A 576,716-nucleotide genomic window follows, 5' to 3' on the forward strand; every position below is an offset into this window, starting at 1 on the left:
AATGATTTGCCTAAATAGTTAGGGTCTAGACAACCGTCCCATTTCCTTATCTGTTTTAGGCCAGATCCTGAATTTTTGAAGAAATGGATCTGATTAAGTGTCTAAGAAAATTCATGAAAGTTTTTAACCTTCTCTTACAATTTCATCAGAGAAAAAACACTCATAGGAAGAAGACTTGCAGAAGAAAATTTCATTTTAGGCATCCTTCTAGCAGGGGGAAATAACCCTCAAGTCAGCTCCACCCTGAATATTTGGACAAACATTCCTTAGAGGCTGGCCCAAATCAACAATGTGTTCCTGGATTGATGAATTTGTTTCATTACCCATCAGTTGACCTTGCATCTGGGTTGGCTGCTAATCTACCTAGTTATTCATTCTCAGAAATGAATGACTTTTGATTTTGACATAACCTTTATTTTGATTTGGAAAATATGAAAAAGGAGTATGATGAAATTAGATTCTTTTGCAATAGTTACTTTCATTATGCAAGACATATTTTTGGTACATTACGTAAGCAATATTGGGCTGACAATAATAATCACAACATATCAGAAGAATATCCTTTTCCTGTAAGCAATGAGCAATTATCAGAAGAAGCTGTCTTATGTTTACCATGAGTCTCAGTTTCATACTCAAGTCATCATTTATATTTTCCCAGGTCAATTTTTGTACCAATGAAATTTTGTTCATTGTTTATGCTCATTTCATAACACGACAGTGTCCTTATAACCTTTGCATTGCTCCAAACTATGTCTGTAACGTATCAAAATGAAAGGCCCAAATCAGAAAATGATCTGGAAACTAGATTCCTTAAACAGGACATAGGCCAGTTCATGTTTTGTGGAACCTCTGCGGTGAATTGCCTGTGTTAGGAGTTTGGAACTAGACATGAGTCAGAGGATGATGCTACTGGACATGTGATATGTTAGGATGGTTAGTCAACTGTAACCCAAAAAGGGATAAAAATAAATTATAAAGCAGTTATTTATTTATATAATGTGCTCTGAACTTTATATATCTCTTAACAGTTACTTTTGAGAATAAACATTTATTCCCTTAGCAAGAAAGAAAGAAAAAGAGAACAAGTGGAGAAAGGAAGGAAGGAGGGAGGTAGGGATGCAGGGAGGAAGGAAGGAAAGAAGGAAAATTTCAAATATGTCTTCAAAACTCCAGGAAAACCTCTTTGTTATCTGCCTGACTTTTTCTTATTCTTTGATTCTAGTTATTTCTCAAAAAGCCTTAGATGGCCTCTTCTGATGAATGAAGAAAATGGAATACTTTTACCTAACATCATAAAAAAAAGAAAAAAATAAAGCCAAATAAATCATTTTCAAAATGCTATGTAAATTGCATCTTTGGCTCGTTTTCTCACTGTATACTTGTGAAAATTTCACTCTAACTATGCACTTGTTTGGTATACAGAATGCTTAAATTCTTGTACCTCACTGTTGGTTAAAAACTATTTGAAATTATTACAACTGTTGCCAAAAAAACTATTTGAAGTGAGTATAGTTCTTGCAAAAAAAATCACTTATTAAAGTTTCTCTCTCAGCAAAACCTTGCCACCATATAATGTATCAGGGCTGACTCCTGATGGTCCTCTTTAAGGAATACACAAGAAACTGAATTGATAATAACAGCACAGACAGCATATCATATAGGTGTTTGTTTTTAGTGTTGTTAGTACACTGGTCACACAAAGTTAATGTGTAGTTATTTGAAGTTTGGAACTTCCAGCAGAAAATAAAGGAGGTTAATGTATTTATACTAACACAAATGTAGAGACTTCTGTATAGCTGAGTATCAGTTAAAGCAAATTTGTCTAAGCATGATTCTAACCAGGAAAGACATTAAACACACTAAATGTCAGTTCATGGTAAGATTCCAAATGTAAAATGAGATAAGTGATTCATAATTCAACATCATATTGTGTTCATAGTAAAAAGAGCACTGGATGAAGAGTCAGGAATAGAATACCTTTCCACTTGATAATTTAGTTAATCATGTGACTTTGAGAAGGTTATTGTAAATACTATCAGCCTCAGTTTTTTCAACAGGAGAATGGGTTAACTTTATTTAATCTGTTTAGTTAACAATTATCTAATTTAACTAAATGACATAATGACCAAGAACATGCTTTGAAAATTATTTACACAGATGATCATATAAAAAATGAACTCATTAAAATGAGCTCGTAGAGATCATATATCTACTAACCTACTGCAAGCAAAAAAGTCAAGCTATTCCGGACATAAGTAGGGCACAGAGGTCATTGAAATAAGAAAGTAAGGGGAGTCAGAGGCATATAAATCATCCCTTCCTATGCCGTCACTGTTTCTTCTCATGTTGACTTCGAGTTGGAAAGGTTGCCCCATCTTTACGTGAAGCTTAGCTCTCAGACAGAAGACAGATGAAGCAGGTTATCAGCAACTAGTGTGGGGAGGCTGGGGTATAACTTTTCATTTTACAACAGGATCTGTCCAAAATTCCACTATAAATCTAGACACGTGTATTTATAACTGCTTTTTAAAGTGCAACTTCTATTTTCAAACATATATCTGGAATGGGGAAGCGAGGATAAAAAAAAATACCATTTTGTTTTATGTTGTATCTCTTTGTGCCACACTTGGAACAAAGAATAGAATAGATGCCCAAACCGAACCTATAAAAATCAGGAGTTTGGGCCAGAAGCTAAACAGTCTCTTACAAATAGTAATCACAAATCTCTTTGCAGGTGACCTGGGTTATAAGGAAAATGGAAGCCCTTCTTAAAAGACTGTAAGAAATAAAGTGTTATCTTTCCAGCTGAGGTTAGAGTTGTTTGTGACCTTAGAGTTGGCAGCAATGCAAAAACCATATTGAGCTTTAACATGTGACTTACGAGGCAGTTTTCCCAGAGGAATAAAAGCACATGTGATTCTGATGACTTCATAGGACATAGAAAACTGTTACCTTAGAGTGGAAGACCAAACCTTTACTTGAAACCTTTTTCATGCAGAGTGCTGAAGATATTGCCTACACCATATAAGTTACATAGGGTTTTCCAAATATGTAACTGCCCACTTTTAACTAAAGCTGAAGCCATCATGACCATAGGATTTTGCTGATTTGACCTCTGATAGCAACAAAAACAAAGAATGAATATTGACTTTAGGGGCAAGGGAGCAGGATGTATTTTCCAGTGAGATTATCCTCAGGGGATATTAAATAGTAAATATCAGCATGTATATTTAAGTTGCATCTGTAAATAAAAAATTCCTCTAGGACAAAGCAAGTAGAAAGTGAAATATTTGAAAGACATAAAGCAGAGACATGTAATAGCATCATTAAATGCAAAGAGAATTAGGCAGACTGGAATCAGCTGAGATAGGCTTCTCTAACCTAGATACATACAGTAGCAAAAGTCTGGAAGCATTTTTCTTTACTTATCAGCATGTTTTTACAATGACCATTCTAAAGCTATTTCTGAAGCAAAAGGTTGAATCCTGAAACTCCCATTCCAGCTTCAGAAAAATTAGCTTTTCCAAGAAGCCTAAGCATTTAAAAGAATTTAAGAATAGTTTTGAAAGATAGTACATGTATTTTATGTTTGATACATGTTTATACATAACATATTTGGAATATCTTATATACATAAATATACATATGTGTTATGTGCACACACACACACAGATTTTTGCCAAAAAAATTAAAAAGCCAGTGTGCATTCTTCCTCATGAGCAGTTGATGAACTGACACAGTCATTCCAGCAGAATCAATTAGCTGTTCATGGACACATCTCAAATGTTTGAACTTCACAACTTGGCCATTGTGTTGGAAATGCTCAGTGTCGTGGTCAAGATATAGCTCCTTTACCAATGTTGTAATAAAAGCAATAATATAAGAAAAAACATTCAACTACAAGCATGTCCTTTTGAAGAAGACATCTCTGTTACTTAAAAAAAAAGGTGGTTAAAACATCTTGATGCCTATGAAAATGGTGACTAGCATGATTTTAAGAGAGATTTTTCAAGGGATAACTCCAGGAAAAGAGCTTTCAAGTATTTATACTGTTCCCATGGACTTAATTCACACCTACTCTCCTTTTAATTTGATTTAGTAGATGTGAAAAACTCTAAAACATACACCTTTTCATTATATTTAAAACATCACTTGTTTAAAATTATGAAGGAATAATGTACTTACATTTACATCGCACTGCTACTGGTTCTTCACTTTTTTTCCTCCAAGTTTGAACCAGAGGGAAGAAACGCTGGGCAGTGGGCCTGGAAGACTGTCATTCTCCATCCTCCTGCTTTGGCCTTGCAGTCTCTGTTCTGTGGATGTCTCTGAGCTTCCATTTCTCCCTCTCACGTAAAATCTTGACCTCATATTTTCTCTCCTCCTTTAGAAAATTCTACCACTAATTATAGTTTCTCACTTTTATTTTCAGGATATTTTTCTTTCATGGTTACCACTCATGTACTCTCATATATATGCTTACATTTTTTTTGCTAAAATCATACAAACATATACACAAACTAGCAAACATTTCCTTTATCTTGTCTCCTCATAACCTGCCACAATCCCGTCTCTCTCTTTTTTAATGATCTCAAATTCTTTCATGTCCTCAGAAACTCTAGAGCAGGAGTGTCAAGCTCATTTTCACTGGGGACCCCATCAGCCTCATGGTTACCTTCAAAGGGCTGAATGTAATTTTAGGACTGGACAAATGTAACTACTCTTTAACAGTTAACTGAAAGTTTGGTGCTGCTGCTGGATAGAAACAAAGTGGAGGGCTGGATTCGGCTGTAGGCCTTGTGTTTGCCACCTGTGCTCTATAGTTTCCAAAACCATTTTGGCATTCCATGGTAATGCTAAGCAAGTTTAGAGCCAATGACAAGAATTCTAGTCCCAGGTAGAAATATTTTCTACACAGAAATATTCTACCCAAGAAATATTTTTACACTTGCACAACAGGTGATGTAAAAGAACATTTAGAGTTGTCTTGTTAGTGAACCAAAATTCTGGAAACAAATCAAATACCTAACAGAAATATAAAGAAATGTTCATACTTCTGACATTGGACAACTATACAATAGTGAAAATTAATTTACCCTCAACTGTAAGAATAAGTATAGATGACTCTCAAAACATGTTGAATAAAAGATCATAAAATAATATATGTAATAATTTTGCATTCAAATAAATTCATAAACTAATAAAACTTAATATAAATATAATTAAATATATATTAATATAAAGCAAGACATGTAATACAAAATTTATCATAGTATTATATAATATCATAATTATAATTACTAGTTAAATTGATGGAACATATTACATATGTACACGCATGCACACATATAATAAAAGAACATATATATGTGTGTGTGACTTTTTTTTAACGCATTCTGTAGTTCCTCACACACAGGGCTGTTTATAAAGAAAGGGAGACACGTACATAAAGTGCTTCGAAATTATTAGTAATGTTCAATTTCCAATAAGAAAGTAAGCTAGAAGTCCATGGAGGTTATATCTAAACTTATATAGCTATGACCTATGTTACAATTTAAAACTCTATGGTCTCTCTTGTTTTTATCCTTTTATATATTTCTCAGCCACCAATATTTTTTCTATTTTCCTATGCCGCCCACCTATGTTTACTGGCTAATTCCCATTCATATTCCCAGTTTCACTGTAGGATCTCTTCTCTAGGGAGGTTGTCCATGATATAAAACATCAAGGCTCCTTTGTTACATTAGCCCATATCATCTTGTGCTTAACCTTTCTTAGTACTCAGCTCACTTGTTAAATGGCTGTTTTCTTCACCAGGCTCTAAATTCCACTGGAGAACATATGGTACTTAGCACAGACCTCAACACAAAATAGATGATCAATAAATATTTCTTCAGTGGAATTTTTTTTTTGGCTAAACTTCTTATATGAGCAGTTTACAATCTTCATGACAGCCTCCTCAGGTCACATTTACTTCTCATTATTTTAGAATATGACTTTGGTCTCCACAAATCTGTTGTGTTTGCTTTCAGAGAGGTCACCAGTGACCTCTTCATGGCCTTTAGTGAATGTAAATTCTTAACCAATTTGACCTCTCTGGGATATTTGATACTCCTAATGAGAACATTCAGTAAGTTACTTAACCCCTACTGAATGCTTTGTATGTGTCAGAAAATGTGAAGACGCTTCCCTTAGCTTCTAGGACATGTCTTTCACATAGCTGTGCTACTTCTTTTTTTTTTAAGATTTTATTTATTTATTTTTAGAGAGGGGAGGGAGAAAGAAAGAGAGAGAGAGAGAAACATCGATGTGCAGTTGCTGGGGGCCATGGCCTGCAACCCAGGCATGTGCCCTGACTGGGAATCGAACCTGCGATGCCTGGTTCACAGCCTGTACTCAATCCACTGAGCCATGCCAGCCAGGGCTAGCTGTGCTATTTCAACCCTTCTTCCTTGAGGAACACGTGCTCTCTCGTCTTCACCAAGGATTGTTCCCAGCCCTTGACTCTTCCTACCCTAATGATCCTCTCTTGGTTAAACTGATTATCATCGCTTAAACTATTAGGGTATTATACTGCACTTCTTACTGCTCCCTGTTTCTAACCACTCCTATGCCAAGGCACCTTACACACTTACCTTTCTTTAAAAACAAAAACAAAACACTGTTATTCCTGCTTTAAAATGTGTGATTTCCTGTTATTGGTCATAGGATACAACTTAAATTCATTAGTGCAAACCATAAGGCTTTTCTCGATGTCTCAACACCTTACTCTGTGGCCTGATTTTCAGGTATTCCCCATTGTATTCTGTGTCCCAATCACCAGAAGTCATGACTTTTTTAAACATATCCTATAGTTGCTCATATACAGGCCTTTGCACACATTCCACATTATATTAAAAGTTTCTTTTACTTTGCTTTTTTATTCATAAAACTCAAAATCAAAGATCCTAAATTGGAGAAGAAGGGTTGTCATAATACCACTTGCAAATCTGATGGAATAATGTATTGAACCCATGGCAGGGGTTGAATGTGGGAAATGAGGGTGAGGAGAGCAGGGGAGAGTAATGGGGGAAAATGAAGACAATTGTAATTGCACAAGAATAAAAAAAGGAAAGAAAAGATCTATGAAACAGGAGCCAAAAAACAGGTGACATTCTTGTTAAGTGGCCTTTATTTACTTTTTTATGATTTTTTTTTACTTTTTATCATTACCCTGCCCGCCCTGATTTTTTAATGATTTTTTAAAAAATTTATTGTTGTTCAAGTACAGGTGTCTTCATTCCCCCCACCTCCCTCCCCTGATTCCACCACCCTTGGTTTTTTCCACGTGTCTTTCTTGTGTCTTTATTGATGAATTGTTGGGTCAAAAGGCAGTTCCATTTTCAGTTTTCTGAGGAAACTGAACTGTTTCCGTACTGTTTTCCATAGTGGCTGCACCAGCCTGGCATAAGAACAGACACATAGACCAATGGAACATAACAGAGAGCCCTGAAATACCATAGTTTTTTGATCCACTAATTTACTGATGGGCACTTAGGTTGCTTCCAGCACTTGACTATTGTAAATTGTGCTGCTGTGTACATTGGGGTGCATAGGTTCTTATGGATTGGTGCTTGTTAAGCAGTTTTTAAAAGTCCATTTGCTTTGTATCAAATATAACTTTTGGAAGTTTCTCATTGTTTTATTATTCCCTAAAAGCTCCAGGCAATAACCAGCTTCATATGAAGCCTCTACAGCATATTGAATATGCTTATAACAGAAAAAAATATGTTTTTATCATTATTTTCAGCCACACCCATCATCACAGGAAATGCTCTGAGTGGGTATGAATGTATGAGCCATAAAATCCCAAAAAGTGAACTTCTCAGAATGATTATTTATTTTATGTTCAGAATCACAGAAAATATCTTTGCTTTGGTATTATACCTAAGTTTTCCAGAAGAAAAACTTACATATAATCTAGTTTCAATTATATTATATATATATATATATATATATATATCAGCAACAAGTGCATGAAATGAAGAAACAAGTAAAGTTTATGTTAGTCTTTTAAAAAATTATGAGGCCTTTGAATTTACATGTGCAGCAATGTTCACTCATTAAATTTTAACATCTTATGAATTATGAATTATGGGATTTTAATCTCAATTTACCAATGAGGAAACTAGGCAGACCTTGAAGGAGTAGAAGAAGTTGCTCAAGGTCAGGTGTCCTGTGTCAGAACTAGGGTCGTACTATGTGATGCCCAGAACTCTTAACCTACTTAACATAGTGACTGAGAATCTCATTAAGAATGGGAAAAATACCAATCCTTTTAAAAAATTTCAAAATGCACTACCCGTGAGAAAAAAAAAACAAACACCTAAATTGATTTGCAAGAACTGGAAAGAACATAATACATTATGTGTTATCCTCTAAGTCCCTGGTAGGCATGCTATTGCTCTCAATAGGTCTCAAGGAATACAAATTAATAAATAAAAAACAGATCTTCCTAGCTAACATTTCCCACAGAATGTAAATTAAGAATGGGGAAGTGGAAAAGTAAATTTAGCAAGATTTTGTCATCCCCTTGGGTAACATTACCCTAAAGATAACGACTTTGAACGATCTGAATTTGATCATCTAACAAGTAGTTCTCTTACCTCAGAGACACATGGTCTAAATCAGTAACTCTTAATATGCATGCTGGAGGAGGCCCATGAGACCCTTTAAACCTGCTGTGTTGTCCCCCAGCTGCTGCACAGCCATTCTTATCCCATTCATTGTTGTGGGGATCTAAATCCCCATACACACTCTCAGGCAGTTATTTCACCTCACTGACCAGTATCTGGGAAAGAAACCAGGAGCTCTCCCATAAGCGATGTTTGAGAAGATATTCTGCCTCCTCCCTTTTCTTAAGTCATCCTCCAAACATCAAAAGAAACACAGCTACCTGTGTACAGTCAGCCTAAATTGTGATAGATAGTTCATAAGGGTCATAATTAGGTCAGTTTTCTGATGATTTCTGAAAAAGCAAATATTAGAAGAAGATACATAAGTTACATACTAGATTTGCAAGTAGAAAAACTATTATTAGGTAGAGAATGAGGAACTCCATGTGCTTTCTTTAGAAGGAAGGTTACCCCACCACTGCACAGAGAGCGCAGGGATGAATGTGAGTAACTACGGGCTTCATAACTCAGTTTTTCCTAAAATGCTCTATTCACTTATAAGAAGTAAATATAGAGGCTATGCCATGAGTTAGCAGAAAGTGAAAAAAGTTATGAAGACGTTTAGTAAAAGAGAATACAGCAGTCAGCAGAGTGTTCATCACACAGTGGATGTCAGCTACATTGTTGAATGCCCTGGGAAAACAATTTTACTATAGTTTGAACAGATATGATAACAATACTGATGAATTCTTTCAGTTTAGTCCTTCATACCTTTATTGAGTGTCAGATAGGTATGAGTCAATTGACATATATTGATGCTTTGTGAAAACTCAAAGTTAGATTAAAAACTAGCAAATTTTCTTCTAAAATTAAATTTCCAATATTTTCATGTCTTTGTTATAAGATAGATTTCAATCATACCTGCAAGAAGTAGCAGATAGCAAGAATAAATTTCCAATATTCTGAAACTTACATAAAGGAAGAGGTAAATAGAGGAATTAAGGTAACTGTATTTTGAAAATATAGACATATTATTTAATATATATTATATATGTTATAATGTAATATATATAATAAATTTAAATTATTTTAAACGTAAATATCAAAAGTTATTTTTGCTATTAGATGGACAATGGGATTTAAACAAAATTATAACAGACCTGCTGTTATCTGAAAAAATCCACATTTTAAATAAAATAGCATGATAGAATAATATAACTCGACATATAAAGCTCTGTATTATTGATTTTTGTGACAATTTTTACAGAAAATGACCATTTTATCTTTCTGATTACAACTATTCTTCTTCATGAGACCTCACTGAAATGTTTTTACATGGGAGATTTGTGAAAACTCGAGCAAAGAAGTCAGTCAATTATAGATAATCCATTGGCTAAATGAGGTTTCTATCATCAGACTAAAGTGGTAGTCACTTAAAACAGGATTGTAGATTGAATCTATTCATGAAAATATAGTCGCTATTGACTGGTACTTAGAGATCTTGATCATTTAGTTTTAAATTAAAAACCATAGTTAGTGTACCAAAACTCTATCTACTTCAAGTTTCTTTGATTAGTCTTTTTAACAAGGGAGCTTGTTACTTCCTCATAACTGCTCTGCAATTTTCAGGGATTACTCTAAGTGTGAATTGTCCAGTGTGTCTTCCAGCTGCCTCCTGTCAGGCAATAATCGCATCCTGAGCCTCATTAGAGGTCTTGGAGCCCTTGACTAAGGCTGTTCACTGCAGGAGGAAAGCAGACTATGTCCAGCCCACAAGTGGCTGGAGCTTCAGGGAAGAACTGGGCAATACTTAAAAAAAAAAAAATCAAGCTAAACTTTAAGTCCATGAAATTTTAAAAGTTGCTTTCAGTATATTTTTAATTATTCAGAACAAAAGTTACCATATAAAACGTTTATAATCACTTGGCATAATTTTTTAATATCTGATAAATTTTGGAATTAAAATTTTCAAGCTATTAGCAATAATGGATGAATTTGGGTATGAAAAAATACATGTACTAATTGACCTGTTTCTTTCTCACAAGTGTCCCCTTAAATCAATTTTTAGGATATATATTTTTTTACTATTCCCTGATATTTAATATATTGTCTCATTTGTTTAAATCCTTGAAATCCTTCATATCAAAATATACTTTTAGTGAAGGTGGAAATCTCTAAATATATAAAGTGTTAACATTTAAATTTCAAAAAAATTTATCTTGTGGACTCCTTTCATGCATGAACATTTGGTTGTTTCAGTAAGAGATAATTAGGCAAAAATGTTTGTCTACCAATGTATAGGTAGTACACTTTTCAGAATAGTTCTTTAAGCAAACTACCAAGTAATTGTTCTCTGGCCTGGATGATGATGTTCTGTTATTATTGCTGTGGTTTAAGTTTGAGCAATCTTAAAAGACTATTTTTAATTAGAAAAACACTAATGTTCATTATGAAACATGCTAAGAAATATTTCCTTGTCATTTCCATTGCCAAATTTAAATAATTTTAACAGAACGTAGGGGGAAATATGTGTTTATATAACCATTTCATGTTGAATAAGCTAAAAAAGGTTTATTCTTAATATAAGGATCAATTATTTTTAGAACAGTATCAATACTTTTAATCACACCTGTCACAACTGCATAACTAAGCTGTATTGTCAAGAATTGTAAAATGAAATAACCCGTATCTGACTACCTCACTCTCTCTATTGACAAGCAAGTTGCCACTTTGAGAAAAGCTTCTTTCCTGTTAGAAGATGGTTTCTTTTAAATGTCACTTGCAAGTGTCATTTTAAAAGAAAACAAGAAAAATACATCAAAACATATTGCAAAATTTTAAGAAGCTATATATTTAAAAGTTAATGTTTTGTTGGCCAACATGAAATGACTAGAGTCTACATTATTGTCTTGAATGAATTAACTAATTGATTCTACATCTGTCATAAAGAGCTACCTGTATAGGAAAATGAGAGTGATGTGTCTATTCCTTTCTTTGCTTTTCAGACTAAATATGCAAACATCAAATATTTACAGCATCGATATCATTGCTAGTTTTTAATCATGTTTATTTTTTATTGTCTTTGTTTTTTATTCTTCTCCCAGAGATGTTATCATTTTATTCTCCTTTAATTTCCTCTGAAAAATGAATATATATATACACACACATTTGAATTTATATATATAATCTATATACTATATATACATATATGAATATATATAAAAATATATATTATATATATATATATAAAATCAAAGGCCAGGGGTCAATTTTAACATTCATAAATATCATGATTAAAACTTACTATGCTAAAATTAGTACAAATTATGGAATAGTCTGACTAATATTCTGGCCAAAGAAATTCTGAAGTGTGCAATTATTTCTCAATATAGTTTAAAAAGTCATTTATAAAACCAGAGCTTAAATTAATATCCACTGAATTATCGTAATCACTTGAGGTTCTTTATGGTTTATGGTAGATTATAAACTGATGTCATTGAGTTTTTCTAAAGACATTCTCTTTCAAACTGCTTTAGACACCCAGTTAGGTACCTTTGCACACAGAGAATTATTTCATGATGCTTTGATGTGGTTGGTGTCACAAATTTCTTTCTTACCCTATTTCCAGTCACTTGCTGGACCTCCATGGCAGTTAAATTGAACAATTTTTTCCCCAAAATCTCTTCTTTACATCAAGGGTTTGTCTAAATTTTTTAAAAATTATTTCAAGAAAAACCTTTAATATTTAACATCACATTTAAAAATTAATTATGTTTATACCTAAAATAGATTAAACTATTAAAATAGAATGTGAAATGTAATGTATTATTAAATACTAAAAGAAAACCTACATTGCAATGTATATGTATGCTGATATTTGGCTGTAGACTTTCTAGCACTTACCATTGCAGTCTAAGAAATCTCTTTTATAGCAAGGTAGGCCCCAATTTTAATTGTGAATTATTCTCATTGAAATAACCCAGGAAGATAGTTTCTTAGTTTTCCCAAATATAAAATAGCAATTTTATATTATTAAATTCAAATAATAAGATTGTAACTAGAAAAGCATTTTCTATCTTCTTAGTAGACTAATATACTGTTATGATAGAAATCAGGAAAACATGTACAACGAAGAATGAGAAAATGGAGGTATTTCACTAGGAGCAAGGAAAACTTGAAGGCCAGCAAGGTAGGCTCAAACCTTTCTTGAGCTCTTTAATAACTGTTATGTAGAAAAGGTGTCTATTTTTTCTGTCTTACACCAGCATGTAGAATTAGTACTAATGGGTAAAAAGTCAGAGAAATGGATATTTTGACTCAATTGGAAAGATCAGAAAACTCTAACATGGAAAAAATTAATCTCAAAAGATAGAAAGGCTGTCTCTGTAATGACAGAGACAAGGAAACTGGGTGACAGCTAATCAAGAACCTACAGAGATTTCTTCAGTGGAAGAGATCTGAGATTATAAAGCCTCTAAAACCTCTTCCAACCCTCGAATTTTTTGCTTTTATGTGTAGCTACACAATGAAATAATGTAAACAAAGTATCAACTGTGAGAAGAATAAAAAAAATCTCTGTAGACTGGCCCTATGCCTGCCATTTGCTAGAAGCTTGACCTGAAAATCTGAAGTACATAACAAGAATAAAAAAAAGACTTTCATATAGTCTTTTAGAACAATAAATTGACAGTGAGCATATATATTTTGACTTTTAAAAATATAACTTAATGTCCCTGGCTGGTGTAGCTCAGTGGATTGAGCATGGGCCTGTGAATCAAAGGGTCACCAAGTTCGGTTCCCAATCAGGGTACATGCCTGGGTTGCAGGCGAGGTCCCCCATAGTGGTTGCATGAAAGGCACCCAAACATTAATGTTTCTCTGCCTCTCTCTCCTTCCCTTCTCTTGTCTCTAAAAACAGATAAATAAAATCTTTAAAAAATAACATTTTTTACAAAAATGTTATTTTGTTTATCAAGACCAGGGCAGAGAAAATGCATGAGAAGACTGGAACATTTTTATGTACCAGGAAGCAGGAAGTGCTTCATAAATGATGAGGATATGTCAAAAGCATAAAGAAGCCAACAGGACGGGTGCTACCAGTGACCCAATTTGTGACAATTTGAGTTTCAACATAATTGATAGAAACTGGTTATAACACATTTTTAAAAACTAGAAACTCTGAGGCTGTCATAAATAAAAATTTAATCAGTTGAAAGTTTGTTGCAGAATGGGACATCGACAGTATAAACAAAATATGTATTAAGTATAAAGGGCAAAAGATTAACTTTGCAGTGGAGAAGTCTATCTTAATCAAGTGATCAAAATGAATATCATCAGTATGGAACTACGTGAAATCATATACTATCTAATAGGATGCAAGGAGAAGAATGCAATGACATGTCAGTGACATATTGTCTGTATCTAATCATTGGGAAACATCACACAAGTGAAAAACAGTTCAACAAAGTAAATGACCTATAATCTCCCAAAGTGTCATAATCATGAAAGTTAAAGAACTCTTCTGTATTGAAAAAGACTAACATGAAATGACAACAAAATATAACATGATTCCGAGCTGGATTCTTGTGTTACAATGGACGTTGTTGAGACAATTAGTAAAATTTGAATGGATTCTGAGGATGAAATGCTAGACATGTATCAGTGTCAGCTTCTTGATATTGATGCTTGTATTGTGGTTATGTAGGGTAATGTTGATAATTAAGACAGACTAAAGTGTTATAGGGTGGTAGGACACCATGTTGGGACCACACATTGAAGTACTTCAGGAAAATATTCTCTGTACTGTTTACTTTCAATTTTTATAGGATTGCAATTGTCAAAGATAATATATACACCTATCACCACGTATTATAGTTTGTCTTCCTTTGACTCAATATATGTAAAGGTTGATATTGATTAAGGTTATCTAATAATAGCATATAGTTATTTGTAATTAGTGATATTCCCATTTTTGATAGTTTTTCAGTCAAGGATCAATAATCATCTTTCATAAGTATTAAAAAAGAACTTATGTACTGGCAAAAGACTTTTAAACAGAGCAGGGCACATGTGGGCCTTAGAGTGGTCCTGTGTAACAATGCAAGCACTACAACCTAACTAGTCTGTTAATCTCAAGCATATCAATAAATTTCTATGCCTAAATTTTCCTTCTTTTAAGTGGAACTAATAATACTGATGTCACCAGGCTCCTGTAAAGATTGAATGAGTCACCCATTAATTTCATTCAATCACCAAATACTTATTGAATATTAGGGTTTCTGGCTTAAGTTATGGATTGGGATGACAAAGATAAATAAGGTACATATGTAGCCTCATCAGTTTCATAAGCTAGTAGATAAAACATGCACACAAATTATGATATGTAGAAATAAATGAAATAAGAAATATATGCTATAGGATATCATGGAAGAATACAGTAAACACTGAACAAATACCACTTCTCTTTGGAAGAAAGATCAGATTAAGATCTTTGCTCAATTCCAATTTTAATATTAAATATCAATTATTTCCTTTTATTTTATGACACTACTATAGAAAAATATGCTTGAGAGAAGACCATGTCTGAGAAGTGTGTCATGTCAAATAGTATAGTCTTCATTTAACAACATAATTTTGAGTTCACAGTATCTGAATAAGGCTGCTCATCCCATTGTGTTTAAGGCAAAACAACCACTTTTAATATTCATTGGGGACTTACCATGTACCAGACAATGCCCTAAGAATTTTACATGTATAACATTTAACCCTCACAATGAACCACTGAGATAGGTTCCCTTCACTGAGTACACTTTACAGGTTCTAAACTTTTCTACCTGCAAATATGCACACACTAATTTCATCTAATTTCTTTAAATATTGTCTATACTCTTCCCTGGTTGGTGTAGCTCAGTGGATTGAGCACCAGCCTGCAGTCCACGGGGTCACCGGTTCGATTCCCAGTCAGGGCACATGCCTGGGTTGCAGGCCAGGTCCCCAGTAGAGGATACGCAAGTGACAACTACATATTGATGTTTCTCTTCCTCTCTTTCTCCCTCCCTTCCCCCCTGTCTAAAAATAAATAAATAAATAATGCCTTTGAAAGAAAGAAAGAAAGAAAGAAAGAAACTCTCTATATGCTGAAGTGATGTTATTATTTATCCATCCAATTCACATCTTCCCATCTGAACTAGACACTCATAGATCTTACTGCCTTGAATGAGTAATAGGCTTTTCAAATTAGCAAAATGAGCTAGCTTTTATGCTTAGTCAAATTTTTTTCCAAGCCCTTTTCTTGTTATATTGATGTTGACTCCATCCTTCTGCTTATTCAGGCTAAATGTATTTGAGTTATCCATGACCATATTGTCTCATTCCCCATGAGCAATCCATTCACAAATCTCACTAGATCTATATTCAAAAATGTATTCTCAGATCTGACCTCTTATTATTATCACTTTGGCTACCATCTGATCAAAGGCTCTTAACCTCCTGGCTGAAGTTTTGCACTGGCCTCCCAAGTGGCATCATGCTCCTACTCTCATCCACTTCAATCTACTCATAACACAGCAACCAGAGCGATCCTATGAAAATAGGTCATATAAAGGCCGTAACTCTGCTCAAAACACTTTCATTGTTTCCCAGCTCACTCAAATAAAACCAAAATCCTAGAAACAACCTATGGGCCCTATCAATTCTCCACCTTCCTCTCCCCTGTTGCTTAGAGATTTTACACTTGCTATTCCTTTTTAGAAGTCTCTTTTGCCTATATGTGTAGAACCTTTGCCTTCTCCTCTTTAAAGTCTTCTCTCAAATGCTATAAACTTAGTGGGATCTTCTCTGATGTTCCTGTTAAAAATTCATACCCACTTCCCCTTGTACTTCTATTTCACCTTCCTTGTTTCACTTTAAATTTTCCTCAGAGTACTTTAGCATTCTATGCATTTTTGTCATTATTGTCTTTTGTCTGTGTCTCCACTAGAATGTAAGCTCTGTGATAGAAGGAATTTTTGTCTGTTATTCACTGCTCTTTCCTGCACAATTAATATAGTGCCTGGCATATGTTAGGCACTTATTAAATACTCCTCAAACACTTTAAATAAACTTGCCTCATTTATCCAGGGCCAGTACCAGAACTGAAACACAGTAGTCTGACTTCAGAGTCTTTTCTCTAATCCCCTGTATTGTATTTTTGAAATTATCTTCAGCTCATCAACATCTCAAACCTGAATACCAAGCTTCTCATCATTCTGAATAAACTGGGCCACTTCCCAGAATCCTCTGATGTTGCAGCTTTGACAGTGTGTTTAAAAATAAACTGATAAATGCAGAATATTTTGTTATAAAAGGATGGGCTTAAAAGGGGATAGAGCACTGGAAGCATTCAGAATATGTTAAATAAAGGGATACTTGACTGTATGTCAAGTCATAGCAAGACTCTGTGTGGTTCTAGAGTCAGTGCATATGTGTACATGCTCCTGAAGTACAGCCAGTAAATCCAGTAAATGGTTTCCAAGCACCAAAAAGTTTTATGTTTTACAAATTATTGCAACACGCACACATACATTTCTCATCACCACCCCCCCATACACATACACAATTGGCACTGATATTCTGTAATATTCTACTCCTAAACCTAGACGCACCTGCATAGGTTAGTACAAAAGCCAACTTGACAGCATGTTTTATGCACTGGCTTATTTCTTGGCCAAAGATTTGTTTTCTGTCATGGGGACCAGGCTCTGGAGCTGTTTTTAATGCAAAATAATAGAACACATATAGAGAGATCTCAGCCAACTTAAAATGTGTATATTGAACACCTCTTCTGTCCAAGGTGCAATGAGACTAGAAAAAATTATAAAATGTTGTTGTTTCCAGAAGGAGTTTCAGTTTGGATGGTGAGATTAAATGAACACATATACAAAATAATTATCAAATAAATAAAACACAGAATGTAATACTGACTGGAGAAAGTCAAGATAAAAAGGTGAAACTATGAGCCAGAGTAGTAAAGGATGGTTCTGTGAAGGAATGAAAAGGAACACTTAGTAAGCACCTGTTATGTGCCAGGTGCTTTGCATATATTGCCTCACTTAATCATCATAGAACCACATGGGGTCTGAATTATGTTATTTTTATAGGTGAGGAAATTGAGTTGAGGTCAGTTCAGCAAGAATTTGTTGCACTTTATTGCAATCATTTTGTATCTTCAGCCAGGAACACAATGTAAAACTTGGGACTGAAATTTTAATCTTGGTAGAGGAGGTTGGTAACAATCTAGGTAAACAAAATTTCAATTTGATGTTAAATTGTACTAACATAACTAAGCTTATGTTCTACCAGGACCAGAAGCTTCTGCCCCTAAATGTGTGCCCTGACAAAGTTTTTCTGGAAGAGGCAATGCCTGTACTGAATCTTGAATGATGACAATAGTGAAACTGATTATCCAGACAGAGGGGACTGCAGGAACAAAGTTATAGAGACCTGATACTGTATGGCATGTGTATTAGTCAAAATCATTCTAACTGTTATAACAAACAACCCCAAAATTTATATTAGCTCAAACGTTATACAAGTTAAAAGTAAGTGTTCCTGATGTCAGGCTATTCTTTTATTTTAGTATTAAAAATTCATCAGTGTGTTTGAAGGAATAAAATATATTCACAAGTTGTATTAAATATTTTATGTATAAGGTTTTACAACCAAATAAATTCATTAAAAAGTAATCTTAAATTGATGTGTTTTTTCTTTCATAAGAGGCTATTCTTAAAATGATGATTCATTATCACTATGTGGCTGTCAAGGTCTACAGGCCTTTTGGCATTGGGTTGGAAGAAGGGTAAGAGAACCTATGGGAGGTCTTCACCCTCCAGATCTGGAAGTATTTGACCTTACTTTTATTTGTCTGGAGCACATTGGCATGGCCACTCTTATCTGCAAGGGAAGCTGGGAAATATAGTCTACCTTTTAACAAATGAAGGGAAGAAATTGTTTTTATGAATATATAGTGGTATTTGCCATCATGTGTAAATTCTGTTATTGTTATTGCTATGGAATAAGGCGCAGTGAGCGAGAAAGAGCTTCATCACAGAGAACCTTTATTTCATGATAAAGAACTGCAGTCCAAATCAACAAGCATTTACTGTGCACAGCCAGGTACTATATTAAGCAGGAGGAGGCAAAGAATAAATCCCAAGCCTTGCCTTCTGGGTGGTTATATTTTAGGAGGGTACACAGAAAAATGCATTGAAGCTTTAGTTTTTATTTTGTAGGTGGTAGAGACCCAGGACGGGCATTGAATAAGGGGATTGTACAATCTTATTTGTTTCTATGTGTATTATTTAGATGACAGCAAGTATGATGCATTTGAAGTAAAAGACTAAAGGCAAATGATAAAAATTTTTACTTAAAATAGGTCAATGTTACTGGGATGAAAAGTATAAATAAAAAGTAGGAGGTCATAATTTACTATAAGAAGAGAATGGAGGAAAAATTGTAGATGAATTCTAGGTTTTTGACTTGGATGAATGAATGGATGACTTTAACAACAACAAAGCTGTGAAATACAAAAGAAGAATTTGACATAGGAGATAGGTTAGTACAGTGATTTCAACTTTGTTGAGTTTGAAGTGCCTTTGCAATATATTGCAAAGTTTCCTAGCCTTATCTAGGTAGCTGAAGATAGGGTGCTGTCACAGGCTGGAAAACAGCACCCTGGGAGATCCACATCTTAATCCCTGGAACTTTACCTGGTCAAAAAGACTTTACAAATGGGATTAAGTTAAGTATCTTGAGTTGGTGAGACTAGCTTGGGTTATCCAGGTGGGTCCAATGTAATCTCAGGGTCCTTATAAAAGGTCCAGAGTGAAAAGATAAGAGAATGAAAGTGAGAGGAGAGAAAATGCTGGACTTCTGACTTTGAATGTGGAAGAAGGGGCTATGAGCAAAGGAACGTAGATTTGGAAAGTAAAGGTGGTAAAAGTCAAGGAAACAGATTCTTGCTAAAAACTACAAAAGAGACCAGTCCTGCTGATATCTTGATTTTTGCCCAGTTCAATGATTTTAGACTTCTTACCCCCCAGATCTATAAGAGAATAACTTTGTTTTCTTTAAAGCCACTAAATATGTGGCTGTACTTGCAGCAATAGGAAAATTAAGCAGGTAGAAATATTCAACTTCAAGGAATAAACTTGTAGGTAAATGATAGTTAAAACCATGAAACTAGATGCACGCCTAGAAAGCATGAGAAAATATAAAGGATAGCATCCCAGGACCAATCAGAAGTAATTAGTAGGGCTGAACAAGAAGAGATAACAATTCAGTGTCAAGAGAACCAGGAGACCATGGCATCATAGGACTCAAGGTCATAAACAGAATTAGGGGGGAAAGAAGTTCTCAGTCATTCAAAAGCATAGCATATTATCATTTAATTGACTTAAATTTTTGGAATAAGAAAGAGGTGTTAATCTAGAAAAGAAATTGGAAGAGCAAGAGAGAATATCATCTTGCAATATCATTAGTGCTTATATATATACAGGGTTGATCTGATGTGAACTTTTGATATTCAGTTGGGTTCTGGACCCAATTTCATGTGGACAGTAAGGGAAATGGTTCCCTATACTTCCAACAAGCCATGCTCTGCTCCAGACACCAGTTCAGGGCCTTATAGTTCAACTAAATTCTGACACTCTCTACCCTGAGATAGCCTCAGATTGCACAGGTGAAGATCTCAGTCCTACAAGACTACCCCAACTGCACTATAGATGCCAGTGGCAAGCAACTCTACTGTGTTATCTGTAGTTCTAACAACTGGCCATCATTCAGAAGTTCTCAATAACCCCTTCTCAGGTTCAATTAACTTGTTAGAATTCTCACAGAACTCATAGAAACACTTTCCTTGCTAGATCATACATTTTTAATGAAAGGATATAATTTAGGAACAGCCAGGTGAAAGAGATGTATAGAGCAAGGTATGGGGAAAGCACACAGTTTCCTAGCCTTCTCTAGGCCCACCACTCTCACCAAATCTCCAGTGTTCAACAACCTGGAAGCTCTCTGAATCCTGTCCTTTTGCGTTTTTATGGAGCTTTCATTACATTGCCAGGATTGATTAAATCATTGTCCATCAGCAATTGATTCAACCTCCAAACTTTTTCTCCTTTCCAGAAGTTGGGATGGTAAGTACTGATACTTTAAACCCTCTAATCACCAGGGTGGTTTCCCTGGCAATCAGCCTCCATCCTTGGGTTATCTAACATTAAAACAACAACTTACTGTTTTTATCCCAGAGGATCATAAAGATTTTAGGAACTCCGTGCCAGGGGCTACTTTGAAGAGCAAATAACAAGTGCTGACAAGGATGTGGAGAAAAGGGAGTGAAAAGGGAGTGAAGTGAAATTTCTTTTCACTTAGCATAATAATTTCCAGGTCTATTCATGCTACCCTGCCTTCTATTTTGCTTAGCATTACAAAAAAAAAAAAAGAAAGAAAGAAAAGAAAAGAAAAGAAGACCATATATGAGATGGATTGACTCTGCAAAAAAAGCCATAGTCTGAGCCTACAAGAGCTAAGCAGGGCTGAAGAAGAGAGGACATTGTGGACATCATTCATTCATAGAGTCACCAGGACTTACAACCAACTCAAAGGCAAGTAACACACATCCTGCCATATCTCCATAGTATTCTGTTGTTTTCAGTTGACATCCAGCTTTCTCTTTGTAGTACTACTTGTTCCATGGATACATTAACTAACTTTTAATCAACATAATGAAATGTGATACCTCACTTTAGAATATGTTTAGTACAAATTTCTCGAATGTAAGGTTACGTTCTGCTTAAAGGTTGACAAACATTAAGATGGGATTTTGCGGAAGGAGGTGGCATGCTATTAATAGAATGGTATGACAGATACTACTCTTCGTCCACTAAAGGCTCCTTTTCACAGATTTGATTGTACATCATTTTTTTTCACATGCAACTCTTTTTCTGTTGAATTTATTGTGTGGACATTGGTTCACAAAACATACAAGTTTCAAACGTACAACTGAACAAACATCATCTATGTACTGTGTCATGTTCCCATCACCCCAAGCAAAGTCTTTTTCTGTCTCTATTTATTCCCCTTTGTTCCACCTCCACTTACCCCTGCCCCCTTTCCCTTAATCAGCACACTGTTGTCTGTGTTTATGTGCTTCATATATATGTGTGTGTGTACATATATATGTGTGTGTGTGTGTAGTTTTTTTTGCTTAATTTCTTCACTTTCTTTCATCTAGCACCCCCCAACCTCCTATCCCTCTGACAGCTGACAATCTGTTCCATGTATCCATTATTCATGCCTTTGTGTCTATTTTGTTTGTTAGTTTATTTTGCTCATTAGACTTCACAAAGAAGTGAGATCATATGATATTTGCTTTTCTCTGACTGGCTTATTTCACTTAGCATAATAATCTCCAGGTCTATCCATGCTATCTCAAAGGGTAAGATTTCCACTTTATGTACCACAGCTTTTTTATCCACTCATCTACCGATGGACACTTGGGCTATTTCCAGATTTTGGCTATTGTAAATAATTCTCTAATGAACATGGAGGTGCATAGCTTTTTTCAAGTTAGTGTTTTGGGTTTCTTTGGATACTTTTCCAGAAGTGGGATCATTGGGTCAAAAGGCAGTTTTATTTTTTAATTTTTAAAGGAAACACCATACTGTTTTCCACAGTGGCTATACCAATCTGCATTCCCACCAACAATGCACTAAGTTCCCTTTTCTCCACATCCTTGCCAGCACTTATTGTTTGTTGATTTATTAATGATAGCCATTCTAACAGGCAGGAGGTGATATCATACTATGGTTTTAATTTGCATTTCTCTAATGTTTAGTGATATTAAGCATTTTTCATATGTCTATTAGTATGCTAGATGTCAAGATCCTTAGTTTATATGTACAAAAGCAGATTTAAGAGCTTAACCAACTTGCTCAAGGTCATAGCTAATAAACAGCAAAACTAGATTTTAATTTATGTCTCTTTCAATAAAAATTGCAGTTCATTCCACTATTCCATTCTATACTGGTCTATAGGATGAGCAAGTAAAATAAATTTTTGCTTCATAAACATTTTTATTAATCAGTTTCCCCAAAATGACATTGTTTTTAATAAGGGGAAGGCTTTCCATAAATGTGTCTATAATAAAAAAATGTGTCACAGCATTTTTAATGGCTAGGTGTATTTAATTGCTTAAGTACAACATGCTTCTCAAATGATGTCTGCTCAATGAACATACAACATGATTTTCACTTTTATCACTTCCATGACTTTAGCATTTAGTAACAATTTAATGTAAAATTATTTTAAATTTTGTATACTATTTAAAATGTATAAGCTAGTAAATACTTTGAAACATTCTCCATAAGTTAGTAACACGTGATTTTACTGGGATACAGGTTTTGTAAATGCTATAATTACACAAAATGTGCAAAATATAATACTATATTCTAACTTCAATATCTGTCAAATATTCCATCTTTTTCTAAATGAAGTGTTTCCTCTATAAATGTAAACTGCTTCTTTTTTTTCTGTTTTCCTCATTTTCAGAGATTTTCCTGCAATTTCACTTCAAGAGTTGATGCAAGTGCAGCTGTGGTTTTTAAGGAGGTGTTTACACCACATTTAGTACAGAATTTTTCCATCATATTCTACTCACATATTTCAATAATTAAAATATAGAATAACAGTGGCAAATGCATTGATACCACATAGAGCTCCAGAAATACAACATACATAAGGAAAAGTCAAAGTCAACCACATCTAAATGTAAACATGAGGAGTACTTTTGTATGACCTTTTGCTCAAATGAGTGTAAGGATATTTAAGATTTAGTTTCCAGCTAGGTTTATAGTGAATATAAGCTCTATAATGAAAAGACATTATTTCAAAAGACAACTATAAAAATAGAAGATTTATTTCTCTTTTCATAAATCATTGTTTCCAATGAGTTTGACATTCCTACATCCCATCCTTTGATTCAAGAGGATCTTTTCAAAAAACAGAACATTTCATGGTCCTTTTAAAAAAAAATTGATTGACTGCCTTTGCTGCCCACAGAATAACATTAAAACTGCCTTACTGTGACATCCAAAACCTTTCATGATCAGAGAGAGAAACATCAATTTGTTGTTCCACTCATTATGAATTCATTGGTTGATTTTTGTTTGTGCCCTGACTGGAAATTGAACTGGCAAGCTTGTCATATCAAGATGATGCTCTCACCAACCAAGCTACCAGGCCAGGACCTGAAGCATTAATTTTTAATGTAAGACCCAATGCAGCTCTGGCACGACAGCCGGCAGTAGTATTTGAGGTGGTAAATGTATCAGTCTGGGATTTTGAGTGACTATTCCAAACTGTAGTGGTCAGGTTATTTTTTTAAATTATTTTATTGTTATTCAAGTACAATTGTCTGCATTTACTGCCCAACACTCCCCTCCCATCCCAGCCATCCCACCTCCCTCCCCTGTATCCACACCCCTCTCCCTAGCTTGTACTCCCCTTGGTTTTGTCCGTGTGTCCTTTATAGTTGTTCCTGAAAACCCTTCCCTCCCTTTCCCCCATTATCCCCTCCCACCTCCCCTCTGGTTAATGTCAGATTGTTCTTAATTTCACTGTCTCTGGATATATTTTTCTTGCTTGTTTGTTTTGTTGATTAGGTTTCACTTAAAGGTGAGATCATATGGTATTTGTCCCTCACCGCCTGGCTTATTTCACTTAACATAATGCTCTCCAGTTCCATCCATGCCACTGTGAACGTTGCAAGCTCCTTCTTTCTTTCTGCTGCATAGCATTCCATTGTATTAATGTTCCATAGTTTTTTTTATTTTTAAACCACTATATTTAGAGTTTGTTTAATGCTACATGGCATAACCTAATTCATCCTGACTGATAATACACCTGAGCATTCATACTAAGTGGATAAAAAATGACTATAAATGTCATGCTAATTTAGATCATTTTTTGTAGTCAAATGATTTATTTGGTCAAAATGTTTTTTTCTACCAAATAAGTCAAAAAAAGTTTCAATTTTCAGAGTTTCATAATTTTATAATTATGAAAAAGGTACTATGAGCCTGTAATTTATTAAATGTGTAACAGGCAATACAGCAGAAAACAACAGGCACTGAAAGAAAAGGAAGAGCCTCCTTGAATACAGAAGTATAAATTTTTTTATTTATTCAATGGTTTTATAAAAATTAAATATGTAAATGGTAAGAAGAATTAAATAGTGTAGGCACACTAATGTTAATTTTTTATTTTATTTCCTATTGATCTTCACTGAAAAGCAATATAAAGAAAAAAATTAGATTCGTATTTGATGCAGGAATCATCAAATCATGTAATATGCAATTTACATGAGGAAAACTCCCCACAATTATTCTGGCTTCCCTATGTATACAAGTCAATTTGTAAATTGACTTTCTCTTTATATAATTTATTACGTAAATTTATTGAGTACCTATGATGTGTAGGTACTATTTTAAACACTTTATAAATGCATTTACATAAGCACAAAAATTACCCTAAGGATATTACTGTTAGGTCAATTTTATAATATTTGGGAAAGAAATGAATGCAAAGAGGAAAGCTACTTGTCTAAAATCACAAAATCAGTAAGTTTGTCATACCCAGGCAGTCTGACCTCAGAACCTGTGCTCTTAACAATTACACTATGGGAATTATACAACAACTGCCCACCTAAGGAAATAAAAAATACCTCCTAATATTTACTTCATTTCATTTAGCCTGAGTCTTATTTTTCACTACTTTAACAACTTTTTGGTTCCCCACTGAAATTCTCTTCAATTTCTTTGATCCTGAGTGGTTGATCACAAAATCTAGAAAAGGATTGGATTCAGAGACAAGTTAATTAAATATTACAATATTACATTAGTACTGTCTTTAAAAATACTATTTCTACACTGTTGATCCATACTTTGCCAATTATTAAATAGAATATATTTTCAGAAAATATGTTATAGCTGCCCATTTTTCTCAAAATGTTTCTCAAGGATACATTCATTCTAAGGAATTCTAGCTACCATTTATTGAATACACACTGTCTGCCAGATGGTATACTAAGCATTTTGCAGTCATTTTGTCACTTAGTCTGTACAGCAACATTTCAAGTTTTGCATTCTTAATTTTATTTTACAGATGAGGAAATAGATTCAGCATAGATTGTGTAGTTTACTCAGAGATAGAACTGAAATGCCAATTGAAATGAGCCCAGCCTCAAAGTCTGGGCTCTGTACTGTGTGGACCTAAAGTATTTGGATAAGGATTAGAAATAAGCTAAAAGTAATTGCATTTAAGGACATACAGGTTTGGGGCTTTTTGCTTTTTGTTGTTGTTGTTGTTGCATCCCAAGAGAAATACCAAAGTAGATGATATAAAAATAAAATGCATTCTATTCTAGTATGTGTTTCAGAAATAAATGAATTAATGAATATTCTTCTCTTGGAAAGTTCTAACAAGTCAAGTCAATTTATATGCTATGGTAGCACATAAATATGGAAACTATAATTCTGTTTCTTTAGATGTTTATTTTAGAAAATTTGAATTTACAATGAGATATCTCAAAAAGGTATAATAATTTCTTCAGCTACAAACCAGGTACTTTTCATTTAAAAATGTAGCCCATATCAATATTCTTTATACAAAAAAAAATGAACTCCTCTGTTCTTTTAGGGGGGATATATTTCAGTAAGTATTCTCTGTAGCTGATCAGCATCAACCAGCCCCAGTGCCTAAGGCTTTTAAAGAGCTTTGATGAACTTTTATTTCAAAGTGCTTTTTTTTTTTTTTAAGAAAACTCTATGTCACACAATTCAAATGCCAATACAGTTTGGTAGGGATTATGATAACACCTATAACCAAGAAAGCTATTCTTTTTTTTAATCCTCACCTGAGGACATTCTTTCATTGCTTTTAAAGAGAGAGAAAGAGAGCAAAACATTGATTTGTTGCCCCCTGTATGCACCATGACCAGGGATCAAACCCACAACACCAGTATGTGCACTGACTGGGCATCAAACTCTCAACCTTTCAGTGTACAAGATGACACTCCAATCAACTGAACCACACTGGCCAGGGCAAAAACATCTATCTTGAATAAATTTTGTGGTTATTTATTACCTGGTACTGCCTACTTTTCCTTAGAAATCACTCCTCCTAAACCAACTGCAGAAACACTCATATAAGAGAACACCAGAAGCAGGATGCATAAATCCTCTAAAAGAGCAATAAAATACCTTTCCAAAAAAAACCAAATCCAGATTCCATACCATAATCCAAGCAGCACAGCCCATCATAAACAAAAATTCATTATGCCTGCCGTGTGGAAAAATGTTAAGCAAGAAGAAATAAACAGAGAATGTTTTAACAAATCATATTAGTCAAATGAAAAAAAAAAAAAAAGAGGATAAAGCCACAGTCCTGAATGAGTCTGCCAATAAAGTTTAAAACCAAGCCAAAATTTGGAAGAAATCTAAACATAGCCAGACCAATTCTGAGTCTTTTTAAGATATTATATATCTCAATGTTTTCTCTCAACTATTTCCTTTAGATTTAAGGGGAAACCTTGACCAGATCTGGAGATGTGATGTTAAATGCACACAAACTATACCCAACCCTAAATTGAGGATGCAATCGGGTGAAATTCAGAGACATGACACAGAGCATCATTCTGACACAAGAATTACAAAACACACCCAAAGAAGATGAAAATGTTTGTAGTTCTAGAATATTGCCTTATAAAAAAACTAAAAAATGCTTATGGATAATCCAGTCCTCCATTAATGTGCAAAGTCCTAAGTAGATGCAGTATGTACATTCCTCAGTTCAACAGCATGTAGAACTTTGTGTTATGAATGTGTAATGAAATGGCCTTGTCTGTGTAGCCCAGATACAATCAAAACACTTCCTTTTTTGACATACACACAATGACAACTTACTGTCTGAGAAAACCGAAGGGAAAATGAAAAGCCCCATCATGAAATAAATCTCTCTTTTGTAGAACAGGGCAATCACTTGGCTCTCTCCCACCTGTTCCTTTACACAGGCACTCTCTGGGTAATGAATTTGGGCAGGTATAAGTTGAGTTCACTCTGTATGGAGGAGTGGGTTCCCTTCATTTGCTGCTCAATGTTCCATGACTGTGATCTTGGGAGGAGAGAGTGAAAGGGAAAAAGAAAAAGAAGATACCTTACCGGAGCTAGGAGCCTCACCTCTACTGGTGGGATTGTGAAGTTATGCATATTTCCTTTCTTGTATGTATGTGTCCAGGAAAAACTCAGCATGCAGAGGTAGGCTAAATGTGTCTTTTTAAATTATCCTGGAATCTTAACCACTATGTTTAATAATATTATTTACTATTGTAGAAAAAGGGCATATTAAGTTCCAATACACCAAATAATGAAGGTATTTTTAGAACAAAATATATTTGGAAGATGCGTGTATTTATACATAATGCAAAGCCTGCACTAAACACTATCAATGCGTCAACCACAACAACAGAAGCACACCACACAATATTCATGACTGAGACATCAAAAAGTTACAAAATAGACCAATCACCTGAGATTTATAATGGATTAAATGATTATATAAAAGCAGTGACACATTCTTCTTCAGTGTAGACTTTCAAAAAAATAATCTTCCAAACACTATTCTCCTCATGGACAAATTTCTAAACTAGACGCATGCTTTGAAGCAATCTGTGTTTCTTCCAAACACTGAATTTTCTCCTCATGGACAAATTTCTAAACTAGATGTGTGCTTTGAAGTAATCTGTGTTTCTTTCTTTTGTTTATACCTATACATACTCAAGTGATCTTAAAGAGAGGGAGAGATGACAGAGAAATGAAAAAAGAATGCGTAGCACGTCTTGCCTTGCACACCTGCCTTTTCACTCAGTAGCTTAAAGCAACTCCCTCTTTTACTATAATTTCTTCTTCTCTGTTTTTCTTTCATACTATGTACCTCACCATTTTGTCTTAATCATTATTATCAAATCTTCCTCCCTGAAAGAAGAAAGAGGACACAGGTGAATGGAAAGAGAATATAGAAGGGAGAGAGAAACTCAATGAAGACCACAAAATGGTGAGAGAGGGTGGTTCTTGGATTGTTTCGAACAATGCACAGGTATCATTCCTGCAGATAAAAACTGACCACATGTGTTGTTCATTATGATCTGAATACTAAAATGGTGAGAGGGTGTCTGTTCAATTTTTTAAGAAAGTAATTTTTTAAAAATTTCTTACTTTTAAGAATTCTTACTAAAATCTTACTTTTAGTGAATACATAATTTTATTATCTTCTTCAGTGTCCTTTTCTCACCCAAAATATGAATGAATTGAAATAAAAGTTTGAGTTTCCTTTCCTCTTTTTCTGTAGTAAAATAAGTGTGTGTGCGTGCACATACATGTAAATCATGAAGAAACTGTGAGCCTATAGTAAACAATTGCAATGAAAAATATACATGTAGAAGAGTTGATATATGATTAATTCATAAATATTACAGGACATGGCTTGTGGGTTCGTTTTTTCTTGTAATTAAATCCAGCCCTACCTATTCTGACATACACAAAGACTTGAAGATTATTGAATTCAGAAGAAAGAAAGAAAGAAAGAAAGAAAGAAAGAAAGAAAGAAAGAAAGAAAGAAAGAAAGAAAGAAAGAAGAGGAGGAGAAAGGATGGAAGGAGGGAGGAAGGAAAGGAAAGGAAAGGAAAGGAAAGGAAAGGAAAGGAAAGGAAAGGAAAGGAAAGGAAAGGAAAGGAAAGGAAAGGAAAGGAACTGGTTAGTAACCTTGTTTATTACCTGATTATTTACCAAAGACTTATTTGTTTACCTAAACATTTCTCATATTAGTTTTTATTTTGAAAAAGACTAAACAAAATATATTCATCAGTATGAATCTAAAACTAAATTTTCCTTTTCAGGTCTTAAAATAAAATTCCAGAAAATAAATATGTGATTATTTATTTTCATGACATTTATTATTTCACATCCTTTAAATGCTATCAGAATAAAAATTATAGCAATGGCTCTACTTCAGGCTAATGGATAAATAGTCTAATTTAAATAGACATTCTTTCTTCTATGTGCTTTTCAACAAAAGCTTTCCTTATACTATATTCAAGGCTGACAACCAGTTAATTTACTGAAACTGAAATGTCCATATTTATATTATCAATAAATCATTTATGGTTCCATAGGCATGGAAACAAATACATTGCTGTTTGATTATATATATTTAGAAATGCGAACTTTTTAAGTCAGGCAGATTACACTAGAGATTTAAGTGAGCTTCTTTATAAACAAATACAATGTGAAACTATTGACCAGAGGAAAGACATTTAGAATTAAGAATAAAAAGGAAAGATGAGAATCACTTCTTGAACAAGCTATTTTACTAAATAATCTATATGGTTTTCAAATTTTAGGCATATTTTGGGAGGAAATGTTTGGTTTATATATTTTGCAAATCATACACAAAGTTGTTTTCACATGTAATATATATCAGATTATTGAAAATAATGTAAAAATTAAACTCTTATAACAGTGAATAAATTTTTTATTGTTATTCAATTACAGTTTTCCCAGTGTTTCCCCAGTCTCTCACCCCTGCCCCGTCCACCCACCCACCACTCCCTCAGTCAGTCCCCACCCTGTTTTCCATTACCTTGGGCCCGTTATACATGTTCCTTAACTAGACCCTTCCCCTTATTTTCCCCATCATTGCCTCTCCCCTCCCCTCTGCTCACTGTCAGTTTGTTCCTTATTTCCATGTTTCTGGTTCTATTTTGCTCATTTGTTTGTTTTACATAACAAAAATTTTTAATTTTTTGGCTATTTATTCACTTCAAGTTACAGACACATTGCACAATCTGTCCTGAGAATAAAAACCAGAGATGGTCAAATTAATCACATATTTATCCCAATTTGATATTTTACTCTGTGTTTTAGAGAGCAAAAAAATTATAATTTAAAAAAACCATTAGCAATGAAAAAAGCTCCTTGTATTTTCATTTCAATTAAATATGACGTTTGTAATATTAAAACTCAAACTTTGCATTATTTATGTAATCAGTAGCATAATTATTAGCATTCTAATTTTAATAATTCTTATCTTTCATAACATGAAATATGCTCATTTTTAAAACTAGAAAATATAAATTAGTAAAAAAATTGTAATTACCAGGACATATAGATACAGTTACATAGAGAATGAGGTATAAAGATACAGATACAGTTATTCGTATATTCCAGCAGTCATGGATCTCTTGACAGAGGCACAAACATAAATGTGCTGTCCAACAAATACACTTGCTTCTACATATTTCTTTTTTTCTTCTTTTTTCTTATTCTGTCCTCTGCCTGTAAATGTACGTATGTGATATAAAGAGACAGAGGCATAAATGCATTTTAGATGCTTTTTATTTGCCAAAATACCATAATACTTAGATTTAGTAAATTTTAGAAGCTGTAAAGCAAAAACATAAACAAATAAGAAGGATTTGTATTATTTCCTTACAGCTATATCTGTAGAAATACTGTGTACACATTCATAGACATCCACAGAGCACATGTTACCAATTAAAAGGTATGTAAACTTTAAGTAAAAAGCTTCAAAGCAGTTTTGCCTATGAAAAACGTACATTGCCTTTAATTCAATAAAAAAATGTATAAAAAATATTTTCCTGAATAAGCACAGGAATCCTTCTATATTTACTATTTTTCCTGTAGATCTATAAAGTCAAAGAGGGGATAAGGCAAATATAAACTATCCCAGCTTTTTGCTGAGTATGATATAAGAACTAAGAGTTAATATAGTAACTATTTTCCTTTGAAATCCCGTAGCGTGTTCCTTGCTGCTCCATCTTTATAATCACTTTTTTCTTGGTTAGTGTTAACTCAAACTTTTAATTTTGAAAATTAGAATTTGAGCATTCACCAATTTATAGGATGCGAGCATTCACCTGAAAGCTACTAAATAAAATGAACTCTATAAAATAATAAAGGTATCAAAAATGGTCTCTGAAGAATGTATATTCTAGCAGAGGAAGCATTTGCATGTTCAGCTAACCATAACCCATGAAGTAATAGAGATTGATCAAAGCATCACGAAAGCATTCAGAAGAGAGTGATGAGTTCCAACTGGGAGGCTGAAAAGCTGGAGATTTCACAGATACCTTTTTTAAGAAGCAGTAGCAGCAGATTTCAAAGCAAATGTCATAACTTAAAACTTTTTTTAAAAGTCAGGGAACCATGGCATGTCATAACAAACAAGACACAGAGTGATACTCTCTAGTCATATAAACTAGTTTGATGTTTTGACTGACTTAATCAGTCAGGTCAGGAGAAAAAATGAAGGGTGTACTCATGATTGACAAGACCCATACAGACAGAACAATCACACTTGTTTGTGTGTGCAAAGAACCACTGTGCATATGTGTATACACTGAACAAGTATAGAAAGACACATAGGTGATTGAAGTGACTGTGCTCATGTATTTAATAATCAGATTGTTCTCTTCATGCTGCAATAAGACCGAAGAGGAGAAGAGAAGGGTAAAAGGAGAAATAGAATTATAAATGCTAAGGAAATCAGAGAGAAATTACACGGTGTTAGTGGTAGAGAGCTAGAGGGACAAAGGATACTACAAAAGCAAGTGTTGACAAAATGGAAAGAAGGAAGACAGGAGAAGCAGGGAGGGATAAAGTGTGAATCATTCAATTGAGGAAATAGAAACCGTTGAAGAAAGATGAAGGTGAAACTCTGTATGTCCTGTGTGTAGGAGAGGGAAAAGGATAGTCAGGCTTAGACCCACAGACAACATGGCACACACTAAAATGTTCTTTTTGACTGTATATTCAGGAAATTTTTCAGTTTATTTATGCTTGGCTAGTAAGCCTTTGATAACACAGGTTCTATGTTTTCAACATTTTAAAATTCCTGTTGCAATTATCCCCTGAACATGCACATGTATATCTTAAATAAAAATGAGCCAGGCAAAGCTGTCTAGTGAGAGAATTTGAAGGGATCTATTTTATCTTAGGTTTGTTTTCTTTTGACTTAGGATGATAAACAATGAAAGATAACTGTCATTTTAACAAGCAAATGAATAGCATTTGCCATGTCTAGTTCAGTCCTGCTGAGCTTCTGTGTTATTTCTTTCGTTCAGCACAAAACCAGAAGCATTCTACCTTTATCCATAACTGAGCTTCAGAACTTTTTTCTATGTTCCTTATTATTTTGATATAAAAATACATTGGAGATAAGTCATTAAATTATAATACATGTCATTATTTTCAAAGACACTTTTCTACTTTATGAGCTAGTCTACATAATCAGGTAAAATGTCAAGCTTTACAACTTCTGAAATACTTTTCAAAGGGCAATATTTATATCACTACAGGTGGATTCAATAGACACACACACTAATTTATTAAGTAGCACAGTTCTATTCCTGCTCCAGACCTTTTAAGGTTCATGTCAGCCCACAGAACTTTAAACTGAGCAGTTTCAATGTAGAATACCAACTGCTTTCTTATTTATTTTTTCTTTTCAGTATGTACAAAATTCATTTCATTAAGAAATAGATATGGAATTACTATGAAAATATTAATATATTTTATAGTTAAACTATATATACATATATGATTTATATGTATATACTTAAATCTCTTTACAAAAATCCAAGTAATAATTACAAAAGAAATTAGAAAAATAGAAAATAACTATTAGAACACCACAGTAATAATTACTGCAGGTAAGATCTACCAGTGAATAGTGTAATTCATAGGTGAAACTTTACGGGAGAATAAGATATTTGAATGGCTTCAAATTATCTCTCCCACATATTTATTAATGTCTGTGGCAGTTTTAACATATGCCTATAAATTCTTTGATTTTCTTCCCTCCAAGAGGTAAAGCTTAATTTCCTTCCAAAATACAGTATGCAATGGAAAAAAATAGTGATTCTACCATGGATAAAATATGTAGTGTCAAATCCTACCTTAAGCAGGAGATTAAGGCTAACATCACCAGTACTGGGCCATGCTGACATCATGTACCCAAATATGGCCTAAAGGGAATGTCGTTTCATGTCCTTGAAATTTCCTTCCCATGGTATCTGGTTTATTTACTGCAATATACCAAACACCTAGAACAGTACTTAACACCAAGGACTAAATATTAGCTGAATAAATTAATGAATAAATTCTATAAATATTGCTTTTCTACTATGCTTCAGATACTGAGAAGTTAAGAGAACATTTTCCTTATATTCATCGAATGTTAAAGTGCAGTAAGAAAATAGATATGCAAACAGTTATAGTAAAGTATAATAATTGCTATAATCTGGGAAATAGAAAATATAGAAGGACACTGAGCAGAACCACCTAAGTCAATTATTAGCAAAGAGTCAGCAAAGACCTCTTGTTTTTAAAATTTTATTGTTCAAGTACAGTTGTCTGCCTTTTTCCCCCACCACCCCACCCCAGCCATCACCACTTCCCTCCTCTGATTCTACCCCACCTTGGTTTTGTCCATGTGTCCTTTATAGATGTTCCTGAAAACCCTTCTCCTCCCCACTCCCATTATCCCCTCCCACCTCCCCTCTGGTTAGTGTCAGTTGTTCTTAATTTCAGTGTCTCTGGTTTTATTTTCTTGCTTGTTTGTTTTGTTGATTAGGTTCCAGTTACAGATGAGATCATATAGTACTTGTCTTTCACCACCTGGCTTATTTCACTTAGCATAATGCTCTCCAGTTCCATTCATGCTGTCACAAAGGGTAGGAGCTCCTTCTTTCTTTCTGCTGTGTAGTATTCCATTGTGTAAATGTATCATAGCTTTTTGATCCATTCATTTACTGATGAGCACTTGGGCTGCTTCCAGCACTTTGCTATCGTAAACTGTGCTGCTATGAACATTAGGGTTAGAACTCAAATCATGGGAAGATAATTAGACAAAGAGGAGAAAAAGAACATTTCTTTTTGGAGGCAAAGTTGATACATAGGAAAACCTAAAGATCAAAAAGACTATAGACTGCTCCCGGGATTGGAACAACCGGCCTCAGGCTAGAGCATCAAGGGAGAGACTAGAGATCTTAGGCGATGCCCACTCACAGAAGCTTGATCCATGCTACAGAGCTTTGACTTTAACCTAAGACACTTGAAGACATGAAAGAATTTGAAGCAGAGAAGTGATTTGATCAGATGTGCATTTTACACTCAGTTGCGGTGGGGAGATGGCTATGGATTGTAATAGATAAGAGTAGGGGCAGAGATATAGTAATCCAGGCAGACATAAAGAGTACATTTTTATTCCAACATGAAGAAATGTTGATTTTTATCATGTTTTATGTGAAATATTTAGCAACTTTTTAAAAACTAATATTAGTCATTAACTCGTTACTAACTTGTGAAGGATAAATTCATCAAGGCCTTACACCATCTCTCTCTCATCCTCTCCTTCTCTCATGCATTTTTAATCTGCACACATACAGTCACAAACATTCATACCCACATGTGCACACACATGTCACATTGAGACCTATTTTTAAATAGCTGTCATTATAATAAAGGGATTAGGGTCTTTATATGAGATAATTCTTCTCCAAAGTATTGACACACAGATATTTACTTAATAATAAAACTTTAGTTCCTTCATAGCTACATGAGATTTTTAAAAAGCTAAAGTTTATCCTTGCCAGTTGAAAGTCCAATACAAAATACATTTAAAATGGCATAGCATGCTTTTTTCAATCACTCAAAGTCAATTTAATGCAACTTACATTATATAAAACTAACTTTTATTATTTTGTAGCTGAATGAAATTGTTTATTATAGTGCACCTATGTAAGATTCATTTTTACATAGAAATTAGTGATCCTACATACATAACATTAACCTCAATTTTATCCTATAAATAATAGGAATGGTGAATTTGTATTATGATCATAGTTAAACTATAAACCTGTTGAGGGTAGGATCTATATCTGAGAATGTACTCCTATATCCTCCATGATACTTAACACACTGCTTGTCAGAAAGTATATATTCAGATTTGATCAATAGCTATATTTTCCATACATTACATTTAATCTAAATTATTTCAACAAAATTTTATTGAGTACTCATTATGTGCCATCAGTTGTGTAATGTTTTGCTGTTCAGCAAAACTCACAAAAGAGCAAAAAACAATACACATTTTTATAGTACCAAGTTTGTAAATCCTTTCACCTTAATTAACATGATTCTACTGATTATTTCATTAGAAATTAGTATCTAGATGTCAATGCAAAGGAGGTGATTTTGGGTAGCACTTAGGTTGGAAGCAAATGTCATGAATATTACAAATAAAAGACGTCCTTTTTCTTTGATTTGTTTTCTTTCTGTACTCCTATTTTCACGAAGTTCTCCCTGATCTCCCGGCCTCCAGGGCTCTCCTGTCACTCTGCCTCTAAAGCTCTGTAATGAGGTGTCTGAGCCAGCGATAATCCCCAGAGGTTCTCAGTGTTCCAAAATCCCCTTTCTGCCTTCCCTCTCAACAATGAAAACTTGAGACCAGTATTTTGGAAAAGCATTTCTGGAAGTCTGCCAGTTCTGCCCTGGACATTAGTGAGACTTGATTTTCATTCCATTCATGTGACCTTACTTCTTCTAAAAAAGAAAAATGTGGTAGATATTTTTAGAGGTGGGGGCATTGATAGCAAAAACAATAGAAAAAAATTAAAGTTATTTAACAGAAGTTAAAAGATAAAGTAGGAGAATTCAATGTGTTTAACACTTGTTCTTTTCTTTGGGGGGGCATATTATGTGTGTGTATGATGAATTGCCCATTGACACTTTTAGATTACTCCATAGGAAGAAGCTTTTGCCAAAAACAGACTCTTGATAGTTTGCTTTCATTTTTGCTATGTCGGTCTCCTATCACATGAATTATACATTTATTCTGTCATCCCTCATTCCTCATGGCATTGAAAGACAGAAACATCAGCACACAATAGCTTGATTCACATTGACATAACCTGGAAAATACCCCAGAAACAAGTGGGCCTTCCTATGGCTGCACCACAAAGAAAACTCAGGACATTGAGTATATTTCATGATTCAATTACCACTTCAGCAATGTGTGCACAATAAGCCTACACCACTCACTTTGCATTCTGGCTAGTAAGACCTCATAGATAGGCTGCTGAATGAGGGACTACTTAACCCACCTTGGGGGAAGTTTTTTAAGGTTTTATCTATTTATTTTTAGAGGGGAAGGGAGGAAGAGAGGGAAACATCAATGTGCACTTGCTTCTCTTGTGCCTCCTACTGAGGACCTGGCCCACAACCCAGGCACGTGTTCTGACTGGGAATCAAACCAGCAACTCTTTGGTTTGCAGGCCAGCACTCAAACATGTAAGCCACACCAGCCAGGGCACCTTGGGGGAAGTTTTGTAGTCAGTGCCAGTCAGCCAGTCTTCTATGAGCCCCCTAAAGGGCATCTTAAATGCTTATATTAGAAGTTCAAAAAAGTGATTAAAGACTTGGGGGCAGTAGGTTTCTCTGAAATTTTTACCCAAACAGCCATGGAAATCAACATGGTTGGTGCTTCAAAACATATGTTAAAAGTGAAAGGTCACTTGACGGTCAAGAAGGAGGGTGACAATTTACTTTATGTCCTCTCAAAACGTTTCAGTCAAAAGTATCTTGCTTTCAAGGTTACCTAATTTTCTCCCTCTATCAATAGAATCAAAATAGTAATTCAGAAGAGGTCTCTTCCTCCTCAAGGCAGGAAGCTTCTATACTATGCTACTCATACATTCCTTGCAATTGATTAAGATCACCTTAGATGTGGGGAAGCTGTTTCTGATCCCCTTATCACAGTGTAAAGTAAAACATGCCTGACTGGTTAATAATAATGGAAGATGGAGTTACAAAGAGGAAAAGTTCACTTGAAAATCCAAACAAAGCCTGAAGTCCTTTGGTCACACCCAAGAGAGTCAGACAAGTGTATTTTAGAAATAAAGGAAAGGCTCCCTGATAAAATTTTTCTAATTTACCATTAATCACAAATATAATTCTGAAAATGGCATGCCACATTAGCTGTCTTAATTCAAATACATAAAACAAAACCAAAAAATAAAGAAATGAATGTTTTCCAGGTTCAAGTACCACAGCCTGGGCATGCAATTGCCAGAGGCATCTGTAAAAGCAATTTTTTCATATGTGCAGGGAACACTAAATGAGTTCACTGTACTTCATAAGTTATTAATATGTATGATTTTACCTTCCCCTTTCATAAATCATTAATCATTCTCTCTAGGTTTTTTTTCCCCCATTTATATAATATAATCCATTCTGGACATTGTACAGGTAGTCATTTCTCTAAAGTTTTGCTGGAACAATTAGAGAGAATCATAGAACATGAGACTTTTGATGGACCCGAAGGATCAGCTGAATTGCCCCTCATTTTACAGATGGGGAATCCAAGACACAGAAATAAAGGCCAGAGCTGTGTCAGAACTGATTCCACAACAATGCTCTTTCCATGAGAGGCTAAGTGTACACGATGGTTACAAGTATTGGTGGTGGAGCCAAGCTATTGGGGTTTGAATCCTGACTCTACCACTGACTAGCTCTGTTACTTTGGATGTATTATTTAGTCTCTAAACCTCAGTTTCCTCATCTATGGGGGCAATAATAGTAGCTGTCTCACAGAGTGATTTTGAAAGTTGCCAATGAAAAGCTTAGCAGAATAATAATTTGCTATGTTAATCTCTATAATATATCAACTGTTATTTATAATCTCACTCCCATTTAGGCTATGAGATCTGGAACCAACATTTTCTCCAGGAGATGTTTGCTTGAAAGGAAAGGTTGTTTGAAATCAAACAGCAACCATGACAAAAATCTGTTTTTATATTCCAAAGACTTTTGTTAGAATGCCTGATATTAATAAATGTTCATTTTTATAAACATAAATGTGTATCACCCAAACATTCAATAAGATGTTACATTAAAAAAAACAGTGAGATCTGCCCTGGCTGCCATAGCTCAGTGGGTTGAGCGCAAGCCTGTGAACCAAAGAGTCATCAGTTTGATTCCCAGTCAGGGCACATGCCTGGGTTTCAAGCCAGGTCCCCAGTAGGGGGAGCCTGAGAGGCAACCACACATTGATGTTTCTCTCCCTCTCTCCTTCTCTTCCCTCTCTCTAAAAATAAATAAATAAAATCTTTAAAAAATAACTGTGAGATCTTTGATGAGACAGTAAATATATAAAAATAATAGAAAAAATAAAAATTGATTATAGGGTTAAAGAATATTAAACATATAATATTTAATTATAATTTTCAGAAACATAATTTTTGATGCTTGAACTATTTTGATATTCAACAAGAAAAATATATTTTATTGACACTTGTTCTTAAGGGAGGAGACTCACCAGCTTACATCTAGCACTTGTTATATTATTCTGAATATATTTTCTTAAAGCACAGTCCTCTCTGTGGTTGAAAAGTTCACAAGAGGCCCCTTTCGCTTCTCAAACCTCACATAAATGGAATCGTTTCAGGTCACTGCTAAGCACTTATAAAGAGTTTGCAATGTGGTTTGTTTTAGTGCTGGGAAATTCTTCTTGGTGTTACCCTGACCTCAAGTGGTCTATTTCCTAATGCTTTTAACAGCAAAAAAACATTACATTATATTCAAACCTTTCTTCAAAATTTATATAGTGTCTAAATTAGATGGAAAACACCATCAAGTTCAAATAACCAAAGATTTTCCTTAAAGTCTGAAACAGAATTGTTAGAAAGACCAATTTGCTCTTTGGGGCTCATTGTACTCCATTTTTTTTCTTCTCTTCATCCTCACCTTCTCTCCTCAAAGCCAAGACCTGTGTGTTCTCATTGTCTTGGAACTCACATTTTGTGCTTCTTTCTTATTTTTGGTAGTTCCACACAATCTACACCTTTATTTCCCCATAATGTAACCTATATACCTATTCTTTCAAGACCCTGGGCAAAATAGATATATTTTCTCAACCTCAGTTTTTCCTATGGTAAAGGTAATAAGAGTACCTACATCGGCCCTGGCTGCTATGGCTCAGAGGATTGACCACTGGCCTGTGAAACAAAAGGTTGCTGGTTTGATACCCAGTTAGGGCACATGTCTGGGTTGCAGGCCAGGTCCCCAGTAGGGGGCACTCAGGAGGCAACTGATCAATGTTTCTCTCACACATTGATGTTTCTCTCCCTCTCTTTCTCCCTCCCTCCCCTCTCTCTAAAAATAAAAAATAAAAATAAAGAATACCTACATCAGTATTCTAGGATCTGTACAAACTGGGGCATTACAATAGCATGATGCTTAAGAATCCAAATATCAGGTCAGTCAGGGACCGTGTCAAAGCCCATCTTGGCTACATGCTGTATGTCTCAAGTATATGGCTATAGTTTTCATCATCCATAAAATGGACATAAACAGCTTAACCTCAAGGAGTTGTTGAAAGAATTAATTGGAATGCTGTGAAGTAGAAAACAATTGTGTGTAGTACCCTACATGCTTAAAAATATTCACTATTGTCACAGTTGTGTAAAGTAACTGGCAAGGTACTTGGTGTACATGGTTGAATAAGTGAAAATTATTACTGTTAAATATTAGAGCTATGGCATTTAACAAAAATAAGAACAGTCATACTCACTTCTAGGTTAATAGGTGATGTGCCACCTTTCAGATGCAACATGGCATATATTAACCCTATGGTGACATTCAGCCTCACTCAAATGATGGGAATGAGTATGATGTGGAAGGCAGATCTGCGGTTCAGAGCCCGCAAGCTGCAGCTCACAGGTGGCCAGCTATGCACGCTGATCGCACACCCGGCCTGCCCTGGCTGTTGCCTATGGGGACTTCAGCCATATCACATGTGCTTTTTATTAGTGAGAATTGTATTTTACCTTTGAAGTTTTTGTTTTAAAATTCAAGAATACTAAATAATCAGCAATCCACAAATTATACATAACTGGTCTAGGATTTTACATTGCTCTTTCTCCTTATGGGCTTACCAATTTCTGTGTCAAATACAAACTTTATTTTATATATACTAAATCCTAAAGACATTTATTTTGGAAACTTTTTGACACTCTAGCTCAAAACAGATGAACATGACCCAATATAGTGAGGTCTATTATATAAATTATGTAATTGCATCTGTGAGTCAGGCATTCCAAAGAACCTGTACTTAACCATAAAAATCTGGTTGATATACTTACCCTTAGGAGAGCATCAAAACCTACATTAATATTCCCCAAATTAGATGTTAACCAACAAAACTATTTTGGGGACTAATGAGACTAAAAACCTCCCCTATTTAATATATTACATCCTAGGGTTTCAGTATGTAGATTAATATCTTAAAAGTTATGAAAATTCATACAGAATAGAAATCCATTCATACTTGTTTTACATAGCTGATAAATAAAGTTAATATATGTTTTCATTTAAAAAGAATACCTGTAATTGGGAATAAATATTGACAGAAGGAGACTTGACTCTAGGTGGTGAACAAAATACAGTATATAGATGATGTATCATAAAACTGCACAATTGAAACCCATAATTTTATTAACCAATGTTACCCCAAGAAATTCAATAAAAATTAATAAATAAAAATAAAAATATTTATTAGTGTTCCTTTACACATATTGGGGGAAATATTATTTTAAAAGACTAATATAGAAAAACAATAATTTTTCTCCCTTAGATTGGGTAAATGAGCAATGTTTGGCATTTCAGCTGTTCATTCCAGAATCTGGATGGAGAGCCCAACTCTTGCTGCAATCTAGGCAATTTACAAACTTAGCATCTTAGCACTGAATTTTGTATAACTTTGTCCTTATAGTTAGAAGAGCTGAGGCTGGCCAGGAATTACTTGAAGATAATTCATATAGTTTCACAGAATTCTAAATCAAGAACTTTAAAGTTAAAAATGCAAAAACAATTCCTACTAACTACACCAAAATTAGGTATAAAATACATCTTAGTAATATACCTAATAGCAACCTGCAATGGCAAAGTATTAGAATTAAAAGTGTTGTCCATTCATTTAAAAACATTTAATGAACATTTGTTAAGCACCAAGCATTGGATGTCCACATGCTGCAAACATGTTGCTGGCAAAGATGCAATCTCTGTCCTTGAGGCTAGTGGCAGAGATGGATGTATTACATCAAGAACAGATAAGAAGTAAATACTGTGATAGGGTGAACACAGGATGCTGTGGGAGCAGAACAGAGGGGCACTTAACCCAAACTTAGGGTCTGATCTTTCAGAGATAAAATAGAGGATGCCCAGTTACATTTGAATTTCTGGTAAACAATGAATAATTCCTCAATATAAGTATGTTCCATGCAATGTTTATAACTAGGTGTTCTATATTTTTATTTGCTAAATCTGGCAACTCCACTAGGACATGATGTTTAAATTTCAATCTGAAAGAAGAAGTCAAATGGAGAAACAGAAAAGATTAACAGAGACAGATGAACCCACATCTACAAAGATGCCGATTAACCTTGGGCCCAGTGCCCATGGGGAAGTACAAGCAGGTTAGTGTGGCAGAGTTAGAAATTTGGATGAAGGGGGAAGTTGGAAACATATTTTGGAGTGTCTGCTTTTTTTAGAGGTGATGGGGAGCCATGAGATGGTTTTAAGTTTAGTGTTATCAGATTTGTGCTTTAGAAGTAACAACCTGGATTAGGGCCAGACTGGATTCAAGAAACCCATTAAGAAAGTGCTCTTAGTAAACTTAACGAAAGATGATGATCCTTGAATTAATATGGTGGCAATGAGGATAAAGAGATATTAATAACCTCAGTTCATAGTCTGGCACTCAATCCACTGAGCTACATCAGTCAGGGCAAATGACTTCAAAATATATTTAGAAAGTAGTGTAATGATTGCAGGTTCATTTCTTGAAGTCTAATTGCTCTGCCACTTAGAAGCTGTGTGCAGTAATACACCATAAGGGTTAAGAATAAATATGTACAGTCTATTTATATAAATAGAGTCTTCTCTCAGCTGAGGCTCTCACTATTAATATGGGCCTAATAATAGCATAGGATTATTGCAGTATTATGTGTAAAGTGCTTAGAAAAGAGGAGTAAAGAATGACACTCAGGTTCATTTTGGGGAGTTAAAAAACAAAATATGAAAATCAGATGTGGCCCAGAAATAGACTCACAAAAATATAGTAAACTGATCTTTAGCAAAGGAGCAAAGGTGCTTCAAGGGAGGAAAAAACCAGTAATCTCTTCAACAAATGGTGCCAGAACAAATGAATATCAACATGCAAAAAAAAAATCAATGAATCTAGACACAAACAGTACATTTTGTATAAAAATTTACTCAAAATGGACCAAAGACCTAAAGGTAAAAAACAAAGTTATAAAACTAGAAGAAAATCTAGATGATCTTGGGTTAGGCAATGAGATTTTAGATAAAACAAAAAAAAAGCATGGTTCATGAAGGGAAAAATTGATTACTTAGGAAACATTACAATTAAAAACTCTTGCTCTATGAAAGAGAGTGAAAAGACAAACCATGAAATTGGGGGGATCTTCATAAAACACATATCTGATAGAGGACTTGTATCTGAAAAATACAATAAACTCTTAAAACTCAACAATAAGAAAATAAACCCAATTTTTAAAATTAGCAGCAAAAGGCCTCACAAAGAACATATACAGATGCCAAATAAGTATATGAAAAGATGCTTAAAATCATGGCATCAGTGAACTGAAAATTAAAATAATAATGAGATACCACTACATACCTATTATAATGGCCAAAATCCATAATGTTTTGACAATGTGGGAGAATAGGAATTCGCACTCATTGCTAGTGGGAATGAAAACTAGCACAGTCATTTTGAAAGATAGTTTAACAATTTCTTACAAAATTAAATATACTTTTTACCACACAGTCCAGAAAACATGCTCCTTGGTATTTACCCAAATGAATTGATGACTTATGTCCACACAGAAACCTCCACATGAATGCTTATAGCAGCTTTATTCATAATTGCTAAAACTTAGAAGCAACTGACATGCCCTTTAATAGGTAAATGGAGATCCTTCCAACCAAGATGGAGGCATAGGTAGATACACTTTGCCCCTTTGCACAATCAAAAGAAAGACAACAACCAATTTAAAAACAAAAAACAGCCAAAACTGCCAGAAAGTCAAACTGTAAGGAAGTCCAACAACCAAAGAGTTAAAGAAGAAACATTCATCCAGACCATTAGGAGTGGCAGAGATTGGCAGCCAGGGTATAAAGGATACATGACAAGGCAGTGGTAGCAGACCAGGCAGGCGAAATGGCAGCTGGCAGAGTGGGTGGTCCCACATTTGTGTGCAGATAAGCCAAGAGGAACACCATTAGTGAGACAGACTGTGCAACCCAGGGTTCCAGTGATGGAAAATAAAGCTTTATACTTCTGACTGAAAACACCTGTGGGAGTTGCAGAAGAAACTCCCAGTCTCCCAGGGGAGTCCATTGGAGAGACACACAGGGTCCTAGAACTTACACAAAGCCACCTACCCAGTAATCACCACCATAAGGGCCCAATTGGCTTGTGGGAAGTGGGGGAAGTGACTGAAAGTGGGTGAGAGCCAAGCAAGGACCATTGTTACCTCTCTAACCCCTCCCCCACATACAGCGCCACAACGCAGCAATGTTGGTTGTCCTGCTCTGATGAATACCTAGGGCTCCGCCCCCTACAATGTAACAGGTGCACCAAGACAAAGAAATATGGCCCAAATGAAAGAACAGATCAAAACTCCAGAAAAAGAAATAAGCAACCAGGAGATAGCCAACCTTTCAGATGCAGAGTTTAAAACACTGCTAATCAGGATGCTCCCAGAAATGATTGAACACAGATAAAAAAATAAAGGAAGAAGTGAAGGCTATACAAAATGAAATAAAGGAAAATATACAGGGAACCAACATTGAAGGGAAGGAAACCAGGGCTCAAATCAATGATCTCAAAGAGAAGGAAGAAATAAACATTCAACCAGAACAGAATGAAGAAACAAGAACTCAAAAAAATGAGGAGAGGCTTCAGAACCTCTGGGACAACTTTAAACGTTCCCACATCTGAATCATAGGGGTGCTGGGAGGAGAATAGAAACAGCAAGAAATTGAAAACTTATTTGAAAAAATAATGAAGGAAAACTTCCTAAATTTGGTAAAGGAAATAGACATGTAAGTCCAGGAAGCTCAGAGAATCCCAAAGTAGTTGGACCCAAGGAGGCACACACCAAGACACATCATAATTACATTACCCAAGATTAAAGAGAAGGAGGGAATCTTAAAAGCAACAAGAGAAAAGCAGGTAGTTACCTATAAAGGAATTCCCATAAGGCTATCAGCTGATTTCTCAAAAGAAATGTTAAGGCAAGAAAGGGCTGGAAGAAGTATTCAAAGTCATGAAAGACAAGGACCTACACCCACGATTACTCTAGCCAGCACAGCTACCATTTAGAATGGAAGGGCAGATAAAGTTTTTCCCAGATAAAGTCAAGTTAAAGGAGTTCATTGTCACCAAGCCCTCATTATATGAAATATTCAAGGGATTTACGTAAAAATATATATATATATATGAACAGTAAAATGACAACAAACTCACAACTATCAACAACTGAGCCTTAAAAAAATGAGCAAAGCAAACAACTAGAAAACGAGCAGAATCACAGAAATGGAGATCACATGGAGGGTTTTCAGCAGGGAGGGGAAAGAAGGAGAATGGGGGGAAAGGTACAGGGAATAAAAAGCGTAATTGGTAGGTACAAAATAGAAAGGGGGAGGTTAAGAATAGTAGAGAAAATGGAAAAGCCAAAGAGCTTATATGTATGACCCATGAGTGTGAACTAAGGGAGGGGAATGCTGGAAAGAGGGGGCTGCAGGGTGGAGGGGAATAAATGGGAGAAAAAATGGAACAACTAATAGCATAATCAATAAAATATACTTAAAATAGGTAAATTGATAAACATACTATTGTACATCCATCTGTACAATGAAATATTCTTCAAATGAACCCTCAAACCACAGAAAGAAATGGAGGAAACCCAGATGCACATTACTAAGTAAAAGAAGCCAATGTGAAAAAGCTATGTATTACATAATTCCTCAGATGATGCTCTGGAAAAGTCAAAACCATGGAGATGGTAAATAAATCAGTGATTGCCAGGGTTCAGATAGAGGGAGAAATGTATAGGCAGAGCACAAAGGACCTTTAGAGCAGCAAAACTATTTAGTATACTACTGTAATGATGGATACAAATGTCAAAACTCATAGAATGTACAACGCAAAGACTGAACCCTAACACAAACTTTGGATTTTAGTTAATAATTTATTTAAATTGGCTCATTGATTATAATGTATGTACCATACTAATGCAAGATGTTTATAATAGGGGAAGCTATAGCCTAAAGCTGCTCTAAAAATTAAGTTTCTATATAGTATATAATATCTCATATATGTATTTATATATATTCTAAACCAGAAGTGAGTGAGAATGTTATGGTTTGTTTGAGCTTCCTCTGTCTGTTATCTCTGGAGCACTACAATAAATGGCCTCCTAAGAAGAATGATCTGGGGTTTGGTCAAGGGCATAGTTTATTGCAATGAAAACATCTGCAAAAAAATTTGTAAAGAAAAAAGAAGGGGATAGTGTGGAACACCCGAGCATAGGGGAAGAGTAGACTGTGGAGAAGAAAGAGAAGGAAGAGGAGGACTAGATCAGTGAGGTGCCACAGAAGCCAGCATGGAAGGCTCCTAAAACCAGAGGTGTAGTCAGAATCAGAAGTGCCAATGATTTCCTCAGGCTACGATAACGAAGCACTGCAAATAGGGTGGCGTAAAACAACTGGAATCTGTTCAGTCTGAAATCAAGGTGATGATAGGCATTAAAGTTCTGGAAGCTCAATGGAGAATCTGCCCTACCTCTCTCCTAGATTTTGATGGTTGACAATGATTTTCCACATTCATCGTAGGTAAATGGAAGAACAGGGAAGTTTAAACATATAGGAGATGCCATAAAACTCTAAGAAGATGTGAAGAGATGCAATAGAGAACAATGCTTAGAATTAAAAAGAGAATCTCTCATCCCCTAAAATAAACCAGAAGAATGAAAAAAACACATATGAATATACATTTAGGGATATAGTAGCAGGAAATTGATGCAGGTCTTTTGAGATAGCTTTCTTCCTTGTGAAAAAGGTTCAGTGAGGTGGGAGTGCATAAAGGTAACAGATTTAGAGTGGATGGGAGAAAATGGGAAAGTAAGAATGACTGTACTCAGACATGTGGAGGGTCCCTTAGGGAAGAAAGATCCACATTTTTAGTGCAGTTAATAGGTATTCATTAGGTGGAGCTAATCAGCACATACTCCTGAAGTTTTTAAGGCAGTGTTGACTAGCCCAACTGGAGGCAGGCAGGTGTGGTAAAAGAAAACAGTAGGGTTTTGAAGGTATTGGAAAAAGAGTAGTTTAAAAAAATGGGCTGGACAATAATAAAGAAAGTAGATATGGAAGAGAGTGTAAAGAGAAAACATGCTTAGGTAGAGGGACTGGAGGAATTAATGGGGTCAGATAATAGGCAGGTTGAAGAAACTAAGTTAAAAAATGTTAATGGTGTAGGATAATGTCAGGAAGTTGTTAATTTAGATTTTCAAGATGGCACAATTCTAAGTAATCTAAAGTTCTAGGTATTGCCAAGAATATAGATGCTTGCAGTAAGGGAGAATTACTAGAGTTTATGCTGCAAAATGTAAACTAATTATAATCTGCTTATTAAAATTTTAAAGCCCTGGCTGGCATAGCTCAGCGGATTGAGCTCGGGCTGGGAACCAAAGTGTCCCAGGTTCGATTCCCAGCCAGGGTACATTTCTGGGTTGCAGGCCATAACCCCCAGCAACCGCACATTGATGTTTCTCTCTCTCTCTCTCTCTCTCTCTCTCTCTCTCTCTCTCTCTCTCTCTCTGTCTCTCCCTCCCTTCCCTCTCTAAAAATAAATAATAATAAAAAAAATTTAAAGTATTTTCTACCTCGGCCAGAATGTAAAACATGATTGAATGATATTAAGAATATATCTGTTTTTTCTGGCCAAGATGGAGGCATAGGTAGACATACTGTTCCTCCTCACACAACCAAGATAGAGACAACAACAATTTAGAAATAGAATAACAACCAAAACTGACAGAAAATTGAACTGAACGGAAGTTGGACAACCAAGAAGTTAAAATAAACATGTTCATCCAGACCGGTAGGAGGGGCAGAGTCGGGCAACAGGTCCTGGGTCACAGCACATAGAGCAGAGAGCATTGGGACTGGGTGTGTGAGGCATGTGGGGTGTGCAAGACTGCAGCTGGCAGACCCAGCCGAGTGAGTGGTAGCAACCAGGAGACCCATCGAGGCGGTGATTGTGAAGCAGGGCACTACACGCAACCCAGGATCACAGCGCTGGGAAATAGAGCTTTGGGGCACTGATTGAGGACACCTGTGGGGGTTGAGGCATAGGGAGGGACTCCCAGACTCACAGGATAGGTCCTTGGAGGGTCCCACGGTGTGCACAAGCCCACCCACACAGGAATTGGCACCAGAGGAGTCCAGTTTGCTCAGGGGAAGCAGCAGAAGGGACAGAGGTCCCACAGAAAGCAGAGCAAGTGCCATTGTTCCCTCTCGCACCCCACCCCCACATACAACATAACAACCCAGCTACTGGGGTGCCCTGCCCTGGTGAACACCTAAGGCTCTGCCCCTCATATGAAATAGGCGAGACCAGACCAAAGGTGGGGTGGGGGGAAGATGGCACAAATAGAATTCAAAGCTCCACAGTTTTTTTAAGCAACTGAGAGATAGCCAACCTATCAGATGCACAGTTCAAAGCACTGGTGATCAGGATGCTCACAGAATTGGTTGATTTTGGTCACAAATTAGATGAGAAAATGAAGGCTACAATAAGTGACATGAAGAAAAATGCACAGGGAACCAATAGTGATGGAATGAAAGCTGGGTCTCACATCAATGGACTGGACCAGAAGAAAGAAAAAAACATACAACCAGAAAGAATGAAGAAATAAGAATTCAAAAAAATGAGGAGAGGCTTAGGAACCTCCAGGACATCTTTCAATGATCCAACATCCAAATTATAGGAGATCAGAAGGGGAAGAGGAAGAGCAACAAGTGGAAAACTTATTTGAACAAATAATAAAGGAGAACTTCCCCATTCTGGCAAAGAAAATAGACTTTCAGGAAGTCCAGGAAGCTCAGAGAGTCCCAAAGAAGTTGGACCCAAGGAGGAACACACCAAGGCCCATCATAATTACATTAGCCAAGGTAAAAATGAAGGAGAGAATCTTAGAAGCACCAAGAGACAAGGAGACAGTAACCTACAAAGGAGTTCCCATCAGACTGTCAGCTGATTTCTCAAAAGAGACCTTACAGGCAAGAAGGGGCTGGAGAGTATTCCAAGTCATGAAAGGCAAGGACCTACATCTCATATTGCTCTATCCAGCAAAGCTTTCATTTAGCATGGAAGGGCAGATACAGTGCTTTTCAGATAAGGTCAAGTTAAAGGAGTTCATCATCACCAAGCCTTTATTCTATGAAATGTTAAAGGGACTTATCTAAGAAAAAGAAGATAAAAAAACATGTATAGTAAAATGACAGCAAATTCACAATGATTAACAACCACACCTAAAACAAAAACAAAAAAAATTAAGCAAACAACTAGAACAGGAACAGAACCACAGAAATGGAGATCACATGGAGGGATAACAACAGGGGAGTAGCAGGAGGAGAGAGGGGGAAAAGGTATGTAGAATAAGCAGCATAGATTGTAGGTAGAAAATAGACAGGGGGAGGGTAACAATAGTATGGGAAATGTAGAAGCTAAGAACTTATGACACATGGACATGAACTAAGGGGGGGGGATGTGGGTGGGAGAGGATGTGCAGGGTGGAGGGGAATGAAGGGGGGAAATGGGACAACTGTAATAGCATAATCAATAAAATATATTAAAAAAATAAAAAATAAAAGGGCAAAAAAAAGAATATATCTGTTTTAAAAATATGCAGCATCCTGCCCTGGCTAGTGTGGTTCAGTGGATGTAGTGCTGGCTGGCAAATCAAAGGGTCACTGCTTTGATTCCCAGTCAGGGCACACACCTGAGTTGTGGACCAGGTCCCCAGTAGGGGGCACACAAGAGGCAACCACACATTGATGTTTCTCTCTCTTTCTCCCTCCCTTCCCTTGTCTCTAAAAATAAGTAAACAAATCTTTTTAAAAATATGCAGCATCCTGACTCTAAGCAAAGTTGTGAATTGGTGAATGTTATGTATGGCATCCTCTCCTCTCTGGTTTCTGACCACTGTTAGCTTGCCCTGTCTTCCCCTATATTTCTCCCTCTGCAGACCCCTTTGCTTTTCTCAACATTAGCCAGGTGCTCCTAAAATCTGCCTGGTTTCCTGAATGGAATCTGTCCATTTTAGTGCCTTAGTTTTTCAAGTCAGCTCCTTAAAAGTTGTTGAATAGCGGAATGAGTTATGTATGTTAGTGAACTGAAAGGGAGCAAAGCAACTGGAGCACAGCCCAGATCAAATATCTGGCCCAAATCCTGGTCCTACAACTCCCTAGCTCTATGACATTAGGGATTCTTAACCTCTCTGTGCTTCAGTTTTCTTAGCTAAACAGGAAAATAAGAGGATCTACTTATCTGTCACATAGTAAGTACTATTTAGTAAAGAAAATTAGTGTTAGTAAATTTATGTTCTTCCCTCACATAGGACTGTTGGGACTGCTAGAGACAATATTTGTGAGAGGCAACTCTAATGGAGGACGTTTCACACCAGTCAGCAGAGTTGATGATCCTGTCTTTCTCCAAGTCACAATGGTGTAGACATTGCTTACACCTGTGCAGTGCCATCTACTGGTAAAAATAAAAATAATAGTAAGTGGGTTTAATAGTTCCCTCAGTAATAATTTTTTAAGTTATCAATAAAAGTGCACTAAGATCTGAGATATTTTGCTAGTCTTATATTTTACCCTTACCTATCTTTTGTTTGTTTTTCTAAAGGTAGATTTGCCAAGTAAAGAATAAAATAAGTAAAATATATTCATAAACTTTTTAGAAGAAGGGATGCCTTTTCATGACTCAAGCAGCTTGAACTAAGTTATTTCTAGGGTAAAACAACAACTTTCCATCTATATCTAAGTGTCCAAATTGCTGAGTGATTTACAAACTCAGTGAGAAAGACAAATGAAATAGTAAGACAGAGGTCTTGCAGGTCCATGGTAGATGAGCAGCTTCCACATAGTTTATCAGCTGGGTTTACTCAAGATTATGTCATCCGCTTTAATAGCATCGGCTGAACTCATACTCTAGGGGGAAGTAAGGAAGCTGCTTTCTTTTGCTGTTATCCCAGGGATTGGTAGCTGCTCTTTCCCTAAATGTCACCTAAAATTTTAGTCTTGAAGAATGGGTTTTAGCTAGAAATTCTCTCCAGGAAAGGGGAAGAGTAGATAAAAGGAGAGTAAGGATAGATAAGAGGTAGGGGAAAGGGGGAAAGAAACTATTGAAGAGAGATCATGCATTAGGAGATGAATAGATTAAAGGAACTCATACTGTGAGTTGAGGAGACAGATGCAAAGTGCAATCAATCTTTTTCTCAGGTATCATAGTTGTCCTCAAATCCAGTTTTTTGTACCTTTTTACGATAGATTGTAATGCTGATCGCTGGTTTATTTTCTATGCTGCCATCAAACTGGTTTTATGGATCTCTTTAACAACTTCTGATCAATTCGACTTACTATAATTGATAATTGACAAATGACAGCTAAGGATAAATCCACATGAATTTTTAAGTGTCCATAAAATTCTCTCTGCATAGAAAGGCTTAAATTAGAGATGATTTCTTAACCCAGGTTTGGAATTCTTTTCAGGTGATCAGTTGCAACATAGCTGAGAGCACATCAAAAAAATAGAAAGAAAGAAAGAAAGAAAAGCTTCTGTTAGAGGACTAGGATAAAGGCAATTTGCCTCTAAAGGGGTTTGTTTGTTAATTGCTTTGGTCCACTTTACAAGGTCAAATCCATTTGCCTAATGACGAATCTCATCTGTTCTGGCAGAGAAAGAAATGTTTTCTTTCACTTCTACGTGTGGCAAGAGCTCATTCATCTCAGTAAGTTCTGAAGAGAAATCTAGCTACATCAGAGAGAGGAGTATTCAAAGGGCAACTGATGGCCAGGAAGATATATGGAATTCACTTTCCTGAGACAGACATTCAAATGGTAACAAGTGATAGAAAACAGCTCTATATTTCAGCGTGATGTGTGTTCGCTCCTGATGATTAAACCCCCTGTGAGCCATCTGTGTTTAATGGGTTAGAACTACTTTGTAGCTGCAGTTTTTTCCTTCTACTGCTCTCTTATTTATTTGAGAGGAGAACGAACTCCACTCTTTAAAAGTTAAGCATGTAAGAAATCCTGCCAAGAGAATCAGAAAGAAAAGGCAAATTTATAGCCTAGTGTTGTTTTAAGCATTTAGTAGTATAAATAAAAAGTGTAGATAAATGTGTACAAGTAGACGCATAAGTGACCCTCTGTTTATCTCAGTTACATTATTTGCCTAAATTCCAGAGCAGAATTAACCCAATTAGTTTACATAATGGCTAATGCTGTCCCTCAGCTGAGCTATTAGGGATGTGCACAACTGATGCTAGACAGGGGATGGTGTTATTTTACGTACAAGCCAAGCCTGTAAGGGGACTGGGGTGTGTATCCAGTGACTCTCAAGGATTAAAAAATCAGAATCTAGTGTGGAAATCATTGTACCTCAAAGCAATGTACACTACTGGTGCTATTAATGCAATTAAATTCAACTTCTGGTTTAAAATGCCAATGATGATAATGGTTTTTCATATGTGGCACCATCTTACCCAAGACATGCCACATTTTACTAACATCTCATTATTTTTCTCCGACTTAGGAAAGTCAGCAGCCATAAGCACTCAATAAATATTTGCTGAATTGAATTGAACTCTGAGAACCAAGAGGTGAGGTGGCACTGATCACCAGTGACACATCTGGGACCAGAATCTTGTTTCTGTTCTGCCAAATATTTAGTGATCTCAGCCAAAGCCAGTGGAAATATTACATGTAGAGCTTTAAATTGAAGAAAATTTCACAGAGCTACAAATGTTCATCTGAGACATATAATTACATTGGCCAAGCAACTTCTCTCTTGACATTTATTTTCACTCTTAAAACATTGACTAATTTCAGAGATTTCCCTTTTCATAAAATCTAGCTATATACCACTCTTAAATTTGTTTCTAAGGTATTCCCTAAAAAATTTCTCCTGCTTTTTTTCCGCTTTGAACCAGAAAACAGATCTACAAGGGGAGGCTTCTTAGGACCTAAAAACATCAATCAATTTCACAGCTGGGAATAGAAGGATCCAGATAAGACAGAGCAATTCCTCCATTGAACTTATGCTTATAAACTTTAAGAAAGAATTTTTGTGTGAAGTGAGACAAACTTTGGCCTGGCTGAGACTGACAAAGAGTTAAATTAAAGACACAAAAGCAACACCCAGCTGCTGCTGCTGCATTTTCTTTTCTTTTCATGGAGTAGGGAGTATTTTTCCTGTAATGACCTCAGAATCTTCTGTCTTTTTCTTGGTCAGAGATCAAGGGGTATACCAGGGTGAAACCTTCTTCCTATTGAACTTTTCTATCAACTTTCTGCAGATGTGTATTTGAAACTGCACTTACAATTTTTCCATTTCTTTTGGTATACGTTTATACATTTATACAGAGTTCATATCAAATATGTACACTACCTTTCCATATTAGGCAAGTTTCAGAAAATGTCATCCATCCAACTAAACTTAATACTCTTTGAAGACAAAGGCCATGACTTGCATTTATTCATAACCTCCATGGCTAGCACAGCACATTGTAATATTATGAGCTAAGCACATATTCATTGAATTATTTGAGAATAGAAAACTTGAAAATAGTATTGAATGGAACAAATTATTTCTTTGCTGAAACTGAGAACATCGGTCCAATTAATAAAAAAGGAAAAGATATTTAAAATTAGAGAAAAGTTGTGGTATGATATAAAGAAAGAATTGCAAGTATTTTAATTACCACAAACATAGGTTTTGTGTTTTTTGTTTTTTAACTAAACATATTGGGGTGGCATTGGTTAATAAGGTTATACATACAGGTTTCAAGTGTATACTTCTATCACACATCGTGTATATATTGCATTGTGTGCCCACCACCAAAGTCAATCAAATCTTATTTGGGTTCTCTTTCAGAGAAAAAAGAGACAAAATTCTATAGTTTTAGAAGTTCCTATTCATCTTTCAATGTCTGGCTCACATCTTATCTTCAGTTTTCCAGGACTTATAAAGGGTTGACTTAATTGCTGTCTTCCCTGTTTTCCAATAGCATTTTGTTGGAACAACTTCTATTCACACTTTCATTATTCCCCCCGCCCCTTCATCTCCTCAACTAGACTCTTATTTTCTCTCAGGTCCAGCACAGAGGGTTCTCAGTAAGTGTTTAATAAATTAAATAAAATTGAATTTAAAGATTAAAAAATAAAGAAAAGGAAGAAAAAATTCTGACATTGATGCAATAGGAGGAAAAATTGGAGTCTGTAAAACAAATTATTTAATTACTTCACAGACTATGATAAAGGGTTTTCAAATGCATATTTCAATTATTTTTTCTGCATAGCTTTAAGGAAAACATGTAGCCTAAGGAAGTCAGAAAAAAAAGCTTTGGATTTAGAAGTTCCGTATATTCTCTGTCCATAAATTTCCTCATCTGTGAAATGGAGACTATAATAATACCCATTGCCACAAAACCATGGAAGTCAAAGGAGAAAATAAATGTTAAAGTGCCTTTTTCATTTAAAGTTTTATGTGTCCTTTTCAACCATAAATGAGAAAACTAAGGCTCAGAGGAATTGACTGACCCACCTAAAGCTTTAAAGCTAAAAAGTGGTACAGCTAGGATCCCTAAGGCCACACTCTCTCCCTAACACTGCCCAGACCATTTACCCCATTCCCAAACACTGCACCCCACCTACTGCATCCTGGTCCCACACTGATCTCACCAAAATGCTTCATTCATTCATTCTATGTGCTGGGGCTGCCTGCTTTAAAAAGTCCTGTTCTTTTCCAACCCTACATTCTGTTAGTCAGAGAAAACCTGATAAATTATTAGGGACTCTCTTATTAGTTCCATAACATATGACTATCCTCTAGGGAGACAAAATATATTTAATCTGGACAAGTGCCCCTGGTGCTTAAAGGGGATATCTTAAACACTTTTCTGCTATGGACTCCAATCTTTTGAGCCCCTTCTTAGATAAGTGAAAAGCATAGGTTTAAGAGGGAAACCAACTATATTGTCCAAAGAGTTACAAAACTAATTTTAAGATGTATTAATATTTATGCATCTTTATTGATAGACTAATTAACAAGATACAGCAACAGGGCTAAAAACTTCCCTAATTTTGTAGTTTGAAAACTGTTGAATTTTGAAAACTATGTTAATCAAGTGATAAACTAAAATTATAATTAGTTCAATATATCTATAATAACTAACAAATGTAATATGAAAACTATTTTCTTTCTATTGGTGAGAAAAATCACAGGCACTGCTACTGTTGAGGTTTGTTGTCCATATTCATCCATTTTTTAAAAAAATGCTTCATTTATTTTAGTGGTTAGTGAAAATAAACATCTAATGCTTTTTCCATCTCAGTTTAAGGGCCCTCTGAACTCTATCCAGAGATACCCCTTCCCTACCCACTGTCCACTAAATTATGAACCCTACTCTGGTGACATGGGGAATATTTGAATCTTTTCATATCCACCCACTGGACTGTGTAAGTAACTTGTAGGGGACTCCTTCTGTCTTCTACTGAAAATCTGTCATTTTGACAATGCTGGTAATTGTTCTAGATTACAGTATCCCCTCCTCATTCATGGGGATACATTCCAAGACCCCCATTGGATGCATTAAACTGCTGTTGGTACCAAACCTTAGGAATATATTATGTATATTCTAATAACTAACAATAAAATAGGACAATTATAACAATATCCTACAATGAAAGTTAGGTGTGAATATCTCAATCTCTCTCTCTCTCTCTCTCAAACTTATCTGAAAACCAAGATGGCTACTAAGTCACTAACAGGAGGTAGTGTATCCAGTGTGGATGTGCTGGACAAAGGGATGATTCACATCCCAGGTAGGACAGAGTGGGATGGCATGAGGCTTTGTCACATTACCCTGAATGGTATTTAAAGGGTTTATTTCTAGAAATTTTCCATGTAAAATTTTGGACTAATGTTGACTGTGAGTAAACCTCAGAAGGTGAAACTGTACATAAGGGTGACTTCTATATTCTCTTAAATCTTGGATATGTATGTTTAAGTAGCTAGATAAGAGGAAATGTTACAAGTATACATATTATAAAAATGCATGAAAAACTTCAGTATACAATGTCTTGTATTCTAAAGTCAGACATGTTGTAACATAGTGTCATGATGAAATACTCAAGTGAAATAATTTATTTGCTCTGTGGACTTTAAAAAAATGCATGGTATGTAATCCCAAGGCTAAGAAGAAAAAAAAAAGCTTCTTTCAATTTCATATTATTTCTGCAGTAAACTGAAGAATTAGCTAGCTCTTGTCTTAAAGGTTTGCTCACCATTTTTTCAATATATTTCCAGGATAAATGATGGCAGTATATTTCTTTAAAAAGGAGAGGTATTTTTAAATACTATTTTAGCATTAACTACACCCTGCAAAACTGATAGTGCATTTAATGTTTGGAGGGGTTTGTGCCATAAATGCTAACTCTACTGCTAAACATTTCATTCTGATTTTTGTTTTCATTTTGATCATCAGTGACATTTCTTCCTGGTTTGTACAAAAATATATATGCTGGGAATTAGAGGTAAGAATAAAAGTACCATTTAATATGTAATTGTATTAAATAGATTCCTTTAAAAATTCATATTTATATAAAATGCAAAATATGAATAGCTATAAAGAAATAATGTTTATGGGAATTTTGGATGCTCAGCTTCTTAGAGTAGAGATGGCTTAAGTTAGTCATCTATCAATTATATTTTAAATGATAAACATACATCTTTATATTCTAATCACCAAAAAAAAAATCAACCCAACTAAGATTTTAAAAATAAGATGATGTCCACATTTCTTCTAAAATATTTGGCAACAGAAGTGGCAATTTTTTAATTAAAATTATATCTAATATCATTCATCTTTTACTATTTGAATTAAATGTTAAAAAACAAGAACTAGGGTCACTGGTAAGTTTACAAAATTATTTTAAAATTTTCAAACAGTTTATGCAAACATTGTAGTTGATCTTTTCAATTCTCAGCTAAGGCATCATTTGCTTGCTTATAAACTAAAATCAGCTTTATATATGTAGCAGCACTATTGAAAACACAGGGAAGTGATATATACTATGGAAGTCAAGTGTCTGAGAAAAGAAAGTACAGATACTAAAAGGAAACAATAACATATCATCTTGTAAGGACTTGTATTAAGTGCATTGGTCTGCCCTTTCCCCCTGCCTTGGAGGTAAAAAAAAAGTCAACAGCCAATTGAAACGATGAAACTAATAGACTCCCATAATTTATACACACAATTTCACAAGTTTTCTCAAGGTTATATAGGTTAAGTAACTCTGTTATTCTTTGGAGATGTGTTGTCAAGGCTGAGGGCACAGACTACAGTAGCTTTCTTGTTTCTTTTTTTTCCCATAAAAAGTTACATATAAAGAAAATAATCACTTTTAATGTTCATAAGAAATAAATGATATAACTTTAGAAAACCAAAAACTGTTTTCTGAAATTTCATTTTATGTTTATGAAAAAACTTCAGACCTTATAAAATTCTCCATTAGATTTATATCTTATCATGAAGTCCAAACTGTAACCAAATTGCTCAGGAAAAAAAGAGTACATGAATCACCTCTTAAAACATCTGAAAACAACTTGTGGAAGAAGGAGAGAGTGGATGAAATGTAAACAAATGTCCAAGTGGGTCAGCTACTCAATGAAGCTACATGCTCAATTGTCAATACTGTCAATGATGATCTTAAATAAGTCAGTGAAGCATACTTAGTTTTTCCTCTCTTAAGTACCAAATTCAACATTGTTGTGAACAAAATTATAGTACATGAATCTAGTACATGAATCTAAGTTCATAAGCAATAAGAGAACATTCAGCAGCATTACTTTATGCACTTTTTAAGATTAATCTTATCCTATTACATCAAAAGTTCATTTCATTATATTTTAGTGACTTAAATATATAATAAAATTTTCAGCTGATAAAAAAGGTGGGAATGCTAATTCAAAAAATGTCATGCAGCTCTTACTGCCATCATAAAATGTCAGGCATGATTAAAGATAGTTTATTTACATGACTGCCCAGGAAAATTATGAACCATGAAGGATAAGAATCATGCTTCCATTATTTATTTAATTATGCCAAATAATACTTCATATCCTGTTGGTGTTTAAAATAATCTATTGATTGAATTAAATTCATACAGAACAGTGTGGATATAGAACCTCAATTAAAAGATGTTATTTAAATTGAAAAAAAAAATCAGTTACAGAAGCTCCAGCTAATGATTAGAATATAATGACAAGTAAAACAGAACAGGAAAACTTAGGAGTGAACTGAAATATAAACTGGCCTATGTGAATTCTGTGTCTCATGTTAAAAAATCTAAAGTATTAGCCAAGGGGACACTAAAATTTCAATTAAGAAAGTAGAAGAAAATGAACGTGAATACTGCTAATTTGGAATTTTGTTAACCTTACATTTTAGTTCTAAGTTTTAGTTCATAAATTCCTATTAACCACATATATGAATGTATTAAAAGAAGCCATTCTCTTCTAAAACGTGAAGGATATTTAACAGCTGCCTAAATGATCCTTTTACAAAAACTCCTGCATGTAAGCGTAATTCTCAAGGCCAAAGTTGAACAAGTTTGTCTTGGGAACAAAACTAAAAAGAGAGAACACAAAAGTAATAAAGAAAAGAGTTATTACAAAGTCAAGCAATGTTTGTTTAGGACATCACTCATCTCCATCATCTGCCTGATTTAAAATTTTATTATAAAAGAGGTCTAACTGCTGTACATATTTTCCCACTAGGAAGAGATACTTACTGGATTTAAGTACTTTTTTCTTAAATTTAATTTTTAAATTCATGTACTCTTGTCCTTTAGCCTTTAGAACTCCCAAGAATATCCCTAAAGTCTGTAGAAACCACAAGGAAGATTCTAAGAGAGTACAAAGAGCAGAGCTTGCTCTGATTCAAGCCATGAAAGTCATCTTCGTTTCAATTAATTTACTTTGCCTTTATGAACTTGAGAGTCTTTCAAGGAGGTTGACATTTCACTCATCTGAAAAAGCTTGGAATGTGACAGGGGAAAGGGAGGAGAAGTAAATCAATGGGGTTAGCAATTTTCCAGATGCAATGTATTTTTCTTCTCTTCTTTTCCACCAGAAGTTTTAGAGAGAGGCTTCTGACATTTTAATTCCCTATGCAAAACCACAGTAGCAAAAATGCTTATGGATTATATGTTGAAAACCAAATACACACACGCACACAAATGTGCACTTGCACGTGCACATGAAGTAAGTATAAATTCCAGTTCATTGCTCCTTTAACAGAATACATTTTAGTGCATTTATTAGATGTTTGTGTGTACAATTTAATCAACACGATTTTAATTTAAGAGTAACAACAGGTATTGTAACTTTCTTTTCTTTCTTGTGTGTGATAACTAAGACACTGAATCCATGCTGGCTTTTTCACCAAAAAGATAACATTTATAAAAACTGTTCTCACAACTGTATTTTAAATCACACCGGAATATTTCAGTTATCACCTTTAGCCACATGGTTTCAGGGAACTATGTCCAAATATTTCATACAAATGCTGGTCATTTTAAAAGAGTTCTTTTTCCATGGGACAAAAATTCACTGAAACATCTAGAGGTGAAGTAATCTTTGAGACCTGAAGATAAATTCTCGTCAACAGGGCATATGCCCATTTTGCCGTGGAGTCAGAGAGGGAGAAATGGCATTTACCTCCCTGAAACGCCCTGCTTCAATATTTACCTGACAGCTTCGGTATCTTGACATTTTCCCCAGTGCATTTCTTCCTTTATCAGGTATTATTTTACAATAAGGGATTTCTTGTTATACAGAACTAACATAAATCAATCTATAACAGAGGAGTTTGTTTAATACATTTATTCTTTTAAGAAGTTGCATGATCGTATTTCATCGACTTGTACAATAGAAAAAAATACTACTAAAACAGAGTTTGTGGAGACTGGTGCATGGTAAACCTATTTAGTCTTCAGAGGTTCATTCTTAGATTTTAATGTTAAATAATAACAACTATTCATTTAAGCTGGTCTCACTGTATATCCTGACCGTTAGCAATTCCACACACAGCAGCTTATTGTGGTATCCTTTAAATATGAGAAATAAGAATGTTTTACTTTTCCACTTAAAGAAAAATAAGAGTACTGTATGTTACATGGCCCATGAAATATTGGCAGTGTGCTCCTTGGCTTTCATTCGAAGGACTGCGATACTGGAAGACCGCCTTTCAAACTCTGGCTTTGTTTCAAATGCATGTCCATTGGTAGCCCCCGTAAGAAGAGAGTCAGTGAAAAAATTGTTGAGGGGCACGTGGCTGAACTGGTTCTGGTGGTTTGAAAACCCTGTGTAACTGGAATCTGTCCGAGGCGAGTGAGAATAAGGTGTCATACAGGAGGAGGTGTCACGTGGTACCATGCATGAAGTGACCACAGAACCACCACTCGCATTTCCTGCCCACAAATTGTTCTGAATCTGGAATATATAAAACGACAAATATTACATTTACGCATTCTCACTTTTGTTACACTATATTTACTAAATTTTTAAACTATTCATTGTTTGCTCCTGTTGGGTGGTCTATAATTACATTCTGAGTATGTAAAGCAATTACTGAAATATAATTATTTGAAAAACCCACATACTTAACCACATAAAATACTCTCAAAACATGTCAATCCCTTTTTATAGTCATAATTTTTTAAAACGAAATCTGGAAAATTTAGTCATGATCCATGACCAATTCATGTGCTTAGAACAGCGGTTTAAAAGATGGTTTTCAATTTAAATATAGTTTTCATATTTCTAAACAAATGATACAATTTCATTTTTCTAAGTTCTATATTGGACTCAGTGTGGCAGTTTTTGTTGGAAATGATTGCTGACATTAGGTTGTTTGCTTTGTAGACATTTTTGATCAAACTCATTATGGAAAGTGAGTGCCCTTTCAGTGCTTGTTATTTCCTATCGTCTCAAGTACATGGCTCCATGAATATGAGTAATACACACATATATGAAACATTTATTCTATGATTTACATATGATATAGTGAGGTTACAATAGAAGGATTATATGTTAGGTCTTTAAAACATTACTGTTAATGATGGAAGCAACTGAAACAAATATTTTAATATTAGCAAAAATATATGGGTATAATGTAAGTACTACATAACAAACATGACATATAAAATTGAAAACTAGGCCCCTAGCTGGCATAGCTCAGTGGATTGAGCACGAGCTGCAAAGCAAAGCATCACAGGTTTGATTCCAAGTCAGGGCACATGCCTGGGTTGCAGGCCACGGCCCCCAGCAACCGCACATTGATGTTTCTCTCTCTCTTTCTCCCTCCCTTCCCTCTCTAAAAAATAAATAAATAAAATCTTAAAAAAATTGAAAACTGGGTTATCATTTGTGCCCAAGAAATTCATATGTCACATCGTTATATCTCTACAGAAAACAATTAGTGCAATATTATCAAAAACCCCACAAAGTTCTCTAAAGTTACTAGCATGTAAAAAAAGAACTGAGAATTTGTGGAATATGAATTTTAAATAGAAATTATCTTAGACCAGATATTTAAACAAGGATAGAAACAACAATTACATGTATTACTGGGAAGCACAAAGAAAATCATGACAAACGGGAGGAACTGAAAGAAGAAGGAAAGTGTTGCACTGGTATAGCAAAGCAGAGAAATGCAGCCTTAGAAGATGAAATTTTAAAAATGTATGCCTTTTGCAATATTATTACAGTAGATTTGAAGTGGAACACAGCAGCATATACATATTTATTGCATCTGGCTTTTTAAAAAAATCATGATAATTACAATAGAATTATCGATTACTTCAACACTTACACTAATTTTTTTAATATTTATTTTTACACAAAGATTCCAGTCTACTACACATAGCCTTTCGTGTACCTTACAACACCCAAGCTTAAATTGTACTTTTAAAAACAACTTATTTCCAATTAAAAGTAGGACATATGTTAGTTACTCTTCTAGATCACACTGGTAGAGATGTTATTCTGTCACTCAAGGAAGAACCACTTAACCTGTTTCAAAACATAAGAGAAAATCTGAACATCTAATTTCATCTCTTAGGTGGGGCTTCAGCAATTGGCAAGATGTTCATTTGAGTATTATTTTAGTAATTTCTTTATATGAATATTATATAAGCTGCTTTAAATATGTTAAATCCATTGAGATATACCTATACATATGCCTATTTATAGATATAAATTGTATGCATATTTTATTAATCCTTAAATTATCATGCTCTGTGTTGTTTTAATTTTGGCTCACTCTACTCTATGTATCCTATTTTAGCCAAAATTTATAATGACGGGCGGCAGTGACTGCTGAGTTATGCATCTCAAACCAACAGGAGGGGCTGTTGATGTCATTACTCTGTCAGACTAGCTCTTCTAACTTGATTTGGGTGATTTTCCTCTGACATTCAATCAAACATTGTTCTCCACTGAAAAAACCCACAGTCACATGTCTGAAAAAAGGGCTTTCAGGAAATGAAAGTGAACTTGCTTGCTTATTTTGAAAAAATAAGTGAAAGGCAAACTAGTGGTTCAGAAAAATTATTTACATTTTATGTTTGTTAAAGGACTTCTCAATTTATTTAGAATTCATTATTAAAGTCATCTACTTATATTCCAAATGCTTAGAAATACATGTATCAACTAGGTGAAAAGGGAAAATAAGGAAGGTAAAGGCAAGGAGGGTAATCTACGAATATAAATTAAGAAAGTATTTTCTCCCTAAAAGAATTAACATTAACCCACTTATAAGCTGAAAATAAATTCTCCAGTTTCTAAGACATGGGAAAAATGTTATTATTTTGATCAAACTTCTTATCTGTACATGATAAGGCAAGTTTAATGTGTTATTTTTGGTGAAAGAATTTCTAACATATAGAAATATTACCTGAACAGAACAAATTGGTAAAGCAAGTTACTGTAGTAATACTTTAGTTAGACTTGGGAAGATACCCACACATTCCCATGGGTAGAAATATTGTCACAAATTTTTACTGATATGTTCTGTTTCCAAGATCTCTGTCTCCCCTCATATACCTCATGTGTTACTTTCATTTTAAAATTTGTGGTATGTCTTCATTTCACTTTAGGGATCTAGTTGGTTTTTATATCAAAAGTTGTATGTAAATCACAAACATAATATCCCCAGTGAATTGAGGTTATTCTTCTTCTAAAGCTCATTTCCTCTGGATGTTTGAGCATCTAGATTACAATCAAGAAATAAAGAACAAACTGGCAGTGACCAGCAGGGATGGAGGTGGGGATAACAGGGGGAAAAGGGGGAAGGATCATCAAAGAACATGTATAAAGGACCATAGACAAAGCCAAAGGGGGTTAGGATTGAGGGTGGGAGGTTGGGGTCAGTGGGGCAGGGGAAAGCAGAGGGGGGAAAATGGAGACAACTGTACTTGAATAACGAAAGAAAAGAAAAGAAAAGAAAAGAAAAGGAAGGAAGGAAGGAAGGAAGGAAGGAAGGAAGGAAGGAAGGAAGGAAGGAAGGAAGGAAAGGAGGGAGGAGGGGAGGGAGAGAGGAAGAGAGAAAGAGAGAGAGGAAGAGAGAGGAAGGAAGGAAGGGAGGGAGGGAGGGAGGGAGGGAAAATATGAGGCTCATGATAGCTTATGATTATCAATTAATTACCATGTGTCAGGCATTATATTAAATGCTTTATAAAGACTTCTAATCATTTTAGTGCACTAGGTGTGAGCTTTCATTATCCCCATTTTGTAGAATGTACACTTATAGCACAAACTTTGAAATCTTACCCAAGATTGTATAACTACAATGGTGATCAAATCTGAACCTAGGGAACCTTAAGTACTACAATGATATAAAAATTATCCTTATGAGTTAAAATTGCTTATTTACTTATTCATAGTAATAACACTGGGGGGGTTATTAGGCTCCACCCTCTGAAAGCAAAATTTGCACTCATTGCTCAAACTGTTTCTTCATCCTCAGGCCTAACACAACACATAACATGCCCTTAATACAAATTTATTAAGTGATTGAGAAATCTCTAAAAACGTGAAATTTGGATTGATCCAGCTTACAGATGTAATAAAACTTTTATGAACAATATATGCTAATATATCTAAATTTTGTTTTATAATTTGAACTCTAGACTCATCATACCATATTTATTATCTTAACAGAAATCATGAAAACTACATGCCTGGACATTGCTGACTATATCTCCCTGGGTAGATTTTTTTTCTCTATTAAATATTTATTCTCCATCATGGATGCATCTTCTTAGAGATTCTGGTTCATTAAGCATAGAGTATGGCTCAGGGGCTCTATATTAAAATAATAGCTATGATAATAATACACACATGGAATTCTGAAAATCACCAGGAATTAGGAAACACAGTTAAAGCCCAGCTTCTTTCCATATACAAAAACCTCTCCTATACTTTCAATTATGTTCACTTCCACTGACAAGAAGCTCACCTGTTTAAAAAGAAAATCCCATCCTTTTTTGGAGAACTGTGTAAAAAAGCGAGCTGTTATCATCTTCTTCTACCTATCACTTCCATTTCTCTTCCTCAAAATGACACAGAATACGTAGGTCTTTCTCAAATGTGGAAATCTTCAAATACCATAGGCAGTTATTACACAGTTGCAAATCTCTCTTCTTTAAGCATTCCTCATGTGCAGGGGTCCAGGCCGCTCGTTCCAGCCACATTCCTCAGGAGTGCTGGAGGGGGCCAACACCCTTCAAATCACCCTCCTGGACTCCAGCACGGACAACAGAATGTCATATTCTAGATGTCATCTGAACGCTGTAGGGGAAACCTGGCAGGTATCATCTTTGTTCCAGATTACCTACTTCTGTTAACATGTAAAGGCAGTATTTAACAACAAAGTTGTTTGATCTTGTGGTTTACTAAATTTGTTATCAAGGTGGGCCCATTCTACATTTCCTCCATAACTCCCCCAATTGTATCCTTATATAAGGCATCCTTCTAAAACTATGTGCTAGATCTACAAGTGATATTGTCTAAAATTGTGTGAAAAGCAAAGCCATACAAAAATCTCACTCTGATTCATTAAAAGAATTATTATAGTTTCTGTTAAATTTTGAGATAAAAGAATGCATATTTTTTTTCTATAGGATTGCTACTATTTTGCACTATTTCACAGACACCTACAATGGCAGTGCCCAGCACCAAATAAATTTTGTTTATTTTGGGGTGTTTCTATTGTTTTCTAACTGTATAATAGTCAAAGGCTTTACAACCAGGAACAATGTTATTAAAAATCTTTCTTTCATGTGTACTAAAAAAAGAGAGACTGCCTGCCTTTACCCTTTTTCTTCTTTGTGTTTTAAAAGGAGTGGAGAATCTAAAAACCCATGTTTTAACGCGCTTTGCAACATTTTTCAAAGTTCTAGGGGTATGTTCAAAGCACTGTCTGAGGAACTCAGCCAATTGCCTCCCATTAGCATGAACAGAAGTTCTGCTGACTTCTATGCTGCGCTTTGAACATTTATTTGCCCCTTACTGTTTTCCTAATCAAATAAGAAGTTGAACAACAATAAAAAAAACAATAAAACATAAAAAAAAGAGAAGCTGACACAATTATCCCATGACTTTGAATTCGGGAAGAAAGTTAGCTTTTGTCTGATTCTTTCCAAACTAAAATCAAATTCATTTAAGATTCATTTTTCTTCTAAGAAATTAAAAGCTATAGATAAGAAGGAGAAGGTTCGTGTATATGTACTATTACATGTACATATAATATATATACATATTATATAATACACACACATTGAGAATTCTTCACTGTGGATATATATTTGTCATGAATTGAAGTAATATGGTAAACCATGAATATGGAAATCAGCTTTATCTAGAAACTTAATATAGATATAGTATTTGTATAACCAAAACTACAAAGAAAATGTTAGTATGCTAAATGCAGTATATACTTCAAATACATTTGCTGACTTTATTAGAGTAAGGAGTTTTTCATACCTTTTAAAAACCTACTGATAAAAACATAAGTTTGCTAAACTCTTCCTTAGTTTTATAGTAGCATGATGTATAAAAAATTAAATAGTTTCATGATAGCATTATATATTCTATATATTAATGTTAGGGTTATATAGAAGATACTGGCCTATGGAATTTGATCTGGGTTTAATAGAGATACTTATAAACATGAAAACATATGAGTAACAACAATTCCTTAATTTTAAAGCACCTCTAAAGCCAACTAAATAATGTTTATCCAGTAAAAAAATTTTATCTAACCCCAGTCCTTCTCTTTATATAGACCACTCTACCTGCCACTAATGTTTGTATGTACACACACACCACATATATACATCATGCTACTATACACACGCTGCTCTCACATCATATGTCCACATGCTTCCCTGTTAAAGGTTGATTTAAAAAGACAAATCAGGGATTCACAAAGAAGCGTTCATGATGATATTATAGCAATAGCTTATTTGCATTCAAATCCAAAAGTTGACTCTAGTTTTTCACCTTTACAGAATGATCACATTTATTGACTATTATGCATATTATTCACTACTTACTATATAGATTTATTAACACATTACACAATATAATTTACCAGATTTTTATATAGTCTCTTTAAAAAATGTAAACATCAATTTTTACAAAAGCAGCTCAATTTTTTAAGAGACCATTACACTGTTTACTAGCCTATCCCTTCCTTTAAAATGTAGAGTGGTAAAATATTAATAAGAATCACATGCTTAGTAACTTGCAGATATTTTTAGCTGTTGACTATCTTTAGGTCCCATTAACTTTCAAGTCACTACATCAGTAGGCTGCTGGCAGGGAGAAAGAATTAAGTGGTTTACTAAAATGAGAGTTTGCTCCCAGTGAATAGCACACACTGAGGCTTTGTCCATCTGGGGAAAAGTCCCAACTAAACTAAAATAATTCACAGTGAAAAGGTCAATCAAGCATGGGCAGGCACTACCTGAGCTAGAAATGAGGGTGTATTTTCATCAGTGACTACTTATTAATGTGACTTACCAAAGAAAAGTTAAGATAATATATAAAAATTTTTTGAATTAATTTACATTTCAAAAAATTCAAAAGAGTATCTTTTAAACATATAGTATTATTAAACTGAAGTGATTTGAAATTAATTCATCTGAAAAAGATCACATATTAAACATTGATTACTACTTTGATTTTTAAAATAAAATTCCATCTTACAAATAGGTACAGAGATTTTAAACAAGGAAGAATGATTTTTCCATTAAAAAAACACTGTTAGATGTAACAGTTATATGAGACCTATAATCTGAGAAGACTGCATATGTCTCTTATTAGTCCAAAAATAAAGGCACCAAATTCCATAAGAAATGTTAATGTCCAGACATTTTCAGAATGACATCATATAAATTTGTTTAAATTTTGTATTATTCAAGTAATATTTGAAATATGCTCCAAGTCAAAGATATAAGAAACATTAAAGTCATTTTTTTATTTTCCTTTGATGCTGGATGTGTTTCTAAATTTTATAGTAACTGTAATTTAAAAATTTATAGGAAATTGTACCTTATATTACTTAAAATCAGACTTTTTAGATCAACTCACTTAAAGAGTGCATAAAATCATAGCACTAGTATTTGCTATTTGATTTATTGCAAGTTATATAAAGTATTTTCAAGTTATGTTTCACATTCCTTTTCATATATTTTGATACATACATAGTAGATACATACATGCCTGATTCATTTTTAATGACACATTTCCCCTACTAAAACTAAGTTCACAAAAAGAAACAAAGATTAAAATATAAAATAAGTTTCCTTGTGAATTAATAAAATGTAAATCAAATAGACAAATACTTCCATTTGCACAGAATATTTATAATCTTAGAAATCACCACTCGGTATCAAACATAAACTTTAAATTCATTCCTAAAATTTTGAGTAAGATTATAAATTATAGTCTTCTTGAATTTGTGTTAACAATAAAGTTGGAATGTCATTTTTGTGATTTTTAAATCAACTGTGCGTTCATACAATTTTTTTCTTCTGTTTTGATGCTCAATGATTTAGAATAAAAAAGAAAACCCATAGAAACATGAGGCTTAATAAATATGGTACAGATAAAAATCTGGATTCAAGTTTTTCATAAGGTTCACTAACCTTATTGTTATTCACTAACAATAATAGTGTGAACTGCAAGTTTTAACCCACAGGTCTGTCTGTTCTCATAGACTTCCCAGGCTTCGATGGCTTAATTTCCCCCTGGGTCTTCTCTATTCTCCTGTAAGGTAGTTTTCATATGTATAAGAAACATTGGCACTCTTCAATTACTTATTTTTACATTTTTTCTTATGTTTATTTTGGTAATCTACTCAACTTTTATATTTTCTTTCTTCTTAAGATATAAAATACTGAACACCAGAAATGAACGCAAAATAATATTGAATGTAAACTATAACTAAAAAAATTAAAAAGAAAATTTTAAATATACAAAATACTTATGACAAATTTAGTTAAATTCAATATTTTAACAGTGGCCACCTAAAAAAAGCAAAAAAAATTAGCAAAGTTATAATTACTGTGTAAAGTCACTGGATCACAGTAAATTTGAATATTATATTTTTTTAAAAAATAAGTCTATTTTCATAATCTAAAACATGAATGCACTTTACTTCTTTTACTTCTCTAAAAGAAGTAAATATCAAGTGAATATCTCTTTACTTTACCTCTTTAAAGTGTATGTATTTCAGCAAATAAAAGTTATTCACCAATTGTGTCCAGCTATACCTTCAGCTAATTAATATTGACAAAATCTGCCTCATGCTACACATAATTTATTTTAATATATACACATATATAAAATATTATTCATACATATGTATAGAAAACTTGCATATATTTAATACATTTCATTACATAAAACTTTATCAATTATAAAAACTATATTTATTTGAATAATAATAGACTGTCACATCATATTCCTAGTATGATTTTAAATATTTGTCTTTCCAAGCAGTGGTAAATTATACAACATCCGTATGACCTGTGGACCTAATGATGCTAATATTTCTGTCCCTCCATTCAAAAGGGAAGTTTCACTGCATAATTAATTGCATGACCATCTCATTGGGTTCATAGACATGAGAATCTTCTTTCATAATACAACAAGCACAGCTATATTACTAACACTTTTCAAAGATTTTGTTTTTTTATTTGAAATATTTGGGAAAAATGGAAATAATGATAAAATTGTAAGGCTTTCTCCAAAGGCAAAAACCACTCCAGATGCCAAATTACTAGACCAAGGTTGTTGGAGGAGACAGGTTTCTTATTTCTTAATTGATTTAGTAAATGTATACTTTAAAATTAGTACAGAAACTGGCCATAGAAGAAGGACGGGGTAAACAATGTCTTCATAATTGCTGTATTGTTGCTTTGTCACTTCCTTTTAAAATTGCATATTTACAATGTTTGAATCAGAATTTGTTAAGCTAGAAATATCATACAAGCTTAATTTGTGTTTTAAATTACAACAGTGATTATAAATTGTCTATAACTAGAATCCAGTTCGTGGTATGTTCCAACTCCAAGTGGCATGTGTTTATAAGGTAATCAATTCAACAACAGAAAGCGAGATACCGTGCACGCAGGTTTGTAATTTGGTAAACATAGATCTAGTTATGATTCTCACTGTGTACTAAGTAAAACCTCATTAAACATTTTGGTAGAAAAAACTTCAACCCCTTTTCTGAACTTTTTCATGATAACATTTTTTTTTCATGAGAAAATAATTTTGGTAGATAAAGAATATACTCAAACTTTCCTAAAGTTAACATACCTGGTTATCTTAATTTAAAGAAGAAAGCATATTATCTGAATTCAGGGTTTCCCTAGATCCCTAAATAGTACATTTACTCACAGATTGAATTTATTAAGAGAACGTTCAAACCACTTAGATAGCTTTCTGTTGTAGAAAAAATGACTAATGGTTATCATAGAATGGTCACTAGTTATTGAACACTCATTATGTACTAGGCACTGTCCTAAGTAATTTGCACGCATTATTTTGCTAAATTCTCACAAACATCATATGAACTCCTATCCCAGTTTATGAATGAGGAGAAACATTCACAGAAGTTAACTCATTTGCCAAAGATCTAAAACCTACGAAGTGGCATACACAGAATTGGAACCCAATTCTCTCCGTGAGGTCCATAGTCATACGTTAACTCCTGACCTTTATCAAGTCTTAGGATTTAGCTCAGCAGGCTGTTTGGAAATCAACCCAATACTCTCAATGAGTAGGAGTAAAAAGCTTTATGATTCTACAAAATAAAGAATCTGAAGATTAAGGAAGTAAAGACACTTATCTACCATTACCAGCTAGTAAATTATCACGGTAATGCACAGGTAGTCCAAAGCAAATCTAAGGGCATAAAATTAGAGTTCTTTGTAAGAATGAAGGCTGGTATAATCCCCCAGAAAGTTTTATACCTTAACAAAATATTTTATTCTCCAAAATAATTATTTTAAAAACATTTTGGTTTTGATAAATTAGAAGCAAATTAGAATCTAATGTCAAAAGATGCTTTCTTGCTTTCTCAACTCAAGGGCAAAGGTCTTTTTGGTTTACTGTGTTTCATTTGCATCAAGAAATGTTTATAGAATTTGATACAAATAAATATCACATAGTTTGTAATCTGTCCACAAAGCAGGAGATTTTGTCTGGATCATTTGTGTAACTCCCATGCATAAAACAGTACTACACATACTCTATTTATTGAATAAAATACAAATAACTTTGGAAGAAAAAAAGGGTTCTTCAGAATCGTTCTAGTCTGTTTCTTTTAGCAGACGAGGAAGGAAATTGATGATCAAAAAGGAAAAGCTAACTGGTTAAGACCACAGGGCTAGTTAATAGCAGAGATTCAGAAATCAACTGTTTTATTAAAAACTGATGAATTTTAGGTTTATAACATACTCCTTAATAAGTACTGAAGTGAATCAGTACTTTCTTCACATCTGTCTATTCAGTGTTTATACCAGGGTTGGCAAAAGTAGGTTTATAGTTGTGAATTTATTCTTGTATTATTACTTATAAGATATTATTTGTATTATATCTGTAAACCTACTTTTGTCCACCCCTGTATAATCTGATTAATACTGTTATGATACAAAGGTGAGAACTGAGTCATTCTTTTAAATACTTTATAGACTAAATGAGGCAGCAGACTTTGTACACGGCCCATCACAACGTCAGTGAAGACAGCGGTGCTGACTACAGGTGGGTTGAGAAGAGGCTTCATGGAGGAAAAGGGGGTTAGTTGAGGGGGAGGGAATTCAAGATAGAGGGAACAGATTTAGCACAAGCAACAAGACAGTTTAAAATGTGATCAATCAAGTAGTTTAATTTACATACACTGTAGTGTTATTGAATGGCAACTGATATTGTAAACTAAAAATAAAAGACTTAAAAAAAATACTGTTTTTCAGTACTACCTTGAAGTATTTTCTACTGACATCACACCACTCACTTTATTATTATTTGCTTGCTATCAAATATGAGTAAGCTGAAAAACAATAAATAAAAATAGTCTTAAAGTGTCTACATTTTTAAATGCTTTATATTATTACTTTATAAATTTAGAAATTAAAGCGTTTTTGCTTTCCAAAGTAACTTGATGTTTTAGAGTCAAGATTTAACTATTTCATTGTTGAATGATACACTACGGAGATAATGTAACATAAAGTGCCCTGGACTCCTGAACTCAGAAATCCTGGGCTTGCATTCAATGAGTTAATGGCTGTAAAAAGAAAGCCTGGCTTAAAATAAGTCCTCAGTTGGTACTTATTATTTTTACTGTTATGGATGTTCTTGCTGTAGTGCAATGAAGACCAGTAGGAACAAAGTATTTAGAACATGTTAGAAAATATTAATACTATTCACAAGTAAACCTAATACATGTTATAGATATATACCTTTATGCTAAGTAAAATTATTATCCAAAATGAGCAAGCTTGAGGAGATAATTTTCTAAGCCATCTATGTTTTTCATGTATTTCTGAGATACTTTTGCTTTCCTGCCAAATTGCTAATTCTTTATTTCTGTTCTGCCTCCGACATTTGCTAGTTTCCAATTAGATTAAAACCTTTTTCTATAATTAGTAATTTTGGCTTCTATAATTCTGTTTTGATTTCTATTTTTTCCATTATACATTTCTATTTTCAAACCACATGATAAAAAAAACCAGTTTCCCTTAGGTTGAAGTTTACAGGCAAGGTCTTGTCATAATTTTTTTAAAGCAAACAAAAAAATAAACCACATATTTTTAAATTAAAACAAAATGCCCCCTGACATTCTCCAATACCTACAGTGGGGAGTGAGAGACATGTGATTTCAGAATTTTGGGCAACCAAACATTAAGTGATTTACCAATATAGAAAAGAACTATGGATTTTACAGTATCGATTTTTGTTTTTGTTGAGAGATTGCACTGTCAAAATAACTTCAACATATGATCTGCATGCTTCCATATTTAAATTATGGGGTGATATAACCAATGTATATAAATTACGGAGAAGCCACAAGGAGAATTAGTGTGAAATTCCCATGATTTGTGAGGGGAAATTTTAAATTAGTCCTTTGCTGGAGTGAAAAATGCTGTCAAATGTATAATTTGTATCATTTCCCTTCCTGTTTGAGCTTTCACCTCATTCTGCTAATTGTTAATATCTAAAGCTATGCAAACATGACATCATAGCAAGATAATCTTAGTAAAAAGGGTAACTAGTAAGAGTGTATTCAGTTATAATAAGCCATTATAAAGAGATAAAGTGGGGCCCCACGTTGTTATGAATGTTTCATGCTATACTAAAGATGAAAGAGGGGTTAGAGATAAGGCAACCGAAAAAGAAACAGAGGAGTAAAAAACAGGCAGAAAGGGGGTTTACAAGAAAAGGAATGAAGACTGAAATAACAAGGTGCAAAACAAGATAGAGTCAAGTGTTGTGACAGAGTCGAGTGTTGTGGGATAAACTCATCACACTATTTACAGTCCATTCAAAAAGAGTTCATAATTTATTACTTAACATTTCTAAAGTCATTATAGTCAACTTGTTCAAAATTATATAATGTATATTGTATGTTCATGATTTTTTATTGGTATTTCACGGGTTATGACTACATTATCTTTTCCCCTGAAGTAAACTGCTGACTTGAATAATGCAGCTTAAACCGTATGCTTCTGTAGTATTAACTTGTTAATTCAAACATTTGTGCTGGGACAGTCTGTTTTGAGGGTTAAGATCTTGCACTTGGTAGCTAAAGTGCCTCGTGTCCAATCCAGGCTTCGCCACTAGTGAAAGTGAGTAAATACCTCACCTTTCTGTGCCTCAGTTTCCACACATGTGACATGGGGATAATTAATAATGTATAAGGTTGCTGTGAAGATTAAGTGAGTTAATATACACAACCTGCTTAGAACAACACCTAAGAGAGTAAGGGCTGTTAAGCCTGTTAACAACTAGGAAAACACTGCAGTGCCTGATCCCAAGGAGCGTATAGCCTGCAGGGGAAGGAACCTCATAGCACTCTGCTTAGACCTCACCTGGAACACTCAAAAATATTTGGGGAGTAAATTTCATTGGCCCTATCACACTAAGCAACCAGGAATGTATACATGCCTTCAAACAGGAGAATAAATAAACCAACTACTTTAAGATGAATTTTTTAAAGTAAGAGAAGCAAGATTGTACTTGAGGCAGGCATGGCATTTATTCAGAAGAGGCCCCTAAGGTTTGGTCTCCTAGCAAACAGCAGCATCAAGGCTGAGCCCACAGCAGCCCCTATAGACTGTCCTGTAAGGAACTACCTGTGTGATCACAGACCATTCCTTCCGGTACCTGGGTCTGGTTTCCCAGCTTCTAAAATGAAGTAGAACAAGGTGATCTCTAAGGATTTTTTGTTCACATACAACATTACATGAGTAAGTCTGGTGAATTTATCTGGAGAAGTGAAGGTCTCAAGATAGGTGTTTAAGGGTCGAAAAGGCATCAGAAGCCAAAAATAGAACAAAAATAAAGAACTAAATTCACACTAACAGAGTATGAATTTATAGTTGAAGAAAATGGATACCTTAAGTTTGGGACTGAGATGATTTTGTTACCGAACTGTCAAGGTATTCCATAGACATAGATGTTACATGTTTGTTATCAAAGTGGTGTCTCACAATGCGTAGCACTGGACAATGAGGAACTAAATACTAAATAGCAGGTGGCTTGTTCCTTATAATATGTGCCCCTAGTCATGTACCAAATATAGCTATCAATAATTCAGTATTAGGAAAAAGCAATGTTCACTTAGAAAAATGAAAATATATTTTATTTACATATATTAAAAAGTATGAAAAAGAAAAATCTCTAAATTAAAAGGAAAATAAGAAGAAAAAAGAATTTCTATTCTTTGAAATGAGAGTTCCCATTATAAAAGCATGTGTTTTTTTAACATGATAAATATTACAATTATGACCACTACTAATTCTATATACATTTTAAGAAACAAAGGGTTAAATGTTTCCTTCAAACAGTGAGAAACTTCAAAGCTGAAAAGACAGCATAGAAAAGACATTATTTTTGAGTGGAATAAAGGTTTCATATACTATATTTTATACTAAGTTATGTATGGGTGAGTCATAAAACATTAGCCATAAAGACAAACAATTGTGCCAATTTTTAATACATTTTTTAAAAGTTAACAAGGGAAGTAATTCTGAATAATTAAAACGTAGAGTAATTGACAAATATATGCTATTGAAGGATGCTACTTCAGTTGTTGCAGTGCATAACAAGGAAGAGAGCCTAAAATATTTTTAAAAGAATGGCTCTGAAAGAAAACAATAACAAAATAAATATTTTAGTAAAATAAAAATCTAACAAGCATGAAAAAATTCTGGAGTTTAAAATTTTTATTCCTAACTATTAGAGATAATAAAGCCCATACAAGCCCGTTTAAGAGTAGACACACCACACCATTTTTCTAGATCAGTATTGCATGCAGTTTTCCATACCTGTGGGTAGCTGTCAGTCCTGGGCAAAACCGATATATCATAGGTGGCCGCAAAATGGCTTTTAGCTTGTTGTATTTGGCCATAACGTTCTCTCTTCCTCCACTTGGCCCTTCGATTTTGAAACCAAACCTAATTTTTTAAAGAAGTAGAATTTTAGCTAAAGAACACTTGATAGTACTAATGGGATGTTAAAATACTTCAAATCAGAAAGGTAAATCAGATCAATATAATTACTAATAAAAGAAATTTCATTATCAGAAAAGGATCCACAAATTCAACTTTCTATTTTATCTTGATGGAAGTGGTATGTACATGAGACAGTATAAATTAATATAGAGATAAGATACTTTCAAAACAATTATTTAATATATCTGAGCCTCTGTTTTATCATTTGTGAAAAATAAAAAGAAATTAAGATTATATGATCATGAAGACCGTACATTCCAAATTATCATAGATAGTCCTCCTCTCAAAGAATGCTGCAAATCTGAAAATATTCATGACTTTTTAGTTTGGGGTTATGCATATAATGTTAACCCAGCCAATTTATAAACAAATGAATATCTGGGTCTGTCAAAACAATGATTTTTAAAGCATTTCACAAAGTGAACCCTCTTCTTGATTGTAACCATACTAAGATACCCTTAGAAAAATTTAAACACAAAGATTACATCTAAAACATAGAGCATCAGCAGAAATATCACATGATGACTTAGAAACAGATAATATTATGGTCATGTATAATACTGAGCATGATAAAGACAAACAGTAAAATGGAATCATCTGAAGTTAAATTACAGTTTTAAAATATATAAATGTGCTTATTATACAAATTATACCACATTTGTATATTCTTCCTTTGTAGAAAGTTCTCAGCAATCTTCAAAATCATTTCTCCAATTTAAAGGACTTACAGGTAGTATACATAATTTAAAAAAATAGACAAGATAGAGCCAAGTGTGAAGAAAGCCTGTGAGTTAATGGGGCCTATAGAGACTCACCAGGCTCTCGTTCTAATTTCTCTACTTACATACTAATATTTATCATAACAACTATCTTCCATAAAGGGTTAAATAGTCACTAATTCATACTTACAGCTCTCCAGAATCTTCATTTTAATATTTTAATGCATTAAAAGAAGATACAGAAAGTTACCTTCAATATATATAAATTATTTCTGAGTAGTCATTTCACAAGCAGCTTCCAAGAAGCTCTTTAGCCTTTACAGAACTATGTGCAGAATATATAATGTTTAGGAAAGAAGCTGGAAATCCAATATAAAAAATGCAAATTGTAAAAAGCCACTCCTTAAAATTACTCAATATGTTTACTCTTTTTCAAATTCAATTGTAATCCCACAAAAACATATAATATTCAGTTTAACATGTTAGCATATATGGCAAATTTAAGATGGCACTCAAAGAGTTTTCATCACTTAAAACAAAAGAAAGAGAGCTACATATTCAGTATTCTTACTTAGAACACTGGTGGCAAATGTGCATTATGCATTATGCCCAAGCTCAAGAACACATAAACAACCCAACCAAACAAAACATACTTCCGTGCTGTCTCCACAGATAGGCACCAAGGGCATACTAAGGAAATTTAGTAGTGAGTTTTTTTTTTTCACTGAGAAAAAAGACCTGACACTCTCCTTAAAATGGAAGCCAATTACCACTCTGATGTGAAAAGCAGGAAAGAAAATAACCTGAGTAAATTAGGTTCAGGTTGGCTCTCTGTGCATGTCCTTAGACAAAAATTAATCTGGACTTGATGAAATGTTAAGGCGAAAACATGTATTTTGCACAGCTGATGCCTCTGTAAGCAAGCATATTTCTGTATGGTTACAAGCATATCCAATTTAAATATATGAACACAAGACAAAAAAGAACACATGCCAGGCTCCAGTTAACACTTGACAACTCTGAAATTTTCCATTAGCATCAACTTTCTATATATTTACTTCCTGAACTAAGATAACATAACCATTTGTCTCTACAACTGAAGAAAAAACCTGCTGCTTATTATTCCTGCACCACCAGATGTTGTGTTTAATGATGTGAAGGCCTTACAATGGCTTAATCTTCAGAAGAAATACTGTTACCCCACTAAGAGCACATCTTTTCATGCTTTCATTCATTTCTCTATTCTAGTAGTGCATGGGAACTGCAAAATTCAACAGTTTCCTATTTAGAGCAGTAAAGATATGCCAAAGAAAAAGGCCATTCTCCCAAATTACTGTTATTTGGAACCTAATAAAATATAGTGTAAGAATATCAACTCTAATAAAAATAAAATATGCCTAATGGGATATTTTACCCACCATATTCTTTTCTTTTCAAATGATTAAAAATTTAGTTTATTGAATCATCCAATTTGATAATTTAAATACAACTTATAAATGTAATTGAGTATGTATTATTAAGATCATTATTCCCATTACCTTTGCAAAAAACACACAAGTTATATCGAGTTAAAATATTAAAATGGAATGCATAAGTGGACATAACTAAGGTTAGAAAATTCTAAATGAGTTAGTTATATGACCTTTCTTTAATTATGTATAGTAAAATAGGTTTCATATACAGAACAATTGGAAATTGTGGGATTGTTTCATTTTTTCTTTATTATTACTTTAACCTCAATAAAATTATAGATTTATGGACCATTATTTTTTAAGAAACTTATCAACACCTAGTGTATAACCTTTAAAAAAACATCAGTAGCTTATAAAAAAGAAAAGCAAAATAAAATACATGCTTATTAATCAGATAACTATGAGTCTGTTTTTGCCCTTTAAAATTAATTTTTGAAATCAGAGCTATGTTAAGATATTCTGTTACTTTTAAATAATTGATGTTTTTATGTCCATGTAATATAACTCAAGTATTCTTTTGTTTCATGTTATGTGAATTGTTAAATTCTTTGCAAGTAAAAAGAAATCTTAGTATAACTACATGTGTACATTACATTGCTCCACATCTTCAAATAGTTCCTTTATGGCAAAATGCAAATACTGAATTATTCTAACACTGTCCTCCCCCACACCACCCCCACCCCCTCCAAGGCCTTCATATGGCTCCTACCTGGACCCTAGCCTCAGTGAGCTCTGTCCTCAGAGCAAGCTGTTCTCTGACGTACACATCTGGGTAATGGGTTTTCTGAAAGACCTTCTCCAGCTCCTCCAGCTGCAAGCTGGTGAAGGTGGTTCGGTGTCTCCGCTTCTTACTGCTGGATACATTGCTGTCACATTTATCCCCAAGTTCATCCAGTTCTCCCTTCTCTTGCATCCCTTTCACTGGAGACATCCGGAGACTGTTACAGTTGTCCATCGCTCTGTTTAGTTCGGTGTGAAGAGGCTGTCCTTCTACTTTAGTGATCCCATAGTTCACTGTACCCAGGAGGAAAACAACAGCGCTCAGCATTGCAAAGCATTTTGATGAAAGAATTAAGATGAAGTAATTTAGAGCATCAGGAAAGCGGTTTGCAAGTGATTTATTTTGCCAGTATTAATTAAAATCATCACATTATGTACAATTATTAATCCACTTTAGGCAGGTTTAAGGCCATTTAAAAATGTCTCCATGAAACTCATGTAATTTGCCAAAATTCACAGTTCTACATGGCTAATGCAATATTTATGCACATAACTTATAATTGAGGCAGTCAAATTAAAAGATGTTCTAGATTAGAATATCCTAAGTGAGCATAATTTTTAAAATTGAACCCAATTTACTATAAGTTGTACATTTATTCAGTGTGGACAAAATTAATCTACTTATATGGCCCAAGAAAGAATTTCAATTTTAAATAATATCTGTAAGCCAAAATCCAAACTCTTCCAAAGTTATCTTCGTTCTCTACACAAAACCTGTAGATTTCCAATATGGTATTGTTTCTACTATATTTTAACATTTCAACTGTATATTCATACCTGCATTTAATTTTTTCAAAAAGTCATTTAAATTTACAAATGAATTTTATATCAGCTTCTGAAAGTGTTTCCTATAGAAAAGAAGACAAATAGACTTCTTCAGCTTAAAAACTTATTTGCAGTTCTTTCTAAATATGCCATATTTATTCTTAACTTATGAAATGTTTTAACACAGAAATCTTAATTTTATCCTCTGGTAAAGCACAGAAATTAAAACACCTATTAAAAGCTTACAATGAATATCATCTGGCATTCTGTTTGGGGATGTTTTAATTTCAGTGATTTCCTCCAGATCTGATTTCATGCTTGGGGTACGATATAAAACAAAACTATATGCCTCACACGCACACACATACACACACACTCAATTAACGCACATAATGAAATGGGAGGCATTAAAAAATAAGTAAAGTCAACCTAGCCAGAACAATAATTTCCAATGAACTGTCATGGTTTTTTTGGTTTTGTCTGTTCTTAAATGATATATCATAACGTATTTTTACAACTGCTTTGATCATTATGCAGACATTGAACTTTCATACCGAAGTAGCTGAAACGCTGAGGAGCTTTTGTGAAAGATGGAAAGTAAAACTAAATATAAAGAAGAGCCATCACCGATTAACAATACGGTTTTGTCTCCGCGGACAGAGTTAAATGGGGGAACTTCGGTAATTAGAGATGGGGGAGGGGAAGCAGTGCGCGAAACTACGGGCATCTCAGGAGAGAGACAGGAACTCCGAAATTTAGCGGACTGCTGCTGGGCTGCTCTTACTTCTCTCACATCGGGATTAGTCCTCGTAGGGTGATGTTCGTTTACAAGTTGACAAAGCATCAAAACCCACCTATTTCTTTTCTTATTTTGAATTCCCGACAGTTTAAAATATGATGACTGAGTTCTATCCAGCAGTGAACATTACAAAATCATTTAAAAAAAAAATCCTGTCCATTCAAATAACTTTACGTATGCACCTAAGAATTCCAAAAATCTAAAGACACGACAGTCTAAAAATACACCCGGAAAGCCAAACATTTAGTGTATTGAAATAAAAATCAATTGCTTGCATCTTTCTAAACAAATAACTGAAACGATTTAACTAATTTCCTCTGTCGTTTTCGTCTTTATTTTTGCTTTAACACTGAAAGTCAAAAGTACCTTGTAATGTTGAATAAAATAAGTAAAATATATCAGATACTTTTTTCAGCTCACTATGCACAAAATAGCATTTAGAAACGAGCTGCTATGAGCCAGTGCCTTGCCAGATTTTGAAACTCCGTTAAAACAGGGGGCAGGAGGCTTGTTGTAAATATTTCACACTTAATTCGTTTGTTATTTTAAAGTAACCCGCTCCTTACAGCTTAACTGTGGAATATATACAATGATAAGAAAAGTCCTCTTGGAATTGTAAACTTGCTTTAGCTGTCGCAATCTGAAAAAAAAAATAGGTTTGTATTGGGTTACAAGATAGAAAAGATGGTTTGTTTTGATAACATTTTGACTTTGAGAGATTTGGCCATTCAAAGTTGAAGGTTTCACCCAGAAGCATTCCGAAAGGCTTCCGAGGTGGCTTTTAATGTGAAGTCAGAAAACCAGACAATGCAGAATTCCAGAGTAAGTGAATCTATTGGGGATTCTTTGCCTGAAGCTATTTAAAGTGTCTTGTGTCCAAACTTTATGTGTTGTATTGCAAACCCAAAGAAGCAGGAATCACAAATTTACACAAGCTAATCTAGCAACCTTCCAATTTCACGAAGAAACCTATCGCTAAGTCTTGGAAAATGACAAAGGTTTTTCATCTAACGGAGTTCGGAGCTTTCTTATTCGTGACGACAGCGACGTCTTCTAACGAGCTGTGATCGATTTCAGCTCCTGCTGCCGGGGGCCGCGCGGCGAGCTCGCGGAGGAAGCGCCCTGTCTTGACTCAATTACGCTTTATTTACCGCCCTATCAGTTTACGCCTGGATGCTGGATAGAGGGACGCCGGGACCCGTAGGGGACTAGACTGAACAGCCTGAAGGCAACCGCGGGGAGGCAACTCGGTGCCGAATGCTCCCTTTGCCCTCCAAAGTCACTGCTAGCCAAAGCTCCGCTTCCTGAAACCGGCACTATTCCCCTGCCTTCCTCCGCCCTCCAGCTCCTCGCCCCGCTTTCTTTCCTCCCCTCCTTCCTTCTTCTCCGCCAGCCCGTCCCGACGGTTCCCCGCACTTCGGGTTTGCGGACGGGCTCCGGCCGCTCGGGCGGGGGCAGGCGACTCACCGCCGCTGTCCTGACAGGGAGAGGTCCTCTCCAGGCGCACGTGATGCTCCGCGCGGGGCAGGGGCCCGAAGGCCTGCACGCATTTGCCCGCCGAGGCTTTGCTGTAAAAGGACTCATTGTCCAGTGTCTGCATAACATGCTCCAACGCGCCTCCTGCGCCCATGTAAAAATCACTGTTTTTACTCGGCGGGCTCTTCAAGGCAAACTTCTCGCTCAGAAACTCCATACTCCTGGTAGCTGTCGCGGAGCTCCCGGGGCGCGGAGGCCGGAGCGCTCGGGGGGAGGGAAAGGGTGGGCGGGAGGAGGGAGGGCCGAGAGGAGGGAAGGGGAAGCTCGGGCTGCGCGCGGGGAGCTGCCCCGCTCCCAGCCCTTTAATGCGTCCCGGCTGGAAAGGGGCACCCGAAGTTGCTTTTATATCTTGAAACTCAGCTGGGCTCCTCGGGCAACCTCCCAGTTCTAATGAATATGAAAATAGGCAGGCGACTAACTCCACCCCGGGCCCCCCTCTGCCCCCACCCCACCCCACCCCACCTTCCCCCGCTTCCCCGGGCAGGGCGCTTCCAGGCCTAGGTTAGACAGACAGCCCCATTCCAGACAAATGCCAGGAAGGACGAGGCCCCGACACCCAGAAACATTGTCGCAGCGACAGTGGACTGGCATTTCGGAAGAGCTTGGTGAGATCGAAAAGCAGTTAACCCTCCACTCCCCACTCTCTGCTCCTTCCCTGCGCGCCCGCCCGCCCCGGCCCCCACCCCGCCCCCAGGCCGGCCACTTACTACCAGAAAAATTTAGAGGCGTCTTAAGAACTTTAAAGGAAGTACTGCTCTAAAGGGCTTTTATTTCATCCGTAAATCTTTTATGTGGAAGACCCACATTAATCCGAAGCCCTATAAACCAGATACATTGGCAGCTACTAACTGGTATGACAATGGTAGAGGGGCCGCTTCTGTTTCTAACGCGGAGGAGCTCGGTGACTCGGCGCTCAGAGCGCTTTGGAGCGCGAGACCTTTCCTTTCTTGCTGGAACGCAGCGGTGGGTGGACTTGGTGGCCCTGCGTGCGAGAGGGAAGCGGAGAAAGAGGCATGGAATCTGTTATACCAATACCATCCTATTTCTACACCTTCCTACCCAGGATTCCTCTTGGTCCAGGATTTTATCATTAGATCCAGATTCTTTTAAGAAAACTCGACAGGAAAAGTGCTTCCAAAGGGTCCTCAGTATAGGCTGGGGCGGGAGGGGGGCGCTTATTACACAAAGGTGTGTGTGAAAGAGGACGGCCTTCAGCGTTGTTTTTAAATACTCTTATTTTTACTCTTAAAGAAAGTCGGCGGAGTTACTTTAAAAAGCGCGTGCTGGGAGCAAGGGACACGCGCGGGGCTGGGCGCTGGAGAAAGGCGGTGTCCCTGCAGCTGGCAGGTCTGGGCCTCCGTTCCCGCCCGAGGGGATGGTAAGGAGGTACGGCAGCTGGCCGCTCAGTGAGGGCAGGGCGGCACTGCAGAGGTGAAAGATCCCTGCGTGGCTTCGGACTGACCCGGGCTTCCGAGGAGCCGGCGGCGCCAGAGGGAAATGCATTAAGGGCTTTAGGCACGAAAAGGCAGCCATTTGCAACAGGCCTCTAAAACTGGCAAATTTGGTGAAGTGCTCCCACAAGGTGGGGACCGAAGCTTGCACCTTCCAAGGGAAGCCTCTGCTCCTGGGTGTCTCGCAGAGCCCCCGCTGTGCCCGTCGCGTTTCCCCAGGCTAGCCTGACAACCATACTGCGACCTTAGGCACGTCGGGGAGCCCTGGCCCAACTATGGAGGGCATCTGGACATCCGAATGCGTTCGGAAATGTCCACCTTCTTCGGGGTCTTGGCTGACCCAAGACTCACTGACAGGCCCTCTTCGAGACCAGGACAGGCCGCAACTAGGGAGGAACAATTATACACTGCTGTGCACGCAGAGCTACTCTTAAGCGCTACCTCCGGAGGCCGGGCTGGCCCGAAACACCCAGACTGGGCCTGGTGGGAGCCAAGCTGGCGACCCGAAGCAGCATCCTCGCTTCTGCGGAGCTGGAACAGAAGCTCAGTTCACATGGTGCCGCTCTCAGAGTGGCCTTGAACGGGCAGTCAGGTTCTGGCGAGTTGACACTATTCCTGTAATTATGTATTTTTTGCTCTGTTATTATTACTGTCTCCCGAGCCCTGCATCCGGCACCAACAACGAATTGTTAAATCTCAAGTGGGCACAGTCAAAGGGAAGCTTTCTGGGACTTTGCTCCGGGAGAAAGCCAGATTGCATCAAGGCTCCGGACCTCCAAGCCTGGCATGCCCAAAAAGTCCAACAGAGGCTGGGGCACCCAGACCTTGCTTGAGGAGAAGCAGGGTCCTGGGCATGCGCTTCCTGGGCATTTTCTAGCCTGTTCCTGGGCTGCCCCTGTGGGAAAGTTGAATGTAGATTTATACACTCTGTCCTGTGTGGTTTCATGCTTTTTCATTCTCTATCCCCCTCTGTACCTCACATTCAGATATTCTGAAAGTCTGACTTTCTTTAACAAACACAGGGAGGATAAGAGAAATAACGATTTAGTAAGTTCCCCCCTCCCAAGAAACTCACAGCAGCAAGAATGCCTTGCAGACTTGAGGACATATACAAGCAACTCCTAGCTATAAACTTAGTTATGTCGTGGACCTCTGTCAGCTTGTTTATAAATATGCGTCTTAAGAGCTCTAAATTCCCTGACAAACATTCGGTGTCTTATAAATGAAAGACATATGATGCAAGCTCTAGAGTGCCTTATACCAATAAAGGTTCAGCGTCTAGAGGAAACTACAGGGAAGCCAAGGAGGACAGCTGCCTAGCAAGTCCTTCACAGCCCTTACCTCAGACCCACTTTTGATGGTGGTGGCTGGAGGAATGGGTGCAAGGTGTCACTAACTCCACTTAACATCCCTGGAAAACCCTGGAAATGCAAATCTATTACACAGAATCCTGTGTGTTTTGGGACATGTAACCACATGTGCCTATAACAGAAGAATAGCTAATGGCAAACTCCCATAAGGAATGCTTAATCTGCAGTTTTTGGCAAGAAGCGGGGTCTCTGGTTGCCAAGAGCTTCATTTAATGGATTTTGAGAGCTTGAGATGGAGTTTATGGTAATAATACAGCTCTAGCCAATGGTGCATTAATAATAAATTTAAAATAACACTAGTTAAACAACAAAAATTAAATGAGTTCTGGAGGTCACAAAAAGAGCAGAAATCGGATGAGATAGTGTCTCACCGTCCTGAGACATACCTGGGTTTTTTCTCCCTGATGCTTTGACTATAACCTTGTTGGGAAATGACCATAGCATTTCAGTAAATCCTTCCAGCTACTCTATCCAGAGTGGCATGGCATGACTCTTTCCTCCTCAGCAGGCTTTCAAAACTTTCTCCTAATCCTCACTCTTTACCTCAACCCTCCCCACCTCAAAACATCACCTTGGTCAGTGCCCCAGGAGTCAGCAGCTGGTAAGTAAGACCCAGTTTATTAAGTGAAGTTCTAACTGGAATTTTACCTCAGCAGGCTCAGCCCTGCAACCTCAGGCTACCACTCCCTGTTTTGTTCCACCTTTCTATTTTATCTCTGAAAGCATTGTCCATCTCTTTCTGTAAGAGAACCTGGGTTCCAATCCCAGGATTCTGCTCCCCATCTTTCATGTCAATCAAGAAATCTGTGAGTAATAAAACTGCTACCCCTGCTTTTCTCCTTTGCTTTACTAATGGGCAACAATTGTAGGAGGTGGTGAGTGAGGGTGGGAGTCGGAGAGGGGCAGAGTCAGCCATCAATTTCTTTTAAAGTCTAACAAAATTTTGGACATCTAAGAATCCAGCACTTTCATATCCCTGGGTGCTGTGTAGCTATTGAAGTTTCTTCACATCTTCTTGATAGGAATGAAGTGCAGCGAGGGAATGTGCAGAGTCCAGGAAGCAAAGGGATGAGAGTTAATAAGACCTATTGCAGATTCAATTCTCCACCTCTTGGAAACAGTTTTCTCTTCACTCCCCTGGCACCATCAGATGCTAACACAGTGGAAAGACTGTTTTGTGAGATGACTCTGATGCTCTGAACCAGTTTGTGGTTGTTGCTGTTGTTATTGGTGCCAACTCCCAAAATACAGATATTTGGGGTGTTTTAGTAAAGTTTTCTTCATTTAGTTCCCTTTAGAGTCTAGAAATAAAGTAAGTGAATAAATCAAACTATTGAAAAGTTATCTGAAATAACTGTTTAACTCCTCCTCCCCCACATACAAAGGTAAGTTCAAATAAGTCAAATTCAGATAAGAGATTGCCTGTCTGTCAATTTAAGTTATTTATTATACTTTAAAAAAAATTCAAGGTCTAAAAGCTGTTTTCAAGGCCCCTCCCCCATGAGAATATATTTTGGGAAATGAAAAATATTTGGAGTACATACATCAAAGCAGCAGCTGAAGCAATGTGTGGACCACTCTAGTTCCCTTCTCAGTTTATTGAAAGAAATGTCACACTTATACACTAATTCTGTAAATGTTAAGATAGGATTGCAAGAATTTTAATCTTAGCACTTTCTTTTTTTTTGCGGGTGAGTTTGAGGCATATTATCAGTAAGTAAAGCTGGGAAAAAAGCATGCTGAATCAGATGAACTATGCCAAAGTAGAAAAGCGAGGGCTTGGAGAAAGGAGGGGAAGCTGATGGAGGGAAAACTCTCATGAAAAAGCACTAAAATAATTGAATGTCATGTATGTTGGCAAGAAGCCAGGTGGCCTCATGTTTGTGTGTGCTCCGTGGCTGTTTTCTTTCCCTGGCTTCATCTTCAGCCTTCTCACAGCTCTGCAGACTGAACAGATACAGAAACATATTTTGCATAGAAGCTTCTCAAGAGGTTTTCATCAAGATGAAAACATGCACACACACAAAGAAATATTTAAGCTTTTTAAAAATATATATATCCCAATCTGTCATCATCTACTCTAGAAAATATACCCACAGACTAATATATAACTTTGTCACATTTTTGAAGCTAGTGAATTTTAATTAAAAAAAATTAGCTGAATTTTAATCAATCCTGTCAGTCTCTCAAGTGTATTGTTACAAAACTCTCAAATATAATAGATTGGATTTACCTGTGATTTCAATAATAGTATTTTGGCATTTCAAAAACTCACAGGATCTTTTCAAAAGCTCTGCTGGTTTTTGAGTTTCAACTTGTTTCAGTAACAGTTTTTTTACATATGTGTAGTCGCTCTTAAAAAAAATAGATCTGAGTTCTGTTATCCTGAAGGTTCCAATGGAAATGTAAAAATCAAACATGATCACTTTCCCCATGCGCAAATATTTTGACCTATCTAATGTTGTTGTTTACATTTACTATAGATGTTGTTTACATTTTTATAGAAAGTTATTTTACTACAAATATTAAAAGTCATAATTCAACTGTGATCATCTTATCACCTTTTATTTCTTGCTATGGCTATCGTCATTGCTCCAGAAAGTTCTATTATTAAAGACTGTCAAAGTTAGATCTCTTCTATGACAAGTACCTTTAAAATATACACAATTAATCTAAACTGTATTAAATTTATAAACCCAGATTTTACCAGAAATTATTCATCTTTTACCAATTACACATCTACTGCTATTTTATTTGAGGTAGGAATTGGTTAAAGTTCTATGCAATATATTCTAGATACATTTTCCTGCTGGTTTACTAGATGTGTCTTAAAGACAGCTTATTTCCAAAAAGATGTGCATACCCATTCACACGTTGAGTTTTCACCTTTCCTGAAAAGGCGTCTCCATGTAGATAGAGGCAAAATAACATAACGCATGTTTCTCTTTTGGACTGGAATTATGCAGTGTGAGTGTAACGTCCATGGTCATTAAGCAAACCCGACCAAGGTAGGAGGTATGGCCAATAGACACAATCAAGGGTGGTCTAAAGAAAGAGAATCAGGTCCTTCTGCGAGGAGACCCCCACCTACTGTGCCCCACCCTCGCCCACGGACACCCGTTACTGAAGGAAGAGAGACCAGGGTTTGGAAGCCTAGGCAATGCGCTTAGAACGCACCTCATTGTAAGCAGCTGAAAAACATTCGCAATCTAGCTCAACCTCTTTTCCGTGGTGCTATGTGAACTCAACAGAAAAAAAGAAATACACAACACGTTTATTACGCCGAGGGTTTTTCAGAAAATTAAAAAAAAAGAGAGAGGGGAAAGGGTGCCAAATACTTTATTTGAAAAACATTAAAGAACTTTAGAAAAAGGTCAAGGTTAATGTTCACTCACTTTTCCCTTCCAACCTGCCATGCCCGTCCCCAGCATTATGGATTCCTGATGTGAATTTTGATGAGTTTTTAACTTGCAAAGTGTCGTAAGTAGGCTTTCTAGGGTTTCGGAACAAAAAGCTCTCTGTGGCTCGCAGAAGGCAAGCGGAACTCTTGGGATGCCTCTCCTTGGGGTCCTGGCAGAACCCGGCGCTGTGAGCGGCGCCCCAGCGGAGCAGACCCGCGCCCTGCAGCCTGCGCCCTCGCACAAAGGCGGTTACAGCTCTACCTCACGCCACAGCTTTGCTTCGGGAACTTCTGCAAAGGCTGTGAGCGGAACAAACTTCTGGAGGCAACTCGTAGAGGCCCCTGGTACCAGCGGGCTGCCTACTGGTACGCACCTCGGTGAAGGACCACCCTCCCAGGGGAGTAGCAGGGGACAGCCCAGGTGGGCCTTTGGGGCGAGAGTTGAGTCTCTAAATGCTGCCTGATTTGACCTCACGGCAGTAGGCGATGTCACCCACGACCCGGGACGACGCTCTGGTTAAGGGCGCATCTGTGGAGGAGTCTGTATTCGGAGCAAGAGAATGTAGCTTCGTTTGTCCTGTAAACTTAAAAGACCCTCGACGACTACAGAAAGAACTTAGTGGTTAACCCATTTACTGCTAATATTTCATCGGTAATGCTTTTCTTCCTTTAAAGTCTAACTGTTGGAAAAGCAACATATTTTAAGCTTTCCATCCAAATATTGATATTGGCAAATAGACCACCCAACCGTCCTCGGGTAAGGACAGCGCCCTTTCTGTTTTACACGCAGGCTATCAGAATTAACCAATATCACAAACCGCTGCAGATTCAGGAGATAAAGCAGACTTGTAACTGTCCTTCGCAGGGGTGTGTGTGTGTGTGTGTGTGTGTGTGTGTGTTCGCGCGCTCGCGCATGCAGCGCACACTTCACTTCGATCTGTCTTCTAGAGCTAAATTAGAGCCACTCTCTGCGTTGGGGAAAGACCGGGTTCAGCCCGACTGCAAGAGCCTCCTAGCGGATATGTTAAATGCCAGGCAGCGGTCCAGTCTCTTAAGATCTTCTTTTACAGTGAAAACTTCTTAACCTTTACTAGATATTGGATGTCCCTTTTGTTAAACGAAACTGACGCACACTACCTCTAGCTGGGTGGCGCTGCCACATTCGAAGACATCTACTATAAGGGAACCCTCAGGACCCCAGCGAATTACATCATCTTCAGCTCCCAACTGGTGCCCCAAATGGACCTTTGCTATAAAGTCATAACAGTTAAACACTTTTCTACCTTCATAGTTTGCTCTCTGAGGTCACAAAACCTCATGAGTGCACAGTTTATTAAGTTCAAATGTAACAAGTGATTGAAATATTTACTGCTATTTTATCAAATAATTCATTATTTTTTCAAGTTACCAAAAATAAAGAAAAAATGGCTTTAAATATTTCATTTATATTAGGTTTCTCTGTGAAATTTCAACCACTTATGTGATATCAAAAAACTATAATAAACAGTTCTCAAGAAAACTTCCATTTTAAAAGGAACTTGTTTGGGGGAAATCTAATGTAATTACTTGTGAGGAATCCATATATTTCCAATAAAGTTTATTTTTAATTAATGTCAATGAAATAATTTCTGTTACACTGATTCTCATGTGTTGGGGAATGGCTTGCAGTTTTATTATATAAAGAATTTTTCAATAATTGAGTTGAATTAAGCAAAATCTAAGTAACTAATTATGCTCTTTTGAGTAAGAATGCCCTTAAATCTTTCATTCTTTCTAATGTGATACAACTTTGAATACTGTGTTAGGGTTTAAAAAGAAATATATACCTTTGCAAAATGAACAAAGAAACTTTATTAATGTATTTTATTAAAGTTTTCTTTTTTATGAAATAAAATAAATCTATGGGCAATGTCTCATTTGAGCTATATAAGCTTCTTTGGGTATATCCAGCTGCAGTTAGGCTGTTAGGTATTAACCCTAACAACTTTTAAAAGGCTTTTGTGACTTGGGAGACTGGGGTCCTACTCCCGTCTCTGTTCCTAATACATCAATCTGTTTAACCTGAGACAAATACAGTTCTTTATTAAGATCGAAACATATCTTGTTAAAATATTATCATTGTAATGTATTGAAAAAAGACTATATCCAGGCAAACCGTATAGCATATAGGGGCTTCTATACAAATTTTTTAGTTCTAGACATGAGCACTGTGGGACCCTGTTAATCACTAAAATTTTTTTTTCTTCAAGTATCATCCATTAATGGTGAACCTTAATTATGTTCCATGTTTTCATCAAATGCTGAGATACTGTACTTCCAAAGTTTTACAAGTATGCATCCTTAGGACAGCTAGACACAGCTCAAAATAAAAGAAAAATTTTGAGAGGCAAATATTTTTGGAAAAGGTAGAATGATGGAATTAAACCAATGAAGAAAAGCATGAAGTCAAAAATTAAGGTTAGAAAATAAATACAAGAGTGGGTAAACAAAACTTATAAGGGTCCATACATTAAATATCTTAGGGCATTTTGAGTCTATAACATGATTTAGTTGCTTAAGTAGCTAAAACAAAATCATATTACAGTAACAAAAGTGAAGAAATTTTGGACCCTCACTATACAAAGTATTATAGCAGAAATCTAGGGAACTGAAAAGTGCTCTAGAAACTACTTTCCCAGAGAGAAATTACTAACTTTGATCTTTCCTGGTATGAAGTGGGTGAATCAAAGATTTGGAAACCACATGATGCAAAGAATGGTTAAAAACAAATACCATATGATCTCACCTGTAAGTGGAACCTAATCAACAGAACAAACAAGCAAGCAAAATATAACCAGAGACATTGAAATAAAGAACAAACTTGGGGCGGGGAGGGTGATAACTGGGAAAGAAGGGGAAGGGTTGTCAAAGAACATGTATAAAGGACCCAGGACAAAGCCAAAAGAGGGGAGGATTGAGGGTGGGAGTTGGGGGTAGGTGGGGAAGGGGAAAGTGGTGGTGGGGAAATGGTGACAACTGTACTTGAATATCAATAAAAAATGCAAAAAAGAGGAATTAGTGAATTTTAACTAAGAGAAGACATGCAAAAGAGTGATTAAATGTATTCAGCTTAGCCCTAGTGCTGGAAATAGGTGGCTTTGCTTAAGATAGAATATAGCAGGTTTTTTAAATGTAAGAGCAAGCTTTTTAACAATGAAAGTTCTGTATGACTAAAGTGGGCGGATTCTCAAAGCTTCACCATACCAGCAGAAGACATTGTAGAAGTAAATGTGGAGTACAGGTTTCTTCCAGATCAAAGTTTGCAAATGGTGTCCTTAATGCACACAGTATCATTACACTTATGAAGTTTCCCTTATACAAAAAATTGCTGTACTATTAATTTATAAGTTAGGATTGATTTTCCTTAAGTAAAAAACACAACAACTTTTATCAAACTTTGGTGTTAATTATGATACATGAAATTAAAAACTATACTTAGAAAGCAAGCATTTTCTGTCAAATAACCATAGCAACATTCTGACCTGTCTATAATTTTATTATCTGGATGACCTTTGGATTACTCATGGATGGCACATTTGGCTAACTGATTACACACAGCTTTTATGAAAAACATATATGTATGCACATCTACTTCATCTACAGCATCAAAAGTGTAGTAAAGTACAGATTAGATTCAGGCTCAGAGGGTTTGAGTCCAGCTCTACCACCTGTTGGCTGTATGATGCTGAGAAAGGTGTGTAACCAGCCTATGATTTAGTATCATCTTTTGTAGAATGGGCTCTGAATGGTGCCCATGCCCAAGGATGGGGGTAAATATAACCATAGTTCATGTGTCCAAAGCATTCAGGAAAGTGGCTGGCATATTACAAGCACTATTTGTTTACTCTTATTATTATTTTTAAAATTCAGAATGGGAAAGGATATAATAAAGATTATGAACATGGCAAAAATAAACTAACAGGACTATAAAATGAAAATCGACTTTAAAAATAGAAAATTCAACTAATTAAGAAAATAAAATATATAATTATTTCAGAGACAAAAAGAGGAGAAAGGATCACACATGGGCAACAAAGCTCCATGAGGATTATATGGCCTGGGATGTATGTGCTAGCTTAAGGTAAGTGTTCTTGCCCCAAACCACTGTTGTTAGGTTGTTAGGTATCGCCCCTAAAAATTTTTGAAAGATTTTTGTGGCTTGGGAGACTGGAGTCCTACTCCCAGTTTTGTTATTAACACATCAATCTGTATGATCTAAAATAAATAGAGTTCCCTATTAAGATCTCAACATCTGTTAAAATCATCTCATCTCTAAGCAATGTATTGAAAAAAGACTATATTGATGTTGTTATTATTAGAAATATAATTCTTATCAATTAAACTATGCTGTCTCGAGAAGGTTGCTATGGACTGAATGTTTGAGTTTCCTCAAAATTTATATTTTAAAACAATCCCCATTGTGATGTCGTTTGAAGGTGGGCCCTGTGGGAGGTGATTATGGTGGCATACCATCAAAAGAGCAGAGCACTCACGATGATATTAAAGCTTCCATAAATGGATGAGGGCACATGACATCTCTTCTTACCATGTGAGGATGAGACAAGAAGATTGCCTTCTGTAAACCAGGAAGGGGACCATTACCAAGAACTCAACCATTCTGGAACCTCGATCTTGGAATTCAAGCCTTCAGAACTGGGAGAAATAAACGTTTGTTGCATAAGTCACCCAGTCTTTGGTATTCTTTTAGAGAAGCTCAAGCAGACAAAGACAGAGGCTTTCCAAGATTTTGATTCTAACACACTCCAAGTAAGTAATATAGAGATGCGCTTTTTACAGCCATTTCTAGCTTAGAGGATGCAGCAGAGTGCTCCTCAAGGCCTCATGGAACCCATTCTCTGTGAAGTTGAACAGCTGGAACTGAATATAACTATATCAATATCCTTTTGAGGAAAACACTTACAAAGAGATCTGCCAATGTCTATGGCTGCAAACAGCTTCCCTCAGACTGAAGAAGTATCAGCGTATGAAATCAACCTTCAACAGACTGAAAGGCTAATGCATCTGTCATTGAAGTTTTCACCCACCTAAAAATAATAACTAAAAAAATCACTGTACCCATTAATCAGGGACTTTGATGTAAGTAACTTCATTGTTATTTCATATTTGAAGTAAGTCAATATTTTCCCCTACTCATATGTATTTTTATTTTGATATTATCTTCATAATTACTGATGCTAATGTTACCTGAGAATCTTACTGCCATCCTATTTTTGAGAACTACATAGCAATTTTCCACCCAATGACCACACATGTGACCTAAAATCTATAGGCTGGAGAGGTCTCAGAGTTTCTTAACCAATCCCACTTCCCCATCACATTTCCTCCTTATTCCCAGTCTCTTTCACCAGGCTCTTACTTCTGCACAATAGTTAAGTTCCTGGGTTGTTCTGTTCTTGGTGCCCTGGACACTTCACTGGTATCTGTCTCCAGGTACTTATCCAGGCTGTATCATTTGCCTAAATTGCTTTCCTCAATATCAACTCATCCATCAAGTTTAATTAGGTAGAATATGAAAGCACCCTTTCCCTGTCCATGCTCACTTAAAATTAATCCTTCCCATGCCCCAAGCACTTTTTTAGCCCCTTTAATATGCTACAATAAAAGTTTTCTATCATGTCATTTATTGGATCTAAGTTAATACTCATTTTTTAAAGTTAGTTTATATTTATCAAGATAATACATTTTTGTCCTTAAAAAATAGAATAGACATGAAGAAATCAAGTCAAGGGAAGAATATCCTTTCATCTTCTTAGAGAGAAGGTAAACCAATATTTCCCTCTGAAGGGAAGGGTGGGGAAGCTGAGAATCAGAGAGAAATGCAGAACAAGCCAGTGGAGTTAATTAACTGGCATCCTCTTTGGGGCCTAGTAGTGGAAATGTTGTTATAGGTCTGTTTTGAAGTATGAAGCATTGCTCACAGGGTTCTGGTGCTGAATTTAACCTATTTTTTAAAAAAGAAATAAATATTTTACTTGTCTATATGAAAACTTAACATTTTATTAGAAATGTGTGCCTTTGAGAATTCCAAAGTATTCTGCACACTGTCAGTAGAGGATGCTCAATGTGTATCTATTTGAAGCATTGAATTCCACTGCCATTTCCAGGCAATTCAAGAGAATCTGTTTTAAAGATCTTTTAAAAATAGTTTTCCATCTTTTCATGGAAATACATCCTAAATAAATTTTGCAGAATTTATGCAATTTTTTGTTTGTTTAATTTTGGAAGACTGGTCTAGAAAGGCACTCTGTTGAGACTCCATTTACTGAGTGCTTATCATGCCCACGGCACTGAGCCAGGGGCTTCACATACACTTTGTCACTTAATTTCATAACACCCTATGAGTTATAATCTTAATTTTTAAAAAAAGTGTTTATTCATCGTTAGAGAGAGGGGAAGAGAAGGGGAAAGGGAAGGAGAAAAATATCTACGTGAGGGAGAAACATCATCCAGTTGTCTCTCGTGCAAACCCACAACCTGGGCGTGTGCCCTGACCCTTCATTGTGTGGGAGGATGCCCAACCAGCTGAGCCAGGCCAATCTGGGCAGTTTATAATCTTAATTTAACGATAAGCAAATAGTCTCATAGAATTTGCTACTTGTCAAAAATTGCATATCAGTGAAGGTTAGAACATAGGATAATTAGATTACAAAAAGCATGATTTTTTTCACTTTCTTCCACATGCATCATATCAAAATATGTATGAGCAGAATGAAATTGCTGTGTTGATTTCTTACTTTATTCTATGTATTACATTGAATTATTCTAAGTATTGGTTTCACTTTAAAATTAATGGGAAGTACATGACTCCACCAAATTGGGACAAGCCAGAGAAGGTGAGGAATGGAACCACCCTTACTATGCCCTCTTGTAATTTTCGGTTGATATGGACATTAGAGAGATCTCTTGAATCCAGTAATGTGGGAGGAAACCTCAAATCCACATCAAAGAGCAAAGCAGAAGAGTTAGTATTCCTTTATTTTAGTTGGAATATGCATAGTTAAAGATTACTAATAGTTACACATTTATAGATGTCAATCAGAAATCATCTTATTTTATGCCTTTTTAATTTTTTTCTCCAAGACATGTATTTTAGGAAATAATATAACTAAAATTTTCTTTTATTAATGTCTTTATAATTCCATTTGATTAAAAAATTGGATATATTGGATTAAATACAATATATTAAGTATCAATTTCTTTTTACATTTGTGATGTGGCCATTAGAAAATTTAAAATTGGTCCTGGCTGGTGTAGCTCAGTGGATTGTGCACTGGCTGCGAACCAAAGTGTCGCAGGTTCGATCCCAGCCAGGGTACATGCCTGGGTTGCAGGCCATAACTCCCAGCAACTGCACATTGATGTCTCTCTCTCTCTCTCTCTCTCTCTCTCTCTCTCTCTCTCTCTATCTCCCTCTCTTCCCTCTCTAAAAATAAATAAATAAAATCTTAAAAAAATTTAAAATTGCACCTGTGGCTGACATTTTATTTGTATTGTACAGTGTTGATCTAGACCAATTCTATAAGGATCTTAAAATAAGTTTGAAAGTTTCTGGGAGACCCTTTGCAAGAGAAAATTTTCATAAATTCCAATGATGTATTAAAAATTGTTTTATATTTACTCACTTGGTTGATACTGGTAAATGCATTCAGGCCTCCACAAGGAAAGCCTGGGCTTGAAGTGTTTTCTCACCTTCGCTCTTGCAATGTAAAAGTGGTTATAAAAATATCTCCTAAAAAGGAGGAATGCTGTGAAGATTACATTCAGTCATGGTAAAAATGAACCTTGAAATAAGGGAAAACTTTACCTGCTGCAATGCTAATTGGTTCACTTTTCTCAAAAGTTTCATAGAAAGGATTTTTTTTTTTTTGGTAGCATCTTGGCTAGTTATTTTTCAAAAGCCAATGACAAACGAGTACCAGAGAAGCCCTCACTTTAACCTCCCACCTTTACAGCAAACCTGGCCGACTGTGGCATTCTCTCACTCATTCATTCCACTTTATTCATTCTTGCTTATTGAGCTCTAAAGAGTCCTTGTGATCCTTTTCCTACAGGTGGCCATTCCAGATCTAACTAGAGAGGGCTGACACTCTAACCTGTGGGCAGGGATATAAATTATAAATAAAAAGCCACATAAAAAGTCGTTCAATTTTTGATTTGGTAAAATTCTGGCTTCTAGGAACAGATGATCTACATGATACTTGGAGGAAGGGAAGAACGGTGGATGGCCAGTGCCACATAAAGCACGTGTTGATTACATGCTTTTAGATGTTATAAACACACATTTGTTATTTTTAAGTGTATTATGTTCATTTATGTAACTGTTATTGGCTTGTATGTTCTATGTCTTAGATTAGGATGCCAAATATAATATGGCTCCCATTAAAAGATCCCATTTATGTCACAGTGCATATGCCATTTGGAAAATTAACAGTTATCCGTCTGTAAAGCCTGATACAACATAGGCTACAAGGTGAGTGCTAATTCTATTTCTTATCAGCAGTAACATAGAAGATTTCAACCTGACTTTGTAAGATGGTCTGTTATTAAAACCAAATTTTTTAAAAATACAAATTTTGTTGATTCAGTTAAATTCAATTATGCCATCTTAAAGTCTAGAACTGAACCATGATGGAAGTTATCTTTCCTTATTTTGTAATATGCACTATAGCAGAATAAAAGTTTTCTTTTTAAAATAGGATTTGTATGCCTGATTTTCTGTGATCACTATCTTTTACCTATTATCTCCCGATTATTATTTTCTGCATCCATACACCCTTCCTAAGTTACCTCACAGAAGAGCCTCCAGGTCAGTGCTATTCTATAGAAATGCAACATTAAATATATGTAATTAAAAATTTTCTAGCACTCACATTGAAAAAATAAAAATAAATAAAATTATTTTATAACATTTTATTTAAGCCAAAATACCATTGTTTTAACATAATCAATATACAATTGTTAAACAATTTCACATTCTTTTGTCATACTAAATGTTTGAAATCTGCTGTTTTATACTTCATATCTCAATTCAGACAAAAATATATTAAAAGTACCCTGTAGGTATATGTGGTTAGAGGCTAATGTTCTAGACAGCATAGATCTAGATTGTAGTTATTTATCTGCTGGAAAGAGGTTTTCTCTGAATCTCACAGTCATCAATGACAAAAAATGTTTCATCTAGGTAAGCAAAAGTATGATGGCAGATAGTGGATTTCATTTTACACTGAAATGGACTGTAGAATTAGATAACCTTTTTGTGACTAGTTATTCTATAGAATGCTTAGGGGTCTTTTTCCCCTAAATTAAAGTATATTCACTAGATAACTCACTTTCTCCCAGTAAATAATAAATATCATAAATCTGGATGGTGAATACTTTCTTAGCTTTTAAAGATCATAGAAATAGTATTTGGCAGAAAATATGATAATAAAGGAAAAACAATATAACAGGAGACCTTATCCACTTATTTAATCTCAAGTAAATGACAAATGAAATTTTTAAAAAAATGTTTAATAAGATACTTATTATAGTTACTTTGATTATAGAATACTACCAGTTTAAATATTATCAAAATATACCCTATATGCTTAATTTTACTATTCTAAACTTTATATCAATGCTACCCCGATTTTGAGAAAAATGCAAGGAAATATGAGTGAAGTATGAAATAATAGAAAATCATGGCAATGACCAACTCAATAACTAAACAACATAACCAAGGAATATAAGAACAAAAGCTTATTATGCTGATGATGTGAGGATTTAAAATTAGACAAGATCTCTTAAAACACTGCTCTTTATTGTTCATTTGCAATTATAATTTCAGAACATTTTCCTATCTGTACCTTCCAACATATTTTTCTAGTTAAAGTGCATTTTCCTTTGTTTTTTCAAAAAAAACCCCAAAACAACCCCCCCCCCCCCCACAACAACTGAAAACTAGTTCCTAAGAATCCCAGTACATTCCCTCTTTGGCCTCTAGGCAGAGCAGTGTCTAGAACAATGCTTTGGCTGTTGTTATATTATTCTGCTATTTTAAAAAAAATACCTATGTGCTGTGCTTTCAACTAATTTATGAGCACAATAAGAAATGAGGGTTTGGGATGCTTCCTGCAACACCCAATAAGACCTCTCATAATAAAACCATGTGTACAAAGGTCATGTCGGCAGACTAGATGTTGAGAAGGTGATATCTCCATAAATCAAAACAGTTAAATCTCAAATCAAGACATTCTAGAATCTCCAAATACCCTACCTAACACTTTTATCAGCCTTTTCATGAACAGTGATTCACTTTACTATCTTATTAGAAGCCAGTGATGATAGTCACTGAGACAGCACAGGGGGAAGAGGATAGGTAGAAAGGCGAGGATTGAGTTGGGAAGGGGGTGGCAGTAGGACACAGGGTGCAGGAAAGGACAAAATGTCACTTTAGGTCATATGAGTATATTTGAATAGTAGTATTGCCTAGATCCTTCAGTGTGAATCCGTAATTTAGTCAAGTAAGTGACAATTTAGGCTCACATTTTTTATCTTCCCAAATCTTAGAGACATATTTTGCCCTAATGTTGACCCAAAGAAAGAGAAGACTATCTCTTGTTTTGATTTCTTTCATATTTTATTCAACTATTAAAATTTAAAAATAAATAAAATTTAAAATGTATTCAATTTAAAATTTGTCTTTTCTGTTTTCACAAACACAAATATACTAGTGTTTGAACACTGAGAGATTTTTTAAATAATCATTTTAAGGCTGACACAATAAACAACACTACAAAGAATTTCCAATTTAACACCATATATATAGAATATATACAGAATACATATATAAAATCATTTAAAATTTAAGGATCAATACTCATCATCTTCCTTTCAAAATTAATATCATGAAACGATTACACAGATCACAGAATAAGGAAACTATAAATTAAATTATTTTTAGGCACTAAAACAGCTTAATCATAAGCATCGCACTTCTCATGCTAGCCTTTTCACTTAACTGACTTGGGTATACAAACCATGAAACTCCATCAATATCAGCTTTAATGTGGCTTTCTCCTGCAGCGTTCACAATAAGCTGAGATAAAATAATTTCTATCATCACAGTATATTTGTTGGTTTGTGGGTTTTGTTAGTAAAAGGATGGCATAACAACATGCTTATAAAGCAGCTACACATGGAGCTTATGTTCCAAAGCTCAATTTCTAGCCCACAACATCTGAACCTAAGTTTTCTCCATTGACTGACAGCTCAAGGTTCATTAACATTTCTGCCTCAATCAAGTCAAAAGAAATTTACAGATTTGAAAGGCAATAGTGCTCCAAAAAAGATGGGGGTGCACACTAAATAATTGCATCTCTAAATCTGCTTAGCCACTTTTAGATGAAATATTTCATTAAAAAGTAGGAAAAAAAGGGGGAAAACTGAAGTTCACTGGATCCTATTTCACAGCAACACACTGAGGAGTCACTGGAGAACTTAGTTTTGTGAAAAAAGTTTCAGATTCAGGAGAGAAAAGATTCTAAGGGGCAATAAAGGTAAATGCCGCATTTTGCACATTTTATTTACTATGATATCTCAGAACATTAACGACACAATAGTATGAGTTTAATAAATCTGTCATTTTAGGCAATATATTAATATTATGACATGATAAGGTTGAGCTTTGAAAATATTTTTAAGTGGTAATTTTAAGTCACCTTCACAAAATTTAATATGATAGAATATTTTTGAGTCAGTAGAATAATGTTAATGAACAAATATTAGTATCTATTTTTTATAAATATGGGTGGCATACATCTGAATAAAAAATTATACATAAAATGTTGGACTCATTAAACTGATAATACTGAAATTTTTATTTCATTTTAATTTAAATAGACTATATATTTTCTTAATGTAACTCTAATCTATTTAAGATGACAAAGTAAAATAAAAAATGAAGGCTATTTTCATTGTGTATTCTAAATTACTTTATATATCAATTTATCTTTGAAATAATTATAATAATCTGGTCATATAGAATTTATTAATATATTAATTATTAATACTATAAAGTCAATAAAATATAGTTATAGTCTAGTATGTATATAGTATTGCAATTTGTTATTCATAACAGAAACTGTCTTTAATATACATATCAAAATTATAAAGAAAATAAGAAATTGCATATGCAAATTCCATTGCAATAGTTAAAAAATTAATTTCTGAAGGTCATTTTACATGAACACAGGAACAAGAGCAAACCTCTATTTTACAGAAAGGAAATTAGATAACTCCACCATAAAGCAAAATTAAGAAATATGTGTAATAATACAAACGGAATACAGCATTCTAAAACCTTTTATCCAATTGACAACATGACCAGACTCCACAGAACTCTTGAAAGAAATCAAGTGCCATTTGCTGAAGCCCGAAGAGTTAGTTTGAGGTTTTTGCCTTCTTTTTGCCACTTCCCCATCCACCACTGAGCTGTACAGGATTGTCGCGGAATGATATGCGTTCTTTCTTAGAAGGTCCTGTATTTGTTATCGTTGGTGCAAGTATTCCTTTAATTGAAAAACCTAGATAGTGATATTAAATGTATACTTTCACTGTACTTGATCAAAATACCATATTTTCAAGCAATATATTTGTCAATAACATGCATTGCAGAACTATATAATCTTTGACTTCTAAAAAAGTATACTGATTTTCTATTTTTGTTTGCAAAATAGTACAAAGTTTTGTATAAATTATATTTAGGTTATACAAAAGGAACTAGCCAAAAAATGTTAACTAGCTGTAACAATTCAAATATCCCCAGTATTTCAAGACTATGAGATAATATATCTTCTTAATATTTAGATATTTAAATTTGTTTATATTTTCATAGTTGAAATTTTTTGTAATTGCTTATATTTTCATAAATGCTGACTGTGTTAAGATTAATGTTAGAAATAATCTGATTGAATTAAAAGCTTCTTCAGGATAAAGAATTATTGGTAAAATGGGAAACATATTAGATCTAGAATCTAAAGATATTCATGGGTTCTAGCCTGGCTGCATGTAATACAGCTTTGTTATTCTGGACAGGTTGTACCCTTTCCCAGTGATTGTTTTATAAATGAGGAAAAACATCTTTGCATTACAGGGTTGTTGTGAAAATTGCTTTTCTGATTACATTGTAATGGTGGTAAGATCTGTGAGGCTGTTTTCTAAACAGGTGCTACAAAATGGTAGAAATTATTATTTATATTCAACAAATTACCATTTCTCCAGGGAAAAGTAACAGATTGTTAGAGGATAAAAACCAATAGTAGTTGAAAGAATGGGATAGTGGATTAGGAATGCTTTTCTCAGCAAGACCTCAAGACACTGTATCAATAATACTATTAAAGAACTATGATCCTCTGCTTTAAACTTTAAATTTCCTGAGAAGTAAGCAAGAACACAGGGCCCATGTCTGTGGGAAAAGGACTGAGCAGCAGCAGAGTGAAGCTTTCCTCAGTGCTGGCTGTAGGCAAAGGTTCGGACCACATGACTGTGACTCTCCATTGTGATGCTTTTGTGCTTTAAATAAGTTTAGAGGGAAAATACATAATTCTTTGTTTAAGTAATAATTGCCTAACTAAAATTTTAAACATTTAAAAAATATATATCCAAGTAGGTTAGAAAACAGACACTTTGTGGAAATTGGATGTAATTTCAAATTTGGTGCAATATGATGGTGTGTTGATTTTAAAAGTACAATTTTATATTTAAAAGCTCTTTTAAAACAGAGTATTGCATTTTAATTTTAAAATTATGACTAGGAAAACAAATACAAAGGAGTTAATGAGCCTCTATAAAGGGAGCATATTTAATTTTAGTCTACAAAGAGAATGTTACTGAAAGGCAAGAAAAAATTAGAAGGCACTGTTTCAGAAAAGGGTGTGCTAGGCATAAAGAGCTAATGCCTATAGCACAAGTCTGTAATGGAGTCAGAGACAGCGCATAGCTCAGGAGTTTAGAGACCTTCACAGCTGGCATTCCCGAAGGCATTCTCAGCAAAGAGAGGAACTACTAGAGATGCCAAGTGGAGTTGGCTTTCATGGCTGGCCAGATTTAGCCTTCATTAAGCTACTCCCCGTAAGTCAGTCAGTAGTCCTTTGTAAAACTGTAAGAACTCTTTCAAGCAACAGGAATATTGCTGGTATATAAAAGCAAGAATTTCCTAATGATAAAATAGTAGCCTACAAAATCTAAGAAAGCATGCTATAAGCTTATCCACTGTTTACTAGTTACATATGGGAAATGTATTCTTTTCAAATAACAAAATAGAATGTGTACTTTGGTCTTAAAAAAAAAAAAGCAGTAACAGTAAACCCTAATCTTGCCCCAGCAGTAAAAATTCTTTGATGAATAAACTATATCCTGGATAGCAAGTAGTATGTATTTTCAAGTACACATTAGTTAGGGAGAATGCTGAGGCTGAGGATTGGGGGAGCTGGGAGGTCTGGGAAGTGAAGAGCTATTGGGATACATTTAGAATTCAGATATATTCATTTAAGCAAAGATAGACATTAAAAAAGAATAAGTGGTTTTTCACAAATGGTTAAATCAAATGTTTTGTTCCAATAGAGAAAGCAAAATCAAGTTTGATGTAAGCATTATTCAAGGTAATACAGAGAAATAAGTATGCATTTACAAATATAATTCAATAACAGTGTATTATTGATTCATGTTTTTGATGAAAGAATCTTATTATAAAGATGTATTATTTAATGCCTTTATTCTTAATATAAGCTTTTATCAAAGATGGCAATAACATGTGAGAAGGGTGACACTTTCTGGACAAAGTACTGGAATATTTATAGATAATTTCATATTCTCCTAAAATAACTATTTCAAAAAGAAATAAACTAAATTACATTAAAACAGCTTTTGTTTTAGACAAAGTCCTAATTCTTAACAGTGTTTCTGCATTCCACAGGGTTTTTATTGACTACATATTCACAGTATGACACAAGCTTTTATTCTAACACTGTTCTATTGTCTTTATTTTGAAGCCATTAATGAATCTGCAAGTCTTTTTGTAGTTATCCACAATGTAACCCTATATTTAAAAGGCAGTTTGTGAGTTTTAATTGTTTAGTATAATTCCTTTGGCAAATAGTTATTATTTAAAAATCATATTGTGATATTACAAAACAGCTTTATGGCAATTTTGAAGGATATTTTTAGTGGAATTAAAATGCTGTAGAAAACTAATGTTTAAAATTGCATAAAAACATATGTGAATATATTGTTTAAAACAATATTATAGGTGGGATTGAAACCTTTTATTTTATTGTTTGGCTATTTGTAAATAAACTATTTGAGCAGTAATCAATATAGCTTCTTCTCTCATTGCATTTAGTGAGATTGTTTTTTATCATATAAATTATTGAACCACCAGATATATGGAAAACTAACTGAAGAGTAAAACAACACATCTATAAAAGAACCATATATTGGCATTCATTGCAAAGCTATTACTTTGTACCATGATTACTCTAGAAATGAAAAAAAGAAGCAATTTAATACAGTCGATATATAATCATTCTAAAATTACTTACCCACATGAAAATACAATAGTGAGAGAATCTTGCCTCAGAAAATTTACATTAGAGCTAGACCTACTGATGTGTTCCTGAAATAAAAAAATTATGGCTAAAGGAATTGTGATGGTTTTTTCTCTTTCCTGCCATATTGTTATAGATTTTATATTTCTTTAACAACAATCTGTTACATATTTGTAGGTAAGCATACCAATCAACAAATTGTCTCTTACATATATGCTGAAAGTGTGTCTTGATAAATATGCTTTATCTTCCAATAAGTCACTTTTTGCCACATAATCTGTGTTCTGCTAAAGATTTGTTCTGGTCCTTTAAATTCATTTTTATTGTTAAATCCTTGGTTCTTTAACAAATGTCAAGGTCTTTATGTGCTGTGTTTTGATAAGTAATTTAATATTTAAAGTGCTTTGAATGACTGTCCTGGTATGTACAAAAAAAACTTTGTTAAACAGGTCAAAATAGAAATTTCATGAAGTATAGTAATACGTCATTGGATTTTCACTGATACACATAACACTACGTGTATGAATATAGAAATCATTTCAAAGTCCTTCCCATATTGTATTGCTTAACAGCAGATACAGCATAAGAAAAGCATGGAGAAAAAAAAATCAACATTTTAATGAAAGTGACCAGAACAAATTTTTAGCAGCAAAGCGTTTACATCAATTTAAGTGCTATAATTGAGTTACGCTTGGCCCGTTTGAGGTTGAGGTAGGTATTATAGTGTTCAAGAAACAGTTGCTTTTCACGGCCATTGCCATGTCCAACCTTAAGTAATAATGATCATTTACAGTGAACTTCAGGTAGATAGTTTAATGCTGAGGATGAAAACAAACAAATAACAAACAGGTTGTTTTTATCATATTCAGATTTCTTCAGTGTAGCATGGTGATTTATCTTATTTTAAAATTGTTTTCAAGTTTTTTTAGTAAATAAGTTTTTTATATAAATTATAAAAAGATTAATAAAATATCTCTCAAAATCCCAATTGGACAATGATATTTACAGTTATTTTTCTTGCCCAATATTTAAGAGACATATAAGTAAGAAAAATTAGGTTTGATACATTTGATAGTCACAAAAATATCCACAGTATTTGTTTTTATTGCTCAAAATCACAATAACTATGATTCCCTTAAAAATCAACATGTGTGACATATTAATTAGCTTTATCCAGGTACATTTATTTTGGAAAATAACTCCTAATGATGAAAGCCAATCCATGTTATATATAGTGGCAAATATTATTTTGGTAGATGTTATACATAGTTTTACATTTTACTTCATGTACTTCGATTTTTATAACAGCTACCATTCATATTTGATCTACAGTCTTTGAGGCCTCCTTATAAAATGCACTGTTTTCCCAGCTTGTATTACTTTTAACACACTACTATGTTTATTTCTTCTTAAAGATACTTTGTGGCTGTGTTCACACAAGACAAGGGTGACTAGAATGTGGTGCTAAAAATACTCTTGATTCTAAAAAGTCTGTGGTTCTTATACTAATATGGTTCTCCTCTGCTTTCTTTTTTTCTAAAGAAACATTTTTATAGATTGATTTACAGTTATAAAATCTAAATAGATGTTTTGATTTTTTTATAACTAAATTTGCCTTCTCCCACATGAGCCTTAAGTAAACTAAAACTGTTTTCATTAGTAACTATTCTATATAACTCTGGTTATTATAGTTCTTTGTTTTCCCACCAACTAGAAGATGGTTAGAGAGTATAGTTCTTCCTTACCCACTGGGATGTCTGAAACCACAGATAGGACCGAACCCCATATATACTATGTTTTTCCTGTACGTACATATATTTTCACTTAAAGGAATCACTTTATGGCTTCTCTTCGGCACATCCCAATCGCCAGCATCACTATTCTAGCACTTTGAGGTCATTATTAAGTCAAATAAGGATTACTTGAACATCAGCTCTGTGAGCCCACCACAGTTGACCAAGACGGCCACTAATAAGTGATAAATGGAAAGGTAGCGCACACAGCATGGATAAGCAAGTCACAGAGATGCTTTATGTCCTGGGTGGGACAGAGCAAGACAGAGTGAGGTTTCATTATGCTACTCAAAATGGTGTGCAATTTAAGACTTATAAATTGTTTATTTCTGAAATTTTTTATTTAATATTTTTGGACTGTGCTTGACCATAGTAATTGAAATTGAAGGTAAAACAACAGATAATGGAAACTACTGTATTTAAACTTGTAAACTGATTAGGAAATTAATGCTGTAACTCAATAAGAAGTTAAGAATGAAATTTAACACTCTGTAAGCCACCTAGGTATCCATTTTCCACTGAACACAGTTGGTTCTAAAAATCAGGTCTTATGTCCCTTTAATCTTGTCAGCTCAGAGAAGGTCTATTCCTAACTTCTCCAATTATTTTTTAAAGTTTGTTTCTTCAGAACTCTGTTCAATTTCATTATATTTACAACTATGTATCCATGTGTATTGATAATGAAAGAGTAATGGCATAAATTATGCTATCACCCTTCATATGCATAGCCCTTTGAAACAACCCAATACTTATATAACACTAAATTTTTTTATTTAAATTATTTTAATGTTGTTCAGTTACAGTTGTCTGTATTTCCTCCCCACCCCTCGCCCAACCCCCTCCAAACCCACCTTCCTCCCTTGCTTCCACCTGCCCCCTTGGTGTTGTCCATGTGGCCTTTATAGTAGTTCCTGAAATCCCTTCTCCCCCCTGTCCCCTCCCCCCTCCCCTCTGGCTATTGTTAGATTGTTTTTAATTTCAATGACTCTGGTTATATTTTATTTGTTGATTATGTTCCAGTTAAAAGTGAGATCATATGGTATTTTTCCCTCACCACCTGGCTTATTTCATTTAGCATAATGCTCTCCAGTTCCATCCACGCTGTTGCAAAGGGTATAAGCTCCTTCTTTCTTTTTGCTGGGTAGTATTCCATTGTGTAAATATACCATAGTTTTTTGATCCATTCATTTGCTGATGGGCACTTAGGCTGCTTCCAGCATTTGGCTATTGTAAATTGTGCTGTTATGAACATTGGGGTGTAGAGGTTCTTTTGGATTGGTGTTTCAAGGTAAAACCACAATGAGATACCACCTCACACTGGATAGAATGGCATCATAAACAAATTAACAAGCAAGTGTTGGAGAGGATGCATAGAAAAGGGAACCCTAGTGCACTGTTGGTGGGAATGCAGACTGGTGCAGCCACTGTGTAAAACAATATGGAATTTCTTCAGAAAACTAAAAATGGAACTGCTTTTTGACCCAGCAATTCCACTGCTGGGGTTATACTATAACACTAAATTTTAATTTCTTTTTTAATATATTTTATTGATTATGCTATTACAGTTGTCCCATTTCCCCCCTTCACTCCCCTCCACCCTGTACACCCTCTCCCACCCATATTCTCCCCCTTTAGTTCATGCCCATGTGTCATACTTATGAGTTCTTTAGCTTCTACACTTCCCATACTGTTCTTATCCTCCCCCTATCTATTTTCAACCTACATTCTATGCTACTTATTCTCTGTACCTTTCCCCCACTCTCCTCCTCCCACTCCCCTGTTGCTAACCCTCCATGTGACCTCCATTTCTGTGGTTCTGTTCCTGTTCTAGTTGTTTGCTTAGTTTCTTTTGGTTTTGCTTTAGGTGTAGGTGTTCATAATTGTGAGTTTGCTGTCCTTTTACTATACATGTTTTTTCTTTATCTTCTTTTCTTAGATAAGTCCCTTTAGCATTTCATAAAATAAGGGCTTGGTGATGATGAACTCCTTTAACTTGACCTTATCTGAGAAACACTTGATCTGCCCTTCCATTCTAAATGGGAGCTATGCTGGATAGAGCAATCTGGGATGTAGGTCCTTGTCTTTCATGACTTGGAATATTTCTTTCCAGACCCTTCTTGCCTGTAAGGTCTCTTTGGAGAAATCAGCTGACAGTCTGATGGGAACTCCTTTGTAGGTAACTGTCCCTTATCTCTTGCTGCTTCTAGGATTCTCTCCTTCATTTTTACCTTGGCTAATGTAATTATGATGTGCCTTGGTGTGTTTCTTCTTGGGTCCAACTTCTTTGGGGCTCTCTGTGCTTCCTGGATTTCTTTGAAGTCTATTTCCTTTGCAAGATTGGGGAAGTTCTCCTTTATTATTTATTCAAATAACTTTTCCACTTGTTGCTTTTCCTCTTCCCCTTCTGGTACCCCTATAATTCGGATGTTGGAACATTTAAAAATGTCCTGGATGCTCCTAAGCTTCTCCTCGTTTTTTTTAATTCTTATTTCTTCATGTTTTCCTGCTTGGTTGTTTTTTGCTTCCTTCTGGTCCACTCTATTGTTTTGAGACTCAGTTTCCTTCCCATCCCTATTGGCTCTCCGTGCATCTTCCTTCATCTCTTTTATGGTAACCTGCATTTTTTCATCTAATTTGCTCCCAAAATCAACCAATTCTGTGAGCCTCCTGATAACCAGTGTTTTGAACTGTGCATCTGATAGATTGGTTATTTCTTGGTCGCTCAAAAGGATGAGTCCTGGGGGACTGATCTGTTCTTCTGTTGGAGACATATCTCTCTCTGTCTCTCCTTTTTTTTTCCCTGTCTGGTTGCTCTTGTTACGGTGAGGGGCGGAGCCTTAAGTGTTTACCTGGGCTGGGCACCCCAGTAGCTAGATTGTGACATTGTATGTGGGGACAGGTGTGGGGACGAGTGTGGGGGCGGGAGGGAACAATGGCGGTAGTTCCGTTCTCTTGGGATCACAGTCCCTTCTCTGGGATCCTGGGTTGCGAACTCTGCCCCGGTCCACAATCGCTGCTTCACTGGGTCCACCAGCTGCTGCTTGTGTACTCAGGGTCCACCGCTGCGATCTTGCGCACCCCGGATGGCTTACACGCCGAGTTCGAGCCGAGTTCTCCCAGATCAGATCACCACGCACCACTGCCGACCTGTACCTGCCCAGCTTCACTCCTCCTACTGGTCTGGATGAACTTCAACTTCTTGGCTGTCCGACTTCCATTCAAATAAATTCTCTATCAGTTCTGGGTGTTATTCTAGCTCTAAATTGTTGTTGTTCTAATCTTGGTTGTGTGTGGAGATACAGTGCATCCACCTATGCCTCCATCTTGCCGGAAGTCTAAATTTTAATTTCTAATAATCTTGCCTTACCCCATTTTTCCCATGTCAATTTTGCCAGAGTAAATGTTTAGCAAAAGCATGAATTCTAAATAAATCCTCAAAATGTTTATTATCACTGTGCGGTTATTCTTTAGAATTTAAATATTTAAAACCAAAATTAGATTTTCAAGATCACTTGGGGTCTTTGAAAGTTTTAATTAAAAATTTTCCTTTTACATGTACAAAGGACACATGGACAAAGCCAAAGGGGGTAGCTTCAAGGGTGGGAAGGGGGATGGATTGGGTGGGGGGTAAAAATGGAGACAACTGTACTTGAACAACAATAAAAAATCTTCCTTTTATTTACACATTCATTCAACATGTATTTATTTAGTGCCTATTGCACAGCAGGCATTGTTCTATTCTGCCTTTCAACAGAGATTTCCTGTCAATTTTCTCCCACATGCCAAAGAATATTAATAACTATCGTGTTGTAGTTGCTTTCCATTTGATGCCATTCTCATTAATTCCATCTTTACAATCCTCATGTGGAATTTATATTAAAAATGCTTATTTTCACATTCTCAGATAGTGAAAACTTGTAGGTAGGTTTCCCAAAAATACTTATTTTCACATTCCCAGATAGTGAAAACTTGTGGATAGGTTTCCCAAAAACTTTTCACGGAAACTTTAATTATCCCTTTTCATGCTTATTAGTTCTTAGCAGGGAGACATTTGGCAACAATAAACATGACTTGCCTGAGGAGTTATTATATTATTGCACTTCAGTTTCATTCATTTGACAAATGCATTTCACATTTGACCATACCTATTTATTTTCATACCATGTTAGCTAGTATAAGAAATTGGTTAGAAAGCAACAATAACCCCCCCAAAAGTCTAACAGTTTATATAAGAAAACAAATAATCATGAAGAAGAGGCTTGGAAACTAAAATATTGCATTTAGAAACATGATGCTTTAATCTATTATCAATAGAGCATACATGGAGTATGCCCTCAAAATGTTAAAATGTTTTTTAATAAATAATAAATGTAGCTGACATATGTACAACTAGTTCTCTCACACAAATACAATTGAAATCTGTCTTTCTCTAGATAATGTCAAGTGCTTGTGAAACTAACTATTGTTTCAGATCTGTAAACATTATCCTGTGGTTACTAATAACTGCTATATTTAACTGTGTCAGTCATCATTGTTGACTGCTTCATCAAACTGTTTCAGATCTTCAAAATAGGCAGTATCAGTCTATTAAAGGGCATGGATCAACAGTGGGTGCCTAGTCAGTAGCAGACTTTTAATATTTTTCTATTAGGTGATTTTACCATCTGTGCTTTTGTTCTTATAGCTATTAATTTTGACTATCCAGTTATGGTTGCAGGAATATTTTGAGGGATGAACTGTAATGTTAATATGTTTATTTAATTAATTGTCAAACTGTGGGACAAAGACCTAATAGTCCTGCATATTTAAAGCTCCTACCTTCCCACCTCCAAAAAAAAAAATCAAAGTTAATGGTTTAAACAATAATGAAAAGAGTCTTCAAGTTTTAAAATTCACCTTATTAAAGTCAACCCTTGCTGATAAAAATTTAAAAAAATAAGTTCTATGAGATACAGCTCTAACTTCGTTATGGCATGTTACTAAATGGGACTATATCAAACTAAAAAGTTTTGCACAATACTGTATGGGAGAATGTATTCTCCAATGATATATCTGTTAAGGGGTTTACATGCAAAGTTTAAAAGAGCTTATATAACTCAACACCAAAAAAGAGAACCAATCTAGTTAAAAATGTGCAAAGGACCTGAATAGACACTCCTCCAAAGAGGGCATACAGATGGCCTACAGACATATGAAAAGATGCTCAAAGTCCACTAATCATCAGAGACATGTAAATTAAACCACAATAAGATATCATCTCACACATGTCAGAATGGCCATCATCAATAAATCAACAAACAAGTGTTGATGAGAATAAAGAATAAAGGGACTCTTCCTGTGCTATCGGTGAGAATGCAGATTGGTTTAGCCACTGTGGAAAACAATATAGAGCTTCTTCAAAAATTAAAAATGGAACTTCCTTATGACCCAGTGATTCCACTTCTGGGAATATATCCAAATAAACCTGTAATACTGATTGGAAAGAATATATGCACCCTTATGTCCATTGCAGTGTTATTTACAACAGCCAAAATCTAGAAAGAGCCCAAGTGCCCATCAGTAGATGAGAGGATAAAAAAAGCCATGGTACATTTACACAATGAAATAGTGTTAGGCCATAAAAAGGAAGGAAATCATACCTTTTACAATAGTATGGGTGGACCTGGAGAGTATTATGCTATATGAACTAAGCCAGTTACAGAAAGACAAGTACCATATGATTTCATTCATAAGTGGAATCTAATGAACAAAGTAATGCACCAAAAAAATAGAAACAGACTCATAGATACAGAAAACAGCCTGACAGCTGTCAAAAAATGTCACTCTGTGACAAAACATTAAATTAAATGTAAAATGTTTCTAACCATTCAGTGATGAAATCATTAGTTTATAAATGGAAGTTATAGAATATAAAGGATCTATAAGAAGTAGCAGAACTGCCATAATGGTCAAAATGGTCAAAATGGAGACCTTCAGGCCTTGAGAAAGGGAAATTTCAAAGGAAATTCAGGTTAGTAGTGGAGAGGCAAAGGCTTAGAGAGCAGCAAGATGAGAAAATGGGGAGGTAAATTACATAAATCACAGTACCACTATTGTTGTGTTGGCTGTTGTCATTGTTTAAATTTAACAATCTAAGGGGAAAAGGTCAGTGCCCCTGCCTAAGATAGTCAGGCATTTCATGTTTTAAAAATTCCTACAGCACACCAGCTAAAAATTTGTGAGCTAAAGTAAGCTAAAGGTAATTTCCAAATGCTACCCTATGAAATGTCAACTAGGATCTCAATTGGGAAATTGCTTTATTTAAAAAACACATATTGGGACATTTAAGTGTCTACTATGTATTTGTAGTAGAATATTCTTAAGCCAAATTATCTCTGTAGGCATGTTGATCTTCAAAATCACTTCCAACTTTGTAAAATTCAATTTAATTTTATAAAATAGTTCTCATTTCTCATAGATGGTAGAATTTTTCATTGGAAAACATTTAAAGGAACAATTTCCCCCCTGTCATCTCAGTTAACTGAGCTTAGCTAATTAGAGACAATTTAAACAATATATAAAATCAGGGTCATTTAGAAATATTTTGGATGGAGAAAACTTTCACTTGCAAACATGATTTTCATAGTACAACACATCAGAAATAATAGCTTCTGTTGCTTTGTAATCAGGAAAATGGCATGTACAATGTTTTATTGTTCTAGTTGCAGAATATGGATATTCAAAGCTATAGGAACTCTTGGAACTCCTTTATGTTTATTTTTCTTTTTTGCCCCTTTTCCATATGAACACAAAATATATATTTACATGGACCTCATTCCCACCACAATATTTTCTAAATGGACAAACCAAATCTAAAATATCCCATTTAAACTCACAAAAATGTAATTGTGAGAAAGGAGGTTTAAATTTATATTAATATTTTTAATCTTCATCTGAGGATATGCTTATTGATTTTAGAAAGAGGGGGAAGGAGGAAGACAAAGAATGCGAGAAACATCAATCAGTTGTCCCTGAGATGCCCTGAACCAGAAACCTAGGCATGTGTCCGGATGGGGGAATGGAACCACAACCTTTTGGTTTACAGGACAACGTGCCAACCTACAGAGCCACACCAGCCAGGCAGAGGTGGGGTTTCAATTTAAATGTTGCCTACTCTAAATTTCTTTCCACTATACCAGGCTGCCTTTTACCTATTAAATTTATAAAGGAGTTGTGAGTGACTTAGCCAAGATCACAAACAAGCTGGTGAGGAGCCAAACCAGAACTAGAAATTCATTCCCCAGCTTCTTAGCAGAATATTCTTACCAATATCACACTGTCTCTCAGTGTTTAAAATGCGTTTGTCATATTAGTGATCTCTTACTTCTGAATTCAAAATTCCAATTTATTGAGGGTTCACTATACTTTTTAAATTAATTCCCAGATAATTGTTTCCCTAGTCAATAACATGGTTTTATAGGCTGGAAGTAGCATATAAAACAGAAGAGAAAAAGAAAAATGGAGTAACATTCTCTTAATAATTTGAGGTCTTCTTATTCTTCAATTTTTCTCAATCGTGAATCTCTTTTGCATTTTTTTCTCACACAAACATATTTTCTGGTTTAAGAGCCATGAGTAAAATAACACTAGGCCTTAATTTGGTCCAAGCTGTGAATCTCTTCCAAAGACAAGAATTGGGAGTCCAATTTACTGTTATAAAGATGTTTTTCATACACATACCTGTAATTCATACACATATATGCAGGGTGTTCAGAGGGCAGTCATTTAATACATGCACATACATCAGCTTTCAACTTATTGCCTCACAGCAATAAATACCCCCTTCATTACCTGCTTCATAATACTTTAAAGTGACAAAAAAGGTTAAACTTTCTCAGTAGAAGGTGCTGAAGGGATGCTGCCAGAAGACCCTTTGAAATTTCTGGTGCAGGTGGGATTGGCCTTAGCCTTGTGGGTGTGAGGACTCTGTTTACAGCTCCAGAATGTGATCCCTCTGCAGCCACACAGCCTGGACCTAGTGGTAACGTATGTGCTATCCTCTCCACAGGGAAACCAAGGCCAGCCACACCTTCTGCCCTATCAAGGTCCACTCTTTTGAAAAAAAATATATTGTTATTATATTACATTTGTCCCAACTTTCCCCACTTTGCCCTCATCTGCCCAGTCCACCTCCACTCCTATAGTCAGTCCCTATACCATCGTCCTTGTCCATGTGTCACTCATACATGTGCTTTGACTAGGTCCGCTCTGAAGTCATGCCTATACAACTGATCGCTTATCACCAGCTCCCCATCCTGCACTGCCGAGAATTGCTTATTGTTTGCCCAGTAACTATAAACTAGCTTTGGTCTGGCCAAACCAGGGAATGTCTCTGTTGTTCTATGAAGTCTGAACTCCTTCCAAGTTTGTCCTTTCTTGGGTGCTCTTACTCAGCAACTAGGGTACCATAGAGCTTTTTTATATATTTAAGCCACTCCTTTAGTAAAACAAATAACATTTAAACTTTTCCTGTGTAAATTGCTGTATGATAGCTATCTTCTGATTGGACCCAGATTGCCTCAGCATGTATTTATGTGGATTATAAACTCCATAAAGGCTAATGTTGCTCAGCACTTTCTCCCCTGTGTAATGCAGTGGCCTTCAGGGAGCACTCCACAAATATTTCTGAATGAACACATGACAGAATTGGCTTCATGTAGGCTGAATTCATGGGAATTTGTATCCCATGACTGGGTTGATTGAAAGACACACCTGGAAGAAAACCCTTACCATTTGAATAGATTGTACTCCTTAATAACAATACCAGGATTTTGGATAGGTCAGGTGCCCTTAGAAACTTTGGCAGACACTGTTGAATGTCTACCAAAATGGTCAATCTTCTACCCCTCCCCTTCTGCTACTGCACTATCAAGTTTCAAAATGTAAGATACTCCTTTCCTAGCCCTTATTCAACTAAAGTATTGCTATACTCATTCGTTCATCCATTACTTAGGTTATTAAATGTACATCAAAGGGCCTACCATATGCCAGGTAGTTATTCTATGTACCTAGGATACTTCATTAAATTCCCTGCTGTCCTGAAACACACACACTAGAAAGGAGAAAGAGAATAAACAGTAAACAAAAATCTAATTGTAGCCAAATAATATAAAAAGGTGTCTGTTTAGCATCTGAATTTCATAACAGTGTTATTTATAATATATTACAAATTTTCTTTAATGTCTGTAGCCATTTATTAATCCAAGTCTCATACATATAATTTGGAGAGAAGGCCATGGCATGCTAATGGAAATACTTTCCCTTGCTGTGGAGAAGACAATATCCACTGAAAAATAAGATGATACAAACTTATGATATAGGAGAAAAGCAACAATGGCTGATCTCTTAATATATGCACCTTCTATGTGCTAAGCACACATAGTTCATTTTAGTACTTTTGTTTCTATTTAAGTAAATAAAATTTATAAAGTGTATTTTTGCTCCATCTTTACTTTGAGATAGATTAAAACAAAGCACTTATGGTGCAGAAGAGTTGAATGAGAAGCAATGGATACCTTTACATGAGGAATCAGAATGCCCAGACTTCAGTCTCAACTCCACAGCTTTCCGCCTCCTTAACTCTGAGCAATTTGTATTTATCTAATTAAAATCTAAATCCCCCTATTCCAAAGAAAATATCAGGAAATAGGTGGTAAGAAACACCCTTCTGAACTTTTCCATTTTTTTATTTTCTTCCAAACCCCCCATTTTTATTAAGACTTTATTTTATTTTTTGAGCAGTTTCAGGGTTTTAGCAAACCTGAGGGGAAAGTAGAGATTCCCCACACACACCCTGCCTACACATGCATAGTCTCCCTCATTATCAACACCCTCCACCAGAGAGGTACCTTTGTTAAAATTGTTGAACCTAAACTGACACAACATCATCATCCAAAGTTCATGGTTTACATTACAGTTCACTCTTGGTTTTGTACATTCTGTGAGTTTGGAAAAATATATAATGAATGACATGTATTCATCAAAAGTATATTTTTTAGTTTCAGTTGGCTTTCTTTTAAAAAATATTTTTTAATTTATTTTTAGAGAGACAAGAAGGGGAGGAGAAAGAGGGAAACATCAATGTGCAGTTGCCTCTTGTGCACCCCCTGCTGGGGACTTGGTCTGCAACCCAGGCATGTGCCCTGACTGGAGATCGAACTAGCGACCCTTTGCTTTGTAGTCTGGTGCTCAATCAACTGCGCCACAACAGCCATTGTGCCTTGCTTTCTTTCTATTGTTGTTCAAGTACAGTTGTCTCCATTTTCCTCCCACCACTCTTCCTTCCCCTCCCCTCCCATTCTCAGTCCTACTCCCTTTTGGCTTTGTCCATGGGTCCTTTACACATGTTCTGACAACCCTTCCCCTTCTATCCCCCAGTATCTACCTTAAAAAGCCTCTGTGCTTGCCTCTATTCATGTCCCCTTCCCCTGCCCTCTGACAACCACTGATATGTTTACTGTTTCCATAGTTTTGCTTTTTAAGAATGTCACATAGTTAGAATCCTACTAGTAGCCTGTTTAGGTTGGCCTATTTCACCTAGTAATAGTCATTTAAGTTTCCTCTATCTTTCACAGCTCAGTAGCTCATTTCTTTTTAGCACTAAATAATATTCCATTATCTGGATGTACTACAGATTGTTTAGCCATTCACCTACTGAAGGATGTCTTGGTTGCTTCCAAATTTTGGCAGTTATGAATAAATCTGCTATAATATCCATGTACAAGTTTTTGTGTGGGACATGCTTTCAGCTCCTTTGGGTAAATACCAAGGAACATGATTACTAGACCATAGGGTAAGAGATTGTTTAGTTTGTATGAAACCACCAAACTCTCTTCTAAAGTAGCTGTAACGTTTTGCATTTCCACCAGCAATAAATGAGAGTTCCTATTGCTCCACATCCTTGCCAACATTTGTTTTTGTCAGTGTTCTAGATTTTTGTTATTTTAATAGATGTGAAGTGGTATTTTGTTTTAACTTGAATTTCCTTTTACAGTAAGTATTGAAGTTGGGCATGCCTCTCAATCTTTGTACTTTAATGGTCTGGATAGTGCTATGTACATTATAGGTATATAACTGCTTGCTATTATGATGTGTGGTTTATATAATGACCCAGAAATATATGCAATGACTGTTAAATATCAAGTTTACTCAATGGGGGATTATAAATGTATATTATATATATATATAAATATATATATATATATACACCCACACAAACACACACTATAGCTATGACAAATCATATATCTGTACATGCATGTGCATATATACATGTGGACATACATGAATATATAACATGCTAATAATTCTTGATTTGCAAATCTAAAATTATATTAATGGATTTTTTCAAGATTTTATTTATTTATTTTTAGAGAGGGGGAAAAGAAGGAGAAAGAGAAGGAGAGAAACATCAATGTGTAGTTGCCTCTTGCACAACTCCCACTGGGGACCTAGCCTACAACCCAGGCATGTGCCCTGACTGGGAATTGAACTGGTGACCCTTTAGTTTACAGGCCAGTGCTCAATCCACTGAGCCACACCAGCCAGGATGGAATGTGCTTTTAAATTTGGAGTAAAGATTAATGGTTATTTTTAGAATCTACTTTTGCTTTAATTACCACCCTTAGTTTCTGCATATATTATTTAGTATTGACATCTAGTTAACTATTTCACTTTATGCTTTTCATAAATTCTATAAAGTTACTTTGTAAACATACTAGAGGCATTGCAAAATGTTAGAACTGACTCAGAATACCTTCTGTTGATAACTTTTCTAAAACACTAAGGTGCTTTCAGAAATCTCTGTTAGCTATCCTCAGAGAAGAAGTTGACTTTGGGCTAATTATGCTCTATTACAGAGGGATTGTGGATTCTCAATCTCTGGTTAACTTTGAAAATAGTATATGTCCTGGAACATGCAGAGATGATTAGGGGGCAAACAGGAGCCTAAAGTAGGTATATAAGTAGGTATAAAGTAGCAGTGATTTTTCAGTAAGTGGCTCTTGAAAGAAAGAAGAAGGAAAGGAAGGAAAGAAGGAAGGAAGGAAAAGAGAAAAAGAAAGAAAGAAAGAAAGAAGAAAGAAAGAAAGAAAGAAAGAAAGAAAGAAAGAAAGAAAGAAAAGAAAAGAAAAGAAAAAAAAAGAAAAGGAAAGAAAAGAAAAAACAAAAGAAAAGAGAGAGAGAACTACATTACTTATGTTCTACTCTTATCAACCGAGCTATATATTTTGGTCCACAGAAAAATAAAAGCAATGTAACAATGAGTTTGGAAAAAGAAAATCGAGGTTCAAATTGCTGCTTTACCTTGTTAAACTCTTTGTGCCAAAGCAAATTAAATAAAGTCTTCGAGTATTATTTGCATTAGCTATCAAAGACAAATAATCATTACAAATAAGATAATTAAAAGAAATTTGTAAAGCCATAGAGTGCTATACCAATACAATTATTATTATTGTAATATGTCAGTCATTTTAAGTATTAAATGAGAAAATTAATTGAAAAAAAACAAAACAAAATCATTGAAGGAAATCAAATTTTTTTTCTAAATGAGGAAATCTCTTGGTATATTCATTTTATAAATGGTATTTTAAAAATAATAATGTGACCTTTTCATTTCTCTGTAAAGCATAAGATATATTAGAAAGCTAGGTATGAAAAGACTGACTTGGTTTCTTCTTGTAGGAGAGCTGTAAGACATAAAAGGAAAAGGGCAGAAATCTTAGGAAATTCACACAAAAAAAGACAGTATGTATTGCTTGAGGTGGCTGGCATGCTGGAAGTATATTGATTCTGGTATTATTTGACACAAAGAAAAGGAAGACAATTCTACCTTGTAGTTGTTTAAAATTGTGCAACAGTAACATAAAACAAACAACAGTAACAATATAAACAAGTACTATTTTTAAAGCTCTTAATATGTGTTGGGCAATAAATCACATGCTTTACATACATTTTTACTTCTTAAGAATTTCTTCTTCACTAAAACTTTATAGGATAGACATTATTATTCCCATTTTTCAGACAATAAACTAATTCTTAGGGGTTAAATAATTTACCCAAAGTTACACAACTTACATTTAATAGTGGCACTGGGGTTTTAAACCTGAACTTATCTGATTTTAAAAAATACCTGTTACAAATATTATAGCAACATTAAAAGTGAAATATCTAGAAAAGTTCAAAGGCTTAAAGAGTTTTATAGCTGCAGCCTATAAACTACTCTTTAGAATTGGCTTGCTAAGCTAAAAGAAATACTTTAGCTTTAATAAGGTGAAAAGTTTTTGAGCAAGAGACATGGAAAGTCCAGGGAAGAGCTGTCAAAACACCAAAGCTGTAAGTGGTTGGCCCAGAGCCATGGAAGCCTGGGAGCCAACGGCTTTGAGGTTAAAAGATTTCCATAAAAAATAGGCTACGTCAAATTTTTAGTCAAGCAACTATTAAGAGTAGGTTTATTATAAACTGAGCATGTGCCTAGAATCTGGAGACTTCAATATCTTACCTCAGTTGATTGTTCTTCTACAGCTATGTGCAGGTGCAATTATAAAGAACATCTTTATTAAGCAGTTATTGTGTGCCAGGTACTGTTCTAAACTCTCTACCTTTAATCCTAAAGATAATTTTACAAAGTAGGTACTTCTATTATCATTCCCATTTTAAAGATAAGGAAATTAAGTCATTATTCAAATCCAGGCAAATTAATGTCAGAACCTATACTCTTTACCATTATATTATGCTGATGTTATAATTAACTAGTAACTATAATAATTACGTAAGTAGCATTCTGTTTTCTACTAAAAACTATCCCTCTAAAGCAATTTGTTTAAATCGTCACTTAGTAAATTCACTGAGAGATCAATAGTGTTTGTAATGTTACTTATTGATAACTAATTGGAATTACAGTGAGAATAGCCTTATTTCAAATTTTTTTTAGAAAATGTGTTAAAAATGAACTGTATATATAATGAGCTTGTATACTCTACAATACATAATTCCATGTCACGTAAGTGAAAGATTAAGCATGTGTATTTCAGGATAGTTGCTGATTTATTGAGCTTTTTATGTTTTAACATTCAGATGTTACATTATTAACAGAAACTTTGATACTCTGTAAAGACACAAGGCAAATTTTTTTGTTTTTGTTTTATTTGGTCTGTTTCTTTTTACTTCTGCTGCCCCCAAAGTGATATCATGTGAGTCTGCAATATTCAGTGCTTAAAATAGATATGTATTATTCATCACTATGTGCAGCACAGATGGACTCCTTCTGAAATGTAATATACATTTACAATTGATGTGATACATTTTACTAATAATGTAAAAAATCCATATCAGGTGAATAAACCTAAAATATTTTGTAACCGTATTGACTAGAGCAACTTTTTAGTATCCAAATTCTGCAGTCAGGTAAGAAAATTCAAGCACTCTAAGAACTTTAAAGTCTGATAAATGTTTTTTAATTAGACACATTAAAATTATCTCAAAAGCAAATTAACATTTGTCAGAATGAACTTACATGCATCAATGCATTTAAATGACTGGAATCTACTTATGAAGTACTTGTATGAAGAATGAAAATCAAGGAATCATTTTGAACTTTTCACTTATCTGAAGTATACCATCTGGATCACTGACTTTTTTACATTTAATCAAATATTGACTTTGTATGTAAATAACTATAATATCAATAAGGAATACATCTTTTTCAAGAATAGCAATACTTATAATGAAGTGTAACTTCAAGTATTGATACCTGAGATTCAGTATACTTTGGGGAAATTAACAAATATGATATGAAATAAAACATCCTTTATGCTAATATACCATAATATGTTAATAAACATTGTGAAATCTTTAGACTTTGCACCCTAAGTGAAGAGTTTGAAAAATTAGGCTAAGTTACCCCCAAATACCATAAGATATAGATATTTTTAAAGTGTTCACATTTTTCAGAGTTAACTGCAGAACAGTTCTCACTGAAACCATGATAAAGGTAATAGATGTGTGTGACAGATTTACAAATGAAAAAAGCCATCATTAATAAATATAAACCATCATCTGTTTAATGGAAATAGTTTTTTAAAGCATGGTTTTGATGGTACATTATCTGAAATCTGTTATTTTTTAAAAGATTCCTTTAAAAATTAACTTTATCTAAACATCTATTAAATCAATGACAGAAGTTCAAAATATGCTACTTTGATATACATATCCAACTTTTTACAATTAGCCTAAAAAATTCTTTTAGAAGTAAATGATCAAAGAATTCAATATGATCCATCAGGGGGTGGGATAGTAGACCACTGAGTCACAGAATATAATTAAAATAGCTGTGCTGTTAATTTTAGATATAATTTAATTTCACTTATATCAAAAGAAGACATTTAAGGAAAGAAAATATTCAAATACACATTTTGGGCAGTTCTGGTTGCTGGCATTCTACCCCCTATATGTAAAAGAATTCTTGTTGGCATTAGGTTCCGTCAATTCATTTGTGATTTCTAAATTAATTCTGAAGGAAACCACAACTTACTTGAAGATCCCGCTGAGTGTCTGTGTGCCTGACTTTTTTTCTCTCTCTTCACAGACAAAGCATTTCCACTGGTCATGGAAAAAAAGTCTAAATCCGTGTCTTCTCTGCTTACAAGTCTTGCCTGGGAGCAATGGGAGAGAATGTATACAATCATGAAACAAAATATGGCATTTTCTGAATGCAGCTCACATTACCCCAAATAAACAAACAGGCTCTGTCAAACAACCTTCCTCAAAACGACACCACAACCCTTCACTGCCGCCTCGGCAGCACGATGCACTATGTCAAAGCATTTTTCGCAAATAAGAGCCGATCTTAAAATTGAGGTTTGCTATTTGAGTCTGTACAACAAAAGAAAACATTTTAGTACAGTAATTTTGATGAAATCAATCTTAAAGGCAACTGATGAAACTTTACACAGTTTAACATCACTTATTTACCAAGAATATTATTTAATTCTTAATTGAATGTTAGAAATGTCATATGGGATTATTTTCTGCAATATTTATATTTCACACTTATAAGTATTAGTTTTCTCAGTAAAATTCCCTGAAATGTCTTTATATCATGTTTGTATACTGTAAAGTCAGAAAAGGCCTCTACCTTCTTATTACAACAATTATTAATGTAAAAATTCTACGCATTAAGTTTAATTTGGAAGTAATGGTAAATATATTGAAATTTCAAAATATAGTAAGGACATAAGAATTAGATAATCTATTTAATCTCAAATTACCATCTGAACACTTACTGCTATTTTAGAGTGAACTTAATAGTGAAAGAATAGATTCTTTCCTATAAAATATTGTTTTATAGAAAGTCTAATATCATTAGGTAAAGATTTATCAGGATTCAGCCATGAAGTTGGGGGAAATGCAGTATGGAAAGCAAAGCAGCTTCAATGTAGCTGGGATTTAACCCAAACCACAGGATGTTTGAAATCCTGTGAGAAAGCACTGTCTTTAATGTTTGATATGAGAAAAAAATTAAGTAAAGCCAAGTAAAGCCATAAAATCATCACTGTGGTTAAAAAGCTGTCCCTATGTGATGAGCTAGAAAAACTCATGAAACTAGCATCTAAAGATCATCCTCTTTCAAATTTAGATGTTTGCCTTTCTCCTTTACATCCCTTCCCACTTCTCCCCTTACATACACGAACTTCTCATTGTTAAACAAGCAATTTTGCTGTTGCTGAACTCAGAATAGAAACCATTCTATAATGTCCGTCACTTTTTCTTGTACCTGGCTAGGTGATACAATTGCATTGTCAAAAAAACTTCAGTAGAAAACTGTTTAAAATGAAATAAGGAACAACGGGCTTCCAATTTACACTTGTGATTAGTATAAAAGGTGTTACACATTCTTTCTGAATTTTACTTCATCTAGTACAACAGAGTGTGTGTCTAATATTCCCATTAGAACAGCTTCATTAATACTAAGATTAAAAAAGAAAGAGTCAGGAATAAGAGGGAAATACCATAGCAATACCATAGTTTTGGTGAGACCAGTTACCAAACAAGGAAAAAGATGCTAAATGCTTAGGCATCTTGCATGTTGGCTAAGGAGGCTTTAATGATACGCCTCAAGGTTTTAAAACCAGGATCTATTTGCTTCAATTTGATGATATAAATTAAGTATGCCCAAATAGAAAGTAGAAATCCATTCCCCCAATTAAGACAATATCTACATGTCAAGAAAATATTTGTGAATACACGCCTTCCAAAAATCTCTGTATCATCTAAGCCATTTACACACAAAAGAGTGCTCCTTTTGAGACAGAAAACAATGTCAGTTACTAATTAAGTCAGATGATAAGAGGGATACAAATTTAAAAGTGAGATTTAACAGGAATACATGTTTTCATAATGGCGCCACCTAGCAGCTTAAGTACAAACCTAGAAATTTTATCAGAATCCCTTAGTGCATCTGACACAGACACATATGCATTAATATTCAGATTCTGTTTTTGAAAACATTGGTTTTCAAATTGAACATCATTCCTCCCATTACTGTTTAAAAATAAAAAAGCATAAATAAAATACATCTCTTCTTCTATGGCATGCAAAATGGATATATTTAAAAACTTAAACTGCTCCTGCTTTTAAAACTTATTCTATAAAATGTGTATTTAATTCTGAAATACTGTAATATTAAACATTTTATGTGGTTATAATACAGTTTTAAGTTAATGTCAGGTCATAATTTTCTATGTGCAATTCAATAAAATATTTATTAAATAGTAATTTTGCAAAATTATTTTTGTTTTGTTTTTTTTCTGAACAGGTCACATTTATAGCCCCATTTACAAGGTTTGTGACACATTTTCTCTATATGTTCACAATAAAATGAGGAATATAGATTTTGGAATATGACTTTTAACCATCTGGATTATGATTCACCTCCAACCTAGGCAACTTAGTTAAAAATAGAGAATCTCTGCCCTTACTGATGTGGCTCAGTGGATTGAGCACTGCCCTGAGAACCAAAGGGTTGCTGGTTCGATTCCCAGTCAGGGCACAAGCCTGAGTTGTGCGCCAGGTCCCCAGTAGGGGGTGTGTGAGAGGCAACCACACATTGATTTTTCTCTCCCTCCCTTCCCCTCGCTCTAAAAAATATATATAAATAAAATCTTAAAAAAAAACAGAGACTCTCTTATTTATAAAAAAACAAGGAGTTCCTCTTTCTTCATATTTTTAAAAAGGTTTCCATTTTATTAAATATTTAATTCTAAAATTTTATATTTTTAGAAGTTAAGACATACTGAACAGCACATATAAAAATAAATACTTATTTAATTATTATCCAGGTATTTTTTAAAAAGAGAGATAAAGCATTATAAAGTTTACTTATAAGTTGTCTTGTAATATTTCTACATATAATTATTCAAAAATTATGTTTCTAGATATATGAATGATTTAAAACAATTTTTATCTTTGGTTGCAGAAAGCTGAAGTATGCATACCCTTCCATTTATCATTCCATAAACCCCTGTTCTTATATAAGGCAGAGGCCTTTTATATAACATTTGAGGGCAGGGAAGACACTTTAAATGTTTTATAAAGCTATAATTTACATGCAATGAAATGCACAAATCTTAGACATGAATTTCAATAATATAAAATCTATTTTTAAGTAAGTTAAATTCCCATAGAAATTGTAAAAACTGCTAGGGAGAATTCCCTATATACCCTCCACCTAGCACACCCCCATAAAAATATAACCAAAATGTGATCATTAAATCCAAGAAATTTATATAAGTGCAATACCCTTACTAAACCACACATCTTTTTAAGACTTCATCAATTTTCATATGTAAAAACTTTCTTGGTCTGGCTCTACATCTGTGACATTTTATTGCATGCATAAATGTATATAACTACACTGCAATGAAGGTACAGGACTGCTCTGTCTTCTCCAAGAAATCCCTGTAGTCATATCCTCTCCCCAACCTAATCAATGGTAACCATGAATATGTTCTCCATCACTATAATTACATGTTTTTGAGGATGTTATTTATGTAACCTTTTGAGATTTTTTTTACTCAGCATAATGTTCTTTAGATCCATCAGTCTTTGTGTGTATCAAGAGTTTGTTGTTTGTTGCTTTTTATTTATTTCTATTGTACAACATCTTTCCAGAAGTTATCCAGGCATATAATATGAAAAATAGAGACATTTGATGAAGAACATACAAGACACAAGAAACACTGTACATAGAACAATGACAGCTCAGATCCTTTCAAAGTAGGCACCTTGGGATCTCACACAATTCTCCGAATTGCCATCAGCTGCCCTGTTGTATTTTCCTGAATCTCACTGATGGTGAAATCTCTTCCCTTTCAAAGGTGATTTTAGTTTTGGGAAAAAGCCAGAAGTCATGGGGCACCAAATCTGGGCTGTAGGGGAGCTGGGTCACCTGGGTGATTTGATATTTCACCAAAAATCTCTGTATGAGATGTAATACATGAGTGGGCACATTGTTGTGTGAGGCTATCAATCACCAGCTGCCCATAACTGTGGCCTTCTGAATCATCTGAATAGTCTCTGTGGAGGAATGTTCAAGTTTAATGCAAAATTTGATGCAGATTTGTTGCAGTAATTTTGAGTGTGATGGCCACACAGTATACATGCTCAACCAATGGCATCTACTTCCCCAAGTGACTAGTACAGTGAAGTCATCATTGTTCACACATGCAAATTCCAGTCCACTCTCCTTGGCTGCCAGGTGACACTGATGTGGTGTGAACTATTTCATTATATTAACAGGGATTGGACTTTTTCCAGACAGACCTCATATATCTGTTGTTTGTATGTACCACCATTTGGTTATACTTTCACTTATTGAAAAAGATTTGGGTTGTTTCCAATGTTTGGCCATTACAGATAAAACTCCTATGAACATTTATATAGGTTTTTAGTTAAACATAAGTTCATTTTGCTAAGAAAACCACTCAAGAGCAGAATTGTTTAGTCGCAAGTGTATATTTACCCTAATAAGACATTGGCAAATTTTTTCCAGTGGCTATACCACTCTCAGTAGCAATGTGGGAGAGATCCAATTGCTCCACACATTCATCAGCACTTGGTATTGCCAGGGTTTTATTCTAACCACCATAATAGCTGTATTGTGGTATAATATAGTGGCTTTCATAATTACCTTAGTGATTAATGATGTTTAAAATCTTTTCATGTACTGTTTCTATTTGAATATTCTCTTTGGTGGAGTTAAATCTCTTTGCTCATTTTTTTTTTGTTTTCAAATGTACTTTATTTCTTTAACCATGTCATATTTTAACAGGTACACAGTGCTTTCTTTTGTTGTTGTTGTTGTTGACACTGCTATAGGGGTCTCTCATTCCCCCCCTTTATGCACCTCCACTTCATTTCAGTTGTTTATTACAGATAACTGTGGTGACAATTAATTTTATGTGGTAGCCTGACTGGGCTACAGGGTACTTGGATGTCTTCAGTGGAACATTATTTCTGAGTTTGTCTGAGAAGGTGTTTCTGGATAGTAGCATGTGAATCAGAGGTAACCAGGCTGGTCTTCCCAATGTGGGTGGTAACACCTAATCCACTAAGGGACTGCATAAAATAAAAAGGCAAAAAAGGGGAGAATTCATTCTCTCTGCTTGACCGAAGATGCTGGGACATAGGTCTTCTGTCTTACGACTGGAATGTGCACCATTGGTTCTTTTTGTTCCTAGGCCCTTGGACTGAGACTGCAACTATACCATGAGGTTCTCTTAGGTCTCTAGCTTGCAGACAGCAGATCATGGGACTTAGCTTTCATAATCAAATGAGCCAATTATTTTTTAGTAAATAATAGGTAGATGAATTGTCTTTCTAGCTGGGTGGATAAATAGACTAAAGAGCTGAACGATGTAAGTTCCATTCTGAATCCAAGGGTCTTGAAATTGGATAGTATAAGTCTTGTTCTTTTTTAAGATTGCATTGGCTATTCTAAGGTCCTGCATATATATATACACATATAAAGAGAAAATTTTATATATATAGATATATATAATATATATATATCTATATATATCTATCTATGGAGAAAAAGAGAGAGAGATACAGATCCTACTGGTTCTGTTTCTCTGGTGAACCTTGACTAATACGATTATCAAATAGTTACTTTGTGCCTCCTTCCAGTAATTCACCTTCAGAAGTGACTACTGTACTACTGTTCTATTTTTTTCACCATTGCACAGCTTAGTTTTCTCTGATCTTAAAGTATGTACTTTTCTGTATCTGCTTCTTTCATTCACTGTATTGGTTTTGATATTCACCTATGTTGCTGTGTGTATCTTCAGTTACTTCCTTTTCAATTCTGAGTAGGTATGTCATTGTAAGAGTATACCACAGTTTATCCATTCTTCTGTTATAAATATTCAGGTTGTTTGCATTTTATGGCCTTTATCAATACAGCTGCTATGTGATTTTCCAACAGGTCTTTATGTGGGCATTTGTTTTCATTGCCCTTGGATAAATGTCCAGAAGTAGAATTAATGGATCATAGGATAGAAGTATGTATAATTTTATATAAAACTGCCTATTTTTCAAAATGGTCTTATCATTTTTCACTATACCTGTAATGTGTGAGAATTCTAGTTGTTTCATATCTTTGCCCACATTTGTGTTTTCTAGCTTTTAAATTTTAACCACTCTAGTGTGATGTAGTAGTATCTCATTGCTATTTTATTTATTTTGTTAATCATTTTATTGTATTTTTCCATTACCATGTATCCCCTGGAGACAGTATGCTAAGAGAAATATGCCAGTCATTACTGTTTTAATTTAAATTAATATGCTTATTAACCATTCAAATATCTTCCTTTGTGATGTTCCAAATATTTTTTGATTTTTTAATGACTTTGGGTGTTTGTCTTTATATTATTGGTTTTAGAAATTTAAAAAACATATTATGGATCCAAGTTTTTTGTTAGATGTATTACATGTTGGGGAGGGATTCTTTGCACAAGGAGGATTAGGGGAGAGAGGAAGGAGGAGAGAAGTGGAAGAGGGAGAGAGAGAGTGGGAATTTTTCCTCCAGGATGTGGTTTGACTTTTTATTTCTTTTCATTTTGAGTGAGCCTTTCTAAGTGCAAATACTTTTAAATTTCATGAAGTACAATTTATATTTTTATTTTTTAATTTTTAAAAGTTTTTATTTATTTATTTTTAGAGAGAGAAGGGAGGGAGATGGATAGAGAGAAAGAGAGAGAGAGAGAGAAACATCAATGTGTGGTTGCTGGGGGTTATGGCCTGCAACCCAGGAATGTACCCTGGCTGGGAATCGAACCTGCGACACTTCGGTTCGCAGCCCGTGTTCAATCCACTGAGCTATGCCAGCCAGGGCCCTGTTTTTATCTTTTGATTTATGATTTTCTTTTCCACCTAAAACTTCTTTGCTAACAGCAGATTTATGAAAATATCTTACTATGCTTTCTTTGAGAGGTTTAGAATTTTACCTTTTTAAAAATTTTATTTAAATTGTTGTTGCAGTACAATTTTCTATCTTTTACATTTTGGCTCATAATTCATATCAAATTCATTCTCAAATATGATGTTAAGTAGAAATTAAGATTCACTTTTTTCCTTGTACATATCCAATTGTACAATAATATTTGTTTACAAAATTATTCTTTTCCTCTTTTAATTGCTTTGATACTTTTAAGAAAAATAAGTTAATCTTATAAGTGTGGTATTTTTCTGGACTCTATTCTTTTTCCACTGATTGATTTTTCTATCTTTATGCACATAATACACATTTTTGATTACTAGGGCTATACAGCAGTTTTTAAATCAGGTAGTATGAGTCTTTTTACTACTCTTTTCAAGATTAAATAGAGTATTCTGGGCCCCTTGCATTTGTATGTACATTTTAAAATTTGTCCATTTCTACTAAAAAGCATTACAGAAGTATACTGAATTTGTAGACCACTTCTAGAGAATTGACATAATTTTTTATTGTTGACACTATTACAGATGTCCCCATTTTCCTCCCCTTTGCCTACCTCCACTCAGCCCCCATCTCCCATACCTTCTGGCCATCAGCACACTGTGGTCTGTGTCTATGGGTTATGCATATATGTTCTTCAGCTAATCCCTTCACCTTCTTTTATTCAGTGCCCCCCTCAACCTGCCTCTCACTGAGAATGGTCACTCTGTTGTATGTATCCATGCCTTTGTTTCTATTTTGTTCACCAGTTTATTTTGTTCATTAGATTCCACATTTAAGTGAGATCACATGGTATTTGTCTTTTTCCAGCTGGATTAATTCATTCAGCATAATGATCTCCAGACTGATCCACACCGTAGTAAAAGGTAAGAGGTCCTTCTTTTTATGGCTGCATAGTATTCCATTGTGTAAATGTACCAAGGCTTTTTTCTCCATTAATAACATCTTATAATTTGAGTCTTCCTACTCATGAAAATGGAATATCTCTTTGATTTTTTTTAAGGCAATGTTTGGTAGTTACTGTAGGGGCCTTGTATACCTTAATGTTAACATTTTTCCTTAAATATTTACATTTTTAACATTGAGGTAAAAAGAATATTTTAAATAAAATTTTCTAGTTTATTTATATGTAGTTATATATTATATATGTAAAATTATGTCCCTGGATGGTGTGGCTTAGTGGATTGAGTGCCGGCCTGTGAACTGAAAAAAAAAAAAAAAACAAAAACAGATCCTCAGTAGCGGGCGTGTGAGAGGTGACCACACATTGATGTTTCCTTCTTACCCTTCCTTCCCCTCTCTCTAAAAATAAATAAATAAAATCTTTATAAAAATAAAGTTATGTACATTATATATAATATATGTAAAATTATATATATATACTCCCTCCAATAATAGGGTATATGAAGGACTCTTTTAATAACTACTCACAGATTTCTTTCCAAATGATTTCACCAGCTTCTCCTTTCACCAGTCATACATTTGTTTCTACATTGTTGAAAGCATGTTTTGTTACCCAATATTCTAATTTAAATTAATGTGCTTATTAGCCATTACTATAACCACTATAGTAATACAACTTCTTAGTTTTAATTTTATACTTTGGTCATATAACTGAGCATCTATTTATATATATTTATGCATTAAAAGCATCATCTCTGTGAACTGTTTATGTATATTCTTTTTCTGTTGTATTTCTATTTCCTTTTCATTGGGTTACCTGACTTTATATTGTTCATTAGCAGAAATTCTTTTGTATTTAGATATTAAGATAGTGTTAGTTTTTAGCATTGAAAATAGTTTGTCCTGTCTAGAGTCTGTTAACCTTTCCTAGAAAAATCTTTCATAGGAAGAAATATTTAACACAATAATTTTTCCATATAATTTTTATTTTATTTATTTAAAATTTTATTTATTTATTTTTAGAGAGAGGGGAAGGAAGGAAGAAAGAGAGGCAGAGAAACATTAGTGTGTGGTCGCCTCTCATGTGCCTCCCACTGGGGACCTGGCCTGCCACTCAGGCATGTGCCCTGACTGGGAATCAAACTGGCAACCCTTTGGTTCACCAGCTGACAGTCAGTCAATCTACTGAGCCACATCAGCCAGGGAAATTTGTACTATTTTTTAAGTATATTTTATTGATTATGCTATTACGGTTGTATCATTCTTTTTCTCCCTTTTATCCCCCTCTCCCCTGCACACCTCCTTTCTCTAGTGCACCCCCCTCCTTAGTTTATGTCCATGGACTGTACATATAAGTTCTTTGGCTTCTCAATCTCCTATAATTTGTAATATTTTTATTTTCTCAGTTATAACAGTGGAGTGGATAAGATTCCCAATGAACTAATTATAGAGATATTATAAGAATAACTAATTAACTGTGGACACACACATAAGCAAAACCAAGCTGCAATGTGTCTAAAGACAGATTTAATAACAAACATTGAATTACAGTAATTTACTGTTAAATCTGTTTATATCAATTATGTTTTTATCACTTTTTTCCAATTCTTGTTTTTTATTGAAGTAAATGACTTTTATTGAAAATTAGCTTCAATGACCTTAAATTCAATAGAAATATCCTCAGTGATTAACCAAAGTTAGTCTATATTCACATCAGCTTATTCATATTTATTTATAGGTTAAAAGTCTTTGTGTCCAAAGGCTAATTAGGATTAGGTGTCAGCACTCTAACTTATTACCTAAGACACTAACCAGAAAAGTTACAGCCTCTAAAACTACTACACAGTCAAACTGGTGACAAGGCCACACAACCAGCCTGAACAATTAGACAATTTCACTTTGTTACATGTATCCAAGAATGTTGCTTTAACAGTAAAAAGCAGTTTCAGAAGGCAAAAAAAATAATAAAGAAGTGTTTCCTCACTGCTAAGTTGCAATGATATTCTTTTTTATTTGATCAGTTACATAGCTTTATTTTTCACATTTGAGTCTTCATCCTTCTGAATTCTATTTGTTGTGAAGGGTGTGTATGCTCTCTAAAAAGTCCTTATTTTTTCTTAATGCCATTAAGAAAGTATTTTTACTGAATGCCATTTACTTAACAATCTGACCCTTCACATGTCACATGTCACATGTGACATGTGACATGTCACATGTCACATGTGACACCTTTATCACATGTTACATTTCAATACAGCTAGGTCTATTTCTGAACTCACCATTCACATCCATTGGTTGGTCTATTTGTCCATGCCGGTGCCAGCACCACAAGCTGTACTATAACTTTGTACTGTCTTTCTATCTGGTGGCACCAGTTGTTCTACCTTTTCAGAGTTATCCTACACAGTCTTGGCTTTTTATTCAGCCACATACATTTTAGAATGAGACTTTTTTCAAGTATCTAAACAACAGCTGTAATTTTTTTGGAATTGCTCTTAATTTATAGATTTACTTGGGTACAGTTGACACATTTTATATGTGAGGTTGTTGCATCCCTGAATGGTAAACTTACTTAGTATTGTAAATATTATGATACCCCACTCAGATTACCTGTAACAACTGAATCAGATTCCCACAGCTGCTGAAAAAATTGAAGCCTGGTGGCTCTCAGCTCAGCCCCTTCTAGAAAATATTCTTTGCTGAAGAGAGCTGGCTTTCCCAAGTCACATCTTTTATGGAGGTGATGTAGGAGCATAAAATCCTGATCCAATTTCCTCAAATTGGGAAAACTCTAAAGGGCCTTCCCCACTGCCAGATCTTACTACCTCTGTGGTACCTCTGTTGCAGCTCAGCCTTTCTGCGCAAGCCTGCTGCTTTCATCCCTCAAAGGAGTTGTTCCTGAAAGCCTCCCCCAATAAATGCCCGGCACTCAAATATCAAAATCTTAGAATATATTTCCTGAAGAATATGAACTCTAACTCTCTCTGTAGGAAACACTAATTAATATATACTTGGAAACAACTAAAATGATGTTTTGTTTCCAACTTTCTTATTGTCAGATACACAATATGCTTTGATCTTATTTGGAAAACAGAGATGTTATCAAAACCCAGCACTTGAATATTTGATTATGTTTTATTCTGTCTTCACTTCTGAAAGTTAGAGAAGTGGGTGATGTTTATATTTATCCATAATATTAGGAAATAACTGTTTTCTCTTTTTGGTATGCATTGTTTCTGACATGTTAGCTGTCAATTTATTGTTCTTTTGTAGGTAATCTTTTAATTCACTAATTCCCTCTTTTACGAGGCCCAGTTCAGAATTTATTTCAATAATTTTTATTTCCAGAATTTCTAATAGACTTGCATATCCACCTGTCTTCTCATAAAAATGTGATTACTTTTGTTTTCTAATTTTCTGTCTTTTTCTACGTCTTTGAGGATCTTATAACACAGGTTAGGGTGGCTATTTTCCCTAAATTTTGGTATGTCCTGGTCCCAGTTGTATAATTACCTGTGTCCGGTTCCCCAGCAAAGTGGGTGCTCTCACTCCCCAACACTCCACAAGGTTTCCACTCTGGACATTCAGTTCGCCCAGTATCTCTTTGGCGTAGAGATATTTGATTTCTCCCCTGTCTCTACTCACAAAAAAACAAAATGTGTATTTCTTTTCTACTACCATTCACCTTATTTTTGTATTCAGTTATACCTCTCCAATATGGAAAAAAAGCACCTGTCATTGCTATGTATTTTTGGTCTATTTGTACTGAGCGTAATATAGTGGTATATGGAAAAAGAAAATTGTCAGAGCATTCATCTCATAGAACCATTTTGATTAATAATCTACCCAATATGTTCTCATTCATTTTTAAAACTATAACAGTTAAGTGTAATATTACTTCCTTTATCCTGGCATTTCTTGGCACTTTTGTATTTCTCATTCTTGCTCCAAATAGTCCCTCAACAATATGTGATAAAGTGCTAGAAGGTGATGTGTACTGTGACATGGAAGTACTGATTTTCCTATGGTAATCTCCATGACACTCTGCCAGAGATGTCTCTATTAAAGTGTAAGAAACTATTTGTATAGTGATTACTTCAAATTTATATTCTATAAATATTTTCATAAAATTAATTTAGCTATTGTCCTAATTTTGCTCCTATGTCAGAAAACTCCTTAAATGAGTTGTTCATGAGGATGATGAATATAACTGTTCTGGATAACATAATACTAGTTTCTATTAGAAACTACATTATCTTCTTGTATTAAATTCTACAAGGCAAACAAAATTATAATCAGTTTTCTTGGTGAATGTAGAGTCTGAGCAAGGAGTATTATTTGGTTGATATAAATGGAAGGTGTTATAAAGTTGAGGTCACTTGATATATCTATTTTTACCTACCAAGGAGGTCATATACTTCTGTCATTGGTCAGGGTACCCTATGCTCTGGAAATTTCTGGAACACTGAGAATTTCTTGTTTGGGGGGTCCATTTCTCTGGACTCCATATTGGTCCTTCTCCTTCTGCTTACATAGGCTTCCATCTCATAGCATATAGTGCAACTGACTTTAGCAATGCACAAACAGTTATGCTAACTAGAGCTTACATGCTACTTTAGAACTTGGTTGTTCTTAAAGCTCTGATAATTTACACTCTTATTATTTACAGTGGGTGAGTTCATAATTACTTGTTTATTTTTATCTGTTTTAATTTTCTGAGTTGTGAGGGTAGTTTGCTGTTTCATTCTAATATTCTACTCTGAACATATTAAAAAATAATTTTATTATGTAATTTCCTGAATAATTTTATTTTAGATAAAATAAACAATATGCTAATATTTTTAAATCTGCCATGTAGAATTCATATTTTAGAGTAATATGTTTTCAAATTGTATTACAAGCAGAGAAAACATATTATTTTAGTACATAGTATTTTGATATTTCCCAAATAAATACAGTTTGATATTCTGTAATTTACACTAATACATGGATATAATTCAAAGTGCCACTTATTGAATACTGGTGCCTAAAACATTTTCTGTAACTTTAAACACGTTTCTTACCACAAGCTGAACTCTTCCACCATTAAGTACCTCTGGATCTAACTGAGGCAAGAAATGATTGCTGCAATAGTGACAAAAACAGAAGTAACATTATTACATAAATTCAGAGAAAGAACTTAAAAGAAATCCCCAATTAAAATTTTGGGAGTAATTAGTAATTTATAAAATGGGAGTGATGGTTTTCTTAAAAAAGGTTACATGCAAAGATATATACAAATTTACATATTTCCACAGTCATTGTAAATTCAACTTGACATAAAATTTAAATTTCTAAACAAACTTAAGTGCTTCTCTTCTTTGCCAAACATAAACACATAAAATAAACAAAATTTGAAAGAAACAAGAATGACAACTAATAAATAATAAAAATAAAAATATTTACATTTATGTACATATCTTATCTTATGAGTAAAGCAAATTTTACTATTAATAAAATAGTTTTATTGTGTTTAATACATTATATTAATGTAATGTTCACAATTAACTGCTGCTTAAAACTAGAGCATTAACATTTGGCTATTCAAGCACTTCCATTCTTAAAAGTATTATTTCTTAAAATATTGCTATCTATTCCTTTATATATTATATGTCGAAAGAGAAGATACATAAACAATTGCCTGTTGTATCATATATTTAAATATAATTTACTAGGAGTAAGGGATGTTGTTAAATGTGTAACATTTATTTAAACTGTATCCCGAAGTATTCTTTTTTTAAAATTTTTCACATTATCTATATTAAGCTTTAAAAACTCTGAACCAGGCCACCTGTATCTAGTTAATATAGATGGTAAGCTATGGGTTATATTACATTTGTTTATAGTTCTAAGGATTTCATCTTATGAATTGTACTACATTGATTCCAACATAAAATAAATTTTACTTGCATTAATTAGAATACTTACTAAAATAAAAATTAACAGAAGTTGATGGCTTTATTACTACTTTCTATGCTCACAACCAAATGGGACATAATTCAAATTTGAAAATGCTTTAATTTTATTTTTATTCTCTATTTTCTTCTCCATGATTTAAAAGCCTCCCATTGATATAACTGAACACATATGAAGGTTTTAGTTAATATATATTACTAAAAAGTTTGATTTTTTATACATTTATACATAAATGAAGTTTTACCTCTCATAACCATAGGATTTTATTTGTTACTCATTTAAATAGTTATTACCCAAATGCCTGAAAACATTTCCAAAGTATCATCTACATTTAGATGTCATATCAGCTTATATATTTAATAAATGCTTCAAATAGTACTTTTTTATTTTGGGGGGGATATATGTAGCTAAAGTGAAAGTCCTGAAAATTCATGTTAAAAATGTTATTTCTGGGCTTTATTTCCTTAAAACTTTGATTCAGTGATTATCCATGTATATGCTTTATATTACATTGTTGTTGGCTCATTTTTTTCCTCTCAAAATTCTTATGTTGAAGTCCTAACCCACAATACCTCAGAATTTGACTGTATTTGGAAATAGGATCTTAAAAGATGTAATTCCTATCGAATGAGGTCATACGAATGGGTCCTAATCCAATATGACTGGTGTTCTTATAAGAGGAGTTTAGAACACAGACAACACAGATGAGGGGCGATCACCTGAGGACACACTCAGCAGGGGGCCATCTGCAAGCCAAGGGGAGACACCTCCAAAGAAACCAAACTTTCTGACTCCTTGATCTGGGATTTGTAATCTCCAGGACTGTGAGAAAATAAACCTCTGCTGTTTAAGCCACACAATCTGTGGTATTTTGTTACGGCAGCCCTAGCAAACTAAAACATACATTAATACAACTAAAATTAATTGACCCTGTTTATTGCTAAATAAAACATTCACTATCTTCAACATTGTGAGCTCATCCCTATTCAGTGAGATAGATAGTAAAATATTATCATCTTGCTATACAGGAGAGGAAACTGAGCATCAAGACATTAAAAATTAGTTACATGACTGGTAAAGGGGTAGCATCAAGGGTAAATTATAATTTTAACTGCCAAACATAAATGATAAAAATAACACAAAATAACATACAACTTGCCACATATATATTTATAAACAATTAATAAATACCATACATTTTACTTCATCAGGAAGAGTCATTTGTATAGCTCATCTGTTAGTAACCATTACAGAAACAGAGTTCTCAAACATTTTAAAATGCAAAATATAAGGAGTGATTAAATCTTCTATGTAAGAGGCCTTTTTTATAACCTGCTGTCATAGTATATGGGCCTCTGGCTATAAAGTCATGTTTGTTTTAGCATAATTAACCTACATTTGAATTTTCAAAATATGTTTACAATACAAAAAATCTAATTTAAAGACAATGACCTCACCATTTCATATTTCTGGAACTAGTTGTTTCACTAGTTGTTTCAGGAACTCCAACCTGTGTGGGAAGCCACTGATGTGTATATTCTTTATTCCTATCTAATTTTTCATGTGCCACAGTATCCTTGTTGAAAAATTCTTCTTCTTTATCTGGGAAAGAAATAAGAAAAATTTATTTTTTATTTAAAGGTATCAGTTTTGTCCAAAGTTTTAAGTTTAGGGTAATAATTTTATTGTAAGAAAGGAAAAACGAAGCACTAACTCATGGAAGCTAAATCATCTGTAAGCAAAATGTCAGTCACTCACAGATAGAGCACTTCTGCTGAAGTTTTGAACCCACATTCTTGAAAAGTGAAGGAAATGTTTTAACACAACCAACATTTTACAAGGGTTTTTATTTTTATAGCTAACAAATTCAAAGAATTATTTTTGGCAGACTTAGAATTCTAGTATAAAAGAATATCTGCCTAGTATGATGTATTTTCAGGCGTATTGTAAGGTCCAATTGGTCTTATACCAGTTTTATCCATATGCAGAATTTATAAATATATTGAAGGTACTTAAAATAGAATTTTAATTTTATATAAAACTAAGCTTGTTTGTATAAGATAATATAATATATTAAGTTAGGAATACAATTTTTATCAGGATTATATGTGTTTATTATGTGACAATAGCTGTTTCAGAGATGGAGGGGGAACTATAATAGTAAAAATGTTCTGGAAAAAATGAAAAGGATAAATTATATAAGGTAAAAATACAAGGTAACATATGTAAAAGAAAATAAAATAGTTAAAAAAGAAAAACTCAACCCTTATACTCAAATGTAAAATATACTATATGTTTTTATTTTTTTAAGATTATATTTATTTTTTTTAGAGGGGGGAGGGAGAAAGAGAGGGAGAAGAACATTAATGTGGGAGAGATATATCATTTGGTTGCCTCTCGCATGCCCCCAACAGGGGACCCAGCCTGCAACCCAGGCATGTACCCTGACTCCCTGGGAATTGAACTGGTGACCTTTTGGTGCTCAGGCCAGTGCTCAATCCACTGAGCCACATCAGCCAGGGCTATATTTGTATTTTTTTAAAAACTTACAGACACTGCTACTACATCAATGTCATGTGTTTCAGAGGTACGCTGAAGACCTGTTATTTTACAACCTTCTTTCATGAACTCGATTTTTCAGGCTGGTTCATTTTGGGGGCCATCACAATGTTTTGGGACTTAGTGGTGTAGGTTTGATAAATAGTGCACCAGAGAAATGTACCTCTTGAAAACTAACTCATGATAATCTAATTTACAAGAATGCTGTGATTTAAAACCTGATATTTAAAATGTCAATTTACTAATGTGAACTATTCTTTTACCATAGATCCTCATACATAAAAAGTCACCTTATATTTGCAAGCTGTTTGGAAAACAAATAAAGCATGGTGCAAAGCTTACTTTGAATACTTGGTGCAGGGGCTAACACACTTTCACACATGCACACACACAAGCTTAGCACTTGTCATTCTGAATATGTGAGGAGAATACATCTGTCATGCTTTTTTCCCTTAAAAGTTGCTGTTATAGTTAGTGAAATAACTCTAGTTTTCAATCTAAATGGATAATGGAGGAACTTCTCTGGGAAGCTAAAAGTGAGAATGTTTATTTCTCTAAACTCTATGCTAGTTCTAATGATATTTATGTTTCCAAAACGACCACACCACTTGCATCCTGAGCTGAAGCCAACCCATCTATATCTGGGATACTGGAGGAACAATTAATTCACTTATAAGGGCTGACTGTTGAATCCATGAGCAGGCACCATTTTGATAAATGGCTTTACAGGTACACAGAAACTAGAAAAAAGACTCAAAGAGAGCGAAGATTTGGTGTTGCTACACCCAGTTACTACATAGCATTAAGTCTCTTCACAAGCAGAGTCCCAGCCTTCTATCTGTTTTCTCGGTTAACTAGACCAGATGTTGGACCCAACAGTGCAGTGACAGAAAATAGTGAGGACTCAGTGACCCCCATAATGAACAGAGCACACAGCTGGGCCCTTATTCTTTTTGTGCAGAGAATCCTTTCATAACAAGTATACTTTTAGTTAGAGATAAAAATTATGTGTGTCTTCCTGTTTTTAAAAATAGCGACACAGTCCTGGTTGGTGTGGCTCAGTGGACTGAATGCCAGTTTGCAAATCAAAAAGTCATTGGTTTGATTCGTGGTCAGGCTACATGCCTGGGTTGCAGGCCAGGTCCCCAGTTGGGGGAGTTCAAAAAGCAACAGGACAACTGATTGATGTTTCTCTCCTTTTCTCCCCCTTTTTCTGAAAATAAATAAACTCTTTAAAAAATATTTAAAATGAATAAAAATAGTGACATATATTTATGATATTCACTTTTTAAAGTACTCATTTTGGAAAGTTTTCCTCAGCTCTACAATAACTCAGCCAAGATTTTAGACAACTATCCCCAAGTAAAGATAAGAGATTTTACTGTAAAGGTTCAATTCATATTAACCATTTTAATCCTAAGGCTTAGATTGGTAGACTGGCATAAGCTTGGTGTGAGAAACAAAGCAAACACAGTGATGGAGTTGGCTGGATGAACTTGAAGATACAGCAATTCAAATGCTACAGGAAATGATTCTGTTCAGGCTAAACCATTCAGGATCACTTCTCTCACTGGAAGAGAAAAAAGTAAGATGTACTCTTTGAAGCTTGCAGAAGTCATCCTGCTTTTGCATCTGGAGTAGGAAAAATAATAGTGACCTGGATTAATTACTTAACAAATTCTTATCAGTATTTAGTCAGGCTGCCCAATAAATCTTTCAGTTTAGGAGCAACATCATTCTGCCTGCAGAAAGTGAAACCCTTTAGCTACTGTGCTTTCCTACTCCTCTGGGTCTTGCCTCATTAATTTCGTATATCACCAATCAAAGAAAAAAGTTTTCTTTTGATGCCTGCTCTCCCCTAATTACTGCTATCTATATATGCTTTTTGACTTCTAAACACACATTTGTGTGATTTTATTTAAACTAATTGTTAAACTTTTATTATAAAAATAATAGAATGTCACTATAGACAATTTAGAAAATAAATAAAAGCAAAAAGTAAAAAACAAGAAAAAGAAAAAGTAAATCCACCAAAAATCTCAATATCCAAAGACAACCCCTGGATAACATTTTTAAGGGGTTCCCTTGAAGGTTTTTTTCCATAGAATTGTTTCGCTTTGTTTTTTTGTTTACAATTTTCAGTTAGTACTATAATTTTCAGTTAGTACTATAACAAATAAATTCCATGTAATATAAATCTCATCCTAAACATACTTCTAGTGGTTTTACACTATGATGTACAAATCTATTACATAAGTTTGTAATTAACTCATTTAATTAATTTATTTGTTCAGGTGGTATTAAAAATAACATGTCTAAAACTATAAATATTTTGAGGAACTTGATATAATCTACCTTGTTCAGTAGTTTTAAAAGCTTTCATCAATTTACCATGTACTATATGAAGTTTCTCATTCTACTGACCCCCTGGTCAACAGTAGGATATTACGTATTTAAAGCTGTTGATAATTTGACAAAAATATCATATAACATGATCTTAATTTACATGCCTTTATGGCTGGTGAGATTTTACATTATCTCATAAGATTATTTATAGGTCATAGAGTATAAAATATATTTCTTATTCTAAATTTTTTTCAGGATCTTAATATTTTTATTTTTGCTTTCAGTTGACACTGGTGCAAATATTTACCCCTGGCCATTATTTGGTTTTAGTTTCTACTCTACTTTCAAAAGGGGATTTTTTTCTCTAGGAAAACACATTTATCTATTTGCAAAATATTTTCTAAACTACAAGCCATTTCCCCCTTATAATTTATAAGCTTTCCAAATTCAGTAAACTCACATAAAATGAGCTATAAAGTTTCAGAGACAAATTCTATAATCTCCTAATATTTTGATTTTCACACTAAAAGATACTGGTTATTTTTTTAAAAGAAGTCTATTCTCAGTCTCTATTTCTTTACTTTCCATTGCCTCTTTACCACAATCTTACTTTGTGAAATTGAAATTGTCTTTACTAAGAATGCCTTAAATTGTCTTCTTTAACAGACACATTTATTCCTCATCTTCATTGACCTCTTTGCTGAATTCAACTACACAGACCATTTCCTTTGTCTCGAAAACTCTTCTCTCCAGAGCTTTGGAACAGCAGACCTTTGAGTGCTCCTTTCAGACTTTTTAGAAACTCCTGTAGGTGATGTTGCTCCTCATTCTACAAGTGCCTAAGAGCCCACATCCTCCACTCTATGCCTGACACTGTGGTGGCTTCTGAGGGTAGTGAACTAGACAGACATTGTATATTACCTTACAGGGTTGGCAGCCTAGAAGACTGGGTATCACCAACTATATCTTATTTGTGTTGTTATATCCAGCTGAATTTCAAAATTACAACTTGTTTTTACCATTATCATCCTGCTAAGTCTGTTTTTCCCTGAATTCCCAAGGCATTCAGACCAAATATTCCAGAGTCAACCTTGACTCCTTATTCCTTAAGTACCAACACCTAATAAGAAATTGGTCTAGTTCACCTCCTGGGTATCACACTATTATCTGGCTCCTCCTTTCCTTGCCTACTCTGCCCCGTTTTATTCAGACTTATTTTCTGAATAGGAATGAGTAAGCCTGTGTGTGATGACATATATTTAAAGGACCTTTCTCATCTATCACTGTGATACACATCATCTTCTACTGTGTATCACAGTAGAAGAAACACCCCTCCTAAAACCAATGCTCTCAACTATGCTCCTGAATTCCAAGCATTCCATATAATTTAGGATTCCTTGCTATCAGTATTTTATTTTCTTCTGTATTTCCAGTACCTCTCAAAAATGGCTTTATTTTTGCTACTGTTCTCTCTTCTTTCTAATCAGATAAACTCCCTGCAATAGGGACAAAGCCCTATCTCTGTTGGCTTGGTGCCATTCATGCTTCAGTTCACTGCAATATGGCTTCCTCTCCATTCATTTCTCTGGAACTGTTCACACACAGAGATCACTAATACTGCAAAAATTTTGGAACTGTTTGATGTTCTTCTCTACTGACTCCTCTATAATATTATATCTTGTGTCCACTCCTTCCTTCTTAAAAGGCTTATTTCCTTCGGATTTTGTTTCATTATATTCTTCATGTTTTTCTCTGACCTTTTGTCTTAACCTTAGTCTCCTTCAAGGGCTCCTCTTCCATCACCATCCCTTCCAATTTCAGAATTCTTCTTGAGGGCCCTATCCTAGCTCCAGCTTATTCTTAGGCTATACGTTTTCCTGTATGAGGATATCCATTCAACTTCTTCAATCTCTTTATCAACTTCTGAAATGTACCTATCCATAACTTCTCCACTTAGATATCCAAGATAACTTAAACTATGTATGTAGAAAGGTTGAACCTGTGTATTGTCTCACCTTTCCAAATTGCTATCATGCTACCACCATTGCCAATGTACAACTCAGAAACCAGAGTGTTATACTGAAACATCATTCTTCCTCACTTTCCAACTGCACATTTTACCTCCTAAATTCTTTTCGATCTATCAAATCTCCTGTTTTCCCATGGCCCCTGTCTTAATTCAGGCTACCTTATCTCCTCTGAATTACTTTAACAGCCTCTCACTGGTCTTTTTGTTCTGGTCTTGTTCCCACATATATTATCTCCATAAGGCAAACGGTCTTTTGAAAGTATGAATCTAATTATGCTACTTTATAGGTTAAACTCCTGGCTCTGCACTGCTTTTAGTTAATATTCAAAAATTTTTACATAACACAACTAGGCCTTGCATATACCTTCAAACACATCTATTAGGTTCCTGCCACCCAGATATATTATAATTAGTCAAAACGATCTCTTTTGCTCAGAGACCTTATGCTTGGTATTATCCATTTTACCAATGACATTTTTGCTTCACATCTCCAGGTCTTAGCTTAGAAATTACATTGTATGGAGTAAGCCTCTAATTTTTTAACATTACATTCCTTATCCAAACTAGGTAAGAGATATCCTCCAAAGGATCCTATAGAGATCCCATGATAACATCTATAACATCATATTTTACTTTTCCTATTAAATGTGTCTATTTTGCCTACTAGAATATAGCTATTTAAATGATACATAATAGTAGGGTACACAATAACTATTGGTGAAAAAAGGAATAATTGTTATAGTTGATTAATGTTCTCTCAGTGCCCTGAGAAATATAGAGCTAGAATGTAGAATTTTCACATGTACGCAAACCTGTGCATTGTGAAGGATGGCATATCCCTAAACATGATTAACTTAATTATTATAACAGAAACTTCACTTCTGTAAGTCTGAATTAGACTGGAATAAAAACTGATGACTGACGGCATCACCTGCATGGAGGAGTGCCAGGGTATGGGGAAAGTTTCTGTGTTGTGTCCTCTGCCAGAAAATACTCCACCAATTTCCCTGAGAAGGGAAGAAAAGCATGTCCCAACTTCCCAAGCTCTGACTGCCTCACTGCAACCTGTCATCTTCACCACCCCCCCACCCAGTGGAGTCAGTCAAGTTACTTAGGTCCCACAAACCTAAGTAACTCTGCCTATGCCAAGAGTTTGGAGATGCCAAGAGTTTGGAGAATGAAGACAATGGAGACATTGGATGCATTAGGATTCTGGACTCCACTTACAATATCCCTAACTGTTGGGTTTTCCTGCTGCAACTTTTCTTGGACAGTGACTTATTTTTATTCTTTGAGCAGGGAATGTTTCCTCCCATTCCTCTTTCACCTGCCAGGTTCAAGAAACTTAGTGGACACTTTTCACATGGGCAATAACATGGCAATTTTGCATGGCATTGTAGCTTCTCTTACTGTTGCATGCTGCCTCATGCAAACCTTCACTGAAGCAATGTTCCTGGCAAAGTTTAGTCATGGTTGCTCTGTTATAACAAGGAACAACATCATTGCCTACTCAGAAGACAAAGAAACCTGCTGTTCATTATATGTTTTAAATACCTGTTATATCATCATTATGGAGGATGTCTTAAGCATTGTTCTAGAACTTAGACTTTGGGATATCTGAGTACTAATTTTCAAATATTTCTTAAAATTTTAAGATGTTTACCTTGTCTGTTTACTTTTATGTGTGTTATTTTTCTAAGCTGTAGAAAGCATTTTAGTGGAAATCAAACTAGAAAACTTGAGTACAGGATAATGCTTACCTTTCCACGTATATATACTACATTTTTCCTAAGAAATACTGATATTACTATTTAATTAAGATAGAAATGCATCTTAATTATTTATTATATCCTTTTAAATAAAAATATTTAGGTTTTGATATTCATATAATCAATAATAGGTACATTTATATTTGTAATGTTTCAGTTTATTGTGTGCATGTATGTTTTTTACATATTTACCTACTACATATTGATTGACTTTGTTTTAATAATTGTTACATGTAAACAAATATGTGTTATTATTTAGCCGGTACAAACCTAATACCTCTCATTTTTAATAAGTATTTTATCTTTAAAAACAAGTAAAATAGCACACCGACTTTAGTTTAAAATTAAGTAAACTTATTTTTAACAAAAGAAGTCTGAAAAAAGGTAACATATAAGACATTAAAATACTGAGAAATTTGAAGCTGTTCACTATTTCTGTTTCCACAATTTCAAATATTTATCTTGGTGCATATAATTACTTCAACAGAAATGATTTATTTTATTTTTAATAAATATAAACCTGACTTTCATATTTCAAAATGCTTAAACTAGTTGGTTTTTATCTCAAAAATTCAGTTAGCAAAATAAAACAGGTATTTTGATATAGTGTGTATATATGTATAATTTTTATGTATAGTTTCATAATTTTCCTAAATGTTTTACAATTGTGGCATTAGTTTTTGATTTTATAGTAATGAAGCGTTGCTTTCACTTCCTTCCTAAATACTTGTTTAGAAAGTCATTTCAAATTTTAAAAAGATGGACTATTTAAAATGTTGTTTCCCTGGTGATAGAAAAACTTATATCTAGGAAAGCATTGTAGTGTGAAACTGGTTATTTGGACACATGGGAAATGAATTGTGCAGTTGGTTTCTGTTATCTGCTGAGTGTTATTACTGAATAAGTGGTTTAACGATGTTTCAAAGAATTGACAACTAAAGGTATCAAATTAAGAAAAAAACAAAGGAAAAACTATTCTGTTATATAAAGCTACTTTATAAAATGTTCACAATGTATGCAATTCTAGAGTAAAGCAGTTCAGCTTTAAAGAAGTACACCAAAAGAAATAGTCTTTTTTTTAAATTAATGGAAATATTATTTTCTTCATGAAAAGCAAAATAAGTGTCCATTAAACCCATATGCTTCAAATAAATCAGTTTTCTAAATTTTCAATATAGCATATCTTATACATCAGGATATTAAAGTTCAACTGTCATTTGGGGCACACAAAAAAAGCTAATTATTTATATTTTTATACATATGGCAACTTTCCCATGACTATTTTCTTTTCCTTTAATGGCTTTTCTCAGTAATATAATAATAAAATACTCTTAGTTTCATGGATGGAGATGAGTTCATTTCTTTACCAAAAGCTTTTGGAGGACATGATTGCGTGCTGAGCAAAATGCTTCATATGATGGAAATATTTTTGGTAACTTTGATAAATGGCTGATTCTATGTATCCTATGCTGGAAATACTAAAAATGTGATTTACATTATAAAGTATAAGTGGTCCGTATGTGTTTATTAAAAGAAGTTATTGCATCATACGTCACAAATAAAGCACAAATAAAATTGAGGTTTGGCATACATGTTACACTAATAGAATTTTAAATTCATTAACATTTGTATAAATACTTGTTGATAGGCTGTTTATGGCTTCTTCCTTAACCAATCCAATGTGTTCTTGGAATGTTGACAGCACTGGCAGAAAACCAATAAGTCTCTAAGAGCCATTTGTGTGTGACAAGCAACATCCCTATTCTTTTAAAATATATTAAATATAGATGTAATTGATCACTAAAGAAAAATTACTTCATGAATAAAGAAGAGGACTGTTGGCACAAAAATTTAAAAACAGAAATTTTGGGAATAGAGCCAAAGCTATATACAAGGGTGAAAGGCTAACTGCATTACTAATCACTCCTTTACATATTTTACTCTATTTTGTGGCTGAAGGAGTTAAAAAAAAGTACTGGAATGAAAAATACTTGCTATTCCCTGATATTTGAATTAATTTTCAAAATTCATCTGTTTCAGGGCTTGGGTAGTATATAGAGTATATGAATGTCCTTTATGAAAGCAAAGGAAAATAACAGTTATTAAATTCTATCTTTTAAAAGATATGGAATCTACAGATACAATATTCACTATTATGGAATTGCTATATTTAAGTGTCCATGGAATGACAGAAATGCCCTTTTACAAAGTGGATGTTAGTGTACTTATTAACCAATTTTAAGTGTTTTTTATTCAACTTATGTACAATTCTACCTGAAAACTTATGTTTTGCCATTTGTATTGTTCAGTTGATTTGTATCTCTTCATTCATATCCTTATAGCAGAGTACCAAATACTACATAAAGGGTGGGTCTTTGATTTCTTCTGTGAGAAGTACACAGCTCAAGGGGAAGGGATTAGCCAAAGAACATATATGTATAACCCATAGACTCAGACAACAGTGTGGTGATGGCCAGAGGTGAGGGGAGCATAGGGTCTGGGTGGAGGTGGGGGAAAGAGGAGGGGAATGAGGACATCTGTAATACTGTCAGCAATAAAAATAAAGTTAGAAAAGTAATTAAAAAAAAGAAAAAATCATAGGTTGGTAAATTTATATATATGTTAATTTATAACGTGTCTCCATGTTTGCTGTTAAGTAGGGCTGGGACTAGGGTAAGTTAAATAGGACAAATGAAATATTTAGTTTAGGCACAAAATTAAAGGTAGTAACAAAAAACTCAATAATCAAATAAATATTTTAATGTGATTTTTAAATGAAAACTATGCAAAAACCTATAATGGAAAAAATATCAAAGTTTGAAATGACAGGGTCAGATAGTGAAGTTCTAAGGTCTACTAAAGCCTGAGGTAAAAGAAGAAATCAGATTGATTCTTTTCTGCCATGGTATTGGCAGATTTACCCATATCTAATAAATATTAATGTGTCAACAAGATATTGTTTTTAGAACTATTACTGTTTAAAATTGCTTTCTATTGCTTCCTGTGAACCAGGATACCACTTAATTTTCCATTAGAAGAGGCCTTAGAAATGTGACTTATAAGAAATTACAGAATAAATTAATTCATTTTTAAAGGAGAGACTTCACCTTATAGTCATCTTTCAATCTGCCTAGCAACTAATTTGCACATAGTTAAACAGGTTTTTCACTTATTAGCTGGGAAATGTTGGGCAAATTATTTACCTTCTTTCTGCATTAGTTTGCTCCTCTTAAAATGTACATAGTAATATATAATAATAGGCTACATATAATGCCTAAAATATATTAATGTTTTAATAGCTGTAGCCATTTTACTATTTTTTTAAAAGTAAAATAAACTCCCTTATGCATAGTCTTTATGCCATCTCAATTGCCACGTAGGAAGACTTACCTACCCTGGAGGTGAGACTTATCTGCAGAAGTCTGTAAATTCCAGACCAAGGACAGGGTTCCAGGGAGACACTGGTAGGAGGGGAGATTCCAGGATTGACCACAAAACTAGACAAAACAATAGTCTGGGGGTGAGCTCAGGAAGTCCTCATTACCAGAATTCTAAATCTGTAACAGGTATTTTTTAATGTATTTTATTTCATAATATATAAAACTTTACTATGGCTTTAATAAAGAAAAAATAATTTCCAAAAGATAAGAAGGGTACACAGTCCTAATTGATTCAAAGTTATTTCAAATAATTTTTAGCAATTGCTCAGTAATAACCATGACAGAAGTTCCATTGATATGATTTTCTCCTGTTTCACTTTCTCAATTTAATTATTCTTGGAAAATATTCCTCTATCCAACTCAGACTCCCTCAGGGAGTGTTAGTGTAGTAGGTCATCTAAACTAGGGCCCACCTGATAGAATAATGCTTGATGATGTAAGCAGGTTGGCTTTTAAAATAACACAGACTTAGTGGCCACATCAATTCTACTGCCACCCGCTTTTGTTTATTTGGGATTTTTTTGTTTGTTTTGCTATAATGTTAGAGTTCAGATCCCTGACATACCTAAAAATTTCTACTTATTGGTAAAAAGGAATCCTTAATTCTACTCATTGATGTATTTAATTGAAGGCCAAGTAGAGTAGGTTAATTTCCTTTACTAGGTTTACTTGCAAAGTCGACGAGTGGTATTATATTGATACATTAATATAGAGGCTTGGTGAAAAAAGTAAACATTTAAAAATATTATTGTACTCATTACTTTTTATAAAACAGAAATTCTCATGGCATGTGTCTATAGACTCACAATGCATTTCTCAATGTCTATTAGATTTTTGTACCTGATGATTTCTATATTTGTCAAATTTTAGAAGACAAATATGCTTCTGGTGGAGAGAAATAACATCATATAAAATACTAAAGCAATATGTATTGCTTTCATTACATAAAGCAATACATAAATAGAAGTAAACATAATTTTCTTTCACACTTTGAGAACATATTAAGAGTTATAAACTTGTTACTAAAATTATTGTTTTCCTTAGGTAATAATTTAGGTAATTAGCCCCATAGCCTGCTGAAGATGTAAGAGTTTTCTAAGTGAATACCCCATGAATGGCAAATTTTAATCTTTTATCATATTATCTTTAAAAAGATAGAATTTTGTTTTAAACAGAACTTCATATGTGTATGAATTAGAGCCTCCATTCATATATTTCATTTTTAATTGAAAAAAAATAGGTAAAAGCATTACTGATCCACTCACACTCTAGTAGAGAAAGAAGTCAAGATAAGGCATTATAGGTCTTCCCATAAATAAAGTTAACTTTCAGCTTTAAACTATTTATATAAATATTGATTTGTGGAAGCAAATCATTTTTTGGAAGGAGAAATTGAGGGCGGGATTTTAGCTTGAAGGGCCCTCACCTCAACTGGAAAGTCACCTCATTTACCAAGACTTTGTTTTGTCATCCATACACATAGAAAGGAAAGCCAAATGCAGAATGTTTCATGAATCTGCATGTCATCCTTGTGCAGGGGCTACGCTAATCTCCATTCTTCCAATTTTATGACTGTATATGTGCTGCAGAAGGAGTGTTTGAAAGCCCTTTTTAATTACTTCTATTTTATTGTGACATATACAATGTACACAAAATATTGTATATACTACATGATTATAATTTCAAGGTTCATAAATAAATACAATATATGAACAATTATGGAAATTATATAAAGCATACATTTTAAAAAATAATTATATAAATAAAATATGCATAAATATTCTCTCTCTGCTATAAAACATGATATGATATGTTTCCTGGGATAAGGTTGGCTTGTGCTAATTCCCATTAATATGTGTTAAGATCATACCCACAGGCACATCTGACACATTATTATAGTCCTAAAATATTGTAAGTTGGTGTTCCTCAAAACTACTATGGAGTTTATAAGCAGTAATTACATACCCAAGATTCCTCACAGAATTCCACAAATCAACTAATATATGGGATAAAATATGCACAAGCTTAAAGAACAGTTCATAAAGCAAGATGGTTCATTATATAGTTACATGTACCCATTACTGGTAATTCATTTTTTCTTAAGATACAAAATTAATGTTTTTTTGTCAAGAAATTTGTGAGTTTGAGATTTGATTCCACTTTAAGGTAGAAAGTTTGCCTGGTATCCCTTGAGAATTTTAGGTCAGGAAAAAAGGGCTTTATTATTTATAGCATAGCAAGTAGCACAGACATTAGCATATTTGTATTGGTTTTCTTTGCTTCTAAACTTCCACAGAGGTTCATTGAAGTTGCTCAGGTAAATACTGATTTCATGATAGGTTTTTTATTTTTTAAAGATTTTATTTATTTATTTTTAAAGAGAGGGGAAGGGAAAGAGCAAGAAAGGGAGAGAAACATCACGGTGTGGTTGCTTTTTGTGCGACCCCTACTGGGGACCTGGCCTGCAACCCAGGCATGTGCCCTGACTGGGAAGCAAACTGCAGGCTCTTTGCTTTGCAGTCTAGCCCTCAATCCACTGAGCCACACCAGCCTGGGCTTCATGTTAGGTTTTTGATCCAAGCTTATGGAGCTCAAATATTTTATAATGGGCTGCAAATGAATCTGCCTTTTGTACTGATGAGAAAACATTATCTTTTTTTAAGCTGAAATGAGAAATCTTTTTTTAAGAGTTTATTTATTTTTAGAGAGGGAAGGGAGAGAGAAAGAGAGAGAGAGAGAGAGAAACATCAATGTGGGGCTGCTGGGGGTCATGGCCTGTAACCCAGGCATGTACCCTAACTGGGAATCAAACCTGTGACACTTTGGTTCGCAGCCCACACTCAATCCACTGAGCTATGCCATCCAGGTCTAGAAAACATTATCTTTATTATATTGGACAGCAAGCAAACCTGTCCTCTGCTTCAGAGGAGACACCAGCTCTATCCTCTTAGGCTGCTTGGTATATAAACATTTTTTAAAGGTATCTGGAACAGAAGGGTAATTAGTGCCACCCTTCTAGGATATTCAGAAATGCAAGAGAATTGTCTCACAATACTACCCCTAGGTCAATTTTTGAATGTGGAACCAAAGACCTACCTTTCCTTTCCTTCTATTAGAATTCAGACTAAAGTAACCCTGTAGATATAGTTAACATAACCAAAATATTATATCCCATTTAGTGTTGATAATTTTGAGTGTTCAATTTGTAAAAAAATCTATTTATAAAATTGTTTTCTAATTTGAAAAATATACTAATAAACTAAAACAAACCACTTATACTTAAGTTAAAAAACAAAAAAATGAAAAGAAAAAAGCAAAAAATTCTACCTTTAGGTCAAAACATGCTATTTTATAATTTTATTGTAGCACAAAAATACATGTAGCTAAAAATTATTTGTTTTTCGGTGAACATAGATAAATATGCTCTAAATAGTCACAAACACGTTTATTATCCAAATGTGTGAAAGAAAGCTATTCTTCAGAATGTATTACATTTACCATAGGAAAAATACAGACTTTGAAAATACTATGGTTTTTGAACAATTCAGACATAATTCTGATGACTACAAAGTTTATTGTGCTTATTCATCCCCATAATTTAACAACTAAATAGGTTTAGTAGAAATTTACTTATTCCTCTGAGACCAAATATGGAAAATTTTATTTCAAAATTATTCCTTATTTTCCAAAGGTTATTCACAAGAGAAAAAGAAATTGTGTTATTTATTACAGCTGGTATATTAAGAACATTTTTAAAATGTCATTCATTTCCATATTCAGAAATAAGACAATAAGGGAAACTTTGTGGGAAAATATGGCTTCGATGAAATGGAAACATTATGTGCTTTGGAATCAGCCAGATGCAAGTTCAAATTCATACTATTCTTAATAAACTCAAAACCTCAGTTGCACTTTTCTTTTCTTTTTTAAAGATTTTATTTAGTTATTTTTAGAGAGGGAAGGGGTGGAGAGAGAGAGAGACATCAATGTGCGGTTGCTGGGGGTTATGGCCTGCAACCCAGGCATGTACCCTGGCTGGGAATCGAACCTGCTATGCTTTGGTTTGCAGCCTGTGCTCAATCCGCTGAGCTATGCCAGCCAGGGCTGCACTTTTCAAAAATATGGGGATAATTACATTTTTCTTACAAGGATGTTTGAAGATTCAATGAGATATATGAAGCCCTTAAAGAGTATTCTGGTTGCTCAACAAATAGCATTTTCTTTTCTTTTCTTATGAAGCAGCTACCTCAAAAGAGTAAGAATAGATATCAATTCCTCATGTATAGAAACTTACTAGAGCTCCTTATCATCTTGTTTAATTAAGGATTTGTCTTTAAGTACTTATTCTATCTACATTCAGAGATAAATTTAGAAATGAAAATAAGTTTCTTTCATAATAACATTTTTTTCAAATGAGGAAACTGAGATTCAGAAAAGTTAAGAACTTATGCAGGATGCAACAGCTAGCTACTGACACACCAGAAAGAATTAAACTTGTGCCTTTTTTACATATTGCTGGTGAGTTTAGAGTTGTTTGAGACTATAGCTGAGTGCTTTCTTTTCATGTTCACGAGGGTAAAGAATGCCCTCTAATATATTCCTTTGAGTTATAGAGTCAGAAAACAGAAAAAAATTTCTTAAGTCTCTACAAATAAATGCAAATACTTTAGGTCATACGAGTCCTGAGTAAATCTCAGGTTTACAACACTAGGTAACAATTTAAAATAGAGTGTGCTGCCTTTGGAGTTTACTAGCTAATTGTATAGATAATGCATACTAACAGGAGACCAGGTCTACTGATTTTTTTCTTCAGTTAATCTAATTTTATGTTTAATCTATCTATTGAGTTTCTAATATTAATTACAAATTATTTTTATGATTTTATCAATCATATTTAATTTCTAGAATTGCTAACCAGTTTTTTCAAAGATTCCTACTTTTACTAGTTTCTTACATTGTACTATCTTCATTATATTTTCAAATTAATATTTATGTATGGAAATACATAAAACATTATGTATTTCATCAAGTTAAAGACCTTTATTTTTTATTCTGTAGCTGGTAAGTCTACTACATTCATGACTCAAAGGACTGATTTTCTAATTTGTTTTTTCTATTGGATCTCACTCTAGTGGCTTCCCCCCAAGATGTTTAGTAATTTTGTTATTGCTTTAGTTTATACTCTTTATATAAATATACATTGATGTGGATTTTTAGAGGTGAATTTAAACTATCCAACTCAGGAGGATTTTTGACTGCTTCTGCCAGGCAGTAGAGAGCACATTCCCACTGACTGCCCCTGGAGAGATTGCTCCTAACCACCGCTTGCCATACCCACCTGTATGGGGGGTGGGGGAAGGCACAGGAGGTTTACAGTCATTTGTGTGGAAAACAACACAATAACTAATAAGTTATAACACAAGAATAAACTCTGTGTTTTGCATACTCACAACTGTAAACGTACTTTTGCCCTACCCTGTATTTGTGGTTTACTTTGATAATTTTTTAACATCTATTTTTAATAAAAATTATGTTAAAGGTATAGAACTTGATGATTTGATATACATATATGTAGTGAAATGATTACTACCAAAAAGTTAGTTGACATATAATATCCTCACATTGTTATTTTGTGGACAAGGGGTGTCCCCTGAAAAATGGAATTTATTAATAAAAAATCATGTATTTATTCTTACATGTTTAACTTCAGTCACTTTCACCTCCTTTTGCTGCAGTATGCCTTTTGAGACATTTTTTCCACTGCTCAAAACAGTTTTTGAACTTGTTGATTTTGATGCCTTTTAGTGCTTCTGCCATTTTTTGTTTCACCTTTCCCATATCTGCAAAAAGTTTCCCTTTGAGGACTTCTTGCATCCAGGGAAACAAAAAAAAGTCAATCAGGGTGAGATCGTGAATAGGGAGGGTAGGGCATGGGGGTCATGCCATTTTTGCTTAAGAACTGCTGAACATTCAGCGTGGTGTGGGCAGGTGAGCTCGTAAGTCACCCATCATGAAATAAGCAAACACAGTGAAAGAGTCTTCACAAAAAATTCACTGAAGCTGATTGCAGCCTCTCACAACAACACCAGCTGGCACACTGACACAGATGGGTTCCTAGAACACTCGCCTAGCAGGGGAAGCCTGTACTAAAAGTGGCCTACCCTCGAAGATAATTCCATTTTTTGTGTGTCCCTCCTCATGTGTGTATGCGATGAGAGCACCTGAAATCTACACTCAGTAAATTTTCAGTATTCAATATAGTATTAACTATAGTCACTGTTAGATCTCTAGATTTAGTTACCTTATATTCACATTTTCATGTTATTTCTGACTTCTGGGGAATTCTACACCTTTGTCGCTAGGGAGGAATGAAGAGGCAGAGCATAGAGGATTTTTAGAGCAGTGAAATTCTTTTGCATGATACCATAATGATGGATACATGTCATTATACATTTTCCCAAACCCATGGAAATAAGTGCATACCAAAAAGTGAGCCCTAATGTAAACTGTGGACTTGGGTGATGATGTGTCATGGTAAGTCCCAGATGGTGACAAACGCACCACTCTGGAGAAGGATGCTTACAGTGTGGAAGCCTGTGTATGTGGGGGGTATAGGGGACTCTGCACTTTCTGCTCAGTTTTGCTGCGAACCTAAACCTTTTTTTAAAAAAAAGTATATGGCAGAGCTTTTAAACCTAGTATTTTAGCTGACCACTACATGCATATTTAGTTCACTACATTGCCTGAAACAAACCTCTTTAACAATTACTGTAGAAGCAGAAGCTCCACACCCCAAGGCCAGTAGATAATACATTTCTGGGAGACTATGTTTCTGAGATGTCTGGCAGTGACATTAGGGGCAGAGATAAGATTCTAGCAGCAGTTAAACAGCTGTCGTTTTCTACTGAGGACTTACATGCCCAAGTGGTCCACTTACTTCAGTACATTGTTTTACAAGGACTCTGAGAGGTGCACAATAATATTGGTATTTTCAATATAAGAAGGCTTCAGCTCAGAGAGACTACATACACCATTGCAGAATAAGTGGCAGAGCCAAGATTTAAGATTAATCTACAACCAGAATATTTCTTAAATACATTATTCTAATTATTTTTTCCTTCCCACCAGAAAAAGTAAGTTCAGGTCCCAATCTACCCTCATATGTAGATTTGGGAGTCAGGTATTACTTTTATGCTTTCTATCAAAATTTAATTTTTGTATTTAGTCACTGCATACATGTTTTTCCTACTGTTTGTATCTTTTTGAGGCTGGAGAATAACATGCTTTCATCTTTTTAATAGTCTTATATCAAAACCCATGTAATTTTGTTCTTTTGCTTTTCAAGATTTCTCTGAATTCTTCAATTACTTAATACTTTGTTTACTTGTGTTCTGTGTTTCCCTGCCTTTACTGAAACTGTCTCTTTTCCCATCTACACTTTTCTTGGTGCTCATATTATGCAATAATACATACAGAATCTCTGACAATATGAAGAAAGTTTAGGTAGTCTACAAAAGCACTTTTTGGAAAGGTCATTCCATTCACAGAGTATCATCAGATCTGCCAAGGCAGTGCCGATATTCAGTGTGTACCCTCAGTACTGAATCTAGCTGTTTTCTTAGCTTCATCTGTAGGCCCCAAGCTAGCCATTCTCTGATGTGAGCTACTTCACTACCAGGTAGCGTACCGTGGCATTCCCTAGCTGAGGGGCTTTTGGAATTGTCTGTTTATCTTTTACTGGGCTTTTGCTTATTTAACTTGATCTTTCAATCTCACAAATTTTGTGCCTTTCTCAGTTTTGATATACCCCACCTTGTTCTGTCTCTTTTACTTATGGCATCAGTTTAGAATAAGGTTTGCAGAACTGGAGAGGTAACATTGCTTTACTGGGTCTTATTTCTTCATCCATAAATCTGGGGATGACAATTCCTTTGCCTTATTCTCCAAGTCGAATCATCTTAAAAGACAGATGTGTGAAATTAGTGCTATGAAAACTTTTAAAGCTTTATGACATGGTACTGCCCAATCAGAAAGGATCCTGGTATTGAACTGGGGCAGAGTTCCAGAGGGCCACTACTGTGCAGGACATTAGCCCTTCAGTTACTGCATACCATAAACTTGGGAAGGGATTTCCACAGGAGGAGCACAACAGCCACAGTGGAGGGGTGGCTGTGATGGAGAGAGCCTCGGGAAGCAGCTATTTACCATCAGATAAGAACTAATTCCAGTCATACTTGGATATGCCAGTCTTATGTAAATTGCTCTCCAAATTTTAGACCACTATGTTATTTCATAGTATCTATGATGTTTTGATCTTGATCTTACTGGAAAATGACAGGTGAAGGTTTTCACATAATATGTCAACTGCCACCTGGCTAACAGCAACTTCTAAGCCTCTATCTATTATGAGATGTTGAGTGCAAAGAAGTTAACATGTCATATATATATATACACACACACACACATATATGTGAATCAATTAAATACTAGTTTATTAATATTTTATTAGCACACTGTATTCAGTAATATAAAATGTAATTGTCCGTAACAGTCAATCTTGGATCATTAAATTAGGCTACCCAAAACAAGATTTATGCTACATAGTTTTTGATGGTTACTCTAATATAAATTTGATACATTTTATGTGAATTGCTTAATTTTCTTTTTGAATGCCTACCATTTATTCTAAGAGCTGAGGATCTAGCTGTGATCCAACAGAGTCCTGAACTTAAGCAGCGAACAAAATACATTTTAGTTGTAGTTATTAAACATGTACCTCTGCATGTAATATGCACTAAGGACAAGTCGGTCAGTCCTGGGTTCAGTGGGAGTGAATAAGAAGGGAATTATCCTTTGCTAAAGCCTAACCAGGTACACCGTTCTGACAATGTGCCTTGTGAAGCTCTAGGAGGCTTTGCAGATGCGTCTCAGTGGCTGCTATGGGAAGCAGCCAGGAGATCAGGCCTACTTCCTAAACCAGAGCAGATGTGCTCTTCGCTGTTTTACACACTATATTGAATTTTGGGTAACATTTCATTCAAAGAAAGAGATTTTTCTGCTAAAATATGAAGTTGGAAAATCATTCATCTGGTGGACACAGCATAATCTCAGCATGAAAATGTTTAAATTAAATTTCCAACTCTACCGCCCATTTATAATTTGACTTCAAATAACCAAACCATGTCTAAACACATGACTGACAAACAAATGATTCCCAATGATTCTAATCCTAGCTTTCAGCTAAACTGTGAATAAAGCTATGCAAATTATTCTATTTGGGCTGCTGTGCATGAAACAGCCTCATCCCATACTGTGATTATAAGAATTCTGAAACAATCTTGTACCCGTTATGTGTAGGGAAGTCCATGTTTTCTACCCTCCTGTGGGAGGCATGTGAAAAAAGGAGATCACCATAATAATAATAATAATTACAATATGTCCTGGGAGTTGTGACATGCCTTTCATATTACATTAATTTGTACTTAATTCTTAAGAAAGCTCTGAGTGATACTCTCCATTTTTAAGGTGAGAGAATGGAAGTTCGTAGAATTATGTACTAGTTTGCCCTGGTGACGATGATGACTATGATATAAAGCTAGTGGTCTTCCTTCTCTAATGGTTAACCTCATTTCACTGTGCCTTGCTACCTCTCTACATCAACTTTCTATAGCCTGGGCAGGGGAAGATGAGGGGAAGAAGTAGATGGTAGAAAGCAGTGTATTCTTTCAGCAGGCAAAAGTATGCAGGTAAATAATTGTTACATACATAAACTTCAAAAATGCACTAAAATAATAAACCTGCTTAAAAATAAATGAATATATGTTTTAAAAACTTTAAAGCACGCATTTCTCCTTTTACAATTTTTTTTGCATATTTCACTACTTGCAAAATGCCATTATTAAAATATTCTGACAGATGTATATACACAAATAACAGTTTTATACCATGGCAGGATAGCCTGCACGTGGAACTCAGAGTAAGGGGGACAACAAATCTATGCAGGCTGAGCAACCTTCCTGGCTAAGGACCAGGAGTTACGCTTGTTATACAGAACTCTCAAGGGTGCTGTGCAATCAGAGGTCACAATCGAGGCAACAGAAGCAATGTCACCGTATCAGAGAATGGGCCAATTCAGATGTGGTCCCTAACAGTCACTGAGGTCAAGGCTTGCGGCAAATAATTGTATTAAATGGGAATATTCCCTGCACACTTTTAGAACTGTCATCTGAACAAACAAGTCCAGGTCATCGGTAGGTTAAATCTGAGTTCTTCTTTCTGGTATTAGGGCTTCCTTTCCAGGCTTAATCCCTTACAGTTTTTAAACTTACAACTGTAATTTTCTTTTGATCAGGTAAATGCTCAATATTTCTTTTCATTTTCTGACCTTAACAACATTCATTTAAATTCATGCATTTGTCATTAAATCCCATTTTATTATTTGTTCTCTAATGTAATTTAAAATTCTTTAACTATAGCAAATACAATTTAAACTTCATATCTTTAATGTATAAATGGCATTGTGCTTAAAATAACAAGAAAAATAGTCTTGTATTCAAATTAAGTAATTACAAATTTTGTCAGTTAATTAGGACCCATGCTTAATGACATGTACCTTTTATAACAGCAATTAAATTTGAACAGTAATTTTAAATACAAGATTCAAAATTTATAGTTAGTAATTAATATAAAACAAATGCTGTATTTATAAATAAGTAGCTGAAACATGCATTTAAATCAAATAGGGAAAATAAAATATATATGGAATAGAGTTGCATTCAGGTTTATATGAGACACATGATGTATAATATTAATTCACATTTTTCTCAGAGCAATTTGGAATTTATGAATTATCACCTTGTAAGAAACCTCAGATCACATTTGAAGATTTATTTTTAATTGTAGTCTATGCTTTTAATATAATGGTAAACATTTAAAACATCTTTAGTTATGCTATTGTTTTAGTATTACTTAATTTAAATAAAAATACTTGAGAGATTATTCTTACTGCAAATTTTACTTTTTTATATACCTTCCACAAATCGTGCTTAAAAACTGTACACTCTAGGAGTCCTTTGTGGTTACATCATTTCTGAGAACTAAGAAAATCAAGAATTTGATGCTTGGTTTTATTTTATATTAGTTTATATTTCACTCTTAAAAATTCATAGAGTTCACATTTAAATTACATATACCCACACCACACACACACAAGTCCATGACAGTTCCAAGTGAAACTCACAACAAAGTGAGTTGTAAAACTAAAACTGGCAACAGTTCAACATTCAAACGAAGAAAGCAAAGCTCCCATTTTCCATGGCTGTGTGATTAGTACATTATCAATGGAACAGCACGGTCCTTATGAGTAAGAAGACACGTCTCACTCTAAAATGGAATCAATTATAACACATTCCTCACTGTTTAATCAGCTCTATAGCTTTCTGTTGCTTATTTTATAATAACTTTAGAATGTGTGAGGTCAAATCAGAGAATTTATATTGTTTGATAAATTATATGATCCTTGTGAAAATGTAAATCTCAGCTTAGGTTAAACAGATCAGACTAAATGTCATTTCAAAGACTTTTCTCAATATTTACTTCTAAAAATCACATTTTTAAGTTTAGAGATAATTCATAATTTTAATTCATAAGTTTATTAATTATACAAGGGGAAAATGTCAAATGTAAGTTAAACATTAAAGCTGTTATTTTAAGGGAAAACTTCTTGACATTAAAATAATATTTCATAACATTATACTTCTCATCCCAGTTATAGAAAAGCAAAAATATTATTAGAACAAACTATAAGTCAATTACATTTTCAGATTAGCAAAATGCACTTATAAGAAACTTCCTTCCCTTACTCCAATTGCCAAAGGTGTTTTAGCAGCTCAATAGGTGGCTGGAAACATTCCTATCATAGTTTTTGAAATGTACAGGTAGTTTTTGTCCTTGTTATTTTTTCGTAAGTTTAGTCATTCTATAGCTATAAATATTCATCAAGACAGAAGAATATACTCCCACACACATTCACATATGCATGCACATATTTAATTGAAGTTAATTTTTAAATCACTTTTCTCAAACTGTTCTGATGAGTTATTGAAATAGTATTATTTGTAATTTATTTATTTATGTATTTAATGATCTGAATTACCTTCATGGAATAAAAATGAGGAATTTTATTGCAAGTTAATCTTTTAGAGGCACCTGGTAATTATGCATCCTAACAGGCAATAAAATCAGTGACTTTGGTAATCCTAAACATGGTGAAATAGAAGGCAATGCATTTCATTTTGATTCTTTTATTTTTAAGATATCTTTAAATACTTTAAAAGAATTTTAGTCAAACTGTCATCTACTTCTTTAATTCTATGGCATTTGAGTTGTTTCTAAAATTATCTGAGTTTCGCACTCTAAGACCTGGGTCACAACCTTATTTAGGGACAGGAAATAGTTATCAGGTCACTGAGTGGTCAAATGAAAAAGGATTTGAAATGCTCCAGTACTTAGGACTCTATTCATTGAAATGATTGACTGCCACGTTGTTTAAAGGTTGAACTTTCTTTACTGGTATAAGTCATCTTATGCCTATATAATTAGAGCAATTTAAAAATATCTACAAAATATAAACAGATTATAATAGTATAAGTAAACAGCCTTATACATCTAAAAAGAGGAACGGTCTTTAGGATATGCACAGACATTTTAATTAACAACTTATCTGAGTACAAGACTAATATAAGTCCCTTGGCAATTGGGTGCAATAAAACTACTGGTAAAAGCAAAGGGAACCTAAACATTATTTCTCTATGCTATTTTTCTTCAAAAGTAGAGTTGAAACTTACCGTGCTAACTTTAGCAGCACAATTTACTATTAAACCAGATAAATCATATAATTTTTACTGTACAATAATGATTAACCCAAGCCCATAATAGATAATTTTCCTGTTTTTATATTCAGGTAAATAAATCTATCTTTAATGATGGCAAACAGGAAAATAGGGGGAAGTTGGGGCTAAATGAGTAAATATTTGATTTGAGTCACTGAACACTAGGTCAGTCTCCCCAGAGTGGTGATCACTGCTGAGAATGAGAATTATCATTCTGCACAGTTCCCAAGGCAGGTAGGAGTGTCAGGAATTGTATGCAAAGAGAAGCATATAAAATATATTGAAAAAATATTTCAAAAATGAATAAAAACTGATAGAAGATAATTAAGCAAAAATATTGTTTGAAAAACTCACGTTCCAATCTTCAGAAGCCTAAGAATAGGATGTTATGAAAACTGCCCTGAATAAAGGTATTCCATACTGACATAACTTTTCTATATGATCACCAAGCCTTAAGAAATTAGATGTTTTATTCCACAAATGTTAAAGGAAGTAATCCTATCAATGATAGACAGAAAGTTGGAAAATTAGGCACAGATTTTATTTTTAAGTTTTATTTTATAAAAAGAAACCGGGCCATTAAAACTATGTAACCAAAGCTGGAGTGCGTGCACTGGACGGCCCCTGCAGTCTTTTACAGCTTTCAGAGGCCTCGGTTGTGAACTGGGTTTGCACTCTGCCAGCAGAGCAGCTCTGACCCATGGAGAGCACTCCTTCAGATCAACACTGCCTCGGGCCTTTCTGCTTTCTCCAAGAAGTCTTACATTTCAGGCATCAAGTTGAATTTCTTCTGGAGATGATTAACCCAAACCCATGACAGATTTTTTCCAAGATATCCAACCCCTTATGTTTATTTTATCCTGGCTCTTTTTTGGATGTACTGGACACAAGTAACTTACTCATTTTACATGTTAAAGGGATGGTGAAGAGCCATTAATTCCCTTAAAAATGAGAAAATATTTTAATGTGCCAGGCTCTATTGTGTGAGCTCATATTAACTATGTGATTTAAAATTTTAAGAAAGATGTTTTTCCTCTACTATAAAAAATGTTAAAGCATTTCATCACATTTCAAGATAAGGATCTTACACTTTTTGGGAAATGCATTCTCGTGGTGTATTAAAAATCACAATGTTAGAAGGATCAGTTACTGTTTCCATAAGCCCAGTTTGTAGGGGGTTTCAACTAACCTAAATCTTGGCACACACAATTTTAGTTAATGGTCAAATAAAAATGCATAAAAGGATCTATTCTCCCTCTTATATACCAACCCCTGCCATTGTTTCTATTCCTACATTTTCTTCTAATCATGGGCAAAATGAGTTGCTGGAAAATAATGTAGGTGTTTTTATGTCCTTCACAAAGCAAAATATTTTAAACTCAAAGGTGGTTAGATGACTTTTTTGAGATGACTATTACTATTTTTTGAACAAGAACATTTTTTCTTCTTTGAAGGAACAGTGCAAATGAGTATGCAATTTTATAGATTTTTTTAGGAATATATTCAAATTTGTTAGGACCTGAGATTCCAAATGTAATAGTTTTTTTTATTATGAACACTCAAGTTGTTTAAAAAATATTTTAAATATTAAGAGACTCAAATATATAAATTACCAACACACAGCAATAGAAAAGCTTACTTAATATATTTGACTATTTACTTTTCTAAAATTAACAGAACTATGTCAAAAGAATAACATGAAGTTAAATTTAAAAGATATTTCAAATGTAAAGTCTGGGTTTTCATATAGTATCTGATAAAACAAGCAATTTAAGAAAAATGTATCAATTCTAATTTAACATTGTATGCCAAGAATAAGAATTCATTTCATCAGATAGAAGATTGTATGCATGTACATGTGCAAACTCATGAGAATGGAAACAAGCAAAACATGAAATTGGAAAGCAGCTTCCAGGTGTACACCACCACAAACACAGCTGCATTTGAACATGGGCATGCCATTTATCAGTGGCAGTTCTGAGAAACTTTTAACTTTGAGATGAGCATTTGGGTGATGATACAATGTTGACTCTATGGTAAATGGTTTAACTTCTTTAAATTAAGTCTAAATTGTAGTTATAATAATATTTATCTAATCTAATAATATTTAATATATTTTGTGTTCAAAATAGGGAAATCTCATATACAATATAAGGTCATGGTACAAAGAATCATAGAATATATTTTAAAATAGATTTATTATATTATTTAAGGAATAACATTATTTCTACATAATATTGATAAATAATGTAAAATTGTTAAAAATTATAAATTCTAGAATCACAAGAATTATAGAAAATCAATTCGATACTCCAACTCAGCAATTGTGAAAGTATTATTTTTTCTATTTTTGAATAAAATTGCAAAATAAATTTTATCTTACAAAACATATCAATATCTGAATCAAAATATTTTATCTCCAATGGAGGATAAAAACTAAGTTAATTTTTATAATTAGATTTATTACTGGAATGTTTAAAGATATCAATTTCTTCTTTAATTCATGCTTCAATGGCCTCAGTAGGTTCAAGACCTTATACGGAATAAAGAAAAGAAATGACAAGGGATAGCGTGTACTCTGGGGGTGGTAGGTTAATGCTGGAAGTGTGACTGATCGATTGATTGACATCACTTTTAGAAATCTGGATTAAAACTGCCTATCAAATTCGTCTAGCTAAAATTTAGAGTAGAATGGATCACTGACCAAAATCTGAATTTTGTGTATTCATTCTGGTATATGCATTTACCTTCACCTGGAAAATCCCTTTCCATGGAAAAATGATTGGCTGAGTAGAATAATAAGTTCCTGACACACATATACCATATTTCAAAATATAATATTTTAAAATGTATTCAATTACTGTAATCAAATTCTAAGTTGTACAAATTTCTTTGTAGATGGCTATAGTTCCTGATCATAGCAACAAGTACAGTGTAGTGAGCTCACTGTACATTGGGTACTATTCCCAGCATGTTACATGTACTGATTCATTTACTCAACTCTGAGACCTATACATTATTTTACCTCAGTTTTACAAATGAGGAAATAAACACAGAAAGGTTAAGTGTATGATTTAAGTCATACACCTACCTAACAAGGCTGGAGTTGGGATTTAAACCTAGGTAAGTCTGGCTCTGTAGCTCATTCTCCTAACCATTAGATTGAGTATAATTTTTTAAAATTAAAAAAATAACGATCTTGAGAGCTTGTTTGGAGGTTCTAGTAGGGTACCAGAGCTACTCATATACCCTTGACTGAAGGCCCGTCCTCTTATAGAACAGACTAACAGCTGCTGGAAAGGAGCTGGGGGTGGGGTGGAGGGACAGGGTGAAAGATGGTGAAGGGATTAACCAAAGAACATTTATACTTAATCCGAGAACACCTTGGACAATAAGGTAGGGAGGGGTTGCCTTGGGATGGAGAGAGGGTGGGGCTGGGAGAGGGAGGGGAAGCGGGAAAAGCAGGAACAACTGTAACAGCTTAAACAATAATAAAAAATAAAATAAAATAATGATCTTGAAAAATCTTGTAGAAGATAGTAAAGTCTTAGGAAAAACACATGAGACCTCACAGTTCTCTGAACTACTATAAAATCTTAGTGGAATATAGAAATCATTTAGTTTTCTAAGAAGTGTATAAACCTTTTCTGACTTTAATATATTATTCATCTCTATTCTTCCAAAAATGTTTTTAAAACTGTGAAACCTTAAAATGAAGGGACACTTTATAATGATGAAGTTTTTCAAAATCCAAAATGTCACAGCTGGTTGAACTCAAGTAGGAAATGATTAAATGAATTCCCAAGTTTGCTAAATAGATCTTAGAGGTGGTTGAGACAGTGGGACCTAAAGCTTCAATGTGAACACTGAATGAGTTGTAAGTTTAAGTTGGGAATAGGCCAATATCTGACTTTGAGTAATAGCAATTGGCAGGAGGAGTGTTTCTGAGAATCCAAATGTATTTTTTTAAAGTCAGAACTGTTTATTAATTCAACAAATACTTATTGAGTGCCTAGTATAGATGAATCTAATACTGTTGCTAGGTTCTGGGTATGGAAGGAAACAGAAATATCTCTCAGAGTTGATCCCTGACCTTGGAAAGATTTCCAGTCAGGGGAAGAAAGAGACAAACACATATAGTTATAGGACAGCATTAAAGAGATGCAGACAAAGGTGTAGGGGAGGGTGAGCAGTATTAGGAATGCCTTAGAGATGAAATGACATTTATTGGAGTCATGAAGGGTAAGTACAAGTGTGAAACTAAAAAGGGAAAAAAAAATCTAGAGATAAAGGAAAAAGCACAGCACAAAAATATAAAGGGCAGGTCATTTTGGAAAAAGAACAAGCAGTCCATTATGGTTGGGAATATATTGAAGTAGTTAAGTATGGTTAGGGAATATTCTGGGGTTGGGGAGAAGTGGTACAACATGGTGCTGGAAAAGGCAGGTTGAGAACAGTATACAAAGGGCATTGTATGCTTAAATTTTTGAAATTTGTAATATAGCAAACAAAGACGTTGCAAGATTTTAAAAGATGTGCTGCATGCAGAATTACAGTTTAGAAAGACTTGTGTACAAATATAGATGATAGCATTTACAAGAATGAGAGATGTCAGAATATTAGAAAAGAGCTTCTTAAAATATTTCAAGGTAAGAGACATTGCAGGCAATGGCTCATGTGGGAATAATGCTTGTATTTAATGAATGAGAAAACAGAATTAAGAATGATTCTGATTTGTTTAGGTTAAATGAGTAAAGACTAACGATAACCATTAATAGAAACAGAAAATTGAAAAAATCAAGTAAGTGGGCAAAGAGGAATAAATGTAATACACTTCATGTTAAACAGGCTGGGTGTGGAGCACCTAGAAAAAATCAAAGTGAGTAGGATGGAGATAAAGATTTAGTTATCATTGCCCATAAGCATAAGTTATACAAGAGAACTGGGTGTTTTATATCTCAATCATTTTATCATGGCATGTGAATAGGTCTCATTTGTACTTCCATGTTTTCTTTTGTCAATTTATATGCCTCTTCAAGGGACTCAAGGGTAGTATTAAAAAACAAACAAGCAAAGACTAGGCCTTATCCATTTTTGTATCCTGAGATCTAGTATAATGTCCCACAAAGTAAGCATCTGCTCTATGAGTAAATAAATATGTGGATTGGATAGAGAATAAGGCCAGAAATAATTCTATAGAACACTGATATTTAAATAACAACAATTAGCAGAGAAGACAACTAGAATGGAGTAGCCAGATAAATAGAAAAACAGGAGAGAGTGGAAATGAATACATAAAGGAAAAAGATAAGTTCTAGGGAGAGAATTCCTGAAGAAAGAGCAAGGAGAGTAAGGGCAGAAAAGATCTTGAGTTTAGCAATCGAGAGGTTAGCATTGATTACTGTAATGAATGCAGTTTGAGTAGAACGATGAGAATGTGACCAGAGCCAGAGTATATACCGTGTAACTTCACAAAAGGATTGTACATGAGATTATAAATTTCAGTTTATTAGCTTGTCTCTCACCAGGCTGAAGTTCTGATGCAGGAGCTAGTGTTTTTGTGTGCGTGTATGTGCCTCCAGTCTCAAGTACAATGAAAGAAAACCAAAGCTCACTACGCTTTTTGAAGGAATGGAAAATGTAGATCAAACAAAAGGTATGAGGTAAAGACACTGATTAGACTGCCTATGGAGCTTGATAAAGAAGAAACAAAAGGGATGTGGTAGTGGCTTGAAAATGAGATAGAATCACATTTTCAATGGCAGAGATAGAGCTTGTTCATATGTGGACTTTAAGAAGTTAGTGGGTATATAGCAGAGTTAGAAATCTAAAAAACAAAATACAGGAGATGGCCTGTCATGCAAAATATCACAGGATTAGGCCCTTTAGTGCGTGGTTTTAAAAACACCTCATTTAATTAATTAAAAATTAAATTCCATCAAAGTTATATATGTATATTGTTTTAAAAATGGGAAGGGTAAATCCCCAGACTTATCCCTCCCTATCCTCAGTTTATACTTTTAAAGCAACCACATTCAGCCATATTAGTCATCTTTAGTCATTTCTTCTGCAATTGGCCCACATATATCTTGATGCCTTTATTTTTGAAATATTTTATATTATCTATTTTCACAATAGGAAAGACAAAGGCTTAACTCTTTTGCAACACTTGTACCATAAACACATATATCTCCTCTTCCCATTTCCTGGACAGATTATAATTTTTAGTTAGATTATGATTTACCTATTTATGACTACGTAAATATCATTTACAGATGAGGCATATGGGACATTGAAAAAAGTTAACAGCATGTTCTTTGGCTTTTCTCTAGCTGCAAAAGTATGAGTATTTCATCCTTAGGTCAAGAAATTGTTAGAATTTAATCTATATTCATCTAAGATCAATGAGAATTCAGCACTTTCATGGTGGAACTTTTCTTTTGAACCAAACACTTTTACCTTTTACCTTATTTTGGGATTGTTTATTGAGTAATAAGTAACCAATACTGATGAAATGCAACTAAACCAGAGAATTGGAGTTTGTTTCACAGACTAAGTGGACTTGGTTTCCAGCTGCTCATTTACCTGGGGAGACTCATGTCTGATTACAAAAGTGCTGGGACCTCCAGAGACGGCTTCATTTAACTGAGACCACCCACACTATTACAGCCTCATCTCTCATGTGCACATGTTTCCTAAGTACACAATGGTTAGGACAGCAGATGCTGTGCCCAGGCATCACAGTGTCCCCACCACATGAAGCATGCTGTGTGTACTCCTCTCATTTGTTCTTCCTTAACTCACAGTAAGTTTAGTAGTAGGGCCTATTGTGTTTCACCAATTTAAAGTGTTGATTTGAACTCAAAACATAAAGCTGCTAATAGGAAAACTGGCACAGCAGTTACAGATTACATTTCCTTTCTTGTGTAACTTTGTTTTCTCACATTTAGTTACCTCCCTTTTTACATTCAGTTTTCCATGTACGACCAGTAGTCTCCAAATTCTGTGTTAGCAGGGTACACCTACTATACATTCATGCATTAGTATTCTATACACATATCATAGGATACCCCAAAAATCTCTTCCTAAAGAATGTAATTCCTATCAAATTTGTACCACCACATGAGATAGTAAGATTTTCTTTGCTTAGAGAGATTGCTCAAGATGTTTCTGTCTCCAACAGAAAGTTTAGTCTCTAAGCCTGCATTAGCATTCATCCTGGGATCTCCCTTCACCACCACTGTAAATGTTCCTTCGTCGTTTTTCCTTGCTAGGTCTCATGTATTCCTTTTTCGTAGTACACTTCTTCATTTTTGTGGAGTAGATCCTCCAATACTTTGCTGAGATAGATTGCAAGGGAGATAAATTAGGACTTGGCATGGTTTTATATTTTTTAATTTTATTAATAGTTTGTGTCTTTATGGAATTGTAGGTTAGAAATAACTTTTCCTAAGACTGTTGACTATATTGTCCTATTATCTTCTACATTCTAAGATTAATATTGGGAAATTCAATATCTTTGAGATAACTGACCCATTGCAAATGATGTTTTTCTTTCTGGACCACTTTTAGGCTCTTTTGATTGCCCCTGGCGTTAACATCTTTTCTAAGATGGCCACCAAATTGGTTAATTTTCATTTATTTTCCTATCACTTAATGGGCCCGATGATGTGAAAACTGGTATCCCTTAGTTTTGGCATTTTTTTGGAATGACACCTTTGATAAGTCCCTTCAATCTATTTGTTGTTATATTCTCTCTTTTTGATCACCTATAATTTATCAAGGGTTGGACATGGACCTCATTTTCCCTCAATTTGTCTTTTTGATCAAGTTTCTGGAAAATTTCTTTAATACTGTCTTCTGCCAAGTTGTTTCTGTTATTGAGGTTTATTTTCAAAGAGATATTTTTGGTACTCCGATCTCTCTCTTATTTCATGGATGCAATCTTTTCTAAAATCTATGAGAACATTCATGGTATTTTCAAGATATTTTTCACCTGTACCTTTTTTTCCTTTCAAGTTAATTATTACATTTATTAGTTTTTTCTCTTTCACATCATAATTAAAATGGCAAAGCTTAAAGACAGGGAGAGAATCTTAAAAGCCACAAGAGAAAGTAGTTACCTACAAGGGAGCTTCCATTAGACTGTCATCTGATGTCTCAACAGAAACATTTCAGAACCTAAGGGGTTGGCACAAAATATTCAAAATGATGAAAAGTAAGGACCTACAACCAAGGCTACTTTACCCAGCAGGATATTATTTAAAACAGAAGAAGAAATAAACTGATTCCCAGACAAAGAAAAGCTAAAGGAGCTCATTACCAAAAAACTAGTACTGCTACAAATGTTAAAGGGCTTGCAAGAAGGAGGAGGAGGAGGAGGAGGAGGAGAAGGAAGGAGGGGAAGGAGGAGGGGGAGGGAAGGAGGAGGAGGAATAATTCAGGAGAAAAAGCTCCCAAACTCATTTATATGAGGTCAGTATTATCCTTATTCCATAACCAGATAAAGACATTACAGAAAAAGAAAATTATAAACCAATATTCCTGATGAATATAGATGGCAAAATCATCAATGAACTATTAGGAAACTGAAAACAGCAATGCATCAAAAAGATCATACCCCATGATTAAATTGGATTTATTCCAGGAATGCAGGTATGATACAACATTTGCAAATGAATAAATGTGGTACACCATATAAACAAAATGAAGGATGCAGAAAAAGCATTTGATGAAATACAGCATCCATTAATGATAAAAACTGTCAGCAAAGTGAGAATAGAGGGACATAACCAAACATACTAAAGGTCATGTATGACAATTCCACTGCCAGCATCATATTCAATGAGCAAACATTCCCCTTAAGATTGGGAAAAAGACAGGGATGTCTGTTTTCACCTCTCTTATTCAACATAATACTGGAAGTCCTAGCCATAGCAATCAGACAAGAAGAAATAAAAGGCATCCAAATTGAAAAGAAAGAAGTAAATCTGTGTTTATTTGCAGATGACATAGTACTATACATAAAGAACTGAAAGATTCCACCAAGAAACTACTAGAACTGATAAATAAATTCGGTAAAGTAGCAGGATACAAAATTAGTATACAGAAATCAGTTACATTTTTATATGCCAATAATGAACTCTCAGTAAGAAAAATTAAGAAGATAATCCCATTCACAATTGCTTCAAAAAGAATAAAATAGCCCTGGCTGGTGTGGCTCAGTGGATTGAGTGCTGTCCTGCAAACCAGAGAGTTGCCAGTTCGATTCCCAGTCTAGGTCACAAGCCTAGGCTGTGGGCTGGGCCCCCAGTTGGGGGTGCACAAGAGCCAACCACACACTGATGTTTCCCTCCCTCCCTTTCTCCCTCCTCACCTCTAAAAATAAATAAAATTTTCAAAAAAGAATAAGCAACTTATGGCCAAGATGGAGGCATAAGTAGATACACTTTGCCTCTTTGCACAACCAAAACAAGGACAACAGCAAATTTAAAACAGAAAACAACCAGAGCTGACAGAAAATCAAACTGTATGGAAGTCCAACAACCAAGGAGTTAAAGAACAAACATTCACCCAGACCGGTAGGAGGGGCAGAGAGTGGTAGCTTGGAAAGAGAGGACTCATGGCAAAGTGGTGCCTGGTGGACTGGGTGGTCCCACGTTTGTGTGCAGATAAACCAGGGGGAACAACTGGGGAGTGAGACAAACCACGCAACCCAGGGTTCCAGTGCGGGGAAATAAAGTCTAAAAGCCTCTGACTGAAAACACCTGTTGGGGTTGTGGCAGCAGGAGAAACTCCCAATCTTGCAGGAGAGTTCTATGGGGAGATTCACAGCGTCCTAGAATGTACACAAACCTACCTACCCAGGAATCAGCACAAGAAGAGCCCAATATGCTTCTGCATAGTGGAGGAAGTGATTGAAAGCCAGCAAAGACCTTAACAAGCAGCATTATTCCCTCTCAGACCCCTCCCCCACACAACACAGTGCCACAACACAGGCAAGTTGGTTACCCCACCCTGGTGAATGCCTAGACTCCTCCCCTTCCTACCTAACAAGTGCCCTGAAACAAAAAAGATGGTCCAAATGAGAGAACAGGTCAAAGCTCCAGGAAAAATACAACTAAGCAATGAAAAGATAGACAACCTATCAGATGCAGAGTTCAAAACACTGGTAATCAGGATGCTCACAGAACTGGTTGAGTATGGTTGCAAAATAAAGGAAAGAGTGAAAGCTATGAAAAGTGAATTAAAGAAAAATGCACAGGGAAACAACAGTGATGAAAAGGAAACCAGGACTCAACTCAACGGCTTGGAGCAGAAGGAAGAAATGAATATTCAACCAGAACAGAATAAAGAAGAATTTAAAAATATGAGAAGAGGCTTAGGATTCTACAGGACAACTTTAAACGTTCCCACATCCAAATCATACTGATGCCAGAAGGAGAAGAGGAAGAGCAAGAAATTGAAAACTTATTTAAACAAATAATGAAGGAAAACTTCCTCAATCTGGTGAAGGAAATAGACTTCCAGGAAATCAAGGAAGTTTACAGTCCCAAAGAAGTTGGACCCAAAGAGGAACACACCAAGGTATGTCATGATCACATTACCCAAGATTAAAGATAAGGAGAAAATTTTAAAGGCAGCAAGAGAAAAGGAGACAGTTACCCACAAAGGAGTTCCCATAAGACTCTCAGCTGATTTCTCAAATGAAACATTAAGGAAAGAAGGGGCTGGAAAGAAATATTTGAAATCATGAAAGGCAAAGACCTACATCCAAAATGGCTCTATCCAGCAAAGCTATCATTGAGAATGGAAGGGCAGATAAAGTGCTTCCCAGATAAGGGTCAAGTTAAAGGAGTTCATCATCATCAAGCCCTTATTCTATGAAACATTAAAGGGACTTATCTAAGGAAAAGAAGAAGATAAAAAACTATAACCAGTAAAATGACAACAAACTCACAACTATCAACAACTGAACCTAAAAAAAAAAAACAGAAACAAACTAAGCAAACATATAACAGGAATGGAATCACAGAAATAGAGAACATATGAAGAGTTATCAGTGGGGAGGGGGGAGGGGGCAGAATGGGGGAAAGGTATGGGTAATAAGAAGCATAAATAGGTACAAAATAGACAGGGGGAAATTAAGAATAGTATAAGAAATGTAGAAGCCAAAGAACTTATATGTATGACCCATGGACATGAACTAAGGTGGGGGAATGTGGGTGGGAGAGGGTGTGCAGGGCAGAGGGGAATAAAGGGGGGGGGTGATGTGGGTCAAATGTAATAGTATAATCAATAAATATATTATTTTTAAAAAATATTTTATGTATCTATTTATTACAGAGAGGGGAATGGAAAGAGAATGAGAGGTAGAAAAATATCATTGTGTAGTTGCCCCTTATGTGTCCCCTACTGGGGACCTGGCCCATCCCAGACATGTGCCCTGACTATGAATCCAACTGGCAACCTTTTGGTTCACAGGCTCATGCTCAATCCACTGAGATACACCAGCCAGAACCAATAAAATATATTTTTTAAAAAGGATAAAATACCTAGGAATAAACCTAACCTAGCACTTGGAAAATTATAATACACTGAAGAAAGAAATGAAGAAGATACAAATAGGTGGAAGCACATTTGTTTGTGGATAGGAAGAATTAACATCATTAAAATATCCATATTTCCCAAAGCAATCTATAGATTCAATGCAATTCCTATAACATTCCAATGCTATATTTCACAAACTAGAACAAATATTTTAAAAATTTTATGGAACCACAAATGGCCCCATATAGCCACAGCAATCTTGAGAAAGAAGAACAAAGTTGGAGGAATCATGCTACTTAATACCAAACTATATTACAATATTACCCTTTGCAACAGCATGGATGGACCTAGAGAACTTTAGGTTCTCTAAGTGAAATAAGCATCAGAGAAAGACAAATACCATATGATTTAACTCATACAGGGAACCTAATGAACAAACTGAAATAACAACCAAAACAGAGACAGACTTATAGATAGAGAGCAAGCTGAGAGCTCTGGTTGGGAGTTGGGGAGGGAGGTTAGGGAGTGGAGGGTTTGAGCAAAAAGGTAAAAGGACTCATGGAAGTGAACAGCAATGTGGTGATTGAAGGGGAGAGGAGGGTATAAGGGGGATAAATTGTAGCTGAATATAAAAATAAATGTAAAAAATAAGTTAAAAAATTTTGCAAAGGTGATTCAGACTTATTTATCTGAATGACCTCCTTACCCCACTTTCGAAGGTCCTAATGCTATCAATTCCTGAAACTTTCAGTTTGAGATAGTTCTTTTTTTCTTTGTATATTTCTTTTTTAAAGTATATTTTATTGATCATGCTATTTCAGTTTTCCCCATTTTCCCCCTTTATCCCCCCTCTGCCCTGAATGCCCCAACCCTCCAGCACTCTCCGGCTTTAGTTCATGTCCATGGGTTGTAGATATAAGTGTTTTTTGAGTCCTGTTTCCTATACCATTTTTATCTCTTCCCATCTATTTTATGTCTACCAATTATGCTTCTTCTTCCCTGTACCTTTTCCCTCCATTCCTCCCTTCCCCCTCCACACTAAAATCCCTCCACGTGCTGTCTGTTTCTCTGAATCTGTTCCTCTTTTAGTTATTTGCTTAGTTTTTGTTTTCATTGTTTTTCTTTTCTTTTAGGTTCATTTGTTGATAGTTGTGAGTTTGTTGTCATTTTACTGGTCATAGTTTTTTATCTTCTTCTTTTCCTTAGATAAATCCCTTTTAACATTTCATAGAGTAAGGGCTTGATGATGATGAACTCTTTTAACTTGACCTTATCGGGGAAGCACTTTATCTGCCCTTCCATTCTCAATGATAGCTTTGCTGGATAGAGTCATCTTGGATGTAGGTCCTTGTTTTTCATGACTTCAAATACTTCTTTCCAGTCCCTTCTTACCTGCAAGGTTTCTTTTGAGAAATCAGCTGATAGTTTAATGGGCACTTCTTTGTAGGTAACTGTCTCCTTTTGTCTTGCTGCTTTTAGGATTCTCTGTCTTTAGTCTCGGATAACTTAATGATGATGTGCTTTGGTGTGTTTCTCTTTGGGTCGAACTTCTTTTTATTTATTTATTTAATTAGTTATTTTTAATTCTTTTTATTTTAATTGTTGTTCAAGTACAGTTTTCTGCCTTTCACTCCCATCCCAGCCCACCCCCCAACCCTCCCCACCTCCCTCCCATTTCCACTTCCCCCTTTGTTTTTGTCCATGTGTCCTTTATACTTGTTCCTGCAAACCCTTCCCCCCTTTCCCCAAAATTCCTTCCCCTCTCCCCTCTGGTCACTGTCAGCCTGTTCTCTATTTCAGTGTCTTTGGTTATATTTTGCTTGTTTGTTTGTTTTGTTGTTTAGGTTCCTGTTAAAGGTGAGATCATATGGTATTTGTCTTTCACTGCCTGGCTTATTTTGCTTAGCATAATGCTTTCCAGTTCCATCCAGGCTGTTGCAAAGGGTAGGAGCTCCTTCTTTCTTTCCACTGCATAGAATTCCATTGTGTAAATGTACCATTGTTTTTTGATCCATTCATTTACTGATGGGGACCTAGGTTGCTTCCAGCAATTGGCTATTGTAAATTGTGCTGCTGTGAACATTGGGGTGCATAGATTCTTGGTTCTAACTTCTTTGACACTCTCTGGGCTTCCTGGACTTCCTGAAAGTCTATTTCCTTCACCAGACTGGGGAAGTTTTCCTTCATTATTTGTTCAAATAAGTTTTCAGTTTCTTGCTCTTCCTCTTCTCCGTCTGGCATCCCTATGATTCAGATGTTGGAATGTTTAAAGTTGTCCTGTAGAATCCTAAGCCTCTCTTCACATTTTTGAATTCTTGTTCTTCATTCTGTTCCAGTTGGATATCTATTTCTTCCTTTTGTTCTAAATTGTTGCTTTGAGTCCTGGTTTCCTTGCTATCACTATTGGTTCCCTGAATATTTTACTTTATTTCATTTTGGGTATCTTTCATTTGTTTTTCAGTTTTTCTACCAAGCTCAATCAGTTCTGTGAGCATTTTGATTACCAAGGCTTTAAATTCTCCATCAGATAGGTCAGCTATCTATTCATCACTAATTCTCTTTCTGAAGTTTTGCTCTGTTCTTTCATTTGGGTCATATTTCTTTGTCTTGGTGCACCTGCTAAATTGTAAGGGGGTGGGGCCTTAGGTATTCACCAGGGCAGGGCAACCCTCCTTGCTGTGCTCCAGTGATGCCTGTTGGGGAAGAGCCAGAGAGGGAGCAATGCAGCTCACCTGTTCTGCTCTAGTGCACTTTCCAATGGACTCTCATGTGAGACTGGAAGTTTCTCCCACCTCAGCAACTTCCACCATAGTCCACAGTCAGCTCTTAGTCTCAATTTTGCCTTCAGCCAGCCCCACCCCCATGTTCCAGAGCTTCACTGTGGGTTTTCGCATCTGGCCCCACCCTTGCTACAGATTCTTGCTGGTTTGGTTGTTCTTGTTGACTTTTTCTTTAATTTCTTCATTGTTAGAGTTCCATGAAGTTTGATTTTCTGTCAATTCTAGTTGTTTATTGATTTTAGATTGGTTGTTATTCTCGTTTTGGTTGCCTGAGGACACGAAGGGTTTCCACCTACACCTCCATCTTGTCTGGAACTCCAGTAGCTCTCATATTTCATTGATGGTGTAAGATTTTGCTTTATCATTATTACTCGTATTTTATTTTCTACACTAAAAATTCTATTGCTGTTGCTTCTTCCTAATATCCCTATATTTGTTAGTGTCTTAATATACCTCCACTTAAGTTGTAGTATTTTAGGATTTTCATATCCATCATCTTTATCTGGAAATACTAAGATTCTGATTTTATTTTATTTTATTTATTTATTTTTTAAAGATTTTATTTATTTATTTTTAGAGAGGGAAGGGAAGGAGATAGAGAGAGAGAGAAACAACAATGTGCGGTTGCTGGGGGTTATGGCCTGCAACCCAGGCATGTACCCTGGCTGGGAATTGAACCTGGGACACTTTGGTTTGCAGCCCACGCTCAATCCACTGAGCTACGCCAGCCAGGGCTATGATTTTATTTTTAAATGTCATGATGAATAAATATTGTTGTTTCCAATTATAATTGAGAAAATCAAGGCATGGATTATATAGCTAGTGTCAATCAAGGTATGAATTATATAGCTAGTGTCTCTATGTATGAGATTCAAACCTTAGTTATCTCAGTCCAAATCCATTGTTATTTTGTTATCTTATTTATCCTTCTTTAGATAGAAGAGTAATTTCCATGATGATGAACTTTATAATGTTTTGTCATAATTCTTTGAGACCTTGACCGTATTATTTGCTATCCCAGATATATACCTAGTATAAGTAGCAAGTATATGGGCACATGATGCAGGTGGGAACAGAAGTTTTTTCCTGGGGCAAGATATAACACAGAAAAAGAAAATGTACCATGTTCTTCCTCTGGAACCACTTATCTTCCCTGCTTTCTCTGTGAAGCTTTGACTCAGGAATCCAGGTGTCCTCCTCTTCCTTCTCTACAGCTCTATAGAGAAGCAGCAGCTGGGGAGCTGAATGGCAAGAGTACCTTGTTTTGATTTTCGAAGAAGAAAGTTTTGTTAGACACTTTCATGGTAGAACTTTTCTTTTAGCACTTTGAAGATATCTTTTCACCAATATCTTCATATAGCTAGCTTTGGGCTGTCATAACACAATCCAACAGACTGGGTGCTTAAACAACAAAAATTTATTTCCTCACATTTGTGAAGGCCAGAAGTCCAAGATCAAGGTGGTAGCAAGTTTAGTCTCTCTTGAGGCCTCTCCCCTTGGCTTTCAGAAGGGCACCTTCTCCAAGTATCCTTATATGGCCTATAACTAAGAATAAAAGAAGAGGCCATATTGTGACTGGTAGGAAGGGTGGAGACACAAATTTCCCACACCCATGTGTGGCAGATAAAAATTGGACAAAATTGGAATATCTTCACTGCAGAGGTTACCCCTGAATAGCAAAGTACCCTAGACTCATACCAGAACCCCCAGCCCAGGGTTCCAGTGCCAGGAAGAGAAGTCCTCATATCTTCTGGCTGTAAGAACCAGTGGGGATTGTGGCTTAGTGAAACAGAACACTTCTGAAGTCCTTGGTGTTCCTCTTAAAGCACCCTCACACAGATTTATTTGGTCTCACTCTCTCTGAGCTCCATCACCAGGTCAGTAGCTCAAAAGGCACCAGGGATATACAGGGAAGAACTGAAGTATATGGTATCAGAGAAAGAGCTGGATGAGTAGCTTTCTCCCTGACAGAAGAGTAGCAGAGGCCATTGTTCCTTTTCTGAGCCCTCCCTTAGACAGAGCTGGCAGTCAGGTGCCATATCTGAGTCTCCATCAACCTGGGTAAGTTTTCATTCAGTCTTGGTGGTTCCCTGACATCCCACAAGCTGTTTCCAGTGGCTTTTCCATACAAATGGTCTGTCTTGGCTTATGCTTCAGACTCCTAAAAACTACCAAACAAGCAGCATCTGGTCTTAGCATGCCTGTATTTCTTGCTAAGTGGCCCCAAGCCTAGCACCAGTGGCAGCTGGCCTTGTTTTACAGCTTAGCCTCTCCTGGGTCACACCAATCCCAGCACAAGTAGCAGCCATCTGCAGATTGCTTTGCAGGTTATGCTGATGGTGGCCCAAGGAAGAACATAACTGGTATGATTTTGGCCTGAACCTTTTGGAAGGCCCAAGAGCCACTCTACCAAGCCCAGGAAATGTAGCAGCTCTACTTAATACATAGTAACTAACATAAGGACATTGACAAAATGAGGAGACAAAGAAACATATCTCAAGTGAAAGAATAGGAAAAAAAACTCCAGAAAAAGAACTAAACCAAATGGAGACAAACAGTGTAGTAGATACAGAGTATAAAACACGGTTATAAGGATGCTCAATGAACTTATGGGAGGAGGAGATGAATTTAGTGATAATTTCAATAAAGAGATAAAAGACATAAAAACTGAAGTAGAAAACATAAAAAGTAGCCAGTAAGAAATATTAACTGAAATTAAGAATACATAGCAGGGAATCAACAGTGGAGTAGATGAAGCAGAAGCTCCAAATCTCCAAATTGGAGATCTGGAATAAAAGAAAGCAGAAAATACCCAATCAGAAGAGCAAAAAGAAAAAAAGAATAAAAAAAATGAGGATAGTGTAGGGTGCTTCTGAGAGAACTTCAAGCATACCAGCATTCACATATGGGGGTGCAAGGAGGAGAAGAGAGAGAGCAAGGACTTGAAAACCTATGTAAAAAAATAATGATAAAAAGCTTCTCTAATCTGGTGAAGAAAATAGACACACAAGTCCAGGAAGTGCAGAGAGTCCTAAACAAGATGAACCCAAAGAGGCCCATGCCAAGACACATCATAATTAAAATGCCAAAGGTCAAAGACAAAGAATTTTAAAAGCAGAAAGAAAAAGGAAGTTAGTTACCTACAAGGGAGCTTCCATAGACTGTCAGCTGATATCACAACAAATTGTGCAGGCCATCAGGGGTAGGCAAGAAATAATCAAAGTAATGAAAAGCAAGGATCTACAACTAAGATTACTTTACTCAGCAAAGCTGTCATTTAGAATTAAAGTACATATAAAGAGCTTCCCAGACAAGAAAATGCTAAAGGAGTTCATCATCACCAAACTAGTATTATATAAAATGTTAGTATCATCTTTAGATGAAGAAAAAGAATAAAAAGTATGAATAATAAAACAACAATAAATACAAAACTATCACCAAGTGAAATTTAAAATCAAAATAAACAAACAAGTAGGAACAGAAACAGACTCATAGATACAGAGAATATTTTGACGGTAGCCAGATATGAGGGAGAGGGGAATGTTGGGGAACTGGTGAAAGAGGTGAAAAGATTAATAAGTACAAAGTCACAGAATAATCACAGGGGTATAAATTATAGCAAAGAGAATATCTTCACTAATATTATAATAACTTTTATATGGAGTCAGATGGGTACTGGATTTATCAGGATGATCACTTACTATGTTATATTATGTCTGATCACTGGGTTATACACCTGAAATTAATATAATATTGTGTATCAACTGTAATGAAAATATAAAACATTATTTAAAGTAAATACATTAAAAAAGGGATTACCAAGAATAAAAAAAATCTTGTTGAAATCTTAATTTCCTCTTCCACATCCCCAACATTAATAACATATATTTCCTTTAAATTCCCTAATATTTGTAATCTTGTTGACTCTATTTCTATTTTATTTATTTATTTTTTAATTCATTCATTCATTCTTAGAGAGATGGGCAGGGATGGAGAAAGAGAAGGAGAAAAACATCAATGTGTGAGAGACACATCAACTGGTTGCCTCTTGCACATCCTTAACCAGGAACCTGGCCTGCAACTCAGGCACGTGCCCTGACTGAAATCAAACCAGTGATCTTTCGGTTCAGAGGCCAGCATTCAATCCACTGAGCCACACCAGCCAGGGCTCTATTTCTATTTTCTATTGATTTTTATGGTGGTCAGTGATGCTATCTTATCTCCTTCTAAGCCTATTTATTTTTTATTGTGTGCCAAATATTGTATAGAAAGAAGTATAGAGGTAATTTGAAGCTTGTTACTTTTCTTGGAGATGGTTTATGACAATTTCTGGCAAAAGGCTAATAGAAAGTCTAGTTCCATTTCACCTTACGAAAGCTTTCTTCAGCTTCTCAGATTTCTGGATTCCTTCTTGACTCACAATTCTTTACTTACATATTAATTCTTCAATGAATTCAACTGCATTTTAAAAAGTGAAATTTCAAACATTTGTAGTTCTCTGCAGGACGGTTGTTCTGAGTTACATAGTTCTACTATCAGAAGGGGAAGTTCTCTTTTATTTTTTTAAATGAATAATAAACTAATAATATCTCACAGAGTACTCATGGTCCATTTCAAAAAACTAACAGCTCTAAAATCCCTTTTCATTTTTAGCTTAACTATATATACAGTATATGTCTACATCCGTGGATATATATATCCACACATACAGAAGCATATATAAACTGTATATATGTCAATTTTATTTATATATAACATCAAATCATACATATATAAGATATATAATATATATGTATATATACGCTTTAGAATAAAGTATAGATAATTTATTATGGCCGAATTTGGGGGGAAATTTGGAAAAAGAACTTAAAACTGATGTGAATGAAGAAGAGTTGAGTAGCCTACTCTTTGAACCTAGAGTGTCATTCCCTGTGTCCCTCTTGTGCATAGATAAATAATTTTTCAAATTATCGTTTTATGCTTTACTGTACAATATCCCCTAATATTTTTTCCTACAGAATATGTGAATGACAAATGATATCATTGTGCCTGAACCACATTTAGAACGTTTTAATTATAAGCATATCTTATAGCCTTATTGTCTTCCTTATTAATTTATTAAAGGTTACTGGCTAGAGAGGAAAGTGTTACTTTAGGGTTTATTGTAAGGGAGAGCCCTTTCACAGGACTGCAAATGTAAACTAAGCAATGAGTAGACCCATTGTGCAAAGTGTGGAGGGCAGAGTTTCTAGGCAGAAAGATGAAGAACAAATGCTGCAAATTAAGAAAAAGCTTATCATATTTGAGGAATAGAAAGGGGGTCTGACATTTACAGTCAGTGGGCCATGAGGTGGGGCTTTTGTCCTAAGTTCAATGGGAGGCCATGTGAATATTTTAGAAACATTGTTATATAAAAGGCTACCATATTAAATTTTAAAAAACAGAAGTTAAAATGTGGCTCTTGATCTTCAACTATCTCTAAATTAGGCTTTCAAGATACATTTCCATTTTATTTATTTTTGCTACTAACTCTACTCAGGCTTTTTTCTCTCTCTTAGTCAAGTTGAGACATAAAAAAACAATCATAAAAGTTGGACTACAAGATTTTGCTAGTTGATCTTTAATTCCTACTTAGTGCAGGCAAATTTTCACTTTTCTAAAAATAAATACATTTTCTCTCTCATCTCCAAAGGCTGTTGTGAGAATTTAATTAGTTATTAAGGATAAAGCACATAGAAAAATTCCTTGTACAATGGTACATAGCAGGGAAGAGAAAAGAACCTATTGAATTATATCAAATTACATTAATTTATATGGTAGATAAAAGCTTATTCATGATATCATGAGAACACAGTGAATGGTGTTCCAAGCTGGAATCAGAAGAGAATTTCTAAGGGAGTAATGCCTGAGATGATGAGAATTAGCCAAGTGAAGAGATTTTCTGCAATGTATAGGACACTGAGTCTAATTTGTCAAAGGAATCAGTACATTCAAAGACATCATATAATCATGTTGCAACTCCATCTATATTTGAAGCTACTTGTGGGTAGGGTCCTTTGCATTTTTATTTATTCATTACAAAATATTTATTATACATCATGCACTATGCTAAGGGCCATAGATACTAAGGGGATACATGGAAAATTACTTAAAATTTTGTAGGAAAATAGTAATTCAAAGCATAGTGAAGTTTGGAAACTGAGATACTGGTGAACAGATCACAGTTTATAAATGTTCATATCCATGTCTACTTTGTCTAATATTGAGAGTTGCTCAGTATAAATGATTATGTGCATCTCTTCTTAAGAGCATGACTTCAGGTATTCTCTGATTGTCTGCATAACACTTTGCCATTTACTATTTGCCAGCTCCTAATACATAGTCATGTTGGGACTATTAGCAATTATTCTATATAGTGATAAAAATATAAGACCTATTTTAAAACAATCTATATAATGTGACTCTGTGCTCTAAGCTTGTATTGAAAAAGAGAAAGGTGGAAAAAATGCATGTAATCATATTACAAAAAATACCGCAAAAGATGGTTTGATTAGAAATGCTTTGAAGTAAAGTTATAGAAACTACAGGTCTTTTAATGTCTTCAATATTCAAAAATTTAGTAAGAAATATTTAGACATCGATGTTGTACATGGACATATATTATGTGTTAATCTTACATTTTATAGGAGGATGAATAGGAAGCATGTTAGTGACAACAGCACCAGACCAAAAATTTAGGAAACGGCTTTAAAACCAAGTAGGAACAATTATAAAGAACATATGGACAGTAACAAGGGGTGGGGTGGAAACAGGGGAGGGAGGCGGGAAGGACTAGGGTGGTATGGAGGGGTGGGGAAAAACACAGAAAACTGTACTCGAACAACAATAAAAAAAATAATAAACTAAATAAAATAAAATAATAAAATAAATACAATACAATACAATGCAATAACCAATTGTCCCAGGGAATGGAGAGGCTAAGATTAAACCTTCCTCTCTGAGAAGATTCTTGGGTCAGATCCAGTGTTTTGTTGTTGTTGGCCTGCCTAGCTTCTGTCCTTGTCCAAAGCCAGAAGTCTGAATTTGACATTGGCTTTAGGAATAGCAAATTAAAAAATTTCAGTAGATTAGGGCAGGAAAGATATTTAATTTATATATAAATAAAAAAGAGGAACAAATGAAGCCAAAATAGGGTGTATACTTTTGAGCTGTGTGGAAACATTTTCATCTAACTGAAAATTAAAATAGGTGGTTGAAAATATTCTTTATTTACAGTCTAACAGGTGCTTAATAATGTTAGGTGATCATAATAATATTAGTTTACATAGCAGTTAATATAGGGCACAGGTCAGATTTTTATCATCTCAGTACTAAACTGTTTTTTAATTTATATTAGTGTAAGCTATGGGAAATAAAGAACAAAATTATTATTCCCCCAGAGTTTTGCCTATTTTAATAATTAGTCTTTATTCTTTTCTTAAATATTTTAAATTTATATACATTTCAGGGTTGCCTAAGAACATTTGCTCTTTAATTCTGCATTTTGTTTGGTTTTTGCTAACTTTGTTTTGATACAGAAGTTATCCCCATTTCCCTCTGCCATTTATTTACTCTCTGTCTGACTTAGGATAATTCACTTATCAAACTCTGGAAGCAGCTTCCTCATCTTTATGTTGTTGACAGTTACAATACATTTTCAGAATTTCTAGGAAGAGTGAATCAGAGAGTTAAGTAAAACTCAGCATGGTACTTAGCAAGACACACAGTAAACACCACTAGTTGCAAATCATAGGAAAAGATAAAACTATATATTTTTAAATGACTTGTAATGATTAAAAGTTGTAAGCACTTACTATGTGTTTATATGGTGGTTTTCAGGCATTGAGCAAATAAATCTCATGTAATCTTCAACAGCTAGGTATTATTAACATCCGATTACACAGGTGGAAAAAAAGTGCTAAATAGAGGTTACATAATGTCTCCAAAATCAGACAGTCAATAAATGGTGGAATCATGATTCAAACTGCATTAGATTAACTCAAGAGTATACACTTATATCAACTAGGTTATGTGTGTTTTTATACCAGTGAGAGCAATTGAAGGATTCTGAATGGAACATTTGAATCTCTCCCTCCAAAAGGAACCCTAGTAGGAGATCTTCAAAGTAATAAGCATGAAAGTGATATATCACAAATCAAATACCAAGGCAACATCAGATAGTAAAACCAAAATAGGGATTATAAGGATAAAGGATAAATTAAGAAAGGTACCTAATACTAAATAAATATAAATACTATACATAAATATAAATGCTATAAATAAATAGATCAAGTAAGCCACTGTTGAATCTGTAAAGTCTTCAGGCTCTTAATCATGTATCATTTTATGAATATGACAAAATATAAAGATATTTTATAAAGCATAGCCTGACCCTAACCCTCCAGCAAAATTTAATTTTGATCTTCCTCATTTATGGAGGGTACAATGCCCAACTATTACTTTTATTTGAACTTTTTAAGAAAATAAAAAGCTGTTCCAATCTGCTAAAATTAGATTGTGCTAATGGTGATACAACATAAATATATCAAAATTCATTGAATTGCACTCAAAATGGGTACATTTTATACAATGTTAACTTTATCTCAATACACCTGATTTAAAAATGTGTCATCTGCTGGGAGACGACTTTAGCTCACCTGCTAATTTGCAAGTTGACTTGGCTGCAAATAAAATTGTGAGTCTAGGAGGTGGGTGAGCAGCAGTTAAAGATGACATGGGATTCAACCTACCAGCAAAGATCAAATCATCTTTGCCTCACTTTTCTCCTCTTTAAAAATGGGCAGAAATAAACACATTAATTAGGAAAAAAAAAGTTCTGCCACATACAACTGCTTTTGGCAGGCCCATTCCTTCAAAAAAAAAATCTTAAAACAACTAATACTCTGGTACATACATAAAGACCATTCAATGAAATAGTAAAATTAATGAAATGCCACATATATTTGAGGTAGGAAAGAAAGCTAAATACCCTTTATGTCAGAAAGAAAAAAAGTGTCATATAACAGAGCATATGTGAAAATCTTTTATGTTCTACACTCCTCTTTATCACTATTTGAACTATTCTTAGCATACTTTGTATAGGAACACAAATCAGTAAGTATACCATGTACACAAGCACACTATTCTTGTTAGTTACTTATCTGCACCTTTCATAGGAAAAGAGAAAGGGCAATGGCACATGTTAGAACAGATTTCCTTTTTCTGATTCTGAAGTATGTGCTAAGTTAATGGGCAAAAATGCCCCAATTATTCCTTTCCTTAGGCATTTTCTTTTTAAAGTAAGAACACTCCTATTTAACAGGTAATATCTGTGGAATTGGGATTGATTTTAGCAGAATTCCCACTCTTTGTTTTAAAATAGTAAATAATGAAGTTAAGATTATGTAACAAAATGAACCCTGATTAAAATTGAACCCTTATTTTATATTGAAATAAGTAAATTTTTTCATTAAAATAGTAATATGTAAATATTTTGACATTTTTCATGATGACCAAATTTTTAAATGTTGTTACTATGGAAAAATTTAAATCTTAAAAAATTAAATGATGAAACAAACCTCCATCATTTATACCATCATTTAGTCTTCCAACAATTTCAGTAACTTGCCATACTTGCTTCACCTATCTTTCTATGTATATATTTAATACGATAAACTTTAAAGAAAATTCTAAATGCCATGTCTTTCACCCCTATAAAATTAATTATCAATTTTTCTTTAATTCTAGACATTCATTGAATAGAAATGTAAATCAAAATGTACATACTTAATCATGCTATGATAATGCATAAATTTTAAGATTTATTTAATATGTATAGAAGATAAAACTGTACTTGAACAATTAAAATAAAAATTTTAAAAAATTTAAATAATAAAAATATAAATAAATAAATAACTGAACAATAGTAAAAAATAAAATGTTCAATTAAAAAATTGTAAATAGTCGAGTTTCAAATATATTTCAATTCAAATATATTTGATTTCATTTTTTCTTATTAGGAATTACCATACAAAAGTATAGGTAAAACTATGACTATTTTAATATTAAAGAGAAAGCAATGGCAAACTTGTTTTTAAGTCATGCCTGCTGCTCTATTACATTTAATATTTGTCTAATAATATAAGTCCATAACTCCTCTGAATGCTGAAATCAGAAATATCATCTGCCACTTAGATATGCAAAATGCTTCACTTAAAAAGTGAGTTGGGCAAGCTTCAAATATAGTAAATTATTTAAAATTCCAGAGCTTAATTTTGAATGTTTAATTCAGTGTGTGTATATGGGCAGTAAAGGTTATATAATAGAATATCATTTCAACATTTTATCACTTCTATTGATATAGGTTAATATTAGCTGGCATTGTAAAATTTAAATAAAATCAATAACACTAATGATTAAGTATTATAAGACTTTCACAAAAACTACAAGGAATTTTAATTTATGCAAGCATTGATACAAATACTAAAATTATCACTAATTAATCACTACATGGAACTGGTATTTTAGCTCCAAGAAACTTATGTTGATTTTTGCTTAGTTACATTTTATATATAATTTTTCATATATGTACTTTATTACTATTGAGTATTTTAAAAATTTGTTTTAAATACCATTTTTCATCTTTATAGTTTTTTACCTTCCTTTGTATCTGTGATTAAACCATACCTTCAGAGTAACCATCTCTTCTGGATTGTAACTTCGCTGGTGGTTTTGCAACAGAAACTTTATTTTCATTGCTCTTGAATAATGCTAGGCGCACAGTGGCATCTAGACAAAATATCAAGATAAGACAAAAGTTCAATTCTGGATCATTCCTTCTCTGAAATGACCATATATTTTTATGACAATATTAAAAATGATATATATTCTAGAAAACTGTAAAATTGATATTATCTTTTGAAGATTCATAATGTGAAAAGGTAACTAACCATTCACATTTTCTTGGCTGTCTAATTAAACACATACTCACTACTTAACATGAAAAGCAGAAATACTAATAATGTAAAAAAATGTATATTTATGGTATAATCCTTTTATTTGGGGAGTTGCTTCACTGTTTATCATTTTAGCCCCTTTCTTAACTTCCCCATATTTCTGCTGGAATAAAGTAAAATTTCCATAAATGCATAATAGGTAAAAGCTGTTATTATGGAAAAACCAAATGCCGTCTAAACTCTGAGAAGTTGGAATAGCTGAGGTAGAAGCAAGACAACTACTGGGGTGAGGAACAGATAGAAAATGATCTTTCATAATTTCACAGATAAATTGATAGTTTCTTTGCCCTAATTTATTATATTGAGTATTTTCCATAACAAAGATGTATAAATCCTATATATCTTTTATAGCCAAGACAATTCTAAATATATTTGTACAAAATAAATAGGATGATTATAAATGAGCAGCCTATTTTTAATTGTTAATGAATGGTTGTACAGAACATGGTCAGTTGAATTAAGACAAAAGGTTTTTGCTTATTGCTGAACTGTTAGAAAAGAAAAATATAAATATTAAGGAGTAGAATAAAGAGTGGAAAATTAGGCATTAAAGTAGGTTTACCTAGTTTTATACCAGAAGGTAATAAAATATTGTGTATTAATTATATCTTAAAAACAAATAAATTGTAGGTTACCATTAAAGAACAATTTAGGTCAATGTATATTTTTCTAGTGTCTCACATCTTCTTACAAAAATATATTTTAAGAACTTTTTATTAATATTTAGTGCAATAGAATTAAATGTCCTAAATGAAAAAATTAAGATTTTAAATATCATAACCCTAAATATCATAAACCCTAACATGTTCTAATTAAATGCTAAAGTAGCATGTTTTTTTTAGAATGCAAGTTAGAAAGGCAGAATAGTATCTTCAGAGTTATTCTCAAGCAGGAGAATAATGCACTCTGAGCACTCTGAAGATTTCCATTAGTCCACTAGTAAGAACTTATCCTTACTAAGCATGATTCACAAAGACTATTTCTTAATATTAGAAAAATACTGGCCAATATTTCGGTACTTCTCATAGTTATATATGACCTAAAGTATTATAAGAGTTGGGTGCTTCTATATGTATTCAATATGAACTATTAACAGGAACAATAAAAATTCTTATATGTATATATGTATGCATATGTAATAAAATAACTATTATATAGTATTATACTTACCTACCAAAAAAATATTGACATGTCAAAAGGAGCATTAGTCATTCAGGAAAGACAGGTTACCATGGGCTTATATACTGTAATGATGAGACTTTATCTGCTAGTCTTTCCTCCCATTCTCCTGACTTTCTTACCTTTATTTTTGTATTATCTATTTTCTGAGAAAAGACATTACAATTTGATAGACCTAGGTTAGATTCAAGCTCCAAGTTATACTTGTTATATGACTCTGAATAAATTGCTCTCATTCTTGTCTCCTCCTCTGTCCACTAAAAGAACATATTGCTGGAAACAGCCTAAGTGACCATCAGTAAATGAATGGATCAAAAACTCTGGTACATTCACACAGTGGAATACTATGCAGCAGAAAGAAAGAAGGAGCTGCTACCCTTCCCAACAGCATGGATGGAACTGGAGAGCATTATGCTAAGTGAAATAACTCAGGTGGTAAAAGAGAAACACCATATGATTTCACCTGTAAATGGAACCTAACCAACAAAACAAATAAGTAAGCAAAATAGAATGAGATATGGAAATAAAGAACAAACTGACAGTGACCAGAGGATCAAGAGAGTGGGATAATGAGGAAAAGAAGGGGAAGGGTCAAGTCAAAGAATATGTATAAAGAACCCATGGACAAAGACAACCTGGGGGCGGAGGAGGATTGGACATGGGAGGTGGGGTGGGTAGGGCAGGGAGGGTAATGGGGGGAAAATGGGAACAACTTTAATTGAACAATAAAAGAAAAAAGGAAAGAAAAATATTGCCTTTATAGTATTACTGTGAGATTTAACGTGATAATGTGTGTAAGGCATCAGGCATAGCTGCTCAACTAATGGCAACTAGCAAACATATAATCACAACATAAATAATAATATTTCCAATTTATTATGCCCTTAAAAATTATGAACCCTTCATAGAATACTGTGGGATATTTTGAAAATAGATTGATAGGTCCATCATTGATTTTACTTTATTCAACATAGGTCATGGGATAAAATCTATTGATCTTTTATAAGTACTCTGGCACTCCCTTGGGCAAATAACAATCTCTGTGACTTGATTTCTTAATATGTAAAACATGGACCACAATAGTGCTTTCCTCATACCATTATCAAGATTAAATAAGCTCCCCTGGCTGGTATGGCTTAGTGGATTGAGTGCTGGCCTATGATCCAAAGAGTCGCCAGTTCGATTCCCAGTCAGAGCACATGCCTGGGTTGCAGACCAGGTCCCAGTAGGGGGTGTGCGAGAGGCAATTACACATTCTTTCTCTCCCTCTCTTTCCCCTTCCCTTCCTCTCTCTCTAAAAATAAGTAAATAAATAAAATATATTTTAAAAAGAGTAAATAAGCTAATACATATACAATATTTCAAGTTGTCTAGTTCCATTTACTCAATAAAATAATTTTATTTATCAAGAGTATATAAAAAGAGTGCTACATTTTCAATATCCTTTTAAAAGCATTCTAATTAAACCACCTTAAGTTTATTTAAAACTTAAATTAATTCCAATTTCAAAGGATTATGATAAGCAAGAAACACAGTAATTCTGGATGGGGAAAGAAATTACTTGGTTTTGATAGTCCCTGGAAATACCACTGTTAACAAAACACTTTTCTTACCCTCAATAACTAGATAATCGAGTAAGAAAGCTTGGACATAAGGATGCGGTAAAGAGCACAGCTTATGACATCTTTTTCTTGCCTTGTAAAGTCAGGCTTGGATATTTAAACTGACCTCTCTGAGATCATCAATAGCACATCTGTCCTGCTTTTTTTGTCTTTGTATCTCCCAGTATGACTTGCCCAGGGTTGGGGAAATAAGTTTTGATACATCTTTATAAAATTTAAAGAAACACCTAAGTAAACTGAGTCAGTATTATGTGTGTGGCTCTGTACTCGACACTTTGTAGTCATTATCTCATTTAAACAACATAATTTTATTTAGACATTAGAAATTATTTCCTCCCCTGTGGAATCTCCTTTTAGTTTCTGCATTCCTAATCTTAGCTCACTAGTTTATCTAATTCTCACTAACTTCACACAGAAAAATCTGGGTATTATCCATTTTCTGTATGTGCCAAGAACAACAATTTTATAAAATAGGTTTTATATTAGGGCTGAAGACATAATGTGTTATGAATGAGTAGCTACATTTCATCATCTTATAAGGAATATTATTTACTAATTTAAATTTGCCTTCCCAGATATAAACATGCACTAACATGACCATACTATACACACACAATCATATGCATACACACAGTCAAATGTATTTAGTGACTTATCTCTTTCTGATTTGGCTATCAATTACTTACTGACCATCCACCATATTTCCGGCATGGTACTACTAGGTCCCGGAATTCAGTGGGCAGCAAGCAGAGTCTTGGTCTTGAGGACCTCACCGTTTAAATGAGTTTTATTATTGGTTGGTTGAGAGTACAAGAAAGTAACATTTGATCAAAATTCTTGTAAATTCCTTTTGGAAATCACTAAGCTAAACAAAATAAATCATCAATAAACTTCATTTTACCACAGTTCTGCCAATACTATTCCCCTTTGATCCTTCCTCCTTAACAGTCCTTCATTGCCCTATCATTTTGCAACCCAATCTCTCTGCTGCAGTCCATAAACAGATTAATTTATATTAAAATGTTAGCCTGTCATTCCCTATCTGGCTTCATTCTTGGCTGTAACTGTTATCAACACAGTCTCAAGTTATTTTGTTCATTGAAATAAAATCGGTGAATATTGAATGCTTAACATATACTTAACACTGTGCTAGGTGCCAAGTGGTACTTATTCCTAGTCGTGGCTGTACATTTGTAACTCAAGTAACCTCGTTTACTTCAGCCTGCTCTTTCTCTTATCTAATTATGAAATTCAAAATGCATGAATATGATAAATGTTGAAAACCATTTGTTTTCAGCCTTATATTCTTAGCCCTTAAGCTTCTTACCATCTGCTCACCAAAATTCCTATGCTCAGAACTCACCCTCTCCGAGGAACGCTCCATGTCAAAACAAGTTACTTACTCTCTTTCCCCACCTGGCTCATCTCAGTCTTGCTACTAATTATACTCACTACTTTTAGGTTATTGACCTGCATGTTTTCAATAAACCAGCAACTTTCACCTTGCACATATGACTGCAGTGATAAACTCTAAGTTTCCTGGGTATCTGCTCATTTCCAATGTAGATCACCACATTCTGAAGTTACTTCTGTGTATGAAGCAACACTAAAAACAAAAAGACATACAAATAAAAACCCCACAAAAACAAGACTAGCCATAATTGGTTCCTGCTATGTCCATCATGAAGGAAATATCAACAACTCACCAGGAATAACAACAGTCAGAACCCAAACCCAAACTTGAATAAACAAGTCATGGTGGCTTCTTACAATTTTAGATTTGCTCCTGTGGTTTCCAATCAATTTCTCTGCCTCTGCCCATGCCCCTGCCCCTCCTCCTCCTGCTTATTCTGCATAAAGCAAATGAGCTCATTTATCCCCACAGAAGTCATCAGTACTGAGTCTCCCCTGATGGCTGCCCACACTGCATGCTTCCTCAGCTCCTCGCTGCTTCATTTATCAGTGTTCTCAGCTGTATTATTCCTCTACCTGCAACTTTCTTTAAATAACTGACCCCATGCCTTTTGCCCTATTTTCACTCTTATCATAAATCAAATATTGTTATCTCATATATCTCTTGGCTCATAAACACATGTACAAGATACAAAAAAAGTGCTTGCTACAGAGCAACTTGCTCTAAGATTTTTCATGGCAGAAATGCTAATTAAAGCCTCCATACTCCATGCATTTATGCTCCATCTCCTTGAAGATTATGGCTTTATTAGATTTAGAATGTAACTGGTTCCATTTCATTCAGAGTTTTTATTCTCTGAACCCCCCATCTGCCACCTTCCCCTTTGCCCTAGAAACTGGTTAGTCTACAGCAGTTTCATGGAGAAGGGTGCCCTCTGGTGTCTGGAAAATTTCAAGTTGGCCAGGGGTCCGATATATTTGAAAAATATTAGTTTTTACATATTTAAATATTATTTTAATGTATTAGTGAGTGAAATTTTAAACAATGGCCATTATTTTATGCAGATTCAAATAAGTTAATAGCATATCCCAGACTGACTAAATTTAAAACTAGAAAAGTACTAGAAAATGATTTATTCTTTAAGAAGAAAACCTGAGTTGTGGAGTCTTAATAATTTGCTCACAGGTGACATAAGTGTTACCTCATCAACCTAGTAGAATATTAAAGCACCATAACTGGAGAAGCTTCCACTGATACACTTTTTCCTGGTTTTCATCTTTAATCTTACTGTCACTATTTCTACTCTGTCTATGCTGTGAAAGGGAAGTGAAAAGCAGAGTTAGGAGACTAAAAGTATCATTAGGTTTTACACTTAATAATTTAATTTTTGAAGTGCCTTTTATTTCATCAATCTAATGGTATTTTGATAAAACAAAAGTGAAACAAAAGTTTAACAGAGAGATACAGAGCCTCACACAATAATGAAAGGCAATTGGGTTTATGGTCATGGAATCAGAATAGAGAGCCAATGAAAATTATACAATTACCATTTAGGATTTTTACCTAACAGGTCATGCTTAATGACCACTGTCAAAATGTTAAATTTAAGATGTAGTTGTTACCTTGGATGTCTAGTTGTACTTTTTTTTTGTCGTTTATTACCCTACCATGCCCCCTTGTGACAGATAAAGAGGTTTAATTTTTGCCTGATAATATTTATGTCTAATTTTTGGCAGTTAAAGCAAAGATTTTCATATATGATCATATATTAATTATTTGAACTTTTGCTCAAACATATTACTGACTATGCTTATTTATTCAAAATGTACTCAACATAAAACACAATCACTCCGTTATAAGAATTAGTAAGAAAGACTAAAGACTCATATATAATATATTTCCAGGGACTGATTCTAACAGAAGGAAGTTTGCCTTAGCTTCACTGTCAGAGACTATATTAACACTGTAAATATTTTAAAAATAATAATTTGATGAACATTGGCTGAATCCGTTCTTAAGCTACTTCTGATTCCCAGGAGTTTCAGAAACTTTTATTATGATCAAAACAGCTATGTAAATAATGTTTTGATAAAATTGTTGAGTAGAAATACACATCAAAACAATAAAAAAAGTATATCAAACACCCTGACTAACTGCACTGGATTCAACCTCCCCAGAACTGTGAATCTCACTATTGTTAAGGGTTTGGGTTGCTATTTCTCTGGGTAGCTACCTCCTAATGCTCAATTCACAGAGTTCTGATAAACTTTCATAGGATTTTGCAAAATAGGCACAAAGCAAGTTGACAAATGAAACATATATTTACATTTCCTTTAAAAATGCTTAAAATTTCAATATTTTAAACCTGACAAATTTTTAGTACACAATAAAAAATATTAGTTATCTCAAAAAGATAAGAGATACAATTAAGGTATCACTAAAATAACACAAAAAAGGAAAGTTGAACATTTGTGAATATAAAAGTGAATCGTAAGTACTTTATCAATGGCTAGTAAGTTCTATGACAACAATATCAGTTAGTCCTTGGAAAATAACCTTATTTGGTTACTTGCATTTGTTTTTTAAAATTAAGTACCTATTACATACATTTCCTAGAATTCTGCTATTGAATTGATAATCAAAAATAATAAATAGAAAAAGTAATAAAGATAAAATTAACTTTTGAATGTTTCTTTACATGCCTTCTATGAGTTCCTGAGTAAATATAAAGTATGAGTAAATGCAAAGTTATATGCAATGTGCAAATAATTTTAAATGGCTTTAGTTATAGATATAAAATTATAATAACCTGCTATTTCTTATCTTGACACCTACAAACTACTCCACATGTTAAGTAATTATACTAACATGATTAAAGTCACCCAAAGAACAGTAAATGATTTAAAGAATATCTTGGCAAGTGGGAGAGAAGACGCCTTTGAACACTTCCCAAGCCCTGCACAACCGTGAAAGATATATGCCATTGTGCTCCAATTCTGAAATGTCAAATTGGGAGGTGTTCATGGCTGATATTTGTCAAACTGAGTGTATATAGTTTATTGACTAAACACGCAATTTAAAAACACAGAAAGGAATAAGCATATGAAACAAATGCTCTTTAAAATCAACTTTTGCCAAAATGAATCAGCTTAGAGTAATTTTCAGTGTACAATAGATAGAAGAAGCAATAGCAAAATTAGTAAGAAAGAGAGAAAAGTGAAAATAACATTTAAGAGTATAACAAATCATTTAATGTAATAACATTTTTCTTTAATTTTCTTGTTTAATTTTTAGAATTATGACCTTAGAAATACCCATATCTATGCATTTCATTTCAATTCTTATTAAATACAATTTATTAAAAATATTTTAAAAGAACTTATCTTCTGTATCAAATACACAGCTATTATTCAAAGAGCTTTGATTACCCACCTAATTTCTTCCTTAATTTCTTTGATTTCATTTTCTGTGCTCTCTTCAACATTTGCTGAGCAGTAGATATATCCTTAAAGCCCCTATTAAAACATGAAATTTAATGAAGGCAAAACAAATATCCAGATTACACTTATAAATGCATGTACATATAAACATACATATCTGAATTATATTAAAACAAATTTGGATTTCTATTTCAGAATCTATAATTTACAGATACATAGTTTCTTAAAAACTAATAGAGGTATTCTTGAGATTTTAAAAAAAATATCTGTTTTGGACATTTAAAAGTCTTTCATTTTAAAAGTCTAATATTTCAGTATAACATAGACCACATACCATTCTTCTGAAATTCTTTCCTCTTTTACAGATTTTAGCAAACTCTTTCTGCCGGTCTTCGATTCAGATGTCCAGGATAAAGTTCTATTTTCTGATCTAGCAATGGAAAAAACCCCACACAACTGAATCAAGACAAGTATATCAGCACTTTTAAAAACTACAAGCTATTTATGTTGTTGCAAACTTGAAAATAAAATCCATTTATGTTACAGAAAAGCTTTATCTTGAAAAGCAATAAATGTCTGCCATTAATTTAAAATGTTTACATTTCAATTACTTGAAGCATATTTCAATACTTTTGTCGAAAGAAATGCGGCACTGGAATTTTTATTCTAATCCTTATCTCAACCTATATAACAGAATTTAAGAGTCTAGTTGTTTATAACAATTAATTACATTATTTTACTGACAGTTAAGATTTGTAGTTGATCGAATGAATCTACCTTATGTATTTTTGTTACACTGAAAAGTCCACAAAATAGTTATATTTGACCTTAAATGTTCTTCCATCCTCTAAACAAGTAAAGTTGCTCCTATTTTCATTATTTTCCTACTTTCGTACTTTCATAAATACGTCATTCATGGGTTAATCCTCTAAAAGAGTAATTCAACTTACCTGTCATTAAACTGCGTGTGTTCCGATGAAAACAAATTTTCTTTCTCATTATATAACCATGCTTGAGCTGGATGACTTGGTAAATTAGATGAAGTATCATCATAGTTTAAGGTTCCAGAGAACTTATCAGGAAAAAAATGTACATAAATATGAAATAAATTGAAAAATTCTAGCATTTATATTGCATTACTTTACATGCATAGGGCAAGTAGTCTCCTAAGGGAAACATATAAAAATTGAAATTATAATAAAATTAAATTTATAGAATACAGATATAAATATCCTTTGTTGTAGTGATGAAGAATATGCTTTTTGGTATAGTTTGCATATACAAAATGATTAATTGCAGAGATCTTAAAAAATCTCAGGAAACAAAAACTTCAAAGATTATCAAATAAATAACAGATATTGCAGTCCATTGACCTCTGACTGAGAATCTTCAGCTGTTGCCCTCTAAATGCATATTTTTATATTTTTAAAGTGCTTTTAACTAGTGATTTTTAGTCTACTGCCAAATATGCAGCTGAACTGTATCATTTTTTTTGCTACTGTGAAATAAAGTGTTGAAAGAAATCCAAAATAAAGAAAAAAATTAGGAGCAAATGAAAGAAAAGCTACATGAATAATTGCATCTGGGGATGGGGAGGAAGTCAGAGGCTTCTAAAAGTAATTGTGTTTTTCGAGTCAATAAATTGTATTATTAATCACCACAAAATAGCACAACCTTAAAAAATGAACACAGATGGAGTACTAAGAAGTTTCCATGACATGTTACCTTTGGCCAGTGCCGCCGGTCTGCGAGAAGCTGTGTTTGTGAAGGGAAACAGGCGGAATCGAAAGCTAGCCATTCTTTCTCTAAGGCAGCCTGCACAAATAATAACATGAATGTACATAATTTAGTTTGCATAACTTTTACAAGGAGTCTTTAAGTTGTCTTGCATGCTACTAAAGTTAAAAAAGTGTATCAGAATTTTTATTTATTGGAAAATTTGCTACTTACTACTGTGAGATGTTATATATCTATTTAATGCATTCATATTAAAAAATGGGATAAGAATTTTTTATCCCCAGTAGAATAAAGTGAGAACTGTAGTATTCAGTGGTCAAAAATAAGAGGTGTAGATTTTTCAGAGTATTCAAATGTTTGATAACTACAAGACAACTCTAGATGTAACTAAGGGAAATAATCTATTAGGTCTTTATAATGTAAATTATATTATCTTCCATTAAACCTCACTATTGAAAATGTATAGTATTTTATCACATTAGTATCATTTTTGTATAAATGCTATAAAATATATTTACCAAATATTTTTACAAAACTTCACAAATTTTCTGAGTTGGTAGCAAAATAATTTTATGGCAATATAGGCAACATGGTTCCTGATATATTCTCTAATTTAAGTGTTTGAATGGAAAATATATATTTAAATTTTGCAACAATCCCATTTCATATCCCTTTACTCTTTATCTTAGAACATCTTTATTTATGTGATTTATGAATTTACTTTATCTTTCCATAATGGGAATCTACTAGTTATGTTAGTTTGTATAATTTAAGATATAATTACCTAAATTTTATTTGCTTGGATGATCTAATATGATGTGAAATAAACTTTCATGGCTCTATAATATATTTTTTAAATCTGTATGAAAAAGGATGATCAGAATACCAATAAATTTGTTTCTGAAAAGATTTTAAAATGATCAAACATATTTATGATTTAAAAACTAGAATGACTATATTCTGTAAAGACTTAAATGCAATTTTCCATTTATACAATTACAATGGTTCTTGATCATTGGGAAAGGAAGACTAAGACACCATGACTACAGGCTAGCAATACAATGACAGACTTTTAATTGCATAACAGCCTTAGGAAACAATCAAATTCATATTATTTGTATGTCTATGAAAATAGGGCGCCCCTACTTAGTTGTTAGACAGGTGCATTGTCCAGTTCCTTCTAGGCACAGATTATATATCACAGTTATATTCCAGTTATTTCTGGCTTAACAATGCTACTTGATGCAAAGTACAGACAGGTTTCAGAGCTCAGATCTTTTAATTCTTTCTTTTGAATGACAAATAAAGAAAAATCCAGATCTATCTCAGGAGAGAGCAGGGCTAAAGCATATCAGCTATGATTAAGACAGTAGAGCAGGAAGCACGAGGAACCTGTTTCCCAACTTAGACAACTGCAGTGGCAGAATCTGTCTGATGCAACTATTCTGAAACTCTGGAGTCTACTAACAGCTTGTAACTTCAGGGGAAGATCTGGATGGCAAATTGAGGTTAATTTTGGTCAATTTCAGCTTTTACCACAGTAGCAGCTATCTATCTTCCACTCCCCAACCTCTAGGCAGGCAGCTGTTCAAGTGTTTGTGGAGTAGCCTGTGAGCGGCTTGTAGGAATCAGGGCAGACAATGAGGACTCTGTCCTCTACATACTGGGGATCTATGCCCTAATTGCTGATTGTTGCTTCTGATCACAGAGGTGCAAAGAGCCTTTGTTGTTGCACATGTTCTATTGTTGTAAGCCCCTGCTCTACCAGCTAAGTGATTTCCAGGAGAATTAAAGGGTTGGTGTCCTTCCAGGTCCTTCATGGTTTTCCTTTTCCTCTTTTAGGATCCAGAAATCAAAGCCTATATATTCAATAAAATTTTTTAGAAGCATAAAGCATTAATACAAAATGCTAAAGAAACTTTAAGTAATTATATAATCATAACCAAATAATGTTACCAAGACTAATGATTTATATGAGTTCAAACTTAGTAATATAAAGTATATTTGGCAGTAACTAGTATGTTCAGGGAAAAAAATCTGAAAATGTCAGGAGGAACTGGACAATATTATAAATATAGTACTGTTTTAAAAATGTATATTAATATATCATGCTTACCACTGACTATTTATACAAATGCCAGTTATTGCTTAAGAATGCTTTCTGTTCAGATATTTTTTAACTTACAAGTGAGGATCTGGCAATATTTCTGGCTACTAGAACACAATTACCAAATATATATTAAGAATGAACTTGAATTTAAATAAATTTGCAACTGTATGTTCACAATTAAGCATTTGATACATATAATTGGCTTTCATCACAGAAGAAATCAATATTTTATAATCCAACTTTGAGTGACTAGAATATAAAGCTATCAGAAAGAGGAACTGAAAGTAACTCAATGTTTATTTGTATATTAATATGCAAAAATGTTCATGCCATCCAGTGTAATCCTTTTATTTGACACACCATACCAGGATCAGGCTTGTCTGGATTGGTAGGTCCATTGGAGTTGAACAGGGCCTAGAAATTCTGAAAGCCATGACCTACTTGATTATCCCACAATCTTCAGGTCCCCCTACCTGCCCTTACACTTCCCCTTTCTTCTGCCCAAGTTGACGCTTGCTAACCCCCCAAAATTATTTTGATACTTTTTGATAACTTTCTAGCATCTCAAATCCTTACAGTTTGGAAACATAGCTCATTCTGAATCCTAAATCTCACTTTCTAAACCCTCTCCTTCATCATCATTGGAAAAGCATAGTTACTCATATGGTTTGAGATTATTACTATTACATATTCTACTAAACTAAACACTTCTTTTCACTAAACTAAATACGTCACTTTCCTTTTGCCTTTTCCTTTGCCTATAAATTTAGGTTTTGTTTGTTTATTTTCCCTCGATGCACTATAACATGCAAAACTCTGTAAAGGTAATTTGAGATAGGGGTCAAACATGGGCTCCAGAGTTGAATGTTGCCTCGCTTCATGCATGTTGCCTCCTTCTCAAACATTATTCCTGCGCACTTACTGAACTTGACTTTGGTCTGAGACAAAAAAAGCAAATCCAAATTTGACAGTGGTTGCTTTTTTATTTTTTTGTATTAATGATATATTAGTTTTTCTCATCTTCTCTGGGTCAGTTTAGGAACTCATAACTTTATTGGTTCTTTATATTTGGTTTCTAAAAAGCATGTGTGTGTAGCCCTGGGTGGCATAGCTCTGTGGATTGAGTGCGGGCTGCGAACCAAAGCATCGCAGGTTCGATTCCCAGTCAGGGCACATGCCTGGGTTGCAGGCCACGACCCCCAGCAACCGCATATTGATGTTTCTCTCTTTCTCTCTTTCTCCCTCCCTTCCCTCTCTAAAAATAAATCAATAAAATCTTTAAAAAAATAAAAGTAAAGATAAAAATAAATAAAAAGCATGTGTAAAAGAGAAAAACTCTGTTAAATTAAGTCAATAACTAAAAATATTAACTAAAAGTTACTTAACAACTTAAAAGGTACAAAATGAAAGTGCCAACATATATCACTGTGCCACATCAGACCTAGCCACCTTCTATTTTAGATATCTATTATATTGTTATATATATTCGTGAAAAAATGACTAAAATTCCCTACACAGGAGATTGAGATCTAGGCTCATTAAAACTACTAAAATAATTCTTTTAAGAGGGTGATACGTTGTGACTCAAGGACCAAGAAAATGGTCCTTGTTCATCACTGTTTCAGCAGTCCAGTATGAGTATTATGTAATAGATGTTTAATGTTGAGACATAATTCTCTATTAGGCTCCCACCTTTCTGCATGTTTTATGACAGCTTTCCCCACCCAGACTATCTTTTTAAGGATCTTTGTATAGCCAACAGCCTGGGAAGAGGAGATAATGTTTCACCCTATCTTATAAGGCACTAACTTAGCATTACCCAGACTTCCAGGATGTGGGACACATGGATTCAAATGATGGGGTTTGGATATGGCTCCCATTAGAGGAAGGAGCTAAAGTTATCTCTTGAGTGGGGTCCTTTAGGTCAATTCAATGGATTTAGCGTAAGCACGTCTACTTACTGATGTTCGAAGCTTTCCCAGTGTAGATGATATCCTGTTGGCTCTATGTAAATTATATCTCAATTTTAAAAACCCTTAGTTTGAATGGTCCTGATTATGGTAAGTATTGTCACACATATTGGCATTCAGATAGGCTGGCTGATAAATCTGAACAAAATTCCAGAGCCTACATTCTGAGGCCTGTTTGTTTACCAAGTAGTTTCTTGGGACTGGTCAATGTGGAAAATGTACAACACTCAGTCTCTCCAGTAGCCAAGGAAAAACTCCTGTCTCTTCAGCCCATTACCACAAAAAAAGGAAGCCCAACATCATATTGGGCTTATTACTCCTTTCATCTTTGCAGTAATGGGGATAATACAAATCTCTCTGGCTGATGATTTGGGTAGTTGGAACCTCTGGCCTCCACCTGGAGATATCCTTGTGGTTTTGGATGTGGCCTTTCTAATACAGATGCCAGATATATATTTTGTTTCTGATTTGAGGCTACCAATACATTCCATACTTGTGACTTCTGAAAATTTTACCCATTTGTTTTGTGGTAGAGGAGGTCCCACTCTGTGGATCCTTGCCTCTGCCTCCTCTTGAAAACTTGACTACACACATTGCACCTTCAGCACCTTCCCATTGTTTATCTCTTTTTGGATTGTCTATCACCTGACTTTGGCCATGTAACTGCGGCCCTTGAAAGTTGTTTGCATAATTTTTCACTAGAGCCTGACAGTTTTATGCATTTTATCACAACAGTTACTCAACAATGAGCTAGTTAATAGTCTGACTCTGCAACTCTCACTTCCTTCTGTCTACACAAAATAAAATCATTTGATCAGTTGACTGGGGATCAGAAAGTGATCAACTGCTACAGATACTTCCTAAGTAATGAGAAAATGCATGAGTAATTAGAAAAAATGTATGGAAGGTAATACAGACATATTTTGACGAATCAGGTTTCTTTCCTGATCATTCCTACACAAGACACATATTTATTTTCCATAATAGCAAGATCCAGGCTAGCATAATTAACATAATTTCATGGGGAGGCCTGGCCAAAGGGGGTTTACAATAAGTTTTATAGTTAAGTTTATAAAAATGCACTTGTTCCTCTTGTTCCCTACCCTTCCAGACAAAATGTGAAGGTGTGAGTGGGGAATGATTAGAAAAAAGGTGTTGTAGCTACATGAAATGGAACACTCTAATTTTTTGAGAAGATGGATGGAGAACAACCTCTCAGTGCCATTGAGGCTAATACCTTAGGTTCTGAGAGGTATAGGAAAGGAAGAGACATTAATGGCCTTTTGTCCTTCAGAACTACCCCCAAAGCCTTCATCCACAAGAAAAATGCCCCTCAAAGCTACAAGAACCTTTAAATTAACTTATTTCTGGGTCTGCCATCCCTTTCTAGGAGGTTGTGGAACACAATTTGATAGTCATTTCCCTTAAGTTTACTGAGAAGTCTATCATGACAACAGGGGAGATGAGAGCAGGAACAGAATGCAAATTCTGCCCCGCCCACGTAAATCGTCTCTGGATGTTTCCTCCACCCGCATTCTCAACCCTGCCATGGACCAGACATATCCTACCTGGAAGGTGTCCGATTCATAAAGCACCTTCAAATGTTTATGGAAACAGCACTATGGCCTGGAAACCATTTCAGTCAGCCACAACTCACTGGCCAGGGTTGTTTTAGATGTCATGATTTCATTAAACTTCTTCCCCAAGAGCCAAGAAAGTATCCGTAATATCTAATACTACAGGTGTCCCTGGATTAAAGCCTCAAGTCTACTTGGAAGGTAAATACCAAAATGTAAGGGTAAAACCACCTGAGCTATTATAGTAATCTTAATTAAATGCATCACGAGGATAACCTAATAGTTTTAGTCCTAGCCTCTGTCAGATTATTCTGAGTGGCCACTGGGGTGTGTACTTATGGGAAAATTTGCCATGTAGAAAAAAGGGTAGATATTGTTGGAGACACTTTCCACTGACCTCTAACAGTTATGCACGTTATATAGTAGCTTTTGTTCTAGACTCTCTTCTCAAAGATGTTAATATAGCTACCAGCCTTGAAAGATGAAGACAGTCTTTAGTGTTTCCCTCTGGGCCAGAAGTCAACATTTGTTGTTTGATATAATAAAGATAATGATATTCTCTGGAGCACGGGATGGGCAGGTTTGCTAACATCCCTTTATAAAGGGATGGGGTTTCTTAGGCTCAGGATTCCTAGGGGAGAAATTCTTCAGATTCCTCCCTGAGGAACTTGGGGGCCAAGGTTAATAGATATGAACATGAAACTCCTGCTGCCTGATGTGGCAAGTAATAAATATCTCATATCTTCTGCGAGCACCCATGAATGTGTAGCAGCTTAAATTGTTTGACTGCATGCAGTACAAAAACTCAGAACTCTCCTAGCTTTTGGTACTTAAAAAATTATGGTAAACCATGCTTAATAAAACTAAAGCAAATTGACTCCTGGTTATTAGTGTCCCCTTGGTTAACCATTTGTTAAACGCAATCACATTTTGGAAAGGCAACAAACCAATGCAAAAATTTCATGGCAGATTGACAGAAACTTTTTGATCCTGGCTACTTTATTAATTTTTAAAAAATATTTTAACAGCAATTATAACATACTGAAAATATCCAAATATATTTCTGATATCATGTAAACTTCAGACCATGTTATATCTGTTTATGTGCCTGTCCCATCCCCAAGTATGATGCCTGCCATATTGTAAGCATTCAGTATTTTTGTTGGCTGGAAGGGAAAAAATAAGTTTGAATAGATGTTATATGATGACACTGTGATAAGTTTTAAAGAAAAGAGAAATATGGACTTAATCCAAAAGCAACTATTTTTATTGTCTAACTAAGTGATAAAAGGGAAGTCCTGATTAAATAAGTCTTATACTTCTAAACAGAAAACTTAAATACAGAAATAGAAAAGTACAGGGACACTCTGGTAACTTGGTTATGCAATCTGAAGTTGTAAGATTAATTTTAAAATAAAGTGGCAGCAATTGAAAAAGGGTAAAAAATGTCAAAGGAAAGCAAAGCAAAAATGCATTCCTAATTGGTACTTGGCTTTAATTTTTAGCTCTCCCAAATTATAATCTCTGTATTGCAAATAAATTCATCCATTTAAAACAAAAACCTTTAACTTCCTTACTAAAATCCTATAATAATGTTCTATCACATTTGAAATAAAATTCAAAGTTGTTGACATTATAACCTAGGCTTTATGTGGACTGACCTTTGGCCATTTTTGTTTGTTTGTTTGTTTTTCCATTACTAATCACTTCTACCTATTGCTAATTTTCAGTGACTTTAATATACCAAGGAAGTTCTGGTTTCAAGACTTCCATACTTGTCTTATACTTAGCCCAGAGAAGTATTACCCTATAGCTATTTCTTTACTTTATTTTCATATCTATATTATAATATTATACCTTATTCAGGCCTTCCCTGATCTTCCAATCAGATTATATGCTCTATCCATAAGCCTTTCTTGTTTTTATAGTAATTTTCAAAATCTTATAGTGTGCTACATAGATATATATTTATTCACTGTCTGTCATCTCAGGTTAAATGGAAGCTCTGTGAGGTCAGGATTTTATCTATCTTGTTTACTGTGGTAAAAACAATGCCTGAAACATTTAAGATAATCATTGATTTGAAATATTCATTTACAAACATTTTGTTCTGTTTTATGTTTGATTAGAATTAAGATCCTCCTGAAAACATCTATAAATATCATTTTTTTAAAAAGCTGAAGGCACTCAAGAGCAATAAAGCAGTCAGAAGTTAAAGAAACAAGATCCCAGAGAGTAGAGTTGCATGCTGATGTAAATTGCTGATGTAAACTCTGTATTTCGCTCCATTTTCCTTCAGGGAAATTCCAATTCTATTAACAGAAAAGAGAAGCCAAACAGAAACTTGAGGCTGGCTTGCAGCAGTTTCACTGGGATGAAGAGACAGAGGTTGATGTACAGGGATGCCAAGACAGTTAGAACTGAAGGACTGAGATCCCCAGGAGTAGGGAACCACAGAAATGTGAGCTTGGTCATGCATAAAATTTTCCTTCATGCCTCTGCCAATTCAGAGCAGTGCATGGGTAGGAGGATGACCCAGATCAAAGTGCAATGGCAACAGTGAGTGCTAAGAAGCTAAAAAGACATTTGGTCTGTTACTTGATTCTTTCTTGAAAGGAAACAGAATTCAGAGACAGAAAATGTGAAGGTAATCTGGTAAACATTTCTCTTTAAGTTGAGACATCACATTGGCTCAACATTAAGAGAAACCAGAAATACACCAGCCCTAACAAGACTTGAAAATAAGCCTCAAAAGGATCTCTGCCTATATAGTATCTGCCCGCCAGAATAAAATTAAACCCTCTTTAAGGAAAGAAAATATTTCCCAGAGTCTTTACACTTTTAAATATATTTTTGATACTTAACCAAAATTCAGTGCTAAGAAAGAGAATAGACTGACTCAAAATATAAGAGGTCATCAATGGAAATAAACCCATAAATGATCCTGATGTTTCAGTTAACAGAGAAAGCTTTAAAAGTACCATATTACTTCAAATGTTCAAATTACACATAGAAGATGATAGAAAACATCAACAAATAACTGAAATTTACAATAAATAATTGAGTAGAAATTCCAAACTAAAAACTGGGATAACTAAAATTAAGAATTCAATTGATAGGCAAAAAAGTTTAGATAACTCAGGAGAGATCATTAGTGGCCTATAAAATAGGTTAGTAAAAAACTTCCAAATTAAAATGAAAAAGCAAAAAAAGAATGAGTCTGAGTTTAGAAGAGTCTGAGAGACACATGACAAAGATGTGAAAGAGTGATAATAAAAGATGTAATATTTGAAATAACTCTGCCTAAGCAATTCCCAAAACTGATGAAAGACATCAACCACAGACTCAAGAAGTCAAAAAAGAAGAAGTCATATGACTTCTCCCATTCCAAGCAGAGAAAATACAGAGAAAATTACACTCACCATGAAAAACAAAAAGAGGAAATGAACCTTAAAAGTAGTCTGGGAGTGGGAAGACAATATCTTCAAAAGAGAAAACATAAGATTTATTACTTAATTTTTAACAGAACCAATAGAAGCCAGAAGCTAATAAAGTTGCAAAGCAGAAGAAATGTCAAAACATTCAGAAAAAGCTTTTGACAAAATCCAGCACCCATTTATGATAAAAGCTCTCAGCAAAGTAGGAACTGAAGGAACATATCTGAAGGAACATAATAAAGATCATATATGACAACTTCACAGCTAACATCATACTCAATGGGGAAAAACCAAATGCATTTCTGTTAAGATGGTACGAGAGAGGGATGCTCAGTTACTACTCTTATTCAACATGATACTGAAAGTCATAGGCACAGACCAGAAGAAAAAATAAAAGACCAGTCATCAGACCAGAAGAAAAAATAAAAGGCATCTAAATTGGAAAGGAAGAAGTAAAACTGTCATTATTTGCATTATTTGCAGATGACATGATACTATATACAGAGAATCCTAAAGATTCCACCAAATAACTATTGTACTAGAATTGGTCAATTAATTCAGTATAGTAGCAGGATGCAAAATAAACATCCAGAAATTAGTTTCATTTTTATGTACCAATAATGGACTATCAGAAAGGGAAACTAAAAAAAAAATCTCATTTACAATTGCATCCAAAAAATACCTAGGAATAAATTTAATCAAGGAGATGAAAACCCTGTACTCAGAAAATATGACACCGAAGAAATTGAAGATACAAATAAATAGAAGTATATATCATGCTCATGGATAGAAAGAATTAATGTTGTTAAAATGTCCATACCACCCAAAGCAATCTATAGATTCAATGCAATTCCTATCAAGATCATATTTCATAGAACTAGAACAAATAATCCAATAATCCATTTATGGGGAACCATAAAAAATCCCAAATAGCCACAGTACTCTTGAGAAAAAAGAACAAAGTTGAAGGAATCACACTACCTGATATAACTATACTGTAAGGCCACAGTAATAAAAATAGCATGGTATTAGAATAAAAATAGACATACAAATCAATGGAACAGGATAGAAAGCCCAGAAATAAACCCATGCCTTTTAGTCAATTAATATTTGACAGAGGAGGCAAGAACATATAATGGGATAAAGATAGTCTATTCAATGAATGGTGATGGAAAAACTGGACAAATACAGGTAAAAAAGAATGAAACTAGACTTCCTTCTTATACCATATATAAGAATAAACTCAAAATGGATTAAATGCTTAAATTTAAGATTCAATACCAAAAACATCGTAAAAAAATACATAGGCAGTAAAATCTCAGACATTTAGTAATATTTCTTTCTGATATATCTTTTCTGGCAAGGGAAACAAAAGAAAAAAATAAATAAATGAACTACATCAAACAAAAAGTTTTTGCACAGCAAAGGAAACCATCAACAAAATTTTAACAAATCCCACTGAGTGGGGAAACATATTTACCAATGATACATCTGATAAGGGCTTAATGTCCAAAATTTATAAAGACTCCTACAACTCATAAACACAAAATCCAATTTAAAAAATGGGCAAAGGGCCCTGGCTGGCGTAGCTCAGTGGATTGAGCATGGGCTGTGAACCAGGCATCGCAGGTTCGATTCCCACTCAGGGCACATGCCTAGGTTGCAGGCCATGGCCCCCAGCAACCGCACATTGATGTTTCTCTCTCTCTCTCTTTCTCCTTTCCTTCCCTCTCTAAAAATAAATAAATAAAATCTTTTAAAAAGTGGGCAAAGGACATGAATAGACATTTCTTTAAAGGGGATGTATGGATGGTCAATAGACATGTGAAAAAATGTTCAACATCACTAACCATCAGAGAAAGGCAGATTAAAACCACAATATCACCTCACACTTGTCAGAATGGCTATTGTTAATAAATCAATAAACAAATGTTGGCAAGGATGTTAAAAAAAGGGAGCCCTCATACACTGTTGGTGAGAATGCAGAGTGGTGTAAACACTATGGAAAACAGAACGGAGGAGTCTCAAACACTTAAAACTGGAACTGTATTATGACCCAGCTGCCACTTCTGGATATATATTTGAAGAAACTCAAAACACTAATTTGAAAGAGTATATGTATCCCTATGTTTATATATATACATGTATATGTGTATATCTATATCTATATCTATCTATATCCATATCTATCTATATATACGCACATATATAAAGAGAGAGAGAGAGAGAGAGAGGAGAGAGGAAAGGAGAGGGGAGGGAAGGGAGGGGAGGGGAGGAGAGGAGAGAGCCTGTCCAGAAAAAGTCCAGCCATTGTTAATATAACAAGGACAATTTGCACGACATCGATGTAACCTGGCAGCCAAAAAAATGTGCAAGTGATGACTTTACTGTACTAGTCATTGAGGGTAGTAGAGCCATTGAATGAGCACATGTACTGTATGGCTGTCACATTCAAAATGATTGAATAATGCAACAAATCCGCATCATATTTTGCATTAAGCTTGAACATTCCTCTACAGAAACTATTCGGATAATTCAGAAGGCCACAGCTATGGGCAACTGGTGATTGGTAGCTTCATTGTGACAATGCAAAAATCATGCATCTCATCTCATGCAGATTTTTGGGTAAGACATCAAATCACCCAGGTGATTCATCTCCCACTCCTACCCCTACACAACCCAGATTTGGTGCCCTGCAAATTCTGGCTTTTCCCAAAACTAAAATCACCTTTGAAAGGGAAGTAATTTCAGACCATCAGTGAGATTCAGGAAAATATAATGGGGCAGCTGATGGCCACTGGGGGAACTGTGTGAGGTCCCAAAGTGCCTACTTAGAAGGGGACTGAGGTATTATTGTCCCATGTACAATGTTTCTTGAATCTTTTATCTTCTTCAATAAATGTATCTATTTTTCATATTATATGGATAGATACCTTCTGGACAGACTAATAGTAGATAGAAAGATACAGATAGATAGATGATAGATAGATAGATAGATAGATAGAAAGAAAGAATGTATACACACATACTATTACTTGGTTATAAAATAGAACAAAATACTACCATTCTTGACAGCATGGATGGTCTAATAGGGCATTATGCTAATTGAGGTAAGTCAGCCAGAAAAAGAAAAATACCATACAATTTCATTTATATGTGAAATCTAAAGAAAAATATAGATGAACAAAGAAAACATAAACAGACTTCCAGATACTGTGAACAAGCTGATGGTTAACAGAAGGGAGGGGAGGTAGGGGACAGGCTTAAAAAGTTGAAGAGATTGAGAAGTAAAATTGGTATTTATGAAACAGTCATGGGGATGTAAAGTATAGCATAGAAATGTAGTCAACAATATTGTAGTAATTATGTATGGCCATTTGGATACTAGAAATATCAGGAGGAAATACTTGGTAATGTATATGATTGCCTAACCACTATGCTGTACACCTGAAATGAATACAAAATAATATGGAATATAAACTTAATGTGAAAAATAAAATCATAAAGTAAAAGAAATTTTCAAGCAATCAAAAACTGAGCTGAACTAAAATATATATTAAAGAAAGTTCTTCAGGCAAAGGAAAATGGTACCAGATGGAAGCACTTTAATGTAGGAAGGAGTGAAGTGGATGGAAAAGTGTAATCACAAAGTAACAAGCTAATATAAGAAGAAAGGGGGAAAAACAAAAATACACAGTTAATGCAAAAAAAAGGCAAAAGAAAAACATAAAACGGATTGGACAAATAGAAAACAAATAGAAAGATGGTATATAGAAGCCTAATCATACTCTTAATTAAAATAGTCTAAATACACCAATTAAAAAAAATAAACGTCAGGGTGAAATATAAAAATTACCAAAACCCAACTATAGATCCTTGTGAGAGTCAACTTTAAATATAAAAGCACAGAAATGTTAAATGAGAACAGTTAGAAAAATATGAAAATATTAATTATGAAATTGTAAAGCAAAAAATGTATTGTAGTTTTGAAAATATCAGAGGAAGTAGCCATTAGTTCAGTTAAAAAGGGAAACTAAGATTAAAGGGGAAAATTTTACTATAGTAAAAGGGTCAATAATACAATGATTGAACTATTCTAAATGTTTATGCTCTGATAACATAGTCTCACAGTACAAGGTAAAATTTTACAGAACTAACAACTGATTCAGAGAAACCCACCATTATAATGCATTCTTCTGTCAATAACTGATAGACTCCCCCCTACTGCAAACAATCACTAACAACAGAGAAGATTTTAAAAACACAATTAATAAACAAGAAGTATTTAAGATTTTAGTATATGTTTAACATCTGCAAATGTACATTTCTTTCAAATGTACATGGTATGTTTCCCCAAATAGATTTTGTGCTGAGACAAAATTTTAGGAATATCATCAATTGGAGTTTAAACTCTTCCAGAAAATATAAACAGAGGAAACACTTTCTGAACCAAATGTATAAAGCCAACATAAACTTCATATGAAAATCTGAATTGAGTTTTATAAGAAAGAAAATTTACAGGCCAGTTCCTTCTGGCATATAAATGTAAAAGACCTAAACAAAATATAGCAAATAATAGAGATCTATAAAAAAGATAATACATTATAATAATATAGTTTATTCTATAATATAAGGTTTAACATTTGAAACATGAATGCTATATGCATTAAAAGTACGTGATAAAATCCAAACCATAAAAAGAATCACTACAATCATGATCATCATATCAACCTCTTGGAAAGGTAAGAAGATGCTAAGGAAAGTAACTTCCTTAATTAAACACAGAGTTTCTGCAAGAATTGATATTAAAAAACACTTTATTTAGTGATGGTGTATGGAAAGCTTTCACCCTGAGATAAAGAGCCAGAAAAAGATGTCTGCTCCTATTCCACTTGTTCCTGGAGATAGAAGTTAGGGCAATAAGGCAAGAAAAACAAATGCAAGGCCTAAGGATTGGAAAAAACAAAATAAAAACTGTTATTCTGAGATGACATGATTGTGTACACAGAATATTCAAAAGACTTGAGAGATAAACTACTAAAATTTATACATGATTTCAACACAGTGACTAAATACAAGGTTAATATGCAAAAATAAATATAATATCAAAAAACATCAAATACCTAGGAAAAAATCTAAGCAAAAATGTGCAAGACCACTACAGAGCACTGTAGACAAAAATCTTAAATGGCCTAAATAAATGATGGAATAGCCTGTGTTCACAGATTTAAAAATGCAATCTTCCAAAAAATATCAGGTCTCCCAAATTGATTTATAGATCAATTTCACTGCAATCTCAGATAGAATCCTAATATTTACTATGGAAATTGAAATATTTACTATGGAAATTGACAGGGTGACTCTAAAATTTGTACAGAAACAAAATGGGTCAATAGAGCTGTATCAGTTTTTTTCTTTTTTAAAGAAAGAACAAAGTTGGAGCTCTTATAAGACTATCAAACCTTATTATAAATTGGAGCAATTAAAGTAATTATGTAAGGATAAACAACATAACATTGAAAAAAATTAAGAGAACCTACGTAAAATCACCTGAGTTTAGGCAAAGCTTCAACAGCAATCAATTATGAAAAGTATAGTCTGTACAAGTGGTTTTAAGTCAATGAGCTAACCAAGTGTCTATGTATGGGGGGTGGGGAATCTTGATTCCTTCCCTACACTACTCACAAAAATTAATTCCAGATGCATCAGAGATTAAGATTCTGAAAGTTAAGGTAATAAGGTTTCTAGAATATGATCTAGGAAAAGGCAAAGACTTCTTATATGTTACAACAATTAAAAACTTTTATTTTTAATTTAAAATTAGAAGCATTCTATTCATCAAAATGAACCATAAAGAGAATAAAAAAGAAAGCCTCAGAATTTAGAGTGGACATTTGCAAGAACAAACAATGTAGTATTCAGAATATATAAAGAACTTGTATAAAACAATAAGAAAAAAGTGTATAACCCAACTGAAAAATACGCAAACACTTGATCATGTCATAAAAGTGAATACCTAAATGGCAAGTAAGTATATGGAAATGTATTAAACATTATTAGTTATGAGAAAAACTCAAATTACAACAATATACCACAGCAAATCTACTGCATTGGGGAAAATACACGAGAATACAAAGCTGGTGAGAATAGAGCCACACTAAATTTCTCATATCTGCTTATCAAGCTGTAATTCGATACAATGACTTTGAAATATTATTAAGCACTATCTACTAAACACAGGTAAACACTATGATCCAGAAGTTCCATTCCTAAAAGAAATGTGAATATGCATATCGAAAGACATGTATGTATAAGAATGCTCATAGCATCTTTAGTCATAATAGGTAATACTGGAAATAATCCAACAATAACTAATCTACCAAGAGTAGAACAGATTTCTAAAAAGTAGTAAAATCAAATAATGGATAAATACATGCTAAAATGGGTTTTGTACAGCTGCACTCAACCACATAGTTAAATTTCACAGACATAATATCATGGGAAAAAAGAGTACATACTATATGACTCCACTTACAGGAAGTTCAAAAATAGAGTGTTAACTGCCTAGAGAAGAGGGAGCAAAATGTGCAAAACTAAGGCTGTAAAATACAATGCTCTATACAGTAAAAGTGTACTCATTTTGGTTGGAGCATATGAAGCCACAGGGAAGAAGTGGTGAATATGTCTGTATAGCTTGCTACCTTTTTGTGGAATATGTAAATAATAATTTAAAGAGGTTGTTCTCATTGTTCTAGACAATAAGGAATTATTAAAGGTTGTTGAACAAGGCATATATGAGGTCACAGTAATATTTGCAACATGTAAATCTGGGTGAAGAGTATCCAGAAACTCTTGTAAATATTTTATGACTATGTTTACACAATATACAAGCTTGTTGGATAAATGAAGATGTTAAGAATTTAGAATACCTTTTCAAATGTTATTTGAAAAATCTGTAACAGTTTTTAGAAGATAAAAACCTTAGAAACTGGTTTAGCTCCAAAATAAGTATACTAAAAATATTGTGTGATCAATATTTATATAAGTTGGTACTTACTTCATCAAATGTGAAATCCTCTAAATCTATTTCTTCATATTCTTCTTCAGATTCCTCATTCTTAATAGCCTCTAGAGCTGTTGTCAGTTTCTTTCGCAAAAGAAATCCCTTCCAAACTGCCTAAACAAAAATTTAAAGCATGTTATACAAGGTTATAGATCAAACTGCAAACCAGATTCTCTGTATTATCCCATTAGGAAGATAAAACATCTTAGACCTTAGTTTAATGGCTCAGTAATCTGTTTTTTGAACTTTATGTGACACTTAAAACTGCAAGATAAATTAAATAACTGCATGTGTCTAAAGTTTTGAATCTCAGGAGACTTTCCTTGTGGTCAGCAGAAAAGAATCTTTAAAACTCCCTCAACTGCACATGTAGGTCAACCAATCAATTATCTAATAATTCCTCCAGGACCCATTCTAAACTAAGAACAAAGAGGTACAAAGGAAAACCAATTTTGCTAATTTTCAAATGATTATGTACAAAATAAACTAACACACATTTAGGAAAATTTCACTATATATAAATGGCCACATTAGAGAAATAGTATCCTGGCTCATAACAATAAACTAATTTTACTTTAAAATAGACTAAAAACAAAACAATAGAATTAAAAACATTCAGATTCTTCAGTAACCTTAGAGTGGGAGAAAGTTTGTCTCACTATAACTGTAAGAAGCTTCTTATTTAAAAAACGAGTATCTTTATATACTGCTATGTAGTAAGGGCCAGGGTATATTAGGTATAAAAGACAAGGAAGAAATGTGGGGTGTTTCTGTCTTTTGATACTTAAAATATTTTATAGATAAATGTATATTACCATTTACCTATGAAAGACTATATATAAATATATAATAAACATAACCATTATATAAGCATACATTTAAATACATATGTATATGTGGATTCTAATGTTTATAAAGTAAAAGCATATATTGTAAAATTAGTTTTATAAAATATTAACTATAGATGCAGAAAACAAGATGGAAGTCACGGAAACAGAAGCCAGACTTCTCTAACTATACTTGCTTAGATTTCACTTTGAACTGTGTGTGCTTAAGATAATTGTGAAACAAATAAATATTTTAAAAATTCCTAAAAAATATAAATATGTTTCATTCTGTGGGTATAAGCACATAGAAGTTATTTAAAGTGACTTTAAAATAGATTTATTTAAGTATATCCCTAGTTATATATACTCAAAGGGCACAATTAACTATAAAAGATACCTCAACTATGTTTTCAGTAAGAAAAATGTTAATGACATGTCAATATTGCTATTCTTAAACACATGTACATGTTGAGAAGTAGAATATACAAATGGACAATGGGCACACCATATATGACAACAGAAGTCACTCACAACCTCTGCAGCAACGAGCCTAAGAACCAAACCACAACCTCTACAACAAGTAGCCAAGAATGGTGAAGACTTGGTCAATGACTGATACTGAAAAAAAATTGTCAGTTTTTTAGGTTAGTGATGTACTGCAGTTACATTTAAAACCATACATCTTACAGAAATCTGTACAGGTTGGAAAAAAGGAAAGAGAACATGGACATGGACAATAGTGTGGTGATTGTGGGATGAGGGTGGGGGATATATGGGGGCTAACTGGTAATAAAAAACAATAAAAATGTTTTTAAAAATAAATTTATACTGACATATTTTTAAAAAGAAATGATAAGCTACCTGATTTTTTTTTTTAATCTAGTGATGAGGAGGTAGAGGTTAGATACCAAGATTAGGTAGAGACATAGGAAAAAAAGGGTATAAAGGAAATTGTTTAATCCAGGCCTTCAGTGACAAAGGTGGATTCACTGTGGATCATAAGTGATCCAACCCAGTGCATCAGGGACAGAACTTCCACAAAGCCTCAGACTATACAACACATAGTGGTGTTTTTCTGGTGTAAGACATATAGCTATCTCCCTCATTAATCTGTGTCAGGAACTCAAGCCCCAGGCATTTCTACTATATGAAAAAGAATTATAACATAAATATGTAATGAGTAATGTTCAGATTATTTTTATTTATTTCTGTAAAGGCTTCAACTTTCTCCAAGTAATCCATCTATGATTGATTCGTCTTTCTTTCACACTTTCAAATCAATTCCCCCCTGGCTTGATGGCTACATCTATGTTAGACATATCCGACACTTTCCTTCTCTAACTGCCATCAACTCCAGTCTAGAACATCCCATACATTGTTCCTTATTAAAATCCTTCACCCATCTATGACCATGTTCCTCCTATATTTTCGTATTCTAGTTCTTATGGTAGTCTAGTTACACTATAACTTATTATTCCAGTAATATGAAATCCTATGTTCTTTTTCTTCCATTCTCTTTTACTTGGAATTCCATTCTCTAACATATTTACATTAAATATTATGTTTCTCAAAGTGTATCTTGCATCCTTTATATTAGTTAGGGTAAGGTAAGTGCTATAACAAAAAACCCCAAAAATGTATAATAACTAAGAAAAAACAGATTTTTTCTTGACCATGTAACAAACATTCAGACAGAAAACAAGACAATGGGCAGCACTTTAACAGACAGTGATTCTAGAACTTCTGGTCAAGATAGCAGCACAGGAAAACACAGCTCGCTTCCTCACACAACCACATCAAAATTACAACTAAAATATACAACAACCATCAGTCAGAACTCTCAAAAATCGAGCTGAGTGGAAGTCTGACAACCACGAAATTAAAGAAACCACATCAATCCAGATTGGTAGTAGGAGTGGAGACACAGAATGGGCTGGCCCTATCTCCATATGTGGTGGATAAAAATTTGGGAAGGCTATCTCAGGAGCAAGGAACCAGGCCCCAAACCACAGCCCAAGTTTCCAGTGCCAGGAAGATAATTCCCCATAACTTCTGGCTGCAAAAACCTGCAGGGATTGAGTCAGTGGAAGAAACTTCTGGAGTCCCAAGCAGTTCCCCTTAAAGAAACCACACAAAGACTTACACTCACTTCCTCTGAGCTCTAGCACTGGGGTAGAAGCTTAAAAGGCACCAGTAGAATACAGGGAGGAACTTAATTGTTGGCATCAAGGCAGGAAGATGGAGGACAGCTTTCTCCCAGACAGAAAGACTGGCAGAAGCCATTTCCTTTCTGAGCCTTCCCCACACATAGCCACAGAGTGGGCAGGTTGCTGTCATATCTGAGACTCCATTGATTTGGCAAAGACTGTTTTTGCCTCACCCTGAAAATCCCGAGACTCTGTCCCACCCAACTTACTTACAAGCACACCAAAACTGTTAACTGTGACTTTTCCATATGAATGGCTGGTCTTGGCTCATGTTTCACAACTTCCCAAACCCTAAACAAGCAACAGCCAGCCTCAATAAGTCCCTAGACCCCATACGTCTTGCTAAGTTGCCCCAGGCATGGCAATAGCAGCAGCCAGTCTAGATTCACAGCTTGGTTTCACCTGGGAATCTCCAAGCCCAGCGCAAGTTGCAGCCATCTCAGATTGCTTTACAGCTCAGACAGGGTGGCCTCAGACAGCACATAGATGGGGGCTGACCTTGGTCCATACCACCTCAGAAACTCCAGAGCCTGTGTACCCAGTGGACAGCTACAGACTATGTCAGAACACCACCACCCTGCCCCTGCACAGCTGATCCTCCACAGAGGGCAGAGGTTGGTGGACAGTGGTCACAGCCAATTCTTGTAGCTGACTGGCCGCAGTAAATCTCTCCTGTTAACCTGCCAATAGCAATCAATGCTCAATTACAAGAAGAGAGTGTATGCAGTCCATACAGAGGGCACACCTCAAGCACCCATCTTGGGTGATAGGGGAAACTGTGCCACTGGACCTACTACATTAGCCAATACTACCAAGACAGGGAGTTTTTTCTAATACACAGAAACAAACACAGGGAGACTGCCAAAATGAGGAGACAAAGAAACATGGCCCAAATGAAAGAACAGATCAAAACTCCAAAAAGCACTAAACAAAATACAGCTAAGCAATCTATCAGATGCTGAGTTAAAAAAAATGGTTATAAGGATGCTCAAGGAACTTAGTGAGGACCTCAACAGCATATAAAAGATCAAGTCAGAAATGAAGGATACACTAACTAAAAGAAAGAACAATTTACAAGGAAGCAACAGTAGAGTAGATGATGCCAAGAATCAAATCAATGATTTGTAACATAAGAAAGCAAAAAACCTCCAATCACAAAAACAGAAAAAAAAAGTCCAAAAATACAAGAATAGTGTAAGCAGCCTCTGGGATAATTTCAAGAGGTCCAACATTCTCATTATAGGGGTGCAGAAGAAGAAGAGAAAGGTCAAGAAATTGGAAATTTATTTGAAAAAATAATGAAAACTTTCCTAATTTAGTGAAGGAAATAGACACGTAAGTCCAGGAAGCACAAAGATTCCCTGGATGCAAAGATGGACACAAAGAAGCCCACTCCAAAACACATTATAATTAAAATGCCAGTGGTTAAAGATAAAGACAGAACTTTACAAGCAGCAAGAGATAAGCAGTTAGTTACCTATGGGGGCATTCCCATAAGACTGTCAGTTGATTTCTCAAAAGAAACTTTGCAGGCTAGATGGGACTGGCAAGAAATATTCAAAGTCATGAAAAGCAGGGACCTACAGCCAAGATTGCACTACCCAGCAAAGCTATCATTTAGAATTGAATGGCAGATAAAGAGCTTCCCAGACAAGAAAAAACTAAAGGAGTTCATCATCACCAAACCATACTATATGAAATGTTAAAGGGACTTATTTAAGAAGAAGAAGATGAAAACTATGAACAATAAAATGGCAAAAATGCATATTTACCAGTAATTAATTAAAAACTAAGTAAAAAATAACAGAGACAGAATCATGAATACAGGGAGCATTTGATCATTGCCAGATGAGACAGGGAGGTGGGGGAGTGGATGAAGAGCTGAGGAGATTAAGAAGTACAAACAAGTAGTCAGAGAATAGCCACAGGAGGTAAAGTACAGTATAGGAAATGGAGTAGCAAAAAAGCTTATATGCGTGACCCATGAACTTGAACTATTGTGGGGGAATTGCCTGAGGAAGTGGGGGTTGCTGGGTGGAGGGGGGCAAAAGAAAATATTTTGGACAACTGTAATAGCATAATCAATAAAATATAATTTTAAAACAACAACAAAAACATAGAGTGATTCATATATCCATACTTTGCAGACTGCAATCCAAAGAGACAGCTTCCAAGGGATGCCTCAAAGGCTGTCTTCATTTCATACAACCAGAAAAGGAAAAGAATAGGGAGGAATGTCTGTGGGAGGTTTTATGGGTCAGACATGAAAGTGGTGGACATATTTTTCACTCACATTCTATTGACTGGAACTAAGAAAAGGGGACATACTAAAGTGCTAGGGAAACTGGCTAAATGCTAGGAAGAAGAGGAGGAGAATGTCAGTTTTGGTAAGCATAAAACAGTCTTCACTACAACATTCATGAAATCTTCATTTTGCTCTCCAGGATGACTTGACAGCCTTAAATTCATATTTTAAGATGGATGATTTTAAAAATTTATGATTGTACTCAAGAGAAAAGAACAAAATTGAGTTGGCTTCAATGATTTTAAGTGCCATGATGTACAATAAAAGAAACTTGTTCTAATTTGCAAAGAAAGGCTAAATCATGCATACTTTTGTTACAAATATAAAGAAGCTGAAAATGTTCAAAAGAACATTCAACATAATCAGTCACTGAACTAGACTATTCCATAAAGCAATGAACTTCTTTTTATCAAATGAAATGAAGAAAAACTTTAATGTCTATTTACCATTGGTGCTAAGAGATGTACTACTCATCAACAGATGACAGGAGAGAGTTTGGACCACATGACATATTCATTCCTCATGTAGCAGATAGAATTTTGAGATTCAGAATTTCCTTGAATCTGTTGCCCTTTCCCCACTCCCACCACTATTCAGGTATCAGTATAGTTTTATCTATGCACTGCACTGCCCTTAAGAGCACACTCCAAACAAATTAAGCCAGCTGAAATACAAAATATATTCATTAGAAACATAGCAAAGGTAATGTTCTTGAAAAATATCACTTTAATAAACAGCAAATGCCACAGACTTCATTTAAGGCTATTCTAGTTGCTTATGCCAATACCTCTGGAGGCATCCCTGACTCCTGTCTCCCTCTCATATACCATAACCCCATGGACTGCTATTATCAGTTCTACCTTCAAAGTGTGTGTGCATACCTGTAAGATAAATCAACATGTATTCTGGAATGTGATTTTCTTAGCATTTCTACTGAAACAATCTTGTCCATGCTGACATTATCTCATGCCTGGAGGTAATAGCCTACTAATAGCCTACTGCAACAGCCTACTAATTGATTCTGTTGCTTCTACTCTTATCTTCCTTCAGTAGAATTACAACATAAAGAATACCTGATATTGTGAGTCCACTGCTCAGCTTCCTGTAATACCTTCCCATGTCATTCATAGTAAAAGCCAAAGTCTTTATAATGGTTTATGCTGTTTAAGTCGTACTTGTCTTCCCTGATCACTCTCCAGTCACACTGGCTTCTTGCTGCTCTTTGAACACAGTATTATGTTCCTAAATCAGCGCATTGAAATCTCGTATTTCTCTGCCTGGACTATATTCTTCCCAGATATCTATTGGCTTACTCTCTCACTGCAGTGTCACCTTTCCTGGTCTTCTATATCAATTCTATCTAAAATAATAAACTTTCCTTTGACACATGCAAACCACCTTTTCCTGCTTTATTTTTTCACATAATACTTATCACTATCTAGCATATTTATTTATTAACTGCATATCTTAACAGAATGTAAGCTAGTAAGATTTTTGTGCCAATATATACTTGCTGATTAAATGAATAGAAGGAAACGCTGAATTTTTGTTTAATTATGATCATTCAATTCAGGTCAAGTACCATAAATTTCCACAGACCTTATTTTAGGTATTTATTTAGTTTATGTCTCCCTCTTCCAATAGGATATAAACTCCATAAGGGTTGAAATCTTGTATATTTTGTTCATAGTTATGGTTCTCGAGCCTAGAACAGTGCTTCACAAATAGTAGTTTCCAAACACTAATTAATGAGTGAATAAATAAAAAGATGAATGTGACTAGGTTGAACTTCATTTTGAAATCTGGTCTTTGTGGGGCTGAATCAAGTCTATTTAATACTTGCTTCCTCAATTTTGAAGTTAAAAGTATATTTGAAGGGCTTTCACAATTATTTTAATAGATTTTAAAAGTGCTTTGAAAAATAACTGAAAATTAGGTCAAATGATACCTGTTTTGGCTATTGGGATATGTGACAAATGGTACATGTGAGCAGATGCTTTAAATATAATTGTTTAGTTCAGCTTGGCCCTCAGTCATGAGAATGGTATTTCCAACTTACAGGTTATTCCTTCAGCCTCGATACTAGGCAGAGGTACAGCCAACCTCCAGCCTACATGTCACATGAGTAAGAGATAAATCCCATGATTTGAAAACTGCTAAGATTTAAGTGTTGCCTGTGACACAGAATAATCCAGTGAAAGATGACTGGTACATCTCTTTGGACTATTTCACCAAAAGATTAAAACTAACCTGAATAAGAATAGCAGCCTTTTCCTTCTGCTCTTGGATATTCACAGTATTTTCTCTTTTTTCTTTCTTTAAAATAGTTTCATATTTGATGCAGGAATTTGGGTGGTATTTCAGGAGTCTTGTTGAAGCAATATGTAGTTTTGTAGGAAAAAGATACTGTCTACGCACAATGTAACCACGCCAGCATGCCTGGATTGCCGTAGCTGCCACACTAGTATGAAGAGAAAAGAAAATATTTTTCATTCCTGAAAATACACAGTTGTAGATAAGGCCCTCATAAGCTATATTTGTAAACCTGGACTACAAAAAGTATTATTTAAAAAGAAGACATCATCTTTTGTTTATTGTCAGAGCAGTAAAGACACTAGGTAAACTTTGTAAATTTTGCTATGAATTTAATTCACACATTCAATCACCAATTTATTTTTTCATCTTTTGAACAAAAATTAGAGAGTTTTAATGTACTATATATGATAGGTATTTTGGTAAAGAAAAGAGCCTGAAAAAATACCTGCACTGTATAACTGGTAAAGAATGAGAAACTTTTAAGATAACATATATAACCTCAGATAGCATCTTATATATTTCTCACCAGATAAATACAAATTTTACTAACTGTAATTGTGAAATTTTCTAAAGCTAACCAGTACTAAGTGCTTGAATTCCTTAGCCCAATATCATCAAAATTTCCCAACAAGAGAAAAATGTAGATGAGGGATATCTTCTTCAGTGACACTAACACAAGGACAACTTTCACTGCAATGAAAACAGTGAAAGATAAAAAAAAAAAAAGGTAGTTTACAGCTTCTTGAACATAGGGTGCTCTCCATGTTGAGAAAAACAACTCCTATTATTTCCTCATCATCATCACCATCATTTTTTTAGCAAAAATCATCATAACAAAAATGTCCTAAGTACCCATCAGTAAATGAATGGATCAAAAAACTGCGGTACATTTACACAATGTAATACTACACAGAAGAGAGAAAGAAGGAACTCTTACCCTTCGTGACAGCATGGATGGAACGAGAGAGCATTATGCTAAGTGAAATAAGCCAGGCAGTGAAAGACAAATACCATATGATCTCATCTATAAGTGGAACCTAATCAACAAAACAAACAAGGAAGCAAAATAGAACCAGAGCATGGAAATAAAGAACAAACTGACAGTGACTGGAAGGGGAGGGGGAGGAGGGTAACAAGGGAGAGAAGAGGAAGGGTCATAGGGAATGTGTATAAAGGACCCATGGACAAAGACAACAGGTAGGGGAGGACTGAATGTGGGAGGTTGGGGTGGGTAGGGCAGGGGAGAATAATGGGGTGAAAATGGGGACAGCTGTAATTGAAAAATAAAAAAATTAATACATTTAAAATATGTCCTTAGCATTAGAACACATGTAAATCACTTAGGAAATACCTATTCAGCTGACATGAATCTTCCTGAATTACTCAATGGCAAGGATCAGTAAGTGGGTATACATTTTCCTTTACCTTTATTCTTTAGGTCTTTGGTCTGTCAATATTTTTAGTTCTTCATCCTTCCTTATTATCATCATGTGGCTATTTTATGTATCATGAATTAATAAGTTCTAAATATTGTTTATGTGTGTTGGGAGTTAATGGGGTTCAGGACACGTGTGGATGGCACAAAAACGTAACCATGCAGAAACTTCATTTCTTTAATATGACCTTTTCTCCTTTCCTTCCTTTGATTCAAACTGACTAATCCAGCACCTTGACTCATCAGCCTCCCTCTCCCTTGCATGACCACTCCCTTAATCATTAAGCCCTCAGGACAATGAGATTCTAGTCAGCATTAAAAAATCTTAGTGGGTTTGGCTGGGGTCAGGGGGTATGGTGGGAAGAAAATGTAGACAACTGTAATTGAACAACAATAAAGTAATTTATTTAAAAAAAACAATCTCCCTGGCTGGTGTAGCTCAATGGATTGAGCACGGGCTGTGAACCAAAGCATCGCAGGTTTGATTCCCAGTCAGGGCACATGCCTGGGTTGCAGGCCACGGCCCCCAGCAACCGCACATTGATGTTTCTCTCTCTCTCTCTTTTTCCCTCCCTTCCCTCTCTAAAAATAAATAAATAAAATCTTTTAAAAAATTTTAAAAATAAAATAAACAATCTTAGGAAACCAAAGCTTGTGTCTATCAATCACAGAGACAGATTTTCCATCAAACTAGAAATAACATCCAGGCCTCACTTGTGTTTCACCTCCAGGCCCAGAAAAGCCATGGCTGACATCAGGACCAGGATGAACTGATCAACCATCCCCTATCCTAGCACCAATCAATCTGTAGAGACTATGACCTGACCATGACCCTAACTCCCTCAGTCACCATGATTAATGATTTTCCCTTTGTATAACCCATTCTCTAGAAGCCATAGGGGAGCCAGGTCTCTGAACATTAACTCACCTGTGGAGCAAGGGCCAATCCTAAAAATAAACTCTTACTTTCTTTGCTGCAAATTCCTGTTCCTGTGCTGCTGGGCTTTGATGCACTCAGGCAAACAGACCCCTTTAGTCCAGTAACAAAAATAATTTTCCTTTCACACTCTAAGTTCTTCTAGCTGTGCTAATAATCTAATAGGAGAAAATGTCCAAGTTATTATAATGTGTATTTGGTGGAGCCATAAGATGTAAGGCCAAAAAGGCATTGGGCAGTTGAAGTTTCTATGCCATCCTGGAGCTAAGGATTAAGGGAGGAGGATGTGGTTTGGGACTTCAAGGCCAGGGAGACAGTTCTCATAGAAATGAAAAGCAAATGTTTGCTAAATAAATGTTTGCTGGGCCATCCTTAACAATGGGGCACAGAGAGGACTTTGAATGAATGAGCCTTGATAAGCTCTTCTCTATCACATATTAGTTTATATTAAACTTTGAACTCCGAGTGAATTCCAGGGTATTTTTGGAGGGTCCCCTCTAACATACTTAATGAAGTATTCCCCTTGATATTTTAAGTACCCACTTGGCACCACACTTGGTTATTATAATATTATTGACTATAATTCCTATACTGTACTTTATGTCCCCATGACTATTTTGTAATTACTGATCTGTACTTCTCAATTCCTTCACCTTTTTTACCCAATTGCCCACCTCCCTGTTCTCTGGCAGCTACCAGTCTGCTCTCTGTAACCATGAGTCTGTTTTGTTTGTTTGTCTATATTGTTCTTTAGATTCCACTTATAATTGAAATCACACTTGTCTTTCTCTGACTTATAGACTAATGTAGTATATCATTTCTCCTTAAAAATTCATTTTAATTATTTAAAGATTAAGGGGGTAGAAAAATAATTTTACATTTACTCATTTTAAATGAAAAACTAGTCAATGAAATCAGAACCTGCCATAATTCAATAAAATTAATATGTACTTAATTATTAGTGCACATTATAGAATGTAACAACAATAAAAAAGTTATCAAAAACATAATAAATAAGTATAATAATGATTTAAATCCTTTACAAATGATTATTATTTTGGTATTATTTATTGTTATTTGGTAACATTAACTAATATTATCTATAAAAATAAAAAATATACAACTGTAAAAGAAAAATGATCTATAAATCTTACATTTTTTCATAATGTTCAATATTTGGGTGATTCTTCAGCATGTAATTTGTCACTGCTGTTTCCATGAATGGGATTCTTTTGGTGGGGACAGCACTTGATGTGTTGTCTTCTCTCTTCTGGTCTACTATTTTTTCTTGATTTCTTCCTTCTGTATCTTCACATAAGGGGTTGGTTAATAGGCAATGACTAGAACCAGAGTCCACCCATTTTTCAGAAATATCTGGTGAGTCCAGGTTATGTTTGGTTGCACAAGAGTGAAGGGCTTGGTTTTGCAGTGTGCTATCACCATCTGCAGGAGCCACATAATTTTGCTGGGCTTCTGATTCACCTCTCTTGATTATACTTACATTCCCATGTTCATGCACATATCGGTATTCATTACTGAGTTTCATTACTTTTTTAAAATAATGACAGAGATTTTCTGCAACATCCAAGGTGAAAATATTTCTGAAAAATAATGAGAACAACTAATAATAAGAATATATCAACAAACATTAAAATAAATATAGGTTTTGAAATTTTCTTTGTGTGGCCTGACATGAACATTAAGCTTTAACATAACATTCATTAAAAACTTATTTCTGGTTGTTTAGATAAAAATTGATCATGTCTAATAAAATTTGAAAATATTTGTTTAGTTAATATAGATCTGTCAATCCAGACAAAATGTCTGGAAGTTTTAGAACCATTTTTATTTTAGGTATTTTTGGTACAAATGAATGAGAAAAATCCATGCTTTTACTACCATAAACATGAGAAATCATGGCTGCCTAAATTTGGAGAAGTTATTTATGAAACAAAGTTAAAAGTACTTTCTACAGTGACGCTTGCCATGCAAAATATTTGTATTGGACTTTTAAACAAAGAACTTACATTATGGGAAAGTTTATATTCCCATTTTTCCCTGGAAAAAGAATCCATTCCAAAGAAAATTCAAATACTTTAAGACATAAATGGTTGTGATTCTCTTGAACAATTGTTGGATTTTTATCTTATTGAGGTAATAGTTTGTGTAATTAATCAAACTTCCAGTTTGCCAGATAATGGCTCTTCATAAAAAATATACAGGACTTTGCACTTGCATGGGCCTTATTCTTGGCTACATTTTATCTTCCTTTATTTTTGTTTTCTAATTTAATTTTATTTACTTCAGATAATATATTTTATGACTATATTTAATATGTAGCCACAAGCTGCCTTAAATTTATTCTGAAACATTTTAGGATAGATGTAACCATATATAAAAATTTTATCCATACCATACAAAATGAAAGTTATATGTCCTAAGATATAGAAATAATTATTACTGACTGTTAGTCTAGGCTCCTCTAATATTTTCTTTTTAAATTTAAAAAAATTGTTTTAGAGAGAATGGAAGGAAGGAAGAAAGAGAGGGAGAAAAACATCAATATGAAAGAGAAACATCAATCAGTTGCTTCTCACAGGCATCCTGACTGGGGACCAGACCTGCAGCCCAGGTATGTGCCCTGAATAGAAATCAAACTTGTGACCTTTTGTTTTGAAAGAATGATTCCTGACCAACTGAGCCATACCAGTCAGGGGATCAGAGCCATATATTACAAATAAATAACATATTTACTATATTATATTTAAAATATAAATATACATATATTTAAGAATTTATTTTTTTAGAGAGAGAGCAGAAGGGAGGGAGAAAGAGAGGGAGAGAAATATCAATGTGTGGTTGTCTCTTGCGGGCCCCCCAACTAAAGATCTGGCCTACAACCCAGGCATGTGCCCTGACTGGGAATCGAACTGGTGACCCTTTGCTTCTCAGGTCTACACTCAATCCACTGAGCCACACCAACCAGAGTGGAGCCCAAATATTTTTGATATTTTGTATTTCATTAATTTTTAGCTAATAAATCAGAAAAGTTCAGTTCAATATCAGAATATCAAATGTTTATGGGTAGGTGTTAAGTTTACCACAATTTGTGATCAAAGATATAAAATACAGTTTATTTTCCATGAGGAATGTTAAGGGTCACCTTTACATAAAAAAATTGTACATTACCCTACATATACAAGAAGATATAGGTTTAGATTTGTGCACAGATATATCTAAATAATCTTAGTATTTGTTAAAGATAAATATTAATTATCCATAAAAATTGGGACTAATTTCAAAGCTGTTAAGTTTGTTTTTAATGTGAATAAACTATATTTTAAAACACTTATATAGAAAAATCACTCATATAGATGAGTACGTATGAAAGTACAGAGAGCAATATTTCAAGAATATAATTCAGTAATTAAGACATTTGGAAGCCCATATTATTGTGCAAGTCATAAGGGAGCCTCATAATAAGTGAAATATGAAATCCTTTTTCATATGTTTTCTGGATCAATGCAAATTACAAAAAAATTATAGAAAGATCAGTTGTAATTCATTCATAATAAAGTATGCAAAATTTGGGATAAGGAATGGGAAGTTCTCTTTTATTTGATATTTGATTGGGATTTCCCCCTCAGCTTCTGTCCCCTGAATATGTGCATGTGTGAACTCCTTTTCTCCACTATGATTCCATAATAGCTTAATTTATAAGTATAAAATATGTACAGTAAACCTTGTATATAAATGTTATCTGTGTTATCAAACTTGCCTTTCTCCATTGCAACTATTTATCTAATTTTCTCTTATGTTAATCTTATTGTGTGTCTTATGTACAATAATTTTTTAAAATGATTAATTGAATGAATGTTTGAATATCTTGTTAAAATTATTCTGATACTTTAATATTTTAGCTTTTAAATTATGTTCAAAATAAATATTTCAAATAATAAAAAGATGATGCCAGAATTTTGAAGGAACAATACCCCTAAAACATACCATTCTAATACAAAAAATATGATTGCATTAATCAGAATATTTTAATCATGTGTGTAAAATGTATTATCTATTAATTATGACAAGCTGAAGATAATAGTCTTACCCTTTTCCAGTAATGTAGCTTTCAATTAGTAAGTTGAATTCTCTAGTCTGGGACTGACAAAGTGCCAGGAAATGTCCTAATTCTGGTTGACAGTGTTCTTCAATGTTGCTTTCTGAACAACAGGTTAGCATTTCACCATTGAGGATTCTTAGAGCAGGTAAACTTTTAAGCAAAGATTCCCTATTGAAAACATTAAAAAAAATCTTGTAAAGAAGAATTTATATCTGAAATAACCATATACCTATTCCTTAAACAATATAAGCACAGAGTATATCTTGAAAATTGTCAATTTTTATAGAGAAATGATACTCTTAAATTTGCTTTAAAATATTATGGTTTCATGTCACATAAAAAATAACTTTTAAAGTCCTTTACACTTAACTGTTGTCTTCTAAAGCACAAGTGGGAAATTCAAGAAGTTGGAAACTGGCTGGGAATAAATAAAAGTCTGTACCATAAAAATAATAATATTAGACACAGTCTTTTAAAAAGAAGATAATTAAAATAATTGTAAAGTTGTTGGGTCTTTTTTTGAGAAATATAGGTGAATTTTGATTGTTTTTCTTAGTAAAATATAATGAAAATAGGGCTAAAATAAGAGGGGTAAGGATTACCCAGTTTTTCATGATCTGGAAAATCTAAAATTATGTTATTTATTCTTGAAATTGCTAAGGATTATAATAATAAAAATCTTCAAGATATGAGCATAAGTCTGTATGAACTTAAAAGAATAGTGCTGTGAAAATCCAGGTCAGACTGCAGGAACTGTCCAGCAGGCCCAGTGGTTCAGAAATGCCTTTCACAGGGGAGTTTAGGTCTCTCTCACAAGGCTACTACTGGTGGTCACAGGGCAAAATGGACATGTCACATAAGTACAACTTCTTAGTTAAAAACTAACTGTTTTCATAAGGAAAAAAACAGAACCCTGCCAAATGGAATCAAAAAAGGCTAAATAAATGGAAAGATTTCCCATGAAATTAGGTTCACATATATGAAGATGCAATATTGTCAAGAAGTCAGTTCTTCCTAACTTGATCTAAAGATTCAGCACAATCACAATTAAAATATCTGCAAAAAAGTTAGAGAATATCAACAAACTGATTCTAAAGTTTACACAGGCAAGAAACCCCAAATAGCTAACTTAATATTGAAGGAAAAGAACAAAGTTTGTAGACTAACACTAACTGACTTCAAGATTTACTATCAAGCTACAGTAATCAAGAGAGCATTGTAGTATTGGAAAAAGAATAAACAAATAGATGAATGGAACAAAAGAGACAGCTCAGAAATAGACTCATGTAAATATAGTCAAGTCATCTTTGACAAAGAAGTAAATGAATGCAATAGAGAAAGCATCAATGGCCCTCAACTGTACAACCACATGCAAAAATAAAAACTAAAAAGGGAATCTAGGCACAGACCTTAAACACTTCACAAAAATGAACAATGAGGATCACAAACTGAAAAGTAAAATGCAAAATACCAAATAAGAAAAAATCTAGATGACCTTGGATATAGAATGATTTTTTAGATACCACACCAAAAACACAATTTATGAAAAAATAACTAATAAGCCAAATTTCATTAGACATAAATATTTATGGTCTGAGAAATATAGTCATGAGACTATGATAAGCCATATCTGATAAGACATCCAAAATATACATCGATGTCATAATGTGTCCCCATATGTAGTCACAATCCTGGTAGACCTGCTAGTAATAAAAGTGATCACAGGAGAGGTACAATTACATCTCCCTTCATAAAAAACAAAAAGAGGAACACTACACATTTTTATTTTCTGGGGATACAGATGATTAACCCCCTACTCCTCTCCACCTCCCCAGAAAAAAACATGTCTTTTTTTCCTTACTGATATTTAAATAAAGATAGAGAGAAAATAATAAGGTTTGGTTCTTTAGAGTAATTATCAGATATTTTATAATATTAAAAAGCAGATAAAAAGCTTAATGCTTTGCTAACAAAATTAGCTAATTAAGAAAACTTGGGTCCATATATTTTGAATTTTCTTTTTACAATTTTATTTATTTATTTATAGAGAGGGGGAGGGATGGAGGAAAGAGAGGGAGAGAAACATCACTGTGAGAGCAAAAAATTGGTTGCCTCTGGTACATGCCCCAACCAGGGAGCAAACCCCCAACCCAGACATCTGCTCTAACCAGGAATCCAACTCATGATCTTTTGCTTTGTGGGATAACACCCAACCCACTAAGCCACACCTGTCAGGGCTATTTTGTTCTTTCTCAGTAGGCTGGTAGTTATCAATATTTGCCCAAAACTACCACATTTACTACAAAGGATGAAATAAATAGCACATACTGTGTTTCTGGCTGGATTCATCTTAAGATGTGGTTCAAAAGCAGAATGCTAATTTAGAATACTAGCTACTCATCACAGGCTATGAGGTAATCAAAGGTATTTATCAAAGATGTACAATACTAAATATAACATGAAATCTTTTACTGAGGCTCTCCTTAAAGCAAGGAAAGATTACTCTCTGAAAATGAAGTTGATAATAATCATAATGGTGAGATTAATTATCCCTATTACATGCTATCAAATTATTTATTATATTACTAAAAGAGACACATTATATTTGAAATATTTATCAGGTTTTCATCAAGTCATGACTATAGCCCTGGCTGGTGTGGCTCAGTTGGCTGGAGCATTGTCTTGTAAACCAAAAGATCATGGGTTCAATTCCCAGTCAGGGCAGATGTCTAAGTGGCAAGTATGGTCCCCAGTAGGGGTGAGAGAGGAGCATAGGAGAGGTGATCGATGTTTCTCCCCCTCTCTCTCTCCCTGCCCCCCCTCTCTAAAATCAATAAGTAGGTCCTCAGATGAGGATAATAATAAATAAATCCATTTTTAAAAATGTAAGACTATAATGTAAAAATAACTTATTTAGCCATAATTATAAAATGCCAGGTATGAAATAATGATGTTTGTAAGATGTGACAATAAAGGGTATTGAAAAACTGTATTGTTCAACCAACTTACAAAAAAAGATGCTCTAATGCTATTTCTAGTTCCTGTTTCTTTAGTTCAAATTTCCTAAATTATAGAAGAGTAAATATAAGGCTTCAATAACTTGACAGAGATAGTCCTTGAGAATAACAACTGTTCTAATTATTTAATTGGCCAAAAGATTCGTTCAGTTTTTCTGTAAGATGGTTCTAGTAGTGTTTGGTTACTTTTAACATTATTTGAAATAATTGTGTTAGATTATATTGTGGCAGCTGTCATGTCAGCGTGCATTTAAAAAAAACTTATCAAAATGGGTGAATTTTTGTGTAGCCATTTTAATATTGAAAATGGAAGGAAATAAGCAACATTTTTGGCCTATTATGCTTTATTATTTCAAGAAAGGTAAAAACACAACTGAAATACAAAAAGAAATCTGTGCAGTATATGGAGAAAGTGTTGTGACTGATCAAATGTGTCAAAAGTGGTTTGCAATATTTCATGCTGGAGATTTCTTGCTGGATGGTGCTCCACAGTCGGGTAGACCAGGTGAAGTTGAGAGCAATCTAATCAAGACATTAGTTGAGAACAATCAATGTTCTACCATGTGGGAGAGATAGACAACATATTCAAAATAACCAAATCAATAAAGTTATTAGTGAAAATGAAAAATGTGTCTTCTATTTTACAAAATAAATAAGTAAGTAAGTAAGTAAATAAATAAGTAAATAAATAAATAAAGACATTTTGGCTAACCCAATGCTTGTGTACCAAGCAAATTTCTGTCTTGGTCTCCAGAGAGGCCCCAAGGAGCTGAAGGAATGAGGTATGCCAATGACAGTCTTTGAAAAGGTATATCCTGTAAGGAAAATTAATAAACCAGGTTTTCTTATTATAACCTGGATTACTCAGGAGTTAAGTAAAGCTGACCTTTTCTTCCTACTGTATAATCATTTCTGCTTAAACAAAAAGAATAAGCTCTTAGAAGCACAAAACTTTTTCACCAGGATCCTGGACCCTCAGTGGCAGTGCAAATGCAGTACCACTGATGAGACCCTCGTGAGGAGCTACATTTCAGGCCTCATTTTTGCTAAATGAGGAGGTGTCAACTAAAGACAGCCAACACGCACACTGCTATGAGAATCACAAAGTATATTATGTCTGTTCTTTATCTTAATCACTCTAATTCCATTGGAAAGGGAATTCAAGGCTAGATTCCCATGTGTGCCTCCAACCCTGTAGGGAGTGTTTCTGAAAACATTGTCCTTGAACTGCTGCATCAGTGGTGCCTGCGACACTTTCTAAAATGCAGAATCTTTAGTTACACCAGTTATGTATTGGTGGGTCCAGGAGAATCTCTATTTTAAAAATATAACCTTTTTAATGGATGTTATAGAATAACAATCATTATTTTAGGAAGAAAATAGATTATAACACCTTATGCTAAAATCAGAGATGCTCAGGTTAAACTTAAAAAGAACTCTGAAATTTTAATCATTTAAAAATTGTCTCTAATTTCAAAAAAAAGAAAAAGAAAGCTTTCATGGAAAATTGTAACAAAACATATATACACACACACATATATATATTTAACGTGTGTGTGTATAAATGATGTTAGAAGAATTTGCCAAAATAAAACATATTGTGTGAATGGACAGGTACATTCTAATGATGTGTTCACTGATTAACATTGCCATTGGTTTTATATAAATGGTATGAAAGTTTCTTAGAAAAGTCTTTCTGCGACAGCTAAACTAGAGAGTATGTTTCAAACATACAGAAGAAACCAGCTTTCTATTTAGAGAAAAGTGATGACAAAATAAGAGCCATTTTAACCAAATAATCTATTATAATACTAGAGGAAAAAGTATAAGAACTTGCTTTATCAGATTAATGGACAGATCACTATTTTACCCCAAACATATTTTATTTTAACAAAACAAGTTTTTATGCCTCCCAAAAACAAAATAATTAAAAATAAATTCAAAAGTACTAGTAGATATTAGGTTTGTTTCTAGGTGTAGCAGCTGGCATTATGTGGAAGCTATTCTGATGTTAACTAACACTTCATCATCAAGGAACAAAATGATAATTTTATCATCAAATACATCAACAGCGCTTGAATTTTTGCCTTTGGAATATTTGATGTTACATTTATCACCTTTACATTAAAAAGTTCCCAAATGGTTTATTTTAGTAAGAATGCTTTAAAGTTCTTTTGGATGTAAAAATTTAGTTTGCTTGACAACTTCACAAGTGTGACCATATCTTGAAATTTGTGATTTATATAATAATTATCTAGAATGGAGTTAGTGTTTTATTTAAAAATATTTTTCTTTAATTTCTTTAAGGGAACAGTTCTCAGATCTCTATAAGGTAGTAGTACAGGGATTGGCTTTAATTAAGTTCAAATGCAGTCTTATAAGACTCTATGATGAATATATTAGAAAGTGCTGTAACAAGTTGATTCATGTTGGAAATGAAGTATAAGAATACTAAGTATCTCAACATTAGTTTTTCCAGCTGGGTTCCTGCTAGTCAAGGGCTGAATCAATACTTCATTTAGTAAAAACTTCCTGGTGAATATTCTGTCACTTAAGAAGCTCTATTAATCATTAAAGAATGAAAAACATTCCCAAAGGAGATTCCAAACTGAGTCTGTGGTTTAAGTTTTAAAAAGAGAAATTATTTTTAGTACATCAGTTTTGTTCATGTTATCACTGGCTAGACATGAAAGTAAAAAGCCAATTGGGAAAATCTACAACTAATCCCTTTGTTGGTATCATGGGGTTATGTAAAGTTCACCGGAACTGCACCGGTTAAAGTTTGAGTTGATCCTTTCATTAACTAATCCATATTTTACAGATCATAAGATATAAAAAATCCTTTAGGTAAATGAATGCCTTCTTAAAATTATGAAAACTGTATTAGACAAACTAATCTAAATAAAATTTGATTGGTAATATTTTCAAGTAGGTATTTACTCTAGTCCAGAAAAGTTCATTTAAATATATAGAAATTATAATAGCTAAATTATGCATATATTGATAATATAAATACTATCTATTTTATTTCCATACTATTTCTAATTAGATATTTTCTTCAAGAATGTAAAGTATATATAGTTAAGTATAAAATGTGAATATCTATATATATTTAATATATTTATATAAATATATTTATCACAAGCATATTTTATTCAACAAGATAAATGTTCATGCTCTAGAAAAATAAAAATAAATCAATAAATGTAAAGATGATTCAGGACAGTTTTGTTTCTGGTTACAGCTGGTAAGATGACACCCTCTTTGGATGAAAACTGACACTGGACCAGCAAGAGAATTCATGTCTTATTTGCCCAGCACCAAATAGGAAATCCATTGCCCCTTTCACTTAGTGTAGTAAGAGCTGGCTCTGAATAATGGGCACATCTACCTATTTTTATTTCTTATCATAGATTTGGCCTATATAGGTACTTTGAAAAGTAAAGATACCTATCTAAAACAGCCCACCAGGTATTTCCATTATAAATAATATCCCCTGCCAAGCAGAGTCTTTGGACATTATCACCCTCTTCCTTTTGGAGATTTCACTCTAACATCTGGATCCTAGAAATAAGAACCCAAAACTCAGGGATTAGTGCTTTCAATCCCAATGTAAGAGTAGCACAGCCCCAGAACTTGAGCTGGTACATCTGGATGGGACCCTAGCCTGTTTCTATTCCATGAGGGGCATCCATCCAGCTAGTGAGCAAGAATTCCAGAAACATATTTAAGTGCCTTTTTCACATATATACACAAATTTTTTAAGTAATTAAAATTTCTGATCCCCTTAGGACCTGACATTAACTGATACAGTTGATATTTCCTATAGTAATTTGTCCTATGATCAAATTTTCAGGAAACTTGGAGAATCCGATAAACATTATAGTTCCCTAGGAGTCAGAGGGCTCCAGTTTTAGAACTCCTGATATTGATAACTATAGCAAATCAACAATGTAAAAATTTTAGTCACCAAAATAAAACTAAATAAAGTCAATAAAAACTTCAACAGATGAAAATAAAGCATGTGCTTTCTCCCATCTTACAAGATGGCAGGTGAAAAAACTGAGAAGCCAGATACTAAGAAGAAGAAACCTGAAGCCAAGGAGGCTGATGCTGGTGGCAAGGCTAAGAAGGGTAACCTCAAGGCCAAGAAGCCTAAGAAGAGGAAGCCCCAATGCAGCCGAAACCTTATCCTAGTCAGAAGAATTGGCAGATATTCTGGTCAGCTATGTATTCCTGAAAGGCCATGTACAAGAGGAAGTATTTCTCAGCTAAATTCAGGATTGAAAAGAAAAAGTAGAAAGCTATGGCTACTGTCACTAATCCAGTTGGTGGCAAGGATGGTGGTACCCAAGTGGTTAAACTTTCCAAAATGCCTGGATACTATCCTACTGAAGACATGCCTCAAAAGCTGTTGAGCCATGGCAAGAAACCCTTCAGTCAATATGTGAGAAAACTGTGGGCCAGCATCTCTCCTGGGACCATTCTGATCATCCTCATTGGGTGCCACAGAGACAAGAGGGTGGTGGTTTTCCTGAAGCATCTGAGCAGTGGCTTGCTACTTGTAAGTGGACCTCTGGCCCTTAACCAAGTTCCTCTGCATAGAACACACCAGAAATTTGTCATCACCACCTTCACCAAAATTTATATCAATGGTGTGAAAATCCCCAAGCATCTCACTAATTATTTGATGCTTACTTCCTCAAGAAGAAGAAGCTGTGCAAGCCCAGACACCAGGAAGGGAAGATCTTTGAGACCAAGAAAGAGGAATATGAGATTACAGAGTAATGCAAGGTTGGTCAGAAAGCCATGGACTCAAATTCTGCCAAAAATCAAAGTTGCTCCCTGCCTCTAGGGCTACCTCCATGTTGTGTTTGCTCTCACGAATGGGCTTTATCCTCACAAAATGAAGTTCTAAATTTCCTTCGAAAAACCTAATTAAATAACTGATCTGTTGAAAAACAGATCATTGTTGAAAAACAGATCATTGTTTTTCAATGATGAAAAACATACATTTTTAAAGCTTTAACAAATTATATCGTAATTAAATGTGATGATGGATGCCTTTAACAAATAATTTTGAGGTGCCTACATGGCATACAGTAATATATATATATATATATATATATATATATATATATATATATATATATATAATGTGTCTGGAGTAAGTCCAGTCATTATTCATATAATGAGAACAATTTGCACCACATCAATGTAATCTGTCAGCCAAGGAGAGTGGACCGGAATGCTCATGCGTGAACAATGACAACTTCACTGTACTAGTCAGTGGGGGTGGTAGATGCCATTGAGGGAACATGTGTACTGTGTGGCCATAGCACTCAAAATGAGTGAGTGAGTAGAGCAACAAATCTGCATCAAATTTTGCATTAAGCTTGAACATTCCTCCACAGAAACTATTCCAATGATTCGGAAGGCCAGAGCTATAGGCAACTGGTGACTGGCAGCTTCATCACGACAATGCACCTGCTTGTGCATCACATCTTATGCAAAGTTATTTGGCAAAACATCAAATCACTCAGGTGACTCAGACCCCTATAGCCCATATTAGCTAGCACCCTGTGACTTCTGACTTTTCCCAAAATTACCTTTGAAAGAGAAGAAATTTTAGACCATTGATGGAAAATATGATGGGGCAGCTGAGGGTGATTGGGAGAACTGTGTGAGGTCCCCAGGTGCCTACTTTGAAGAGGACTGAGGTATCACTGTCCTCTGTACAGTGTTTCTTATATCTCATATCTTCTGCAATAAATGTCTCTATTTCTCACAGTGCATGGATGGATATTTTCTGGACAAACATAAATATATGAGTATATATTTATAATAGATTTATACCAATATTTAAATCTAGTTGTATCCTAAAAGGATCTGTACAATAATCTGGGACCAGTTCTACTTAGTTTTGCCATTTTTAATCTGGGACACATTCTAATAACATTTTTTGGCTACCTTTCCCTAATCTCATCACTTGACTGCTGAAAACAATCTTCCCCAAACACTATTTTCCTTTGTACATAGCTATTCAAATTTTCTTTAGTTTTTTAAAAATAATGGCTAACATTTATCAAGTGTGCAATATCCTAGGCAATCCTGTAAAATGCTTTCATGCAGTAACATGTTTAGTTCTCACAAGGACTGTTAGTGTACTCTGATACTCATGTTCTTCTCAATTTCCCAGCCTCTTTTACAGTTATTCTGGCCATGTGCCTAGTTACAGCTCATAGATTATGAGAGCAGTGATCACTGCCACTTTTGAAGGCAGTATGATTAAATGTCAGTTTTTGGACCCAGCTCATGTAGCTCAGTAGATTGACGGTGGGCCCGTGAGGCCCGTGAACTAAAGAGTCACTGGTTCAAGTCCCAGTCTAGAGCACATGCTGGGGTTGCAGGTCAGGTCCCCAGTAAGGGGTGCATGAAAGGCAACCACACATTGATGTTTCTCTTCCTCTCTTTCTCCCTCCCTTCCTCTCTCTCTAAAAATAAATAAATAAAATCTTTTTAAAAATAAATTAAAAATTAAATTGATTTAAAAAACTTCCTTCAAAAATTAAGGAAATATTTTTTAAATAAATAAATAAATGTCAATTTTCCCTGTGGTCTTTTTCCCTCTTGCCCACCACAATCTACTGCTAAAAAAAGAGTTTTACTTTTATGTTACATGATAAGAGCCACAAAATAAAAGAAGCCTGAGTTTCTGAGTCTGCTTACATTAGACAGGACAAACTCACATCAGATGTAGTGTAAAGAAAAATAAACTTCTATCATATTAAACCACATAGATTTTTGTTTGTTGTATAGCATAACCTAATGAATATACCCCATGAGGTAGGAACTATTATACCCATTTTATAGATGAAGAAACTAAGATATAGCCAGGTTAAGTAACTTGTGCAAGACAAACAGGAAGTGAGGGAACTTGAGATGTACCTGGGCAGTTTATTTACAAGGTCTATATCTGTATCTCCTATGCAATGTAGTATGTAGTCCCTCTCCAGGACAATGGGATAAGGGAGACTTTCTATTCTATCATACAGGGCCCTTAACAACCTGGTAATCATCATGTGAAACAATGGAGCACAGTTTAAATTTCAGGCTTCAGAACTCAAATCCCTTCCCCGACACTTACATTGTAAGTGCACATATCACAATGTACCTAAGCTTCAGTAAATACCTCTGTGAAATGAGAATGATAATTACAGAACTCAACTCACAGTTGCTGAGATGTTAAGTAATATGGATAGGTACTTAGCTCAGTCTATGCCACACTGTTTAAATGGTAGTACTTGATTTCTTACATCTTTCCAATGGCATTTCTCAGTATACCAACTCTGCACCTGAAGAGACCGGCCTTCTAGCAGAGCCTGGCCTCACATTTCACAGTCCCTTCACTTCTTGGATGTTTCTTCCAACACAAGTGTTTATTTTCTTTTAGCTTAATTGTAAATTTTATCAAACTTAAGAGGTTTAACTCAAAGTTTGTCTCTTCAGGGAAGGCAGTTTTTCCTAGCTGCACTAAATTAAGAAGGTATTTCCAAGTTTCTAAAGCATATCCTTGTATACAATGATGATCTTGCTTACTACAACACTGGGCACTGAAATCCAGGAGTCAAGAGCACAGACTCTGGAATCACACTGCATGAATTCAAATCCTGGATCTTCCACTTGCTACTTGTGTGAATTTGGGCAAGTTATTTAGACTTTTTGTGACTCCTTAACTGTAAAATAGGGTTACTAGTTAATTATTTAATTAGGCATATTATAAGAATTAAATGAGAACAGTGCTGGCACAAAGTAAATGCTATACGAGTGTTTAGTATTATTATTAGCTTTCATGGTTATCATTTTTGGCTATCCCAAACAAGATTATAAAAATTACTTGAAATTTGGGGCTACACTGAATTTCCTTTTTAACATCCAACAGGTTAGGACAATGGCTGCATACAGTAGGCATACCCTAGATACTTGGAGATTGAGAACCTGTGTATAGTCTGGTTACCCTGGAAACAGAAAATGGTAGGTTTTTGTGTGCTTCCAGGAGTTGTTCTAAAAATACGTATATTATCCCATTAAATTCTCATAAGTACCCCATAAGATGGGTACTATAATTATCATCATTTTACCAATGAGGATTCAGAGACATAGGAAAGTTAAGATACTTGCCCAGAATCACACAGTATGGGGCAGGATTAGAACATAATTGTATAACAACACAGTGATTTCCAAAATTTAGTATGCACTGAATCACACAAAGTCTTCTTAAAACACAGTCTGGGCATCATCCCCTAGTTTCTGATTAAGTAGGTCTGGACAGTGTCTGAGGTTTTGCATTGCTAATAGGTTTCCGGGTGATGATAAAGTTGCTGGTATGGGGATTCACCTTAGAGAATCACCGCACTGTGTTAGGCTCTTTCCTCTATGCTGCTCAGTGTAAATTACACTTGGAAACATGTTTCTAAAGTAGAAGTTGACAAGTTCTGTTCTAAAACATGTGGCTACATAACAGGTTTTCCTAAAAAAATGGTGTAACATTAGAAATTTCTGTGAAAATTGAGCTTTAAAGATAAAAAAGACTTTCTGGCAAAGGCAATAACTCTACTATGATACATAAGTTATCAGGAGCAGCAAAGTACACAGGTGTTTGACTTGGTGTAAAAATGCCATTTTCTTAACCAAAGACCAATTCACAGACACAGGAAACCAATACAGGAGTCAGCAAAGGTAGGTTTACAGTTATGAGTACACAACATAGCTTATCCTTATATTATTATTTATTAATTATTATACTATCTACTTGTACTCCAACTGTAAATCTACTTTTGCCCACTGCTATATATCTGGAAAGGGCATGTTAGAGGCTTGCAGTGAACTCAGATGAGGGGGGATCAGAGACCACTCCCTAGTCTCTCTTATCTTGTTATGCAGGTAAATTAAATCAGACACAAAAATGTTAAACATAGATCATTGATTCCTCAGTAAAATATCTCATATTCCTTCTGAATTCATCAGAACTGGGATCTTCCTGACTACAGTCACACGTCACAGAGAAACCAGGTCAAGGCAGACAGTCAGCTGCTTCTGCCCTAAAATGAGATGCCATAACAACCCTTTTCTAAAGCTTCCATTCAAAAAAGTTGTATTTTCACTACCTGATCAAACTGATAAGACTTTATGACTTGATCCAAACTCTGAGAATCTTGAAACAGATTTTTCTACCTGAATTTTGGTAAATATTTGCCTTTCCCTACATAGACCTGGTGCCAACCTACCTTGCTATATTAGGTACAATCCCTATTTTTAGCTTTATTATGCCCTCATGACCTGGTAAGATACAGATGTCAAATAGTATATGATAAATCATGTTAAGCCATTTAACAAATGTGTGCTTCTGGACATTAAAAGAAACAAGAGTTTAGGCCAAAATCATCACCAGAAAATTCCAAAGCAGACATATGGCAAGTCTTTCAGTATTCTGGGACACAATCCACCTGGACCTTGGTAAATGAGTAATGATCCAAGGACATGAAAGAGAAAACCATGTAAGAACAAAGGAAACACCAGTGGAAAGCAAAAGGCAGAAAAATTACAAGAACCTACATAAGACTAAACCTACAATTCCAATCAGCCAAAGTGGAAAGAACACGTATAAGAGGAGGTATCAGGGAGAACATTCAGAAAGTCAGCACAATTGTGGTGCGGCACAATTAGCACCAGTCTAATGATTTCCTTCAGAACCCAAAAACAAGCCTTGAAAATATCTTACTAATTCCAAGTAATTTAGCTGCTGCATGTCAAAAACATAATACAAGAGGGAAACAAACAAAAACCCCAGAATTTATTTATAAAAATTGTGTATTTAGTCTTACATTTTTAAACTTGTCACTCTCCATTTGATGCAATATACTATCGAGACATTTTCTCCACTGCTCAAATCAGTTTTTGAACTCATTGATTTTGATGCCTTTTAGTATTTCTAGCAGTTTTTGTTTTGCCTCTTCCACATTTGTGAAATGTATCCCTTTGTGGACTTTTTTCACCCAGGTAAACAAAAAAAAAGTCAGGATAAAATCAGGTGAGTAGTGAGGGTGGAGAACAGGAGTCATGCCATGTTAGGTCAAAAACTGCTGAACACTCAGCACAGTGTGGGCAAGTGTGCTGGTAAATTACCCATCATGAAATGGGCAAATTCACTGAAAGAGTCTTCAAGAAATTCACTGAAGCTGATCACAGCCTCTCACAACAACACCAGCTGGTACACTGATACATATTGGTTCCTAGAACACTCACTAGTGGGGGAAGCCTGTAGTACAAGGGACCCACCCTGCCCTGCAAAAGGTAATTCTGGCTTTTTTTGGATGTCCCTGTCTTGCAACCTGTCAAGGCCAGGCAGGTTCACTTGGGATTTGGGCAGACGGAAGAAAATTCACAGAGCCATGAGGATGTCTGACATGCCTTTATTCGCGGGTGTGCAATCCATGCATGCCACAAGTTGCGTGTGGCACCAGCAGGGAGTCCCAACTCCCTTATATACTAAGTGCACGTGAAGCTGGCAGGGTGCCAAGATATTGTATAACAGAGAGTGATTCTGCACATGCGGGCCCACTCAAGGTTATGGGAATGCTGCTTATTGGGCCAGTAAAGGAGCCTGACTGATTTCATTTCTTCTACACTCCTTCTAGATTGCATTTAAAATAAAATAAATAAAAAGTTAACAAATCAACAATATAAAATTTAAAATGTCTGAAATATAATCAAAATTGATCAGTCATGCAAGAAGCAGGAAACTATGACCCAATCAGAAGAAAAAATCAGTAAATATCAAATTCAAAGTGAAAAAGACGATGGAACTAGCAGACGAGAATGTTAAAAGAACATTATAAATATTCTCTATATGTTCATGATGATCCCGGAAAACATGAAAATGATCAGGAGAGAAACCACAAATGTTTTAAAAAATACATAAAAGATACTTCTAGAGGTGAAAAACACAATATCTGAAATTTGAACTGAAGAAGAGTCTGGATGAAAATAATTACAGAGTAGATACATAAGAAAAATATCAGAAAACTTGAAGACAAAACAAACACTATTAATAATGAAATATAGGCAGAAAAAAGTATAATAAATGTTAGAACAGAGCAATAGCAACCTCTGGGATATATCAATTTGTATAATATTGGTGAAATTAAAGTCCTGGTAATAGGACTGTAATGAGACAGAAAATATTTGAAAAAGCCATGGCCCAAAATTTCTAGATTGTATGGAAATTATTGATCCATAAGTTCCAAGAGGTTTAATTAATTCTAAACAGCATTAAATCTACATTAAATCACACCAAAGCACATCATTGTCAAACTGCTGAAAACAAATGATAAGGATAAAATCTCAAATGTATTCGGAGACAGGGGAATGAAGACAAGAATGTCAGCTGACTTTAGTTCAAAAACATGAATGCCTAAAAGACACTGGAAAGGCATTTTTTAAAAAATATTTTATTTATTTATTTTTAGAAAGGGAGGGGAGGGAGACAGAGAGAGAAAGAGAGAAACATCAATGTGGGGTTGCTGGGGGTTATGGCCTGCAATCCAGGAATGTACCCTGGCTGGGAATCTAACTGGGACACTTTGGTTCCCAGCCCGCGCTCAATCCACTGAGCTACGCCAGCTAGGGCTTGGAAAGGCATTTTTAAAGAACTGAAAGAAGGAACCAACTGCAAAGGCCAATGAGGCAATTCTCTGGGGTGATAAAAATGTTCAATATCTTGTGGTGGATTTTATACAGTATTTATATTCATAAATAAAATTATGAAGTTGATTGCATGTATACCATCTTTTAAAAAGTTGATTATATAAAAATAAAAGTTGCTAGTCAATTTGGGGAAATAGCATCAGCATAATATGAGAAATTCATATTAGAATAACATTTTTGAAGAGCAAAATTAATTCTCAAAATAAAAAAAAAACTTTTCTTGATTTATACCTGGGTACTGCAGTGTTTCAAAGAAAGGCATGAAATCACACATGCTTATAATATATATAAGAGACACCAACTTTAACTTTTAAGAAATTAAAACAAAATCTAATTGTTGACAAAAAGGAAATACTTTTAAGTAGCAAGCTATTTGATTTAGAAGACTCATGAAGTAATTCCCAACAAACGCCTTTTCTATAAATAAGATTCAAGTTAACATAATATTAAAATTGTCACATTGTCATGATATGGGTCAGAATTATCATTTCAAATCTGCATTAGTTCATACCCATGCAAAAATTATTTTAGGCTGAAGAATATTTTCACACAATTCTTATGAAACTATTTTGTCTTGAATAACTTATAAATTATTTTTATTAACTTTTACAAAGCAAATTGTATACACAAAACAATTTTCACCAGTTTATGTTTTCTGCAACTGTAATAATGTAGAAAGTATACAACAATGTTTCTTTACCTCCAGTTTATTTCTTGAAGAAGTGGATTTCCAGTCAGAGCCAATTCACGGAGAGAACAGCATGCATCAAACCACTTTACAGCACTTGTAAGATCTACAGAAATAAACAATAAGAATCATTATGAAATATATATTAGAAAAAGAAATGTAATAATAGATCAATGAGCATTTTGTTTAATTAACTATTTTAAACGCAACAAAAATTATTTGTTCTGCAGAAAACAACATACTTTTAAAAGGAGACCATATTAAGAACACAGAATCTTATGTCAGAATATATGTTACTACTATTTAGCAGCTCTGTGAACTTATGCAAATCACGTAACTGATTTATGATTCAGTTTCATACCTATCTCATAGGGTGAGGATTAAATTAAATAATGTGTGTAAAGGGCTTAAAACAGTTTATTCCAGATTATAAACACAAAATAGGAGAAACTGAAATCTGAAACTTTGCAGGTGAGAGGGGTTGTCAAGAAATTTTCAAAGTCATGAAAAGCAAGGACCTACAACCAAGAATGCTTTACCCAGTGAAGATTTCATCTAGAGTGGAAGTATTACTGTAGGTAGCAGTTAGAAATGAGTAGCTGGAGGGAAAATAAATCGGGTTCTCCACTATTACAATCTAACAAAGAACTCAAAACAGGAGGCTGGAAACAAAAGGAAGTCATGTCTCACCAATGAGACTGGTCAGATAAGATTGCCAGGTACTGTGAATACCACAAACAGGGATAGCGCAGGAGGAGGGGAGTCCTTGAGACTCTGTGCTGGGTGAGGGAGCCTCTGTAACAATTTCACTAAGACAAAGAGCCTTTACTAGCTGAGAAAGAAAGTCTTTGTAGCTGTACATTATTCCCAAGGCTTAGAAGGGGAAGGAGGAGAAATCTGAAAGCTGACTCAGGTATATAACCCCTGAACCCCAATAGTCAGAGTACTTGGATTAGCCAGGTGCCCACTTGTAGCCTTGGCTGAAGTGTATAGAACAAACTTACTACAAAACTTACAACTTTATTTCCTCCATATGGGGTGCATTCAGACTAGCCAGTATCTGCTTGCAGCTTTGTGCTCACATGCATTTCATAAATAAAGTTGCTATCTCATTACCACTATATGTGTTGCCCCTTGCTTGAATCCTTCTCTTGAGAGCAAGGCAAGAGCCAAGGAACAAGCTTGTGGGGAGGGAGGACTGACTCAGGTCTCTCCCCAAAAACAGAAGTCCAGGTAAAGAGCTTCCCAGACAAGAAAAGGCTAAAGAGTTCATCACTACCACTTCAGTATTATATGAAACATTAAAGGGCGTCCTTGAAGAAGAAGGAGGAGGAAGAGAAGAAGGGACAATATCAACACTAAAATAGCAATAAATACATTTATCAACAATTGATTCTAAAAAACAAAACAAACAAGCAGAAAAAAAACAGAATTGGATACAGAGAACAATTTGATGGTTGTCAGATCAGAGAGGGGTTAGGGGGATGGATGGAAAGGGTAAAGGGATTAGGAAGTACAAATTGATAGTTACAGAACAGTCTTGGGAATGTAGAGTACAGCATAGGGGATAAAGTAACCATATATGCATGACCATGGACATGGACAATGGTGTGGAGATTTCCTCAAGGAGTGGGAGGGGACTGAGTATAGGGATGCAAAGAGGGGAAAACTTGGACAACTGTAATAGTATAGACAATAAAATATAAACAAAATTTAAGCTAGATTTTAAAAAGTAATAGGGTAAGTGGTTGAATTGAAGACATCCTTTAAAAGTTTTTCAACGTGGACATGTTAAACTTTCAAAACTAAAAATAGTAAGTTAATCTTAGGTACATTACAGAGTAATTTATGTTGGACTTGCTGTCCCACAGAAAAGAATCATAAAACTGGTCTATATACATGAAGCACCTGTTTTTAAGCCTGACTCTGAGAGAAGGGAAACATACACGGTGAGTCTACAATCACTGTGGCTTTCTGCCTGAAAGCATTTTACCACTTCAGAGCAAGAGAGTAGAGGCCAAGCAAAGAGGCTGTTTTGCTGAGTGAGAAGGCAAAGAATAGAACTGATGCTGGAATTTATGGTAAAAAGGACTGAGAAGAAGCTTTGAGTATATACGTTGTGGGGAAATGAGCTGGGAGAAGAAGTCTATGTGAAGATTTACCGCAGGTCCTTAGGGAAGGGCTACGTGTTACATTACATAGGCAGAACAAGCCTGAGAAACCTAACAGAGATCACCTTCTGTAGGGCTGAGCTGAATGATGACGCTGAAGTTCACACAGCAATGAAAGACATTGGAGCTTCAGCTCAGCCAGAATGAGACCTAATTGAGTATCTCAGAGATTCAGCTTAAATTATTAAAGACTATGCATTAGGAGTGAAGATAATGCCCTAAGGTAGGGGTATGTGCTCAGAGTTGAAAACTAAAATGAATTGTCCTAGGAGAGAATGAAATTATAACTGACAGAAAAAAAAAATGTCCATCAATACTTGAACTATCAGAATTAAACTTAACACCCTTTAAAAGGAAGACAACAATGTCCAGACTCAGTCAATAAACTGTAATATGTAAAATGTACAACATATAGTTTAAAAACTAGATATTAAAAAGAAATAGAAAAATGACCTATTCTTAAGGGAAAGGCAGTTAACATAAACACATCCAAAGTAGCCAAATGTAAATCAATTTTGACAAAGACACTAAAATAATTCAACAATGAAAATGCTTGTTTAACAAATTGCCGAACAACTAAACATCTATATTAAAACCTGAATTTATCCCCTGCCTCAGATCATTTATAAAAATTAATCTGAGATAGGTCAGACCCAAAGGTAAAAACTAAATACAAAATTTCTATAAGAAAACTACAAAGCATGGAAAATCATCTCAGTCAGGAAGTAGGAAAATACCACAAAGAACACAAAGGAAAATATTTAAAAATGATAAATTTCATCACAATTTACAACTTCTGCTCATCTACAGATAACATTAATAAAATCAGTACATTAAGGAATGCTGGGAGAAAATATTTACACAACATATATCTGACAAAGAACTTCATTCAGAATACATAAAAATGTATACAAATCAATACAAAGCAATAATCAGATTTTTAAAAAATAGTAAGACATTTGAATAGACACAAAAGAATATAGAGCAATCATCAATAAATGCATGCAAAGAAGCACAATATCATTCTTCATCAAGAAAATGCAAACTAAAACTATAATAAAATAACACAATGAAATACAAACACCCTGTAGAATCAAGCAATTAGAACACTCATACACTGCATGTGGGGCTGTAAAATGCTACGACTACTCTGGAAAAGGGTTTTTTTTTTCAGTTTCTTATCAAGTTAAACATACACCTACTCTATTATACAGAAATTACACTCTTACACATTTACCCAAGAGAACTGAAAACATGTATCTGCAAAAGGATTTGTACAAGAATTTCCATAGGAACTTTATAATCATGACAGCAACAAACCACAAGCAATTAAAATACCAGACAACAGGAGAAAGTACAAATAAATTATGATATATTCTATATTCATACAGTAGACTACACTTCAGAAAAAAAGATTAATGATATAAACAACATAATGGGATACCATATGAAAGTTCAGCAAAGAAAACTAGAGGCAAAAGAGAATGTATTGTTTGATTCCATTAATATAAAGATGTATGACAGTCAAAATTAACCTATGGTGACAAATTAGAACTACAGTTGTCTTTATGAGGAAACTTCAGGGAGTTGAGATGGGCAAATTTGGGGGGAATTATTCAACCAAATCAATTCATCATGTTCCTCATTCCTTAATACACTTTTAATGGGTGTCTATACCTGTTAAAAGTCAACAAGTTAGACAAGTTTGCTTCCTCATCTCCACTAGGTTATCTATTTCATAGTTAAAAGACATATGATATTAAGTAATGATATAAGTGTGACATATGCCAAGGTCTACCAGAGAAATGGGAGTAATGTGATTTTAAAAGTGGAAAAAAATGCAATGAAATTATTTCACCATGACTTTGAAGGAGCTCAGAACATGCAGCTTCAAGCGGACATATGGAAGTCTAAAAACAGCAGATGCAAAAGTACTCTGATCATCCTTATTTTTCTTTAAAGCAGGAGATGAAATTCCTATGTGAAAGATGCCCTCCCTATACTAGGAGGAAAGAGATATTCTTTTTTTATAATATATTTTATTGATTATGTTATTTTATTGATTATGTTATTATAGTTGTCGCATTTCCCTCCCTTTATTCCCCTCCACCCTGCACATTCCGTCCCACCCACATTCCCCCCCTTTAGTTCATGTCCATGGGTCATACATGTAATTTCTTTGGCTTCTACATTTCCTATACTATTCTTAACCTCCCCCTGTCTATTTTCTACCCACCATTTATGCTACTTATTCTCTATACCTTTTCCCCCTCTTTTCCCCTCCCACTCCCCTGCCGATAACCCTCCATGTGACCTCCATTTCTGTGATTCTGATCCTGTTCTAGTTGTTTGCTTAGTTTCTTTTGGTTTTGTTTTAGGTGTGGTTGTTAATAACTGTGAGTTTGTTGTCATTTTACAGTTCATATTTTTTATCTTCTTTTTCTTATATAAATCCCTTTAACATTTCATATAATGAGGGCTTGGTGACAATGAACTCCTTTAACTTGACCTTATCTGAGAAGCACGTTATCTGCCCTTTCATTCTAAATGAAAGCTTTGCTGGACAGAGTAATCTTGGATGTAGGTCCTTGCCTTTTATGACTTGGAATACTTCTTTCCAGCCCCTTCTTGCCTTCAAAGTCTCTTTTGAGAAATCAGCTGACAGTCTTAGGGGAACTCCTTTGTAGGTAACTGTCTCCTTTTCTCTTGCTGCTTCTAGGATTCTCTCTTTAATTTTAATCTTGGATAATGTAATTATGATGTGCCTTGATGTGTTCCTCCTTGGGTCCAACTTGTTTGGAACTCTCTGAGCTCCCTGGACTTCCTGGAAATCTATTTCCTTTGCCAGATTGGGAAAGTTCTCCTACATTATTTGTTCTAATAAGTTTTCAATTTCTTGGTCTTCCTTTTCTCCTTCTGGCACCCCTATGATTCAGATGTTGGATCATTTAAAGATGTCCTAGAGGTTCCTAAGCCTCTCCTCATTTTTTAAAATTCTCGTTCTTCATTCTTTTCTGGTTGAATGTTTCTTTCTTCCTTCTGGTCCACACCGTTGATTTGAGTTCCAGTTTCCTTCCCATCACTGTTGGTTCCCTGTATATTTTCCTTTATTTCACTCAGCATAGCCTTCATTTTTTCATCTAATTTGTGACCATATTCAACCAATTCCGTAGGCATCCTGATTACCGCTGCTTTGAACTGTGCATCTGATAGGTTGGCTATCTCTTCGTCACTTAGTTGTATTTTTCTGGAGCTTTGATTTGTTCCTTTATTTGGGCCATTATTTTTTGTCTTGGCTCACTTGAGTCATGAAAGGTTAAGTGCCTAAGGCAGTTTCTGCTGAAAGGACTCATGCACCCGACTGCCTTTTAATGTGCAGGTAAAAATGCTGGAATAACCTGTCCCAGTGTAAAAAGTCTATCTGCATCCACACAATTGTGGTTCCTTAGATGAAAGTATGTTCTCAGTAGAAGGGATCACAGCTCTTTTCTTTCCAAGAAAGAGATATTCTTATCACAAGAACAGAAATGTGTACAAATTGTTAAACTACCCCTTATTTTTTAGTCACTTCTCCATTTAATTAAACTCCTTAACCTAAGCACCTTTGCTGTGTCATGTTCTCACAATTTACTATTCTTGTCCAATTTACTATATTAGTGTTCAAGTCTAATTACTTCTTGGAATGTTTTGCTTGTGAGAACTCTCATATACATGTTAAAGAAAAACAATTAAAACTTGCATTCTTTTTTGTTTGTCTTGTGTCAGTTTAATTCTTAGTGCCAGCCTAAGAACTTAAGAAGGTAGAAGAGAAATTTTTCCTCCTCTATACCTTATTGTGTGTGTGTGTGTATACATATATATATATATATAAGAGGTCTGTCTGGAAAAAGTCCAGCCATTGTTAATATAACGAGAACAGTTTGTGCAACATTAATGTAACCTTGCAGTCAAGACAGTGGACTGGAGTGCTCATGTGTGAACTATGATGACTTCATTATACTAGTCAGTTGGGGAGACAGAAGCTGTTGAGGGAGCATGTGTACTGTGTGGCCATCACATTCAAAATGACTGAGTAGGTAGAGCAACACATCTGCATCAAATTTTGTGTTAAGCTTGAATATTCCTGCACAGATACTGAGAATGATTCAGAAGGCCACAGCTATGGGCAACTGTGATTGGTAGCTTCATCACAACAATGTTCCTGCTCATGCATCATGTCTTGTGTAGAGCATGTTGGCAAAACATCAAATCACCCAGATCACACAGCCCCCCCTCCACTACCCCACAGCCCAGATTTGGTGCCCTGAGACTTCTGGCGTTTCCCAAAACTAAAATCACCTTTGAAAGGGAAGAGATTCAGGAAAATACAACAGGGCAGCTTATGCATATTGGGGTAACTGTGTGAGGTCCCAAGGTGCTTATTTTAAAGGGAACTCAGGCATCATTGTCCTGTGTACAGTGTTTCTTGTATCTTGCATTTTCTTCAGTAAATGTCTTGATTTTTCATAGTATCTGGCTGGATACATTCTGGACAGACATTATAGACACCTAAATATGCACTTATACATATATATACTATGATTTGTAAATACCATTAATACATCTATATAGAACAAGTCCTTGTCATATGTGGAACAGAAACTCAAATATATATTTTTTAAAAGATTTTGTATTATTCTAAACTTACCAGAAAGACAATTGTTGCTGATATCCAATTTTTCCAGAGAAACAAAATGATAAAATGGTGTGATTTTTGTCAAACTAAAAACAAAAAAATAGAATTCATGAAAATTTTAAATTGGCATATCCTTAACATTATTGAACTAACTATATAATTATACATTATATAACACAATTACATAATTATATGCAATTATATATAACTATATATACAATTGCATTTGTGCACTAAAATATAATCATAATGACATTTATTAATAGTACTTATTAAAATGTAATATACAATTATAAGTATTTGTATACTCCATAATGGAAAATGTATATTCATTTCTAAAGAGAAATATCATTGAATTGCCAATTTCAATCACAAATATCATGGACTTTAATGTATATGTGGTATTTAAATAAAAACAAGTGCATAATATTGTTGTTATTGTTTTGCCTTGCCTTTGTATAAGGCTAAATTTACAGAGAATTTATATTATTTATATTTTTCCTGGATCAAACACATAAAAACCATCAGTAGGTAAAAATCATAAAAAATACTTATTTTTAATATTTTGACAGATAACTGATTAGAGTCACTAATTCTGTTTTTAATTTTAAAATGTTTTGTTTACTAGATTGAAAGTAAAAATATTCTAAGTATCTAAAGTTATACCAGGTTATTTATAAATTGGAAATATACATCAAAGGATGACAATAATAAAAATGTTTTATATCAGTAGAATAAACTTAAGAAATTTATAAGTATATTTAAAATCAATACTCTTATTAAATTATGTATACTCAAATTCTAACAATAATAATCTTTCCTCCTACTTAAAAAAGTTTCTATTATTCTCCAAGATAAAATCATCATTAAGAGCCTGCATTCAAGCAAGAAATGTAATATTCAAAATGTTCACATCATTGGGGAAAAAAGCCACAAAGGAAAAATTAACTTTGGTTTAATTTACACTTCTAAAACAAATCTACACTTACTCTGACCATGATGTTACATTACTCTAGATATTTGGGAATAAAAATTAAGCCAAATTACCTAAATCTTTAAATAAGACAAGAATTTGTTCATATAAAGTATATTCTCACCACAAATACAAACATGTTCTGACTAATTTCCCCTATGAATATTGGAACTTTATAATTATTCAAAATATGCTTCAATTGAAGAAGTACTTTTGGTACAAAAAAAATAGTATGCATTAATTTCCAGTTCTTTTGCTTTTTTAAAAAATACTTTCCCTGTAGTTGGCCTGGCAGATTTCTATATCTTTATTCCTAACAGCTCCCAGCAATGGAAAAAAAAAATACGTTCGTTCTACATTCAGAAGCTTATGAAATAATACTGTGTCTGGGAGCCTCATGCATCGGACACAAAACTTTCCCTTGTATTGACCTAGACTCCTCTCTTGTGCTATCCTGTTGTATATTAGCAGGGAGACAAAAGACACTACTGATGAAAAAGAGACTAAATATTGAGCTGGGAGATCTTTCTGAATGTAGCCAATACTAAATGCATACAATATTATTATTTATACTAAACCTATACAACACTACTTCTTAAAACCAAGTTCCAGGAGAATAACCCAAGGTAATAATAGAAAAAGTGAGAAAATATTGGCCATTAGATTTATACATATATCTCAATATTTGGACACATAGTCCTTAATAGTAAAATTTACTGAAATGTCACATGTACATAGAAAAACAAAGAGAAATAAAAAAAGAAGAAAGTTAAAACTTTGTCAAGGTATACTTAGTGAAGTTAAGCCCTAATGTCCTATTCAGGCATGTTCTACATTTTATTACAAGTAAGAAATTAAAGTTATTCAAGTAAAAATAGAATTTTAATAAATGTGTTTACTAACAAGAAAATTATTCTTTGTTTTCTACATTTAATAGTCTTTGTTCTTCTAATAAAAGGATTTGGAAAGATTAATTGTTAATGAATTTTTCTCCTTTTTCAGAGTATATCATATTTTCACCAAGAAGTTACAAAACAACATATAGGAAAAATATAAGTTATATGAAGGCATTAAATAAACATAACTAATAAAGTTTTAGAATTAAAAACAAAAATCTCCATTTTCAAATATCTATTTAAGCAAAGCAATATTTGGTTTGACCAACTACTTGTATAATATTGAAATTTTACCTTTTCAGATAGCCTTGTTTTTAGAATCATGTTCTTTTTCTTTTGGGGAAATTTTAATCAAGAAACTGGCTATTTTTACCTTTATGACTATTCATTAGTTTGGTAGAAACCTAATAGTAGAATCTTTACAGTTACAAAAAAAAGACCTCTAGAACTTTTCTTTTTACTGACATTCTGTGTATATTTTTCCTAAGAAAATTCAAACCAGAAAGACAAAGGACATTAGTGAAAACCTAATACCATTTGACCTTGTCACATTAGCCCTGGGCATAAAAAAGATATAAATTTCAAAGACGACAAAAAGCAAAAGATTTGTACAATGAGCAGCCAATGGGTACTAGTTTTCATTTTCTGCTCCTATTTAGAGTCTCACTGTAGGTAGAAAGGCTTGTGAAGCCAGAGAGTCTTGCAGTTAGAACTCCATAGAGTCAAACTTAAAACAGTCACATGTCGTAATGAAAATTTAAAACAGAAGTCAGGATGAAACAAGTATTTCAAACAATATGTACTAAGTATCATTCTTTATATGCGTTTCATTTGTTGGAAGAAGAGCATATGGACACAATTTCTTCCTTGTGATGAAAATATTTATCAAAAATTAAAAGAAAAATGTAATTTAAAAGACATGCCAGACACAAATCTAGATATCTTCTTTATAAAATTCTTTTCAGGTTTGCAAAATATATTTGCATACATTTTCCTTTTGGATCTACATTAAAATCCCATAAAATAGGTAAAGTAAGTATTACTATCCTTTTCTGCACATGAAAAAATTGAGGTTTGGGTTGTGAAAACAGTTGTTCTATGTCAACTGACAAATAAATGGTAGATTCATAATTCAAACCTAAATCTGCTGATTCTGAGTTTTACCAAACCTGATATGGTTCTGAAAAAAGTCAATGCACATGTAAGATGGATAATTTTTATAGTTCATAGTATTACATTATCATAAAAAATCCTAAGGTTGAAAATTATTTTTACTATGATTTTAGAAAATAATTGTCTGTTCATATCAGTCACATTTCCCTGATTCCCTAGACCTTCTTCCTTCACCCTTCAGAAGTGGTAGACAGTTGCAGGAGAGGCCCATGAAAAATGAATTCAAATGTAAGCAACAACATTATTAAAAAGTTCAAAATAGCATATATTAATTATATAGTAATGTCATCTCTTTTTAAATATAGTTAAGCTCAAAAATTAAGTTCTTTTATTCCTAAGAGTTTTTTAGGGAATGAACATGTGTTAGTTCTGTACCCTCTGAAACAGGAGGCACCACCCTAATATCTAAACATGTAAGGCTAAGCAAACAAAATTATAAATGAGTGTTTGGCTTAAGTTTCCCAATTATTGTTGTCCTCTCTAAAAAGCATTTTAATAGTTTAGTATGTATAATTCCTAGTAATATCATATTGATAGGGCAAAAATTTATTACCAGCTAATATTACTTTTAACTTTTATCAGTAGAATATTTCTTTGATGATTTAAATTAAATAAAATTAAAGGCATATTTTCTCAAAAATGTTCTTGATATACATTTTTCTAATCTTTTAAAATATTATGCTTATCATTGTGGCTTGAGAACCATTTCTATGGAATATGCTAGATAGGCTAGTATTTCTATTAAAATTTTATCTCATATTGGGAAAAGATCCAATATGTTTTTGGATGGCCCAGATTACTTAAAAACTGTTATCTGATAGAGTTGGCTCTGGAATAAATGTCCTTTCATATTTTAGATCTGACTAAAACATATTTTAGATCTAAGGCAATTTTTTGAACAAACATTCAGTTTTGATCTGTAAAATAATGGAACAGTTTAATAGGTGAAACCTAAATCACTGGGGACATACATGCTCAAAGGATGAACACTGCTGTGGCTAAGACTGAGAGAAAACTTTACTTTGGGGGGAACTGATGCCTACAACATTGGGTTGTCCTTGTTCACTTGTTTTGTCAGAATTGTACAACACAAAGAAGGAATTTCTCTTAAAAGTGGTTCCTTTCTGCTACTCCATGGGCCTTTCATAAACAAATTAATCATATTAGAGTGAATAAGTCTCAATGAAATATTGAGCAGAGGGAGGCATATACATTTTGTGCTCCTGTTTTGGTTTCAATGGTTATTCTCTGCAAAGATCCAGATGTTTGGTAGTTTCAAATGGATCTTCTATGACAGATACCTATGTCAATTTAATGTTAAAAGTATTTTTAAGTGTTATTTTATACCCTTAGGGAAATCAAATTTAAATCAATCTTAACAGTTACAAAAAGACATGCAAGTTGAGAACAGATTAAAAATCATTCTTCCAGGACTTAATAAGTACCATTTGAGAGAATGAGACATCCTTCTGAATTAAATTAACTACCTCCTGCATTTTCCAAGGACTATATTCTTTACAAATATAAACAAACCTATCCTGAGAGTACTCTCCATTTATAGTTTTAAAAAGAAACAGAGTGAGTAGGATAATTAACCATTGAAAGTCTACTAAAATTCAAGGGTATGTCAATACACTTTAATTTTTTTAATCTATAAAGTTGTATTTATGATTTACATACTAATTTAATATTATATACTTTCACTGAACAAGCTAACAGGTTTTCTTCTTATCTTGAAGATCATACATTTAAGTAATAATTTCTGAATTTATTGCTTAAATGAAGTTCATTTTTACCTGTTCTGAGACATAGAGAGGTTTTGTAGTAAAGGCAGCCAATATAAAGAAAATGCTTCCACAGCTGAAATGCTGTTATCATCCAGATATAGTTCTCTCAGTAGAACATGATTCTCCAAGGATGGAAGCTGTATTTAAAGTTGAGTCATTAGCTTATATTAAGCAAAATATTTGTCATTTAACCAAATTTAAAAATATAAAACCTATCAAAACTAACAACATATATATTTGGTAAACTGCATATCATAAGTCAAAGTATAAGGTAATGAAAATTTTAGTAAAAATAAGATTTTTAAGAATTAACCTCATAATTAGAATTGGCTTTTTCTATACAAGATAGTTCTGATAAATTTTAATTAGAATTGCATGATAGAAAATTTGGTCCCACTTACATACTACAATGTAATATAAAAGTTTTGATTTCTTATATGTTGGTATTATGAAAAACTGTTAAATTTGATTTCTTTATAAATATCCCATGGTGAATATTTTTAAATAGAAAAAAAGTGCAATAGTTTAAAATGAACTGAAAATAAGATACAGATGGTAAACAAAAAAGAAGAAAAATAATCAAAATTGTTTTTAAAATGTTTGGTTGATATTTTTGCATTAAAAGAAAAATGTTGCATTAATCACAGAAAGCAATTAAGTTGAAGCAATTACCTCACTTAGATAATTTCCCTGTAACTTCAGTATTTGAAGCAATCCACAATTTTCAATACCCTCCAGTTTAGTAAGATGATTATGTGAGCAATCCAGGTATATAATGGTAGGAGTATCATAAAGGCCTTTTGTACTAATTAACTGATTGTGGTCCACAACTAGTCTCTGAAGATTTTTCAAAGATTCTAAACCACCTGGAAGAAAAATTTTCAAGATCACTTATATCATGATTCTTCCAGATTTTAAAGGAGAATTTCAGTTTTTTTCTCAATAATTGCACATTTATATTTCCCAATATTTTTAATTACAAGTGAAGGCTTGGCCCAAATTTCTGGTGTAATTTCTGGTGCAAATTTCTACTTGGGAGATGTATTTTTGAATGACATCATATATCAATTGGAAATTAAACAAAATGCTAAAGATATACATTGGGCACTGAATGTTATATTTTCAAATGACAGTAGAACAATGAATATATATGTGGACTCTTTAAAAAAGTAATGTTTAACTCAGTTTCACGGGATTGGTTTTTTAAAATGTATTATTTATTAAGTATAATTGGTATATAATCTTATATTGGTCATATTTGTTTCAGGTATAAAAAATAGCAATTTAACATATTTCACTTGAATCCTTTCTTAGGTTTTAATATATAACATTAGAATGCCATTTTACTTATATTGAGATATCTACCTTCCACACAAAGTAGGTACAATCATATTATAACCAATGAAGCAATGAAACAACCTAAGTATCCATTGACAGACAAATGGATAAAGAATACTTCATTGTACACATGCACAAAGGAATATTAGTCAGCCATAAAGAGAATTAAATGTTTCCATTTATGAAAATGTGGATGGACCTAGAGGGTAGTATGCTAAGTCAGGTAAAGGCAGACAAATACCATATTATCTCATTATATGTGGAATCAAAAACCCAAAATAAACAGACAATACAGAAAGAAACTTATATATACAAAGAATAAATTGACTTATGGGTGGATAAGTTAAAAAAGGTGAAAGAGATTAAGAAGTACATATTGCTAATTATACAAATAGTCACAGGAATATAAAGCATAGCATATAGAATACAGTCAATAATATTATAATAAGTATGTGTGTTTTCAGGTACTAGGTATGAGACTTAAGTGACCACTTTGAAAGGTATATAAATGTCTAATTACTATGCTGTACACCTGAAACTAATATAATATTGTACATCAACTGTAATTAAAAAATAAATTTTAAAACATAAAATAAAAACAAAGGAATATTAGTATATTTTCAAGTATTTTAAGGTTGTCACAAGTGGCCTCCTTTGTGCTCAGATAAAGTTAAAACCAATATGATACTATATAAAAAAAAAGTTAGAGGAGGCTTAGACCATAGCTGAGGGATCATAAGGAAAAAAACTCAGAAAGTTGTTTAAAAAAGCCAACCGTAGTAAATACTGGGAAGGGATGCTGAGAAAGTCTGTAAAAATTTCATGGAAGAACTAGTCTGCCATAAAAAAAAAGGCAAGGAAATCCTACAATTTGTGATGACATGGATCGACCTTGAAGGCCATATGCTAAGTGCAGTAAGTTAGACAGAGAAAGACAAATATTCTGTATGATCTCACTTATATGTAGGATCTAAAACAAAAATTAAAAAAAAAAAAACACACAACCTCATAGAAATAGAAATTAGACTTGTGGTTACCAGAAGCAGGAGGTCAAGAATGGGAGATTGGAGGAAGGTGCTTGAAAGGCACAAACCTTCAAGGTATGTAAGTACTGGGGATATGATATACCACATAATGACTGCAGCTAACACTGCAGTAAAGTTTTTAAAAGAGTAAATTGTATCAGTTCTGATCACACGGAACATTTTCTTCTTTTTGTTAATTGCATCCACATGAGAAGATGTGTGTTAGATGACCCTATTGTGGTATCAGTTCACAGTATATGTAAAATCATCAGGCTGCACACCTTAAATGTATGTAGTGATGATGCATGTCAATTATTTCTCAATAAACTAGACAATGGTTAATGGAAAATAGTAAAAATCTATAAATTGCTGTTTTGATTGAACAATGGATTATGTATGTTCTCTATAGGTTATACCTTGTTGTATGAACTAAACAATTCTAGGAAACTGGAAATATTATTTAAGGATTAAACTGCTGGTAAACAGAACATATTCAGTGAGTATTGTATGTCTAGGGAACACTGAGGCTAAACCCTGGAGAATGGACTTCCAATCTGATTTTCTTGTCAAAGTCACAAAATATTTTCAATGAAATCTTGAAATAGATATGTTTTTTTACCAAAGAAATTATTTGATAATAAACTTAAACATAATCTAAACAGAAACATAATTATGTATAAAAACTAATATCTGGAATTTATATAATCAATTTATCCTGGAAAAATGAAAACATTAATTAAATATTTGTTACTTAGATTATACAATGCATTGTGATTTACAGAAAAAAAAAGGGGGGGGAGAACCTGCTTGCAGCAAAAATGGAGAAATAAAAAAAATCAAATAACATTACAAAAATCTCACAAGAAAACTTAACTTTATACCATATTTTTAAAATTCAGATAATAGGATTATGAGTGTATTGTAAAATATTTCAGAGATACATTTCAAGAAAGACTATATTTCAAAATTGCAGTATCTCTAATAATTTGAGTCAAAGCAAATTAATGTTATGAATGATTCTTATAAAAAAGAATATATTTTTATGCTAAAAGTGAATTTTTATACTGAAAATATATTACACAATATCTTAGAGAAGCAGGAAAATGCATAGAAGACCCAAAGAAGAAAAGAGAAATTGAAATTGAAATTTAGGCAGTAATCATATTTTTTAATATATTTTTAATTGATGTTTAAATACAGTTGTCTCCATTTTCCCACCACCACTTTCCCCATCCCTACCTACTCCCACCTCTCACCCTCAATCCTATCCCCCTTGGCTTTGTCCATGGGTCCTTTATACATATATGTTCATTTGTGGCCCTTTCCATTCCTTCCCGTGATATTTCCCTCTCCCCTCCCCTCTGGTTACACTCAGTTTGTTCTTAATTTCAACGTCTCTGATTAGATTTTGTTTGTTTTGTTAATTAGGTTCCACTTATGCCATTTCACCTCCTGGCTTATTTCACTTAGCATAATGCTCCCCAGTTCCACCCATGCTGTGGCAAAGGATAGGGGCTCCTTCTTTCTTTCTTTCAGCTGCATAGTATTCCATTGTGTAAATGTACCACAGTGTATTGATCCACTCATTTACTGATGGGCAACTAGGCAACTTCCAGCACTTGGCTATTGTAAATTGTGCTGCTATGAACATTTGGGTGCATAGGTTCTTCTGAATTAGTGTTTCATGGTTCTTAGGGTATAATCCCAGTAGCAGAATTGCTGGGTTGAAAGACAATTCCATTTTTAGTTTCTTGAGGAAATTCCATACTGTTTTCCTCAGTGGCTGCACCAGTTTGCATTCCCACCAACACTGCACTAGGGTTCCCTTTCCTCCACAACCTCACCAGCACTAATCGTTTGTTCATAAGTTTATGATGGCCATTCTGAACAGTGTGAAGTGGAATCTCACTGTGGTTTTAATTTGCATCTCTCTGATGGCTAGTGATTCTGAGCATCTTTTCATATGTCTCTGGGCCCTCTGTATGTCCTCCTTGAAGAAGTATCTGTTTAGGTCCTTTGCCCATATTTTAATTGGATTCTTTGTCTTCCTAGTATGGAGTTGTGTGAGTTCTTCACATATTTTGGAGATCAAACCCTTGTCTGAGGTATCATTGGCAAATATTTTTCCCATACAGTTGGTTCCCTTTTCATTTTGGTAATGTTTTCTTTAGCCATCAGAAGCTTTTTATTTTGATGAAGTCCCATTTGTTTATACTTTTCTTTATGTCCCTTGTTCTAAGGGACATACTGGTGAAAATATTGTTGTATGGAATATCTGAGATTTTCCTGCCTATCTTCTTCTCTAGGTCTTCTATGGTATCATGATTCTTCTTCATTCAGTTTTGGAAAAATATAATCTTCCAAAACTGAATGAAGAAGAAGAAGAAAGCCTAAACAGACAAATAACAGCTGACAAAATTGAAGCAGTAATCAAAAAACTCCTGACATACAAAAGTCCTGGACTGGACAGTTTTACAGGTGAATTTTACAAAACATTTAAGGAAGACCCAACCCCTATATTTCTCAGACTATTACAAAAAATCCAAAAATCGGGAAGACTCCCAAATTCTTTTTATGGGGCCAGCATCATTGAGTCACCAAACAAGACAAAGACACAACAAAGAAAGAAAACTTCAGGCCAATATCGCTGATGAACAAAGATGCTAAAATCCTCAAAAAAGTATTGGCAAACCAACCACATTCAGCATAACATCAAAAAGATCATACACTATGATCAAGTGGGATTCATCCCAGGGATGTAAGTATGGTACAATATCCACAAATAAATAAATGTAATACATCACATAAACAAAAGCAAAGACAAAAATCACATGATCATATTAATAGATGCAGAAAAAGCATTTGATAAGGTACAACACCATTTATGATAAAAATGCTCAGCAAAGTGGGAGTAAAGGGAGCACACCTCAACATAATAAAGGCCATATATGAAAAACTTACAGCCAACATCATACTCAATGGACAAAAACTAAAAGCTTTCCCACTAAGATCAGGAACAGGACAGGGATGCCTGCTTTCACCACTCCTATTCAACATAGTACTGGAAGTCCCCGCCACAGCAATGAGACAAGAAGAAGAAATAAAAGTCATACAAATTGAAAAGGAGGAAGTAAAACTCATTGTTTGCAGATGACATGATAGTGTATATAGAAAACCCTACAGACTCCACCAAAAAAACTACTCAACCTAATAAGTGAATTTGGCAAACAGCGGGATACAAAGTCAATACAGAAATCAAAAGCATTTTTGTATAACAACAATGAAATATCAGAAACAGAAATTAGGAAAAAATCCCATTTGCTATAGCAACAAGAAAAATAAAGTACCTAGGAATAAACCTAACCAAGAAGGTAAAAGACCTATACTCAGAAAACTACACAACACTGAAGAAAGAAATTAATAAAGAAGATACAAATAAATGGAAGCATATACCATGTTCATGGACTTGAAGAATTAACATCATCAAAATCTATACTACCCAAAGCAATTTATAGATTCAATGCAATCCCTAACACCAATGACATATTTCTCAGATATAGAACAAACTTTTCAAAAATGTATATGGAACCATAAATGACCCCAAACCACTGCAGCAATTTTGAGAAAGGAGAACAAAGTAGGTGGAATCACCGTACCTAACATCAAACTATATTTCAAGGCCATGGTAATCAGAACAATCTGGTACTAGCATAAGAACAGACACATAAAGCAATGGAACAGAATAGAGAGCGCAGAAATAAACCCAAGTCTCTATGTTCAATTAACATTCAATAAAGGTGGCAGAAGCATAAAGTGGAGTAAAAATAGCCTCTTCAACAAACGGTGTTGGGAGATCTGGACAGCTATATGCAAAAAAATGAAATTCAACCAGCAACTTACACCATACACAAAAATAAACTCAAGGTGGATAAAAGACTTAAATACAAGTAATGTTATATTTTTAATTTCTTATCCAGTATCAATGTATTGGTATTTTCCTGTATTATAAAATAGTAAGCGTAACTTAAAGAAAATAATCTGATGTCATTCAGGGAGTAAACTTTTTGGCCCTATAAGATATTTGACTAAATTAAAATAATAGACCAATTATATATAATCAATTCCAAGGGATTATAAACAATATATTACATATAATAGTAAAATATATATTAGCCACAATGTAATTTAAAGTCTAGTGAAATGAAAAAAACACTTTGGAATATAGAATGCCTTAAAAGCATATCTGATGAAATCAATTAACCCACAGAAACAGAACAATTCTTTCCAGGCATAAGGAAATACTAATCAATATAAATTTGTAGTTCTGTAACTTCAAAGTCCTTAATCAAATATTTAAATGGCTTAAGCAAGCACAATATTTTTTTAATCCTCACCTAAAGACATGTTTATTGATTTAAGGGAGGGATGGAGGGAGAGAGAAACATCGATGTTAAGAGAGAAATACTGATTAGCTGCCTCCTGTACACACCCTAGCTGGGGATGGAACCCAACATATAGGTATGTGCTCTGACCAGGAATTGAACTCTGAACCTTTTGGTGTATGGGATAACATTCCAACACACTGAGCACAGAGCTAAGCACAATATTTTTAAAAGCCATGCACATGGCTCTTAAGTTTTACAGAGCTAATGAGAAATAAAATTTTCTATTAACTTTAGAGCGGGTACCATGTTTATGAAACTTTTCAAAGTTCACCCCCAAAAGAAGCAAAGATGAAATATTAGGGCCAGAAGGAAACAACAGATAAAGCAGGAGAACAATTGGAAAAGGAATAGAGGAAAAGGCAAACTGAATTCTGTGTCGATCATAGTTGTTGGTAAAAATAAAAATAAAACTATGTAATTTACAATTACCAAGGGCATTTTTATTTACATTAGCTTATTTATGGTCAACAGTGTGACTAAGTGTGGGCAAAACGGTATTGAGGAGGCCACTGCCTTGGCGGTGATGAAGCAGCTTTTGCCAGAGCCATTAAGGGAGCAATCCCTTTAACAGGGGTGTTTCACCTTTAGGCATCTCTGGGCCACACTGGAAGAAGAGTTGTCTTGGGCCACACATTAAATACACAAACATTAATGAAAACTGATGGGCAAAAAAATAAAAGGTCTGTGCATAATTTTTGTGATATCTACCACCACAGATAAGCAAAAACATCCTCATATAACCTTAGTTATTGCAGCGGCCCTTTCAATAATCTTTTAAAATTATTCAGCAACTCTCAAGTCTGTGATCATTAATATGAAAATGTACATATCTAAGTAATAAAATGCCATTGTATGTACATTTATTTTATGTGACATTGTGACATGTGAAGACAAAACAATCTAATGTTGTAAGTAAATTTATGATTTTGTTTTGGGCCACAGTCATAGCCAACCTAGGTTGCATAAGGCCCATGGGCTGTAGGTTGGACACCCCTGCTTTAGAAGATAGAGCAGTGGAAGTGGAGACAATGAATGTAGACTACTTTTAGATATTCAATAGTGGAGAGAAGTTCCTCTAAGTCCTTAAAATGGCCCACAAATCCTTATCTCTGAATTCACCCACTACTACTGTCCCTTTCTCTTGGTTAATGATCTAACATGTTAACCTCCTTGTTGCTCCTCAAACATGCTACACACACTTCCACCTTAGTGCTGTGTGCATATGTAGGAAACAATGATCAGTGTATAATATGTCTGGCTAGAAAGAATAAATGAACCTTATCAGTCAAGTTCGATTATTAAAACAATACAATTTTCAATCAATATACAGAGAATATATGATTAATCTGTTCTAAGAACTGTTTAAAATTCCAATCTGGTGAATTACCATGATTCTTAGCTTCAGATACAAAGGTATATTTGACTTTGCATTTCTACTTCTAGGAATCCACTATATAGAAACACACACAAAACTATAAAATAGTATATAGAGGGATTCTTTGCCATATTATATAAAGGCAAAGAAAAAAAGGAGATAAGTTAAATGTCTATCTATAAAGAAATAGTTAAATAAACTATGGAAAATTCATAAAATGAATATATATAATCTTTAATACAAAGTATTCTAACAGAGAAGAATTTCTATGATATATTATTGTGTGTAAAACCAAAGTTACATACATAGACTTTTAATGCTTGAGTATACCTGAATCTAAATCTATGCATTTATAATTTTGTATCACATAGGACAAGGTGTTAACTCTTTCATCAACAACTGTGAACAGTGGTTAATCCTACAAAATGAAAATGAGCAAGTGTAAGTAGAGAAAACTTCACTGTTTATATTGTATACCTATTTTTAAAATTTTTAAATGAAAATGCATTTCTTTTGTAATATTTTAAAAAACAGTATGTTTGAAAAATCAAAGTAACTATGGAATAGAACTGTTACCCTGTGTGTATCTACCCTGTGAGAATTTTGACCACTACTACCAACAACAAAAGGTTGTAGAATGGAAGAAAAACGGGAAAACCTGTTTCTGTCATCCTCAAAAGGGTTTGTTATAGAGGCAAAGTGGAGGAACTCTGTACATAGGAGGGCATACTTAGAATGTAAATGTAAATGTAAAAACAGCTTTTACATTTTTAAAAATGTTTCTTAATGAGTTGTTAAGAAAGTTAACAATTCTCAGTCCAAAATCTTAATAAATATGGTAGGCAAAGACAATAAGCAGACCAGTAAAGCCAGTTTTCAGCGTGAAAAAAACTGTTAACTCTGATGAATAAGAAGATCAATTTCTATAGACTCAAAGTTTGAGGAGACAAAACTCAAAATTCACCAATAATAAAGAAGTGTAACAGACAATCCCACAATAACATGGAAGCCCAATCACCTATAGTCAACCAGAGGACAGGAAATTAAATTGTCTCAAATCTCAACAAAAGAGGGGAAAAATCTGCCTCTTAAATTAGTAAACACAAGCTGGCTCTCTCATAGGTTTGCAGCTCAAATTCACTTTAACTGTGATCAGAAATCTCCCCCTCAAAATGTAGCACAAACCAATCCAAATTATAATTCCCAGCATCTGAGAAATCCTCTCTAAAGAACAAACTTTCATACCATATGTAAGAATAACCACAAAGCTTAAATTTTAAGGGAAATAAATAGGTGACAAAAAGTTGCATGAAATATTCAATTAAATAAGGTGTCATAGGAATTAGCAGAAACAATAAATTCCATAAAAATGAGACTCACATGGAAATTAGAATTATTTGAAATAAAAAAACTCAATAACCAGGATTAATAGCAAGTCAGAATTTTCAGCTGTAATACAAATATATGGAAATTATCTACAGACAGCAAAAAAAAATGAAAGAGAATATAAGGAATATAAAAGCTAGCATCAGAAGATGTAACATATATCTAGTGTTTCAGAATGAGAGAAAAACATGAGTAAGAAAAAAACATTTGAAGAAAAATGGGTAACACATAGCCAAATAATATTAGAGTGCAAGCCACATATTCACTAATTGTATCAAACCTCAAGCAGAATGAATGAAAAAGAAATTCACACCAAATACATCAGAGTAAAAGTGCGTAACAGCAATAACAAAGAAAAAATACTTGAAATAGGCATAGAAAATACCCTCAGATCTCCCAGAAATGTAACTGATACCTGATTTTTAATAGCAACAGTGAAATTGATAAATAATGAAAAGATGTCTACAAATTACTCAAAGAAAATAAACTTCAATTTAGAAAAATACAGTTGGTTAAATGATTCAAATATAAATGTGAAATAAGACTTTTGCAGGCAGGCAAAATCTTGTAGAAGTTTCCAACTATGACCACAAGAAATGTTAAAGGATCTACATCAAGAAAAAGAAAAGTGATTTAAGATCTTAAATGAAAGAAGAGTAAAGGGCATAAAAGCAATGAATATGGGTAAATATAATCAAATTCTGGCTATATAAAATAACCATAGTGTAGTCCATGAGGAGTTAAATAAAAATGCATGTAAAATCCTGAATAATAAAAAAAGCATATATAAGTTAGGAAAGTTGGCATAGGGGTATAAAGTAAGTTGAGCACATTTTATTTTCATGGGGCCACTAAATTAATTAACATATAGGTATTAAAAGAATTAAGAAAAAAGATAAAATGAGGGGGAAAGTCATACCAATCAACTCAAAAGAAGACAGGGTGAAGGGAGGGAGGAATGGGAAATGTAGCAAAGGCTTTCTGTTAACAATAATGAGGGACTAGGTAGGTAGGTAACAAGAAACCATTCTTTATTGATAATTAGAAAAAAATGACAAAACATAAACACACCTGCTCAAGGCATTGAAGAACTAAAATAATATAGAAGAGGGTTAAGTTCCAGAAAAAAATGAAATGAGCACATTATTTATGATATCTATTATGATATCTTTCTAGGAAAGGACAGGATATAACCCTTGGGAGTCAAAAGTGTGGGTTCCAGGGTTCTTTCTCCTCAGAGAAAAAGGCCTAGGGAATTCCTACCTCACTTTTGCTTGGGACCTCCATGTGCTTATACATTAACTCAAATATAGAACAGCCCCCAAGGTACCGAAGCACAGCTTTAATAGTCTCAATATAAATACATGTATGCATTTAGCTGCACAGAGATTGCTAGTGCTTGCAGCTGGAAACAATAAATACCTCTGGAGGAAAATAACAGCATCATAGTTTCAAATGGATTATACAGTTTTGTTTTTTCCTAGTATTCTCTTACTGAAACACAATAAAAAAACTTAACATAGATAAAATCATGTCAACAAAAACCAAGAAAATAAACAAAAAATAGAAAACATCCATAGGGAATCAGATAATCATGTTATCAAACACAGAAATCAACAAAACTTTGTAAACATGTAAAATAAAAGTTAAAAATTTACATATTAAAATGTATGTATTATACATTATAAAATGTTAATAGAATGGTAAATAAAAGAAGCAAAAAAATTCTGTAATGAAAGACTATAATACAAATGAGATTTTCATGGATAGATTGGACACTATATTAGACACAGCTTAAGAAAGGTTTAGTAAACTGATAGAGGACAATAAAACATCCAGAGTGATGCATAGAGAGGCTAAAGAAAATTACAAAGAGTATAAGAGGATTGTAGACTACAAGGAGGATCTATATTTCTGTAGATCTATAGATATATATATACATAAAGAAATGATGACTCAGAATTTTCCAACACTGAAGAAAGATGCCAACCTACAGATTTAAGAGGCAAAAAAGACTGATGCAGAATAAATTCTAAGGTGACCACAAGTAGAAACATCAGAGTAAACTGATGAAAACAAAAGACCAGAAAAGAAATTTAAAAAGGGAAAAGAGTATTATCTTCCAAAGATTAACAGATTCTTGCACATCACCTTAAGCAGGGAAAGCTCGTATAAAATGGAATATATTCATAATGCAAAATATATGTCAAATGGTACATTGATATCTCAAATACATATACAAATGTGTATGGATATGTCTGTATTATGTTAAAAACATATTTAGCCAAATAAAACCTGAAAGAGGTTATCTCAGCAAACTTGCACTAGACGAAATATGGTAGATGAAAGATGAAATAAAGAACAATGGAAACGTTTTAAAAAGTGGGTGAATCCAATCCAAATGATAATGATTTTATAAAATACTAATGTCTTAAGGAATTCCAATTAAAATACACAACAGCACATTAAACTGAAAAGGAGTTAGTGAAGTTTATGTGTTCTACAACCTTATCATCACCTTGGAATAAGGAAAGTACCAATTTAGATCTGGTAAATCAAGAAGAGGTGACACAATATTTATAGAAAACCAAAGAATAGTAAAATACTACTATACAACTGGTAAAAATAGAAAGAAAAAATTGAATAAGTTGAAACCTCAACCAAACCAAAGAGAAAAAAAATAGAATAGAATCAATAGTAAATTTAAACTCAAGTATATCAGTTTTTGCACTTAATTATTGAATTACACTTAATTTACTCTTACAGACTAACTGCTACAAATCAAAGTTAGAATTTGTCAGCCTTGATAAAATAACAAAATCAACAAAATTCTATATTACATAATAGACATACCAAAAATAGAACTTGTACAAATACTATAAGTAAAAGAACAGAAAAAGATACATTATGTAAATACTAAACCAGTGACTCTTAAAGTGTGGTCCAGAGGAATCTCCCACACCTAGAGACACGTTTAAAGGTTCTATGGAGTCAAAATTTTTTCATAATAATTCTAAGACATTATTTGCCTTTTTTTACTCTCAATTCAGGAGCATAGAGAAGCATTGTGACTGACACTTCCAGTCAAGATGGCAGTGTAGGAAGACATGTGGCTTCTTCACACAGCCACATCGAAATTACAACTAAAATATAGAACAACCATCATTCAGGAACATCAGAAATTGAGCTGAATGAAAACCTGATAACTACAAAATCAAGGTGAATGGAGATCTGACAACTGTGAAATTAAAGAAACAACATCCACCCAGACTAGTAGGAGGGGTGCAGATGCAGAATGGGCTGGTCCCACATCCATGTGGTAGATAAAAATTCAGGAGGAATATCTCAGGAGTGAGAAGTCCTAGTCCCACACCAGGCCACCCAGCCTAGAGTTCCAGTGCCAGGAAGGTAAGTCCCCACAACTTCTGGCTGCAAAAACTAATGGGAATTGAGTCAGTGGAAGAAACTTCTGGAGCCCCAAGCAGTCCCTCTTAAAGAATCCACACATGGATTAACATACTCAGTCTTATTCCCTGTGAGCTCCAGCACTGGGGTAGCAGCTTGAAAGGCACAGTGGCATACAGGATGAAACTGAAGCATCTGGTATCAAGGTAAGCAGAGGCCATTGTCCCTTTGCTAAGCCCTACCTCCACAGAGTCAGAAAACTGGCACCCTATCTGAGACTCTAACAACATGGCTGACACTATTTGATCTGCCTTGGAGAACCTGACCCAACTTACAGCCTACCCAAGCTGCTTTTCCAGAAGAATGGTTGGGCTTGGCTCCTAAATCCTATCCAACAAGCAACAGCTAGCCTCAGTGAGCCCTAATGGCAGCCAGATTAGATTCCCAGCTTAGATTCCCTGGCTTCACCTGGGAAATCTCCACGCCCAGCACAAGTGGCAGCCATCTCAGGTTGCTTTACAGCTCAGGCAGGGTGCCCCAGGCAAAACACAGGAAGGCTAACTTGGCCTGCACCATCGTGGAAACTTAGGGCCAGTGTACCCAGTGGGTAGCTATAGACCACGAGCACCACCACACTGCCCCCTGCACAGCTGATGCTCCATGGAGAGCAGATACTGGTGGTCAGTGGTCATAGCCAGTACTAACAGCTCACTGGCCTAGATAAATCCCTCCCATTGTCCTGCCAATAGTAACCAAGGCTCAACTACAAGAGGAGGATGTACTCAGCCCACACAAAGGACACACCTCGAGTACCCACCTTGCGTGGTAGGGGAGGCAGTGCCACTGGACCCTTCAGGTGACCTGATACACTAGGCCACACTACCAAGACACAGAGTCAAAGCAGCTCTACCTAATACATAGAAACACAGGGAGGCTGCCAAAACAAGGAGACAAAGAAACATGGTCCAAATGAGAGAACAGATTAAAACTCCAGAAAAAAAAGCTAAACAAAATAAGCAATCTGTCAGATGCAGAGTTCAAAACACTGATCATAAGGATGCTCAAGGAACTTAGGGAGGACTTCAGCAGCATAAAAAAGACCCAATCAGAAACAAAGGATACACTAATTGAAATAAAGAACAATTTATAGGAAAACATCAGTCAAGTAGATGAAACCAAAAATCAAATCAATGACTTGGAACCTAAGGAACCAAAAAACAACCACACAGAACAAGAAGAGATATGAATCCCAAAACAATAAGGGTAAGATAAACAGCCTCTGGGACAACTTCAAGAAGTCCAACATTCACATCATAAGTGTGCCAGAAGGAGAACAAAAGAGCAAGAAATTGGAAATCTATCTGAAAAAATAGTGAAAGATGCCCCGGCTGGCATAGCTCGGTGGATTGAGCGTGGGCCTGCGAAGCAAAGGGTCATTGGTTCAATTCCCAGTCAGGGCACACCTTGCCCCAGTTGAGGGCAAGGTCTCCAGTTGGGGGCATGTGAGGGGCAAGCACACATTGATGTTTCTCCCTCTCTTTCTCCTTCCCTTCCCCCTCTCTAAAAATAAACAAATAAAATCTTTCTAAAAATGAAAAAATAGTGAAAGAAAACTTCTATAATTTGGTGAAGGAAATAGACATGCAAGTCCAGGAAGCACAGAGAGTCTCAATTATGGTGGATGCATAGAGGACCACTCCAAGTCACATCATATATAAAAGGCCAAAATTTAAAGAAAGACTCTAAAAGCAGCAAGAGAAAAGAAGTTAGTTACCAGATGGTTGCCAGATGGGAGGGGGAAGAGGGAGAGTGGGTGAAGAGATGAGGGAAGAAGTACAAATAGATAGTTACAGAATAGCCATGGGGATATAAAGTACAGTAGAGGAAATGGAGCAGCCAAAGCACTTATATAACCCATGGACATAAACAATGTTGGGGGGACTGCCTGAGGGAGTAGGGGGTGCTGGGTGGAGGAGGGGCAAAGAGGGGAAAGTCAGGACAACTGTAATAGCATAATCAATAAAGTATAATTTTTAAAGAAAACATACAGTGGAGTTTTCCAAAGGCTACATGAAATATAGCAAATTGAATGGAAAAAAAAAAAAAACTATGGAAATCCAACTGTCTTATGTTAAGTGGAACACTCAGATTTGAAAATATGGTAATAGTGACCTTTCATGTGTGTGTGTGGTGCTGACACCGCATGTGACTGCGGTGTGTTGGCTTTTGTATATGTGTGTATGGTGGTCACACCATGTGTGTATTTGGTGGGGTGGCCTTCATGTGTATGCGTGTGTGTTGGTTTTGTTATAGTTTATAAAACTGTTTTGAATGTAAAGTTGCAAAAGTTTTATTATCTTCATCTCAGAGTGAATGAATAAAAACAAACATTTTCTAATTTTTTTCTTATACAGTAAATATCAATAGATACACTCAACATAAATGAAAGCTCTTTGAGGGAGATCCTCACTCATTTATAAGGGTGTTAAAGAGTCTGATTCTAAAAGAAATTTAGTTTGATTATATCAGACACAGAAGACTAAAGCAGAAAGCATTAATACAGATGAAGAGACATTTACAAATGATCAAATTAATTCAACAGAAAAATATATAAGTTATAAATTTGTATGTGCTAAATAGCATGGCATCAAAAATATGTATACAGCAAAAAATGGCTATAAGTTTAAAGATATCTAATCTACCATCGCTATGTGAGTTATATACATAATTTTCTCTATGACCACACTAACATTTTCAGTACACCATTTAATCAACAGAGAGTATAGTATAATGAAAAGTTCAGAGGCTCTGAGGCAGGCAATCCTGAATTTCAATAATCATGCATATTCTAAAACTGGCTAAATGAATATAAACAAGTTAGCTAACTTATCTGAGTCTTTGTTCCTGAATTTGTGGAGTGGGAGTGATTTCATGTTATTGGGAGAATTAAAAATGGTATTTTAAAGTAGAGTTTGATAACACTTTCATGTGTTGGGTACTAAAAAAGATTCTTATTATTGTTCCCTAACAATTATCCTTAATGAAAACAAGGAGTTTAAAAACTGTAACTGTGGTGACAAAATCAGTCTTCAGAGAGAAATGGTGCTAAATGTCAATGTTTAAGCTAAACTTTAAAGAAGGAATAGGATATTAATACACGCTCAAAATAACATCTATATACAACAGATTAAACAGTAATTTGATCAGTCAATGAAGTTGGATAAAAAGAAAAAATCTACACGGAAAGGAAATTATAAGTTGCCACCCTTCCTCTCTTAATATTACAAATTGTTTGCTGTCAAATGAAGGATGAGAACTGAGCAAAACAGACTTACAGAAAGCCTTACCTTAGAATATCATTGCTCTTCAACATATCTAATAAAATTATTTTCTCCCAGGCAAAGTTTCTGATATTTCTTCCACTCCTCATCCAAGACAAAACAAAGCATAACAAACAATAGCCAAAAAATATTTAAGAGCCTCTCTAAAAAGATTTATGTATAATATATATAAAGAATTGCTTAAATATTCTTGAATTTACTGCTTCAAAGTTCTTCATTAGCTCTTTAAAAGTTTCCTAAGTCCCACAATATAAAACTGAAGCCAAGAGTGTTTGCCCCTCAAAGGGCCCTTGCCCATGGCAAATATGGTGTTTGGGTATTACAAATATCTAATTCCTCCATGGAAATGAGTTGATGGTCTCACAAAACATTCCTGCCATGAGGTGAGGGCAGGGGGGGCTTGCCTGTAAGGAACAGCCGAAGTAAAAATGTTAAATTAGGCTGGAGCTTTTCACTGAAGTATTTGGTAAGCATCTATCTCCTTTAGCTGCTCAGTATGTTCGGCAGTCACCTATAAACATGATGAGGTTTTTAAACTTCAGTGCAGTAGTCCTTCAGGATGATACAGGCTGAATGGGAAGAATACTGAAACAGGAACCAGGAAACTTGCACTCTAACCCCACTTCTGCCAGGAGTTAGATGAAAACTATGTGGGTCTGTTTCTTCATCTATAACAAAGAAGCCCTAGACTGACAAATATGTAAAATTCCTTTCAACTTTGTATTATGCATTGTGTTGTATTTCAAAACAAAAGAGTATTACTTTGGCTATTTGGGGTCCTTTGTGGTTCCATACAAATCCAATGATTTTTTTTTATTTCTTGAAAAAATGTCATTGGGATTTTGATAGGTATTGCATTAAATTTGTATATTTCTTTGGGTAATATGGACATTTTAACTATTTAATTCTGCCAATCCATGAACACAGAGTATCTTTCCATTTCATAGTGTCTTTTTTAATCTCTTTTAATAATGCTTTGTAGTTTTCAGTTTATAGGTCTTCCACATACCTTAAGTTTAGTCCCAGGTATTCTTCTTCTTTTTGCTATAATTGCAAAAGGAATTTTTTCATATTTTTCTAAAATTTCATTGTTATTGCATAGAAATGCAGTGTTTTTTTATACATTGACTTTCTATCATGCAATTTTATTGTATTTGTTTATTGTTTCTAATAGTTTTTTTGTGGAGTCTTTAGGGTTGTCTATGTAAAGGATCATGTCATCTGCAACAAGTGACACTTCTTCATTCCCAATTTGGATGACTTTTATTTCTTTCTCTTGCCTGATTGATTTTGCTAGGACTTCCAGTACTACATTGAATCAGAGAGGTGAGAGTGGACATTCTTGTCTTATTCCTGATTTTAGAAGAAAATCTTTCAGTTTTTCATCATTGAACATATTAGCTGAGGGTTTTTCATAATGGTCTTTATTATGTTAAGGTACTTTCCTTCTATACCCATTCTATTGAGTTTTTAATTATAAATGGAGATTGTATCTTATCAAACGTTTTTTCTGCATCTATTGATAAGATTGTATGGTTTTTATAATTTGTTTTGTTAATGTGGTATATTACATTGATTGATTTATGTTTGTTGAACCATCCTTGTACCCCTGGAATGATCATAATGCATATTTTTAATGTATTGTTGTATTTGATTTGCTTGTATTTTGTTTAGGATTTTTGCATCTGCATTCATCAGAGACATTGATCAGTTTTCCTTTTTTTTTTTTTTTGTATATTATCCTTGCCAGGTTTTGGTATCAGGGTTATGTAGGGCTCATAAAATGTGTTAGAAACTATTGCCTCTTTTTTTTTTTTACTGCTGTTCAAACACAGCTGTCTCCATTTTCATCCCACCATGCCTTTTATTCAATTTCTTGCACGAGTTTGAGAAGAATAGGTATCAAATCTTTTTTTAAAGTTTGGTAGGATTTACTGATGAAGCCATCTAGTCCTAGACAAGTAATGAAAAATGTTGAAGAAGTTGTGGAGAAAAAGGAGCCCTCAGTCAGTGCTGGTGGGAATATAAGCTGGTATAGTTACTACGGGCGACAGCATGGAAGTTCCTCAAAAAATTAAGAGTAGAGTACAATATGACCCAGCAATCTCTCTACCCCAAAAAATTTGAAAATATTTATTTGTGAAGATATATACATCTATGTTCATTAGAGCATTATTCATATAAGGTGGCCAAAGCATGGAAACAAACAAATTGTCCTTCAACAGATGATTGGATAAAGAAGATGTGGTACATATATACAACAGGATACTTCTCCACCATAAGTAAAAATAAAACACTGCCATTTGTAACAACATAGATGGCCTTGAGAATATCCTGCTAAATAAAATAAGGCTAGAAAAAACTAAGAACCATATGCTTTCATTCGTATATGGGACATAAAACTGAAACTCGTAGTCACAGACAACAGCGTAGTGGTTACCAGAGGGAAGGAGGTTGTGAGGGTAGTAAAGAGGAATGGGGGCCCAATACATGGTGATGGCACATGATCTGACCTTTTGGTGGTGGGCACACGATGCAACGTACAGATCATGAGTCATAGAAATGTACACTTGAAACCTCTATAATCTTATTTACCAGTGTCATCCTAACAAATTTAATTTAAAAAAATAAAATTAAATAAAATTTTAAAAACTAAAGAGTAAGCTAGCACCATCTAGTGGAATCCAAAAAATTCACTAAGTAGCTAATAAAAAAAACATTTCTACAAGCAAAATATCCAGAGCTTTATTATACTTCACTACTTTTCTAATGTTCCAAAGACAACATTTGGTAGCAAGAATTAACCCAGTCATATTTTCCCTATAAGACACAACACAGCAATAAAGCTATGTGAAAATGTTGAATTATTTCAGTACCCTTTGTTCTTATTATATACTAGTGTTACTTTTCCAGAAAGCAGTATGATCTGAAAATAAAGCAGGAACAAAAACAAACAAACAAAAAAAACCTCTTAGTATTTCTATCAATTTACAATATTTTTAGGAATATATTACCTGAAATTTATAAATAAATTAATTTCTGGTATCAAAGGAACATTTTTCCAGATTAAAGTTTTCATATAATAGCACATCAGAAGCTTCATAAATGAGAAAAATAAAAATATTTGCTCTTACACATTAAAATCATACTTATTTTCATGTTTACCAATATTTAATGAATGAGATATAGCAATTTACCCCTAATCTCTTTCTTTCTATATGAATATTTATCACTAGGATAATCTTGGTGACAATCAGGATATTTAATTGTTTTGTTTATTACTACATCCTCAGTAATATTGGAGTGTTGTGTTCTATTGCCTGGAAAAGTGCTGGCACATAATAAGTGCTCAATAAATTTTTTCATTAGTAAATTCATCAATGAATAAACCTTTAAATCATTAGATTTTTCAGCATAAAGAACCACACTACGGTATAATAACAAAAATGAAAACCTGAAATACTAAATGCATATTTATTAGAGGATCAGTAGAAGGAGGCAATCAAAGATTAGGTACCAAGTGTAGACTGCTGAATTTCAAATCCTGACTCTATCATTTGCTGACTGTGTGACCTTAGACAATTTACTGAACCTCTCTGTGCTTCAGTTATCTTAACTGAAAATAAATGAATAAATAAAGATTTAACAGTACCTATCTCATAGCAAATATATGATGTAAATGAATCAATATGGATAAAACAAATAAAATAATGTCAGGTGGTAAAAAGTTATCTATTAATATATTTACTATTTTAAGTTGTATTTTTTGTAAATAAAATTTATAAAATGGTTTTGCCATTCCTCATAATTTTTTCAAAATTAATTTAGTTTCAAATGTTTCTTCTAGAAAGTCAAAAAATGTCACATAAAGATGGAAGGAACAAAAAACTAGATTATAAATTATATATCACCTATTTTTCATTTGCTTTAGCTATTCATTAAAAAAAATTAAATCAAAAATACTAACTTAAAATACAAAATATTTCCCATAGATCAGTTTTGTAAACTCTAATAATCACTATAACAATATCCCTTCAAGAAATACATTTCCACATAACTTGTAAAAACAAAATATCTTACCACTTTTGCCTACAATTTACTTGTGCTAAATTTTAGGCAAAGGAAAGCATAAAATATAATAATAATATAAAAAAACCTTAACATTTAAACTACAATTCACCCAAATTAACTGAATTATAAAAGATAGTCATGTAACTCAAAAAAAAGATCATAAAACATTTTATATTAATAAAAAGTATAATAAAACCTCTTGTTTGATTAAAGAAATCCATCTTTAAAATCATCAACCTAATGAACTTAATAAACTTAGAGCAATTATTTTGTACATTCAAAACATGCTATAATCAAAAACTGGCTACCAATATATAACCAATCATAGAAAATTATATAAAAATGTACACAATATTTTTTAAATTACTACAAAATTTATATGGCCCGATAAGCTCCATTATAATAGCTTATTTTTTTTACTACCTTTGGCCAGAGAATAATTTATACCTCAGTATATACTTTAGAAATAACATTTAAATTTATATTTTAGTTATGATTAATAATAATTAAAACCATCTCTTTCCATACCCACAGCATATATGTTTAAATATTAAAGGCAATAACAAAACTATATTAACTTTGTAATTTTTATTCATAGAATTAAATTTTAAACTACTTTTAAAAAGTATATTTGATATTGTGTTTGTTTCTACAATTAAACAGTTTCATTAGAATGGAAAATATTCAGCATGAGTAATTTCCAATAAATTGTCTTAAACTTACACAGTAGCTCTTCTGTTCATTTAAATGCAAAGGTCAAATAAAATGTGTATTGATGTTTTCTAATAAAAAATACTTAGCACTAACTTTACATACTAACTATTGCAATAACTATAGCTTAGTAAGAATTAGAAACAAATTAAACTTGAAACTACAAATGTAGAATACCTGGCATTGCTTCCAATTTTGTTTCATCTACTTAAGAAATATAGCATAGAATAGTAACTTATTAATTTGTAAACACAAATCTATCTTTGTGCCCCTTCATAGGAGTTTTCAGCATCAATTTATCACTGAAAGACAAAATCTATGCTTTTCACTCAGCTCAACCAGAATCTTGGTAAGCAGTTTCTGAAGATGAAAAACAGACTCCAACTGGTTTTCAGAAAATCTACTTTCTTATGTATATTCTACTCACACTCAATAAATACAGTGTTTTCACTGTACCCAACAGACAGCAAAGATGTCTTTTACCTTGTTAGTTCTGTACTACTACATAGAGATACCTCAGGTATATCAATTAATACGATGGCAGTTTTCACATAAATCTTGCAGATATCCTATCCCAGGAAATCCACTGGCTACAAAAAATCCCATACAGCACTGCTGGCAATGAAAATGAAGTGAATGAGAGTTCAAGCATTTCTTCTTACAAACAGCCTTTTAATTTTTTTAAAGTTTGCTTCACTGTGTGCCAATACAGTAACATACATTTCAATGCATTTGCCTCCATTCCAACAACAACAAAATTATTTCTATATATATATATATATATTAAATTAAAACTTTAAAATAAAAATTTTGTATCAGAAGTATCAGTATTTCTACATGGGATAAGTCATGAGTAGCCCTAAAGCAGAAAACACAGGCAAATAAACAGATTGAAGTATACTATACATTATGCTACTTTCAAGTGCTCCTTGAAATGTCTGCAAAATAAAAGCTTGCTTTGTGCGAACAACTATATTTTCCTCATAGTTAAAAAAATGGGAGATGATTGTGACTGCCTAAATCCAAATCTCCCTATACCTCCTCCAGAATTTCATAAACAGCAAAAAAAAAAAAAAAAACCATTAAAAATACACACAAACTATCCTTCCAGTATAAATGGGAAATAAAGAAATACAAGGTGATTTTTTTTTTCTAAGTGAGGCAGTAAGTATCCATGGCCAAAAGGATCTAGGCTGAATCCACACTCACACAGAGGGAATCCAAGAAAAGTGAATGGATAAGTAAGAAATGAAGGTGCTTTAGTGGGGGAAGAAGCCAGGCATTGTCAACAGGCCTCCCACAAGAAAAAAAAGAGCATTATCCTGAGTGCAATGACACTACTGAGACCAATTATGTAAGCTGAATTAATAAATGCAAATGGCCATAGTCTATTTGAGGGAAAAACATTTATGCTGGGATCAAACTATGCTGCAAACAAGTATATACCTAAAACAAAGTGATTCAGAAAGATTAGACAAATTGTTTTTAAATGGCCAAAATGGCAAATACAAACAAAAAGAAACTATATCATACAAGACAGTATCTAGTCCCAAAAGCACTGAAGAGACCAAAAAGAAAACATAATTTTATAGGCTAAATTCACAATGAAGATAACACAGCTATCTATGAAACAGTACGGAGCAATATTCATTAAACAGAAACCAAAGAAAGAATACATAAAAAGACTAATTTAAACTAGCTCAACTTCCTCAGTCCAAAGTACATCAAAGTAAATACAAAAATATCTAAAATAAGTGATCACTAAGGTAGATCTTACAGATGACAATATAAACTCTGTATTGAAATAAAAATAAATAGCCTACTTTTCAGGTACACATAAAACATTCCTGAAAATTGACCACATATTATAAAATCACAGTAAATTTCAAAAAACAGAAATGGCACAAAATCATTTTCTGAATATAATGCAATAATACTAGAAAGAATAACATCAAAAATGTCCTTTCCATACAGAAATGTAAAATCTTAGCTAAAATATAAAATATACCATAAAATTGTAGAACTGATGAAAATACCTATATATCATAAGTTGTGGACTAAGCAGTACTCAGAGGAAAATTTATAGACTTAAGTATTTATGTCAATAACAGTGAAGGAATTATGGTAGGAATGATCAAATTAGAAAACTTACTTTTTGCATCCCCATTGCATTAATTGATTCAGGCCACATTAATCAATGGATAAAAATAATATCTAAAGCTTGGTGGAGGTCTTTATAATGGAGGGTTTAGGCTCTTACTAGCTGTACCCAAAGTCAACTGCAGCACCATTGAAAGCAAACATTATATGACTCCTAGTGTAAGGCAATGTGATGCACAGAGTACCACCTGTGAAAAAATCCTGCTGAAATGACTAAATTTGAATCCAATCAAACCTGTTGAGGTACGTTCCATTTACAGTAAATGCAGGGATTAGAAAACAATTGCAATGACACTAAAGAGAAGTAAATACACAAATCCAGAATGTGGGACACTGCATAGGACAATTAATATAGGTTCTGCAATGAATCCATAGCATGGGTTGAAAAAGTGGGAGGATTTTGCTGCAGATTTAAGAGACTTCATAGACTATGTAAATATAATACGTGGTAATATGTAAGTTGTATTATTTTTCAAATCAACTCATAATTTTGAAAAAACGGGAAAATTGGATTATGGATATTCAGTTGATATGAGGTATCACCATTAATTATAATAGATGTCACAATGCATTGTGGTTAAGTAAGAATGAACTGTATTAGTAAAAGCCATCTCCTAAAGCATGAAAGAGTGAAATTATATAATTTTGAGACTGACTTTAAGAAAGAAAAAATAAAAACAAAAATGAAACAATGAAGCAAATGTTGAATACGGTTATGTGAATCTTCATGTATTTATTTTGTAAATGTTTTAAATTTTCAACACTAAAAAAAGAAAAATAGCCAAACAAATAAAACTAATATCAAGGAGAACCAAGCCTAAGCACAGAACATTGGCTTACTTTTTCTCCCCAACTACTCTCACACCACTACCTCACATTTTGGTCCATATCACTTTCCTAATGACTACAGGACAGAGCAGGTGGGAGGACAGTACTTTTGGTGGGTCTAGAACTTTAAGTCATTAGCATTGTACCAGAGTAAAGTTTTTATCTAGTTCCTTATTTTTGATAATCCTTGATTATTCATTAATCATTATTTAAGCCCCTACCAAGTCCCTTGAGAATTTCACAAGTTAAATAATAAAAAAATAACAGAGAAGTTTAAGCCAGGTAGTAAAAAATATATTTCTATTTTAGAATTATCATACTGGAAAGGATATAGAAGTAAGTTTAATTTCATTCAGTAGAAAAGAAAAGTTGGGTAGTAAACAAGTGAGAGCAAGAACAGAACACTCACAAAACTTGACAGCAAAGTGTAAGAGAGATGAGGTGATAGAAAACTTGACTAAGACAGGAGATAAAATAATGGAGTAAAGTACCAGAGGAGACCAATAGGTATATTCATAGAAATAGAAGTACTGGCTTTAAACAAACAAATAACAAACAGTTCTGTTGCTGACTTACATTGATTATAAAGTATGAAGATGGAAACAGCTATAGATATACATGTATATATCTGTATATACAGATATACAAATGGAGAGATGGAGAAGATTAAAAAGGTGAATTATTTCTTCTAGGTGGTATTAGTAGCCTTAGCTAAAGAAAAAGTGAGTACAAGTGATGTACGTAGGCAAGCAAAGTAGTGATGGAAGGGTTTGCCAGGGAACAGTTACAACAGTTCCCACCAGAAAGCATAGAATTCATAAAAATACGATGACACCAAACTAGGTATTATATTCCCCAGTAGAGCTCAGATCACTACTGATTACAAGAAAAGGAATAAGGAGGTGAATATACTGCTAATAGCAGAAGCTACTAACAGCTACCTATTTGTCAGTGAGCATATTCTTTTTATACATAGATTTCAAATTATTTTATTTCCTTAATAAATAAGAATAAAAAAGTAAATAAGTATGGCATAAATACAATAAACAAATTACGGATGGTGGTGTATACTTTAAAAGAAATAAATTAAACAAAAGATAATCATGAGAAATAAATGTCTATATACTCAAATTCCATTGTTCTCACCAATTCGAGTGATTTTATTATGTGAAAGTTCAAGATTTTGGATATTAGTGCAGCCATCCAAACCATGCAAAGAAGTCAGTTGATTTTTATTAAGAAGAAGAATGCAGAGGTTTTCCAAATTTTCACAGTTGATAGTTTCAATCTTATTGTCCTAAAACAAAGAACAAATGTAATTGATTTTAATTCATTGTCTTATTTTAAAAAATTAAAGTTGGCAAAAAAAGGATGAGATATAATCTCCAGATAAATATTAAAATCTCTAACTTTTAAGATAACCATGCAGAATATTATATTATCTAGATAAAAATACATTGAGTAATCTAGTAAGTAATTGACTTTGTATTTATTAATAATCTTTTAAAATATAGAAAGTATAGAGGATCATATAAATATTTCAATCTAAATGAACAAGAGTTAACATTTGGTCATAATTCCTATATAAAACTGTAATTTAAAAGAAACCAAATACTGAAAAGGCTGAAGTCTCCCACTTCCCTTCCTCAGTTCCTTCCTCCTCCAAGAACACTAAGATCATGAATTAAGTATATACCTCATGTATAGATTTGTACTTTCACTACACATATGCATTTTTGCAATACATATATGAGATCTCTCCAGAAAAAGTCCAATCATTGTTAATGTAAAAGAAGGGTTTGTATGACATCAGTATAATCTGGCAGCCAAGGAGAGTGGACTGGGATGTGCATGTGTGAACAATGACAACTTCACTGTACTAGTGAGTGGGGGCAGTAGATGCAGTTGAGCAAGTACATGTGTACTGTGTGGCTGTCTACTGAGCAAGTTGAGCAATGAACCTGTATCAAATTTTACATTAAGCTTGAACATTCCTCCGTGGAAATAATTCAGATGATTCAGAAGTCCACAGTTATGGGCAACTGATTGGCAGCCTCATCCTGACAATGCACCTACTCATGCATCACATCTAGTGCAGTTTTTTTGCAAAACATCGAATCACCCAGGTGACTCAGCCCCCGCTACAGCTCACATTTGGCACCCTGCAACTTCTGGCTTTTCCAAAAACCAAAATCACCTTTGAAAGGGAAGAGATTTCAGACTGTCAATGAAATTCAGAAAAATATGACAGGGTATCTCATGGAATTTGAGATAGCTGTGTGAGGTCCCAATGTGCCTTCTTTGAAGGGGACTGAGGTATCATTGTCCTATATACAATATTTCTTGTATCTTGTACCTTCTTCAATAAACGTCTCTATTTTTCACATTACATAGCTGGATACTTTCTAGACAGACCTTGTACATTGTCCTCAATGTCAAGATCATATATCAAGTACACAACAGCAATTAGATTTTTAAGACCTCAGAAAGATAAATGGATTTTTAAGAATCTTAAGGGTATAGTCCACAGCATCCCTGTCAAAAATATTTATGAGCATAGCCTTGTCTAGTGAAGTGAACTTAATAAGAAGCATATAAAGCCCACAGTGTTTCAAAAGAAAATCATATTGGTGAAAGCACCACCAGTTTGAACTGAAAAGAATATAATTCAAAATTAAAAGAAGCCTTTAGGTGCCCCACCCCACACCTTCTATAGGAAAGAAACTGGTTAGGAAAAATGCTCAGTTGCCAAAAAGGGCACTTCTTGGAGACAAGGAAGTATGCCTTGAAGATGGAGTCAAAAGTCCAGTGGGCAGAATCAAGAGTCACAGAAAACCATTATTATGGAGCAAAACTGAGTCCTTATTAAGGAATTGATAACTTCCCAAGATGCCAATCATAGAAAGAAAGTATTTTAGACATCCCAGCTCAAATTGCAAATTATATAAGAGACTCAATAAAAACAAAAAGCAGAAGAAATGCCCAGACAATCCTGGTCTCAATTCATGGACCCCAGAACCATGGGCAAATAAAAGGGATGTTGTTTAATTTACTAACTAATGTGGTCATTTGTTATATAGCAAAAGCTAACAAGAATAATCATCAGTAAATAGAGATTAAGTAATGTCCAGGTCATACTGCCTAATCATTTTCCCTCTGTGGTTCTCAGAAACACTGGCCCTTAATCTCTTTACAACATAATTTGCATGCTTTTTTAGTAAGTTTTTAAAAAATAATCTTTTATGTAATGTAAAGATAAATCCATATCATATTTTATTACAAGATAAATAATGAGAATAGAAGACATACCTGTACATCAATGTACTTCAGTTTTTTGCAATTATTGAGGCTGTGCAAAGAAGTTAACCCACAGCATTGAAGAGAGAGAAACTGAAGATTTGTACACTCTGCCAGTGTGGAAAGACTACAGCCTGGCAAATCTTGAAACGTTACTCTTGTAACCTAGAGAATTCAAGAAAATTGGAATGCATAACATTATCCAACAGTAATAACCTCTGAGTTCAGAGAACTCCATCTGAGCATATCATCTCCACCTGAGTCTGGTACAGATGAGATGATTCTGTGCTTTAAGTCTGAGTCTGACACCAGAAGTTGATGAGACCTTGGACCTGAACCACAGAATACAAACAACATTCTATTACAAGTCTTCTAACCTTAGAAAGGTATAAATCATTACCTACTACTAAATAATGCATTGCAATATAACCAACCATATAGTATCTGTGGTAAAACAAATCATGAATAATTTTATATTTCAAACATTTGAAGATCATACATTTATAATATTTCATATTATTGATATATTACTATAGACTCATTACTTCATTAAGCTTTTTTCTTAAGAAACTTTCTTTTTGGTTTGTCTTTTGAACTAAAGAACACTGAGTAACAAAGAAGGTACTCAACTTTATGGCATGTTATATTAAGGACTACAATTCTTATTACACAAGAATATGTCAGAAATATTTTTGGATTATGGAAAAGTACTTCACTTATTAAACAAGAGTTCTCACCTAAATTAAAGGACAGAGGAATAATGTACTGTGTTGTTTTTTCACTATAATTGAGTCTATGCACTGAAATAACTATATAAATCACTTTATAGTAAGAATACTTTCATATCACCACATCAAAAATCCTAAGGACAGGTTTCCCGTATACTGAATAACAGTTTAAAAACTACTAGCTTTATGAGTCTAGCATGTATCATACTCAAAATAGAAATTCAAAAATTGTTCAATTAAAATTACAAGCACTGTTGCTTCAGAAAAATCTGGAAAACATAAAAATTTTAAGTTCAGTAAGTTCTTCATATTGAAATTTCCTGTGCAAGATATTAAACTAAAAGTTTTTAATTTACACATTTACGTGAGTGAATAGGAAGGCCATATATTCATGAAGACACAAAGAAGTGATTGTCTACTCCTTGCTCAAGCAGGAAAAGCAACAATCAGTATTTTAACTTGGTGAATAAAAGATTTTAGTTTCATAATTATTTCAGGAATTTCTCAATTATTCATAATCTAAATATCATTTTTAGTGAAAACATTTTTCAAGAATGAGGGTAAAATACATCCATTCACACTTAAACAAAGTAAGAAACTATGTAGGTGCCTACAGCATATATTTTAGGCAGAAGGAAAGGTGATCGTAGATGAGAATTCTATCACAAAGGTAACAAGGAAGACCAAAATAAGTAGTAATTCAGATAGAGAAATACAGATACCATATAATTTCACTTGTGGAATCTAAAAAACAAAATAAACAAACAAAACAAAAACACACTCACAGATACAGAGAACAAACTGGTGGTGGCCAGATGGGAAGGAGTTGGGGAATGGGTGGAAAAGGTGAAAAGTATTAAGTACAAATTGACAGTTACTAAGATATTCACAGGGATGTAGAGTACAGCATAAGGAATATAATCAATAGTATTGTAATAACTGTGTGTAGCATCAGATGGGAACTAGATTTATTGGGGTAATCATTTTTGTAAAGTAAATAAATGTCTAAGCACTATATTGTACACCTGAAATTAATGTAATATTGCATGTCAACTGTAACTGAGGAATAAATCTGCAATGACTCGAAACAAATATTTTTGTAATTTTACAAGGAAAATTATTCATCCATTTGTGACAAGATAACTGCTGTGTAAGGTCCATTTAATTTGTCCACCAGGAAATACTGGAAATTCCATCACTGGAAATTCTAAATAGTGTTTAGAATTGAGCACTTAAAAACTGAAAACTCTACAACTGCAACTTTATAGTAACAAATGCTACTCTGCTTTATAATTTATATTACTCTGCCTGATTTAGTAATATGTTACTTACAGTTAAACATATAAACACAAGTAAGTTCCAGTTATTTGAAGTGGCAGTTACGGTCCAGGAGAAACAGCTGCTGCCATGCCCTCGTTTGTGGCATCAATGTTTGCATATACGGCAGTTCATAATATTCCCTTCTCCCTTTTACCCAAAACTTTAAAAAATTTCCTTGTGATATAGCAATTTATTCACTACTCCATTCTACATTCATCCACACAAATGAGATCAACATAATGTCTTAGATTAATTATTTATTGATAACTGCATTTCAAGAATCAAATAAATGAAATGGCCAAAAAGTAAAAATATAGAATTAGTTCTCAGAGGTGTTCATCATTTTACCCTATGGTCAACCTGAGAAAGAGCAACTGGAGGCCCAGTGAATGTTCACAAAATATTTCCTCAATAAATGAATGAACAAACTGCACTATTCCTGTGGCAAACTAAATATATATTTACAGCATTCATAGCTTCCTTCTCTTATAAAGGGTAATAAAAATGTTTGAAAAAATAATATTTTTCATGAATTGAAAATGTACTGTTCCCCTATAGAATCCATGCGACTCATTTATTTGTATTTTAACTAAAAATCACAAGACAGTTCTCCACTTAATCATCTCTATTTCCCCAAACATCCTTGACAGCCTGAGGTACACAAAATGACATATATATGCCATATATATGTATATGCCACACACACATATATGACAGATGCATGTAAATGGCATATATACCATATAGGTAAACATAGGTTGATGTGTGGATGGCGTATACATCATGTATGTGTCAAATGGCATATGTGCTGTTTACATGTGTGGTATATGTGTCATGTGTACATATATATGCGTGCCATTATTACTTCAGAAAATGTCATTTTGTGTGTGTGTGTGTGTGTGAATGCAAGTTCATTACCAATTATTCTTGAGTTCAATCCAAGGAGCGTCGATCATCTATGGTAAACTACAACTACAAAAGTAATGAAAACAATGGCTGTATTTTGCTTTTTGCAGAACACCTGTTCAGTACCACATCTCAAATCTGTTGAACCTAAAGAAATAATATTGTTTTATTTAAAAATAGATGCAAAGACTGAATGCAAGGTATGATTAGTGGATTAAGTGAAAGAGAATCCAACTTCACGTAAATCCAGTTTATTATAATTTGTCTTGTATAAGGGAGGTGAGACATTGTGGTCTAAAAGCTAATCAGCAACTAAACTGTTATAATTTGTGCCATATTATAAAATTATATAAAAAAAAATCCTTAAGCTTAGTACCCTTTTTGGTGGTGCTATTTAAAGCAAATTATCATAAGATGTAGAAGGAAGGGAGGGAGGGAGGGAGGGACACTAGGAAAAATTAAAATATATTAGCTGTCAATAATCACTGATTTTCAGTCATATCCTTTTATGATATTATCACATAAAGTAGATGTTTCAGAATTTTCAGTTTAAGAACTTCTTTCATGAAATATATTAAGCAGCTTCCAAAAATCCAATTGCCTTTTTCTTCATATACTTGAAATCCATGTTTGACAATGACTATGCTATATATCAGGAGCTCTAGACTGTATTCTTCATATATTGTATTTTAAACTGAACAGTCCTATAAAGTGTGTACTGCTCTTCCCATTTCATAGAAGACAAAATAGAGGCTCAAGAACCTTACCCAAGGTAACACTGTCAGTAGACAGCAAAAATAAAGTTAGAACCCAGACCTTACTTGATACAGGGCTTGTTAGTACTTTATTAAATAAATTACACTCAAGTAATTTATATTAATTTCTTTTTTAATCAATATACTTCATCAAAACTGTGAAGCTAGTAACGATATGGAGATAAGATGAACAATTACCTAGATTTATTTATCCATCCATATATCCATCCTCCTATTCATCCATTCCAGTCAAGCAATTAAAATCACTATTCACCTGGCAATACATAAACAAATATGGACAAGAAACTGACTTGTGTCCTAAAGGCTCCTCCAAGTGAGAAATTATATAAGCAAAGTGAATTCATTATTGGGTGAAATTCAAGAAGAGTAAACTTTTCTTTTCTAAAGGTTCTCTCCAGAAGGACCTTTTAATTATGGCAATGGTTGATCAAGATAAGAACAAAGATGCAAAGATAAGAGATTAAGAAATCAAAGTAATAAAGTGAGTCATAGGTCAGCAGCAGTGGTGAATGAAGACACCATGATAAGCTGTGAGAGTCATTACAAGATGATATTTTACAACACTTCAATATTTATATTGTACATTCTCATATTTTTTTATCTCTATCATATATATTTTGAGGCTTCAAAGAAAAGTTAAATGTTTGAAATAGCTGCTTAAACTACTTGTCAGAATTACAGGATCCTGTAGAACACTCCCATTCCAGTTTGTCGATGGACCAGCACCACCATCATCACCCAGGGTCACTGTGAAAATGCAGAGCATTGCAGCTGGTTGTTGGGAACTGCCCTGCCTGGTATCAGAAGCTGTAACCCCTGCCTAGGCTAAGGCTAAGGGAACACCCTTGGAACTGTAAGCCAGCAAGGAGACAAAAGCTTATCTCCCTGGCAGGAATGCCGCTTTTGCTGCTTCATTCATAACTGAACCCCAAAGCTTGGTCGGTTAGCCAAAGACAGGTAAGATTCCCCAAGGGGGGAATGACCTAAGACAGGCACGATCACGTGGGAGGCCCCCAAGGAAGGACTTTAGGAGCTACAGCAAAAGGGGGTGATGGACCCTCGCTCCTCGGCTTTGACATAGCCTGAGTCCTCAGCGTCTGGGAGAAAATCTCCTTATCTCTTGGTTGCCTTAGTTCCCTTGCTCCACCTAAGCCTGAAACAATGACAGGGTGGTGCAGCTCTGTGCTGAAAAGGGCGGGTTCCCCGGGTGATCAGGCCTAAGAAAGAATATGTAAGATCCTGTGAAATCTGCTTTGTTTAGAATGCTCTCAGTTGAATGATAATGGTCCAAGGAAGAAGTAAGTTTGTTCCTTGAAGTAAGTCTTACAGCTCTTTGACCCTGACTCAAAATAGACCCTCAGAGTTCCTTGTTATCTATTCTTTGATCCTTACTTCCTAGCAATGAGTAATGAGCTTTTACCTGAATTCTTATTCAAATGAAACCAATAGAAAGCCTCTCCGGAGGGGGACTGGGGCGCTCTCCCTACCAGAGAGGGTGGCCCAGCGGCGACCTCCTGGAGAGAGGGTGGCCAAGGCACTCTCCACATGAGGGGTGGCCCTGCTGTTCCTATTCCCCCGACAGGACCTGTTTGTCTCTGTGTATGTTTTTCTCGCGTGTTGACAAACATCCGCAGCTGAGATGGATACTGCTGGCCGGTATCCTCCACAGCTGATCAACAGACCTAATAAGTCTGGATCAACAACCAGGTAACCTGCATATACATCAGTTTGGGAGGTTATGCTCTAAGAAGTAAAACAAAGGGTTAATTCTCACTTTATATAAACTATCTAGAGTTCCACAGAAGAAACTGGGTGGACAGGAGAAGAAACACTCAGGAGACAGGGGTTCACACATTTTAACCCACTCAGTGCTCTTCTCTTCAGACAGAAGAGACCCACGGTGAAGGCACGCACCACTGCCGCTGCCTTAACTTCACTTTTACAACTGCACTGAAACAACTTTTGAAACAAATACATTGTAGATGTGAAGCTGTCACTCATGCTTACCCCAAACAGATATTCACTAGAAAAATTAATTTAAATAAAATAGTTAGTAGCTATGTCATTACTTAAGAGAGCCTGCAGGCACATTTTTCGGAAAGTAGAAAAAGAATGGTTCCCAAAATAACATAGACAAAGATGAAAAACCGAAGAGCTCAGAAAGATTGTATACGCACCCCTGTAGATCTGACGGATATGGCAGATGCATAACTTAGGAAAGACAGGGCACTTTGAAGGATTGCTTGTTCTTTACACTGTTCTTTTACATCCCAGAGATCTCTCTAAACCACACTGTCTTATCTTCTCACAGAATACTCTGAAATCTTATTTACAGTAATTATCAAGATCTATATTTACCTGTACATTTATTTAATACCTCTTTCTCTACTACAGTAAGCTCCCTGAGCACAAAGACCAGGTTTTGTATCTGTCCCTTTGTTCCAACAGTAAATACTGACCAATAAAATAATACATATGTAACAATTGAATGTTTCATAGGCATCTGCCTATATGAAAAAACTAAAAAAATTTTACTAAATACATTTGAGTTTAAGACCCTAGTCAAATACATGTTTTTTTAATCATTAAGTACTTTTTGGTATTCCACTATTTTAAATATTCTTCCCTGTTTTTCTACACATTGATTAGGTTCCTGACTTAATTTTGATTGAAACTATGGGCTCCATAAACATAGAAAATTAGTAGCACTTGGTGACAGCTATTTTAAAGTTCATGCATATATCCACTAAGTTTACACTGCCAAATACTTATGTTTCTAAGGAAATAACTAGAGGCTTCTATTGTTAGTCTTGTTTTCACAGCACTCGTCAAGTACAGTAAAATCAATTTCATTCCAAAAAAAGCCACTAGGTGGTGCTGTGCCTCAAGACTAAAGAAAATTCAGAGGGAAGTTCAGAGCAATACAGGCCTACTCAAAGACAAAATGAATCTCAAACAGCCTAACCTAACATCTACAAGAACTACAGGGACAAAGTCCTGAGTGAGTAGGAGGAAAGAAATAATCAAGATCAGAGCAGAATTAAATTACACAGAGACTAAAAAAAAAAAAAAAACAATACATAGGATCAATAAATCCAGGAGCTAATTCTTTGAAAAAATAAACAAAATTGACAAATCTTTAACCTGACTCATCAAGGAAAAAAGAGGGAGAACCAAATAAATAAAATCAGAATGAAGGAGGAGAAGTTACAACTGATACCACAGCAATACAAAGGATTGTATGAAATTACTATGAACAACTACATGCCAAGAAATTTGACAACCCGGGCAACCATGGATAAATTTCTGGAAACATACAATCTTCCAAAACTGAATCAGGAAGCAGAAAGTCTGAATAGACTGATAATATCTAGTGAAACTGAAGTAGTAATCAAAAAACTCCCAGCACACAAAAGCCCTAGAATTGGCTTCATAGACAAATTTTACCAAACATTTAAAGAAGCATTAACTCCTATCCTTCTCAAACTATTACAAAAATTCAGGAAAAGGGAAGACTCCAATCTCCTTTTATGAGGCCAGTATTATCCTATTTCCAAAAACAGGTAAAGACAGAACAAAGAAAGAAAATTACAAGTCAATCTCTCTGATGAACATACATGCTAAAATCCTCAACAAAATATTGGCAAGCCACATCCAGTAATACATGAAAAAGATCATACATCATGACTGAGTGGGATTCATCCCAGGGATGCAAGGATGGAACAGTATTCACAAATCAATAAACATAATACACTACATAAACAAAGTGAAAGACAAAAACCACATGATCATATCAATAGATGCTGAAAAAGCATTTGATAAGGTACAGCACCCATTTATGATAAAAACACTCAGCTAAGTGGGAAATGAGGGAGCATATCTCAACATGATAAAAGCTATATATGAGAAACCTATAGCCAACATTATATTCAACAGGCAAAAACTAAAAGCTTTTCCCTTAAGATCAGGAACAAGACAAGGGATGCTTTCACCACTCTTATTCAACATAGTACTGGATGTTCTAGCCACAGTGATCAGACAAGAAAAATTAATAAAAGGCATCCAAATTGGAAAAGAAGAATTAAAATGGTCATTATTTGCCCTGGCTGGTGTGGCTCAATGGATTCAGTGCCAGCCTGCAAATGAAAAGGTCACTGGTTCAATTCCCAGTCAGGGCATATGCTCGGGTTGAGGACCACATTCCCAGTTGGGAGCATCCAAGAAGCAACCAATCGATGTTTCCCTCCCTCTCTGTCTTCTTCCCTTCTCCTCTCTCTAAAAATAAATAAAGTCTTTAAAAAAAATGAAAAGTCAAACTAACACCTCCTGATTTCCTAGTTCCTTTAAAAAGAACTGTCATTCGTTGCAGACAACATAATAGTGTACATATAGAAAACCCTATAGTCTCCACCAAAAAACTACAAAGCCTAATAAGTGAATTTGGCAAAGCAGCAGGATACACAGTCAATATTCAGAATTCAATGGCATATTTGTACAACAATGAACTATAAGAAAAAGAAACTGGGGTGGGGGATATCCCATTTACTATAGCAACAGGAAAAATAAAATACCTAGGAATAACTTTAACCAAAGAGGTAAAAGACCTGTACTCAAATAACTATAGAAAACTGTAGTAAGAAACTGAGGAAGGTACAAGTAAATGGAAGTATATACCGTGTTCATAGTTTGGAAGAATTAACATTATTAAAATGTCCATATTACCCAAATAAATCCATATATTCAATGCAATCCCTATTAAAATACTAATGACATATTTCACAGATTGAGAACAAATACTCCAAAAATTGATATGGAACCAAAAATGACTTCAAATAGCCTCAGCAATCTTGAGAAAGAAGAATAAACTTAGAGCAGGCATGTCAAACTCATTTTCATCGAGGGCTACATCAGCCTCGAGGTTGCCTTCAACGGTCTGAATGTAATTTTAGGACTGTATAAATGTAACTACTTCATAACTAGGGGCAACAAGGTCAGGGCTGCCACTGGGTAGAAACAAGGTGCTGGGCCAAGGAAAAGAAGGTGGAGGGCCGGATATGGCCCATGGGCCTTGTGTTTGCCAACTGTGACTTAGAGGGATCACAATACCTGATATCAAACTACACTACAAGTCCACTGTAATCAAACCAGTCTGGTACTGGTATAAGAAGACACATAGGTCAATGGAATAGAATAAGAGCCCAGAAATAATCCCAAGTATCTATCTATGGTCAATAAATATTTGACAAAGGGGGCATGAGCGTACAATGGAGTAAAACAGTGTCTTCATAAATGGTGTTGGGAGAACTGGAAAGGTACATGCAAAAAAAAAAAAAAAAGAAAGAAACTAAACCACCAACTTATACCATATACCACAATAAAGTTAAAATAGATAAGACTTAAATGTAAATCTTGATACCATAAACGTCCTAGCAGCACATAGGCAGTAAAATGTCAGATACCTCACATTGCAATATTTTTCTGATATATCTCCTAGGGCAACGGACATAAAGGAAAAAATAAACAAATGGGACTACATCAAATCAAAAAGCTTCTGCACAGCTAAAGAAACCATCACCAACTGTAGGGGGGAACATATTTGCCAATGATACATCAGACAAGGCTTTAACCTCCAAAATATAGAAAGAACTCATACAACTCAACACCAGGAAGAAAATCCAATTATTAAATGGGCAAAGGACCTGAACAGACATTTCTCCAAGGAGAACATACAGAGTGCACATAGACATATGAAAAGATGCTCAGCATCACTAGTTATCAGAAAAATGCAAATTAAAACCACGAGATATCCTGATATACCTTACACCTCTGAGAATGGCTATCATTAATTAACAAAGAACAAGTGCTGGCAAGGTTGTAGAGAAAAAAGAACTCCAGTGCACTGTTGGTGGGAATGCAGACTGGTGCAGCCACTGTGGAAAACAGTACAGAATTTCCTGAAAAAAAATGAAAATGGAACTGCCACTGACCACGGATTCCACTGCTGGGAATATATCCTAAGACTCCAGAAATACCAATTAAAAGAACTGACACACCCCAATGTTCATAGCAGCACTATTTACAATAACCAAGTGCTAGAAGTAGTCAAAGTGCCCATCAGTAGATAAGTGGAACAAAAAACTGTGGTACATTTACACAATGGAATACTATGCAGCAGAAAGGAAGAAGGAACTTCCACTTTTTACAACAGGAGATGGAACTGGAGAGTATTATGTTAAATGAAATAAGCCAGTTGGTGAAAGACAAACACCGTATGATCTCACTTATAAGAGGAATCTAATGAACAAAATAAACTAATGAGCAAAATAAAACCAAAGATGTGGAAACATGGAACAAACTGACAGTGACCAGAGGGGAGCGGGAAGGAGGAAATGATGGAAAGAAGAGGAAAGGACTAGAAAAAGAACATGTATGAATGAACCATGGACATGGAGAATGGTGTGGGGATTGAGGTAGGCTTGGCATAGGAGGGCAAAGGGAAAATTTGGGACAACTGTAATAGAATAACAATAATGTAAAAAAGACTAAAGTAAACTCCTCACTCAATATCAATTGGGAATTTCCTATTCTAATTCAACCTTACATTCCCAGAAGCCTCCATCTTAGAAGCTTAATAGCAATTATAAGGCTCTTAAACACAAGCTTTAAATACAAATAAACTTCTGGTCAAGATGGCAACATAGGTAAACATGGCATGCCTCCTTGCACAACCACATCAAAATTACAACCAAAATATAGAACAACCATCATTCAGAACCTTCAGAAATCAAATTAAATGGAAGGTGACAACTATGGAATTAAAGAAACCACATCCATCCAGACTGGTGGAGTGATGGAGACATGGAATGGTCCCAACCACATCCACATGTGGGGAGTAAAAATTCAGGACAAATATCTTAAGAATAAGGAGTCCTAGGCCTACACCAGGCCCCCCAGCACAGGTTTCTAGTGCCAGAAAAATAAGCCCCCATAATTTCTGGCTGCAAAAACCAGTGGGGACTGTGTTGGTGGAAGAAACTTCTGGATTTCCAAGCAGTTCTTCCTAAAGAACCCACACACAGACTTAATCAGACACATTCCCTCTGAGCTCCAACACTGGGATAGCTGCTTGAAAGGCACCAGTGGCATACAGGGAGAAACTGAAATGTCTGGCATCAGGCAGGAACTGGGGAACAGCTTTCTCATAGATAGAAAGGTAGGCAGAGGCCAGTGCCCCTTTTCTAAACCCTACCCACCCAGAGCCACAGAGCTGGCTGGCTGGTGCCATATCTGAGACTCCATCAACCTGGCTAATACTGTTTGCTTCCCCCTGGAGATCCCGAGACTCCATAGTATCCAACTTACATGCCCACCCAAGCTGCTTTCCCATATGAATGTCTGGTCTTGGTTCATGCTTCCTAATTTCCTAAATCCTATCAATAAGCAACAGTCAGCCTCGGTGAGCCCCCAGCCTCCCTAAGTCTTGCTAAGGAGCCCCAGGCCTGGTGTGAGCAGCAACCAGCCTAGGTTCACAGCTTGGTTTCACCTGAGAATCTCCAAGTCCAGCACAAGTTGCAGCCATCTCAGATTGCTTTATAACTCAGGCAGGGTGGCCCCGCGCAAAAGAGGTGGGGGCTGACCTTGGCTAGCAGTGCCCAGGAAACCCCATGGCCTGCATACCCAGTGAACAGCTACAGACCATGGTGGAGCACCACCTCCTGCCCCCAAACAGCTGATGCTCCACAGAGGACAGATGGCAGTGGTCAGTAGTCACAGCCAATCCTTGCAGGTTACTGGCCTGGGTAAATTTTTCCCATGATCTGCCAATAACAATGAAGGCTCAACTACAAGAAGAGGTTGTACTCAGCCCACATGAAGGGCTCACCTTGAATACCCAGCTTAGGTGAGGGGAGGCTGTGCCACAAGACCCTATAGGACCTCTACTATTAGTCCACACTACCAAGACAGGGAGTCATAACAGCTCTATCTAATACATAGAAACAAACACAGGGAGGCTGCCAAAATGAGGAGACAAAGAAACATGACTCAAATGAAAGAACAGATCAAATTCCAGAAACATAAGCAATAAAATAAATAAAATGGAGATAAGCAATCTAACAAATGCAGAGTTCAAAACACTGCTTACAAGGGTATTCAAGGAATTTAGTGAGGACCTCAACAGCATAAAAAAGGTCCAGTCAGAAACAAAGGATATACTAACTGAAATAAAGAACAATTCACACAGAAACAACAGTACAATGGATGAAGCCAAGAATCAAATTAATGATTTGGAACATAAAGAAGCAAAAAACAACCAATCAGAACAACAAGAAGAAAAGAGAATCCAAAAAAACAAGGATAGTGTAGGCAGCCTCTGGGACAACTTCAAGAGGTCCAACATTTATATCATAGGGGTCCCAGAAGGAGAAGAGAAAGAGCAAGAAATTGGAAATTTATTTGAAAAAAATAATGAAAAAAGTTTCCTTAATTTGGCGAAGGAAATAGACATGCAAGTCCAAGAAGCACACAAGAGTCCCAAACAAGATGAATGCAAAGAGGCCCACTCCAAGACACATCATAATTAAAATGGCAAAGGTTAAAGATAAAGAGAGAATCTTAAAAGCAGCAAGAGAAGTTAGTTACCTACAGAGGCATTCCCATAAGACTGTCAGCTAATTTCTCAAAAGAAACTTTGCAGGCTAGAAGGGATTGACAAGAAATCGAAATCATGAAAAACAGGGACCTACAGCCAAGATTGCTCTACCCAGCAAAGCTATCATTTAGAATTGAAGATCAGATAAAAAGCTTCTCAGACAAGAAAAAAATTAAAGGAGTTCATCATTGACAAACCATTATATGAAATGTTAAAGGGACTTATTTAAGAATAAGAAGATCAGCCCTGGCTGGCGTAGCTCAGTGGATTGAGCGCAGGCTGTGAACCAAAGCATAGCAGGTTCGATTCCCGGTCAGGGCACATGCTTGGGTTGCAGGCCACGGCCCCCAGCAACCGTACATTGATTCTCCCTCTGCTTCTCCCTCCCTTCCCTCTCTAAAAATAAATAAATACAATCTTAAAAAAAAGAATAAGAAGATCAAAAATATGAACAAATGAAATGGCAATATTTATCTATCAACAATTGAATCTAAAAAACAAACTAAGCAAACAAGAACAGAGACAGAATCACCAACACAGACAGCATTTTGATGGTTGCTATATGTGAGGTGTGTAGAGGGGAATAGGTAAAGTGGTGAGAGGATTAAGAAGTACAAATAGGTAATTACAGAATAGCCATGTAAAGTACAGTATAAGAATTAGAGTAGTCAAAGAACCTATGCATGACCAATAGACATGAATAATGGCGTGAGGATTGGGGGAATGCTAGCTGGAGGGGAGGTAAATAGGAAAAAAGTGGGACAACTGTAATAACATAATTAAGAAAATATAATAAAAAATTAAAAAGAATAAATGTAAACGTAAAAAAAAGATATAAAGCAAAGCTCGTAACAATGATTCACTGAGGGAGAAGATTCCTATAATAATTTGATATCTTTCAGGCACATCCCCTTTTATATGAAGGCAAAATTTCATTAACAATGTCACTGATTAAGGGATGGAATTCGTGAATATAAAATATGCATTCTACCAAGATTTTAAAAGTTACATTTAGAGAACCAATTGCAAGTTAAAAAGACAATGTATTACACAATTACAAATACCTGTTGTAAAGTACTCCAGGAGCCACACTGAAGAATATCTAGTGTATTCAAGGGGGGCATCGTGTTGGCTGGACATTTCACAAGTCTCTTCTTCTTAACAATCTTCTTTTGTTGATTTTGCTCTAAAATTTCCAACCAGGGTTTAAATGACCTTATCCAGGCTAGCCTTTTTTCTTCAATAGAGGATAGAAGTGCTGTCTCCGGGGCAGAGCAGGTCACAACACTTCTACATTCAGCTCTATTTTCATGACACTCTTCTGGAATTTCTTTAATATGAGACTTTAGAGAGTTTCCTTGTTTAAAAAGCAAGGAGTTTTGGGTATTATAGCCACCTAAGTCATCACAGCAAGTATATCTAGCTGAATCATAATTTTGCTTGTTTACTTTGCCTTCTACATTTATCATAGCATCACTGGCATTAATAATTACATCACTATTCAGAGCATTGCCCTTTGGGTTCTCCTCAGTTTCTTTAGATTTTAAATCAATTTTGTTTCCTTGTAATATTACTTTTCCCCCTACATATTCAGAATTTTCTAATTTTAATGGTAGTAGTTCTTGTTTCATTGAAATCACTGAAATGTTATCCTCTCCAGATAAAGTTCCCTTCTGTTCTGATATCTCTGCCTTTTCTACTTTTTGTATCTTACTGTGTTGATTATTTTGTATTATTTTCTGTCCTTTCTTGTTTTTCACTTCATTAACTTCTTGATTATGCTCTAATGTTATTACGTGGGTTTCTTGTGTTAGATTCTCATTTACAGTAGCCTCCACGGTGTTTTCCTTTTGGGCTATTGGACAGATTAATTCTTGCAGCTGAAAGTGTTCTTCTACATGTTCTTTTACATCTGGGTTTTCCAATTCATTTTTTTGGTCTGTATTTTCATATTTTCTTGCTTGCTTGACCAATTTTTCTGAACACTGTTTTGCTAGGTTTTCATTTTTTTCTTTCATTTTAAATTCTGCCAAAATTCCTTGGTTTGATATACATTCTTCTAATTGCACTTGTGTTGATTTTTTCAGTATAAGTTGTTTATCTCTATTTTCTCTTTCATTCAATTCTTTAGCTACCCAAGGTGGAACATCTTCCCACTTTTTTGACTTTTCATCCCCTAGCATTTTGCCTGTTTCATTCTCATTCTTTGATATATTTTTGACAGTTAAATATGTGGCATTATGTCCTCCCTTTTTTAATGATCTACTTATTACTAGCTGTTTTCTTGCATCTTCTTTTAATTTGAATTTTTCTTTGTTTAGTAGTTGCTGTCTTTCTTGTCTCACAATATTCTTTTTTTCCTCATATTCTTTTTCTCTACTTTTTCTTTCTTCTTCTTTCTGTCTTTGTGTCTCTTCTTCTATCTTTTTTTCCTCCTCTAATCTTTTTTGTTTTTCTTCTTCAATCTGTCGTATTTTTGCTTCCTTTTCTTTCCACTCTAGTGCTTTTTTTTTCTTATTTTCTATTTGTTCTTTTATAATCGGACCATATTTTTGGTAGGCCACAAATGCTCTATATTTAGTTTGAATTTTTACAGCTGCATTATGCTGCATTTTTAATAAGCGCATTTTTTCTTTTTCCTGTAGGTCTTTAAATCTTGTTCTTTCTTCTTCCATTTGTAAATTCAGGTTTCTAATAAACTCCTAAAATAAAGATAAATAGCAGTTAGCACAAACTAAATGTGCAATGTTATCACAATATAACCTAAAACAGAGATTAAAAATAAATACTAAAACTAAAATAATAAGTTACTATAAAATTTTCTTAGAAAAACTCAAGTCACTTATTTTAAAGGATATTAATTTTTAAAATATTTAGGAGCTTCTATCAAGTTAGTAAGTTGATACTCTAACATGACTATCCTAAGCCAACTAGATTAAATTGAGGAATTCCTTGAGGAAAGAAAGCATATGAAATCTAATTGACACAGAGAAAAAAATCAAGAGAAACCACAAGCCAAAATTTATGTAGGAGAAAAAGACTCCAACTTTCTGAGATGGAAGTTCTGATAAAATAGACTCCGAGAGCCAGGACAGGGACTGCAGAAGCAGGAAATTATTTTTGTGAGACATGATACCAGGAAGGTGATGCAAATCATCATCGAAGGAATATGAAGAATTAGCCTAGTCACACATCTTATTCTTTCATAACTATTAAGGAAATTGATATGCATATATTATATAAAGGAGACAATTTGGAGTTAGGTCAGAAAATGTTACTGTCACTAGAATCCTAAAACAAAAATAAACACAAAATTCAGCAAAATTTGACCAAAACAGACAGAAATGATGTAAGGCAATGAAACTAATAAGCAGAAGAATCAACTTCTGAGAACATAGAGTTATTAAACCAAAAATGTAAATAAAGAAAAATTAGAAAAAGACATGTTTAAACAGAAATAAGCTCACTAAAAATATAATGTAAGTGCTCAAATAAAAATAATGACTTAAAAATCAAAATAGAATGGCTTAACAGCTGATGACCTAAAGAAAAACTTCTAAATTAGGTATTTTCCCAAAACAGCATACAAAATAACAACATGAAATATATGACAAAGATGTTTAGGTATAAAAAGATCAACACAGAAACTCGCATGACTAGTAGAAGTTCCAGAGTAAAGAACTGAGAAAAATTGAAGGAAACAGAAAATGTTTTCTGTTCATAACAGAAAAGCTCGTAACATAAAGAACTGAGGTAACACTCATAACTCTCTCTCCCACACACACACACACACACACACACACACACACTACATTGGTATAAATGGTATTATAGTTCAGAACCCTAAGAAATGCAACATCCCTGGAGGCAGGGGTTATTTTCTGTTTGATACACTGCTGTATCTTGAAGACTTAGAGAAGTGCCTGGAAGACAACAGAAGACCAATAAATATGTGTGGATGAATGTAAAATGTAAAAAAAATAATCCAATAAGCAAAATTAAAATATGCAATGGAGTTATATCTTTAAACTGTTAAAAGTCAATGGTAATAAATCTGGACTGTAAAACCAAGGAAACAAATCATCCAGCTTTAAAAGCAAAATAAAAACATTTTCAAAGGCACAAAGGTTGAGAAAATTTGCCATCCAAAAATGTTTCTTAACAAGTGTTTCGGTATATACTACAGGAAACGAAAACTGGTCCAAAGAGTAGAGGAAGAATCAGGATTCAAGGAACACTGATAATCAAAAACCACTAATTAGCACTTAGCACTTATTTTTTTTATTCTGTCTTATTCCTTCTATCATTTCACTTAAGAAGTCAGCTGTTAGTTTACTCTTGCTCTTTTTATATAATGTGTGTTTTTTCTTCTGGCTGCTTTTAAGACTATCTTCCCTTTTGTCTTCAATTTCAATAGTTTCCAAGTGTGATTTTCTTTATATAGGTTCTACTTGGGAATCATTAATCATCTTTTAATGTTCAGATCGATTTTTTAAAAATAATTTAAAACCATTTCAACTATTATCTCTTCAAACCCATTGATTCTGTTCCTTTCTCTCTCTCCTTTCCTTCTAAGATTAATATTATACACGTTTTTATCTTTACACTATGTATCACATATTTGTGTTCTTTTCTGCCTTTCCAATTTTTGTCCTCTATGTGCTTTAATTTGGATATTTTCTATTAATCTCAGGTCAATTTCACTAATTCTCTCTCATTGTGTCAAATCTACTGTCAAATATCCACTGAAATTTAACTTTATATACTGAAATTTTCAACTCTAAAATGTGCACTTGATATTTCATTATAGATTCTAATTCTCTTTTCATGTCACCTATGTAACTATTTTGCTATTGCATGCTAGTTTTAGCTATTTTAATGTCTCTTCTAATTCTGACATTTGAGTTACCTGCAGGTAAGATACTATGGTCTTTTTTTTTTTTTTGGTCATTTATACAATCTGTCTCCTTACAGGCCTAACCAATGTTTTTTCTTTAAAGATGAATAGTAGAGACAATTATATTATAATACGCAACTATATAAGTCAATATGTTTTAACCTTAAACTTTATACAATGTTATATGTCAAACATATTTCAATAAAAAAAATGTGGCCAGTAGAAACCTATCTTTTCTGGGTGTTCATATAAATAAAGGAAAGACTTGAAATACAAAGAAAGGTAACATGTTTAGCTGAACAGCAGGATTATAGAAGTTTTTATCTACTTTATACTTGTAATTACTTAAAATAACTTTATATAAAAACTGTGAAATAAATAAAAGTTAAAATTTAATAAACATGTCAAGAGAATCATTTTAAATTCAAAGGGGTTATTTAGTACATTCAATTAATTATGTTCAAGAAATGCACCAAGTTTTCTCCCTTGCTGGTGTGGCTTGGTAGATTGAGCATCAGCCTGTGAAGCGGAGCCAGATGCCCAGTGCGGGGCCTGTCAAAGGCAACTGATAGATGTTTCTCTCCCTCTCTCCCCCCACCCCCTTTTATTTATTCATTTATTTAAATGAATAAATAAAATCTTTAGAAATTAAAAAAAGTAATTTTTCATAACAATTTTCTTTTTTTTTAGAAATGTCTTTCTTTTTTTAAGATTTTATTTATTAATTTTTAGAGAGGGAAGGGAAGGAGAAAGAGAGAGAGAGAGAAACATCAATGTGCAGTTGCTGGGGCTCATGGCCTGCAACCCAGGCGTGTACCCTGACTGGGAATCGAAACTGCGACACTTTGGTTTGCAGACAGTTTTCAATCACAATGAAATGCTCACAACAGTATGTTTGCTTGAGCTTTAAAAGAAATTTTAGAATTATAGTTTTATATAGACATACTTACCAAGCAGTTAATTTTCATTATTTATGACATTCTATTTCAAGAAAAGTTTCTAATGATTCATGAATATTTAAAACTTTAGTAAGTTAAACCCTATACCATCTAGATAATATTATTTTAAATTTTCCATTTTACGCATAATCATTTATTTCAAATGAAGAATAATTATTGCACTAAGGAAAAACAGCAAATAGATACCTCATGTTGTTTAAATTTCTCTTTCCACATTTCCTCTTCTTTATGGAGTTCATCATTCATCCAGGCCTGCTCTTGCTGAACACATAGTAGTATTAAAATATTATAAGCAAATGTGAAAAATATTATGTTCATTATACATGATTCTCACAACATTTATTTATAATAATGGTTAAAACAACTCACCCAATGGTGCCCAGTTATTAGTCCTGAGATAAAAGCTTAAATTTCAACCTAAAGTGTCATATAAATAACATCTCGGGTTTCCATTTTGAATAGATAAAGATGTTTTTAACCTTGGAAAGTTGTTTTACTTATTTGAACATGTTTATTCACTTAATAAAGAGCATCATCTAGAAATAATGTTGGGCAATTCAAAAATTACAAATAATAATGTTTGTAAAGTGAGCTTTGCATTACAGTATTTTTTTCTCCATGCCGTCCCATTTAATTCACATAAAAAAATGGTTCAGTGGTAATGGTTTTCTTTTAATAATATTTAGTTAGCACATATTTTGTGAAGGATCTGAAAAATTAAAAAAATCAATAAAACACAATCCCTGTAACTCTAAAACTTTACCTTCAATATGGGAACATTCTCAAAAGTTCACACATTACTCCAAATTTAACAGAATAAGTTTATAACAAAAGAAGACTATAGAGGATCACAGTGGCGATCAGTATTATAACTGGAGAATCATGAATGGTATCATGCAGAAGATTGTATTTGAAACGACTAGGCTTCCAAGAAGTTAAACAGACATTTTAGGCATTCATTAAATGTTTTTGAACTAGAAAAATGATTACAGCTCTGATTTTAGGAAAAATCATAATGTCACATTAGGTAGAATTAGAGACAGGAAGCCAGGCAGACACCAATGAGATCATAAGGCAGTTATTAGTGAAGTCCGGGTGAGAATCGATGAGGGCCTATGTGGATAGTGTGGCAGGAGCAAGAACAGATACAGAGACAATGAAAACATGAAGTTACCACAAACAGCCAACTGAATAGATATAAACGTAATGGACAAATTTCTTTAGACATTATCTTATATGTGCTATGGGAACTTTTGATGGGATTGAAGAAGGTAAGTAACTAAAAAAATAAATATCCTTCTGAGAGCACTATGGTGGATGAGTCTGTAACAGACAAAAAGTAAGGAGATCAATTAGAAAATATAATAAGTATCCAAAGCTGGGCATGAACCATGGAGTAGCAGTAACTAAATGGATGAAAAGATGGATAATACAACTATTTTTTTTAAAGAAGAGGATAATAAAAGAGAAGGAAGAGTAAAAATGGCCCTTATCTTTCTAGCTTGGATTATGATGGCAGTAGAATATAGCCGCTCATCAAAATACAGAATACCAGAGGAGGAGCATGATTCAGAAGGAAAGACAATGCACTCTGTTTTAGATACATTAAGTTCTGAATGTGAACTAATGCAGGAGAGTTATGTAGTTCAATTTTTTGTTATACATATAGATTTAGCTCTGAACAGTCAAGGCCATCAATGAGATTATTGAGAGAAAAACTATACAGAATAAGAAAAGAAAGGGCAAAGGATGAAAGCCTTGGTAATATCATATTCAAGGAGAAAGAAAAAAGAAGCTTAGAATGGATATCAAGGGGGATTTCCAAATATGTAAGAAAGAATTAACTTAGTGTGGTCCCACGGAAGTCATGGAAAAGAAAAATGGTCAACAATTAAATTTTTACTGGCATAAAATGCAACAGAGACTACAATAAGAACTGAAAAAGAGCCTGTGAGCACAGTAACTTAGAAGTCATTGGCTGCTTTCGTCAGTTTCACTCAGCGCGTGGTAGTAAACACCTAGCAGGATTACCTTGAATAAGGGACAATGAAATAGATGTAGCAAAAATCACACTCTTTTAAGAAGCCAGACTATGATAACTAGAGCTAAAGAGCTTGAAAAAAGTGAGACAAATGAGCCCTGGTTGGTGTGGCTCAGTGGTTGTAGCCTGTGAATCAAATGGTTGATTCCCAGTGCTGGGGGTGTGGGCGGGGTCCCCAGTGAGGGCCATGTGAGAGTCAATTACACATTGACGTTTCTCTCCCTCTTTTTCTCCCTCCCTTTCCCTCTCTAAAAATAAATAAATAAAATCTTTAAAAAAAAGTGAGGTAAATGAACAAAGGTGATTTCATGGTTTTTCCTGTTTTGTTTCTAGGATGGCAGAAAATTAAACAAGCTTATAAACAGTAAGAAAGGAGGAAACTGATAAGGGTATTTTGCATATAAGAAAAAGCAGGGGTAAACTGGAAAATGATAGAGCAGAGGAGGAAAAGCTAACCTTGGTATAAGGAAGAAACATTTCTTACTGGTTCATGCTAACCAGATACGGGATCTGAAAGAAGAGGAAGCTCATAATTGATGTACAAAAACCTTGTATATAGGTGTTTATATGCTAATGATGTGGAGAGAGCAATTGGGCAGAACTCATGGAAAGAGACTTATAATAGCAGTTTTGCAGAATAGAAGAGGACGCTAACAAGAAGCACAGAAAAGAACTACTAAGAGGCAGTGAATAACATGTTTAGAACCCATCATTATAAAATCATGTAATGGCCCCACTGGAAAGTTTTAAGCCCCAAGGCATAACAAAGCACATATTCAGGAATTCACTAAACCTATTAATGTCATTTTTAAATAATAATTTTATGATGGAAATAATCATATTAATCTGATTTGTGAACAGGAAATATAACTATAACTAAAGGAAGGCTAAAGATTTAGACTTCGTTAGAAAAAAACTGTGGCCAAACCAGTTCTTCGAAATTATAATTATTTTTAGTTTATTTTCTATACAGTCAGAAAATGCAATGTATGCAACATGGAGGGCTAGAACATCCTAAACTGCCTAGATGACCACATGCTAATTTCTCTATGTGAAACACTATGTGAAGCAAGTGATGTAAGACAGAGAAGTCAGCGCAGCCTTTCATCTAAACATTCTAAGGATCATGACAGCCCACAAGTAAGGTCCTAAATATTCACCTGTTTCTCAACATGCCATGACCATGACATGAGGGTGTAGACCTCTTGAGGTGGGGTTGAGAGAAAAACTGAAATACAGACATAACAATGACACAAAAGTCTTCCATAACAAAAAATTTCTAGTCTGAGGAATTAGCTCAGTTATGGAGATGAAGGACAAACCATCATCTACACAGTTGAACCTCTTCAACCAAATATCTTTTACTTAACTGCTATATATCACAGTATATTGCAAGGGCACTGTGTGATAAAAAAAAATTGTTGCCTTTTCCTATGATTAGAAGGGTATTAAAAAAGTAACAGTTTGATATAAATGTCAGCCTTTTTAGGACTGTCTTTGAAACTTCAAAGACTATAGGCACTCCAATGATCCAAGGCAGTATGGCAATTCCAATAAATTTCAATAAAAATGAATCAAGGAAATCATATTAAGTATTGTTAATGCATAGTCAATTGCTTCTATTATTGGGAGTAATTAAAAATCATACAACAGAGCTCAATGCACACTATAATACAAATACAAAATATCAATACTCTTCATAAGTAGCTACTGATTCAGAAAAAATATATGAAATACAAAATGAAAAACCTTTTGAATATTCTCTAGTTTCTTCTTTTCAACTTCAAATTGTTCCATCCAGCAATGTCTCTTCTCTTCTTCTTCTTGAAATTCCTTTTCTTCTCTATCCCTATGAGCTTTGAGAGTTTCTTTCTCTTGGTCTTCTAGTTCTTTCTGTTTACCTTGCCAAGCCTCAAAAGATTGCCTACATCTTTCTTCCACTTCACAGTACCCAAATTTTATTTCACCATCATCTGCATTCATAAAGAAAAATAATTTATTTGAGATCAAACCTGTCAAAAGTGATCTAATGTAAAGAATAAAAGTAATTTTGAAAGCAATAACAAATTTCAACATATTACCAAAGAAAATGTGATAAAATACAAAAAATATACATTCTTAAATATACATGAAAATCCTACTGTCGTCAATAAAGAGAACATAAAACTTGCTTTAAACTACTCCATAAAACTTAATCGAAAACTATGTGTTATAAGGGGTACGTAATAAATTCAAGGCTGGGTATGTCTATTGCTGTCAGCTATATATGCAGAAAAATTATACACATATTTAAATCAAGTTCATTTAGAAGGTAAAAAGAAAACTATGAGTATGTAATTGAATAAGTATAATGAAAGCATAATTTTAAATATTGATTATCAAAGGAAAAAAGATTATAAATTTTCTCAGATAGCTATCTATGATCAGGTAAAAATTATCAAAATTATCATTGAGCAGTTTAGTCCACCTGGCAAAACATATTCATCCCCATGTTCATGAGGACCCGTCTCTGGAACAGAATCGGGACTGCCACAGTGCGTTTTACTTCTCAGAAATTCTTCTTTTTCTATTTCAGATAATATCTAAGTGGTTAAAAGAGTACCAATGATTACAGAAAACCAAAATAGAGTGAAAAGCTATCACTTTAATAATGTAGAGAATATCTCTACACATGTCTACAACTTTATTTACTTTAAACCCCCTCAAATACAATTTTCTAGCACATTAATGATTTTGTCTTTATGGTGTATAATAAAGTTTTTCCCATTTAGAATGACTTTATTTTAATCTTGTTATTTAGAACTCTAATCAATCTATAATATCAATCCACAATAATTAACTTGCTTGATAATTATTTAAAATATCCCTACTAATATTTGCTTTCCTACTAATATATTTCTATCTTTCTTATCTGTAGTGACTGCTCACATATACACACTGCTAGTATATTCAGTGTTTCAAAAACAGAAATGCCCTGGCTGATGTGGCTGAGTGGATTGAGCAGTACCTGTGAACTAAGAGATCACTGGTTTGATTCTTAGTCAGGGCACATGCCTGGGTTGCAGCCCAGATCCCTAGCTGGGGGTGTGCAAGAGGCAACAGATTGATGTATCTCTCCCACATTGATGTTTTCCTCCGTCTCTTTCTCCCTCCTTTCTCCACTCTCTAAAAGTTGATAAATAAAGTCTTTAAAAATAAATTTAAAAGTAAAATAAAATAAAATAAAAACTACTATCTACTTTAACCTGAATTATACATTAAGATATAATTTTGATTAATATTTTCCATAATTAGATTTCTACTGGACTTTAGATGGAAAGAAACAGGTTATCTATTCCAGTGAAATAGCACTGTGATATAATTCAAAATTAGTATTTCAAGTTTTAGTGTTATCAAAACAGCAAATAAGAAACATACATATTATTTCACATTATTTTAGACATCTTAGAGAGCAGCAATAGAGTTTGGTAAAATGGGAGTTTAAAATGAATCCAGAATGTTGAACCTCTATAAGAAATTTGTGGGGATTTTAACCAAAAATGCTAACTTCCCTTAACTCTTATTTTTTTAGAGAATTTAATTTTATCTTTAAATAAAAACTAACGTAAGATATTCTGAGTTTAAAGTTTCTATAGAGTATTTAAAGTCTCTGTTGGCACATATTACATTTCTAACCAAGGCAATAAACAGAGTATATTAAATTTTTTAGTAAGAGTTTTAGGGAGAAATCATGCAAAAATAGTTCTACTGTCTTATCTACATATACATTAAATTCCTAAGTACTGATGCTTCAAATCACTATTTCTAATATTTTTAAAGGTTGAATTTTGAGTGGTTTTATTTTATATGACAATGCAGGTACAAAACCAAAAATAATTTCCTTAAAAATATTTGTTTTTAATTTTTAAATTAGTGAACTTTAAATTGGTGAACTATCCAGTGTAAGAGGGAAAAGTAAATTCCTAACTGTAACATTGAGTACTGTTAGTCAAATGTTGAACATTTACCTTTGTTAATTGATCTAATTTTTCTTTATATTCAGTTGATAGTTCTATCCTTAAATGCATATGATTATTAGAAACTGCTCCATAGGTACAACCTAGAGAAAGAAAAAATATTATAACTAAATACTAGAGTAGGGAACAACATGCTAAAATTCCAAAATGCTTCATCATCCTTCAATTTCAAATTCTGTTGCAGCACATTCTTGATCAGTAACTCAAGACCACAGAAAACAACAGAGAATAAAGACAGAGGAAATCTGTAACTGTTTTCCAAAAAGTGACACATTTTTATATCACTAATTCTTTATCACCTTTTGTATTCTGAAGTTTATTCTCCACATACCCAGAATAAAGTTTTGTTTGATGTGTGACATCCTTATTAGAAACAAACAGAGGTTTAATTCTACCTGCTAGAAACTGGCAATATAATCTTACCCAAGATATGGAAACCACTTTAATAAAAGTATCGGTTAAAAGATTATAATAACTAACAGGCAAATGAAGTAAACTTTATTTTATGAGTTTTTGTTGAATTTTATCAAGTATTTTTGTCATCTATGCAGATGTAAGTTATGCTTCTCTTCCTTTTTCACTTAATGTGTTATATCACTCGGATACTATAAATTACGTACAGTAAATTATTTTTAAAGGGGATCATTCTGCTGGTTAACTGGTCATTTACACCTATTTTTTCAGATACAAATTTTCAACTTCAGCAACTATTCACAATCTTTCTGGCATGCTTTCTGTGTGAGAGGCTATAGAGCAAAAAATAACATTCTCCAGATTCCTCTGAGGATAAGTTCTTAAGGGTGATTTAGGTTCTACTAAATGATATATTTGTGTCTTTATTTTTATAAAAATATTATGTGTGAAGAGCGACAGGGAGCTATATTTCAATTTTAATATTTTGGGGGGGGGGGGGCCAGACCATGATAAATAGAAGGAGCTTTGATTCAGAAATGGGAGTGTAGATAAATGTCTCTGAATTTTCTTATTATATTAGACAGCAGCTCCACCAGCAGACAGGTTCTACAATCTGTGTGTGTGTATTTTGTACATGTTGGATATTCCACCTACAGTCTGTTTCTTCAGTTCTATCAACAATGTGTTATTTATTGTAGTAGCTAGTCTCCAAAGATTTCTTTCCTGGTTACATTCTTACAGAACCGTAACCATCATGATGTGGTAGAAATAATGTTGCATAACTTCTAAAAATATGTCATAAGAAGCCTTACAAGGTTCCACCTTAGTATTTTGTTTGTGGGATGCTTCTTCTCATTATGCAGGTGCCATGCAAGCCACAGGGAGAGACCACATGTAGGTGCCTCTGGCTGACAGCACCAGCTGAACACCCAGCCACCAATTGGCATCAACTGCCAGATGTTTGAGTGAGCCATCCTGGAATCACAGTCCAGTAAAGATTCCAGATGACTGCTCCTTAATCAACATCTGACTCCAAATGCATGAAATCCAAGCAAGAACTAACTGCTCAGATAAGCCACAAAACTATAAAAGATAATAACAAATTGTTCTTTTAAACTACCAAGATTTTTTGCAGCAGTAAGTTACCAGAACATCTCCTCTACTCATAAAAACAAACACACAAATACCCCCCAAAACCTTACCACTTAAAGTAGCCAAATGGCTTCTGATGTCTAGACTAAGAGGCCTAATCAATACACCTAATGCATAAATGAAATTAGCTTCTGGTTTCTGTAGTGTGTTATACCTATACAGTTTTATTTTAGAAATATGTAGCTTATATCATCTGCAGATGTTTTTGCCCCTTGATAGACTATAAGAATTCAACTGCAAAATTATTCCTAGTTTCTAAAGACATTTAAAAAGAAATCTCTTTCCACTGCCTTGCCAGATTATTGATTTAATGTTTTCCATTTTTTAAATCAACTTTGATAATTTGAATTTTCTTGGAAAATTATGTTACTCATAGAGATTATTAAACCTATTTGGCTAGAGTTCATAATTTTCATAATAAGGGCTCTCATAATCTTCTAAACCACTGCCACTATTATAGTTATATAACCTTTCATGTACTCATTTTATAAAATTGTTACCTTTGACTTTTCACATAATTAGGCTATATAATCGCCAATATATTTATATTTTTATTGTGTAGGTCTTGGTAAAAATAAATGAATATATCATTAAACCCCTCATAATTCAACTACAAATACTCACTGCCATAACTTGAAGCATCTACATATAGCAAGTCTCTACATATCCATTCATACAAATGCTCAAAACAAAAATCTTGGAGCCACCTACTTCTCTTTCTTTCATACCAATCCATCAATAATCCTTTTGGTTCTTTTAACATAAAAAATATTCTAGAATATGACTTTTCATCATATATACTCAAATTAGTTTCATCTATGCCATACTATTGTAATAGTCCACCATGGTTTATAAAAGCCCTATATGATCTGACCCCTGTATTGTTAGATTTTTACAACCACAAAGGCTGACTGCCCTTCAAACACATTAAGCCCACTCCGTGTGCCTTGACCTTCACAATTCCTTCTTTCTGGAACATCAACTCTCTACATATCCTTGTGGTTCATCTTCTCATTCATTAAGATAGCCATGGGGATTACAACTCAGTCATTGCTCAAATATCACCTCCCTAGAAAGGCCTTCCATGACTACCTTATCTCATATAGCAACCTCCAAATGCTACCCCTTATATTGCTTTTGATTTTTATCTTTTTTAATTAGATTTGATTGATTATGTTATTTCTGTTCTGAGTTTCCCCCTTTTTTCCTGAGTTTGCAGACTTCCAGCCAGCATCCCACATTCCCTCGGCAATTCCCACACCATTGTTCATGTCCTTTCACATAAGTTCTTCAGCTACTCCATTTCCTATACTGTACTTTACATCCCAGTGGCTATTCTATAACTGCCTATCTGTACTTCTTAATCTCCTCACTTCTTTACCAATTCCCCTATACATCCCTCCCATCTGGCAACCATCAAAACGTTCTCTGTACCCATGATTCTCCCTCTGTTATTCTTGTTTGCCTACTATGTTTTTTAGATTCAATTGTCAATAGATATGTATTTTGCCATTGTATTGCTTTTGATATCCTTTTTCTTAAATAAGTCCCTTTGACATTTCGTATAATAATGGTTTGTTGATCATGAACTCCTTTAGTATTTTTCTCATCTGGGAAGCTCTTTATTTGCCATTCAATTCTAAATGACGGCTTTGCTGGGTAGTGCAATCTTGGCTATAGGTCCCTGCTTTTCATGACTTTGGATATTTCTTGCCAATCACTTCTGGCCTGCAAAATTTAGTTTGAAAAATCACCTGACAGCCTTATGGGAACACCCCTGCAGGTAACTAACTTCTTTTCTCTTATTATTTTTATGAGTTTCTCTTTATTTTTAACCTTTGGCATTTTAATTATGATGTGTGTTGGAGTGGGCTTCTTTATATTCATCTTGTTTGGGATTCATTGTGCTTCCTGGACTTGCATGTCTCTTCCTTCAAATTAGGAAAATTTTATTTCATTTTTTCAAATAGATTCCCAATTTCTTGCTCTTTCTCTTCTCCTTCTGGCACCCCTATGATGCAAATGTTGGAATGCTTGCAGTTGTCCCAGAGGCTGCTTACATTATGCTCATTTTTTTTCATTCTTTTTTCTTCTTGTTGTTATGATTGGTTGTTTGTTTTGTTTTTGCTTGGTTATGTTCCAAATCACTGGTTTGACCTCAGCTTCATCCAGTCTACAGCTGCTTCCCTGTAAAAGATTCTTTGTTTTAATTAGTGTGTCCTTTATTTCTGACTGGACCTTTTTTATGCTGTTAAGGTCCTCACTAAGTTCCTTGAACACACTTATAACCAGTGTTTTGAACTCTGCACATGATAGATTGCTTATCTCCATTCCATTTAGCTCTTTCTCGAGTTTTGATCTGTTCTTTCACTTGAGTCATGTTTCTTTGTCTCCTCATTTTGACAGTCTCTCTGTGTTTGTTTCTATGTATTAGGTAGAGCTGCTTTGACTCCATGTCTTGGTAGCATGGGCTAATATAGTAGGTGTCCCATAGGGTCCAGTGGCACAACCTCTCATCACCCAAGCTGAGTATTCAAGGTGCACCCTTCATGTGGGCTGAGTACACATTTCTCTTGTATTTGATCCTTGGTTGCTACTGGCAGGTCAATGGGAAGGATTTACCCAGGCCATTCAGCTGCCTGGGTAAATCCCAGGATTGGCTGTGACCACTTACCACCAACCCCCACCCTCCATGGAGGGTCAGTTGTACAGGAACAGAGTGGTGGTGCTCCAACATGGTCTGTAGTTGTCCACTGGGAGTGCTGGCCCTGGAGTTTCCTGGGTAGTGCAGGCTAAGCTCAGCCCCCAACTGTTTTTGCATGGGACCACCCTGCCTAAAGCCATCTGAGAAGACTGCTACTTGTGCTGGGCTTGGAGATTACCAGTCAAAGCCAACTTGTGAATCTAGACTGGCTGCTGCTAGTGCCAGGCCTGGGCTCACTGAGGCCAACTGTTGCTTGTGTGAGAGGATTTAGGAAGCTGTGCAGTATGGGCGAAGACCAGACATTCATGTGGAAAAGCAGGTTGGGTGGGCCTGTAGGTTGGTGGAGCAGAGTATCTGAGGTTCTCCATGGTGGGTCAAATACTGTTAGCTAGGTTGATGGAATCTCTGATATGGCACAAGCTTGCCAGCTCTGTGGCTTTGTGAGGGGAAGGTTTAAAAAAGTAACAATGGCCTCTGCTTGCCTTGATGCCAGATACCTCAGTTACTCCCTGTGTGCCACTGGTACATTTCAAGTTGCTACCCTAGTGCCAGAGCTCAGAGGGAGTGAGTCTGAGTAGGTAAGTCCATGTGTCGGTTCTTTAAGCTGAACTGCTTGGGGCTCCAGAAGTTTCTTCCACCAACTCAATCCTCATTGGTTTTTGCAGCAAGAAGCTGTGGAGACTTATCTTCCTGGCACTGGAATCTTGACCAGGAGAACTGGTGTGGTACTGGGCCTCCTCGCTGCTGATATATCCTTCCCGAATTTTTATTCACCACACATGGGTGAAGAACCAGCCCATTCTGCATCCCCCCACCAGTCTTGATGGATGTGGTTTCTTTAATTCTGTAGTTGTCAGATTCCACTCAATTCAATTTCTGAGGGTTCTGAGTGATGGTTGTTCTATATTTTAGTTGTAATTTTGATGTGGTTATGAGAAGAGACAAGCCATGTCTACCTATGCCACCATCATGACCAGAAGTTATCCCCTTATTTTGACTTTTTTCCTTCATAGCAGTTATCTCTGTTTAAATGTTACATATTTATTTATTTATTTATTGTCTGTCTCTGCACACTAGAACATTGGAACAACAGAGCCTGTTTTGTTCTCTGCTGTATTCTCAGTGGCTGGAAGAGATACTTTTACATAGTAAAGTTTGTTAAGTGAATATCTAGGAATACCCACATTTTGATTTATGCTAATATTGCATAAATTACATTAATATTTATAATGATTTTAATAATATATCATGAATATTTATGTCATTAAATATTTGTCTAAATAGCCTTTTTTAATGGGTACACTGTTGAACACACCAAGATCCTACTGAAAAATTATAGCCATAGTTTTTCAACAGTATAAACCAACCCATGATTAAGTCTAGTTAAATCTTTGATCATCATATTATTCTTAGAATAATTCCAAGAAATAAATTTGCTCAGTTGAAGAAAACAAAGATAACTAGGCTTTTTATATAAATTATATTTTTCTCCTAAAAGATATATAAACTGATACATTTAAAATAGTCTTATGATTAGTTTTCTTTTATGTAAAGTAATACAATGTCTGGCTTTAATTAGGAATGGTTAAACAAATATTGGTGATTAGTATTTATTGGAGACATAAAGAAGGTTAGTAAGAAAAATGAATGTAGTAAGAAAAATGAAAATATATTCATAATATCAGAGATCAGCACTTCAAGTGGTGCTTATCTCTTGCACTTTCCTAAATCATAAGTTTTATATTTAACAAAATAAAAAAAACTTATCTGCCAAACAGATAAAACCTGTACTTACCTAAAACATCAGTGTCTTCTAAGTCCTGAAGAATGAGCTCTTCAGCAGTTTTACTCTTATTCTTTATGATGTTAATACAGTGAAGAACTGACTCAGGTAATTCATCTAAGTCCTAAAAATTTCAATAATGAAAGTATTAAATTATTTATCAAAACTACATATTAAATATTCCCTACTTCATTCTACACCAAAATTTTGAGAAAAATGTGTAAATGAGGTAAAAGGGCTATAACAAGCATAGTTCAAACAAATATATTTGGTGAAAATGTGCTTTTCATTTTTTTAAATATTTTGTTTATTTATTTTTAGAGAGGGAAGGGAGGGAGAAAGAGAGAGAGAGAAACATCGATGTGCGGTTGCTGGGGGTCATAGCCTGCAACCCAGGCATGTACCTTGACTGGGAATTGAACCTGCGACACTTTGGTTCGCAGCCTGCGCTCAGTCCACTGAGCTATGCCAGCCAGGGCTTAATGTGCTTTTCATTTTTAGGTCTTAGGAATTATATCCATAATTCTGATGAATTCATAATCAAATTAAGAATCTCAGGATTTTTGTTTCACTTAAATTAGCTATGGATAAAAAGACATACTAATGTAAAAATATCCATTTTTTCCAAAAGTAAAATATAGGTTACTGAAACCTTCACTAAAACTTAAAGTATAATTATTTTTGAAACTGGACAAATGGGGTTGTCTTGGGGAACATCTTACTTGAGAAGATTTTGAAACAGTAAAACAACTAAAAAAAAATTGGACTAGTTTGAAATTTAAAAATATAAAACTACAGTAGGGAAAAAATAACAGAGTAACAGAAATAATAGATAGCCTTGGATAGATCATATACAAAATAATTAAATGTATACAAAAAGTATGATAAATTAGTAGAAGAGAGTTGGGTTGTCCCACAAATGACACTAGGAATATTAGCTAAATATGCTGAAGAAAATTTCAAATTAGATCTTCATTTCATAACATAAATTCCCATTGGATTAAGAATTTTGATATAAAACAATGAATTATGAACAGATTTTCTAAGCATATAAACATTGGGGAAAATACACAAAGGAAAAAATAAGTTTGATTTAAAAAGTAACTACATAGATCTAAAGTTGTCACATAAATTTTGCTTTCATCCTTACATAATCACATGAGAATGCTCACAATTAAGTAAAAAAGCGGTAATCAAACACACACACACAGACACACACACACATAATATGATATAATTCCAAGTTTACCAAAAATAAAAGAATACAAATGTGTAATTATAGGTGATTTCCACCTTCAACATATTTTTATATTTAAATATCTATCAATATATATTGTTTAAAGCAGGAGTCCCCAACCTCAGGCCACAGACTGGTACTCATCCAGGCCTGTTAGGAACCAGGCCACACAGCAGGAGGTGAGTTTGAATACAGTTTGCTTGAATCATCCTGAAACCAACCCCTCCTACCCTGGTTCACAGAAAAATTGCCTTCCATGAAACTGGTCCCTGGTGCCAAAAAGTTAAACATGAGATAAGTATAAGAAACACATGAGAAAGTACTATATCTCCTGAAGCGGTTACTCCATTTAAAAGCTTCAAAAGTCCAACATTTAACACTTACTGTATCACTATCATCACTCTGGGTTTCTGATTTTGAATCACTATCATCATCATCTTTTTCCAAAGAAGAAATACTGATTTTATCCAGTTCAGCTTCTATTTCTTCTTTGAGCTTTGCATCATCATCGTCTTCCATTACCCTTCATAATAAAACAGAATCATTTAAAGAAAACTAAAGAGACTAATATGACACTAAAAACTGTGGGTTCTTTAATGTGTCATAATAATACAACATTGTTCTACATAAACACGTCATAATACTAGTTTATCAACAAACATTTATCACAGCTTATTCTGGTTGTTGAAGAAAACTGATTTCTCCAATCATTCATTATTTCCTTGCTGTTTGACTACAAAGTGGTCAACTCTAATAATAGACTTTAAAATCTCTACGGGAAAAGTTACATGGAATGAGCTAGCTTACTTTCCTGAACCAAGAAAGTTCACGGTAAAATTTATCCTCATGGAAATGACTAATGGAAAAATACCTATGAATAGCTTGAATATTCAGAGATTAAAATACTCAGAGAGAACAACCTAAGTCTGTGCATGAGGAAATATATGGCTAGTTTCTACTCATTAACTCGAGTTATTATTTTTACCAGAGATAGACAAATTTTTCAACAGTAACATGTAATAATGGATAATATATGGCATGTAAAATCATTATTTATGTCACTTAACTTTTTAACTTTTGTAATGGATACAAATTAATTTTAGTGTATTATAATATACAAGGTCTGTCCAAAAAAGTCCAGCCATTGTTCGTATCACAAGAACAGTTTGCATGACATCGATGTAATTTAGCAACCAAGAAGAGTGGACTGGAATGCACATGCGTGAACAATGATAACTTTACTGTACTAGTCAGTGGGGTAGGTAGATGCCACTGAGTGAGCATGTGTACTGTGTGGCCATCACATTCAAAATGACTGAGCAAGTGGAGCAATGAATCTGCATTAAGTTTTGTGTTAAGCTTGAACATTCCTCTGCAGAAACTATTTTGATGATTCAGAGGCTTTTGGAGATGATGTAATGAGAGCGGCACAAATAAAAATGTGGCACAAATGCTGCAAAGAGGGTCCAGAATCTGTTGAAAGTGATCCACGTTCTGGAAGGCCTGCAACAAGCAGAACACCTGAGAATTTTGAACATGTACAAGCTGTAATCAACAAAGATCGGAAAACTGTCCCAAGGTGCCTACTTTGAAAGATACTGAGATGTCATTGTCCTATGTACAGTGTTTCTTGTATCTTATATCTTCTTCAATAAACGTCTATTTTTCATAGTGCATGGCTGGACACTTTCTGGACAGACTTCATATCTTCATGTCATCATCATCATTATCACCATAACCACCATCATTAGCTTTGATGCATTGAGTAGCTATGACCAGGCAGGCACTAGAAGACAACTGTATGATGGATAATCTTCAGAGTAACTGAACAGGTTAAAGGTCATTATAGTCATTGTATAGATGATAAAACCCAGGTTTGAAGAGGTTACTTAACTGTCCATGGTCACTGCGCTAACAACTAATGAGGAGCAGGATCCTAATTCAGACATCTTAAATCAAAACCTAAGCTCTTCACTACCAAGTGGTCTCCAAGCTCAGCCAAGCTATTCATCTGACCAGCAATCTTTCCAAACATTCCCTCTTCTAATCATCTTCAAATTGAAGATCATAACCCATCAGTGGATCAAAGAAATTAATTTAGTGGCTCAATTATTAAGTTTTAATGATAGAAGACAGAAAAAGTTAGAATAGGCCAGAAAATAAACTATAAATGCACTAGATAAACTAAAGATAAGAATTGTTTTTTTTAAAAAAAAGACATTTCTAAAGTATGCATCCGTGCTTGAGTTATAATGTAATGTATTTTTATTTGTTTGTTTTACTTGTTTGTCTGTATTACTGTGGATTTTACTAAAAATAATTTTAAAAACAACTATACTAATCAGCAATTATTTTATTTTCCCAGTTATTCCAAAGTTTCATTCCTTCCTCAAGCCTTTCAACCTCTGTTTTCTTGGCTTTTCCTTCCCTCTTTCTTTCCTTCCTTCTTTCTTTCCTCTTTCCTTTCTTCTTTTCTTCTTCCTTCCCTCTCTCCCCACCCTCCACTTCCTTTTCCTTATTTTGCTCATTCATCTCAAAATCAACTTTTTGTGATTTTTTGTGATTTTGTGACTTTTTAAAATCAACAGTCTACCAGATGTATTCAGAGAAGGGCTACATGCTACAAATACAGATTAAATGAGAGAAGTAACCTGGTTTCATAGAATTTATAGTCTATTTAACAAAGAAAATGAAACAACCTCATTTTTCTACTTCTTTTCCTTAAATCACTCCTTACCCATATTACTAGAAGAGAAGCCCCTCTCCCTAAGAAAGGGTAATTCTCTTTTACTCTGAATCTGACAACTGCTCACCTACTGAACTATGGTCCATCCACTATTCCTTATGTTTACTGCCTCATCATACACTTTTATTCCACTGACCCTCACCACATGAATACAAGTTTACTACCATCTAAAAAAATAACTCTTGTGCCTGCCTTTTCTCTAGCCATAGATATCACAATTCTTTATTTCACACATAAATGATTTAATTGGACTGATGTGCATGTACTGCATTTTGCCATGTATAACAGACACCCATGTTTTTGGGCACATTATACACAGATTATTATGACCATTATTATACCCATGGTATGTAATCATTATACCAATGTATTATGTGCATCCTTATTTTTCCCTCAAAAAATGTGGGCAAAGAGTGAGCCTTATACACAGCAAAATATGGTACTGTCTACACTCTTTGGCAATTATCCCAGAAAAATTAAAATTTACGTGCACACAAAAATGTTCACAACAGTTGTATTCCTAATATTCCCAAATTGGAAACAAACAAAATGTCCCTCAAAAGTGAATGGTCAGGTGGGAGGGGTGGGGAGAAAATACAGACAACTGTAATTGAACAATAAAATAATTTAAATTAAAAAAAGAAAAAAGTGAATGGTTAAACCAACTGTAGTAATATGCACACCACAGAATAATACTTAGCAATAAAGAGAATGAACTATTGATACATGCCACGATATAGATGAATCCACATGGAAGTAGGCTGAGAAACCAAAATACGACATACTTTATGATCCCATTCCTCTAACATTTTTAAACGCCACAATTTTATAAACAGAGAACATATTAGTGATTGGAAGGAGTTGGGGTGGATTTTGTTGGAGAAAGGTGGTTATGGTGACAGATGGGCAACATGAGAGATCCTTATAGTGTTAGAACTGTTTAGTTCCAATTTTGACTGTAGGAATAGAAAAGTGAGTATATATTATTCAGATAATAAAAATTGTATAGTACATGTACACACAAGTACAAGTAAAATTGAGGAAATTTGAGTAAGATAAGCAGATTGTATCAATATCATGATACTGGTCATGCTATTATACTATAGTTTACAAAATATTAACATTGGGAGACAGAGAAAAGAGTGTACAAGAGATATTTCTGTATTATTTTTTAAAACTGCAGATGAATCTACAATTACCCCAGTAAAAGTTAATGCTAAGTACTCACTAAAAAATTCAAATGATCCATAAAATAAAATAATATGCAAATTATTAAAATATAAGTATACTTATTGCACTCCAATGGAAATGTAGCCAAGAAGCAGTAGTTGAAAAAAGGCAAGTAGCAGAAAGATATGCAGACTGACCACTTTTATGTAACCACACACACCTTTTTTTTTTTTAGACAGAAACTTTCTGGAAGACATTAAGAAACTTTTAATTTTCATTTCATACCTTTATGTTGAGTGCTATTTTAACAATAAACATGTACTATTTTCACAATTTTAAAAGCTAGTTTAAAAATAGTCAATTTTAAGCCACAGCCTCTCTCGCCTAAAGGAAAATGAAAAGAACATACCAGTGCAAAATCTGATCCTGTAGTCAAATTAACTTAAAGTGCAATTCAAAGGTTGGTGGAAATTTGTGTGTGTGTGTGTGTGTTAAGTGGCTATAAAGCAGAAAGTACAGGCACACAGAACTTTATGCAGAAAGGAAGACGAGAGAATAGGGTAAAGGTAAAAGTTATTTCCATTACATGTTCCTCTCTGCTCATCTACTGGTTCTTTAGACGAGCCCTGTCCAATTACATATACAAGCACATACGTAATCTTAAATCTTCTAGTTGCAACTTTTTAAAAAGTAAAGAGATGAAATTAATTTTAATAAAATATTTCAACATGTAATCAGTTAAAAAGTATTAAGATCAATGTAAAAAGTATACATTCTTTTTTGCACACTAATTGTTGAGAATCTGGTGTGTACTTTACACCTACAACACGTTTCCATTCAGAATGGCAGCATGTCCAGCCCCTAATAGCTTCCTTTAGCGAGTGGTTACCGGATAGGTCACAGCAGTCCTCGATTCATTTTGCGGGAAGTGGGCTACAGTAAACATTTAGAGTTGATAATAAATCACTTCGAATTGGCTAAAGCTGCCAACAGTGGGAAATCTTAAGTGAGTCCACCCTTCAACCATAAGAAAATGAGAGTGAGAAAAAAGAAAGTAAGGAAGGCAAAGAATCGGGGAGGAGGGAGTGATGAAGGAAGGGAACAGCACTAAGAGATGGACGGTCAGAGTAGGTCTTCAAGTTTTGAGTGAGCTACCACAATCTCCAAAACTGAAGGAAGCCTCGAGCTTCACAGCCGGCCCTTCAGACCTCAGCCTCTCTTCCCTCCTTCTGTTCTAAAGCTTGCTCTTGGCGGAGAGGGACCTGGCTCCGTCTGCGCTGCCACAACGCTGACTCTCCCCCTAAAACGTGGATCCGGGTCTTCGGGGACCTCGGCTTACCCACCAGCAGCTAAAGCCCTCGGCTTGGTCGGAAGACAGGGCTCTGAGGCTCCAAACAAAGTGTAACCAAGGCAACAGCCAATCCCAAGGATGATCGTCCAGCTTTTCTTACTGGTGCCCCAGTAGGACAAATTATACCCTATCGCAATTGGAACTAACGCTGTGTCTCAGGAACTTGGTAAGGAACTTAGATGCCTTGTTTTAATCTTTTAAAATAATTTTGGAAAGTAGTTAATAAAAAAATGACATTTTGTTACAATTACCCAAGTAGAGGTAGTCTGACCTTTAAATTGTTTCTGATCTGTGTTTCTTACTTGCATCTAGTGAGTGTTAAATTGCTTATCTATAAATTGTTCATTACACAAAATCTTAATCCTAAACAGTGATTTGTGGGGTCTGGAAATATGAAGGAGAATCCAATAAATTGATTGCTTTCAATGACGACAGTTTCTTTTTAAAAAGAAAGAAACCAATTATCTCTCAATGCCTATCAAAAACCTCTAAACCAATGGGTGAGTGGGATAAAAAATTAGAAAAATTATTTTCTGGAATATGTTTTATTGTAAAATATTGATGGTGACACCCACTGTTTTAATATGAAATTTGAAGTTTAAGTACATATTATGCCATTCAACTTTCACTTAAAATTGATCAATTTTTTCATTGTGTGGACCAAATATATATTGTACAAATGTGAAATTTCATTTTAGTTACAAACATTCCTGATTTTAATTTTTTAATGTTTGCAAACAAATAATTAAGTTCCAAGGGGAAGTGGCTATAACTGTAAAAGATATCTGATATACACTAAGCTAAAGGCAAACATTCCATTGAGCCTTTGAAAGAAAATAAACTCTATTGCCTGGTAACAGTAAACTTGTATTGCATTAACATAAGAATTAATAATATGGAATGAGAAATCAGCAGACTTTAGATATTAAAAAATTCATTAGTGCCTCATTCAAGTAAGATAATGATTTTCAAAAATAAACTACACCTAGTTTTATGTCTAATTAAATTTAGACTATTTTCATTATCAAAGTACATGCTAAAGTGCCCTTTTATTTTAGCTTGGTTTTGTTGTTGGTTTATAGACTATTTAAATTCTTTATTTAAAATGTTCAGGCTACCATACTATGTTGAAATTCATGTCTGAAAATTTTAAGTTTAAGTTTATTTGTAATTTTCCTGAAAAGATATAGAATTCATTAGTAATCAACTAAATTCTAATACTAATTACAAAAAGCTAATTTAGTAATCAACTAATTTGAAGATGATGTTTAGATTGTGTCCTTTCTTAAGGCTTACCTTGTGCCCTGCCTGCGTACCTCAGTGGATTGATCATGGGCTATGAACCAAAGGGTCACTGGTTTGATTCCCAGTCAGGGCACATTTCTAGGTTGCAGGCAATGCCCCCAGTAGCAGGCACACAAGAGGCAATCACACATTGATATTTCTCTCCCTCTCTTTCTCCTTCCCTTCCCCTCTCTCTAAAAATAAATAAATAAAATCTTTTTTTAAAAAAGCTTTCCTTGACAAATTGAGGACAAAAAATAAAAATATTAAAAGGTCTTCTGAAGATTAATTAATCCATGGTGAGCATTACTACATCTCGTATTCTTATGTTATTTTTACCCTGAAAATAACTGATAATTATATCAATTACCAATTATATAACTTACCAATCACTACTTAAAGAACAAAATACAATTAAATAGTTATAGATTATAAATCAATTTATTTGAAATTATTATTTAATGATGCAGCATTTAGTAGAAATTCTCATAGTTGCTGGACAACCTTAGAACTTCTATACTAAAATGTGGTATAATGAGATTAACCAGGCACTGGGTTTAAAAAGATAATCTCATTTAATTTTCATAACATTCCTCTGAGGTATGTGCTATTTATAATGGTCATTTGCAGAAGATGACTTATGAGGGGGGAACCCCAGAAAACCAGAATTATCTTCTGAAGGGCAGGCCCATTGTAGTACAGGCTTCCTTTGCCAGATGAGTGTTCTAGGAACTCTTCTATATCAGTGTAGCAACTGGTATTGTTGTAAGAGTCTGCATTCAGCTTAGTGACTCTTTCAGTGCTTTTGCCCATTTCATAATGGGTGATTTACAAGCACACCTGCCCAACCAGGGTGAGTGCTCAGCAGTTTTTGACAAAAAACAGGATGACCCCTGTTCCCCACCCTCCCTATTCACCTGATCTAACCCCAAGCAATGTTTTTGTATTTCCCTGCATGAAAAAAGTCCTCAAAGGGAAACATTTTGCCAATGTGGAAGAAGTGAAACAAAAACCAGCAAAAGCACTAAAGTCATTAAAATCAATGAGTTCAAAAACTGTTTTGAGCAGTGGAAGAAAATGTCTTGATAGGTATATTGCATCAAATGGAGAGTACTTTGAAAGTGACTGAGAGTACTTATCGGTTCCCCTGGTATATGGTTTATGTCTCTGAGTTTGAATCTCAGTACTGCCACATATTAACTGGGTGATCGATTTTAAGCAAGCTATTTTAACTTTCTGAGTGTCTTTCCTCATTGGTAATTCTGGGAGTAATAGCATACTAGTGCTGAATTTGCAAAAATTTTGAAAGTCAAAAGAATCAATATAAATAGCATATTTTAGGTTATGGGATAGTGCCCATCATTTACATATTTAAGGTCTACAAACCTGGGTTCAAGTTTCATCTTGGCCTCTTTCTAACACCTCAGTGCTAGCAATTCTCCTTCCTATTATATCCTTCATATCCTGGAATTGTTTCAAAATCATCTTGCAGTTTAGATCACATCCATTTCTTATGAACTAGTGTGTTAGCTTTGCAAATTGTCCCTGGCTTAGGTTTCTTTCCTAATTTGACTTCAGCACGGATGATAGAATTATGGTTCCCCATTATCTTCAGAAAATAAAGGCTGGGTGGCACTCGGCTGTTTTCGTGGTGGCTGGCTTTGCAGGGGCTGCTCACTCGCAGCCCAAGACGCTACTTTTTTTTCCAGGTTCGGAGCTGTTCAGGATGCTTTATGTGCCCGATGACTGATCTCTTGGCACCTGATGTGTTTCTGTATATGGATTATCTGTGCTTTCGAGCACCATGCTTCATGGGACTGCCACCCGCACAACCCAAGTATGACTAGTTGTGTGTAGGGCTCATGGGCTCTGACAAGGCCAGTCTGCTGTCCAAGTTCTGTAGCAAGAGTCTGGAGTACCTACCTGCGTCAACCCCAGGCTTTTGTATAAAAGCAGTGCCGTTCCAGAACCCCATCCTGAATGTCAAAGAACTTGGAGGGGTTGATCGTATCCGGAAATACTGGAGTCTCTGCTATCAAGGTTCTCATGGGGTGACCTTCGTGTGAGCGTGTCGTCAGGTGATTTAGAAACGGCCTGAAAGGAGCTGCACTACTCTGCAGCACCAGCTGTAGTGCACTCCTCCCTTCCTAATCCTGGCCAAGCATCAGCGCAAGCCGTCTGCCCGCTCCGTGCAAGAGGTCAAAAAATATTTTAGACTAGAACTCCTGGCACTTGGAAAACACTGGATACTGCAGCCCTGCTCTGGACAACGTCGAAGCGATGAAAGATAGCTTCTGTCAGCTGATGAATTTGTTAGAAGAAAAAGACCATGTCGCAATAAGAATGTGAAACCCGGCAAAGAAAATGGGTCCCCAGAGGCCTTGAACCTATCATATTAGTTTCTCATTTTAATGTTATCTTGGTATCAAGACACTATTATAATGGCTTCAGCATCTGTTTTCCTCTAGTTATCTCAAACTCTTATCTCTCTGTTAGAGTGAATATTCTGTACATTGGTTGAATTATCATAGGTATTAAGTACACACTACTGAGAGAGAATTTATTCTCTGTTTACTACTAATTCTCTTCACCGCATGTCTCTTCCTTCTGTTGTCTAAGTGACTCTTCTGTCCCCTGCACTGGGAACTTGGGGTCACAGAAATCCAATTTCCTGGTGAAGGACTCTGGGAGACTCAGAACTCTGACCCATCTTCCCTGAGTTTAGGATGGGGTGTTGTGTGACTGGGGTCCCAGGATATGTGCACCATTTCCAAGATCTCTTGGGGGTTTTATTTTACCTTATTGTATTTTTTCTTTTCCTTTTTCTTTTCTTTTCTTTCTTTCTTTCTTTTTTTTTTTTTTTGTATACTGCCCTTACAGATTATGGGAGAAAAATGAGCACCAAAAACTTCAATTAATTTCCTTATCAGAGAGGAATATCCCACCAGGCCAGAATTAACTTTGAAGAACTTAAGGACAAGCTGCCTCACGTTCCCTTCATTACATCTGAAGTCAGGCCCCTCCACACTTTGAGGAGCAAAGACATTACTTGAACTGTTGGGAAGAGTTAGAGGAAAGCTAGGCAGGATGCTTCATCACTGATGACGATTTCATCCAGGCCACCAATATTTTTTCAATGGACAGGTTATCCTTCATAAAGTCATGGGCATCTTTTTCTAAAACTATTGTGTCTGATTAAAATAGAAAAAATATTTTTTTAAATGATAGATAAAAGTTTTAAAAGCCTAATGAAGTCTAGTTGCCACCAGCTGAGGTTTAGAGGGCATGGATTTGATCAAGACAGAGTCATCTGTATTTTAGTCATGAAGTGGTAACGTAGCTGATGGAGCCTATTGGTGTCTCCATTATCTAGCACTGAAAGGTTTGTCTGGATTTCTCTTACAGACCTCTATTTTTAGGGGTTTCTAAATGCTCAGGTTGCAGCAAGTAAATAAATAATAATTTTAGGGCACAGATTCAATCTCGGAGACAAATTTTTTCATTTAATTTAAATGATAAGATTACATAGAGATAAATGTAATTTTAAAGTCCAATTGTAAGTCCAATTTTACTGGACTTTGGCTCCTTCGACCTTTTCAAAAACAGGAATAATCTATGGATATTGAGGTGGATGGTCGAAATACCCTTTGGAGCATTTTGTAGATTTTTGACCACTTAAAATACTGAATGACCTGATAAGAGAAAACTGCTTTTTTTACCTGAGCAATGAAAACATCTTTTCTACTTTCAGGTGGCCTGGCTGATTCCCAAATCCACAGCCTCACACTAAAGTTATAGCATGATAAAATACCTGGTCATTCTCTGGGAGATATACCATTTATCACTTTTGTGGCTTCATTTTGTAGGTGGATTTTAATGAAGTTGTTACCCTTGAAATATTAAACCCTTATTTAAGCTTTTTTTTTTAATTGAATGGATCAAAAACATTCCTATGCGCTTTTGTCTACAGCCTCCATGACTATTTTTACACTGTGTAATCTGTGAGCAGCACGAGACTTTTATTCCAATGACCAGTTACACAATTTCTGCTTTTATTTTGCCTGGCTGTGCTCATCTCTAGGACAAATAAATGATCATCAGGCAAAAAAATAAAAAAAAAAAGTAGAGGCAGATTCTTCATGAAGCACACATGATCCTTCACAGTCCTTACTTCTTAGCCTTGTCTTTCATCTCTTGCCACTCTTACCCATGCCCCCATGCACCTCACTATATAGCTTATGAACACAGTGTTCCATTTGTCCTGAAAACCCCCTGCCTCTACCCCATTTTTATCAAACTGTCTTAACTATTTTACGAGGATCATCTCAAATTCATCTCTTCTTTGAAATGTCCCAGTTCCCTTTATTCCTTGTCCCCCACTCACAACATAGGACTCACAGTTGGCCACAGGTTTTAGTATTTATTTATTTTTGTGTTCCCATCTCCTGGCACTTAGAAGGAACATAAAAACAATAATAAAAGTAATTAGAGTATTATTTAATTAGTAGATAATGACACTATTGTGTCATTGCTAGATTAACTGTTGTAAATGATCCTTCCCTATGGCATTCATGCTATTAAAATATACCTTTGCTGTTGGAGCATAAATTATCTTATCAGGAAATGAACAAGAGAAATAAATACCACACCAGTACTTTGATTAAGTTAAGGACAAATTATATGTCTATAGCAAAAGATAATACACATGTTCCATATCACAAATATTTGAATAAGAACTGTACTGACTTGTAAGAGAAGAAAAATGTAAAAATAAATGACATTTGTAGACATAATTATTTAAAGTAGTTACTATGGTGAGTGTGTATAGTAAAAATTGTGCTTATCTTTTCAGAATCATCAGTTTCTGGGGAAGAAAAGAATGTTGAGGAAAAGCAAACCATTAATTTTAAAATACTTTCTTAATCTTATTAATGGAGCTTTCTTGGTAAGACTCTTCAAAATTATCTAGAAAATGTAATGCATTTTTTTTGGCAATTACTAAAAATCACATTGACTCTTTTTTGCAGGTTCTTGGACTTTTACTCATGGGATTTGGTGCATGGCTTTTATTAGACAGAAATAATTTCTTCACTGCTCTAGGTATCTTATTTTCCTTTTTCACTCTGAATGAAACAAGGCGTTTCATTTTAAACAATTGCATGAATGATTTATTCAGCAGGTGGCAGTATTTTCTCTAAAATTCAGTTTTTCCTTTGAAGGTGTGTCGGTTGGTTTTAGAAATATCTTATTAAATGACAGGATTTAAATCTAAGACCATAAAGAAGATGGAAAATTTGGGAAGAGAAAGCTAGAAACTTTGGACAAGAGGGATGAGAGAAATGGAAGATTTTGAGTATTCTGCTAACTCTGAACCTTTACAGATCTGTAGACTTCAAAAGATAATGGAGATCAATATAGACTCACTGCCCAAGTTAAATAATCTCTTTTGAAATTTGGTTACCAGCAAATGCTCTTTCTGTCTGGCTTAGGCCTGGCGAAGTGGCTCCCACAAAGAGGAGTGGTGAGAAGAAATAAAATATATTCCCTATACAAAAAACTTAAGTGTCCATCAATGAATAAATATATAAAGAAGATATGATATATATACATATATAAACAATATTTCTACATATAGCCATGAGAAAGAAGGAAACCCTGCCATTTGTGACACCATCGATGCACCTTAAAAATATTATGCTAAGTGATATAAGACAGAGAAGAATAAATACTCTATGATATCACTTATATTTGGAATCTGAAAAAAGAAACTAACTTTGTAAAAACAAAGAACGGTGGTTTTCAGGTGCTAAATGGGGGAGAATTGGAGGTATTTTGTTTAAGGTACATACTTATAATTAAATAAGTAAGTTCTGGCAATTTTATGCACAACATAGTAATTATAGTCAACAACCCTGTATTATAAACTTCAAAGTTACTAAGAGACTAAATCTTAAGTATTCTCAACACAAAAAGAAATGATAAATATGTGACAGGCTAAAGGCGTTAGCTAATGCTGCTACAGAAATCATGTTGTAATATATAAATGTAGCAAGCCAACACAGTTTACACTTTACACTTACGCAATGTTTTATGCCAGCTTTATTCAATACATGTATTTCTCATAGAATTTTGAATTGGCTACCTTATTGAACAGTGCAAATATAGAACTGTCCCTTTATTTCGGTAAGCTCTACTGAACAGCACTGTTAAACATTAAATATATAACAAAAGCATGTTCTATAGAGCCAACCTATTTCTTAGTGGATAGCAAGTAAGAAAAATACATCTATAGGAAAAATAAAGCTAAATGAAAAGGTTTAATATGTAATACAGTGCTACAAAGTATTGAATAATTTAGCTAAACTTCAGCTATTTCTAAGTGCTTAGTATCTTTGTTCTTTTCACTTTGTACACTTTGCTTATGGAGAAGTACTCATGATTTTGAGTACTTTAGGGGTTGTTCAGAGTAAATGGGCATGTGGACCTTTCTATCTCTCTGTTCCTTCCCCCTGATAAAGACAGTAGTAACTTCCACTTATGTGGTATTGGTTGTACCAGACACTGGGCTGAGCACCTTTTGTACAATATCTCATTTAATAATGCGGTATTTGTGTGCAGCAAGTCATTTTCTTTATCTTTTACCTCTTGATTTTGGATGTGACAGATAATTTCATCAACCCTCATGTTCTTATTTATGGAAACCCCCTGCAAAGGTAGTCAGAAACTTATCCTTGAAGATTTTTTTCGAACAAAATGGATATTTAATATAACAAACCAGAGTGAGATTTCTGAGTCATTCAGGAACCCAGGTTCTTTCTATATTATTTCTCTGCTGTTTCCTAAAGTTGTCCTTGATTGCCAGGTGGACACTGGCTCAACACTAAGTTTACTTTCTAGGCTGTGAGATGTGGAAAAGAGTAGAAGGCAAGTGATTTTCTCTTTCAAAGGGGGTGGGCTAAAGTTGCACACATTATCCATGTACTAACACTTAGTGAAGTTTCATTTAAGGTTTTAAAATGTGGACTGAAAATAACCAGTTGGGGGCAAGAAGTGTTGGGCCCTCCCCTCTTTTTTATTCCACCTTTCAGTTAATTTACCTCTCTTTAAAGTATTCTGCCTTGACCTCTCCATTTGGAATAACATCATACCACCTAAAGTCCCCATCTGTCCCTTGCCACTGTAATATCCCCCAATAGACTTGAGCCCTGATCTCCTTTCTCAGCCATCTTCCAAATGCCACTGATGTAATTAATTTAAAAGGCAAATTTAACCATGTAACATTAAAAACCTTTCTCTGGCTCCCCCTTGCTATTACTTATTCAAATGACAAATACATGTGTAGAGCATCTTCTACATGTTGGGCACTATCCCATGAGCTGAGACTACAGTAATATACAAGAAAGATAAAAGTCTTGTCCTCATGAAGTTTAACTCCAGTGAGGATGACTAAAAACATCACACAAAGTGCCCATAATATGGCTCCTGCAAACATTTCCAGTCTACTAGCCTCAAACTGCAAGCACCAGCAAAGCAGAGCTTCCTACACGCAATGCGCTGTTCTGAGTCTCCAGATGCTTCTACTCCCCAACCATAGATTTTTCTAATTATCGTTTAAAGCCTAAGTTCAGGTGTTACCTTCTCAGGATAGTAATTTTGACTATCTACCAGTAATGTCCAACCTTTTGGCCTCTCTGGGCCACACTAGAAGAAGAGGGGTTGTCTTGGGCTACACATTAAATACACAAACACTAATGAAAACAGAAAAGGTCTTGTAATGTTTTAAGTAAACTTACGATTTTGTGTTGGGCTGCAATCATAGCCATCCTGGACTGTGGGTTGAATATCCCTTCACACTCCAAAATCCTCCCCCTACTGAACTAGCTTTTCTTGTATCCAAGTATGTGCTAGTAAATGTTTAACTGGTTTTGGGATGGAGAGTGTCAGTTTATTGTATTTGTTGATTTCTATAATTTAACTACCCTTACAGTGGTCAATTTTAAGGTGTCCATGTGAATTGAGTTGGTTTTTATCCTTTGCAAAAAATTAACAATTGCCTTTTACGAGCCAGAGCAGGCTGGCGTCCTCACACCACTGCCTCTCCCATAGAACACAGGGCATATTTAATGTACTTATTCTTGCTTTTAAACTAACATTTGCTGAGTACTAGTGTCCTACAGTCTGTGCCACAGCATTAAACATGTAACAGTTACTCTGTTGAACGTATATAATCCTCCAGCACAGACAGCTCAACCTAGATGTGGAGAGAACGACATACAGCTTTGATAGGGCCATATTAGCAATAAACTCAGGGTAACTTAACCTGTACGTTTTAGTCACTTAAGGACTTTTTGAGGAATGTATAAATACATAACTGATTGGATGTACATAAGTTCTAGAATCATTCACCTTAGGAAAAAAATTGTCCTCTTTTATAGAAGACAATGAAGATAAGGTAAAGATAAAGAGATCTTCTGAAACTGAAGAAATTCTCCATCACATCATTAAAGAAATGTTTCTTCAAGTGAGAGGGTCTAGAATAAAGTTTAAAAAGAGAAAATTCTAGTGGTTTGGCAACAGCGTTTTAGGAAAAACTTAGATTGCTGCATTTATTACTATATAGAAAACAAATATTATTTAATAATAAGTTATTTTATAATTTTTACAGATAAAAATAATCACTTGATAGTATACATTTTTGGAATTTTGGTTGGAACTGGATCAGCTATTGTTTTTCTTTGTCTCTTGGGTTATTTGGGAATTCACAATGAAATCAGATGGCTCCTAATTCTGGTATGTATTTCACTTCAATAGCTTGAATGTGTATCTTCGATTTTGAGTGTCCAAGTCACATAAATGAGTTGCATGATTAATGTTATCATAACATAGCTGCACAGTGTGCTCTTGGGCATAAGACAAATGAAGTGTCCCCTTCCAAGAAAGTGTTCTAGGTAGAATTTTCTTTTTTTCTTTTTTTTATTGTTGTTCAAGTACAGTGGTCTCCATTTGTACTACACTACCCCCTACCCCACCATCCCCACCTCCCACCCTCAATCCTACCCCCTTTGGTTTTGTCCACGTGTCCTTTACACACATTCCTGACAGCCCTTCCCCCTTCTAGGTAGAGTTTTCTCAGGGAGAGTTCCATGGATCAAATCTGTACCTCAGCACTTACACAATTAGATACTAATTTTTAGCACAACATCAATAGGAATCTATCTTCTAAGGTGAGCTACAATTAACCAAACTTAAGAATATGAAGACTAATATCAGAATAAAATATATTAAAGTCAATGAGCGTGATAGCTCAGCAAGCAAAAGGAAACATGTCCTGTAGTCAGTGCATCTTCTCCTTGTGCACATGCCCTGTAGGGAACTAATTTACAACTGAATCCTCAATTTATTACTTAACAAAGACAAATGCAACTGCTGACTGTGGCGTCTGGCTAGTATTCTCTCTCTCCCAAGGCACGTTATGTAAAAAGATAAATTATGATCAGAAATATAGACGTAACATGAGCCACTTACCACACATGTGGTAGGTATGGACCACAATTTACACACTTAGATGGAACATAGTTTTTAACATTTCTTTTACATATAATTAATTTTAACTTACAAGCATTCTCCTGTCAAGAAGATAGGAAATTTAACTGCAGTCACTGTGTCTTGCCAGGAGGAATGCAGAGATGCTTATCTTTTATGTAGCACTGACAATCTGGGTAGTCACTCTGGACACTGATTTTTAGTCTATACTGGTCAAGGAATTTAATTAAATTTCCCTCTGTGTCAGCTTTAGATCTTAATGAAGACGGTATAAACAACAACTCCATTAGACCACAGAATCTGTGCGAGTTCTTCGGAAGTACTGTCACTTCTTCCTATCTTATACTTATCCAAATGTTCACTGATATTTTTTCTTTGCTTTTTTGTTTTAATAACTCACTCATGTATATGAGAACAGGAAACTTTAGCAATACCTATGTATATGTTAAGACTGAATATTTCATCTGAGGTACACTTTCCTACCACTGCCGCATCTAACAAATACATCAGAAGCAAAGTTGTCGTCTCCACCTTTCTTTTGTTGCAGTATGCAGTCCTGTTACTGTGGGCCTGTGGTGTTCAGGTTGCACTTTCAGCACTCGCCTTCACAAAGAAAGAGGAGGTATGGAAAGATCATTCTTTTATTTGACATCTAAGGAAAATTTGATACCTTAGATTATTGAGACCAAGGAGCCTATATAGGTAAAGCTAAAAGCTAAAGGTAAATGTCTTTAGGGGGGGAAAAGGAGTCAAGGAAAGTACCAGTATTCTATACAGGAAGGGGCCATGTATCAGATGGAAGACTGGGTTTAGGAACTTGCCTTTTACTCTGTTTGTAGAAGACTAAGAATATTGCAAATAATAAGGAATGTGGCGGAAGAGGAGAAGATGATGAGTGTGGGAAGTACAAAATTGGCTCCAGGCCACCCTGGCTACCACTGCTGACCCCGCCACTTTACTGTGTTCTGCTCTTATAAAGAAATATCTTTCAACTTGCACTAATTTGAAATTTAGCAATTTTATTAAGATCAACAGAATAATTCATGTGTTTTGCATAAGTATGATTATGAGTGATATAGTTTAATTAATTAGGTAAGTTCAAAATAGCACATAATAAATTGCCTGAAAAAACTTCTCATAACAAAACCTACCTATTACAGTCTATAACCATAAACTTTTAATCTTTTAAGAAACCTCCGTGTTTCCGTACTGTCCAGGTCTGTCTTGGTATCATGGGAGATCATCCTGTTGTGAAAAGAGCCGGGATTCCACCCCATTCACTCCAGAGATAACACCTGTGTTTACATTGATTTGTCTTCTAATCTACAAAGTTGATTAAGCTCTTCTGAGCCTGTAAAGCACTTATGTCATTTACAGTGCTTAACTCAGTGTTGGAGATGTACTAGGACTTCAAATTGAATATGTGTGAGGGAATTTTATTTATATTGTGTCCACACAGATTATTTATGAAACTCATTGGACTCTTACGTACTAAGGGGTGATCCGTAAGCCCTTTGGATCTCCCAAATAATGCTTACCTAAGAGGGTAAATGAAGACTGAGTCTGCCCTCTCCCTACAAAAATATAAAATGGAAAAATATCATTTTCTATTCTAAATATAAATTAACTTAAAAAATAAATTAGATAATGTATAGCTCTAAATAATACCTTATATTATTCTAATCTTTTGTATATGAAAGCATAGATACATAAGTAACCCATAAAGGTTTAAATTGTACAGATGTTTTAATTATTATAGTATCCTCATGAGTTATTTAGTCTTCATTATTCAAAGACTGCATAAAACAATGAAAAATCATCAGACTGGAATTTAAATAAAGCATATTTAGAAGTCTCAGCTCCTCTTCCTTATTCATGTAAACAAAGCAAATAAATTCACTGAGTTTTGTCTCCTTATTTGTAACATTGGAATAGTATCTGTTCTTTCCAACTTTTGACATTCTTGAGGACCAAATTAGGAATTAGTTATAAAAGTCATATGAACTTTTAAATGCTAAACTAGTACCAAGTGCATCAACATTCACTGAGACTTTGAAAAATGCTTTAAGGAATGAAAAAGGCATTTAGATATAAGCAGAAATCAACAAACTGACTTTAAATACTCTTTTATGAGAAGACAGAAAGTTTCCATCAAAATTTCACTTTTAATACAATTTTCAACAGGTTCACCAAGTATGGCATGATGAAATTGATTTAATCATTTATCAGTATGGGTCTAAAGATATGCCTGAAGACATACCTAAGTGGACTGCTCTGAACACTTTACAGAAAACAGTAAGACAAATAAACACAAAACTAAAAATTACCCACTGTAGGGTAGGGGGCAATATAGGGAAGTGTAGGGGATAGGGAAAGAGGAGTGAGACATTCTTATATTTCTTCCAAACAAATTGGATATAATTGCATTGCCCACATTTACAGATCTTAGGTTTATCTCCCTTTTGTAACTTATAGCTCATTTTCTGAATTAATTGATGTGCATTTTAACCTGGTTTCCCTATAAAAGTGTTAGTGATCTTCTGCCAAGGAAAGTCATCTGTCCTCATGCACCACGGGAAGCAAGTCTGAGCACAGTCCCTGCTGGCTGCAAGCAGAGTGGCAGATGGTTCCAGTTTGAGCCTGAATATCAGGATTGCCACACAGTAGCCTTGTGACCCTGAATAAGTAATTTTCTTAACTTCACTTTTCATGTTATTCAAATGGGCAGAATAACCCCTACCTCTGGTTGGCAGGAATAAATGAAGTAATGTAGAGAATATTTAGAAAGTCTTGAACCTGGAACATAGTAAGCAATTAATACTTATTAGTTAATGTTGCTAAGGTTATTATTCAACAGTTCAGATCCTTCTGGGCAAGGAAGGAAATTGGTATGGTCAGCCAAATAATTTACAGGAATAGACCAGCACCTGGAATACTGTGCTTGATAGAGAAAATAGCAAACATTTACATAGCATCAGGCCCTTTTGTAAGTGCTTTGAATATATTAACTCATTTAATTCTCCCAACAAATGAGGTCACACTTTCATTCTCATTTTATAGACGAAGGACAGAAAAATTCAGTGCCTGAGCTGGTGTCACCCAGCTAATAAGTGGCAGAGCCAAGGTTCAATCCCAGACAATCTAGCACTAGATTTTGTATTCTTAACTGTTACACTAGATGCTGCACATAGAAATAGTTAATTATTTTTAGCACATCTACTAACCAAATTCATTTTAGAAGAATTGAAATGTATTATAAATGTTTTCTCTAAGGTATGGGACTTGACATGTACTGCCTTTGCAGATTGCATTAGAACTGATAAAGTATCAAACCTTTTTCTTTTGGTCATACACTGATAAACAGGCAAATAGTTCTATGTATGCCATTACTATAATTAATGAGAATCCAGCTTACAGCACCTATCCATGAATATAATTGATATAGCATATGTAGGTTTGATTGGTTGAAGTTTTAATATCCAAACTCTAAAGCTCTACGTTAGTCATTCACCATTTCCAAATTATGCCAAGATTGCTGGTACATATTATAATTTTCAATAACGAGTTTAGAAAAATAAACTTGTTAAATATTCATGCCAACATTCTCTTATTTTCTAGGTATCAAATCTATAAGTAGATTCTTTTACATTCTCCCAACTCAACTTGATAGGATGGGAAATGAGATATTATTTAGATGTTTTATCATCTCCATGATTATTTTCCTTGTTATCTTTTTTGGTTCTTTGTTGCAGCTTTTCACACAAATACAAAACTGAAAGTTAACATCTCACATCAATCCTAAAGAAAGTAGATATAACCCTGAATTTCTTTATGTATATTAAACATATATAGCAGCATATTGGGGATAAATATAAAGATAAATGCTATAGTTAGGAGGAAGATATGGCTAAAGTAATTCTCTCTTCTATGTTCTGGCCTGAAGCATGGTTTGTAGCTTTAGTAAATCAAACATATCTTTCATCTTGGATTCCTATTAATAAATTCAGATATAACAATTTCAGCCAAACATAGCCCATCTATGTAGGTACAGACCTTTACCTTTGGTTTAACATCAACAGTAGCAGCAAAAAGTAATAGATTAAACAAAAAAAGTACTTGTTTCATTCACTACATTTTAAGGGAGAATAAATTAATAAATTCATCATAAAACACTAACATATATGGGAATTATATAGTTAACTGCATTTTGAATAATTTATTCTATAATTCATAGAATGTTTTTCATAGTTACAGTGTTGTGGCCAACACAATTACACAGACTGGATAAAGAATAAGAATAAAGAAAATTCAGGACAGATACCATGCTCTTGCACGAATTCCACATTAAGAAATTGGTTTTGTGATGAGCCATTGAACACAACTTACCTAGAGGTAAAAATAAGTCAAATCTATTGTAAGATTTCACAGTGCCTTATATTTGCAAGTTGATTTAGAATGGTGAGCAAATTTTTGTAGAAAACCAGTGTTATTTATGGTGATTAAATCATAAGCAACTTCAGTAAATTAAATTCACATTTAGGTGAATGCAGTGTTATCTGAGGTATATAATAGATAAATAAACTTTCTGGGAGTATGTGATCTAAGTGTCCCTAGAACTTGGGATATCATCAACCTTTCTGTGGAACCCTCCTTCCTAAATTCTCACAGAGGCAGGGACACTATTGGGAACTCTCCGGATTAAAGGATTGGTAGGAGAGCTGCCACACCAGTGTTAAAGAGCTGTGAGGATTGGCAAAAATTGAAGGGAGGGCACCTCGGCAATGACAAAAGTGGTATTCAGATAAATGTGGCAGAACAAGATTACAAGTTCACCAAAAGCAACTAGTATTTACAAGGATGCAATATTGACAAACTAAGGATTTCCATCCCAAAAACTTGTAATACTTTGTATAGTTTGTACAATAATCTTAATTCTAATTTTAAGATGTAGCTTTTAATTATATAATTTATTTATAGATACATACAGCTTTTTTTTTTTAAAGAAAAGCTTATCCTATTTGAGTATTAATCATTCTAGGCAGCAGTGAATACCCCACTGAATCACAGTTATTTGCAGAAGATCAAATACCGCTCAAAACAATCTATTTCTGACTGCATTATACTTTAGGACTTCAAAAGTAACAACCAAGGTGTCTTGCTATCATATCAAGCTTTCTGGACTTAACAAGTTCTGTCTCCAGCTAGGCATTAACTTGATTTTTAGATTTTGGTAAATTTCTAATTTTTGTGTCTCTGTTTTTTGTTAATAGAATTTTGTATAAAACCATGTCCATCTCTAAATCAATCTAATTCCTTTAGGGTTGTGAAAATAAAATCAATGCATGGTATCAAGCTAATGTTTTAACATTAATTGGAATTAACTTCGGACTTTCGGTTTCAGAGGTAAGCTTTTGTTCCTGTGTTTAAAAATAAAAAATATTAAGTACAAATGATACAGAATAAACTGCAGAACAACCAGCTGGAGACCTAATCTGAAAAGTTAATAGGATCCAAGACCTTGAGGCTATTACCACCAAGAGAGGTATATGTCCAGCTAGGTGATACCGTAAAATCAACCAAATCAGTAGAGCCTGTTAATAAGTGGCAGGTATCAGATAATTTCACTGCTTTGTGATATGAAAAAAAAATAACTTCCTATCTCACATGGTGAGAGCACCATGTTGGCAAGTTGGCAAACTTCTGAAATCCAGGCAGATGTTTGACATTTGTACCTTTATTTACTCATAGACTCATTCATTCATTCATTCATTCATTCATTAAAATTCAGTAAATTTGAAGAGTAGAGAACATCTACAGTGGTTCAGGTACTGTACTAGATATTAGAGATATAGTGGGAAGCAAAATAGACATGTCTCATGACCTTCAAGGTACCAACTGCAGAGCTGAGATTCAGAAGCAGGACCTCATTTTCTAATCTCAGTGACAATTGATGAGAGCAAGTGAAGGCTATGGATTCAAGAGAACTGTAAGTGGATAGATTATTACAGTGCAGATTATAATATTGGAATGAATATGTAATATATAGTTTGGCCAAAGCAATATACTGAATTTAATTTTTTTCTTTTTCTTTTTCTTTTTTTTTAGAGAGAGGGGAAGGAAGGGAGAAAGAGGCAGAGATAAACATCAATGTGTGGTTGCCCCCTGCATGCCCCCCACTGGGAACCTGGCCTGCAACCCAGGCCTGTGTTCTGACTGGGAATCGAACCAGTGATCCTTTGTTTCACAGTCCAGTGCTCAATCCACTGAGCTACGCCAGCCAGGGCTACTCAATTTAATTTCATATCCATCCACAAAGGCCCTGACCTAAGTTTCCATAAATCATCTTCAATTGGTGACAGTTTAAGTCTCAGAATGATAGTAAACCAAGATATTATTTTTTTGATGTTTATTGGTATTGTTTACACTATTACAGGTGTCCCCATTTTCTCCCCCTTTGCCCCCCCTCCATCCAGCCTTCTCCACCCTTTATGTCAGGCCATCAACACACTGTTGTCTCTGTCTGTGGGTTATGCATATATGTCCCTTGGAAGGTGAAGGAGTTAGCCAAGACATTGTATAAGCATTAATATAGTTATTCTGAAATGCTGTTGTGTTCATGCTGATGAGTTTAAGACAAAGCTGAGGGGGAATGGTATCTGTAATCCATTTTCCTGTCTACCCTTTACACACCACTTATCATGATCTTATGCCAAAAAGAGTTCGTTTTCTAGACTTGATAATATGGTTAGAAAAATGATGAACAAAAGAACACATTAGTAGTTCATCAAGGCAGCTAGCCCAATGACAGCACATCTTACTAAGTTGAACAGTCTCTTCCTTAGTACCCTCTATAAATGAACTTGGTGGCAACTGGGTTACTCTAGAAGACTTAGTCTGCAGACTTCTCATTCACAACCATGTGCACCTTACTCTGAAATTTCTCAGCCTACTTGATCCCTTTCCTTTACAGTATGCATTTTGGTAATTACATAGCAAGTGCTACCTTTACAAATTATTCTTATTGATTACATTTTGAGCTCTTTTTATATCCTTTTCTTCCAGGTTCTGCAAGTCTCATTAACTGTCTCTTTCTTCAGACATATCAAGAATAGAGTACATGCAGAAATGTGATCTTTGGATTTTAATTTATCAAGAAGAAACCAGTTCATTCTCAAAATAACAACATTGTAGCCCTGACTGCTGTGACTCAGTTGGGCATTCTTCTGCAAAGCAAAGATCGCTGGTTGAATTCCTAGTCAGGGCACATGCCTAGGTTATGGGTTTGGTCCTTTGCCTGGGTATGGAGGAGAGGCAACCAAATGATGTTTCTCTTTCACATAGATGATTTTTCCCCTCTCTTTCTTCCTCCCTCCCTTCCCCTTTCTGTAAAAATAAATAAATAACATATTTTTAAAAATAATAACTACATTGTATTTTTTCATTCCATAAAAGTTCTGAATTACATTAATAAAACCTGGGACTTGTTGAAGTCATTGGTTATTTGTAGCATAACATTATTAAAATTATAATACATCACTCCATGAAAGTTTTATTAATTTGTTTTTTCAAAATATCAAAATATTCTGTAGTTCAGAACTTTAACTTATTTTTTTAATTCAGAGGATATCACCACATATATTGAATTCAAAATTGGTGAAGTACCACCATATGTTTTGAGTTTCTCATGTAGAAAAAATACCTATAAGATGTTCATAAAATATTAATTAATTAAGCAATTATAACATGTACCTAACATTTGCAAGTTTTAAGAAAATTAACACTGACTTATAGGTGATTTAAAAGAAAGATTTAAAATCTTCATGACACCTCTATACTGAATTAATCATTGATTTCTTTCTTCCAATAATGCTTACAAGTGAATAATACACACTGTTTTAGAGATTTGGATATACTTTGGTGGCAGTAATAAACAATTAAAATAACAATAATTTTTAACTGTGGCAGAAAAAATGTATTCCAAATGTTACTTATTTCCACACTCTTTACTTGCTCCTCATTTTCTTTTGTTTCCTTAAATTTTGTTCAGTGTATGCCTGCACAGTTCTCTGAAGGATACAAAAATAAACCTAGTTCTATTTTTTTTACAATGATATTGTAAGAACAGAAAAAAAAGTCCTTTGAGAAATTTTTTTTAAAACTACTATACAGATGTGAGGTATTATTATATCATTGTCCTTTTAGCCAAAGCTGTCTTGGTTGTGAGAAAATGAAGAAAGGCTAGAATAACTGTGGGTCCTGCATTGCTCCCACCTCTACAGAAGATTCACTCTCATTTAGTAATTCAATCCTATCTCTTTTCATCTACCTACTCAGTACACTGCAGATCTTAGAGACCTGTAGAGTTTTCTTGAGTCAGCAAAAAAGGAAAATAGAATAACTATTTTCTCAAAAGTGAACTATAAATAAACATGCCTTATGTTCTTTAAGGAAATTTCTCTTGGGATTTAAAGCTCATTTTCCTACTTTCTCTAACATATACCACAAGAACACTGATAGCAAAAACCTCTCTCCTACTTGGTAGTTGAAAATGAACTTACTGGTAATTAAATAAATATTATAGATTGATTACACATATTTGTCTTTGTATCAAGGAAAAAAAAGGGTTCTCTAGATACTACATTGCCTATTTTAAGTTAAGACAGTTAATTCACAAAAAATGCACCACTGACTGAATGTATCACCTTTATGGTTATAAGGACTATTGCTTTGAAGGACGTCGCTTGACACCTTTAGTAAAATAAGGACTTGTTGGGTAAGATAAAATAGAATACATCAAGATTATCTCTAACTTTTTTTTAAATTTTTGAGATGGAAAACCTAGTAAGTTCTGAAAATCAATCTGGATCGAAAGTGAGCCATTCAATTTTAGTTAAAATTTAGGGTAACAACTAATCCTGACTTCCCCTTCAAGCTGTCATATCATGGACAAAAACACATTTAATTTGTTTCAGTCTCCTGGCTTAATTATGTTTTCAAAATTCAGAGCAATTTTGTGAAGTGATAAACTTTCAAATTCTTCTAGATAAGGATATGTGCATTCAGTCAACCAGCACTTATGGAGCACCTGCTCCATGCCAGGGTCATTACTAACTCTTGGGATATGAAGATGAGGAGACACGTGTATAGTTCCTCTACAGGGTTGGCTTCAGGAGCACACAGCCTGCCCTTAGAAGAGCTCCCCCCTTGGTTTAACACTTCGCAATTGCCATCTGGATATTTTAATCATTTTGGAACAAGGGATGTCATATTTACATTTCATACTGGGCTCTGTAAATTCCATTGCTGGCCCTGTCAGTAGTGGTAAACTCAGAATCAATCACACCACCTAATGTGGACAAATCAGTTTTCTATATGTGATCATTTTTATGGACACTCAAGAAAGCATCCCAAAGTTTGTCTTAGAGGATTGGAGAGTACTCCAAAAAGGAGAACCATTCATTCAACAATTATTGAGAGACTGTTATGTGTTGAGCACTATTCCAGGTGCTAGAGAAACAATAGTAAATAAAACAAAAGAAAACTTTTCCTCATGGAGATTGCATCCAAGTCAGGGGAGCCAAACAACAAAGCCAATATATGAGATGGTGGAAAGAGCTACATGGTAAAAATAAGTTAGGAATTAGAATAAAAATGTTGGGGGAATTAAGAGCATTATAGTTTTAAATAGGGTGTGTCAAGAAAGCCCCACAAAGAAAGTGACTTTTGAGCAAATAAACAAAGGTAATGAGAAAAGCATTCTGTGTACAAGAGGACAGCAAGTAGGAAAGAAGAAAGGCCCAGAGACAAAAGTGAACATGGAACATATCTAGCTGCTTTCAAGGAAGGTCAAGTAAGCCGGTGTGGCTAGAGTGAAGTGCAGTTGGGGGAACAGGGAGGCTGGGTGAAAGAAAGGTTCAGAGGGGGAAGAGGTCTGGTAGTGGCTTATTAACCACTCTCAAGGCTTTAGTTTTTTACTGAGTGATATGGGAAACAATTGGTAGGTTTTGTACAAGTGACGTGATTAAGCTTGTAAGAGCAATCTTGCCGCCATGTTGAAAATAGACTTGAAAAGTGCAAGTGTAGAGACAGAGAGAACAGACTGGTTTTTATTTAATAATCTAGGTAAGAATGATGGTAGGTTTGGCCAGAGAGTAGAGGCAGAGTTGATGAGAAGTGATCAGGGTCCATATATTTTTTTGTGGTGGAGTCATCAGAATTGACCTAGTTGAATATAGAAATATAAAACAAAAGGAGGAGTCAAGGATGACTTGAGTAACTGGAAAAATGGAGTCACCACTTACAGATACTAGGCAAACTGTGGGGAAAGCTAGGTATTTTAAGTTAACACTTAACACTCTAAAAATCCTACACTCTAAAAATCCTGAAGTGATCTGTTAATATGTCCATATCCCCTACAAGTCTGCAAGAAACTCAAAGCTAGGGATATTTTGAGTCAGCTTTGCACTGAAAGCTTTGCTCAGTACTTGACAATGTAGGTGGCTAATAAATGGTAATAATGTTAGAAAGGCAGATTACTCACTGTGCCATTGGATACAACCCAATTGCCCTCTTAGGTTGTCTGACGCTGACTGTACTCAATGGTTTTGATTTCATTAGACTATCATAAATATATTCTGTCCAAACTTGCTTGGTAATTAGTAGCTGCTAGTTCAATTAGTCACTGCCACCCACATCTTCTTTCTCCAGAAAACTGAATGAAGGATGCTGACAAAATAAAAACTTCTTTAAAAAGATCTCATTGAAACAATTGTTTAAAAGAATAGTGCAATAGAAATACTGGAAACAACCTGAAGTGTTTGTTTAATGTTTGAAATATTTGTTGAATATTTGTACTTTTATTTCCTTTTTCTGATCTTAGGGAAGTTACTCTTCAGAGACATAAGAATTCCTGGCAAAAGGAAAAAACAAAAATCTAATGTTCTCACTGCCTTGAAATAGGACTGTAAAATTAAAAAGAAAAATCTTGATTTTATACTATTTCATGTTTTATTGTTTAGCATCTTTTATTTATTTTTCTTTCCTATTCCTTTCTATTTTGGAAGTCACCCATTAGATGAAAAAAGATAATGACATATTTCTGGTAAATTTATACATTTATTGAATACCAATGGATTGCAACACTATACAAATAATAAAACCAAGGAGAGTAGAAGCTATTTCTTGATAAGTTAAATTATACAAATTAAGACTTTGTCAGTGTTCTGAATATTTGGAAGAAAGAAAAATGGAATATTTTTGTACAAAATCATTTGTAATGTGAAAACAAAGTGTATAATAAAAACGTGTAAAATCATTGTTGAAATTATTAAAAGTTATTATTAATTGCACTCAAGTACAGTAGACATTCTCCTTAATGTCAGGAAAGATTTATGGAATGAAGTATGCAGAATTGCTAATTTCCCTAATTGCATATTTTATTGCAGTTTTTTAAATGTTTTATTTCATAGGAAAAATACAAAAGGTACTGGAAAATAAAATATATCCATAAGAATTACTACATTTTTTTAACAAAATACAAAAGTTTGTTTAATATGTGTGTAAATGTGTCTTTTTAAATAACATTTAAATTATTATATGTGAAGAATTAGAATGAAGATACATAAAAAATCAGTCATTTCATGATTAATTTTCTAGATTATAAATGCAATAAAGTGTAAGTCAAATTTTATAACAGATAAATGTAAGTTGTTTACTACTTATTTATTTACTTTATTTCACTCAGGAGGAAATGCTTTTTTTTTTTTCATTTTGAAATGTATTTTATTACTATAGAAACTCCAGAAAACAGAAAATATTAGGAAATTTTTGAACAACAAATCAGATTTTACAATAAAATCAGAAATTTCACATTGTAATAAGTATATCACTATCTAATGTGCCTAAGTAATAGTAAATAAAAAGTAGCTAGAATGTCGTGGACCACAAGTTTAAACCAATTGAGATTATTTAGCAAACATTACAAACAACCTCAAACTAAATTATAAACAAAATAATTACAACACTGGGAAAGTTATTTTTCAAGTCTGTATGATGTAAAGATAGTGAGTTTCAGAGTTTACTTTGTGTCTATGCTGTTTGACTTTCAGGTAGAGAATTTTTCTTTCAAATCCAATCTGCCTGGACTATTATTAGATACCTGAAACTATGCTTTTACCTACTAACATTTAATCAACACATGAAAAGAATTACACTGTGTTCCATTATACAAATTTATTACACATTTATATATTTATAGTAGTATATTTACATTCATATTTATTAAAAATATTATAGGCATCATTTTCCATCTTCTGGTGTTGGTCTATTTCTAAGCCAACCAATTCTTTTTCTATAATATCTCTGCTATTTCTGTTCAACCTATAAACACCGTACCTGAGGTGGCTTTGCCATCAGAAAAGTCAGGTTTTTCAGAAGCATTACCTATCTTTATTCATTTATTTTATTAAATTAAATCTATGAGCTCCAACATCACAAACCTAGCTGGGTGGACTTTTCCTTTCCCTTGGTTTTTACAAGGAGATGCATGCACTGGCAAAAAGATAAAGAGTCCTTCCTTCCTTTTCTGGGCATGCAGGTCTCAGTCCTCTATCATCACTGGTCCACTGATAAAATCTAGATGTAGGATATAGGCTAAGGTTTGCTCAATTCACTTAGGCCATCCACTTTGCAAGACTTGCAAGAATGTCTTGCAAGACTTACAAGAATGTCTTGCATTCTACTTAGAATGTGAGGGTGGTTTTGCAAGTAGTTGCTTTCATCCTGAGCCTCATCCACAGTCTACGCAGACCAGCTGTGAGCACTGGGATTCAGTGTCTCCATGACATCACAAGCATACATCAAGAACATTAATTTTTTAAAGCAAGCATGATGCCTCTTGTACTTGGTATCTCATATTCAGAATAAGAACACTGTCTTATAAAGAACATTTTTTGGAAAACCTCTGTGCAACAAAGAGTCGACATAGTAGGCCTCAGCTGTCTAGCTTTGAAGATCCTGCTTGCGAGGTTGACCCTTGACTTGCACCTGGGACCTTAGCTGAAAAACAGTTCCCTATTAATATAAAAGAGTCCTTGAATAATGAGTGGCTCATTCTGCCTGAACTGTTTATACAGACAATGTGGTTTATTCTAAACATCTGCATTGCCTTTGAGATTCTAAAATTCACATACACGCTAAGCAGAGGATACCTGTGTGACCAGGCCCCAATAAAAACCTTGAACACTGAGCCTCTGATGAATTACCTAACCTAGTGTGTGCAGTGTGACTCCACTGGCAAAGACTCTCAAACACTGGTTCCCGGTTTCTTCCATACTTACCTCCCACACACCTTTTCTCTTTGCCAATTTTGCATTGCATCCATGAATCTTAGCCACAAGTGAAATTCTGTGCTGAACCCTGTGTGTCCTCTTAGTGAATCACTGAACCTGGCCTAGTCTTGGAGACCCTCCACACACTCACTGGAAAGGAGAATTCTATTTCTAGCCAAAAGCTTGAGATTCAGGAATGATGCTATCATTACACAGATAGTTATTTCCTTCACCCAAAATATTTGCTTTGCATGTTTATTCTGGTAGTTGATATCATCACTGGCTTATAACAATTTTCAATTTCCACTCCTACTCCATTCCACCATAAAATTAGTCACTAAATCAGTCTGAACTCACTGGATTTTTTCAAATAAAATCTCCTATTCCTTTCCATGACTTTGCTCATTATGTTCCAGTTTCCTTGAATGCTTCCTCCAACTCACCCACTGACAGAATCCTAATGTCCTCTACTGAGAGCTAGGGTAGTGGACTGGTTAATGCATGGTTTTGGAATCAGATAATCTGACCTCAAATCACGTAAATTACTAGTTATATCCTTCAGCAAATTACTTCTTTTCTCAAAAGAGTTTATTTTTCTTATTTTAAGAATGCATGTAATAAAAATAAACCTACTAAGTGGTTACTACTCTATTAGCATCAAATGATTCAATATTTGTAATGTGTTTAGAAGTGTACATAGCACAGTATAAATGAAAATTATGTATTTTCATAAAATAAACAAATTATTTTGGCTTCACAATTGCTCTGAAGAATAAATTATACTGTTTTCCTAATTGCTGTAAGGGATACACACAATGTATCACTGGCTGAGATCTACAGAATGGGCGACAGAATAGACTCTAAGAGAGTGTGTTTGCCAGGCCTTGATAAGCCATTGAACCGGAGCAACGGGTAGAATGGGGGAAGTTATTCCTTGCCTGATTTCAGGCATGCATCCAGGGGCAATGTTGTAAAATGTCTACTAGCCCTGGCTGGGTAGTTCAGTTGGTTAGAGCAACATCCCAATACGCCAATGTTGTGGGTTCTATCCCTAATCAGGCCTCATACAAGAAGCAATCAATGAATGCATAAATAAGTGGAACAACAAAACAACAAATTGATGTTTCTCTCTCTCCTCCTCTCTTTCTAAAATCCGTAAATAAAGTTTTAAATGTCTAGAGTCATTTTATGTGAAAATGTGTCTAGCATAAGCAATAATTTAAAAATGAAATAAATTGTGAACAAAAACGTCACAGCATTAGGAAGTTTGTTTTTCAAGTCTGTAGGATACTGAAAATAGATTGGCTTTCAGTATTTACTTTGGGGTTTCCAAGTGTTTGACTTGGAGTTATAATTTTTTTTTTCTAAATACAACAAACTATGTATTAAGGTGGTCAGTGATGCAGGCTATAAAAGAATTCACAAAGAGAAGAAAGTGTAGAAAATAAAGTTTTTAATCACTTTCCACGAAAGAAGAGGGACATGGTGAGGAGTGATACACCATCATTGAGGGGTGGGGGTTGAATTTTCATTGGTTATAATTGTATTAAAAAAAGGGTGAGGGGTTGCTGTTGTGAGACCCCTGGACTGTTGGGGCATTGTAACAGAGGGCTGCAGTTTGCTCCAATGTTATCTCCTGCCTGTGGCTGTAGGGAGTTGGTTAGTTCTGTTTCTGCTTCCAGTAATTTCCATTCCTGGGGACAAACTCAGAAGAGTAAAATGGTAGTCATGTTCAAGAAGGTCATAGGCCTGCTGGGCAAATGGTGCCACCATAGCAAATGGGGCTGGCTTCCTTTCACCAGGGTAGTTGGGCCTCTTGCCTTCTGAACTCAGAAGACTTAAAGTGAGACTAGAAAAATATGTTGCCATCTGACCACACTTTCTGCCACTCTGCCCATAAGGAGTCCCATAAAAACAGTTATTTTACCTTTATAGTTCTGTAGTCTGACTCCTACATGTTCTTCTTGTTTACACCTAACTCTTGTCTTTACCTCCTTTTTAATTTTTTAAAATTTAATCTTTATTATATTTTCTACTGCCATTTAGCCCCCTATATCCCTCCCTTTTTTTTATTTAACTATAATATTTATAAAGTTTATTTAACTTGTATTTAATGTAAATTCATCCATTATCAGTAACTTTTTTACAATCTTCTTGCCCCTCTCTTAATCTCAGCAGCAAAGTCTGTGTTGGCTCCAGTGTAGTTAAAATTTTCTGGAGAAAATATTATAACTGCACAAAACACTATAAAATCATGGTCACTGACATTAAATCGGCACTCAGTACTCCCTGACAATGCGAGTGGTTTTCTGGTAGAGTCTTTCTCTCCAGGGGAATAAGATTTTGTGCAGGGTTTTATAGAATGGAGGGGAAGTGAGGAAGTACTCCTTCCAGAACTATAAAAATGATTGTAAATAATATGCAAATACATGTTCCCTGTTTGGAGATTTATCAAAACTCCACCTTAATCTTTAGACAAGTATATTATGGCAGAACAAAACATAATGTTAAAAATTAAATAACCTGCAGTGAGCTCTGGATCTGATAGGGGAACTCAAGAGCTAAAGATTTTAGCCTTCGTTGATAGGCTTAAGTGATTAATGCTCCTGGAAAGCTATTATTCCAGGAACTGGAATGTATGACCTTTGTGACTCCAGGAAGTCAACAAACAATTCAACCTTTGTGCCCCAGGGGTCTGCAAGCCATTTTTGGAGATGATATCTGAGCCTTTGTGTTCCAGGGAGTGAATGTCCTTGAGGCAGATAAAGAGTTATTGATCAATAGACAAAGAAGTACTAGGAAAATCACTGCTGGACTACAACTCTTACCCGACTAACCTTGTTTCCAAACTACGCTTCTACCCTTTCTTCTTAACTACCCTTCTTTTCCTCATAAAAATGTTGGCTTGAGATAAGATGTTAAGATGGTTTTTGAGGGTACATAATCAGCCATCTTGTCAGATTGCTAACATTGGAATAAAGAGCCCATAAAGATTCAAGCCTTGCCTTTACTTATTGGTTCTGGTAGTGACAGGCAGCAAAAATGCCAACTCTTCCAATTACAGATTTATTCCATATATACTCTGAAGTCACATAATCACTTGAGCCTCAGTAGCTCCTTCCCACCCAAGTGGACTCATCTGACTTTGACAGCAAGCAAAATATCTTGAAAGCAGTCTGTTCCTATTATGCAATGAGGCGCAGAAGGGAATTCATATATTGCTGCTTTCATCTGTCATTGTACTTCTCTTGTTTGTCTCATCCTTCACTTATGGGCTATTAGTAGCTCTAATTTAGAAGCTGTTGAAAAATAGCCCTCTTCACAAGGTGTATGCTGTGTTTTTGTTTTGTTTTTTTGTTTTTTAATCACCTTGTCTCCACAATGTTCCAAGCATTCCCTAAAGGTCTTCTGGAACCCTAGTTATGTCTTACTGGAGAAAAGACCAAGGAAAATTTACCTTTTCTTTAAATGCTCTTGTGTTAAATAGCATTTTCAGTTTTTTACAAAGGCTCTGGATTTCATTGTGGTGTTATGTTGTTCCATTTCAATCCAGTTGGTCTAAAGCTATCTGGGTGTGCTGCAGTTTAATTCTGGCATTAGCCAGGTGGTTAGGGAAATCCTTACAAGTTAAATAGCACAATCCCCCAAAAGACTGATCTTAATTCAGATGCCAGTTACACTTAAGTATCATTTTAAGAAGCCACTAAATTTCTGGCTGACTGTCTATATATTTGGAAGTTCCACAACTCCTCAGGTTCAAAATGACTCACAGAATGCAGAAAAGTACTGTATGATTATGAATTTTTTATTAAAAATACAAACTAGAAGCACCAGTCAAATAAATAGGCACAAGGGGTAAGATCTGAGAAGGAACAGAAAGCTTTCGGTGTCTTCTCCCTGTGTAATCAGAGTACATCACCCTCCAGCACATCATTGTATTTCCCACACAGGAAGGAAGCTTTGCTGAGGTTCAGTGCCCAGAATTTGTATTGCTGTATTATTACATAGGCATGACTGCCTGAATCAATTAGGTTCTATTGGCCACATAATAGAACCTAATCTCCAGTCTCTGGTCCCCTCCCAAGAGGTCAGGGTTTTAGCTATCATCTTGTGGCTCCAGGCTCTAACTTTTTAGTTACGTGGTTGGTGTTTCTGGAGTGACTCTCCTCATTTAACTAATGTGAGCTAACTAGAGGTCCACCATGAATCACCTCATTTGTATAAATTCTCAGGACCCACTATGAATAACAAAGAACTTCTATCTCAAGGAAAATTCAGGGATTTAATTTTCCTCCTAGGAGCCAAAGACAAAAGCCATTCAAATTAGTCATGATAACAAGAGTTATGTTGTTTTATTACTAATAGATACAACTTATCAATGAACAGATGGAATATATAGGTATATGAATTTACTATACACAGCACAAAATATTTGCTGCTATTTCTTAGTGGTCCCCAAGGTGGCTGCAGAGAACCTCAAGTCTTCATATGCCACTCCAGGAGAAGGCTGTAGAGTTTGCTTTTTATTTCTTTTTAGAAACACCAAAGAGCATGCAAGTACTGGCCCAGACTGCATCATTTGCCCATCCCTGAACTAATTACTTTGTCCAGTGGAGAATGGAAAGTATTATTAACTTAAGCCAATCAGACACTACCTTAAAAACTGAGCATCCAGTTAACTCCCTGTAAACTAAATTCAGTAAAAATGCAAAGTGGGACTTCCCTAGATGAGAACAAATATGGTTGTTTCACTTCAGCTACTGTCTTGCAAATATCATTTTTGTCCTTTTATTTGGGAGACTACAATATTTCCTAGTGGTTTTTCTTCCTTTTGAAACCAGAAAAACAGGCATGCATGCTGTCTGTCAACCATCAGATCCAATAAGCAGAGACAGGGATTGACTCTTTGTGGACACTGTATTCAGATAGTTGGCAATCTGAGAAAATGGGGGTTTGTACTCTAATAGACCATCTTAAAATCCATTTTAAATCAACCCTTTTAATAAGGAGATGAAAAGGGTAGCTAAGGGGTTTGGAATTCAAGGAAAAAGTTAATCAGGTAAAAGCTGTAGCATTCTTTCATCTGTGCCCTTGGCAATAATCTTTATCTTTTCCCATGAGTCCTGAATGTCTCACCCTGGAGTTCAATGGTTCAGATTCCATCTTGATTGCTTGCATTCCTCCTGAGGCTCAAAGGTAGAACTGCCTGTGGTCTCCTGGAGTCAGGGTGGGTCACACCTTCAGTTCCTAGAACAATAGCTTTTTCATACATTGATTACTAAGTTTATTAGCTATTACTTGAAACTAAAATTTTTCTGACATTTGAGTCCCCCATCACTTTCTTCCTTCCTTCCTACCTCCTTCCTATCTTCCCTCCTACTTTTGTTAATATTTTATTTCATTTTTTCTTCCTCTGGGCTATGGATTAACTTTTTTCCATTCCTTCCTGTGTCTCTTACCATTATTTCCTCCTTCACCTTAATTGTGTCTTGCTTCAGATGCATTTCAAAAATTTTGGTCATAAACCAGGGCAGAGAATGAACTAACAAATGGATATTTATAAAGCATAGAGTTGATCTCTTACTCTGGAGTTAGTCATTATGAGATGAACTACCTCCTGTGAGAATTCTTTAACTGAATTTTCTCTTTTTCAAGGAACACAGACGAACCAGTAGGAAAAGCTTTATCGTGGCCCCATTTTTATTTTTTAGTTGAACTGCCAGTATGCATGGAAGACAATATGCTTGACCTTGTTTGTCTCACAGCACAGCTTGCTATATCCATCATCCAAGGATGAATCAATCTGTCTTTAATAGCCTGAAACTAGGATTCACAATTCTCTTTTGGCGTGTGATGTTTACAAAAGCATTTGATTTTTATATGCAGTTGTTTTGTCAGTTCAAAAACTTTCTGACCTATACTCCTTCTTCTGTATTGCTTCCTCAGCTGGGGAGGAAATGCTACCATGGAGACATGTCAGTTGTTGCTACCTCATTATGGTTTCAATTGTCTATTATCAAAAGCAATTAAAAATTTCAAACCAATTGACAGTGAAGATCAGTGACAGTGTAAATGATTTCAGTGTCCTCTTGCCTCATGGGATTATTTGTGGAAACTAATTTCTCTTAAATGTAATTATAGTCCTACATGTAAAGATAACCATATTTTATATATCTCTAAAGTTCTATCTCTTGTTTGATGAACATCTTTTGCAGAGAAGGAAACCCTTCTGAAACAGTTTCATGAATCTTATACAACTGGAATGATATTTGATATAATTTTTAAACATATTTTCTGGCTAAAAAGCATCAGTTTCTTGATCCCTTAATTTTATGTTTATGCTTATCACTAAACTTAGAAACTATCTTCTCTTCCTGTTTATTTTTTCACAAAAATATAGTTTTATGATTTCACACAAGTTGATGTATTATAAAATATATTTAGATATGGTTTGCTTGCCTGCTTATAAGATAAATATTTCACTTGTGCTGTACCACATACACATCTATTTCCATCCTCCATGTCAGTTAGGGTTTTTAAAAAATTAATTTTAAAACATTACATTATTGTGCCTTGCTGCCTTCTGAAATAATTCTGCAATCTGATATTCCAGTTTACTAATTCCTTCTTGACCTGCATCCATTCTATTACTTTTCACACTGATTGTGTTTCCTTTTTTAATTACTACTTTTGCTCTCTCCTAACTCACTTTTCCTTCAGACAACTAGTATCTTCCCTTTTACCACAGAAGTTGGAAGCAATGAGCTACACCACAGATTATGAAGGTGGTAAATCAGGAAGCACAATAGGTTTGCTGCACATATTATATAAAACATGGAATAAACAACACTTGTTCATTGCATTCTACTCTGGGGAGTAGGGTGAATCATATTCTAATCTCATTAAACTCTCCATAGCAGACACAGTCTAGAACCTGGCTTTTGGCCTTTTCTCATATGTATTACAAACAGAGTAGCTGATGCCTTCTTGAACAGCATGACCTCACAGAGAAAAATAACCAGAGATTAAAGAAGTACAATTACTATAATGTAAAGGGAGGTGAGGGGGCTGAACAATATCTACCATCTGAGGAAGCATTATCATAACAGATAAATAAAAAATATAAAATAAGCTTGATAAATATGCTCAAGGAGAGAAAATAGGGACAACTGAAGTGAGAATAAAATATTCCCTCAAAATTGCAACTTAAGTATATTATATTAAGCATGAAAAATACTGTGTTTGAAATGAGCAGAATCAATGGAAGAAAAAACAAGATATGTGCTGCTGAAGAGTGACACAGCAAACTGGAAAGTTCAGATTGAAAAACTCTCCTGGGAAAGACCAAGGGAGGATACTACAGAGAGAAAAGCTGAGAGATGTGAAAGGTAAAACTAAAAGTGCCAACATTAGAAAATAAAGAGCCTCAGAGAAACAAAAAGGAGAAGAAACTAAAGAGGGTAAATATCTCAAATTGTAAATGTTCACTGGGTACCAAACAAAAATGTGACAATGCAAAGAACTGAGATAAACTTCATAATTTGCAGCAGATATGGCCATCTACTAAAAAAAAAAAAGAATAAAAATAATGTCAATAATTTTAGACCTAATAAGGTCTAAATTTTCTAGACCTTGAGGCAATGTTTTAGATTCAAAATCTGTATTATTTGCTTCACCAATAATAACAAATTGGAAAATTTTATAAAATCAGATACCATTTATAATAAGAAAAACAACTGTGAGGTATATTACAAGTAAAATAATTCAAATTGCACAAAATCTCTACAAAGAAACCTCAAAGCTATTTTTAAAAGGGAACTTAGAAGATCATATCAAAAGAGAAAGGAAGCACATACTCCTGTCTAGAATAATATTATATCAATTCTTCACAATTTAATTTATTCATCTAACACAATTTAAATAAAAATTAAAAAATAAATACTTGCTCCAAAATTTATATAAAAAAATAAAGGTTTATGAATGCCTAGGTCAACCAACCACACACACACACACAAAAGGAAGATATTTAGGAAATACCCTTCCAAATACTAGAATCCTAAAAGAGCCAAAATAATAAGAACAGATAGTTCTAGCATAGTTAGAAAAAAAAATAACATGCTAAAGACCAGCCCAGGTTGTTGTGCAATAGCGGACTGAGTGCCGGCCTACAAATCAAAGAGTCGCTGATTCATTCCCCAGTCAGAGCACATGCCTTGGTTGCAGGCCAGGTTGCCAGTAGGATGCTTGCAAGAGGCAACCACACAGTGATGTTACTCTCCCTCTCTCTCCCACTCTTCCCCTCTGTCTAAAAATAAATAAATAAATCTTTAAAACAAATCATAGTTAAAAAAAACAAACCTCAGTTATTTTCTAGGCTCAGATAATTCAAAACATGGGACATTCAAAAGCAGTGTAAGACCAAACTTTTGTGGGTTTTCTCCATATTTTATGGCATCTGCCATTCCTGATCCCTCCCCACTAAAACCATTACAATCCTCCCAATCATTTTTAGAATATTCCTTCAAGATTGTAAAGTAATCCTTAGAAGTTAGAGCAACCCTACTGAGAATCAAAGGAGGAAGTTAAAAACAAAATGTTGGTCCTGGCTGGTATGGCTCAGTGGATTGAGCGCTGACCTGAGAACCAAAGGGTTGCTGGTTCAATTCCCAGTCAGGACACATGCCTGGTTTTCAGGCCAGGTCCCCAGTGGGGGGTACATAAGAGGCAACCACATATTGATATTTCTCTCCCTCTCCTTTTCTCTCCCTTCCCCTCTCTGAAAATAAATAAATAAAATCTTTTAAAAAATGTTGAATTAGAAAAATTAAAAAAACATAAGTATATGACAAAATATCACATATGCGAACCACAGATTCACATATATATGTATATGTATATATATATATTTATATATTTTTTCCAAGAAACAAAACCCACAAATGGCATGGGTGGAAATAGGATTGGGTATAAAGAAGGGAAAGGATGAATAAATGATGGATGAATGAATGAATGAATAAGCAAACAAATACATAGATAACAAACTTGCAAAATAACTAAAAATTAGTTCATAGTAACAGCAATATGGTTATAGTAGAGGGTACAAACATATCAATATTTCCATTTATTTGAACTGAAAAAATAGAATGCTAAAATAAAGAATTATAATACATATTAGTCACTGTTATGGACTAAATTGTGTCCCCCTCTCAAAATTCATATGTGAAGCCCTAATCCCCTGTGTCACTATACCTGGAGATAGGGCCTTTAAAGTAATTAAAGTAATTAAGGTTAAATAAGGTTGTAAGGTAGGGTTCACCCTATAACAAAATACCATAAGCTGGGTGTCTTACACGCAAGAGAAATGTGTTTCCCACAGTTTGGGAATCTGGGAGTTCCAAGATCAAGGTGCCAACAGTTTTGGTATTTCATGAAAACATGCCTTCTGGTTCACAGATGATGCCTTCTCACTATGTTCTCACCTGTTGGAAGGGACCAGAGAGCTCTCTGGGGTGTTTTATAAGTGCCCTTCTGCCATTCACGAGGGCTCTGCTCTTATGACCTTATTGCTTCCCTAAAGTCCTTCCTCCACAGGCCATCATCTTGGGGTTAGGACTTTAACATGTGAATTTGGGGGCAGAAACAAACATTCAGTCTGCAGCAAACATACATGGCTGCTGTCCTTATAAGAGGAGAGACACCAGGGATGCACAAACATAGAGGCAAGTCCATGTGAGGGTGCAGGTAGCCATCTGCAAACCAAGGGGAGAGACTTGAGGAGACCTTCAAGTCTCTAGAACTGTGAAAAAATAAAGTTCTATTGTTCAAGCCACTAGATCAGTGGCTTAGTTTGTGGTCTTAGCATGCTAATGATGTCACCATCAGTCTGTGATGTTTCATAGAAAGAAGGAAGCCCATTGCCTCCATGTCATGAGCTGTCACTTCTTGAGGACCCAGGAGACAAGCTGCCATAATTTGAAGAAGCTACCCACATACTAGTTCTTCAGAGAGTGGAGTCAGAGCACTAAGACTGACTGCCAGGGCTGGCGGGCACAGAATGTTTCTTGAACCAAAGTTTGAACAAGAAATTATAATAAAAATCAACTATGCAATTATTGGTAACAACTAAGTCCCAAAGAACCATGACATCTCCTTCCAAAAAGACAATAGACTTTGAAAAGATTAACTTTATTTTGTTTTAATCTATCAAACATTTGAACCTCAGGATCTGGACTAATGTTAGAAAGTCTATTAATCAAAAAGCACATGCTTTTCAAAGGCACAGTGGTCTTTAATATTTTTTCTTGAAATCAGAGAGATAAAAGGGTTTGCATTTTCCTCATGATAAAAAGCTCCATACATTAGTTACTACATTTTTCCCTGTCTTTATTTTTTTGCATCTTTTTCATCTGTATTGTATTTTTTTTGCCATATTTCTCCTGGCATGTTGTTGTGTTATGTACAACACATTCTTTATGAATTGTTATCCATACTGAAAAGGCATTGAGAATTATTCCCAATTTTCTTGTCATTAAGCTTACAGTAACATCTTGCTGTCTCTGCCTAGGGCCCTTCCTGGGCTGAATCCCCAAACAGAGCTTTGTTTACGTTTTATTCCCACTCTACAATGAAAGCCTTGTATCTGGCATCAATCAAAGGATGTATGAAAGAATAAACTCCAAATTTTCATTCAGTGTGTGAACCCAGTTTTCAGAATATGTAAAGGAAGTTGACCCACAGCTACAGATGATCACCAGCTTTAAAAGGTGTGGATTCAAATAGATTGGGCCTTGGCACACAGTGGTAAAGACAAACATTTGTGGTTCTAATTCCTCTCCTCCAATTCTGTAGAAGACTTAGCTGGACTAATGTTCTCCCATGTAAAACTAAATGTCCTCACCTCTCTTGCAGCTGAAGTGGTGATGTCACTAATTTCTGGATAGCTAGGCCATGCCTGTAAAAATTAAAGTTCACACTGCCCTATCTCCTCTTTCCCCTTTCCAGGGCTGAAATGTAGATGTGGTTGTCTTTGGTGAGGGCAGTACTCTAGAGAAGGCAGGGCATCAGAATGAAAAGTACCCAAGTCTCTTACATGGTTGAGATGGCAACTCTGCCCTAGAAGATCGACCCAGACTACCAATTAAAAGAAATAAAGTGCTTTTTAAGCTACTGTCCTATGTAGTCTCCTATTACAGAGCTCACTATTCTATCGTGCATTACTTAACCCCTACACTGGTGTTTTAAGGCTTGTTTGGAAGCAATGAAATGATGAAGTTGCACATGTAATCACTGTTTCACACTTAAAACAGAGGTGAGTGACGTCAGTGGATATAATGGAGCACTGAACTAAAACTCCAGTTTTATTCACATGTTGTGTGAACCTTTGTTTTATACCATAACTGTGTTTTCCATCCCTTGTATTTCTAGTGTCTACACAGAGGAGGGACTGAATAAATATCTTAAAAATTGGGAAATTATAGCTAATCATGTATTTACTTTACTGATTTGACTTTTTGAAAGCTCAGAGTTAAAATGTACTGCCCACCATTTGTAATAGTACAAGACTTTATGATATTAAACGGACATGCACACTGACTTCCCTTAAGTGGCTTAATGGCAAACAAGGGTGTGGTATAATGCTTGGCCATAAATGTAGATTCAGTTCTTAGGGATAATCTTGAGAGATTCATTTAAGCTATTAAAGTTTCAAGCTTCTCATCTGTAAAATTGGGATAACACCATATACTTCATGCTTTTGCAATGATATCATATAAAGTGACTTAAATATCACAAGAGTTCAGTATTTGTTGGTTCTCCTATTCAAGTATTTGGTAACTTTCAAGCATCATGTATTTCCTCTCCTTTTTACAAGAATAAACGTAAGATAATAAAAGTAAGGATATTTTCCTGTTGGAGAGTCACTCTTTCCATCATAGTTCTCTTCACAATATCTTTCTCTTTGTCATAGACTGTTAAAGGCATTGAGACTTCCATGGAAGATTACACGGCACAGAGCTTGTCTACATGATACACATCTAACACAGATCCTTATGTTGTTACCTCACAGTTTTTTCTCTCTGTTTGGAGATGGACAGTTTCTTAACAGAGTGAGTAAATGGAGTTTGTTTATATGTGTTCCATAGAATCTTCCTTCTCACAACTCCACTATATTTCCCAAATTAAAGAATATATTATATTAGAATAAATTTATGGTTTTGCATTAGCATGACTATACGCTATTTTATATATGTGATCTCATAATCCCATTAAATTTAAAACTGTTCCATGAACTTCAAAAAGAAATCTCCTCTGAAAATGCATTTCTCTAGCTCTTTAAGTGAGCATAGTACAGCTAAGGGAATCCTCAGTCTTCTTCTTAAGTGTGATTGGTAACGGAGGAAGGTGTTTGTGATCTAGAGAGACTACTTTTCCTATCAAGCAGCAGAATAGGGTTTAACCTGATTTACAAAATATAAATTATAAAATGATGGAGACAACAGAATAAATGACTACATCTATTCTACCTATACATAATTCAGCTGTACAATAAGCGTCGGAAAACTTAACCCTTTATGTTACCATAGTCTCTCACTTCGGTTTTCTCCACTCCTTACTTCTCTTCCCTTAATAATCTGCATTATGACTGCAACGCACTTGAATGCTCCAGTTATCTGGATCAATATTTCTGCCTGTTTCATTTTGCTTAAATCCTTCTGCAGACTGTTGCAGGCCAGCAGAGTCACATAAGCACTGTCACATGCTTTTCTGTTGCTAAGGGCAACACTACAGATGGCAAAAACTGGCTATTGTGCATCACATGTCACACATACACAAACTCATGATGGTTTGAAATGGCTTAAACTCTTCAAGGGCACTTTGCCTCTGAGTGTTAAGGTTTTTCATGCCATGTGATTACATGACCTTTAAAGTACTGTGCTGAATCCAGTTAATTAAATAATTTTCTTCCTTGTTATATGAAATAAATTAATTGCCCTATGAGTAGGATAACTCTCATTTCAAAAATGTTAAGAAATATAAGAAATACATAAAATGCAAGGTCATGTATAAAAATATATGGTCAAGTTTATAATTACATTTGAATTTCTAATTTCTGTATCTATATATATTCCTTTGTACACTCTGTCTTTTCTGGTTTTATTTTAAGCAAATGTGTTTCCAACTTGGTGATCCCAACATAGCGTTTAAAAAATGTTATTTAAGATTCAGAAATAGATATGTAAAAATATAAATATAATTAAGTAAGGTGAATTCATGATATAAATCTGTAAAAATAACAAATAATGTACATTTTTTAGAGTTAAAGAAACATTCTTTTATGGACCAGTGATCCTCAGTGCTTGGCTTTGTTTGTATTTCTTCTTTCTGAACAGCTGTCAACCTTTTGCGAGAACAAAACTGAACAGATTATCCTGGAAAATCTGAATGTGACTTATGCCGGGAAAGTGAGTCTTGGGTTGTCTTTATGGACAAAGAGAATTGAAAAGCTGAAGCAATTACTTTTCTCATTAAAGTGAGAGTGATGGAGCACATTACCTAATGTAACTCTCTGAGGTGTTACACCATCTTCACAGTGCTTTTGCAGACATGAATTAATAATGCTATTAAAAATAGAGTCATCTGAGAAACTTCTGAACACGTGGAGGCAAAGGCATTTTAGCTTTTGAGTGATATATATCTATATATATTAGTATATAATCTGTATTTACTCTGTGCTCTCTATGTCTTTTGTTTTTGCGGGGGGTTTTTTGGTGAAGTCAAAAGATGGCTTTAACTTGGAAATTGAGATTTGAGTTCTTATCAGCCCACTGATGGCAATATGATATTGGACCTCACCTAAGCTCACTGTCTCAGTTTCCATGATGTAAAACAAGAAAAACAACAGTACACGGCTTTGAAATATTTATATGTAAATATATATTAAAATCATACACTTCCACATAAATATGTTTTATTATGAACTACCAGCTGACTGTTTGGGGAATTTACCAGAGGTAGTGCCCATTCAGAAAAGAATGAGATCAGATCAAAATGGAAAAAAACAAGAACAAACAAACCAGAAATTAACAACAATATTTGCTAGTTTTAAAATAAAAGTATTACCTAACAGTGTAATTTGAAATATTATATAAATGTGCACATTTACTTGTTTCTACATATAATTGAAGGATCTACAATATAGTAAAATATACCAAATAAGGCATTTAAAATAAGAGTAGGATAAAATTTTAATTCTTTATTTATGGGGAATAATGCTGTCATTCAAAATTCTCTTAGAGCTACGCCTTTATTTTACCTTGCTTATCCACGTATTATTTTCCATTAGAGTACTTTTCTAAAATTAAGAAAATTGAACTATTTAATGATCCCATTTTACTAATTAGTGTGAGTTTCGTTTAGCTAATTAAATTGCATGTAATGGGAAAATATAGATATTTAAGTACTCAGCTTTGCAGACATGGAATCATATTTCTGAGAGATATAATGTTCTCAGGAGATCATCCAGCCCTGTCACATGCTGCAAATCACAGGTTATAAATTAGGCAGTCTAAACAAGATTGTGAAATGACTTGGTTCAAGATAAATCTTTTGATGTAAGGAATACAATTAAAATGTGTATTTGTGGATGAATCACTGATTTACCTTTTAGGATTGTTTTCCCTGAAAAATGATTTAGGTAATTTTAAATTGTTTCTCTTATTTAGCTTCTTTGTTATTTTAAATAATTTATTTATAGTGCCACTGAATTTCACTGTGTTTTTGTTATGTGTCCTTGCTTCTCTTAAAGGATATGAAACACATATTTTAATTGGAGATATTATTTTAGTTTACCTAAACTTAGTGTAAACAGTAGAAGTTCAAAGATCTTACTGCATTCTCTTCTTTGGGAATTACTTTTTAGAGATTGTTGCTTCAGCCAGTGACTGTGTTTTTTTGCCTTGCATGCTCTATGTTGGATTAACTTAGATTTGAATCTTAGTCCCTTCAATGGTTTTCACAAGTAGTCCACTTGGACCATATATTTTATGGGCTTCGATGAGCTCATCTGGAGATTTAGGAGGAATTGTTTTTGGGTCAGGCACAGCTTTGTATGTTCCCCTTCCTCCACATACTCTTTTCCCTCTGGACTCCTAACCTACCCTATTTCTTGTTTATTTTTATTTTTTTATTGTTGTTCAAGTACAGTTGTCTCCATTTTCCCCCCACCACTCTCCCCTACCCCACCAACCCAACTTCCTACCTCAATCCTAACCCCCTTTTGCTTTGTCCATGGGTCCTTTATACATGTTCCTTGATGACCCTTCCCCTATCTCTTACCCCTAAATCCCTTTCTAAAATGCTTAATTCTCCTTCAGTCCTGAAGAGCAGGTCTCTTTGACCCCTGAACTGAAATTCACATTCTGAAAACATCAAGGAACTCAAAGATTGGGACCAGGGGTGTATATGACTATACTCTTTCAAAAGAAGTATTTGCATTGCATCCACACTTTTAAACACACACACACACAAAGGAAGGAAGGAATGAAAGAAAGGAGGGAGGGAAAAAAGAAAGAAGGAAAGGAAGGAAGGAAGGAAGGAAGGAAGGAAGGAAGGAAGGAAGGGATGAAGGAAGGAAGGGAAAAGGGAAGGGGGAAAGGAAAAGAACTTCTTTCTCATGAGGTAGATGTAGATAGCAAGAGGAAGGGCCAGTTCCTATCTTAGGCATAACAGATCCTGGGGAAAAGCACACACCCAGAGAAACTGAATAATTTGCCAGTGGTTAACTCATACTGTTATTAGGCTTCACTCAGGGTCTAACAAGAGAAGGTAGTTCTTGGCATTTTTGCTCTAAATGAAGAGAATAATCTAGGCTTCACCATAATGGGATTGCTCTCACTAATCAAATTTCCACTCCAATCCCAAAGCCAGCTTTCTCTCTCCAATCTGGGTGGTGGAGTGTTGGCCAGCACTTTTGTTAGTGGCAATGAGAGGGTACCAGATCTGGCCTGTGTCATAAATGAGTTAAATTGCCAATAAATAATTCAGACTTACCTATATTTTTGTTTGTAAATTTGATTTGATTTTCATCTACCTTATTACCCATTCTTCAATGTCTCTTTACATGGTTGAACTGATCCTTAAAGAATTAGTTGATGGGACAATCAAATAAACAACTATCAATGTTTATTATGCCCTGGCTGGTATGGCTCAGTGGATTGAGCACTGAACTGCAAAGCAAAAGGTTGTTGGTTTGATTACCAGTCAGGGCACATGCCTGGGTTGTGGATCAAGACAATATTCTTTCTCTCTTTCTTTCTCCGCCTTCCCTTCAGTTTAAAAATAAATAAATAAAATATTAAAAAATACTTATTACTATATAAGATAAATTTTAAAATAAATTTAACTTCTTTTTTGAATTGCATTCCAAAAAATTAATTTTCCTACATTAACAGATTTCCTCATGTCAGTTAAGAGCAAAATAAACATAAACAATTGAAAAATTAAGAACAGCATCAATATTAATGATTTGATGATTAATCAATCCCCAGTTGTGACATTTTTATATTCTTTTTTTCTGTTTCCCTTTAGTACCAAACTTTTTTTAAATAAGAATTCTTTTCTTTCTTTTTAAAAATGTTTTATTTATTTATTTTTTAGAGAGAGGGGAAGGGAAGGAGAAAAGGAGAGAGAAACATCAGTGTGTGGTTGCCCTTCATGTATCTGCAGCTGGGGACATGGCGCACAACCCAGGTATGTGCCCTGACTGGGTATTGACCTGGCAACCCTTTGTTTCGCAGACCCATGCTCAATCTCCTGAGCTACACCATCCAGGGCCCAAACTTTGTTTTGACCTACTGTTTCTCAATGTCTTTTCAAAAGGTCAGTATAGTGACAGTTCATCTGTGCATTTACCTCAACTGGTATATATTCAATGTCTGCTGTGTTGCAGAATATTCTCTGCAATTAGGAGCATAGATAAGTATAGGACATAATCTTAGACACACACACACAAAGATGAAACATGCTTAGAAAAATAAAAGTAAGCCACAGGAACAAAGTTAAAGGAAAACAAGTAGTAACAAGTAGTACTGTATCTATAGGATAAGCTCAGGCTTTAATTTTTTTTTCAAGCCTCAAAATGTTTGTTGAATCTCTTGTTTTTTGTAATGCATTCCACTTAATACTTTGGATGCAAAGCTGAAAGTACAGATATGGCCTTTGCCCTCTTGAAAGGTGACATATATTAAATTAATAACTGCAAGAATAGAATAGTGATTAAAATGATCATAAGCTCTGCAGAGCAAATATATTATCTGTTGTGAGCAATAAAGGAATGTTACCTAGTTTAAAGAGTTGAGAAGGGTACTCTGAAGAAGTTACATTTACATAGGTAATTGCAGGAGCAGTAGGTTGTAAGTGAAGAGAAGAGGGTAACACAGAGGAAGAAGAACAAAGAAAAGTGCTGATGAAGAAATTTCAGACATTTAAGAATGACACTGAGCAGAGGTGACAGTAGGAAAGTACTGAGACATCAGGGTAAAGAACAGGCAGATCCTAAATATTATAGGCCAGATAAAAGATTTTGGATTTTATCCTAGTGCAATAAAATCTATTGACATAATTTTTAGCAAGGGAGTAAGAACTGTGATCAAATTTGCCTTTTAAGAGAGAATGGAGTATATAGGTAGTGGAGGGGGCTAGTCATAGTCTAGGTAGTGCAGGATTGAGACGAGGTCTGGTGTAGTGGTATGTCAGTAGAGATAAGTGAGGGGATTTAATTGTATTTATAAGATAGTATTAAGAGTACTTGATTATGGGTTGAATATATAAAGAAGAGAAATTATCAGTGAAGTCTCCCAGATTTCTGGCAGGAGCATGTAGTTAAAAATGAAAGAACAAACTAAAAATTCCACCAGGAAAAATTCATGTGAGCTGGAGAAACTAAGCAAGGTTTATGTCACATGTAGGTCACAAAGAAGATAAGTTTTAGATGGAAGAGGCAGGAAGGAGCCATTAAGGAAGGATATCTTTATACACATTTGATAAGTGTGAAGACATCATGGGTGTTGAAGATGTTGATACTTACCATAGGCTTAGATAGAGAATTAGAATTCATGAATTCTAAGTCATGATTTTGTATGGGAAAGGAGAACCATTTACAGTTTGGAAAAGTAAATGCAGTATTAGTTATATTCCTCTTGAAATTAAAACAGAATATATTAGAATTAGGAGAACCTGGAGACAGACAACTGACTGAAAAACTATGGCTAAAAAAAGCAAATGACAAAGTCTCCAATATAAAAATGGACTAAGACCATGAATGGGTGAGACAGGGGCACTCCAAAGTTAAATATTTTACCTATAGTTAGAGTTGATAAGCTTAAGTGATTAGTGCATGTGCAAAGCTGTTATTCCAAGACCTGGAATGCATGACCTATGTGACTCCAGGAGGTCCACAGCAATTCAAGCTTTGTGCCCCAGAGGGTCTGCAAGCTATCCCTGCAGATGGTAACTGAACCATTGTGTTCTACAGAGGGAATGAAAGAATTGTTGATCAGCAGAAATACTAGGGAAATTGTCAGATTGCAATTCTGATTGATCTTTTATCCAAACCCCTTACCTACATCGTTCTTCTCCTTATAAAAAGGTCTGCTTGAGAGGAGATGCTAAGGAGGATTTGAAGGTGCATAACTCTCTGTTTTCTCAGATCACCAGCATCTGAATAAAGTGCCCGTAAAGGTTCCGTCTTTGTCTCTACTTATTGGTTCTGTTAGTGACAGCACAAAGGCCAACTTTTCTGGTTTCAGTAATTCACCAAAAAATCATATTGGCCAGTCAACTTCTGAAAAAATGCTTAATTTTTATCAGTAATTAAATAGAACTGAGAATTAAAATATTATTTTAAGCTATAAAATTAAGAACTGTTTTTAAAATTATAATGTTAGTTTCTTTTGAAGGATGACAAAACAGATACACACTGCTAGAAGTAGGGTTTGGAGAGAAATTTGGCAGGATAATTATTTTATTTATTTTTTTTAATAATGACTTGTTTATGATTGCATGAGTATGCAATGAAAATATTTTTTTAAGATTTTATTTGTTTATTTTTAGAGAGGGAAGGGAGGGAGAGAGAGAGAAAGAGAGAGAGAGGAGAGAGAGAGAAACATCAGTGTGTGCTTGCTGGGGGTCATGGCCTGCAACCCAGGAATGTACCCTGACTGGGAATTGAACCTGCGACACTTTGGTTCACAACTGGTGCTCAATCCACTGAGCTATGCCAGCCAGGGCTCAGGAAAATTATTAATGTTTTGATAGTTCATGCTATTCAACCATTTCTACCTCTTGGCATTTATTTCTAGGAAATAATCAGAGATTCACAGATGTTCATATCAGTGCCGTTTATAATAAATATTAGTAATAAAATAAATATGCTAATGTGGAGCTTAAATACATACATTTTGGTGCATTTATGAGAAAATAATATATAATTAAAAATTATGTTTTAAAGGAAAGTGAGAAGCTACTAGAAGCATACACCCCAAAAGTGTGAATAGCTGTTTTTAGCTCATAGAAATATCAAAAATCACTTTTTAAAATAATTAAAAATTTTTCTATTTTCTTATTTTTTAATATTTGGAAAAAGACTAATAAATTCTACTTGTACATCTATTGCAATAGTTCAATAAGTAAATGGGACTAGACTGGCAGCAATGAGAATAGAGAAAGAGATATGAAAAACTTTTTTGAGGAAAACGCTAACAAAATTCAGTGGCTTCCTATACTAGATTGAGAGAAGAGCAGGTCAGGTTTAGCATGCGGTGATGAGAAAAAAATAGTGGAGCTCTGAATAAAACAGGAAAGTTACATGGTTCTTTGGGGAGGAAGGTGAAAAGTTCAGTGTGGTGAAACATTTAAAGGAAAATATCCAGTATTGTATAAGAAAATAAGACCAGAGCTTAGTGAAAATGTCAAGTGGGAAAATTCACAAAGGAAAAGAATATAGAGAAAGGAAAGAAGATTGACAACTGGACCTAAGTTCGTACTAGTCCAAAGCATGCTGTTAGCATTTGCAATAAGAGAAATAATAGGATTTGTATTTAAAATCAGTCACCAGAACACATTAGTCACCAGAAGATATTAGTTTTTTGACAGCTGTATGTACACTCACTGGATGAGATTTTAAATTAACTTGCTTAAACCTATTTTACTTTAGTCTGGGCACTGTGTATTTAGTGAGGAGACACGTTAGATGTAACTCGCATTATGTAGGTATTAGAGACAGATCTTGTATGTTGCTGGGAAAAAGAGAATTGGCTTGATTTTTTAAAAAAATCCTACATTGTGCTTCTTAAAGCATACTTACTCAACTGGTTTGATTTTGATAAACTTATTTTAGAAACTAGGATCTTATGACTGTACTTTATATCAAAGATATAAAGAATATTAATTGGAGAAAATTTTGCTAACTGTTTCCATATAAGGACTATAAAACCTACTTCTGAAATTTCTTTTCATAATAATTTGCTAATCTTCATTGAAATAATTTCTAATCAGTTATATGTAAATATCCAAGCTGTGCTAAGACTTGTGAAGGAAAATTATTTTGTTTTAAAATTTTTCCAGTAGAAACAACATATCATTGTTAGCAGAATTGTTATAAAAACCTTTTCTTCCTACATCCACATATAAGAGCAGGCACAGTCTATTGTCCTTGTCCTTACTGGAGATTGTTATGAATTGCTCAATAAATAATTATTGAGTGAATGTATGTTTTATCATCTTTATTATCTCAATAAAAGGCATCTAACAAAGTCATGAGATTTTTTTGTTTAAACATTACAATTGAAAGGCATAATAATAAAAGATCGTATTCCTGCCTAAACTTCTAAACTTTGTCCTAAAACTTTATTTTAAAATTATCAAGCTTAAATAAATATTTTATAGTAAATATGTACCTGCCACCTAGATTCTCTGGTCAACTTTTTACCATACTTTCCGACAGCACAATTATCAATCCACCCCACTATTCATTTATCATTTCATCATAATTTTTTATGCTTTTACAAGTAACTTGCTTACATCAGGACATTCCTGCGTGTTTAAGCATGTATAGCATTACCTAGAGTTTATATGTTAAAGATTACTTTCCTCTTAGATAAAATTTACATACAATGAAATACAAAAACATTAAATGTATGCTCAGTACGGTATGTACGGTCATAGACTAGTTTTGGGCAACCCCAAATTCCTATCAAGTTGAGAAGATTTCTGTAGCCCCGAAACTCCCTTAGGCTCCTTCTCAGTCAGTCCTTGTTCCCACCACCCAGAAACAGCACTGTTTTTGTGTTTGTGGATTGCTTTTCCTAGTCTATTAGTTCATATAGAACACACACATTGGCTCTTTTGTGTAAGATTTGTTCACTCAGAACTAATGAGTTTGAGATTCCGTGTCATTGCATTTCTTTCATTACTGAATAGTATTCCATTGCAGGGACAAGCCACTACTTATTTATCTGTTCCCCTATTGGTGGGAATCTGGGCTGTTTCTTGTTTTGAGCTATTATAAATAAGCAGCTATGAACATTCCTGTGTTCCTCATGTTGTGTGTATGTATGTGTAACATACATTTTCATTTCTCCTGAATGAATCTGGGCCACAGGTGGGTAAATGTATGTATTGTGGTATAAACATTGCCAGGCCTTTTTCAAAAGTGTATACCACTTTCCCCGTCCACCAGTAATGTGTGAGAGCTCAGTTTGTCGTCTTCCTCACTCATGTGTGAATGCTGTCCAGTTTTGTAATGTTAGATAGACATTCTGTAGATGTAGATTTTAAAATCACTGAAACAATGTTACATTTTAGTTAGAAAGATTCCAAAACCATATATTCCTGTCAACAAATGATTCTTTTTCCTCTTCCCATATGCCCCATCTGCAGGATACCACAGCAGTATTAAGATTCCTTCCTCTGGGATCACAAAGGAGCATAGGATAAGAAGCTCTAGATAAGGCCTCCCTTCTCAGCTTCTAGACTCCAACAGGAGCCCTGAGAGAACCTGAGATCCGTGTGCTCCAAGTAAGACCACCTTTCTTTGGCTTCAACATCACTCATGTCTGAGAAAACAGGGAGGCCCCAGAACTATGCCCCTTCTGGTGAACGCTTCCTTCTTCCTTTTCCCAAACACTATATGCACAGCCTCACCATCAGTCTCCTCCCTGAGATGATCACAACTCATTTTATTATGCATTAAACATAGGATTACTTCTGTCACAAGTTGGTGAGGATGCCACTTCCTTACTTATGTGGGATGGGCAGTTGTTCCTAAGGCCAGACGAAAAGCATTTTTTCACTCAGAAAGGATCAACTTTCCCTCTCACTACTTGTAGGAGCAAAAGATGTGTCCGTGTGTTCTTGAGGGCCATGTGTAGGCTGCATGTAAAAAAGCTGGCATGAAGATAACCTTAGGCCTTAGCCAAAAGATAGTTTTAGAGCAGCAAAAGAGTCTCAGGATTAAGTGGTAGATATTACTTTATTTTAGGGGTTGCAAGACTAAACAAGAAGCATTCACTCAGATTGAGAGAACAGCCTGTGAACAAAGAGCCTCTGAAGAATGCACAAACACAGCTAATAAGGAAATGGCTGTCAGCTCTAAATACCTGGTATGCACATTACGAATGAAGACAGGATGAAAGAGTACCAGCCAGGTAAGACCTGGCTTTCTCCTTCCACTGTTCCAACTTTGAGGAATCAAAGCTGTAATTAAAGGGCGTTGGAAGCCTAGGCAAAAGGAAATTGGCTATGACCTTATGAATCAACAGTTTGGTCAGTACATAGAACCAAAAGTTCTAATTATTGAATTGATACTTTTCTATGATTTAAAAGAAGCCAAGCAAAATTTAATTACCTAAGAATAAGGTATAAAATCATGCAACTGCCCACGTTTTCAACTGGAGGCAAGAAAGAACTCCCCCCACAAGAGGCAAAACCAAATATGACTTCAGATTACATTTCCTGACACCCACTCGTTCAGTTTACTAGCTGTAGGAAGGACCTCCAAACTCAGGGGTTACCAAGGTCATGGTCCAGGCCTTTGTCTTCGTCACGGGGTGGAGCTCCATCGTAGCACCGAGGTTTCAGAGCAGACTGAGAGGTTTTGTTTGTCTTTCTACAATAAACATTCAAGCTTGCTATTTTCTTCTTTTCTTCTTTGATCCAAAGAAGGGATTATATGCAGGTGTTTGTGGCCTGACACCTCATTTTTAAGTAATTTTGGATTATGTGTTCTTGGTGGTTAGGATTTTTTTTTAAGCTGTTGTCAGCCTGTGCTTTGAAGATTTTTTTTCTCTACAATATTTACTATAGAAATACAGGTAAGGTTTAATGCTAATGATTAGATATTAGATAATAAATATGATGTGCTTCACAATGTGTTTTGAATAAGACGATTTTGTCAGCTAACTCTTACTAGAAGATTGTTCACATTTATTAAACTTACCTCTCTACATATAAAGTCAGAGTTAAGAAAATACAAAATATACACGACATCTCCAAATTGGTCTGAGGAAGAAGTAAATGTATGAAAGATAGGTAGACAGAAAGATGGACAGATAGATAACAGAGATACTCAGTATCTGATGGCATCACCTTGATAAAGGAGCATTTACAGTAGGTTTGATTTGATTAACAAGAACTGCCAGGAGCTGGGGGAAAACCTTTACAGTGCATGGCCCCTCATCACAAAGCAGGGCTGCTCTACTCGATCTCCCATTTATCTAGGATGGGGTATGTCTTCATCTCCACCCCATTTTTCAGGCTCTCCCTAGGATGAACAAGATCATACCTGTGTAAGCATTCCTCTCACATTGCATCTCTGTCAGGCACACCAGTCCGGAGGGGAAGAGTGCCTGCACCCACAGTAATACTCCATTGTGGGATGGAACAAGACTGGCAAAGTTCGTGTTTGTTTTGTGAGTGATAATAGGATTCCTAGCATATTTTCTTCATCTTCTCCACACAACCAACATATGTTATTCTCCATTTTTCATAAAAGTGCATAGATAATATTGGATAATGCACTTTTACCATGTAAGTGGGCCCCAGAGAATTGCAACAGCTTGTTCAAAAACCATAGTAATTATTTTAGAAAGCATTCCACAACTATCTCCAAAGATCACAATCATCAAAAATCTGGATGTATCAATATTTAGCTAGAAGAACAGTTGAGTGTGGTAGCTAGTTTGCAAAGATAACACAGAACATTTCTACTCATCTCTCCCACCTGCTGCTCCTCCCTTGAGGAGAGGGAGGTTCTGTCCCTGCCATTGAATTTGGGCTGGCCTTGTCACTGTGTTGACTACAGAATGAGAAGAAAGGGGCGCTCTAAGACTTGTGAGTCCCAGAACTTAAAAGCTTGCCTTGCAACTTCCCTTCCTTCTCTTAGAGCACTGATGCTAGCTAGCATGGACGAACTACAAGCAGATCTGCTGGAAAGAGGGAGGACCGCGGAGTGGAACAGCAAGAAGCCAGACATCCTGACCCAGCCACTTTATGACTGTAACTGTGTGAAGACTCCAAGCAAGACATAGAGAAAGCGCATGTTTGGGTGTCAGTAAATCTAGAATCTGCACTATAACAAAATGCATGTTGTTTCAAGCCACCTCATCTGGGTGATTTGTGCATGGCAATAGGTAACTGAAACAAGGATCCCCTAAATCTTGTCTTCTTCGGAATATACTGAATTTCAAGTTTCTTTTCCTCACTCAAACAAATAACAAGTCTATCTCTGCTGAGGCCTTAAGTAGCAGTTACTTTTTAAATTGGTTCCTGACTTTTTACCTCACAAATGACAGGGCATCCACCTAAAATAAAGCATATCACATGAAAAATCTCATTCCCTATATGCTAAGACAAAACAGACTATGATATCCCCCTTTCCTCAGGGGAAAATGACTAAATTAAGTAACTAAACATCCACTCCAGTGACTCCTGCTATTATCAAAGAAGACCACACAGCAACCCAGGACAGTGACAAGAGCTGACCTGGACAGCTGTTGTCCCTTTGAGACTCTGTGCCAGAATTCACGTGATGATACTGCATGGTTGCACATTGTAAAGATTTAAAGCACACAGATTTGAGCTAGTGTGATATAAAACACCAGGACTCATTTTGTGATACAATTCCCACAAACAAATATAACTCAAGAATAATATGATTTCTCTGGCTATGGGCCGTAATTTTAAAATTGAGCTTACATTATTGTCACATGATGGAGCTACATTAGCTTGTAATCAGAGAGTCCTGTTATTGTCAGAAAAAATAATCTAGAAGTATCCGGATTTTCAATTGTACTGGTCATGAGGATTAAGATTTCTTACATAAAATGTCAGCACCCTGAATATTTCAAGCTATGTTGCCTAAGATGAAAGTGGAGATGAGCAAAGAGAAAAGCAGGTTTCAACACATTTCTTGAAAACTTAAGAGCTCTGTGTCTGCAGAAGCAGCACAAATGTTTAAAAGTCTTTCATGGATTCAGAAAATCTGAACTGACTCTAAACTTAGATCTGCTACTTACCAAATAAATGATGTCAAGTACCTTAATTAGCTCCTCTGTATGTACTTCAGTGACGAGATCCTTTTATTCTATTCCCACCATTATTCACTCGTTCACTAGTGAACTTTTCTGGGTGTCTACAATGAGCCAGGTACTGTGCAATGGAAGTACAAACACACATGCATTATGACTATTGATAAATGAGGGCTATAACACCTTTTAGGGAACAGAAATGTATGACATAAGCTCTAGAGTGTAATTTAGGCCTAAACCTTTCTAATTTTCATTCCGTTGATGTTTCAACACAAACTGAAATTCAAAATGAAAAGGCAAGCTACACATTAATTTTAGTTCTGTTATAACCTTGAAGCTATTAAGAGATCAACAAAGTTTCAAAAAAGACTGCTTGCAAAGTTTTGTAACATTCAGTGAAACGCTCCATTAAGCTATCATATAATACTGTGCAAAGATTATTTCTCTTGCAAAACTCTGTTGACTTATAGAATGGCCTCCATTGTAAGTGTTAAAAACCTGAATGGATGAATTGGAACACTTTAGTAATATCGAAATTCCTTGTACTTCACCTTTATATGCCAGAAAATCAGTTTTCATTCTTTTTATGGAATCTAAAGCAAAAAAATGTCTTGGGGATTTATGAGAGATAGTAGGAGTCTTGTACAGAATTTGCCTTATTTTTAGGTTTTTATGAAGTCTGCAGACCACCTGCTTAAAAAATCTCAAAAGGCTTATTTAAAAAAGCAAATTCAGAGGCTTACCCAGTCTCAGCAAATGAGAATTTTGGAGGCAGATCTTAGGAATCTTCATTATGACAAGCTCCTCAAGTTGGGTTCTTACACACTCTGAGGTTTGTGGATCTCATATTATAATCCTGCCCCCCCTTATTTTGTGATTAAGAAACTGAGTCAATGAGAGGTTAAGTGACTTATTAAATGGGCTAAGAAATTTATTCCTAAATGCCAAAGAAATAGATCAAGATAAGTAATTTTGAATAGGTTTTAAGGTGGAAAGAAAAATAAAAAGATAGAAGAGATTTTTCACAGCCTGCTTTTTCCATGTTTATTCCTATGATGAGTATTTTCATTCCTTTCCATTCTCTTTGGAAAATTCAACTGGAATTTTAAATGCTGTTGATCTAAAGTAGGCTTCAAATCATTTGACAAGTGAGACAAGCAACATCGCAATAACTCTGTTCTCTCATCATGTACCATCTTAGGCTGAATACACAATCAATACAGAGTAGAAAGAGGAAAAACATTTTGGTACAAACAATTGAACGTGTTTCAGTTCACCTGTCTCATGGATAATCTGAGTGACAAAGTGTACACTTATTAAAACCATCTGATACTAATAGTCTTAGTTCATAATTATTCATCTTAAAACAAACTTTATACTTTTTAGAAGTGATTATATAAATTGAGGAAAACACTTTGTCTTTAAAACATTAATCTATGAAATCACCATCTACAACAAATAAACTTATGAGGTCCTCTTTTAGTCTGTACTATCTTATTTTTGTTTTAACAGGAAGGTAACATGCACTTCACATACACTAGTACACAACTGGTGTTTAATGATTATTTCTAAGCCATAAACATACTTTGTCAAGGAGATTCTAAATAGGTACTAAATTTGTGTAAATTAAAATATGTTTAATATTGCTAATATATTTATTCTTACATTCCTACTGTTAATTACAAATGGCTAGGGATATTTTGTAGCTTCATGTGTGTATGTTTTACCATCTTGAATCTGTTCTTTTCTAAGAAAATAGAATTTTAAAAGCTGCTCCTTTCTAAAACAATCTCCTGAGAGTGTGGTGCCAGTTATTTATGATCCTATCTTCAAGGAGAATGAAGAAAATAGAAACACATTTTAAAATTAGCTTGGGGATAGCTATGAATTGGACAAAGAATGTAGGTGTTGGTAATATCAGTCTCTCTGAATTAGGCTTTCACGCGACATTGCTAGTAGAAATTTTTATTTGATGTTGAATTCTTGATGAAGTTTTAACTTGTTAAGATTTGTAAGCTTATAAATGTGTATATATGGTGAAATTTTATTCAGCCAAGCCTCATAATGCTCTAGGTGTTTTACTGCTCTGAAAAGGAGGTTCTCTTGAACATGTCATTTCCTGTACCATGGGCTAATCCTCAAAGTGCACATTCATAACTGAACATTAGTCTACTATTTTGTAGTAAATCCTATGACATTTACTGGGTAAATATGTATTTTTTATCCTATACAACACAGCTTCTTTGTTGACCTTTTTTGAAATATAAAATGGAATGAGGGGCTTTTTATGTCCTATTTTCCTAATTTAAATATATGAAGAAATCTGATATTAAGTAACATTGCCACTGGAGATAAAACTTGAAGTGCACAGTTGATGCCTGTGTACCTGCAAGAGCCACTGTAATGATCTAATGTGCCAGCTATATGCATTCATGTAACTATTCTCCATTTAAGGGCAAACTTACTTAGAAGTCTTTTATTCATCTCCCTTGTAATAAAAGTGTCTCACTGCATTTAAATAATAAAGCAATAGGTTAAATCTTTTTATGGTACTCAGTTATTTAACCATGAGATTCAACAACAGATTACTCAAGATAACAAATCATAAAACTTAAATAAACAAAGGATGATATTTGTCATAAACATGGCAAAAAATAATTGTTTTAATCCTTATGGGAATGGATATTATTTCACATTAGAAACACTTTTTTCTGCTTAGTGGTATAAAATTAAATACTGTTGATGAAGTTTTAAAGAAGTGTTCTTACTACTTATATTAACTAAAAGGTAGTTGTATTTCACACACTATGCTAGTACTTGAAAACATTTTTGTTTGTCTGTCTTAGCTATGTCACAGATTTAAAAAAAAAAACTTGTGCTAAAAGAGCTACAGAAATAAGTAATTTACTGAAAGGGCATTATTGATATGAAGCAAATTTAAAACTTGAATCTGAACATGATTCTAAATTTTATAAAATAAAAATATAACCAAACCAGAGGCATTAACTAATAAGATAATTAATTTGAAATATAAACGTCAGTTCTTCATGTTTATATGCACAAGTTCTGTCCAGAAAGTACCCAGCCACATACTGTGAAAAATAGAGACATTTATTGAAGAAGATATAAGACACAAGAAACATTGTATATAGGACAATGATGCCTCAGTCCCCTTCAAAGTAGGCACTTTTGGACCTCACACAGTTTTCGCAGTCACTATCAGTTTCCCTGTTGTATTTTCCTGAATCTTATCAATGGCCTGAAATCTCTTTCCTTTCAAAAGTGATTTTAGCTTTGGGAAAAGCCAGAAGTTGCAGGACACCAAATCTGGGATGTGGCAAGGCTAAGTCACCTGGGTAACTTGATGTTTTACAAAAAAACCTGCATGAGCAGGCATGTTGTGATGAAGCTGCCAATCACCAGTTGCCCATAGCTGAGGCCTTCTGAATCATCCAAATAGTTTCCATGGAGGAATATTCCAACTTAACACAAAATCTGATGCAGATTCATTGCTCTACTCCCTCAGCATTTTGAATGTGATGGCCACACAGTACACATGCTCACTCTACATGTCTACCGCCCCCACTCACTAGTACAGCGAAGTCGTCATTGTTCATGCATGCACATTCCCATCCACTCTCTGTAGCTTCCAGGTTACATCAATGTCACATAAACTGTTCTCATTATATTAACAACGGTTGGATCTTTTTCCAGCAGACCTAGTATTTCTCTGAGGAAAGGCCCTTGTTACACCAATGCGAGTTATGTTGATTGTGAAAGGAAATTGCCGGGGTCCAGCCTCGGCGGTGTCTCAGGGCCCCTGAAGGATGCATGGCTAAGGCGAAGCAAATGAAGCGAGACACCAAGTAGGGTGCTGGAGGACAGCTAGGCTTTTTGGGCCTGAATGACTCACCGAGAAAAATCAATCTTTATTTTTATAGGGGAGGTTATACAACAGTCAATGCATAGTGTGATTATTAAAACAAAAATGGTTATCATAGAAATAATTTCAAAAAGTACAGAAGGTTTTACAGATCAATCATATTAAACAAAGAAATAACTGAAAAGTACAGGAGGTCCCACAGATCAACCATATTAAACAAAGGTTATTCTGACCAAGAGGATCATTAATCAGATAGCCAACGATGTTATACAGGCACAAACTTTCAGGTGCCAATTAGTAACTAGGTATCTATTAAGATTCTAGGGATTGGTCTAAATTAAAAAGGTACAAGGGGTGGTTTATAGATTATATAGAAATTAACTATTGTCCATTGAGGTTAGATTTGTCTCAGTTAGGTAACTGGCTTTTTGCCTAGGTCTTTTGATTTATATATCTTGGGGGGCATGTTTTGTATTTGTTTCCATGTATTGAGATTATTATTTTCAAGTAGAAATCCTTGTTTCTATACACTCCTGTCCAGGGTATGGGAGGGATAGTGGCTCTAGGAAATCTTAAGCTTTCAGGTGGTGACTCCCCAAGAAACATTCCTAGCAACAGCTTCCTTCAGTGTTCTGGCAGTTGGTCTGCCCATAGTTTAATTTTGTCCTTAACTTCCCATTTGGGGAAAGCAGGCAGCATTAGGGCTGCTAGTGGTCTCAATTCTGTGGCCAGCAAGTCATTTCACGCAGAATCAGAGACATCATGCAGATTTTTTGTTATAACACACAGGTAGCCAAAAACCCTACCACCTATGGCTAGCAGGGACAGGCATACAGGAAGAGATAGACAGGAGATCCGGCCATAGTCGCCTCTGCTGTGCAGAGGCGTCTCACCCGACCTGACTGTGTCAAGGGTCAGCTGTTGGTCGACTCTGGACAGGAAATCATAGTTTTAGTCACAGTATAGTGGCAAGACAGTATAACATAACAGCGGTGAGAATGCTGTGATAGAATACATACATCCTGGAATTTGACGGGCTAAATTTAAATCCCAGACTACCTGAGTGACCTTGGGCATGTTACTAGTGTTTTGGTGCGTCAGTTGCATTATCTGTGAAACAAAAAGATTAAGAATACGAATCCTTATATGGAGGATTAAGTGAGCTCGTGTATGTCAAGTTCAGCACCTACCCATAACAAATGGGGCATGCCTGTGAGCTATTTACTGTCCTATCATAGAGTACTGTGATTCATGATCATGCCAGTACAGAGATGAATGGCAAGCATCAGATTAGGAGAAAATGTAAAATTTGAAGTTGGAAAAAAGAATGTATGCATATTTAGCTAATTAATGGAATAAATTGTTAACAATGACTAACAAAGTAATAAGGAGAGCTGATTATGGTATTGATATTTCATCTCCAAGAAATTAATTTTTCAGTAAGTATTTGCACAACTTTTGCAAGTCAGGCACTAAGTTAAATATAAGAAACTTTAGAGTAAGAGAAAGAAAATCCTGCTATGTGCAACATGAATCAGGCTGGAGGATATCATAAGTGAAATAATCCAGTCACAGAAGGGCAAATCCTGTGTGTTTCCATTTACATGAAGTACCCAGAATGGTTGTCTCATAGAAACTGAGTAGAATAATGATTTTCCAGGGGATGGGTGGAAAGGGAAGCAGGGAGTTGCTGTTCAAAAGGCTGAATTTTCAGTTACATAAAATGAATAAGTTCTAGAGATCTGATACACAACATTGTTGCACATTGTTCAATACTGCCTTGTACTTAAATTTGTTAACAGGGTAGACCTCAGGTAAGTGTTCTTACCATAATGAAAGAAGGAAGGAAAGAAGGAAGGAAGGAAGGAAGGAAGGAAGGAAGGAAGGAAGGAAGGAAAGAAGGAAGGAAAAGAAAGAGAAAGAATTTAAAAAGAGACATTTTCCTTATCTTTTTAGGTTCACAATGCAGATTTGTACCAATAACAAAATTAAGATTCGGGGGTGGGTGGGGGAACCTTCCCTAGTGCCATTATGAAATTGAGATTCACTGGACTGTCCAGCATATGTTCAACATAAAAAGTGTCTACTGAACTTACTTATTACTGTAGTAGTTTATATATTACTAAATACATAAATATAATAATATATAATAATATATAATATATATTTATAAATATTATACAATATATAATAAAATTTATATATTTTAAAAATATTTTATTTATTCATTTTCAGGGAAGGAAAGGAGAAAAAAGGGAAAGAAACATCAGTGTGTGAGAGATATATCAAAGAGTTGTCTCTCATGTGCCCGCAATTGGGGACCTGACTCACAAATCAGGCATGTGTTCTGCCTGGGAATCGAACAAGTGACCTTTGGGGTCTCAGGCTGGCACTCAGTCCACTGAGCCACACCAGCCAGGGCTGCAGTACTGTATTTTAAAAGATTCTCAATATGCCTGAATCTCAGTTAATGTGGCAGAAATCTACATGAATATGTCACCCAACATATTTAGGAGAGTAAGGAAGAGTGAAATATTTGATAATAAGATATTAAAAAGTATCACATGGGATATGGCCAAATGCCTAGAATGTTACTTTACTTTCATTCTAACTTTAAACTAATATCTGATTTTCTACGCCTTTTCTTATATACTAGAATTACATATATAATTATAATCATCCCAATCATTTATATAGAAAAAAAACAAGCTGTATTGGTGACTATTTTTAATTTTGCAATTAGTAACTAAGAAGAAAAGCCAACAGAAACTAACCCTAATTGACAGAAATGACAAGACAGAAGTTAGAACTGTCAGAGTAGATCAGGTAGACAATAGAAGAATTAGATTCATTGCAGGCTTTTGTTCGGATTTTAGATTGTGAAAGTCTGGCAGAAACTGTCATTTTCATCAAATATCCAGGTGTTCCCCTCTGTTTCAGGGACTCCACATGTCTAGTTGTTGAAGGCGGTGATTTCTCACCAATTTATGGTGAGGGGAAGTGAGGTGATGGATCACTCTGCTTTAAACCTGCCCCAGATGTGTGGGTCTCCTTCCTCACTTCATTCTTTTCTTCACCTCTGTGGCTGGAAACAATGCAAGGAACATAGAGTTCCAAGACAGAAACAACTTAGATTCTTCAGTTATTACCTGAAATAATTATACAACTTTTCATAATGCAGAAGCAGTGGGAGCACTGAGCTTGTTCTCCTTCAACTAGATGGTCCCATCCGGGGGTGATGGGAGACAGTGACACCCAAAGCGTGTTGCTTATGTCCAGTCTACTCAGTAATCTTGTTTTGGTTGCTGTCACTGCAGAAAACCCTGCTCCACAAAGATAGGATGTTGGGAATGGAAGCAGGCTTTTCTGTGTTCTTGTGGCAACCTCAGGATATTCGCCTTGACTTTAATCCAGAATGTACAGAGATTTGAAGTTGTCTCAAACATGCTTTTAAGCCACCATTGTTTGCGATCTCAAGCGGTTGATCCTCTTCTAGCATGGATAAAGTCAGTTCACCTAGCTCATTCACAAATGGTCCACGGGTCCATTCCTTCCCAGTTTGAGGGCTTTTTATGGTTGGGGAGTAAAGATCAAACACTTCTGAAAGCTGAGATAGGTGATCATGCACCAGCTGGGAGAAAGAAGGCCCTGGCTCAGTCTCTCTCAATATCTCTGCTAATGTTTGAAACATCAAAAATCCCAATGTTCACTTGTTGCCCCATGATTCCAGTTTGACTTAGAATGCAGCCACTTGATCTGTTGCAATGAAACCACAATTTAAGTAGGATTCTCCATATTTTCTTTTAAATGCAGCTTTATTTTTGTTGGCAATCTTAGTCTTCTGCTTTCATCATTTTGTCTTTCCCCCTTTCAAAGAAGGTCTCCAGCAACATTTGTTTTTTACTCATTTTGGTTACGGTTAGCATATGGGCTTACCAAAACTGTGACTGAGACAGGTGCCCAGTGTGGGAAATAGGTGCGGATGGAAGTGGTAAATAAGATAACGGGCAGGCCACACTCGGACTGAGATAGGTGTCAGCTTCTGACTTAGAGTTTGCCACCAGATGCAGCTTAATTGTCACTTGCCACACACTGATAGAGTTTCGATACGAGTCTAGAAGCAATTGATTTACTATGGTCTCTGTGCAGTCACACCTCTGTGCTATGATAGTCTGTATTTGCAGTCACTCCCCAGTGCTGGCATCACCACCTCAGCTCCACCTCAGATCATCAGGCATTAGATTTTCATAAGGAGTGCACAACCTAGATACCTGACATGTGCAGTTTATGGTAGGGTTCGTGCTCCTATGAGAATATAGTGCCCCTGATCTGACAGGAAGTGGAGCTCAGGCAGTAATGTGAGTGATGGGGAATGGCTGCAAATACAGATGAAACTTCGCTCACTCCCCACTGCTCACCTCCTGCTGTGTGGCCCTGTTCCTCAGAGGCCACAGACTGTTACTAGTCAGTGGCCCAGGAATTAGGGACCCCTGATCTAGAGTGAGGGATAGCACCTGCTTTTATACCAAATTTCAGCTGGTGGTAAAGTAGACAAAAAGAATAGAAAGTGATTCTTCAAAATAGGTGGGACATAGCATACTGGAATGGTGCAGTAAGCACAATAAAAATCCATTTGTCCACAAGAGTTATGAGAAAGCTATCAATAATTGTTAAAATCACCTTTTTTAGTGTCCCAGGTTCGATTCCCAGCCAGGGTACATTCCTGGGTTGCAGGCCAGAACCCCCAGCAACCGCACATTGATGTCTCTCTCTCTATCTCCCTCCCTTCCCTCTCTAAAAATAAATAAATAAAATCTTAAAAAAAAAAGAACCAATAGAATTATGAGCTTTCTTATTTCTGTTATATCTTTAAAAAACTTTAAAAAATCACCTTTTTATAAATGTGGAAATTAACCAAAGGCTTAAAACAATCTGAACAAATTTTTATTCTAGAAAAAATGGCAGAATCTTAGTTAAAAACAGTGAGCTTTACAGTTTTTAACTGGCCCTCTCCCAGCTCCACAGTAGCTTTGAAAACCAGCAGCCTCACAATTATGATAGATGTTAAAATTAACAGCCTGGCACAACCTGGAAGCTGGCAGACCAGGTATGGAGCAACTCAGAAATCCTCATTCTCAAAGAACAGTCACTATTTCACCTTCCTCATAGCCCCCCCAGAAGAACCCCGTTTATAAGAGATGGGGGAGAAACCTTAAAGTTTATAAAATTAGGGCTACTCTAGTTGGTCTTTATTTAATTAAGATGATGTCTGGAACTCTACCCTATTCTTCAACTCTCTCTAGGATGAACAAGATCATGGCTTGGGAGGGATTCCATTCACACCATATCTCTGTCAGGTATACAAATTCAGAGAGAGAGAGTGCCTTACCCATGAAAGACATCAGCTGAAATATATTAAAATACAATTAAAATCATCTTGTTATGTCTTATGCAGTTTATGTAATTGTCACTAGGCATCACCCATGGGCAATGTATTTTAGCTTTAATCTGTCTGTGGACACCTAGTCTCTGATTTTCCCAGGTCTGAACCAATCCTGATCCCTAAAACACTCAGTGGAATTTAACTTAGATGAGTGATTCTCAGTCATGGCTGCACAGGAGAATAAGCTGAGAAGACAAAGGTACTAATCACAGGCTGTAGAAATGAGACATTCCTTGTCATTCTAAGGTGTTTCCTTCTGATTCTAAGCATTGAGAATGAGTGGCTTAGATTGCTCGTAGCACCTCATGGGAATAGAGATTAATCTTACAAACATTTTGGATTGAAAGTTAAGAACAATTAGAGATAACCACAATATCCACTATGGTATATTGCTTTAAAGAAAATCACTGATTTAATAGTATGTACTTACCCAGAGAAATGTTTTAAAAAAAGGTAATTCCAATAAAGTGTTACTTTCCAATTCTTTCTCATTAGTATTTCCTACTATAATTTGTTGAATTATATTGTTTTTCATTTCTTTCTCATTAATATTTCCTAATATAATTTGTCAAATTGTATTGTTATTTTCCGAGTAATCTTACACACAGAAATTAATATAAGGACGTCCTAGGACATCTGATTTGTGGATGAAATAAATATGGGACTAAGAAAATCACCACCATTTCCCCTTTCTGAAAAATATCCTCTCATAAGTAATGTTTTGGAAAAACTTGTGTTTATAATTTGGGAATAGCTTATATGTGTAGAAATATGGCACAGCATTATATAATGAAATTATCCCAATGTGAACTGTAAACAACATCATCTCACCTTGTTTTTATAGAAAATACCTCACTTAAAAAAAAACTGACAGCTCTAGCTGGCATGGCTTAGTTGGTTGGTTTCACAATCCTACAAACCAAAAGGTCACCAGTTCAATTTTTGGTCAAGACATATGTCTAGATTGTGGATTCAGTCCCTAGTTGGGGCAAGTACAGAAGGCAATTGATTGATGTTTCTCTCTTGCTTTGATGTTTCTCTCCCTCTCTCTCTCTTCCTTTTCCTTTTTTAAAATTAAATTAAATAAATAAAGCTTTTAAAAAAGATTTTATTCACTCAATTTTAGGGAGAGAGAAAGGGAGGGAGAAAGAGGGGGAGAGAAACATTAAAGTGTGGTTACCTCTTGCACACCCCCTACCAGGGACCTAGCCCACAACCCAGGCGTGTGCCCAGACTGGGAATCAAACCAGTGACTCTTTCATTCACACAGGTGGGTGCTCAATCCACTGAGCTACACCAGCCAGGGCATAAATAAGTACATTTTTTAAAAAACTGACAAAAATTACTTTAATGTTATGTCTAAATAATGTAAAGTGTGAAATAGACATGTGTTAGAATAATATTGTGCAAGTTATATTAAATGAAATGGGGAACTGCAAGGTTTTCATTTAACTGTCCTCATTTATATTAAGCAACTTATGTGGAAACATTTAACAAAATGTAATAGAGGCATAAAATAAAAATGCATATTTAAGAGTACAGTTTGTAATACAAAAAAATACTTTGGCCATAGCCCAACATTAAATTGGGAAACCTATAAACTAAAACATATTGAACAAAAATAACTCTAAATATCTCAAATCTTAATGCCAGGCTCTATCTAACCTTTAAGAGTTATGAAATGAACATTTTTATCTGTTTAACATTTGATTAACTGTCAGAAGTATTTTCTAGATATAAAATGCAAGCAATTTCATAGTTGGTGATATAAATAGAGTTCACTGTTTTTGAAGAAGTCTTGTTTAAAAATTTAGTTTCTCCAAATCATTAGAATTAATTGAAATTTAAATGTTATCACATTAAAGTGAAATTGTCCTCTTAACAATGTGAGAACACTTCTGTGTGTGTAACGTTTAAGTTTATTTGTGCATTATTTTTCTGTCCTTTCTTCATCATTATCTATTTATTGGAAATAAATGTGTTTCTTTTTGATTTTCTATTCACAATTTCAGGTGATAACTATTTATGTCATAAGAAAAATTATCAGCAACACAGTACCTAAATAAAATTCTGAAGCCATTATTTTCAAGATTCTATCACAAAGCATAGCAGGAGAGTGGGACTTAATATTTATTAATCGTATTATGAAGTTTGAAAGAAATTTACATATTGTTGTTATCATATTCTAAATACACTTAGGGCAATTTATAATTTGTGACCTCTTGACATATCTCAAAATTATAAAACTCCCTTCTATAAAATGTGTTTTTATAAAAATATATATTTATAAAATTGCTCTATTATCTGAATTTTAAGGACAGAAAAAAGTTGTTTTGCATAGATCATTTTCACTTCCATCAAACAAATATAAAGGTATTGCATTTTGATCCTAATGTTCTAGAAGACTGGGACTTATTTACCTATCTCTCTCTCTTTCTATTATCTATCTATATATCTATCATCTATCTATCATCTATTAGGCTCAATATCCATTATGGCTTATAGTTGCCTTTAAAGTGCTTAAGGGAGGAGATGTAATAAAGAAGGGAAGATAAAACAAAGGGAGGGAGCAAACTTGGAAGGAAGGAAGGAAGGAAGGAAGGGAGGAAAGAAGGCACTTGATAATATCTCCACTTGTGCCTACGCTTTCCCACAAGCTTAAAAGATCATTCTTACTCATTTACAACTATTGGTATCTCATTCATTTTTAAAGATCAGATTCAAATTTGGTTAATTCTATGATTCCTTTTGTTATTCTCAAGTGGATGTTAATTGTTTTTTTACACATCTTGTCTGAGCTTATCTCTCTGTACACTTCATTCCTATGCAACCTCTGCCAGCTGACAGCAGCTTCAGGTTCACAACATTTATAAAGCTAACATTCCCAGGAGAGGGAGAAGTGAAGACAGAGAGAATATCTCTGACAGCATCTATATCGAACCCTAAAAAGAACACCAATTGGCTACAGCAGCAATTTTCAACATTTTGCATCTCATGGCACATACAAACTAATTTAACTAAAATTCTGTGGCACACCAAAAAAAAATATATTTTTTGCCCATCTGACAAAAAAAGGGTATAGTTTTGATTTAATCACATTGAGCAGCTGTTGCTGTGTTGGCCATTGTCATTTTCTTATTTCATAATCTAAGGGAACAGAGATCAGTGTCCCGGGCTAGTCAGGAATTGCACATGTAAAAGAACCTTACAGCACACCAGTGTGTCATGGCACGCTGTGTGGTTGAAAACCATTGGGCTACAGCAATGGCATCTTTTCCTTTTGTGTTGGCCTGGATCATGTACTCATCCCTGTGTGTGTGTGGAGGAATGAGCGGAGGATGTAGGGGTACTTAATAGTCAACTTTACCAGAATCATATGGTGTAAGAAATGGACGCTTTTGTCAAAGGATTTTATACTGGCTAGAGGAGAAAAAAATTAGATATCTCTCTATATATATTTCATATGTATATATATAAAATCTTTGCTTAAAAGCAATTCAACAAAGGGCACATAGAAGGCAATTGATGAATATGACCTTAGTGCACTAATAAATAAAGGAATGAATTTCTAATCCTATAAATGACTGTTTGTAACATCAAGAATATAGTCTTGACCAGTGTGGCTCGCTCAGTAGGACATCCTCCCACAAAGCGAAAGTTTGCTGGTTCAATTCTCATTCAGTGCACATGCCTCAGCTGTGGGTTCAGTCCCCTGTCAGGGCACGTCCAAGAGGCAGTCAATCAGTGTATCTCTCTCACATAGATGTTTCTTTTCCCCTCTTTCTCCGTCCCTTCTCCTCTCTCTTAAAAACAAACAAACAAAAAAACCCTGGCTGGTGTTGCTCAGTGAACTAAGTGTGGGCCTGCAAACTAAAGGGTTGCCAGTTTGATTGGCAGTCTAAGGCACATGCCTGGGTTGCGGCCAGGTCCCCAGTAGGGGGTGCACAAAAGGCAACCACGCTTTGATGTTTCTCTCCCTTTCTCCTTTCTTTCCCTTCTCTCTAAAAATAAATTTTAAAAATCTTTTAAAAATATATACAAAGCTGAAAAAGGAAGCATATCTTAGAAGAAAGTAAACCATACTGTAAGACTGTTTGAACATTTCAATCCACATAGAAATTTTAATTTAGTTTCACATAAGTGCCTTATAATAGGATATGGATGTTAAGCTCATTTTACTCAGCTATAGTTTCTTAATCCTGTCTAACATTTGACTGAACTTTTTGAATTTATATAAATTTGCCTAGAGGTATAATTTTTATTTTAAAAGAAATGTGGACCAGATTTGCTGGTTCAGGTTATAGCTTAATTAAAACTGAATAAGGGAACAGATTTATAAAATTAAAAAAGAGCATCAGCAAATTTAACAAAGGCAATATTGCCCAATTTTAAATCTACATTAAATTTACTGCAGTAATATATTTTTCTTCATTTGGCCAATTACTTGAAATGCAATATTATACAATATAAATTGTATAAATATGGAAAATCACTGTATGGATAGAATTGTTTTTGTCTGTGTTCATTTGATCAGTTTACCTTTTTTGACTATACAAAATATTCTATAAACACTATCTGAGCTATGACTTTTAACTCAAGTTATTAAAGAACAGCCTGACTTTTGAAATGACAGTTATAACTATGTTTGTCAATCTTTTGAGGCTGTTACCTGTCGGTGTGTTTCCAATGCCTCGTCTCACATCCAGCATCTGTACATAGACGAGACACGTGGCTTCTGAGAACCACTGGGTTAAGGTACTAGCTGTGGGATTTTAAAATATACTTGAAAAGCATCTAGTAATATACAAATAATTACTAGATGGTATTGTTAATAAGTCCACCTTTTTCAGAGATACTGGGCTTGGCAACAAATTTGTAACATATTTGCCCCTCACCCTGTGCCCCTGGCTAATTATCAGTAACCTAATCTGTTTTCACCAAACATCACTCATAGAACTTTATTTCTAATAGACAAATACATACTCCTACCAGAGTGACATCTCTGCATTTGCAGTAATGCATATGGAAAAGTGTTGAGAATTTGAGAAGATCTGTATACTTCCCAATACTGACTTAAAGGCTGGTAACAGAGTTGGATTTTATAATACCCATGTTGCTATCTACAAATATCTGTATACACTACCACTCAGTGTTCAGTTTTAAGAAGTAAAAGTGTTGGCGATGGGTTCATAAAATTAGCATCTGGATTGAGAACACAAGGCTAGGAACCCAGAGCATGCAGCTACATATTTCTTTTGAAATCAAGTAGGGTGATGAGGATCACAGATGTAAATGCAGGGTATTTTAGATATCACGATATTAACACAGTAAAGGGAACAAGTTCACAGAATCCAGATCTGTTTAGTACTATGATGTTGATCAGTGAAACTTCCCTTTTAGCAGTCCTAGCCTATTTCCATTTCCAGCCACATGCACACAATATAAAATCTTGCTTTCAATTCCAAGAACTAAGGTAACTACTTTTGAGGGTAAAAATATGAGTTGATGCTTGCTGTTCCCTTATTATGGATTTATGTCCCCTGGTTAATTAAAGTAGGTTGGAAGTCATAATTACTATCAATTTTATAAATGAGTTTCCACACTAAACCAGGGTAGAATAAATCACCTCTTAAAGTTTATTCCAGGGCTGACTCCTTTGTCTTTGTGTTTTGGTGCTGCTTGATACTGTTATTCAGCTGTAGATCTTGTATGCCACCTACTTTGTATTCTAAACTGACTTTATTATTTCCATTAAATTAGTCTACAATTTAGGAAGATTAGGACTCTTTCCAAATTTTAAAATATGAAGTTATTAAGGAATTTCTTTCTCAAAACGTACCCTCCACACCCCAATCCAGACCAACCACTGTAATAACTGGATAAAACTCTGATCTAGAAATAAACATTCAATATAGTTAAACTATTTTGCTGGTGTAACTGATGAATGTAAAAACATTACTTAGTGGCAGATAAATTACCCTAATATTAAGAAACAGTTCATATATTGCCAGGCAACCAATATGGCACCATATCTTAAGAGGTCAAGACACAGAAACCTGGACTGATGTGTTCATTCAGTGGGGGACAGAAACATCACTCTGCATGAGCCAGTACCTGGGGAGTACTCAGATCTAATTTTATTGTGATATTCCTGGGTTTTCTGTATTTTCCTTCCCACTTAACATAATGAAAAGCTAGGCAATTCAGGCATCAATCTTTTTCTTATGAATAGAAAGATTAATATTTACTTTTTAGAGCAATAGATATTCTTTGTTAGATTGAATACTCCACCATTTGGCAAATTAGTGTGTTTCATGGAATACCTAGTAGTTACTTGACCTGGAAACAAAGATACATAGTTTCCTGTTTCTGAGCTATGAATGAAAGATAAATGTTGATAGTTTTTAAAAGTGGTTCCAGGTGAAGATATAATAGAAATGCATTCATTGTATTTAACATATATCTAGGTTGTAAGCTTGAAAATAGGTTAACTATACTGAGATCATATTCTCTGAGATATACTTCCTGTTTTTAAAGAGTAACCTTAATATATCAATGTACTTTTTTCTAGGAGTCTAACAAAACTATGAATTAGTTCAGGCTAAGGGAGTCTGGCAAACAGGTTCTCACTGAGAGGCAAATGGTAAATGTAGATACTTAAAAAGTATTTTTATTGGCACAAATGAAAAACATCAACAAAAATTTATGAAATGGTCATTAAATTCATTTAAATTAATTTACATTTATTTAACAACTACTAGATGCCAATACTGTGAGAAACAATGGAAATGTAAATTAATGTTATGTCTCTTTATTTTTTTGTTGTTGAGCTAAATTATCTATTAAGAAAGCACCAACACCACATTCTTGGAAATCGCTGGAATGTTTTTTGCCTCAGGCTTATGACTTACAATCAAGGACATTGTGCAAAGAAAGCACAATGCATAAAATAGAAATGCATTCTATTAAGAATAGAATACTTAAGATTAAGTATACTTTAGGGAGAAGGAGCCAGTACACATTGGTAACACAGACTATCAACCTGAAAAAAAAAAAGCCATCCAATGCACTATACAGACTGCAATATTTAGTACCATTTTCAACAGACCCTTTTTAATCAAAAGCAGAAAAAAATTAAGCAATGTTTACAGTAGACATAAGTCTTATACATTTTTTGAGGTCATAGTGCATAAAATGGAAAAACATCTACCCAGGTGAAGTCTACTGTACATGAATCACCTATTAATGTTGCTTCTAGGTTCCACAATGTACAAATATTAAAAAAAACAAAACAAAGAAAATTATTGAAGATTGCTTGATGAAAAATAAAATAACCAGTGACGTTTAATGTCTTCTGGTTACCAGTGCTACAAAAAGACAAAAATCTTCTTATCTGAACAGGTGATAAAACCAGGCACAAACAAACCATTACCAAATTAGGCCCACCCATAGTAATATATTATCCACCCACATATTTTCCATCTAAAGCTTCATTTTGTTTGTTTTAATCTTTGAATCTTTGAGGCCCATTTGGTTACAATATGTTACAAATATTTGTGTGTGTGTGTGTGTGTGTGTGTGTGTGTGTTTACACCATGGTATCATATGCTTGTTTGGCACTGTCCTAAAACTAGTTTATAGATAATGGTGTACAGAAACAACCCAGTACCCATATGACATATAAACCCATTGGGTAGAAATGAGAGAGGGAGGAAGGAATTAGTTCTACCAAAGACAGATGTCTATATCCCTCACTCATCATCAGCCCCGCTTGCTTCCGACTGTTCATTTTCATTCTATTCTTCATTGCTGTTGAAATCACCCACACCAAGTTTGGCTTTTCCTCAATTTGGCCTTTTTCTTGCCTTTTTCCTTCGTTCCAATCTTTCTCTTTTTTACTGAGCTTTATTTTCACCTTAACGGATTTTGCCTCTGACTCTGACTCCTCTTCATCTTCTTCCACCTCCTCTTCATTGCTTTCATTTTCACTCTCCTCTCCTTTGACAATTTTCTGCTCTGACGGTGGAGTCTTACAGGTGGATCCCTCCAAGCTGAACAGCTGAGCATTATGACAGAGAGGCATGCCTTCTTTCTTCAGGTCTCCCGGGAGCTGTTATTTATTATTACAAATTCTTTCCTTATTTTTTCTGAAATTCATCAGCTTCCTAATTAATTCTTAGTATTCTGGTAATTCTTTTCTTGAAGGTAACTGAATGAGGATTTCACTGAGTGGTCATCCTGCACTGTTTCTTTCTATTTCCAGTTGAGGATTACTGTGCACCTTCTCTACCTTACACCTGCTTTTGTAGTTTATCACAGTATCAAGGATAGCATTTATCTGCTTTGTCAGTTGCGGGTGTGGGGAGGTGGGGGTGGGAATCAGGGATTGGTGATGTTTCTCAGCAGGAGGGTGGCCTCTTCTCTTAGCTTTAGCTTCCCCACATCTTCTTTTTCAGGATTTCTTTTCCTTTTTCTCTCTCTCCTCTCTCTCTTCTTTTTCTTTCTGTCTTCTTTCCTTCCTAACTTCCTTCCTTCCCTCTTGTCTTTTTCCTTCCTTCCTCCCTCCCTTCCTCCCTTCCTTCTTTCCTTCCTTCCTTCCTTCCTTCCTTCCTCCCTCCCTCCCTCCCTCCCTGCCTCCCTCCCTCTCTCTCTCCCTTCCTTCCTTCCCTTTTAAGTCACCCTTCCTCTTCCATTTTTTTCAAATTGGCATCTTCAGTGGCCTGAGCCCCCTAGAGTCCTGCTGCTCAGTGGAGGGAATTCCACAAAGGATCTCCTACAAGGAACAGCAGGCTAGTAGCCTTCAAGAGGAAAAAATGTGTTCTATCCCATCTAGGAGGGTGTTTCGAAGACCTCTAGCAGTAAGTCCTCTCAGGGTCACCAACAGATGCACATATTGCTTATCTCTCTCTTATTTCCAAGATGCTCCAGCCAGGTAGACACAGAGGGAAATGACACAACCTTTAAAACGTGATGTGATAAATGCAAAAGGAAAACTTGCAATGCAATTTCAGAAGTATGAGTGGGACTGGATAACTCTGTGTCCAGAAAGGCTTCACAGAATATAAGAAAGTTTTAAAGGATAGGCAGAGTTTACTACAGGGGAAAGTTGCAATAGTATTTTAGGCATGGAAAACATTCATGAACAAAGATTCAGAAGCATGAAATTCTTATAGCTTCTTTTTGAAGAAGCCATAAGAGGTTTTGCATTATTGAATCAAAAAGCAATACAGTCCTTGGAAAAGCGAGATGGTTGAATTTAGAAAAAAGCAAGGTATGGAAGGACCTTTACATGAGAAGTAAAGGCAAAGGCTCAAGTTAGGAAAGGCCTTGTAGTCACATGAAGGGGGAGACTGCATTGGAGGGCCCAGAGAGACATAATTAAGTGTATACTCCAGAAATATCAGGTTGATACCAGCATGCAGCATTTGTTTTATAAATGCACATTCTTGTGTAATTTTAAGGCAAAGAAGAAATCACACAAGCAAAGTTATTGAATGCTCAAAATAGGAAACTCATTGAGCTAAAGTTTAGTGAGTATTGGCTTTTTAGTGTCAGAGGAGAGAAATGTCCATTCTATTTCTTCTCTGGAAGTTTTGCTTGCATTTGGCTGCCTAGGGTAATTAGTGTATTGTACTCTAATTGTGTTTTTATCTCTCCGTATCTTACAGGTTGATGATTTATCTTTTTAAGCAAAGGCCATGTCTTATATTCAACCGTGCTATATAATTTACTGAGTCATAGAGTTCAATAACTTTTTAAAAATCGAATGAATGAAAGAATAAAGCTCGAGTCAGATGACAGTATGGAGCAGTTGGATCTGCCTCCCTATGTTCTTTCAAAAAGTATTCTCAGGATAAAACCAAGTAGTGATTCTTTATTCAGTGTCAAACTCTGGTGCTTTTCCATCTATTCTATGTTACTACCTTGTATCTATAAGTAGGCAAAAAGCCAATGTTTATGGGTTTTTAAATATTTTTATGAAAACAAATGAAATTCAATGTAAAGTATTCACTACATTTGCATTCTGCTATGTATGTATGTATGTATATATGTATTTTGGTAGTAGAAAAAGAAGTAGGATTTTAGTTAACTTAGGGATGAATTCACATAATTCAATTTATACCCTTAGGTATATACCCATGGTGTATGTTCTGACAGGGAGAAAATACGCCAGCACTAGTAAAGCGGAAATGAGAACAAACCAGGTAGGCAGGGGTCTGTTTTCAGTATTTAGTTTGTTCTCTCCATAGAACTACATAGTTGTCCCCTCTCAAAATGTGACCCAAAGCCCAGAACTTGATTTGCCTGCTGGAAGAGCAGACCAAATACTTACCCAATATAGCATCACAAAAGATATTTCATTTTTGAATAGCAAATAGCAAAGTACTTAAACTTCAACTTTGAACTTCTATATTTGATCAAAGATAATGAAGAGAAGCTCATTGATAATTTTTCTATTATTATTTCTTGCTTTTTCTGTATACATTGGTGGTGGTATTTTGGTCTTTCTAGCAAAAGTTTATGATTGAAAATGAAAGAATAAAAAATAAAAATCTAAACATAATGTAGGTGGCTTCCATTTTAATAGAAATTGAACTTTTTAAGAAAAAAATGTTAGCATTTCCTGTTTGTTAAAATAATCATTTGCTTATTTACCCTACACATTTTTAGTAAGTCTCACTGTGTGTTTTACATTGCTCTACATATTTAAGCTACATCATCAGGCCCTGACCAATGTGGCTCAGTTGGTTGGGCGTCATCCAGTAAGGCAAAGGGTCATTGGTTTGATTCCGGATTAGAGAGCATGCCTGGGTTGTGGATTCCTCCCGGTCAGGGCATGTGTGAGGGGCAGCCAAAACATTGAGAAAAACATCAGTGTTTCTCTTCCTCCACTTTCATCTCTCTAAAACTAAACAAATAAAATATTTTAAAAGGTATATCATCAGGCAATACAAAGATTCTTAGCTTTATGTGCTTAAAGAAAAAATAAACATTATAAATAATGAAATAATTAGTTTATTAGAATGCAATAACTGCTATGGAATAACAATACTTAGATCAAGGTAAGAAGACTTGAAAGTGTCAGAGATGAGGAGTAGGAAGCAATTTATGACTTCACTCAACCATGGAATCTAATTAACAAACTGAAATAACAAGAAAAATGGGGACAGACTCATAGATGTTGAGCAGGATGAGAGCTAAGGGAGGGGAGGTTAGGGCATTGGTGGAATGAACAAAAAGGAAAAAGGATTCAAGGATGCTGAGGGACGTGGAGGATAAGGGGATTAATGGTGATGAGGGAAAAATGCAATAAAGATTAAATTCATAAAAAAAAAGTATAGTCAAGGAAACTTGAGCAATGTTGGAGATGAGCACATTGACTTGCAGGTATTTGGAGTAAAAGTGTTCCAGGCAGGCGGAATAGACATTGTGAAGATCTTACTAAGAGTGAAGCATGCTTGGGGGATTTGAAAACATGAAGGAAGCCAAACTGGAAGGAGCCGAGTGAGCAAAGTTGGTAAACAAGAGAAAATTGCATATGAACTTTTGCAGTGTGCTTGCTAAGGGTTGAAGAGCCTATCATGGAAGATCTTATAGATCACTTTATGGAATATAACTCTACTGTAAATAAAATAAAATATCAGGTTTTTTTTAACATCATTGTGTGGTTGCCTTTCATGCGCCTCCAGCCAGGGACCTGGACAGCAACCCAGGCATATGCCCTTAACTGAAAATCAAACTGGTGACACTTTGTTTTGCAGGCTAGAGCTCTACCCGCTGAGTCACACCAGCCTGGGCAGATTTTTAAGCATGTGAATGACAAAATATGACTTCCATTTTCAAAGTATTATTTTGGCTGCTATTAGAAATAATATGTAGAGGGATAACTCCAGAATGAAGTCATGTTGTTAGTAGGCTATTGGAGTAATATAAGTAAGAGATAGATGGTGGTTCATACCAGGGAGATGGAAGGAGGAGAGATAGCAGTAATCTGTTTCTGCTTGTATTTTGAAGGTTTATTAATATTTAAATTTAATTTGATTTTTTCTTATAAAAACTGAGCTAGATTGAGATAAGTGTTAAAATAGTCATGCAAAGCTAAAACACTCCTTCAAAATGTTGCTTATACTTCACCTTTCAAGTATGTTTGTATTATCTCACATGTGGATGGTAGTTGCTTGAGCATAGAGTACAAATTTTATGTTTCACTCTGCCTTAACATTACAAAGTACTCAGTAAATATTTTTGGATTAGGTTTCCTAAATTAAATAAAGAAAAGCTTGGCAAAGCTGTATGAAAATTTCCAAATTTGTTTAGTTATCCTGTTTATTAAGTTTTCTGTGATTATATGAGATTTAGGATATGTTTAAGGACAGTATAATACTCATAAGTATTATAATAAAACAATGTAATTATAAAGGTTAAGTCACTTAATTCTTTTAGCAATCATAATATTGTGGTGAGATAATTTAACATTCTTTGTATTCTTGATGCAAATATTCACTCGAGACACTAACAATAAGAAATAACAATGTGAAAAAGAAAACAAAAGAAACAGTGAAATACTACTTTAAGTCTAAACTTGCTCCATGAAAGAGATGTGAGTTTAACTTAATAAGATATTCCTGGGAACAACTAATACTGCATGCTTGCATATAGTTCTTTTCATAAACATATTAAAATTAGTGTAATAAATTATAATTACCTTTGGTATTTTCATTTTTTTAAAGATTTTATTTATTCTATTTTTAGACAGAGGGGAAGGGAAGGAGAAAGAGAGGGAGAGAAACATCATTGTGTGGTTGCCTCTCATATGTGCCCTAATGGGGACCTGGTCCATAATCCAGGCATGCATCCTAACTGGGAATCAAACCAGTGACTCTGTGGTTTGCAGGATGACATTCAATCCACTGAGCCACACCAGCCAGAGCTGTATTTTCAGTTTTTAATGTTTATGTTAATGTACAGTACAAAATGACCAGATGTTTAATAATCTCTATAATTTAACCTAAAAAGATAAACCAAATAATATAGCTCTAAAATCTGACAACAGATTGAAAATATGTACCCTATTTTTACCTTCTACAGAGAGAAATATACATTTTAACACTGATCTTGGAAGAGACACATTGTCCTAAAGTAAAAAAATATTTGACACAACTCCTAATTTAAATTTATGAAGTAAAAATTAACTATGCTAGCCTGTTTTCCTTTTTTGTTATTTTAATCTAAAGCCCATAATATTATTGAAGTTAAATAATCAAGGAATTGGAGGAGGTAAGGAATTATGCAGACAGAACTTTGGCATAACATGTTTAATCAGTAGTGAAGCAAAGATTTTTGTTTGCATTATTGGGATAACCACATTTTGCCTATATAATATAGGTACAGTACCTTTACATTAATATTTAAATTTCAATGTGATTGGAACTAGAGTTTTTATATTTAAAAAATAACCACAAAACAAGTAAGTATAAATTATAGGTTGAAGATATTTAGGCCATGGGACAAAATGATTAATGATAGGTGTTTGTAGAATTTCATGTAACAAAAGTTGTTCAGTTTAAAAATACTTTTGAAACTTCCAGTCAAGATGGAGGTGTAAACACACTTTACTTCCTCGCACAACCACTAAGAGTAATTACAACTAAATCTCAAAACTAATAACACCCAGAACTCTCAGGAAATCAAACTGTATGGAAGTCTGACAACCAACGATTTACCCATGCAGATGGGTAGGAGGGGTGGAGATGCAGGGACATGGTACAGAGGTGAGGATACACAATGTGGCACAGGGAGGCAGTGGCGGAGGTGGAAAGGACACGGGTTGTCTCACATTCACATGTGGTGAATAAAATTTGGGAGGGATACCTGAGGAGTGAGTGATCCCAGCCCCAGGCCAGACCACGCAGCCCAGGGTTCAAGTGCTAGGAAGATAAATCCTTGTATGTTCTGGCTGTAAAAGCCAGTGGGGGTTGGGGTTGCAGTAGAAATTGCTGAATTTTCAGGAAAGTTTGCATCAAGGGTCTACACAGTCTTAAATCATATGCAAACCACCCATTCTGGGATTCAAAACCAGGGCAAGAGCTGGAAGGGTGCCAGTCATGTAAGGGGTGTGGGTGAAGTGACTGGAAATGGGACGAGTGCCAGGCAAACCCCCAGAAGTTAGGCAGCGGCACAGTTTCCTGTCTGAGCCCTCTCTTCCCACAGAGCCACAAAACATTGAATCAGGTTGCCCCACCCTGGTAATTACCTAAGGCTCCGCCCCACACAATTTATAGGTGCCTTTTATGGGAAGTCAAAGTAGCTCTACCTAATAACAGAAACAAACACAGGAAGGCTGCCAAATTGAGGAGACAAAGAAATATGGCCAAAAAGAAAAAATAGAACAAAACCCCACAAAAGAAAAAAACTAAACAAAACAGAGATAGCTAACTTATCAGATGCAGAGTTCAAAACACTGGTTATCAGAATGTGCAAAAAAACTCATTGAGTAAGGCAACAACATAAAGGTATAAATGAAAGTTACATTAAGTGGAATAAAGAAAAATCTACAGGAAACCAACAGTGACTGGAAGGAAGCCGGGATTCAAATCAATGATTTGGAACATAAGGAAGAAATAAACATTCAACTAGAACAGAAAAAAGAAACAAGAATTAAAAAAAAGATAGTATAAGAAGACTCTGGGACATCTCCATACGTGCCAACATCCAAATCATAGGGGTGCCAGAAGAAGAGGAGGAACAGTAAGAAATTAAAAACTTATTTGAAAAAATAATGAAAGAAAAATTTTTTAATTTGGTGAAAGAAATAGACATACAAGATCAGGAAGCAAAGATGGTCCCAAAGAAGTTGGACCTAAAGAGGACCATACCAAGACAAATCATAATTAAAATGCCAAAGGTAAAATATAGAGAGAATCTTGAAAGCAGCAAGAGAAAAGCAGAGAGTTACCTCCAAAGGAGTACCTTTAAGACTATCAACTGATTTCTAAAAAGAAACTGCAGGCAAGAAGGGACTGGAAGAAGCATTCAAAGGGATGAAAAGCAAGGACCTACAACCTACATTACTCAATCCAGCAAAGTTATCATTTAGAATGGAAGGGCAGATAAAGTGCTTCCCAGACAAGGTTCATCATCACCAACCCATATTACATGAAATGTTAACAGGACTTATTTAAGAAAAGAGCAAAACTATGAACATTAAAAAGGCAACAAATTCACAACTATTAACAACTGAATCTAAAAGTCAAACAAACAAAAAAACAAACTAACTAAGCAAACAACCAGAATATTATCAGAATCATAGATATGGAGATCACATGAATGAGTATCAGCTGGGAGGGGGAAAGGGGGAAATGGGGGAAAAGGTACAGGGAATAAGAAGCATAAATGGTAGGTACAAAATAGATGGAGGATGTTAAGAATGGTACAGAAAATGGAAAGCCAAAGACTTACATATACCACCCATGGACATGAACTAAGCGGGGAATGCTGGTGGGCGGGAGGGTACCGGGTAGAGTGGGACAAAGGGAGAAAAATGGGACAACTATAATAACATAATCAATAACATATATTTAAAAAATAAAACAGAGGTCAGTACAAAAAATAAAAATATTTTGAAGTGTCTGCTCTTTTAAAATACGTGTTTCATTGGATACCTTTATAATTCTTTCTTCTAAAAATTCCCTTTTAACACCCTCCATAGAAGAGAGTAACATTATACAAATCACAAAACTATTTCAATAGCATCAGCTTATGAGGTCTTAAATTTTATTTATTTATTTATTTATTTATTGCCAGTCAAAATTTGAAAGCAAAAAAAAAAAAAACCAAATATGGAACATTCAGTATATTTTATTATTCCACCTAGTGGAAAATAATTCAAATAGAACCATATGGAAATGTTTCAGAATTCTTAACTCTCTCAGAAACAAAGAGTATAAAGACTTTGAAATAGCTTTTGGCTTTTCAGAGGAGGCTAAGGTGCAACTCTCTTCGGTTGTCCTGAATCTGGGTTCATCGGACACCAGCCACCCCCACCATGCCACAGAAGTTTGACCCTGAAATCAAAGCTGTATACCTGAGGTGCATGGGTCAGGAAGGTGGTGCCACATATGCCCTGTCCTCCAAGATTGGCATTCTGGATCTGTCCTTTAAAATGTTTGGTGATCTTAAAATGTCTGGTGATATTGCCAAAACAACCTGCGATTGGAAGGGTCTGAAGATTACAGTGAAACTGGCGATTGAAAACAGAGAGGCCCAGATTGAGAGAGTGCCTTCTGCCTCTGCCCTGATCATCAAAGCCCTTAAAGAACTGCCACGAGGCAGAAAAAAGCTAAAAGCATTAAGCACAATGGAAGTATCACCTTTGATGAGATTGCCAACATTGCCCAACAGATGCGGCACCGATTTTCTGCTACAGAATTCTCTGGCCTGCAGTGTTGATACCGCCACCCTCATGACATCATAGGTGACATTCACAGTGGTGCAGTGGAATGCCCGGCTGGTTAAAAACTACAAAAGAAAATATTTCAATTAAAGATCATTTTACAATAAAAAATAACAACATAAATCTTTGAAAGAAAATCTGAAATACCCATTTCTTTCAGTTTATTATGAAATGTGTTTACTGTACATCTACATCTGATTAATTCATTTAGTTTAAATGATCCCATACCCTTATCTATAATAATACTGTTATCTAGAAATAGGTCAGATTAGTTCAGGACATTGTCTTTGTCAGGTAACCTTTCTTACAACTTCCCATCTTCACTGAGACTGAAAGTCACCCACAAGAAAAATCCACAGAAATTTGCATCTGTACTTCTTTAATTGCATAGAACATATTTTATGCTTGCAGATATTTTTATATCTCAGACAGCCCACAGTTCTACTTGCCAACATGAAATCTGTTTCACAAATTTTTCAGCAGCAGGTATGATATTGAGCCAGTTTTTATGTGAATTAGTAATCTTCCTAATCAATTTTTAACTAAAACTTTAAATTTTTACCATTTTTTAGTAAATTATGTTTTAAATGGTAAAATCCTTTATCAAATGTCTTTATTTGGTCTACTTCCCATTATCCTAAGCCTCCCATGTTAAGAAATATTTCTAAAAAGTAGAAAAAAGTTTTCTTGTAGAACTACAGTTTCTAAAGGTGTGAAATATTGAATGTTACATTTTACTTTTCTTTTTAATATCATTATAAATAATATCTCCAGTAATTAAACATAGTGAGGTTGGCAAACCACTTGCAGTGTATTATATTTACATCAATCATTTCTTTTTTAAAAAATTTTATTTATTTATTTATTTATTTTTAGAGACAGGAAGGGAGGAACAAAGAGAGAGAAAGAAACATCCATGTGTGGTTGCCTCTCATGTGACCCCCACTGGGGATCTGGTCCACAACCCAGGCATGTGCCATGACTGGGAATTGAACCTGCGATGCTTTGGTTTGCAGCCCACACTCAATCCACTGAGCTATACCAGCCAGGGCTTACATCAATCATTTCTTTAGAAAGACAAACTACCACAACATAAAAATGCTACTTTTGGCTAATTATTCCTTTAAATTGCCTGAGCCAACTTTTTTCATATCACAAACTAAGCAAAAATGTCTTCAGTTATTTACAGAGTGTAAGTTACTTTATTATTATTCCATTAAATGTCCATTCTTGTGAGAGTGAAGGATAAGACTTATTACTGATGGGCTTATAGTCCTATGACTCTATTTTTATATTGACCTACTTTTCCAAATTTATGCCCTGATATCCTCAGGAAGAAGAGGAAAAATGTACTTAACCTTTACCACTAAACACAGCATAAAGTTTATTGTCATATTTATATTTCATCTGAACACTATACATCTTTCTGTGAAAAATACAAGTGGTTGTAACTTTAAATTTAGATATTTCTAAAGAAAATAGAGAAAACTTTTGACTTTAAAAATTTAAATATAAAGCAAGCAAGCTTTGTCTATGATTTAATATTATAAACATTTGAAATATGCGTTGGGTATATGGTGAAACACCAATATGGTAAGTTAAAGAATATAGGAACATTGATTGTATCTTTATCACTTTAAATAATTAAATGAATCTTTAATATTCAAAGATGAGGTTTTAAAAAAGAACATGGATTTGACTGGAATTTTTGATAGCTTTTTCAATAAAGATTTTATCTATTTACTTTTTCAAGAGAGGGGCAAAGGGGGAAAAAAAGGGAGAGAGACCTTTATGGGTTGCCTCTTGTATGGCACTCAGACCTGGGAAGAACCCACAACTCAGGAATGCTCCCTGACCAGGAATGGAACCAGTGACCTTTTGCTTTGCAGGATGATGCAAACCAACTGAGCCACACTGGTCATGGCTTGATAGCTTTTTTTTTTTTTAATCAGTACTTGGACTTTGTAGATTTTGATATGGAATAAAATATAGCTTGCTGCAGAGCAGAGTGTGTTAGATTGAAAACCAAAACAGATAATTAATTATTGCCATTATCATTTGTTTTGCCTTTGTTTTCCAGATTCTAGGTTTGTTTCTTGTCAAAATGTTTTTTTCTTAACTCACTGAAATCTTAATTTAGAATGAAATCTTGCATTACTTAGGTTCTCAATTATGCTTATTGATTAAATAAATCAGAATGAGAATAATTTCTTGTTTTGTCATTGCAGCAACAATACATTATTTATTTTTAATTGACTTTTAATTTTATTTATGTTGTTCTGGTGTATAAAAATGTATAGCTTTCCAGCTTATTGAGGCCAATATGTCTAATGGACATAGATGAAAAATCCTCAACAAAATACTAACAAACTGAATCCATCAGCACAAAAAAGGATTATATGCCATAAAAATCAAGTGTGATCTATTCCTGGAATGCAAGAAAGTTTCAACATATGCAGATCCTAAAGTTTATACATTACATTGATGGAAGGAAGGATAAAAATCATGTGACCATCTCAATAGATGCAGAAAAATGTTTGACAAAATTCAACATTGCTCATGTGAAAAATTTTCATTGAATTAGGTATATAAAAGTATATCCAACATAATAGAAGCCATCTATAACAAACTAACAGCTCACATCATATTCAAAGGTAAGAAGCCAAAATCTTTTTCTCTAAGATCAGGAAAAAAACAAAGATGCCCTCTCTTACCACTCCTATTCAATGTAGCACTGGAAATTTAGGCCAGCACAATTAGTCAAGAAAAAGGAATATAAAGACATCCAAATAGGAAGGAAAATGTTAATTGTCTCTGTTTTTAAATAACATGATCTTATATATAGAAAACCCTAATCATTAACCAAAAAAAGAAAAAGAAACTATTAGAACTAGTAATTAAATTTTGTAAAGTTGCAGGATATGAAATTAATATACAAAAATCAGTTATGTTTATATACACTAAAAATGAAATAAAGAAAACAATCCCAGTGACAATAGTATCAAAATAATAAAACACTTAGCAACAAATTTAAGTAAAGAGGTGAAAGATTGAAGACATTGATGAAAGAACTTAAAGAAGGCATAAATAAATGCAAATATATTCTATGTTCATGGATTGGAATTTGGAATTAATGTTGTTAAAATGTTCATACTACACAATGCATTCTTTAATATAAACCATTGCAACCTCTTTTATGGCACTTAGGAAAATTTATGCAAAATCCTAGTTTAAAAGCCACTCACACCCTACAAACACTTTTTAGAGAAAACGAGGTCAATTCTTTGCAAGCCTATAGCTCTTGTCCCAGACCCAATGATATTTACTTTCTACAGCAAGAATTAATATAAATAGCATGACTAATAAATTGCCTTTTACATTGTTGATGACTCAGGGACTGGGTGCAGCTGGGCCTACAAATGAAAGGTCATTAAAACATGCCGTTGGGCAAGATTGGAATACCCAAGGACTGAGAAGTTGAGGTACCTGAGGACAGCTAGGTATGGAAATACAGAGGTGTAAAACCCTATAGTGAAGACTAGCTGTAGAAATATTTTAGATTGCTTAAGTGACTGGTTGAATTAGATTATTATTTATAATATGCAGTCCTTTCCCCAATGTTATGGGAGAAATATACTTCCTGCCCCATTATATAGGGCTTGGTCAAGTGACTTGGTTTAGCTCATAGACTGTGGGCAGTTGGCACAAGTGAGCCAATTCTAACTCTGGTCTTAAGAGGCAACAAGTTTTTATTGGCCATTTTTGCACTCCTGCCTCTTGCCAAGAAGAACATACCTTTGAAATTAATGGTCTAAGGTGGTTGAGTGACATGTGGAGCAGGCCTGAATGAAGCTTAGAACTCACAGAGACAGGCCCATCTAAATAAGGTAATTTCCAACCATCCCATACCTATGTGATGAGGATAATAATTAGAGTTTTAAGCCAGTGAGTTTGGGAATCACTTGTTTTTGCAGCATTATTGTGACATAACGGATTTATTCAGTACCCCTTTTATTATTTTTGAATTAGTGCTATCTTTCAATTGAATCTCCTCAGCTTCTCCTATTTAATCCTGTCATGCTACTATTTTGAATTGTTACTTTTTTCATACCTTTCATAATTAGAAATTGACAGGACTGTGCAGATGGGTGGAGAGGGATCATTAAATGGTCATCCCCAGAATTATCAAACAAAGAGAGAATCTAAATGATGGGGAGGGGGAGTGGAATTTAAGAATCTATTCAGCTGAGAAGAAAATAGAATTCTTAAGGATTACTCACAAGAGAAGCATGTGCAAATAACTAAGAGATTACCGTATGACAATTAGACTCAGTGTAAGGGCCTGTGAAAATAATGGAAGAGAAAATTTGCTTAGTAGAGCTTTTATTAAATGATATATTCATTTCTGACTCACTTTGAATTCTCATGTTTTACACATATCCCCAAATTCTTTATAGGCATAATATTAAAATAACTTACATCATTAAATATGACTTTACATTGCTTTTCCTTTAAAAAATATGCCGTGATGTTTCCCTCTGCCTTTAACTTCTGCAAATTAGTTTGGCTTTAGTCCAAAAACGCACCAATACTTATGCATTATTAAATTTAAAAAGCCCTGAAATCATTTTCTAAATCCCTGAATATTGCTATTTTCAAAGGAAATATAATCCTCCTGGCTATATTTCCTACAGCATATAAAACTATTCTAAGAAATTATTTGACAGAACTAATAAATGTAATTGGACTACAGTATACCAGCTTTGAATTAAAATTGCCCCATGTTTATTACAGAGTATTTTAAACAATTTTTTAATGAAAAACTTGAAAGACTGAAACTCAGTTACATTTAGAACTTTCATTATAAGGTATTCAGTATTATAAAAAAACTATTGTGTTCCCTAGAAGGGATGTCTTTAAAAACATATTCAGCTTCCAGATTCCTAGCTCTTTCATTGTCTTTTAAATTCTCTGCTGTGGTTAAATGCAATATCAATTACCTGATAATTCAAGCTTTGGATAATAGTAAGCTTTTACTCTCTTTTAGGAAACTAAATTTAATTAACCACAAATCCTTTATAATTCTCCTTTTAGGTATTTCTCAGAGGTGTTCTTTCCTTTTCTGATATTGTGCTATCTTAGACCTTTAGAACCTTTTCTCATAAACCTCCAGAGACCACTGTGATGCTTGCATGTAGTTGGCATTCAGCAAATATTCACTGTAGAGAATGAATGAATGATTACACCTTCCCAAAAAACTCCTGTGATTTCCCACTTTTATTAGCATTAAGTCACATATCGTTAGCACTGTGATCAAGCATGGCCCCAGGAAATTACTTAATTACCTTTGCAATCTCATCTCTTACTATGTCAAACATAAACATACATCATTTCCTTCTCTAGAGTAAAATTCACTCTGACAATTGCATTATTTTATTAATACCATTCTTTTAAATTGAAATGTATTAATCTGAAATATCTTTCCCTGAATTTTCTATTTGGAAAAATTCCATATATTTTCTTCACAGCCCACTCCAACTCTATCATAATAGTAAGAACACCGACTCTGAAGCCAGGTTTCTGGAAAATGTTATTCGGTTTCTTATAAAACTAAGCATAAACCTACCATACATTGGCACAGGAATGCTACTCCCAGGAATTTACCCAAGAGAAATAAAAATATATGTCATTGTAAAAAAGTTGAAAAATGTTTTATAGCAAATGTATGCATAATAGCCAAAACTGAAAATAGCCCAGATATTGATCGATAGGAATATAGATAATTATTAAATATTTGTATGTTTATAACAATACTACTCATTGATGGAAAGGAATAAACTCCTACAACATGGATAATTTTAAAAAGTATTATTCTGAGTGACAGAAACCTTAATAAAAGAGCACTAATGTATGATTCCATATATATGAAGTTTTAGAGAAGTAAAAATCAAGCAAAATGCAATGTTGAAATATAGTTTGAATGAAAAATAAATCCTTGTAGGAAACAGATTCTTGGATGGTTAGTTGTACAGCAAGGTTACAGCTAGGAAACAGATTTTTAAGTATAAAATAATATGTAGAACTCTAGGTTTAAAATTTAGAAGAATAAAGAATAATTTCTGGAAAAAATCTGAAATGATGAAAGAAGTAGAAAACATAAATAAGCAGAGTTTATAAAAGCTCTTTGAAAAATACAAAAGAATAATCTTTGAAAGATTAGTTGGCCCAAATGGTTTTAGAAGTTAATTCATTTTGGTCCTTCAAAGAAGAGATAATACCAAAAGGACATATACACAGTAGTCAACAATTTAGTAAAACACACAACCTTCCCAATGTATTCTGTAAAATCAGCATAGCCATAAAAACAACACCCAACAAAATTATCGAACTCAAAAGAGGAAGTCATTTAAAAAAACCAGTTACGGATGGAAATGCTACATGCTGCATTCAGTGTTGTCATTTGATATCACTATTATTTCCCTTCAAGATGGACTTGACATTTCCAATAATCTGACTCTTAAGATTTTCAATTAGAGAGACAGACGTAAAGTGGAAGCCAGTGCTCTCAGAAGCTCACAGAGCCAGATGTGGTGGCTTCCTGGAATTGCCTGGGAGATGGTAATCTCCACCAGCTACATTGCTTGAAGCTGAAGTTGTTAGCGAATGCTTCTCTGATTCTCTGTCTCTAACGTTCTAGACCTTTACTCCCTGCTTCAATTCGTTTTGAATTTTTAAACTTATACTACCTATACTAAATATCATATTCCTGTAATATTTATAATGGTTCTGCTCCACTGACAAAATCAAAACTGATAAAAATGTTCATATCGGAGTGGTATCATCTAGATATAGTGGAATCTTTGTCTGTTTTGGTTACTGTTATATCTCAAGCACCTAGAAGTGTGCCTGTTTTTTGTAAGTGTCCAATAAATATTTGAACAAAATAATTCGTGGTTTCAAAATATAGTAAAATCAAATGAAAAGTTTTTTAGTATGATAAATATGCCAAAAAACCCACTTCAGTATGAAGAATGATTTTCAGTTATCACAAATTGTTCAGCTGGACCCATTGAATATTGAAATATTTTTATATACTGTTGTAAAGATACCTGTGCCGAGTCCTCCAAGTACCTTCTTCCTGCTACCTCAGTCACCCTGGCTCCCTTCTGGGTCCCTGGTCCTCTCCATGATCAGTTTCCTTTAGAAATTATAGTTTTTGGTTACTATAATTATTTTAATATCACCAATATTTGAGTCAAATATGAAAAAATATGTAAGCAAGTGATATCACCAGAGAGTATGAAGAGAAAAAAGACACAAGGACCAGGGATAGAGCCCTAAAGCCATCAACATTTAGTAAGAGAACGTATAGAACATGGGTAAAGAGTTACTAAATGTGTTGGAGGAAAACTGTAAGCATTTACTTTTATAAATGTCAGAGGAAAAAGAACCTTTTATCTGCCATGCTTTCCTCAAGTGATTTTTGAAATTGTTGAAACAATACTGTTGGGAGTTTGTAAACCATTCTGAATGACTTGATTTCTTTGACATTTGTCAATTTAGTTAACCCATCCTCTACCTATAAAGAGGTCAGATAATCTAAGTACTTGCTTTGCTTCTACCTCTCAGCTCTTCATTAGTCATAGATATGTAGGTTGAACAGAATATTCACTAGATGTTTCGGGAATGTGCAGACTTTGGTTTCATAAAAATTTTGAAACTATATATCAAGTAATGTTTGATATGGTGGATTTTATAACAAAAATTTGTTAGAAAAAATAATTTTCATAATATTCTGCATATATAACAATATAGAAAAATGAATTAATATAATCTCATAATGGGAATTGATTTCAATATTTTTCTTTAGTATTTAGGTTTTAAAATCTTTTCATAAGTCTTTGAGTATTTTTTAAAATTCTAGTGTTATAGCTTTGGGAATTTTTTCATAATATTGTCATTTTGAGGGATTTGGTACTTAAAAGTAGGTCTTAAATTCAGAAAGTAGTTTAGATAGGGGTCGGTTATTTTCTTACAGTGTCTAACAGATGCCTCTGACTGGGTGAACTCACACAACCAAAATCTCAAGTGTTTTCTTTTGCAATGTGTGGCCAATAACTACTTACATCACGGGGTTGGTGTAAGGATTAAGAAAAATAAGGCATATAAATTATTCTACACATTGCAAAGGTACATACTTAACATGGAATCAATATCTGTTAATAACATAAAAAAGTATACTGTGGCCAAAAGACCAATCTTCTTTTCCTCACAGGCTGAAATCTTTGAGGTTCTGCTCTTCTCCTTCAGTGTGCTGCTGCCTCCTCTCACAGGAAAACCATGTGCTCACTTTTCCACTGTGTGACAGAGAAAGTACTCGATAACCATTAGCTAAAAGATAGCAATTAGATATTAAATTTTTTAAGGGTCTTTATTATTAAAATTTAATGATGGATTTTTTTTACCTCTGTACTGGGGTTGTCAGACTTTCCTTTTGGGGTCTTTCTACACACACTCCTTATTTTCAAAGGTAACTAGCCCTTGCGTTAATTCTCAATTTTCCTCCTGTTAAAAATCTACAAATTCACAAGACACCATGAAAATATATGAAGTCTGAAGCCTGCCAGATCTGGGTTCAAATCTCCATTTTATCATTGAAATAGCTGTGTGAATTTTTGCAATTTTTCCCTATCACCTCTGTATAATCTCTTTTTTTATAAAGATTTTATTTATTTATTTTTAGAGAAGGAAGGGAGGGAGATAGAGAGAGAGAAACATCAATGTGTGGTTGCTGGGGGTCATAGCCTGCAACCCAGACATGTATCCCGACTGGGAATCGAACCTTTGACACTTTGATTCGCAGCCTGTGCTCAATCCACTGAGCTACGCCAGCCAGGGCCCTGTATAATCTCTAAATTAGGAAAAAACATCTCATTAATTAATTGAGAAGATTAAATAAACCATTTTAAAACCCTAGGTACTTAGTGGGAAACTCAGTAGCTGCTTTCTCTTATTTCTCCTCATTGGTATCCAAACATAAATTAGTATTGGTCATTTTTAAGAGCACCACTACGTAAATACTTTGTGATATGGGACTTCTTACATGCATTTGAGATAGGTATTAAATATCAGTGCAAAAGAGTGAGGGTAGAGTAGTTGCAGGCATGTAGGCTTTCTCAGTACTACTGTAAACTATTCCTGCAGGCATGCAGAAAACTTTTGTTTTCCACAGAAAATCTTAATCCTGATTATGGAGGACATACCTCTACTTATTTTCTTAATTTCTTCTTGGCATTGGTATTAAGTTGTTATTGGCACTATTTTCTCTATATCCAAATTTCTATATATATCATATATATATGATATATATCAACAAAAATATTTGACATCACCAATATATAAAAAGCAAATTTTGCATTATGTTTTGTAAGAGGTTTATTGTAACTTATTATTTTCCTGTGAGGCATCTATCAGAATATTTTTACCCATGGCAAGGCAAGGGCATCCAGGGGGTCAAAACTAATTTAATTTAAAAAAACCCTATTTTAAAAGTCGGACTGTAAGAGACAGAAAAAAACTCTCTTGGCTGCCTTGAAAGCTAAGGATTAGTAGCAGTGTTCTGACCTGAAATTTAGGTCTTGTGATTTCTTTCCAGGAGATTTTTCACTGCATAAAAAACATGTCTGCAATGACCTTATTTTTTAATTCAATCTTAATTGGATACAAACCATTAAAGTCTGTGAGATTGCTGGAAGGTATTTTAAAAATGGTAATATTAATCATCTGAAAGTGAGAAATATCCTTTACCAAGTCACTGAACCTTTTTTCCCTTATATGTTTTAGGTTCACTTTGCATTTCTTTCAAATTTTGAGTTTCCAGGATATGAAATTTAATCGCTGGAGCACATACCATATTTAGGGGAAGATTCAGCCATTTTCAAAAGGAGGCTAAGCTTTGTTCTCAGTGAGGTATATTTTAGGAATTCTCCACGTGGCTTAATTATGATTCTGTTTCGATTGCTACAAGAGGTAAGTCAGCCGTAAGACCTTGTAGTGAGACCCCTTGGAGAAGAGTTGGAAGCTAATGGACCAACATAAGGTGAGGACCGGCTCCAGCGACAGCCTTTCCTAACCTGTCAGAATCACTGAGCGGTCTTAGGCCACGATTTGCAGGAGGAACAGATGCCCAGAGAGCTTTTCTTTTGCAATAGATGTACCTGTAAATGGCTGGCTTGCAGAAAAAGCTAGGAAACGGGTTCTTTGAGTCACACACTTCTAATCCCATTACCGACTCTCAGAGAATATTCAGAGTGAACGGAAGGACCATTTCTATTGTTATTCTCGGTGAGACAAAGGCGGGGTCGGGCAGCCAGTGCCCATCCTTTGGAGTGGGTTGGGGAGGACAGAATGGCAAGCAGATTTGTTTTGTTTGGCTTCAGGGCGGGCTTCCCGGTCCCTTCAGTCCCCGGGGGCCTGCCGGAGCGCGGTGGGGCAGCCGCAGCGGCCACTGCGTCAGGGGGCCGTGGGGCTGGGCGGTGCGGCGGTGCGGCGCCCGTCTCCGAGACCGGCTCCCTCCCCCGCGCCACCCGCAGCACCCCCCTCCCCGCAGCGTGCAGGCGGCCGCAGCACAGGCGGGCCGGGCACGTGGGCGCCTCCGTCACACCCTCACTCACACTCACACACAACCGCGCTGCACTCGTGCTCCGTCCCTGGCCAGAACACAGGCTCTTGCTCTTCCCTCCGTGGCATCCCGCTGGGCAGCGACCCTTCCACCCACCCCCGGGAGCCGCCCTTGGCAGACAGCTGCTTCTGTCCAGACCGCTCCTTCAAGGCCTCGATCAGAGCCCCTGGACCAGACCCTCTAGCTGCCACTACTCCCGTCAGACGCGGGTCGGCCGGAGGAGCGGGTCAGGCACGCCAACGGTAACGACTCGCCCCTACCGCCCAGGGCGTGGTGTCGGTGGGGTGGGCTCACCCCCAGCTAGCCCGGGGGCCCGGGCGCAGGGGGCGAGAGCGGGATCGCGGTCTAGATCCAGGGAAGGACTCCGGCTGTGTCCTGAGGTAGGGGCCGGGAGGGAGACTCCGAAAAGCTGGGCTCCGCGGGAAACCCTCCGGTCCACGCGTCCCGCACCCGCATACAGCAGGGGGCTGGGAGGGGGCGAGGAGAGGCGCGTAGGGGGAAGCACAGGGGTCGAAACGTGCGGCCACCCTTCGTCCCTTCTCGTGGTGGAAACTGCCCGCAGCATCCTCGTTTCCTAGTCCAGCCCCGGGAGGCCGAAGGGTGGGGTCCGACCGGGGCAGTCCGAGAGGAAAGTTGGGAGGGTCGACACGGCGAGACGCTTCTGGGGTTCCAGCCAAGTTGGAAGCCCGTCCTTCTGCGGGTGGGAGGCGGGGCGGGGAGAGTAGCAGTCTGGTTCCTCTTGCGCTTCTGGTTGCTTTTGCAAGTGCCTGGGGGCGACCACCGCACGCGGTGTGTTTTCACGTGACCACAATTCCCTTTTGCCGGAGCTATCCTGCGATAAATGTTTCTATAGTGCCCCTCTCTGCTTGAGGCACGTGGTTGCGGAAGAGAGCACGGCGCGTGTCTCTGCGCATCCAGGAATTTGGGAGAGGGGCGGCGAGGGTGGTGTTGCAGGGATTTTAAGGAGACAAGTGAGTACCTGGAAACCCAGACCATTTCTTCGTTTCATCCACATGGCTGGTCTCTCCGTGGCCTGCGCAGAGGGCGGTTTTGAGTATAGGAGAGCCTTTCTGTCCTTACAGGACAGCACACCAGCTTTATAATATGAATGAATTAAAGCGCCCGAGATCTCCCTGAAACAGGTGTCACCCACTCGGTCACTGAGCCCTCCGTCGCTGGAATTCTTTGCTTTTAAGCAGAGAGACGCCGTTTGCCCGCGTTCGCGGCGAACGAAGCTCCAAGCTTGCCCTCTCCGTCGTCTACCTCTCGTGCTCCCCTCTTTCCCCTGCCCTCCCGAGGAAAAGCTGGAGTAAGGCTGGGCGGGGTCCGCACTCGTGCGTGGTTACGTCAGCAGTGTTTGGGTGCTTATGCAAATGACACTGCGACCGTTTCTCCCCGTCCGGCCGTTTTTTCTTCCAGGTCTTAAAGGTAGACCCGGTGTTAGTCTGCACCTTCTGCTTGGTTCACTACGCAGATATCGAGAGGACTGAAGGGTTTGCTGTATGTACTTCATTGGGGTTCCTCATCACCCAGTTTTTAAAGCTGTTTTATGGCTGTCAGTGACCGGTTGCTTTCCTGGGATTCCGGGCACAAAGTGCATGCTTTGGGAAATATAATTTCTGACGAAACAGCTCCACCCAGCTCCTTACCCCACCCAGCCCCATTTCTGCAAGAACGACGCTGATACAGAATCTTTGTCTTCAGCGATTAGTACTGGGCTTGACTTGTAATCAGTGCTTAACGAGTACTTGATGATGATTGAAGTTTTCTTGAGAAGTACGTGCATTTCTCTCTTTAAGTTTAGAGTATTTGACCATCAGAGTCGTCTTTTTTATTTCTGTGAGGGTGAGTGCCATTTGTTATCCAGGTGATGAATGATACGTGTATATTTTTTGTTGGAATATTCAACATATTATCCCACAATATTTTAAATAGAATTCATTGATGATTTTTCCAAGTGAAGCATTCAATGTATGCTTTTTTTTTTCTTTCTGGGAAAGGCAGACAATAACACTGTTTTGAAAGGAAGAGACAATCTCTTACTGTTGGCACTTTTTTTTTTCTGATTGCTGCTATATAGTTAATTCAAGAATTACTTTTAGTATGTATAACTTATATGGCATTTTAATGTCATTAATAAAAGTTTTTATACATGTTTCTAGAAAAGGGGTGCTCTATCATTCAGTTGCTAAAGTAAGTAAGAAATACTTCTTTTGTCTGTTTAGGCTGTCATAACAAAATACCATGAGCTGGGTGGTTTAAAAACAGTATGAATTTGTTTCTCATAGTTCTGTAGGCTGAGAAGTCCAAGATCAAGGCACCAGCACATTCTTGGTGTTTGATGAGAGCCACCTTCCAGATTCATAGATGGTGCCTTCTCATTGTGTTCTTGAATGCTGGAAGGGTCTAGTTAGCTTTCTAGGGTTTCTTTTATTACTTCTCAAAGGACCAAACTCCTAATCGCATGGGTTTAGAATTTCAACGTATGAATTCGGATGGGGGGGGGCACAAACATTCAAACCACAGCAAATAGTAAAGAATTTTTAAAATAATTAATAGCTACTCTAAATACTAATAATCAGATGAGATACCTTTTCAGTTATTGAACATTTAAAATAAGTTGGAATAATTACTAAAACCTAAGTTGTAATTATAAAACCTACATTTGTAATTGATTTACCCAATGACCACAGTTCAAATTTTACTTTGGGCGTGTTAGGAAATATATTTGTCCTGTCATAAAATAAAACTTGTGTATGAATAGGCAAGAAATCTGTATTCTCTAGAACCCTGGGGTTGTCTTCCAAGTAATTAAAAAATGATTGACTTAGAATGATAGACCTGAAAGATAACTTGTTGATTATCAAAAGCTCTGAAGACTTAATTCTCAACTCCTTTTACAGAAGATTTTAACTCCTATTACTACATACATATGCATGATTGGATATAATAATATATTCCTATTCAGAGTAGATTTTAAAATAGTGTCTGAGCAGATGGTTTTATTTACAAAAATCATGGGCATAGTCTGATGTATGAAAACATTTAAGGTTACATGGCAGGAATCTTTAGACTTATTTCTAATTTTCTTTTTAACATAAAGTAAGTCCTATCCTTGATATATTAGTAAATATTAATAAAAACATTTATTTTCTTAAATATTAACTTTGATGAGTAATGATTATTCGTATTTCATAGTGAAAAATAAACTGTGTGTACTGGAATGCAGGAAGGTTTTAAATAAATGCACAGTATCATTTGATATATGACAGAGCTGTTTTCAGTCTTAAAGATCATTTTATTTCTTTGTGATTAATACATAGGTATCCTTTCACATAAAATTAATTGATTATTGTCTTTGAGTATAATGCTTAGCCTGGGAGTTTTTCCCTGTTTCAGACTGGCAAAGATCAAAATGATTACTCACTGTGTTGAAGAGGGCAGAGGGAAACAGGCACTATCATGCATTGCTTGTGGTAGTACAAATTGAGGTAACTTTTATTAAGGGCAGTATTTACCAAAATTATAAAACCATATACATTTTGACCAAGCAGTTCCTTTCCCTGAAATTTATTCTATAGATATGCACATGTCAGGTATACAGAGTTAGTTGCTTAAACATTGAAGCAAATGATAAGAAATGAACTAAATATGTGATGTATCATGAACTGTCATATGTCCTCATTTAAAAAAAATTAAAATAAAAAACAAACTATCGAGAGCAAAAGTTTTGGAAGACTTTAAGTGAAAAATCCAGATGCAGAATTATGAATATTAATAACAGTTGTATTAAAAATAGGTTGGGTAGATGAGTAAAAAACACAGCGTGAATATACATATTAACTTGAATATATACATATGTGTGGAGAACTTTGCTTACTTATAGGGAGGTAGGTGAGGCTATACTGGGGGAAAGAGGTGAGAAGCTATTTTCACTCTGTGCCCTTTAATACCATATTACTGTATTACTGAAGTCAAAATATAGACTCAAAATATTCTGAAGTGAAAATAGCAAAAACCCACGGGGAGAACAGTGTTCAGGCATTAGATGCTACCAAATGAGATGATTACAGTAGAAAGGTAGGTATTTTGGTTCCATGATTGTAGTTTATGAATTTACAGGAAAGTTTCCTTTCAACATTCTTAGTCATAAAATTATATTACAGCAGCAAATGGGATCTTATGTGCCCTTTAGTCATTTTTCTGCCAATGTAACATCTATCAGAATATTGACATTGATAGAATCGAATTACTGAACTGTCCCATCATTATAAGGATTACTCTTTTGCCCCAACACCTCAACTCCTGCTAATCAATAATCTGCTCTTCATCTTTATTATTTTGTTATTTCAAGAATGTTATATAAATGGAGCCATAGAAAATGCAGACTTTTAGAACTGGCTTTTTCCACTCAGCATAATTATCTGTAGATTCATCCAAGTTATGTGTATCAGTAGTTTATTTGTTTTTATTTCTGAGTAGTACTCCGAGGTATGGATTTACCAGAATTTGCTTAAGCATTCATCCAGTGAATGACATCTGGGTTGTTTCCAGTTTAGGGTTATTATTAACAAAGCTGCTTTGGACACTCACTTACAGGTTTTATGGAACACAAGCTTTCACATCTCCAGGATAAATGCCCAGGAGTGTAGTTGCTGGGTTATATGGTAATGGCATGTTCTTGAGAGCTGTACCATTTTACATTCTCATCTCTTATGTATGAATGATCCAGTTTCTCTGCCTCTGTGCCAGAATTTGGTTGTTACTATATTTTAGTCATTCAGATAGTTATGTGACATCTCACTGTAGTTCTAATTAGCATTTCCTTGATGGCTAATAATGTCAAGCCTCATTTCATGTACTCATTTGCCATCTAGACATACTCAGTGAAATGACCCCTTATGTCCTTTGTTCATTTTCTAAATTATTTTTAATCACTGAGTTTTATTTTATTTATAGATCCTAAATACTTTTTCTCCACTGTGTGGTCTGCAAATATATTTTCTGTCTTTAGCTTATTTTTTCAGCCTTTTAATAGGTTCTTTCACAAAGGAAAAAGTTTTTAATTTCAAAGTCCTTTTTACCAATTTTTGCTTTAATGAATTCTGCTTTTAGTGTCATGTCTAAGAACTATTTTCTTATCTCTAACTCTCAAAGGTTTCTCTCAATGATTCCTTTTTAAAAGTTGTGTAGTTTGATATTTTATATTTAAGTCTATCATCCATTTTGTTGTTCTTTTAATTTTTAAATTATATTTTATTGATTATTCTATTGCAGTTGTCCCAATTTTTTCCCCTTTGCCCCTTCCACCCAGCACCGCCTACATCCTCAGTCAATCCCCACCCATTGTTCATGTAGAAGGGTCATGCATGTAGGTTTTTTGGCTATTCCATCTCCTACACTGTACTTTACATCCCATGACTATTCTGTAACTACTAATTTGTACTTCTTAATCCTCTTACCTCTTCACCCATTCCTCCACAATCCCCTCCCATTTTTTTTAGATTCAGTTGTTGATAGATATGTATTTATTGCTATTTTATTCATTAGCTTTGATCTTTTTCTTAAATAAGTCCTTTAGTTTTCTCTTGTCTCGGAAGTTACTTATCTGCCCTTTGATTCTGAATGAGAGCTTTGCTGGGTAGAGTAACTTGGCTGTAGGTCCCTGCTTTTCATGACTGAGTATTTCTTGCCAAACCATTTTAGCCTGCAAAGTTTCTTTTGAGACATCAGGTGACAGTCTTACAGGAATTCCCATGTAGGTAACTAACTTCTTTTCTCTTGCTGCTTTTAAGATTATCTCTTTAACTTTTGACATTTTAATTGTGTTGTGTCTTGGAGTGAGCCTCTTTGCATCCATCTTGTTTGGGATTCACTGTGCTTCCTGGACTTGTATGTCTATTTCTTTCAAATTAGGTAAGTTTTCTCATTTCTTCAAATAGATTACCAATTTCTTGCTCTTTTTCTTCTTCTGGCACCCCTATGTGTTTTCAAAGAACCATCTCTTGGATTCATTGTTCTTTTGGTATCATTTTTTTAGACTCTTAATTATTTCTTCTCTGATCTTTATTATTTCTTCCTTCTACTCACTTTGAGTTTTGTTTCTTGTTCCTTTTCAAGTTCCTTTAAATGTGAAGTTAGATTGTTTACTTGAGCTTTTTCTTATTTTTTCAGCTAGACCTGTAATAATATATTTCCCTCTTAAGATTGCTTTCCCAGTGTCCCACAGATTTTGGATTGCTGTGTCCTCATTGATTTTGTTTCAAGGTATCTTTTGATTTCTTCCTTGATCTTGTTGTTGACCCATTCCTTGTTTAATAACATGTTATTTAGCTTCCATGACTTTGTATTTTTTTCAGTGTTCTTCTTGTGTTTGATTTCTAGTTTCATAGGATTGTGGTTAGAGAAGATGCTTGATATGATTTCAACCTTCTGAAATTTATTGAGATTTGTTTTGTGTCCTAACATATGGTCTGTCTTAGAGAAGGTTCCATGTGCACTTGAAACGTATGTATATTCTGCTGCTTTGGGATAATCTGAAGATAACATTTTAATCCATTTGATCTAGTGTGTTGTTCAGGGCTGCTATCTCCTTGTTGGTTTTCTGTCTAAAGATCTATCCATTGAAGTCAATAAGGTGTTAAAATCCCTGACAATTACTGTATTTCAGTCCATCTCTCCCTTTATGTTCATAAAGATTTGCTTAAGGTATTTAGGTGTTCCTGTGCTGGGTGCGTAAATGTTTACTAGGGTTATATCCTCTTGTTGGATTGTTACCTTTATCATTATGTAGTGTCCTCCTCTGTCTCTTACTATAGCCTTGTTTTTAAAGTCTATTTTGTTGGATATAAGTACGCTACCCCAGCTTTTTTTTTCTATCTCATTTGCATGAAATCTCTTTTTACTTTTAGTCTGTGTGTATCTTTTGATCTGAGATGGGCCTCTTGGAGGCAGCATATATGTGGGTCTTGTTTTCTTCCATTCAGCTACCCTGTGTCTTTTAGTTAGAGTATTTAAGCCATTTACATTTAAGGTGATTATTGATAGATGTCTATTTAATGCCATTTTATTGTTATACTATTTCTCTGTTTTTTCCCCTCGTTTTCTTCTAAAAGCAAATCCTTTAATATTTGTTGCAGTATTGGTTTGGTATTAACAAAATCCTGTAGCTCTTTCTTGTCTGGGAAGCTCCTTAGTTCTCTTTTAATTTTAAACAATAGCCTTGCTGGCTAAAGTTAGCCTTGGTTGTAGGTCCTTGCTTTTCATCACCTTAAATATTTCATATCTATCCCTTCTGGTCAGAAATGTTTCTGTTGAGAAATCAGATGGAAGTCTAATTTGTACCCCCTTGTATGTAACTACCTGCTTTTCTCTTGTAGCTTTTAGGAGCCTCTCTTTGTCTTTAAGACTTGTTATTTTAATTGTGATGTGTCTCTGTGTGTGCCTTTTTGGGTACAACTTGTTTGGGACTCTCTGAGCTTCCCAGACTTGTGTGACTTTTTCCTTCACCAGGTTAGGAATGTTTTTTTGTTCATTATTTCTTCAAATAGGTTATCAATCTCTTGCTCACTGTTTTCCCCCTTTGGTATTCCCACAATGTGGATGTTTTTACTCTTCATGTTGTTGAAAATTTCTTAAGCCCTCCTCATGTTTAATTTTTTTTCTTTGCTGCTCTGCCTGGGTGTATTTTTCTGCATTATCTTCCAAATCATTGATTTGATCCTCTGCTTCATCTAACCTACTGTTTTTTTCCATTGTATTATTTATTTCAGATATTATAGTATTTATTTCTGACTGGCCCTTTTTTATGGTTTTTCATGCTGTTGAGTACCTTTTTTTTCATGCTATTGAGTATCCTTCTAACCATTACTCTAATCTCTATCTGATAAATTGCTTGTCTCCATTTTATCTAGTTCTTCTCTGGAAAATTTTCTTGTTCTTTCATTAGGGGTCTGTTTCTTTGTCTTTCCATTTTGGCTGCTTCTTTGTATTTTCCACCTTAGTTGTTAAACTGATCAATAATGTAGCCTCAAGGTGTAATCAGCAGCCCAGTTTAAGCACCACAGGGTAGTGCAGAGTAATTCCTGTGGGTAGGTATATAGCTTTCCCTCAGGCTGAGGCCAGCTGGAGAGGAGTGCTATTCCTGAGAAAGATGGCTTCTGCAGTATGAGGAATGACTCAACATGGGGATCCTGGTAGCTGTTGCTTCAGTTCTCTCACCAGAGCAACCAACCCCAGAGTTTCCTCAAGTGTCTCTAGCTGCCCTGCCCTTCCTCTGCTGGAGCCCAGGGTAAGTGTCTGTAAACAAAATTTTGTATGTTTGCCCTTGAAGAGGCTCTCTGCATATCCAGCAATCTCTCCCTGCAAACAAAAACCCAGCTGCTTTTCACAGCTGGATGTTTCTTTTCTGACTCTGGTTCTGTAGGCTGGAGAGCTCTGCTTGAGGCTCAGACCCTACCCTTCTAAGGGGAAAACCCCAGCCACTGCAATATCCTTCTGGGACTTTAGCTGCCTCCCATGGGTGCCCAGCCAGCTCTCTTGCACCTCCTCCTCACTCCGTACCAGTCTCCTTGTGGTGATGTTGTTTTTTCTGTCTGTCCTTGGTTATAAGCCATCTTTCCAGCAGCTCTTTGGTTGGTTATTCAGGATGATTTCTCTACAATTTATCTGTAATTCCACTATGGGAGAAGGTTAGCATAGTTTCTATTTACTCCTCTACCATCTTAGATCATTCACCTGAAACTGCTCTTGAATCTCTAGTTTCAGGGCTTTAAAAGAATAAATTTTGGTTTTTTGAAGTTGCTAAATTAGAAGCCATTTATTACAGCTGCTTCATGAAATGAATACAGTGCTTAAATTGGAGGTGTTCAGTATGTTAGTAGCATTTTAAGTGTTTCAAATGATTTTATTTTAAAAATGTGTCAAAGACTTTTGAAAGACTTACAGTTAAGTATGATTTAAAATCTGACCTTGGTTCATAGAAGACATCAAAAATACATTTTAATTTATAGAAATTACTTTATAACTGATCTGAAATAATTACAAGCTCACAGGAAGATGCAAAGGGAATTCCTGTGCACCCTTCACCTAGTTTTCTTCATTTTACAATCTTGTATAAAAGTAGTATGGTACAATATCAAACATAGCATATTGATATTGGCATAATCCATAGAGATTTTTCTAATTATGCAGTCATTTTTTCTGCTTGCATATTTATGTATGTATAGTTCTTTGTAATTTTATGAAATGTGTAATATCATGTGATGCTTACTACACAGAAGATAGCAACTGTACAATCTCAAGAGATTACCTTGTACTTATTTTTATAGCTCACCTACCTTCCTTTCTCTATCCTAACTCTGTGATTCATCTCTATCATTTTATTCCACAAATGTTATATCATTGGCATATGATATATGTATCTTTTTGAAATTGGCATTCTACCCCTTACCTCACATTTGGCATCATTCCCTTGAGGTTCAAACAAGTTGTTGGATGTATCAAAAATTCTTCTCCTTTTATTGCTGACATCCTATGACATGGATATACTATAGTTTAACTGTTCACTCACTGAAGGACACTTGGGTAGTTTCCAGTTTGGGTCTATTATGGATACAGCTAATATGAACCTTTTTTAGAAAGATTTTATTTATTTATTTTTTTAGGGTGAGAGGAAGGGAGGGAGAAAGAGAGAGAGAAACCTCAGTGTTGGTTGCCTCTCATGCACCCCCTACTGGGGACCTAACCTGCAACCCAGGTATATGCCCTTACTGGGAATCAAACCAGCAACTCTTTGGTTTGTAGGCTGGCACTCGATCTACTGAGCCACATCAGCCAGAGCTGATATGAACTTTTATGTACAAGTTTCTCCTTGAAAAAAAGTTTTTGCTTCTCTGACACATATGCCAAGGGTGCAAATTGCTGGTCACTGTGGTATCTCTGTTTTTAGGGTTAAAAAGAACTGCCATTTACTTTTTAGAGTGGCTGTACTGTCTTATGTTTCTATCAGAAACACATGGTTGGTCTAGTTTCTTTGCATCCTTGCTGACATTTGGTGTTATTACATTTAAAAAGTTTTAATCATACTGATAGGTGTGTTATAGTCCACTGTTTTGGACAAAACCTATGTTATAAAATATAAGTTGTGATTTTGTGTTGGCAACTACAAAAAAGTTTCCCTTGTTTTGATTACTTTTGTGATTTTTGTTATCTTCCTGCTTAGTACAAACATTTTGTGGAAAGGGGGACATAATTTGCAAAAGAAATGTTTAGGTTGCATTGTATTCCATTGAAAATATATCATTTTTCAAGATTATTATTTCTGTTTTTTATCAAATATCTTCTCTTTTTCCTTTCACAATCATTTCACAACTACAAACTTCTCAACATGTGCCATTTTTCTTGGGTGTTTAATATGGTTTAGCATTTTGTTTTTATTCCAATAGTCTTTACTTTATACCTTATACATTAGAATTAAAAAATACATTGCATTTGAATCCACAATGAATTTAAGGTTCAGTGTTCAAAACTGGTTCCGATTTACAGAAAACTTTGTTCAGCAGACTTTGAATTTGTCCAAGTCAGGGAGATAATTTATGGTTTTTCTAGTTCTTTATTATAGAATATTCAGTTTGTGGCAAATACCAATAATTAGCTAATATAGGCATGTCTATTTGAGTCACTTTCTTTTCTTAGAAGCAGGTGCCTGCCTGCTGTTTTAGATTTTTGCATATTTTCACTGGAAATATTTGTTGAAATTTATTCTAACATTTCAAGAGTTTGTAAAAATAGATTAGGAGCTAAAAAGTCTTGAAAGTTGGAGTAAGAATTGCACATTATTCTTAGTTAATTCTATAGTGAAAATTCTTTTAAGATTAATCAAGACAAAAGCAGAGAAAACACCTATCACTAATATCAGGAATAAAACATGTAATATGACTATAAATCCTACAGATATTTTAAAAAATGAAATACTATGAATCACTTTATGAACACAATTTACTCAGACTAACACAAGAAAGTGAAAATCTAAGTTGCTTTTTGTTAACAAAATAAATTGAAATTTTAACTTAAAATATTCCCTAAAAGAAAACTCCATTCCTAGATGGCTTGATAGATGAGTGCTACAAAACATTCAAGGAAGAAATACAACTAACACTACATATATTTGTTCAGAATATAAAGGAGAAAAAACTCAGTTTATGAGTGCACCAAAATCAGAGAAGCAAAATACAAAAAAAAAAATTTACACTTCCATGTTCCCGTGTGTGTAGTTGAAAAAATCCTTACCAAATGTTAGCAAATTGACTCCAGTGTTTTTAAAAAGGTAATACATCTTGACCAAGTGGGGTTTATCCCATAATGAAAGATTGGTTTAAGATACCAAACCAATCAATGCAATACTCGATTCAATATGAACAGATTAAGAAATTATATGATTATTTTACTAAAGGCAGAAAACTATATGCCAAAATTCAACAGTTATTTATGATTCAAACAAGCAAACAAAAAAAGCTTACTGAATTAGGAAGAAAAAGAAACTTCTCTAAACTGATAAAAGGTACCTGTGAAAAAACCCATACCTGACATTGTTCTTAACAGTAAAATTTTGAGTCTTTTCTCACTAACCCTGGGGCATAGATGAAGATGTCTGTTCTTAACAATTCCATTAAATCTTTAGTGGATGTCCTAGGCAGTACAATAAGTCAAGAAACAAAAAGGTAAACAATTGGAAAAAGCTAAGCTATATTTGTTATTGATGATATATTGTCTATATAAAAATCTTAAGGGATCCTTAAAAAACCAACAACTTAATTTATAACGTTGTAGCAGGATAGAAAGTGTGTAGGAAATCAGTCTTTTTCTAGAGAGAAATTAAAGAAGCTGTAAGTAAATGAGAATACGATATACCAAGTTCATAGATTGAAAAACTCAATTTTTAAAGATGTTGTACTCCCAAATGTGTCTGAAGAATCAATGTAATCTCATTCAAAATTACAGCACACTGTTTTTTTTGAGGGGGGGGAGTATATATTTAAAAGCTGATTTCAAATTTTATGTAGAAAGGCAAAGAAGTAATCTTAAAGAAAACACTAATAATGGTTAGAGTTGAGAACCACTGAGTTAGAAATTTATTAGGTTGATTTTAAAAAGTTTTGAATTTAGTTTTAAGTGCTTTAAAATAGATTTTTACTGAAAAAGTATACATGAACATAAAACAATATAACAATGAGAGAATGAAAAAATGTAAATCTAAGCCCAAATTTAAATAATTTTACTTTTCAACATATTCTATGTAAGCCCTTATGTGCAATAAATGAATGGAAAGACACCAGTTGTTGTACATTTAAATAGATGTATTGTTTAAAACTCTTTTCAAAAAGATTTTGTTTATTTTTAGAGAGAGGAAGGGAGGGAGAAAGAAAGGGAGAGAAACATCACTGTGTGGTTGCCTTTTGTGCATCCCACTTGGGACCTGGCCCTCAACCTAGACATGTGCCCTGACTGGGACTCGAACTGGCGACGCTTTGGTTCACGGGCCTGCCCTCAATCTACTGAGCCACACAGCCAGGGCATAGAACTCTTCATTAGCAAGTTGTAGGAGCTGATGCTGGCTAAGAGGCAAAATATAGATTGCCATATGTATAAATGCAAGTTCATAGTGGCTCAAAGAAACAGCAGGGTGCTTGGCAATGAGATAGAAAAGGGCAATAATGAAGACAATTCTGAAAACTATGAGCCAGGATCTACGATTACAATAGTTACAGCCTTGGTATAATGACGTGGGAATTGAATGAGATGCCACACTTATCGTTTCTCTCCTTGAGATTCCTACTCCAGGGAGCAGACATCTAACAGATACAGAAGCAGTAATTTTTTCTTCCTTTTACTCATACTCTGCAATTTGACTTTGTGGCTTCTTCCATTGAGAAGTGGAGTTTATCCACTCTTGAATCAGCATGGCCATAGTGGTGTGACTTGCTTTGGCCAGAGAGACATTAGGAAATATGACACACAGGCTTTACTAGCATGTTGGGCTTACTTCTTTTGGCTTGAGTTGGACATATAAGATACAATGTGAACAAGCTGGAGCTAGCACTTTGGAGAAAATCCACGTGGGAGAACCAAAGTGCTCTCTGAAAGCCTGCCTCTGGCCAGAATGTGAGTGACAACATCTTAGACCATCCTCCCTCACTTAAACTGACAAATGATTAAAGTGCAGAAGTGACCCACGTCAAGACCAGCAAAACACCTGATTCTCTAAGTCTAGCTCAATTTGTTAACCTACAGAATTATGAACAAATAATTTTTTTATGCTAAGCTACTAAGTTTTAAGGTAACTTGTTATGCAGTGATAGAAAACTTGTACTATATCAAAAGGGTAGTGTAGAAACAACTAAACCATGTAGCATTGGCTGTGGACTTACATTATCCTTGATATAACATGTTCCAAACCAGTTGTAATATAACACAACAGTAAGAGGGATGCTAATCATAGTAATAAAAGAAAACATTTGGAGTCCTTCAGATGTGCTGGCATTTATCAAAATACTTTATTATTTGATAAACATATTATTTTTTTCTTATTTTATAAATGAAGAAATTGAAGCACAGTTAAATAACTTAACCAAAGACATGAAAACCATTAAGTTAAAGAGCTAGGGTTTGAACTCAGTCTGTTTCTAGAACCTAGATATAAATGTTTGGCACCATTATATATCTCCTCAGAATAAGAAATATTAATTCCTACAAGGTCCCACTAAAACTAAATAAGAAGCTTCTGGTCAAGATGGAGGTGTAGGTAGACATACTGTGCCTCCTCTCACAACCAAAAGGGCTATAACAAATTTAAAAACAAAAAAACAACCAGAACTGACAAAATCGAACTGTATGAAAGTTCGACAACCAAGAGGTTCAAGTAGACACATTCATCCAGACCAGTAGGAGGGGCAGAATCAGACTGTCAGGTGGAGAAGACTCGCGGCAAGGTGATTGCTGGTGGACTTGGGGTCCCACATCTGCATGCTGATAAACCTGGAGGAACAACTGGGGAGCGAGACAGACCACACAACCCAGGGCCCCAGCTCGGGGAAATAAAGACTCAAAGCCTCTGACTGAAAACATTGGTGGGGGTTGAGGTGGCAGCCGGAGAAACTCCTAGCCTCACAGTAGAGTTCATTGGAGAGACCCACAGGGTCCTAGAATGTACACAAACCACCCACACAGGAATCAGCACCAGAAGGGCCCAACTTGCATGTTGGTAGCAGAGGAAGGGACTGAAATCTGACAGAGAGCAGAGCAAGCAGTAAGGTTCCCGCTCAAACTCCTCTCCCACATAGAGTATCACAGCGTTTGGGTTGCCCCACCCTGGTGAACACCTAAGGCTCCACCCCTTACTATGTAACAGGCACTCTGAGACCAAAAAAAAACCGGCCCAAATGAAAGAACAGATCAAAGCTCCAGAAAAAATACAACTAAGTGATGAAGAGATAGCCAACCTATCAGATACACAGTTCAAAACACTGATAATGAGGATGCTCCAGGAACTCTCTGGCTACTTCAACAGCATAAAAAAGACCCATGCAGCAATGAAGTTTGCATTATGTGAAATAAACAAAAATCTATAGGGAACCAACAGTGATAGGAAGGAAAACAGGACTCAATCAAGGGTTTGGAGGAGAAGGAAGAGATAAACATTCAACCAGAACAGAAGGAAGAAACAAGAATTCAAAAAAATGAGGAGAGGCTCAGGAACCTCCAGGACATCTTTAAACGTTCCAGCATCTAAATCATAGGGGTGCCAGAAGGAGAAGAGGAAGACCAAGAAATTGAAAACTTATTTGCAAAAATAATGAGGGAGAACTCCCCGAATCTGGCAAAGGAAATAGATCTTTAGGGAGTCCAGGAAGCTCAGAGAGTCCCAAAGAAGTTGGGCCCAAGGAGGAACACACCAAGGCACATCATAATTACATTATCCAAGATTAAAAGTAAAGAGAGAATCTTAGAAGTAGCAAGAGAAGAGAAGACAGTTACCCACAAAGGAGTTCCCATCAGACTGTCAGCTGATTTCTCAAAAGAAACCTTACAGGCAAGAAGAGGCTAGAAAGAAGTATCCCAAGTCAGGAAAGGCAAGGACCTACAGCCAAGATTGCTCTATCTAGCAAATCCATTTAGAATGAATGGAAGGACAGATAAAGTGCTTCCCAGATAAGGTCAAGTTAAAGGAGTTCATCATCACCAAGCCCTTATTATATGAAATGTTAAAGGACTTATCTAAGAAAAAGAAGATTAATGATATGAACATTAAAATGACAACAAACTCACAGCTATTAACAACCGAATCTAAAAACAACAAAAGCAAACTAAGCAAACAACTAGAACAGTAACAGAATCACAGAAATGGAGATCACGTGGAAGGTTATCAGTGGGGGACTGGGAAGGGGAGAGTGGGGAAAGGTACAGAGAATGAGTAGCATAAATGGTAGGTAGAAAATAGGCAGGTTAGGAATGGTATAGGGAATGTAGAAGCCAAAGAACTTATATGTATGACCCATGGACATGAACTAAAGGGGGGGGATGTGGATGGAAGGGGCTGTGCAGGGCAGAGAGGAATAAAGGGAGGGAAATAGGACAACTATAATAGCATAACCAATAACATGTATTTAAAAAAATAAAATTAAGAAGGATTACATGAAAACATGAAGAGGTTGAGGTTCTTTTCCTGTTTTAGACTATGAGTTTTATATTTAGAATAGTATCCTAAAGTTCTTCCTACTATGCAAGAAGAGAACATTTTCATACTTTATTTCTTTCTATCCCATTTCAATTTCTGATTTTGCTATGTTATTTTTGTTTTAATTTATATATTTTTCTCTCAACACAATATCTAAGATTTTACAATATCTAAGCTTATTTTCTTCTTTAAATTAATGTTTACTTTTATTCTCTAACATGGCTTCTTTGTTACCAAGTTCTTTGTTTTCTGTCTTGGTTCACTAAAGTTCATGATCAGATAGCACCTCCCTCTCCTTGTCCTGTAGGGTTCATCAGATCTGTCATGGATAAAAATATTTTCCTGTGGCCTTTGTATTTGGAAAACAAAGTAACTGAGTATGAAAGTTGGAGATTGGGTTTTTTTTCCCCTCTTAGTTTTAATAGAGGTTATTGAATATCCTAATATCCTAAGAAGTCTTTTTATTTTCTCTTTGTACTTCTGCTTGAAATCCCTTGGAATTTTTATCCAGTAATTTCTCGATATTAACTCTTCTGTAGTAGTTTTATTACTTGAAAATACAAATCTAAGTCAAACCTCTGTTATTTTATTATGTAGTGTTTTGTGTTTTATATACTTCTGTTTTCTTTGCCTGAGTACACCAATTTTAAGTTTGTTGAATCTCTTGTATCTAAGTATTCAGTAGCTTTTTCTATATATTACAATATTTGTCTCTTATTCTTTTTGAGAAGTTTCCTTAAGCCTTCCCTCCATTTCTCTGAATGTGGTTGTAGTTATTCTAGTTTTACTTCTTTCTAATATGTCTTTTATTCTTTTTTTAAAAGATTTTATTTATTTATTTATTTTTAGAGAGGGAAAGGAGGGAGAAAGAGAGAGAGAGAGAGAAACATCAATGTGCGGTTGCTGGGGGTCATGGCCTGCAACCCAGGCATGTACCCTGACTGGGAATCGAACTTGTGACACTGGTTCACAGCCCACGCTCAATCCACTGAGCTACGCCAGCCAGGGCTATGCCTTTTATTCTGATAATGAATTTTCCCATTTCTTACTTTTAGTCAGTATTCATATATCTAACTTTTTTCTTGTTAATCTTTTTTTAATAAAGATTTTATTGTTTTTTTTTTTATTTTTAGAGGAATAGGGAGGGTGAAAGGGACAGAAGCATTAATGTGTGGTTGCCTCTCGTGCACCCCCTACTGGGGACCTGGTCAACAACCCAGCAATGTGTCCTGACTGGAAATTGAACCAGTGACCCTTTGGTTTGTAGGCTAGTAGTCAATCCACTGAGACCCACCAACCAGGACTCTGTTAATCTTTTATATGTTTTCCTTGAGCTTTTCTTGAAGGGGAACTCTTTTATATTTTATATTTGATTTGTTGAGTATCTGAGGGGTTTTTTTTTATGTTTGTAAGTAGTATCTTTGAAATTCTGAAGCACTTCTTCCTTCCTGATAAACATTCTACATTTGTATGGTTATGTTTCTTCCCCTCTCAACTACTACTCTTTCATCTCTCTGTTTCTATGTAAAATTCTTTTATTCTTAGTAATTACTCACCTTTGAACGGGGAGAATTCTATTTTATCATACTATATGATAATGAAATTAATGACATAAAATTGGAGCATAGGTGGAGTGAGCTGGGGCACTCCACACCTTTAATTCTGATTTATTCTCTGGAATTTGCTGTCAAATTTTTTCAGTAGTGTCATTATGTATTTTCTGGCTTTACAGTCCATACAAAGTGACTGCTGTTGCAGCACAAAATGAGCCATAGAAAATATGTAATGTGTAGGCATGGCTTTGTTCCAATAAAATTTTATTTACAAAATCAGATAGTATCTTGTATTTGACTCATGGGCAATATTTTGTTGACCACCATTCTTGAATATCTGTTGCTCAATTATAGGTAGGAGGCCCTTACCTTATAATGATGAGAACGGCTAATGCAACCCCTAGGGGCAGTTAATGAAAACTTGTCTGGCAGTTGAGTCTGTCACTGGAATGGATTGTGGTAACCTAGCAGAGGCTGTGCAGTTACTTAATACTGATTACATGACCTGTGTGACCTTTGAGAATATCTCTACTATATCACCTCTACTGCACTTTCTTGTTGGATATTACTGGTTCATTTCTTCTATTCCCAGAAGTATTAATAGTAATACAATTTTGACAATAGTCAACCTCATTTTTATTCTCTTTTTAATGTATGCTTATGGCCTACTCTTGTGGACTAAGCTTTAGGCATTCATAAAAATCTTAATTTTTCAAAAACGTCAGGTCTTGAAAATTTGAAATTAATTAGGTTTACAGAATGTTGTCTCATAGTAAGTGTTTATGGATTCATTCAGAAACTTCTATCTTTACTTTGGCTCTATGCAGTGACTATATAAGAAAGCAATGTTGCCCTGGCCAGGTTGCTCAGCTGGTTGGAGTGTCTTCCTGTAAATCAAAAGTTTGTGGGTTTGATTCCCAGTCAATGTACATACCTAGGTTGTGGCAGGTATGGGGGGCAACCCATCGATGTTTCTCTTTCACATTGATGCCTCTCTCTCCTTCTCCCTCCCTCCTTCCCTCTCACTTCCTTTGTGTCTCTAAAATAAATAAACGTATCCTCTGGTGAGGGTTAAAAAACCCTATCATTCTCTGGAGCATTTAAAAAGAAAGAAATGTCTCTGACTCAATAGGACCTTGGGGTAAGAAAAAGATAAGTAAATATGTAATAGTATAAATTCTTACAGTTATTGTACAGTGATACTCTGTCATACTTCCTTCAGTTCATTTGACAGACAAGTTTAAGCATACTTTGAGAACACTAATGGATTGGTAAGATAAAATTATTCGCCAGGCAGAGTTTATGATCTGCTAAAGAAAAGAGATATTCCACACCCCCCTAGACTTGCTATGCTTTTGTAGAAATTTCAGTGGTAACTTGCACACCTATCCTATATTTTCCTATAATCACTGCAGGTAAGAGCAGGGGGGGTAGGAGATGGTGAAAAACAGAGGGAGAAAACAGAGGTTAAGTTATTTTACTTGTCATCAATATATTATTACTTTTAAAAATCTTATAATACAAAAGGAAGACTAAATGTATGCAAATAAATATTTAACATCGCTATTAATATGTTCAATTTTATAAAAATCACCTAGTATTATTGCATTATAAAATCCACACATATAGTTAGTTATGTGTAGTTTAGGCATTTGTAATATAAAGCTGCATTTAAATATTTTTACATTAGATGTTGATTTTTTATAGAAAATATGAACTTTGGGTAGTTTAATAAGATTTTTAAGTGTAGACTTTGCCAAAGGTTTTTCTGTGTAAATTGGTATTCTTATTTGTTAGATAGGTCAGTAACATGCAGCAGTATACAAAGGTATTATATTTCATTTTGATTTTTTTGTTTATTTTTTCCTTCAAGGCTAGAAACATAGAATAAATACAACAATTTTGAGATAATTATTAGTGGAGGTTCATGAGTAACACTGTCTTTTAAATTTTCTGTTATGAAGTGGTTTGTTTTTACTGTAATAATGTCTCTAAGCTTTGATACATTCCTTAGCTTTCTATGTGTATGAAAAAAACCCCAAAAGGAATAATAGATTAATATTTACTGAGGAAACAGCCTAAGAGTGATATAACTGCTAGATGTTATACAACAGACAAGTAACAGCTCAGAGAAGGACACAACTCCAAGTTTGTCACATTAAAGCCAATGCTCTTATCCACATGTTAGTTAAGTTACTGTGCCAATGGCCTATCTTTGGATAATTTATAATAAATGTAGACCTTTCGATAATCCAACTCTAGTAAATCATAATTTTTTACATGTCAGGTTGCTTTCTTCCTGCAAAACTAATTTAGAAGATTAACTCGCTTCAGTCTTTCAATGGTTATGTTTATTCATTTAGTCAACTAATATTCATTGAGCTATACGGAGAAATAATGCAAATTAAACAGGTATAATCCCTAATCTCATAAAAACTAATTCCATACCAAAACTTGTTGGCCAATTGAAGGTAGTCACCATGAGAAGTTTTTTTCATATTCTAGAGATGTGTCTGTTATTTAAAATACTGTTAATGATTCTCTCAGAATTCCCTTCAAGTCTTGTAAGTGAATGTTTGGTTTTAGGGTATATATTCTAGTTTTAGAAAAACTAAACATCTAAACCTAAAGGGAAAATATAAGTTACATGGTCAAGTTAGAGAACTTCTTTTCCTTTGGGCTACCCACCACCCTGTCTTATTCATTATGATTATAAATTAAAGTGTGACTGGGCTGCTTGTATGACTCCTAATGTAAATGTAACAGCAATTCTATCAAATAAATTAATTTTTTTCCAGCAACGATGGGCAGACTCTTGGGATATCATTTCTAAAGCCTCCTGATCCCGCTTTAAAGAGAACCACCTATGTTTAGTGAATTTTAAAAATTGACAGTCTGATTGGTTTGTAGACAAACCTTGTACACTTTCTTAGTCGGTGTCTGAACAGAGAAAAGGGCATGACATACAATAGAAAACGAACTAGAGAAAGGCAAACTGCCTGATGGCAGTGTTTTTCTTGAGTTGTTTGAGAGAATGTTCACACAAATACCATGATTTTGTTTTTTGCCACTTCCTGCAGATGCTGTCCTTGTGTTTGGTGTGGTCTCACTCTGTTTCTGCCTACCTCTAATGTCACATTTGTCCAACATTCCTGATTTTTTGTTGTAATGATGCTAGGTCATTTAAATTATGCAATATAGTGTAATTATATTTGAGATATGCCTTTCTCTCTTAGATGTAAGCAACACAAAGCAGAGGTTGTATGTTTCATTAATGTTTGTATTCCTTAAGGTCTCGTCACAATTAATATCAAATGAGTGAATAGATGGATACGTGAACAGAAGAAATTCTAATTAAGACAAATTTATTAGGATGAAATGCAATTATGCATATAATTCCATAGGTAATAAAATGAGGGCTGTGCTTTGGTCAGAAAGGAACAAAGAAAGAATTAAGAAAAGGAGTCACCAAATTTTAATTACTAATGAACAGAGTATACGTTGTGCAGTGGAGTATGTTGGCTCAAAGTGGAGCTTTGTAAGAAGGAAGAAGTGGGATGAAACAATGTGTGTGGAGCTCGTGTGTACTTCACAGTTCTTACACTAGTGGAAATGGTAAGCTCTACAAGGCTGACAAGCTTGTGTTTTATACCCTGTAGTAAGAAGTTCCATCATAAAAATTATTAAATAAAGTCTTTTTATTTTTAATACTTGCCTCCTTAAATATTATCATTATTCAATTTAAAATTTTACAGATTACCTACAAAATATTGGAGATGCAGATCCAGGATCCATAAGACTTTACACCTTGAATCGAGCATTTATTTGATACACTCTTCTATATTTCCTTCATATCAACTATATTATTTTAAAAAAGAATTAACAAATTTGCCATTAAGATACTTTTAAAAATAATATTACCCACACTTTCCAATGCCTAAGAATAGCAAAGTGGTAAAAAGAGAATTAGATGATGAGGTTATTGAATCTGTCAAAGACCTTCTTTCCAATGAAGATTCAGCTGATGATGCTTTTAAGAAGAGTGAACTAATTGTTGATGTTCAAGATGAGAAGGATATAGATGCTGAAGAAGTATCTGAAGTCGAAGATGAAAGACCAGCTTGGAGCAGTAAGCTACAATACATCCTGGCCCAAGTTGGATTTTCTGTAGGTTTAGGGAATGTGTGGCGATTCCCATACCTATGTCAGAAGAATGGGGGTGGTAAGTTTTTTGTTTTTCTTCTTTTTTTTCAAAGTGATACATTGCTGAGTAAATTTTAATTGATTATTTCAAACAGCTGCTTATGTTGCTGACATCACATTATTTTATAAACTATGAATTCCATAATAAAGCAAGGGAGACTCTTGTTGAAAGTGGGCTTAACTCTGTTTTCAGAATAGGTTTCCATAGGAGCAGAGGGCTTGCTATGAATACCCTGAGATTGCTTTACGGGTAATATATTCTCAGATTCTTTCTGTGGATGCTACTAAATGTCTCTAAATTACTGACTTTTATAACACAAATATTGCATCCCTTGTGCCCCTCAGTTATTCTTTTAGGAGAAAAACCTAAAGTTTCTGGAATAAGACAATATTGTTGAGGAAACAGAGAATTTTCTATTACTTATATATCTGAATTTTAAGTAGTTTAACTATTCATAAAAGCAAAAATTACATATAATATAGAATGAGTATGGTCTTCAAATGTTGATCAGAATTTTGTAGATCCCAGCAGAAGGGATTTAACTGGGTAATTAATATAATACCAGATATCTGATATCTCCATCCTTAGATATCATACATACTTGTTTCTTACTTCTGTAGTATTTGTGGACAATGTTCTATTTTAAAGAAAACTTTAAAGAAATTAGAATCTTTAGTTTTTAAACCAACATATCTATATCAACATGGTATTGTAATTTTTTTGTATTTCTGCATGTAAGTACCAAGGGCTATTTAGCAAACATTTCTTAAAAATCAAGGGGAAAAAACACATTCAAAAGAAAAAAGAATAGATTGTGCATGTAGGACATAGCTTTATAGTACACCAAAGTCAAACTGAATGGTTTGAAGCTTTATTATTTATATACATGGAAGCTGTTAAAATGTGTGGCTAAAAACTAAATACTCTATACACCTCATTTCAGTACCCATCAGATAGAAAAAGTATTTTGGTATTTGATACCAGTTTGTGATAGTTGTGTTGGCTGGACAAAATGATGTTATGTTATGTTATGTTATTTATTTTTTATTGTTTATGTTGTTATAGTTGTCCCAATTTTTCCCCCTCAGTCCCCATCTTTCCAGCCCATCCCCCATTCCCACAGCCATTCCCTACACTGTTGTTCGTGTCCATGGGTCATAGATATATGGTTTTATTTTAGATGTAGTTGCAACTTACACATTGAGTGAAATAACATAACCATTCAATATAGAATTTCTTCTTAGCCACTAAGAGATAAAAAGATAAGGTGTTATGGTGACAAAATATGTTTAAAATCTTGCTTAGCTAATTCAGCCAGGCACAGAATAAACAGGTTTGAAAAAATTAGCCTGTTTGACAAATCTTCCTGAGATGAGTGAACCAATACATGAAGTCAGTGATGTGCTGCACCTCGTTCCACTGAAGTCGTGAGCTCCTTTTCTAGTCAGTAATATCCCATATAAATTATTTATAAAATCAGCACAAGCAGCTATGTAGTATGCTGCTTTCTGTTTCTCACAAATCATTGCATTTGCCAAGACTGGCAGAAGGTGAAATCTGATTTTCAGACTTCTCACCTTATGAGCCTTACTGCCCATGCTAAGGAAGAAAGCTGCCTTGGTTGAAAAGTTAGGTTGCTTTCCATTTAATGCAATTTTTGTCTTGATGGAGAGCTCTAAAGAATTGCATAGGTAGTAATTAACAAAAATGGCTCTTTCCAATTTTCATGTAAAAGTAATCAAATGCCCTTTCTAGTATTGTTTCCTTTCTTCTAATCACAAATACTAGAGAGTGATATTACCAAAAAAAACAGTGGAATTTTATTCTTTCAAGATGGTTGTTAGAGCACAAAAGATTGTGCTCAGTGTGCAGAGTAGTGTTGAGCCGTCTAGGTATTCCAGTAGTATCTTCTGGCTGCCGAGTCAGAGAGCCTCAGGCTACTTAATTCTTACTTATTCATCATTTGAGGCACTTTATGAATAATAGAAGTAAAAAGTAATAAGCCTAATAAAAGTTGATTTTTCTGAAGATATTATACTTAAAGCACAATGGTTAAGCTTAATAAGTGGTACCATATAGAAGCTACCAGCCCAGTATTTGAAGTCAATTTGACTGTGAAGCCTGGCTCTTTTTGGACACTGGTCATGTGATCTTTACAAGTTAACTTACTTCTTCTGGCTTACTTCATACATCTGTAAAATAAGGAGAACAATGGTACCCCATTGGATTGTTGTAAGGAAGAAATGAGTAAACTATTTAAGATTTTATTTATTTATTTTTAGAGAGAGGGGAAGGGAGGGAGAAAGAGAGGAAGAGAAACATCAGTGTGTGGTTGCCTCTCAGGTACCCCCACTGGGGACCTGGCCTGCCACCCAGGCATGTGCCCTGACTGGGAATTGAACAAGCGACCATTTGCTTTGCACTTGCACCTTTGCTCAATCCACTAAGCTACACCAGCCAGGGCACATTTTTTTTTTGAAGACTCAAAAGTGTTTGCCCATCTCATGATGATTGATTTATGAGTGCACCTGCCTACACCGCGTAGAATGTTCATCAGTTTTTGACCCAAAATGGCATGACTCCTGTGCCCCACCCTCTCTATTCATTCCATCTCACCACAGCAACTTTTTTTGTTTGTTTCCCTGGATGAAAAAAGTCCTTAAAAGGAAATGTTTTGCTGATGTGGAAGAGGTGAAACAAAAAACGGCAGAACACTGAAAGGCATCAAAATTGATGAGTTCAAAAACTGTTTTGAGCAGTAGGAAAAATATGTCTTGATAGTTCTATTGCATCAAGCAAAGAGTACTTTGAATTTTAAACATGTAAGAATAAATACACAGTTTTTATAGGTAAATTCTGTTTGTTGGAGGTCCCCCTCATGCATAACTGGAGAAAGATTCACAGTGAGTCCAGTGTTAATTAATTCTCTCTTTTTTTCCCTAATCATTCACATACACACAAACCCATTCACATTCTAGGATTCAATGCAGTTGTTGAAATGCACTTTCAGTCCTTTGGGAGACATTTTAAGGCTGTTGGTACCTGAAAGTTACACATCATTTTAGAATTAGAAATGTGGTAGTTTTGTTTCACCAGCTCACACATCCATACTTTTACATTACATACTCCTTTGTAGAATCAACTCAAGTCCAAAAGACTGAAAGTCAGTCATAAGACAGTTGAGATTTTCTACTGACCCCTGTATTAGGGAAAATTCTTACATATGGCCATTATTTCAGCAATAGATAGATACTGAGATAAATAATTTGAGCAAAAATGTGTTAATTTTTTCAGCAGAATGCTCAAACAATTTGAATAGCTTCTAAAATCTATTCAATCAATATCTCTTAACACTTAAAAAATGGGAAAATACAATAAATGACCTCTTATTTAAAAAGGAATTAGTGCCATTGATTAAATAACCCACTTGACAGTATCTAGTTGGACAGAACTCCAGTAAGAAATTTGAATGTAGACCTTAGAGGTTATTTAATGAATAATTTGTATATATATTCTCATGTAGAAATTTGTATAGATTTTACATTTAACTTTATCAATTTATAATCTAAAATTAATATTGTCAAACTAGTAAATTTAAAAGAAATCCTTACCCAAGGATATGTTTATTGATTTTAGAGCAAGAGGAAGGGTGCAGGGAGAGAGGGAAAGATCTGTGAGAGAAACATCCATCAGTTGCCTCTTGTATTCACCTCGAACCTGCATCCTTTTGGTGTATGGGGAGATGCTCCCACCAACTGAGCCACCTGACCAGGGCATCAAACTAGTGTATTTTAAAACCACTACTCATGTATATGAATCTGAGATTTAGCTGTAATTTTTTTAAGCATGGAAACTTTACCACTAGGATAATGGCACATATTTTACAATCGATATGAAATATCTTCACTTCTGTCAGTTTCACTACCCCATCATAGAAATTTGGAAAACAAAAAATTACTTGTTTCCTGAAGTATACTTTTTATATGAAGTATATATGGGAACAATGACATTTGTCTATGGTAGAGGTTATTTTATTTTTATTTGTTTTTAGTTGAGGCAGCCCTTTTTATCCTCTGTGGTTATTTAGGGAAAAAGTCAGTTTTGTTAGCATAAAATCTCATTCATTCTAATTTATCTAATTTGCAATGAATGATTTAGATGAGCTTGAATAAAATGTAGTAAGTGACTTCATACACATTGCATGAATAAGATTTCCATGAGTTTGTGAAACCTACTTGAGGAACTAATTAATTTTAAGGAATCAGTTATTTTTATGAAAAATGAAGTTGTTTGCCCTTTCAATAAAATGAAACCAAAACTATTCATTGATATTCTTACTTTCATCAATTATTTTTTATTAGAGATTCTTCGTAGCAGTCAAATTGAGGTTTCAAATACTAGAAAGTTTAAAGTAATGATATTGCATTTTCTTTAAAGTTCTTATACAATGTAGAAGTTCAAGTATCATCTTTATGAGATAATCAGAATGTGTATTCTCTACTGTGACTATTGAAAATATAATCTATTTTATTGATTCTTGTCTCTGTAGGTGCATATCTTTTGCCATATTTAATACTGCTTATGGTAATAGGTATTCCACTTTTTTTCCTGGAACTTTCTGTGGGTCAAAGAATTCGGAGAGGAAGCATTGGTGTGTGGAATTACATAAGCCCTAAACTGGGTGGTATTGGATTTGCGAGTTGCGTGGTAAGTTTCCTGATATGACATATGCCATGTAATTTTTACAGAGTTTGTATTTGTATAGTTTGTATGTAAATAGAACTTTTGAGTGTGTATTGCCACTCAACTTTTTAATCATCTTTATAGAAAACACTTTAGGAGCTTGCACTAATATACAGAACAAGCTAAACTATACTAATGTAATCCAGTCTTGTTAATGCATTTTCTTAAGAACTGTAAAAGACCTATTTTTTTAGAAGAGATAATGTGTTTTAAATGAAAATAAAAGGAGTAGGATTTTTTAAATGCTAATTGAGCTCATATACATATCTCATTGTTTCAAAAGAAGGGGGCATGATAGGTCTGATGTCATCATATGATTTTATTTTGCAGGTGTGCTTTTTTGTGGCTCTCTACTACAATGTCATCATTGGCTGGAGTTTATTTTATTTTTCTCAGTCTTTTCAGCAGCCTCTGCCTTGGGATCAGTGTCCTTTGGTGAAAAATGCTTCACATACTTGTAAGATATAGATAATATGTTTTTATATTTAATGATTGTAAAGTTGGTAAAGACATGAGATTTTAAGATTTTTAAAATAATGTGGAAAAATTTTTCAAAATCATTATAACTTTCAACACTTTTAGGACTGGCATACTCAGAGATAGAACTTTGGTACCAACTAAGTTTATTAGCCCTCAGATTATTTTTTCTCAGTTAAGTTACTTACTCAGTAAGTAAGGCATACAATATTATATTAGTTATAGTAGTTTCAGGTGTACAATTTAGTGACTCAACGTATCTATGCCGTACAATATGGTCACCCCACTAATTCTAGTAATCATCTATTCCCATGCAAACCTATCAAAGTATTATTAACTGCATCCCCCTCTTCAAGTTATTTCATTGCGCCCCGTGATATCAGGGTGAAATGTGCCTTCGATTGTTAACTTGGACAGTATTTGATTTTGTACACTTTTTTTTCTTTTTTTTTGTCAGAGGTGCATGATTTATTCTCTAATTTCTGGGAAAGGGAAAAATTTCAAAGAGAAGAAAAATGAATTCTTCTAAAGCTGGAACTAATAAAGTTCTTTTAAAATGTCTTTTTGCCTGGCTGGCATAGCTCAGTGGATTGAGCTCGGGCTGCGAGCCAGGCATCGCAGGTTCGATTTTCAGTCAGGGCACATACCTGGGTTTCAGGCCATGGCCCCCAGGAACTGCACATTGATGTCTCTCTCTCTCTCTCTGTCTCCCCACCCCCTTTCCCTCTCTAAAAATAAATAAATAAAATCTTTTTAAAAAAGTATGGTAAAAAAAACTTTTAAAATGTCTTTTTGTTTTCTTCTACCAGAGTTCTCATACTTTTGAAAGAGAATTTAAAAACAGGAAGGATTCCATACTTACTATTGGCCATCATTGATCATTTTCTGAGTTTATTCTGTTTTGATTAGCACAATGGAAGGTACTAAAACTGAAATAAAACCTAAGAAACAGGCATAGTATACTTTCCCATATATTTTATGCAGTCCCACTTATTCTTTGAAATATAATTGACATATAACACCATGTAAGTCTAAGGTGTACAATGTGTTGGTTTGATACATTTGTATTTTTCAATATGATTATCACCAGGGCATTACTGACACCTCTGTCACATCACTTGGTTGCCAACATTGGAGGAAAGAAATCAGGGCAGTGAAGACATGAGGCGGTGAAGGAGAGAAAGAGGAGGGACCCTGGAATAGTTCTGGGCAGGAACAGACAGGAACGGTTGGTTTATTGGCTTGGCAGGCTATATGGTCTCTGCCAAAAGCTGTAGAGAACAGCCACCATAGATAATACGCACATAAGTGGGCAACCCTGTTATGATAAAACTTTACAAACATGGGGGGGGGCTGGATTTGACCTGCAGACCAGGGTTTGCCAGCCCCTCGTCTAGGTATAATTCAAACACCCTGGTGCTTTCTGATGAGGTTGTTCTTCAGTTTGCACTCAGCACATGAGTGGATGACATCCTATCCCAGAGGACCCTGACTCTGAGGATCCCTGCCCTTCCCTGTTCCTCTAGCAAGTGTACACTTTTCTTGATGCCTTACATTTTTTATTAAATCAAAGGGTAAAAATGATTTTAGATTGAAGAAATTGCTGTTATGTCTTTGGTTCTTTCATGGTTTTTCTATCATTTATTTTTATATTCTAGTGTATAAATAAAGAACATTTCCCTATAGTGAGGTCCAGTAAATAGAGAATGCAATTCACATGTGTAGTCTAAAATTTTCTAGTAAGCACATTATTAAAAAGTAAAAAAGAAATAAGTGAAATATTTCATTTAATTCTATATATCCAAAATGTTAACATTTCAACATAAAATTAATTTAAATTTTATTAATATAGTAATTTGCATTATTTTTCTCATACTAAGTCTCCCAAACTCCCCTTGTATTTTGTATTATAGCACATGTCATTTTGGATTAGCTCATTGCAAAAGTTGCATATAGGCAGCCGCAAGCACATTTGACAGCTCTGCTTCCAGAAAATAATTCTGGAAGTAGAAGGGACTATAAATTTGATATGTTTTAACTACTTTGATTAAAAAGTCACATATTCATATTCATAAATGTGTAATCAGAAATATTGAAGAGGATATATGTGTACTGATATTTCACATTTTGCAGTTGAGTTTTTATTGTGAATTTAAATGCTTCTGTAGAATAGTAATACTTTTCTAGGAAATGTCAAGAACTGATTTACAGGCTTACTGGGAAAAAATTGTCTTATTGTTCTTTATAGTCTGAAATTATTATTACCTTCCTTTCTGCAGTTGTGGAGCCAGAATGTGAAAAAAGTTCTGCCACCACCTATTACTGGTACAGAGAAGCACTGAATATTTCCAGTTCCATCTCTGAAAGTGGGGGCTTAAACTGGAAGATGACCATTTGCTTGCTGGCTTCCTGGGTCATGGTTTGCCTGGCTATGATCAAAGGCATTCAATCTTCTGGAAAAGTTAGTATGTTAAGAGCCCCTCCTGATTCTGTAATCTCTGTGGGCAAAGTGCAAGTAGCACTTCATTCTAGGTGTTTACACTAAGGAAAGGACAAAAAATAAAGATATAAGTGTTTTGTAGTGAAGTCTCAAGTAATTTATAAACTCTTCTTATTTCATCATGGTTTTTGACATGTTTTGTCAGTACCTATTTTCTTTTGCTTTTTTTTTTTTTCAGTTTACCCTAATATTTTAGTTCTCCAATTACCAGTCATTTCCAAACAGGGAAATTGGGGACAGTGGTAAAATGAAGAAGTGTTCATTATTTTTGTCTTGTATCATTTATTCTTCTGTCCCATAGTTTTCCCAAGGAGTAGTTGCATAAACGATTTTAATAGGGTCTTTAATGTGAAGTGTTTCTTAAAGATCTGAGTACCATTAGTTGGTTGCAATGATCTCCACAAGGAACTCAGAGTAAATGTAAAAGAGTAAAGGGCACACCTGCCCCAGCAAATGGAAGCTTTTAACAGCCATGGTTGGAAAACACATTCAGTTAATTTTAGAAACCTTGATTTATGTTTTTTAAAGAGTGAGTTAGGAAGGTAATTGCTAATCACTCTTTTTCTTTCATATTATATTTTTTTCATTATTACTGTCATTGCTTTAATGCCCTTATATCTCTTGGCTAGGTCATAGCAAGAATTTATTATTGGTTCTTCTCTCTGCCTTTAATCCATCTCTACTATTTTTTCTTTCCAAAGCATAGATCTGATTTTATATTTTTACAGGCTAATACATCACCACTCACCATCATATACTGATAGAAATGGAGGAAATAGTGGTAGTAATAAAGGGTGATGGTGAAATGACTCTGGCAATGATCAGAGCAAGAACAATAACAGATGTCAGTATTTACTGAATTTTTATTTTCTGTAGGCACTGATAGGTACTTTATTTACCTTATCCTATTTAATTCTAAAGAAAACTCTGAGAAGTAATTACTACTTCCAGGCCTGCTTTACAGAAATAAAACAGGTAACTTGCTCAGAGTGTCATGGCTAGTAAGTAATTGCTAGTACCTGGAGTCAAAATCAACTCTGTCTACATCACAGGTGGCAAACACAAGGCTGGCGGGCTGAATCCCACCCTCCACTTTGTTTTATCCAGCTGGCACCTTGTTTCTACCCGGCAGCAGCGCTGAGCTCCTTGCCCCTAGTTAAGGAATAGTTACATTTATACAGTCCTAAAATTACCTTCGGCCCTTTGAAGATAAACATGAGGCTGATGTGACCCCTGGTGAAAATGAGTTTGGCACCCTGGTCTGCAGCTAGAGCCTATGTTACTTAATTGCAACACTATAATGTCTCTCACTGTCATATTTTTCTCACCATATAGTTAACTCTTTTATGTCAGAAGTCTTTGTAATTCATCTTTGCTTCTTGTATCATCTTCAGTTGAAGTATAATCTTCAATGAAAAATGTTTGATGACTTTTTTAACTTGTAAATCACAGCTGATTCTACATTTCCTTCCTGCTGGAACTTTGACAGTGTTTTTCCTTTGAAGAAATGAATATGGTAGATAACACATCTGAATATCTTTTAGTCTTTTCTGAATGTTAATGTTTTTGCATGCTCAAATAAGTTCAATTAATTGATTCAATTTGGTCTTCTAACATTCTGAGACACATTATGTCATATTAAAAATAAAGGAATATATTCTTAAGTCACATCTAATCACATTTACATGCTTCCTAAGGTAATGCCATTTGGTAGTAAGGGAAATGTGTGGTCAGCCAGAGGAGTCCAACAATCTCTGTGCTCATCTTATTGCCATACTTTGTTTCTTCTTAATCTTAATGTGTCTTATCATTATTTAAAGGAGTATTCATCCTTTTCTTGTCACAGAATTTTGCAGTTTTTTTATGTCATATAACGATATAAGAATGTAATATAGCTTATATGCTATATACAATTTGTTACTTCAGTGAGAAGTTTCAGTGGCTTTTAGGCAGCATTGAAGAAAGGGTTCAGTAGGCACCGATGAGGAGAAAGTGGCAACTAATATGAGCAAAGATATGAAAATCTAAATTGTCATAATTCCTCAATCTGAAACAATGTGTTCAATACAATAATAAAATGTTAATTAGGAATAAATATAAAGCCCTGTGTTTGCCAAAACCAAAACACCTCCAAAAAAGGTAATCACACAAGCACAGTATAGAGAATATGATTTAAAGTAAGATGGTAGTGTATGAAAAAGCTCTTTGGAGAGTTTAGCATTTAAAGGAGAATATGAGTCAACTTGTGTTATGCTTTGCAAACACACGGGCACATGCACAACTCGATTTGGGAACTTCGTGCGTTAACACAGGAGTGTGAGAGTGTCAGTCTCCTTTGACCGGGAGGCACACCTCAGCTGAACCCTGATTTCAAAACTGGATTTTACTGAAATCTTTATTTCCCCCTTTATTTTGGAGAAAAGAAATCTCATCACCGTGATCACCATCTTCAAACAGTTGAATAAAAAGAAGGCTTACTCTATGTGGCTAAAGAGAACAGAACTATGGTCAAATAGTTGGGGATTACAGAGAGTGGTGGAGTGTTGGTAACTCTTTAAAGAGGGAAAGGTGTTTTAGGAAGCAAGTCTGGTAACAGGTGAAACCTGACCTCTCAGTGTGAGTGAGTGAGCTCAGCATTATTGGAGGTGAGCACACAGAGGCTGCATGGCCCTTTGTCACAGCCTCTGTTAAGGGGATGCCTGCCCCAAGATGAGGGATGCAAATGAGGAGCTCTTAAGTTTCTTCTAACTCTAAGGTAATGTTTTTCTGCTAGTACTGCTTTGCCATTGTCCCTACTCCTATGCTAAGGACTTTGTATGTACTAGCTGGTTTAAATCTTTCTGTCAGCCAGGTGATTTGCATGGTTTTATCTTCATTTTCCTGCATTGTTAACACGCTTAGAGAGAAGAAATAATTGTTCAGAATTAAACAACTGATAAATAATGGAGCTAGAACTAGACTATTAAGTCCTCAAAGAGAGTAACTTTATGAAAGTATGTTTAGAATAAGCATTATAATTTTAAGGAAAAACCCAACAGAATGATTTTATATGCTTTATGTTCTTCAATGATTGAGTAGAATGAAAATATTTGTATACAATGTTTTGGTTGATAATCTCTTACTGAAAGGCATTTTGATTGTCACAGCCCAGAGGGTCTTAAAGTTAGCCAGAGAAACATATTTCATTGTTTTATTTCCCAGTTCTTCAAAGTGTGTATTTTCTGAACAATGTAGTCATTCATCAACTTATTTAACACACATATTAAATTGAGTACCTACTGTGTGCCAGGCACTGACCTTGTTCTGGAGATGCAGCAATGAACAAAGCAGGCAAGAATGCCTCCACTCATGGAATGTCAATTCTCGTGGCAGAAGAAGACAATAAGCAAAGCTGTAAAATAATTTTATTTAGCAATGCATAAAATAAAGTGTGGTAAGGAGAAATTATGGCATTTTACATATAGTCAGGTAGATTAACCATTTTAACAAGCATTCTATAACTATTTTGGTATGAGATTAAACCCATATAATTAAATATAAAGAATTTGAGGTAAAAAATATATTCGCCTCTGTAAAGAGCTGACTTAAGATTCATTTTAAATCTCAGAATATTTTGGGGGGCACTTGTTTCATTTTATTTATTTTTTATTAAACATTGGGGTGACATTGGTTCACAGGGTCATATAGGTTTTAAGTATACCTTTCTATGATACATGATCTGTACATTTTACTGTGTGCCCACCAAAAAGCAAATCATCTTCTGTCACCATATACTTGGCCCCCTTTACCCTTTATTACTCCCCCAGCCCCTTTCCCTCTGGTGAGTACCACCGTAGTGTTGTCTGTGTCTATGAGTTTCAGATTTATATCCCACATATGAGTGAAGTCACATGGTTCTTAGCATTTTCTGACTGACTTATTTCACTTACCATATTCTTAAGGTCCATCCATGTTGTTGCAAATGGCAGTATTTCATCATTTTTTATGGCTGAGTAATACTCCATAGTATATATGGACCACATCTTCTTTATCCATTCATCTAGGAAAGGACACTGGTTGTCTCCATGTCTTGGAAAATTTAGTACTTAACTTTTTTGATTTTTTTAACTGCTCACAAAAGAATAAGGATGTGACCCACTTAATACTACTTAAGTATTTAAAATTTTGGCTGTTATGTTTCTCCATGTTACATTAAATATACAATTTTCTTTTTCCTTTTTAGGAAGCTATGCTAAAGTCTTCATTGAATTCAGATCAGAGTCTTTAAGAACTCAAATACTTGTTGAACTAATAAATGACTCTGATAATATAATTGGTACATAATTTTAAAAATACTGCACAAAAAGGATGAGTTTATTGTTAAGTGAATGTATGCAGAAAGGAAAACTTAACTTTCTATAAATTCTATACAATATTTTTGAGTGTCTACTATCTGTCAGGAAGTAGTAGATATGCAGAGGTGAATAGACCACAGTGTTGTCCTCATGGAACCTATGATGTAGTGGCTGAGGCGGTAATCACAGCAGAGGAAGTGCAGTCATAGAGGCATGTGAACGATGCATGGTAGCAGAGGTAGTCACTGCAATTAACATGGACGTGGGAGGAGTTTTCATAGAGGAGGTAACCTTTGGGCTAGAGCATCAATTTTTAACCTTTTTCATCGCATGGCACACATACACTAATTACTAAAATTCTGTGATATACTAAAAATATCTTTTTTGCCAATCTGACAAAAAATGGGTACAATTTTGATTCATTCATGTTGGACAGCTTATTGTGTTGGCTGTTGTCTTTTTTTTTTTTAATTTGACAATCCAAGGGAAAAGAGGTCAGTGTCCCTCACTAAATAGTCAGACACTGCATATTTAAAATTTTTTGACACACTGGTTGAAAATCGCTGGGCTGGAGTATGCGTTTGAAAAGGAGCTTACCAGAAAGTTCAGAGAAGACACTGGGTGTGTGGGCAACAGCATGTAGAAAGCCCAGAGATGGCTGAGTCCCCTGTTACGACTTACATATAACTTGTGCTGTCATTGGGAGATGAAACTTGTAGGGTGACTTCAGATATTGGCGTGTCTACTGGGCACCAATAACCTGTTACTTAACCAAAAGTGTAGAACACTTGAGGATCTTTAGCAGTTCATTGACACCATCATATCTTTAGTTTAAATAGATCATTCTGGTAGTAGTGTGGATGATGGATTTCAGGGATGAAGGGGGAGCTGGCATGGATAATCTGGAGATGAGATCAGAAAGCTATTGTAATAGTGGCAAATCATTGAGGATGGAAATGAAGGAACATATGTGAGATTTCTGTGGAAGAACAATAGGATCGGTTGATGAGTTGGTTATGGGACATGTGTGAGAGGACATTCTAAGGGTATGATTTGTGTGGACAAACAAAATTAAAGGAAGTGTCAAGTGAGTGGAATTAGTTGAAATGAGGCATTTATAAGGTAGCAGATTTCAGTTGTGTTTTTTAAAAAAAGATTAAGCTGTTTTGCAGAAAATGAATTCTTGCTCTTGGCTAGCCTCAAGGTTTGTGAAGAACCATAAAAAGAATAATTTTAATTAAAGTGAGATTGAGCCTACTTAAGTAGATACATAGTAGACTGACAAATTTAAAGGATGTTGAAAGTAGATAAGAAGAATAATAAAAAGTACTCCATCTAAAGGCTTTCTGATGAAAGCAATGTGGGTGACTTGAAGTAATCAAGGAATTAAACAAGTTTGAAATGATTGAAAAATTATACTTTATTATAATAAAATTAAAATATTTTAATTAAATATTAATTTTCAAGTGTTGGTATTTTATTCATAATGACTTTCTTTTAGGGTGTTCCACATGCATTTAAATAGAAGTACAATTAAATGCAATTAAATGCAATTAATTAGAATAAAAATAATTTAAAATAATTAAATAACAACAAATGCAATTAAATAAAAGTGGATAGCACTATAGAAGTGCAAATTATAATGTTGACTTATAGCTTGTTTGTCTATAGTAATTATTAGATTTATTGTCTCTTACCTGCCCTAAGCCATCCTCTGCTGTGACAGTTTCTCCATTCTTCCTGTCCTCTCCATCCCTTCCTTCTACAGATACATACTACTGCAATGTACTCCTGTGTACCAACAGCTGTGTTAGGTGTTTGGGATATGGTTGTGAGCAGGAAAGAAAAGGCTCCTGCCCTGAGAGGGCTTCTATTCCAGTAGGGGGGACTGGAAATGAACAATCAAACACATAAAAAAAACAATTTCAACAATGCCTAGTGCTGTCAAAAAAAATAATGTCATGGAGTCATGGAAGGTTCATGGGGTATAAAGGAGGGCAGTTAGGGATACTGGATGGAAAAAAGCATAACCTTATTTTGATTGGTGTGGAGAGACTTCCTGGAAAAGATGATAAGACATAAATAAGGAGAAAAGTCCTGAGAGGATGAGGGAGATGAGTGCAAACCTGCTCTCGCCCTGAAGCTGAAGGGCTTGGTCTATGGAGGTAACTAGGACCTGAGGGGCTAGAGCTCAGCTGGGTTGAGGGAGAGTGGTGGGACAGGTAGTTGGGCCCTGCTGTAAGGCTTTGCAGGTGGGAAGGGGAAACGGATTTTATCCCAACTCGAAATCCCGGAGTAAGTGAAGCAGGGAGTGAGCTAATTCAAGTGATCTCTGGTTAGCCTGCAAACTATTTAGGAAGCTATTACAAATAGTGCAGGACTACTGACCCTTTGACTTCAGCCACTGGGTAGATGGTAGGCCGTTTACTGAGGTGAGATAAGTGGAGATAGTTCTGGGGTAAATTCAGAAGTTGCCTTCTGGACATAGAAAATTTCAGAGACCTAACAGGCTCCACATGGAGACATCTAGGAGGCAGTAAAGGTCTGGTTAGGACAATTCTTTCTTTATGAAAAGCATTTGCTTTATTTTAATGGTGAAAACTGCTGAAGCAGAAAAGTCAAACCTTGACATGGTTATTCGGTTATGTGTGGAAGTTCTGTAGGAGACTTAACAGGGACCACTCAATCCCAGAAGCTATACAGAATCATAATGAAAATTTGGTCAATGGGAAACAAAGGACTTTTTTTCCCTACCGTACATCATTAAATCAAGACTAATAAGTCATTCTAAGATGGCTATACAGGTTATCAATTATTTTATTAATCATATAAAAATAGTAACTGAAAGTATAAAATAGAACAATCTAAACTGTAAAAAAATATAGTTGTTAGTGTGTCTCACCTATTTTTTTCTCTTTTTCTTTGCAGGTCATGTATTTTAGTTCTCTGTTCCCATATGTGGTACTTATATGCTTCCTAATTAGAGCACTCTTTTTAAATGGTTCAATTGATGGCATCCGACACATGTTTACCCCTAAGGTGCATACAATATTTCTACATAAGGTTTTTAATCATGAAAGCATTGTGTTTGTTGTTAAAATGTTCTCATAGTTTGAATTAAGGGATAATTGTACCAGCATATATTACACTAGACTTTTTAACTATAGCCGTTATGTTATCTAGCCTAGATAAACCAGAGGTTTTATATATCTATTATTATATTGGTCTCCAATTTAAAATGTCCCATTTTAGTTCTAGAGTAAGGCTACACTATTTAAACTTAAAACATTCCTCTTTTATATTAAATTAATTTCCAATTTTTGCACTTATAAGTTTTAGAACTTTTAGTCTTTACTCTTCTTCCTCCTCTATTTCAATGGTTCTTAACATTTTGTGTCATGGACTCCTTAACAAAAAATAGAATCTTCTTACCAGAAAAAACATAATGAACACACCAGTTTACTTAGAGTCTCAGGAAGTGGACTAAAGTCCATGGGCCCAGGTTAAATCCCATCTCAGAGAAAATCTATCTTGTTTTATTTTGTGATTTTGCACCTTCCAGAATGATAGTTCCATGGTGATTTTGGGAAGTTCTGTAACTTTTATAACTACACATACTTTTCAGGAAAATTCTCATTTGGTTTCATAAAAGGCTTAGAACTTATGCTCTGTCATTCAATTTAGAGGTGACCTCAATGTTGGGTACATTGAACCCAATTAATCCTTGTGGACCTGCTATGCTAATTTGACAGTAAACTAAACAAAGTTTTGACGCATATGTTAACTTGCTTATTCACTGAAATGAAGTTACACCTTATTATTGCTTTGCTAACACTATCATTGGCAGACACTGAGTTATAAAAACACAATTTCAAAAAGAATGATCATGGTGTGAGATTTGGGCAGAAGACACTAACTAGCCTCCCAAGAATTCTTTGTCCCTCCTAGCAGCTGCCTTGACGCTGTGTAAAAGAGGCTGCGTTCTTCAGGTCTGGTTCCAGCTTGGTGTACATTCTCCAGTAGCAAAAATATTGACATCGGTATCTGGTGTTCTTGGCTAGTTCAAAAGTCCTGTTTAACATTCGGCGTTGTTGGAACACTTTAGTGAATAACTAGTTACGATTTATAAATTTTAGCTACATGATAGTATATAATATAAATCATCTGGAAGTGAGGCATACTTAGTGACCAAATTTATTTTTGTTTGTAATATTGAAAAAGACATGTGTTCTGTGTTTAAAACAACTAGCTTTGGTGTGATCATTTTTTTCTAAATTGGCAGTTGTTTGAGACATAATTCTAAATATTTGAATAAATAGATATTTTACATTTCATTTTTTTCTAAATTGGCAGTTGTTTGAGACATAATTCTAAATATTTGAATAAATAGATATTTTACAATTTAAACCTTTTGCTATGACAATTTTACATGATCCCTATATTAAAAATTGCAACATAATTAACATTTTAAACCATGACTAAGATCACTATTAAAATATAATTAATTCTTTCTTCAGCTCATGTGATAGTAAATATAATAGCAATAACAAGTTTTTAATTAAAAAAACTACTCTTTTTTTTAAAAGATTTTATTTATTTATTTTTAGAGAGATGGGGAAGGGAAAAAGAGAGGGAGTGAAACATCAATGTACGGTTGCCTCTAACACACCCCATAATGGGGATATGGCCTGCAACCCAGGCATGTGCCCTGACTGGGAATCAAATCCGTGATGCTTTGGCTTGCAGGCCTGAGCTCAGTCTACTAAGCTACACCAGCCAGGGATAATTACTTTTAATTTACATTATTTGTATAAGGGAGAAAGTACCTAAACACACAAAATATTCCCAAACCTTGAATGGAAACAGTTCCTGAGTTGGAAGTAAAGCAGGCGGAATATCCTCAGTAAACGGGTGCTTTCTGCCATCTAGTGGCTAAAGTAGAAGTAGACAGTTGATTGTATAGAATAAGATAGTGGTCGATAAACAATATGCACGTCTTAGTTAAATGTACATACATTATAAATATAATTGTTTAATAAAAATTTTATACACTTCAATAATAATAACTAAAATTAGTTGAACAATAAATTCCAATGTTTGAGAGAACCAGGGATTTTGTAATCTATCTGTTCACAGTTCAGCTCTACCCCAGAAATGCTCTGTAACCTTAGGTGGGTTACTTAACCTTTCTAAGATTTAGGTAACAGTACAACCATTTCATGGATTGTGAAGATTAAATTGGATAATCTATATAAAGTGCTTATCAATGTGTGTGCCACTGTAGTCCACATATGTTAGCAATTTTTGAGCACTTAGCGTGTTGAGCAATATAGTTAAATCATATGTCTTACTACTTCCATCAGTGAATCGAGGAAATGAAAGCTGAGAGAGGGCAGGCCACTTACTAGGTCTCACTGTTCTTATTTAGATTATTAAGTAACAGGAAGAATCAGGACCTGAAACCGTGGAACTCATGTTCTTACCCATGTTTCACGTTGCTCCCAGTAAAGGCACTTTGATCATTGCCTAAGAAGTAAAGCAGAATTCCTTGAAATTTATGTTCAGCACAGATTCAGAACTTTAGAAATTTGGATCTGAAAGGGTCTTAGAGATGATATACCCCTGTAGTTGTATTTCTCTAATTTTCAAAGAAAAGTCTTTCAAGAAAGTTTTTTTGAATGAATGAAAATATGTAAATAAATAATACATATGTGAATATGCAAAGCACAAATAGTTTAACTCTACCATGCCTATAATTTTTATCTGCTTTGGCTGTTAGACTTCTGCCAGAAAACACAAAACAGAGTATTAGTTAAGTAGTTACTAAACTTTTATTGCTAATTGGTTTATTTTGCTTTGGACATAAATAGTAATAATGAAGATAGTTTCTCTTTTAAGTAGTCCTTTGATGACTTGTCCTAGAGGTATTTAAAAATCCTCATAGGTAGAAAATTTCCATGTAAGTAAAATCTCCATCTAAAAGTTTTACAGTCTGTAGTATTTCTTATTCATATGCCTTGTTCCTTTTTCAAATGAAAAATTTGTTTCTACTTAAGAACAGATTATCCCCCTGATTTAAATAACCTTTAAGTGCATAAAGATTATTATGATATATTTAAACAATACAACTAATTCCATGTAGATTATTCTGACTTGTTATTTTGCAGCTAACTTCTATTATGTTTAATTTTAAACAGCTTGAAATAATGCTGGATCCCAAAGTCTGGAGAGAAGCTGCTGCTCAGGTGTTCTTTGCCTTAGGTCTGGGGTTTGGTGGCGTCATTGCCTTTTCGAGCTACAACAAAAGAGACAACAACTGCCACTTCGATGCTGTGCTGGTGTCCTTCATCAATTTTTTTACTTCTGTGTTGGCAACATTGGTGGTATTTGCAGTTCTGGGCTTCAAAGCGAATGTCATAAGTGAGAAATGCATCGCAGAGTATGTATATTAATTTTCTTTAGTTTTTTTAAGATTTCATTTATTTACTTTTAGACAGAGGGGAAGGGAGGGAGAAAGAGGGGGAGAGAAACATCACTGTGCGGTTGTGTCTTGTGTGCCCCGACTGGGGTTAGAATCAGTGACCCTTTCCTTTGCAGGCTGGTGCTCAGTCTGCTGAGCCACACCAGCCAGGGTAATTTCCTTTATTTTTTGATGACATAATTGTATTAAAAATATACTCTCCCCCAAAATCTTGTTCATTAACATGTCATTCTGTTTTTTAGAAATTCAAAAATGATTGTAACATTTTTGAAAATGGGCAACATTAGTCAGGATATTATTCCCCATCACATCAACTTATCAGCTGTTACTGTAGAAGATTATCACTTAGTTTATGACATCATTCAAAAAGTGAAAGAAGAAGAGTTTCCTGCTCTTCACCTCAATTCCTGTCAAATTGAAGATGAACTAAATAAAGTGAGTAGGCTGCATTTAAGCAATAAAATAAGTGTCATTCACTTACAATATGCATTCTAAAAAGAGTTTTTTTTTAGGAAAACAATGTCTAAAATGCCTGTTGTGTTCTTTTAAAATTCACATTCTTTATTTAATAGAACAACTTTCTTAAATCATAAAGTTTTCCTTTACTTTAAAAAACAATTTCATTGATTTATCCACAGTAATTTAAAATATGAATATAAGTTGATTTCCATCATGTAAAGTGAAATGAGTCCAAAAATTGTATTGTGTTTATCACTTACACATTGCATGATTATTTTCATACAAGATGATGTTTGGCCATTTTAAGTATTGTGTGAAACAAGTTACGGTTAAGTTATTTTCCTTAGCCAGTGAAATATATTTTAATACACATAAAATAGGTGAACATCAATAAATATTCTTATATAGCTTGTCACCTTCTCCCTAAATTGCCAAAAAATAAAATGTATAGAAGTTAGTCATTAATTGCATGCTTTAAAATACCTAACTATACTTGAGACTAAACATGAAGATCATGTGCAGGAAATTATGGGTAAAGCCATCATTAATATAAAAATCTTGAATCCTGTAAGAAAAGACAATTACCCTTAAAAGTTTTTTTTTTCAATTCTGGTCTATCTGTTTTCTTCATGAGATAATACAAACAACTTGAAGTTAGTTGAAAGGCACAGTTTCATAGGGGGCCATGTGATGTCTGCATGTTTATTTCCAGTGGCTCCCAGGCATTATTCAAAGTTCTTTGTAACTGAGGTACATAGCCAACACTTAATATTGCTCTGTGCTCATGTTGCTATTTGTGTATTTCATAGGCTGTGCAGGGAACTGGGTTAGCTTTTATTGCCTTCACAGAGGCAATGACACATTTCCCTGCATCTCCCTTCTGGTCGGTGATGTTTTTCCTCATGCTGGTGAATCTTGGGCTTGGCAGCATGTTTGGAACCATCGAAGGGATCATCACGCCTATTGTGGACACTTTCAAAGCGAGGAAAGAAATTCTTACTGGTGAGTTTTTGTGTATTTGACTTTTCATTGACTGATACAGGCCATTTTACTCTTGGTGAGGGATTAGAAGTAGAAATAAGAAAGTGTTCTATTTTGGGTTTTATTAATGTGTGTTAATATATGTTACTATTATTTATCATTTTATTTATATAGTTATATAGTCCAAATGATAAATTTAGTGTAGATTATATTAACTATTAGTGATTATTTATTATATTGCTCTTTATAAATAGTGATGTCATCATGAATTACTGGCACTAAATAAAGTCATAGAGTGTTCATATATAGATTGTACGCAAGTCAAGTAATTAATTATAACAAGGTAGTTCAGATCCAAAATTCCTTTTCCAGAAAGTGCAGAGCTGAAATTGATAAATGTAGACTTACTTCTTATATAAAAATAGCAATTGTGGTCCACTAGTGGTTAATATCTCTAGGTAGAAAAGAAAAGAAAATAAAATAATTTATCAGTATTGATGCTTATTAGTAAGTTCAATCTGCAAGCATGTATTAAAGTAACAGTTTTGTACTGCACTTGAGGGACATAAAAATAAAGGAGAAATTAATAGGAAAGATAAAGGAGAACCTCAACTCAAAAAATAATAGTACTGATAATTGAGATCAAGTTGGGTAGATAAAGGACTTGTATCGTGTAATATACTGATACATAGCATAATAGAGGCTTTACATATTATATGAATTAAGAAGAAACAAAGATCATCTAAATATATGATTTAACTGACGATAAAAGAGCGGGAAGTTGAAGTGGAAAGGGTCTTCTCAGAGGCCAGAGGATAGCACATAAATGGAGGTAAAGAGAGCAGCAAGGAAGCCCTATAGACCAGAATGCAGGAGCAGTGTTGATAAGTGATGCAAAAATAAATTGGGATAAACAATATGTAGCTGATCTTGAATGTGGGCCAGTAGTGTACAAGGTCCCAGAGGCTGTTTTTAGTTCTGAAAGATTTAGTAATAATTGATATGTAAATAACTCTAACGTATAGACCTTTGTCACTTACTGCTCTGCAAAGCATGTGTGTATATAAAACAATTTCAGCAGTTTGTTAAATATTGATGCTAAATGTCCTAGGCTCAGGTGAACGTAAATGAGAATCTTCTTCCTCTTCTCCCAAAAGGCAGTCTCTACTTCTTCAGTTTCTATTTCATTTAAGGCTATCAATATCCTGCCGGATGTGCAGGCTAAGTAACAGTCATCCTTGCTGCCTTCCTCATCTTTGTCCCATATTCAAATCCCCCTGAGGTGAGAAGGCTTGCAAAATTAAGGGAAAAGCGACAGTATAGACAGGAAAATACACAATGTAGTGTTTGCTGAGTGCACTCGGGAGCACTCAGAGACCTATTTGGTCAGAGCAAAGGGGAATTACCGCATTTTTCTGACTATAAAATGCACAGCCTCCCCCACCCCCACCAGATTTGGGAGGAATAATGGTTATTAATGCTGTTGAGTTCTGTTTACATTAACACTGGTGAGATATTATGCTATTTATGTTATTAAATATTTCATCACATTTTTTGCTTCAAAATTTTTTTCCTATTTTCTTCTTCTAAAACCTAGGTGTGTCTCATGGCCTGAAAAATATGGTACTCTCTTCCCCCATTACCTGTCTTGGGATCAAACCTATATTTCAAGCTACATTTTACCCTGATGAAATGCACCTCCATCAACTTTGTCAGACCTGTTTTTGCCTTTTCTGAAAGTACAGTAGGACTAGCTAAGTGATTACTCATTATCTTTTCCTCTCACATCTCTACTAAAACTCTTACTGTCTGTACCACCTAGAACACACTTTCTTCATATTTGCCTTATACTGTGGTATAATTAGAAGACAGTGAGGGTGACATAGGTTATGGTTCATATTCAAGTTCTGCTACCTTCATCTTGAAGTACAATATATTGTGAGAAGCATTTAGATATTTCAATCTGTGATAGACTCCAAGTGTAGTACACATTACTTCTCCTTTTCTACATATATGTCTATCCATTTATGTATAATGTAACTCATAACACTAGCATAGTGTTTAAAAGATGGAGGTAATGGGTTAATTTGACCCATACTTATTGAGAGTGTTAGGGAAATACTATCTTCGAACCCAGGGATATCTGTATTCTCCCTTGTTTTGCCTTTACTCGCCTCTGATAAAAGGTGTTTGAGAACTAGAACACGGTCATCTTTTATATTTGAGGGCCTCTCTGCTAATGTGCATGAGAGAATAAATTGTCGAATGAAACTGTGGGAATATTATATGGATTCTACTGCAGAAACTCCTTTTAGATGGTTCTTCTTAGTTACTTGGATAATCAGATTGCCCAACCCCATTATAATTGTATTCCCAACTAACCTTTTCAGGCAGTATCAAGATAAAGATTTGGGTTGGTGCTAAGGAAAGGTTGAATCAACTTTTTTCAGTTATGCTTTAAAAATAACCATAGTTCAATCAAATATAAAAAATATATTTTATCACAATCTTATTACTGCAGGACTGAATAAGTTATTGTTGCATTACTTTCATTATTAATACAAAATTCAGTATAGCTTCCCAAACCATAAAGTATTATTAAAAGTAGAAATGATCTGTGAACATTTGCTGCCTGAAAAGGTCACTTTGCTGTTAATAAAGAGAAGGAAATGGAGATTTATACTTTTTAAATCTCAGTTTTGCCTCATTTATTAATTGGGCTTGGTAAGTAAGTTGCATAGACTATGGGAAATGAGCTGAGTTAATGTCTTACAATGAATTTATTTAAAATCTGGGCTAAATCCAAGCTCACTAACTCCTAATATTTTAGTATCACACTCTACAGTATCATGTAGAGTGTGATACTCTATAGTACTGAGTAGTATCATACTCTATAGTATCGTACTCTATGGTATCAGGATACCTATTGATATCATTGACAGGTTATAAAAGTGTAAACAAAATTAGTTTGAATATAATAATTCATAATATAGTTTAAAATACTTGATTCTGAATAAGGGTTTAATTTTTCATTTATTCCTTTTGTCCAGTTATCTGTTGTCTTCTGGCATTTTGTATTGGCCTGATATTTGTGCAACGCTCTGGAAATTACTTTGTTACAATGTTTGATGATTATTCTGCTACACTGCCTCTTCTAATTGTAGTCATTTTGGAGAATATTGCTGTATCCTTTGTCTATGGCATAGATAAGTAAGTTTATTTTCATCTATATTTTGGAAACACCAGTTGTCATTATCTATTGATATTTCATTTAGAAGAGGAAGGAAATGACTAGAGGGAAAAATGCTATAAAATCAAACCTTTTGAAGGCTCTTCTTTATTCAACAAATTTTAGTAAAGTATATTCTCCTATTAGGAAGTTAGATAAAATTGTGTAGGTAGCAATATCATCTAGGAATCTGGAGCTTTGATTTAATTCTGGTTATCAAATAGTAGCTTTCAAGATTTATTGAGTATTGGCTATGTTCCATGAACCTTGTTGCTTTGAGTTATTATTGCTACCTACATTTCCCAGATGAGAGAACTCAGGTTCAGTGAGACACCAAGTGACTCGCTCACCTGCACAGAGGCAGACCTGGAATTCATAGCCATTTCCACTTAACTCTAAATGCTATTATCCTAATTATTTTTCTAACCTGTTTTATTAGAGGAATTTTATTTTTTATGCTACATAATGCCTTATATAACAGGCCAATTTTGGGAAACTATATATCTTGCTCTAAGATATATATGTCCTCTTATCTGCACATACTCTGTATTTATATTGAGTCATTACTTGAATTTACTGGATGCCTTAAACCTCTGAATTATATACCTGCTTGATGTGGAAAGTATATATACTTGCTATGAGACAAAGCATTAGAGTAATCTCAGAAGAAAAAAGTCCCTGGAGACTTTGTCCAATATTTTTTAAAGATGTTGTCTCTAATGAACATCTATGGGCTAAGGCAATAAGATCATTGATCTTATTAGAGGTCTACGTAAAGTAGAAATGAGTGTGTTGAATGAAGACCAGAGTCCTCTTAAACAATACAGAGAGAACATAATTGGTATTGAATGAGCTTTGTGACAAAGCTTAGAGAATGTTTTTATTGCTGTCAAAATCTCCAGATAAAGAAGAGTAGGGGAATTTCCATTTTATAATCATATATTAGATAGCAATAGTAGCAATGGCTGTCTGACATGCATTAATTTTTAATCCTCTTAAAAGCACTCTGTGGTAACTGAAAGCAGCCACGTCACACATGGATAGTTGGCATACTTATACAGGAGGACTTCATATGCTAGTTGTAGAGCCAGGACTTGAATTTAGACCTTAATTTCAAAACCAGCCACCTCTACACTCTGTCAACCTACCCCTGTGTTCTAACCTGCAATATATTGGGATTTGACAATGTATTGCAAATACTCCTCTCATGGAGTACAAAGTCACCAGTAGGAGGAGGCTTTTCAGTAACTGGCTTAATAGGGCTTTTGCTAAATGAAAATTATAGCATGTAATTAACTGGTTCCTTTTTACTTTATTTATGTTCTTAATTTATGTCATCTTCCAATATGACTTTTGATTCTGTATAAAATGTCATGTGATGTCCTGTCTAATCCCCTGTTAAATCATTGATCTGATGCACATTTATAAGGTATTGCATAAAGTGGAGCAATAATTACTTTCTTTTTATTTAGGTTTATGGAAGACCTAAGAGATATGCTGGGATTTGCTCCCAGCAGATATTACTACTATATGTGGAAATATATTTCTCCGCTGATGCTCTCATCACTGCTAATAGCTAGTGTTGTGAATATGGGATTAAGCCCTCCTGGCTATAATGCATGGATTGAAGATAAGGTAAAATACAAGATAAGGAAGTTTCTGTTTTTTGCTTTCTTCACAGTATATTGTGATATTTAATGAATGGTGCTACTTTTATTGCAGAGATCTTAAGATTTATATTTTGTTTTGGTCCTAAACATGTAAATTTTTTTTTAAAGATTTTATTTTTATTTATTTATTTTTTAGAGAGGGAAGGGAGGGAGATAGAGAGAGAGAGAGAGAGAGAGAAACATCAATGTGCGGTTGCTGGGGGCCGTGGCCTGCAACCCAGGAATGTACCCTGGCTGGGAATCGAACCTGGGACACTTTGGTTCCCAGCCTGTGCTCAATCCACTGAGCTACGCCAGCCAGGGCTCTAAACATGTAAATTTTTAAAATACATGTGAAGTACTAACTTGGTTCTAATTAAAGTAGCTTTATTCATGTCACCATAGATGAACCAGTAATTATTTATCCTTTAACTAGAAAATATCTTGCTTAAACCACCAGAAATATTTTTCCTATATAAATTTATTAAATTATGTCCCAGATATTATATAATAATGACAATGTGCATTAGCCATGTAGACATAATTTAAGTAACTATTGAAGTTTGTTATAACTATTTGATATTAGCAATGACTATTTCAGTTCTTTTGTCAAGCTGCATTACCCAAATAATAATGGAACTATAAGGTATATATGAGCTGTTATAAAATTTTTCAGAGGTACCTCTGACCCGAATTCTATAGGCAGTAATTCTATATAATCACAACTAAATTCATGACTGGGGCATAAATAAGTTTGTTATCTTTTACCAAAACCCTTGGACCCAGAAATGCTTCCAGACTTAGATTTTAGAGAGTTAGCATGGCATATGTGACAGGTATCTATCACTCGATAACAAACTACCCAAAATGTCATGATTGAAAGCAGTGCTCATTAGTATTTCTTGGGTGCTATGGGTGAGCTGGGCAATTCTTCTCAGTTTTGCCTGCATTAACCCAATAGTTGATTAAACTCAGAGAGCCAATGTCTCTATAATTTTTCATTCTTAGCTTCTTCCAAGCAATATGAACTCAGGACAGCATTCTATAAAACAAGCAGAAGTAGCAAGGCCTTTAAGGCTTAGCCTTGAAGATGCTTAATGTCACATCCACATCATTCCACTGGACGTAGCAAGTCACAAGGCCAGCCCACGTTCTTTGTCTCTAAACCTGAGACAAATAGAATGTTTTCCCCATACTTGCAGGGAAAAAATAGATTATTAATTCATATTTCTGTCTTTAACAGGCATCTGAAGAATTTCTGAGATATCCTACATGGGGAATGGTTGTCTGTATCTCTCTGATGGTCCTAGCCATACTCCCCGTCCCGGTTGTCTACATCGTTCGTCGCTGCAACCTGATAGATGATAGTTCTGGCAATTTAGCTTCTGTGACCTATAAGAAAGGAAGGGTTCTAAAGGAGTCGGTAAACTTAGAGGGAGATGATGCAAGCCTCATTCATGGAAAGATACCAAGTGAGATGTCATCTCCAAATTTTGGTAAAAATATTTATCGGAAACAGAGTGGATCACCGACTCTGGATACTGCTCCCAATGGACGATATGGAATAGGGTATTTGATGGCAGATATGCCAGATATGCCAGAATCTGACTTGTAGCTGGGGGGAGAAATCAGTGGGTTTTATTTAGTTCATTTTTGTCAGTGAACATTGGCTCCATGAAGAGAAGCATTAGGCTTCACATATCAGAGGGTGATCTCAGGTGTTTCATGGCTGTGATCTTCAACCCTAACTGTATGTAAATTCAGCTAGAGTGTTCCTTTGGATTCTTTGGTTTACATTTGCACAGGCAGAGTTACAGAGAAAGCTTACGATGACAAGGGTTCATGCTTGTCAGAATTTTTAAAAATAATTTTGGTATTTTTTTCAAGTATTTCTATCTCTAAAAAAAACAGGAGTTACCTCAGTTTCTAATAATTTCTGGATGTAATAGTATTTGTAATTGAAAAATGGTATACTTCAAAATGTATAAGTTTGCCCTCAGGTTAACCCCCGGTATTACAATGAACGGTTCTGTGAGTCGGTGCCTCTCAGCACATTTCCATGAATATATTGTGTATATAGGCTGTACTTATTTTGGTAGCATTGATACCTTGGTAAGCAATTAGTTGAAAAAAACTGCAAAATATTTTCTTACGTAATAGTTATATAGAGCAATAGTATCAAAGAATAAGAAGGCACTAATGTTGGGATGAAAGATTGTATTCAGGGTGACTAAGGATCATGTGTGCGATGGCTGTATATTTTGTGTAAAATATATGTGAAAATGATCTAAGTATGAGTCACTCAGCACTCTCAAGAATTATGCAGATCCCACATTTTTCTATGCTATGTGCCTAAAAACTACTTGATATTTATTGGGAATTCAAGATTACTCATAGTATATTTATATAATATACTTGCAATGTATATAGGTGAATAACGGTACTCTAAGTACTGATTTGAAAACTTGAAGCAAGATGGCATTTTATTTCATATATTTCTGTTTTGCTTCTGTTTTATGCAAATATAAATCCTTTTTTAAGTGATTGTTAAAGTTGTATGACATTACATTTTAAGCTACAAATAAAGTTAAAAAATGATATTTGTTTTCCACATTGATTTTTCCTGTGTTACCTGAACTGGATTCCTTTGCACTTCAGTCAACACTTAGGCATTTCACAATAATTAACCATCACATTCTAAGTGGGATTAATATACTGATTAACAGAGTTACCACCATTTTAGAGACAATGACACATAGAATATTATGGTTAAATAGTGTTAAAATGTAGAACCACAGTTCTTGAAAAAATTCTTGTAGTTTCCCAGGAAACCACATATACAGTTGACAGCTGGCTGGTCAGTATTGTCTCTGAGGTGTAAAAAGTTATGATTTTTTTGAAACTGTTGAATTTATGAAATTGGATGAAACAGGAGCCCTCCATTGAGTGCCCCCTTATTAAAAGGCTTTTATTTATAACTGTCCTATCACTATATTAATTACATTTTAAAAATAATGATCGATAAGTCAGCAAAATAGGGGAGGTCATGCTCAACATATCCGTTGATTTATTTTGGCCAAATGTTAGGGAGTGCGTCACACCATTTAAAATACAATTCCATTGGTGAATAAAATTTTTAGTTTTTTATTTTACATATTCAGTATATTTTGTATCTCAATAAAATAGTTTATAAATTTTTTAAATTTTAAAAATATAGATAGGCAATATATGCGCCTTGTGTAAAACTCTAAGATTATAATTCAGTGTAAAATTTCCTTCCTAAAATTTCTCCTAGCCTCCTATTTCCCATCTTTGAAGGCAGCCATCATTCCTGGTTTATAACGTATCTTTTGGAAGATGCTCCATATATACATTTTACATATTGGCAGCACTCAGCAGTCTTTCTTCTGAATCTTATTTATTTCAATGAATAATTTATTTTGGACAGTGTTTCATAAGAAGGCACATAGACCTGCTTTATTATTTCAGAAGTTGAAGTAATACAAATTTTATTTATTTTTGTGTTGGAGCAATATTTTTATGAGCTACCCCAATATTAACAAGTTTGTAGCAAATACGTTGCCTGCCAGCCTTTAGCTTATCATGATACATTGCCAGACAGCAACCCTTTTCTTTGTTCCCTCTCTTGCCATGAGGGCTCTTATAGTTTGGACACCTGCCTTCCACTAGGGACTAGGTCTCCATCTTTCTAGTCACAGACTGATATGAAGAATGTAGGAATCCTATGTTTTGAGAAGGAAGAGCATCTAAACTCTTTCTTATGCCCTCACTTGGCTGGCAAATGAGGAAACTAGGCCATAGAAGGTAAAACTAAATAAACAAGGTTCTCTGCTTTTTGATTTTTTGTTAGTTCTTCAGCTATTCATCCATTTATTCATTTGCTCATCCTTTCAGCATCTCTTTACCAAGAATCTACCTTAGTCATAAGTCATCTCACCATTGTATATAGAATATGAATACTTCATCTATTCCTCGGTTTCTCCCCTTCCTCAGGGACACTCCTTACCTGTCCATTCCAGGCACCGTAGTATTTAATCGGTGAATGGCTGATGGAGACACCAGCCTGCAGTGTCCATGTCATTATGGATGAAATGAGACATTCACACGGATTACCAAATCTGGTGAAGAAAAAGGGACAGCATAGCTTTTCTCTCAAGGGGAGCAAAAGCCGCAGCCTCTGCCATGACAGGCCATTATTGGGTTTCTCCGCCTATTACATGATGGTCCTCATTTACTATGTACAGGTTCGATTTAGGTGGTTACCTTTTATAGAAAACAGAGGAGTCAATGCTGCTAATCACACCACAGAAGAGGGATATTTGCAAATGAAAAGGCAAAAGTGGTTGAACTGGTTACACACTCAGTTTTGGAAGGTTTAGCATGGATTTTAGGAAGTTGCTTTGCAGTAAATGTCCTCAATTCAGGGTGAGGGAGTTTTTAGCATAAAGCAAAACTCAAAGCAGCCTAGGTACATTGCAGGCCTGATTTCCTACGGGAGAACCTATTCATGGGCATGGGTTCTGTGCATCTCCCAGTGGGAGCTGGGCCCATGCCACGCAGAACGGTCTCCTACAAATGGTACCATGAAGTATTCTTTGTAGTCTAAAAATTAAGACTACTTGTTTTTTGTATTAATTTCCACTGCATCTGTAAACTCTGGTCTAAACTTGCACCTAGACAGAACATGGCCAAGTATTGTGTATTTTCCAACTGAAGGCAGGTTGGGGAGTGAAATGGGAGGGCCCATTGAGTGTTCAGAATTCAATAAAAGGACAGTGGAGAAAATAAACTCTGTTAGGTGTTAGAGTCATAATGAGGGAGTCTAACATATTGGTGCAATGAAGGCTTAGGATGTAATTTTATGAAAGTATATTTGCATTTTCATGTGTCTGTTTTTGTGTTGCATTTTTTAGGCAGAAGTTACTTTTTTCATCAAATCTTCAAAAGGGTATGTGATTGCAGAAAGTTTAAGATGCAGTACGTATTATAGTTATGCCTTTGAGTTATCAGTGCCCTTTTTAAATACATATATTCAACGTACTGAACCTAAGTCTTTTTGGGATAGATGCAGACAATGAATATTTTTTTAAAAACATACTGCGATGTGCATTTTTAGTTAGGTACCACAGGTATGAAGAAGATGAAAAGAAGTACAAGTAAAATATGAACCCTAATTGTCTTCAAAGAGAATGAAAATGAACATGCAATAACTGTGATAATGGATGAAAATAATTTGGTGTATAGAAGCTAGAATTTATAATAAATCCTTTGAAAGTAAAATATCTTTCTCCTTTTGATATTGTTCTGGTTATTGTGTTTCCTGAAAAATCCCAAAGAGATTCATATTTATCTTGATTGAATATGAATAAAAACAGTAGCAATTACATGGATTTTTTTCCATAAGCTTTAGGTGTAAATTTTTGAGTCATAGAGTTTTGACAAAAAGGGAAAAACCATAAAACTCTAGAAAACTATTGGAAATATTAAAGATAACACTTTCCATAAGCCATCCATTACCAAGCATAGCATATTATTCCCTTCATAACTTTGGACTGAAGTAAAATGTTCCATATGTTATTTGACTCCAAAATTGGCTGATTTTCTAGTTATCCCAACATGCCTTCCCACCTAAAATCTTGCTTTAAGAATGCCTGTTATGTAGAGGTAAAAAGAGAACAGGAACTGGGACATTATCTTTTCCTAAATTCAGTATCTTTTAGATTGTACTAATGCTTTAACACACCACAGGGATTCCTGGCACCACCATCAAAACACAGAGAGGCACATACTACCACACCATCATCACTGAAAAAAAAATAACCATCTGATTTACATGAACAGCAAGAAATTTGCCATGTGGTGCCTACACAATACCATATGTGGTGCCATGTAAATAAAGGGAACCATGCCCTGTAGAGTAGTGGTGATATCCTAGCTGCTACTCTTTTTCCACTGATAGTCTTTTCAGGGATATTCAGTTGCATATTAAGGAAGATGAAGGTTCTTTAGAAGAGACTGACATATTTCTAAGAATACAATTTTCTCAGCAGAAGGCATTAACAGGATTGGAAAAACACACCATGGTTCTTTAAAGGAATGCTTATAAGAATAAAAATAAAATAAAAATAAAAAATAAGAGCAGAACATGATACCCAAAGGTAGTCCAATCTGAAAAAACTGAGTAAACTTTAACATTTGCAGGCATGGGAGCAGTGGAGGCATTTGTTTCATCTACTCCTCACTAGCAGTTACCCACATGAAGAGAAAGGTCCAGCACACTCATAGTTGCAGATTCCTTCCTGGCCTGTGTTCATTCGAATACCCTTTCTTTTGTCAATAATATGCCTTTTTGTCAATAATATGCCTTTTTCTCCCTTCATCTTAAGGTTTGCTTTATTTAGGGCAAATGTTAAAACAATCAAAATAGGAGATTTGAGGTCAGATCAATGACTAGTAGAAATGAATAATGAAGACAGCCTTTCTAGCAGGAGGGGACGTGGGTTGTCCGATCTCTGCAAAAGGAAGCAAGTAGAAGTTTATTCATTGTGTGCTTTCTTAGTACACTTTCGGGTAGAACTATCTTAGTTAAGCTTTTTTAATAATTGTAAATAATCGTATAAGAGATTTCATCATCTCATTTTTTTGAGTTGCTGTATAAAGGAATGCAATGTCAACATAGAATACCAACCAACAAGCCATTTGACGTAAGAACATCTACTCCCCCTATTTTTTTTTAGCCAAAAAAGTGAGGGCAGTAATAAACTGATTCTAGGACTTTGATTCAGTAGAATAAATCTAATTATTTACATAATATGCACTTTATCATCATATGGAAGTTATCTATTTTATTTTGACTTTTCAACTTGTAGTCATCATATCCATACAGCATAAAGAGCATTTCCTCATCGAAAACTTTTTCACTTTGATTTTTCCTATGTCTTCATAAAATGTTTCTATTTAAGCAAAGTACAATTCAAACAAGTAAATTAAGTTACCTTCCTGTCGAACTTTACAGATGAATTATAGTAATCAAAACAATATAAATTTTTGTCATCACCTTGTGGGACTTTTTTGTTTTCTTTTAGAGAACACAGTAGACCACATCCTAAACTTGAATTTTTCAAAGATTTTAATTTTTCAGATTTTCAACTTATTTAAATAGCACTGTTATAACTGCTTCTCTATTTTTAGGTAGAGTGATCAAAACATCTCTAGGATGGGGTTGATGGATAGAAATAACACTCTTTTGGATAGTTTCACAAGTACACTTTATAATGAATATAGAGATTTTTCCTTGATTTTGCCATGCATAAATGAAATGAAAAAATACTTGACAGTTCATAAGTAGTTTCAGAGGAATTCAATCATATATGATTAAAACATGAGTATTTCTTTTTCATGATAGAATCATTTCAGGTAATAAATGTTAAAGCAATAAAGGATGTTTTTGAAATAGGGAGAAATATTTTTGCATTAAATTATGCTATTTCTGAGTGAAAATAATGATGATTATTTGACAACAGTCTGAATAAAATTCTAAATCTTTGTCTTATTCAGGTAATTGGAGAGGAATTTATATGCTTATGAGTCTTTGTCTTTTAATGGAATGAAGTATTGCTTGTATGTCAATTAATGAAAGAGAAAGCAGTCAGTTCTACTCTGTTTAGAGAAAGTGGGGAAATATTTGCCCCAAAAGAGCTTACTTGTGTGCACTAACAGAGGGGCAGACCGTGGGTGCTTGCTTTTCCTTCCCCTGCCGGCACTCCTGTCTGCTCCTATTGATTAGCCCTCAAGGCTGACTCGGGGCTTGTGCTGTGGAGGGTTCAGATTTGTCCAGATGGTTTCTCACAAAGGAAATACCAGGACATGTCCCTTAGAATGTAGTTAGCCTCATCTTAAAAAGTACAAGAAACAAACTGAGGGAGTGTTATTGCTGAGCATAAGCTATGGGAAGTCGAGAAAAATAGCTCTCACTTGTTATTCATGTTTTAAGAAGCACAGTATGTTTTAGGTAATATGGATTTGAAAATCTAGAGACTCAGCTACTGAAAATCATAGTCCAAATTTTTGAAGCAATGAAATATGATTATTTCATTTAAGAGCTCTAATATTAAGGCCTGGACAGCTAGATATAGAGAAGTTAGCTATTGCATCCCTAATTCTTATTAACACCATTTTAGCTGGATGTTTATAGGTTTTACGTGGGTAGCCCCGAACTTCAAGTCAACTGTTTTCCATCAACTCTTTCCTCTCTTTTTGCCCACTTTCAGGCTGCATTGTTCTGCTCGTCTTTTCTGTCCTCTTCTCCTTAATCCATATCTATGAGTTAAGGTGTAAATGACTAGGTAAAGTTTTAGGCTTTAGTTCTACTCTTAAGGGCATGCATCTCAGATCAGTTCCACCTACCATGCACAGCACCCTAGTGTGGGAGAAAGCAGTGGAAAGGGCTTCCACTCTACTCTGCCTCCATCTATTCAACTGAAAGCAGCTTCAGTTTTTTCAGTTTTTAGATTGGGTAACATTTCATTAAAAGTGAATTCCAAATTTACAAAAAGCTGTATGCAAATATTTTTATTTCATCTATATAAAATGTATATAAAATAAGAACACTTTGATTCTGAATTTCAATTTATATTTTTCTTAATATGAGCTCTCCCATTTATTACTGTGTAAGCCTGGACAATTTATCAAGCCAATCTGAACCTCAGTGTCCTCATCTGTAAAGTAAAATTACTAATGCTATCTATCATCTATAGCTATTATGAGAATTGAAGAAGATAATGAGATAAAATATTCAGCACAGTTGTTGTTCCATATTAAGTGGTAATTATATTCAGGCATCCTCAAAAGCTGAAGGTGATCCTTTACAAGCTTGAAGCTTTCCAAAATTCGTAAAAATCAAACCACATATAAGAATTTCCCTGTTTTTCCTATATGTAAGACTAGCTGTGAGATGCCAAGACAAATTAAGCCTCTTGATTTATAAATGGCCAATACATTATATACTTTTGTTCCATTCCAAATACATTTCCTAAGTCCATGCCACATGTGAAATACAGCCAAATCAGAGAAGCTAAATATGGTATAGGGTTTAACCAATGAATGCCAGGCTGAAGATAGAAGATGCAGCCCAAAAGTCAAGACTCAGAGAGCCAGGGAAGAAATGGGAACTGAGAAGCAAAGGAAAGAATGAGATCTTAGGGACCTGAACTTTGTGAACAGAAATATCAAAATCTCCCTCATATGGAGGTAGCAATGGTTTCTTGTATTGTTAAAAGAACCAGAACAACACAGACCTTCTTTAACCACTATGAGCATAATAATATAGCCAAGGTGGCAGTACAGATATGCAAAGCAAGGTGCATAGTATTGGGGTGGCCAAAAAGTCTCTTTAGTTTTTTTTTCTGTAAAATGAAAGATACATTTTTCATTTTTGCCAATAACCTTATTGATTTGGATATTTTGAATATCTTGGCTATCTTCGTTGTGGTATAACATTGATTGTTCTTTTTTTCTTTTAAAGATTGTATTTATTTATTTTTAGGGAAGGAAGGGAGGGGGAGAGGGAGAGAGAGAGACAGAGAGAGACAGAGAGAGAGAGAGAGAGAGAGAGAGAAACATCAATGTGCGGTTGCTGGGGGTTATGGCCTGCAACCCAGGAATGTACCCTAGCTGGGAATCGAACCTGGGACACTTTGGTTCCCAGCCCGCGCTCAATCCACTGAGCTACACCAGCCAGGTGATTGTTCTTAATTAATATCTCAATTTGATTGCTATCAACCTCAACTGGTCTACTGGTGGAGCATCATCCAGCAAGATATCTCCAGCATGAGACTTCACAAGCTACTTTTGACATGTTTGATCAATTCAACAGCACCTTCTCCTTATACTGCACAAACCTTGTGTGTGTGTGTGTGTGTGTGTGTTCAGTTGCATTTTTACCTTTCTCAAAATAATAAAACATAATATACTGAAAATGTTTAGTATTTTCTTTAATCTTCAATATTAAAATTGCCATACAAAAATTCACAAATTTTGATAAGTTGTTTTTTTTAAGATTTTATTTATTTATTTCTAGAGAGGGAAGGGAGGGAGACAGAGAGACAGGGAGAAACATCAATGTGAGGTTGCTGGGGATCATGGCCTGCAACCTAGGCATGTACCCTGACTGGGAATCGAACCTGCAACACTTGATAAATTTTTTAAAAACGAATGTTGATATGACAGCCGGCACAATACAATCTAATGAAATTGTTTCAAATGAAGTTAAAGACAACTAAGCACTGCGAGAGCTATCATACAGAAAAAAAGTAACAAAACCAAAACCAAAACAAACTTTTTGGCCAACCCAATATATGGTGATAAACCCAGATCCTTTATGTTAAATAACCTTGAGAATCTAGAGAGCATGAGGAAATACTGAGGATGAGGCTTTATGTCTAAATTTACTTAAAATTCTTGTTAAAAAAACCAAGAAATAAATGCTGATGAAAGAACACACACCTGTTAGAATCTGATAACAGGCAGATTACAAAATCTACCATTTTACAATCATATCACATATAATATCTCTTGTGTTCTTACTACCATCATGGCATTCATATAAATTCTTTGGAGTCAGTTACCTGTCCAGGGAGTATTTTTTTGATGCACTGTTATCTCAGCAGGAAAATAAGAAGACATGAGACTTAATTTATGAAATTTTGGGGGTGTTTTGACAACTGTATTTACCTATACACATAATCATATAGACAATTCAGAGAGGAGAAAATATGTAAAAAATGTCTTGAAAAATATAATGATGGTCTTTTCTCGTAAGTCAACTGCCTATCACTTGGTAAATTCTGTAGTGCCCTGCAGTGCCCTTGGTATGAAACCCTACAGACAGAAGGAGGGAGGTGTTTTCTGTTTTCTATGGTTGCCATAACAAAGTACCCCAGACTGTGTGGCTTATCAAACCAGGAATCTATTCTCCCACTTTTCTGGAGGCTGGAAGTCTGAAATCATGCCATGCTCCCTCTGAAGGTTCTAGAGGAGAGAGTGTTCCACGCTTTTTTTTAAGTTCTCGTGGTGGTGGGCAATCTTTGGTGTTCCTTGACTTACAGATGCATCACACCAATTTCTGCATTCATAGTCACATGGTGTGTCTCTTCTTTTCTTATAAGGGCAGCAGAGTTTTTTGATTAGGGCCTACCCTGATCCAGTATGACCTTATCTTTATTTGACCTACAAAAACCCTATTTCCAAAAAATGTCACACATGCATAGGTTCCAGGGCTTAGGACTTCGACATGTTTTTTTGGAGGACACAATTCAACCCAGTATAGAGGACATAGCAGCTATATTCATTTATGTTCAGCTTCCTTGGTGAAATAATACATATTCGATTTCACAATTTTCTTTAATTTCTAGAGAAAAATGCAAATAACTGGAATATTTAAAAGTGTAATTATGGCCTTAACCATTTTCTTAAAACTCCTTCTAAGGCTCTGCATTTCCCTTATGATAAAGTTCAAACTGTTTACAATGGTAGGCCTGGTTCTTCATAGTAAGTTGCTGCCTTATTGGCTCATCTCTTTCCTAGAATATTCTCCTCTCCAGCAATGTGCAAGTACTGCCTTTATACCTCTTTAAATTGTAAATTCATTCTAATCCACTTCTTCTCACATACTGTTCAGGTTGACCTCCATTCCTCCCCATCCCTTTCTTTATCTTTGTCTAGAATCAACACATTGTCCAGTTCTCGGTTTACATAGTATTTCCTTTGTGGGGCTGATTGCCCTGTGTATGTGCCCTGATCATACCTGGGCCAGCACTCATTCAACTATATTCAAATTCTCTGTTCCCCACATTTGCCTATAAACTCCCAGAGGTCAGGTGTTTTGTTTATTTAGATCTGTATCTCCAGGACTTAGGTAGTGCTTGGCATAGAACGGACATGCAACTTTTCTGGAGGTGGGGGATGGGTAAGAAGGAGAAATAAGAGAGAAGGTATAATTGAAGAGGGGAGAGGCATTAGAAGAGAATAAACAATGCCATGTCTGATGTCCACGCTCTTTAAATAGAACCAAACTAGTTTACCAATCCAATTTGTTAAAACTCGTTAAAATGGTCTAACAAGAGGTGAGCTGACAATATTTGGGTTCCTTTAAGGAATCATGGATTGATATAACAGATGCTATTATAAATTATCTTAAACAAAGAGCACCAGTAGCCCTTTGGACTGAGAAACAGGGAACCAGGTAACCTGGGTTCAAACCAGCTGTGCAACATAGTATCCAAGTGACAGTGAGTAATTTGTATGCCTCTCCATGCCTTCTTTTCCTTACGTCCATATCAGGGATGATAACGATATGTACTTTATATGGTTGATGTGAGAGTACATGGGGTTAAATATATGCAGAATGCTTTGTTCCTAGAACAGTGTATATCAAATAGTATATATTATATAGTGCTAACTATTGGTTCCACATTTTCTTATTTTATTCAGCTTTTTTGTGTGTATTAGCCAGCATGGTAACCATCCATGGCTTAAACATTAAAATTAATATTTTTCCCAAGCATAAACATTAAATGCTTGACTGTTATATCAGTTTTCCATTATATATATTACTCTAATTCTGATTCAAGTTGAAAGAACACTGTGAGAAATAAACTTGTAGAAATACTATGTTGGTTAACTTAAGGAGAAAAAAAAATTATACAAATAAAAAATTCTTAAATTTTATCTTGTATTAAGGAAGTTAATTAACAAAAAGTAAAACCAATAGTGGACAAAATACAATTTAATGAATATTTAAAATTCCAAGAGATCTGTAAAAACCACTGTCATTCAAGTACCTTCCATAAGAGGGCAGTAGCACATTTTGATATCAATAAAAGCTTTTCAAGTTTTTTTCATTTACATGAAGACCAAGTAAAGCGACAATAATAGTTGCTTTGGATGTTGTATATTTATGTAAAAATTTGTTTTTATAGCTTAAAACTTTATTTTTTACACTTTTATTATAATGTAACTTAAAAAATATTTCTGTGTAGAAATAAAACCTGTATAAAATATTTTAAAAAACAACATAATTGATTCTTAAAAACAAAATACAAACAATAATTTCAAATTTTGTTTTCCTAAATGAAAGCAAATATAAAAGTTAACATATTGTATTATTATTCTAGTTAAAATTCTTGGCATTAGCAAAATATTTTGAAAACACTTTTGTTAAAATATGAGTAGTTAAAATATATTAGCCAATTTTTCCATCATTGTATAGATATTTATTGTGTGTTAGTATGTTTAGAATTCCATGAATCATCTTTGAAGATAAATAGTACCTCTTTGTAATAGATAATCTAGCAAAATAAATATATTTACTCTATTTTGTATAATATGATCACAAGTATTCAATATTTTTCATTGATATAAATTCATAATATTTCTTAAGAAAAATTTTCATATAGCTTAATAATATTTTTACAATATATGATCCTGATTTGGGAGATACATAAATTGTGGAAGGACTTACATCTGAGAAATATAAATGCTGGTATTAATATAACATTTAACTTCATATCAATAATACTACCCAAAATATATTTCAGTAACAACATTTTTAACCAAGTGCTTACCATATGCAAAGTAAAGTTCACAGCAAGAACTTTACATTTTTGATCTCATGTATTTTTCACAACATCCATATGAGTTGGCTCTTTCACTGTTAATAAGGCCCTTTTTATGCTTGATGATTAAAATCTGTGGACCTAGTTCACAAGCTAGGAAGTGGCAGAATCAGTTCTCCAGGAACCTGAGATCTTAACCAGTTTGATTAAATAAAAAGTTAAAATTTGACACACAGGTTTTTAAACTAGGTCACCAACCTTATATTTTCACTTCTGACCTGTGTGTCACACACATAGTGACCCATGTGTCTCTATAAAAAGGCTCCATTTTAAAAGATTTAAAACATTTGAGCTAGGACCCAAGAATGAAATGGAAGTAGTTAAAAGATATGGTGAGGTGTCCTCCTTTTCTCTAGCTTTTCCTCTCTTTTTCCTCTTTGTAGGTAGTGAGCTTTTTCCAAGACTGCTGGAATATTGACACATATAATTTAGGGGGCACAGAGAAAATAAGCAAATAAATTGAGAATAATGAGAGACTCGTTTCTCACTGTTAACAAATGGAGTTACAAACAGAGTGGGGAGACTGGAATTAGAGTTAGCAGAGTCAAATTGAGTTTTAAAATAAATTGTAGATAAATAGGTGTAGAAATAGATATAAATGCATGTGTGTCTACATATGCATGCACATATGTATTTTCCAACTCTCTCCACTGACCAGCCAGTGAGTCATGATTGATGTACCATTTAGCACAACTGGCACTGCGAGCTTGGTTTCCAAATACTGTTCTCCACTAAAATGAACCAACTAAAATGACCAGGGCTTCTTGAAGATGTGGCTGTCTCCAGGGCTTAGGCAAGAAAAATACAAGATGATACTGGGCCAATTCCCTAGGCTGGGAATAAGGAAATGCTCAAAGAATGATGGAGACATGTCAAAAGGATACAGCAACAACTTTGAAGAGGCTTCCACTGACCAAATATGGGAGAATTTCATCAAATATATAATGATAGTAACAACTGTTAACAGTTTGAATAAAACAGGGATTCAAAATCTGTATATACAAAAATAAATTAAAAATTATACATTAAACTGAAGAGACAACAACTTCTACTTTAAGGAGAATAATGACTAACATATGTAAAAGGAATGCTGAAGTGGAAAATCAGTATTTGGTGCTTTCATACTGATAATTTATGCAAGCATCATAAATGGATGAAACATTAATGCAGAAAAGAATATTTAAAGATTACCAAAGTATATCCCATCAAAAACTTTAAAATTATTATCCATACATACATTAATTTAGCAATGCACTGCCTTAACCAAATGATAAAGATTAACATCACCAGTGAAATGACAGCCAGCCATGGTGTACTTTCTAATACAGTGTAATGAGGAAACTGGTAACTGTCCTGTAGTCTTTAAACCTGTCAAAGACATGAACTACAAGGAGAGCCTCAGGAACTCTTCCAGCTTAAAAAGGGCCAATGAGACATGTTAATTAAGTGCATCATAAAATTCTGAATTGAACCTTAGTTCTTTACAGTATATTATTATAACAATCAATTGATTTTGTGGGTTAAGTGGTAATCTTTAATGAAAATTTGGTTAATAGTAATTTCCTGATTGTGATGATCTTTCTTCTGTGCTTACAAAAGCACCTGTTTTAATCTGGACAAAGGGTATATGGGAGACCCTAATATTATCTGGCAGCTTTTATGTAAACTAGAAATTATTTCAAAATATAGAGATTTTATAAAAGCAAGCGGGAGGGGTTTACTCAGGGGAGAGAACAGCAAATGCCATGGTGCTAAGCCGAGAAGGGAGGTAGAGACGGAAGGACAGGACAGCTGAGCGTAGCGAGGGAAGGGGTGTGGTGTGTACCGGCCAAGGCTTCAGAAGCAGGCAGGAGCCCTGTCTAGAAGAGCTTTGCTCGCCAAAGGCATTGGGTTCTATCATAAAAGAAAGTAGAAGCCCTGAAAGTTTTATAGCAGGTAATTAATATGTTCTCATTTATGTTTTAAAACCATACCATGTGTGTCAAATATAAACTGGATTGGTGTGAGGAGGAGGAGGAGGAGGAACTACAGAGTAGGAGTGAGGGGTGTTCTGTGGGAGATGGTCATTGCTTAGGCAGTGTGACTGCAATGCAGGCGAGAAGGAGTAGATAAATTTGAGATATATTTTGAAGTTAGAACTTACAGCTACAGGCTGATGGATTGATTAAATGGAAGAGTTAAGGATGGCTCTAAAGTTCTCTAAAATAAGGGAGTGTATAAATTATTCTCTTTTGTATGTCTCAAAGTGCATACACAGCATAGGGACTTGCATATATAAAATAGTCCATGTATATTGAATATATGTTGATTGATAATTTTTATATCATTTGGAAATAATTAGAAGAGTGGACATATTTATACAATAATGCTTCTCTAGTGAATGTTTTATGAGGAAATTATACCTTGAAGAATTTTAAAGTGCTAATGTAAGCTATTGATGTGATTACAGCTATTCTTCTATCACATTTTAGATAATTTAATAGCAATTTCATAATGGCTCAGAACGCCCACTCCTTAGTTACTACCTAACGGTGCATGGAATTACAATATTATAGCATTAAAAGTAATTTTAGAAATGACTAATAGACTCTTAAAACAATACTATATTTCAGTTCTTTCTGACAAATGTTCCTTTCATCCTTCTCCAAGGATCCCTGGGAACTAGGAAACTTTGCATCAATTTCAAAGATTAATTAATAAATATTAACTTTTTTCCCTTTTTTTGCTTCTTTCTGCTTCATCTATCTCTACAATGTCATTTGTGATGAAAAAAAGTATGATATAGAATGGTCATTCATTCTAGATTAATCCGATACCAGAAGAACATTTAAATGGATAACTAGAGGCTTCCCAAACCATTGCAAGGGACATGGAAAAATAGATTGACCAGGGAAATCTTCACCAGTGTGTAGAGATTTAAATGTTGATTCCTGAAGGGTCTGAATCATGAGCCAACTGGTCTTATTTGTCTGTTTGTTCACCTACGTGTTTACTTGTTCATATATTTGCTTTGCTCTAATTTTCAATTACTTCATGGAAATCATAAGAGGAGACCCTAGAGACTCCCAGAGGTTCCAGATAGTTCTCCCCAAACTGTATAGTAACAATCACAATTTACCTTGTTAATTATAATCTATCACCTTGGCCAATAGAACATCATCTTTGCCTCTTGCTTAGTGGACACGGAGCATCTGCAAAATGGCAGATGCTGTTTTAACATCTGATACTCTTAACAGCCATGGTTCACCGGAGCAGACCCATATGGTCTCCCATGCACTGATTATGTGAGTTATTTCTCAACTTGGCCTTCAGTGACATCACCTTGGAAGCTTGAAATCAGTCTTTGGAAGTATTTACACTACAGAAATCAGCAAATTGATACAGAAGAGCCTGTATCAAGAGTGGCTTCATGACTAATTACAAGTCCCATAGATGCTATGTGTGTTTACCCCAGCACTGTGTGTGCATGGACTACTTTGTCTCTCATTCCTGTCTCATCTTTATTATATTATTAAGAATTGTAATGTATAGTTAACTTTATAAGTTAGTCTTTAGATTACAGAATATTTAGGTGGGACCAGGACTGAATATGGGGAGTTATTAACAATATCCTGTGATGGATTCTCTGACCAATTAGATTTTGTGTTGCTCTTTAAAGAGAGTGGGTGAGAACATCTCTGTGTGTAAATAAGATCATTGAACACTTTTAGGTGAAAGCATGAAGCTGTTATTGCCATTATATGGGATTTTAACATACACTCTGATAAGACTGCATACAGATGGTGAACAGCAGAGGAGATTTGCCTGCTGGCAATTGATCTTCACTCTGTGATGCCAGTGTTGCTCCCGATAGTCCTGCCCCAGCAACAGCTCCTCACTCTGGAAACTGCACTTAGTTTGTGCTTCCAGCCTTTTAAAAACACATTTTCCCTTAAAGAAACTAGTTTTAGCTGAATAAAAGTTTCTTTTTAGAGGTCTGGGCTCATCTTGGCAAAGCTCTGAGCTGCTGAGGTAGCAGCATCAGCCAGGCAGCATCCTCTATTCCGAGTCCTAGGTTTTTGCTCTGCTGAGCCCCTTCTTTCTATGAGGACTAGGAGCTCTGCAGAAATCCCTCTTCAAGCCTCTAGGTTCTGAGTTTCTCAACCACTTCTGCTTTCCCTAACTTAACAATAGCTGCTGGTAGCTGCTTCCTCCCTTTACTATTGTTGTGATGTCTATTAAAAAATTCTTTTGAGCCCAATATCTCTTTAACTGATTCTCTCCATTAAATTCTCATGATTAAAATAACTAGTGTGGTTTCTGTTTTCATAGACATACTCACTATCATTAAACATATCTCTGGAAAAATGCTGGCCATACATTGTTAAAAATATGTGTCTTTACTTTACTCCATCCTTCTTTGTTATTATAAAATGAAAGATAAAGTTATGACTTCTACATATTATACATTTGTGTGTCACACAAGTTTATTGTGTGCCCCCAGGACTCTTACATGGGGGCTGCTATCCATAGTGATTAAAAAGAATAAGAAAAATATATATAGTAGAATAAATTGCTCAATATAATTAAGCTTAATGGAACAGAGTAGAAAATAATTACAGAAGTAAAAATAATTAGAAAAGCAGATGATTAGAGAAATGAGATAAAGAGATGGAAGTAGATAAGATGAATATTTTTAAAAATTGATGATCCTGCTCTGGCTGGGGTAACTCAGTGGATTGAGTGCGGGCTGTGAACCAGGACAGGCATCACAGGTTTGATTTCCAGTCAGGGCACATGCCTAGGTTGCAGGCCATGGCCCCTAGCACCTGCACATTGATGTTTCTCTTTCTCTTTCTCTCTCCCTTCCCTCTCTAAAAATAAATAAATAAAATCTTTAAAAAAATAATGATCCTTAGATTTTATTATTTTTGGAGAAGAATTCTAAAACTATTATGAAAAACAGTATAAAATAAACATTAAAATTATTTTGTCATGCAACCAGATGCTAGTACCATCACTTCATAAAGAAAAGACATTTTTCCATTGTAATACAGCAATTTATTTTTTTAATTTAATATTCTAATGATTTAAAAATTCACCATTTTAGCATTTTAAATGTACAATTTATTTGCATTAGGTACATTCACAATGTTGTGCGACCCTCAAGACTATCCATTTTGAGAACTTTTTCATCATCTCCCCAAAAAACTCTGTACATAGTAAATAGTAACTCCCATTCTCTTCTCTCTCCACCCCCTGGTAACCTCTTCTCCTTTCTGTCTCAATGAATTCGCTATTCTAGTGACCTGGCACAGTACAATCAAACCATATTTATCTGAGAAAAGAGATTTGAATACAAATGGAGAAATAATATACTGTCAGAATACAAATCAGTCCTTTCCTAGAAAAGACAGTAACTTTCTATTCAACATAGACACATGCAGACACACCACAGATGCTCCTTAAAGATCATTCTCCTCTGCTACATTTGGGAACAAAAGCAGTTTTATCTTCAGCTAACTAGATTAATTGAAAGCAAATCGCCTTAGTGTTTTTTCCCAAGTCTCCCTCTTCTAAAACGGACTGGCACTCAACTGCAAAATCAGCTTATTATGGTCTAAAGTTTCAGGATCATTGCCCATTCAGGATGATGTTATAATGTTTTCAACAGAAATGTACACACACAAAAGATCAAACTTTACTGTTCTGTATCTTGCTATTCCTGATTGAAGGCTATGTGTTTACTGAGAAATAGTGGTCACTAGGAAATTTAAGCATAGGAAAAAAATTATTGAACTTGCACACTAAATATGGCTTCTTCTATAGTTCAATGTGGAAAGAAAATAACCTTTAGAGGATCATTGTTTGAGCTGGCTAAAAGCAGACCTGGCAACATTTTCTGGGATAGAACACATTGATTTTTTATTACATAACTTTCAAACCTATAAAGGGAGAGACAGTGATACAGCAAACCCTCATCTATTCTGTTCACTCACTTGAATAATTTTAAGGGATTGGCTTATCTTTTAAAATCTACTCCAAAACTACCTTCCCCCCACCCTGACCCTGCTGGAGTATTTTAAAGAAAATCTCAGACATCAGGTAACTAATTTGGTTCTCCCAAAATAAACAAAGTTTACTTGGAGGCAGAGACTGATGTACTATGTCTCTTTATTATTTATACCCAAACATATTAAACACATTCAGGTTTTATCCTGACATGTTTTAGCCCTTTGTCCAAATTAAAATGACTCCTTCTCTTCTTCTTTCTTTTCTAAAGCAATGAGCAGGTCTGGGCTTCCATAGTGGGTTCAGCTTACTGTAAGGTGGCTGTTGGTTGCAAGGTACAGAGGGATTTTTGCCACTTTTATTATTTTTTGTTGGGCCGAAACAATGGGTCGTGAAAAAAGGCAATCATAACTTGATCACCTCATTTGTGACAGGGGTCAGTCAACAGGTGGCTCCTCTTTGAACAAAATTAAAATAGCAAGGAATCAACACGTGTTGCTTCAATTATGGTTAATTTAGCATCTTTTGTGAAAGTTCACACCAGATACCAAGGTCAATTGTCAGCAATTAAAAGTTACTAATAGCATCTATACTCTGTGATAATAGGAAAATACATGTCTTTCTTGTTATGATGACTGTAAGAAAACATTCATGCTATTGTAAATTAATTAACCAAGACATTTTCAGAGGAACCCATTCCCCCATGAACAGATCCCAGACCCGAGTCATGCTTCCCTATGTCAAAGCCTTTTTCTCTATCTCCTGAGAGACTCTTCCACTTATGCTAACACAGTACTATCCTCCCTACTTAGAAAACTCCACTCACAATGTGAGACTCTAGTCTCATTTGCAAATCTGTTCTTCCTCTCCATTGGTACAATCTGAGGGATTCAATACAAGTACCAGAGTAAATATCATAGGTCTAAGTTTCTCTGGTTAAAACAACTTGTGCAAAAGGAGAGCATGAGACTGCTATAAATGAGATGTGGAATTTAGGGGCAGCTCACAGGTCTGGGTCAGATTTTCATCCTCCAAATTTTCAGCACCTTCTGGGGCCTCTCTACTAGGCTACATTGGTGGTGTCTTATTGATGGTGCATAATTTATGCAAAATGTTTACGTGGACATATACCCACACCTGAAAAAATGACAATTTTGGATCATTATGGTCCAGATTCATATTAAATGTGTGTAATATCTATAGGATACTTTGCTTATCATGTAGATACCAAAGTGTTCTCACTCACATCTCTGCTCTTCTCCCCAAGTCCAAAACCATACTCAGAGGGTTATGGGTCAATAAAAAATAGCACTAATTGCTGTGAATTTCTCAAGCACCTGTCCTTTGGGAGTAACTTCTTCTACAAAAAGCACTTTTGGAAGACAAAATATCACATTTACTTTCCTTAGACTATACTGAAGCAAATGAATGTAAGGCAAGGGGGTAACATATGGGTTTATTATTCTTGTGCTCATAGCAGTCCATTCCCCAACGGGTCAAGAATGAGAAGAGAGAGGGTGGTCTCTCCGTTATGTGCATACTCACTGAATTAGCTTTATTTCCCATCTTATTGTGGATCAGAGAAGACATCCTTTTAGATTGAGTAATATATGAAAGATTTGCCCCTAGTATTAAAACTAGATGTGTGATGAGATGAGAAGTCTTTAATAAATATTAATTTATGCATTTATAACAATAGTTTTCAGACTTTACTCTGATTAAAATTACTTTAGATGCTATTTAAATGATAGTTTTCTGGGTCTAAGAAATGGTAATTTACTAAGTATTAGATGGACCCAGCAACCAGCATTATTTTTAAGTAATATTTTTGAGGATCTTAATGCAAAAATCTATACCATTTACTGTATGAAGTATTCTTCCACAGACTATAAACATATGCTCTAAACTTTAACTCATAATTCAGAAGAGAAAATAATGTAGGGTGTGTATATATATATTATGTTCCACTAACACAGATGCACAAATGATTTTACTTTACTGAATGTTCTTAGCTGCAGCATTCTGTGAAACATCTGGGTCTTAAGAATCTTGCTTCCTTAGATCTGCCGCACTGCCTTTGGCTTATTCTCTCACCCTGCGCAGACATTTTCCTTCCTTCCATTTTTTCTCAAACTCTCAGTCTTTATACTCAATGAACTAAAATTTCTGCTGGAGACAAAAGTAGGAAAGCTGGCTGCTCCTGAGGCAGAGGAACCCAGAATCATGACTGGATAAAAGGGAATTAACAGAAGTGAAAGTACACAAGTCATCAACTCGATAAATTATCTTGCCACCTGAGTAAATCTACTGATATTAATATCCTTGATCATTATAACAATGTTCATACCACTCAAAATTCCCATTTGGATTAATTTTGAATTTTTTCTAGTTATGACAGTAATTCATATACATTGTAAAAATTAGGGAAATACTGAGAAATTGTATAAATAAAATCATTCATAATCCCAGCAACCAGAAAATAATCTGAAAGAATAATTTTTATAAGCTTTTTCTAAACAGCCCTAAAATCTCTACACCAATTTTTGTTGTTGTTTCCCAAGCAGAATCCTGAAATAATCACAGATTGAATAATCAATAAGAAAGACCAGGAAGAATAAACATGACATAATGGAGTGTGGAAAATAATAATTGCAGATATATTTACTTGTGGTTTTCTTCTTGCCTGAAATCATTTGGTTTACCACAGGACACTGGCATGAATGCCCAGCTGCACTTAGTGGTCAATATGGTTGATCTCTGAGATAATAAATAGCTTAAGCAAGTTAGATTTAATAGTTTATTTTTTTATTTTTTTAAAGATTTTATTTATTTATTTTTAGAGAGGGAAGGGAGGGAGGGGAGAGAGAGGGAGGGAGAGAGAGAGAGAGAGAGAGGGAGAGAGGGAGAGAGGGAGAGAGAGAGAGAGAAACACCAATGTGTGGTTGCTGGGGGTTATGGCCTGCAACCCAAGAATGTACCCTGGCTGGGAATCGAACCTGGGACACTTTGGTTCCCAGCCCGCGCTCAATCCACTGAGCTACGCCAGCCAGGGCAATAGTTTATTTTTTAAAGTGAAATTTATCTAAATCTTCAAAAAGTACCAGCACTTAAATATAATATCAGTGGATATTTAGGAAATTGTTCCATATTACCTTTTTTTATTTGTTTATTGTCTCTTTAGCATGATCCTGTATTTTTGGCATAGAACTAGCCTCATTCAAGTCCGTTGATGTCTTTCAAAATTTTTCCACTTCTGGCATTTTGAATTCTGCTTTATTAAATAACATGAGTAGCTTGTGTGGCCAAGTGTGGGCACTACTGAAATAGGACAAGAAGATCTGGTGTCAATAAGAGGTTGTTTTTCTATAAAAATAGTTTTTGAAATATTTTAACCTCCTTGAAAGTGTCCCAAATTTGGGTATTTCTGGTTTTTCAATGACTACATTTTGAAGAAACATTTCATAACATTGTTTAGAATTGTGACCAATAAGTCACCATTAATTAGTTTCTTATCTCTCCAATTTCCCCCAATTTTCATGCAACTCAAGAAAACAGATACAACTCATATTTTTCTTTTACCAAGATAATTCACTAAAAGATTTTTTTGGCCTGAATTAAACCATTTAATACCATATTGAAAACTGTTCATTTTATTTCCATTTCTGCTGTTATGATTGTCTATTAGACTTTCTGATGGTTTTAGTTAAAGTAAGGGCAATTGAATTTAGCTATAATGAAAATTTTCTGTAGTTGTACAAATTTTCTTCTGAATTCTATGTAAACCAATGAATAAAATTCCAAACATTACACATTCTCTTTATCCTTCTATGCTTCTTATACTACTGATGTTTTTTAATGTGGAAGAGGCTAGAGAAAAGAGTTATTTCAAAAGGATGTACATAGAGATGAATGATGGGTTAATAAATGACTAGAGTATGTGTTTTCTGAGAGACAATCATAAAGTTTTGTCATTCAGAATTAACAAAATTATAGTGGGGCTGAAATAAAATCTTGGACATAAAAACTCTCTAAAAATGTAGACAAATGAATTGTTTTTGAATAACACTTTTTACATGCAGTAAATTTTATCTGATAAAGTTTAAGTCAAATTTGAGTTGCAAAGGTACAGGTCAGTTTTAATATCTATGACAGTGTTTTGATATTCTTTGTCAAGTACTTTGATTACTTTGCTCTCCTGAACAAATTATTTGTTTTTGTCAATTTGTGGCTCACTTATTGTTCTTTCATTATTAAAGGCGACTCTTAGTAGCAAGTCATAGTCTTCATTGTACTATACAGAATTGAACTTAAATATCTTTAAACAAATCAGCCTTGTTCTTTTCAAATGAAATTTCTCTCATGGCACATGGTCTTTTGGTGGAGAAACGCCTTTAGCTTCAAAGTTAGATATGAAATAGACTGACTGGTTTTTCAACCATCTGCCAGTGCAGAGAAAGATGTGAGTCATTGGGAATGGCTTCAGTTCATCATCAACCACAGCCAGTACTGCAAATTGCTATTTCTGCAACATATCCACTTTCAGATGTGATGTTTGAGTTAGAATTAAGTCGTCTTTGCCATAAACCTAAAGAGAAAAATATTCTCTGATATATTTATTTTTGCCCCTCAGTGATGGTTTAGGCACAGTGATTTCCAAACTTTTGGTGTCTCTGGAAGAAGAAGCATTGTTTTGGGCCACACTTTAAATACACTGATATTAATGAAAACAACAAAAAAAACCCACCTCATAATGTTTTAAGTAAATTTATGATTTTGTGTTGGGCTGCATTCATAGCCATCCTGAGCGGAATGCGGCTCATGGGCTGTGGGCTGGATGGCCCTGGTAGGGGTTTGTGAGTTAGTACTCTGAGAGCTGTGAAAATTATGTGGGAGTAATTATATGCATTCACATATATTCATACATGTTATAAATATTCACATATATTCATATATATTTTAAATATTCAATATATTTACACATATATCCTATATATATTCTGAAAATGCCATAAGTACTTTCAGTTTTTAAATTAAAATATTTTATTTGATTATAGGTTATTATTTATTTTTAAAAATATATATAAAAAGAAATTCAGAGCCCATAAGTATAATGCTGTGTCTACTCATTGGAAACAGGGAAAAAGAACAAAATGAAAAAAAAAGTTACATTGATTGCCAGACCCTGAGAGATATACTTCCTAAATTTTTTTCTGTATGAATTGATCATATTCAAGTTTCATACATGCAGAAGTTCCTGCTCATATTTCAAACTAGGATAAGAGAAATTTTCAATTTCAAGAATGTTTCAGAGAAATATTTTTAAAATGTCTCACCAATGTCTTAAAAAATAATGATATTATTATGGTATCAAATTACATAGAATTAGCATGATGGATTTCTGGCCACTATACACTATTTTACAAATTGTTTCCAGGTTACAAAAATACTATGAGAAATCAGAAATCAGAACAGATTTATACAAGAAGTCCCATGAAGAGTTTCTGTTGGAGAAGTTCTTTTATTCTGGTGGTCTACATTTACTTCCAGCTAAGAAACAGGCTTGAAGTACTGGGGTGTATCTACCAGACTAAATGTAAAAGAATTGAGAGTCGAGGCAGTGATCTAGAGTAGTGAATCTCAAACTTGAATGTGCATACAAGTCACCTGATGAGTTTGTTAAAATACAGATTCTGATTCTATACTTTTCTGATGAGTTCAGAGTGTCTGCATTTCAAACAACCTCCCAGATAATGCTCGCAGATCACACTCCAGATAGCTAGGATTTAGAACAGTGGACATTATATCCTGACTGCCTATCAAACTCACCTTGGGAAGATTTAACAACCACAACAAAAGGCCTGGGCCCACAGCTGAGATCTATTCTGGGTCACCTAAGTGGGCCTCTGCCATGAGATTAGTTAAGAAACTCCACTAGTGACTGAGTCTTAGCCAGGATGGTGAACTACTGATTCTGGCCAATAGATTTCTCTGATGAGAGTGTATATAAGCATAGGGTGTGTTGGGAGGAATGTGGACTGGGTTTGGGGTGAAAGATTTTTATTTTTATTTATTTTTAAATATGTTTTATTGATTATGCTATTACAGTTGTCCCATTATTTTTCTCCCCTTTCTTCTCCTCTGCCCTGAATCCTCTTCCCAGCAGTATTCCCCCATTTAGTTCATGTCCATGGGTTGTTACACGTAAGTTCTTTGGCTTCTACATTTCCTACACTACTCTTAACCTCCCGCTGTCTTCTTTGTACCTACCATTTATGCTTCTTATTCCCTGTGCCTTCCCCTGCTTCTCCTTCCTCCCACTCCATGCTGATAACCCTCCCTGTGATTTCTACTTTTGTGATACTGTTCTTGTTCTAGTTGTTTGCTTAGTTTGTTTTTGTTTTTGTTTTTAGGTTCAGTTGTTGATACTTGTGTTTGTTGTCATTTTACTGATCGTATTTTTGATCTCCATCTTTATCTTAGATAAGTCCCTTTATCATTTCATATAGTAAGTGCTTGGTGATGATGAACTCCTTTAACTTGACTTTATCTGGGAGCACTTTATCTGCCCTTCCATTCTAAATGAAAGCTTTGCTGGGTAGAGTCATCTTGGATGTAGGCCCTTGCCTTTCATGACCTCGAATACTTCTTTCCAGCCCCTTCTTGCCTGCAAGGTTTATTTTGAGAAATCAGCTGATAGTCTTGTGGGAACTCCTTTGTAGGTAAGTGTCTCCTTTTGCTGCTTTTAGGATTCTCTCCTTGTCTTTAATTTTGGGTAATATAATTATGAAGTATCTTTGTGTGTTCCTCTTTGGGCCCAATTTCTTTGGGACTCTCTAAGCTTCCTGGATTTCCTGGAAGTCTATTTCCTTTGCCATATTGGGGAAGTACTCTTTCATTATGTTTTCAAATAAGTTCTCAATTTCTTGGTCTTCTTTTTCTCCTTCTGGCACCCCTATGATTCTGGTATTGGAATGTTTAAAGTTGTCCTTCAGGTTCCTAAGCCTCTCCTCATTTTATTGAATTCTTGTTTCTTCATTCAATTCTGATTCATTGTTTATTTCTTCCTTCTGCTCCAAATTGTTGATTTGAATCCCAGTTTTCTTCCCTTCCCTGTTAGTTCCCTGTATATTTTTCTTTATTTCATTTTTCATAGACTTCACTTTTTCCTCTATTTTGTCACCATTTCTGTGAGCATCCTGATTACCAGTGTTTTGAACTCTGCATCTGATAGATTGGCTATTTCTTTGTCACTTAGTTGTATTTTTTTCTGGAGCTTTGATCTGTTCTTTTATTTGGGCCATATTTTTTTTTGTCTCAGCATACCCTTTACATAGTAAAGGGTGAAGTCTTAGGTGTCCACCAGGGTGGGGCAACCCATGTCACTGCATTGTGGTGCCATACTTGGGGGAGGGGTCCAACAGGGAACAGTGCTGCTTACTCATCTCTTGGCCAGCTTTCAGGCACTTCCTATGCTACCTGCAAGCAAATTGGGCTCTTCTAGTGCTGATTCCCAGATGGGTGGGTTTGTGTACATTGTAGAACCCTGTGGGTCTCTCCAACAAACTCTCCTATGAGGCTGGGAGTTTCCCCCACTGCCACAGCCCCATAGGTTTTTACAGCCAGAGGTTTTGATGCTGCATTTCCCTGCACTGGAACCTTGGGTTGTGTGGTCTCCCTCACTCCCCAGTTGTTCCTCCCGGTTTATCTGCACACAAATGTGGAGCCCTGTCTGCCAGCCACCACCTTGCTCTCCCAGTCTTCCAACCACCACCTTGCCACACATCCTCTCCACACTGGACACCTGTATCCGCCCCTCCTGGTGGTTTGGATGAATGCTTTTTCCTTAACTCCTTGATTGTCACACTTTCATACAGTTTGACTTCCTGTCAGTTCTGGTAATTTTTTGTTTTCAAATTTGTTGTTGTCCTTCTTTTGGTTGTTTGAGGAGGTGAAGTATATCTACCTACACCTCCATCTTGCCCAGAAGTCATGGTGAAAGATTTTTAGAGTTCAATGGAGAGAAGGAAAGTTTCATTCTGAGCCGGTACACCTCCTGATCTCAAAGCTTCTTTCCTGCCAAATATAGGAGCACTGAATTGTAGGGCAAAACTAATTTGACCCATCATCACAGCCTCATTATTCAGAACTAAATTCAAAGACCTCAGAAATCATGTACTGTGTTCCCTCTTAAACTTTACTCTGGTTATACTGGCTTCCCTGCTATTTCAGAAAATCCCTAAGAAGCCACACTCTAAATTTTGCAGCAGATATTTCCTCAGGTTGGAATGCTTACTCCAGTACCCCATGGCAGATGTCTTACTTCTTTCAAGTATTTGATCAAATATTGTCTCAATAAGCCTCTCTGACACCCTATTCAGATGACAACTTTTCCACCAGCTTTTATATGCATCAGTTTAGCATATATCACATTCTATCATATCACTTATTTGCTGTATTTACTTATTATTTTTTGGTTCTCAATTGTTTCCTCCAACATTATTAGAGGTGGTGATGATGGCAATCCTTGTTCACAGACATTAACAAACTGCTGGAAAATTTCCTATCCCATAGTGCATGTTTCATTAATGAATTGCTACATATGAACTCAGGTGTTACATCAGAGAGATGTTCTGTGACTGCCCCAGTGAAAGAAGCACTTACTTTCAAATTTCCTATCCTCATCACTCTTTATTATAGTAGCCTGTTATATTACATTCTTATGTATTTTAAGCTCTCTCTCTCCCTACACAGATATAATTTTTATTTGTTTTTGAGTTTACTATTAGAACATAAATTCCTTAAGAATGGTGACAGTTTTTGAGAGACATTACTAAGTAAACATAACACCTCCTAGCACAGACGAGGGAGTAATAAATATTTGTTAACTATTTAAAAAACAGCAGAAGGGGGGGTGAAGATATTTTAGGTCCTGTTTTGCTATAATATAGTGAGTAATTTGTTTTACATTTCTGTGGATATAAAAACATTGTCTGATTACTGATTTACTGCTCTTTTATTCAAGCGAGAAGGGCAAACAAATCAGTTAGACATTTATTCCCAACATTTATGCTATGATCTTTTCACCAAGCAAAATTTAGAGTGTAATTTTGTCCAGTTGGTTTGCTTGCCAAAAGCACCCAGGTATTTAGATTCTTCCTCCCGCACCATCCCATGTTCTTGGCTCCAAAAGGTGCTTATTCAGAATTCTAATGAAGAATTGGCACTGCAAAAAGCCTGGTTCAGCTCAAGGGAAATTCACACAGCTGGCTAAAGTAATCACATGGAGAGATGCTATTTTTCTTCTTAAATATACTTGTGGTCTATCAAGAGCTCACTGTTTCATAGTTGTTTACTTTTTGAACCAGTGGGGGGTGTGTGTCTATGTTTTCCATTAGACAGCACTTCGGCAACCCTGGAGCTGCAGATGTTACCCACACTGGGATGGCACACATGCGGCAGATGCCCAGATTTGCTAAACAGTTCAAGCTGGTAACTGTGTGTTCTTTCTTGACCTAGGCCATCAGTTGTGTTGATTTACTTACATAGTTCATGCAAAGGAGACCATACTCAAAAGATTCAAAGGTAGTTGTGCATTTGTTGTTCTTCTCGATTTAGCTGCAAACACAAGTTGGTGGAAGAAAGGAAAACAACCTCCAATTTCAAATTGAACATCCAATGGCATTAGATTCTGAAATTTCAATAATGTTTAAAATCAAAGTCATTATTTTAGAGTTGACTAGGCAGGAGCTAAATGCAGATCATTTTGGATCTTTTGCAAAATCTTTTGCCTAAAAATTTGTAGTCACTTTATTCAGTTATTCATTTACTCAGGAATATTTGCCAAATTCTATAATCTACATAATGGTGTACAAGGTACTTAGGGACAAAACATCAATAATTCTAATTATGCAAAATCTTGGGGAAAAAAAACCAGGACCATGAATGTGGTGATTGTAATGAATTTAAATCCAGCTTAACTAGGATTTATTAAGATACCAATTTTGTGCTCAAAATGTGATGCCTGCACATGCACACAGATCATTAGTTGGTTTGACCAGTTATTTTCTGCATACTCCGTGCACATGAACTTGAATGATATAAACCGTGTAAATTTAGAAAAATCCCAGAATATTCAAGAGATAATACTATAAAACTGCACTCTATAGAACATTTTATTTTTTTGCAAAGAGTGTAGTGAAAAAAGAGATAAAAATAATCAAATAAAAATGTATTTAGAATTTACTTTTGCCAGAGTGTGTTAGGATTTTGTGGTGGTTGTGGTAGAAGAGGGATTACAAAAAAAAAGAGTTTATAATCTTTATGAATATAGAATTTAGTAAATACACCTCGCTTCTCAATGGACTTACTTTAGCACTTTTAGCCCAAAAGCAGATACGGAATTGCATCTCATTTGAATTGGGTTTCTAGGTGTTCAGAAACTCTTTTTAGGTTGACATCCATTCTGATACACTGTGGGGTTTTGTACTCAAGGGCAGCCAGACAGGATCGGAGCAAAATCTCCTGGCCTGACTGGCATCCCAGTCATGCGATCATCAGGAGGATGGCGGTTTTGAAGGAAAGTAGTTAGCTCCTGTGGCCAGCCTGGAGGAGGCAGATCGAATGTCTTATAATATAAGCTTGACTTTTTGGATATCAAGTCAGAGTAAACTTGGAGCCTTCATTTAAACAAACAAGCAAACAAAAGCAAGCCCCATTCACCTTATACTTCCCCAATAGCAGTATTCTACCTTTCTCCCCTCTTCCTTTTTGTTTCTGGAAAATAGTTTGGGAAATTGTGTTGGGGTGCTAACCACAGTCTTTTCATCCTTTCATAGGAATACTCTTTTTTCCTTTCAAAATAGACTTTGATGGTCCATTAAACATTGTCTAAATAATTAGTTCATAGAGAATAGAAAGGGGTCAGTCTTCAAATACTTTCCCATAGCTAAGTAATATTTTCAGTACCTTCTGGATGCTGATACTGATGGTGGAATGCTTCTCCCAGTATAAAATTAATCTTACTATAGGGTCCTTAAAAAATTATATGAACTCCAGAGAGTTAGGTGGGATTGGAATTTTTTGAAGTAAGTTTTTGTTTTTTTCTGTCCCTTTGTACAGCTAGCATTCAGGGGCCTTATATCAGGGTGCTAGAATGTGTGAGAGAATCCAATACAAAAAATAGTTGTGTCCTAATGACTTTTAAACATTTATATCATCAATCTTGCAGATGAAAAACTCATAATTTTTGAGACTAGAATCTCCCTTTACTTTATATATATAAACACAAGGGTTTTGTTTTCAATAATTTCAATTTAAACTGAATTTTGTAGAAATATAACTATTGTATAAATCAAGGGGAAATTATGCACTGTTCTGTTTGGGAATTTACCAAGAGTATTTCATATTGTGGGGAACAACATAAATAACAATAACTCTAGTGATAATGTTTAAGACAATATAATATACAAAGTATGGGTCAGCTTGTGGTTATGAATCCATTGTTATTATTCTGCAGATACACGTGACCCTCTGACCACTTTGTGTCATTTAGTATAGACCTGCCTAAGCACTGACATGGGCAACAACAACAACAAAAAAGCAGTGCTTTATTATAATTTTAAAAATATTTATTTCACAAATGCCAAAATTCAGGCATTAGATTACTTTTAATCTTGCACAGGTAAATTTCTTTTATCTATGTATTTTATTTCAGAAAATCAGCATGGTATTAGAAAAAAAGATTTTTTATATATTTAGATAATTTAAAAATCACAGTAGTGATTCAACAAAAACATTTTTTAGATTTCCCTCTTTCTATTAATATCATTGGAAGTTTCACTCCTGCTACTATAAAATCTGATAGAGAATACATACAAATGGATACAGGTTACAATAAATTATGACAAGATTCAATACATGACTTCATAAAGAGAGAAAAAAGGGCTGGTAGGTGCACAAAGGAAAACGAACCTGGCCTTGAAGGAAGAACAGAATTCACCTGCGGGGCTGGAGACAGGACAAGGGGACAGTGAGGAAAGGCCACATATAAGACCAAGTACAGGAAGTATTTAAGAAAAGCTAAATGGATTTAAGTTGGGGGATGTAAATGATTTTGGTAGATGAAGACTCAGTTTTTGCTTTTAAATTTTTGTATGAACCAGATCACAGATCAGAATAAGATATGCAGCTTCTCATGTAAAAAAGTAAAAATGAATAAGTGCAGCAAAAAGGACTGAGAAAAACTACTGGAAACAATTAAATCATTTTCAATAGGACTAAAGTAAGTGAAAAGTGAGCAGATGGATACTAGTTTGATTCTTTTACATTAAAAACATGTACATATTTTTCAATGTGAAGTTGTGTTTCATATAGTTGTGTATGATTCAAATCCCAGACCAATTGAATAAGTAGCACCCTGGCTTTCTACATGTTGACTCAGTATGTATTGGCTTTATGACTAGACTAAAAACATGTTTCAGAAACCCAAATTTGTCTGGCTTCAATCGTCGCAATGCCCTGGACTATGCAGAGACTGTGGGAAACCAGCTGTGTCATGGTCATGTTTATAAGGGCAGGCTCACTTAGTGGTTGAGAGTGGACTTGGAGCCCCTGGTAGGCAGAATAATCTCTTTCTCCCCAGAAAGATGCTGATGTCCTAAACCCCAGAACTAGTGAAGTTGTTATGTTAGAAATAAGATTGCAGATAGAATTAAGGTTGCTAATCAGCTGTCTTTAAAATAGGAAAATTATTCTAGATTATCCAAATGGGTCCAATATAATCATCAGGGTCCTTAGAATTGAAAGAGGAAGGTAGAAAAGCCAGAGTCAGAAGAAAATGTGGTTTTGGAAGAGGTCAGATGAGGTATAATGTGTGAAGTAGTGAAGACTAATACAGAGCCAGAATGTTGGGTTCAAATCCCAGAAATGCCCCATGGTAACTGTAGAACTTTGAGCAAATTGTCACAGTTCTTTTTTTCCTTCATTTCTCATCTATAAAATAGTATAGTGATAATAGTATATACCTTACAAGGTTGTTGTTAGGATTCAGTGAGTTATTTCAAGTGTGTTTTTGCAAATCTCTAATAACTGTGCCTACCACTCAGTAAGTGCTACCAAGACTGCAGAATTATAAGGGTTATTCTCTATTGTTGTCCATCCATGAAGTTTGTGGACTCCAAAGGAAGTCTCTGGGGTTAGGGTCCTGGATTTCTTCTCATCTGTGTGGTATGTCTCTAAAAATCCTCTTGCCCTCTATCTCTCTTATTTTGGGTCTCTGTTGAAATGCCACATTGCATGCTTGACTGCCCTCTCTCAGTGTTTTCTAACTCCCTTACCTCACATTTCCCTCCACAGCATTTATCATTTTATCTGTCATACTAAAGATTTATTTGTTTTTACCAATCTTCTCCAATAGGATGAGGGCAAGGACTTTTTTTTTGTTCACTGCTGTATCCCTAATGTCTAGAACAGTACCTAGAACACAGTGGGAGCTCAAGCAATATTACAAATAAATGAAATACACTAATCTAATTTGGCTAATGCTTAAGTTTTTATATTGTCTGCAGAGATTTTCAGATTTCAACTCTAATTGTTTAGCATCAGATTGCCACAGTGTAAGGATTTGCTACACTAAATCGCAAAACCCTCCCTCAACCCACCACGGCTTCTTTTGCTAGTGCTGCTGCTATATTCTCTCTTGGCCTCTTCATTTGAACATTGTGTTGTTTTTGCTTAACTTGAATCGCCTCACACTGCCCTCTACATTTGCTATTTAGTATAAGAATTGCGTTACTTTTTGGTCACCTGGTCTCCAAACATGTGTCAGGCTTCATGCGTTTCCTTTTGATATTTTTTTTTTGCCAAGACTGTAAGATTCAGTGGTCTCACATTAACACTTTTGCTTGTGCAGTACTGCCTGTACACAAACCCACACATCCATTTTAGCTTCCCAGACTTCATAATCTGTCCTACCTCCCTTTTGGATATACCTACCTGATGAAATACTTTATACTTTACTCTGATAGTTTTGACTGGGAAACAAAAATGCCATGTGGAATTCTGTTAGAGATGGGTTCTCCCCAGATAAATTACTGTTTTCTATAGTCTCTTTCTGTATCTCATTTTTTTCACAGTGGAGGAGAATGATCATACACTCTGGGTTTAAAGTTTTGGATGAGATGGCAGGCTCTGACAGGTGTCAGATCAGACGGTTATAGCTTATCTTCACTGCTAAAGGTGTTCTCTTGGTTTGGACCTGCTTCTTCCACCCCTGTGGTTCATCTTTCTGTGCTAGTTAACTATCGATGATCCTTTACATCTCAGTCAATCATTTATTCAGGAATGTTTTCCCAAAGTACTCAGCTTCAGTCAGGTAACCCCTTAGGTACTTTTGTAGGACACAACATACTTTCTCTTTGTGGCTTTTGCCCATTTGCGTATTCATGTCTTTATGTGATTGGTATCTCTTTCTCAGCTGTAATGGCAGGGGGCCAGCCTGCTATATTCACCATTGCATCTGAACACCTATGGTAGATACTGAAGAAATATTAGTTTCCTTTATTTTCCCTTTCTATCACAGGACTTATCACAGTTTATAAATATACTCTGGCTCCCTTTGCTGAACTATAGAGTCTGGGAGGCAGATACTGGGTTTGTTTCATGAAGGTTAGCATGGCTCTCTACATATTATAGGCACTCAAACTGTTAAATTACTGGATAAATGAAATCTATTGACTTTTCTCAATGACCTTGATCAACACTAAGATTCTTTCTCAGTACATCTGTTGTTTGTTTATTCTAGAGAATCATTTCCTTTTCTTCTTCACTCTGTTGAGATTCTTACAGCTATTGCCTCTAATGATCCCCCCCGCAAAAGACAGAAGAGAATATTCTCTCACAATGTTACACTTCTTATTTTAGTAGCCTCTTTTCATCTTAGATCTTAACCTGAATTTCTCAATTCCTAACTGAACCCTACATTCAAGCAAACCTAGCCTGAGTGTTGCCTTCCATCCTTCTGCAAGAGTTTATGATTTCTCCCCAGTGATTTTCAGGCTTTTCCCCCAGTGACTCAAAAAATGAGAACTGTACTTTGTTCTTGTTTGTTTTGCCAGATAATAATAGGCTCCCAATTATTTTGTTGAATAAATAGATGAACAACTCATAATAACCACACAATTAGAGAGAACCCAAAACAGTCACCAAATTAATGAAGAACCAAATGGTCCTAACATATCAGAAATCATTGCATTTATCTAGGGCAGCCCAGTAGTATCTTACTTATAGTCAATTCCAGATGGCGTGTTTGTTATGGATGGGGAAGTCATAAATTGCATCTAAATATAGAGACTTTTTGTTTTGTGATGTTTCTCAGTGCATGGATCGAATATTAAGTAAAATGTTTGGATCCCCGTTAAGATTAAAGATTCCATTTAACACGACTTCTAGAAGCATAGACCAAGTAACTTGATATAAAATTCAATGTATAGTTACATTTAGCTACATGGTTACTTATAAGCATTCAAATACACTGAGGCAAAATTTGGTAACCAAAATTTAGTGTGTATTGTTTTTAACACAGAAATGGTATTTAAATATTATCAGAGACATTTTAAAGAAGATGGCATATTGCCTTGTCAACATTATCTTCATTTCGTATTTCCAGCTTTTCAATATTTTTATTGCTAAAATTTGGTTTTCCCTTTCTTAAAGCAAGACCAAAGCATCTTACCAATAATTATTAAAAATGGCTAATCTTTTATTTTTTTAATCAAAAACTATCAACTAAATGCATGGCTTTGCAATTCCTCTGATCTGGTGAAGGCAATGTGCTCACTGGTATCAGAGCTGAAGCGTCACAGGCTCTACAACATGCCAATTTAGGTGAGGTTTGGTGAGACAAAGGACACAGAGAAGAGGGGCATGAACTTCAACCAAAAACTCATTCCATCTTGTTCTTCCCGATTTGTTCTTAAGAAACAGGAAAGGTTGGTTGCAGTGATGAAACATTGGACAATCTCTGGGCGAATCCTTCTGGAATCAAGATCCTCAGAAAATGGCTTTCAAAGCTTGGAGATGAGAGGATGACACATATAACTTACCTCTTCTCTCTTCACCCCACCCTGAAGTTTAATTCGGGAGGTTCTAATATGGATTCTAGGCAGTGCACTTTGGAAAAAAATATGCTCTGTTGATTCTGATATTCCACCACACACCCCATTCTTTGGCTCTTGGATTTAAAGGCCACATACTAATAGTGAAACCAGAAAGGGGTGTTGAGTAATTACTCAATAGTTCATCATATTTATAGCTTTTATATTCAAGTCCTACTTCCTTGGTTACTACATACTAATAACTATAATAGTAATACTTCAGGAATCACTGTTGTAAGCACTTTACACGTACTTGCTTTATATTAAGCCTCTGAGGTAACATTATTACTCCCATAGTACAGATATAAAGCTGTTGTATAAGACAGTTACATAATTTATCAAATTGTTTGAGGACAGGAGTTTAACTCAAAAAGTCTGGTCCAAGAACTCACCCTCTTTGCAGCAGAGTGTATACATACACTCATTATATATACACTCATATACATGTATTTACATGTATGTACATGTATATACACACATACACATATGAGTATATGTGTGCACTTCCAGTACACATGCATGTACTATCCATACACATACATGCACACACATGCATGCACACACGCACACACACACACACACAAATACTGTCTGAAAAAAGTCCAGCTATTGTTAATATGATGAGAATGGTTTGTGTGACATTGATGTGACCTGGCAGCCAAGGAGAGTGGATGGGAATGTGCATGCTCGAACAATAAGGACTTCACTTTACTAGTCAGTGGGGCAGTCAGCACTGTTGAGTGAGCATGTGCACAGTGTGGCTGTCACATTCAAAACGACTGAGCTAGTAGAGCAATGAACCTGCATCACAGTTTACATTAAGCTGGAACATTCCTCTGTGGAAACTATTTGGATGATTCAGAAGGCCACAGCTATCGGCAACTGGTGATTTTTTTGTAACAGATATAGCACTGCCCTAGACAGATGATCATATCTGCAAAGGTGGAGCTCTCTCCCTCTGGTCCAACAGTGCTTAGATTCCCATTGCCTATGGAACTAAGAATCCTATCTCCCAATTCATAATCCATTTTCTCTGCCTCATTGATTCAAAAGAAACAACGTCTGTCTGGAAAAAGCCCAACTATTGTTAATATAACAAGAATGATTTGCGTGACACTGATGTAACCTAGCAGCCAAGAAGTGTGGACTGGAATGCACAGGACATGTGTGAACAATGATGACTTCACTGTACTAGTCAGTGGGGGAAGTAGATGCCATTGAGTGAGCATGTGTATCATGTGGCCATTCCATTGAAAATGACAAAGCAAGTAGAGCAACGAATCTGCTTCCAATTTTATGTTAAACTTGAACATTCTTCTATAGAAACTATCTGGCTGATTGAGAAGGCTGAAGCTATGGGCAACTGGTGGCTGGCAGCTTCATCGTGATAATGCACCAATTCATGCATCACATCTAACGTGTAGTTTTTCTGGTGAAACATCAAATCACCAACATGATTCAGTCCCATTATAGCTCAGGTTTGGTGCCCTGCAATGTCTGGCTTGTCCCAAAACTAAAATCACCTTTGAAAAGGAAGAGATTTCAGACCATTGATGAGATTCAAGAAAATATGACAGGGCAGCTGAGGGAGATTGGGAGAACTGTGTGAGGTCCCAAGGTGCCTACTTTGAAGGGGACTGAGGCATCATTGTCCTATGAACAATGTTTCTTGTATCTTGTATCTTCTTCAGTAAATGTCTCTGTTTCATATTACAAGGCTGGATACCTTCTGTACAGACTTTGTGATGCATGAGTGAGTTCATCATAGTGATGAAGCTGCCAATCATCTGTTGCCTATAACTGTGGCCATTTTTGTTCTACAGCATCTCCCAACCAACAAAGAACACTGAAGTTTTCCTCCTTATTAATCATTTGGCCTGGATGGCTGTACTCTTGATAGACAACACCTTCCCAATAAAAAAACACAGTTAACATGGTCTTGATCTTGCTTTGACTTTGCCATGCCTTCTTCAGGAGAACCAGGTGACTTACATTGGGACAACTGGGCCATTGGGACAACTGGGCCTTCATTTCCAGATCACAACTATAGACACACCATTCATCCCTGGCCATGACCTTCTGGAGGACATTTAGTTCACTGGCAGCAGTTTGAATCAAGTCATTAGCAAGTGCAGCATGATGTTCCTTCTTCTCTGGTAGCAGAAGCTGTGGAATGAATTTTGCCATTAGACCTTTCATGCCAAGATCCTGTGTCAAAAACTCAGACATGGAACTTGTAGTTTTTGGAATCCCCAGATCAGCTTTTAGTTCTCACACTGTCAATTGCCAGTCCTCGTTGACTGCAGCCCATAAACTGTCAACATTGTCAGGTGTTCTGTCTGTTGCAGGCCTTCCAGAATGTGGATCACTTTCAACAGATTCATGACTATCTTTGAAGCATTTGCGCCCCACTTTTGTTTGTGCTGCTCTCATTGCATCATGTCTGAACACCTTTTGAATCATCTGAATAGTTTCTATGGAGGAATGTTCAAACTTAAAGTTTGATGCATATTTGTTGCTCTACTTGCTTAGTCATTTTGTATGCTATGACCACACAATACAGATGCTCACTTAACAGTGTCTAATGCCCTCACTGAATAGTACAGTAAAGTTGTCACCGTTCATGCCTGTGCATTCCAGTTCACTCTTCTTGGCTGACAGATTACATCAATATCATCATGCTACTATTCTTGTCATATTAAAGATGGCTGAACTTCTTCCAGACTGAGTATATATAAAATAAATATATAAATGTATATAATATGTAACTATACATGCAATAAAATATGTTAGGCTAGTTACTAATTTAAATACATATGCTTTTTCTAATTTGTAATTATAGTAATAACTTATTTTAGTTATTAAAAATGCAAGGATCATTTAGAGAGTAAATATAATAATTTTATTTTTGTCTTTGAACTTTTACCGTATCATTTTTCTATGCTGTATTTTTCTACCTAAAAATTATACTGAAGAATAAAGCTATATCATATATTAAATAGTTTATCAACTCTAGGTTATGAGTTCTAAGGTAAGTCCATAAATAAAATATAGACAGCATTTACTTGGAAATTTTAGGAACACATGTTAAATGCCAAGAATTTTTTTCTGGTGAGGACCAAATCTTTCTAAAGGTCTTTCAAAATGGAACACTTTTAGTTTTATTGTTTTTATTATTTGACTAGGTTTATTCCCTTTTGTAATTTCAAGATAGAAAATTCCATTCAATTCTCTTAGGGTTGGGAATGAAGACTTCTATAATGTCACAGGCTTAAAAAAATATGGTATAGTATAACTTCATTCCAAATACATATGAAGCACAAGTTCTCACAGAAAAAAAGTTTTAAAAAGTATGTTTTTTAATTTAAGTTTTATACATGAGGTTAGGAAAATAAATGTTATAATAAAGATAAACTTTGGAAAGAAACATGTCAAATGGTATTCTTTCATCTCTTCAGTGTGAGTATATCTTTGTACAGACGAATTCTAATTTGTATTTTTAGAAGAGATATATTTCAAGCATCATTTCAACTTGTTATAAACCATTTACCTCTGATTTCATTTGATGGATAGTATTTCAAACTTTCATTCTAACCAATTTAATCATGACTATTTTTCCAGTTTGAATTATAGGTATCTGTTTACTAAGCACTTTTGTCAACTGGACTTCACATTTAAGTCCCCTGTGATGGGCCTTTAGTGTGTTAAAAACGTGTTCTGTGATGTTCTTCCCTCTTTGCAAACTGTATTTCATTTTGTTCTGACCAAGCTGGTTCTGATTTGGATTTCATTTATTTGTGTTTCATTATTTTTGCCTTTAAACTTTTTAATCTCATAGCTTCTTATTTTCTAATTCTTTCCAAATGCCAGTATTTTTTAATGCCATTTTTTTTTGCTTTTCTTCCTTATGGTTGTGCTCTGTTTGTTTCTCTGTGTGTACCATTCTTCAGTGTTTTTTAAAATAATTGTTCTTTGTATAGCGCCTGCAAAACTGACTGCTTGATAGCCTTACTGCCAAAACTTATCCAAAACAACTTTTATATAATGCATTAAAACATTCAGATCGGGGGAAAGGTTTGTCAAGGAACATTTACAAAGAACACATGGACAAAACCAAAAGGGGGGTAGGATCAAGTGTGGGAAGTGGGGATGGCTGGGGTAGGGGAGAGTGGTGCGGGGAAAATGGAGACAACTGGACTTGAACAACAATAAAAAAATAGAGAAAAACAAACAAAAAAGGAAGAAAAACATTCAGATCATTATTTAGCTATATTTGGAGGATTACTTTGTAAAGTATATGATTATCTAACCACAATGCTATTTATCTGAAACTAATACAAATAGTATCAAATGTAAACTGTGATTTAAAAATATTTTTTAAAAACTTGAAAAATAGGTGCTAAAGTTCATTCATAGTAATGTTTTCACAATGTTGTTTTTATTTTTAAAAGTTGGAAACAATATACATATTCAACGATTGAGGTCTGGCTGAAGAATTTGTTTTAGAATTCTATGATGGGATAATTTTTAACACTTAAAAGTAATGTTGAAAATCTATATTTTGTTCAACATGGAGGATGTTCACTATATAACATTAATTTTAAAAAGTCATGTTCAATAAAAAGAAATTCTTTTATTTAACAGACTTCTAGCGAATGATGCAAGGGGAATAATAAATTGCTGGATTAAAAGTGTGCATGCTCCCGTTCTTCTGCTATATAACTAAAACATGTATAACCAAGTTGATTTATTTTCAAGTAGAAAGTAGCCATAGGGGGGCATGATTAAAATTCTTTACATTATATTGTTTCAGTTAATTTAAGATATAACTCAACATAAGATTTTTTACACATGTGAGTCGAAAGCTGACAGGCTTTAGAAAAAGATTATGGGGTGGCAGCCCGAAAGGTGAATTGGATTGGAAACAGAAAATGCATCAAACTCGGCTGAGTAAAGGAAGATGAAAAAAAGTGTGAACTACACATTTTGTGTGCGCCTGCACACCACCTCTGTACACTAGACTCTGATCCCTTTGAGAGAAGGAATGCAATAGCTTTGATCTTTTTGCCCCTGGAAACTATCAGAGTGCATCAGACATAGGTGTCCAAAAAATGTTAAATTAAAATGTTCTGAATTCTTTTCCTGACCTTACCAATTTAAATAAATAGTTTAAAAGGTGGCTAACTTATTTTATTAGTTAAGGAGAACCTGTTATAGGAATGTATAATATACACATAGTGGCATAGATTATCTTCCTAGAGATAATCTTTTGGAATGTACTGTTTAAATAGATAAAATATAGGGAAACCTGTGCCTTGGCTACCAATATAGTTACTGAAAGTAATAGCAATATTGATAGCATAGACTGAACACATGAATGTTTCCTATAGAAGAAAATAATTATAAAACAGATCTCTGTTAGAGAAAAATGTTATCAAACAAGAATAGTCTTATAAAATTTATTTTACCAATTCATATGTACTAGCCAGAAATACTTTACAAGATCATAATTTCACTTTTCTTTCATAAAGCACAATGAAATGTTCCATTTCTGTGACATTTTAAGTTTGATAAAAACTACAATATTTCTATTTATATCCACCTATGCAAATTTTGCTCAACTTTTTTATTGGTAAGTCTCCATTCTTAGACAAAAAGATAAAATTGGGGAAAAGATTAACACTAAGAAAAAGACAACTTCCTTAAATTTATAGTTCTACTTTGTATTTTATCACATATAACATTGCATTTTCCAAGACTAATATAAGAGTGCCTAATATATTCACTCTTACAGTGCCAATGTCTAGCAAATCATGTAATTCACAGTAAGCATTGAATAAACAAGTGGAATAAATACATGAATGAAGATACTGCTCTTTGTTTAAGTCACATTTTTACTACAGCAGACATGGATTGGGACCACTGTACATAGAGATGAGGAAATAAGTGATCTGTCTTTAGCACTAGCTCTGTGCCCTAGTTCCCTGACACTAATGTGCACATACCTAAGCAAACTTAAATCTTCCTTGAAGCCTAGAATTTTCCTTTCTCAATAACACTGGCCCACATTTGATCTATCTTGCAGCATATTTCTTTTCAAAACCATATTTTTTCCCAATCTACATATACTTCTTCTTCCCACATCTAAATGTACCTGTGACACTAAAAAAAATTTAAGAATAGAGGAGTCTTAATATGAGATAATCTTGTGCATATACTAGTATAGTTGGGCTAGTTTATGGCCTTAAAATATGCTGCATAGAGCCAAGGCTGGTTTCAGTGGATTGAATGATGGCCTGTGAACCAAAGGGTCACTGGTTTGATTCTCAGTCAGGGCACAGGCCGAGGCTGCAGGCCAGGTCACCAGTAGGGGATGCATGAGAGGCAACCACACATTGATGTTTAGAGAAACATCTCTCTCTCTTTCTCCCTTCCTTTCCTTTTCTCTAAAAATAAGTAAACAAAATATTTAAAAAATAAAATATGCCTCATAGAAAAGTAATTTCTTTTGCCAGTATGTGAAACTGATATGCGAAAATTTAAGAGTGTATCATTCTAGGATTCTTTGAACAATGCTCAGTTCACATCTATTTAGATAGGAAAAAATTAACTGAACAATTAATATGCATCAAACATTAAAGGTGTAAAGGATGTTGAATAATACATAATTCCTATTTTCATCATCCAGAGATTCAGATGTTAAAAACTTAGACTCAATGAATCAAATTCTCTGGCTGCGTAAGTGGAAATATGAGGTCAGTAATATTTTATTTTAATTTTACAGGTAAGAAAATAAGGCACAGAGAGGATGGGAGAAACAAGGGTTGGTGTGATCATGGGGAAGCAAAAGAAAATGAGGAAATATGCGACCATGAAACAAATGCTTAATCTTAGGGATCAGAGGGTTAAAGAAAAGGATAGATGAAAACCTAAAAAGAAACAAACAAACAAAAAGATCTTAGTGCACTGAAGGGAAGAGAAGTCCCCTAACACCCTACCTGCTTATTCTCCCAATATGATCCACAACCAGGTGTATCTTACCTCATCCTGGTTGATATTAACTTTATCAACTTTTCCATTAAGGCTAAACTGGGCTTAGTGCAGTCAGTGATGGGCTGTCTCTATGCCAAGTGTATACCTGATATAACTGACTGTGTAATGGCTGAAAGTGAGAAATTGGGGCAGAAGTATCGAGTGGCTCTGAGAATCACCAAGGATCCAAGATTTGAATGATTGCCATGCACACACAAAGGATCCTTTGCAGATGACTGTTTAGTACAGAGAGTAACTCAACACAAGTGTTACATTGTGGCCACAGTTGACAAGGATGGTAAATGAAGAATCAGGAAGATCCCTGGAGTTTCCATCATGTACATTTCTAACCATAGGTACAACATTGAGTAGGTAGATGATTATGGAGCTCCTCGGTTCTAATGCTTAAAAGATGAAGTTCCTCTGCTTTCCTTCAACTAATTTTCTCTGTTGCCAATTTATTAAACATGCTACAGAATGAATAAGAAAAGAAAACACAGCACAGAGAGGTTAAGAGACTTGCCCCAAATCACATGCAACCAATAGAGAAAACTATACAGAAAACTATTATGGTAGGCAGCATAATGACCACCACAAAATGTCCATGTTCTAAACCTCATAACCTATGAATATGTCATGATACACATCAAGGAGGAAGTTTAAGGTTACTAAAGGAATTGTTTGGTCATTAGCTAACCTTAAAGTAAGGAGATTGTTTCAGATTTGCAGGTGAGTCTACTGTAATCATAAAGGTCTTTTAAAATACAAAGAGAGGGCAGAAGTGGACCTTAGAATGAAAGGGAGGTTTGAAGATGCTACTCTGCTGGTTTAGATGTTGTAGGAAGTGGCCACAACCCAAGGAATGCAGGTGGCCTCTGTAATCTCAAAAAAACCCAGGAAGCTGATGGTCCACTGGAGCTTCCAGAAGTAACACAGCCTTGCTAAAACCTTAATTCTAGCTCAGTGAGACTTATTTTAGATTTCTTATCTCCAGGACTATAAAATAATGAATGTTTGTGGTAATTCATTACGACAGTGAGAAACTAATATGTTAAAAAACAGGTAATACAGGAGAAAATTTATGAAAAGAGTCAATGAAAACACATAACAATTGTGTATTGACTTATAATTTTTCTGGATCTGGTCACATTTTCTTCACTCCCAGCCCACTCATATATACATTTCTTGTTTTATCAGCCCTAAGTGTTATTGACTTATTCCTTGCTATAAAGCACTCACACTTAATTCTACTTCGATTTCTTCCAATTTTTTATAGCTTATATCAATCAGTATTTGGTCTGGAAAGCAGATGATATATTATATAATATTTATATTTCAAGATAAAATATATAGTGTAGTATTAGAGGCATGCACAAACACTGCCAGATTTGGGGTCAAGATTAAGAACCTCACCCCTAGTGTCCCAGGTTCGATTCCCAGCCAGGGTACATTCCTGGGTTGCAGGCCAGAACCCCCAGCAACCGCACATTGATGTCTCTCTCTCTCTCTCTCTCTGTCTCCCCCCCTTCCCTTTGTAAAAATAAATAAATAAAATCTTAAAAAAAAAAAAAAAAAAAAGAACCTCACCCCTGAGCATCAGAGAGAACTGGCATTCTAAAGCACAGTCTTGAGAAAATTGTCTAATTTCCAAGAACTTTCCAGGAAGATGACATTATTCTCAAGACTCTCTGAAAAGCTTTTATTTACTGTATTAGTATCCAATAGTAAAACAAGTAGTTCTCCTGTTTTTACCAGGAAACCATTGAGTCAGCCTCATACCTCCCAGTGCATCAAGCCACAGCCACCTCCGGAGAATAAAGGCTTCTCATCTCTCAAGTGTTGCTAACCTCTACCCAGAGCCACACAGGGAAAGAGATTCTGGAAAATTCATTCCCTGGACCTCTTAATGCAGAGAAGACAGTCAAAAAATAAGTAAAGTGGGCTACAGTAAGTTCAGCAAATGATTGATTCTGTTGCATGTATAACTTTAAATGCTTAAAAACTCTATTTCTTGTCCTATTTAATTTCCACATTATCTTGTATCACCACTATGAAGAGATAATTAGGATTTTTATGCTTCTTCCTACCTTTTTTCTTTACAGCACCCCAAATTTTTTCAGGTGTACCTTTATTTCCAAAAGTTTTCAGGGGTGTCTTTATACTTATATATGTTTGTGTAACCATAAATTAATCTTTTACTTTTAATAAACATATTCCAAATGATGACTATGTGAGTTTCTGTCACTGTGGATAACATCTGATAGGTTCAGAACTGCTCTTCAAAAGATCATGTTTTTAAAGTCAAAGGAAAACAGATTATTATTTTTACAACCTAGAGACATTCAGGTTATGCCAATGTTTTCTTTCATATTTGGACCACTATTTTTTGACATTTTTTTTCTTTGTGAAGGTTTTCTTTCCCTACCTACCTTTCTTTTTCTTCCCTTCCCTTCCCTTCCCTTCCCTTCCCTTCCCTTCCCTTCCCTTCCCTTCCCTTTTCCCTGCTCCTTTTCTTTCTCCTCCTCTCGATCCCTTTAATTCTGCTTCATATCCTTTCTCTTTTTCCTTCTTCCTTTTTTTTTAATCTGGAAGAAATAGCATGCTATTTTCATCAGACAACTAATATCACCAATTTATTCATTCCAGTGTCAGGAAAAATTGTGAAAGACTTTGAAAAGTGTAAAAAGGTTCCTGAAAACCCTAACTCACCCTACAGGGCTGTATCTATGACTTTTATTGTTTTGAAGCTTCTTTATGTCTCCAAAATGTAGAAAATTTATAGGAAAGCAAATAGGTCATGTCCAAAGAAATATAAATAGAATTAAGTATTGCCCTGAAGCCAAAATTAGAGAGGGAAGATGGTGACAAGGTAAGAGGGAGCAGATTCCACTTCTCCTACACAAGGGAGAAAAACCTAGCAGATCTACGGGGGAACAGAACAAACAGCCAACAGTAACATAGCATACATGAGAAATAGGAGATAAAAAATTGTAGCGAACATTGAAAAACCAAATGGTAAGGAGTGTGCTTTAGGACAATAAGGTCCCAGGGACCAGTGTGGGCACCAGGGCAGCTGCAGCCCCAGGTCTGGGGCTGGCCAGGTCTCCCACAGGACTCTTGGGAGAGAGCTGGGTCAACTGCTCCCTCCCTGGCCAAACAAGGTTTGAGCAGCACTGGGAGACATCTGGTTGCTTGAAGTTGCAGACAGGGGAGTGAGGACTAAGTGGCAAACACACAGGGGCTGTGAGCACCCACACATAGTCCTAGGAAGAGTGCTCGCCCCAAACAGTACAACCAAAGGTGGCCTGGATGTGTTCCCATGTCCACAACCAGGGGAGAGGGTACTTTGTGGAAGATGCAGAGCCCACACCCATAAACCCAGGTAAAGCACACGCTTCGCAGGAGGATCAGAACCCACATCCGTAAACCCAGGGAGAGCGCTTGCTTAGGAAGACTCAGATGCCACACCCAAGGCCCTGTGGAGAGGTACCAGGCAAGCTTTGGGGAGAATGCCTGGCTAGCCCTGGGGAGAGTATGCCCGAGGCTGACTGAGTGCTGAATAGGAAGGGAGAAAAGCAAAACCTATAGCCCCTAGCATGCTGCAGCCAGCAAGACCAGAAAAACCAGTTTGGCCAGTTTGAAATCAGAAAGAGGTTTTTTTTTTTTCCATTTGTTTGTTTGATTTTTATTTTTTCAAGTAATTTTTAATTTTTTAATTCTTATTATTTTTATATCTCTCAATTCCTTTTGCTTCTTTTTCCTTACTTCTGGTTTTATTCCTTCTTCCTTTCTTTCCAATTTTATCTCCTCTTCCTTCCTTTTTCTGCTTTTTTTCCTTTTTTCTTTTTTCTTTTCAAATACCCACAAGTGAGACAAAAAACCCTGGAACTGTGAAAAGGTCAGAGTTGGACCCAAAGAAAGGGCATCCCAACAGCTGAGGCAGTGAAACAAATTTCACTTTGCTATTACAGAGAACCTGCAAGTTATTGCATATTTGTATTATTATTTGTCATTATTCTTATATCTTTTAGTTTAATACTATATTTGTATTCCTCTCCTTTCTGTATAGTCTTCTTTGCTTGGCTGGTTATATTCTATCATTTGACAGGTTTCCCCTGTTATCTCTCTCATAGTGTATTGCTAATTTACTGTCCTTCACTTTATTTGTGTTCCATTAGCACATTACTCAAGGTCCTATACACCCTATTCTTATTATCTAGATCTCATAGATTCTGTCATATGATTGTTGCTCTAACATTACTATAAATAATAGCTATTCCATACAATTGTAAATACTATACAACACCCCTCCCAGATCTTAGCCCACTTCATTGTTTCCTGAAATCTATTGCTGTAGTGGTTAACTCTATTCTCTCACACACTAAACCTATTTACTATCCTTTATTCTCATCTTAACTCAGAATCTGACCTCCCACAACCTCACTGCTTTCGAGATCCAACTCACAATCCTCCCCTTCCCAAAAAGAGGCTTATCTTCTTCCCATTCTTTCTAAAAAGTGGCTAGTTGGGCAGAAGATCATGGTCAACACTATACATAGCCAAAGGATCTCCTATCTCTTCTCTACTGGCTGCTAGTGTAAATATCATAGAGTACTCTCTTACTGTCTTAAACCAATTTGCCTTACCCCTCCAACTGATCACAAAAAAGAATAGGTGGGAGCTGTGGACACCCGGATACCCAAAGGAGACTGCACCACTGAATCTCACAGGTATTCTACCACAGAAATTCAAACCATAAACCCAGGGAGCCAGAACAGATCAGTTTAAGAAGCTGAGGCTAACAAGAAGAGTCTCACAAACAATGGGAAGATGAGGAAACAATCCCCAAATGAAGGGAAAGGAAGAAGCCTCAGAAAGAATGTTAAATGAAATACAGACAACTCAACTATCAGATACTGAGTTCAAAGCAATGGTTATCAGGAAGCTCAATGATCTGACAGTGAATTACCAGAAACTACAGGGAAACTAAAATGAACTCACTGCAAACTATACCAACATGAAAAAGAAAATAGAAACTATCAACAAGGGCCAAGAGGAAATAAAGAATACAATTTCTGAACTGAAGAACACAGTAGAAGGAATCAAAAGCAGGATCAGTGAAGCAGAAGATCAGATCAGTGAGCTGAAGGACAAAGTTGAAAAAAACACCCAGAAAGAGCAAGAGAAGGAAAAGAGGCTGAGAAAAAATGAAGAAGGATTAAGAGAAATGCAAGACAATATGAAACATAATAATATCCATAAAATAGGGATACCAGAAGTAGAAGAAGAAGAGCAACGGGTAGAAAACCTATTTGAAAAAATAATGATGGAAAACTTCCTTAATTTGATGAGAGAAAAAGTCACACAAATCCAGGAAACACAGAGTCCCAATCAAGAGGAACCCAAAGAGGCCCACCTCAAGACACATAACAATTAAAACGGCAAAATTTCAAGATGAAGAGAATCTTAAAAGCAGCAAGGGAGAAAAAGGAAGTAACATACAAGGGGGCCCCAATAAGGCTAGCAGCTGACTTCTCAATGGAAACACTCTAAACCAGAAGGGAATAGCAAGAAATATTCCAAGTAATGAGAACCAGAGGTCTGAAACCAAGGCTACTTTACTCAGTATGGCTTTCAATCAAGATAGAAGGCCAAATAAGGAGTTTCTCAGACCAAAGAAGTCTAAAAGAATACAACTCCACCAAACCAGCTCTGCAAGAGATGCTAAAGGGCCTGCTTTAAGGAAAAGAAGGGAGAGAGAGAGAGAGAGAGGAACAGGATCTAAAAATGGCAATGAATAAGTACCTATCAATAACAACCTTAAATGTAAATGGATTAAGTGCTCCAATCAAAAGACAGAGAATAGCTGAATGGATAAGAAAGCATGGCCCACACATATGCTGCCTACAAGAGACCTACCTCAGGACAAAATATCTACACAGACTGAAAGTGAAGGGCTGGAAACAAATTTTCCAAGCAAATAGACAGAAAAAAAGCCAAGGTAGCAATACTCATATCAGACAAAATGAACTTCAAAAAAAGCCATAAAGAGAGACCTAGAAGTTCACTTCATAATACTCAAGGGAAGAATCCACCAAGAAGGCACAAACATTGTAAATATATATGTACCCAACATAGGAGCACCCAAATACAAAAAGAAAATCTTAGAGGACTTCAGGAAAGATATTGACAGCAACACAATTATAGTATGGGATTTTAACACCCCACTGTCAAAAATGGACAAAATATTTCCAAACAATGGACAAGATCTTCCAAACAAAATATCAACAAAGATATTGTGGCATTGAACAATGCCCAAGATGAAATGGACTTAACAGATATATATAGAACCCTTCATCCCAAAGAAGCTAAATACACATTCTTTTCAAACACACATGAAACATTTTCAAAGATAGACCACATGATAGGACACAAAACAAGCCTCAACAAATTCAAGAAAATTGAAATCATACCAAGCATTTTCTCAGACCACAAGGGACTGAAATTAGAAACCAACCTCAAGGGAAAAAACCCCAAACACTTAAAATCATGGAGATTGAATACCATGTTATTAAACAATGAATAGGCCAAGAGTGAAATTAGGGAAGAAATCAAAAAGTTTCTGGAAACAAATGAAAATGTACTCACAATAACCCAAAACTTATGGGACACAGCAAAGGCAGTCCTGAGAGGGAAGTTCATACCGATACAGGCCTACTTAAAAAAGATAGAAACATTTCAAACGAACAACCTAACACTATGCCTACAAGAACTGGAAGAACAAAAACAAAGACAGTCTAGAGCAAATAAAAGGAAGGAAATAATCAAGATCAGAGCAGAATTACATGACATAGAGACTAAAAGCACAATTCTAAGGATCGATGAATCTAGGAGCTGGTTCTTTGAAAAGATAAACAAAATTGACAAACCTTTAGTAGGCTCATCAAGAAAAAAAGAGAGAGGACCCAAATAAACACAATCAGAAATAAAAGAACAGAAATTACAACTGATACAACAGAAACACAAAGGATTGTAAGAAATTACTACAAAGAACTGTATGCCAAAAAATTTGAAAACCTAGGTGAAATGGACAAATTTCTAGAAAAATATAATCTTCCAAAACTCAATGAAGAAGAAGCAGAAAGCCTGAACAGACCAATAACTGCAGATGAAATTAAAGCAGTAATCAAAAAACTCCTGAAACACAAAAGCCCTGGACTGGATGGTTTCACAGGAGAATTCTACAAGGCATTTAATGAAGAGCTAACCCCTATCCTTCACAGACTATTTCAAAAAATCCAAAATGATGGAAGATTCCAAAATTCTTTTCATGAAGCCAGCATCATCCTAATCCCAAAACCAGATAAAGACACAACAAAGAAAGAAAACTTCAGGCCAATATCGCTGATGAACATAGATGCTAAAATCCTCAACAAAATATTGGCAAACCATATCCAACAATACATTAAAAAAATTGTGCACCATGACCAAGTGGGATTCATTCCAGGGATGCAAGGATGGTTCAATATTCACAAGTTAGTAAATATAATACATCACGTAAACAAAAGCAAAGACAAAAACCACATGATCATATCAATTGATGCAGAAAAAGCATTTTATAAGGTACAGCACCCATTCATGATAAAAACACTCAGCAAAGTGGGACTAGAGGGAGCATTCCTCCACATAATAAAGGCCATATATGAGACACCTACAGCCGACATCATACTCAATGGGCAAAAATTAAAATCTTTTCCACTAAGATCAGGAACAAGACAAGGCTGTCCACTTTCACCACATCTATTCAATATAGTACTGGAAGTTTTAGCTACAGCAATCAGACAAGAAAAAGAAATAAAAGGCATCCAAATTGGAAAGGAGGAAACAAAACCATCACTGTTTGCAGATGACATGATAGTATGCATAGAAAATCCTATAGACTCCACCAAAAAACTGCTTGACCTAATAAATGAATTTGGCAAAACAGCGGGATACAAAGTCAATATCCAGAAATCAAAGGCATTTCTGTACACCAACAATGAAAAAGCAGAAGCAGAGATCAAAGAAAAAATCCCATTTGAAATAACAAAAAGAAAAATAAAATATCTAGGAATAAACCTAACCAAAGAGGTAAAAACCTGTATTCAGAAAACTACCTAACACTCAGGAAAGAAATCAAGGAAGACATAAACAAATGGAAACATATGCCGTGTTCATGAATTGGAAGAATTAATATCATCAAAATGTCCATACTACCCAAAGCAATGTACACATTCAATGCAATTCCTATTAAAGTACCAATGGCTTATTTCACAGACATAGAACAAACACTTCAAAAATTTATATGGAATCATAAACGACCCCAAATAGCTCCTGCAATTTTGAGAAAGAAGAGTAAAGTAGGAGGGATCATAATACCTGACACTAAACTATACTACAAGGACACTGTAATCAAAACAGCCTGGTACTGGCATAAAAACAGGCACATAGACCAATGGAACAGAACAGAGAGCACAGAAATAAGCCCAAGTCTCTATGGTCAATTAATATTTGACAAAGGAGGCAGCAACATAAAATGGAGTAAAAATAGGCTCTTCAACAAATGGTGTTGGGAGAACTGGACAGCTATGTGCAAAAACATGAAACTTGAGCACCAACTTACACCATACACAAAAATAAATTCAAGGTGGATAAAAGACTTAAATATAAAACGTGACACCATTAAAGTCCTAGAAGAGAACTTAGGTAGGAAAATCTCAGATATTTCATGCAGAAACCTTTTTACTGACTTGTCCCCTAGAGCAAGGGACATAAAGGAAAGAATAAACAAATGGGACCTCATCAAAATTAAAAGCTTCTGCACAGCTAAAGAAAACAGTATCAAAATTAAAAGAGAACCAACTGTATGGGAAAACATATTTGCCAATGATACCTCATACAAGGGTTTAATCTCCAAGATATACAAAGAACTTACACAACTGCACTCTAAGAAGACAAGGAATCCAATTGAAAAATGGGCAAAAGACTTGAACAGACACTTCTCCAAGGAGGACACACAGAGGATCCAAAGACACATAAAACGATGTTCAATGTCACTAGCTATCAGAGAGATGCAAATTAAAACCACAATGAGATACCACTTTACACGGGTCAGAATGGCCACCATAAACAAAGCAACAAACAAGTGTTGGAGAGGTTGTGGAGAAAAGGGGACCCTAGTGCACTGTAGGTGGGACTGCAGACTGGTACAACCACTATGGAAAACAGTATGGAACTTCCTCAGAAAACTAAAAACGGATCTGCCTTTTGACCCAGCAATTCCACTGCCTGGACTATATCCTAAGAACCCTAAAACACCAATCCAAAAGAACCTTTGCACCCCAATGTTCATAGCAGCACAGTATACAATAGCTAAGTGCTAGAAGCAACCTAGATGCCCATCAGTAAATGAATGGATCAAAAAACTATGGTGCATTTACACAATGGAATTCTATGCAGCAGAAAAAAAAGAAGGAGCTCCTACCCTTTGCAACAGCATGGATGGAGCTGGAAAGCATTATGCTAAGCGAAATAAGCCAGACAGTGAAAGACAAATACCATATGATCTCACCTTTAACAGGAACCTAATCAACAAAACAAAGAAACAAGCAAAATATAGTCAAAGACACTGAAATAGAGGACAGGCTGACAGTGACAAGAGGGGAGAGGCAAGGGAATTTCAGGGGAGAATGGGAATGGTTTATAGGAACAAATTTAAAGGACACATGGACAAAAACTAGGGGGAGGGTGGTAATAGGAGGGAAGTGAGGAGGGTTGGGGGGGCTGGATTGGGAGTAAAAGGGAGAAAACTGTACTTTAACAATGATTAAAATAAAATTTTTAAAAAAAGAAAATAACTTTCTATAGGTAGAATCTGGTTTGTAAACCATAGACATAAAGGCAATCAAATGACGACAGTTTTTCAAATTTTTTTGAAAGTACTAACTTTGCCATGAAAGATATCTCCTAGGGAAACATATCATTTAATTAATCAAGTTACCAAGGAAAATAAAATTAATTAATTTTTAAATATTTTTGTGAACCAAAAGAACAAACTAATTAACTATCATCTCTGCACCATCCCGAGAAACTGAACTGCTACTTTATAGTAAAATAGCTCCTGCTTTACCAGCTTAGAAAAAGTGTTTGCATAATTACATGAAGCTGAAGTTTTTGCAAATTAATGCCCTAGGTTCATACTCAATTTATACAACTGTCTTATTTCATATTGTGTAATAAAATTCTCATTTCATTTCTCATCAAATTTAAAGATGTTCTAGCTTAGAGCAAATGTAAGAGTCATATTGTGAAAAGCTGAGCCTGTCTATCACAAGTGGAGGTCATCTGGCTTCAATACTTATTCTGATGGAATGTGTGAGAAAAAACGTAGGTTTTTAGGATTTGAAATATTTCATATATTTTTACTGTTAGAACCATATTTTTAGTTTTCATTGTTCTTACATTAAAAATACAAACTCAATGCTGGTAACAAAAAGGTATCTTCTCCCTGAACTACAAATATATATAGTTAATATTTCAGAAAAAGAAGCTAAGTCAGAGGGCATTAAGAGTACATGTGATACCTTATTTAGGATTTTGTCTTCTTCTCTTATATTTTTTTTCCTTTAAAGAGGGTTTGTCCTTAAGTAAATGTCCCCCTCCATTCACTCCATTTTTCTTAAATTCATGAGCTGACCCTGTAGCATCAAAGATATAGTTTTAAAAATAGGTGTCAGTAAATGGTTATATTTTTAGGTGGTTACAGTTTTGTATACTTATTAATTCAGGAATATGTCATAATGAGAAATATCCCAACTCATATATAATCATTATAGTTTGGCATTTCTCTGATGACTTTCAAAGATTCCAGGGACATAATTTAACCTTGCAAGTTCAGAAACCTTGCTGGGTCAGCATTTACTAAGCAAGTCTAAAATACTTATGAAAGAGTATTAATCTTGCTTCACAAGTCTCTGTATAAAAGAAATATTACTTTCTATGGGCCATTAAATCAACTTAGATGATCAGAGTTGTAGTTCTTCTGTGCTGGATGGGAATCCTATCTCAGTCACTATAGGGGTTCCTTCCTCTACTGGTTTCACACAGAAATTGAGAATCTAGAAACTAGCCCCCTCTCAAATGAGATAATAACTTGTAATCTCTGTCTACTCTTTACTGCTGTTTTCCCCCTAAGTCTGCAGTGTTCCCTTGATGTCCAGTAGTTCTGTGCTTCCGAGCTAGATGTGGGATCCAGGATCTGCTTATTCTGATTTTGGAAACCAAGCTTCTTTTGAAAACTGTCACTTCTTTCAATCTCATTCATTCTATGTGGTTTAGTTAAAGCTGATTTTACTCTCAAGACCAAGAAGTAGACATAAAGCCTTGGTCTTGCCAACCAACACAGCACATTTCTTTGGCTATAGTAATTGGTTTGTAGATAAACACATAACATATTTAGGGCTGATGAAATGAAAGAAATGGGGGAGGGTTGTCCTGAATAGCAGAATATTACTATTTCCTTTAAAATATAAGCTCAGAGCATGCATACTTTGCAGCTGCTTAAGCTATCTTAAGACAAAAGGAAGAGAGGTTGCTGAAGAATAGCACTGATATTATTTCAGTAGAATTAAAAGACTAAGAGTCAGAAACTGAATCCTGGGACATTTTTCAATGCTGGCCAAACAACTCTAACTTTTCAGTAATGTAAGCCAATAGATTGCCTTTCTGTTTAACTTTAGTATGTTTTTCCATTTATTTGTAACAGATATAGCACCACCCTAGATATATCAGGCAGACAACCATATGTACAAAGGTGGAGCTCTCTCCCTTTGGTCCAACAGTGCTTACATTCCCATTGCCTATGGAATGAAGAATCCTGTCTCCCAATTCATAATCTATTTTCTCTGCCTCCATGATTCTGAAAGAAATAAGGCCTGTCTGGAAAAAGTCCAACTATTGTTAATATAACAAGAACGATTTGCGTGACACCGATGTAATCTAACAGCCAAGGAGTGTAGACTGGAATGCACATGACATGTGTGAACAATGATGACTTCACTGTACTAGTCAGTGGGGGAGGTAGATGTCATTGAGTGGGCATGTGTACCATGTGGCCATTGCATTGAAAATGACAGAGCAAGTAGAGCAATGAATCTGCTTCCAATTTTATGTTAAGCTTGAACATTCTTCTGTAGAAACTATCTGGCTGATTGGGAAGGCTGAAGCTATGGGCAACTGGTGATTGGCAGCTTCATTATGACAATACCCCCACTCATGCATCACATCTTGTGTAGAGTTTTTTGGGGAGACATCAAATCACCCAGGTACTCAGCCTTGCTACAGTCAAGATTTGGCACCTGGTGACTTCTGGCTTTTCCCAAAACTAAAGAGACCATTGAAAGGGAAGATATTACAGACAATCAATGAGATTCAGGAAAATACAACAAGGTAGCTGAGGTGATTGGGAGAACTGTGTGAGGTCCTAAGGTGCCTACATTGAATGGGACTGAGGCATCATTGTTCTATGTACAATGTTTCTTGTATCTTCTTCAATAAATGTCTCTGTTTTTCATATTACAAGGTTGGATACCTCCTTGACAGATCTCATACTCTTTCTTCTATACTGTGTCAGTACTATCTACCATAATCTTTTTTTATTTGCTTAGCATCCAGGGACTTTAAACTGACTTGTTCCCTGGACTCAAACTGAATAGATTATGAAATGGTGAAGTTTGTCATGAACTTCACATTTTTAACTATGTCAACACTCCTGGAGGCCTATTTCAGCCCTCGGTTAATTTTTTAAAAATATTTTACTTATTTATTTTTAGACAAAGTGGAAGGGAAGGAGAAAGAGAGGGAGAGAAACATCAGTGTGTGGTTGCCTCTTGTGCACTGCCTGTTGGGGACCTGGTCTGCAACACAGGCATATGCCCTGCCTGGGAATCAAGCCAGTGACCCTTTGTTTCACAGGCCAGCTCTCAAGCCACTGAGCCACAGTAGCCAGGGCTAATTGTTTTTTTCAAAAGACAAAAAAAATCTATCATATCATTTAAATTCTAAAGCTTTCCACTCTACCAAAAATACCTGGACTTTTAAAGTCTCACTAACCTAGTTTGGTAGAAGGCAGTTAGGGTGGCAGAAAAGTGAAGAAAAACAAATAGACATTAATATTTTTATACAGTAGCATGATTCATTAGTGTTCTTGGATGTCAGTGAATTAATTTACAACTGAAAAGTTTTTACTGGCATCCAGAATTAAATACTTAGTGTTCATGAGTAATTTTATTCTATTTGAGAAAATCAACCTGTGCGTTGATCTGAGTTCAGCCTATGAGTCAGCCCTGATATTTCTTGTGCCAATACTCAACTGGGTGAATGTATGTACCTTTGATTTAGATTGTTACAGAAAAATTTCCAAGAAAATTTGCAAATTTGGTAGAACAGTTAATAATAATTTCTACCATAATGGAGGGAAAATTTAAAAAATAAGGACCCCAAGGAAATCAGAACAGATTCACAAGTATCCTCTTGAAGATTTAGGTTCTTAGAAACTAGATGAGGATCTTGGTGGGAAGGAGATGATGATAGCATAGAATGACATAGAAGGAAGTAGGGCATCTATCTTCCCCACCCTTCTTTTTCTTTGTCTCCATATTAGTTTGATAGAGTTACCATAACAATGTCTCACAGCTGGGTAGTTTAAACATTTATTTTCTCACAGTTATGGAGGCTAGAAGTCTGAGATTAAGGTGTCTTGTATGTACAGGGTTGATTTTTTCTGAATAATCTCTCCTTAGCTAGCAGATGGACATCTTTCTCTATTTTGTTTTGTATGGTCTTTCATCTGTGGATATGCATGTCTGTACATAATTTTATCTTCTCCTTCTTTTTTGGCTGAGAAAATAACTTTATTTTGTTTGGGAGAGTGAGTGGGTGTCTATTCTCAGATCTTCAGGAATTGCTTCTTGGTGCCAGCAGCCTTGGTGACCTTGAGCATGTTCAAGAGTGTGGTCTTGCTCAGAACCTGCTGTGACAATGTCACTGATCTGGATATCTCTGAAGATGGGGGCAGGTGCACCGACAGGTTCTTGTGGCACTTCTCAAAGCAATTGTACTTTCAGATGTAGTGCAGGTAGTCTTGGCAGATGACAGTGGTCCTCTGTCTCTTCATCTTGGTCACCACACCAGACAATATGTGCCCGTTGATGGAGACATTACCAGTAAAGGGGCATTTTCTTGAAACCCAGACTGATTTTCTTGTAGTGTCATGGTACCTTCTCTTTGCCAGTTTCTCCAAGCAGGACCTTCTTATTTTTAAAGATGGTAGGCTGCTTTTGATAGGCACACTCAGTCTGAATGTCTGGCCATATTCACAGCTGCCTGACAAAAAGCAATTTCTTCTTCTTGTAAGGACAGTGGTCATACTGAATTAGGACCCACTCTCAAGACTTCATTTCACTTAGTTACCTCTTAGAAGACCTTGTCTCAAAATATAGTTATGCTCTGAGATGCTGGAGATTAGGACTTAAAGATGTTTGGGTGTGGAGGACAACACAGTTCAGCCTGCAGCACTCTATTCTTTTCTTCATTTGTTATGGCACACTTCACACCTCATTCTCTCTGGGGTTTTCTCACTATATTTTCTATACCTAGTTTTATAAATAAAAAAAGCAGGACAATGAATAATCGTTAATATGACTTTCCTTTGACTTCTAACATTTGCTGACTGATCTGACTTCTTCTCTGCTGGCTCTGTAGCTTCACATTTAACCTGGACACATCCATATTAAAGCCTTATCAATACCTTGCATCTATATAAACTTAGAGATCTTTTTGTGGTTCAAACAGAATTTTCTTTGATTCCTAATATGTAAATGGGAGAAATTGTGTTGAGTTATTTTTTAAATTAATGTAGGTTTTTGAATGAATAAAGCTACAATTTATAGAGAAAGTATAAAATCAAATGAGAACTCAGTTGTATCTTTCTAGAGTAAACCTATTGTTGAACACGTGCTCCCCTAACCTTTCACTTAACTGGTGGCTGTTGGTGGCATTGAATTTCTAGTGTCGCCAGGAATAAATGATCAGCCAATGGTGGAATTGTTGTCAAAGTAAAACTCATTCTCTGATGGGACATATCTTAATATTCTGATGTCAAACCTATTTTTTTAATTCCATTAGTTACACACAAAGAAAGCACAATGCTTATTCTCTGTAAATAAGGGGTGAAGGAGAGTTGAATATGCCACCCAGAATATATTTTGGCATATTAATTATAATGAACTAAAGTTACTTAAGAAAAAGCAGGTGCAGGAAGGACACTCTGACCCTCTTTGTCCCCATGAAAATAGGAAATCAATCTCCACGTGAAGGTACTTTCCCTACACCAGGAGCATTGAAGACATCCCTGTCACTGGAGATAGAAAATCCAGGGTTGAGAAAACTGTATAAACACACCTTGTTACTGCTTCACTAATTAGCTACCTAAAGCCCAAACTCCATTTTTAGTTAATTCTCCAATTTTTTTTTTGGTCTAAAAGATATAAAGGCTGCCTGCTTTGGTCACATCACTTCTTTAGGTTTCATATTTCTATGAGTTCCTATGAGTACAAAACTAAATTTGTTTTTCTCCTGTTACTCTATTAGGTAAATTTAATTACTAGATCAGCCAGAAGAAACTAAAAGAAGAAAGGGAGAGTTTTCCTCTTCTATGGGGAAAATGTGTAAAAAAGTAAAATATCTAGAAAAGAGTATTCTTCACAGGGGAAATTTGAATAGATCTTTACAATTAATAACAAAATTCTCTGGTTATGAGTCAGCTTATAGGGTAGTGTTATAAATTAGACCATATTGTTTAGGAGGAAGGAAATAATTTTGCATGGTATTTACAGTGCTCTCCACAATTTAATTGTGCCCCTACTCTTTACCCCTGCCTCATTGTATTCATGTTCCAAGAAAAGCTGAAATTATTTATTAAAAAGCAATATGTCTTTTATAAGCATTATTTAATGAAGCCCCCACATAAGTAGGGCATGCTAGATATTATTTTTATCATTTTTAAATATGAAAAAAAACCCCTCAGGCTTTAGGACTTTCATAGCCTGACCAGAGTCACACACTAGTAAGTGGTAGAAACTGAATTTGAAACTGGTCTGCTTGTGTGTAGAACCTTGTCTCTGAACATAGTCGTGCTGCCTTTTAGTTTTATTTGATGTGTTAGGATAGTGTTATTTACCCTCATAAAAATAAATTAGCTACTATGCAAGTAAATTTTTCTTTAATAGATGACATCAGAATATTCCCCAAAGCTCATGATATGTTAGCCATTCCAAAATTAGTAACACCTTACAGAGCATTGCACTGTAGTGTCAAGAAAAAATGATAGTTTTCCAGTGCATATACTTTGTATTTTGCTTAACTTTTAAAATTTCCACCTGAATGAAAAATGATGGATAGTTATTTAAAAGAAATAAAAGAAAAGACACTTGTCTATTGACTTGAGCTGCCATAATGATGGAGACTCCAAAGCATTCTCACCATTTTCTAGTTAGGAACTTCAGACACATAACACACAACTCTGTAGGAGCCAATAAATATTGTATTATCCTAAGATGTAATGCTTGAGAATCTTATGGATTCACATGCTGTTCTCAATCTCAAGGTGTTGGTTGTTTATTAATAATAGAAAAATATTGAATTAGTAGAGTATAATAGCTCTAGTGAATGAAAGCAGACAAAATTTTACATAGAGCTCAATTTTTTATAATCTCCCTGAGATAATTCTATATTTTAGGAAATTTTAGGAAATGTTTTATTTTAATTTTAGGGAAAAAATGAATCATTTGAAAAAAATCTGAAATGAGGGCAACTATTATTGCTTAACAAATTTAACAAAAGTAAAGCAAGGACTGTATGTTCAACGACTGCTTCACTCATTGTCACATATACCAACTCCTGCTATATCTTTACACACAGAAAATAAATTTTAAGTGATCTTTTTGTGCCTCAGTTACTTTATTGCTAACTGCCCTTAAAATTCCAGTGAATCAAATATACCATACTTTGGAAGGCTCTCTTACATCAACTGCCTGAGAGTTGTGCTGTAAGTAGCAACAAACTCTCATTTTCCTTTCTGCCATCTACCTGGCTGCCACAAAGCAGTAACATGCATGAGTGTATCTCCATCCACGCTGGCCAGGTGGGTGTCCAGGCTGGCCAGGTGTGGGAAGCAACAACCTCTCCTTTTCCTCTTCACCATCCACATGGCAGCCGCAAAGCAGCAACATGAATGAATGTATTTCCATCCACGCTGGCCAGGTGGGTGACCAGGTCATCAATGCCATCTAGGAACTCTACTGCCTAGAACATGGCATCTAGTCTGACAGCCAGATGCCAAGTGAAAAAACATTTAGCGGGTGGAGAGATGGCTCCTTCAAGACCTCCTTCAGTGAGAGGCACTGGCAAGCATGTGCTTAGGGCACTGTTGGTAGACCTGGAACCAAGGATCACTGATGAAATTCCCACTGGTATACACTGCCAGCTTTTTCACCCCAAAGTGCTCATCACAGGCAAGAAACTGTTGCCAATAGCTATGCCTGTGGACACTACACCTTGGCAAGGAGATCATTGACCTTGTCTTGGACGGAATTCAGAAACTGGCTGAGCAGTGCACAGGTATTTAGAGCTTTTTGGTTTTCCACAACTTTGGTGGGAGAACTGGTTCTGGGTTTACCTCCCTGCTGATAGGACACCTATTTTGGAAGGAAGACTGAGCTGGAGTTTTCCATTTAATGAGTCTCCCAAGTTTCTACAGCTATAGTTGAGCCCTACAACTCCACCCTCACCACCCTCATCATCCTGGAGCACTGTGATTATGCCTTCATGATTGACAAGTTGTGGAAACCTCAATTTTAAGTGCCCAAATTATACTTACCTGAGTAGGTTGATAAGTCAAATTGTGCCCTCAGTCACTGCTTCCTTTAGATTTGATGGAGCCCTGAATGTTGATCTGACCAAATTCCAGACCAACCTGGTACCCTATCCCTGCATCTACCTCCCTCTTGATCACATATACCTCCTCATCTCTGCTGAGAAACCTTACCATGAACAGCTTTCAGTAGCAGAGATCACCAGTGTGTACTTCGAGCCAGGCAACTACATGGTGAAATGTGACTCATGCTATGATAATACATGGCTTGCTACCTGTTGTACTGTGGTGATGTGGTGATGTTGTTCCCATAGATGTCAATGTCACTGTTGGCATGATCAAGACCAAGTGTACATCCATTTTGTGGACTGGTGCCCACTGGCTTCAAAGTTGACATTAATTACCACCCTGCCACTGTGGTACTTGGTAGAGATCTGGCCAAAGTACAGCAAGCTGTGTGCTTGCTGAGCAACACTATAGCCATTGCTGAGACCTGGGCTCACCTGGACCACAAGATTGACCTGATGTATATCAATCATGCCTATGTTCACTGGTACGTGGGTGAAGGCATGGAAGAAGGAGAGTTTTCTGAGGCCCAAGAAGGCACAGCTGCCCTTAAGAAAGATTATGAGGAGGTTGATGTGGATTCTGTTGAAGGAGATGATGGGGAAGGAGAGGAATACTAAAGTTAAGGTATCACAACAATGCTTCTTTCACAGAGAAGGTTATTCTGTTTTGAACATTGAAAAGTTGCTGTCTGAGGAGTTAGTTTGTACGAAACAATATATATTCTCACATATAATTATGGGCCTATACTTTAAAACAGGGTGCTTTGTTACTGACCCGACCTGTTCTTATCTCTGATAGGTTTGAATAAAGAATTCCCTGTCTTAATGAAAACAAAACAAAATAGAACAAAAGAATCCACCATGTTTTTCCTTATTCATTCAAAATCTGTCCACTATCTGCTGTTGATTCCAGAAATCAAACACATAATCTACTTCCAAATCATATTCATTTTTCAAGTTGTGCTAAACCAAAGTTTAACTTTATTGAGGTTAGTTTCTGGCAGTAAAAGGGTATCACTTCCTGACTCTGTTAGCCACACCAAGGAATAAACTTCAAGAGATGTCATTGCACCCCAGTCTGTGGAGTCTGTGACTTATTTTTATCTTAAAAAATTTTCGTGAATCCCGATAAGCCTTTCTGGCTATCAGTACTGCCAGTGTTCTGAATTTAAGAATCTCTTTTTTGTTTTTGTTCTGTCACTAGCTCATATGCAGCTGATGACTCCCATATTTATATTTCACAATGTGTTCTCTCCTTCCTATTTCATACTCAACAAACTTCCAAACACCCCAACTCTTGGCAGAATGCATCCTTCATCTTAATTTGTCTAAAATTTGTGTCTCCACCTGGATACCCTGAAAGATTAAAAATTTACCTTATCCTAAATGATCTTGTTTTTAACTCCCTTCACCCAAATAATTGTTCCTTTTTAATTCACTTTCAGTGAATGACTGCATTATCTGTCATTTGCCAAGGCCAGAAGCTGTGAACCTGAGGGCCAGTGGACTTTCTTCTGTTTAATTTCTCATAGTTTGTTGATTACAGAACACTGTAGACTGCATTTCTTGTATCTGATTTCTCTCCTCTACCATCATGCCACGAATTTAGGTTTTTAGGCTTCTCCTGGACTATTTCAGTAACCAACTATATTCTTCTGGCTCATTTTCTTAGACCTAAGAAAATACCATGCACACAGAACTGTTGTTTTTAATAAATATTTCTTAAATTAATCATTGGTGGTGAGAGATGATATTTAGAGATGACTATGAAAATTGCTGTCTTTACACTCTACGCTACTACTTATATTCCTTAAAATCTCTACAGTTAGTATTGTTTGCATGAATTTCAGTTGACAATGTGATGGAATATGTAGTCAACCAATTTTCTTATCTTAGGATACATTGTGTTTACTAATTTAGGCATAATTAAAAAAGAATTGCTTTATAGCTCAGAACTATTTTTAAAATCATAATTGATTAAATTTTTGTTTTGAATATTTTAAATTATGTTTATATCACTGTTCACTAAAATAATAGCAATGCACTACTAAAATATGTAGTCCTCAGTTCATTGTCCTTAAGCAGGTACACCCATAGAGATCGATGGCCCTACCCTCTGAGTTTCTTAGTTAAATAGCATCTGTCACATTTTTTTTCTGCATTTGAATCATTAAAAAACATTTTTAGTGAAAGCCATGATTAAATAGGACTGTCATCAGAATTCAAATGCACAGAAAAAGTCAAATAAATATGACCCTTGATAAACAAGTGGGATATCCGTGGGCAAAATTTGGTCATTATTTCATGTTTTTTATGTGGCTTGATCAAACCTAACTCAGCATTAATTTCCAACTTTATTTCTATATCAGACTATATTTACTATTCATGTTGGTATTGTTTTAAATGTAATCTAATTGACTGTTTAGCACATTTATGGCAAAATATGACTATTTTAATTTTGCTGACCAAGAAACTGAAACAAAGAAAGTTTTATGCAAAATTATGAAGAATTTTATAGAAAAATTTAAATTTAAAACTCCCCATATATTGATAATTATACAGTATACTGATTCATTATCATAAATATTTTCATTCTTATGACTATTTTCAAGTTTGTAAAGAACAAAAAGTTTTTGAGGTCAACTTTATAAGGCTTTCTTTTGTTTTAATATTGAGTTAATTCTGTAGCATATCCCATATAGGCAATTTATTGCCAAGCTAGAAAGTGGAAATTCTAAACAAATAGTTGGACTCTAAGATCTGAATCTATCCACTTTTTTCCTTGTCACATAAGTTATAGAGATTACTTGTGTCCTAATAACATTTATTGTGTTTGAAATGTATTACATTTTTTACATATCCTAATATCTGACTTTCATAACCCCAATGTGAAATAAGTCAAGCAGTTCATATTCCTGTTTTATAGATGAAAGAATGAAAGCACAGATTCTGAAACTTTTTAAAGTCAATTTTTATTTTTATTTTTAATTGTATTTTTTCATTACCTTTTATCCCCCTTATACCTCCCACCCTGCTGCAATCACAATGCTGTTGCCCATGTCCATGAATCCTTTTTCCTTTTTGCTCCATCCCTCCACCCCTGACTCCCCTGTCATAGAGCTGTCAGCTTACTCTCTCTCTGAGTCTGTCTTCATTTTGCTTGTTCAGTTTGTTCATTTGATTCCACATATGAGTGAAATCATATAGTATTTGTCCTTCTCTGACTGGCTTATTTCACTTTGCATAATGTTCTCCAGATCCATCCATGCTATTGCAAAGAGTAAATTTTTCTTTTTTTTATGGCCAAGTAGTAGTCTATTGTGTTAATGTCCCATAGTTGCTCTATTCCTCATCTACTGATGAACACTTGGTCTGCTTCCACATCTTGGGAATTGTAAATAATGCTGCAATGAACATAGGGGTACTTACATTTTTTAAATTAGTGTTTGGGGATCCTTAGGATAAATTCCTAGATGTAGAATCACTGGTCATAAAACAGTATCATTTTAATATCCAGAAAACAGTTGCACTTTTATATGCCAATAGTGAACTAACAGAAAGGGAAACTAAGGAAACAGTCTCATTCACAATTGCTTCAAAAGAATAAAATGTCTAAGAATAAACCTAACCAGGGATATAAAAGACCTGTACTCAGAAAATTATAAGACACTGAAGAAAATACAAATAAGTGGAAGCACATACTTTGTTCATGGGTAGGAAGAATTAACATCATTAAAATGTCCAATAATGCCCAAAGAAATCTACAAATTAATAAAATACCTATCAAGATTCTAATGACATATTTCATAAAACTAGAACAAATTTATCTGGAACTACAAAAGGCCATGCATAGCAACAGCAGTCCTGAGAAAGAAGAACAAAGTTGGCGAGTCATGCCCCCTAATATCAAACTATAGTATAAGGCCATAGTAATCAAACAAGTTTTGTACTGGAATAAAAACAGGTACATAATCAATGGTACAGAATAGAGATCCCAGAAATAAACAAAAACTTTAATATTCAATTAATATTTGATGAAGAAAGCAAGAACATACAATGGGCTAAAGATACTTTATTCAATAAACAATGTTGGGAAAACTGGACAGGTATGTGCAGAAAACTGAAACTAGACCACCTTCTTATACCACACATAAGAATAAATTAAAAATGGATTAAAGACTTAAATGTTAGACACAAAACAATAAAAATGCTAGAGGAAAACAAGCAGCAAATTTTCAGACATTGCTCATAGCAATATTTTATCAGATATATCTCTCCAGGCAAGGGAAACAAAGGAAATAAAATAAACAAACAGGACTACATCAAACTAAAAAGATTGTGCATAGCAAAGGAACACATCAATAAATAAAAAGACAACTCAGAGAATGGGAAAACATATTCTCTAATACATCCAATAAAGGGTTACTATCCAACATTTATAAAGAACTTACAAAACTCAACACCGAAAAAAACCAAACACCCCAATTAAAAAATGGGCAAAGGACCTGAAGAGGCACTTCTCCAAAGAGGACATACAGATGGCCAAGGCCACTCAACATAAGAAAATATGCTCACTGTCAGTAATCATCAAAGAAATGTAAATTAAAACCATAAGTGAAGTATCGTCTCACACTTGTCAGAATGGATGTCATAAATAAATTAACAAACAACAAGTGCTGGTGAGGATGTGAAGAAAGGGAAAGACTCTTGTATCAGTGGTGGGAATGCAGATTGGTACAGTCACTGTGGAAAGCAGTATGGAGATACTTCAGAAAATTAAAACTGGATTTGCTGTTTGATCCAGTGCTCCCACTTCGGGGAATATATTCAAAGGAACCCAAAACACTAATTCAAAAAAACATAAGCACCACTAAGGTCATTGCAGTATTATTTATAATCACCAAGACATAGAAGCAGCCCAAGTATCCATCAGTAAATAAGAAGATAATATGACTATGGGACATTTACAGTGGAATACTACTCATCCATAAAAAAGAAAATTTTACCCTTTGTGACAATATGGATGGACCTAGAAAACATTATGCTAAGTGATATAAGCTAGTCAAAGGAAGACAAATACCATTTGATTTCACGCATATGTGGAATCTAATGAACAAACTAAACTAATAAGGACAATGGGGACAGACTCATAGATCGAGAGCAGGATGACAGCTAGTTGAAGCAGAGGTGATGGGGTGGAGAGATTGAGCAAAAAGGAAAAAAGACTCATGAACATGGACAACAGTGTGGTGATTGTAGGGAGGGAGTTGTAAGGGGACTAAACAGTGATGAAAAATTCAACAAAAATTAAAAAATTGTTTATTTGTAAATAAAATAAGGGATACAGAAACGTGATCAAAATAGTATAGTTAGTGTGTGGATTGTATTTTCTGAGATGACTGTCACAAGGTACACATGCTCTTCTTGCACAGTGATAGTGATGTTCTTCTCATTAAGAATTTCAGAGATCTATGTTTTCTCTCCCTGATTCTAGGAAGGTTTTTGGATATAATGAAATTGAAGTTATGCAATTTCTGAAGTTAGATAATAAAAAGTAATCCTTCTTACTGAAGCTTGGAACTCAGTTACCAACCTGTGAAGAACCTCAAGTCTTGTGACAAGCCCTTCTATAGGTATAGTCAACAGCTAGCACCTTGGCTGGTGTGGCTCAGTGGGTTGAGTGACACCCTGCAAACCAAGGGGTCACTGGTCCGATTCCCATTCAGGGCACATGCCTGGGTTGCGGGCCAGGTCCACAGTTGAGGGTATGCGAGAGGCAACCACACATTGATGTTTCTCTCCTTCTCTTTCTCCCTCCCTTCTCCTTTCTCTAGAAATAAATAAATAAAATCTTTCAAACCCCCACCCCCCCAGCTAACATCAATTGACAGACATGTGAGGGAAGAACATTTGAGATAACTTCATCCTTAACTACCATCTGACATCAACTATATGAGATAGTCCAAATGAGAACCCAATCGATCCTCAGAACTGGGAGTGATAATAATACACCGGTTTTTGTTGTTTTAAATCCTCAAATGATAGGATAATCTGTTTTATAGCGATAGCAACTGGAAGAGCTACTAAGTGTGGTAGCTGAGATTACAACCTGTCTTCTGATTACTTGTCCCAACCTCTTGTGTTGTTTCCAGTACATTACATTGGTTAGCATACCAAAATTTGCATGAGAAACATCACATGAAAAGTAAACAATTCAGTTACCCATCAGGAAGATTTGTCTCACTTTTTACAGCTTCACAGCCAAGTGATAGAAATTGTTCTCTCAGTAAATGATGTAAAATACTGAATTTTTTTCCTTAGTTATTATAAAACTATGTGAGAGTTCCAATATTTTTTTTAGTTCTGGTATTGGCAATTAATGACCTTGGGCAAATCAGTTTACTTATCTTTTGCATTAAAATAAAACATTGTGGCACAACTCTTAACTATTGCCTCAGGCAAGACAATTACAAGAAAATAATCTGAAAGCAAGTTTGGTTTGCTTCTGAAATATTAAATAATTGGAAGGACTAGAGCTGTAGTAGGCAGTTGGACATATCTGAGCAGAGTAGGAATGATAAGCCAGGCAGCGGAGGTTACCCAGCTGGAAAGCCCTGTGTGGCTAGCAACAACAATTTTGAGATCTCATTCTCAGGGTGACCTTTCCTTTCCTAGCATATCAGTGGTCATGTGGTTTAGATGCTCTGACCTTTCATATTACTGGTCATGCTTTTCCAGACCTTCCCCTGATCTTTCTTCTCCTGGACAGTCACTAATCATGTGCTAGACCCCCTTAGAGGAGGAAAAGGGAACCCATGAACAGCCTCATAGGACTCCTGTGCAACCCCTGCATGACCATTTCCTTAACCATTAAGCCCTCAGAACAATGAGGTTTTGGCCCCCCATCAAGTAATCTTAGAGATAAAGCCTCAGGTCTGTTGACCACAGAGACAGAGTTTTGGTCAAATTACAGATAACACCTAGGCCTCAGTTGTGTTTCAGCTCCCGGCCCAGAAGAGCAGTAAGGCCAGGCAGGGTGCTGCCTTGGCTGATATCAGGACCAGCTGCAATGACGAATGACTCCTTTCACCAGCATCAACCAATCAGTGGAGACCATGACCTTGAGGAGACACCCCTGTGAAGCTGATGAATATTCTATTGAGATCTCCTCTGGGACCTCTATATAAAAACCCTCAAGACAAAGGACCCAGTGAGGTTCTCTCTCTCTCTCTCTCCCGCCCCCCTCCTTGTATGCCCATGTCTTTCCCCAACTTGTTATTTTCCCAGCAAACACTGTGCCTGCAGCACATGCAGCCTTTCCTCCTGTTCTTCCCCCTCTGAAGCACATGTCTCTGAAGCATATGCAGCCTTTCCTCCTCTTCTTCCTTGCATTCATTCTCCTAAATCCCAAAAGCCTTTCTTTTGCCTCTGTAACATGTTTCCTGAGCCCACACAACCCATAATGTTTACTTCTCCCATAGCTCACTTCTCCCACCTCTGTGACTTTCTAAATAAATTTTTGCTTGTATTTGAGTCTTGGCTCTAAATTCTTCCTTAGCCAGAACTGAAGTACCAAGCTTGCTAAACCAAGGTCCAGTTGCTGCTAACATTCTGCTGCTAACATTCTTAGCAGCATTTTGCTGCTGACATAGTCTCCTGAGAAAAGTCCTTCATTTTGTGTTCCTATTGCATGCTAATCAGCAAGCAAAACAAAAGTAGAATATACTTAGAGGGCTATAGAGATTTAGTAAAATCTTTAAGAACTTATGTTTTTATCTTTATTCTAATTGCTTCAATCTGTTATGAATTCAACCTTAAGAACCAAATCTTTAAAAAAGATGAAACAATTACTATTAAAATGTCATGAATATAATTTACACATTTATTACACTTTTTGTTATATTTTAAAATCAATAAGACTTACTAAAGCTTCAGCCATAGTTTTAAAGAAAAAAATATGAGAATAAGTTCAGGTTTTACTGACATTAAGTTTCAATTGAAATTGAAGATCCAGTATACTGTAGAAGATGTATTCTGTATTATCTTGGTGAAAACATAGATCTATTTTAATGGGAGGCTTCTTTTCCCCACCTCACAGAACAGATAACAAATAAAATTCCACATGTTGGCTTGCATTTCTGTCACAGAGGAAAATGCATGGGACCTTCATGAATGAATGATTAAAATTATTATTTTTTATTTAAAAAAGTTTTATTCCTCATTGGAAGATATATCCATTGATTCCAGATAGAGAGGAAGGAAGAGAAAGACAGACAGACAGGCACTGATGTGAAGGAAACATCAATTGGTTACATCCCTGACCAGGAATGAACTGGTAACCTATTCATGAGCCCTGACCAGGAATCTAACCTGTGACCTTTTGGTGTATGGATGATGCTCCATCCAACCAACTGAGTCACCCTGGGGCCAGGGTGAAACTATTTTTTATTTTTTAAATATATACTCAAATGGAATAAATTTCTTGCTTAAGGTTGTTCAGTCACTTTCTGTTTCAGTTAGAATACACTCCAAATTCCTTAGCCTGGTACACAAATTCTTCCATGACCTAGTTTCTGTCTTCTTCTGGAACCACATCTCTTTCATCGCTCTCTGCCTTTTCACTGTGCATTGTCCACACCAGTCTCCTTGCTGTCATTGTGGCTTAAGCAGACCACCGTTCCTTTCACTCAGGCCATGGACATTGCTGCTTTTTCTAACTATACCACACCTACAAATTAAACTGACAAAAGATAAGCTAACAGAATAAATACAGTTGTATTAAGATTTTAAATTTTATGTTCACAAGGGCTTCACAAAAAGGAAGTAAAAACCTGAAGAAGTGGTTAGACTCAAGCCTTATACACCATTTTAACAGAGGGCACTAAATTGTAGAGAAGTGACTAGACAAAGGAAAGGGGGTTTAGGCTGGTGGGCTAATAAATTGTGGGAAAGTAACTAAAAATATGCAGAGGAAACTAATGGAAGATAATGGTTATTTTGGTAAGGTCTGTTTATGCAAACTCATCCAGCATCCACTCTTTGTCTCTGGTGACAGTGCTCTCTTCTCTTGGTAGAGGGAGGGTACCTATCTCATGAGAGATGTACGTCCTGCTTTTAGAGAAATAGGAGGGAAGATGTAAAGCCTTTTCTTCACCTACTATTTCTCAATTGCCTTCAGCTCAAAATAATCAATATGCCAAAGTAGCATATTTTGAATTCTTTCATCCTGTTTATTTACTTCTTATTACCCATTTAACTGATCTTGATCCTTCAATTTTGTCATCCTTTCATTTTGTGACTCCTCTGGGATCATTGCGAATTCCACACAGGCAGGGAACTTATCAGCATCAATCTTTTTCATTCCTGTATTAACAGTTCCTAAACCAGTGAGGAAACTCATTGCAATGGTTTGTGTATCCCTTCGTTCCTTTCTCTTCTCTCACCAATGTAAACTTTTCCTTTGATGACTTTTTGCTCAGTCACTTTCTTTATCTCTCTTCTATGCAAAGATAACAATGTTGAAAGAACAGACTATCAGATGCAGTAATTACCATAGAATACAATTTTGACAGAAAAATAATACCCTTACTGTGGAAGTTTGATAACCCACAGTGGTTTAGAGGCCATATAATATAATAAGACTACAAGTTCTAGAGCTTCAATATCAATCTTGAATCCAACTTCATCATTTACTAGGGGTGCGTCTTGAGAAGATTGTTTAACCTGAAGCCTTGTTTTGCATTCCTAAAGTTAGATTGATAATAGTATCTGCTTTATAGTTGTCATTGCAATGGTTAAATCAATCTATGCCTCTGCTTGTGGCATACTTACTAATGTCCTGTTGGTATGAAAACCATTGGGAAAGCTCAGAGTCACTGTGGAATAACACTAAGTGTGGTTTATTGGAAAACACCAATGTAACAGTTTATTCCACCTGTCTGGGCAGCCACCAAAAGCTGCACTGAATTGTGCTTTCAAATGCTAGTTTTTGTTATCATTGGAAAGACCCACTTGTCTTAAAGATAGAGAACATGTTCTCAATTTATCTTGTGTACCAAAAGATTACTTATTAACTGGACTCAAATAATGCTAAATTAATATTTATTAAGTTGAATAAATAAACTCATTATACATTAGCATTTTCCAAATGTGAGCTGCAAATTCAATCTTGCAAGACATTATGTGAAAAAAGCATTCCACATTACATTCTATAGCAGATTGGTTACAGCACTGTTCTCTACTCCATTCATCTTCCTATATACATCCCTTGAAATTTAATTCTTATTAAGAGATGTTTTCATCAAGAAGTAGAATCTTTTCTCTACCCCTTAAATCTGTGCTGCACTTGTGACTTGTTATGTCCAATAGAAAATAGTGAAAATGATGTTTTCACATTTTTAAGTGTAGGTCCAGAAGGCTTAGCATTATTTACTTCTCTCTCTATGTAATCTGCCTCTGCTAAGACAGCAAGCTCAAGCTAGCCTGCTGGAGGATTAAAGACTACATCAAGTAGAGTCAAGTTACCCCAGCTGAGGACACTGGACCATCCGGTCCTTAGGTGAGCTGCTCAGTAACAAGAGAAGCATGAGTGAGCTTAGAGATTAATTTAGTCTGACTCAAATGAGTAGAACTGTTCAGAAACCCATAGATTCAAATTTGGGGGGTGGTTTATTAGAAGAGGTTTGTCCTGAAGGTATCCAGCCATGTAACATGAGAAATAGAGACATTTATTGAAGAAGACATAAGAAACATTGTACATAGGACAATGATGCCTCAGGTCCCTTCAAAGTGGGCACCTCGGGACCTCACACAGGTCTCCCAATTGCCATCAGCTGCCCCGTCATATTTTTCTGAATCTCATCGATGGTCTGAGGTTGCTTCCCTTTCAAAGGTGATTTTAATCTGGGAAAAAGCCAGAAGTCATAGGGCACCAAATCTAGGATGGAGGGAAGCTGAGTCACCTGTGTGATTTGATGTTTTACTAAAAATCTCTGCATGAGATGTGATGCACAAGCAAGCATGTTGTTGTGATGATGCTGCCAATCACAGGTTGCCCATAGTTGTAGCCTTCTGAATCATCAGAATGGTTTCTGTGGAGGAATGTTCAAGGTTAATACAAAATTTGATGCAGATGCATTGCTTTACTGGCTCAATCATTTTGAATAAGACAGGCACACAGTACACATGCTCACTCAACAACATCTACCAACCCACTGACTAGTGTAGTGGAGTCATCATTGTCCATGCATGCACATTCCAGTCTATTCTTCTTGGTTTGCATCAGTCATGCAAACCATTTTCACTATATTAACCATGGCTGCAGTTTTTCCAGATAGAACTCGTATACATCAGTAGAAAATCAATAGCAATATCCTCAGAATTTACTACACACACACACACACACACACACACACACATACATATAATATGTATGAAACTACAAAACCTCCCCCCCAAAAACAATTGAAAGTTTACAACTTTTCCCAAATTATTTGGCTATAGGAATTCTCCAATCCCTCCTTGTTTTTCTGTTTTACTATTATCAGTTACATTTCTGCTTTAATAGTCTGTACAGCACACTTTGGAAACTTCTGTAGAATTCAGAAATAGGATAGTTTACCAGAAAAATATAAAGTGGTGATGCTTTTATTGTTTCTACTTACTTCGAAACACTGAATTTGACTAAATTTGGTCAGGTTTATTATATATATTTTCTTAAAATATTTAACATTTTTTTCTTGTCTTTGCTACGGATGTCCTTAATTCTCATAATTCCAATACAAAAAAATTTTAAAAGGCCATTTTATGCCAGACATATGTGAAGATTAATCATTCACACTAAGTCAGGTATACACTTGAGTAAAGTGATCAATGGTAGATGACTTAAGGGTCAATATTAAATTACACAAGTAAGAAGTTCTCAAAAAGTGCTTGACACAACTGAACAGATAAGAAACCAGGTAAATGGAATAGAAGATAATACTTAGATATCAGTTGAGTGTTACAGAGCTAAATTTAACTTCCCTGCCATGCAAAAAATGACTGCTTTATGCTCCCAATATAAAAGCTTGTATTCTATGGTAAACACAATATTTTCTGAAATGAAATCTTGTTTGATTTTATTATGATTTCTAAAGTAAAAGTGTGACTTAAAATATTGCTTTCAAATTTAAAGAACTTTAAGATTTTTAATATCCAGTTGAATTTTACATGGTCATTTAAAAATGAGTTTATTTTTGTAAGTTCTTTTTAAGAGTGCCATCTCTGCCACTCATCTGGGAAGCTATCAGGCTTTTCATAGATTTAAAATGTAAGATCTCTTGACTTCGTATGCTTTTATAGTTATAAATTTTAATTTTGGATTAAAAGTCAAGTCTAAATCAATCTAACACTAAAATATTAAAGTCAATGTAGACAAACAGTTATGAAAGAGAATTTAAACCTCTTAGCAGAGGTTTATTACTCTTAGCAGAATAAAAATTTGACCATAATTGTTAAATTCCATTTATTTAGCTTTTGTTAAGTATTAATGCCTATTACTCTAAGTTAGCCAATGTAACTGTGATTGTTTTCCTAATTAAAGGAACACATTTCACTAAACAGCATTTGAGGGAAATGGGCAGTACTGTATTGTATAATGTTAAAATCTACATGTCATGACTAGTGATTTGGTAGACTTTCAACTAAAAAATAATACTAGATCCTAGATGAAGAGAAGAGGTTTGGGAAAGGTAAAGGGATTTGGTGGGCTTTGATGCTCTAGAGCCACACCTCTGGCCCTGTAAAGACTTTATTTTTAAAACAAAGGCAGTTATTTTTAATGCCTAAACAGTTAGGTCACCATTCAGCTGTTTGTAAAGCAGCAGTCCCCAAACCTTTTGGCGCCAGGGACCAGTTTCGTGGAAAATAATTTTTCAATGAATTGTGGGATGGAGAGGAGCTGGAGACAGGAGCTTGGAGCTCAAGCACTAATGCAAGTGAAGCTTCACTTGCTTGCCCACCCCTTACCTCCTGCTGTGTGGCCCAGTTCCTAACAGGCATGGACTGGCACTGGCCTGGCTCCCAGTGGTTGGGGACCTCTGTTGCAAAGGGCTTGGCCAGGAATCCTGTTATTTCATACCTTTTGATCAATTTGGCTTTTCCATGATGGAGTAAAGGTATCTGTGTGATCTCTAGCCTGTATAACTAACATTTGAAGTGGGAGCCTTAATGTAGGGCTTTTCCTTATAATTATTCTAGTTCCTAATAATTGAAGATGATCTCTTCTGAGTTAGAGGGGTCAGACACTCTGGGACTATGAGAAAAGAGTGAGTGAAGTAATACCCATTCAAGAGACAACCCAAAGAAAGGGTCAAGCTTTGGGTTGTATGCTTTCTGGTTATTCCTAGGATGGTGCAGGACTGTGAGGAAGGGGTTTGGAGAAGGAAGTAAGGGCAGAATAGGTGGCCCCAGTATTTAATAATAAAGTTACTGTCCCTACCTGTCACATCCATGTGTACCCTAGGATGTATATTCAAGTCCAGGAATGGTGACCTCTTGACGTGGGGCCCACTGGGGTGGGCAGCTTCAGTCTAGTGCCACCATCTACAAGAGAGCTGTGGACTCAGGCTCAAGAGTCCTTCAACTCGAGGGACAGAAGGCTGCTTAGTAGCCTGCCTTCCTGCTCTTCTAGCATGGTGCCTGAGGTCGCTTGTTATGATTTGGATATTCCTGAGACCAGTCCCTCCTTCCAGCACACATGACACTTAGTGTCCTTTGGGGTGGACCTGTAAGGACCTGTGGAATGTGACTGTCTTGCAAAAGCAACTAGAATTGAGCATGCCTAGTCTCCTTCCCTTTCTCATTTTCCTGAGCCCTGGCCTCCCTCTCCTGGTCCCAGTTGTAAAAGACTGCATTGGCCGTAGTTAATATTTCTTCCAAGAAAACTCTGGGCTTCTGAATGAGCTTTTGTAGATTCTATTATCAGAGGTCAAGTGAGTTAAAAATTTGTCTTTTAGTATTACCTAGCCCTCTGATGATTCTAGATCTACATTGATGTGCTTGATGAGTGCCTCCCTCAGTCTCTCTAGAAATGTGATGGGATTTTCATCTGCATTCAGACTAATGGCACAGACCTTGGAATAGTTTATAGCTTTCTGATGGCTGACCTTAAGTCCTGCTTTGATGCAGAATAGGAAATGATTCCTTTCCCACTTCTGGGAAGAGCTGTTATAGTCCCATTCAGGAGCCATTGGTGAGACTGCTGTTTCTCCTACGGGACATTTGCTATCTGAAAAATGTACGATGTTAAATTTTCTGGCCTTTTTTATTACTTTCTCTTGCTCAATATCTGATAGGGTCTGCCCCAAGACAACCATGACATCCTTCTAAGTTAACTCCTAAACTAAGGTGAAATGCTGAAAAGCATCTGTATATTTATCTAAGTTGTTAGAATAGTTTCTTAAGTTGATTTTAAATTGAGACAAGAAAAAAGGGTTTGTGAATCAACCAAGGGTCAAACTTTCCTGTGCTTTCTATTACAGCCTTGTGGGTGGGGAATTCTTAAGGGTAGAGAAAGCAGGGGCCATTGGTTGGGTTGGGGGTCCTCGGTATGGGACCAGTAAAAAAGACAGCCAGAGAGTTTTGCTCTGAGTTTCTACAGGGAAAGTAGGCTTTGAAGGGGTCTGAGAATTAGAAGAAAATTCACCAATTGAAGTGATGAGAGAAAGCTTACACTTATGACATAAATCTCCATGGCCCCTTAGATAAAAGAACACCTGTGTATATGGGATTTTGGACCATTTACCAAGAACTTTGCAAAAGAGGTCAAGCTGTAAAATTATATTGTAATTTAAGGCCTCCATTAGTGGCCAAACCTCCCGATCCAATAGACAATATTGAGACCAAGAAGTGTTGCAGAAAAATATGTCAACTTTTCTTTAGGGTTTAAGGATCAAACTGAGGCCAATTGGAAAGGATACATCTAGAGGGGTGCCAGCAGAAATAGATTCTTGGCTTCCCATATAGAAGGGACAGATACTGCGAGGTTAGAGAGGCCAGCAACTTGGGGTTTAAACCTGAGGGTTTCGGCATCCAAAAAGCCAAGGAAGTGGGCCTCAGCATCCCAAGACCCTTGTATCCAAAAGAGAGATCTTTGTCATGGATAGAGTAGAGGCAGAGGCAAATCAGCTCCTTCCCTTCCTGAGGGTTGCTTACCATGCAGAGGAAGAGTCTTGGCAGTTTCCTCATTCTTCTCGAAGCAGGAAAGGCTCAACCAAGCAGGGGAGCCAAAGAGGCTCAACCAGTGATTGAGGAGGAAATTATATGAGGCTGAAGGGAAAATAGGAAGAGTGGAATCATGCAGAGCCTAGGTACGAGCAAAGTGGTGGCAAAACGTTTGGTGCCACTGAATTTAGCACCTGCTTGCTGGAGGGATTTTATGAGCTGGATTCCTGCTAAAAGCTCTAATGCTAGGTAGGACCTAGTGAGTCATAACCACATGTCCTAGATTGTAGGCTTAAGATGAATTGACTAATCCAGTAACAATGACTCTCTGAATGGGGAAATACTCCCCAGGACCAGTAATCTGCACAGGCCCAATTTTGTGGTCTTTGAGCTTTAAACAAAGGGTATGTTTGAGGATGAAGGGGATCCCTGTTTTAGTAAAGAACCAGATGTGCAGGTTGCAAACCCAAACTTGTCCCCTCTGCCTCTCAAAGGCACACAAGGGACAGGTTCATGTCAATTCGTCTGCCCATTCAAGGTAATTCGGGAAGCTGATTTGATTCAAAAAAGTGTGCAGGAGACCCCTGAGGAGATCCATGCAAAAGGTTCCTTGTTCCTACTTGAGGTGGGCACAACAGGGCCAAGCCCAGTTTGAAACGGGAGTATAATGCAGCGTTTGGAACAGGCAGGCAAAGAGTCTAAGAACCTTGGACTCAATGTGGTAAACTATTGTTAGGTGGGGCCATAACTGGCCACAGAGTACAGGAGTTGTCTATTGATAGTCTCCAGCCAATGGCTGTATAAGCAGTGTTCATTGTGGCAAGAGAGGGGAGGGGCAGGGTCTCTATCAACAGGGTGGGGTACTGTTTAGAGAAGACACTTGGCCCAGATGAGTGTGGCCATTGTTCATTAAGAGAGCAGACAGGACACCTGCCCTGCTTGCAGGGTAGGCAGAAAGGTCTGATGTGTAAATAGAGTGGCCAAAAGGCAGCAGGAGAACCTAGATCTAAAAGGAAAGGTTGAGGACTTAGGAGAAAGGCTGATTGAATAAGAAGGCATGGTTAGAAAAAGGAGCCTAGAAAGACTGGAGTTTTCTGCTGAAGGTTCAAATCTTGTCTCCTCCTCTGGAGAACTAAGTAGGGGAAGTGCACATGGGTGGGAGTGTGATTGCCTTAACAGTGTTTCTTTTTGCATGGATGTTTGCTTGCAGCTGGCAGGGGATCTAGTGTCTCTTCCCTAATCCATGACCACCTTAACCTTTCATGGGAGACTTCTAGCAGCAAGCACCATAGTGGGTTTTAAATGTTTAACCCATGCACGGAGTGTGGCAATTTCTTGAGAGGGAGAGAACAAGATACCCTCAGCAAAACTAGTAACTATAATGAACTGTTTTGCAAACTGCTATCACCAAGGATAAATCATGAAGAAAGCCCAGGCAATGTAAAAGTGTGAAAAATCAAAGATCCATGATAATACAGTCAAAGAAAAATTGCAGTGGAGGAAACTTACCCTATCCAGGGATCTGAGTCACAGCACCAAAAGATGTCAGTGGGGCCTGGTTCTTCTCACTGTTGCAATAAAGAGTTATAGATGAGCAAGACAAAAGTGGGTAAGAAGTATGTTTTATTAGTTTATCCTCAAGGGAGAAAATTGGCCACCCCGAGCATGGTGTGAAAGGCTGGAGTCTCCTGAATTTTCTCCCTTAAGTGCATATGTGATTATTTTATTAGCATAAGGGAGGGGTTCCAAATTGATTGACAGATATTTTGGTCATATAACTTTAGTCTCTTCTGGACATGCCCTTTCCCATAATTCTCCTTGACTACCTACATGGGGGTGGGGTGGTGGTGCTGAAGCTAAAACCACAACAGAAATTTTGCTAACAAGGGTGGTTAACTGAAACTATTTCAACTATTTGCCTTGGGTCAACAAAGGTAGTGGCCCCCTTCCTTCTTCCTCCCACTGCTCACTTCTAACTGCTGCCTACAGGAATTTCTTTCTTTACTTACGTAGCATATTTTAGAATTTGTAGGAAGTTCTCATTCTTTGTAGTTAAAACTGAAAATTGTCCCTTTTACCATTCTTGTGTCAAGAATGGTACCATACTGTGTTGGAAAGGTTTTTCTTTGTATTCACACTCCTTTAACTCTGTGTATATTACCTGAGCTTTGTATTGTCTGTTAATTGCTCTAAATTTAGCCTGACTCACTTTTTGCTTTATAGGTGAAAATGTGACTAATAAATTTTTAAGTTTTTTTAAGGGGGTGATGAGAGGGGAGACAGAAGAAATTCCTATTTATTGTTTCAAATACAGGCGATTTCCTTGTGTCGGGAATATCATGTGCTTCCTTTGTTTGTGTTATTAAACATGCCTGGAGTTCAGTTGTCCTAAATTACTGCTGTTTAACAATTTGATTTCAGTACTTACGTTGTTTCCATGTCTGTATAATATAACCAATAATGATTGATATTCTTATTCGTTGCTCAGCTTCCTTTGGGGATTTATACATTGTGGAGGCTAAAAAAATAATATTTCTCCTACCTTGTAAGTTCTTGTAGCCAAGCTAATAATCAAAATAACAGGTAGATTAATTAACAAGAGAAAATCCATGATTTATTATTATGAATAGACATTGGAGGGTATCATAGTAATGAGAATCGTAAGGCATTAGATAGTGAGACTGATATATTATTATGGACAAAAGAGAAAAGAGGGCCAAGGTCTGGGATTTTCAAGGGGAAATAAGCAGTTTACAGGTGGCTGAGAAAAAGAGGAACACAAATTAAATAGCCAACAAATTCCTGCTGGACAATCCAGCAGTGACCGGCACACAATGAGGAATCTAATTACCGACCCCTGCTGGGATCCTCCCTGTCTACCATACTTAATTCAAATTAAGCTAAGGTTAAAACTCTTAAGGTGATTATGCTAAGATTTCTTTCCTGAAGCAGGCCTTTTAATCTGAATTATCTCAGGTAGGAAAGGGGGGGTCAAAAGTTCTTTCTGTATCTTTTGTTTCTTAATAACCAGCTTAAAATCAATATCCCAAAAGGGGTATTTTGGGGATGTCAAAACTTTGGTCCCTCTCAACATGCAAATAATCCTTAAAAAATAAATCCTAACTGTTTTATTTTATGGGACTGCTTGCCTATCCAATAAAATAGGTTCTTTTAATTTCTGTCCTAGCTTTACAGTCATTGTGGATGCCAACTTTACTTAAGATTAAAAGAAGTCTTTTGATACAATGAAAAATTCTAAACTCAGGTAGTTTTTAAAAATCTGGTTATATTCTCTATAAAGAAATTCTTATTTCTACAGAGATGACAACTTAATACTGGCATTGTGCCTGGTGGGGGTGGGGAAGAGGGAAGGAGTCATAGGAGGAGGTTGCCTGAGGCCACAGTAGAGAAACATGGGTGGGGGAAGGGTTTGCCAGATTGCCCAACCTCCAGCCAGAGACACTGCAGGAGGAGGGGCAGACCAGCCAGGCTAGCCTGAGAAAGGGTGGGATTGGCTGGGAAGCTGGATGCTTCCAGATTGCATGGAATTATGGGCTGGGGAATTTAAACAGAGGGAAGGCAGAGAGTGGCTCTCTTTCTTTGCCTTGAGGATTCACTTGGGTGATTGTGTAGTGTTACCTGCCTTTCTGAAAGGATGATGTTTTTAAATGGGAGAAGGATTTCCAGGAGCCACCTTGAACTGGTCTGGCAGAGGATAGAGTTTTTCTCTGGGTGTTCTAGAGGGGATGGACTCTGAAGCAGTTGCCTGCCATTCTTCCAAAATTATGTAGCTTTTGAAAAAAAATCTCTGTTCCTTTTTCACTAAACCTCTGCCTCTGGAACTTGCCTGTGGACAACCGACAGCAGGACCCCCACCTCCATTTGGTAACAGATTTAGATTAGAAACTTATACCAGAGTTCACATTGCAAGTTTAAAATTCTGTATCAGTTTAACCTGCTCTTGTTGTTTTTTTTCCATTATGCACTTTTCATTATATTTTTCCATTAGTAGGAAAAGCAATGACCTAAAGAATCCATGTGTCTAAAATGTATAATTTCAGAAAGCAGCAATAGCATCATTGATTTTTTCCCTCCCAAATGATGTGCTTTGAAAAAGAGAAGGGGTTATAGAGATTCAGTATAAAATAAAGACATATTTTAGTGTATGAAACAATGTGATTTCCAGTTCCCACTGAATATAACTTATTCATTTTAAAACAAATTTACCCCAATAATATCTCTTTATCTCTGTGTCTCACACACACATTGCTAATTCTTTATAAGGGAGGAGAGTTGTTTCCTTTTCAAATCCTATAATTCCCTCAGTTAATAGATTTTTTTTCTATTCCCCTAAGACTAGCCATTTTTTTTTCTGTGCGTGGATGAAAAGGGGACATGTACTAAACCTGACAAGCTCAGGGGAGTCCTGTGTGGCAGCCTGACAAACTCAGAGATCTAGGTTACTATGTAAAATGGTCTGAAATTAAAACTTTTAAAATGAAAGCAGGTAATAGTGAGCAGTCATGTCTCAGGCCAGAATCTTCCCTGAGAAAAGTCAATCTGTTCCTTACTCAGCCTGTCTATTGTCTTTTTGCATCTAAAATAACATAGTTTTGGAATGTCAAGCTAACTTCCATTTTTCTAGACCTCTCTGGGCACCTACCTTGCTAGAGCAGAGCAAATCCTCTCATTGTTATTGCTATCATGTTAATTGTTGACTGTTAAGTATCCTGTACTCACTTATGTAAAATAAGTATGTGTCTATCATTTTACTTTTTATCAAATCCCAGAGGTTCCCCCACACCCTTGCTTTCTCTCACTTCCCTAATTAATCACCAATGGATTTTATGTAACCCACTTACACCTCCTTTTTTGATTGTAGTATAAAATAAAATGCAAAGCTGTCATTTTCCAGAGCATTTTTACCAACACTTGCTTTCTCTCCTAAATTCTACACTTAACACTTATAAATTGAATAGTCTGCCATTAAAAGAAGATAGAAGAGAATGGTTTTCTGACAAAGTTATATGTAAGTGGATGATATACAAACTTTAAGTCAGAAATAAAATTAAAATATGCAATTCTAGTTTAGAGAAAATTTCCATTAATGACTACAAAAGACGTTTTTAATGCATGATACTTCTTTCTTTCTTCCAAATTGAAATGTAAAGCACATAATTAAAATGCAAAATGGCCTCACTAAAAAGCCACAGAATTATTTAAAGCATTACTGTACATGGTACTTGTTTTCAATCTAAATTCTGAGAAGATTTTCTTGCTTCCAGTTTTATTCCAAAATGGTATGAGTAATATACATATCTTATATAAAAAGTAACAATCATAGAGGGGGACCCCACCTCCAAAGTCATGTAAAACTGAGCCAATTAGCCAATTCTGCCTTTTAAAGAGATGAAAAAGGTGGTGATTACATCTCTTTTAGAGACAAAAAGGTGGTGGTAGAAGAAATAAAATTATTTTTACTTATAGATAGAGCCTGGCTGTCAGAGGAGATCATGGTTCTGATATTTCAAAGGCTTTGCCAGTATGAGATACTCAGAGTTAGCACCTGGTATAGGTAGCCCATAGTTTAATAGGACACATTAGTCAGTCTGTTGACTCTCAAAGGCAGGACTGCACTTAGCTATAGGAGATGGAGAACTAAACTTCTCCTTTAAGAAAGTGAGAGAAAGTGTGTGTGCATATAGCAGAATTGGTCAATGGGACAGACTCAGGGAGGTGGGAGTTATACAGTAGACAGGAAAAAGTGTGGAGTAACAGGGCAAAAAGAGCTCATGCACAAGGTGAAGTAGAAAGAAATTCCTATTGGTGATGTGGGCAGAGTTTTAATTTTAAAAACTTAAAAAATAACATTTATTATGGGAAATATCAAACATATGCAAAATACAGAGAATAGCTGAATGAACTCCCTGTGCCTATCACCTAGCGTCAGCAATGATCAATTATTGGCTCATTTCGTTTCCTCTACAAAAATGTACACTTTCTTTTCCACACTCCTTCTGAATCTTTTAAAATCAAATCCCGGTCATCATATAATTTAATTTATTAATATCGCAGTTGTAAAATATAATGGCTTTTCTAAAATTTACAACAGTACCATTATTATGCTCCCAAACTGAACAATAAAAAGTTATTGAATCTCTAGTTGGTCACATTTTCCCAATTACATCTGTTAACAGTAACATTGGTTATATGTCCCAAGTTTTATGTTTTTCAGTCTTTCTATTTTCCTTTCCTATTTGTTGAAAACAAGGTCATTTTCCCTTACAGTTCACCACATAATGGGCTTGGCTAATGGTACATCTGTGATGGCGTCTCATGTGTACATCTGTTCTTCAACCTCCCACAAATCGAATGTCAGATGCAGAGGCTTCATGAGATACAAGTTTGATCTTTTTGTCAAGAATAGTTCACAAGTGGTATCATGTAATGTAATACTGACTTTATGTTAGCAGACACTATTATATACATATGCCACATTCACTATTTAATTAGACGTTGCAAATGGTGATATTCTAATTCTATAATTCTATCATTGCTTAATTTATTTAAAAAGAATCTTGGAAAATCTAAGAACTGTCATTGTGGAGATTCAATTTTTCTTGCACATTTAATAAATTTAATATTTAGTGAGTTTAGTATAAGTGATATTTTTTTCAAGTGAAATTAAAGAAAGTTTACCATTTCTAGCTTTCTATCTACTGAATAGGGTGGATAATGATATAATTCATAACTAATGTTTTAATAAAAGGAAAGGCTTGGAGACAAAAAAAGACTAATGAAAATTTAAGCTAACCTTGTGGGTCCTTCACAGAAAGAGCAGTGAATACAGTGTGTTGTTTTATGTAACATCATTTTAAATGTAAAGGACATGATATCTCAGTAAGAAAGTCTGACATCAGGAAGAATATTTTCTAAAGCATAACTATTGATAGAAACTTTTATATGTTCATATTACAGTGTTAATTTGTATTTATAATTAAAATCCCCAAGGCATGTAAGAGTAGTCAGTTGCTTTTGGGTACTAAAGATGTATAAAAGTATACTAATTTGTTTATTAATTTATCCATGCAATAAATATGCTATATAATTAATATAAAAAGAGATACAGCTTTATGCTTATAAAAGAATTAATATTAAAATTCTTGCAAGTTACTTTTTTGTAATAACTATATTTTTGTCTTTAGAGCAATTCAGCCACATTTTGACCATTGATACTTTCAGCTGTGACACCAAATAAGTTTCTTTGTTCAATTTTGTTGGTTCGATTGAAAGTCCATAATAAAAAATTCAGAGATGTGGGATTTTATGTGAGTACATTTATTTTCAACTTATTTTTTTAAGATTTCCCTTTAGAAGAAACCTGTTCATTAAAAAAAAAAAAGTGAGGCCTGTGTCAGGCTGACTGGAATGAAACTTTCATTATAATCTTGAGAGATCATGTCCCTACTGCAATTCCCTTTATGAAGAAAATGAACTGATTATATGAGTAAAAATGGGACTCTATAATATCTTTATAGCTTAGCTTAGCACTTTATTTGTAATGGGCTGTATGAGCCAGAGGAAGGGGAAACTTTTTTTGTCTATTTTTAACCTTCACCTCAAGTTATTGTCTCTTTCAGTGAAGTTGAACTCTCCATGGCTGCTGAAAGAGGGGTGAACCTATATCTATTGGTATACAAGCAGTAAATTTCTTACCCAAAATTCTATCACTATGTGCCATTTTCTTAACAGTGCTATCATTAATTAGTTCAATCTTTCTCCCCATCATTGGTCACATTATATTTTGCAATGTGCCTACCAAATGGTAAAGTAAAATACCATCCATTTATTCACTGAGTCAAATGTTTCCATATACACCATGTCACAAGCCCTGTACTAAGATTGATTTCTTTCCTAACAGGGCTTGTGCAAGTGCAGTCCATTGTATTTGCATGTAGAGATGTAAAAATATTTATAAATATTACTTACTTACATAAGTAAGGCACTTACCCACGGTGAGGAGATATGCAGATGAAGAAAGGAAGCAAGAAGAGGCAAGCCATTCTAGGGAGAGAAAGTAGTATGTACAAAATCAAAAAGGTGTATACCTGAGGACCCTCGTCATTCTACTTGAGGCATTCGACATTGGTCATTTGTAACATGACTAGTGCTTCCTCCTTACAGGAATACATGGACTAAATAAACCTCAACTGGAGAGAATGGGATCACTTGAACTGGGCTATTATACTCCTAAGAGACAATTTATAGACTTTCCAAGTAGAAGAATTGGAAAGTATAATATGTGACATAGTACTTATATCTCATGATATATAATGTGTCATATATATATATACACACACATGATGGTTAGTTTTTATGTCTGAGAGCAACTAGTATGATTGCTCTAGCAATCATCTTGGGTATAAAAAACAGAAGGATGTCACCTTGTCAAAAAGAAACACATGGTGACTTTATAACTGTATAGCTTTCTCGGCCTACGCTCATAAAGTAGCGGATGACCCACTTATCAGAAATATGTTAAGGTTTACTATCAGTTGAGAAAACAATGTCTAGAAGGAGTATTGGATAGTCTGATATTCTGTATCAGTATAAAATAAAGAAACATTAAAAACAAACACAGGGCTTCCAGTTAAGTAGGTATATACATTACTCGTAGCCTCTCACAACCACATCCAAAATTACAGCTATAGTACAGAACAACCATCATTCAGAACCACCTGAAATCTAGCTGAATAGAAGTCTTATAACTAAAAATACAAAGAAAAAGCTACATTGAGAGACTGGTAGGAGGGGGCAGACAGGCAGAATGTGCTGGTTCCACACCAAGTATAGTGGTTAAGCATTGGGAGGGATATCTTTGTTGTGGAGGTGCCTCCATGAAAAGCTGGGATCCCAGCCTCAGGCCTAGCTGAAAGTTCCAGTGCCAGGAAGAGAAGTCTGGTTATGTAAACCAGCAGAAATTGTGGCTGGGGGAGATCCCTGGTGGGCCTCTTAAAGGGGTTGCACAGACTTACTCAGACTCACTTACTCTGAGTTCCAGCACTGGGACAGCATCTCAAAAGGTGCCAGGGACCTATGGGGAGGAAATGAGTTGTCTGGCAATAACCAAATGTTGTAAGGGGCAGTTTTCTCTCAGAAATACTGGCAGAGACTGTTGTTCTTTTGGCGAGCCCTCCCCCACAGAGCCAGCATGTGGGTAGCATATCTGAGTCTCCATCTACCTGTCTATCACCCCACCCTGGTGATTACCTGAGACCCTGCCTCACCCGTCCTGGGGATTCACCCTAGATATTTCCAGTGGCTTTTCCATACAAATAGCCTGTGTTGGTTCATGCTTCAGGCTTTCCTAAAAATCTCTAAAAGATTAACAAAACCCAAACAAGTGAATTTGGCCTCAGTGTAACTCATACCTCTTGCTAAGTGGCCCCAAGCCCAGCACTAGTGGCAGTTGGCCGAGGTTGGCAGCTTGGACAGTCATGGGCACCTCCAGGCCCAACACAAGTAGCAGCCATCTGCAGAGCACTTTAAAGCTCATGCTGGTGGCCCTGAGAAGAGCACAGGTGGTAGCTGACCTTGGCCTACACCTCCTCACAGGCCCCAGAGCCAGTTCACCCAGGGGTCAGTTTCAGACTGTATTGACACACCACCCAACCAACCACCTTTACAAGTGACACACTCAAATATTGGACTCATCAGGCCCCAGAACCCCGCTGAGTGAGTTCTACTCCATTGGGTCGGCTCCTGTACAGCACTTGCTCAGGTGTAGTCACCATAAATTCCCCCAAAAGACATTTATGGAACTGCGTTTGGTCAATATTGTTGAATTTGTTCAAGATGTAGCGTGTTTTGATGGAGAAAGTGGTGAATACCTATGGGACACCCAAAGGAGAGGTCTGGTGGGCAGTTTTAACTTTATGATTTTTATTACCTCTCTGAATCAGGATGTGGAGAAAGAAGTGAGTCAATTTTGGGGATCAGGATGATTAATCATAGTTTGTAAGAGTTGGATATGGACCTCTAAAAAACCCCTTTTTCCTTCAGAATCTGCCCTGTCATTTTACTGTACTCTCACCATAGAAAAGGCACCAAGTGGAAAGGTTTGCCGCTGCAGTTAAGAAAACATATATGGTAGGCATAAGGTTGTGAGAGATTTGGAAACACAGAACATTTGAATATCGAGCAACAGCCTTGCATGTGCAGTAGTCAGTTTTCTCATATTTTTCTCCCTGAAATACTTTTCAGTCCCCTGTTTTTTTGTTATATTTTGTTTTAAGTTAGAAGTTCTGGTATATGTACTTTTGGGAATTTATTGCTTTATAAGACTCTGTTTCTGATATAGTTAGGGTCAAATATTAAGATGTTTAACTGTGTTAAAGAAGTGATGTGTGTGTGTGTGTCTTCTTTCATATCAATAATCTTTATTGAAGATCTAATATTTGCCAGGCCTTGTTCAAAGTACTACAAATAGAAAAATAAACAATAGGAAGAATATCTCAGCTTCAAACAATAAACCTTAGACTCAATCTAGTGGTTACACTTCCCAGCAAAAGAATATAACTCAAATTTTACCATACATTGCAGCAGATCCTGACAGAGGAGAGAAACAGCTGAATTATAGACACATACAAAGGGATACAAGACAGAGCACAGACATTTATTGAATGTTCTTAGGGGTATATACTGGAGTAAAAACATAGCTTTTATCACAAAGCATTTATAGTCTAATGTGTTCATATGAGACAAAAAAACAGGTAGTTTCCAAATTATATAATATTGGATAGGCCAAAAAATTCATTTGTTTTTTTCTGTAAGACGGCTCTTGTAGTGCTTAATTGTCTCTAACTTCATTTGAAACACTTGTGTTAGATTGTATTGTGATAGCTATCATATCAGCATGCATTTAAAAAAACTTATCAAAATTGGTGTATTTTTGTGTAGACATTTTAATATTGAAGATGGAAAAAATAAGCAACATTTTTGGTATATTATGTTGTATTATTTCAAGAAAAGTAAAAATGCAACTGGAACACACAAAAAAGTTTGTGCAGTGTTTGGAGAAGGTGCTGTGACTGATCAAATGTGTCAAAAATGATTTGTGAAGTTTTGTGCTTGAGATTCCTTGCTGGATGATGTTTCATGGTCAAGGAGACCATTTGAAGTTGATAGCAATCAAATTGAGGCATTAATTAAGAACAATCAGCATTATGCCACATGGGAGATAGCTGGCATGCTCAAAATATCCAAATCAATAAAGTTACTGGTGAAAATTAAAAATGTGTCTTTTTTTTTTATGGAAATAAACACACGGACTTTTTGGCCAACCCAGTAATGTTACCCTAGACAGAATTTGAAAAGACCTGTGTGGGCATGTGCACAGAAATATACCATATAGCAGATGGCACCTTCCAGATTTCTTCTGTAATATTTTAAAGAGACATGTTAAACTAAACTTTTAGGAAATATAAGTATATGACAGTCTTTATGGAAAGCTATTTACATGCTATGTCATTGAGGTTTTATAGCAGATTTTTAATAACTCGCATACAGGGGTTGACAAAAGCAGGTTTATAGTTTGCATGGGAAATAGTGTAATATTTAATAAATCGCAATATGAGAATAAACTCTTCGTTTTGTGTCCTCACAACTGTAAACCTACTTTTGCCTACCCCATATCTATAAAACTTTTTGATGAGAAAATTAAGACAGAATGGTTTAGCCACTACTTCAATATTAAACGGCTTATATTTAGAATGTCCATTTGATTCTCAGATGATTCTTTTTCTTTTTCTTTTCTGCAAAAATCTGCCTCTCTATAAGAAGAGACTTTTTTTACTCTCAGGCTAAACTTTGCTATTTTATTTAGTGAGGAAATTAACACAAAAGAATAGATAAGAGTTTTTCTTATGGAATTCCCTAATGCTTATGCTTAAGGGTGAACAGTTTAGTAATCTACATATTGTTTTCATCATATAACAGGAGTTTAATCATTTGTGAAGTGATTTGCAAAGTTTCATGCTTGAGATTTCTTGCTGGACAGTGCTTCATGGTTGGGTAGACCATGATTAAGTATGCTTATTCTTTTTATAAAATTCTATAAATCACAGAAAATAGAATAGCCTCATATTTGGTCTGAAGGGTCCCCACTGAGTATTTCAGTGAAAATTTTGATGTTCTATTGGGCAGGTGAGATAAGAGCCCTTCTGAAAGAATACTGTCTTAACATGGTGTGATTTTGTCTCTGAATGCTTCATTTCACCCTTGAAACCTAAAATAAACATATCACTTCATACTGCACTGATAACAGGAATATTCACTCCAGAGAAATCAGCTTAGTGACTGATGGATATCATCTGCTAGCTGAACATCTTACAAGTGATGACATGTAAATTTCTCTCTGCTAGAGAGGCAAATGCTTATTAGTTCCTAAAAGACTGAATTCCTTTGAAGATGTAGTCTATTTACAATAAAAAAAGTTAGATAAATTTTAGGCACAGTTAGGTTAACATAGTTCTTGGTGTTTCCTTCTCCTGGCAGAAACTAAAGAGATAATGTTTTTGTTTGCTTTTGGCCTTTTTTTTTTTACTACAATACATTATATAATGCAATATTAAGCTAGTTTGATTTAAGTTGAGAAATGTGCCATGGCTCATACTGCTTGTTAACCAATACTTTTTTTACCTCTACAGTTTTCATGCTAGCAAAAATAAGTTTTATAAATGAATTGTCTCTAACAAATACACTTTAATGGAAGACTAATTGTGTTGTGTACAACTCAGGTGCCAATTTAGGAGGAATGGAATTTAGAGAAGTGAGTAGAAATATTTCACTGCCCAAATCTTAAAATTGAGAAAATCATGAGAATTCAGTCATTTATACAAAGTTTGTATATTAGTGACCATAATTTATTTCAACCTGCTGCTGGCCAATATTTATGACAGGGTCATTGGTATTCTGCTAACTATATAAGTATATATTTAAAGGCAGAAAAAATACTGTATTTTTCAGACTATGAAACACACTCCTTCCAAATTTGGGAGAAAAAGGGGGTGCATCTTATAGTCTAAATGTAGCTTACCTGGCTGGCTGGGGGTGGGGTGGCGGCCTATGTTATTTATGTTATTAGATATTTTACCACATATTTTGCTTCAAACATTTTTTTCCTATTTTCCTCCTCTAAAACTTAGATGCATCTTATGATCCAAAAAATATGGTAATAGCTAAATTTGGTGTGGTTTATAATTTTATCTTGGTAAGACATATCACACAGATCTTTTTTAAAAAGAATTTTTCAGAAATTTTGGTTAAACTCAGCAGAAATATAAAACTACCCAAATCCTACCCATTATAGTAGTTAACTGCAAAGGTAAATAATAGAAATTTAAATGACTCTCATAGAGCATTTCAAAAGAAAGTGAAATTGGATGAATATTTAAATTGAGACAACAAAGCTGATTGTAATACATGAGTTTTGTCTTAGGTAGTAGAGATCTCATTCATAAAAATCAGTAATATAATCTTACATTATAAAAGGCAAAACTCATGATGTGCCTGGTAAGACTTTTTTTAAAACTGCCCTATAAGACTCCAGTTTAAGTAAAAACACTGATGAGTGCAAATATGCTCAGCACCTACAATGTTCCACATGCTTTTCATGTTTCACCTTCTCTCATTCCCACAACATCTTTTACTAGAAGTCATTGCTGTTCCCATTTTATTGGCTCCCTACACACAATAGGCACTTGGTAGGAAATGAAGATGCAGGAAAAAAATAAGGTATTCCCAGGGCCTGCCCTCACATGGTTTACAGTTGAGAAGAAGTTAGGGAATATAGAATGCCAATGAAGGGTGATTGAAAGACAATAGAAGATAAGTATTATATATAAGACCTAATAGGATAAAGGAGAAGCCAGGAGAAAAGTATGAGTAAAAATTGCTTAATCCAGGAATAGAAAACATATGAAAAAGCCAATAAGAAAGACCAGACATGTGGTGTTCTAAAGTATGAAAAGGTCTATTATTTATTCTATTAGACCCCATTCAATTAAATCCTATTCTATTAGATCTTATTCTATTATTCTGTGTATTAGATCCAGGCGTTAAATGGAACAAAATAAAATCCTCCTTTGATTATCTTCCTCTTACTCTCTTGCTATTCCATCTTGTTACCACCCTCTGATAATGGAGGAAAAAACCTCAAAAACTAAAATGTAGATCCTGTGGCCAACATTGTCTTAATTTTTTCTCTTCTCATTCTCTTGTCAACCCACTGAAATTGGGCCTCTGTCCCTGCCAAACTACTGAATTGCCCCTGTCAAGGCCACTAACATTGAGACTCCAGATAGATTGGTTATTTCCTCATCTTTATTAATTGATCTATTATCTAGCCACTCCTGCTTTCTTTGAAGTCTTGTCCTCTGGGTTTTTAAGACCATATACTCTCACTAAGACTACTTCTTAAGCCTACTTTTGATAAGGTTCCTCCCTCTTTCCTGTCTCTAGTGCCCCAGTGCTGAGTTTGTGGGTCATTGTCTGCTGTATTTTCTTCTTATCTGATCTAGTCAGTGTTAAGCTCTAGAAATCATTTTTAAGTAAATGATTTCTAAATCTACATATCTTTTCCTGACAATTCCTCTGAGTTCCAGACTTGTATATCTAAGTGTATACCAGTGGTTTAAAAAAGATATTTATTTCTCTCTCATCCATATGGAAGATGAATTCTTGGTAACCAAGAACTTTTTTGAACCATGTTCTTTCACCATTCTCAATAAATGGTTACTCTGTTTCCCACAAGAATCCCCACATTTTACTCAGAAAGACTGAGACCTATAAAAGAGAAATGTGCTTGCCTTTAAGCATATGTCTGGATTTTACATGCAGCTCTTCTATGTTCCATTGTTTAGAACTTATTCTGCTTTCCTCCCAGTAGGACAATGTAGTCTGTGTTCCAGGCAACTGCACATTTAGCTAAATCTCAATTAGTTCTACTAGGAAGAGAAAAGCAAAGAACATGTTAGAAAAAGCTAACAGTATCTGCCATGATATGTGATATAGGTTTTGATGTTACCTTCTAAAATGGTTTCTCATGTATTCTTTTGCCTCATCCAGCTGGTTTTTCAGAGCCAAGAATTAGGAAATGACCCTTGATTTCCCTCTTTGAAATGCTTTTCCATTGAATGTATGAGAAAGTCAAGTTTCTGATACACATGTGTGAATCTACCCATATCTGCATATCCCCCTTGCTACTACCCTCCCTCAAGGCAACCACCACCTCTCACATGGACTATCATTATTGCCCTCTAACTGGTTTCCATTATTATACTCTTCCAATCAATCCTCAGAAAAGCAGCTGTAGTTGTTTTATGGAAATGTAGTTCATATATGTCTTATTAGACCTGAGTTCTTTAATAGTTTCCTACTACACTTACAATAAAAGCTAAGCTCGTTAGCACAAGTTAGGTACCAAAGGATCTGGTTGCTTCCAGGCTTTGATGTCTCCTCATGATTCTCTCAAATGTGTATAGTAGACCTTAGTCACTTTCTTGTTTTTAATCAGTTTCATGAATTAACTACATTAAATCTCACCTTAGAGCTTTTATCACATGGTGCTTCCTATACCTGGAATACATATATCACTTTTTTCCTCATTCACTATTTTGGCATCCCTAGCAAATTGGTACATTGTATGTTATCCTTTTTTTACTACTGAAATAACAAATCAGTTAAAATACTTCTAATTTTGCTTTGTTTAATATTTTATATGGTACAAAATTAATGTTAGTTTGTTTTAATAAAAACTTTTTTTAAGAACCTTTGTACTTTTATAAATATTAGAAAGTATCCTGCTAATCATACTTGCCCACCATCTAGTTCTATAGATTTGCTGTGAGGTTACATTTTTCTAACACATAGAATCTTGAAAGGAACATTGTTGTCATCCACAGTAGCTGCTGAAAAACAAAAATCCACAAAGTAGGCATAAATCCAGAGAGGATTTTTAATAAATAAAAATAAAATTGTATCTTAAGCACAACCCAGATTTCTCCCAAACAATATAGATTAATACAGACATGATATGCAGATTAGTGCATTTTTATAAGAAATGTACTCATAGCTGATATTTATTTTCCTCTCCTGACTTTTCCATTTCTGCTTTAGTATGACATTTTGCCCTAACTGTGAGCCTAAAACTCTGCATCTTACTGAGTGGGACTTAATTGTCTCCTACAGTTAAGATTAATTACTTACTTAATACTTGAAAAGACGAACCCCTGCTGCTAAGTTGTATGATTTCTTTTTTCACCATAACATCATACTGTACTCTGGGACTGTGGATAATTAAGCCCTTAACAAACTGCCTTATTATAACCTATTTTGGTTAATGCCTTATTTTTCTCTTCTTTTAAATCAAAGTTTATCCTCTGGTATTTTTTTCTAAGCATGCGTCTATTGGCATAGGAGAGGACATTATCTTTCTTTTTTGGGTAAAACAGCTATAGTCTACTAAGGGTCTAAAGCTGAATTTTATTCTTCATTGATACTAGCCAGTAAAATAGAATTTCTTACGAGTATAAAGGTATATGGTTCACCTTAGGTATTTGAACAAATTTCAAATACCACCCACCTAACATGCTTTTCTCAATGTCTTCCCATTTTGGCATGTCATAAATTTACTTAGCCACCAACAGAGGGACAACATATATTGAGCTCTTTTAAGGAACCACACAATATGCTAGGGCTTAATATCTAAAGTTGATTGAGACATGTCTTCTGACCTTGAGCAGTTCACAGCAGACTAACAAATAATTTCTTTGTTCACAATCTCCAAATAACTTTAATGGATATAACTTTTCAATTATGAATGTATACCACCCACCTTGTCCCATTTCCTGTGATCCAGGGCATTTCCCCCAAATCAGACATTATCTAGACATTTGGAATTTATTTCTTTAGATAAAGCTTATTGTCTCTGCAGAAAAGCAAGGAGAAGGCAATTACATTTCAAAAGTCTAGACATTCAAATTGGTGGCACAAACTCAAAGTAGACAGAAATTTGGAAAAATTGAGAAGACTAAAATTTAGAAAAAACTTTTCTCAGCTAGAATGGAGGGAAAGCTGGTGAATACTGATGGCTCTGATACTGAGGAAGCTTGGGTTAAGACTTGAATATGAATATGCATAGAAGAACTGCAAAGGTCATACCAGAGAAGGAGTAGGCTTCCAGAGGTTACCCAACCTCCTTAGAATCATCTACAGAAGAGAACATTGATTGGACAAGCAATGGTGATCTATTAATTAGTCCCAATTTTAAGTTAATGTAGCTTGTCATTACTAACATCAGATATCTTCTCAAGTTCAAACAAAAAAGAAAATTTCATTTAGGGGAGAATAATTTTGTTAGGGACTTAGTTAATGACCATGAAGTCCTGACAGATTTTCAGATTTGGAATTTAAACATTCATAGTTTTGCACATTGAATACATAATGAGCACGATCTGGAAATTTGTCGAAGCCCAGTTGTTGGTTTAAAAACTAGGGGAATGATTGGGGCTTCCGGCAAGATGGAGGAATGGGTGGGCGCACCGTACCTCGCACAACCAAGAACAGAGCAACAATTTACAACAATGATTTGCAGTCATAATATCAGAACTGTCAGAGGATTTATCTAAAAGGAAGACGGACAGCCTAGAAGTTGAAGTAGACCCGCACATCCAGACTGGTAGGGGACTACGAGCCGAGCGAGCAGGTGTGGGGCTGGCGCGGGTCGCAGGCGCGCGGAGGTCGGGGGAAATTTGGTGCAGAATCGGCGAGACAGCAATCCGGGACGCAGGAGCGAGAGCAGCGGTGTAGCGGTGATCCCTGAGTACGCAAGCGGCGGCTGGGGGAATCAGTGGGGCAGCGACTGGGGATCAGGGCAGAGCTCACAGCCCAGAAGCCCAGGGAAGTGTCTGACTCCAGGAGAACGGAAGGGTCGCCATTGATCCCTCCTGTCCCCGCTCCCACCCCTGCCCCCACATATAACGTCACAAGCTAGCGACTGGGGCGCCAAGCACCGGTGAACACCTAAGGCTCTGCCCCCCACCGTAACAAGAGCGACCAGACCGGAGAAAAAATAAATAAATAAATAAAATAATAGGAGAGACGGGGAAAGACGTAAGATGTGTCCAGCAGAACAGATCAGACCCCCAGGACTCATCCTTTTGAGTGACCAAGAAATAGCCAATCTATCAGATGCACAGTTCAAAACACTGGTGATCAGGAAGCTCACGGAACTGGTGGATTTTGGATCCAAATTACATGAAAAAATGCAGATTACCATAAAAGGGATGCAGGAAGACACACGGAGAAGAGCCAATTGTGAAAGGAAGGAATCTGAATCTCAAAACAACACAGTGGACCAGAAGGAAGATAGAATCAACCAAGCAGTAGAGCATGATGAAATAAGAATTCAAAAAATCGAAGAAAAGCTTAAGACCATCGAGGACACCTTTAAACGATCCAACATCCGAATTATAGGGGTACCAGAAGGGGAAGACCAGCAAGTGGAAAAGTTATTTGAACAAATAATAAAGGAGAACTTCCCCAAACTGGCAAAGGGAACAGTCTTCCAAGAAATCCAAGGAGCGCAGAGAGCCCCAAAGAAGTTGGACCCAAGAAGAAACACACCAAGGCACATCATAATTACATTAGCCAAGGTAAAAATGAAGGAGAGAATCCTAGAAGCAGCAAGAGATAAGGGGACAGTAACCTACAAAGGAGTTCCCATCAGACTGTCAGCTGATTTCTCAAAAGAGACCTTACAGGCAAGAAGGGGCTGGAAAGAAATATTCCAAGTCATGAAAGACAAGGACCTACATCCCAGATTGCTCTATCCAGCAAAGCTCTCATTTAGAATGGAAGAGAAGATAAAGTGCTTTTCAGATAAGGTCAAATTAAAGGAGTTCATCATCACCAAGCCCTTACTTTATGAAATGCTAAAGGGACTTATCTAAGAAAAGAAGATAAAGAAAAGACATGTATAGTAAAAGGACAGCAAACTCACAATTATTAACAACCACACCTAAAGCAAAACCAAAAGAAACTAAGTAAACAACTAGAATAGGAACAGAACCACAGAAATAGAGGGCACAAGGGGGGGTGGCTAGCAGTAGGGGTGGGAGGAGGAGAGAGGGGGAAAAGGTATAGAGAATAAGTAGCATAGAATGTAGGTTGAAAATAGATCGGGGGAGGGCAAGAATAGTACGGGAAATGTAGAAGCTAAAGAACTTATAAGTATTACATATGGACATGGACTAAAGGTGGGGAAGGTGGGTGGGAGAGGGGGCACAGGGGGGAGGGGAGTGAAGGGGGAAATGGGACAACTGTAATAGCATAATCAATAAAATATATTAAAAAAAACAATAAAAAAAAATAAAAACTAGGGGAATGATTATGAAGGGGATTCTGGGTTGAGAGATGGAGCAGAAATATTTATTGCCATGAGTGGCTATAGCAGGCTTTAAAGGCAGGATTGGGCTGAGGGCAGAAAGGTCAGCAGACAAGTCATTTGTCTTCCAGGAAGCTAGGTGGCATTAGCAACATTAGATTGAGAGATAGAGGCAGAGAGAGAGGTATGTCAAGATCCTACTTAATAATATGGCAATTTAGCTTCTACATTATCAACTCAGTTCTTTTTAATACATTTTATTGATTATGCTATTACAGTTGTCCCATTTCCCCCCTTTATTCCCATCCACCCTGCATACCCCCTCTCATCCACAATCTGCTCCCCTTAGTTTATGTCCACAGGTCATACATATAAGTTCTTTGGCTTCTCCAGTTCCCATACTATTCTTAACTGTCTCCTCTTCTATTTTCTATCATTTACGCTACTTATTCCTTGTACCTTTTCCCCCATTCTCTTCCTCCTCGTGCCATTGATAACCCTCCATGTGATCTCCAATTCTGTGAGTCTGTTCTTGTTCTAGTTGTTTGCTTTGTTTGTTTGTTTGTTTGCTTGTTTTAGGTTTGGTTGTTGATAGTTGTGAGTTTGTTGTCATTTTACTGTTCAGAGTTTTGATCTTCTTTTTCTTAGGTAAGTCCCTTTAACATTACATAATAAGGGATGGGTGATGATGCACTCTTTTAATTTGACCTTGTCTGGGAAGCATTTTTTCTGCCCTTCCATTCTAAATGATAGCTTTGCTGGGTAGAGTCATTGTGGATGTAGGGCCTTGCGTTTCATGACTTGAAATACTTCTTTCCAGCCTTTTCTTGCCTGCAAAGTTTCTTTTGAGAAATCAACTGATAGCCTTATGGGCACTCCTTTGTAGTTAACTCTCTCCTTTTCTCTTGCTGCTTTTAAGATTCTCTCCTTATCTTTAATTTTGGGCAACTTAATTATGATGTGCCTTGGTGTGTGCTTCCTTGGGTCTAACTTCTTTGGGACTCTCTGAGCTTCCTGGACTTCCTGGAAGTCTATTTCCTTTGCCAGATTGGGGAAGTTCTCCTTCATTATGTTTTCAAATAAGTTTTCCATTTCTTGCTCTCCCTCTTCTCCTTCTGGCACCCCTATGATTTGGATGTTGGAGTGTTTAAGTTGTCCTGGAGTTTCCTAAGCCTCTCCTCATTTTTCTGAGTTCTTGTTTCTTCATTGTGTTCTGGTTGAATGTTTATCTCTTCCTTCTGGTCCAAACTGTTGATTTGAGTTTTGGCTTCCTTCCCTTCACTGTTGGTTCCCTGTACATTTTCCTTTGTTTCACTTTTTATAGCCTTCACTTTTCCCTCTATTTTGTGACCATATGCAACCATTTCTGTGAGCATCCTGATTACCAGTGTTTTGAACTGCGCATCTGATAGGTTGGCTATCTCTTCATTGCTTAGTTGTATTTTTTCTGGAGCTTTGATTTGTTCTTTCATTGGGGCCGTGCTTTTTTTTGTCTCTGTGTGCTTGTTGCACCTGTTATATAGCAAGGGGCAGAGTCTTAGGTATTCACCACGGCAGGACAACCTATGTAGTTGTGTCATGGTGCTGTATGTGGGAGAGCAGTCTGAGAGAAAACAATGCCACTTTTTCATTTCTCTGACAGCTTTCAGTCACTTCTGCTTATACCCACAAGCAAATCGGTTCTTTCTGGTGCTGATTCCTGGGTGGGTGGGTTTGTGTATGTTATAGGACCCTGTGGGTCTCTCCAACAAAATCTCCTGTAAGGTTGGGGGTTTCTCCCTCCACCTTAACCCCCACAGGTTTTTTCTGTCAGAAGTTTTTCGGCTTTATTTCCCTGTGCTAGAACCCTGGGTTGTGTGGTCTGTCTCACTCCCTAGTTGTTCCTCTTGGTTTGTACGTATGCAAATGTAGGACCACCTGCTCTGCCAGCCACTGCCTTGCCATGAATTCTCTCCACCCAGCTGCCAGTCTCTGCCCCTCCTACTGGTCTTGTTACAGAACAGACAGGGGATGGTGAATAATATACTACTACAAAAGGATCCCCCTTTTTCTCTGGGGGTCCCCCCACATACTAGGTTCACTTTGCCCTACCAGCAGGGGAAAGGCATCTCTCAAAGCCAGAGACTGGTGAAAAGGAATTATTTATTTAAAAGTTATACAGACTAAGAGTAATGACTTAATGCCTTCATTAAAATACTAAAGTCCTTTAAAATACCCAAAGATGCACATAGTCCTTCCTTCTCTCTTTACCCAGTCTGGGGTACCATGTCTCAGGAAAAGAAGTAGAAGTCTGTGGTTCAGGCTCTCGGCACCATCAGCTGTGTTGCTACTACAATCTCCAGTTAGTCCAAAGCCATGTGGCATCTACCCATGGTCCACCAGCAAGAATCCTTTCACTCCTTTTCTTCCAGGCAAAGTCTCTCCTGCTTCCTAAGCCACGTAGCAAAAGGGAGGAACCCAAAGCTGTGTGGTCCTAACCTCCTGGTATGGCTGCTGAGCCTGGATTTAAATCCCCCTGTCAAACTCCCTCTGTAGCCCCAATTCTGACTCTTCCCACAATCAGTTACACCTGCCAGCATTCCCATATTTATCCAGCTTTACTGAGCTGCCATAGTAAATCCAGGCAGGAGTGGACCCCTGGTGTGGAGCCAGTCATCTCCAAGCTCTCACATAGGTGCTGTAACCAGGGGGAGTTGTTTCCCAGTTACATATTGAAGTCACTCCCATCCTCTTGGCTCAAAGCTTGGCCACAGCTATTTAACATATCTATGAAACAAGTTAAAGGCTATAGGTATGTTAAACGACCATGCCAGAGGTTAGCTGCAAAGCTATTGCTATGCAAAACAGCTCTCAATGGCTCTGTTCCATGTGTCTCATCCTCCAGCTTAGACTGGTAAGGGTGAGGATATCATATGTATTTTTTTCTCTAATATTTCCTGGACACCCTGAGTTCTGGACCCCATTACAAATCCCTATTTGAGCCCCCCTCTTGGCTGCACCCTGTTACAGTCTGGATGAATATTTCTTCTTTAACTCCTTGGTTGTTGGACTTTCATACAGTTCAATTTTCTGTAAATTCTGATTGTTTTTCATTTTTAAATTTGTTGTTGTCATTCTTTTGGTTGTGCAAGGAGGCACAGTGTGTCTACCTATGCCTCCATCTTGGCCTCAACTCCATTTTATTAATGACAATAGTGATCATGTTCTAACTGCTTTGCATATCATACAAATTCCTCTTTGTATGATACAGAGTAACAATTCTGTATGGTTGGTAAGTTGTAATATTCATTTTATAGATGAGGACATTTATATATGGAGAGGTTAAACAGCACTGCTAAGGTAGAGTGAGAATTAGAGCAGTCTGATTCTGGAGTATGTGCCCTCAACCATTATTCATTTAATTATTTTTTTCAGTTCTGTTTTGTAGCACTTCATAAGCCAAAGGCAATATTTATATATTGAAGGATTACTGAATATGTTTTTCATATTTTAAAAGTCCAAGTCCTGGCCAGGTGGCTCAATGGGTTGGAACGTTATCCCATTGCCCAAGAGGTTTTAGTCAGGGCACATGCCTAGGTTGTGGGTTTGATCCCAGGCTGGAGTACACAGGAAGACAACCAATTGATGTTTCTCTCACTCTCCTTTTTTCTCCTATTCTCTCTAAAAAAAAATCAGTGAACATTCAGTGAACGTACTCATATATTCTCCAGTGAGGATTTAAAAAAAAAGTCCAGTGTATGTTACTCTGTTTCTTTCTCATTTTCAGTTCTTTCGGAAGTAGACCCTGAAGCTAGGATTCCAATGCACTCCCAGTAGGTCAGTGGGACAATGAGATGGAGAAAGGATGGCTGCCAATAAACCACATGTGACTAAACCTTAAGAAAAGCAGAGAAACTCTGATAAAACTGTAAAACACACATAGAATAACTTCCCAGAGGGGCAGGGTATTTAGACACTAACCCTTGTCCAGTCATTGGTTGAGAGCTGTCCCTGGGCTGGGTGGAGGTAGAGGTGAGGGTTTGTTGGTGTCTGAGTTCTTAAAGTCTTTGGAAAAAGCCATGAGGGGGATGCTGGAGTACTTGAATGTGGTAAAACCCAGGAGATATGGTAGGACACTTACAGGGTTTGCTACCATGTCATTATTGGTAAAATAAAGCACCTTAGCAATTTAGAAAATAACAGGAACTAGTTATTTTATGTGTTTGGAACTAGATAGCTCAATTGATAAGAATGATAATTAATGTCAGCTGACATCTAATGAGCTCTTACAGCATACCAGGTTCATTGTTAAGAACATTAAAGGTATTAATGCATTAAATCCTCATTACAATACTATATGAAATGGGTACTATTATCTGTTCCACAGAAAATATCCTAATTTACAGCGCTAATAAATGGCAGAGCAGAGCTGGGAATCCAGCAGTGGGCTTCAGAGCCCTGCTTTCCACCACCCAGCTATCCTACCATTTCTTCTCTTGTCTTATTGGCCATGGAAACTAGATTTACTTGAACTTTGGATGCAAAGGGAGATGCAAAGATTCTGTTAAAATATATTTCTTTGTCTTTCCAGGAGCTTCCCACAGGACTTGAAACTGTGAAGTAATCAGACAACTGTCTGATACTGTCTTTTGGGATAGTATCAGGTATGGAATAATGCAGACTCTCAGACTTTGAAGGAAATATGCCTTTTCTCAGTCTGTTATTGTACTGATTGTTTTGAGCACCAAAAATAGAAAGTATTTGTCAGAAATAAAAAAGGTAGAACAGGGAAAATGTGATTATTTTTATTATGGTCTGTTGAATAGTGAAGTAGCTAAGGAAAGTCTGAAATATCCCATGATTTGACTTATATCTTTGAGATAATAAATGCTGGCCACACTGCAAGAACTGATACCTACTTAGGTTGGTACTCACTGACTCCTATGTCTTTTCAGTTCTTGAGAAATAATCAACTTTCATTTTCTTTTTCTCTGCACCTACCTTGTCCATATGAATAACCTAATATGGAGTCCTTCATAGTTTGCACTTTTATCAAAATCATATATATCCATATATATAATTTATGCACATAGATATATATAGAAGGTCTTATTTTCATGCTATCAATATATGATAATGTATTTAACTATTTTTCCACTAGTAGATATTAAACTTATTTTAATCCTATTTTATTTTTTTTTGTTTTCATTGTGTTTGTTAATGTTCTATTGACTATTGAACATGCTGCATTTAACAACCACAAGCAATATTTGAGTAAATATTGTGCAAGATGAGGCCTTTTATTGTTATTACCCATCCCCATATAAGGTAGGTTCCTTTATGTCTGCTACCAGTCTTGCTATAGACTTCGGGCTATTTTCTGTAATATTGCACAGGGCCATTTTGGGAAACTTTTAAAACACAAGAGAAAGCACAGATCCTTGATTCTTATTATCACTGCCAGAGACTACTGCCAGGGATAGAACAGCTATCTAAATGTTCCAATTGAGGAATTCAATTTACTGTTACAGCTTGGTCAGTGGAGGAATAAATGTTCTAGTTCTTGTAGGAAAGAGAGATTTTCTTTATTAGATGTTTACACTTTTTGGGGAAAACCAGCTGCCCAGCATCTGGAGAACTTGAAACCATTTGAAATTTCTTTTGCCAGTGGTTGGAGGTAGCTATTAGTTCCATGGGAAGCATGATTTGGATGAAGCCATTGTCTTACCATTAATCAGAGTGAACCCCCAGATTCATTTACAAACAGTTCCGTTTATTGCTTCATTGTTTGCTTTTCTCCAACATCTCAGCCACTAATAGATGTTACTGTTCTTTGAAACAATTGCTTATCAAATGAATACAGAGGTATTCTATTATCTTTCTACCACAAAAGTTAGGAGCTTAAAGTAATGACAGTTTGCTGTGAAATATGCAGTGTGGCTAGGACATGATAAGGATTGCTCATCTTTGCCTCATTCTGCTTCATTTGGGCTTGTTCGAAAGCTGTGGCCTGGAGTCATCCAAAACCATGCTCACTTACAAGCTGTCAAGTTGTTGGTGGTTGTTGGCTGAGATTTCAACTGGGGCAGGGGCCAGAATACATATGTGTAGCTTTTCCAAGGGCTGTTTGGCTTCCTCAGAGTATGGTGGCTGAGTTCCAAGGGCAAACATTCCAAGAGAGAAAACTCAGCACTCCAAGAGAGTCATTTAGCATCACTTCCACCTCATTATATTCATTAGAAGTCAGTCACTAAGGCCAGTTTACATTCATGGAGAATTGGACTTCACCTTTGGTTGGGAGAAATTTCAAATAATTTTTAGTCATGTTCTAAAACCATCACAGTAGAAAGAACCCACATTTTTCAATTTCTAGTTTCCTCACTACCTGAGTGTCTTTTTGTCTATTTGTGTACTAGTTTTCTACTGTAGCATAAGAAATTACCACAAACTTTGCAGCTGAAAACAATACCCATCTCGTAGATTCTATAGGTCAGAAGTTCAGGCATGGTTTAGAAGAGTTTTCTGCTTAGGGTCTCATAAGACTGAAATCAAGGTTTTGGCTGGGCTGCCATGTCTTCTTCAGGCCTGACTAATGAAGGGTCTGTTTTAAATATCTTCTGGTCGCTGGCAGAATTCGTTTCAGGACTATATAATTCATGGTGGCTTTTTTCTCTTTCTTTTCCCCAAACCAGAAATGGAGAGAGTCAGACACTACAGCTTCAAGTCTCTAACTTCCAGAAAGGCCTACATTCTCTTAGGTTATATGATTAGGTCAGATCCAGCCAAGATAATCTTTCATTTCATGAACTCAAAGTCAGCTATTTAAGAACCTTACTTACAGATGAAAAAATTTCTATAACTTAGCCATATTCTACCATATAGAAAAAAGTCACAATTTTACCAATACCCAAGGGGAGGGATGGATATCACAGAATTATGGGGCCATCTTAGACATTTACCCTGACACAATTGGCCTTATATATTTATTCTTTGAAAATTGTTTCTTCACATGTTTTTTTTCTACTGTATAGTTGTTTATCCACTTATGACCAATTTTTAAAGTTCCTTGTATAGTACAGATATATTCTGTACTATGCTCTGTCTTTACTCTGCATTGAAGATATTTTTCCCCCAAATCTATTATTTGTACATTGATTTTATTTGTAAAATTTTTATCTATAAATGTTTACAATTTTTACCTCATTTTTCTTGAATTAGCCTTATAAAAGAATTAGCTAACTATATCTTTGCTGTCTAATAATGTATCAGCTAGTCACAAATTTATATCCATTTATATTAATTAAAATGAAATACATTTGGAAATTTTAGTTCCTAAGTTCCACTAACCACGGTTCAGGTGTCACATGCTAGTGGGGACGACTCTGATACACAGCAGGAATACACAATATTTCTGTCATCACATAAAGTTCTGTCGGACAGAGCTAGTCTCATTGCTATTCAGAAAGAACTCAATTAGACATTTTAATTTTTCTGCTTTATTTATTTTATTTTTGATTTCTTAATTTTACACTTTAGTCATATTCTTTCCTTTATTTTATACTCACTTCTCAAATTGTTTATAGGCTGAGTAAGAATTTCCTTTCTTTTCTTTTATTAATTTTCTATTATCAAAGTCATTAAGTCTATATACTTACTTTTGAATTCAGTATTTCTGAGACTTAAAATACTGTTTTCTGATATGAAGATTATATAGATATGAATGTCATCATTCTTAAGTTGTTAACATTTTTTATGATTTATTTTTAATTTTACTGGCTTATCAGATAGCATGGAATTGCCAACAATTATTTTAAATATGTAAATTATTTTGTTAAAAATAACCAATTATAAATATTTCATGTAACATTATTTATTCCCTTAGTAACAGATGCTAGATAGATATATTCAATAATTTTTATTATATTATTGAAATCTCATATAATTTTATTCACTTTTCTCTCAATTTTCCAATTTAGAATTGCCTCTTAGTAAAATTGTATGGTTGTGAAAGTTTTTTTAGTAATTTTTATTTGATTTACTAGCTTCTATGTTATTTGATAGATAGAAATAAATGTCTATTGTATACTTTATTAGGAAATTGCATCATATTTTGAATTATTTCCTTTATTGTTATTATAATTAAATTCAACTTTAGCTAATATTAATAATAGTTTTTGCACTTGCTTATTGATTTACCTATTATTCCTTGGCTTTCAAACTTTATCATTTTTTAAGTTGTTACTAATGGAGACTGTAAACTATTTTGTTGTTACTGTTTTATGTATTGTTTTAAAGATTTTATTTAATTTTAGAGAGAGGGGAAGGAAGGGAGAGAGGAAGGAAGAGAAATATCAATGTGTGGTTGCTTCTTGTGCACCTCCTACTAGGGACCTGGCCAGCAACCCAGGCATGTACCCTGACTGGGAATTGAACTGGTGACCCTTTGGTTTGCAGGCTGGCACTCAATACACTGAGCCACATTGGCCAGGGCTGTTGTTACTGGTTTTTAAACTTAATATATCTATCTTGATTTTCATTTTATTGTTATTACTGTTTTTTAAACCTATCATAACTATCTTTACTTTCTTTAGAATGAATATATATATATATACACACATCTATATAATATATGGAATGAATATATATTATATATGGAATACACATATCTTTGGAATGAATATATATAATATATATTGAATGAATATATATTATATATATGGAATATATATATAGTTTGCTGCTTATGTCTCTTGCTCTTGAACCATTCTATTCTTTTAGTCATCTTCACATGTATGTTCATATACAGTCAGGCAAAATCATGTACACAGGCTACAATTCTGAATTTGCTGTCCTATCATGGCAATCATATTCACCTTCCTTGCACTTGACCTCTGCTATCCAGAAATTTAGCATCTTGTAACACCAATCCTAGTCAAAAAGGAGAGTTGTGACTGAACATTTTATCAGTGCTGTTGCCTGCTCCCAGTGTATTTCTTTTTGCCTTTAAGTGACAAGTGACAGGCCTACTGATGAACAGAGACCTGGTTCGGTTTGCGGTCTTTCATAATAGTCCCATTCTAGCATGCCCACTTCAGGCACGACCACCTTTGTCCACAACCTACAATAACAGTTCTGGCATCTTCTTTGCTTAACGTGGGCAACTTGTTTCTAAGCATCCAAATGCCATCCCAGTGACATATAAGAATTGGCTGCTGGGGCCTAAATCAAGGTTTAAATTTTGTGTCATGAGAGAGTTTAGCTATATTGACAACCTCACTCTTTCTCATCTTGATATTCTGCCTCCCTTGACTCACTCCCTTCAGGATTTACTCCCAATATATTCATCCAGTTCCTACTGCTACATGCTAGGCAGGTATGGCAGCTCCTTTGTCAAGTAAACTTTCCTCTCTTAGCATGCCTAGCACTTCAGTTGGTTATGTTATAACTTGATCTGTTAAGCAGAAGGAGTTGTAGGAGCAGATCTTGAAGAAGACAGACATTGCTTATTAAAACACCTGCCACATTTGAGGGTTTCACTTAGTTTTAAAAAAAGAGGGGTTGTTATCCTTTAAAACAAGTTATGTGTTACTTTTTTAGGCCTAAACATTTCTGGGGCATCTGGGCTCTCGAGCTTTTCTAGTTCATCTCCTCAGTGTTTAAGGATCCCGTATCTTTCATAACTGGTCCCCTAGTTTCATGCAGGAGATTTGCCATGATAAGTAATCAACTTTCTCCTATATTTTTCTATTCTATAAATAAACTTCTATGGCTGATTTTCAACATGATCAGCTTTCCCATTATGGAAAATTATTGTTTTTTTCCAGTGTTGCTAAGGAAGCCTCTACTTTCTCATTTTTATTTGAATTATTGAAATTGATGTTTGATCACCCTGAGTCTTCCATTTTCTCTTTTAAAAGTACCAGTGATGCTCACCAACAGCTATCTAATTTCCCAATGAATATCATTACTATAATAGCCATATTTCTTAAAGACCAGAGAGAGTATGCCAAATATTTAATGCCAGTGCAGTCCTTTCCAACTGAAAGCCTTAAAAATTATACTTTCACAGAATGCCAGAGGGACTATCAATTTTCTACTTACTATCCAAGATGGGGACTTAATTTCAGCTGGTCACTGTATGTTCAACTTCAGAATCCCATCCTAGAGTTGGCTTTCTCCTTAGATCACTTCCATAGAAGTAGTTATCGAGGCAGAGATTCAGATGTATGTGATTTATTGAGTGAGTGCTCTTAAAGAAGATCCTGTAAGCAAATGAGGAAAGCAGGATAGAGGATGGGAAAAATATGAGTGAGGATGTACACTAGTGGTCTGATACATAGAGGGAATGGGAATATTCCTGAAGAATAAATCACAACATGGAGCTATACTATTTGGAGGCTAAGGGACATGATTTTTCATCTTTTCATATGTCAGTAAATGGTTGACATAAATGCCCAGGTGTCTCCAAGGAAAGTTGGTTTCATTTGGCCAAGGGCAATTCTGCTGAGAAAGTCACAGTTATAAGCCATTTGGTGCTCACAGCAGCTAGAGGATGGCTGTGTGATGAGCTGCTCCAGGAAGCTGGGTGAGGCAGGAAAAACTTCTGGCGTATACCTGCAGTACAGTTAAGAAGACATGAGTGTCGACAAACTACGAGAGTGAAATGATTCACACATACAATTGTATCATAGAGAAAATTTTATTAAATTTTAAACATATGATTGTAAATGTTTAATATTTATCATGATAATCTGACTTATTTATTGGAAAATTACTATATGTTATGAATGTGTTGATGTACAGTTACAAAAGAAATGTAAGGCATAATGTTGCTCTTATGAACTTTATAAAATGTTGATAATATTTCAAATGCAATGTAAAAATATCAATAGGAGTCTCATAATAATTGTTATTATGTAGTAGGCCATGCTGCATGGCGTGGGCCCAGCCCCCAGTGGCAAGCATTTACTGCAAAGAAATTTTCTAAAAACCATCCTAAACTTTCCAAGGACCAGTGTAACCAGTTCAACCACTGGTACCTTTTCATTTGTAAATATCCCTCTTGTGTGATGTGATTAAGCAGCATTGGCTCCTTTGTTTTCTGTATAAGGTAATCACCTAAATCAAGCCTGTGCATAGTTAATGAGGACCTTCTTGTACTGTGCCCACTAAGACAATAAAAGCTCATTGGAGCAAGGACCAAGGCTTTTGCTCCCCTGGAGAGAAAAGCTGCTTGGCCTTTTCTTCCACAGGATTAGGTAGTCCCTGTGAATTTCTTTTGTTTCACCTACAACGCGGTGAACCCCACGACACTATTACATGCCAAGACACAGAAAAAAATCAATGGAATATCCATTTTCTCAATACAAACATCTTGTTATAGCTTTGGAAGAGAATGACAATCTTTGCAGTTTTAGTCTAAGCAAATCATGATCACATCGCCATTATACATATCACTTTCCCTCATTACATCAGTTATTGTTGATTTTTTTCAGCTGGGCTCACTCAGAAGTGGCTACCCACAGATACTATTAGAGAGAAACTTTTCTATTTAAATCCTCTTTGGATGAGAGAGAGGTTAACCAGACGTCAGTTAGAAATTTATTTTTGATCATGAATAAGCCTCATATCAAATAAAGTGACCAATATCACACATGGTGAAAATTAGAATGATATCATATGAACTGAAAACTCTCTTTTCTCCCAGTTATACACAATGTAAGGATGCATTTTAAAATTATGCCAGGTCATATGCAGCATAAATATATAGTACATTTATGGAAAAGTGAGAACCCCTTCCCAGAGCCCAATTTTTTATATTTGCAAAAGAAGAGTCTAAGAAATGGCACAAAAGTCCAGCAAGGTATATTCTCCATGCTCTTCAAAAGCCTTGTTGTTGATGTCTTTGTGATAGAGGACTCAAGACTTGGAAAATTTTAGCTTAAGGTAAAAAGTTATGAGTCTAGCAAGTAATATGTATGTTAAAGCTTTTGTTTCAGAAACTACAGATAAGGCCCATCCTGGCTCCTGGGAAAAACAGCTGACCTCCTGAGGCACTGATAGAAGATTACTGCCTGGGGACATCCAAACCTTTGTTCCAGGGAGAGCAGATGACCCACCCTCCCCTTTGGGAACAGCTAACTGCCCAGGACAGGGATGGTTGAAGCTTCTGAATCTCAAAGTCCTCACTGCACCTTATTTGTCCTCCTCAACCCCCTTATAGAGGATCTGGCCAGGAAAGAGAAGGGAAGATGGTTTGTTAGGATATGAACGCGCCATCTTCTCAGATCTCTGGCCATCTGAATAAAGCGCCCATAAAAGATTCAATCGCTGTCATTGCTTATTGGAGTGCTTTGGTAGTGACAGGCAGCCCAAATGCTGGTGTCTTTTCCAGTTACAGTTGTTGACAGAATAGTGTAGTGTATTACATGGATATTTTAAGAAAATGTTTTGCATGATTTGTTTCCCACTGCAAACAAGTTCCTACAGTTGTTTTTGTTTAATAAACTGTCTTTAAGCTCAGGTAAATTCAGGAAATGTTTGGGTAAATAAAATTAAATAGATTAAATTTACCACAGAGTCTCTGGGATGATTTAATCTGCTCACAGGCATAGTGACTCTCTAATTGAAAGAGAATTCCTTAAGCTATGGGACTGTGGAACCCATTTTCTTGAAGTATATCATGTGACAGATTCTGAGAAACATTTTTAAAAGGAGCTGTTTTAAGAAAAATTATGTCATTTAACTTTATAAACTATTACTTCAAAAACATGAATCAGCCAGGGGTCTGATCAGGAGAGAGAACCACATAGTAATTTGAGTAGAGGAAGTTTAATAAAAGAGTTATAAACTATAGTAGGGATTAGATTGATGATGGGTAAGCTTTGGAAAATATAAAAAGAACTCTAAAAATTATAAAAATAGCAGATATAAAGGTCAGCCAGTACCTCTGGACTAAGAGAGAACATCCCTGGAAAGCCCCCACCATCCTCTGTACCAAGGCTAAAAGCTATACCTCGTTGGAGACAAGGTACCACTCCTCATGGAATGGCAGAGAAGTCACTGAGATGAGGCACTGATGGAACTTGCTGGCAATCCTCCCTCCGGAACTTGTTGGAAATCCATTATCTAGGGTGTAAAAGAAACCTGTTCACAGGAAGGTGTCTCATGGAAACAGTCTGCTATGGAATTGCCTAGAAGGGCCTCTGGGGGAAGCTGCTGGCTGCTGAAATTGCTAGATGTCGTGCATGCACTGCAGGAGTCTGGTGATGGAGAAGCTGTGTGTGCTCCAAGAGCTGGATACCAGAAACTGAGACTCCATCCACACTGTGGTTACTTCGTGCTGGAGCAGCCAAGTATGTTGCATGTGCCTGCCAAGTGAGCTCACCTGAACCAGGGAGGAAAAGCTTTTCTCCTGCAAAGCCTCTGCAGCACCAGCTATTGACAAAGCTTCTTCCCAACTGACAAAGCAAGAATATACTTGAAGTGTCTGATCAATTTTACAAAGCAAACAAGGAAGGGCAAATTTCAGGTGACAGGCATTTCAGTTGATAGCTAAAACATACCTTGAATATTTAGAAGAGAACAAATTGTTAATGTCTTTTGTTATTCTTTCTCTGTTTACTTTCAGACAGTAGGATGTGGACCAAAAAATGGTTTTCTTGTAAACAACAAAAGCAATCAGAAGTAATTAATAACATTTGGTTTGTTATTTTTTTCAGAAAAAGCCTTGAAATGTTGCTTTCAGATTCAAAATAAATTTATTATGAGTACTTTTAAAAAATAATTGCACAGTACTCATATTGGCTGCAAACAACAGAATGATACATTGTTAACAGACATACCAATACATGCTGATTTTTCTCACATGAGAAAAAATCTTGAGATAAGCAGCTTCAGGCATTAGTTTGGTGGGTTATCCACTCAGGGTTGCCATATCTGTGATTCTCTTTGCCTTTTCCTCATATATGCCACATGCCTATTTCATTCCTAGAAATCATGTCTGCAACCAAGGTAGAAAGGACAGTAATGTATGAGAGCAGCTAGGTCTCACCCTTCTAAAAACAAAGGGAAACATTTTTAGATGCCCAGAGCAGACTTATTAACCAGAACTATGTCACATAGCTACTTCTATCCAGGATTCTGGCTGAGAAAGCAAGTTTTAATCATGTCCGTCTTCATAGTGGAGCTTGCAAGAAGATTGAATTTGGGGATCTTTATTTGGCAAGCCAATGAATTGTATCGTCTTCACAAGAGTTTATTGATGATGTGAATATATTGTTAAAATAGAGTAGCCAGTGATTTTAAAAGGAATATGGTAAAAACAATGGGAGGGGCTTTTTGGTAGCCAGGTCAATATAGCTGTCTCCAAAGATGACCATGACCCAAGGCCTTGAAACTGTGGACGATGTGAGGTTACATGGCAATGAAGAATAAAGATTGCAAATGCATGTAAGATTGTTAATCTTTCAACCATAAAATAGAGAGACTACCCTGAATTATCCTAGTGTACCCACTATAATCACAGGGGTCCTTATCTGTGGAAGACGGAGGCAGCAGAGGAGAGTCAGGTGGTAATGCATATGGAAGAATGCTGCTAGAGATGCAGTGTTGCTGAAGATGAAGGAAAGCAGTTCTAGCCAAGGAAAGTGTTCAACCTCTGGATGATGGAAAATGCAAGGTTCTCAGATTCTCTTCCAGAGACTATGTGGAACGGAATGCAGCTCTGTCAACACCTTGGTTTCAGCCCAGTGACTACTGTGTTGAATTTCCTACCTACACAGCTGTAATATAATAAGTTTTTGTAATTTTCAATCACAAAGTATGTGACAATTTGTTTCAGCAGCAATAGAGCACTAGGGAGAAACATAATGGAGATACAATATTGGGATAGACTGAATTTTTTCCATCTTTCAACCACATATTAGATACTTTTTTTGTGGTGTTTTCCAGAAACATTTATTTATTTATTAGGTAGATCCAATGTTTAGATGTGACCAACTAAAATTCTGGAACTGTATTAAGTCCATTCACAATTATTTTCTATTGGAGAACCAAAGTAAAGTTATGGGGATGCCATTGGATAAATAAGGCATAATAATTATCCCTCTACTTGACCCAAATATATCTAAATATTTATCAATATTTTTTCATGATTTTTTCTTTGTAACAATTTATTTTAACATATAGACTGATATATCCAAAATTGGTTAAAGAAAAAAGTTTAATATTAATGCTAATGTTTTATAAGTTTTTTGTTGATGGGGACCCCGGCTCACAGGGTCTGCGTCATTGTGGATGAAATGAGATATTCACGCGGATTACCAAATCCAGTGGAGGAAAAGAGATGGCAAGGCTTTTCTCTCAAGGGGAGCAAAAGCCTTGACCCTTGCTCTAATGAGCTTTTATTGTCTTACTGGGCACATTACAAGAAGGTCCTCATTAACTATGCACAGATTTGCTTAAGGTGGTTACCTTTTACAGAAAACAAAGGAGACAATGCCGCTAATCACATCACAGAAGAGGAATATTTGCAAATGAAAAGGTAAAAGTAGTTGGACCAGTTACACTCGTCCTTGGAAGGTTTAGCATGGTTTTTAGGAAGTTGCTTTGCAGTAAATGTCCTCAGTTCAGGGTGAGGGAGTTTTAGCAAAAAGCAAGACTCATAGTGGCCTAGGTACATTGCAGGCCTGATTCCCCACTGGAAAATCTATCTATGGGTGTGGGTCCTGTGCATCTCTGAGTGGAAGCTGGGCCCATGCCATGAAGAGTGGCCTCCCACATTTTTCCAGTTGTGATTCAGCTTTTAAAAAATCCTTGAAAAACAACTCAGTGATAGATGTACTTACCATGTACTATTTTTTCTTCCTTCCTTCCTTCCTTCCTTCCTTCCTTCCTTCCTTCCTTCCTTTCTTTCTTTCTCTCTTTCTCTCTCTTTCTTCCACCCTCCCTTCCCATTCCCTCCCCTCCCCTCCCCTTTTCCTTCCTTCCTTCCTTCCTTCCTTCCTTCCTTCCTTCCTTCCTTCCTTCCTTCCTTCCTTCCTTCCTTTGTCTTTCTTTTTTCCAGGTGCTGAGTAGTTTTAATGTTACATATAGTTAAAAATAATATTTGCAGTCATTGAGACTCTGAACTTTCAATCTTAAAAGAAATCATACAGACACTTACCATAACTTCATATTGTACTTATCTTTTTTCAGACAAATACCATATGATTTCACTCATGTGGAATCTAATGAACAAATTGAACTAACAAGGAAAATGGGGACAGACTCATAGATGGAGAACATGACAACAGCTAGTGGGTTGGGGAGTGGTTAAGTTGTGGAGGGATTCAGCAAAAAGGACAAAGAACTCATGGACATGGACAATGGTATGGTGATTGCTGGACAGAGGTAAGATTTAATCCACATAAGGGGATTAAATCTTAATGAAAAAATTCCATAAAGGTTACATTTTTAAAAAACCTTAAAGTAAATTTGCAATAAAAATACTTTAAATATTATATTCCCACACAGGAACATTTTACATCTAAAAATAGATTTTTAAATGTAGCATTTTTCACTATAGAGTATGTTTAACCATGGTTTTTGTCATTTTTTTTCATAGAATATATATCTCTTTCCTTCCAAAGTTAGTTCATTCTTTACTTAGGACAGTTCTTGGGCTTTAGATAAATTCTGACATGACTTAAATGCCTTGTTCTATCTTTCATTTTCAGGTGGATTTGGTGAAATATATGCTGTTCTAAATCATATTATCTCATTTGTATGATGGGTATGATATTACAAAATATATAGAAATCAGGAATTTTTGCAAAGTAGCACTTAATTGTAGTAATTATTTTTATTAAAATATAATACTAGTATTTATATTTAAAAGCAAAACAAAACAAAACAAAAGAAATGCACCAGTTACATGGTTTGTTACAAACATACTCTGTAATAAAATATATCTTTCTAACAAGATGTGTTAAATATACCAACAAATTAAATCAGGGAATGCATGACTTAATTTGCATGTGTCCATTCTTTGAATGAATAAAGAAATGATCTAGGGTAGATGCAGGCCTCATACAATTTCCAGAGCATCCACCTCAGTGACACTTGGTGAATTAAGTGTGTAGGATGTGTGCTTTAGAGTACATAGTTAAGAACTGAAAAAAAAGACTGGTTTTCTGAGCTGACAAAAGAAAAGCAAACAGGTAAAGCAAAGAGGGTACCAGTGACATGAATTTAGAATATGTAATATGTGATTTGGTTTATAAACACCTCTTCTAGAAATGTATAACCTAATTAAACTAAGGCAATCAAAACCACTTTTATGCCTTTGCATTATCATTGGCTTTAGATTTCTGTAATCTCACTAAAAGAACTAGACTATCAGAATAAATTCAATCTCATGTATTTTTGATCACTGTAGATATGATACTTTAAAAAGCAACATCCTATTATTGTTACAGTGTGCAGCCAAGGGGGGGTGGTCCAAATAGGGATTTGGAATGGGAACTCAAGGTGTCCAAGAGATTTTAGGATGTCCTCACCCCACCCCCAGGTGTGGGTTGTGGGAAGGGACAAATGGAGCAGGGCCATTGTGAGCTGTTTTGCATAGCAATAGCCTTGCAGTTAACCTCTGGCATGGTCATTTAACATACCTATAGCTTTTGGCTGGTTGCTTAGATATGTTGAATAGCTGTGGCCATGCTCTGAGCCAGGGGCTGGAAGTAACTTCCCCACCAAGAATTAACTTCCCCACCAAGATGTAACTGGGGGGGGGGCATGGCCCCCTAGTTACAGCCCCTGCATGGGAGCTTAGAGATGATTGGCTCCGTGACATGGGGCTGCACCTGCCCAGACCCACAATCTCAATCAGAAAAGCTGGAAAGGACAGCAGATTGAGTTCTGGCATGTGAGGCAGAGTGTGGGAAGAATCGGAAATAGGGCTGCAGAGGAAGATTGGTGCGGGGATTTAAACCCAGACACGGCAGCTATTGGAGGGAGAACCACTCAGCTTTAGCAGAGTGGGGACTCCTGCAGCCCTGTGAGAGGACAATCACCATGCGGCTTTAGCAGAGAACCATCACTCAGTTTTGGCAGAGTGGCGACCCCCTCCTTGTAGCCATTGAGGGGAGAAAAGCACATGGTTTTGGCTGAGTGGGGACTCCCGTGGCCTGGGAGAGAGGACCACGTGCCTTTGTCAGAGTGGGGACCCCCGAAGGGTTAGAAGGGGGAACCACCACCCAGCTTTAGCAGAGATCCCAGCGACACAGCTGAGGGTGCTGGGAACCGAAGGGAGGCCTACCAGCCTAGCACGGAGTACTGGGAAGAACCAGGGACTGCCTGAGCCATGGACTTCTATTTCCTTCCTGAGATATGGTACTCTGGACTGGGCAAAGGGGAAAGGAAGGACTGTGTCTGTTTGTGGGTGTTTTAAGGGACTTTAGGATTTTTGATGAAGACATTAGGTCACTACTGTAAGTTTGTATAGGATTAAATAAACATTTCCTTTCCTTTTCACAAATCTCTGGCATTGAGAGACATCTTTCCTATAGACGGTGGACATAACAGACCTGGGGATTTCTTTCAGGAACATTATATCATCCCAGGCCTCCCTTGTTGTGCTCTGAAACATTATGATTACTGTTACTAACAATTACAATTATAATATAAACACCAATATTTTGTGTGATTACAACATACTGAGATCTTCTCAAGCACATTATATGTATTATTAACTCATTTTGACCTCATAACAATGCCATTAGATAACTATTATTATCATCTCACCACACAGTATAGGAAAGTAAGTTATTAGGATAAATAATTTGCTTAAGATGACAATTAATACAATATAAGTGGGAGAGGTAGGGTATAATAATGTGTAATAGTACATATTTTATATTTACTATTTAATTATATGAATGGTTGGGTTGGGGACAATGTGAGTGAACTATTAAATAAATTGTTTAAAAATTTTAGTTCAAATATTTTATATAACCCTTCATATAACTGATGGTTTGTAAGCTGAATTGTACTAATGCCTTTTCTATATCTATCATTAAGTCTAGCAATATTTTTATTAAATTAAATACTAATGAAAAACAAAATATTTATTAAATGAATACATTAATATTTTATAATTATTTACATAGCTATATGGCAATTAGTTGGCATTATTTATATGTTGCTAATTTTTCTAGGGCTTTTTCTTTTGTTAAAGAAGTATTTTCTAGGATGATTGTTCAATGCTTGCATTCTCAAATTTCATTTGCTTTCAAACTGTGCTTTAAACTTTTCTGTGGACAAATAAATATTTGGATGCTCCTGTGAATAAAGAGCTACTTTGTCCTAGGGATAAAGTACTAAAAATATTTTTAAAAACTTTCCTCTTCACCTGAGGATGCTTTTTCATTGCTTTTAGAGAGGAAAGAAGAGAGGAAAAAAGAGAGAGAAACAATGTGAGAGAGAAGCATCAATGGGTTGCCTCCCATAGACACCCAGACCAGGGACTGAACCCCCAACTAGGTATGTGCCCTGACCAGGAACTGAACATGCAATCTTTTGGTTATGGAAGATGTTCCAATCAACTGCACCGCACCAGCCAGGGCTAAAAATATTTTATAAACTCATTAAGGAAAGCATAAAATTTTGTCAAATAAGTGATGGTGTGTTTTAAAATGTTCCTATGTCACATGCTCATGAATGTTCAAGACTGGCTGTCTGGTCCTATTCCTATACTAAGACTGGTATTGTAATTATTTTAAGGCAGCCTTTGGTGGAATAAAAACAAACATATAAATGGGAAAACTATTTCCCGACATGGAGCTACCAAATTAAAGACATGGATTTCTGCTCCATGCATGCTGAATCTGGTATCCTGATGTGTCAGTTGATGCTGAGTGGCTTCCCATATGGGGCAAACCTCTACAGGGAACTTCAACAATTAAAGAAAAAGGCTTTACTAAGCCTTTTTTAAATTTACACCAATTTTTAAAAAGTAAAGTTATCCATATCCTTCCACTTTTAATCTTTTTTCAATAGTTGAATTGAATATGTGCTATTCTAAATTGAATGCTATTTTTTGTGTGTTCCAAGAAAACTTTATTTGTGGACACTGAAGTCTGAATTTCATGAAAATTTTTAATCACTTGTATTTAAATTAATGTCTCAAAATCTGTGCTTGCATTTGACAAAAGTGATATGTTCCTACCCACAATAGCCTTGTTCTTTCTTAATATCTCAGTTCAGTTTTTTGTTTTCAAAGATTTATTTATTCATTCATTTTTTATTTCTTTCTCTTTATTTCTCTTTCTTTTTTCCCTTCTTTCTTTCTCGATCACCCTTTGTACTCCCAATACTCTCTTACACCTCCACTTACCCCCTCCTGCTCTCAATCATCACATTGTGGTCTATGTCCATGAGTTCTTTATTATTGATTTATTTTTTGCTCCATCCCTCCACACTCCTAAACATCTGCCCCCCTAGCCCTAGAGCTGGCAGCATGCTCCCTATCTCTGAGCCTGATTCTATTTTACTTGTTAGTTCAGTTAGTTCATTAGATTCCACATGTGAGTGAAATTGCATGGTACTTACCTTTTTCTGACTGGCTTATTTCAGGTAGCATAATGTTTTCCAGGTCCATCTTGCTATCACAAACAGTAAAATTTTCTTCTTTTTTACAGCCAAATAGTATTCCATTGTATAAATGTACCATAGTTGCTTTGTCCATTCATCTATTGATGGACACTTGGGTTGCTTGAAAATCTTGGCTATTGTACTGTAAACAACACTGCAATGAACATAAGGGTACGTATATACTTAAGAATTAGTATTGAGAACTTCTTCAGATAAATTCCCAGAAGTAAAATTGCTAGGTCATGAGGCAGTACCATTTTTAAGTTTGAGTTTAACTTCATACTGCTTTTTATAGTGGCTGGACCAATCAGCATTCACAACAGTGCAAAAGGGTTCCCTATTCTCCATATCCTCTCCAGCACTTGTTTGTTAATTTATCGATGATAGCCATTTGGCCATTCTGGCAGGTGTGAGGTGACATCTCATTGTGGTTTTAATTTGCATTTCTCTAAAGATTAGTGATTGAGCATTTTTGTATGTATCTATTGGCTATCTATATGTCCTCTTTGGAGAACTGTCTATTCAGGCCCTTTGCCCATTTTTTAATTGGATTATTTGTTACTTTGGTGTTGAGTTTTATAAATTCTTTACAAATTTTGGATATTAACCCTTTATCAGATATATCAGTGAATATGTTCTCCCATACAGTGGGTTGTCTTTTCATTTTGTTGATGGTTTTCTTTGCTGTGCAAAAACTTCTTAGCTTGATGTAGTCCCATTTGTTTATTTTTTATTTTTAAATATATTTTATTGATTATGATATTATAGTTGTCCTAATTTTTTCCCCTTTGCCCCTTTCCACCCAGTACCCCCATTTCTTCCGGCAATCCTACCACCACCTCAGTTCATGTCCATGGGTCATGCCTGTAAGTTCTTTTGCTACTCCATTTCCTATACTGTCCTTAACATCCCCCTGTCTATTTTGTACATACCAATGTTTACTTTTTAATTCCTGCATCTTTTACCTCTTTTCTCCTTTCACCCTCCCAACTGATAACCCTCCAAATGATTGCCATATCTATGTGTTCCTTTTCTGCTTGTTTGCTTAGGTTTTTTAGACTCAGTTTTGATAGTTGGGGATTTATTGCCATTTTAATGTTCATAGTTTTGCTCTTCTTTTTCTTATATAATTCTCTTTAACATTTCATATAATCATGGCTTTGTTTGTGATGATGAACACTTTTAGTTGTACCTTGTCTGTGAAGCACTTTATCTGCCCTTCAGTTTTAAATGATAGCTTTGCTGAATAAAGAAATATGGGTTGTAGGTCTTGCTTTTCATCTCTTTGAATACTTTTTTGCCAGTCTCTTCTAGCCTGCAAAGTTTCTTTTGAGAAATTAGCTGACAGCCTTATGGGATTGCTTCTGTAAGTAACTATCTGCTTTTCTCTTTCTGCTTTTAAGATTTTTTCTTTATCTTTAGCCTTTGGCATTTTAATTATGATGTGTCTTAGTGTGGTCCTACTTGGGTCCAACTTGTTTAAGACTCTCTGTGCTTCCTGAACTTGTGTATCTATTTCCTTCACCAAATTAGGGAAGTTTTACTTCATTATTTTTAAAAATAATTTTCAGTCTTTTGCTCTTTCTCTTCTCCTTATGGTATTCCTATGATTTGGATGTTGGTATGTTTGGAGATGTCCCAGAGGCTCCTTAGTCTATCCTTGTTTTTTTCAACTTTTTTTTTCTTGCTGTTATGATTGATTGCTGTCTTCCTTCTGTTCCAAATCATTGATTTGATTCTTGGCTTCATCCCCTCCACTGTTGGTTCCCTGTAGATTTTTCTTTATTTCACTTAATGTAAACTTCATTTCTGCCTGGGTCTTTTTATGCTGTTTCAGTACCTAATGAGTTCTTTGAGCATCCTGATAATGAGTGTTTTGAACTCTGTATTTGATAGATTGCTTATCCCCATTTCATTTAGTTCTTTTTCTAGAGTTTTGTTCTGTTTTTTCATTTGAGCCATATTTCTTCATCTCCTCCATTTGGCAGCTTCCTTGTGTTTGTTTCTGTGTATTAGGTAGAGCTGCTTTGACTCCCTATCTTAGTAGTGTTGCCTATTGTAGAAAAGCACACCTGTAAGTTGTATGGGGTTAAGCATTAGATAATTGCTGGGTTGGGGCAACTTGTGTCACCACTCTATAGCTCTGTGTGGGGGAGGGCCTCAGAGAAGGGACATTGCCTCTGCCTGGCCTCTGGAGATTTTCCCAGTGGGAAGCTGTCTCCTGGCACTCACCCCATTATCAGTCACTTCACTTTATCCCCATATGCTACTGGTGCCTTTCCAGGTGTTTCCCTAGTGCTGAATACCAGAGGGAATGGGTCTGTGTAAGTCCTAAGACCATTGTGGGCCCTTTAAGAGAAGTCTCCTGAGCATCCTGCAGTTTCTTCTACCTTCCCATTCCTCACTGTTTTTTTTCAACGTGTGGTTGCTGGGGGTCATGGCCTGCAACCCAGGCATGTACCCTGACTGGGAATCAAACCTGTGACACTTTGGTTTGCAGCCCGCGCTCAATCCACTGAGCTATGCCAGCCAGGGATCCCCACTGGTTCTATAGCAAGGAGTTATGGGAACTTATCTTTCTGGGACTAGAATCCTGGGCTGGGTGGTCTGGTCTGGGACTGGGATCCCTCACTCCTGAGGTATCCCTCCCAATTTTTATCCACCATATTTAAATGTGGGACCACCCTTTCTGCATCTCCATGCCTCTGTGACACTCTGTATCTTCACTCATCTCAATTTCTGCTCCTTTCCACCTCTCCATGCCTCTCTGTGAGTCTCCACATCTCTGACCCTCCTACACATTTGGATAAATGTGCCTTCTTAAATCCTCAGTTGTTGGACTTCCATGCAGCTTGATTTTATTATGAATCTGGGTGATATTTGTTTTGTAGTATAGTTGTAATTTTTGCTGTAGTTGTGCAAGGAGGCAAAACATGCTCACCTACACTTCCATCTTGATCAGAAGTCCCTGATGTGGGGACTTGGTCAGAGAGGATGAGTGAGATTTGTCTAATGTGTCCTTTTCCACCCATCATACCTCCAGCTTTCCGCTGTGCCTCTGGAATGCAAGTCATTCCTGCCAGTCTGCTCCCCAAAGGCCCAGCCCTCAGAAGTCAGGGACCCCATGCCTGACAATGGGGATAGATGGGGACCAGACAAGGGGGTGTTCAGAACTGGGCATGAAGCTGAGGCGCAGCTCCCATCTCCTGTAAAGTCACCAGAGTACACAAAGAATGCCCTGGAAGAGAGGAAGCAACACAGAAGAAAAGGACATGGTTCAACTTCACTTTTTTCTTGGACAGCAGAAGTCTGGGGTGGCTCTTACCACTGGGGCTAACGAAATCCTTCCCTGTCCTCTCCTTCCCCTTCTTACCTCTATGTATGTATGTATGTATGTATGTATGTATTTTTGTTTCCCTTGTCCAATGATCTCAGTTCAGTTTTAAAGAGAAGAAATTTTAAATTAAACTCTTAAGCTAATGATAATTCTCTAAATAACTTCATTTTGTGTTTTACTTTCCTTTGTTAAGAAAAAAAATATCCAAATTTAGAATAAAACAGGTGGATGGCCTTTCCTTCTTTTAAATCTTGCATATATTTCCAGGTCTTTTTATAATAATAAGTGCACTCAAAATGTATTTCTTTATATAGGAGAAAGCACTTGTGCTTGACATCAGTAATTAATATTTTATTTGTGCCCTGAAGACTGTTAACTGATACATGTGAACATTTAGATTTTTATTTAGTAGAAAAGATCACCCAAAAGTTACAACTTTATGGCCTTATAGGACATTACCAACAAAGTTTTATGTCTATTAGTAAGTTTATTTCAGCATTCTGTTGACTGAGTGACTGTATAGATTCTTGGTTCTCAAATTTTCCTTTTAATTAACCTTATCATCTTACTGGTTACTGAATTATTAAATTTAGTAGTGTCTTTGAAAGATATTTTAGACTTGTGTGAAAGTCATGCTATAACTTTTCAAAAAGTGTACTTTAACATTTTCATTAGTTTTTAAATATTTTCAAAATTTGCTCATTGCATAAGTTTTCCTAGCTCTTAGAGTTCTAAGCATTCTGTTTTTTGATAAAATTATCTGTCTATAAAGTATTGATTTTCATAAAAGCAAATATACCAGAACTATAGATATAAAAATACTGCCAGAAAATGTAAAAATTTATCAGTCAGTACTCGATTAAGAGTTACAGATCATTTTATTATTTATTTTCATTGGGTAAATTACACATAACATAAAACATTGTATTAACCATTTTTGAGTGTGTAGTTCAATGGTACTAAGTGTAATCATATTGTTGTATAACCTTTGTCATTCATATTCAGAATAGAATTATAGATAATGTTAGATCCAAATCAGCATTATACAGTTCAAATATTCCTCTCATGTAATGTGCTTGATTCCAAAGATTTTTGGTTATTACCAAAAACTAAAACCAATTTCAAATATAGCAAAAATTTCATCAAAAAATACCATTCTAATTTTTTTATCTGCCACAATGCCAATCAAACAATCAAACAAACAAAATCAACATAAAACCAATGAAAATAAATCAGTTTTTTACTCTAAGGTAGGTGGAAACTTACAAATTTCCCTTACTGGTATATGTGATCTTTGAATTCTTGAAATTAGAATTCCCATCTCTCTGATGGATGTGGGAAGGAATTCCTGTCGTTAGTGGTGTTCTTTTCTTCTGTCGCTTCTAATAAGGGCTTTATGAATCTGAATCTTCTACTCCGAGTTTTGGTTGAAGTTCCATGTATAGTTGATGCCCAGGTTAAGTCCTTCCTAACTTTTGCCCTTCACATTTGTCACTCCATCCACTACTTTCCTCAGAGATATCTCTCTGGGAAATGGGTGTGTACATTTCACTTCTACTTCTGTTTAAACTTTATTATGCTGCAAAGAAGAGGTATACAAATATTGTGGAGGTTTGGGTGATACATTATTTTAATTTTATTAATTTCTTATTATATCCCCTTATTGTAGTCCTTCAAGAGCTGAGTGAATAGTCTCCTTTGTCTAGAGGATAAAAGATGTAACATTGTTTTCTTAAAAGTTGACAAAAGTCATGTGGAACTCCCAAGAGTCATAGTATGGTAGTTATTTATAATGTGTATGAACTTGAAAGAAGTCATTAAGAAGCACTAAAAACATGGAAGCACAAGCAAGGAATGTCCTTGGTCAAGTTAAGACTGAGGAATGAAATTACTCCTGTCACAGAGCCACAAGGCTTGTATAGGAAATCTGGGTCAACTTGTTCTCATTTCAGCAAGAGTGGAAACAACGGAATGCCAGTGTCAGTTCAGTGAGGAGGCACCAGATCAAAGGAGGATGATCCCAAACTAATAGTCTCCCTTTTGGGTCTAGAAGTCAGAACTAAGTCTATTTTTGACTACTAGTCCTTAGGATCTTTCACAATTACAGATTGAAGGGAAATTCAAGAAGGAGTTGTTGGAGGATCTTCTTCTAAGAAAGCACGAGAGCCCAGAACTTTACCTGAAAATAAATCGCACCCAGAGATTTACAAAGAAGCACGTTCCAAAAATTGAGTCCCATGCTCTGAAGGTTTACATTTCTAGTGGTATCTGTTGCGTAGTCACCTCAGGTTTTAATAATACTCACTTTTATACCTAACTTCTGGTATTTTTGCTAAAGCTTATTTTAAAGTGATACTTAATTTTTGTATCTATATTCATCTTTTTATCCTAATTTCATAAAAATCCTTCTAGAATTTCCGTGTGTTTCCCATACTTATTCTCTGCATTATGGGGCTACATATAGCAGGGTGAAGAGAACAAGAGAAAAAGGAGAGCATTAAAATGGAGAAATAATGTAATGGGAGGAAGTCCTGATATCTCACGGGCCTTCTCCCATCCTAGGATCAATTGTTTTTACTTCAACTGTAAGTTTCCTCAGCGTTTAGGACCATTATTTTTTTAAATTTAGATATTTTTATTTTTCTTCCCTCATTTAAATATGATAGTTTAGAACAGTCCATAGTTTAATAGTATAATGCAAAATTAAAATCATAATTTTAATCCAAGTTCATTTGAAAATAACACTTGAGGTAGAAGGTGTGGGGCAAGGGTGGCATGCTCTTTTTCCACTTTTTGGAGATACTAACTTTGACTTTGTTTGTATGGTCTACAGGTAAAGCACCTGCATAAAATATCCCAGACTGATGAGATAATGTGAACAGAATGTCAAAAACTTTGGAGAATTATTTTTGGGATGCTGAGGTCTCATTTATAACACAGATTCAGATAGCTTCTCAGTAGAGAGAGAATAAGTTTCATGGTTCTTGTCGAAACTTATTTCCATGAGAACCATGGAACTCATGAAACTATGACCAATGGCAGCCTGTGTGATTTCGGCGAAACTATTTTATTGTTTTCAAGTTCAGATTCCTTATCACAAAAATGGAGAAAATAAAGCAAACATGATGAATTTTGATGGTCTAAAAAATAGTATTGGAAGCTCACTGAGGAGGGACATGAGCTTGAAATAAGGCTGCAATATGTTTGGAAAACAGTAAAGCACATTATATTTAAAACTTTATAATTAACATTTGAAACATGGAAGGAAAGTAAGACTCATTTATTTCATTCTAATTATGTAGGTTTTAAAATAGGTTTGAAATGTCAATACACACCAGGGGCATCTTCAGGAAAATTTGACAATGTATCTTTGTGGAAATGGACTGGGAAATGTCAGAAAATTTCCCCCTATATAAATGACGTTGCAGCACCATTTGAAGTGACCTACACAAAGCACTTATTCTGAAAAATACGCACATCTCATTTCTGTTCTGGATTAGTGTCATTACCTAACACAAAGCTACCAGTTTTTTGCTGTCTTTGTGAATGGATAAATGACGTCTTAGCACCAAACTTATTCAATACTTTGAAATTTCAGCCTTTATTTCCAACACTAAAATGTTTGCACATTAACCTGCTAGAATTTTCTTCATTTCCTTTAAGCACACTTGTAATGGTATTGCATCAAGTGATGTGCTAACATTCCTCAAAGAACATTTTTTTAAAGGGAGGATATATGAAACCACATAAAGAAGAGTCAAATACAAATATTTCTGAGGTGAAAATCTAGCAAAAGCATAGCATTTGAAGTTTATCTTAAAATGTAATCTGAAGCTTACTTTTAAGCAATGATTTTTTCAACCTTTGTTAGCTTTCCTCCTAAGTTTTTTTCCTTAAAAATGCTCTGTAAAAAAGAGAAACTTTCACTGTGCAAACTTCAAGGGATTTTATGTATATTATTCCTTACATATTTCCTATCATCTATGAGATTTGTAAGAAAACATTCCATGACTGGAAATAGGGACTACTGGGATTAACAAAGGTTGAAAGCTAAAGCTGCGTGAGAAGAGTATTTTATGACACTTCACAGATTACAATAAAAAATAAGAATAATTCTGGTTATTAATTGCTAAAGAAATCACAAGCAATAAGGACTTGAGTGAAATCTTTTAAAATAAGGTTTGGAATAAGTGGATAATTATCTGTTTTTAAAAAATCTTTCCTTTTCTCTGTGTTCAGTACTGGGTTATAGCACCCTTCTGCTTCTGTGATGCTTATTGCTCTCATTAGGTGAATTATGCACTTGTCCTACCGATGAAAGGGTGAGAGAAACACCATGATTCAGGACAGGTTTCTAAGAGAGACTTCCAATATGAGGACTACGGGGAGAGCTAGACCCTATTTTTATGAAATTCACATTCAAAATAAAACACATGTTTTTTTTTACTTGGCCAGAAGACTATAAATTCTACTTTCTAATTTAAATCTAGGGTAGGAGTCGTTGTGAGAATCAGTTCATGGTTTCTGCTCACACTTCTTTTAGTAATCAGTTCTCAGTTTGGTAAGAAAGTTTATTTCTCTGCTACAAACTGATAATTTCTTGAAAGTTGAATTTTATTTGAGCCAAGTATGTTTCAGTTATGTTTGCCTTTTTAATCCTAATTTTATCTTTAGAAATAGCACAGAATTAGTCAGTTTGCCAATTTTTTTAAACAATAATATACCCTTATCCAACAATATCTTCATCTCTAACCCACCACAGGCCAGATGGTCTTGTTAGCACTCAGTTTCCTTCAGCTGTCATTATGTTACATTATTGCTTCTTAAACAACTCTGGGTGTCTCTTCAAAACACTTTTTTTTCTTTTTGCTATGAGATCCAAAATTAGACAAAGCCCTTTGAAGCCTGAATAAATTAAGACGTTAATATATATATATTCTCATCATGCTGTTAGCTTATATTAAACTTGTGGTTACATAAGCATCCATATATTTTTTATTTAAACTACTGAATCTCTATTATGCTACCTATGCATTTAATTTTAAATGTAAATACATGTAATATTTTCTGGTTTTCCTAAAACTCTTGTTGATTTCAACCCAGTGGCCCTGCACAGATCCTTGAACCTATAATCTGTGTTATTTGTCTTCATTCTAAGTTTATTCATCTGAACATTTAAAACTTGTTTTTCTTAGTTGCTAAAATTAAGAGTCTAGGTTTGTAAAAGTACTGTTTATTAATATGATTAGTGGTTTAAATATACTCTGTTAGACTGTGTTTTAAGTATTTAATGGTAGTCAAAGATAAAGGCAGTCCCTTCAAATATCTCTACTTGCCTTGAACTGGGTGAGATTGGTGAAGTTGCTAAAAGCTAACAGCTGCTGGAAGGGTAAATTGCAATATCAAGAATAAGAGACATTAGCCAGATAGCTGCTTGCTTCTCTATTGAGTGAGTGCAGACTGTGTAGAGCTGGTGAACCTCAGAGACAAGTTAAGCCAAGGATGACTTGATAATCCTATCCAAAGCTGCAGCCCACCAGGTTGAGGCACTTCTCTGGCAATTCAGAGGGAATTCATGAGCAGGAGGCTAAAGAGTTCTGTTCCTGCTTTGCCCAGAAAGCTGTTCTCCAGATTTAAAAGAGATACTTTAGCTCTGATGAAGTGACAAGCTTGGATGCAGAACAACAGACGCCAAAGCTGTAAATGGCTGGCCTGGGGCCCTGTATGGCAAGGGTCCGGGTCTTTGAAAGTTAAAGATTTTCTACGGAAGCGTAAGAAACGCCAAGTTTTTGTCAAACTTATTAAAATTAGGAGTGGTGTAAATTGAGACTCGTTCTTTTAAATATTATTTCAAACTATCTTCTTATATGTATATGCTCCAAGCAGTGCTTAATTTATATTATATAAATTTAACATACTTCTTTAAAAATCTATCTTAGGAATTCAGAAAGTTATGCCTATTAAAGAAATCTGGAGTTTGACGATGTTTTAAACCTATCAAGTAACACCACTCTCTAGTGTCAATTAAATTGTAGTGAGTAGTAGTATGATTTCTCAGAGGGTGTAAGTAATTAAGCAATACAAGTTTATAGAGAGCCTACACACTACATCTGGGATTAGGGATTCAACTGGGAAAGTAGTTTAAGTTCTATAAATAATTTTAATATAGTTTCTTCACAAATAAATGTGCAAACCTAATTTGTCCTTCATCTTTTTTCTTTTTCAGGGATAAAGAATATGTATATTTACTACCTCCAAAGGAAAATCGCCTAAAAAATGTGGTACAAGAAACTAGTTTTTTTGAATAGTAAGATTTTCAAGCTGGAAGAGAAGGGTAATATACAGCATCTGGTCCATTTATATTTCAGATGAGAGAAATGAAGCCAAGAGAAGTAAAGTTCCTTGTACAAGATCTCATAAAACAGATAATTACAGGAGTGTCTAGGATTTTATTTCAGTAATATGCCCAATGAAGGATAGAGAAGCTTATCCAAAATACTTAACAACCACAACGAAAGACTTGCTTAAAATGTCTAAAGTGCTTGGGATAAAATATTCATATTTGAGGCACTTTGTTATTTGGTAAAATATGTTAAGGGTCCTCTGAGATTCAAAGGTCATTATAAATCCAAATTGCCTGGAGGTTAAAGACACCATGTGACTGAGTCTCAGAACTGCACCAGGATTCAGTCCCAGGTTTTGTTAATTCCAACTCACATAGAGTAAAATTTCTTTCAGGGATAGAAACAGTATGGTGCCGCTCACCTTTTACTTCTTTTGCATAACATTGTATAAAATCATGGAAATGTTCAAGCAATCAGGGGTAGGCCAAACATCCAATGAAAGACAGGTGTGGACCAGTCAGAGTTAGAGCTGGAGTGATAGCTGTGAAGATGAGAGGAGTTGACGCTACTTCTCAAAAGTTGATTCATTCAAGAAGATTTATCTAGTTTTCCAGACATGATGCTCTGATGAGCATGTCAACAGTTCATCATGTGATCATACTCCTACTACCAAGTTATTCTTTTACTAGAGAACAAAAGAATGATTGCACAGAGAGGGAGCTGCTGTGAATGTGGCCCTGGCAGAGGCAGCATTAGCACTGTGCACACTCGAGATTTAGAAGCACTGGTGTAGATCCCCTGATCCATTTTTTGTCCTCTGAAGGACTATATTTACTGGGGCCAGAAGATAAAAAATAGGTGCAAAATCAGAAATCCTCTTGATAGAAATGGTAATTTTATGAAATGAAAAGATAAAACTGTTTGTGTCAGGTATTTCTGATACCAACGTAGTTAGAAATACAACATAATATCATATCAAATTAAACAGGTAAATTGCAGCATTAACTCATCTGGGAGAGAATTTTAAGAGTATTAGTGTATATTTAATTTTTAAAAAGCTCTTTTTTATTAAAAGGATTTTCAAAATTATAAGACAATAACAAATAAGATAAAAATTTTATTTTTATTATAATTTTTATATTTCAAAAACATTAATTTATACTAAAACAATAACTTATTTTGATTTTAAAATATGATACTACCTCTTCCATTTGCTCTAACTGTATCATTATTCCTGAGAATTTAGTTTGAATATAATTTTTCATTTAAACATGGCCCCTCTGGCCCCTTCTTCTTCTTTGTAATAGGATTATAATATAAATAAATTTAGGTGAAATAATTTGGAAATGTTTCAAATATACTACCATCTGCTATGGTAATTATATTCTGGAAAAAAACACAACTTGTGTAATATAAGAATATTTTATATCTAGGTTTTTTTTTAAGATTTTATTTATTTATTTTTAGAGAGGGAAGGGAGGGAGATAGAGAGAGAGAAACATCAATGTGCGGTTGCTGGGGGTTATGACCTGCAACCCAGGCATGTACCCTGGCTGGGAATCAAACCTGCGACATTTTGGTCCACAGCCCGCACTCAATCCACTGAGCTACACCAGCCAGGGCTTATATCTAGGGTTTTAAACAGTGGCTGCAATTATCTTTTAAAGTACTTGATTAGGACAAACCTCAATATGTACATTAAGCTGTTATGCATTTGGTATATAAGAAGAGTCAAATGCTGTTTTGGTTATGGAACGGCACCAATACGAGAACTTCTGTCTGCATGCCCCATGTTCCTACCAAGTGAGGAAATATGGGGTGGGCCGAGTTTCTTTTTTTAGTATGAAGGCAGTCATTTTACCTTTGGTGTAGACCTGTAGCAGTCCAGCAGCTGAACGGTATGAGAACTGTGCAGTTGCCTCTATCATTAAAAAGTGATGGTTTCTTTTGGAAGGAAAGTGGAGGATTTCTTTTGGAAGATGAGAGTGATAATGCCTTGTCTTTCCTCATTATCACTGTGCTGATTTGCCACTCACTTCCGAGTTGTTTGCCTTAAGTCAATTCCCCAGAACTAGACTTAGATAGGATTTTGTGTATAATTGTGTGATTTACTTAAAAATGTGTTTGCAGTATAACTCAGCAAAAGAGTGAAAGAAGCAGGGCAGAGAAAAGAGGAAGAAGTCAAGAAATAGTGCAGTGTCATGAAGTGCCTTAC

The 576,716-nt window shown here is 35.1% G+C and overlaps 4 protein-coding genes and 8 pseudogenes across 14 annotated transcripts; 7 read left to right on the forward strand and 5 right to left on the reverse strand.

The window, feature by feature from the left end:
• Positions 1–58,273: 58,273 nt before the first annotated feature.
• ALX1 (ALX homeobox 1) lies at positions 58,274–82,000 on the reverse strand. The gene is made up of 4 exons (XM_028532309.2): positions 81,514–82,000; positions 78,412–78,716; positions 75,326–75,454; positions 58,274–60,698 (listed from the first exon to the last, which is right to left on the reverse strand). Exons 1-4 carry the CDS (start codon positions 81,737–81,739, stop codon positions 60,378–60,380), a joined length of 981 nt encoding a protein of 326 aa, XP_028388110.1. The 5' UTR covers positions 81,740–82,000; the 3' UTR covers positions 58,274–60,377.
• Positions 82,001–86,092: 4,092 nt separating this feature from the next.
• LRRIQ1 (leucine rich repeats and IQ motif containing 1) lies at positions 86,093–315,487 on the reverse strand. Of its 4 annotated transcripts, none has more exons than XM_036018605.1 (27): positions 315,179–315,487; positions 311,238–311,376; positions 309,629–309,740; positions 303,555–303,646; positions 302,015–302,129; positions 301,297–301,520; positions 297,693–297,767; positions 292,715–294,352; positions 279,283–279,435; positions 277,120–277,270; positions 252,561–252,754; positions 251,898–252,025; positions 247,072–247,145; positions 240,226–240,319; positions 224,731–224,910; positions 221,777–222,223; positions 218,185–218,395; positions 210,590–210,709; positions 194,427–194,516; positions 193,652–193,773; positions 193,036–193,131; positions 192,694–192,776; positions 184,718–184,819; positions 136,087–136,231; positions 133,738–133,798; positions 120,809–120,929; positions 86,093–86,350 (listed from the first exon to the last, which is right to left on the reverse strand). In XM_036018605.1, the coding sequence occupies exons 2-27, from the start codon at positions 311,370–311,372 to the stop codon at positions 86,220–86,222; spliced, it is 5,094 nt and encodes a 1,697-aa protein (XP_035874498.1). In that variant the 5' UTR covers positions 311,373–311,376; positions 315,179–315,487; the 3' UTR covers positions 86,093–86,219. The 4 variants fall into 4 exon arrangements, with proteins under 4 accessions (XP_035874498.1, XP_035874497.1, XP_028388655.1 ...); XM_036018604.1 differs by lacking the exon at positions 86,093–86,350 and adding an exon at positions 99,139–100,426; XM_028532854.2 differs by lacking the exons at positions 86,093–86,350; positions 315,179–315,487 and adding an exon at positions 99,139–100,426 and having other exon boundaries at positions 311,238–311,616.
• LOC114514241 lies at positions 148,265–148,363 on the reverse strand (annotated as a pseudogene).
• On the forward strand, positions 232,003–232,715 carry LOC114513521 (annotated as a pseudogene).
• Positions 315,488–315,834: 347 nt separating the features above from the next.
• On the forward strand, positions 315,835–336,583 carry TSPAN19 (tetraspanin 19). Of its 7 annotated transcripts, XR_004901497.1 has the most exons (10): positions 315,835–316,286; positions 322,257–322,349; positions 322,432–322,504; positions 326,070–326,194; positions 327,495–327,569; positions 329,132–329,242; positions 331,196–331,339; positions 332,267–332,350; positions 332,835–332,933; positions 334,010–334,236. XR_004901497.1 is itself a non-coding variant. In XM_036018608.1 (9 exons), the coding sequence occupies exons 2-9, from the start codon at positions 322,284–322,286 to the stop codon at positions 335,168–335,170; spliced, it is 699 nt and encodes a 232-aa protein (XP_035874501.1). In that variant the 5' UTR covers positions 315,835–316,286; positions 322,257–322,283; the 3' UTR covers positions 335,171–336,583. The 7 variants fall into 7 exon arrangements, 6 of the variants coding, with proteins under 6 accessions (XP_035874501.1, XP_035874500.1, XP_028389204.1 ...); XM_036018608.1 differs by lacking the exons at positions 332,835–332,933; positions 334,010–334,236 and adding an exon at positions 335,150–336,583; XM_036018607.1 differs by lacking the exon at positions 332,835–332,933 and having other exon boundaries at positions 331,202–331,339.
• On the forward strand, positions 318,603–320,614 carry LOC118498994 (annotated as a pseudogene).
• A 46,349-nt stretch (positions 336,584–382,932) lies between the features above and the next one.
• Positions 382,933–383,689, reverse strand: LOC114512649 (annotated as a pseudogene).
• Positions 383,690–391,182: 7,493 nt separating this feature from the next.
• LOC114513982 lies at positions 391,183–391,703 on the forward strand (annotated as a pseudogene).
• A 10,558-nt stretch (positions 391,704–402,261) lies between these two features.
• Positions 402,262–451,258, forward strand: SLC6A15 (solute carrier family 6 member 15). 2 transcript variants are annotated; one of them, XM_028532657.1, is made up of 12 exons: positions 402,262–402,557; positions 423,357–423,823; positions 428,355–428,512; positions 428,879–429,005; positions 431,305–431,486; positions 438,788–438,898; positions 442,057–442,298; positions 442,583–442,775; positions 443,609–443,801; positions 446,831–446,990; positions 448,482–448,644; positions 449,902–451,258. In XM_028532657.1, exons 2-12 carry the CDS (start codon positions 423,535–423,537, stop codon positions 450,271–450,273), a joined length of 2,190 nt encoding a protein of 729 aa, XP_028388458.1. In that variant the 5' UTR covers positions 402,262–402,557; positions 423,357–423,534; the 3' UTR covers positions 450,274–451,258. The 2 variants fall into 2 exon arrangements, with proteins under 2 accessions (XP_028388458.1, XP_035874505.1); XM_036018612.1 differs by lacking the exon at positions 402,262–402,557 and adding an exon at positions 403,088–403,286.
• A 40,071-nt stretch (positions 451,259–491,329) lies between these two features.
• On the forward strand, positions 491,330–492,003 carry LOC114512619 (annotated as a pseudogene).
• A 13,462-nt stretch (positions 492,004–505,465) lies between these two features.
• LOC114513981 lies at positions 505,466–505,934 on the reverse strand (annotated as a pseudogene).
• A 2,917-nt stretch (positions 505,935–508,851) lies between these two features.
• On the forward strand, positions 508,852–510,202 carry LOC114513123 (annotated as a pseudogene).
• The last annotated feature ends 66,514 nt before the right edge of the window (positions 510,203–576,716 follow it).

Source organism: Phyllostomus discolor, chromosome 2, assembly GCF_004126475.2.
Source record: "Phyllostomus discolor isolate MPI-MPIP mPhyDis1 chromosome 2, mPhyDis1.pri.v3, whole genome shotgun sequence".
NCBI classification, from domain to species: Eukaryota; Metazoa; Chordata; class Mammalia; order Chiroptera; family Phyllostomidae; genus Phyllostomus; species Phyllostomus discolor.

Coding starts and splice junctions, on each gene's coding strand:
- ALX1 (XM_028532309.2), bottom strand. CDS start 81,739: ATGGAGTTTCTGAGCGAGAAGTTTGCCTTGAAGAGCCCGCCGAGTAAA. Junction 78,717..81,513: donor TCCCTGTCAGGACAGCGGCG/GTGAGTCGCCTG, acceptor TCCTGGGTACAG/TGAACTATGGGATCACTAAA. Junction 75,455..78,411: donor TCACTGAGGCTAGGGTCCAG/GTAGGAGCCATA, acceptor TTAAAAAATTAG/GTTTGGTTTCAAAATCGAAG.
- LRRIQ1 (XM_036018604.1), bottom strand. CDS start 311,372: ATGGAAGACGATGATGATGCAAAGCTCAAAGAAGAAATAGAAGCTGAA. Junction 210,710..218,184: donor AGGCTGCTATTCTTATTCAG/GTTAGTTTTAAT, acceptor ATTTTTGTTTAG/GCAGTTTGGAAGGGATTTCT. Junction 136,232..184,717: donor AAGAGATGGTTACTCTGAAG/GTATGGTTTAAT, acceptor TTTCTTTCCCAG/ATAAAGAAGAAGAATTTTTC.
- TSPAN19 (XM_028533403.2), top strand. CDS start 322,284: ATGTTGAGGAAAAGCAAACCATTAATTTTAAAATACTTTCTTAATCTT. Junction 327,570..329,131: donor CCTTCACAAAGAAAGAGGAG/GTATGGAAAGAT, acceptor AATTTTCAACAG/GTTCACCAAGTATGGCATGA. Junction 331,340..332,266: donor TGAACACAACTTACCTAGAG/GTAAAAATAAGT, acceptor TAATTCCTTTAG/GGTTGTGAAAATAAAATCAA.
- SLC6A15 (XM_028532657.1), top strand. CDS start 423,535: ATGCCTAAGAATAGCAAAGTGGTAAAAAGAGAATTAGATGATGAGGTT. Junction 428,513..428,878: donor TTGGATTTGCGAGTTGCGTG/GTAAGTTTCCTG, acceptor TTTATTTTGCAG/GTGTGCTTTTTTGTGGCTCT. Junction 443,802..446,830: donor GAGGAAAGAAATTCTTACTG/GTGAGTTTTTGT, acceptor CCTTTTGTCCAG/TTATCTGTTGTCTTCTGGCA.